Genomic DNA, 420672 nt, shown 5'->3' on the forward strand with positions numbered 1-420672 from the left:
TAAACAGCTCCCCAGGGAGTTGAATCCAGTCCTTGTCTACAAAAATTTGGACAAACTCAAAATATTAGTGTATTTTTTTTTGTCCTAGCTTTAATTTTATTTAGTTGTATTTTATTTTATTAGTGTCTGTATAAGAAATTGTATTTACCATCGTTAGAATGGACTGCACAAGTCCGTCAAATAAATAAATAAATATCATAACAACTTTCTAAAACAAGACAAGGACAGTCGAGACTAATAAAACAGGGACTGAAATTATAGAATAAACTACCAGACAAAACTAAACAAAAGACTCAGGCAAACTTTTCAAAAGATGTAAAAAATATTATTTTGAATAACAAAGTATGAATAAAAAATGCATATATTATTTTTGTAAAATAAATGTAATAATCCGTAAGGGTTTATAAATAAATTTTCAATTTTTTTTTTTTTTTTTCAAAGTTGAAAAAAATAACACGCGTCGCTGTTCTACAATTATGACAATTTATGCCCTGTAATTAATGGGTATTCAAATTTATAATAGAACGCTTTCTCACAACAACGCTTGCGAAGTGTGGAATAAAAAAAAACTGTGTTTAGTTCGCTCAACGCGAGGCTTTTCTTGACACAATGAATTTACTGCGCGACAAGTTTGGCGACAACATTATTTCCTGGAATTATTCTTTTAATTTCCTTTTATGGTCCTGAGATTTGGCGCCATTGGAATACTGCTATGGTGATACGTCGTCTGTTGAAACAAACCAACAACTCTTGAAGCATCGGAAAGCTATCGGTACTTCGATGGCAAAAGGTTTCATCTGTCACAGACACTATTTTACAGGAGGCCAAAAATATTGTTTCAAATTCCAAGCATATCTTTGTCCCTATGATATTAAAGCTTTATCCTTTTGCCATATCAAAGAATTTACTATTTGGGACATTTTTCGGAGCAAACTTGAAAAATGACAAAAACAGCATCTGTAACCATTTGCAATCACAGTACCGGATTTGTTTGTAAAAATGGCCAAAAATTGAAACGACAATGATAGGAAAATATCACATACTACAAATACCGATAAAAATATGCAGAGTGGATATAAAAAATGTAATTGTATCTTCATAATCGATATGGAAATTGTGGAAAAATGTTTTTATTCATAATTTCAAAACTTAAATTGTTAAAAAAGAACCCTCCACAAAAACGCGATATAATTGGCCTTGACAATTGTGACGTCAAGGTTCGTGACGACGTTCTATTTACATTTAAACGGTCACAAACAAAGGTAAAATTTAACCGAATCGTGACGTATTATTAATGCTATGAATTTAACAGTAATTTTATTTTATTTTGCTACTCGTCATCATCGTTCCCTTTCCGCACCTAATGGTACATAGGGCACTGCATTGATACACCAATCGCAACGTATCTTGATCATTTTGTTACATGAAGGTAAGATGATCAGTCTTACGCTTCAGGTATCAGTCCAGGGACTATGAAATATTCTAGTGTGAAAACACCCATTCAAATAAATATTTCACATCAACCATGTCGGGAATCGAACACGAGACCTTTTGCATACGCTAACGCGCTGACCATTACACCACGAGGTCGACAAAACTAAACAAAAGACTCAGACAAACTTTTCAAAAGATGATAACTACTAACAAATACAAACAATTTTTTTTACTGGGCAATGTTTCATAGACCCTTATTAATTCACAATTATAAAAAAATATTTATATGTCAATATTGCGCTACGTTACTGCTCGCGGAAGACATTAATTTATCGGATTCAAAAAGTAAAAGTGTGTTTTCATTATTTTGAACACAATATAAACAAACTCATTGAAACAAGTATTTGATTCTTTTTATAACCTCGTATCACGTTTAGAAAAACACCCACTACTTTCTAGAAGACAATGCTGCATAAGCAATATGTATAAAAGCGATATTTCTATTCTAACATAGAAATACATATTCTTGGCAGACGCTGTTTTCTCCACGGGTATGGTAAGGTATGCAAAGTTGAACCAAACAGGTGGATTGTTTGACTCAGCGCATAAAAGTCATATGAAAACATATCAGGCGAATTTAATATAATGGTATTCTTATTCATGTTTTATATTCCACGCACTAGAGGACATAAGTAACAGACTGCCCCCCGGGCCGACACGTTTGGACCGGCGAATTTTTTCAACCCAAGATCTTTCCACAAGAAACGCGTGTTTTTTTAAAAATACTAAAACGAGATACGGGACGAAATAGACATTTTATTTCAGTGATTTGATGATGCACAGGAGCTGGCAACTGGCAGAGGTTTTTTTGGACACCCTATTATGGTTCAAATAGAAAGTATATTAGAAACTTCATGTGACGGCAGTTAGGCAAATAGTGATTTAAATAACAAATTTACCGAAACACGGCTATGTATGTATTAATTATAAAGACACATGTTTTTATTTAAGGCATTTTATTATTTTTTTTACTGCAAGTCGGACTCGTGGTGTAATGGTCAGCGCGTTTGCCTACCATGCGAGAGGTCTCAGGTTCGATTCCCGACATGGTTGATATGAAATATATATTTTATTATTATTTTTTTTTAATTTTTAATTTTTTTTTTTACAATAAACATAGTAATAAAGCAGAGTATTAAAAAAATAAAGCATAATTACATAGTAATGAAATACATATTAATAGTGAAAATAGTAAACAAAAAAATCCCACAAAGGAATGGCCTGTTCGTGGGTATACAAGAAAATGTTAATGAATTTTTGCTCTTATAATAAATAATGGACAGTTATAAAATTTTTGTGTAACATAAGAAAGAAAAAATAAAATATTCTATTAAAGATAATTTGTTTTTTTTTTATATAGTAATTAAAAAAGGAAATAAAAAATATTAAAAAAAAAAACACAAAAATATTCCTTATTATTAAAGGGCAACAAAAAAAATCATAGAAAAAAAGAGTTCATATCTTTAGTTTGAATCCAGGATAGTGCATGTTTTTTAAAAGAAGGAAAATTTTGAAAGTAAAAAGGTATTTTTCACACTCGAATATTTCATAGTCCCTGGACACTACCTGATGCGTAAGACTGATCATCTTACCTTCATGCTACAAAAAAAATATCAAGATAAGCTGCGATTGGTGTACCAATGCAGTGCCCTATGCACCATTAGGTGCGGAAAGGGAATGATGATGATGTACGTAGCGGGGTACTCTATTTTTATATTGCATTTTACGTTATTTTTTTCGGATTATTAATCACAATACACTTTTATTTATTCATTGTTGCATTTCATAAAATAAAATTCATTAGTACATTAAAAAACGCTCATTTTTATTGCAGAATATCGAACTATTTTTTTAATTTCCTACATTTTTCCCTGTGTTAATTATAATGGCTTAACACGGGCACAGAATAAGAAGTTCGTAAATATATAAACTGTAAATTAATTTGAAGTGAATAAATAAATTAATGAATATTGCTGGGAAGCAAAATTTACCAACCAACAAAAAACAGAAATAAACAGAATTTTATTTTCACTAAGTCCCGATAAACGATGGTCAAATATAAGTTCAGTATTTAATGTACAAGTTCAATGTACATTCGGTTGTACATAGGAAGTAAAGTACTACTGACTTTGCAACAATAACCGATGAACAAGAGATTCAGTCTGTATAATATACCCATAAAAATGTCTATTTGTGCATATGTAAGATATACAAACCTAAAATGTGTCTCTTTTCTACTACTTTTCTTCTATACTTCACTTTTTTACAATAAATCTCTCATTCTTTTTTACTATACATTACTTTTATCGAGTTTAACCATAACAATTAATCATCCTTCTTAGGATGGATTGCCTTAATATAAAAAAACCATAACAATTATGTTTTCTTTCTATTATAGAACTTTGTATTTAACTTTAATTTTGTACAAATTGGCAACAGCCGTTAGTCAAAAAAAAAAAAAATTCTATTTATTCTAAAAGTGGATACGAAAGTGAAAAATGCAAGGTAAAATAATAAAAATAGCACGATAATAAAAAAATATACATACATGGATAAAAATTTCTTTTTTCTCTGCTGCCATTGGCATGTTTTTATACTTTTAAACTACTTTTAATTACTTATATTATATATGTTAATAAAATCAATATATTGCTGGTAAATGTGTCATTAATTTTGAAGATGTTTTTTAAATTGACCTAAATTTATTGTCTTATATTTCACTTAAAGATTCTTCTCATCGTTTCTTTGAATCCCTTAAAATAAATATGTGTTTGTGTTTTTCCTTTTTAAAAAAAAAATGTTTTTACTATTTTATTTTATTTTTACATCTGAGCATGTTTTTCATTCTTTATTTCCATTCTTAATTTTTTATTACTATTGCAAATTTTCTTCATTTTTAATATTATTTCCATTTGTATAAATACTCACTACAAACTACAAACCTTAAAATATCTTTTTTTCACTTAAATTTTAATTTTTAAACAACTTTCATGTATGTTTTCTTTTTCCTTCTCTTTTTTATACTTTCATAATTAACCTTACATATAATTGATTTTTAATATGGAAACTTCACTGGTCCATTAGAATTAAGTCTAATTGTGTAAAATATTAAACTTTGTAACTGTACTGTATGTTTCCTGAATAAAAGAAAATAAATTTTTTAAAAATATACAAATAAATGCGTGCAACTTAAAATCATATTCCTTCGCGGGAAAGAAAGTATTTTAATAAATTACCTTCGTATAAAAGTATTAAAAATAAAACAATATTTAATAACAAACTGTATGACTTACCCTTTAAGACGCAACAGAGAATGATAAATTAAGTTTACGTTTAATAATTTATTTATTAACTAGCTCGAAAATATATATATATATGACAATGATTTTTTTTCCAGATAAACTTTTTCTTTGCTTTCGTAGTTTTTCCTTATTTAATTATCTAGTTTAATTTTGTATTTTTTTTGTCTCATCATCTTTTTTTTTTCAATTTTTTTTTAAATTTTGTCACTTACTCAAAAAAATGAATATAGCTCTCCATATTTTTTTATATATCCCATTTATTTAAATATTTATATAAACATCTACACCAAAGATTATATAAGGTATTTAAGATTTAGTATACCCACACACAGGCCATGTGAGTTTTTTTTTGTTTTAGTAAATATGGTGATATATGATAAGGAAATGAACTAAAATGTAATTAAATGAATATGAAACCCACTTCTTCCTAACCTTTATGCTGTTTACCTCGATTTTTATGGTACAATTTATATATTTTTTTAATGTTTACCTATAAAAAAAATATATGACCAACTCCCTTTCTAAATACGAGCATCTTTGCTCCATCTTTGGGGGGGTAGAAACGTTCAGTATATAAAATGTTAAAATATAGTATCATCTGTGTCCGGTTGGATGACGAATAAAAATTGAGTAAAAAAAGAACCAGAACCCTGAAAATCGTAAAAATCCTGAAAACCCTGAAAATCTTAGAAATCCTGAAAACCAAAAATACTGAAAAAGCAAATGGAGTAGAGGTATAGTCCACCTCGTTTTGTAGTGGTTAGCGCGTTCGCCCACCATGCTTAATATCTCTATTCGATTCCTGACAGGATAGACGTGAAGTATTGATTTTGAAGGTAGTTCTACAATGCAATGTTTCATAGTTCCTGGATTGAAAACTTAAGAATTGGATCGATAAACTTTTTTTCTAAATAACAAAAATGATCAAAAAGCCTTTTTTTTGTCGTTATGCAAAATAACTTTAAGATATAATATGCGAATAAAAAAAAGTATAAGAAGTTATTAAGGTCTTAACATAAATAAAAATCAAACTCTTTTCGCCAAAAAAAATCTAATCTACAAGATATTGTGTTCGCTTATACGTTACAAATATTTTTTTTGTTGACCTCGCTCTTTCATGACATTGGTCGTAGGGAGTCAGAAAGGATTTTGAAAATAAAATATTAAAATAAGAATAATTAAAAAATATATGTACAAATGGCAATCATGATGTTTCGCATTATAAATAAATTGTCTACGTGTTTCGGATTCATTTTCTTTTATTCAAGTGTCAAGCCATTCCTTCCTTTGATTCCGGTGGTCCTTGTTTTGAATCCCAATGTACCTACTTCTCCCTGACGGCGAGTCAAGAAAGCAACGCGTGACAACACAACAACAAAAAACCGCACCGCGAACAACAACGAAAACCGTACCGCGAGCGTGACAGTGATTTCGAATCACCAACATATAAGAAAACGTTCAAAGTGACCAGTGCAAACGATAACGGTGCTTTTCTGGACCAGTGCCGAAGGGAGGAAATCGTTAGTCCTTACTCCTTTCATTAATTCCAGGATTGACACTGAAAACCATAACGTCAATTAGTTTACCTAAAATCAAACGTTCCCTGTTTTCTTCGAACACGCGTATCGCGAGAGGGCAGGCCTTGTTTTACAGTCCCGAGGTCGAAGGTATCGAGCATCCAACATTTGGTCTATCTTGCGAACCGGATAATTAATATATTCGGACATTTTGCCCTTTCGCGACACGTTGTCGATGAAAATAAACCTGCATTGGTTAACGATTAAATTCTCATCGTATCATAACATATCATTAATTTATATTTATATATAATATATGTATTATTAACCTATAATCATCGTAAAAACATTAACAACATTCATTTACATAAATCTCTGTGAGCCTTTTCGTCATACTCTTTTTCTTATTCGTATAAAAACTTTTAAACTACCTTCTTCGCGCGTCAATAATAAGCGCGTGTACTGTCTCGCAAAGCAAACAATAATTTTTAGCAGTAGCATTTAGCATTTAGCATTTAGCAATAGCAACTTATAAAACATTTTTTTTATTATTTTTTTTATTATATTGAAAACATATTATACATAATTATATACAATATTCCCAAGGAGTTTTTAAAAAAAAAACTCATTTAGGGACATACAGATAATAATTTTTTTAGAGACGTTTTTAAATTTTAAACTATAATATTATTTAACAAAAGCAGAAAAATTAAAATTATGATATACTACAAATTAAAAAGGGTATGAAAAATACTTGAAAATAACAGAATAAACAGAATACTAGGCATGGAAATAAATTCAAAATAATGTTTACATTATGCAATCTGGGAAAGAAAATTGAAAAAGTTTAAAAATTACATGGATGTATATATACATACTGAACTAGTACAAAATAAAATCATTTTTTTTAATTAACAAAATATGCGCACACCCAATACAGGTTAATTTTTTTAACTTAGAATCATGAGTGTTAGCGTAAATGTTTATACAACTAGGCGAAATCACGCGCTAAAAAGATTGAAGGATGCTTTACGATCGGGAAAAAACGCTATGTCCGATCCAGAAAACATTCCACGTTTTTTATCGTGGTGCGAGCGGCTAGATCCTATAATGGAAATGTTTAACGAAACACAAATAAAAATTTTGTCCGAAATTTCTGAAGATGAAGCTGCCGTAAGGGAGAACAATGAGATTCAGGAACAAATGGATGAAATCGTGTGTGAGATTTTCAGCATCAAGCGACTGGTTTTACCACCATTGAAGAAAGAAGTCCAGTCCGAAACGTGTGAAAAGAAGCACTACGCAAAATTGCCATTAATAAAATTACCTTTATTTACAGGTCAAATAAAAGAGTTTCCTGCGTTTTATGATTTATTTTTAAGTTTAGTGCACAGCAGGAACGACTTATCGAACGTGGAAAAGTTCCAATATTTAATATCGTCACTATCAGGGGAGCCTGTAAACATTATGCGAGCATATCCAATCACGGCTAATAATTATCGTAACGCATTTGATGCGTTAATAGCGCGATATAATAATAAACGACATCTTGCATTTTTATGTTGGGAAGAGATTTTATATCATAAACAAATTACTACTAATACTCCTCAGGTGTTAAGAAAAATTCTAGACATTTTTATGGAAAATATTTCTATCCTAAAGGGATTAGGACTTCCAACATCTGACTGGGATTTTATTCTCTTTCACACTCTTTTGACTAAACTCGATAAAAATTCACGCGAAGCATTTGAATTATCCATTAAAGGGGTAGATTTTCCAGTGTTTTCAACATTACAAGAGTTTCTTTTAGAAAGATGTCAGGCTTTGGAGAGATCGCGTCTTTCCAGAGATCGTTCTCCTGACGTCATCGCCAAGAAGACTCTGTTTAACAAACCGAAATACTCATCAACCTTATTGGCGAATACACAAACGTGTCCTTTGTGTTCAGAAAATCACTTCATATATTCATGCGAACGGTTTAAGGAGAAACCCACAAAAGAACGTTGGAATGTCGTTAAGCAACTAAAACTGTGCGTAAACTGCCTGAGATCAAATCATAACTTATCAAATTGCAAATCAACTTTCAATTGCAAGAAATGCAATTCTCATCATAATACAAACTTGTGTTCTTCAAACGTCTCTGAAGTTCATAATTCACCAGAAGTTATCGCTTCCACTTCTAAAAATAATTATATCATTCCAGCTACTACTCTTAGCAATATGTATTCGGCATCACGCTTTACACCTTCTTTTGTCCTCTTAGCGACAGCTGAAGTTGAAGTGAGGGATTATTATGGCAATTATCAAGTCGTTCGTATTTTACTCGATCCTGGTAGTCAAATCAACGTAATTTCAAATCGCTGCGTAAACAGATTAGGTTTAAAACGTTGTAAGGTAGATACCCCGATGTCAGGCATTGGTCAGGTACCTACTACCTGTTCTCATAAAGTGAGCATTGAGCTACGTCCAGTAGGTAAACCAGATCCAGTATATTTTACCGAAGCTGTCACACTAGAGCGTATTTGCGGTGACATGCCAACCCACCAAATCACTAGTCAATATCGTCACCTATCAAATATTGTGTTAGCTGATAATCGTTATAACCAACCTCGTCCCATTGATATTTTAATAGGGGGTGAGTTGTTTCCCAAGTTTCTTCTTTCCGGCAAATTAGAAGGAGATAAAATGGCTCCGACAGCCGTAAATACCGTATTCGGTTGGATTTTAATGGGAAGAGTCTTGTCTGCTAACTCGAGCAATCAAATCAATTTACTGTCACAGTCATTGTCTGTGATTGATGACACCCGACTGGATTGTGCTGTGCAACAACTTTGGGAGATTGAAAACATACCTAACATTGAGTCATCAAATTTCTCTGCGGACGATCAACGATGTGAAGAGATGTACCAGAACACTCACTCCAGAGAGTCCGATGGGCGTTATGTAGTGAATTTACCTTTCCGCAATTCAGAGACACCATCGTTCGTCAATTCTTATTCAATTGCCCTGCGGCGATTCTATCATCTTGAAAAGCGCCTATTAAAAAATCATATTTTTTATAAGGAATACAATGATCATATCATGGAATATTTATCAAGCAATCATATGGAACCCATTCCTCCCGGTGAATGTCAATCCTCATCTGCATATTATATTCCTCACCACGCAGTCGTGAAACCCGAAAGTCTTACGACAAAACTTCGCGTCGTTTTTGATGCTTCGGCCAAGGATGAGCGAGGTTCTTCATTAAACAACACCTTGTTGACAGGGTGTAAACTACAAACAGATATCGTAGAAATTCTTTTGAGATTTCGTCTTCATGCAATCGTCTTTACGGCGGACATACGTCAAATGTATCGCCAAATAAAAATGACTAAAGGTCTTCAAGATTATCAACGTATTCTATTCCGTTGCTCTTCTAATGAACCCATTCGAGAATATCGACTCAACCGAATTGTTTTTGGAATTTCTTCGGCTCCTTTTCTTGCTATTAGAACCATGCATCAATTAGCACAAGATGAGAGAAATTCGTTTCCCCTTGCATCTAGCGTAATAATGAGAGACCTGTATGTTGATGACGTAGTATCGGGCTGTGATTCGCTAGAATCAGCTCGGAGTCTCCAGACACAATTAAACGGTATCATGTCTTCTGGAGGATTTGAGTTGAGAAAATGGTCAAGTAATGAACCACAGTTACTGAATGCTATACCCGAAGAACACAGAGCTTCGACACTACAATTCGATTCTAATCGTGATTTTATCAAAATTTTAGGACTTGAATGGAATTCTGCAGAAGATCAATTTATTTATCACATCAATCCGCTTAACCGATCATGCACAAAAAGAACTATGCTTTCAGAGCTAGCCCGTATATTCGACCCCCTAGGATTTTTATCGCCTCTAACATTCTTGGCCAAGTTATTAATACAGAAATCAGCAATATAACAAAAGTATATGCATGGTCAGATTCAACTATCGTATTATCTTGGATTTAATCACAATCAACCCGATATAAGATTTTTGTTGGAAATCGAATTTCCAACATTCAACGTAAGCTGCCGTGTGCTGAATGGAGGCACGTGCCTACCAGTCAAAACCCAGCTGATTGTGCTAGTCGAGGCTTGTTGCCCGATGACCTGATACATCATCCACTTTGGTGGATGGGCCCCTCATGGCTGAAATTGGAACTTAACGACTGGCCGAATTTGATAATTGGTAAATCTAATGACGTAGCAAAAAATATTGAATTAGAAAAACGACCTAACGTACTTGTTAACGACTCATGTCAGCGTCCATTAGAAGTGCTAATCACACGTTATTCTTCACTTAGAAAAATACAACGTATCGTAGTATACATATTACGTTTCATAAATTATTCTCTTATAAAAGATAAAGCACTTCGTCAACCTACAGATCAGGAAATGCATAAGGCTTTGATGTATCTTGTAAAATCTGTTCAAAACACCGCCTTCATTGGGGAAATTCAGAATCTGAAACTGGGAAAAGATTTACCGAAATCAATGAGAAAATTAAATCCCTTTATTGACAGCGAAGGTATATTACGGGTCGGTGGGAGACTAAAATCTTCAGATTTATCATACGACGCAAAACACCCAGCTTTATTGCCTCGAAAACATAGATTGACTGATCTTATAATTCAGTGCGTGCACAGCGAGAATCTGCATCCAGGTTTACAGTCGGTACAATATCTGGTTACTCAAAATTTTTTGATTTTATCTGCAAAACGTGCTATTCGGCACATCTTATCGAAATGCTTCAAGTGCTTCCGGGCCAATCCTCAGTCGTTGCAACCCAAAATGGCTGATTTGCCACGGCTGCGAGTCACACAACTTAAACCGTTTCAAACTGTTGGCGTTGACTACGCAGGCCCGTTTAACATCACGATGCATAGATATCGAGGTGCTCGTACCACGAAGGCTTATCTATGCCTTTTTGTTTGTTTTGCAACCAAAGCCGTACACCTTTAGTTGGCTTCAGACTTGTCATCGGATGCCTTCTTAGCGGCTCTGCGTCGTTTTGTGAGCCGCAGAGGAAGATGTAACCGCATACATTCGGATTGCGGCACTAATTTTAAAGGTGCTTACAAGATCTTGTCAAATTTGATGCGTGACGCCAGCGAAGCAGAACGCATTGAGTTCAAATTCAACCCACCCAGTGCTCCACACTTTGGCGGACTTTGGGAAGCCGGGGTTAAAAGCGTTAAGACCCATATATATCGAGTTATAGGAGCACAGATCCTTACTTACGAGGAACTCAATACACTCTTACTACAAATCGAAGCAGTACTAAAGTCGCGGTCATTATGTCTCCTGAGTTCCGATCCTAACGATTTAACAGCTCTGACACCGGGGCACTTTTTGACGACGTTGACACCATTAACCGTAGTTCCTGCTTCAGTAACTGCTCCGGTCAACAAGCTGCGCCGGTGGCAACTTATCCAACAGATGCATAATGACTTTTGGTCACGTTGGCATCGCGAATATTTGACCACATTGATGCAGAGATCCAAATGGATGCAACCTTCGAAACCCATCGACGTCGGTCAGATGGTCGTCATTAAAGACGACTCAGTACCACCTTTACGTTGGCGTTTAGGTCGAGTAATCGAGACGTATGCAGGAACTGACGGAATAATTCGAATTGTATCAGTGCAAACAGCAAGTGGTTTAATCAAAAGACCACTTGTAAAGTTATGCCCTATTCCGGATGAATGAGTATCGGGTTCTCATTCATAATCATCCCTCATAAGACATTGTTTATAATCACCCATCATCACTTATTATCCATATTCACGTAGTGACAATCGTATTATTCAAACCTTTATCATATCATACATCACATCGGTCGGCATATTTCTTTAACCGTTAACCAAAACAGAACCATTTACTGGGAATATGCCGTCATATTCCGCAGCGCGGGGGAGTATGTTTCGGATTCATTTTCTTTTATTCAAGTGTCAAGCCATTCCTTCCTTTGATTCCGGTGGTCCTTGTTTTGAATCCCAATGTACCTACTTCTCCCTGACGGCGAGTCAAGAAAGCAACGCGTGACAACACAACAACAAAAAACCGCACCGCGAACAACAACGAAAACCGTACCGCGAGCGTGACAGTGATTTCGAATCACCAACATATAAGAAAACGTGCAAAGTGACCAGTGCAAACGATAACGGTGTCTTTCTGGACCAGTGCCAAAGGGAGGAAACCGTAAGTCCTTACTCCTTTCATTAATTCCAGGATTGACACTGAAAACCATAACGTCAATTAGTTTACCTAAAATCAAACGTTCCCTGTTTTCTTCGAACACGCGTATCGCGAGAGGGCAGGCCTTGTTTTACAGTCCCGAGGTCGAAGGTATCGAGCATCCAACACTACGGTTTATTAATGTATGTATATGTATGCGCAAGGGTGTATGTACATGTGTGTGTATGTATATGTGTATATATGTGTGTACATATGTATATATATATATATATATATATGTGTGTGTGTATATGCCTTTGTATCAAAATGTGTATACGAGTAAGTTTATACTTTATTAGTCTGTGCTTTCCATTAACTTATCATGTTTTAAAATGTAATTGCCTAGCTTGGAACGGGGTATGTACCCTTGTTAGCTGGGCAAAGTGAACATAAAATTGTATTTATGATAAAATGTATAAATAAAAAACAAATTATTAAAATTATTGTTGTAAAATATTGAAGGATGACTAATTTTTTGTATTATTTTTTTGTTGGGTCCTCCAGTTCTCTTCATTAGGAAAAAAACTGTTACAAGTAATGTAAACACCCAATAGATGCAGTAAAAGAGTTAGTAAGATTTAAAGGGGTTTCATAGAAAGATGCGTGCTTGAGATTTTTTAAAAAGATATTGAGGGATGGGCGTCTTCAACAGAGAGAATATTGAGTTCTACTAGTTGTGAGCCAATATTTCTACATTTCAATTTTGTTTTACTTCGCTTTGGAATGGCAGACACGCGCCTACCAACTACCAAAGCCTCCGCAAGGCGGAAAGGATATGGAAGGATTTGTTTGTACGCTGGTACATTCAGAACGGTAAACCGCGGTCCACATTACTCATGCGCCCCTCCGACATTTTTAAAGGAAACACCTTAAAAGGATTTTGTTAATGGGTTTACCGGCGCTGGCTTTAGTTACTAACTGCGTAGTGCAAAGGAATGCCGAACGGGCCTATTTCTGTGTTTGTTGTAGTTCTGTATAAATCTAAGGACGCGATACAGCTTAAGTATTCGCAATCTATTATTTAGGCTGCTTTAAGTACCATTTGGACAATAATGCTCTTTTGTATTTTAGCTTATTATTTATTTACAAACACATTTCAATTTTGAGGTCATCACATAAACGTGTTAACAATTTGTAGAGGTGGGTTCGAACTTCGAATCTCCTGGGGGGCAATGAAGAACTTCAGCCCTACGGAAAATTTCATAGAAAAAATGTTTTCTTGCGCGTGGTAAAAATTACAGCATTAAATTGTACGGCAAAATTTCTTGAATACGTACGAAAAAAAATTTGTAAAAAATAATTTTATGACGACTACGAAACGAACTACTTGGAACGATGTCACTAGTTCATATGAATGAATGAATGATAAGAGAGCTATGAAAAATATGCGGTTTACTAACCGTCAACGGACCACACATGGGGAGTAATTTCAGAAATACAAAACTTTAAAAAATCATAACGCTGATAACAAGATAAATAAAAAATCTAATTATAAAATATGCATCGAAATAAAACTAGCAATGTAAATTATCCAAATGAAATAATTGTAAAAATTAATATATCAGTGAATTGGTACATACATTGCATATTTGTTACGTGAAGATAAAATTATCAGTCTTACGCTTCAGGTCTCTAGAGACTATGCAATATTCTAGTATAAAACCACCCTTTTAAATAAATATTTTATATCAACCATATCGTGAATCGAACCCGAGACCTCTTGCATGGGTGGCAAACGCGCCGACTATCATACTACGAGGCCGGCCAAGTAAAAAAATCCCATCAATCGAAAATCGACCAAAATTAATATATGTTGATATTGAAACGTATGTGACGTCCTATACTCTGCGCCCCTACGGCGTGATAGTTTATTTGTTTTTTTCTTAATCGGGACTCTGGTGAGGATTGAAAGTTGCTGAAGCCAAATGCTGATTTCACACCATGGTAAAAATCCGCACGGCACGATAAAATAACTTAGGGTGGATTTATATTTAATACATATTTTTATTTAATTTTTCTTTTATCGACTTTCTTAGAAAGTCGCTGAATACATTTGAAATAAATACAAAATAATATTAGATTGCATTTATTTGTGTTCCGGCGGATAAAGAATATAGTTCTGTGCTTAAAATAATAATACGCCATCAGCTAATACGGACAAAAACTATTATTTGATTATCGACTATAAAGTAAGTTACAGTTTACAGCAATACAACGGCCATATTTCTTTGGATCAAGAATTGCAAAAGCAAACCGGAACCGTCCGTCACACGTTTGTCGTTAAACAAAAAAACAAACAGAAAATTTTGAACGCAAAGGGCTTCTCTTTAAGCGGGAGCGAATTATTAGTCTTAAGTTCTATGTGTGAAATAAAAACAGAATCCTGGAAGAGTGCTTTTGACTCGATGGCTGCTCTCAGGTTAAAATCCTCAAAAGAAAAGCGAGTGGAGAATCGTCCGCCTCGTAATGAAGTGGTTGGCATGTTGTCCAGCGTGCTTGAGGCCCCGGGCTCGATTATTATTAGTTTTCAAATACAATTTTACAATTAAGTACCTATTTCATTGTCTCTGGACTGGCACCTGAAGCGCAAGACTGATCACTTTAGCTTCCCGTAACAAATGATCGTGACACGCAGCATTAGATTTGATTTGGTTCGAAAAAGCATTGCCCTATCCGCTATCGGGTGCAGATAGTGGGTTTGATGATGGCGATGGTTATGGAATGGAAATGGAAAGCTCAACTGGCAGTGCACAGCGGAGTTTTGGTCCCAACACTTATGTATGGGAGTGAAACATGGAACTGGCAGAGGAAGGATGAAAGCCGAGTGAACGCGGTAAGTGAATGTGCGGGAAATCAATATATGACAGGGTTACGAATGATGAAATCAGGCGAGAGTATTAATCTGAGTCAAGTATAATTGATAAGATTAAGAAAGGGTCTCTGAGATGGTTTAGTCATGTATAACGAATGAACGACGAAAGAATTGTAAAACAAGTACAATATGAACCGCAACGCGAGACGAGGACGACCAAGGAAGACGTGGCATGATCAGATATACCAAAATCTTAAATCTGGTCACGTCAAAAGCAGACAGAGCCGAAGGGCATGTATGACAAGATGTGTGAATGTGGAAGAAACTAGGAATGTATGCCAATATAGACGTGTGTGGCGGTCCATTCTCTCTGTCTATCCCCAAGGGAAAGTGGCGTGATGGTAGTAGAAGTAGTAGTAGTAGTGGTATAATAAATGTCAATGAAGAAGTTCAATGGTTTTTTCTTACTGTTTTATTTCTTAAAAGGCTGCTAAACTACGCCAAAAATAATTTAATTAAATGTATATGTTTCGTATTATCAGTAGGTACTATGTTTTTTTTTAATTTTGTGTTTTTGAAATTACTTCGCCTGTGACATTTTAAGTTTTCTTCCACTTCTTCTCGATGAGTTCTGCTGATTCGCCAGTTGACCTGATCCGGAATCCTATCACAACTCTCTTATTATTGGTTGATTCGGACGAACTAGTGATGTCGTTCAAAGTAGTTCGTTTTCATTAAAATCTTTTTTTTCCGTCAATATCCAGAAACTTCGCCCTACAATTTAATGCTCTTGTAGTAGTATCTGTTTAGTGTGGTGATGATAATTGTATTTATCAATTTATTTATTCATATTTTACTCTTACAAACTATAAACAATAATAAAAATAATGTGACCTCACTGGGGTTACCCGTGCCGAGGACAATTAACAATATACTTTTATCGAAATATTTTTACATTTGAGAATAAATAAAGAAGACTAACTTAACAAAAAGAAATATTCAACAAAATATTCAGACAGTTTTAAAAACTAGGTATATATTGTACATCTATATTATTTATATAACAAAACGCACAATGAAAACAAAAAAAATCTAACATAAGCTATACACTAGTGGAGCAGTTGATTCAATATTGGTTTGGGCGAATGAGACAATCCATTTTACTTCTACCTAGCTTCACTATCCATTTTTAAAAATCCTTTTTGAACATTTTCTCGTTACTAATTGTTTAAATAGATAGTGGAAGTAGGTTATGGATTTTAATTGATTAATACTGAAAATCCCTTTGTCCGAGAGTGGTATTAGTTTGTATTTGTTTAAGTTGTCTTTGTGTAGAAGATCTAGCGATTATATTATTTGTGTGTGATGTATTGTAGGGGTTATGTCTTTCATTTGAGTACGAGTAGTTTTTAAATCTGTAAGTGAGTAATTGTTTTGATGTCATAAGTTGTGATTTGTGGAATAATTCTTCAGTAGATGTCTGTATCGGGACTCTGAGTATTATTTTAATTATGGATTTTTGTGCAACAAATACACTATTTAAAACTGTGTCATTCGCACCACCCCAACCAATTATACCTCACTCCAAAATTGATTGGCACAATGTAAAATAAATCTTTAAAAGTTCCTGTACATTAATTGAACGTAGTTAGTTATACAGAAAGCAGCCAGCCATAGAAAATTGAAACTGAAATAATAGCCATTTTGTGAAAAGAGTGAATTATTAAATCTACACAATATCTTGAATGTTTTTGAATTTAACAAACGATAAACACTGAAAACATACGTTTTTTTTATTTATTACAAACAATAATTTTATTGTGTATTTGACCAGTTTAAAATATTTAAAAGTAACATAAGATTTTTCTAGTTTTGTGGGCGTTATCTGCAAATTGAAAAATGCCGTTTTTGTGATCGACACCTTTTTCCGGAGGTGATTAATACAGTTTTTATGAAAGCGGTCTGGCTGTTTTTAGCAGAACATAGAATCGACCTTACTGCACCCAATAACATCAATATCTCATTTTTCAGAAATTGTGGACTGGCTGCTTTCTGCATAACTACGTTCAATTATAGTATGGAATTATTATTTTACCAATGTTTTATTGTAAAGTGGCGTGTATAAAATAACGTATTTTGTCTGAAGTTTTATTTACAACTTAATAGACTATGATTGAATAAAAATACAACAAATGAACACCGAACAATACTGTTTGAACCTAGCCGGAGAAATTTTAACAATTCAACGTTCAATAAAATAACTGAGAAATAATTTTATTTTGGAGGCAATCAATGGCGGTCGGAGAGTGTCTGCTTTAGGTTTCCGGTCGTAAGCGCCGTGTTGCGTCTCTGTGTTGGCAGGCTTGTCACTTGGAGTTCATGTGTCCAGTGTTGCAAGTGCCCATACTCTAATTTATACCGCGCGTACGAACATATTATTTATATCCAATTTCCCGCGGAGCCAAACTTCCTCATTCACACTTATTTTACGGTGGCTTGTGAATTTGGACGATACATGTGAAATGGGCCAAAGGAGAGTGGTGAATGCGTAGTGGTAGGGATGGAGGAAGAAGATAACCCCCATAGTTACCAACAACCCCCTTCAAGGGTTAATCCTGAGTTTGCAATAACACATGCACTAATCTTAGCTACCACGAACCAATCCATTGTAATTTAGGAACACGAAGACGTCATTTATAATACAGGTTCAAATGCACACTAACTTGTTCAGAAATACCAACACATAAAATAAAATATTTACACCGCTTTATTCGTTGTGTTTTATTTTTTTATTTATTTACTTATAAGTAGTTTATAACACATTTTACTTTCCAATTTTTACAAACAATATGGCATATTTTAACCCTCTTGCAAAAATGTTAAGACTATAACAAAATGTAAAAAAAAGTTAACATTGACATTTATCATGATAGAGCAAATGATTATAAAAAATATTACTATGCTTCTTAAATCAAAAGCCTAATCTTTATTTTTGTGTATGTTAATTAATTTTAGTTTATTTTATTACATCTTATTTGTTCTTATTTTCTCTTTTCTTTTCTTGAGAAAAAAAAATCGTTTCTTTTGTTTAACTCAATTTAATTTCTTTAACTTAATCTTTGTTCTTAATCTTTAATGCTCGTATTACTTAAATTTATTTAATTAAGCTAGACACTTATTTTATATAATTTATTAAAGATGGTGGATTTCTATAATTAAGAATATGTATAAAGAATGTTAGTAATACTTACTTACAAATTGTATGTATTTTATGTATCCTTGTTGAACTTCCAAATAATAAAAAAATACGATTTAAAAAAAAAACTATTAAAAATTGCAATAAATCATAATTAAAGCAAAAAGTGTCACCAGTGCTTATCGTGGGGATGGGTGCCCTCAATAGTGTATAATATATCTTCGTAATCAATCGAAAGAATTTATCTTTATTTTATAGTTGGGAGATTTTAGTACAAAAATTACTTTAGAAGAGATACAAAATAATTCGCTGAAACTATAAGTATTTTGCTTGGCATTTTTATTTTTATTGTTTTGTTTGTTTATTTTTCCATACATATATTATTAACATAGAAATATATTTACAAAAAAACACTATAGAAAAATACATCCTAAAATTAAGCTATAACATAAATTGGAAAAAATGCCCACATAGACTTCAGCGTCTGAGCGTGGGCCATTCCTTTTTTAATTTTTAAAAGTTTATAGCATATAAATATGGTATGACATGACCATGAAAAGAAAAGAAAAGATTAAGAAAAGAAAAACCAAATTAACATATGCTGATATATGATATGTCTTTGAATCGTAAACTATTCATTAAATAAACTCTTTACGACGAGCAATTAGTTGACACGGACATACGAGTATATCACTACAAATATAATATTGGATTGGAAACATAATAATAATTTTCAAAATAAATATCTGACACTAAAGATATAGAGAACATTATCAAAGAATTGTGGTCTCACTGCTATGCAGATGATACGCAGATTTATTTTTATTGCAAACCAGGCGAGAGAAGTGTGCTTGTCAATTTAATTGACGGATGCATCGAGAAAATAGGAAACTGGATGTCTGGAAACAGATTAACATTAAACCCATCGAAAACGGAACAACTATGGGTGGTTTAAGCCAGACGACAGAATTTGATCCAGGATACGGCCCTATCTACAGTAGGTTTTGTAATGGTATCTATGCAGGTCTACCAATGAACAAAATGACTCGCCTACAGTCTGTTTTGAATGCTGCAGCGAGACTTATTTTCGGAATCTCTAAGTTCAGTCATATCACTCTACTACTTCGGAAATTACACTGGTTCCTTTTTTCATAGAGGGTCGAATACAAACTCTGTTGGCTTATGTATAAATCACTGCACAACTCTGATCCCCGATCGACGCCTGTCAGGTAGTTCATTCCAGATGAACTAGCTGACAGGCGTCTCACGCTTAGATCAGCTACGTCTACGGCGAGAGGAAAAGTTATCATACCTCTACGCAAACAGCGCACTAAATTTAGTGAACGCGCATTTACGGTCGCAGGCCCTTTGGCATGGAATGCTCTCCCAGCAGAGGTGCGAGGCGATGAAAGTGAAGTAATGTTTCGGAAAAAACTTAAAACCCACTTGTTCTCTAAATCATTTAAATAAATCCGTAGCATGTGACAACAAAATAAATTGTTTTAATTAAATTACACATTTAAAAGCTTTAATTAGATTTGTTTATCTATAGAATCACTTTGTAAAGCGCCCTTGAGGTATTATATAACGAAAATGGCGCTATATAAGTTATCTAAAATAATAATAAATATTGTAAACAGCAAACTCTAATGTTCGGAAAATCATCAAGGAATTTCCCACTCAAATCCCTCCTACTTAGGAAAATCCAGTCATTAAATCCTCTCTTGAAAATAGTTTTTGTCCTTGAGAGCTATATGAAAACCTTTTAAATATAATTCTATTCAATATAATATGAGGGAGACACAACAGTCACCAAAATCGACAAGTAAAAGAAGCGATCGAAATTTTTAAACATCACGGCCAACATTCGCAAAATACCCGACGCGTTAACCGTCAGGGATGTTTCGGAATCCATCCACCGTAATAGCAGACGTGTCGGATGGAGATTTGACGCGTTATCTATCCCAGTAATAACCGAAACAAACCTTATTACTTTATAAGACATTTATGGCGTAATCGAGATACTACAATGAAAACGAAAATGTTTATACTTATAATTTTTTATTTTATTAATATTATTAATACATTAATATTATTTTTTATTACGAATTGTTTTACTTTCTTTGTATTATATAATTGCTTGCTATCTTATTTCAGTTTTATGTACATATTATTACTTGTTACTATATTATTATTACTACCATACTTTTATGTAAATATTATTCTGTCCCAAAATGAGTTTGTTGTAACTCCTGAAATACAAAAAAAATGTATGATGTAATAAAAAAAAATACACAAGAAACTAAACACTGATTTGAGTCTACTAAACATTTTATTTTATTTTTACAAATATAAAAACAAAAATTTCGTGACAATTGTTTCGACTTGTTAGGACATTTTTAAACGAATGTGAAGAATAGATGGATTGTGGTAAATTATATGATATGATAATATGATAATGTGGTAAGTGACATTAGAGCGATTAGCCTGACGAATTGGAGAAGAGCCGCAGAGTGCAGGGATGAATGGAGACAAATTTTGGAGGAGGCCGGGGCCCACGACGAGCTGTAGCGCCACTGATGATGAGTATAAATATTTCTCATACATTATTTCAGTAAGTAAATAGAAAATGTAACTCTGGATAAAAATATTTCAAACAAAACGGAAATTGAATTTCTTTCTTTATTTGATCGTACATTAGTGAAACAGAAACTTAAAGTGCACATCATGTTTGTACGTAAATTGAACCAAGGCAAATGAAATGGAATTTCTGAGTACTTTAGATATTAAACATGCTGTTGCTTAGTATCGTCGTTTTATTAATTAAATATTTCGAATCTCTCTTAAAAATATTCAAAGAAAATTTTAAGTGTAATTTCACTCAACATATCTTAAATAGCAAAACCAGACAATGTTAGAATTTGTTTGAAGACGCACCCCCAATCTTTCGCGTATAAAATGTACCTATTAATATGATACACGGTGCCTGGGAACTTTAATGAATAGGTTGTTGCACATTGTTTTTCTGACACTCGCAAATGCCTCCCGATACTGTGCGGAAAAGACAACTGAGTCAATCTAAATAAAAAAAATTCCTGTGTCGGCATCTTTTGCGTTTTTCAAAAATAGTTAATCGTATACCGTATTTGTAGACGCAGATAAAACTGGGCGCTTTAAAGGGTTCTTTACACTTAGTATCCCGGAGCCGTGTAAACACGTGTTTATATAACCACGCGTTGTGTCCCGGTCCCGTGTTTTTACGTGGTTCACCAGCTGTTCAAAAAAGTGCATTTTATTGACATCTAGTGACTTTTATTACCACTTTTTCGCTGCTGGTAAACTACGTGAAAACACGGGACCGGGACACAACGCGTGGTTATTATAATCACGTGTTTATACGGCTCCGGGATACAAAGCAAAAAAAAGTAGTGAGACGCTGTAGGTATATGTGCGAACATTGCAATGTGGCTCTCCATAAAGACTAATGTTGGCAAAATTATCATACAAAAATGACTTTTATTTATTTATTAAATCATACAAATTTTTTTTTGTACTCCCAGGAGTTACAACAAACTCATTTTGGGACAGAAAAATATTTACACATAGGTATGTTAACAACAATAATATAGCAACAAATAGTAATAAAGTAACAAGTAATAATATGTACATAAAAACTGAAATAAGATAGCAAGCAAATATATGATACAAATCATACATCCGCTTGCCATCCTTTAAACAATCCATAATAAAAGTCCTTGTTAAATTATTTCTGCAGTACATGATTTTAAGATTAAAACAATTAAATCATGATTCATACATCTAATATTGAAAGTATTTTTTTAACAAGAAATACAAAAAAAAAATAGGTATATCAATAATTTATACTACGAGTATAATTGAGGAAAATCTATGTTTAAAACGGGTTGTGGTCCCGTGTGAGTGTTATGGACTTGCGGATCAAAAGTCCGAGGTTCAAAATCGACTATAACTCTAACAGCATTTTTCCAAACAAGTAATTTACGACTTTGGGGTTCGAACCGTCAATAGGGTCGCAGTGAGTCACGTCTTGCTGGAAAGTGTGATTCTATAAAATGCTGCGAATTCCCAGTTGCTTTCTCCGGTAACACCACTGACTAGTCCAACTCGTCAGCGTCCACGTCACAAACCCTGGGCAATGGGATCACACTCATAACAGTGTGATCTCAGCAGATAACGAGAGGATGAAAGGCGAGTTTCTGGCGCCTCAAAACCAGAACCAACCAGATAAGGGAAGGTAACCCCGACAGAAAAATCCATCAGAGAAGGCAACTGGAAACTACTCTGGTCATCTTTTCCCAGGAATCACTACGGCGAGTACATCCAACATGCAGTTTTCCTGGCCTCGGAGTAGTGCAGGGTCGAGATGCTTTCGCTGTAGTGATCGCCAACATCATGGGGACCCGGTAAGGCACGCAAGAAAAGGAAGTAAGAAAGTTCAGTGATCAAAAAAATAGATTTCGTTTTGTAATTTTAAAATTGCTTGTGACGTCACGAGTTCTAGCTGGAGAGTTTTGATGATTGGAGAGTTGGCTTCCCGGAAACTGGAAGTCTATCACTCACAACAGTATTGTTGGTTGATTCTAAAGATTTTTTTTAAACAAAAACATCCCACAAAGGCATGGCCTGTTCGTGTGTATACAAGAAAATTATAATGAATTTTTGCTCCTATAATAAATAATGGACAGTTATAATATTTTTGTAAAACATAAGAAGGAGAAAATAAAATATTCTGTAAAAGATAATATGGTACTTTTTTAACAGTAATTAAAAAAGGAAATAAAAAATATTTAAAAAAAAACATAAAAATATTCCTTATTATTAAATGGCAACAAAATATTTCATAGAAAAAAAGAGTTCATATCTTTAGTTTGAATCCAAGATAGTGCGTGTTTTTTAAAAGAAGGAAAATTTTAAAAGTTTGGAATCAATGAAATATTATCAGTAAAAAAATTTTTTTTTTTTTTTGGGCATATAAAATATGCATGTCTCTGTGCTAGCCTCGTTTATAATGTGGTATTTCTAACACACGATTCCTTCTTTGACTTGATCTATTTGAATTACTTGTAAATAAATTTGTGACATTGTTTAAAATAATTGACTTTTATAATTTTTTTCGTACGTTTTCGCGGCAGGATTATACGTCGCGAAACGTACGACATTTAATATTAGGTGTTCACAGATGTTGCATTGAGATCGCGTGCGAAACAACCATGGTGCGAAATTGTTATCACGTCGCTTATTAGCACGTCGATAGTTATTTGTGATTGAGCTACTGCGCTGCTATTCCGAACACTCGCGGCCGTAGAAAGCACTACCTACCTTGTTTAAATAATTCTTATTTGATTAGGGACAGTTGTACTAGAAAAAAGCAAATAAAAAAAGGTTTAAAGTTAAATCATTGATTAAGTTTTGTCAAAATGGCGATATAAGGTTATTTTGATTTATTTTTTCATGCGATCCATTTTGTCCACAAACAAAAACGGAATAATTATTCATCTTTTAACTTAACTTTTTTGGGTGTAATTGGCCCTTAGAAGTATCTACGTATTTTTTCAGGTAACCAGTATACATTTCAAGTTATATAAATTATAGTATTTGATAGAAGAAACAAGATAAGAAATAGAGAACAAATGGTTCCCGGGGGTCCCCGGTAACGTCAACCTGCTCTCAACGCGCGTACAGAACATGACAAACGAAAATAACCTTTCGCTCGTAAAGAACGACTATTAAAAAAAATATATATTGGCCTGTAGTGTAGTGGTCAGAGCATTAGATTCCCATGTAAGAGGTCTCCGGTTCGATTCCCGACATGGGTGACATAAAATATTTATTTAAAAATATTATTTTACACTACAATATTTCATAGTCCTTGGACTAGCACCTGAAGCGTAAGACTGATCATCTTATCTTCACGTAACAATTTAAAAAAATCAAAATACGCTACGATTGGTGTACCAATGCAGTGCCTCTGCAACATTAGGGGTGGAAAGGGAATGAAGATGATTTTTTACACCGAAATATGTCAAAAAATGGAATGTGCATAGAACGGTCTATAACATTTTGAACGTTGCCCATTAAGGGGAGATCCTTAAGCCCACTATCCACCCGCAGCTGTTATAGAGTCCTGGGGGACTCTCTGTCAGCTGCGCATAGAGGAAAGTTATTACAAATATTCCTAAGGAATACAAACTCTATGCAGATTAAGGAGGGGGGAAGAGGATGTATGGACAGAAGCCAACACGTTGTCCTTACCCCTCAGGATCCCCCGAATGCCTTTGTTTTTTTATTTTTCAAAAATATGTCTCTACACAAACAATTTACATAAATAAACGTATCCAAATATACAAAAACAATTTCTTAAAACTATAGTAACACAACAAACATAACTTACACAACAAACATAAACAAAACACGGATATTAAAAATGAGAGAACGGCCTTGAATAAAGAAGGACTCCCTGGGGAGGATCCGAATACCACCTCCGTAAAAGGAGGACAAAACAAAATAACTTGTGCGTTCCGCTCCGAAGGAAGCACAGTTTCAACTGAATGGGCATCCCACAGGAACAGTAGCCTGTCCCACCATATTTTACCCACCAGGTGTCCGCGCATCTGAAGAGCTCCCAACGCGATACCCAAGTCCGGACAAACTGACGGAAGAGTGCCAAATTCGTACTGTTGGCCATCAGATCCACATTCCACGCTGGTCGCATGACCCCTGTCAGACCATTCAGCATCTCATCTCCAGCATCATCCATTTCACATTGCCAATATACCATATTGAGCGTTAAATTATTTTGATATAACCGGGAACAGAATCGCCGAGAGCCGTGTTTTTTAAAACCTGTGACAAACACGCAGTGTATCGTATAATTTATGAGGGAATTAGAAGCAAATTTAGACATTTAAATTTATTTCAACAGAGAGGGAAAACATTTTTGAGAAGGGAATATGGACGTCTAGGCATTTACAGGGCTGATGAGCTGTCATTGGCTGGTTTAAGTGGCCACTTTACACACCGTGTAACATTCACCATTCTGCCCATGTTTGAACATCCACATTTCCTCAACTCTTCCATCTGTTGACTTTTGTGAAGTAAAAGCGAGTGCCTAGACGTCCATATTCCCTTCTCAAAAATGTTTTTTGTTTTCCTCTCTGTTGAAATAAATTCAAATATGAATAACTCCCAAGGGAGGAAATCCAGCCAGTCTGCAAGCATTTGGACATACTCAAACATTGTCAAACTTAGAAATCTCCACCAAAAACGGAAAACTAGTTATTGATGCCAAAATAAACTGTACATAAAACCTACCTACCTAAATAATAGCGTAATTCAAAACCGTCTCTAAATCTTGCTGAAACAGATTTCAATTGTACTACTTGACACCGCAAACTTAGCATTCTCCATTGAGTTGGTGAAGCATAATTACAAATCTCACAATTCTCTTTTCAAAGTTTTTCTTAAATATCACAGTAACTCCTTCAATGGCGATTTCTAAGCTTGCTTCTCATACCCATATAAGAAAAAGTTACCAAGTGACGTATGGTAACTTTACAGAAGAGCCAATAAAAGTTTTTAAATTTTTTTTAATAATAAAAAATCTCATACTTACGTATTATTTTGTCGTGATTCCTTTATAAATTAAATTTAAAAAAATAATTCTAGATTCAACAATATTTTGAGTTTGTCCAAATTTTTGTAGACAATGACTGGATTCCACTCCCTGGGGAGCTGTTTATATTAATATATTACAACAGAGATGAATCCATAATACCTTCTCTTAAATGTTCTTCATCCAGTCCTTGTCTACAAAAATTTGGACAAACTCAAAATATTGTTGATAAATTGCCCGGTCCATGAAGAAGTATAAAAATTGAAAAAATATATTTTCAGGCGTTGCCTAGTATGTAGGTGAAATAATTCAATAAGATGAATCTCACCCGCATAAATAAAGGTTTCAGCTCTTTAACTTCAACAGATGAAAGAATTGAAGGAATATCTATGTTCAAATATAGGCAGAATGGTGAATGTTACACAGTGTGTAAAGTGGCCACTTAAACCAGCCATTGACAGGTCATAAGCCCTGTAGATGCCTAGACTTCTATATTACCTTCTCTTAAATGTTCTTCATCTCTGTTGTAATATATTCATTATAGATTCCTTATACATTAAAAAAACAACTTAAATTGGCTCTTTTATAAAATTGCTATAAGTCGCTTAGTAACTTTTTCCTTGCCGGCGTCGAAATTCTAAATATTAAAATTTGAGTTCGTCCAAATGTCTGTAGACAAAAGAGTTGATTTTGTCCCCTAGGGAGTAATTCAAATTAACAAATTCCAACAGAGATAGAAAATATTTTAAAGACAGAAAATTGGAAGTCTCGGCATTTTGCGGGCTTATGACCACAGTCTAAGAAGAAGTAAAAAAAATGGAAAACTGTTTTCAGGCGTTGATTAGCATGTGAAATAATGAGGGTAGGATTCAGTGGTTTAATTTTTTTTTTCATGTAATGTATTATCAGCGCTGTGATTTTTTAAAGTTTTGTCTTTCTGAAATTACTCCACGTGTGACGTCTCAAGTTTTCTTCCGCTTCTTGTAGGTCAATTCTGCCGATTGGTCCGTTGACTTTAAAAAATTGAAAATCAACTACAACTCTCTTATTATTGGATGAATGACAATATCCAACAAAGGTCCTCCATAAAATTTGGCAAACTCACAGAGAAAGAGACAGTGAAATTAGTACAGTTAAATTCAATTAAAATCGCGATTTGTGAAATTGAAAATGTTAGTAATACGTTTATGTAGATATCGCTCGTCTTTTATTTCTATAATAAATTACAATGAACTTCCATCAAGAATTTTCACTTACAAACTTAATTATTTCTGTAGAGTTAAACCCAATAAAAGTAGCGACATTTGAAATTGAACATTTTAAATGAGAAACTCGTTTCCTGACAAAAAAAAACATGCTATTTTGAATGAGTGAAACGGATAGGAAGACCCACGGTCTTTAAAACGGTTTTGGGTATGTGGAGGAATGTACTTTAAGTTATGTATGTGAAATAGAACCCGACCCGTGACACACACACACACACTCACACACATCACTGTTTTCTTCTTCAACCCAGACACATACACATAAATAAAACATTAAAAATAAAATACGCGACAAAAGCAAACATTACATTGACAAATCTAAGTTCACTACATAATTTTGTCTAGTGTAAAAATATATATGTAACGCTCGTTATGAGCGGGTTAAGTTAGGCAGATGAGGAGGCGGGGGTCGTAGCAGAGTAAAGTAAGAAACGGAAAGTCATTCCTCCCTTAAGCCCTTCTCTCCCTCATCCCCGGGAATATAAATCTGCTCAAGTTTCCCTCACCTCCAAAGTCAAATACAATGGACACCTTGATTGATACACTTAACTTTATCAGATGTTAAGGGGCTCCACCCCCGTAAACTCGCTTCAGATAATACTTTCCAAATGTTTTGCGAATTTACGAGATCTTTACATAATTTTAAGACTTTCCGTTGTTCGTCTCAAATATTATTTCGTTCTGTCCCGGACAAAGAATAAATATATTAACAAGATTAATCAATAAGAATACGTAATTTTTACTCTTTCATCATCATTATGATTCCATGTCAGGTCTCTTGGTGTCCACAAAGAGCCTCCAGGCATCTCAAGTCATCTTCCCAATTCAAGTTCGCGTCCCGAGTTCTGACGTGAACTGCCGACGAATAGTCCGCAGGTTTCGCGGCGGATGTCCAAGACGTCGAGAACCTGACGCTTTGTAAAGTAGGTAAGCGTGGTTAAGGCTATAAATCTGATAAAAAGAATTTTCCACTTTAAAACATAGTGCTTTTAAAATCGCGTCATTTAAAAAATAAAGTAAATGATCATTAAAATAATATTTTTTTAAGGTATTTCTGAAAAAAAATAGAAGGCATCCTAGAATTTAAGAAAAATACAATAAATGTTTGTGTGAGTGCTAGTTGGATACGCCATATTTACTATATGTGTGTGTATGTGAGTAGGACATTTACTAGTCCTTGTAAACTTGGGCACCCAGACAAATCCGCAATAGCGGAACGCTTTATAGACACAGGACATTTTTTCGCCTTTGAACCAAAAATTCTACATAAACCTAGTAATTATAGTGCACGAATAATAAAAGAGGCAATTGAAATACACAGACATCCAAATAATATAAACAATGACGACGGGCTTAAATTAAATTCAACATGGTTCCCAGCATTACATATGACAAAAACGAATAGAAATGTGCCTACAGCCGACTGCGACACGGTACAAATTACTAGTACATAAACATAATTATTCTTTCCTACAAAACTAGAAATGTGCCTACTGCTGACTGTGACACGGTACAAATTACTAGTACATAAACACATTCATTTCTCTATAAAACACACAGTTTTCCCTGAAGATGGCTCCTGCAATGGTAGCCGAAACGTCGGATCAAATCCAACATACACGGTATCACCCAAAAAAGATACATAATATTGATAACAGTGACCGTGAAAACCTTCGCACCTATTTGACATTTACTCGGTTGAGGCGTTCAAATTTATTTGCTACCTACGGGACCCTGGTTAAGATGTTGCAATTATTACCGTGGGGACCAATATTGTCTCCGGTCTGAGAATAAGAACTGAACTGTCATCGTGTGTATGCGCCTTTGATATGCTCACCGCGATTGCGAATAAGTTATTTTTGCGATCAATAACTCATTTAATCCTCTGTGTCGTGTAATAGTCAAGAAACCACGTCAAATGCCCCTCCTTCCTGACTACAGAATCTGATCCCGCCTGCCACGAGAGAAGTTCCGAACAATAAAGTGCCAAAACTCCAGTACAAGGTAGGTGTAATTACATTAATTTTATTAGGGTTCGGTGGCAAAGTAAATCAAGATAACTCATATCCGCGAACCAGACCAATTCGAGCGTGCATCTGTCAATTGGCAAGTGGCGCAATCACCAGCATTAAAAAAAAAACTTTTTTTTTTCTTTTATAACTTTCATGTTCAATTTATTAATTTTGAATTATTAGAGCAAATTTAATCAAATATTTTGTCTTAACATTAGTACTAATGTTTGCCAAAATTAAAGAAGCATAACTTGCCAGTCGGAGGGTAATAATTATATTATATTAATTAAGTTATCGGGTAAATCGTGTTGTGTTTCCGTGGCTAGTATTGCGGACTCGCGGATCAGAGGTCCGAGGTTCGAACTCCACTCTACTTACGGATTATTTACAGCTCGTTAAAAATGTCCACCAACATTGAAATATTTGGGTAAATTTATAAGAACGCTAATATTTATTTAAAAAAAAAACTTTTTGGTATATTTTTATCAGAAATACGCTAGCAAATAATTGTTTTTTACTTTATTTTTTAATGGCGTGACTTTGAATAACACGGCATTTAAATAAGGCCAAATCATCTGATTTCCACACATTTTATCAGACCAGCCTTAACCTTTTATAAGACACATATTTAGTGTTTATTTACAACGTGTAAACTAAATAAAATATGTTATTTTTTAACCTTTAACATACTGTGTAAAAAACTCTCTCGTATCACTGCGTGGTAACCTAAGGTTAACTTAGGTTAACCTTTGGTAATCTGAGGTTAGGAAATGATCCCCTGATAAACACTGTCTTTTTTCATCTTATTAAAATTATATGAGTGTCTTGCTAAGTGATCTAATCAGATTACATCTCTTTCTTTTTATAAATGTTTTTTATATTTGTCTCAGGTTATTCGATATTTTGTCATTTTCGGAGATTATGATGGATGAATAGTTTTCGTATGTGTTAAGGATTAATTGAAGATTACAAAAAATCTTCGTAATATTCATAGTAATTGCCGAGACTTAACGGGTTAAGATAATTAAAATTAAAATACACATTTTGTCATAATATTCATAATTACAATACGCGTTATTCAGGGAATCTTTATGTGTCTAAGTATCATTCAACAAAGTTTGGCAGTAGGTCCTTGGAAAATATTGGCCATTCCGAATATAATAAACTGCCGATGAGCTAAGACACGAAAAACTGAAAAAAAAATCCAGAAGTGTCGCAATAAAAAAATATTTCTTAAATCTTTTTGATAGTGATAATTATTAATGTAGTTTATATAAGATGGTGTTTTATGTTTCTTATGCAATAATGTTTTCTTTTTATTTCGGATGTATTAATTTGTATGATATTATGTATTGTCAAAAAAATGATTTTTCTTATGTACGGTCCCAAATGAGTTTCTCATAACTCCTGGGAGTATAATATGTAATAATAAAAAAATAAAAAATAAAAATAACAATACATTTAAAAAGTAGAGTGATCTCTCAGTGTACGTTATTACGATACTCTTGTGACATAAGACTTACTATTTATAAAAATACATAAAATATAAGAAAATAAATACCTCAATTCCGGTGGTATATTTATGTACCACTTTTTTCTAGGTATCCGATAAGCGGTTAATGTTTTTTATGAAAACAACAAAAATAAATCTTGGTTTGGTTTTTTAAATTTTGTTTACCAACAAGCGCCTAAGCCTTGAATATTGTAATCTTAAAGAAGCCAAGACTACCGCCTTCATGCAAAAACGCTTGTTCGTCCTTAAATTAAATAATTAAACTAAAGCAAGAAATTTTATTAATGTTTTATCAGAATCCTTAGATTCCTCGTATTTCCCAAGATTTTCACTCAACACATTGTGCGACACAATATATCAGTAGCGGTGGTTATGTCTCCCTGAATGGTGCTTAAAGAAGATATTTAAGGGCCTTATAAAGAATTAAGATCAGGTTAATCCCTCGCTCCAGTCACCCGCAGGCTTTACAATCGCACACCGAAACGTACAATGTAAAGATTTAATGTCAATTTAAAATGAGACATAACTTTTTCATAGAATTTTAGTATTGCACAAAATTTAGACTAATACAAACATTTTGTTTGTTACATATTCAATACATAATGTATTCTTCTTTTCTTCTTCACGTGTCATGTCGGGTCCCCCCGACGTTGACGATCACTTGAGAGAAAGCTTACCTATCCTGAGCAGTGCGAAATAGCTCCTCCACAGTTCTAATCCTGGTCCATGCTCGGATTTTTAGAAGCCAGGAAAGCTGTTTTCTTCTGACCCCTCTACGTCTCTCGATCTTCTCCTTCATGATAAGTTGAAGTATGGCATATTTATCACCTCTCCACAAATGGGCAAGATATGAAATCTTACGGAGCTTAACAGTGGTGAATAGTTGTCTTTTAGTATTGGCTCTACGTAATACTTCATTGTTGGTTATCATATCAGTCCAAGATATTCTTAACATTCTACGATGGATCCACATTTCAAATGCTTCAAGGCGGTTTATAATATTAGCCTTAGGAGTCGACGCCTCTACACCGCACAGTAAGACAGACCATATATAACATTTGACCATTCGTTGTCTCAGCTTAAGGTTTATATTATCGTCACAAAGAAGATTTTTCATTTTTTAAAATCCTGTTCGGGCTGCTCCTATTCTGCATTTTATCTCAATGTCGGAGTCTAGATTTACAGTGAAGATACTGCCTAGGTACCTGAACTGTTTCACTCTCTCAATATTGACACATTTTAGTTAAAGTCAAACATATTACCTTCTATTAAATGTTCTTCATCTCTGTTGTAATATGTCAATATAAACAGCTCCCCAGGGAGTTGAATCCAGTCCTTGTCTACAAAAATTTGGACAAACTCAAAATATTGTTGATAAATTACCTGGTCCATGAAGAAGTATAGAAATTGAAAAAATAATATTTTCAGGCGTTGCCTAGTATGAAGGTGAAATAATTCAATTAGATGAATCTCACCCGCATAAATAAAGTCAACAGATGGAAGAGTTGAGGAAATGTGGATGTTTGAACATCCACACTTCCTCAACTCTTCCATCTGTTGATTTTTGTGAAGTAAAAGAGCTGAAACCTTTATCACGTGGGTGAGATTCATCCGGCTGAACCAAATCACCTACTAGGCAACGCCTGAAAACAATTGTGTGTAATTTGTTATACAGTGAGTAAAGTGGCCACTTAAACTTAAACTTACAGGGCTTATGACAGGTCGTAAGCCCTGTAAATGCCTAGACTTCCACATTCCCTTCTCAAAAATGTTTTTCTTCTCTGTTGAAATAAATTTCAATATGAACAACTCCCTAGGGAGGAAATCCAGCCAGTCTGCAAGCATTTCGAATTATCAGCGCTCTGAATTTTTTAATTTTTAAATTTCTCTTCGCGTGTGACGTCTCACGTTCTCTTCCGCTTCTTCTCGGTCAGTTTTTCCGATGGGTCCAGTGACGGTAAGTAAACCGAAAATCTTTCGCGACTCTCTTATTATTGATTGGTTCATATGAAGTAGTGAGGTCGTTCAAAGAAGTTCATATTTTTTTTGTATGCAATTTGTTTACATAAAATAGCAAGGAATTTACACATAGTAATTATAGATGAAGGTTGAGGAAATGTGGATGTTCAAACATGGGCAGAATGGTGAATGTTACACAGTGTGTAAAGTGGCCACATAAACCAGCCAATGACAGGTCATAAGCCCTGTAAATGCCTAGACTTCCAAATTCCCTTCTCAAAAACAATTTCCCTCTCTGTTGAAACAAATTTAAAGGTAATTATTTATTTTATTTTATTTTATTTGATGTTTTTACAGCTATTACATAAACTAAATAAGTAGAAAAATATTAACAATACTAAAGCCAATTAAAAAAATCCACTGTAAATCTAATGTCACATAATATATAAGAAAAGAGTTAACGTAATTGTATGTGTGAGACGTTTGTATTCATGTGTATGCGTAAATGAGTGAGGGAGAGAGTGCGTGTGTGTGGGTGCGTAAGTATAAAAAAATAATTGTTTAAAATAATTATATTTATTTATTAATGCATTTCATAATATATACAGTTTTTTGTTCACTTTGCCCAGCTGTAAGAAAAAACAGTACTTACGATATTCTTGTTGTATTACTTTAGAATGTTTTATTATTTAATTATGTTTTTTACATTTATTCTTGAATTGCTTAAACTTTCTACTGAATATGCTGTATAATTTTTAGTTTAATTTTTTAAATACAAATCTTGTATAATTTTTAGGTTTAATTTTTTTAAATAAATCTTGGGTATAAGGAAATTTATGTTAAAAAAAAATATACATTATGCCAAATATGTTAGTATTATAATTTTTTGTAAAAGGCATATTTTCCGTTTATGTTAATAAAATAAAATAAATAAAATTAGTTACTACCTATTAAACATAATGTTATATCTACAACCATCGTTTTGCTTTGCTTCGAAATATATTTCTATTAGATATAATAACGACTGTTTGTAACTGCCATTAGCGCCTCTGGAAGAGAATCTGCGTCATCTTCATTCCCAACGGGTCAACGAGATGGCGGGCGGAAGTGGCCTGCGGCGAGTCACGTGCCCTCAAAGGCAGTAGGCCACATGGTGCCTACTCAACTCAATTTTCTTTACTCCTAGACAGAGATGATAACAAACTGTCGAACTGAATATTGACGGATAAATATTCAATCGAGAAAAACGCCAATTCATATTTTCAATTTATAAATATGCGGTAAAGTTTGGATACGGCGTTGAAGCCGGAACATTATGGTGTGGTAGACTAGGCCCTTCACTCGATTTATTAAAACTTTCCATTTTAATTACGATAAAAGTTTTTTTACTATCATCATGGCCCCTGCCATTTGTGGACATATTAACTAGAAACAATAAACACAGCATTTACAAATGTTAAGAGGGCACAAAAAAATACTTCAGAAAATAACAAGAAATTTAAATTTATTGCAACAGAGAGGGAAAAACATTATTGAGAAGGGAATATGGAAGTCTAGGCATTTACAGGGCTTATGACCTGTCATTGGCTGGTTTAAGTGGCCAGTTTACACACTGTGTAACATTCACCGTTCTGCCCGTGTTTAAAAATCAACATTTCCACAACTCTTCCATCTGTTGACTTTTGTGAAGTAAAGAAGCTGAAACCTTTATTAAGCCAGTCTGCAAGCATTTGGGCATACTCAAACATTGTTGAATTAACAACCTGGTTTACCAGTTCTTTTACGAAGAAGTATAAAAAATGGAAAATTGTTTTCAGGCGTTGCCTAGTAGGTAATTTAGTTCAGCTAGATGAATCTCACCCACATAATAAAGGTTTCAGTTTCTTTTCTTCACTAAAGTCAACAGATGGAAGAGTTGAGAAAATGTGGATGTTTAATTAATATATAAATAATTAGTGTATACATTTTCCAGTATTAGTTACCTTGTTTTAGAATTCCGGTTCACCCCATTGGGATTATTGCCTAATAAATAAATCTTTAACACGGCAGTTTATTGTGTCTGACTCCTTCACGAGGGGTGATGTTCTGTGACATTGTACGTAATTCCTGAAACTACCCCAGTTTTGTAACTTCATTGCAGACGTTAAGGAGGCCGTGAAACTTCCAATGAAAAATAAATTGACTTGTTTCACACAGTTAAGGGATGTTTTATGCGTAGTTTAAATTCTTTCCGTTGTAACTTCAATAAGAGATCTCGGGGTGATTCTAGACAACAAACTAAATTTTCATGAACACATTGACTATATCATTAACAAATCTCTTAAATTCTTTGGATTTTTTAATAGAGCTACATCCGATTTTGAAAACATATTAACTCCAAAAACACTTTCCTGCTCATTGGTTCGTCCCATTATGGTCTCCTTCATATGTTACTAATATAAATCGCATCAAATCAGTTCAGCAAAAATTTTTAAGAAAAATTGCGTTAAAACTAGGAATCACAAGAGATCACTTTAACTTTACCGACATGGAACTTTTCCTAAATATATCCAGTCTTTCACAACGCCGATTTAATGCAGATTTAATTGGCATGTTTAAAATACTTGATAGTTTATTTGATGTCCCGACTATTCTCCAACAAATATCTCTTGATGTTCCTTCACGTAGACTCAGAAATAATAAAATTCTGGTCCTCGGTCATCATAAGGCTAATTTTAGCCCGATACTTTACGGATCTGGGCATGGAGGGGGAGATTTAGCAAAATGTAAACTCTCGCTTTCCATACAGTAGCCAGGCTCTTTATAGACCTGGGCTTGGAGGGAGAGAACTATTCACGGGGTCAGGAGCTTGCATAGCACTGACCCCCACCTCTATAAATAAGAATGTTAGGTGCGTACTCTTAGGCGTAGATACTTCCCCTACCCATTGATAATAAAAATGCGATGGGCCCGTTATTGCCGTGAACTTTTGCCACTTTCGTTTATTGGGTTTCGCTATGTTTGTTTCAATACCCTTTCTGCAGGTTGAGAAATTGTCATTTTACTTTTTATACACATCTAGAAAGGCCTTGAATAATGTCCGGACCGCTGAACGCGCATAGTGGTCGTAAAGTCCAACAGTCGTAGGTCGCTAAGGTCGTAAGTCGACGACGACCTGTAGATAATACGATATAAGGAATTGCGCGGAATATTCATTCGTTTGACACTTCTTTTGTTCACACCACAACAGTTTAAATAAACAGGCGCTTAATTAAACTTCCTTCCCCTGATAACAAGTCAAAATAAGCGTAAAATATTAACAACAGGCAGAGGCCGTCAGCAAAATGGCGACGCGACGCACATTATACAAAACTTAGTTAATACACAATAACTGACAGGGAAGGCATACAATTCTCTAATTTTACTGCCGGTTAGCGGTCCAAACTAAACTTGGCTAGAAGTTATCTTTTAAAGGTCAAAATATAATCACATTTTCACAAATATGGGGCGTATTTGAAAAGTTTTAATCAGTGACATGTCCGTTATGAGGGGCGCCACTCACTTTCCATTCGGAGAAAAGTTTAAGGGAGTATTTTGTATATTGTGAATAATAGAAGCAAGAGTGAGTTAAGCAATAGTAAACTGAAATCTTTTTTTTTATTTTATTAATAATTTAAACGATTTTTTGTTTTTCAGTTTGCATGTTCGAATAACAAGAGACAGAAAATCATTTATTGTAAATGGATAACTTATATAGCCCCATTTTCGTTGTATTTCGACAGTAAGAGGCATCGTACCATAAGACACCCCCAAAATTTATCTCGATGCCCAAATGTTTTGCCCGATAAGACGCGTCGAACCATAAGACGCACCCCAATTTTTAGTTTAATTTTAAGAGTAAAAAATTGCGTCTTATGGTCTGAAAAATATGGTAGTTTACAATAATGGTTTCTTTACATGGTGAAATTACTTAAATTGATTTTATTTTATCTGAAAGTTTAAGCCTACCTATCCGGTGATGTGTAGTTAGTTCACATCGCGTCTAATAACTTTAAAATATTTATTTATTTATTTTATTTATTTATTTATATAAACACCCAATGGGCAATTTCAAGGACATATTTATACAAAAAAAATGATTATAAAGGAAAGTAGAAAGACACAATGGTATATAGTAGACTTAGTGGGAGTGGAAGCGGGAGAAAGGTGTTTATAATTGAATTTAATTCAGTGATCCTTTGAAAGAAGACAACTTGTTATTAAAGAAATCAAGACTAGTATGTTTATTGGCAGACTTAAGGATTCTGGGCATAGGGGAATGAAAACCATAGTTAGTTCTATAGTTATCGGTATGAAAGACTAAGTTTTGTCTGAGGTTTCTAGTTAAGATATTTAAGTTCATTAGTTCAGGCGCATCAAAGAGTGAGTTGAAAATTTTGAATAGGACTAGAAGGTCGGATTTATTTCGAAGGTCTTGAAGAGAAGATATGATTAAGCTAGTTTCTAACTCATTATACGTATATTAGTATCTAAATAAGCTCAATCTCTAGCGTATCTTTCTCAAAATCGATGTTGAACTGATTCAATATTCTTGATGTGAACATCATAATATGGAGACCAGATAACAAAGGAATACCCTATAGATATAATAATACATTTATGATTTACAATATATCTATAGGTATGATAAAACGTTTAAAAAAAAAATATACAGAAATAAAAAACGAGTGATACTTTAATCCACAAATTTGGAATATCCAGTGACTGGTTTTATCGCTTTCGTGACATCTTCGAGACTGGTATCTTTATTTAGTTCAGTGTATTTATACAAGACAAAGGTAAGGATAGAAAATTCCAAATTGTATGAAAGTAAATTAAATAAAATTATTTTTATCTTAAAGATCATTAACAAATTTTTTTCGGGTTAACTATTGGTGGATATAATGTAAAGTAAAAAAAAAATTCTACAATAAATTACAATGAACTTCCATCAAGAATTTTCACTTATAAACTTAAATGTTTTACATTTAAAAGTAGTCTCGTAACTGTCAAAATATACTTACCGTTGAAAAAAATGGCTTCCCGGAAGCCGGAAATACATGCCAACTTTCGAAGTAGTTCCTTTTTATTAATTTTTTCATACATTTTCGAGAAACTTTGCAAAAAATTTAAATGCTCTAATTTTTACCGCGTGTGAGAAATTTTTTTTATATCTTATTTCCATTAGCACTGAACTTCTGCATTGTAGTCTGCATTACTTAACTGGTTATTTAACCCATTACGTAATGCAAACTATAAAAATAAAGCAAAATAACATTGCGAATGACAAGTTAATGAGTAGGAAGCAGTTAGATGCTGAACTGCTTGCTTAATCTTTATTTTTTACTAAAGGTTTAGTGGGTTATTGTAAATCGTTCCATTTATTTATTTCAACCCTTTCAGCTGTCGAAATAACATAAATACAATTATTCAAAAGGCAAACTTACTGCTTCCCAGCATTAAATGGTAGGCAACCCATGTATACAGAATTATAATTATTTCTGCCGGAGCTCAAAAGCTTCCTTACCTTCATTAGAAACTACAAACCGCAAAAAGTTTTATTACTTACCAGGTTTTTATGGGCTAATATGTGCTACTAATTACCATTAGCACTAAATTGTACATGAAGGCTTAAAATTAATAATATTTATGATATTATCTGTGGTAAGGGTGATGTAATTTAATTTACCATTTTTGCTCGGGGAAGATATTTGGAATTACCCAACGCGTTATTCGAGGTGTTTCCGCATCACTCGGAAATACGTCTCCCGTTCGGGGCGTTTCGGACCCCAACCGAAGTGACTTCATAAATATCATACGTGTCGGATAGAGATACCTGACGCGTTATCCACCCCAGAAATAACCAAAACATACTAATTAATTTTACAAGACGTTCATGGTGTAGCCGAGATACTACATTAAAAACGAAAATGTTTTTGTTGAGTGACGTTAGTACGCGCTACTAAGGGGTGATTTTTTAAAAACATAAATAAACGAGTAATTCCGAAAAATCCTTTTTTTAACAGGCGACGTATTTCCGAATGATACGTCTTAATGTCTAGACATAAATTGCGTCAATAAATATTTATTTAATTTTTATTGCTTTATTTGATTTATTATATATACCTAGAGGGCTTTTATACGACATTTACAAAATTAATTAATAAAAAGTAAATCTGGTAAGCATGATTTCAAGAGATGGAACAGTAGAAAAAGATGATGAAAAGAGAGCGGGCAACAAAATTAACGGCGCACTAAGCACAGTAATTGCTAATAAAAATATGTCAATCGAAGCCAAACTGGCAGTGCACAGCGGAGTTTTAGTCCCCACACTTATGTATGGAAGTGAAACATGGAACTGGCAGGAGAAGGATGAAAGCCGAGTGAACGCGGTTGAAATGCGATCTCTTAGACGAATGTGCGGTAAATTAATGTATGACAGGTTTGCGAATGATGAAGTCAGGCGAGAGTATAAATCTGAGTCAAATATAATTGATAAGATTAAGAAAAGGTCTTTGAGATGGTTTAGTCATGTAGAACGAATGGATGACAAAAGAATGGTAAAACTAGTATATATGGCCAAAATGAACAGTAATGTGACACGAGGATGACCAAGGAAGACGTGGCATGATCAGATAAACCAATTTTTTTAGTCTGGTCATGTCAAAAGCAGACAGAACCGAAGGGCATGTATGACAAGATGTATGAAAGAGTGAGAACCTACGAATGTGTGCCAGGATAGACGAGTGTGGCGGACCATTCTCTCTGCCCACCCCTACGGGAAAATGGCGTGATTGTAGTAGTAGTAGTAGTATTAGTAGTAGAAGTACAAAATTACAATTCAAGCGTTTCATCGCAAAAGTTAATAGGTAGGTCTAATAAATATGTACCTATTTTTTTTTCAAGTATCGAATGACAATTTGCTCTATAGATGTACATAAATAAATGTAAAATGTTACAATAATAATATTATTTATGACAAATAAAATTATTACAACACTTTTTAAGGGCTTGATTCTTTTTGGAAGCCACCAGATCTGTGTATCCGACCCGTCGGACCTATAACACGGCCACGGATAGTAGCGAGAATCCCCATTCGGTATTCATAGAGAGAGGAAAAGGGACGAGACCATAGGATGTGTTTAGATGTTTAGAAGATCGATGGGGAAGATCAAAAAATGGAGGCAATAACCCACGAATCCAAATGTCATGTTAATATATGCGCTTGTAACGTATGTATTCAATTATAGGTACGACATTGGTTTTCTGATCAACTTTTTTATCTGTGTCTTCCACCCTTTAAGCTGTAGATGTATTATAATATTTCAGGGGTGTTTCCCTGTATGTACATATGTATATTCAGTGAAACAAGAGAAGCATCTGTTATTGTTTCTGGGGTGGCATAAGATGATTTATAGTTGAAGAAGAAAAATGCGGTTAACGTCTTAAATGTAATTCATCATAGCGTTTCTTGGTTTTCACTCACAACTCACAATACATTCATTCATCAACACGAACACAGCACTCACACATTCTCACCGAAGCACCTCACGTAATCTGGGGTGAACAAGGACAGGATTTAATGTTTTTAGCATCATAAATCGACCAACTCGAGGAATACAAATGTTTACTCTATGCTTTTTTTGAGCACATGACTTTTCTATTCACCAAATAAGATGGAATAATTAAGCACAGAGAAAATATAAAAAAATATTTGTAATAGGGACAAGTAGTGGGGTGAATTAATGGTAGATCGATTTTTTTAGAGAAAAAATAAAACTTATTTTTACTAAATTAGTAAACAAGAGAATATAACAAGAAATATTATATTTATATAGAGATAATAACAAAGGTGGGAAGGCGAAAATTGCTTATAAAATAAAACAGGTAAAAAATCAATTATCATTTGAAAATACATTTTGTCGGCCTCACGGTGTAACGGTCAGCGCGTTTGCCTACCATGCAAGAGGTCTCGGGTTCGATTCCCGACATGGTCAACATGAAATATTTATTTTAAAAGTTGTTCTTACACTAGAATATTTCATAGTCCCTGGACTGGTACCCGAATCGTAAGACTGATCACCTTACCTTCACGTAACAAAAATGATCAAGATACACTGCGGTTTGTGTACCAATGCAGTGCCCTATGCACTATTAGGTGCGGAAAGGGAATGATGATGATGATGATGATGAAATGTGCTTTTTATATTTTAGTTTTTTATTTATTTTATTCAGTTCTATGATAAACATAGTCTAATATATATTTACAACACAATATTTACATCTATACTTATTCTAACATTATATATCACTATCAACATTTACTATCCTAATTTATAATATTCAAACTATTCAATATTTACACTTATGTATATTCACTATTTACAATATATGTAACCTAGTATTTTTTACATACATACTCTTTACATTTAATTTGAAATATATTTACATTTTTTTATGCTTTCTGGCATTTTCTAAATTAACTGTATTCCCTTGTACATAAGGTAGTTCTGGGACATTACTTTTAAATTATTTTCTTATATTTTTAGATCCTCTTCTTGCATAGTTATGAAAGAACTCATTATTTTTTAGTTTGAAAATATCTCAGAACAATTTCTTTAATAATTTTGTAATTTCATTAGCAACATTGAATTGGATTATTTGATCAATTGTCATAACATCTAGAAGTCGAATAATTTTCTTAACTTTTATCCTTCTCTCACATCTTAATATTATCCTCATCGCTTTTTTGGTATTATTTGGAGTCTCTGTCGATAAACATTTTCATTGCACGCCTCATAAAGATTGGGTCTTTGCAAACTTTTATATAAATTGTAGCTTGTCCCTATTCATCCCAAAACAAGATTAAATCATTAACCTGGCAATTATATCAGTACAAATAAATTTCTAGTAAGATTTTTTTGCTTACAAACAAAACATGAGCCCTCTACATAAAATTCTTCTTTGTAATACGACTTTGAAAATATGATATCAATCGATTTACAACCGAAGTTCATCATCAATATCATCATCATCGTTCCCTTTCCGCACCTAATGGTGCATAGGGCACTGCATTGATCATTTTTGTTACATGAAGGTAAGATGATCAGTCTTACGCTTAAGGTACCAGTCCAGGGACTATGAACTATTCTAGTGTGAAAACACCCTTTTAACTAAATATTTCATCTCAACCGTGTCGGGAATCGAACCCGAGACCTCTTGCATGGCAGGCTAACGAGCTGACCATTACACCACGAGGCCAACAATCGAAGTTAGGTGATGTCAAATGGCAATAAATAACTTCGATCTTCAAAAATTTCAGTATTTCGTTTTGTTAAACAGTATTTATATTTATGAGTATTTACAGATAAGGAATTTTTTTTATTTTTATTATTATTTTTTTTTTAAATTTATTTATTTTCTTTTATTCAGGAAACATACAGTACAGTTACAAAGTTTAATATTTTACACAATTAGACTTAATTCTAATGGACCAGTGAAGTTTCCATATTATAAGGCAATTACATGTAAGGTTAATTATGAACGTATAAAAAAGAGAAGAAAAAAGAAAAACATAAATGAAAGTTGTTTAAAAATTAAAATTTATGTGAAAAAAAGATATTTTAAAGTTTGTAGTTTGTAGTGAGAATTTACAAATGGAAATAATATTAAAGATGAAGAAAATTTGTAAGTGTAATTAAAAATTAAGAATTGAAATAAAGAATGAAAAACGTGTTTTTTTTAAAGAAATAATCCGCTAAACCTTTATTTTAGAGGCTTGTCAGCAGGTTGGGATGAGAGGACATAGAATAAAGTAATGAAAAATATACCCAGAGCAGTTAAGAAAAAAAAGTTTCATAGATTTTTTTCTTGGATTTTGAAAAAAAATCTTTTTTTTCTTTCTTCTTGCGGTGTCTTATCAGGTCCCTCCGACGTTGGCAATAACTTTAGCAAAAACGTCTCGATCCTGCGCTACTCCGCAGCCAGGACAACTGCTTATTTGATGTACCCGCCATAGTGATTCCTGGGAATAGATGACCAGAGTGGTTTCCCGTTGCCTTCTCTGGTGGATTTTTCTGTCGGGGTTACCATCCCTTAGCTGGTTTATTCTTGTTTGGAGGCGCCAGAAACTCGCCTTTCATCCCCTTTTTTATTTAATCATTCATATTTTATTGATTATTGAGTACATGAAAATAACATTTTTATATGTATAAATTGTATGTGTTTATTTGATATGTAATATATATTTTCTTTACTAACTTTGTCTACTATGTGGAAATCTGTTATTAGTTCTGAGTTTATACACTATATCTGTTTGTTTACTAAAAATATGTATGTAGAACTGTTGATTTCCCTAATAAAATAGAAATACAATAAATAGAAATTTTTGTGCAACAATATACACACACATGTGCAATAATTTTCACAACTAATGTTACAACATATTTTACATTCGCAAAGAAACCGATTTATGTATATTTTATGTACTTCTGTGGATATTTGTCATTGGTTTTGTCCTTTGTATATTTATTTGTTTTCTAGTTCAATTTTTCTATTTTTTCACATGTATAACTGTTGATATCCGCAATAATAAAAAAAGATGCTAGTTCCAAGCATTAGCAACGTATTGTGTAAGTATGAAAGTGTTTTGATTTTCCCAATATTTCCTGTAGCAGATGTTCGTAGAATAACTTGATAATTGTACTTTTTTACAGAAAAAGAAAACATCTAGCTCTTGATGAAGAAAACTTGGTAAAAAATATCAAATTCGCTAAAATTTGACTTGGTCAGCTTTCATCGTATGCTTTTATTTTGTTTATTTATTCCTGAAAATTTTTAAAGCGCCATTTTTATGAAAATCACCTCAAGGGCGCTGTACAATAAACATCTTAACACGCCCTGCAGCATAGGCGGTTGGGATTTTAGTTCCCCCTTTCCAATACATTATTTTTAATTTTTAAAAATACATTGGAGCTAGCTATAAGCATGTCTCGCAGCTACAGAGCGTACGGACGAAGTTTTTTTAGTAAAAAATAAATAAATTTAAGAAAAACTTTTACAGATTTAAATTTAATTTACATGACATGAAAGCTAATATTATCAAACACCTTGCAGCTACAAAGCGCATGGACGAATGGAATTCTAGCAAAATGAAAATGATTTCTAAAAAGTGATTTCAAAAAGTGGCTCACGTTATTTTCTATTTATTTTTTTAAAAAAATAATTTGAATCTTAAAATAAAGCACTGATAGAAATATTCTTATGTGTGCTCTTTTAATTATAACAATGTTCATATTTTTCTTTCATATGTTATTTAACACATATTTCTTAACTTTCTGTTTGAATTTTGTTTTTTTTTCTTCATTATTGTTTTTTCCCATTCTTTGTAACGGTGTTTTTTTTTTTTGTGAAATTTGTGACATCGCTTATTTTTATGGGAGTCTAATTTTTTATCTTTTTTATGGTATTGTGATCATGTTCATTTTGGGTTTTATCATTTGAGTAAAAAGTTTAGTATTATACACATACATCAACGTATTGAAAAATGTTCTTTGCTTAAAAATGTTAGTACTTTTAACTCTTATCACATCAAATTTCCACTTGTGTATCAGTTTATATTAGTCTCCTCAATAAAATAAAATCTTTTAAACTTAAATAACGCATATTATAAATGTTATATTTGTAGTTATCCATTATAATTTAATATATAAAAACAACTTTGTTTTTAAACGCTTATTTTTTATTTTGATTTCATTCCCAGCATAATATTTAAAAAACATTGATAAAATAAAAATTTATTAGTTAAGTATACCTTGATAAAGAAGCTTGTGTAGTTTTGAAACCAGTTTAAATAAAATAAATAAAACAACTTTGTTTTAACCACTAGTTTTTAATATTTTTTTCACCGACCGATTTCAAAGCAAACATGCTTCTTCGTCAAGGTTTACTCCTGTCTAGCTTCGAAAATATTCATCTTAAATTACCACCCTTTTAGGGAAAAAAAGACTTGATTACTTGGCTCCACGTGTAGCCTTTAATAAACTTTTTAAAAAATTAATAGGAAATAATGCATTAGTTACGTAAACCTTGATGAAAAAGCTTGTTTGTTTTGAAACCGGTCGATGAAAAAAAAAAATAGTGATTATGAACAAAGTTGTTTTATTTATTTAATTATAATGAACAACCACAAAGTTAGTGCTTCAAATATAAATTCATGTTTTTATTTGTTTTATTTTCACGCATATTTATTTACATTTACGTATATAAACCGCCCTCTTTTTATCGTGTACTAGTTGTCAAGTAAAACGTAATACTTTCAGACAAACATAAATAACAAAACACAATTTCCTTACAACGTTGTCTCATCAGCCACCCGCTACCTACCCGCCCTTCCTTCGGCACGGGGTCACTCCGTCCGTGGGAGTGAAAAACAGGAAATTACAGATGTTTTACTTGTTACCCCTATTAACGGGGTGAAAAATGACTCACGGGGTGGGAGTGGAGCAATCGTCCGACGTGATTAGCCTGACCAAGATTTCTTCAAACAAAAGCGGGACGATTACACGATTGCTTATTTTATTGTTGAAGGTAAACAATACGAATTAAGTTTTGATAATTACCTGTCTTCAATAAAACAACATGATTTTAATATGACTTTTGACAATTAACAAGACGGTACGCTTAACGATCGTCTGTATTTATCTACCGATTGATTACAAAGCCGGCTCTTTTAATATTTCGATTCGTACACTCAGAAAGATAGTAAAACAGGTGGAAAAAATATAATAACTATTTTTTTTGTAGTGACAATATTTTATACGCATAGATAGTCTAATTTTTTCATATTATTTTTTAAAGGCAATCGACAGGCTGAAATAAGCCCTAACAGATTTGCAATAATGAGTAATACTTAATCTAAACAGTCTTAAAGTCTAAAAATCTATTTAAATTTACAAAAGGTAAAATTAACAAAAGGTGTAATAAATATGGCACAATCTAGGCAGACATGGCAAGTATGTCATCGCGAGTCAAATGTGACAACACCGCTTCCTTCTTGAATGCCTGCCCTTGTTGTAGGAACACATCGACAGTACCGTTTAATTAGATTTCGTTCACTGTTCTGAGAATCCTTGACAGAGGGGAAAAGAATCCGATGTTAGTTTTATAATTTCCCACAGCAAAGACAGGATTGATACGCGAGTTACGGCGAGGTACATTAAGATTTATCTGAGCTAGAATATCTCATGGGCATCTATACAGTTAAATATTAAACTCTTAAATGTTAATAGGACAGAATCGAGCAACATTATTTTTTACATCTATGCATTCGTTTTCTAAACTGACAGTTATAGTCGAGGCTCAGATCTGGTTGCGATGCGCGGGATGCGTATGTGCAATGGCACATATCTTTCGTTTACAACACCACATCAGACTTAAAATATTATTAAACTTAGGGCCATACTCATAAACTTGGCATAAAGTTACACTTAAGTATAGTGATATAATAAGTATGGAAATGCCATCCTTATTCTACCACTATAATAAGGATGGTTTTCTCATCGGAGTTATACCACTATACTTAGGTGTAACTTTAAGCCGAGTTTATGAGTAATGCCTTATTGTTTATAGTGTAATTTGACAAAATATTTAGAAATGCAGAGGCAGTATTTTTGGTCCGTAGCCGCCTGTGCTTCAGCACAACTCGGCGTATCATGTTGGGTATGAGCTTTCTCTATAAAGTTGTTAATAACCTAATCGATATCCCAGAAATTGTTAGAAGCATTTCATATCGAGTCCCTGTCGGTAGAACTCGTCATTCGGTGCTCACAGACTAATTATATGAAGAATAGCACTCTTCGAAGAATACAGACTACCTGTAGTGACAGTTTTAGTGACATCGACATATTTCACTGTAAATACAATAGTTTTATCAGGCCCGTTAAATACATTTTGAATTTATCTCCTCATATCTTTTAACTTTTACTCTTGCATACATCTACCACCTGTATCTAATGAATGGTTGGTTGTGAATTTTTAGTAATTAATACTAATTTTTATTTATTTATTTTATTTATGCTTTATAAAGTTAGTTTATAACATCTTAAGAACTAATATAAACTTTTAATAATATTACAGTTTTTTTTATCAGAATTTCTCAATAACATATATTTTTTAATTAATTTGAAATATATCATTTTTTTCTATTTCCTTTATTTCTTCAGGTAGCTCATTGTACAGCTTCAATCCCTTGTACGATGAGTTTTGAGATTCTGTTTTTTTCCTCATTGGTAATCTTTTTTTTTTACCCCTTGTTTCATATGTATGACATTGTTGGTTAAATTTTATTATTGTTTTTATTTTATTCATCCCCTTAATTATTTTATGCATAAAAATTGCCACATTATATTTAATTTGTTGCTTTACTGTGAGCAAGCCCATTTCTTTGTGTATTCTTTCTACACTAGAATATATATTTATTTTGAGTATAATCCTCATTGCCTTATTTTGAAAAATTTGTATATTTTGAATTTCTCCTTCATTATATAAAAAAAGAATGGAAGAACAGTAATTTATGTGTGGACATATTATTGTTTTATATATAAGAATACTTCTTTTTAAATCTATTACATTTCGTAATCTTCCCACAAATAATTTATGTTTTTAATTTTATTGAGTATGTTTTTTAAAATTTAAATATCTATCCAAGTAGACCGCGAGATACTTTATTTCGTCCACATAATTTATATTCAAATTATTAATATTGATTTCGTAACCCTGGGGTATTATTTTTTTCCCAATATTCATATATTTTGTTTTTGATATATTTAATTTTAATTTATTTACTTTTAACCATTTTGATATATTTCCTAAATCGTAATTAAGTTTATTTATCACTGTATCATAATTATCTTCTGATATGTAAACTAGTGCATCATCTGCAAAAAGTTGGATTTTACAATATTTTAGAGATTTATCGATGTCATTTATGTATATGATAAACAATATGGGCCCTAGCACTGAGCCTTGGGGTACTCCTAAATTATTTTCTATCGTTCATGGAAGCAGAGAGAGAGAGGAGGAGAGTAGAGTTGGAACTATACCATGTCTTCTCCCTTTACTGTACTTTTTATTTAATTTCCATAATAATTTTTCTAGTAATTTTTTTAAAAGTTTTTTTTCCCTCTCCTGTATTCATAATAAATCAATGTGAAATTTGTTATTGATCTAACTTTTAATTTTTTTTTCTTGTACCTTGTGTTTGAGTACTGTATGATTTAAAAAAAATAAGGCTCATTTCGCATATATCATTCTAATCCATACGACACGGTAAAATTAGAGTGGGTGGATACTTATTTAAAAATAAAAAGAAAAAATTTGCTAAATGAATGTAACAATCTATAATTTATTTAAAAATAAAAAAAACACGTCATTTTATCGTGCGGTGAGAATTTTGACTGAGGTGTGAAAACGGCCACTCTCATAAAAAAGCGGTCTGTCCCACTTAAAAATAAGTCGTAGGGTCACCTGCGTTACGATGGACTTTCATTTGTTTTCATATTTTGGAAAATAAGTTTTCCGTCTGTCTAAATGTGATGGAACAGTCGTTGTGTTTCGCTCTCGTGTTAAATGGATTGGGTTCTTCCTTGTCCGTCCCGATGCGCGCTCGTAATGAAAGTAATTCCAAGTCTTAATTGATATTCGGGAGAGTGATTGAATGCTATTAATGTACATTATTAGGAATAATGGGCTCTGGTGATCCGCTAAGCTGTCTGTTGAATGCGATGATTTATAACAGATATTAGCGGGACAATCGTATTTATTGTTTTTCTTTGTTCATCTTACCGCACCTTGTTTCTTTGACCGCAGGCGTTCATTTGACCCCACTTTACTCTATTGCAGAATAATTAAAAATGCTAATTCTATATCGTCAGTGTAATGGTAAAACCTTCTAAATGCATTATTGACTGTACTGAGAAAAATCGCTGAAAATGGTTTACTCGAAAATTTTTTTTTTACATAATTTGGACATGATAATGTCCAAATTCGTTAAACTATCTTAGTTCCTTTAAATTTTTCAATGGATGAGGTTTCGATTTTTTAAATTTTGAAATGGTTTTTGCCAGAAAACATTTTTAAAAGAACAAGTTTTGTGATATGATTACTTTGAAACTGAAACTCTAAGAATTTAGAGGCTTTTATTTATTTAATAATTCATTTCAAATTACATTTGTATACATATTCACTACATGTTATGGCTTTTTAGGCAGTGATAAGCCATAATAATTAACATCAATAAAATACAAAGTAAATTAAATTAATAAATAATTATGTACGTATGAAACGAGATATATTTTTTATTGGAAGTTAACCGCCTCGATATGTACAGATAAATATAGCGTTCATAATCGCGGCACAGGACAACGAGAGTTCGCAGGTGTGAAGAAGAGGCAATTTCCAATATATTTTGTGTTTTGTTTATGGTTGACTTAAAAATCATACAGTGCTCTATCTAGAACACCATAAAGTTTTACATAGAGAACTGTATTCATCATCCGCCCGCCTAAGGCGAAAAGTTATCATACGGTTTATTATTTTCGGAATGACAAACAACCAATACGTATAATAAATGTTTTTTTGTCAGCCTCGTGGTGTAATGGTCAGCGCGTTTGCCTATCATGCAAGAGGCCTCGGATTGGATTCCCGACATGGTTGATATGAAATATTTATTTTAAATTGTGTTTAAACACTAGAATATTTCATTGCCCCCGGACTAGTACCTGAAGCGTAAGGCTGATCAACTTACCTTCACGTAACAAAAAATGATCAAGATACGCTGCAATTGGTGTACCAATGCAATGCTCTATGCACCATTAAGTGCGGAAAGGTAATGATGATGTTATACATATTAAAAGCCCCCAGTTCCAAAGATAGCTAAAGGGTACTTTCAGTATTTTAATGCCATTTTACTCTCCCGATATGTAGAGACCCGTCTCAACCAATATGAGCATCGACCCCGTATTAAATTGTTTTTAAATTAAATTAAAAAATATACGTTTGTATCGAAAACGGACAGGTTAGATCAACCAATCACAACGCTCCATTTACATCGGTTTCAATATGGCTGCTATGATTATTCTTGGTTAGATTTAGTGAGCTGTCACGAGTTTATTGTTTCGCAAAGTTTTTGCACTTATTAAAAATTAAAACTACAGGAAGTGATATGAATTTGTCAAAAAATGCAAGAAAATATTCAAGATATAAATTCGAATCTTATAAGAAAACGAAAAATGAATTTGTCTTCATGGAAACATACTGCTTAGAAGAAAAAACTGTGAGTAAATGAAAATATTTAACTTTTTAAATGTGATTTATAATGTTTTACGAAGTGTGCTATATTATTTAGATGTGTCCTAAACAAGAGTTCTACTTAAACTATAAGGAACAAATCACAATTTTTTTTATGTCAGAGTCCAAATATTGTTAGGAACATGTCACATATATTACCTTTTGGAGCCAAATTAATATCTATATAATAGAATTAAGAATAGTCCAGAAAGAGCGCAGAATCATATTTGAATACATCGGACTGTGTCCAATTATTCCCCCACTATGCCCTACTTTCACCACGCGCATTCGTGAGGTTGCAGCGTAATGTTGCTTGATGGGAAAAAAAAATCATAACACAAATGTAAGATTAAAAAAAAAGAAATCTGTTAATTTCTCTAAAATTTTATTGTGCACGCGGAAACATTGATTGACACAACAGAGTAGATAAGTAAAGGGTCATTTAATAAGAGTGATTGAATTAATGAACTTTAAACTTAAAATATAAAACAAATTTTATTGTACATTAAACGGATATTTTTATATTAAGTTAAATAATATTTGATGTTTTGAAGATAATGTCAATCAAATGTCCACCACAGAGTTGTTTAATCCAAGATCCAAGTTTTATTTATACTCTCATTTGATGAGCAAAGTAGGGTAAACAAATTTACTACCCTGGCAACACAAACGAATTTTCCATTTTGTTTCTTCGACAATCTGACAGATGGAAATATAATTTAATTTTTAAGTAATGCATTTGTTATATTTTTTAAAATCAAAAACTTTGTTCCAATAAAGGAAAAAATTTTAATGTATGAAGCATATGTTAAAACTAAAATATGTTATATGCAACTACTATGGGGAACAGGATATCAAAATGACATAAACAGACTACAAAGACAGCAAAATAAAATATTAAAGTTAGTATATGACCTTCCCTATCTAACAGCAACTAAAGAACTTTTTGAACAAACTAAACAATTAAACGTAACTGAACTCTTTAAACTAGAATCTTTAAAATTTATTCATAAATTAGCCACTGATGTAATTGTAGACGAAGAATTAAAACTTGAAAAAAATTGTAGTAAACATGAACACAATACGAGAATTTCAGAAAAATATCATATACAATCTTTTAAAACGAGAAAAGGACAATCGAGACTTATAAACCATGGACTGAAATTATACAATAAACTACCAGACAAAACTAAACAAAAGACTCAGGCAACCTTTACAAAAGATGTTAAAAATATTATTATTAACAGTAGAATTTGAATTTTAAAAGTGAAAATATTTTGTTAAATGTATGTAACCCGTAAGGGTTTATCAATAAAATTTAAATAAAAAAAAAAAAAAAAAAAAAAATATACACATTCATTTGCTAATTACACATGAAATGTGATTGCATCCTGTTTCTTTAAGATTCAAGCAGTATTTCTACACTTTAAAAGGACATAACGCGGCATAGTTGAATTTAAATCAGAAGTTGCGTACTGAACGACGTCTACAAAGAAACTAATGGGTCAAAACGCAAACCTACTCATTTATGAGTAGTTGAGTCGCCTTCTGTTTGATGTGCGAATGCGGTTTTTGGTCTATTCTTAATTCTATGATCCATATTTTAATGTGTTTTGTTAAAACAAAGATCTAAAGATATTCTTTAAAATCCATGCCCGATATCCTTTATGTGGGCATAGAAATAAAAAGTGTAAATGTAAATAATTGGAAATGATTGATATACAAACATTTCAAGTATGAATGTTTCAAATGTACATGTCAAATGTATAAGGCCTATGTAAAAACTAAAATATGTTATATGCAACTACTATGGGGAACAGGAAATCAAAATGACATAAACAGACTACAAAGACAATAAAATATTAAAGTAAGTTTATGACCTACGTTATCTAACAGCAACTAAAAAACTTTTTAAACAAACTAAACAATTAAATGTAACTGAACTCTTTAAACTAGAATCCTTAAATTTTATTCATAAATTAGCCACTGATGTAAAATTGTAGACGAAGAATTAAAACTTGAAAAAAACTGTAGTAAACATAAACACAATACGAAAATATAAGAAAAACATCATATACAACCTTTTAAAACGAGAAAAGGACAATCGAGACTAATAATAAACTATGGACTGAAATTATACAATAAACTACCAAACAAAACTAAACAAAAGACTTAAACAACCTTTACAAAAGATGTTAAAAATATTATTATTAACCGTAGAATGTGAATTTCAAAAGTAAAAATATTTTTTTATTTATTGTGTATGCAGACAATTGGTAGAATTCCATATTTTATTTGGTAATGTATCCAAAATAAAACAAGTTTATTGGATTATAATTCTACTTTATTTTTTATAAAATATACAAAGGGTATATTGTGACGCGTTTCGTCTTGTTAGGACATTTTCAAACAAACTAACTTAAATATTTACAAAGTTTCCTTACATACTAAAAATAATTGCTATTTTATGTTTGTGGATTTCTATACCATCCAAAATAAGTAGCGTAATTAAAATTCAATTAGGGTATACAGAGTATATTAGAGGAATATTTTGGTTATATTGGGGAAAAACCTTCCATTATTTAAAAATATTTGTAAGGGTATGACTTTAAAATTGATATAATAATTATATAAATATTGATTTCATTTATACAGGTATATATTAAAACTTATTGTTGAAACTCTACATTGGTGTTTTACACAGGTTTAATGTCAACTGAGGTAAAAATACATTTAGATTTTATAATATAATATTTTATAGTATAGAAATCCACAAACATAAAATAGCAATTATTTTTAGTATATAAGGAAACTTTCTAAATATTTAAGTTAGTTTGTTTGAACATGTCCTAACAAGACGAAACGCCACAATATACCCTTTGTATATTTTATAAAAAATAAAGTAGAATTATAATCCAATTAACTTGTTTTATTTTAGACACATTACCAAATTAAAAATACTTTATTAAATGTATGTAACCCGTAAGGGTTTATCAATGAAAAATTTAAATAAAAAATATAAATAATAATAATTTTACTCTCAGATAAATAAAGCCTAGACTCCTTCATGCTAAAGTTTTGTCGAACACAATTTTGCGTCGCGTCGGCGCGGTGTCGTGGTGGAATTCGTCGTGGCTAATTTTGCAGCAAACGTCGAACCGTTTTCTTCCAATTTGTGATCTCGCCACTGAGGTATAAAAACACGCATACGAAATATCGCTTCGAATGGGATCAATCATGCGGGATCCCGGTACAACGTAATCTCGATATACCGAGATTGGAAACCCTAGCTAAAAAAATTATTGATTCTTCCGAATTATTTACTAACCTACTTACTCCCTTCTGTAAAAGGTTCTCTATTTCGAATTTACAGCGGTTTTGACTAACAATATTTTAAATTTTAATAGACAAGGGCTGGATTCAACCCCCTTATTAAGTTATTAAGACCAACATAATACAAAAGAAATCGACAAAGAAGCGAACTCATCTCCACTCAGGGGTTCTATACTATACACAGAGAGAGTTAAATATCCCAACAAGAAATCAAATACATTTTTTTTACTGAATATATTATATAGCTATATAAATAATTAGGGTTTTTATTCCATAACCAAAGCATTCATAATGTTTTAGTAAAAAATAAATAGTAAGAAAGAAAATAATGTTATTTTTTATTTATTCACACTCTTTATCAAAATACAATTCCATGTTCACTTTGCCCAGCTAACAAGGGTACATGACCCGTTCCAATCTAGGCAATTACATTTCAGTATATTATAATAGTTAACAAATTAATATAGAGCACAGACAAACAAAAGAGACTTGTATTAACAGAAATTAAGAACATTTTAGAAAAGGGAATACGGAAGTCTCGGCATTTTCAGAGCTTACAACCTGTCATTGGCTGGTATAAGTGGCCAGTTAACACATTTGCATTCACCATTTTCTGCGTACGTTTAAATATCCATTATTATTATTATTGTGGATAATTTATAAAGTGCCATTTTTGTGAAAATCACCTCAGGGGCGCTGCAGAATAAATATATATTTGCGTTCAATTCGTTCAACTTCCAAATAAATTTTCAAGCTTTGCCTTGTATGTAGAATAAGAAAGTTCAGTGCTACTTTCTCGAAAATGTATGTAAAAAATATTGAAAATACTTTAATTTAAAAGAAAACTAATATGAGCTACGTCGCAAGTTCTTCCGAATTAACAAATCAATTAGTGTTGGTGTATTTCAACGTACAATTCCCCAGTGACGAATTGTGACGTAACGGGCGGAATAATTACAAAATTACAAAACTTCAAAAAATAATAGCAATGAATAAAATATTATTTTTTCATTTTATTTTAAATTTACAATGGTAAATATGTACAAACATTTTATTTACAGTTTTCCAAATTCTATTCTTGTGTAATATAAAATTATTTTTGTCACATTTCGTATATTGATAATTATAAGTTTGAGATCATTTTTAGTCTAGTTTTAAGTACCTGTTATATTATAACCTTATTATTGTATATGACTGTAGATTTCAATAAATAAATAAAAAATAAATTTAAAAAATAAAAATACGATGCACAAAAACTTTTTTTTTAAATTTTGGTTTAGTTTGATAGTCTGATGACGAATGAAAAAAATTTAAAAATCAGCGAACTTTCTTATACACATTATTGTTTGGGTGGCTCCGAATTTCTCGTTTTTTTTCTGCCTGTTTTTGTCAGAATCAAATGCTGAGCCATGAGTGTATGTTCTCTAATACCTTTGTATACCGGACCTTTGTCCGATGTACAAATTATTAGAACCTTTTCCTCTGTGTTGTGATTTATACCCAAAAAGTAAAACGTCTTTTTGAAATTATAAAAGCAAAAAAATAATTTATTTTCCAAGCGGATTATTTGGACGAGATTTTTAAAATGAATAAGAAACCTATCAAAAAGCTATTATTCGCTTGCCAGTTTAGATATTTAAGTTAAATATGAAAAAACCATATAAATAAAATGTCAGAAATACGAATGTTCACATAAAATATTTTTTTATTTGAAATTTCATTTATAAATCCTTACGAATTTAACTTTTTTTTCCTTTTTAAATTCATATTCTACGGTTAATGATAATATTTTTACCATTTTTGTAAAAATATTACAACAGAGATGAAGAACTTTTTAAAGAAGGTAATATAGAAGTCTAGGCATCTACAGGGCTTATGACCTGTCATTAGCTGGTTTTAGTGGCCACACTGTAACATTCACCATTCTGACCCTATTTAAACATCTGTATTCTTTCAATTCTTTCATCTGTTGATGTTTTTGAAGTAAAAGAGCTGCAACCCTTATTTATGCGGGTGAGATTCATCTAATTGAATTATTTCACCTACATACATTATTTTTTCCAGTTCTATACTTCTTCATGCACCAGGTGGATTTATCAACAATATTCTGAGCTTGTCCAGATTTTTGTAGACAAGAACTAGATCAACAGATGAAATAATTGAAGGAATATTTATGTTAATTTAAACTATTTATGGGCAGAATGGTGAATGCTACACAGTGTGTAAAGTGGCCACTAAAATCAGCCAACGACAGGTCATAAGCCCTGCAGATGCCTAGACTTCTATTTTATCTTATCTAAAATGTTCTTCATCTCTGTTCTCATATTAGGACTTTATCAGTGTACAATACAAAATTTAAAGATATAGATTACACAAACATCACTCTGTCAGATTAAAAATTTACACTAAAAATGCATTATGTAATTTAGTAGTCATTATAATAATAAATATGTACATCTTCTTTTACCTCCTTATCCTCTCTTCAAGCATCCTTGTCCTCATCCCGCCCAATTAACAATAACTTACTGTTCTTAAAAAAATATTTAAAAAACCTTTGATTATTCAAAATTTTTACGAGTACATGAAAATAACATTTTTATATGTATAAACTTATATGTATTTTATTATTGTTATCAAAAACATTTTTCACTTGTTGGTATGACATTTTACACTTATTTGTTTATAAATTTGTATAAACCACTTTAATTTATTTTTTTTATTCGACCTGTTTCCAGGTTACCACCTCATCGTCAGGAATTTAACTAACTTATAATTACAATGTGATTACAATTACAGTTCATAAGTGTTATATGTATTTATTTAATATGTAATATATTTTCTTTACTAACTTTGTGGAAATCTGTTATTGATTCTGAGTTTATACACTATATCTGTTTGTTTACTATAAATATGTATGTAGAACTGTTGATTTCTCAAATAAAATATTTTTAAAAACATATTACAACAGAGATGAAGAACATTTAAGAGAAGGTAATATAGAAGTCCAGGCATCTACAGGGCTTATGACCTGTCAATGGCTGGTTTAAGTGGCCACTTTACACACTGTGTAACATTCACCATTCTGCCTATATTTGAACATCTATATTCCTTCAATTCTTTCATCTGTTGATGTTTATGAAGTTAAAAGTCCCCCGTAAGTCCCCCGGGGAGTTGAATCCAGTCATTGTCTACAAAAATTTGGACAAACTCAAAATATTGTTGATAAATTACCTGGTCCATGAAGAAGTATAGAAATTGAAAAAATAATATTTTTAGGCGTTGCCTAGTATGTAGGTGAAATGAATTAGATGAATCTCACCCGCATAAATAAAGGTTTCAGCTCTTTAACTTCACAAACATCAACAGATGAAAGAATTGAAGGAATATAGATGTTCAAATATAGGCAGAATGGTGAATGTTACACAGTGTGTAAAGTGGCCACTTAAACCAGCCATTGACAGGTCATAAGCCGTGTAGATTCCTGGACTTCTATATTACCTTCTCTTAAATGTTCTTCATCTCTGTTATAAATGTAAATATAAACAGCTCCCCGGGGGGTTGAATCCAGTCCGTGTCTACAAAAATTTGGACAAACTCAAAATATTGTTAAATATTATAAATGTAAATATTAACAGCTCCCAGGGGAGTTGAATCCAGTCCTTGTCTACAAAAAAAATTGTAACGGTTTTTTGAGCCATTTGTTTAGTTTTGTTTAGTAGTTTATTGTATAACTTCAGTCCTTGGTTCATTAGTCTTGACTGTCCTTGTCTCGTTTTAGAATGTTGTATTTGATATTGTTTTGCAGGCATATTTCGACATAGACATTTCGACAAAGATACTCTTCTTTGATAGGAAAGGGGTAATAACAGAGGAGGGGGGAAAGAGGAGAATTTCAGGAAGAGATAACAAATTTTCATTAGACCTTTGTGGAGAAATTAATAACAAAATGTCATTTTATTTTTTTTTATTTGTAAAAGTAAACAGAAGTGTTGGAATGCAGATCACAGATAAATTAAAACTATTCAATTCAAAAACATTTATAATAAATAACTAAATTATTATCATAAATTTAATTCAGATGCCTTTGACTTTTCACACAACACAACAATTTAAAAAAAATGATAAATTGAAAAAAAAAAAAAATATTAAGGACTTTAAAAAATATTAAGGACTGCCTTTATGAAAAGCTGAAGTGAAATTTAGCCAATAACGATAGTAAACTACGAGAAATTATTTCAAAAAATATATTACTCATATTTCAATATTTAACTATGTGGTTAAATGAACAAATTACAACAAGGATGAAGAACATTTTAGAGAAGGGATTTATGAAAGTCTAGGCATTTACAGGGCTTATGACCTGTCATTAGCTAGTTTAAGTGGCCATTTTATACACTTTGTAAAATTCACTATTTTGCCTATGTTTGAGCATCCATATTTCTTCAATTCTTCCATCTGTTGATTTTAGTTGAGTGAGCTGAAACGTTTATTGTTGTGAAGAGATTCATCTGATCGAATTATTTCACTCGCGGACCAAAGGTCCCAGATTCAAATCCCACTCCACCACAACCCGATTTAAATTTTTCCAGCACAAGTTATTTACGACTTTTAGGAAATGGTCTGAATATTTTAATATTTGAGTAAATAATAAGAACTAGTATTTCGCTTTTATAAAAAAAAATATTTTAAAATCCACTTTTTCTTTGACCAGTTGGTTTTATAAATATGGATATTCGAACATAGGTAAAATAGTGAATGTTACACAGTGTGTTAAGTGGCCACTTAAACCAGCCAATGACAGGTCATAAGCCCAGTAAATGCATCCCCTTCTCTAAAATGTTTTCCATCCCCGTTGTAATTTGTTGTTATCTTAATGACTCCCTCGGGGGTGAAATCCAGTCTTTCGTCTACGAACATTTGGACAAATTCAAAATATTGTAATTTCACCAAATTTTAGTAAATATTTATCTTACCACTTCCCGACTTTTCTATGTTTACCGGTTTCGTCAAGACAATCATAAAATAATCCCACCAGGAACCTTCACCACCAGTAGTTGCAGAAAGGCGAAGCAGTGTGAAGGATTAGCGTGATTAGTGTGTTAGTATAATTAGTGTCATAACGAAAAGACGAGTACGTCTCGAAACCGGTAGACGTAGAAAAGTCGGTAAGATATACAAATATTTACTAACAGCGATTATTTTTGATAACCTGACAGTCCCTAATTAAAACATGTAAACCTATTTTTGCACCTGTCAACGGTAATATTAACATATTAAAAAGATTGTTAACATTTAAGTATTCTTTAAAAATATTTACATTATAAACACTTAAAATATTCAAAATATTTTTTTTAATAAACAACAAATACATTTTTACCCTCTGAGATATATAAATGGTACGTTATATAATATGCATTATAAATATTTTTTTACGCTTTCAATCAAATTTATTTAATAAACCATGAAGATGTAAACGAAAACGCATACGGTTAAATTATGATACATGAATTATTTTGAAAAAAACAATATCCTTATAAATTATTTACCTCAATATTAATGTTTTGGGGGTGTTTTTAGTTAGTCTAAAATGGAAAACAAATCGAGGTAGAGTCGGAAGCGAACTGCATATCTGGGATCTGGAGTTCCAAACACTACCACAGAAACACTTCTAGATTTAGTTGGATAAAAAGCAAAGAAATCACACTGTAATAAAATAAATATAACAAAACTGCTTTTAACCACTTATTTGTGGTTCAAAACCAAGATGTTTTATTTATTTATTAAAATAAGTGGTTAAATACAAATTTATTTTATTATGATGAATATCTAAAAAGTTAGTGCTTCAAATATAAAATTTAAATCATACTATTTTGCCATTTTAAAACACCGTTGTTAATGCCGTCGAATGGCCAATATAAATATACAAATTTTGCTAAAACATACTGTAGAAATGTAATATGTATTTACAATCAAAAAACTATTTGTAAAAAAATATTCCATAAAAAGGGTTTGAACCACATTTTTTTAAACCATTTCAGAAGAACATATTATAACAGACATGAAGAACATTTTACAGAAGGTAATATAGAAGTCCAGGCATTTACAGAGCTTATTATGACCTGTCATTGGATGGTTTTAGTGGCCACTTTGCACACTGTGTAATATTCACCTTTCTTTCTATATTTGAACATCTATATTCCTTCGACTGTTCCATCTGTTGACGTTTGTGAAGTTAAAGTGCTAAAACCCGGGTGAGATTCATCTGATTGCATTATTTTACCTACATACTAGGCAACGCCAGAAATAATTTTTAAATTTTTGTGGCCACAAATCTCGGAAAGTAATGGATGGATCGACTCAATATTTTTACAGAACATTGGACTTTACCAAAAAATGTTTCTATATACTTTTTATTCGGAAGTTTTAAATTAACTCATCATTTGTAATTTTAATCAAGCACTGTATGAATTTTAGCCAAAGTTACAAAACTTTATTTTCCCCACAATCTTTATATATGTATATACATATATATATATAAATTAAGGTTCCGTGAGTTTGTGTTTTATCGGTAAATGTATAGTTATGACCTTTCAAAATGACACGATATTTTTGCAAGACTATTTTTATTTACTCCCCTAATAATTAATTTCAGACAAAGCCACAGCAAAGCGTGGCCGGGTTCAGCTAGTTATATATATATTTTAGTGCATTTTTAATATATTGTTTATCAGAAACATCTTACGAAATTTTTGCTTTTATAATGAATTTTTTTAAGTCACGATTTAAAATGGCAAAATTATATGATTTCCTTACTTTTTACCAGACCAAAGACTTAACTGTGCAAAAGCCAGTTGCACCAAAAAAAACAAATATTTTTTTTAAAAATAAAAACAAATATTTACGTTCTTATTATTAACCTAAATATTTCAATTTCGGGGTCATTTTTTACGAGCTGAAAATGAATCACTATTAAAAAATAGGAATCGAATTGGGGTAGTGGGGTTTGAACCACGGACCTCCGGTCCGCGAGACCGCAACACTAGCCACGAAGCCTAAACCTGTAATTTAATAATTGTTGCGTTTTCGTCAAAAAAGACAAAAGGTGTTGCCAGAGAAAAAAGGAAGTCAACTCAAAAAACAATCCATTTTGACGCGAAAAAAAATATTATTCAAGTAAACTCTTTTTGGTGTAACTGGGTCTTAGACCCGTATGGAGAGACAAACCTTAAAGTGAGGAAAGTACATTATATTGTCTTCACCTTCGGGTTATTCTCTGCGTTTGAAATTAGAATGTACTTTCCTCACCTTAAGTTTTGTCTCTGCATACGGGTATAAGTCACTGAGTTATTATAAGCAGAAAATATTATTGTAAAATAAGATTAGATTTTTGATATGCGATTCTATTAAAAAAATAGTAAGTAGGTGTCACATAGTATCTTTAATTATTTTGTCACCATAAAATAAGTTAAAATCATAATTTTATTCTATATAGTGGGCCAACACGCATGCGAATGTAATATTCAAGCTAAGCATATACAGAGAATGAAAAAATGCCGTACGTGAACATAGAAGCCAGTTGCCTATAGACATTACGGTAAATGTTAGTGTGTAAAGTGATCGTTAAACCCGGCTAATGACAGGTCATAAGCTATGTATGTAAACGCCTAGACTTTCATATTCTCAACAACTTCATCTCTGTTAAAAAACACACAAAATTTAAACTAATTATTTAAAAAATATATAATTAGGTTTGATTACAAAAAACGTTTTGCTAAAATTGCAGATTGCATATAATGCATTATAAAATAATGTTAAAAAATTTATTGTTGCGAATTTAAAAACTTCTGAATACAGAAAAAAAAATTCATTGTGCGATACAAATGTTGGCCTTCTTTGATCTCTACTCTAAAAACATTTGAGGCCAATCACAAGAACATATAATTGAAATAAAACCAGAATCTTGGACGAGAGCTACTTTCGAGTAAAAACCCTGGAAAAGATCGAGTGCAGTGGTTAACAAGGTCGTCTTCTTTGTTTGAGGACTGGGTTTTCGATACTTGGCAAAGTCAGCATGAAATATATATTTCAAAGGTGTTTTATGAAGTATTTGTCTGACACATTGAAATTAGGCGCATTTAAGGGCTATAAAATGTATATTTTTAAATAATGGAATATATATTTTGATACACGCGCTTGCAGGTACAATACTGTTCTCGTCTAGAAACAATTGGACATATTTCAAATAATGGACAAAAAACATAAAGTTTTGTATGTTACCACCATCGCAACAGAAGAAATAAGAAAGGGAATGACATAATTAAAGAATTATCGGGAATGTGGAAATTTATTATGATGTAAAAAGTCCAGAAAACAAGATGATCACTGTTAACAATAAAAACCTCGAAATGGTAGATGAATATATATATCTTGAACATAAGATAAAACTAGGAAAAGAAAATCAAACAGCGGAACTGCCAAGATGAAAAGGAATGAGTTGGGCAGCTTTTGGAAAACTTAGGCACATACTTGAAAATAAAGAGATTACGATTTGTCTGAAAAGGAAAACCTACGAATCATGTATACTGCCAGTGACTACATATGCATTAGATACCATGGCCCTCACACAAAGAAATGTAGAAAAGCTCAAATGCACACAGCGATCCATGAAAAGATCCATGCTTGGTATAAGCCTAAGCGACAGAATATGAAATGAAGACATTAGGAACAGAACCAGAATAACGGATATCATGGATCGCGTGGCAAGACTAAAGTGAAAATGGGCAGGACATGTTGTGGAACAAGACCCCACAAGGTGGACCCCTAAAATGTAAAGATGGAGACCTTGAAAGAATAGGCGAGGCATCGGAAGACCTCAAAAAAGATGGTCCGACGACAAAGCTGCTGAAGGGGGTAAAAATTGGCTGCAAGTAGCAACTGACCGAGAAAAATGGAAGGATATGGAAGAGGCCTTTATCCAGCAGAGGAGGACAGACGACTGAAGAAGAAGAAGAAAAAGTGGAAATTTAGGCATTTACAGGCATTATTACCTGTTATTAGGTGGTTTAAGTAATCACTTTCACAGTTTGTAACATTTGCTACTCTGCCTTATGCTTGTGATTTCCACATCACAAAAAAATTAAGATATATATTATATTCTCGTATGCAGTCAAAGCAGGAGTACTTTCACATTATTTGATACTTCATCACAGGCGACATCTGTCGACTTCTTGGTGAAGTTTTTCTAAAGTTTTAGAAATATATTCTTTTTATCTCTGTTCAGGCGGATAAAGAAGAAAGTTAGCTCGATGTGTGAAATAGATCCAGAAACCTGGACGAGTATTTTCGACTCGATGGCAGCTCTCTGGCAAATATCTTAAAATAGAAAATCGAGTGGAAATAAGTCCGCCTCGTCGTATATTGGTTGGGGTCTTCGCCTACCATTTTTGGGATCCTGGGTCTGGCAGAGTGGCTGTGAAATATTGATTTTAAAGGTTGTTTAAACTGCAATATGTCCGTTGTTCTTGGACGTGTACCTGAAGCGTAGGACTAAAATTGCAGCAGTTAAAGTCTTGTCAAATCACGATAACATTGCAATTAGTTTCCTTATGTAGTTCTATATGCACTAAAATACGGATAAGAAACGAAAAATAACTTTAAAATACATGTGGAAATCCGTCTCAATTTATGTTAAAATTTTATTTGTTATGTGTATACAGGATGGCCAAACACTTGACATAAAAAATATAGGAGGTAGAACACCCCAAGGGCTGTAAAAACAAGACAAATGTGTTTAATGAACTGTGAAACGTTTCTAAGAAATATATTTTTTATTGTTTTTTTTAAGTTTATTACACCACTGCCAAGATTGTTTTTTTCTTTTTATTAATAAAAGATCTGAGGATGCGGTTTCTTAAAAATTACGGTATATTTCATAAACGGTTCACAATTCATTGAAAACATTTGCTCTTTTTTTACAGCCCTTGGGGTGTTCTACCCCCTACAATTATACAACATTTGATGTTATTCCTATATGAATTATGATATGATATGAATTATTTTTATAATTATTTACATATTGTTTGTTTTGGTACGAAAAGGCCTGAATAATGAATAATAATAACAACAAAAATCAGAAATGAGCGATATTTTGTAGCAATTTTGGCTTAAAAATAATTATTTTATAAAAAACATTAGGCATAAATTTGCTGCAACGGAGAGGGAAAACCTTTAGAGAAGGGAATATGGAAGTCTAGGCATATACAGGGCTTATGATCTGTTATTGGCTGCTTTAAGTGGCCATTTTACACACTGTGTAACATTTACCATTCTACCTATTTTTAAACCTTCACATTTCCTTAACACTTCCATTTGTTGACTTTTGTGAAGTTAAAGAGCTGAAAGCTTTATCAGAATGATAAAATGCTAAATGCCACTTAAAAGTGTGTAAAGTGGCCACTTGAGCCAACTAATGACAGGTTAGAGGCCCTGTAAATGCTAAGACTTTCATATTGCCATCTCAAAATGTTTCCCTCTCTGTTGCAAAAACAATTATCTAAATAACTCCCTAGGGAAAAAATCTAGCCTATCTACAAACATTTGGACATATTCAAAACATTGTAGATTAGGCATTTTCCTGTGAAAGTTACTGTTAACAATTTAGTGCCGAGCACAAACAACATTTATTTTTTTAGTAATCTAAGGCTGTGAATTTTAACTTGGTTGGAGCACTTTTTTATAAAAATGAGTTTATAACTCAAATTTTAAATACCGTCGATTTTTTATGATTTCACGGAAAAACACGATAATTATATCACGAACACGATATAATATATATATGTATATTTATTTTTAAAGCAGCGCTGCGATCGCAGTTACGCGCATGCGTGGTACTTAGATTGACCAATTGAGGAGTTGACGCCATTATGAGTTGGCTGACTGTTGTGTACGCTTTGTGGTGCTCGTTTGAAATGCCGAATAAAATTTTGAATCCCGTAGCTGTAAGGTATTTAATTAATGAACTTCATGCGAAGAAAATTAAACCAGTTCCATTCATCAACAGATCTATAAATATAAGTGAGACGTACATGAGTAGTGAAAAAAAAACGTGGATAAAATATCTCTTCAGATACGTACAAATTTGCTATGCAACAAAAATATTATACAATTTATGTAAGTTTTTCCGTGGAAACATAAAAAATAAAAATATTAATAATAAAAAAAGCAGTAAACAGTGCGTTTAGATGTTTAATATCTCATGTATATTAACCCTTCGAAGTCTAAAGGGGATATCTAGGATCTCCCAGGTAGCATATTTTTTTCAATAACTTTTTTGTTAAATATCACATTGATTTTATTTTTTCCATAATTCCACCCAATAATGTTCAGAATGTATTAAAATTATTCAAATATTTTTCGGCTGAATACTTTCAATAATAATTCACGTTTGTCTTTGTTTTCCCCCCATGCAAACAGCAAACATTACAATTCATTTACTCTACAGTTTAATAATCTTCGATACGTGGGTCGCTATCTGGTCGCTTATTTCCAGCAATAATCACAAAAATCCGGATTTCGAGCTTTAAAATTTACATGCATTCCCCATCCCAACTTCCCGCGGGTTACGTGACTTTAGATCAGTGTTATTCAACGGGTAGCAGCGAGAGGAGCGGGATGTCATATGGCAACAGTATTTTTTGGAAAAATGTAAGAATTTCGCAGAAAACTTGAAATATTATGAATCAGTTTTATAGACACTACCTACCATGACAATCATAATGACATAATTTCAAAAAATTAAATGTCGTATTTATAGCATTTTCGCTGGGGTATTTTTTATTATGTTTAGGCTTGGAAAGATTAATACGTTACCAAGTAAGCATACAATTTTTGTAAAAAGTAAGCACATTTTAATGTATTATTTAAAAGTCCTGTTACGCATACATAAGCCATGGCTATTAAAGAATCGAATGGACAATGTATAAATTACAAAAAAAACATTAATTTTAATCTTACATAATTTAATAGTTTCTGTTAACTTTGAATAACCTTAAGTCTAATTATTTAGGAATTATATATGTTTTAATAAATACAATTTATTTACAAATCTTATATCTATAACTTCACCTTTACATTAACATATGCGCAAATTAATTTTATTGTACAAAAATAATCATTTAGCGTACAATAGTAAAAAACCGAACATTGCTTTCGAATGTTTAATACGCCTTTGTCAATGCGTTTGTGCCTGTCGGTAAGTATACATACACATTTTGTTTGTGTTAGTAGGCACACATAATATTTTATTTGAAATGTTTCTGTTACTAACACATTAACATAGGGTTATTAAACTATCGAAAGCACTGTAAGAAATATTTTTTGTTGGACGAAACATTAGGTTATTAAAACATATTTTTAAAATCGGTTAAAATAAAGCTTTTATTGTGCGATATCGGATTGAAAAAGAGAAAACATTATTGAAACATTGAAAAAAAATAAAAAATATTTAAAGCAGTAACTTTATGGTCAAACATTTTATTAAATGTTATTAAATATTTGTATATAACCACTTACCGACTTTTCTATGTCTACCGGTTTCGAGACGTACTCGTCTCTTCGTCAGGACACCAATTAAACCAACATTCAAAACCCGCTATACACCTTCACCATAGTTGTTGCACAAAAATATAAAACCAACACGACATGCATTTTAATAAGCACATGCACTGATTAAATTATAGGTTTAGGGTGACCATTACAGTGGAACATCGTATAAAGGACTATATTGAAAGGTTGTTTGATTATTGATCAAAGGAACATGATTTTTTAAAGCTTTCCTATTAAGCTCACCCCCTCCCTCCATCCCCTTTACCTTTTTTCAACTATTTATCAAACAACAAAAAATATTTTCATAATTTAATCAGTGCATGTTTGTCCTTTGTGCTTATTAAAATGCATGTCGTGTTGGTTTTATATTTTTGTGTAACACCTATGGTGAAGGTGTATAGTAAGTTTTTCATGTTAGTTTAATTGGTGTCCTGACGAAGAGACGGGTATGTCTCGAAACCGGTAGACATAGAAAAGTCGGTAAGTGGTTTTGTACAAATATTTAATATCACTCGAAAATAAATATTTTATGCATTGATAAAATTATTTTTATCAACTCTTTCAGACCTGAATTAATTTCGGTGAATAAATATTTGTATTCTGTATTTACTAAACGAATTATTTGAAATGAATAATGAACATGAAACGAAATAAATTATGCATGATAACTGTCCATAATTTTACAATAATTGATTGTGAAATAGTAGAAAGCGAATGCCGTTACAATCGTTAAACATATCAGCACATTTCTTTATTAACTATTTTTTAAAATACGAATTTACAAATGTATCCAGTGTAGATTCAGTGAGAAAACAAGTAGTTATCTTCCGAAACTACAGTAATGTAAATTTCAATGAAGTGGATGACGATTATGGGTAAAATAAATTAACGTGTTAAGTAGCGATGCGTATAACTGATTTCATTATATAATCGGTTGTGAGAATATCAGATTCATCGATTTGCTATCGGTTATGGTCGAAGTAATCGGTTATAAACTAAAATAATATTAAGATAATCAGTCAATTTTACTTGGATCTCAAATAGACAACGAAGGAAAATGCAAAGGAGAAATCAAACATATCTATGATATCTGGAAGAACAGGGGCCTAAGTAACAGTACCAGGGTTCGTCAAGAGTTTGGTCCACTCTGTTTTCCTAAATGCTGCAAAAACATGGACCATCAAAGCAGCGGAAAGAAGAAATATTGACGCTTTTGAAATGTGGTGCTGGAGATGCATGCTCCGAATTTCGTGAACAATCAGACGTGCCAACGAGTCCATCCGTCGTGAGTTGAACTTTGACGGCTTATCTATGGCTAATATTTGCCTAAGATGTACTCTCCTGTGGACACGTTGCGCGCGGCAATGAAGGTAGCTTGGAGCGACTGGTTATGGTCGATGACGTAGAGGGGAAAAAAGGACGATATATTTTACGGTGAACTAGTATATTCAGGACAGCGATTTAAGCACTGCGTGCGGCGTAGTTAAAGGAGAGCTGAAAGACAGCCACAAGGACTCATGATCCTCAGCCATGAAGACAGCGATTAAGATGAAGAAGAATATCTTTTCTGACAGAAAAAATATTTATTTTACGAAAACCGATTACACCAACGATTATATCTATAATAGATGATCGTTTATCCTATCGATTATTCCCATAACTGATACCCGATTATCTTAATGATTATTTCCATAACATACAACCCATTATCCTACTGGCTAGGGCTAACGGTTAACCGGTCAAGTCGATCAGATATTTTCATAATCGGTTATGAATGTAATCGAAAAATTTTGACACCAAAATAATCGAATTTTTCGATTATCGCAATTATGCTCATGACAAACATTAAAATATTTATACTCCGCGTACTGAATGAAAACAGACAACATAATATTATTTGACTATGAATCTATGATACGAGTTGATTTGTCTGTTTTTTTAACACCTTCGATCCCTCAGGTTGCGTCCCTGCAATAGAGTGACCAATGCTACAACGGCCGGCAGCAGGACAGCTAGGAGAGATGCGCCGATCTTAATGGAAGCGTTGTCCATGTACGCGGAACATTGTGCGCTTCCTTCTGGATAGTCACCGCAATGCACCTGGAAAAATAACAATTGATCAGCGATGCACATAATCGATTAATAAATTATTCGAATTATTCAGTCAACTGTCGTTAACGAGAGACCCGTTGGCACTCGACTGCAGCGTATCTGGATTTTTTTCCTAAATGGAAGGCAGGTAAGGTTGTCAGACTTATGCTCCAGGTGCCAGGCCATAGACAATTCAATATTGCAGTGTAAAAGAACCACCTTTAAAACTAATATTTTACGTCCACGTTTTACGGAATCGGACCTCAAACCCGTTTGGTGAATGCGCCAACAATTCCAATACGAGGCAGACTTATGTCCTCTCCGATTCGCTTTCGGGATTTTTACTTTGGGTTCTAGTATTTATTTATTTATTATTGTTATTTTTTTCTGGTTCTGGTTCTGGTTCCACCCACAGAAATGTATTCTTTATCAGCCTGTACACGGACATTTTACAATTATGACGCAACTGGAGTTTAAAACACCATACATTTATAAAAGAAACCAACAAATTGATTGCTCGGTCCTAAAGTTAATAAAGTAAATGCCACATTATAAGGATATCAGGATTTGAGAGGCAATCTCTTTAGTCAAAATACCTTCTATTTTGTGAAGAAATTTTCGGGTGAAGATACTAAATTCGTATCTTTCTTAGATCACCCCATGTGAGCTTGGAAAAAGCCAACTAACCTTGATCGGGGTACCTCCCAATCTGTGGAGAAACTTCCTGTATAAGGAAGTATATTGTATCAGTGTTTAATATTTCGAGTCTACAAAAACGTAGAACCAAAATTGACTTTAATAATATATTCTGCATGTTAAATGGCATAATAATTGATGCACCACCATTACTATCACAAATGAAGTTTAATGTTTCGACCAGTAGAGTGAGAAACAATGATGTGTTTGTTCCTGGATCAGCATAGAAAAAAAATATGGCCTTAATGCACCAATGTCCCATTTTTCTCGTACTGTAAACTCAAGACAGGATCTGGACTTTTTTAGTTTAAGTCTACTACAATTAAAACAGGCACTGGTCAAATAGTTTTTTTATATTTTCTGGATGTCTTTGAGTGTTTTGTGTAAACTCTGTTGTTTTTTCTATTATATTCATAAATTTAGACTTCATTTGTAATAAATCTGATTTACATTTCTTTGACGAGCAGAGATTACAGTATAATTGCATTTTTATCATTTAACGATTTATATGAGAAAGTGTTCCTTGAAAATTTACACTTTTGCAGTTATACTCTTTATGTCCACCCAGCAAAGATTTATAAATAAACAATGTGCATTTATCAATTAATCAAAAAAATATTTTTTTTAATTTGAGAAGCACTAACTAACCTTGATCAGGGTATCTCCCATCCGGTGAAGGAACTCCCTGGTGAAGGCAGCAGATTCGTCTCCGCACTGGACCCTTACAGCCTTCTCAGAGCATCCCATGTAAGCTTGGAAAGAGCTGGAACAAAATTAAAACGTTTGATATAATTTTTGCTATAAACAATACTTTGGGAGGAGGAGAGGAATATTCTTCGACCTAGTGAAATTAAATTCGATCAAGAGGTTGAAATCCATAAAGATTATAAAAAGTAACGGTGCAAGAACACAACCTTGACGAAGCCCAGTGGTGGCCTCAAACCAATCCGATTAACATCGTTAATTCTGATTTGGAATTCGCTATCTGAGTGAAGAGCTTTGATAAGCTCGACTAGATTTATATTTTGAGTACCTAAGAAAAAATGCAAAAAGCACATGATTGAACGGTCGAGGAATAATATCTGAAAAGAAACCGAAATTAACCAATAAAATAAAATTTGCTAATTTGAATGAGTATCTTAAATAAATCCATACTTTTCTCTCGAATTTATTAATATATTATTAACTATATGTTTAAAGATACTGATAAAGTTAGGATTTTAGTTCAAATTATTATTGGAGTAAATTGTGGCCGGGAAAATTGCTTTAATGAATTAATATGAGATTTTACAATTAATAGGCGTAAGGAACAATTAATAAGATCGCAGATAAATTATATTGCTATTTTTAATAAGCTTGCACCAATAAACTATTTCTATCGACGATTCGATGCAATAAATGCAATCGCTTCACTTACAAGACTTCACTAAGCACAAAAGCTTGTAATTGCGTCGTTTTACCGTGTATTTATTATTACCCGAGTTATTATTTTGGGGTATTGTGTATTCGTAATTATTTATGCATAGTATTTAATACAAATATGTTAAAAAACTGATAAAGATTTTGTCAATTGGAGACAAATTAAAAAAACTTAGTAATACGCTGGCGGTTGATAGTTGGTTTTGTGGCAACACTATAGACGTCACACGCGACGTCACGCGCCAGGTCCGAGCGACGGACAGAAGAGAAGCGTTTTGGTTGTGTTCGGTGACACGTTCTTAAGACAAAAACTTGATTCAATTTTAATTGTTACGATTTCATACTTTTTCTTAACTGCTTTATTTTACGTTTTAAAAATTAGATTCCTTGAGTTATTTTTAAGTATTTTCATTCTCTATGATATTAAGTTTAGTTAAGTTTATATATTGTATCTTGTGTATTAATAAAAGATAATAAAACTGTAAGTACAATCTTTTACTCTAGCTGTGCATTTCACATACCATGTTAGTCTGAAGATTTATCTAAAAAATGCGTGAAGTAAAAAACGTTCTCACGAGATGATTTTTACGGAACGATATGAACGCGGATAAATATTTAGCAATTTATGTGGAACCTACTAGGCAGTCGATTTAACCCGACGTTTAGTGGGTAACAAACAACATCCATAGTTTCATTGCTTATAAAGAACCTGCCATGGTATTTTTTTTTGGACCACAGCAAGGGGCCCAATCACAGTGGTGAATCACAGCATAATAAAAGCGACCACCTCTTTCCCGAAACTGAAAAACTAGTGTCTTTCTCCAAGTTTGCATGTTTATTATCATTTAAAAAAACTTATGTAGCAAAAATTTTATATTTTTTATAGAAAAACGGGGGAAATAACAAAACCCAGAAACTTCAAAAGCTTTCATTGTACCCTTCACTGCAGTATAGTCACCAAATGCATATGGGCAGTACATTCATCTTATTCTAGTTTGAATACAGTGTTAGTTCCAAATTAAGACCGTGGCCATACTTCCTAGATGACACTTCGAAAGAAAGAAGAACGTAGTAATATAAACAAAACGTAGTAAAATCAACAAATTGAAGAATTGAAGAAATATGGATGTTCAAACGTAGGCAAAATGGTGAATGTTACACAGTGTGTAAAGTGGCCACCTTAACCAGCCATTGACAGGTCAAAAGCCCTGTAAATGCCTAGACTTCCATATTCCCTTATTTAAGGTATTCTCATTCCCTGTTGTAATTTGTTAATCTTAACGACTCCCGAGGGGGTGAAGTCCAGTATTTTGTCTACAAACATTTTGACAAACTCAAATATTACAATATAACTAAAGAAATACTATCGACCCCCCAAGTTTTTTTCAAGTTTTGGGTACGTACATCAATATGAAACAAGGGGAAGCGTACGTCGCGGAACATATATCTACGCTCTAAAATGACATAGCTTTAGTATTACGTCATAGTTGAAGATAAAAGTCTCCCGACCGACTACAAAGATATAATACCGAGGTTGGCACTTTTTTCTTTAAAGCATATTAAAAATATTGGAGAGAAATAAGTAAATTTTGAAGTCGAATTAAATTCAAACAAACTGTCAGTTAAATAAAACAAACGCCTAGATGCAAAATAATATCGTTAGGTTCTGTCCTATTAACATATAAAAGTATCTAGGCGTTAGAAAGTTGCCACTGTAAAAAAATAATTTTTGGTATTATATTTTTTCCATCTGTTTTATTATTTTTCTGAGAGAACGTATCGAGAGTCGGCCATAGTAGATAAATGCAGACGATCGTTAAGCATATCGTTTTGGCAATGGTTAAAAGTCATTTAAAAATCATATTTAAGCGAGCTTTATCGGAGTTTATAATCGCTTTGAAGTGGGCACTTTCTATCACAGAAGCCTATTTAAAATATAAATAAGAACTATTTTAAATTTTAATGACGTAAGGAACGCGGACTAATTGTTTGCGGTCATTCCATTGGCTTGTTTCGATCATATGATGTCGATATGACAAGTAGGTAGAACATACCGAGGTAAGATACAGATAGTACAGAAGTTAAGTATACCGTCTCGATATATACAGATAAAGATAGCGTTCATAATCAAGGCACAGGTGTCGAAAATATTCACTTTCGTCTATTATAATTGACATTCCATTTAGAAGGCTTGTAATCAAATAAAATAATATATGTAAAGTAAAAGCAAACTTCTTTATTTTGAAAAAACGGACAACTTATTAATTACACTTGTAATTACATGTGAAAACTTAATATTTTAGGGGATAAAATGGCGTCGCGTCTTAATACGTATAAAATTAAGTATCTTTTCTCTCCTCTTAAAGGGCAGTAATTCAATTAGCAAAGTTATTGAACCAGATTCGTAATTTGTATGTTAAACAACCCCTATTACTTCTGTCCCGATACGTTCGTAATCTTCGCCAAGTTTTATAAGTTATAATGGTCTTTGGCGAGCGTTTTATCTGAAAACTTGTACAATGGAAGCGTAAGGGATAAGAAGATAGTGCTATCTTGTACGACTAGAGATGTATCTATACTAAAACACGTATTACAAGAGCCGGCGAAGAGTTTATTGAGGATTTTCGATAAAATATATCGCCGTGGTAACTGCAATAGATCAAATTTAACTCAAATCAAACATTTTGGGAGGAATAAAAACATTTCTATTTTGGTCTATGTCCCCTCCCCGGCTGCTTTTGTTTTTTTTTTTTATTTTATCCAGAAAACATACAGTCATACATAAAAAGTATTGAAAACAACGATTTTCTAACATAAAAAGACCAATTAAGTTTTTCTTAATTATGCAAAAGATTTAAACATTAAATGTTACGAAAAAAATAAATAAATAAGAAATTCAAGTGAGAAAAGAATAATGAGGAACTTAAGCCCTACGGGAAATTGGATACAAAAAATGTTTTCTTGCGCGCGGTAAAAATTAGAGCACTAAATTGTACGGTAAAATTTCGTAAAAATGTATAAAAAAAATTTAAAAAACTTTTGAATAAAAGCGCACTACTTTGAATGACGTCACTGGTTCATTTGAACCATACAATGATATGAGAGCTTTGAAGGATATCCGGTTTGGTCACCGTAAACGAACCACTCGGAAGAACTGTCATAGAACAACCTCTGACGTCACACGCGGAGTTATTTCAGAAATACAAAACTTTAAAAAATCATAGCGTTATATAAAAAAAATATATATTTGGCTTAGTTTAATATTCTATTGACAAATAAAAAAAATAAAAAAGACACTGAACTTCCTCACTGTTAACATTTGCGTTTTCCATGGAGGTTATCATTGGTAATAAATAAAAATACCGAATGCACACCCCGAGTCATCCACGCACACACACATGAAAGCACATATAAAACATACACAAACATATACACATATACATAGCATAAACCACTCAAGATGTACATTCAGCAATTATCCCAAATAATCAACCCCACGAAGAAACTTCTGTACAAATGCAACGTGCAGTTAAAAATGTCTACATGAATACTGAGTCCATTGTAACTTCTACAGGTATGTCTAATGAATGAATTCGTGGTATAATTGTTTTTACAAGCTGGTGTATAAAAAAGGGAATTTAATCTGGTATACCAATCGCTATAGCGAAGAGGAAAACGGAAACCATAAATTAGATGTCAAACAACATCAAAAGTGTCACAAGACAAAGTTTTAATAAAGAATCAAATGAAAGAGTACAGACATAATATTATATAAAATAATTCATTTATATTATTTTGTTTTTGATGCTTTGAATAATAAAACATATTATTAAGAAGATAGAATCGAAAAAACTCAACAAAACTAGATAAAATGGTTTGAAATATTTTTTTAAAAAGTAGGAAAATAGAGAAAAATATTTTTTTTAAATTAAAATAGCCATTTACTTGAATAAAGTTTAAACATAAGGTGAAATATACACTTATACATGCATAAATAGTGGGTGCTTATAAATTTAACAAAAACAAGAAAAAAAAACTTTAAAACTTGTTCATTAACAATATTTTAAGTGTATAAAATTCTTTGTAGACGAATTCTGGATTTCTCTTGGCGGGATCGATATTATATATTTTTCAACAGAGAAAACTTATATTATAACCATCAAAAGCGCAGTTGTGGAAAATAAACTATATTTTATTGAGCTTCTGAGCCAAATAACGTTTGCCGTACTTCCGTTTCCTGTGCTCAAATTGAGTTGGAACATTGATTCTATTTACCTCCGTCTTCATCAAACATTCACCATGAAGTGTGTTCACCTACGGGGCTTCTCATAAATTGTACAGTCGAATGGTATAGCCGAGTATAATCCACTTTGATTCAGTGCAGGAGTTAACACGGGGAATTTCCATTCGCGAATTCTAAAGGTGCCTGCAAACACTCGATATCTGTCGCCGAAACGTGACGATCATAAAGTGGCGACACGTGTCGGCGACAAATGTCGATCGTCAACAATCGAGCATATTTATGTAAAACGTTATTCACTTGTACAATTAAAATAAAAACACATTGTTTTTAACCAATTGTTATTTAGTTCATTTTCGACCGGTTTTGGAGCTAGTACGTGCTCCCTTACGAATAATTTAAAAAATCATATTATAATCCTATCTTAAAATTTTATGAGTTTACATAAATATAAGTGGAAATAAATCAAGTCTTTATGTCAAGTAGTATTTTGTGTTTGTGATAGTATGGAGTAAAGGGTGAGGGGGGTTGAAATGCGATAATTTGCACTTGTTTTGCAAATGCGTCGGGAGTAAACGTCTGGAAATATTATTTTTTTATATTTTTTATTAATTTTCATTTCCTGTCTATCGCTTTTATTTGTTTATTATGTTATTCATCTCAGTTATGCAACTTATTGTTATTTACCAACGTCTCGTCGCGCGCGACTATTCAATAGCTAATTAGAGAGATAATTATTCTTATGCTGAAATAGTCAATGTTAAATATTTCTAGTCTACAAAAACGTAGAACTAATATTGACTCCATATATATGTTCGGCATACTAAATGGTATAATCGATGTTCCATCATTACTGGAACAAGTAAAATTCAATATTCCGACTCGTAGATTGAGAAACAATGTACTGTTCATCGATCAGCATAGAACAAACTATGGCCTTAATTCTCCAATGCCGTTTTTGTCGTATTGTTAACTCAAGACAAGATCTGGACTTTTTGATTTAAGTTTACAATGATTTAAACGAGCACTAAATACATAGTCCAGATCTTGTCTTGATGTCCCTTATGATGTCCCTTATTTTTTTTATGTTTTAAACTATTCTTTTATTGTAATATTTAAACCCTTTAAATTGTATACATGGACAATGTCCGTTAATAAAAAATAAATAATTCCCTATTCAAACCATCACCCCAGAGAGCCTGACCGTGAAATTAAATAATAAGGTGGAGGACCCCAGTATAAGGTGAGTGTCTGTTTTCATTTTGTAATTGTCCGTGAGAAAGTTCAGTAGTTTTGGACTGAAGTTCCTCGTTGTATTTTTCTCTCAATTCAACTAAACTTAGTGCCACGCCATGTAGCGGCGTTTATTCGTTGAAAAACGAAACAAAATTATGTTTAGATTCTACATCGACGGTGAAAATGCAAAAATTACTAAGCGACATGTAGCCAACTTTACAAAGGCTGATTATTTTTATTTTTTTAATTAATAAAAAATGCTCATATTGGCGTGATTCCTACATAGTTTTAATAAAAATGTTAGAAACGGTATTTTTTAAATTTAAATATGCTCTCCTCAAAGTTGGCTTCATACCGCTTAGTAATTTTTGCCTTGCCGATATGGTTTTAAGTGGATTTTTACATATTGTTTAAATCATAATGATTCGTTTTACTACTAGATAAAAGGACCTACGCTCGCCACGCCATGCGTCATAAACATACAATGTCATAAAAAATCTTTTGTGTGATTTTAACATAATAATATGCATATTACGCCATCTTGTGACGTAGAGAGCAAGTGCTGGACCTAGAGTGTGCGATATATTTATTTTATATTTTTTTAAATATAAAAAATAGCATTATACGGTGTTTTGCATCATAAAATCTAAAGAAACAGACTTCTTTGAAAAGAAAAAAACTGATTTTATCTGACAAACGCGGCGCGGCGGTCGCTAGAAGTCACAAACAAACTTTGGACCACCAAGTTAAAAACACCTTAATCGTTTGCACTAAAAAAGTAATGGACTAATGTAATTTAGTCCAGAAATATAGAAAAATCACACAATATTAATGACGTATTTTAGATACTTGCGTATCTTTGAGTTTACATTTTACTAGTTGTGAGATATTGCACTTTTAATGTTAAAAGCTCATTCTAAATCAACAATTCAAATAAAATTGCAAGCTGCATATTATAAAATATTATTTTTTGTATTTATGAAATACGTTTATTCCTTAGATTAATAACCTAATAAAGTCACCCAAACGGAAAAAAAATATTCTATAATTATTGACCACGAAGTTAGCTACATATCACAGCAATGGCGGCCTCCGTGGTGTAGTGGTCAAGACGCTTGACTCACACACGGAAGGTTCCGGTGAGAACACAAAAATTAAATGTGATTTTTCTTAAGCCTGGGCGTTCTGTGGTGTAATTCACCACTGTAATTGGGCTTCCTGGCCTGTTGTGGTGCAAAAAAATTTTTTAAAAAAATACAACGAGCCGTAGGTACTTAGGTAGAATTACGAGCGCTAACCGAAACCGTCCTTTACACGTTTGTTGTTAAACTAAAAACCAAACTAACGAAACCAAAAATTTGGAAAGCTTTTGTTCCATGCAATAGAACTTAAGGGCTTCTCAAGAGAACTATTACTCTGAGGTTTATTCACTTTTTAAACAAAGATTATTCAATGCCGTTTATGAAGACATCGCATTTTTCGAAATTTTGTAGTTACCAACTTGTGCCAGAAACCCGACGATATATACAAGACGCATATTGGCGATGAACATATTATTTTGTTACTGTCCACGCAGGTGAAGACTACGTCTGTGTATTAAATGAATCGAGAACCTTAGACACGTTTTTTCGACTTGATGGCTACTACTATTAGGTAACAATCCTGAAAAAGAAAATGTTTAAATTTAGCAAAATGGCAGCCTCTTAAAGTATACTTATAGATTTTGAGGAAGAAAATCACTCTTTATTGTTTACATTAAAAAAATGCGATCTTTTAGACGAATTTGTAGGAAATCAATGTATGACAGGGTTACGAATGATGAAATCAGGCGAGAGTGTAAATCTGAGACAATTGATAAGATTAAGAAAGGGTCTCTGAGATGGTTTGATCACGTAGAACGAATGGACGACGAAAGAATGGTAAAACAAGTATATATGGCGAAAATGGACGGCAACGTGAGACGAGGACGACCAAGGAAGACGTGGCATGATAATATAAACCAAAATCTTAAGTCTAGTCATGTCAAAAGCAGGCAGAACCGAAGGGCATGTATGACAAGATGTATGAATGTGGAAGAGGCTAGGATTGTATGCCAGGATAGACGTGTGTGGCGGTCCATTCTCTCTGCCTACCCCTACGGGAAATGGCGTGATGGTAGTAGTAGTAGTAAAAAAAGTTTTATTTGAAAAAAAAACTAATTAGGCACTAGGTAAATTACACTGGTCAACATAATTTTTGTCTTGCGGGTAAAGGTATATTTATGAAGTTTTTTTTAATCTTATTTTTCAAATATGTATTCCGCATTTCGTCGAACCCATGAACAATGTTTCTGGTTTCATGTACCTCAAACAGAAGTTTCCTTAAATTAGTGATGCAAAAATTAAAGTAGAAATATTAATAGGTCCAAAGCCGATCACTAATACATGATGAAAAGTTTTAGGAACTATTGAATCCACTGGAGAATGCAGGTTGGCAAGTATTCAAAAATGTTACTCGCAGTTTCTAGGTACGTCAGAATGTTCGAATATCGTGCAGTCAAGAATGGAGAAAGTATTAAAATGTTTGAAATGATATTCCTGTATCTTGGGAACCTTGCGTAATGGGGTAATATCGATAAAAATTACTATCAGAATCACATATTGACACACCTGAGACAATTTTTTTTTTTTTTTGCTGCCTAGTGTCATGAAACTTTTTTTCGTTTCATTGGTTTAAGATAAAGTACTAAGAAGTACTAATGGTTACCGTTGTAAGAAAAGGGTCAGTTATCGAGCCTTGGTCTAGAATAATTATTTTTATTAAAAATTTTCGTGAAAATGACGTGAAATACATCTCTGGGCTTTTCCAGAGACCTATATACGTATAATGAGTTAGAAACTACCTTGAATATATCCTCTCTTCAAGACCGTCGAAATGAATCCGACCTTTTTTGAAATTCTCAACTCACTCTTTGATGCGCCTGAACTACTGAGCTCAATAAAATTATAATAATATCCCAACTAGAAACCTCAGACAAAACTTACTCTTTCATATTGATAAAATTAGACCTTATTATGGTTTTAATTTTTTTTTTCTTTTTTTTTTTGCACCACAACAGGCCGGGAGGCCTAATTACAGTGGCGAATTACATCACAGAGCACCCAGGATTGAGAAAAATCACATTTTAATGTTTGTGTTCTTACCGGGAACAGAACTCGGAACCTTCCGTGCGTGAGTCAAGTGTCTTGACCACTACACCACGGAGGCCGCCTTCATTCCCCTATGCCCGAAATTCTTAGGTCTGCCAACAAACATACCAGTCTTGATTTCTTTGATAACAAGTAGTCTTCTTTCAAACGATCACTGAATCAAATTCAATTATAAACACCTCTCTCCCGCTTCCACTCCCACAAAGTCTACTATAAACCATTGAGTCTTTCTACTTTTTTTATAATAATTTTCTAAGTATAAATGTGTCCATAAAAATGCTCATTGGGCGTATTTTTGACAAAATTTGAATTTTAAGAAGTATAGGAATTGAAAAAATAACACTTTCAGGCGTTGCCTAGTATGTGGGTGAAATAATTCAATAAGATGAATCTCACCAGCATAAATAAAGGTTTCAGCTCTTTAACTTCACAAACATCAACAGATGAAGGAATATAGATGTTCAAATATGGGCAAAATGGTGAATGTTACACAGTGTGTAAACTGGCCACTTTAACCAGCCATTGACAGGTCATAAGCCCTATATATGCCTAGACTTCTATATTACCTTCTCTTAAATGTTCTTCATCTCTGCTGTAATATGTTAACATAAATAATAAAATATATAGTGAAAACTTGGTATTATGTATTAAATAAAAAACATTATTTTTACAAATAACCATGATGTATTTTTTTCTACGCTTTATTTTACGTATTTTTTATTGATGTGCCTAGTTTTTTTATTAAGAGTTTAACTTTAATTTTCTGTTTCCAATTTTTAAAATTGTTTTTAATTTTATTTTCTTAAGAACACGTTTCTTCAGCTTTTATATTGTATTATTACTTGATCTATTGATTTGGTGTTTTTGTTTTGTAGAACTCCATATTTCAACTTCTAATATAAGGAAATCAAAGACTGTTTGAGTCTACTGAACACTTTATTTTATTTTGACAAATTTCAATTCTATATTTTATTTTTACAAATTTACTTAATAAAATCAATTTAATTTTTCACTTAAGAACCTTGAATTATGTTGAATATTGTTATGAACAAATGTTTATTGCAGGAGGCTAAACTAGCAGTTCACAACGGAGTTCTTGTTCCAACTCTAATGTATGGGAGCGAAGTATGGTATTGGAAAAATAATGATGAAAGTAGGTTGAATGCTGTCGAAATGCGATCCCTCAGGCGAATGTGTTGTAAAACGATGTATGATAGGTGCACAAATGTCGAGATCCGTGAAGTGTGTAAGGCTGAGACATGCATTATTGACAGAATCAAGAAAGGGGTGCTGCGTTGGTTTGGACATGTAGAGCGAATGGACAGCGAAAGAACGGCTAAAAGGATCTACGATGCAAATGATGATGGATGCAGAAAACGAGGAAGACCGAGAAAGACATGGCACGATCAAGTCCATCAAATACTTGAAGATGGACATGTCAAAAGTAGGAATAATCGGCGTGCGTGCATGAGAAGATGTATGAATGTAGAGGAAGCGAGGTCTGTATGCCAAGATAGAGTGTTATGGCGTTCTATCCTCTCTGCCTACCCCTACGGGGAAACGGCGTGATGGTTTGTTGTTGTTGTTGTAGTTGATGTAAGGACATTCAATCCATCCAATCTTCATATTCGTTTGAAAATTCCCTAACAAGGCGAATATAATTGTCACGAAATTTACCTATTTACCTATTACCTTCATGTAACGAATGATCGAAATACACTGCCTTAAGGGTATTATGATGATGATGTATCAGATACAGTCAACCCTCCTATAACGCGATTAATTCGTACCGCGTTATATGGAAACCGCGCTATAAGAAACCCCGAATTAATACTCATCAGATTATTCATACCGCGTTACATAAAAACTACGTTAAGGGAGTTTCGGAAATAATTAAATTGTACACAAATCAGACTGATTTGTTTTGCATAACATATAAAAATTTCATTCTCAAAGACGACATTTTGAAGGATCCTTTTAATAAATAAAGTTATATACAAACATTATATAAATGGGATTTGTAATTTTACATATTTCAGTGTAGGTGTTTCGGATTCTTTATCTTTTATTCAAGTGTGAAGCCATTCCTTCCTTTGATTCCGGTGGTCCTTGTTTTTAATCCCAATGTACCTACTCCTCCCTGACAACAAGTCAAGAAAGCAACGCGTGACATCACAACAATAAAACACAACGAAAACCGTACCGCGAGCGTGACAGTGATTTCGAATCACCAACATACAAGGAAACGTTCAAAGTGACCAGTGCAAACGATAACGGTGCTTTTCTGGACCAGTGCCGAAGGGAGGAAATCGTTAGTCCTTACTCCTTTCATTAATTCCAGGATTGACACTCAAAACCATAACGTCAATTAGTTTATCTAAAATCAAACGTTCCCTGTTTTCTTCGAACGCGCGTATCGCGAGAGGGCAGGCCGTACAGTCCCGAGGTCGAAGGTATCGAGCATCCAACAGTAGGTTTATCGGATTTGATATTTGGGGAAAGCATGGGAGTTCCTACCCAGTTAGAAGTTGACAGAAGATAACAATTGAAGTTTATTTATTACATAATAAAACATTAAATTTCGGAGAGAGAAACTGAGTAAACTTTACACTCGAGTCACTGAGCACTGAACTTGACTACAAGATGGAATCCACTGTGTGAACTGCATATTGTAACTAAGGATGTTATCACTCATATATTGTCCAGTGTTCCTTTTACTTCCTGATGAGATTTATAGATCGTGTACTTATTCCGTGTTTCTCAGCGATTTTACATCCGCTCGTATCAGCAGTTTGTTAATAGTAATTCTAATGTTTTATTGGTTAATTGTTTGCATACAGAAAATGTATGATTCAATATCTGCATTGTTCTAAATATGATAGATTCCCTGACACTGAGAATTGATTTTCGTGTGACTCCTAAAGGGTTTTTAAAAATAATACATAGTTAATATAATAAAATTGTAGACTAAAAAAATGGTTTCCAACAACAAAGCTTAGTTAAATACATATAAAAAAATTGTACTTCCCAATAAAACGATGTGCAGGTGAACGCAATAGAAACTTTTTAATCATTGACGTTGTTGGAATGTTGTCTTTTACGAAAAACGCGAGGGTTGTTCGCAGTTTTCGCTTCGCGTTATATGGAAACCGCGTTAAAAGAATACCGTGTTATGTGTAGAAGGGTTGAATGTATTCTCTGAAATGTGCGTGCACTTTGGGTCGAAAAACACCACTCTAGATGTTATTAAAACACCATATTTTCTTATAAAAGCTTATTATTTCGTTTGGTAATGGCTCAGTTCAGTGAAATTCTGTGCCGATGGAACTGGCCGATAGACTAACAAAGGCACACAATTTAAGGCCGGCCTTAAATGACTTCTAATCACGAATAAATCGGTATTTAGAACGTATTATTTTGTTTCCATGGTCAATGAAAGAGCTACTTTGAAGTACAACCCAAAAAACTCAAATTCATTACTTTTTCCAAGAATTTTAGCGGAGTAACTGAAAAATAATTGCCTCAGTATTACTGAGATTACTTAACTTTGATTGCCGCTTTGTTTTTTTTAATGTCTTAAATCTAAAACATAAAAACAGAAATTTTGTGTTTTTTTTTGTGCCTTATTTTATATTTATTTATATTACGCCCAGTAGGCATTCACAAGGACGGTATGTTAAACATTATTAGTAAAAAATAAATAAACATAATATGTCCGAGAGGTAAACTACAGGATCTCCGAAAACCCAAGTTTTAAGAAGAAAATAAAAATAAAATAAAAAGATTTATCCATACATTCAATAAGTCAATAGAAGGAACAGACAATTAACATACAATTTTACTAAATTATTATAAAAATAAAACTTTGTTATTAGTGTTACACAATTTTATTATTTTACAAGAACACAACTATAGTTTCGGGAGAGCACTCCTCCCATCGACGGGTGATATAAAACTAATATAGTAAACACATAATATTGTTCACAGTGTCATAGAATTAAAACAAAAAATAAACAAATTAATCAGTGAAACTTAGAGCAGTGGGTTTTTTGCCCTTATCTAAGGTGTTAGCATATAAATGGATAATTATCTAAAGTACATATATGAAAACACGATAACAACATGGTAAACATGGAAAACATAGTAACACTAATAACAAAGTTTAATTTTTAAATAATTTATAATAAAGTGTTACGAATGCCAATTCAATTAAAAACAATTTTATTAGTATACACATATTCATACATACACATATATACATACACATATATATACATATATATGTACACACATATATACATATATACACAAATATACACACATACACACACCCACGTACACACGTACATTCGCGATACAAATTAGTGATTAACATCTTGAGTATTTTTAATGAGAGACTTGAAAGTAAATTTGTTTTCTAAAATATATTAACAATACACATTACAAATATACAGATTTTAAAAATTGGGAGGAACTCTTTGGGAGTATTCTATGTTTTCTTACTGTCCGTAACCTCTAATTTTATGTCGAGTAACAAAAAAAAAATCTTTCTTATTGATTTAGACATAGTAATAACTCGATTGCCAAGGTACCATTGACAATCATTGAATTATCTGCACCTAATGTTTACTCAAGTACAACGGTACAACACAACTAAATTTATTTAAAGCTAATACAATCCTTCTATTTTTTTTTATTAAAGGCACAAGATCAAAATCTGGGAAAATGACAAATAAAATAAACAAAATCATAACAATAAATTGGTGACAATTAGGAGCCGGCCACTACAGCAAATTTGTTCAAAATAACTCCCTCTATTGACAGTTTTTTTTGTTCCACAATCTACCAAACACCTTGTATATTTCTTATTTTCTTATCAGTAAATCAAATATTCTTTTAAATTAATAATACAATCTCGTAATTATATCTGTAAGTTTGATTGTAGTGGCAATAAAATCAGTTGAATTTTAAATAAATATTGACGTACTCGTATGATTAAATTAATAATACAATATTTCAATCTAGATTACAACAATCAAATGTACATTTTTACTTAATTGATAATCGCTTATTAAGTAAGACTAAAACGTCACATAATTATTTATAAATTATGATAAACAATCAAAATAATATATCATGATGCAATGATATTTATTTAGTCATTTACATTTTTGATAATATTACGATTAAAAAAGTATTATTTTTACAAGTTAAAGAAATTATAATTAATATTGTCGATTTTAACATACTGCCGTTCACTATCGCTGGAATTTTTAAATAAACAACCCAGCTGCCTGATATCCTACAGAGAATGGCCCATTTGACACGTATCGTCCAATCCACACGACACGGTGCGATTGGGGTGAATTGACATCTTTTGTGTATACTAAAATGTAATTAATATAAATAACCAACAAAAACAATACTTTAAATAATCCCACTTCACCTGTTTATCTGAGAGAACTCATCGAACCTCTTTCACAACACGGACTATCTCTTCGTTCTAGTAACGAGAGAACCCTTTTAATACCCTGTCATCGCTCTAATTTTCTTGCCTCCTCTTTCACAGTAGTAGCCGCTCGATTGTGGAATAATCTACCCACTAATGTTAAAGACGCCCCTTCTTTATTTACATTTAAGTCAAGATTGAAATGTCACTATCTAAATATTTAAATTGTTCCTTTATACTTCTTCTTTCCTTCCCATCCCCTCTCCTCTCTCCATAGTATAGTGTTGATTTTTTAAATTCGTAGTAAAGTGTTAATGTTTTATATATTTTTTATTTTGTTAATCTTTGTTTTTAATGTTTGTATAAAATTGTAAGATTCAATATGTCCATGTATTTGTAATTTTCTCAAGCTGAACGGTTTGGGTAGGTAGGAAGAAATTGCCTTAAGGCAATATGCCCGCCCTTATACGTATATATATTGTTCAGGATGGAGATGGTTCAGAAGAAATTTCTGAGGTATCTTTACTTAAGGGAGTGCGGATATTATCCGTGGTTGTACCCGTCTGACTTCATACTGGGAATGCTTGGCTACAATAGTTTGGAGAAAAGAAGAAATGCATACTTGCTTATGTATTTTTTCCGATTGATCCGTGGTATTACGATCAACATAGGTATAACGGAGAGTATTTTTCTTTATGTTCCTAATGACTACCTTAGACATAGACAGCTTAAGCTGTTTTATCTTCCTGCTTGCAGAACCAACCTGCCGATGGTAATGCCAGTAGGAAGAGCAATGTCTTTACTCAACCGTATCTCTTCGGATATTGACATCTTTCATATTAGTGAAAAAAAGTTCAGAGAGGATTGCATTCTTTCTCTATAATTGCTGGGTATTTTTTATTTTACCATTTTTGTATATTTAAATTTTAGTGTTCATTTTTTCGTTTTATGTATGCATTGAATTTTTTTGTTATGTACATAAAAGTTTTTAAAATAAATAAAATGAAATTGAAATTAAAATATGTATATAAAGTGTTTAAAAAAATAAATAATAATTATATGTTATCTTTTCTGTTTTTTTTTTTTGTATTTTTTTATTCAACTTTTTGTACAGAATGTTAATTGTACATTGGCGGGCAATAAAATAAAAGTTTTATTTTTATAATTCAAGTTAAAACGTATTTAATAGAGAATAAAAATTAAAAAAAGCTAAAGATATATGAAAATGTAAATAAATGTATTTGTGTATAAATTACCTTAAATCAATACTATTACTCAATTGGAAAAAGGAAAAGAAAAGAAAGAGGAAAGGAGGAAAGATTAAGGAAGAGAAAGGGGATGTTTCTTCAGACGTGATTTCAACAGGGATACTGTAGTAACATCTTTGATGGTGGATGGGAGATGATTCCACAGTCGAGAGGCATGGACACTATATTAGTAAGAGAAAAAAGAGGAATTGTGGATGGGTATTAAGAGAGTGCTTTGAGAATTAGAACGAAGAGGTAAACCATGAACTGATAAGCGCTGAAATTTTTCACGGAGGTATATAGGAGCGTTAGGTCTATGAAGTACATTGAACAGAAGTGATAGGGAGTGATAGTCTCTTCGCTGTCTTAATTTGAACCATTTCAGTTTGTTGGAAGTCTTTCTAGATTTAAACAATCACTAAGATATATCAGATTTTGTCTTGAGGTATTATTTATTATTTTATTATCGTAGCTTTACTTTTCTTTAATTCAATTGTTCTTGTTTATATTTTTTTTTAAACGTGTATTTAATTTTGTTAAACGGATTGAATAATTCCGTAAATAAATAAATAAAATTTATTCAGCTACTCTTGCGTAAAAATTCTGCAAAAGAAAATTGAGTGGACATGAGTCGGCCTCATGGTGTTCTGGTTCGTGGGTTTACCTGCCATTTTAAATTTTAAAAAATAAAATACGATAAAAGTCAATCCAAGCCATGCTCTTTATCGGGCCGGGTGGATTTTTGGTGTGATGTGTTAATGGTCTTAAGGATAGTAACACCAAAAATAATAATAATTATTATTATTTATGTATTACGGACTAATTTAGTCCACTTAACAATGGTAAATACATTTATTTTTAATATGTACAGGTACAATTCTCAAGGCACTCTCTTAATACCCATCCACAATTCCTCTTTCTTCTCTAACTCATGTGGCTCGGCTATATGCGGCTCGACTGTGGAATCATCTCCCATCCACCATCTCCTCCTCATCATCATGTTACTACATTATCTCTGTTTAAATCACGTCTGAAGAAACATCTCATTTCTCTTCCTTAATCTCTCCTCCTTTTATTTTTCCTCTTTCCTCTTTTTTCCTTTTTCCCATTGAGTTATAGTTTCGATTTAAGGTAATTTATAAACAAATACGTTTATTTCTATTTTTATATATCTTCAGCTTTTTAATCTTTTTTTTCTACTGAATATGTTATGTAACTTGAATTATAAAAATAAAACTTTTATTTTATTAGTTGGTTGGAAGAAATTGCCATTTGTCAATAATCCCGCCAATGTACAAATAACATTATGTACAAAAAGTTAAATAAATAAATACAATTGAAATAAAATACAACTAAAGAAAATTAAAGCTAGGACAAAAAATTAATATTGATTACTACCTCAAGACAAGATCTGGTCTATGTTAGTGATGGTTGAAATCTAGAAAGACTTGCACCACAAAAAGTCCAGATCTTGCCTCGAGTTTACAATGCGACACAATCGGGACATTGGTGCATGCAAGCCATGGTTTGCGCTGTGCTGATAAAGGAACAGATCCAGGATCCGCCTGTAGAAGCAATATTATACGTGTCTAAAAACATTTGAAAATCGATCGTATCAAACCATCAAACTAACTCGTCAAACTATTTTAAATATCGCGCTCTTTGTTCTGCGAGTTATTGTGTTCGTATTTTGGCCAGCCAATCAGCGAACGCAGCATGCAAACCTCGCATTACTTCAAATGTTTAAGAAGTGCGTACACACAGACGCACGCATACAGCGAAGGATTGACACACACATGCCTTAGATGTTTTTAAAAAAATGTTCCTTTAGAAGCAAATTTTTAAACGCCAAATCGAACTGGTACGAGTAAACAAAACAAATGTTCCTTGCTCTTTCGCTCTACATAGATGATTCGATTCTTTCTTTACGTACATAGCCGTAAGTAACGACAAATCACCCATAATAATAATAATAATAATAATAATCATCAAAGTTTATTAACAAAAATAACAATTACTTTATCTACTACATACACACTTAGGTAATAGATTTCTCTGGATCATTTCTAGTCTGCCTAACTAGGTACAACCTGTTTTAAGGCAGACATTTTTATGCAAAAAATAATCAATAACATTACTACTTACTTGCTAATTTACTATAAAGTTATATAATTTGTTATTTAGGAATGTATTTTAAGTAAATTTTACGATTTTTCTCGACCTTAACCCAGTAACCAATTTTTTTCAAATTTATTAAATTGAATCCGGGTCATGGATTTGCAATCTTTTGTTACCACATATTGAATATTTTGGGGTCCAGAAACCTGAAATTTCTTTGCCCGAATTCAGAGTTTGTGATAGACCCCATGACCCATCCTCTAGTTTGACTTGTGGTAGTGTGGGAGTGTTTCTTTTGAGATTTGATAGAATAATTTACTTTCACTATAATGGAAGTGGTTAAAAATGCTTCCCTGTGGATAAATGTCACTGATATAATACGAGTATATATGAATGTGTGTGTAAATGTATGTATGTATGTATGATGTAATAACTTATATTTCCATATAAGTTATTAATTTAAAAAATACTTGGTACACTTCCACTTATTTATTTTGACCAATTAGCGCTTTCACCCTCTAATGGGCATCTTCAGACTGGTGAATATTATACAATGTATAGGTAATTTATATAAAACTAAATATTATCTTAAGTGTAGGTACATTTAAAAAAAAATAGAAAAAGATGCATCACATTTAAATGAATTTCAACATACTTTTGATAAAACAAAAACATAAAAATTTTACATGTAGAACATAAAGGTCAAAAGTTAGATAGATTAGAAATTTTAGAAATAAATAGGATAAAAAATAATAGCGATACAATTTTATTAAATCAGCAGATAGAATTTAAAAACTCACCCTTATTAGCCCCCTTAGTTAGACCCTGTACATTGTAACAAAACAATAAATATTTTTCATATAATAGAATATCCTCTTAAAGTACACCGCCAACACATGTTTCAATAATTTGTCTCACTCTGTTCCATTGCAATATTGCGTATTGTATCTTTTTCAACTTATTTTTAAATGTACCTACACTTAAGATAATATTTAGTTTTATATAAATTACCCTTACACTGTTTAATATTCACCAGTCTGAAGATGCCCATTAGAAAGCGCTAATTGGTCAAAATTAATAAGTGGAAGTGTACCAAGTATTTTTTAAATTAATAACTTATATGGAAATATAAGTTATTACATAATTACAATGGAAATCCATCAAGAATTGTCAATAAATAATTAAAATGAAAAAAAAAAAAAATTGTGTGTATGTTGTATGTGTATATTTATATTTCTTTTTACATTGTTTTATATTTCTTTACTCTTTCTTCTTACTTTTCCTTTTCCTTCACGGTTTTTCCATCCCACTTTCTTTCACTCCTAGCGAATTGTACGTTTTGTTTTTTTATAATTCTGTTCCTATGTGAAACCCGTAATTCGTCTTGTTATTCTATATGTATTGTTTATTTATTTGACTGTGTTGGTTTAACGAAATAAAATAAATTAAAAGGTTATTTTTGTGTGGGAAATCTGATGAATAATACGATATCATAAATACCCTCACGCCAAATAACGTAATTAGGAGGGTGAAGGGTCAAAGAAAAATAAGATTATCTTACGAGAATAGACCCATAACCCTCCCGGTGTCAAGAGCTTAAAACGAGCCAGTTATGTTTCTATACTTAAACTAATTGCCGGGTCAACTGTAGCTGGAGGATTAAGGTAATGGAGTTCCGTTGTATAGCGGCTAGTTAGCGGTTAAGCGTAAGTTGCACAAACTGTTATTTTTATACACGGTGTAACAAAAAAATACATAATATTTCGGGAAAAAATAGAAAGGAAACAGGGGTATATGTGATATCAAACAAGGAGAAAAACAAAGTCTCAAAATTCACTATACAAGGGTTTAAAGCTGTAGAATGAGGGAATCCCGAAAAAATTAAAGATATGAAAAGTCTTAATAAACTTTGATATAAAATCTAAGATTATTAAATGTTTATATTGATGTTACGAACTAACTTAATAAAGCATAAATAAATCTAAGTTCGATTTATGATATTTATTAATAATATTTTCAATTTAAAAATCCAACTTTTTTTTTATGGATAGTTGAACAAATTCATAAAATGAAATGAACTAGTTTTAACTGATAATCAACATAAAGAAAAATAATTTTAATTACTATATTATAAATTATTAATTTCCGACGCACTGCATTTGTTAATTTTTCATGTTTCCGACTCTTCATTAGATTGAATTATTTGAGCAACTTTGTATTAATTTTTTAAAAATAAATATTAGCGTTCTTATAAATTATCCAAATATTTTAATTTTGGTGACCATTTTCAACAAAATGGAAATCAAGTTGGAGTAGAGTGGGGTTCGAATCTCGGACCTCTGATCCGTGAGTCCGCAACACTAGCCACGGGACCACAACCCGATTCAATGAGTCATCTCTATATTCTTAAGTTCACACAGGGGTTGTGTATACCATTATTTGTTAATATTCTTAAATATTTTTTAGTGGACATGATATTGTCAATTACTTTCATCACAAATCGATCTGCTCTATTATTTAATTCATACTTAGATGTTTCATTATTTCAATTTTCTTTTTGATGCTCCAAACTTATTTTTTCTTTGCTATGATTTTGTTTTTCCCTTCTTTTATTGCATGTTTTTTTAAACCAATCATCGTAGAAATAGTATAAAACTAACAATATGTCATATTTGTCATTTATTTTCTCGAATCAAACGGTTTGGGTATGTCCCATTTACTTGAGTCAGCTCTCCTAGTCTACACGTCGGACTAGGAGATTTGACGTTTAGTTTCGATTTTTACGGCCGGTTGCCACATAATGTCAAGACAGTAATTCCTCTTGCTAACTGGGGCTTAGGATGCCAACGTTTAGATCTGTTCCTCCGCTGCCATCTTCGACACAACGTCCTGCCCGGCGCAGCGCCGCTGTCTTCCAACAGCCCACAGCCCGAAACATGTCAGGGTGGCATGAGAGAAGATTTGTGAACCTTACGCCTCTTCCACCGTACTGATGAACTTCATCTCCGCCATCACAACCGTTAATGTCTTCACCCGTAGCCCCGGGCAAGGGATCGCGTTATGTCCCTCAATATGGGGTCCTTACCCAAACTTAACTACCTAAACACTTTTGTCTACTGAGGGCCGGTTTTATTTTATTAACATCTAATCAAACTTCCGTAAGTGTAACGAACCGTTGGCCGTTCGTTACGATAACTGACGGTTTTGTGTTCTATAAACCATTTTTGTTAACGGACGGTCGCCGGTAAGCATTTTCATAGAAATTGAAATTTTTCTGTCAATTGTCTATGGAAAAACTTTTTATCTAAGCTCTTTATGTCAAATGCGAACAGTGCGCATTCGCATTGAATGAAAAAATACATCAAATGCAAATAGTCGACAATTTTGAATGAAGTTTTTACCCAAAAAAGAACTATGAATTGAGAGTACTATGAATTTAAATTAAAATTATTAAAAGCGAGCAGGTACGATGGATAGTTTTTACTATTATCTGTCATTTTAGTATATATTTATATCAATAAACCATGTTTAAAATTTTAAAAAATTAACTGCTGAATGTATTTATCTATTAGCCTAAAGTTGATTTTATACCACCACGCAGAGTAAAAGACATATAAAACTGGTAATTCAACTAAATCCCAAAATAATGACTATCTGCATATTACTTGGGCGGAGATTTGATCAAATAACAATGTGATAAAACAACTGTCATGTCAAATACGGTAGCAGCGCTGAAGGTAACGGATCGTAATGCATTTAACCGGCCAAAATCGGTCAGTAACCATTTAACCATAGATTTAACGGCTCGTAACGCTACGAACGTTTATAAAACGCAATAATCGGCCGGTATACCAAATATTAGTTAAAAATGGTATCAAGTTAACGAACGGATGTTTATAAAACTGGCCCTGAATGTATATAAACTGTATATGTATAATAAATAAATACATTGAAAAAACAAGTCGAAAGCGATTATTCCTGCGCAATTGAAAGGTACAATGTTATAGAATACACGTATTGGCAGTGTGCAGCAAGGGATGTTCTTCTTAAAAACATTGAAGAACATTAATGTATTTTACAACAACCCTCTCAATTCTGTGATGTGTGAGAGTATGAGTAGAAATAAATTATAAAAATAAAGAAATAAAAAAAATCTGAAAAAAATAATAAAAGAAAATATCTACCGAATTTTGTCGCAGCGTGTACAGGGCAGAATGTAAGTGCGTTTAGCTGCCACCCCGTGATAATATTACAAAATACTTTGCTGAACAAAACAAGGAAATGAGTTCCAAATAGGCCCCTGTTTCGTATTTCAGCATACCTGATGATAATGGCTGATTAGAGGACATAAAAGTGTATTACCTTAATTTGGAGACTCGGTTATTGCACAAGTTAGATTGGTTAGCGCTAAACATCGGATCGATCGTGCCAACATTTCGCGGGGGGGATATGTAATGATAGACTTTGTCAAACGCCCATTTTTTTTAATTGAGTCTTGTAAATCCGTTGTACTGAATTGTTTCTTAGTCAAAAAGGTTTATATCTCCGATAAATTATGCGAATCTATCAATCTCGATAAACTCCTTAGGGCCGGTTCAAGTTGTTATCAAGTTATTATGGCCTTTACTGGATTCAACCCCCTAGGGAGTTGTTAATATTAACATATTAAAACAGAGATAAAGAACACTTCTGAGAAGCGAATATACAAGTCAAGGCATCTAGGCAGGGCTTGTGACCTGTCATTGGCTGGTTTAAACGCCTACTTTACACACTGTGTAACATTCTCCACTCTGCCTATATTTAAACATTTATATTCCTCCAATTCTTCTATCTGTTTATGTTTGTGAAGTTAAAGAGCTGAAACGTTTATTGATGCGGGTGAGATTCATCTGATTGAATTATTTCAACCACATCCTAGGCAGCGCTGAAAATATTCTTTATTTCCAACAGATTAAATAATTTAAGGAATGCAGATTTTTAAATATAGGCAGACTGGTGCATGCTACACAGTGTGTAAAGTGGCTACTTAAACCAGACAATGACAGGTCATAATCCCTGTGGATGCCAAGACTTCTATTTTCCCTTCTCGTAAGCGTTCTTCATCTATTTTGTAATTTGTTATAATAATATCTAACTGAATTGGATTTTTATAATTGTATTTATGTGGAAAACTGATTTGGCTTTATTTTATGTTTTTTTTTTATAAGGTTGTGTTTATTTTTTTGTATTGCTGTTGTTTTTCTGAACAAACAAAATTAAAATAAAAAATTAACATAAATATTCATTTAGCATTTTTTCATGTTTTTTTAGCACGTATTTTCACTAATCTTTCTATATTTTGTAAGCTAACACGTGTAATTTATCAAAAAAGATATTCACCATCATTCATAATTCCATTTTCGCACCTAATGGTGCACAGGGCACTGCATTGGTGCACCAATCGCAGCGTATCTTGATAAAAAAGTAAAAAGAGAAATGCTTGAGTTCTTATTATTTGCCGAAATGTTTTAATATTTAGACTATTCCCTAAAGATCGTAAATAACTAGTGCTGGAAAAATAGAAATCAAGTTGTGGTAGAGTGGGATTTGAACTTCGGACCCGTGAGTACACCTTTAATCCGTGAGTACCACGGGACCACAACCTGGTTAAATTTATATAAAAAGGTATAAGATCTATATATTTTATTTGGTTTTTCTCTGTTAAAAAAAAAGAAAAAAACTGCTGACAAGCCGGTATCGCGGCTTAGCGTGTTTTTTTATTATTAATGTTTGTTTTTTGTATCTTATTTTTTGATAAATAAAAACACAATTTAAAAAAAACGGTTGTTAATGTCCAAGGAAAACTTTTAATGTTCAATTTCGGGTAGCAGTAATTTTTCTCATTTGAAAATATTAATTGTTCTGCGTTTATTCTCACTGTCTTGATTTTTGCAGATTAAGGCTTTTTTGTTGCAAAATTACGCCCCTTTCCGTTTACATTGAATTTGGAACGTCAAAAAGTTCCGTTTAGTAAAAAGTCCTTAAAGAATATCTCTCGAACGCTGTATAATAAACTACCGACCAAAATTAAAGAAAATAAAATGCGTAAATTGCAAATCGTAGCTCTCAAGGCCTTCTACCTAAACCTTTTCTTGGAAGATCTGAGTGAAAATTCTTTCTGAAAGCTTCTTATTTTTCTTGGTTAAGATCGGTTGATCTGGTATCAGCTAAAAGCTAACTCCTGAGACTTTGAGTTCCAGCTATTTTTCCCTCTCCTTGGTGGTCTTCCGGGCAGACGGCGAACAGCTGGGATTTCGTAGGCCATGGTAAAGGGGATTTTGGAGCTGTCCATTAAGAGAATTGTTGACGTAATCTCTTCATATTTAATTAACTATGTCCTGGGTATCGTAATTCCGCCTAACTTCTTGACTCCGGAATATGCTCCTTAGGGGTTTCCCTGCGATTGCCCTTAGTACTTTCATTTCTGACGTTCTGAGCAGTAATTTAGTTTTTCTATTTAGTTTTTCTACTTGGATTTCGTATTTTTTCTTTTCTCTCTATCTATCTTCGCCTCAATTGCATACACCGTGATTGGTCTGGTACACGTTTTGTATATCCGAATCATGTTTCCAATACGCATGTGTTCATCGTACCATACGACATTTCTTAGGCATCCAGATGTTTACTAACTGAGATGGATATGTTTTAATCATCACTGCCACTATGGTTGCATCGTCTGCGTGGCATGTGATGTTAACGACCTTATCTCCCTTAGTAGATTCACCACTTTCTTCATTCTTAAAAGCGTTTTTATATATTTATTCTGCTTGTGTAAGAATAGGTTTTTGGCGTATATATTGTTGTGTTATATTTAGTTATAAAGATGCCAAACTTGCTTTGATTCTTTGTTATTCTGAATATGTGTTTTTTATGTTAATATTATTTAAGTCCCGAATTGAGCTGTGGGAATGTAATTCATATGTATTATACTGTTAAAATATTTTGTGTTTTATGATTTATAAATAAAATAAATAAAAATAAAAAAAACTTTGTAGCATGAATAATTTGAACTCACCAGCATAGCGTCTTCAGCTTGTCTCCCGATTGGCCCGTGGAGTTGCCAGACAACGCACCCACGGCGGCCTAGGAATAATAAAATATTTAAAGGTTCCAGCATTTGCAGGTAAATTGGGACAACTAAAAAAAATAATTGAAGGATATTAATATGTCCACATATGTGGTATGCTTCTGTAACCTGAAACGTAAACTCAAATTTGTATCAAAATTTGGAAGCGTAATATTAAATATATAAAAAGATATAGTCAGTTGACGTTGAAAACTGTCTTATACCCGTATTCAGAGACAATACTTAAGGTGAGGAAAGTACATTCTATTGTCTTCACCTTCGGGTTATTCTTTGCATATGAGATTTGTATGCTTTTACAGGAAATAAAGAAAATATTAAAAAAATAAAAGCAAAAAGTACGAACATAAATTATGTATGGGAATAAGTGTGATTATATTTGTTAATTTTATTTCCAAAATACCTGGTAAGCGGCCGCGCAGCGCTCGTACTGCGAGCGCAACCCCTTGAGGCACGGCGCGTGACGCAGGAAGCGCGTCTGGTAGTCGCCCGGCGTGCACAGGTCGCGCACGGCGGCGCCCGTGCCGCGGTACAGCCGCCCGAAGTGCCCGCGCTGCTCGGGCGACATGCAGCGCTTCGTGTACGAGTGGATGCAGCGCAGGCCGGTGAACAAGTCGCTGGAAAGGAGAAAAGAAAATGAGGAAAGTGAACAAGTCGCTGGAAATAAAAAAAAATACATACGAGGCCGGTGAACAAGTCGCAGGGAAAGAAAAAAATAATGAGGCCGATTAACAAATTGCCGGAAGAGGAATTTTATATCTAAGGCTGGAAGCCAGCAGTGGCGAGCCGTAATTTATTAATTGTAGACGAAGAATTAAAACTTGATAAAAACTGTAGTAAACATGAACACAATACGAGAATATCAGAAAACTATCATATGCAACCTTTTAAAACGAGAAAAGGACAATCGAGACTAATTTTCATTTCATTTCATTTCATTTTTTTTTTTGCACCACAACAGGCCAGGAGGCCCAATTACAGTGGTGAATTACATTACAGAATAACCAGGCTTGAGAAAAATCACATTTTTTTATTTTTTGTGTTCTCACCGGGAATCGAACCCGGAACCTTCCGTGCGTGAGTCAAGCGTCTTGACCACTACACCACGGAGGCCGCCAATATACCATAATAAACCATGGACTAAAATTATACAATAAACTACCAGACAAAACTAAACAAAAGACGTTAAAAATATCATTATTAACAGTATAATGTGAATTTTAAAAGTAAAAATATTTTGTTAAATGTATGTAACCCGTAAGGGTTTATCAATGAAATTTAAATAAAAAAAATATGTGTAATCTACAAAAAATGTTCATTAATTTGTAATTACATATTATAAGTTGTCGGCCTCGCGGTGTAATGGTTGGCGCATTTGCACACCATGCAAGAGGTTTCGGGTTAGATTTCCGACATGGTTTATATGAAATATTATTTAGAAGGGTGATTTTAAACTAGAATATTTCATAGTCCCTAGACTGGTACCTGAAGCGTAAGACTGATCACCTTACCTTCATTTAACGAAAATAATCAAGATACGCTGCGATTGGTGTATCAATGCAGTGCCCTATGCACCATTAGGTGCGGAAAGGGAATGATGATGATAAGTACATAATATAATTAAAAATTACTATTTTTTCTGTGGTTCTGTGAAAATCAACTCAAACAACATTTATTATTAACCACTATGACACCAATATGAAAGTAAGTAACAGTCAGCAATGGCCGACGGTCACTTGCTAAATTATTGATACGAAATATTTAATACAACAAAATAATGAAATAAAACCAACATATTTTATGCATTAAATAAAACATTTATAACTTTTAAAAAAGACAGGTTATTATTCATGGGCAAGAAATAATATTAATGTGAATATTGTGCCTTTTAACATAACATTTGGACAAATACTCATTATATTGTTATATTTTATATTGTAAAAGGCACTTGTGCCGTAAAATAAATAAATAATAATAATGAAGGTACAAGGATTATTTTTCTACGAAATTATTTAGTATGCTTTAACATAACATTAAGGTAACTGATAACAAAAAATATTTCAAAAGAGAAATCAAAATCTGACTGAAGAAAATTAGCAAAAAAGAAATTTAAAAAAAAAACACTGTACAGTCCTCCTCAGAACAGGTTTCCCTAGTGAGAAGGACTCTTAAATTACCTTTGTAAAAAAAATCATTATATTTAGTAAATAATAATAAAAAAACATATAAAAAATAACAATAGAATTCGCTCAAGAAGTTTCAATAAGAAAATATTAATCGTTAGTTTATTTTCATTACTATTCCAGAAAAAGTCTAAGTTATTTTAGCAAATATTAAATAAATTGATCATTCCTTTATTTGAAATTCCGCGTATTTGGTTAGGGTTACATATTGCAAAGATATTTATTATTAAAATATTACAACAGAGATGAAGAACATTTGAGAGAAGGTAATACGGAAGTCTAGGCATCTACAGGGCTTATGACCTGTCAATGGCTGGTTTAAGTGGCCACTTTACACACCGTGTAACATTCACCATTCTGCCTATATTTGAACATCCATATTCCTTCAATTCTTTCATCTGTTGATGTTTGTGAAGTTAAAGAGCTGAAACCTTTATTAATGCGGGTGAGATTCATCTAATTGAATTATTTCACCTACATACTAGGCAACGCCTGAAAATATTATTTTTTCAATTTCTATACTTCTTCACTTAAACCAGCCATTGACAGGTCATAAGCCCTGTAGATGCCTAGACTTCCATAGTACCTTCTCTCAAATGTTATTCATCTCTGTTGTAATATTTTAATATAAACAGCTCCCCAGGGAGTTGAATACAGTCCTTGTCTACATAAATTTGGACAAACTCAAAATATTGTTGATATTTATTATTAATACAATGAGATTGTAAATGGAGACTAGAGACATATTTGGCACCAATAAATAAAGAAGCACGTTTTCAGTATAACATGAGACAGCACTAGTGATGCGCATAACTGATTTATAAAAATATATAATAATTCATAAATGGAATGAGAAATCCGAATGTTTAGGGGAAAATCGATTATGAACAAATTGTTGTGATTGAAGGATAACCCGTTACGGAAAAGGATCTAGTCACCTAGCGCGTGTTTCAAAGTCGCTTGTCATAACGAAAATGTTAGCCTCGAGTGAGAGAAAACATATCCTTTCTGATATTACAAAATTTTCAGCACTTTTCTAATGATTTATGAAAATATCTAATAATTCATAATTGGAATAAGAAAATCCGAATGTTTAGGTGGAAATCAATTATAAACGAAATCGGAGATCTAGTCACTACTAGGTGACACGCACTAGCGTGTCTCAAAGTCGCTTGTCGTAATGAAAATATTAGTTTCGAGGGAGAGAAAACATATCCTTTAAGATATTGCAAAATTTTCATCACTTATCTAATGATTTATGAAAATAATATATCTAATATTTTTTTTATTATTAAGGAATAACCCGCTAAGCCTATTCTTTAGAGGCTTGTCAGGAGATGTGAAATAGGATATGGAAGGAAATTATAATAAATATGCCACAACACCCAGACTAACTGAGAAAAAATCTTTCTAGGATTTTCTTCTTGCAACTGGCGGGAATCCAACCAGCGACGCTAGTTTCACAGTTAGCTGTCTTACCAACTGCGCCCTGCGCCACGGCGCCTGTCATACTTGGAATGAGAAAATCCGAATCTTTAGGTGAAAACCGATACAACTATTATTAGACTTCAATTTTAATAAAACGTAAGTGTTTCATATTACATGATTATCTGTCATTTATATAGAGTAGTTTGACATAAATTCGTCTTCAAATGCACAAAGGTAGAAGGAATTTTCCAGTGTCCCACCAGTCAAATCCATTTAAATAATAATTCCACAGATAATATTGACTTTTCGTCTTTTTTTTTTTTAAAGCAGTACAATAAAACGGTTCTTTATCTTCTTTTATTCAAATATTTTACCATTGTATGAATTCTGTTAACATAGCTACGACTCAAAGTTGGTCAAATTCTGGAATCAAACGTCCCACCAGCCACAATGGAATGCCTCTTTATGTAAATCAAAGTAAGATTTACCTAAAAGTTGAAAAAACGTAATTTCACTGAACGCACATAAAAAAACGTTTTCATCTCTGTCGTCTAAGAGATCGCATTTCAACCGCGTTCACTCGGCTTTCATCCTTCCTCTGCCAGTTCCATGTTTCACTTCCATACACAAGTGTTGGGACTAAAACTCCGTCTTCTAAGATCATAATTAAATATGGATAATTTGACCAAAATTTGAGTTACACGGTGATGAATTGCAGTCGACGGTATATGTTAATGTCTGTAAACTAATTTTAGAACTCAAAATATAGTCAGTTTTTATGTTAAACACACCCACACTCGGTTGTAACTGTCAGTTTAAACCGTTAAACGAAGACTAGTGAGTTACGATAAAAGGTTAGCGAATATAATCACATGATAGAATTATCATAATCGGTTAGGCGCATCACTAACGAGCACATATACATATATACATACACAAAAGGTATTATAATGCATGATTCCTACACAATAATACAGTTTCGACGAACCAACTCGATCCGCAAACAAAGCCAGTCATTTGTCTCCGAAGTACGAGTTGTTATTGCCGTCTAAGGGTATGTTTGTATCAGTAGGAACCTACTTACACACAGTATTAAGTTTGCCGGCAGGATTGTCAACAGGATTCTCAGTTCATTTTGATCAAAAGACATTCTCACGTGAATACGATTTGCTTAAAGGAAGTTTTGAAATAAATATGTGAGAATACGTAAGTGAATTTAGTTGAGCATCAACGAAATTTTAAAACACGTACATAATCTTCTCCTTATATTGCTATTTTAAATATTATCTATACCTGTTATTCTTTCTTTTTTCTCTGCTGCATTCACATGTTTTTATACTTTTGAACTATATTTAATTACTTATATTGTATATGTAAATAAAATCAATATATTGCTGCTCTTACGATGTGTCATTAATTTTGAAGATGTTTTTAAATCGACTTAAATTTATTTTCTTATTTAATGATTCGTCTCATCGTTTCTTTGAATCCCTTAAAATATGTACGTGTATATTTATGTTTTTCCTTTTTAAAAAATGTTATTATTTTTGCATCTGAGCATGTTTTTTATTCTTTATTTTAATTCTTAACTTTTATTACTTTTTCCAAGTTTCTTCATTTTTTACTTTAATTTTAATTAACTTCTATTTATGTTTTTTTTCCTTCTCTTTTCTGTACTTTAATTAATAACCTTACATCTAATTACATTATAATATGGAAACTTCGCTGGTCCATTAGATTTAAGTTTAATTGTGTTAAAATATAAAACTTTGTAACTGTACTGTATGTTTCCTAAATAAAAGAAAATAAAAAAAATTAAAAAATTAAATAAATGAACAAATATTGAACATCCAAGAAATTCTGAAGTAAATAAGTTGAACAAAGTTGAATTTTTCCAAAATATCACTAGGATGAATATTCTACGACAGACATATTTTGCGTGGTCCCGTGGCTAGTGTCTCGGACTCACGGCTCAAAGGTTCGTGGTTCGAATTCCACTCTTCCCCAACTTGAGTGTGAGCTATTTACAACACGTTAAAAATGGCCCTCAAAATGAAATATTTGGGTAAATCGTAAGAACTCATTTTTTTTTTACAAAAAAAAATGCCAGATAATACAAAAGATAAAAATATGTTTTCAGGATATTAATTATGTGCAAAACCCACTCCGCGCCTTCACTGTAGTAGTTGCACATAAATAAAAAACCAAGGTGCTGATAGGAGACATGCCACTAGAAGCTAAGTGCACGTTGGTTTAAGTTTCTAGTAGCATGTGTCCAATCAGCCAGTTGGTTTAACATTTTTATGCAACTACTATGGAGGTGTATAGTGAGATTTAAATGATAGTATAATTAGTGTCCTGACGAAGAGACGGATTCGTCTCGAAACCGGTATTCAAAAAGACGGTAATAGTTACAAAATTTAAGATCAATGATCCTGCAACTCCCATATATTGGCGGTAATACAAGTTTTGTCCGTTTTTTTTCCAAATATAAAAATTATCACCAAAACTACAACAAAATTATTAAGTTAATACATCATTCGAAAGAAAATTTTCTACTCTACAAGGTGTTGCGTTTGCTTTTACGTTACATAAATTATTTTATTTGATTACATGCCTTCAAAACGGAATGACAAGTAGACGAATGTAAGCATTTTCGACATATCCCTCTGTTCGAGTTCAATCGAGGGAATTCTTCATTCATTCATCCATTAATTTTTTATTTTCTATTTTAAGCATATAAACAAAAAATATTAATAAAAATAATGAGACCTCACTGGGGTTGCCTGTGCCGAGGACACTTAACAAAAAACTTCTTTTTTTTATTTTACATGTGAGAATAAACAAAGAAGACTTAATATATTGAGATAATCAACAATATGTTAAGACAGTTTTAAACACTACGTATTCAAGTTTATATTTACTTTTTGTATAACAATATTATTTATACTAAAAAACGCACAATAAAAAAACAAAAACATAACATAAACTATACATTTGTGGAGCTGTTGATTCAATATTAGTTTGGGCGAATGAGACAGTCCATTTTACTTCTACCCAGCTCCACTGTCGATTTTTTATAGCCTTTTTATACATTTTCTCATTTCAAATTGTTTTTATAGACAGTGGAAGTAGGTTATAGATTTTATTTGCATAATACTGAAAACCCCTCTATCCGAAAGTGGTATTAGATTGTATTTGTTTAGGTTGTCTTTGTGTTGATGATCTAGTTATGTGTTGTATTGCTGAGGTTATGTCTTTCATTTAAGTAAGAATAGTTTTTGAATCTATAAGCGAGTATTGTTTTAGCGTATAATTGCTTTGGTGTCATAATGTGTGATTTGTGGAATATTTCTTCAGTAGATGTCTGTATCGGGACTCGGGGCTTTAAGTATTATTTTAATTTTGATTTTTTTTGCAACAAATACACTAATTAAAACTGTGTCACTCGCACCACCCCATCAAAGCTGCTCGTGATATTTGCGCAGTGTACGGTGAAGATGTTACGAAATATTGTCTGATTCGTTGTAAAGTAATGAAGGAGAATACATTATCGACAAAAAAAAATGTGTCCAATTGTTCTCTTCATTTGGGAAAAAACGAATAAAAATTATTTTAACAACTAATATGTCATTTTTAAATACAAATGATTTTACGAGGCAAACTTCTCATATGATAAATGTTTTTTATTGAATCAACAATGCTATAAATTTTATCATAACTATTTGAATCAAAATTTCGTTAATTTTCTACAATTTATGGCAAATCAAACCAGAAGCCAAACAGTTTTATGGGCGTATTATATTCAAATATTTGTTCTGGTTGACATATGTTTGCAAATGTGTAAATAACGCGAATTTATATATACGTTAAAACACACATTCGATACATTTTATGTATTTGACTTTTTTAATGAGAATTTTTATTAACATATTACAAAAGAAATGAGCAATATGGAAGTCTAAATATTTACAGAGCTTATGAACTGTCATTTGCTGGTTCGAGTGGCCCACTTTACAGAGATAAAAATATACAAACTTAAATAATACTAAAAAAAGAACAAACTACAGTAAAACTCTAATATCCGGATTAATAAGTGCCAGACGTTATCAATCCAGATAAGAAATAATCCAGATAATTAGATTAACCATTAAGGCGATGTTTTAAAGAAAACGCAAAATTTACTCAAAGATCAATTATTTTTATGGCTTTTTAATTTTAATTTTGTTTATTCAGAAAAACAACAGCAATACAAAAAATATACTCAACATTATAAAAAAAACATAAAATAAATCGAAATCAGTTTTCTACATAAATACAATTTTAAAAATCCAGTTCAGTTAGATATTAATACATGTATAAGTGCACGTGTGCGAGTTTTTGTGTGTGAGGATGCGTGGGTAAGTGAGTGGAATGTGATTTTGGTAGGTATGTGAATATGTGTGTGAGTGTATATGGGTTGTGAGGGTGGGTTTATGGACAGGGTGAGTGTGTTTGATATAAGTGAATAGAAAATTCTTAAATTTATAATATAAAAAATATAAATAAACATTTTTTTTTTCAAATAAGTAAAATAAAGTTTTTTAATTCTTATTTAACTACAGTTAAATGTTATGCTATCGAAAAATACATTAATAATAATACAGCACATTTTCAGCAAAGTTAATTGCTTTGGCGAGATCGCCATAGGCCTTTATTATATGTTATTATGAATTATAACATCTCCATTTTTTAATTTCCTAGTAACGAACCGGGGGCCTCCGTGGTGTACTGGTCAAGACGCTTAACTCACACACGTAAGGTTCCGGGTTCGATTCCCGGTGAGAACAGAAAAATAAATTTGAAGTCTGGGTGTTCTGTGATGTAATTCACCACTGTAATTGGGCCTATTTTGATGCAAAAAAAATAATTCCGAATCCATTTTATTATTAAATTAAATGCCGTGTTGCCTTCAAACCAAAGTGGACTGAATGTAAATGTATCTATTCCCTCCATATTAAATTTGTTCCTTGGATTATGATCACTGAATTTATAACTAACGTAGGATTAAGATTGTTATTGGGGGTCGGAGCTCCTACCCCCGTTGGAGATTGACAGAAGACACGAGGTTGGTGTTTGATGCGTATTTATTGCATGTTAAATAAGTTACGACACTTTGTTAAGGAGCGCGGGGGTAACGGCGATGATGAGTCGGACTGACTGCACTTGGCCTACATGCTGGAGTGACTGCGTTGAGCTGACTTGGTTGAGCTGACTCTTTGGGCTGACATGGCGTTATCACGCCCTGTGGTCTCTTTGTCGGCCTCGTGGTGTAATAGTCAGCGCGTTTGCCTACCATGCAAGAGGTCTCGGGTTCGATTCCCGACATAGTTCATATGAAATATTTATTTAAAAGGGTGTTTTCACACCAGAATATTTCATAGTCCCAGGACTGGTACCTGAAGCGTAAGTCAAATTATCTTACCATCATGTAAAAAAACATATCAAGATACTCTGCGATTGGTGTAACAATGCAGTGCCCTATGCAGCATTAGGTGCAGAAAGGGAATGATGATGATGATGTGGTCTCTTTATAGGCAGCGTTTGTTTGTTTATTTATTTTTATTTATTTAACTTTTTGTACATAATGTTATTTGTACATTGGCGGGCTTATTGCCAAATGGCAATTTCTTCCCACCAAACAATAAAATAAAAGTTTTATTTTTATTATTCAAGTTACAGAACATATTTAATAGAAAATAAAAATTAAAAAGCTAAAGATTTATAAAAAAACAAACAACTTTTTTTGTTTATAAATTACCTTAAATCAAAACTATTACTCAATAGGAAAGAGAAAACAAGAGGAAAAAGGAAAGGAGGAGAGATTAAGGAAGAGAAAGGAGATATTTCTTCAGACGTGATTTAAACAGAGATAATGTAGTAACATCTCTGATGGTGGAAGGGAGATGATTCCACAGTCGAGCCGCATAGACACTATATGAGTTAGAGAAGAGTTGTTTTTCATTTCTCCATTGTAGAAACGAAGTTAATGTACTGAAGGACGTTGCTCTTATGTAGACCAATGTTTTATGCGTAATACTGTTAGTTATAATATGTCGTATTGTATTAAATTGATGAAAGTCTTTCCAACTTTTTGAATTCGTAATTTTATATCCCTGAAGATAATTTAATAAACTGAACTTACAGACGTCAATTTCCGGAGAAAGTATTATCCATGACATTAGCAAATGAAAACTAATACTGCAAGAAATCATACAACAAAAAAAAAAAACGTTTTGAATACGTGTCACCACTTATTGTGGACAACGGAACTGCATTAATAAGAATAATGTACAATATTTTGAGTTAGTCCAAATTTTTGTAGACAAGGACTGGATTCAACTCCCTGGGGAGCTGTTTATATTAACATATTACAACAGAGATGAAGAACATTTAAGAGAAGATTATTTAGAAGTCTAGGCATCTACAGGGCTTATGACCTGTCAATAGCTGGTTTGAGTGGCCACTTTACACACTGTGTAACATTCACCATTCTGCCTATATTTGAACATCTATATTCCTTCAGTTCTTTCATCTGTTGATGTTTGTGAAGTTAAAGAGCTGAAACCTTTATTTATGCGGGTGAGATTCATCTAATTGAATTATTTCACATACATACTAGGCAACGCCTGAAATTGTTATTTTTTCAATTTCTATGCTTCTTCATGGACCAGGTAATTTATCAACAATATTCTGAGCTTTGTAGATGCCTAGACTTCTAAATAACCTTCTCTTAAATGTTCTTCATCTCTGTTGTAATATGTTAAATAAGAATAATTATAATAAAATAACATATAGTAAGTTGATTACACATGAAGTTAAATGGAATATTATGTCGAAAATTCGGCTCAGGTGGTGCCTACTCGTAGTAGAACGGGGCCCATAAAACTGACCGGCCGTAAGTCACCAAACCGAATTATCGCGCCATTTTAATCCGAAAGTTCCGAAATTGAATTATGCACACGGCGGGAAAATGTATGAATTTCCCGCAAAAAGAGCCGCAACTGTTTCCGCATCCAATTAACCCCCGCCGGACACCTGCTCCGCGCCGCGCCGCGCCGCGCTTCGCCGCGCTAAGCCAGAGATATATTAGCGCTGGCTGCTACCGGCCACATATCTATTTAGCTACTGTTTGGAGGTCCTGACTCCAGACAAGGCGAGGAGACAGCGTTGGATACCATAAAAAATCACAATTAAGTCAAAATAACGTTTTTATACGGATACTAGCGGACCCGACAGACGTTATCCTGCCCGAACGTTAGCTTGATTACTAGTATCTAGGAAAAAGACTTTTCGTGATAAGAAGTAGGTTCTTGTTTATGATTGAATTCCAAAACTAAAAATTATTAGTATTCAAATATTGAATTTAAGTAAGTACCTAGGTACTTGTTTATAGTTGAATTCTAAAACAAACAATATTTCATATAATAAAATAAATAAAACAACTTTGTTTTTAACCACTAATCTTTATTTTCCACCGACCGGTTTCAAAGCAAACAAGCTTCTTCGTCAAGGTTTTACAATTTAATTGTTATGATTGCGATTCAATCTACATTGAAAAACTAAAAGAAACTTTAATATTAGAGTAAAAGAACACTTAAGATGCTTAAATAATAATAATTTTTCTAAATTCGCAAATCGCAGATAGAAAATAATAATAACTTCAATAAAGACACTGGATTAAAAGTACTTCATGTTGAAAATTAAATATTAAAATTAGACAACTTAGAAATCTTAGAAATTAAAAAAGCGATTCATAATAAGAAAATAATAATGAATAACCAAATAAACAATATTTATTTTAGTCCTCTCCTGTCTAACTTCGAAAATAGTGATATCAAATAACCACCCGTGTAAGGAAAAACGACTTGATTTATTGGGTCCACGTGTAGTGTTTAGTGAACATGATAAAAATAAAAAGGGAATCAATTCATTAGTTACGTAAACCGTGACAAAGAAGCTTGTTTGCTTTGAAACCGGTCGGTGGGAAATAAAAAATAGTGTTTTAAACAAAGTTGTTTTATTTATTTTATTATAATGAATTACCACAAAGTTAGTGCTTCAAATATAATTTTTATAAAATATTTCATTTTAAAATATAGAATTCTTTTTGCAAATGTTGAACTCGGCTCTTCTCACCAACGGGGATGCACTTTATATACGAATGCGATTTTCAAAAATGTATTCAATGTCAGATAATATTATTTTAACATTACCAAAATTCTATTAAAAAGAAATGAATGGGAAGAAATTATAAGGAATTTAAGGAAAGAATCTGATTGGGATATAAAAAAACAACATCCTTCCATTTTTTTCGTATGTGCATTCTCGTCAAATACAACCCTGGTAAGTCGATGAAAAAATATAATATTTTACAGATTCGATTGAAATTTTTAATATCTACGAACACGCGTAGTGCAAAGATCTACATTTCGTTGAAAACCGCACGTAAATCGGTTAAGCCGTTTAGAAGGAGTTCAGTGACATCACACGTACAGAGGAATTGTATATATTAAGATAATTTTTTTGAAGCAATACAGGGACTACAAAATTTATACACATAAAGTTATGTGCGTAAAATAAAATGTTGTATTATCTGTATTGCTTCAAAAAATTTTAAAATGTTACAATCCATTCTTCCGGCGTAATTTGCAACTTTCTATGGTCTAGAACGCTGTATCCCCGTCTTGTCTGAAGTCAGGTGCTCCAAAAATTAAAAAACCACTGAACTTTCACATCAGCGTGACTATCGGACCTGATTATGGCGCTAATTATTTTTGAGCAGATGTGAATTAGACAAATGTAATAATTCAGCCTCCAATTAAGCACTTTTCCGATAGTTAGCAACTTGTGACAAAGGCAAGATGGCCCCGCGCTCAGAGAGGCCAACTTTTAGTTTGGACTTGGCGAGAACGACGACGCCCGGTCACATTTTTATGGCGGGAAATTCAATCAGAATCGGCCGGCGGAACATTCCCGCGGTCGGGTCGTTCTAATTAATAATTTATTCGAATTTCAATCGGTTTTTAAAAGCGGATTTCCTCCATTGGATCAGTTCGAATTTCCCGGCGATTTTAGTAACGATTGATTACTTTTCACAGACTTGACGTTTGCCCCAAGTTGCCCGTTTAATAAATTAGTAGATTTTCAAATTTAGAAATTCTATTCTTTCGATGAGATCTAAGTCACATTTTTTTTTGTATGTCCTTTAATGATAATGGGAGGCAAAAATGACTTGATATTTTACTTATGTTTTTTATTTTTATTTATTTATTATCTTTATATATATAATTCCTGTGTACGTGTGATGTCACTGAACTTCTCCTAAACGGCTTAACTGATTTACGTGCTGTTTTCAGCGAAATGTAGATCTTTGCGCTGCGCGTTTTCGTAGATATCAAAATTTTCATACGAATCTGTAAAAAATAAGTTGGAGGAATATTTTTTTTTGCATCAACCTACCACAGTTGCATTCAACGAGAATGCATATTAAAAAAATGGAAGGATGTTTTTTTTGTGTTTAAAATAAGTTTGTTTTTGAATGTTAACAAACAACATTCGTTTTTTATGTATCCCAAACAGATTCTTTCCTTACATTCCTTATAATTTATTCCCATTTGTTTCTTTTTACTGGATTTTTGGTAATACTAAAATAACATTAACTAACATTAAACACATTTTTGAAAATCGCATTTATGAATTAAGTGCGTCCCTGTTGGTGAGAAGAGCCGAGTTTGACATTAGCAAAATGAATTTAACCATAAACAAGTACCTAGGTACCAACTCAAATTCAATATTTAAATATTAATTAGGCGGCCTCCGTGGTGCAGCGGTCAAGACGCTTGACTCACACACGGAAGGTTCCGGGTTCGATTCCCGGTGAGAACACAAAAAAAATAAAATGTGATTTTTCTCAAGCCTGGGTTTCTGTGATGTAATTCACCACTGTAATTAGGCCTCCTGGCCTGTTGTGGTGCAAAAAAAAAAAGTGAAAAAAAAAGTCTCAAAAACGTTAATAAGATGTTGTTATAAATTAAATTAAATTAATAATTTTTAGTTTTGAAATTCAATCATAAACAAGTACCCAGGTACCTACTTATCAATATAAAGTCTTTTTCCAAGGTAATAGCAGGCAAGTCAACGTTTGACCAGGACAACGTCTGTTGGGGATATTATATAAAACTAATTGAGTACATACAAAATATTGTATCACACGCGGTTTAATTTTTATTTATTTAATTTTTATTTTAAACCAATCGACGAGTTATTCGATAAACTCTTAGGTTTGGTATATAACCAATTATTTAAAAACTTATTTAAATTAATATATAAAAAATATGATCAAAACATAAGTTACATATAGTAAACAACATGATGAATGGAAACAAATGTACACAAAGGTATAATTATTATATCAGAGCGACAGGAGACGATTAATTTTTTAAAAAGTGAGTTAATAATTTCTCTTTTGAATAACTCTCTCTTTTGCTGTATCAATACAGAGTTTCATATCACCCGTCGATGGAAGGAGTGCTCTCCCAAAACCTTAGGAGTATTCTTATAAAATAATAAAATTGTATGACACAAATAATAAAGTTTTATCAACAATGTTCGAGTATGTCCAAATGCTTGCAGACTGGCTGGATTTCCTCCCTAGGGAGTTTTTCATATACTAAATTTATTTAAACAGAGAGGGAAAACATTTTTGAGAAGGGAATATTGAAGTCTGGGCATTTACAGGGCTTATGACCTGTCATAGGTTAAATAAACAATATTTCATTTAGTCTACTCCTGTCTAGTTTCGAACGTATCCATCTTACATTAACATCATTTCAAGACGAAGACTTGATTTATTAGTCTTATGGCAGCATACTGATAAAATAGGAAAGAATTCCTTAGTTTAGTATGCCTTGAGAAAGACGCTTGTTTAGCTTTGAAACCGGTCGGTGGAAAAAAAAAATAGTGGTTAAAAACAAAGTTGTTTTTTTCATTTTATTTTATTTTATAATATATTTTTTTATAAACTACAAGCGCGAAAAAGTACAGTAATAATTATAACAAGAAAAATTAAACAAACGATTGATTGCGTTTTTTTAACGTCTTTGCCTACTCTAGCACATAATAAGCTTCGTGACGTCACACAAAAAGGTGTTAAGTGTCACATAGTTTGGGAAAGTTAACCCTAATAAAGTCTCCAGCATCGTCCCTGGACGGCGCAGATAAAGCTTTCCAAACTACGACCGGAGTTTTTCACATAACTTTTTAAGTGTCCAAAAAATCAAACTTGAAATTTTACACTGTCCGCTTTTTCCTCCATATTTAGTTTAAGAGAATAAGCATCATCTAATACAATATTCATTAATTTTACATATATTATTTATATAATTATCGAGTCCATAAATGGATTGCTTAAAAGACTAGACGGGAAGCTGAGAAATATATCAGAATATAATTTTAGTTTTTTGAAAGTTCTTTCTCGTTTTATTGATGTAGGTATGTTTTAGAATCTTTCATATATTTTTTTAATTTTTACACAAAAATTGATGTGAAAGTATGTACAATTATGTATAAAATAAATAATAAACTGACACTCCGGAATGTGCCTGTGGGCCAGTGGAGTGGCTACATCCATAAATAAAAATAAAATTATATTAAATGTACCTATTGTATAAACATTTTTTTTGTAAACTTTGTATTTGTACAACAATGTTTTGTGTATCTCCAAATGCTTGCAGACTGGCTGGATTTCCTCCTTAGGGAGTTATTCATATTACTTACGCACACACACACACGCACCCTCACACATTCACCCTCACATGCACATACCCACACATGCATATACACACAAACGTCGCACACATAAAATGTTGTAAACTCTTTTCTTATATGTATATTATGTATTGTTAGAATAACAGATGATTGTGTTAATTGCCTCTAGTATTGTTCATATATTTTTACTTATTTTTATGCAATAGCTGTAAAAATTCCGAATGAAATAAAATAAATAAATAAAAAAATACCAAAGAGTTCACCAGTCTATATTATGTGAAATTATCTCAAACATAAACATAAATATTAGTCGGAATCGTCTGAATTTAAAGCTATTACAGCGAACGTAATGCAAACAGATTGTTCCGGCAGAACTGGCGGGTAGGATGTGAAGTGGATGTGTAGGGGCGTATAGTGTAGGTGTGGAGTGGAGCAGTGTAGGGAGAGGCATGAACCGTATTTCCGGTACAGTTCGGTCAGGGGGCTTCCGCCGCCACATCCGGCGCGCTCGACTGCGAGCCTCAAACTGTGTGACGCGTCAACCGACAAATTCAAGTTGAGCTTTTAACGTCAATTTAATTCGACGTCGCTGGAGCGAGCAGTTTGTTTGAATTTAAATAAAGGGTGACTGTTTAAGTCTGCGTACTGCTTTCAAACAAAACATACATATCGTCGGCGGAAATTTGAAATGCTATAAGAGACGAGTTTAAATTGCTCGAAAGAGGGCAAACGCAAATCTGTTAGCTCGTCTATAAGTCAATGCCCAACGCTTCTCCGGAATTATGCGTTCCAAATTAACTATCTCAAAAACGTCTTAAGTTTAGATCAGCTACCTACAGCAATAGGAAAAGTCATTATACCTGTGTCATTTTCTCAGCCGATAGCCTTGAGACTGTAAAGCAAGGCTTTGCCTTTTCCCGAAACGTAATTTAAAAAAATTAAGTACGTTCGATTTGCGGCATTTGTTGCCTTAAAGTGTCAATCCGGGAACTAAATGGAAAGGAGACAAAGACTTACATTTTCCTCCCTTTTGGCACTAGTCCCATAATCGCACTTGCTCGGTTTTATGTTCACGTCGCTCGATTTTCATTTTCACAAAGCATCAGGTTCTCGACGTCCTTGACATCTGCTGATGACAGTTCGTCGGCGATTCATGTCAGAACTACGGGATGCGAACCTGACTTGGGAGGATGTACAGGAGCTGGCAGCCAGCAGAGACGCCTGAGACACCATATTTTTAGATTAGATTTTTATTATAGATTTTTGTATTTATATGAAGACCCGCGCGTGGCATAATCGATTTTTCGAGGTATTTTTCGTGTTGTCTATTACTTACTTATTGTGTATGCAGACCTTTGAAGAATTCCATATTAAAATTAGTAATGTATCCAAAATAAAACATTAGATTTTAAATCTACTTTATTTTTAAAAATATACAAGAGGATATATTGTGACGCGTTTTTTCTTGTTAGGACATTTTAAAACTAACTTAAATATTTTAAAATTTTCCTTATATACTAAAAATAATTGCTGTTTTTAATGGTTGCTGTCTGAGAATTTCTATACAAGCCAAGATAAATAAAGTAATTTTAGTATAGAAGGAAACTTTGTAAATATTTTAGTTAGTTTTAAAATGATCTAACAAGACGCAACGCGTCACAAAATACCCTTTTGTATAATTTAAAAAATAAAGTAGAATTAAAATCCAATAAACGTGTTTTATTTTGGATACATTACCAAATTGTGTATTACTGTCGACTGGCTTTTCCCGCGACTGCCGCTAGGAGAGGAAGTGACGTCAGGCCTCCTGGGTTCAAATGGCGGCCTCCATGGTGTAGTGGTTACTCACACACGGAAGGTTCTGGGTTCGATTCCCGGTGAGAACACAAAAATTAAATGTGATTTTTCTCGAGCCTAGGTGCAGTGTGCTGTAATTCACCACTGTAATTGGGCCTAAAAGCCTGTTGTGGTGCAAAAAAAATCGAGGACCGCCGGATTTCAAAGAAAAGGTCGGATTGACATTCCAATTAAATACAAAATAATCCTAAAAAATATCTGTACACAACCAGCGCCAGCGTGCTAAAATGAATTTGCCGGTAGCGTCCCTATAATCTTCTTCTTCTTATTCTGCAGCCTTATTCTCTCCACTGCTGGGTAAAGGCCTCTTCCAAACGTCTCCATTACTTCCTATCACCCGCTTTCATCATCCACGTTTTACCGGCTATAGAGGCAATGTCGTCGACCCAACTTTTCTGTTTCCTTCCAACACTTCTTTTGTTTGCCCATGGTCTCCACTTTATTATTCTGGGTGTCCACCTGCCATCATTTGTCTCGCCAAGTGCCCTGTCCACTGCCATTTCAATTTCGCTGCACGATCCATGATATCCACAACTCCGGTTTGGCGCCTTATTTCTTAATTTATTATTCTGTCTCTTAGACATACACCGAGCATCTGTCCTTCCATGGATCGTTGCGTGCATTTTAATTTCTGGTTACTTTTTTGTGTTATAGACATGGTTTCTAGTCCATATGTTGTCACCGGCAATATGCACGATTCATATACTTGTCTTTTCAAGCATATAGGGACTTGTTTATTTTCAAAAATATATTTAAGTTTGCCGAAAGCAGCCCAACTTAATCCTATTCTTCGTGGTAACTCCGCCATCTGGTTATCTTTACCAAGTTTTACTTTGTGTCCTAGACAAATGTATTTATCAACCACTTCGATTTTATTATCGTTAATGAAAATGTCTCGTCCTGTTGGACTCATAATCTTTGTTTTATGAATATTTTTTTCCAAACCAATCCTTTTCGAGGCCTCGTGTAGTTCCATAATCATTTCGCCTAGTTCATCCATGTATTTACTTATAATAAATATATCATCTGCGAATCTGAGGTGACTTTAATACATGCCATCGATCTTTACACCTTTATTTTCCCAATTTAGGGTTTGAATACATTCTCTAAGGCTAGCGTAAAGAGATTAGGCGATATTGTGTCCCCTTGTCTGACACCTTTTTCTATTTTAATTTTATCTGTTTTTGTGTCCTCATTAATCCTCACATCCATAGTTGCGTTGTCGTTGGCCCTATAATAGGAGGAAACATTTTGAGAGCCAGCGTGACGTAAGCTTTGCTAAAATAATCTGAGTAAGTAGCTTATATGTATCCTCGGATACAGACCAACAAAAGAAATATAACGACGTTAATCCTTCTCTTCATCTTCCTTCCTGTCTCTAGCTCAGCCCTGCTCCGCCTACCCCTGCGGGAGCTCCCTGCAGCTAATTGGGTAACGTTAGAGCTCCCAGATGTGTGTGGGGTGAATCAAAATGATGGAAAAATATTTGATCTTTAAAATTAATTTATTAGAAGAATAAAATATGTTCGGACCAACTCTCAACCATATTTATACTCAACCATATTCGTCCCACTTCCCAATTCTCAGCGCACTCAACGTAATAATCATTGTACGTGTGGGTGCCGGAAAAAATATTAAATTATCAGTAACAAACGAACATTAACTAGCTGTGCCAGCGTCCATTTAGACAGCCAGCTCCATTCAAGCGAGTTGATCCTTAATTTCTCAGACTAGCGTCTCTTCCACAAACCTCTACATTTCCCTTACAAAAAAAATTGATACAAAAAACGTGTTTGACCAACGAAGTGAAAATTAAATAACTTTAAAATAAGTTTAATTTAATTGCAGTTTATATAATTATTCGATGTGTCGTGTCAAAAGATACAAAACCACGCGAAAGGAAGAAGTTGGTCGGTTCCTAATCATTGCATATTAATGTTTGTGTCCATTAGGGTACACAAAACTGCCGCATGCCGGACTGTACTAAAATACAGCGCTGAGAAACTATCAGAGGAAGTTTCGTTTTGTACTTAACTTGCTGCTGTGGTTAATTTGAGAATACTTTATTACACAAGTTCGGGCACGGAATACGACAAAAGAAATGTACCTGACTTATAACAAGTTTTTTGAAATATGAATTTTAGTACAGAAGTAACTTCTCAAAGACATCATTGTCAACATTGTTTTAATTGTCAAAACATTAAATACAATCTATACACGGTTTTTCAGGGCCAGACCGCGAAACTTTAAAAGAACATTCCTCATGGTAAGCTTTAATTTTTTTTACATTTGCACTCTCATACTCGTTCAGCTTGCATATATACATACTAGACATACATGTTATTTTGAAACTTTTTTTTTCTTCTTTTATAGACTGTATTATGTTTGTATTATTTTGAATTCATTTCCATAACTTGTATTATGTTTATTATGTTTTAAAAAAACTTATTCACACCCTTTTAATTTGTAGTGTATCATGATTTTTATTCTATTTTTGTAAATAACGTTATAGTTTAAAATATAAAAATGTCTGTAAAAAAAAATGTTATCTGCATGTCTCTAAATGAGTTTTTTTACAAAAACTCCTTGGGAATATTTTATAAAATGATGTATAATATGTTTTCAATTTAAATTTATAAAATATTTATTTATACATCAATGGTTCAAAGAACCTTTTACAAAAAAATAATAATTTACAGAAATAATCACAGCAGTGCACAATAATCATGTAGTGCATAGTATGAAATAATGGAATAATTAAAACTTAATAATTTAGTAAACATATAATACAAAAAGTTAAAAAGAAACATAACATTTCTAATTAAAGATAGCAATAACCATGAGAAAATCTTACGTACTAAATATAAATATAACACAGTAAAGTTGAGAATAACTAGATAATAATAATAAAAAAATTAATACAACATTTGTTCTTAAAAAATAAAAGTTTTTTGAGCAATAAAACAAAAATAAAAAAAATAAATTACTAAATAATAATACCTCTATTTAGTGAAATCATCATCATCAGTTGGTTGGAAGAAGTTGCCATTTGGCAATAAATCCACCAATGTACAATTTAAAATTATGTCTAACATGTTAAATAAAGAAATAAAAAATCACGTATTCCAGAAAACAAAGTTAAATGTAATAATATATTTTAAAATAAATCCATTATTTTTCTAAAAAATAACTAGTGAGAATTCGTTTTAATTCATGAACAGAATTTGTATTGAAGATATCGAATATTTGTTTTAATTCATTTCCATACCTGTGTATCCAGAGTGTATTTCAAAATTGGTCCGTGAATTGTTGCAAAAATATAATTCCTTACTACTAGAAAAATATATAAAAATATGTGAAAATGTAATGATAATTATTATTGGGTAATTATTCTTATTTTGAAATAGAGCAATCTCTTAATCTGTCTTCATTGGAGAGACGTAGAACTGAGATGGACCTTATATGCATTTTCAAAATACTTAATGCTTTAAGTGATGTCCCATCTCTGTTGCAATCAATTTCTTTTCATGTTCCCAACCGTGTCACCAGAAGTCAAAATCTGCTATTTATAAAATCTTCTAAGAGCAACTTTGGTTTTTATGCCCCAATGTCCAGAATGTGTAGATTAGTCAATTCATCACACGACTTGGAATTGTTTGGGATAGATCTTCCGGCTTTTCGTAGATTTCTTCGCGACTAAACAGTGTGGGATGAAGTTGGATTGGCGTGGTTTAGCTCAAAGTTTATGATCTTTCGTTTTTTTTAATATATTGTATACTATTATTGTTTTGCCCTTGTTTGTCTTTGCTAAATAGTTTTATGTTCTTTTTGTTCAGTTTCTTGCATTTATGTTTCTTCGTGTAACTGTTGTAATTGGATTAGGCCGTATATATATAATAAATAAATGAATAAATAATAAATATGGAATCAGATAGGTCGTTTGTGAAGGGGTAACATAAAAATGCACAATTTTGGTGCACAACATAAAAAAACAGATATAGCGATGGTAACAAAAACGCGTAATCTGTAACTTTTTATTTTTGAAAAAACACGCAATATTTTATAACGACAGTCCAACTATCAAATCTTGAAATACAAATTTTACAATCGGAAAATAAAAATTTGACCCATTGATACTTCGAAAGAGACAATATCTCTCATTATCTCCATAATATCGGCTTATTCAACCCTTGGACTTACGATCTACTCGCGTTAGCATTATCCTCACGCGAGGCCACTTATGCCCTCCCACTGAGATCCTCTCCTATTCTCCGAGGACCCAGGGTGCTGGGCAGGGGCGTGCAGATAGACAAACCGTATTTCAAATAGATAATATTAGCTATTAATTAGAAATTTTAGAAGAAGCAGACCTCATCAAAGTCTCAGCTCTTAATACCTCGAGAGACCGGCACCAGAAACATGTCTATCTTAAGTACAAAATGGTGTGCAAAACTAAAAATAAGATAAGTTATTTTTTGTTTTGCACACCATTTCGTGAAAAGGACCTAAATTATATTGTGATGGTATTCCAACGTTTCGGCTACCATTGCAGGAGCCATCTTCATCACTCAGTTTACCCTGAAGATGGCTCGAAATCCAACACACACGGTATCACCCAAAAAAGAAACATACGAGTATTAAAAACAAAGTTGTTTTATTTATGTGATCTTAATTATGAAATATGAAAAATTAACCGTCGGGATATGTTTAATTGGAAGATTATTCTGATTTGATATTAAGTGATCATAGAACAATATTGCATCATCTGTCATTTTTTTTAAAAATGACTTATTGCATTTTTTTCTCAACCAAAATTATCTTTAAAACTGTATTGAAAACGTTTCAAAGTTCCTTGTACTTTAAGAAATGTCTAGGCAACAAAGTTTTATTTAAATCTATGAATATTTGTTCTAAAGAAAAACATGATTTTATTTGATTTTTTGGGGCCTTTCCATGCAAATTATTTTTAAATCATTTTTGCTAAATTCACTGCATCTTTTACTGGAAAATCTTTTAAAACAGAAATAATACAATTAAAACATGAATTGAATACTTAGGATGTCAAATATCTAAGAAAAAACTGAATAATCACGAATTAAAACTTCAAAACTCAATATCTTAGTCCCATGAAAAAGCCAAATGATACCTCGTTGTTCTATGGTCACGATTAGTCAATTTCAGTTATTTAGAATTATGTCCGTCAGAATTATTAAATAATACGCATTGATGATTACTCACGTGAGATTTAGTTTTCACTGAGTTAGCAAAAGTAAGAATAATTAATAATAAAGAGCTTTTATAATCAAACGGCACAAATTCGCCGGGGGCTGTCTAATGGCTGTATAATGTTTTAACAGCGCCCTCTGCTGACCGGCCTTGCATTTCGTGCGACGCGATGTTAAGTTACACATCGAAGAAACAGATTCATACCAGACGATTCGAATCCTACTCTATTATGCCTTAATTCCTCTTTTTTTCGGTGATAGGTTCCAAATATGCCAAAATCGAAATAGTTTTGGATTTTTATTGTTAAATCAACCTTTTTTTTTAAAATCAGACAATAGATTGGAGAATATTTTAAATTAAATTAAATTTCTAAAATATATTAATTTTAAACTTCATATTCCTGCTGCTTTATTTAATTATAATCAATTGTTGTCTTCAGCAAATCTTTTAAGACTTTCTGATAGAAGAATCCTAACTGACCTAATATTACTTTTTAAGGTGATCAATTCATTAATTGACTGTCCAGATTTGCTGGAGTTGGTGTGTTTCCGTGTACCTGGTCGACATACCCGCCACAGATCTCCTTTTTGTTCTGCAAGTTCTAGAACCAACTATCACATGCACTCGCCTATCCCTAGGCTCCATAGATATGGCAATCAGTATGAGGACAAGGCTGATATATTTGGTTCTGGACTTGATAGTTATAAAACGAGTCTGATTTCTTTTTTTCTCTCGCAATATTATTCTTAAACTTTTCTTTTTATTTAAAAATGTTTTTTCCTTTTTTGTTTTTTCATATTTATGTATTTATTTCGTTATTATTTTTGGTTGCTTTTATGTATTTACCTGCTTGTTACTATTGTTATAGTAAGGCAATTTTTATAATTTTTTGTTATGTTTCTATATATGTATTTTTTTTTTTTTTTTTTCATATTTATGTTCAATATATGTTAAAGGCAATTTCTGCCGTTTATGTAAAATAAATAAATAAATAAATAAATAAATATTTGTAAATGCCCGGCAAAAGGATTATTTTAAACATAAATAAAATACCATGTCTTAAATATACGCATGATTCAAAATTAAGTTCATTACATGGAGTTCTACAAAATAAAAGACAACTAAAGAATATTTTTGAATTAAACATTTATTAGCTTTTTTGTATTTTTGAAAAAAAAAAAATTCAAATAAATAGCCTGAACTGTATTGTATATTATACTAGCTGATCCGACAGACGTTGTCCTGCCCGAACGTTGGCTTGCCTTGGAAAAATACTTTTTATTGATAAGTAGGTACCTAGGTACTTGCTTGTGATTCAAATATTAAATTTAAGTAGGTACTTGTTTATGGTTGAATTCCAAAACATAAAATAAATATTTTTTCAAATATACCATTCTTTTTGCAAACGTCAAACTCCGGTCGTCTCACCAACAAAGGTGTGTACTTGTGTAAGAATACGATTTTTAAAAATGTATTGAATTTAATATTATTTTAGTGTTACCAAAAATCCAATAAAAAAAATGGGTAGAAATTATAAGGAATTTAAGGAAAGAATCAGATTAAGATCCACAAAAAACAAATGATGCTTATAAACATTCAAAACAAACTTTTTTTATACACAAAAAAACAACATCTTTCAATTTTTTTCCAAATGCATTCTCCTCGAATGCAACCCTAACTTCTTTTTTACACATTCGACTAAAAAAATATATATCTACGAACACTCAAAGCGCAAAGATCTATACTTCTCTGAAAACCACACGTAAATCGGTTAAGCCGTTGAGGAGGAGTACGGTGACATCACACGTATAGAAGAATTATATATATATAACAAGCGGACCCAACAGACGTTGTCCTGCCCGAACGTTAGGTTGCCTGCTATTAGCTGGTTGAACAGACATTTTGTTCGAAATTAATTACACACGTTATTTATTTTTTACTTTTTTAAGCTATTTATATATTCGTAATAAGGGTTCGTTTTTTTGTTTTTTCTCCACGTGTGATTGGCTAAGAGGCTTCATCGTGCTCAAATCAAAACAGTGCAAAAATCACTACTCTAGTGCCACAATCTATGGAGAAAATACGTGAATGTATGTTGATGAAGAAAAGTCGAACAGCGTTTTACCCTGAGCCCTCTAAAATTATGGCACTCAACCCATGCCCAACGCATATATATATATAAAGATTGTACTGTAATTCTAATTTATTAACTTTATACAAAATTTTTCAAAATTTGTTTAAAAAATAAAGAAATAAAATATTTTAAAAAAGAGTTATTTCACGCCAGGACAAATTTGTACCGCTGGGGAGCAAAGGGTTTACTCACTATTTGTTTAATTCATGTTAATATGTGGTGCAACCGACTCACACTCTTCTTACGAGTAAAACTCAATAATTTCATTGTTGGCTGCCATGGGAGAGACGGTAGACAGCAGGCAGCGCACGCCTTTGGTGCCTGGAGTATGGAGTCCAGAGTAATGGGGAGACTTGTTGTCAAGTTGCTAACAGTGTTTGCCTCAATTAGTGTCAAATGGGCCAACTCACTTAGGATCGAAGGATGAAGTGTTAAGGCTTTAACTACTTATTGTGAACATGTTGGCGCTACGGGATTAATGTGTGGATACTAATTTGTTAAGAAATTTTACATTTGTCGTTTATTTTATTTTATTATATATTATTTGGGAAATCAACAGTTCTACATACATATTTATAGTAAACAAACAGATATAGTGTATAAACTCAGAACTAATGACAGATTTCCACAAAGTTGGTCAAAAAAAAAATATTACATATCAAATAAATACATACAATTTATACATATAAAAAGGTTATTTTCATGTACTCAATGATCAAAGATTTTTTAAATATTTATTTTAAGAACATTAAGTTACTGTAAATTGGGCGGGATTAGGACAAGAATGCTAGAAGAGATGATAAAGGTTGGTTAGCTTGGTTTAGCTCAAAGTTTTAGGTATTTCATTTTTTTTAAATATTTTGTATACAATTATTGTTTTGCCCTCGTTTGTCTTTGCTAAATAGTTTTATGTTCTTTTTGTTCAGTTTCTTGCATTTATGTTTCTTCATGTAACTGTTGTAATTGGCTTAGGCCGTATATAAAATAAATAAATACCTAAATAAGGAGGGGAAGGGAGATGTACATATTTATTATTATAATGTCTACTAAGTTACATAATGCATTTTTAGTGTAAATTTTAAATCTGACAGAGTGATGTTTGTGTAATCTATATGTTTAAATTTTCAATTGTACACTGAAAAAGTACTACGAAATAAAAGCATTTTTGACAAACGATTTTTTACTTATTGGTTCATGAAACAGGTGGTACCGTCTACAAATCCTGGCTAGCACATATATTGTTATTAAATCAAGCAGCTCTGTACAGTCAACCATAGTAAGTTTAGTTAGTATAATACGTCAAAGACGATCAGAATCAGGTGAAGATAATATTTTCTTTGCATTTTACCACTGGCGCTGTGAGCCCAAAATTGTTAGATTACTTTCTGTATAAATATATTACTTACTAGCGGACGTCAGACGTTGTCCTGCCCGAACGTTGGCTTCCCTGCTATTGGCTTGGAAAAAGACTTTTCATTGATAAGTAGGTACCTAACTACTTGTTTGTGATTAAATTCAAAGACTTAAAATTGATCATATTAAAATATTTCATTTAAGTAGGTACCTAGGTACTTGTTTATGGTTGAATTCCAAAACATAAAATAAATGTTTTTTTCAAATATGGCATTCTTTTTGCAAACGTCAAACTCCGGTCGTCTCACCAACAAAGGGGTGTACTTGTGTATGAATACGATTTTTTTTTATGTATTGTATTTAATATTATTTTAGTGTTACCAAAAATCCAATAAAAAGAAACAAATGGGTAGAAATTATAAGGAATTTAAGGAAAGAATCTGATTGAGATCCACAAAAAACAAATGCTGTTTGTAAACATTAAAAAAAAAACTTTTTTTATTCACAAAAAAACTACATATTTCCATTTTTTTGCAAATGCATTCTCCTCGAATGCAACCCTGGTAGATCGATGAATTAAAAATTTATGCTCCTAACTTCTTTTTTACATATTCGATTGAAAATTTTAATATATACGAACACGCACAGCGCAAAGATCTATGTTTTTCTGAAAACCGCACGTAAATCGGTTAAGCCGTTTAGGAGGAGTACGGTGACATCACACGTACAGAGGAATTATATATATATATATATATAAAGATAAATTAAATACAAGCACGAGTACATTGTTATTTATTTTTATTTATTTGACAAATTCTACTCTGCATTACTTTACGGGCTGTTCAACCCATTACGTATTGCATACTGTGGATATAAGTTAAGAGTGAATGAATAGAAAGCAGATAGCTGCTAAACTACCGATATGTACAGAAAAATAGGTCCATATTATCCGCAGAAGCCGTATTCAGCAAGCGAACTGCCCTATTAATGGGTGAATTCTCACATGCATTTGTACGGCTTTAGGGTGTGTAAAACAGTGCATGAGATCTCGCTCTAGTTTAATTATTGGGAATTTTCTCTTTGTACAGTAAAAATAAGAAACCCGCTGACAAGCCGGTTTCGCAGTTTGGCGGGTTTCATTATTTTTCCTTTTACATTTTCTGTTCATGTTTACCTTCTTAAATAAAAATAAATACAAAAAAGTTATGGGAAGATAACGAAATGTAATAGATTTAAAGAGTAGTGTTCTTATTTGTAAAACAATCATATGTCCGCAGATGAATTACTGTTCTTCCATTTTTTTTAATGTAAGGGGAAATTAAAAATAAACGAATTCTTCAAAAAAAGGCGATGAGAAATATACTCAAAAGACATATGGAATCTAATGTAGAAAGAATGCACAAAGATATTGGCTTGCTCACAGTAAAGCAACAAATAAAATAAAATGTAGCAATTTTTATACATAAAATAATTAAGCTAAGGTTTCCTAGGACAGCGGTGCCCGTATCTTAACGGCCGTAGTGAACGGTGATGCGGTGGACTGCCGTTTTAACGGTGACTAGAGTGTGGTTTCCTAGGAAAACAGTGTTAAACGGTGTTGATTACACCGTTTTCATAGGAAACCACTTTCTCGGTACCGTTACGACGGCTATCCACCGCATCACCGTTCACTACGGTCGTTAAGATACGGGCACCGCTGTCCTAGGAAACCCTAGCTTTAAGAGGATGAATAAAATAAAAAACATGATGAAATTCAACCAACAATGTCGTACATACTATACAACTAGAGATAAAAAAAAGATAAGATTACTAATAAGGAGAAATACAGAATCTCAAAACTCTTGTACAAGGTTAACAAATTGCAACAGGGATGGAGAATACGTCAAAGAAGGGAATATGGAAGTCTAGGCATTTACAGGGCCTATGACCTGTCAATGGCTGGTTTAAGTGGCCACTTTACACGCTGTGTAACATTCACCAGTTTGCCTATGTTTGAACATCCATTTTTCTTCAATTCTTCAATGTGTTGATTTTAGTGAAGTTAAAGAGCTGAAACCTTTATTGTTGTGAAGAGATTCATCTGATTTAATTATTTCACATACTAGGCAAGGCCTGAAAACAATTTTCCAATTTTTAAACTTCTTCTTGAACCAGTTGGTTTTATTACAATATTTGAGTTTGTCCAAATGTTTGTTGACAAAAGACTGGATTTTACCCCCTCGGGAGTCGTTAAGATTAACAAATTGTCTTGTACAAGGGATTGAAGCTGTACAATGAGTTATCTGAAGAAATAAAAGAAATGAAAAGGATTGAAATATTTCAAATTAATTTGAAAAACTATGTTCTTGTGTTTTGATAATTTTTTAAAAATGTTATTAAAAGTTTTAATTAGTAATTAAGATGCTATGAACTAACTTAATAAAGCATAAATATATAAATAAACATAGTAAATACACAAAACTGTCTTTTTCGGTTAGTCCTAGGTTGTTTACAAGTTAAATTATTTGACTCTCTTGTATTTCTTGAGTGTACATTGTAGTTCAAACAGAATTTAACATTAGTCTTTATTTTTATCGTTTTTCAAATTACATATCGTATTTACCTTTTCTGTGTAAACTAATTAATCTACATTGAGCAATTTTGTTATTTATATTATAATCAACATATCGGATATAAATCGCGATATATCGCATCCGTAGCTCAATCACAGATGTTTATCACATGTAGAATAAAAGACCTTAACCAACTTGACCGATCACAGTGAAAGTGGATTAGTTTATCGCGATCAAACGCCAAACGTCAAAGTCAACGTGAGTCGAGTTTATATGATCTGTGCGAGCTTCAATTTGTCCGTTTGTCGTTTGTTACTCGTGTGCGTTAATAAAGTGTTTAAAAAATATTTTATTTTATTTCCGTGTCGAAAAATATATTAAATATACAATATGATAAATTGCGCACAAACTATTGCAAAATTATAAAACAAATTTGTTTTGAGTATCTTCCGTTCCTTAATAAATATAATAGTTAAACGGTGAAAGATATCGTAATTTGGATAACGTAAATATTTTGAGTGATTACATTTAATGTGTTGTCCGCACGAGGTGGAAGTGTGGAAATACAAAAAATATGGTTACTCCCGATCGATGTTTCATTGGAATCGCTAAAACGATAAATAATCACGGTGAGAAACTTTTATCGCATCGGTTATAACCACTGAATATCTGTGATATATCTGTTATAACCACAGATATATCACAGATATTCAGTGGTTATAACCGAAAACTGCGGCCATTGTGATTGAAGCAGTGTGCCAGAAGCCTAAATGCGTCTAACCAAGAAAAACGACGTTGAAGATATTGTCATGTACAATTTTTGACTTAAGATCAATATCTTAAATCTTGGTGTCATTTTTGACGAAAAAATTTAATTCAAAAGTCACATCAACTACATTACTTCTTAAAGGAAGAAAACTTTGGGTTTCATTCTTAGAACCATAAAGAATTTTGAATCAATGAAAATAATAAAACTCTCGTTTATATCCTTGGTTAGAAGCCAATTAGAGTACAACTCTACTATATAGTCCCCTTTTTACAAAATTTACATAAATAATGTTGAAAGAGTCCAACGAAAATTCAATCATTTCAAATTGCATATTCCTATAGAACAAATTAACTACATGCCTTAGTTATTGTTTTTAATTTACCTACTCTGGAGGTTCGCTTAGATGTAATAAATATAAATATACCAACACGTAGAACTAGACAAAATACTCGATATTATTGTCACCGTAAAAACAACACATACGAAATTATAATGGACCCCGTGATTTTACAATATTTTGATCTTGTCCAATTAAGATTAACATTATGTAAGTTCTCCATCTCTGTTGTAATATGTTAATCTGAGTAACTAAAAATATTGTTATTAAAGTTTATTTAAGATTTCATTTGCAGTCTCTTAATGTTTGAATAAAATAGACAGAAATGTGATAAGATCAAATGACAGTGGAAACTTGACGTGCCTCACGACTAAAAAGCGCTCATCTCTGTTGAGATTGATGTTTTCAGATTAGGTCTCTTATCTACACCCCTGTAAAACACCCTCGACATAAACATTCAGTTCCCTCTAATGGGTGTTTAGTAAAAAGGGTTAAAATACACTCCCTTTGTTGTCAGGTTAAGGAATTATAACATTTGACAAAAAAAATAAAATTATGTGAGATATTATTCAGGGTCAAACATTTTACTAAATATATTGAGTTTTTCTACTGACATTTCTTGGTGGAACTGCATTTTAGTTATAATAATAAAAATACTTTATAGTTTTATTCCACTTTTATTTGTAATTTTTTTACCAGAGACCGGGTTTCGCCGTGACCGACATCGTCAGACTGGTTTTAAAATTTTACTAAATGTTATTGAATATTTGCATTTAACCACTTACTGGTTTTTCTATACCTATCGGTTTCGAGACGTACACGTTTACACCAATCAAACTAACTTTTTGCATGAATCCTTATCAACAAATCTTCTAGTTTTTCCCAAAATAATTGTTTTTTATCTTTGCAAACTTTTTCGTTACCACCTTAGTGTTTTGGTGAAATGTAAGCTTCAAGACGCTGTGAATAAATTAAAGTTACGGTTTGACAAAAATATTTTATCTCTAAATATGGAAAAGACAAAAATCATCCCATTTTTTGTTAACAAAACAAATTTAGATTCAGTAATAAAAATAATTATTCACCAAAGCAATTGCAACAAGACTAACTGCGATCTAACATGTTCAGTAATTGATACAACAGATAAAAATAAATATCTTGGTGTAAACATAGACCAAAACCTAAAATGGAAAGACCATATCAGTGAACTAGTTAAACGTATTAGAAAATGTACAGACATATTTATTAGATTAAGGAATATTTTAAAAATAATAATTTTAAAATAGCTTATTACTCAGTTATTGAACAATATGATATTGCTGGATGGTGTATAAGCCAATATATTAAACCCTCTTAAAATAGTACAAAGATGAATTATCAAATTGATTTTAAAGAAACCCTTAACAGTCAATACGGAAATTCTAAATAAATTATTTTGAGTTCATAAAGTAGAAACTATTTATAAAATAAATTCCATTATACAAATTTATAAAGAATTTGAGATGAATAAGTCACTCAGATACCCAATAATCTCCCCAATGAGCTAAAAACTATTAAAACTAAAAATATTTTTTTATGATTTCAAAATGGAGTAAATCTATAATTTCTCGAACTAGCATCCATAAACCCCTACCGCTCCCCGACAAAAAAAAATTGCGACGAAAACGTATTTGACCAACGAAGCGATACGCACTAGACGCGGACAAGGGAAGCGGCTGGGTAGGAGATGAGTGATGAGTAGGGGTTTATGGTGAGACTGCTTGTTCGAGAAATTAAGGATTTACTACATTTTAAAAATCACATTAAAAAAAAATATTAATGACTTTATGGAAAAAAATATTAGGATGTTTTTCATGGCTTACCATGAGGAATGTTCCTCTGAAGTTTAGAACCCCTTAATGGGAAAGAACGTCACAAAATATAAAAGCAATAAAATGTTTCAATAAATTAATAATTTTAAAATAGCAGCGTCGAAGTGAAGATCAAAAAGTGTTTGGGGAACGGGGAATTCCCACCATGCATTAGTAGCAGTGATTTATCAAGTGGAAGTGGCAACCGCCAAACGGTATAGCAAGTTCCATACATTAGCCAAGACGACCGGCTCTTGTTTGTCAACGTCACGTGGGGACGTGTCCTGATTGATGCCTGCGGCTATATATAGCACACAACTAGGTCATCTAGATATACAAAACATTCATACATTGTAATTTAATGAACACATTGCAAACGCAAAAAACCTCTTCAACCAGGAAACAGTTCCTACCCTGGGCCCCGATTATAATGGGAAGTTAGTTGGCCTTTATCTTTAATTTTATCTACAAACTAAAATTAAGTTTTCTGTATGAAAAGCGGAATATGCATACATTTTTTTTTATAAACATGTTCAATTATAGGTTACCAATGAAGATACTTTAAATGTTCATGCAAATATACTCATTTTCGTACACAAATATCGGTTTTTCTTTATACAGTCGAAGATAACTCTGTTAACTTCCTAATATAATGGAGGCCCAGGGCCGCGATTTCGTGCATACATTTTTTTCTTCTGAACATGTTCAATTATAACAAAATACAACAGGGATGGAGTACCTCAAAAAAGGGAATATGGAAGTCTAGGCATTTACATGGCTTATGGCTTGTCATTGACTGGTTTAAGTGGCCACTTTACACACTGTAAAATTGTCCATTTTTGTGCATCCATATTTCTTCAATTCTTCCATCTGTTGATTAAAGTAAAGTTAAAGAGCTGAAACTTTTATTGTTGTGAAGAGATTCATCTGACTGAATTATTTCACATACTAGGCAACGCTTGAAAACAATTTTCGCATTTTTAAACTTCTTCTTGGACCAGCTAGTTTTATTACAATATTTGAGTTTGTCCAAATTTTGTAGACAAGACTGGATTTCGACCCCTCGGGCGTCATTAAGATTAACAAATTACAACAGGGATGGAGAATATCTCAAGGTGAAATTCAGTATTTTGTCTACAAACATTTGGACAAACTCAAATATTGTGTTCAATGAGGAATTCCAGCCCAACCCGGAATTAAATTTTATAAATGTTTTCGTGTACATGTGAATATTTAAAAATTTTGGAGTAGGATGAAATATCTCAAAAACGCACGCAAAAATAAATAAAAAGTGTTAAAAATAGTAATTATTTGAAAATTGTAAATAATGACGTCACTCCTTACATCTATTTATTTATTTATTTATTTATTAATGAAATCATACAGTCTTTATATAAAACAAGGAACAAATTAACAATTTTAAAAAGTAAGACCAATTACAGATTTCACACTAATGAATGCAGGAGGAGAGGGGAAAAATAATTTTATTCTAAAAAAGTAAAAATAAAAATATTACATAAAAAGTTCATGAAAAGGAGAAGACATTGTAAAGCTACTTTACTTTTCTCCCCCTCTCTCTGCTTCTATGAACATTTCAATTTAATAGTAAAAAAAATCACAACTAACAATAAATTATTCGATGCAGGTAGTAGATGTAGGTAAGTAAAAATTAAGAGTTGAAATCAAATGATTAAAATTAAAAGTAAAAGTCAAAATTAAAATGAAAAGTTTAAATTAAAAGTTAAAATTAAGAATTAAAATTAAAAAGTTAAAATTGAAAGACAAAATTAAGAATCAAATTAAAAGTTAAAAGTCAAGCAGGAGATAAATCTACGTGTAGTATTTCCGGTTTCCGCTTTAAAGCCCTTGCAACGTTTTGACCATACAAAAAATAGTATAATTTGTATAATTTGACATTTCAACCAGAGATTATGTCAACTTTCTAGGTTAATCTAAATCGAAACGTTCGTAAAAACAACCATAACATAGAAATGAGCTAATTACGATCAACTAAATGAAGTAATCAAGGCAATATTCCTTAGATTCTTGTCAGGTCAGTGAAAGTAAAACCTAATTTTGATGTATGGGCACCTTTTATAATATGTTTTTTTTTTTAACAGTTAAATACATTATCCTCTTAAAAAACATCTTTCATGATTCATAAATAACACTTTAAAAAGGCTTTTTTTCTATTACGGATAAATAATCCTTTTTTTTTCATACAACATTTGATTTGTATTATAAATGTATTTAGGGGTTGACAAATGTATCTCCATTTTGAGCATAAAAACACGTAAACTCAAAAAACAAAATATAATAGCAATCAAAACACATTAAAAATAATATGTAGTTAATTTTTTGGTTTACAGTCATCATCATGGTACTTGCTTGCCCACCACATATTACACACCGCATCTGAGGACATAAGTCTCCTTGGCGGTGCCCACATACACGGAAAATTTGCTCGTTGTCAAACGAGAAAAGCTGCCCGAAGAAGATCTCTGAAATCTGGCAGCCTTAGCATCTTTGTGCTGAAAGAAAGTAATCCAGAAGTACATAATATGTACTTCATTGGATTGAGAAGAGAGGAAAGTGAATTTTTCACTGACTGGGATTAAATTGATTGGACATGATCAATTCGCCGAAAAGTCTTGAAATTCTTTTTAGAAGCCACCAGATCTGTATATCCGACAGGACCTATAACAGGGCCACGGATAGTAGCGAGAAGCTCCATTCGGTAATCATAGAGAAGGGGACCACAGGATGTGTTCAGAAGACTATTAATGGTACTAATTATTCATTAAATTCGCTGATTATTCGCATGCAGCGACTTATATTTCTATTTCTGTCTCCTGTTAAAACACTTGATCTTATCTCCAAAATATGTTAATAGTATAAAAACTGTACATGTTGTAAACAATTCACCAGTCTTGAAGATGCCTACTTAGGCAAAAGCGATCGTTGGTCAAAATAATAAAAAGTAAAACTAAACCAAGAAGTTTCATTGATAAGTTTATTTATAGTTTTATCATAATCTTTAACTATGGAGTTTTATCAAGAAATGTCAACAAAAAACATCAATATTATTAAGATTACAATGGTTGGGCTATGACCACAGAACGAATGATAACTTACCCCAAAAAATATTCTTTATACCACTCCGGAAGGCAGACGAAGCAGAGGCAGACCAAAATTAAGATGGCTGGATAATGTGGAAAATTACATTGGAGCGATTGGCCTGACGAACTGGAGAAGAGCCGCAGAGTGCAGGGACGAATGGAGATAAACTCTGGAGAAGGCCAAAGCCCACAACGGGCTGTAGCGCCACTGATGATGATGATACGCCCAGGGGGCTGTTACTAATTATTATTATGGGTAACTTATACAGCGCCATTTTTGTAATAAAATACCTCAAGGGCGCTTTACAAAGTGATTTTATAGATAAATAAATTTAATTGATGTTTTTAAATTTATAACTTAATTTAAAAATATACTTTGTTATCAAATGCTACGGATTCATTCAAATTATTTAGAGAACAAGTGGGTTTTAAGTTTTTTCTGGAACATCACTTCACTCTCACAGCTTTGCACTTCTGCTGGGAGAGCATTTCATGACGTAGGGCCGCGACCGCAAATGCGCGTTCACCGAACTTACTGCGCTGTTTGCGTAGAGGTATAATATATAGTTGGATAATTTATAAAGCGCCATTTTTGTGAAAATCACCTCAAGGGCGCTGTACAATTAATAAATATCCCAGTACGTCTTGCAGCTACAGAGCGCATGGACGGTTGGGATTCTAGTTCCTCGTTTTCAATTAAGATCAATCAAAAATTATAATAGATAGGAGCTAGATTACAGGACGTCTTGCAGCTACAGAGCGCATAGACAGTTAGAAATTTAGCCCCCATTTACACATTTTAAAAATTGACAAATAAATTTAGTGTATTACAAAATAATAATAATATGAATAGTAAAAAGGAGTAAGATTACAACACGCCTTGCTGCTACTAAGCGCATAGACGATTGGAATTCTAGACCCCGTTTACAAAATTAAGGTATTTTAAAGTTGAAATATGAAAGCTAGATAACCAATCATCGTGCAGCTACAAAGCGCATGGATGAGAGGAATTCCAGCAAAGTTAAAACAATATCAATAAATTTATAAAAAATAGAGTATAGTAGTAAATTGGTCAAGTGTTCATACCAAGAAGTAAGCAATAAAAAACTAAATAAATAAAGCACTGTATCAACTCCATGGTTAACAAAGGGAGATAGATGTCCGAAGAGAATCTTTTGTAGACAGTAGGTAGATATCGTCACCATGTGGTCCACTAGGCTGCTGGAGAATTTCTGGAAACGCACGTGTGTAGACCCCAGGATTACGCCTATTGTTCCAACGACTTGGTGTCCATTTTGGTCCGTATTATTTCGTTTTATGAGACGCAACATTCCTGTTCAAATTCACTTATTTACATGAATATTACACAAACGCGTGTATAAGCGGTTTGATTTATAATTTTGTATATTATTAGAAGGCAGATATTTGAAATATTATGTATTTATCAATAAATGTCAGTTCACTTTTAGTAGCACTGTTGTAATTTTTTAATTATGGGTGTAGTGTTCTAAATAGCAAAATTTAGGTACTTTCGCGTCAAAAACTGATGCATTCTTAAACGGTTTTAAAGGATTCATATAAAATTTTATGATTTTAAGGTTACAGACGCACTATTTTTGTAACTTGTTTAAATTTTGTAACCTTATATATTCATATTTTATTATTTACATACATAATACCAGACGACAACAACCTACCGCATAACACTACCGCATTAAAAAGGCAAAGACAAACGTAGGACAATCAAAAATACTATATAATGGACTCAAACACTACAATGACTTACTATCATTTGAAAAATTACACTGGAGACAAATTTATGTTCAACCTGAAAAAGCACGTGGTATCAACATTAACCAGACGATAAATAACATGAATAGACCTTATAATATATCTTATATAATCCTAACTGGTTTTTAAATATAATAAATAAATGATATACTTTTAAAAAAACATATACATACTTATATTTTTATCAAAAACATATACATACTTATATTTTTATCAATTCCGTAATAATTTACGTATGTAGTTGTGACAAATCGAAAATAATATTCTTAATTGTAATTTTTTATTTTTTTAAATACATTATTCTTAAGTTAGCTCTGCCAATACATTTTTTTACTTGACATTTCCACGCACCGTTAGATTACTCAAAAGCTAGGCCCAATTCTGAATTTCAGAGCGCGCAAACTTTTAGTTTTCAGTGAATTTCGGGGCCCATTTTCAGCGGGCAGACTGCACCCTTTCAGCTCACTGACCAGACCTATCTCCTGGGGTAATGAGCCGACAGAGATTTCATACAAATTTATCATGAAAAATTACCCGGGGCTCGGTAAATCGGTGGCGACTGGCCAGGAATATTATGTAAACGTCATAAGCTAATTTCAGGGGGCGCGGGCGTACGTATAGGTAATGGACCCTAAATGTTGAATCCCCGTGGACGAGACATTCGTGCAATTTGCAAGGGTTGGCGAAATTCTTTGCAGATTTTTTACTAGCGAAGTATCTAGCTTCTATTATTAAAAATTGATTGTGAATAGTGTACCGATATTGATAATTTAAACACAGTTTATTGGTAATTCGATGATGCGGTAACAACCGTCATTGAGCTTAGGTGATACGGATGGCTGAGCAATATACTGTGGATGCCTCCTAAGAGCCTTAACCGCCTTGCCAACGTCCTGGACATTCGCTGCTGACTGTTCGTCGGCAGTTCATGACAGAACTACGGGGAACGAACCTGACTTGAGAGGACGTACAAGAGCTGGCAGCCGACAGGGAGCAAACATGGAATGATGATGATAATATTAACTATTTGAGGTCGTATGTGTGTACGTATCTATATAATAAACCGAAAAAAATAAATAAAATAACACTGACGGGTTTTTGTTTTCTAATTGCTGGCAATTTTCTCTACGGCATCTATTTTTGTAGCTAGTGACTTGATATGTTTAAACTAGTGTATTTTTATAAATATTTTAACTATAATAATTATTTTTTATTTAATTAAATGGATTTAAGCAACTGGTATTTACTTCTTATACTAATGAAAAAATACCATTTAAAACCTTATATATAGATGTTCAAAATGTTCAAAGGAATATAGATGTTCAAATATGGGCAGAATGGTGAATGTTACAGCGTGTAAAGTGGCCACTTAAACCAGCCAATGATAGGTCATAAGCCCTGTAGATGCCTAGACTTCTATATTACCTTACCTTAAATGTTCTTCATCTCTGTTGTAATATGTTGAATTATTTTTTTGATTAAAAAATATTATTCACTTCAAAATATCTTAATCTTACTTACATATCTTTAGAACAGGGTAGATGTTCGGCTAAAGTAAACGCTTCGGGGTTTGTTTTAGTACCTACTTCATGGTAAATTGAAGTTTAGTGCCTGTTGCACTTTAGCGCAAGTTAGTGGCGAGGAGAGCACACGACACCTGCACCAGGTATTAACAAAAACAACGCTACAGCAACATAAACTACAACAACTTTCGACAAACTTTCAACGAGACTTATTTGTCGCTGGGGAAACTTTTAACTATTGTTAATAATTAACAATGTTTGGGAACATTGCTACTAAATCTAGCGAGACAAGATAATGTTTACATATATATTATGGGAAAATTTGAGCTTCTTTAACAGATAAATCATCATCATTCCCCTTTTCGCACCCAGTGGTGCATAGAGCAATGAATCGGTAAACCTAATGCAGCGTATTTCAACCATCTGTTTTTTTTTTTTTTTTTTAAATTTACCGTCATACACAATGATACAGTTCGGTAGTCAGATGGCAGAAGGGACCATCTGTAATTTTCAAAAATGTTCAGGAGAGCTGAAATACGCCTCATTATGTAGGTGCATATAATATGCATATACAATTACAAGTTGTAAAAAAATATTTTTTTCATACTTACGCACCCACACACACGCACCCTCTCCCTCATTCATTCCCACACGCACATGTATCCTCTCCCTCTTTCATTCACGCATACACACATTCACATACACATGAATACAAACGTCACACAAATACAATTACTAAACTTCTTTTCTTATATATTATGTGTCATTATATTTACAGTGGATTTTTTTAATTGGCTTTAGTATTGTTAAGATTTTTCTAATTATTTTGTTTATGTAATAGCTGTAAAAACCCCAAATAAAATAAAATAAAATAAAAATAAAAATTTCAAGACCACAAATTAAAATATTTTAGTGTTGCTTTTCAATAATAAATTACCATTCTAAATGACGCTGATTTTTTTTTTTAATTCTGCGTGTATTTACTGAAATATTAATTTAAACTTTTGAAAACTAAAACAAAGACAGAAATACAGATGGTCCCTTCTGCCATCTGACTACCGAGTTATAAATGAGGAAGTTAGATAGCAGTAACGAGCGGCGAGTTTTTAGATTGGCAAGCTACGAAAATTCTGACAAAATGTCCATAGCGGTAGTATGGCACATAAAAAAACAGGTCTATTTTATATTAGATAAATTTAATAATCCACAACAAATGGCACTAGCGGCGTATAGTTTTAAATATATTCTAATGTAACACAAATATTTGATTAATTAATAATTTTGGCCAATAGAGGCGCAACTGGCTCGCTGTATGGAATAAAGGAATATGATGTAAATTAACTAACCTAAAAAATGCAATGTGCAATTTTATATTCTTTTTTTTTGTGTTTTTTCTAATAATAACGTAACACAAAACATTGCTTTCGATGTTAAAAAAAATATGGTAAGCTGCAAATAATCGATTATAAAGAAAATTCTCCCATGGTAGGTAGGTAACAATAGTTATTACGCAATCAGTGAAAAAAACATTATAAGAAACTACTGCTACATACACTTTTTAATTTGTTTAGATAGTTTCCAATGAGGAAGTTTAGTGGTTTTTTAAAAAAATATTTGTTAATATAATATTAAACTAAGCCAAATTGAAAAAAAAAAAATTGTGTCGTATTATTAAAGCTATGATTTTTTAAAGTTTTGTATTTCTGAAATTACTCGGTCAGTTCTGTCGATTAGTCCGTTGACGGTAAGTAAACAGGAAATCTTCCACAACTCTCTTATCATTGGTTGATTTATGTGAGCTAGCAAAGTCGTTCAAAGCGGTTTGTTTTTATTGAAATATCTTTTTCGTACATTGTCAAGAAACTTTTCCATATAATTTTATGCTACAACTTTTACCTCGTGTTAGAAAACAATTTTTGTATCCAATTTCCCGTAAGGCTGGAGTTCCGCTTTGGGCCATATCAACTAAAAAAGTTATATCGAAAAAAGATTAATGCAAAACGATAAATTGTTGTGTTTTCGTCAAAAATATGAAAATGTAATATAAATCGACTCATTAGTTACGTAAACCTTGACGAAGAAGCTTGTTTGTTTTGAAACCAGTCGGAGGAAACACAATTTAAAAATTAGTGGTTAAAAACAAAGTTGTTTTATTAATTTTATTATAAATCGACTTATTTTGCCCATTTTTACTAAACCGCAACAATTATTGAAATAGGTATTAGTTTTATATTTTATTTTTAAAATAATAATCTGCTAAGCCTCCATTTTTGAGGCTCGTCAGCAGTAAAAAAAGTAATCCAAACAATTGCGAAAATGATATTTCTTTTTTTTCTTGCAACTGGTGGAAATCGAACCCGCGACGCCAATTTCGCGGTTAAATCAACTGCGCCACGGCGCCTGTCTTTGAACATAATCACTTTCCGACTTTTCTATGTCTACCGGTTTCGAGAAGTACCTGTCTCTTCGCCAGTACACTTATCACGCTAACTGTTAGTGTACGCTCGTTTTCCTTGTAAAATAGGTAAGTTGTGCATATAAATAAAAGGGATGAAGTAAAATTAATACAAATACACAAATGTTAACATTTAGAATCGCTAGGGTGAAATTTGAACGGATTTAATGCTGGGTTCGGAGTTAAATTTTGAATGAGAACAACCATCTCTTTTCCTTGAAATAATTAATTTTGATCGCGGTCCGTTCTTAAGAAGGTTATTTAGATATTTAAATCACTGCGTCATACTGAGAGGAGCGAATCACGAGATTTTCTTGTCCGTTTGTTAATTCATTCTCAACACCCCAGAGCTTTTCGAGGTGTTACATTATTCCCATGAGGATACACATTTATTTATTTCGTTAAGCATAACGTAAAGCAACCAAGTTATCTGAGTTACTAATTTATTCCGAATTAATTTGACACTTAATGTATACTAAGGCGACCCAGCGTTGTTACACTCAGAAATGATAAAATAACTCAATCAGTATCTATCTATAAATCAATAAAGAAGTAAATTACGTAAACGATGAACGACTAACTGAAATTGAACATGTTAAATTCTTAATTAACAAATTACAACAGGGATGGAGAATACGTTAAATAAGGGGATATGGAAGTCTAGGCATTTACAGGGCTAATGACCTGTCATTGGCTGGTTTAAGTGGCCATTTTACACACTGTGTAACATTTACAATTTTGCCTATGTTTGAACATCCATATTTCTTCAATTCTTCCATTTGTTGATTTTAGTTAAGTTAAAGAGCTGAAATCTTTATTGTTGCGAAGAGATTCATCTGACTGAATTATTTCACATACTAGGCAACGCCTGAAAACAAATTTTCAATTTTTAAACTTCTTCTTGGACCAGTTGGTTTCATTGCAATATTTATATTTATATTTATACAATATAACTCCCGAGGGGGTGAAATCCAGTCTTTTGTCTATGAACATTTGGACAAACTCAAATATTGTAATGAAACCAACTGGTCCAAGAAGAAGTTTAAAAATTGAAAAATTATTTTCAGGCGTTGCCTACTATGTAAAATAATTTAGTCAGATGAATCTCTTCGCAACAATGAAGATTTCAGCTCTTTAACTTAACTAAAATCAACAAATGTAAGAATTGGAGAAATATGGATGTTCAAACATGGACAAAATGGTGAATGTTACACAGTGTGCAAAGTGGCCACTTAAACCAGCCAATGACGGCTCATAAGCCCTGTAAATGCCTTAAATTCCATATTCCCTTATTTAAGGTATTCTCCATCCCTGTTGTAATTTGTTAATCTAAATGACTCCCTAGGGGGTGAAATCCAGTCTTTTGTCTACGAACATTCGGACAAATTAAATATTGTAATTTAATTCTTAAGCTTTAAAACTTTAACTTTAAAGCTCCATCTGCTCACTGAAAAACTGCTGTAATTTGAAAATAAATATGGATATAAAAATTTACATCATTTTACAGCACAACTTTTGACGATGTATGCAGAAGTGCTTATAATGTTTTTTTTAGAGGGAATAACCCGCTAAGCCTCTATTTCGAGGCTTGTCAGCAGGTGGGAAAGGGGATATGGAAGGAGGTAATTAAAAATACACTACAACACCCAGACCAATTGAGAAAAAATCTAGCTAAGATTTTTTCATGCAACTGGCGGGAATCGAACCCGCGATGCCAGTTTCACAGTTGGCTGTCTTACCAACTGCGCCGCGGCGCCTGTCGCAGATAAATGTCGCAGCCCACAAAAATTATTTGACCTAAAAACAAGATCAGTGCTCCAATTGATGTCATTAATTCATTCAACATTACACTTTTAAATATAAATTAACTTACTGGGGCTTTTTAGGCTAGGCCCGTATCAAGCAATAATAGTTAAAAATAAAAAGTAAAATTAATTTAATTTCATTATAATGACATGTGATGCAATAATAAAAACAATAAATAATAAAATTCCAAAGACGACAATGTAAAGAAAAATCCGAAATAAATATTAAAATAAAATTTATACAAATTTAGATTCATACATAATTAAATATACAAAATAATAGTATCATTGAAATCAATGGAAAAAATGTATAAAAACATAATTGAAATGATAATTGAGATATGGTTTCTAGAAACTCACTCTTTAATGTACTAACAAATGAGAGTAATAAATAATATGACAAATAAAAGTGATAATGATGATAAAGACAAACTAAAGAATACAAAAATACAAAGTGAAAAAACATAAAAATATCAAGATATATAAAAAGCAAATAAAGGTATGGAAGGAAAGCAAAATAGTCACTTTCCCCTAATCTCAAAATTTCAAAAGATTGACAAACTCGTCCCTTAATCAGGACACAATATGTCAAATCACACTTAAAAACAATATCTTAATATCAGTAATAAAAATTAACAACAATAATCAAACCAAGGTCGTTTTCTAATTAAGACAAGAGAGAAAACTTTTTTACCATCTCCTGTAAAATTAGCTCAATGTGGGTAGCGACATTTTTTACCTTAACCGTCGAATTGAATTAAACAATAGGTACAATTAATTTAAAAAGCCATTTTTTTATTACTTTTAACTATTCGATTAAGCAATTTAAATGCTGGAGTTTAGATACAATTCGATAAAACGAATCCGGTTTATTTCCGAAAATTGGTTCCGGGCATAGGTAAAGTTTTCATCCGATTTCACGTGTTTGTGGGCTGAAACAATGATAGCCTTCTGGACAACTTGTGACGAGGGGGCACTCGGGGCCGCCCCTACCGCCCCCACGAGGGGCGTCGACCCGAGGGGGGCGTAGAGAAACAAAACACGATAATTGATATTCATAAGTCCTTTTATGAACGGATTAATTCATCAAAGTGGTATTACTGACCAACTTTGCATATTAGTTTTGAGAAATTGTGTTATCATGTACTATACTCGTACAATACGCATTGAAAACGATTTTGAGACGTACTATATTATTATTTTTTTATAAAAATATAAAATATTTGAGTTCTTATTTATTTATTTCAAATTGCAGTTGTAAACACATTCACCAACCTAATATGGCATTCTAAGTTGTCTTATTTTCATGAAGAACTTTTAATTCATTATGATTGTAATTCTTTTCTATCAGATGGTTTGTGAGCAGCTCCGTATATTTCGATGTAATATTTAGTAATCATTGTTTAAATAAAATAGTCTAAGATTCATTAGTTAATTAAACTTTGATAAATAAGCTTGTGTAGATTTGAAACCGTCGTTGGTAGAAAAACTAAAAAATACGAGTAAGTGGTTGAAAGTTGTTTTATTTAACAATATTTGAGTTTGTCCAAATGTTCGTAGACAAAAGACTGGATTTCATCCCCTTGGGAGTCATTAAGATTAACAAATTACAACAGGGATGGAGAATACTCTTATTTAAGGTATACCCTTATTTAAGGTATACAGGCGGCCTCCATGGTGTAGTGGTCAAGACGTTTGACTCACGCACGGAAGGTTCCGGGTTCGATTCCCGGTGGGAACACAAAATTTTAAAATTTGATTTTTCTCAAGCCTGGGTGCTCTGTGATGTAATTCACCACTGTAATTAGGCCTCCTGGCCTGTTGTGGTGCAAAAAAAAATGTAACAAAAAAAAAAAAACACTATCCCTGTTTTATATTGTTTTTATTATGAAATAGGAAAAAACATTATTGAAGAAAAAAAAAACAAAATTCAAACAGAAGGTTAAGAAGTATGTGTTAAATAACTTACTGTAATAAAAAAAATAAACTACTTTTAAATGAAATATATCGCACTTTAAGAATGAAAACGACTTAACTAAAAAAAACGTAAAACGAGTTAAGATCATAAAACGACTTCAACGAACACTATCCATCTATCTGTATTTTAAAAAATGCAACATTTGGGTGGGAATAGGACAAAACCGTTACATCGGTATCTATGTTACTGAGAGAATTTAGGTTCCGTATACAGTACGAAAGCGACGCTATTAGTGTTGTGTTTGTATTGCTGTGTGAAAGACGTAACGCAGCAAACACATAGTGACCGAAAGCCCGTTAGTCGATTTTATTACGATAAAGATGGCAACTTTACTTTATTTTAAAAAATATTAAAACTACCATCTAATTTTTTTTTTCCATCTAATAATGACTCATTAAATAAATGTCTTGTTTAAACTTATAATAAATTATTTTTATTACGTTTTTTTTTCATAGATTCATAGCTGAATGCCTTCGGTATATTTTTTAATTCAAAATTTAATGCTTACTTCGAAAAATACGAAACAATCGACGAAAGAATACGAAGGTGTCACAGTTTACATTCTTCTTTTGCAATTTCCCAAAAAGTAGTTTTCGTCGTAAAGGTGCTATTTGATAGTAAAAAAAAAGTGTAAAAAAAACCTGCCTCGACAAAGGAATTTCCTAGCTAGTCAATTATGAATTAATAAGGGTAAATGAAATCTTCAATGTCAAAAAAAAAATTTTTTGCACTTATTAGTGGCATATTTTTTTTTTAAATTTCTTCATTTTGAATTCCCGCGAAAACACTTCATTGCATAGGCCGCGCCCCTCATACGTCACGATCCACGTTAATGACGTTTTGATATTTTGTATGCAGAAACTGTTGTGTATTATTTCATCTGAGTTAATTTACATATATTAGTGATTTTACAACAATTTTTTGTCGTTTCAGCCGTTTTCGTCCTAAAGGTGTGATATGTACATTTTTATTATTAAACCGCACATAAGAATATGTTTATATGTGCCTTATTTCGAGATTCAAAATAAAATAAAATAACATATTACAACAGAGATGAAGAACATTTAAGAGAAGGTATATAGAAGTCTAGGCATCTCTACAGGTTTTATGTGTCATTGGCTGGTAGCTTTTTAACTTCACAAACATCAACAGATGAAAAAATTGAAGGAATATAGATGTTCAAATATGGGCAGAATTGTGAATGTTACTCAGTGAGTAAAGTGACATCTCAAACCAGCCAATGACAGGTCGTAAGCCCTGTAGATGCCTAGACTTCTATATTACCTTTTCTTAAATGTTCTTCATATCTGTTGTAATACGTTAATATTAACAGCTCCCCAGGGAGTTGAATCCAGTCCTTGTCTTCAAAAATTTGGACAAACTCAAAATATTGTTGATAAAATAAAATAATTAAATAATATGTTTGGAATGCAGTGTGTTCAAATAACTCTCGTAATTCGATATGATGATAATTTTAGTTTAGTGAATCTACAGGTATTTAGACTTAAGGGTACAATACATGGCGTACCAAAGTTGTATGCAGTTTCACATTCACTGAGCGGAATAAGGAAATTAAATTCCAGCTAGCCCATAGAAATTCCCACCCTTGACCAACCCTTAACACTCACGTCCATAATATATCACAACCGAATCCAGGAGCGGGTTGAAGGATTAAGGATATATATTTTTTTAATTTTCTGAACAATTACTTTATTTGTACACTGGCGAGCTTGTTAGCAAATTACAATTTATTATCGCCAACCAAAAAAAGCGTTTTTCTGTAAGTTTCAAAAGGTACATGTGAAAATTAAATGGTAAACTAACTAGCGAAGAATCAAAACTTGAAAAAAACTGTAGTAAACATGAACACAATACGAGAATATCAGAAAAATATCACATGCAACCTTCTAAAACGAGAAAAGGACAATTAAGACTAATAAACCATGGACTGAAATTATACAATAAACTACCAGACAAAACTAAAAAAGACTTAGACAACCACCTTACAAAAGACAAAAGACTGGATTTCACCCCCTCGGGAGTCATTAAGATTAACAAATTACAACAGGGATAGAGAATACCTTAAATAAGGGAATATGGAAGTCTAGGCATTTACAGGGCTTATGACCTGTCATTGGCTGGTTTAAGTGGCCACTTTACACACTGTGTAACATTCACCATTTTGCCTATGTTTGAACATCCATATTTCTTCAATTCTTCCATTTGTTGATTTTAGTGAAGTTAAAGAGCTGAAACCTTTATTGTTGTGAAGAGATTCATCTGACTGAATTATTTCACATACTGGGCAACGCCTGAAAACAAATTTTCAATTTTTAAACTTCTTCTTGGACCAGTTGGTTTCATTACAATATTTGAGTTTGTCTAAATGTTCGTAGACAAAAGACTGGATTTCACCCCCTCGGGATTCATTAAGATAAACAAATTACAACAGGGATGGAGAATACCTTAAATAAGGGAATATGGAAGAGAATACCTTAAATAAGGGACCAACTGGTCCAAGGAGAAGTTTAAAAATAATAATATTCAAAAGACTGGATTTCACCCCCTCAGGAGTCATTAAGATTGACAAATTACAACAGGGATGGAGAATACCTTAAATAAGGGAATATGGAAGAGAATACCTTAAATAAGGGACCAACTGGTACAAGGAGAAGTTTAAAAATAATAAATAAATAAAAATCATGAGTTAAGTTGCAAATGTAGTTTAAAATAATACTTCTGATGGTTTAAAAATAGTGTTAAGCAAATATAGCAATATCCATCGGCCATTTTATCCGATCAATGACAGGCTTAAGGTATAAATTTTCAAAATGGCCGTGCCATACAAATATTAAGAAAGTTTTTTGAATTCGTGTTTCTATTAAAGTTAATTTATTAGTAGTGGAAATAACATTTCTAACATGAAGACTCTCTTTGGCATCAGTGTAGTAGTTTTTGTTATTTTTCTTGAAAACACCAAAACGGGAGTTTGCTATCTTTGCTTCCAATGCCCTCAAATATATAGCACATCAGCGATAGTAATGACACACTTTTTGTTGTATAAAGTAGTAATTTTCATACATTCTTAATTTTCATTCATCAAAATGGTAACATACGAGTATTACAACAAACTAAATTTTATTATTTGTTTTTAACATTAGTTTGTAAATACCATTTTTTTGTTTAAATTCTTTAGAAGTTGTTTACAATTTGCTTTTTAATTCTAACATTTTTCATATATCCATATTTTTTTTCTTTTTTATTATGCCAAGTTTTACTTTTTATTTTGCATTGCAGCGTGCTTTTTTTATTTCTAACGTGTAAACAAGTGTTGTTTACTTTTAAAATTATTACTAACTACAATATATTTGTACTTACCTGTATATTTTTTGTAAATGCCCCTTGGGAGTATTGTAAAATTAATAAATAAACAGAAATGAAGAACATTTTAGAGAAGGTAATATAGAAGTCTAGGCATCTACAGAGATTACGACCTGTCATTGGCCTGAGGGCACGGTATGCATTTATAACTATTTTTGAAAAACGCTAAACGTACCGATACAGAAAATTTTATTCCGATACTCTGTCTAAAAAAATAACAAAATCGGTTCAGTTTTGAGGTGCGGAAAACAGGACAACGAAACGTCGATTTTTGTCTATTCTACTAAAAGGACTGACATGCAATTGTCTTTATCGCACAATATCGGGGAAGAATCTGCGAGACAGTAACAGGAAAAGAATGTTAGAATTCCTATTTTTCAAAATTCTCTGTCCTCACAACTTATGTAAACCGAAACACAAAAATAAACGTACATTAGAGTGAGCCGATGATGTATGAAGTTTTTTTATTAAATATCAAAGTGAAAGGGGTCTAAAAAGTTGCATTTTGGATCACATTGAATGTAAAAATTATTTAAAAAAATATTCCATACTACTTTTGACCCTCAACCGATGTTTGAAGTTCATAAATGTCGAAATATTTTGTTAATTATCTATATTGATAAAATTATATTTTTGTTAGTAAAGATATAAATCACATACAAATTCGAAGATGTTTAAAAACTACCGAAATACAAAAAGTTTACACTCCGCGGAAGTGATTCCGTTGAGCGCTTGACTAATATTAATGAAAACAATGGCACATTAAAACAATGTTACCCATTTATTACAAAACATAGTGCAACTCACGCCCTAAGATGCTTATTAAATAAGGTTTGATGCACATTATAAAATTTAATTTAACTGATTTTATTACTGAAATACGAAATGAAAGCCGGTTTAGCCCAAAAAAATTACTTTTTCGAAAACTTCAAGCTCTGGTTGAGGGCCAAAAGTAGCATCAATTTTTTTCTAAATAATTTTTTCATTCAAAATAATCCAAAAGGCAACTTTTAAGACCCCTTTTATTTCAAAATTCGGAAGAAAAAAAATATCGGCGCACCCTAACGTACATATCTAATTTGAATTAAATACAATGATTAATATCAAACTTTTCATTGTGTTAATTTAATATAAATATTTATTTATTAAACTTTTTGTGTATAATGTTATTTGTACATTAACGGACTTATTGTCAAATGGCAATTTCTTCCAACCAACTTGTACAATAAAAGTTTTATTTTTATAATTCAAGTTACATAACATATTCAATATAAAATAAAGATTAAAAAGCTAAAGATATATAAAATTAGAAATTAACGTATTTGTTTATAAATGACCTTAAATCAAAACTATTACTCGACGGGAAAGAGGAAAGAGGAAAGGGGGAGATATTAAGGAAGAGAAAGGAGATGTTTCTTCAGATGTGATTTAAACAGAGATAATGTAGTAACATCTTTGATGGAGGATGGGAGATGATTCCGCAGTCGAGTTGCATGGACACTATTTGAGTTAGAGAAGAAAGAGAAATTCTGGATGGGTATTCAGAGAGTGCCTTGAGAATAAGAACGAAAAGGTAAACCATGAGCTGATAAGCGTTGAATTTTTTCACGCAGGTAAATAGGAGCGTTAGGACTATGAAGTACATTGAACAGAAGTGAGAGGGAGTGATAGTCTCTCCGCTGCCTAATTTTGAAGTTAATTGTGAATTATAGACGAGTATGTACTCAAATCTAGCAATTGTAAAGCATTGCCGGGTTCAGCTTGTTGAAAATAATTCAAATAAAGATAAATCAAATTACTTTGAACTAGAAATATATTCCTACCGCCATGTCTAAGATGAATAAATATTTTCACTAAAGTTAAGCGATCCAATACAGAATCTAACTTAATTGCAATGCATATAAACCAAAGTTAACATACTATAAGTCCCACTCTGGTCAGGAGGGGAATGTAATATATTTCTCGCGCAAGAGGAACTTAAGACATGAGATTGATGCACATTCCTCTCTGAAGTTGCATACATTTTCTATTATAGTCCTTAAAATATGGCTTGATTAGAATGACAGCTGTCAAATTAATTTCATTAGTAATAAGAAATTACTGATCACTGATTAAATCGATTTTATCGGTTATTCCATGCAATCATGAAACTCTGTTTCCGAAAATTGATATAAAAAACGCAAAAACAAGCCTATAATACTATGTTTAACACAATTATTCACCAAAAAATAAGACATTTATACTTTTTCCATGAACAACATTAAATTAATAATTTTTTTATTCGATCAATTTACATTGATCATCCCATCTCTAACATTTTTGCAAAATGATGTAAGAACGTCGTTAATAATTAGGTTTATTTTAGTTTTCTTTTAGTTTTAAAGCTGGTTTTATACATTAATGTTAATTTATGTTTCAAGCATTGTATTAAAAAAATTAATTAACACGCCAGATACAAATGATTTTTCGCGTGTCAATATAAATAACTCCGTTGACGTTACTACAAAGTTATGTCGTCACTTTTTTTGACAACTGTCATTCTAATCATGTTACATTTTAAGGACTATAGGTGTTAACACAATGTATGTCCGTTTTTTTCCTAATTTCAACATGAGCACCAAAAGTCAAACGAAATGGTTGTGGTTATCTTTATGTATAAAATTCTTCTGTGCGTGTGATGTCACTGAACTTATCTTAAACGGCTTATCTGATTTACGTGCGGTTTTTAGTGAAATGTAGATCTTTGCGCTGCGCGTGTTCGTAGATATTACAATTTTTAATCGAATCTGTTAAAATAAGTTTGAAACATAAATATTTTTTCATCGACCTTCCACGGTTGCATTCGACGAGAATGCATTAAAAAAATAGAAGGATGTTGTTTTTTTGTGTTTTGGTTTGTGTTTTTGCTTTTTATGAATCACAATCAGATTCTTTCCTTACATTCCTTATAATTTCTTCCCATTTATTTCTTTGTACTGAATTTTTAGCAATACTGAAATAATATTAACCGACATTCAGTACATTTTTAAAAACCGCATTCATAAATAAACTGCACACCTGTTGGTGAGAAGAGCCGAGTTTGACATTAGCTAAAAGAATTCCATATTTGAAAATTAATTATTATGTTTTGGAATTCAATCATAAACAAGTACCTACTCATCAATGAAAAGTATTTTTCCAAGATAATAGCAGGCAAGCCAACTTTCGGGCAGGACAACGTCTGTCGGGTCCGCTAGTAATATATAAGGAAAAAAAATCTGTTCTGCAAGATGTGGTGTTTGCTTTTATGTTACATATATTATTATATTTGATTACAAGCCTTCCAAATGGAATGTCAAGTAGACGAAAGTGAAAATTTTCGACACTACCTTCTGTACGCGTTCAATTGACGGAATAAAGCTGCCAACGCTGCTCGTGTTATTTGCGCAGTGTACGGTGAAGATGCTTTGAATTATTGATTAATTTTCTGTATTTTTTTTTGTTGTCTTTCTGCTTTCTGTATTTGTAAAAAAAATATTGTAAAATATATAGGAAAATTAATAAGTATAAACAAAAAGAACAGTAAATATTATGATTGCATAAGCATGAAAATTTGTTTAACAAATTAAAACAGGGATGAAGAATACTTTGAAGAAGGGAATATGGTAGTCTAGGCATTTCTAGGGCTTATGACCTGTCATTGGCTGGTTTAAGTGGCCCCTTTACACACTAAATATCTGCATTTGTACAGACACGATAGCAATTCAAGAGAAATTCATAGGTGGCACTTACGGGCACAGACGATCCAGCTCTTCCTTCTTGGAGACGAAGGTGAGTTCAGAAGTATCAGAGAGCACCTGGAGGGGCTTAGCACACCTTGCCAACTCCTGCTGGCCGCACTCCTCGGATCCTCTGGTTTCTGAAAAAAAAAAAGATAATTAGAACTTAAAGTACAAACTTATTTTATTTTATTTTATAAAAACGGCAAATCTGCCTTTTACAAACATTTATAATATTAACATATTTGGCTTAGTATATATATTTTTTAAACATGAATTTACTTATACCCAAGATTTAAAAAAAAAAAATTAAACCAAAAATTATACAAGATTTATACTTAAAAAAATAACCTAAAAATTATACAGCATATTCAGTAGAAAGTTTAAATAATAAAACATTCTACAGTAATACAAAAAGAAAATCATAAGTACTGTTTCATACAGCTGGGCAAAGTGAACAAAAAACTGTGAATATTATGAAATGCATGAACAAATAAATATAATTACCATTTACCATCTTTGAAAAAGTTCAAAAAGTTTGTTCTATAGGAACAATACCCTACACTAAATATATCAGATACGCGGGAATAACTATTGCCGAGTTCATGAAGTCTATTTAATACGGCATTACAAGTATACACTGTCCGTGAATTGTTGCTACAAAACAGTGGCACCTGTCTAGTCATTCTTCCAGGCACCCTGAAGTTGATGAGAGATGATTCAGGGCAATCCTATATTGAATTTACAATTTAGAATAAATTTAAAAGGTTTATAATTTTTCTTCTATCGTTAAGTTTTAACAAATTGGGCTAATCTCATATTAGGAGCGTTTTTTAGAGATTCATTTTTTATTATTATTTAATGATAACATTTGTATGTTTTTTAAAAATATTTCAAAGACATCTTACGTTAAATTAATACCTATGTTTCCAATGATTCAATGTGTATTACAAAATAAATAATTTGATCATAATTATTAATTATTTTTTTTATAAATCCCTAAGCAATTCCATATTTGGTACATCTCAATACTTCAAAACCTGATTGAAACATACAATTTAAAATCTTTGATGAATGACAGGGTGATACTTAACTGAGAGGATTAATGTATCACCCTGCCTTTGAATATTTTATTTTTATTTTTATTAATAAAATTGGCAGTTCACAACGGAGTCCTGGTCCCGTCCCTGATGTATGGAAGCGAAGTATGGACTTGGAAAAACAGGGATGAAAGTAGGCTGAATGCTGTCGAAATGCGATCTCTCAGGCGAATGTGTGGTAAAACTATGTACGATAGATGCACAAATGTTGAGATCCGCACATTATGTAAGGCTGAGACAAGCATTATCGACAAAATCAAGAAAGGAACTCTGCGCTGGTTTGGACATGTAGAACGAATGGACAGCGAGAGAACGGCTAAGAATATTTACAATGCGAATGTTGATGGATGCAGAAATAGGGGAAGACCGAGAAAGACATGGCATGACCAAATCCAACAAATACTTAAAGATGGACATGTCAAAAGTCGGAATAATCGGCGCGCGTGCATGAGAAGATGTATGAATGTAGAGGAAGCGAGATATGTATGCAAATATAGAGTGTTGTGGCGTTCTATTCTCTCTGCCTATCCTTACGGGGAAACGGCGTGATGGTTTGTTTGTTTGTTTGTTTGTATATTGCTTAAATATTGTGTATGCTACAAAACGAGCATTAAAAATAATAATAAGTTCAGTCTTACGTCCGTAATGAAAATAAAGATGTACCAGCTAACTTCCCCCACTACTTGTTTACCCCCACCCCTACACTGATCCAGTTATCTCGTGCCATTTCCCTCCAAAGAATTTAATTCCCACTGTGGAGCTGAATTTGGCTTACAGCCTCCCGAATTCTCTCGTCTTTATATTATGTATGTACGATTTCTCGTTTTGTGTATAAAAGTTCGGGATAATGTTTGTATGGATAATTCGAACTGATATGTATTCGTAGGAACGAGTAGTTTGGCCGGTTAATTCTACGTAAATGGAGATTCTCATTGAGGAAAATAAATAGTACAACGCTCTACCACTTTAGAATTATCCGAATATAAGAATATATACATGTGTTTGTGTAATATTCATGTAAAAAAGTTAATTGAACAGGAATGTTGCGTCTCATAAAATGAAATAATACGGACCAAAATGGACAACAAGTCGTTGGAACAATAGGCATAACCCCCCAGTCTACACACGTGCGTTTCCAGAAATTATCAAGCAGCCAGTGGGCCACATGGTGACGGTATCTACCTACTGTCTACAAAAGATTCTCTTCGGACATCTATCTCCCTTTGTTAACCATGGAGTTAATACAGTGCTTCATTTATTTAGTTTTTATTGCTTACTTCTTGGCATGAACACTTGACAAACTTACTACTATGCTCTATTTTTTGTAAATTTATTGATATCATTTTAACTTTGCTAGAATTCCACTCGTCCATGTGCTTTGTAGCCGCACGATGATTGGTTATCTGGCTTTCATATATCAACTTTAAAATACCTAAATTTTGTAAATGGGGTCTAGAATTCCAATCGTCTACGCGCTTAGTAGCTGCAAGACGGGTTGTAATCTTACTCCTTTTTATTATTCGTATTATTACTTTTTTTTTAGTATCATTAATTCACTAAATTCATTTGTCAATTTTTATAATGTGTAAATGGGGGCTAAATTTCTAACTGTCTATGTTACAAAACTTGTAACAAAACCCATGTGACAAAACTTCTGATAATTCAAAATTCAAAATAATCATACTTACACAAAATCAGTTCACTTCACTGTAATACTCATTCAAAAACAAAAATTATTTAATCAAAACATATTTATAATTGTTCATCTTTTCCCTTAATAAATATTATGACTGCCACATTTCATAACGTCCCCTTAGTAACAAAAAAACGTATCTCGACTTTTACAATTTTGAGTTAAGTATATACAACCTTTCTTAAAATGACAGGTTCTATTTAGTCACAAAGACACGTATCTCGATGACACTTTATTTGAAGCTTTAAAAGTAATAGCTTTGAAAGGTATTAATTGTATTTTCATTTTTGTATGTCGCGCGGTTTTTATCAATTTTCTCAAATTGGACAAAATCGAGATACGTTTTTGTGTCTTTAAGGGGACTATATTATGGCAGACTAGAAAAAATCAAAAGATTATAGATAAATATGATATTTAGTGCCTTTTTGCACTCTGTACGTGGTTATAATTAAGTTTTTAGTTGTGACGGTTTGGTACAGTATACTACATTCCAAATTCTATCAAATGTCAAGGTTAAATGAGAACGGTAGTGGTTACACTCATAAATAGAGACATTTACCCAAGCGTCAACCACAACTATAATACAAGATACTCTAATAAGGATCTGATACTAAGTGAAGGGGTCAACACTGTTCTGGCATCGAGACAACACTATTACGTAGGTAAAAAGGTCCATAACCTTTTGCCAGAATCGTGGAAAGACGGGAGTGTTGTCAAGTTACGGAAGGTGTTGACCTCACTCTTTCATGACATTGGTCGTAGGGAGTCAGAAAAGTTGATGCATGCCACGGATTGGAGATTCGTACGGGATGTCGAAAATAAAATATAAAAAAATAGGAATAATTTAAAAAATATATATTTATAGATGACAACCATGAAATTTCGGATAAATAAATTGTCTATGTTTTTATGAATGTATGTATGTGTATGCGCATGGGTGTATGTACGTGTGTGTGTATGTACATGTGTATATATGTGTGTATTGTGTATATATGTGTATGTCTGTATGTATATGTATCAAAATGTGTAAACGAATAAGTTTATATTTTGTTTGTCTGTGCTCTATATTAATTTGTTAACTATTATAATATATTAAAATGTAATTGCCTAGCTTGAAAGGGGAATGTACCCTTGTTAGCTGGGCAAAGTGAACATGGAATTGTATTTTGATAAAGAGTGTAACTAAATAAATAAATAACTCAAAACACCGATTTTTTTACTTTTGGCTTCCTTGGCGAATATATTTGTATGTAAGGGTAGATAGAAAGACTCGTTATTTCCACGTACACGGAGGTTCTCATTAAGGAACATAAATAGCATAATGCTCTACCACATCAGGATTTTATCCGAATAAATTATGTCCACCTCGTAGTCAAATGGTCAGGGCCTACCACGCAAGGGGTCTCGGGTCCGATTTCCGACATATTTATTATAAATGATGTTCTGTAGAATATTTCATAGTCCATGAAATATTAGAGATGTGGGAAAGGGGATGATGATAAGAAAAATATATATTTGTAATTAATGTCCCGACAAAGAGACGGGTACGTCTCCAAACCGGTAGACATGAAAAACTCGGTAAGTGGTTAATATCCAAATATTTTTTTGCATTTATTGTAACTTGCAGATCGGCTCTTAGGACCTTGTTTAAGCCTTTCTAGGAAACTAACTTATTTTGGTTGATTTACGACTTACAAACCTAATAAAATGTGTTTTTTTTTTCTAATAAAATAAATATATATTGTATTTGAAAAAGCTAAGTGGAAGACTGATTAACCTGATACTTTTGTGAAATAAGACTAATTATAAAACGAAATATTTGAAAATAAATACCTTAATTCTGGTGGTATATTTCTATACCACCCTGTTTCAAGATTTAAAATAAAAAAAATATTAAATTCAAGAAAATGTATGTATGTATGTAGTAATGTAAATATGTTCTCCAAGTCATTAAATTTTTGACATAATACATTTAAAGGAATTAAAGAATATTCTACGGCTTTTAAAAATAACGATTTAGGGGGAAATATTATTGTGGTAATAAAAAATACATATTCTCGAAATTTATTTAAAAAAATAAATTGAGGTAAATATTAGTACAAATATACGGAGATAATTATTATTCCGTTCAAATATTACATTTTATAAGAAGAAAATGACCCTGATAGATATATAGATAGACCGTTGATACCGACAATAATAAGGCTTAAATTCATGTGAGCGAGTATAAGGGACAGACGCAATCGATCAATTATAGAGGATTAATATAATAGATGTTTGACCACGAAGTTAATGCTTTAAATACTCGAATAAAAAAAAATATTAAAAAATACAATTTTCTTGGATTACAGCGTCCATTAGGGTTGATTTGAATTAAAATGTATTTATTTTATACGTTTATGTACATTATAAAAATATTATTCAAGGCACACGTAACACAAAATTTTTATGTGATAAATGCGATATAATTTAAATGTGATAAAATGGTAAAATACAAAAATAAGTCTTTAGAGTAAAAGGAAGCTATCCTCTCTGAATTTTCTTTCAGTAACACTAAGATGTCAAAATCCGAAGAGATACAGTTAAGTAACGACATTGCTCTTTCTACATGCATTAGCATGTTTAGACATGCATACAAAATTATAAGTAAAAAAGGTTCATTTATTGATAATAACGCTTGTTTTTAAAAGGTCCATTTCTTGTTCGTGAAACCGATAATATAACTTTTTTTATCACAGGTACAGCAACTACGCCCCTGGAAAATTGTGCAAGTGAGATAGAATATGAAGACAACAGGAAAAAAGAGATGCAAGTCTTTAAATAACTATAGGTTTTGAAACAACTCGTTTTTAAAATTTACGACCGTATTTTTTTTTCCTTGCAAAATTGAGAATGTTACACAGTGTGTAAAGTGGCCACTTAAACCAGCCAATTACCGGTTATAAGCCCTGTAAATGCCTAGACTTTCACATTCCCTTCTTTAAGGTATTCTCCATCCCTGTTGTAATTTGTTAAACAAGTTTTCATGCTTATGCAATCAAAATATGCACTGTTCTTTTTTGTCGCACTTATTTATTTTCCTATTTATTTTACAATATTTTTTTTACAAATAAAGAGACCAAAAAGACAACAACAAAAAAATACAGAAAATTGATAAATAATTTATAGCATCTTCACCGTACGTACACTGCGCAAATTACACGAGCAGCGTTGGCAACTTTATTCCGTCGATTGAACCCGAACAAAAAGTAGTGTCGAAAATGATCAAATCCATTCCATTTGGAAGGCTTGAAATCAAATATAATAATATTTGTAACGTAAAAAGTTTTCCATCTCTGTTGTAATTTGTTAATCTTAATGACTCCCTGGGCGTAAAATCTAGTATTTTGTCTACAAACATTTGGACAAACTCAAAATATTGTAGCAATGTAAATAATTAAAATTATTATTATTAATATTTAAAGCTAATAACTTTGCGGTCATTTTACTAAATGTTATGAAATATTTGTACATAGTCACTTACCGATTTTTTAAATTTATTTTATGGTTTTTTGGTTATTATGGTTTTATATTTTTGTGCAACTTTCTATGGCGAAGGTATACAGGTGTTCTTTAAACTCTGTCACCTCCGAAACTACGATGATCAGTATGGGCAAGAATACATATTAGCATATTAAAAAAATATTTAGAACAAATATTTTTTTTAAAATGAAATATTAAAAAAAACAAGTGGTTGCTTAATTCTGCAGGAGAAAAGCGAGGGAAGCGCGGCCGCACGTTTATCGGCGTATCATATTCACCCTCCTCCCTCCACCCTCCTCGTTTCTCCCCGGCAGAAGTAATAAACCATTTGCTTTTTTTGTAATTTATAAAAAAAATAATTATTCGTTCTGTTACTGATCATCGTGGTTTCGGATGTGAGAGGGTTTAATGAACACCCTGTAAAGTGGGTTTTGCATGTTGGTTTAATTGAAAAACACATCTTGTATATATTTCCAGTGTCGAAAATGTAAATCTCTGTGTTTTCAATACTGTTATACAAACTGCATATTCTTGACACTGGATTGAAAAAGAACAAATTATTCTTGAACGAATCTATATTGAATTTTTTTAGGTTCCTCAAGGTATGACCATTAGAAACACTATTTTTTATATTATTCAATATTTATATATTACTATTACTCTCTGAATAAGGGGGCGCCGGAAGACCTCAAAAAAGATGGTCCGACGACATAGCCGCTGTGGGGGGTAAAAATTGGCTGCAAGCAGCAACCGACCAAAAGAAATGGAAGGATATGGAAGAGGCCTATATCGAGCAGTGGAGAACAGAAGACTAAAGAAGAAGAAAAAGAAGAATATTACTCTTGGAGCTGTGTACGAAAAGTGTCTCCGAGCAATTGTCGTACGGGTTTTGGTACGAGTATGAAGTAAATTCACATTGTTGTATCAAATATTGTTAACAAAATTGCATTGATAGGCATGTTTGTATACGTTATATCATTGCAAATTCGACCACATTATTATTATTATTATTATTATGGATAACTTATATAGCGCCATTTTCGTCATAAAATACCTTAAGGGCGCTTTACATAGTGATTATATTAATAAATTAATTTAATTGAAGCTTTTAAATTTGTTATTTAATTAAAACAATTTATTTTGTTGTCACGTGCTACGGATTTATTCAAATGATTATACATACATAACCGAATACTGCACGCAACTACACTGGCTTAGTATCAGGCAAAGAAGAAACATTCACATTATATCACTTCTTCACAATATTTTTAAAAATTCCACTTCGCCTGTTTATCGGAGATAGCTCTTCCAACCTCTTTCACAACGTGGACTATCTCTTTGTTCAAGTAACGAGAGAACCTTTTTAATACCCTTTCATCGCTTTAATTTTCTTGCCTCCTCTTTCACAGTAGTGGGGGCTCGATTGTGGAATAATCTAGCCACTAATGTTAGAGACGCCCCTTCTTTATTAACATTTAAGTCAAGATTAAAATGTCACTGTATAATTTATTTTTTTTATTTATATATTTAATACTTCATAAAAATATATTACAAAATTGAATTTACAATGTATTCCTCACAGGGAAAACCCGTGCCGAGGAAGACATTTTACAATTTTATTTAAGTGTGATATATTTTTTTTTTACGTAATAAATTGTTTTAGATTTATTACATAGATAATGTAATTAAAATACAAACACATTGTTACAAGTATCAACTAAGTGTAGGTAGCTTATCTAAGATTATCGGAATTATAGGGTGACTATAGTTTCCAGTTGATTGAATTTTGAATATGTTGATATGTCGCGAACATTTTTTGGCACTGTTGAAGGATTTGGGTCCAAGATATAAGTAAGAACATTGACCATAAGATGTTCTCATTCTCGGCACCGGCTGCAGTTCTTCGATGGCTCCCCGGGTTCCTATATTTTTGGCTTTGGTCTTGTGATTGAACCAATAACATAGTAAAACCCGATTGAAAATTTGAATAACATCCGTAACAGCCGCTGCTTCGAACACACATACTGAACTGGTGACAATGAGGAATTCCAGCCCAACCCGGAATTAAATTTTAAAAATGTTTTCGTGTACAAGTAAATATTTAAAAATTTTGGAGTAGGATGAAATATCTCAAAAACGCACGCAAAAATAAATAAAAAATATTAAAAATAGTATTCATTTTAAAATCGGAAATAATGACGTCACTACTTATATCTACGTGTAGTATTTCCGGTTTCCGCTTTAAAGTCCCCGCAACGTTTTGACCATAGAAAAAAAGAGTATAATTTGACATTTCAACCAGAGATTATGTAAACTTTCTAGGTTTTTCTAAATCGAAACGTTCGTAAAAACAACCATAACATAGAAATGAGCAAATTACAATCAACTAAATGAAGTAATCAAAGCAATATTCCACAGATTCTTGTCAGGTCAGTGAAAGTAAGAACGCCAACCGTTTCATGACGTCACTACTGAAAAGTGACACACTGATTACAGTCATTTGGAGCGGTATTCAATAAATGTAACTTTAAAATAACATATATTTGTAAATAACGCACCAAAACTAATTTTTTTTTTTTGCTTAGTTAAATAATACACTAATAGAAAAAAAAATAGAAAACAGTGGAATTCCTCATTGGCAACTTTAACATTGTCTTAAGAATTCTTTTTAAGCGAATTTTAATAAATATTTAATATGTTCCTTTATCCTTCTCATTTCCTTCCCATCCCCTCTCCTCTCTTCATAGTATGTGTTAATTTTCATACTTTAATTTTTTTAAATTAATCTTTGTTTTTAATTGCGTATAAAATCATAAGATTCAATACGTCCATGTACTTGTAATTTTGTCAAACTGAACGTTTGGGTAGGAAGGATGAAATTGCTTTAAGGCAATATAAAGTGTTTAATAAATAAATAAGTCAAATTAGAGCAAACATTGACTTACACCAGTCTTTCCCTGTAGTCTTCATATGTGTAGGTATGTTTTCGTGGAGGAGAGAGTGAAACAGATAATGTAATAGAGAGCCTCAGTCGGTTTGGCAGACTACAAAATGTATAAAAACATTTTCGAGTGAGAATTTAATTTGCGCAAAACAAAATAATTGAGCGTGAATAACACGACTACGTGGGAGGGATAGTTAACGTTATGTGCAAAAACAATAAAATGGGTAGGAAAGGGAAGAAATGAGGTGACTTCATCAGGCGCTTTCGTCATCCGTTCGCCAGTCGATCGTTTGGCTCAATTTTGTTTGTGTGAGCTGGGGAAGACTGTCCAACTCGTGATCTAGCGGGGGCGAATCGTCCAAATAAGCGATTACACACAGCCTACCATAATATTTGACTTTCTATAATGGTGTTTTATATTAACTATATTCATGGGAAAATAAATAAAATAATTGTTTTTATTATAAATCACCACCACCGTTTATATCTTCCTCCATACAAAAAAGTACACTATATTTTATATCTTTAACCCAGTCAGGTATTTTAATACTAAAACAAGCTTGCAGATTACAAATATTAGGAGGACTATTTTTCTTTGATAGATTCTTTGATGATTCCGTTGACATATTATTACGTATCACATAGGACATGTGGCGTTCAAAGTGGCCGTTTTTGGCATTTTTCATTTTAAAGGTAATCGGCCAGTGCCCAGTGCTCTGTGTTGACAATTAAAATCATGATGGATGTATCTGCTGAATGTCATTGTGGTATTTCAAAATAAAATTTTGTACAAGTATTGTATTAAAATAGCGTAGAATAAAGTAACGTTTACCGCGTGGTTTATAATAATTGTTGATTTCTACAGAACCACGGAAAGAATAGTCATTTATAATTATAATACTTATATATTACGTAATTTAGGTACAAATAAATGATCATTTTCTGCTGTTTACCTATAAAATAAATCACGACTCGCCACTGTGATCTAGTTTTCAGCGCGGTTGCATACAGATACAAGGTCTTGGGCTAGCTTAATTACGTTTTTTTTAGCTAACCAATAGGCTTAAAAAAACAATGTTTTGAGTATGTCCAAATGCTTGCAGACTGACTGGATTTTCCCCTCAATTGGGAATAGTTCATATTTAAACTTGTTGCAATAGAGAGGAAAAACATCCCTGAGAAGGAAATATAGGGAGTCTAGGCATTTACAGGGCTTATGACCTGTCATTGGCTGGTTTAAGTGGCCACTTTACACACCGTGTAACATTAACCATTCTTCCTTTGTTTGAACATCCACATTTCCTCAACTCTTCCATCAGTTGACATTTGTGAAGTAAAAGAGCTAAATCTCATCCACATGATAACGGTTATACATATATTATATATATAGGGTATTATCCTTGGCTCTACCCGACCGAGTTTCTCCAGGGTATGCTTGGCTACAACAGTTTAGAGACTAGAAGGAATGTGTATTTGACCACACATTTTTATCGTTTGTCGCCGCGCGGTATGATCGATAATTCTGAAATTATGTTGAGCATTGGTTTGTATGTTCCTGATAATTACCCAAGACAGCGTCAGCATAGATTGTTTCATATTCCAATATTCAGGACCAACCTGCCTATGGTTATGCCTGTTGGAAGGGCTACCGCTATGCTGAACAACATCGCTCTGGATATTGATCTGTTCCATGTATCCGAAGGGGTTTTCCGGAGCAGGATTCTTCGACTACTTTGACATGAGTCTCTTTCGTGTATTTTTTTTTCTTTTTTATAATATGTACGTATTGAATATATTTTTGTAATGTATATGTTATATTTAAAATAAATAAATTGAATTGAATTGAATAAATATAGTATTTACAAAAATACATAAATCACATGCAGATTTAAAGAGATGCGAACACCACCATGTCTAAACATGCACTAAGCTTAATTAAAAAAATATATATATTAACGAATTGGTAGGAAGTTGAGAGGGAGGGTGATAGAGGCTAAAAAAGTTCTAAAATATTTTTATTTACTAACATTAGTTAACATGTTTGACCACAAAGTTAATGCTTTAAACATAAATATACTGAAACTATAAAGTATTGCTCCAAATTAAATTCAAGTTGTATCATAACAAAGTGTTTGATTGAATAAATTTCAATGGAATATTTCTTTGTTCCTGGGTTTTTAAAAAAATAAATTATTTGGGAGTTGCATTATTTTTTACCTTGCTTATAATATACGAGGATTAAATTTCAAAAAGAGGATTTTACTGCTATTATATTACATTATTTTAGCTCAACCTTTGGAATCAGGAAGGATATTCTAATGTGGGCCACTCAGGTATGTGGAGAGGAAACCACTTAAAACTCTTCAGGAGAAGCCGGCCTGTTGACAGTTGTCAACCGGCCCTCCGTTCCACTAGAAGAGTGTTCGGCATTTTGTTCCCCACTTATTTTTGTTCCTGGACCGAATTACAATGAGAAGTTAACATTTATCATCAATTTTGTCTACAAAGTACAAACTAGCGGCGTTTTAGAAAAATGGGGAAGCGGAAACGAACGACGGGCGAACGTTATGCTGGCGTCCCGGGAAAACAGTGAGGTTTAGCAAATGAGGGGCGAACTGGGCATTACCGTTGTCGATTGTAGAATACTGCTCGCGTTATTGGGTTCCAAGTTCTGGTATCGCGGCGCAAATTGACAACGCTGTAATGAAGCTGACCTCCATTACGAGAAATTACCAATTTGCTGTTTCGGCCTCTTCACATTTTGGCGCAGTACCATTTCTAATTATGTGCTAAGTATAGTTTCGCACGCTGATTGTTTATATTTTATTTATTTTATTTTTAAAATGTTTATTTATACAAATACATACGTATTACAAAACAATAATAATACAACTACTACTTCACAAAATTATGTCAGGAAAAGTTGACTACTTGGTTTAATAACAATACATGTGTCAGCCAGGATTTTTAGACGGTACCACCTGTTTCATGTACCAATAAACATTTCACTGCATTTCTTTAGCTTATTTAAAAAAAAAACATTGTTATTATTATTTTATTTTTTTAAAACCAACTAAACTTCTTGAACACAGTTCTATATTTTATTACTTTATATTGTTTTTTTTTATTTTTTATTTATGTTGTTAATACCCTCATCATTTATTTTTATTTTTATACCAACTATTCTTCTTAACACTGTTCCTATCTTTAATTTTTTATTTTATTTTTTTATTTATGTTGTTTATATACTCATCTTCTTTTTTTATACCAACTTTACTTCTAAACACTGTTGTTGTATCTTCTGTTGCTTTATATTGTATTTTTTAAATTTTATGTTGTTTATATACTCATATTTTATATAAGTTTCATGTATGCAAAAGCCTTGTGGGCGTGAAAATTTAATAAAATAAAATAAATAAATAAGTAAAACATCGAATGTTAAAAATGCTTTTTTTCGTAGACTTTTTCAGTGCACAATACCAAATTTAAAGACATATACTACACAAATATCACTCTGTCAGATTTAAAATTCACACTAAAAAAAGCTTTATGTAACTTAGTAGAGATTATAATAATAAATATGTACATCTTCCTTCCCCTCTTTATCCTCTCTCCAAGCATCCTTGTCCTAATCCCGCCCAATTTACAATAACTTACTTTTCTTTAAAAAAAAATCTTTGATTATTGAAAAATATGTACGAATACATGGAAATAACGTTTTTATGTGCATAAGCTTAAATGTATTTACATAATATGTGATATATTTATTTACTAACTTTGTATACTTTGTGAAAATCTTTTATTGGTTCTGAATTTATACACTATATATGTTTGTTTACTTTAAATATGTATGTAAAACTGTTGGTTTGCTAAATAAAATAAAATAAAATAAATAACGTATCCCAAACTCTATGAGGCCAATAGCCCTGTGTTGAGTTGGGATACAACATAATGGAAAGTAAAAGCATGTACATTATAAAATAAAAGCAAAAATTAAAATTAAAAGTGTATTTCAATAAATATCTGGACAACACGCTTAATAGTATATAAATCTATGCAATATCTCGCAGCAGTCTCCTAAAATGGTCTCTTCCCAAAGACAAAATGCAAACTTGTACACTTTCTGAAAGTGGCTTTTGTTTTGAAGAACTAAATATGTTCGTCCAGAACACTGAACACTCTTTGGGCCACCAAAGAGTAATCGCTCTGAGCAAAAGTCGTATGTGTTTTTGAAATTTATTTAATATATACTCGAAACCTCTTTAAGAAGTGTAAATGGAAATCTAGGCGTTAACGGGCTTATGAATATAATAATAACTAACTAATTTATAATATTAATAAAAGAACGGACGCAGCAAACTCCGGTGACAACTGTCATCAAGCGGAGGCGATACGGTTGGCTTGGCCATGTACTGCGGATGCCTCCTGAGAGCCTTAACCACGATTGCCAATTTTACAAGGCATCAGGTTCTCGACGTCCTGGACGTCCACTGCTGACTTCGTCGGCAGTTTATGTCAGAATTTCGGGACGAGAACATGACTTAGGAGGATGCAAAGGAGGTGGCAGCCGATAGAGATGCATGAAATTCGAAATAACCAAATTGGTCGACGGTATCAGAGAGAAACGGCGAATGTGACCCGAGCGATATGACGACGTACCTACTCACTTCTTGTGAGATGGTTGGGAACTTTAAAAAAAATAATTGCAACAAAAATGGGACATCACTTATAGCATTAATTATTTTGAAAATACATGAAAAGTCCATCTCCGTTTTTCGTTTCGTTATAATGAAGACGGATTAAGAGATTGCTCTATTTCAGCGTAGGAATAATAACCCCTTCGCAATCCGAGCAACCATGCCACTTTTCTTCGAAAACGGTGTTGGACACACTCGATATGGGCAATACGACTCCTATAGAATGGAGACCAAATCGGAGAAGCATATTCCAGATTGGGTCGAACTAGTGAGCAGTAAAGAATTTTGATCGTAATATTTTTGAAGTCCGTCGTCATTCTATTGAAAAAACGAAGAAGTTTGAGAGAGTTGTTTATGTTTATTTGGGTATGAAACATTTATAAAATATTGAACTAGAAATGAAGGAGTTTACACTCTTATCCACTCATTATGGAGCAGATTCTGGTATTTTCAATTATCAGGCGGCGATCACCTAAGCCAATTAAAAAGTTTCAAAAAAGAATTTTCTTTCGCAAAAGTTCAACCACTTTGATAATAATGATAACTGTCAACTAGGTTACAAAATAACTAGTTCTTTTCTTCTTTTTTAAGGATTCATTTAAGTAAGTGTCCTTTAAGCGGGAACTACGCTATTATGGGTACCATTTCAGCTCCTCTCGGCAATTCCATGGGGTATATAGCCGGCTTAATGATTAGTGATGCGATAACTAAATAATAGCATAAATCGAATAATTTCAATCCGTTTAGGATGATAATTTTTAACCGGTTAAAAATAATATTTGGTAATAACCATCGTCACCATTCCCTTTCCGCACCTAATGGTGCATATGACACTGCATTGGTACACCAATCACAGCGTATATCATGGCGTGAAAGTAAGATGATCAGTCATACGCTTCATGTGCTAGTCCGGAAATAATATCTACTTTCATGGATATCTAAGATATTTTATTAATTTATTTCAAAATTGGCTAGTCCTAAAAAAAATGGCGCAGACAACGTCATGTGTCGTTTGTCCCACAGTCCGTTTTCACACCACAGTAAAAAGCCACCCGGCACGATAAATAAAATATAGCGTAGATTATTTTTTATCGCATTATAATTTTTTTTTAAATTTTCATTCATCATTATTTTCTATGCAATTCAGTACAACACATAATGTAACTCAAACAATATTGCACTTAAAATCGGGGGCATCGATCTCACATCATCCCTACCATGAAGAAATGAACTACGAAGAAACGTAGTCTATAGAGATACCACAGGACGCAATCAAAGTCAGCCAGCCCAACAAGTTTAGTTCAGTCAGTCAGTCCAGCTCAACGAAGTCACTCGGTTCCAGCATGTAGTTCAAGTGCAGTCTCTTCAACCCATCATCGCCGTAAAGCTAGGGTTTCCTAGGACAGCGGTGCCCGTATTTTAACGGCCGTAGTGAACGGTGATGCAGTGGATAGCCGTCGTAAAGGTGATTAGAGATTGGTTTCCTATGAAAGCGGTGTTAAACACCGTTTTCCTAGAAAACCACACTCTAGTCACCTTTACGATGGCTGTCCACTGCATCACCGTTCACTACGGCCGTTAAAATACGGGCACCGCTGTCCTAGGAAACCCTAGCTTAACACTCGTGCGACATAATTCGTTACTTATTCGCCATGTAATAAATACGTATTAAACAACAACAAAATACTACAAATAAAACGAAAAAAAAAATTATAATACGGATTCACCCAGCCTAATTTTACCGAGCCGCGTAGATTTGAATAACACATAATTTTTTTATTATTTTCAAGTGTAATTTATGATAAATACTTGAAAACATACAATTTCACGTGCAATTATAGAATTACACAAAATAGATGAAATTTTATTGGTTTTGTTTTTAGTTTCTTTTACAATATACAGAAGAGTATGTGTACTTTTTAATAAAGATTTATCCATAAGAGATTATTAGCAAAAGTTGGGAGAGCATCATGAAATACGTCGACTTTGTTCCCGACACATGCGAGCCAATGGCGTGTGGTATGTTGCATTTCTTGAAAACAAAGTCAGTTTTAATAAGTCGCGATGTCTGGGTGTTCTCAATCCCGCGTTTATTTATATTTTGTTGAGGAGGTTAGTATCTACTTAATAATTAAATATTTTACAGAGAAAGTTTATATGGAAAACAACGCGGTGTTTTGTCAGAATCAAAATGAAAAAAAGTTAAAAGTTGTTCGTAATTTGAATTTGAACGTGGGTTAGAAATATGGAACTTGTATCAAAGGTAGGTACTTTAAGATCTTTTTTGAATAGGTTCTATCGAGTTTTTATGATTTGATATTAAGGACTTCATACGCAAGAGGCATACTCACGATTACTGTGATAGTGTGAAATAGCCCATAGGGCGCGATACGTCTCATTTTAAGATAATTCAGAATACGTGTATTTTAAATATTTTATATGCCGACCAATTTCTACAAATTTTCTCAAGAAAGCGTACTTATATTATTTTACATGGAAAATCAAAAAGATGATGCTAAAAATATTAATTTTATTTAAATTATTTTTTGTCAGAAGGACCGTTTTGAAAAGTGTGAGTGAGTAAAAATATTAACACATTACAACAGAGATGAATAACATTTTATAGAAGGTAATATAGAAATCTAGGCATCTACAGGGCTTATGACCTGTCATTGGCTGGTTTAAGTGGCCACTTTGCACACTGTGTAACATTCACCATTCTGCCCATATTTTTTTTTTGTTGCACCACAACAGGCCAGGAGGCCTAATGACGGTGGTGAATTACATCACAGAGCACCCAGGCTTGAGAAAAATCACATTTTAATTCTTCCGTGCGTGAGTCAATCGTCTTGATCACTACACCACGGAGGCCACCTATATCCCTTCAATTCTTTCATCTGTTGATGTTTGTGAAGTTAAAGAGCTGAAACCTTTATTTATGCGGGTGAGATTCGTGTTATTGAATTATTTCACTTGCATACTAAAATTTGGACAAACTCAAAATATTGTTGAGTAAAAATAAATTAGTTTTTTTTTCAGTATTATCATTATTATTTTTAAATAAATATTTGCGTTCTAATGACTTACCCAAATATTCAATTTTGAAGGCCATTTTCAACGAGTTGTAAATAGCTCACTATTAGAAAATGGGATCAAGTTGGGGTAGAGTGGGATCCGAACCACGGACCTTTGAGCCGTAAGTCCGAGACACTAGCCACTGGATCACAATCCGATCATCTTTCATCAACAATCGATTTTTAAAATAATGATAATCGATTATAAACATCACTACTCATTATCATCCCCTGAGATCTCCCCCGCGCGTTTCCCTACCCCTGGCCGACAACCCGTGCCTTCTCTATCGCGTCCACAAATCGGGTTAGAAGATTTCGTTCTAACTACCCACGAAGCTGAATTAAAATCAACAGTTAATTAATACCTTAAAAAGGATATAAGAGAATAATGAGATGTTCGTAATTAGAGCAAATTAATTAATGAATACTTTAAGATATGAGATCTCCGCAAAATGAAATGAATTATATCCATGTAAGGAAAATTATTATTTACTTCCACACTACTGTTTGTAATTTCTTATTTATTTTGTTTTTATTTACAAGTGTGGCATCCACAAAGCTTGCATTAATTTCACAGAAATTATTATTAAAAATAATATTCCGGTGACCTCCAACATACCCGTTGGAACAGTTGTACCAATGCATGAAGGTGCTGGATATGAGACAACTGTACCTAAAAGAAGCACTTACACACTTCTGGTCGAACAATGAGGAAAGACCTCAGCAAAAAGTTCGTACATGGTTTTCCCAGAACACGAATCATGTCATGCCCAAAGCCCCTACGACTTTTGCTCAGAGGCACCGAGAATGATATTTATATTTTGGAATAACGTATTTAGCTCTCGAGGACAAAAACTATTTTCAAGGATTAGGACTGGATCTTCCTTAGTGGGAGGGATTTGAGTGGGAAACTCCTTTATGATTTTCCGAATGTTTGAGTTTACTATTTACCATATTGATGCCATATATTTGTTTTTTTTATTGTTATTATTATTGATGTGTTTCTGATCCTATAAAATATTTTTGATGATACTCATGTGTCTGTGTCAACTAATTGCTCATCCCAACTCAATGCAGGACTTTTAGTTCCAAGGAATTGTCTCAAATAATGTGTTATGAACTGTTTTTAAGTAAATAAGTAAATAAATAAATAAATAAATAATTTTAAAAAATTAAAAAATTAAAAACACAAATTCCCCGCAAAGTACCTACGCCTGAATAATGTTAGATATGTTTTTAATTACATAATTTCAGTCTACCCAACAGAGCTAAGTTTTGTTTTAAGCAATATGCTAAGACGATCAATAGTTTTTCTTAACACAGTTTTTACCACAATGGCTATGCATATAAAGGGCTACCTCTATGTTGAACAATATTACATTGGACATAGATATGTTTCACGTCTTTGGGGACGTTTTTCGACGTTAGTTTTTTAAGCATTTTTTAAATGTGTTATTTTTATAGATATTTAATTTTATTGACTTTCTTATTATATGTAGGAATTAAAGCTTTGTAATGTACACTGACATAGATAAATAAATTGAATTTTAAAAAAAGTTATTCAATTAAGTTAATTAGTTTTCATTTAAGAACAGAAGTTAGTAATATACGAGTATATATTTTTAAAAATGCTTACATTTTTTACATTTTTTATGAATGCAGTTCAATCAAAAGAACATGTTATCGTGATATTTAATTATTATTGTTATTATTATCATGGATAATTTATATAGCGCCATTTTCGTTACATTATTTCTCAAGGGCGCTTTACAAAGTGATTCTATAGATATATAAATTTAAATAAAGCTTTTAAATTCGTAATTTAATTAAAACAATTTATTTTGTTATGACATGCTACGGATTTATTCAAATGAATACGAGATAGTAATTCTCATGTTTCTATTATACAATCGCAAATTTATCGATCCGAAAAATAAGCAACAAATCCACTTTTTTTTAGTAAATTCAGATAAAAAATATATATAAGTAATCAATATTACTACTTTATACATTTTTTATATAATTTTATACATATATTTACAATAACGTTTCCCATTACATAAAAAAAAAACACAATTCATATGCACATAATGGTAACTCGGGTTGTGGTCTTGTGTCTCGGACTCACGGACCAAAGTTCCGTGGTTCGAATCCCACTTTACCCCAACTTGATTCCATTTTCTAATAATGAGTTATTTACAACTCGTTGAAAATGGCCCTCAAAATTAAATATTTGAGTAAATCATAAGAACGCAAATATTTCATTTATAAAAATAAAAAATTTAAAAAATTAAAAAATAGTCTTGTTTTAATTATTAATATTTTTAGTATAAACATATAAACTACAAAAAAATTAATAATCGGTATTTTCAATCAGTGCTACAAAAAAATAATTGTAAAATGATGTCAAATAAGAAACGATATGCCTGATTTCGACAGTTAACTGAAAAATAAAATAAAATATGTAAATCTAAGCATTTAAAGGGCTTTTGACCTGTTGTTGGCAGTTTTATTTGGCCACTTTACACACCGTGCAACATTCAGCATTTTGAACATCCATATTTCATTAACTCTTCCATCTGTTGATTTTGGTAAAGTTAAAGAGCTGAAACTTCCATTGTAATGACGATATTATTTTTTAATCATTCATTTAACTTTTTGTACATATTGTTATTTGTACATTGCCAAATGGCAATTTCTTCCAACCAACCAATAAAATAAAAGTTTTATTTTTATAATTCAAGTTACAGGACATATATAATAGAAGAAAAAAAGATTAAAAAGCTAAAAGTATATAAAAATATAAATAAACGTATTTGTTTATAAATTACCTTAAATCAAAACTATTACTCAATGAGAAAAATGAAAAAAGAGGAAAGAGGAAAAAGGAAAGGAGGAGAGATTAAGGAAGAGAAAGGAGATGTTTTTTTAGACGTGATTTAAACAGAGATAATGTAGTAATATCTTTGATGGTGGGTGGGAGATGATTCCACAGTCGAGCCGCATGGACACTATATTAGTTAGAGAAGAAAGAGGAATTGTGGATGGGTATTAAGAGTGTGCCTTGAGAATTAGAACGAAGAGGTAAACCATGAACTGATAAGCGTTGAAATTTTTCACGCGGGTATATAGGAGCGTTAGGACTATGAAGTACAATGAACAGAAGTGAGAATCTCTCCGCTGTCTAATTTTGAGCCATTTCAGTTGCCTACGATAATCAGAAATGTGGTCATATTTCCTAAGACCAAAAATGTACCTTATGCATGTATTCTGAAGTCGTTCAAGTTTATCGAGTTGCTCACAGCTTAAATCAGTCATGGAAACATCAGCGTAATCTAGAATGGGTAGTAGAAATGCTTGTACAAGGGTGCATTTAGTACTAATGGGTAAGAATTTTTGCAACCTTCTAAGTGAGTGTAGACTGAAAAATATTTTGATATTCCCCTGATTTAATTATTTCACACACTAGGCAACGCCTAAAAACAATTTTACCATTTTTATTATTATTCTAGGCCTAATATCCCCAGTATGTGATATAATTCAATCAGATAGATCTCTTCACGACAATAAAAGTCTCTGCTCTTTGACTTCACTAAAATCAACAGATGGAAGAATGAAAGAAATATGAATGTTTAAACAAAGGACAAATGGTGAATGTCACAATGTGGAAAGTGGCCACTTAAACCAGCCAATGCCAATGACATGAACCGTGTAAATGTTTATATTTCCATATTTCCCTTTCTTAAGTGTTTTCCATCTCTGTCGTAATTCGTTAATCTTAATGACTCCCTAGGGGGTGAAATCCAGTATTTCGTCTACAAACATTTGGACGAATTCCAAATGTTGTAAAGTTAAGTTAAGTTTGAATATCGTCATTATCATCATCATAGGGCACTGCATTGGTAAACCAATCGCAGCGTATCTTGATTTTTTTTTTACATAATGGTAAGATGATCGGTCTCACGCTTCAGGTGCCAGTCCAGGGACTGTGAAATATGAAATATTCTAGTGTAAGTTTAAATATATTCCTTAAAATATTGTGCATAAGTCAACTAAATGTTGTATTTTATATCCATACTAGCGGACCCGACAGACGTTGTCCTGTTCGAACGTTGGCTTGCCTGCTATGTATTACCTTTGAAAAAGACATTACATTGATAAGTAGGTACCTAGGTACTTGTTTGTGATTAAATTCCAAAACTAAAAATTGTTAATATTAAAATAATATTGAATTTGAGTAGGTACCGGGGTACTTGCTTATGGCTGAATTCCAAAACATAAAATACTTATTTTTTCAAATATGGCATTCTTTTTGCAAACGTCAAACTCCGGTCTTCTCACCAACAGAAGGGTGTACTTATATAGAAATACGATTTAAATAAATGTTTTGAATTTAATATTATTTTAGTATTACCAAAAATCCAATAAAAATAAATAAATGGGTAGAAATTATAAGGAATTTAAGGAAAGAATCTGATTGAGATCCACAAAATACAAATGTTGTATGTAAACATTCAAAAACAAACTTTTTTTATACACAAAAAAACCAGATCTTTCCACTTTTTTGCAAATGCATTCTCTTCAAATGCAATCTTGGTAGATAGATGAATAAAACATTTATGATCCTAACTTTTTTTTTTACATGTTCGATTGAAGATTTTAATATCTACGAACACGTACAGTGCAAAGATCTATATTTCTCTGAAAACCGCACGTAAATCGATTAAGCCGTTTAGGAGGAGTACGGTGGCATCACACGTACAGATGAATAATATATATAAAGATAAAAAAATATAAGATTTCATTCCCTTTTCAAATGGGTTCTCCATTTCTATTGAAATATACGAGTATATCAATCCTGATAAAATTCAATTGTTAATCAATGCTTGTACTTTTAAACAAAGATTTAGAGACACCTAAAACACTGTCGATTTAAGTATTAATTTTACATTAATGCAAGAAACTAATTTAACTTTTTTAAATAAAGGGCCTTCCTGGAAGCCGATTGAAAATCTTAATTTTCAGAGGCAATTTAATCAAGTCTCAAATGGTACCTTATCAGTCCAGGATAAAGGACCAGGAGATTATGGGACCAGAGCTATAAAGCCTTATTAAGGTCCTTTAAAATTAAGAAGTAATTGACAAAAGATATTCGTATATCCAATTTGCGACAAAAATGTAAATGGGATAGTCTTGCAATCGGGAAATCTAATAGAATGTACGTTCATAGTAATAAGAGAACAAAAACGAATTATTAATGAATAAAACAATATTGATATTGCAACAGATATGGAGAACTTTGTGGAGAAGGAATTAACAGGGCTTATGACGTATCACAATTTTATTTTGATTGAACAATATTTCAACATTAGTTTTAGTGGATCAAAATGAATGTTTTTAGACAAGCCTGGATTTAACAACAGAGGGAAAACATAATTGAAAAGTGTTTTCAGACGCTGCCTAGTTAGTGAAGTAATGAATTTTTTCTTTTTTTTTTCTCTCTTTTAATTTTTATGTATCGAACGGTAATCAGCGGTATAATTTGTTCAGTTTTGTAATTTTGAAATAACTCCGCGTGTGACGTCTCAAATTCTCGTCCACTTCTTCTCGGTAGTTTCTGCTGATTAGTCAGTTGGCTTCCCGTAAACCTGAAATCTCTCACAACACTTAATCATTATTTGATTTGGAAGAACTAGGGACGTCGTTCAAAGTAGTTCGTTTTCATTAAAAAAAAACATTTATTTATTTCCATACATTTTCAGAAAACTTCACAGTGCAGTTAAAAATTAGAGCTATTTCAACAGAGAGGGAAAACATTTTTGAGAAGGGAATATGGAAATCTAGGCATTTAAAAGGCTTATGGCCTGTCATTGGCTGGTTTAAGTGGCCACTTTACACACTGTGTAACATTCACCATTCTGCCCATGTTTCAGATGAAAGAGTTGGGGAAATGTGGACGTTGAAACGCCCTGTAAATGCCTAGACTTCCATATTCCATTCTCAAAAATGTTTTCCCTCTCTATTGATATAAATTTAAATATGAATAACTCCCTAGGGAGGAAATCCAGCCAATTTGCAAGCATTTGGACATACTCAAACATTGTTAAAAAATTAGAGCATTCAATAGCCCCAATTTTTACGGCGCGTAAGAAAACATTTTAAAATCCAAATTCCTGCAGCACTGAACTTCTTTACAGACGGATGAATCTCACCCACAGCAATAAAGGTTTCGCCTCTTTTATTTTACAAAAGTCTACAGGTTGAAGAGTTGAGGAAATGTGGATATTTGAACATAGAAAGAAGGGTGAATGTGACCGGTGTGTATAATGGCCACTTCACCCTGCCAATAATTCCGCATCTTGTTTTTCAGTTCAGTGCCGAAATACGGCGTTTATTGGCAAAAAAAAGTACATACTTGCAAAAAAAATTTATAGAAGATTAGTATTTGACTTGTAAAAAACACATGGTAAATATGAAAATATTGTTGTTATGATACAATAATTTTAATTTTATTAGAAAACTACTTATGTAAATTATATATTTTTATTGTTACCTACATGGTTAGGAAAAATCCATTTTGTATCCAATTTTTTTTTTTTAGTTGGCCAACGCCGCGCCGCCGCCGGGTCATTATTGTAAACTCCTCGACTTAAAAGATTATCCGCCTGTTTAAATATTTATTTTAAAAAAAAAAGCATCTTGGATATATGTTTATTTTATTAATTTATTTAGGAAAAAATAGAGTTGTTATATAAAATATAAAAAAATGTACATAGGCACCTACATGAAGTTGAAGTTTTTCACAAATGTATGAGAAAGCATGTTACACAGTAAAGAGAAAAAATAATTTATTTATTTTATTTATAAGACAACAATAATAATACTGTTACAATATGAAGGTTAAGGGATGAGATTATAGAGTGGGGGAGAGATATTTTTATCATATACTTATTGGTTTTACAAAAAAAATATATGAGTAATTTATGGATTCTAATAAAGTTCCGTCTAGCAACTACAAAGCTCTTAGAAGATTCACCGTAATTTTTGTTTTTTTTGTGTACTAATAATAAATGTGTGAAGACTTGGCCCATTGTCATTCCGGGCTCTTCAAATGATAAGCCCTAATTGCTTCTAGTAGTAATCGGCTTTGGATCAGAGCTGAAATAGGAGCATGATGAGATACCAACGTAGATATTTAGGGACGGTGTAGGGTGCGATAGGACAGAACGGGGCAGGACGAAGTAGGGTAGGAAAGGATAGAATGGGGTAACCGATTCCTCGAGGCGATACAAGGGCCCGCATAGTCGCTAATGTCTGAGATAAGTAAGACATTGGCTTTTCATTTGAAGATATTCATTGAGGATTGGGTGATAAGTGATAATTCGAATTTCAAGTGGTTCGATTTTGCGAAGCGAGCGAGATGACTAATAAATACACAGTGGCCATATTTATTTATATATTCTATTTACGGCCAGTGGTTCGATTTTGCTAAGCGAGCGAGATGACTAATAAATAAACAGTGGCCATATTTATTTATTTATTATATTTACGGCCAAAGCCAATTACAAAAAGGCCGTTTACAGGTGGACGATTCAATATTGTTTTGTCCCAGAACTCGATCATTGTCCGCGTGTTAACAGAAATTACTAACCCCATAAAACTAAACCTAGTAATTAAAGAAGAAAAAAATTAAACAAACAGGGTTGCTATTCTAAAACAGATTTTCTCGTGTATTTTGTATGTAACGAAAACGCGGACTGTAAATGAAAATCGAATTTCATTCAGTTTTGTTATTGGGAAATGTTTGAGAAAGGAATGGGTACATGGAGTGGATACCTACCTTTAATATGGTTTGAATGTTCTTCAATTTCTGGTACTGGATGACAAAATGAACTATTAAATGAGACAATGTTTTCCTCGACGCGCGACGATTCCAACCACTTTTTTATCCGATTTTTTGTCAAGTAAAAAAAAAATATAATAAGAGATAAAACAGCCGCGAGAGCGTTTGGAATACCACCCCAGAGAATGAGAATGTTAAGTGCTTGGGTCTGGAATTAGATGACAAATTACCATGGACAATATATATATCAAAGCAGTTATAAAAAAACTGGGTTTAATAAATAATATAGATGTACATAAATTAATTATAAACATTAAAACGTAGTATTTAAAACTGTCTGATCATTTTGTTAATTATCTCTGTTTATTTAGTTATTCTTCTTTGTTTATTCTTAAATGTAAAAATATTTTTTAAATAAATGTATATTGTTAAGTGTCCTCGGCACGGGTAACCCCAGTGAGTTCACATTATTTTAATTATTTTATAGTGGAAAAAAATTAATAAATAAATTAGTATTTAATGTTTTTTTTACGTTTGCCTATTTAAAGTATCTATTTTATTTTCAATAGTCCAGTCTTTTTTTGTGGTAAAACATAACATAGCAAAAAATGATCTTATATTTGTGTTATGATAATATATTGTTCACGGTCTGGCAATATTACGGAGCCACTTCACGCATGCGCGCAGGCGGGATGTCGGGTAGAGTGGGGACTTTTGGACACAGTACGATGTACACAAAATTGGTTCTACGCGCCTTCTGACTATTATAATTCTATGGCGCCTGCCTTATACACCTGGAACTTTTTCAATCTCTTTCAAAGCTAAAATATTATTATATTTCATGCGATCAATTTCATAAATTCAATATATGTATACGAGTATATATCAAATCTTTGTTGTCTCCTGAAATATGTGAAGACTTTATTACGTGCGTGTAAAATATGCATATCTCTTATACACATTTTATTGTGTTAGATTTATGGGAGTATATTATTGCATATTCGTGTCATTGAGTTCTCTGTTTGTTTTAAAATACGCATCATCTGAACCGAAAGCACAACTTTTTTATTAATATTTACATAATATACAATATTTCAAAACATTTGGTTACTTTTGGTCAATTAAAATAAATTGTAAATTTCAGGATACTAACCCTACACGGCCCAATGTAGACGGTCTGCTACATATCGATAATCGGATTACAAAAGTGATAACAAAAATATTTTTATCACTCGGCAACTAGCGTGCTATTTCGTATACATACTAGAATTTATAATTTATTTCAGAAATCGCCACCAGTTAAAAAAAACGTAAACAAATATATATTTTTAGGTTGGAATTGGAAAAAATGGAATGCAGGGAGAACAAATTTACAGAAATGATGAACATTTCAGAGAAGGATTTTTTAAAATACATTAAAGACGAGATGATAATATGGACGACTGTATTTTATTTGTATTGGTTGTTCTTTTCTTTTTCTTCTTTTGGCGCCTTGTCGGGTTCCCCCAACGTTGGCGATCACTACAGTGAAAGCATCTCGGTCCTGCGCTACTCTTATATTCCGTAGCCAGGACGACTGCTTATTGGATGTACTCGCCATAGTGATTCCTGGGAAAAGGTGACCAGATTGGTTTCCCGTTGCATTCTCTGGTGGATTTTTCTGTCGGGGTTACCTTTCCTTAGCTGGTTGGTTTTGGTTTTGAGGCGCCGGAAACTCGCCGTTCATCCTCTCGTTATCTGGTGCGATCACACCGTTATGAGTGTGATCCCATTGCCCAGGGCTCGCGACGTGGACGCTAACGAGTAGGACTAGTCAGTAGTGTTGCCGGTGGAATGCAACTGGGCGTTCGCAGCATTTTATAGAATCACACTCTCCAGCAAGATGTGGCTCACTGCGACCCTACTGACAGTTCGAACCATTGTTTTTTTAACGTGAATTATTATTAATGTTACTATGGATAACTTCTTAAGCGTCATTTTCGTGAAAATCACCTCAAGGGCACTGTACCATAAACATTCAAATACGTCTTTTAGCTATTTTTAAGGTTAATCTACTTTGGCAAACAAATGTTTATCGCAGGAGGCTAAACTAGCACAAGGAGTTCTAGTGCCAACTCTAATGTATGGGAGCGAAGTATGGAATTGGAAAAATTATGATGAAAGTAGGTTGAATGCAGTCTAAATGCGATCCCTCGGGCGAATGTGTGGTAAAACGATGTATGATAGGTGCACAAATGTCGAGATCCGCGAAGTGTGTAAGGCTGAGACATGCATTATTGACAGAATCAAGAAAGGGGTGCTGCGTTGGTTTGGACATGTAGAGCGAATTGACAGCGAATAAACGGCTAAAAGGATCTACGATGCGAATGTTGATGGACGCAGAAAACGAGGAAGACCGAGAAAGACATGGCGCGATCAAGTCCATCAAATACTTGAAGATGGACATGTCAAAAGTAGGAATAATCGGCGTGCGTGCATGAGAAGATGTATGAATGTAGGGGAAGCGAGGTCTGTGTGCCAAGATAGAGTGTTATGGCGTTCTATCCTCTCTGCCTACTCCTACGGGGAAACGGCGCGATGGTGTGTTTGTTTGTTTGTTTTATTCAAATAAAAAAAACAATATTATATTATTTTCGTATTGAAAAATGTTTTGTGCCTCATACCCCACTTCTACTGTGCTTTTCAACGTTCACGTCTTGACATTTTTTGTAGAATTCTCAGAGAGTAAATAAAACGTTAAAAACGGAGCGCAGAAATAGTGAACAGTCTGGTCGACAGTCCATAAATATCCGTTACACATTTCTCTGCAGAAACTGTCTAATTTAAAATAATGGAACAAACTGAAACTCACATTTTATTAAACAACCCTTAACATTAACAACCGTACATCATCGTCATTTCAGAGGAAGTTCAATGCTATGGGAAATTCGATGGAGAAAGTTTTCTTACGCGCGGTAAAAATAAGAGCATTTTTTTCTGTTGAAGACGAAGCTTCTCAAAAATGTATGAAAACATTTATCAAAAATCTCGTTCTCCAAAATCAACCAACGTCAGAGTGTTTTGCCCATGCTATAAATAACATAATATACTGTCATTTCAAGCCTAATGGTGAGCATCACGATGAAGTTGGCTGTAGTATTTTTTTTTTAATTTGACCACATAGCCGAATATCACACACAGCTATACCAGCGCAGCATCAGGCATAGATGAAACATTTACATTCTATCACTTCTACGCAATATTTTTAATAATCCCACTTCGCCCGTTTATCTGAGGGAGCTCTTCCTACCTCTATCACAGCATGGGTATCTCTTCGTTTTAGTAACGAGAGAACCCTTTCAAAACCCATTCATCGCTCTTTTTTTGCCTCCTCTTTTACAATAGTAGCTGCTCGATTATGAAAAAATCTACCCACTAATGTCAGAGACGCCCCTCTTTATTCACATTCCAATCAAGTGTCACTTCCTGAATATTCTAGTTTTACCTTTCTCCTCCATCTTTCCTTCCCTCTTTACCCCCTCCTCTTGTCATAGTATGGTGTAGATATTTAGTTAATTTTTATTTCTAAAAAAAAAAAATATTTTTGTGATGTTTTCTTATGTAATGAAAATATTATAATATACCTACAATATGTTCATATGCCAATTCTAAAATTGAACGGTTTGGGTAGGTAGGAAGAAATTGCCTTAAGACAATATGCCCGCCCTTTTGAATACGTACGAGTATGTAAACTGTATATACACGGTTTTTCAGGGCCAGACCACGAAACTTCAGAGGAAAATTCCTCATGGTAAGCTTGAAAAAAAATCCTAATATTTTTTTATCCAAAAACTCATTTTTAAAATAAATATTTTTTTTAAGCTAATCTCAAAATGGAGTAAATCCTTAATTTCTCGGACTAGCAGTCCCTCCACAAACCCCTACCACTCTCCTACTTAGCCGCTCCATTTGTCTGCGTCGGGTGCGTGTCGTTGGCAGCCTCCGTGGTGTAGTGGTCAAGACGCTTGACTCACGCACGGAAGGTTCCGGGTTCGATTCCCGGTGAGAACACAAAAATTAAAAATGTGATTTTTCTCAAGCCTGGTTGTTCTGTGATGTAATTCACCACTGTAATTGGGCATCCTGGCCTGTTGTAATGCAAAAAAAAAAATGAAATGAAATGAAAAAAAAAAAAGAAATCGCTACGTTGGTCAAATGGTTGGTGGTTTATTTGTTAAAATATATAAGAGGGTATATTTTGACGCGTTTCGTCTTGTTAGTATATTTTGTTTGAAACACACGCAGTTTGAAAATGTCCTAACAAGACGGAATGGAATGGAATATGGAAAATATGATATTCTACCAATTGTCTGCATACACAATAAACAACTTCTTATATCTGCGCATTACCAGGGCCTCGATTATGATGGGAAGATAAAGATGTTATACCTTCGCCTTGACGGTAAAGTTAAATTCGCTCTAGCGATTACAAAGATATACTACCGACCCCCCACCTTCAAGTTTTGGGTAGGTTCATCGATATTAAACAAGGGGAAGCGTACGTCACGGTACACATATCTACGCTCTTAAATGACATAGCTTCAGAATGATGTTATAGTTGAAGATAAAATTCTCCCGACCGACTACAGATAAATACTACCGATCCCCCCACCATCAAGTTTTGATACATACATCGGTTTATACCGACGAGTCTAGAACCCCTCGATTCATTTGTCTACGCATTAAAGCTCGGGTTTCCTAGGACAGCGGTGCCTGTATTTTAACGGCCGTAGTGAACATTAATGCGATTGACTAGAGAGTGGTTTCCTATAAAAATGGTGTTGATAACAACGTTAAAAAATAAAACCACTCTCTAGTCACCACTACGACGGCTGTCCACCGCATCACCGTTCACTACGGCCGTTAAGATACGGGCACCGCTGTCCTAGGAAACCCTAGCTTAACAGTGCTAAAAAATTAGTTCCACCGAGCGATTTTTCCTTTAATTATGATTTATTTACATTTTTAATCAGTTTGAGGATGGCATTTTTTTTAAAGCTAATTAAAAATATGAGATATAAATAAGTAAATTTTGAAGTCGAAATTAATTCTGACATAAATGTCAGTTTTGGAAACGAGTGGCTAAATGCAGTGCAGCAGTCTAGACTAGCTAGATGCTGCCCTATTGACATACAAGAGCATCTAGCCGTTAAATGTTACCAATATAAAAATAAATTGAATTATATTTTTTTCGTTTGTTTAACTATCTTCCGGAGTGTGCGTATCGAGACGTTAAAGGAGCCGGCTTTGTAGTCGCTCGGTAGATAAATGCAGACGATCGTTAAGCATATCGTTTTGGCAATGGTTAAAAGTAATATGAAAATCATATTATAGCGAGCTTTATTTGCTTGAATTGGGATTTATTGGAGTTTATAATCGCTTTGAAGTGGGCACTTTCTATCACAGAAGCCTATTTAAAATATAAATGAGAACTATTTTAAAAGTAAAAGACGTAAGAAACGCGGACTAATTGTTAACTGTCATTCATTGGCTTGTTTCGATCATATGATGTCGATATAACAAGAAGGTAGAACGTAACGAGGTAAGATACAGATCGTACAAAAATTAAGTGTACCGTCTCGATATATACAGATGAAGATAGCTTTAATAATCGAGGCACAGAACCCGCTAAAGCTAAACCTATTTATTTAGATTTTATTTAAATGCCTTTATAATTTTATCTTTTTTAATAATAAAATTAATCAAGTAGAAGAAAATTTCTGTATTGAACACAATTTTTTATTCGAGCCCTAAAAATCGCCCGAAGGGGTAAAGTTTTTTTTATGAGGAAACGGATTCCCCTCTTTATAAAGGATATTAACAAGACAAGTCGATATTCGGGGAATAAAGGCATCATCGTTTGCGGTGGAGCTTATAATGAATGAGTTTGATGGATTCGAGTTTCTGAAGCGCGAAAACATTCATCAAAGCGGCTGCGAATTGGTTTGAGGGTATACAATATCCGCCGTACTTTGGATGGTCGGCGGTCGTACTTCGGAGTACTTGGGCCCTGAAATATTCGAAGGCTATTTGCATTCAACTGGTCGAGGAGATCGATCAATTTGGTTAAAGTTGAATCTTCCCGTGGTAACTGCAAATTGGGTTTTAGGTTATACCATCAAACCTGAAAAACCAAGTGGTACTTACCTTTTTTATAAAATTTATGAGTTCTGCATGAGAAATAGAGCCAGAATGCTGGACGAGTGTTTTCGACTATCAATCACAAATAACTATCGACGTGATAACAATTTGTCACCATGGTTGTTTATCGTATTCGCGATCACAATGCAACATCCGTGAACACCTAATAATAAAAAAGTGAAAAATCGTTTTTTTTATAAGCCGCCATTTTGTCAAAAAAATATTTTGCTCATTCCTTTGATTAATTACAAAATTATACAATTCTTTACCGAAATCTCCTTGGTTTAATTTATTTTAGATAATCCAGTCCAAAGATATCGTATCGTGGTCACCGCATTGCGCCTTTTTTATAGAAGCTCCTGGAGATCAGCTATAGCAGCTTTAAAAATTGTTATTTTTACTAATAAAAAATGTTTGAATATAGTTTAAAGTTACTATAGTACGTGTACATTTTTTTACACCAATAAATGTAAAAGTCTTCTCAGGAAAAATTCGTCACTATTTTTCTAGATATATCTTTATTTTGAATAATATTATTCGTAATAAAGTTAACCTAGGATTTTAATGTAGGTTAGTACGTGTATTATAACCTGACAATGCTTTTTAATGTAAGTGGACTGTATTATTAAATAATGTGTTATTTGCGTAAATGTAATCTTTGTAAATATTGTTTTGTTGGACGGTTTCGACATATAATGTCTTCAAAGAAAACGTGGTATACAAGAATAAGATACTTTGAAATATCGTCCCTATGATAAGGTAAACAATAATTCTAGCTAAAATTAAGATAAAAAACTCTTTGATTTCAACTAATGGTTAAAAACTTGTCAGTAATAAATACATTGTAAAAGTGTTTTTATTTTAATTTTAATTATATAATACATTATAATCACAGAGCTAGCGCGTTTCAATTTTACAAATAATTCAATTCATTGATTTAAAACGTTTTCAGTGTAAAATATGTTTTCATTTTAATACCCGGAGAACAGCACAGAAGAGTAGGTATCCGGAGCACAGGAGCAGTGGAGAGCATTGCGAGCGGAGTTAATGGAGGCACGTCCGGTATAAGTTGCTTACAATATTCTCAAATCCGATCCTCCGTTTCCATCAGCCGGCACCTCTAGTGCCACGCGAGAAGGATTCTGAATACCGAGTGCTCATTGGTCCACTCCTCACTCCTCCTGTTCGCCCGGTGCGGATATTAAACGTAAAGGTAATAAAGCGTAAACGACAATCGAAAAGGATTTAGAAAGATGGCATTTGTTGATTTATTATGTATTTGTTAAGACTGTGTTAATTTATTTTATTTGATGTAAACTTTTGTGCATACTGCATTGGTGGGTTTATTGGTATGGAGCGATACTTTCCAACCAACCAGAAAAAATTATGCAGGTCAAGATTGAATAATTATAAGAAAAAGAAAATGGGCGGAGTGAATGAGTTTGGTAAAGTGTAGTGGTAAAAAGAAACGAAATTATACGATGTTGACATTTTAAAACACCACGCCGTTTTTTTAAAATCTCACCATTATTTTTTTTTAAAATTATTGTTATGTAAAGACAAACGTTTTCTAATATATTCCTGATAAACATATTCTTAAAAGTAGTAGATGTATATTTTAAATATAACGACGCGCGACGCTGGAAAATCAAAAATTACTAAGCGACATGTATCCAAACTTTACAGAAGAGTCATATTAAGATTTTTTTTTAAATCCATTTTTTTTTATTTGAATTATATGAGAACCACGCCAATATAACAAGTAAATATGAAGTTTTTTTATTTATTAAAATAATAGAAAATAATTGGCTCTTCTATAAAGTTAGCTAAATGTCGCTTGGTAATATTTGCCTTTCACCGTCGATAATTACTTTTGCCCGGCAGATTACGTATCTTGAAATTTAGACTCATGTTTATACAGGCAAAGTAAAAAAGGAAAATTTCTTAAAATAATTTGAAGATAATAGATTAAAGAAAAACGTGATCAAAGCAAAATCTTTGTAAATGTTTTTAATAAAATGTTTAAGCATTTTAAATCACATAAATTTTGTGGTACTTTCTTATATTCTTGGCTTAAGGCTATGGTCGGTCGTTCGAATCGTACGATTTGCCACCAAACGGGTAAAATATACCGTTCCAAAACAAAGCAATCAAAAAAAATCCTTTAACATTGTATGTTCGTCAATTTCTTACGTTCTTTTCTACTTTATTTGCCAAACTGAAAAAGACAGAGATCGACAGAGTTTTTGCGTAATTATTTTATAGGTAAAATCTATAAACAGCACACGTTAGCTGACGTCATATTGTTGATTTCTGGGTCTTTGTGTATTTGTATTTTAAAAACTGACAGCAAATTATTATCACCATGTCACTAAAACGAATTCCCAAAAAATAATGCAATTCATAATATTGTTAAAATACTTTAGTTCAAACCCTTTTTAAAGGGACATTTTTCTTTGAATATTATTTTAATCGCAAATATTTAAGATCTACATATGTAATGTTTTTAGCAAAATTTTAATGCCATCGAATGGACGATATAAACATTTTTATTTCATAGAAATTTCAAGGGGCGTAATCAGTTGATCAAAAAGTAATTATATTTTAGTTATGAAAAACTTTTAGGTATTTTTTTTATCAGAAATACAATCTTTGAAAATTAGCGTTTTTTTAATGGTTTTATTTCGAAAGAACGGTTTTTTTTAATGACATTTATTATTAGTTTTATCAGACCAGCCTTAATGATTAATTTATAGATAATAAAAACACACAGTGAAATTCCTGCCGCGATTCAAGCTTTATTAATAACTAGCTTTTACCCACGGCTTCGTTCACATGGTATTAGGGAGTATTAGTTAGGTAATTAATTAGTTATGTCATTTATGAGTAAGAATTTTCCCGATAGAATAATATATTTTTTCGCGATAGAAAGTAGCTTGTATCGATTGCCGGTTTTCTAACTATCACTATGAAAAAAAGTACGACGATCCTTTAGTCTATGGCGACGTACCATCGTTATTCTGTTTGCAAATCCAAAATCCTACTATAATACCAAAACGAAAAGCAAACCAAACTAACCATAGATAAAGCAAGTCAATTATAGAAATTTAAAGAATTAATTTTAAATTGATTCCTTTTGACATCCTACCTTACCGCCTACTCATTTTTAAATAATGTTGCTCATTGTTAATAAATTATAACATATTTTTTTCTTTGTACTTTTTTAAAATCGGGGATGAAGAATAAGTATCCTATTTTATTTTTTACCTCTTCGTCTATCTCTATGCAAAAAATATGTCAATCGGTCGCTCCGTTGAGACGTGAAGGAAACACAAACAAACAAACACACATTCGCACTTATAATATTAGTATGGATTGTAAATAAATGTTTTTATACACTTGAAATCAAACAATGCCTTTTTTTGTTTAAGCTTTGACGAATTTATACAACGAGGAACTTCAGCCCTACGGAAAATCGGATACAAAAAATGTTTTCTTGCGCGCGGTAAAAATTAGAGCATTAAATTTTACGGTAAAGTTTCTTGAAATGCACGAATTTTTTTTTTTATATAAAAACGCACTACTTTGAACGACGTCACTGGTATATGAACCAACCAAAGATTTGAGAGCTGTGAAGGATATTCACTTTGTTTACCGTTAACGAACCAATCGAGAGAACTGACAGACAAGAACCTCTGACGTGGTTATTTCAAAAATACAAAACTTTAAAAAAAAATCATAGCGTTGATAATATGATATATAAAAATATATATTTTTGGCTTAGTTTAATATTCTATTAACAAATAAAAATAACCCCGAACTTCCTCATTATTTTATAAGGAGATCAAACGGTGTATAGCAAGCAGGGGTGGCCAACTAGATCAGACCCTAAGTCTACTTTTTACTATTTAGTGTCCATGTGATTTATCAATCACCATACCTCTGTTCGTAGCCAATGGTGCATAGAGCACTGCTTTGTGACACCAAATGCAACAAATTTCGATCATCTGTTACAGGTAATCGGTCATAGAATCCAGCGTGTCCAGGGACTATGAAATATTGCAGCCGGAGAGCCGTAAATAAAGTACTTTTGGCCAACATAATCCCAGACGTCCGATAGCGGACATACACCCAGAAAAGATGCTAATAAAATATTTATTGTTTTCGTCATTCTGGAACCTTATTATTTTTTTACTTGGTCGCGATCGACAGTCCCAATAGCAACGATCGACCGGTTGGCCACCTCTGGTGTATATTATAATTATTATTTTTAAAAATATATATAAAAACAACGACAAGTATAATATAGCGATCGACAGTCCCAATAGCAACGATCGACCGGTTGGCCACCTCTGGTGTATATTATAATTATTGTTTTTAAAAATATATATAAAAACAACGACAAGTATAATATAATATTTAAAATCGTATGATTCTTTTTTTTTTTTTTCTTTATTATTAATAAAACATATAATACATAAAGTACATATTATACTCCCAGGAGTTTTTAAAAAAAAACTCATTTGGGACCGTACATAAAAAGAAAACGTTTTTATGACAATACGTAATATCATACGTAGTTAATACATCGGAAATAGTAAAAAAACATAACAATATAAGAAACGTAAAACACGGTAATTTACATCATATATATAAATTACATTAATAACTATCGCCCTAAAAAATATTTAAGCAATATTTTTAATTGCGACACTTCTGGATTTTTTATTTGACTTTTCATGTTTTAGCTCATCGGGTAGTTTATTAAATTCGGAATGGCCAATATATTCCAGAGACCGTCTGCCGAACTTCGTTAAGCGAAACTTAGACACATGAAAATTTGTAACGCGTATTGTTATTGTGAATATCTGTGTATTTTATGACTAAATGTGTATTTTAAATTTGTGTGAGCAGAAAAGTTTATGATATTCAAAATAGTATTGGTAATGCCATGCAGTGGCATCACCTTGAAGGGAAGTATTTTTGTCTGTCGGTAGATATCCTTGACATGGGAATCCCATTTCAGTCCACGAATGTTTCTCAGAGCTCTGTTCTGAAGAACTTGTATTTCTGAGATCTGATTTTTGCTGGCGAAACCTCATATACATGATAGCATAGTAGACGGCAAACAAAACGGAATGAGGAAACAAGCCACGAAGTCTATGCAATACGCCAGTTACGGGTGATATTTTTGATTTTACATGTTCGAATTGGTAGCTCCATGAAAGTTTGGAGTCAACAAATAGTCCCAAGTATTTAGTAACATTGGTCTTTTCAATATAGCCAGTTCCGAGATAAATATTGATTCCGCTTCAAAATTTACACAATGAAATTTTAGAGTATTAAAGTGTGGTTATAATTAGTGAATCCGTGCAATTTAAGTAATACTGTTAAAATCCGTTGAAATCCGCTAATAACATTGAATAATTTATATTTATGGTAAATAAAACGAAGTTTTCTTATAGTAAAAAGGTGAATAGACCTTTATGAAGTTGAGGGCAAAGTTAATAAATTGAATTTGACAACATTCGAACACTTTCAGATATTCCACTAAGGCAAATGTACCTTTCCCGACTCGACCCCTGCCAACCCAATTTAGCTCTTAAACATCCCATTATATGAATGAGATTTCAATTTACCTCCATCCGCGGCTTATGAACCATTTTTCCATACGGCAAACATTCGCTTTTTTGAAAATTTCCATCGAGATTAATTTTCCCGCGCGAACGGTCCACTCATGAATTTGTAATGCGGCTTGGCGGGAAAACACCTATCGTCGCAAGATGGCGACCAGTATTATGGAAATTTAAGTGAGCGCGGCGTAAGTTCGCGGTATTGCACTCATGTATCTATAAGTAGCATAAAATAAACTGTTAAGAGCTCAAAAAGAAATAAATTATAAATGAAATTATAGACAACTTGAATATCTCTAAAACAGCAAGGCGTTAGACAATATTCAACGAATAAACTGATTTGAAACAGATTCCTATCACAGGATAGGGGAGACAGGAAATTTTCTGTGTCGGTACCTTTTCTGTTTTTCAAAGTTGTTCATCATATTTGTATACTGTTCGTCCGAAGACGCCAGATAAAACTAGACCCTTTTTTGTGTTTTTGGACTACCCCTAGAAGTGTGTAGTGTCTTAGCTACCATAAGAAACAATTTGTCACGATCGTAGAACGACGGATGTGCGAAAAATGCGACATTGGCATTCTTTTATATTTCGTCGGGATCGTAGAACAACGACGCATGTGATTTTCTCCACCTTTACGTGAGAGCGGTTTAATTTTATTTGACACTTTAAGTCACAACTTGAAAAGCAAAAAATTAAACCATTTGATACTTAGGTTAGTTATATATATTTATCTACTGTACTCAATATTTATTTTTTGTAAATTTATTAATACAATTTTAAATTGCTAGAATTCCACTCGTCAATGCGCTTTGTAGATTTTTTTTATTTTTTTTTTATGATAAAGTAATGCCTAGTAGAAGAAGGGCAGACGTGCTACGGCAGACTTACATTTATGTTTATTTATATATTGCCATATACATACACACTCACACACGTGTGCACCTTAATAAACATTCATGCAGATACACACAAACATACACACATACATGTATAGATACACACATATACATGTATATATACATACATACATGTATAAATACACATACATATACACATATTTATTTGACACTTTACATACATATACAATATATATATACATATAAGGGAGGGCATATTGCCTTAAGGCAATTTCTTCCTACCTACCCAAACCGTTCAGTTTGAGAAAATTATAAATACATGGACATATTGAATCTTACAATTTTATAACATAGCCACATACACATGCATATATATGCACCCTTATACATACACACCCTTACATACACATACATACATATATATTATATATATATTTTATCCTTCTTGTCTTTGTATTATATATGGTTTGAATTGTTGTGAATAATATTAATATTATATTACTTACCTACCTTGCAATGTAGTTTAATAAGCTTTCAGTTCCTTTTCTTCCTAACTTAATAAGCCACTGGGTTATTTTAAGACAAGCTTTGCAAGACGATTGGTAATCTGCTTCAATATGTCAATTTTATCAACCTTAAATACTTTGATTTTATGAATGGGGGTCTAGAATTCCAATAGTTCATGCGCTCTGTAGCTGCAAGACGTGCAGGGATATTTATTTACTGTACAGCGCCCTTGACGTGATTTTCTCAAAAATGGCGCCATATAAAGTATCCAAATATTAAAAAAAAAAATTAACCCCGGAAAAAAGCCTTTTTCAATATGAAATATAAAAGAAAGTCAATGTCACATTTTTCGCACATCCGCCGTTGTTCTACGATCCCGGCGATTTGATATTGAAAGGGTTATACATTAAGGGTTTATATTCCTGATATGAAAAAAATATATATATATAACTTACCCAAGTATCAAATGATATATTTTACACTTATCCTGGTGTGACACAAAACTGCTTTTATGTAAAGTTAAAGAAAATCACATGCGTCGTGTTCTACGTCATGACGAATTCATCTAAAAAGCAAAACGATAGACACGCCAATGGTAAATATCTATAGTGTGCAAAATCACTGCTCTAGTACCATCATCAGAGGAATAATACCCCATTTATGTATGATAAATTAAATGTTTTACCAGTTAAGGGTATTTTATGGAGCAAAATTATTATCCAACAGATGTTCAGCTCGATATATAAAAATAAATTAGAACACAGCTATCTAACAAGATTTACATCTGTTGATGGCCTAGTAGTACCAAAATTTAAAAATAAATATGGACAACGTACGTTGGATTATATTGTTCCAAAAGTATTTAATTTGTTGCCACTTGACATGAAAACATGTCATAGTAAAAATAAAATTAAGTTTCTATTACATAAGTGGTTAGTAGATAAAACGTTCCTATATTGATTTATTATTTATGTAGTATTTATGTAATACATTTTTTAAATTTTTTAATATTCTTTACTTATTATTATTTTTTTACATTTATACATTTTTTGAAAAAAAAAATAAATTTATCCCTCATTAATTACATTTTTGTTATTTTCTTGGGTTAACCTTTTCTTTTCTTTTATTACTTTCTTACTTTCTTATTTCATTTACAAATGTAAAATGTTAGATCTTAATTTTAATATGTACTTTTAATTTTCTTACTATTTTTTTATATTTTTTTTTTTCTGTAGATATGAATTGAAATTCTAGATTTACTTTACCTTGTTTAATTTATTTTCTTATCTTGTTTTGATTACATTTATGAGCACACACTATTTATATATGTGTCTATTATTTTTTTTTCTTTCTTATATTTAAAATATATTTAAGTAAATTACTATTCTTTAATTTTAATTGTATTATTTTACTCTATTTTCTTACTTAAAAAAAAAAAAAAATCTTTAAACTATTTTTATGTTTATTATTTTATACGTATACAGTATTATGTCTGTACTCTTCTTATTTGATTATTAATTAAAACTAATGTCTGAGCACCCGATGACAAACTATTATTGAATAGTTTATCGGGACAAAATATATCTTAATACTTTGTTTTCTTTATAATGTATTATAATGTAATAATATGTATATTTTATTGAATAAAGACTCTAAAAAAAAAAAAAAAAAATCCAGGGAGAAAATACGATAATACGTTTGTATGAAGAAAAGTCAGACCGCTTTTCCTCTTAATGAGGGGACATGATACCTTACTCTAGCCAGTGGGTGTGTATTATGTATGCAAAATTACTGAAGTATGTCTGTCTTAGGGCAGAAAGTTTCTCAGTGAACTCAAATTGATATAAATGCGAGTCTGGAGTTTTGGTTCAGTAATAAATTATACTTATTAAAAGTCAAACTAATTGTTATAACTGTAATGGATACTTTTCTTTTTCAAACATAAAAGACTTCCGCGGGAATATTTTTACGGGGCGATTGAAGGAATCGTGAAAATGAATTATTTTTGTTAGTTTATAAAAAGTTGAAAATGTTAAAGTCTATGCTTTATTTGGATAACCAACAGCTATATTTATCTTATATGTAAAACAAAACAAATTATAAATGAGCGAATTACAGGTTTCCACAAGTAGCATGACAGTAAGTTAAAAATTATTTTAACATAAAATGAACAGAAATCTAATGTAAATCCAAACGAAAAGAAAAAACACTATTTGAGTATGTCCAAATGCTTGCAGACTGGCTGGATTTCCTCCCTGGGGAGTTATTCATATATGCATTTATTTTAACGGAGAAAGAAAACATTTTTGAGAAGGGAATATGTAAGTCTAGGCATTTACAGGGCTTATGACCTGTCATTGGCTGGTTTAAGTGGCCACTTTACACTCTGTGTAACATATTTCCGAAACTCTTCCATCTGTTGACTTTGAATGTTACACAGTGTGTAAGATCAATATATTACATTCGCTGTATCCAAAACGAACTTTCAATAATGTGTTTAAGGATAACAAAAGGACTTGTTTTTGTCAAAATGTAGATTTTTTGTAAATTAATTGTAACACTGCAAAAATCCAACCCCAGGGGGTGTTCTGTAGTGAGAAGTTGTCCAGTGTCGACGGCAGTGTAGACTTAAGGGAGCAATCGTTATTCCCTTTGCTAAGTCAACACAATATTTACCCCGTCCAGAGTGGTCACTTACTCACTAATGACTCAGGACTAATTGGACGGATTTGGAACTTTCAAATGTACGTTCTGGACGCTGGCGCTGATTCCAGACTTTAACCGAAAACACTATTTTACTGTTTGGCTGCAGTAAAAGGTGTCAGATCTAAATTTAGTACGTAGGTACTATTAAAAATGTTAGTCCGTCCAAATGTTTGTAGACAGGCTGGATTTCACTCCCAAGGGAATTATTAAGATCTAAATTTATTGCAAAAGTGAGGAAAAAGATATCGAGAAGGGAATGAAGTCTAGGCATTAACAAGGCTTATGACCTGTTATTTGCTAGTTTAAGTGGCCTCTTAACACACTATGTAACGTACACCATTCTGTTTATTTGAACATACACATTTCTTCAACCCTTCTATTTGTGGACTGTTGTGAAGTAAAAGAACTGATAATTTTATTGAGGTGAGAGAATTATTTTGCCGAATTTTTTCACCTATTAAAAAATCTAATTCCATAAAAAACTGTCGATTGATGAATAAGCAACACACTTATTTCGTTTTCATTATTTATTTATTTTAATAAAAATAAATATTACCGTTTACAATTTACTTAAATACTTCAATTTCGGTGACCGTTTCCAACGAGTTGTAAATAATAATAATATAATAATAATTATTATTATGGTTTATTAACAAAAAATACAACTTCTTTACCTACTAGGTACATACTTAGGTTATAGATTTCTCTGGATTATGTCAAGTCTAGCTAACTAGGTACAACCTGTTTTAAGGCAGACATTTTTATGCAAAAATAAACAATAGCATGACTACTTACTAGTTAATTTATTACAAAGTTATACAATATCCTCGGGTTCGAACTTCGGACCAATTCGTGAATCGGCAACACTAGTCACGAGACCACAACCCGATTCAATATGACATACATACAATATTAAAGTATATTATAATATATTACAAAACTTTATATTTCAGTATACCGGAAAATGTAGTTTCATTTTCAAGCCAAACCTTTTATTTCATGGGTAGATATAAATAAAGATATATACGCGATAAACGTATAACGTAGCTTGTTGTGTCCACCGCAAAGTAGTTATAAATCTACGGGAAATGTGAATATATGTTTGGATAAGTATCAGGAGGGCTATTGCAGGTGTAAAGTAAACCCCGGAGAGCCCATTCGGGGACCCGAACCCGAAACAAGAAGATACAATATAGAAAGGTATGAAGAAAGCGTCATTCAGTGTTTAGGGGACTTTTAAGCACCACAACGGAACATGGTTTTAATATAATATTTTTTTTTTTTAAACGCAAAAAAATGGATTAAAAGCATAATTATTTTTTTAAAACGCAAAGACGTTTCAAAATACGAATTCTTTCTCTTCTTTTTCAAGAAGCAATAATCACATTTTAAAAGCCGAATTCTGCTTTTTAAATATTAAGGTAATTCTAAACGAAAATATGAAACTAATACCCGTATGCAGAGACAAACCTTAAGGTGAGGAAAGTACATTCTATTGTCTTCCCCTTCGGGTTATTCTCTGCATTTGAGATTAGAATGTACTTTCCTCACCTTAAGTTTTGTCTCTGCATACGGGTATAATTATTCATGGATGGAGCTTTAATAATTTTTTATTAAAAATGACATTTTTACGTTTATTTTCAATGGAAATATTACAAAACTTGCTTTGCGGAAACTTTAGACTATATTGATTGTAAAAAATATCATAACAATATAATTCAGGTCCTTTTCACAAAATGGTGCACATAAAAAAATAAGATAAGTTGTTTTTTGACAAAAAAAAAACAAACGTAAAGGACATTTAAAAAGTAGAAGTCTTATTTTAAAACACGAAGGAGAATTCTTATTTTGAAACGCGAAAACGTTTTAAAAGCTGGATTTTTTTGTTTAAAACGTAAAGACGTTTTAAAAACGAATCGTTATTTTTAAACACGAAGGAACACGATTTCAAAGCATTATTCCTTTTTTAAAACCCGATGGAAACTGCATAAAAACGAATTTCTTTTTTTTTTTCAAAACGCAACAAACACGTTAAAAACCAGAATGCTCCTTTTCGAAATTGCGGACTGGCTGCTTTCTGCATAACTACGTTCAATTATGTTAATCCCAAAACCCGGACGACTTTTGCTCACTGACACTTCTCCTTTATCGCACCGAGAGTGTAAAATATTTTTGAATAGAGTGTAAAGCTCTCGAGGACAAAATCTATTTATGAAAAAGCGTTTCAGTACTGGGTCTTCCTTATGGGCAGGGATTCGAGTGAGAAACTCCTTGATGGTTTTTCAAATATTTGAGTTAGTTTATTGCAGTTTTTTTTTTTTTTAATGAACTTAAAATATTTTTTTAAAGGTAAATATGCCATGTACTCTTTAATGATGTTTTTTTTCTGTTTAATATATATATGGTGGTATTTATGTTGTTAAAGTTAAGTGTTATATTCGTCCCACCTCAGGATTTTGGTTCCATAGTGTTGGGATTTGTGTCTCAATAAATGTTACTTAAATATATTGTGAATAAAATAAATAAATAAATCACATTACTTAGCTGTTGAGTTATGTGACTTAGTTACGAATAACATCAATTAGTTACTGAATTATTATTAAGTGACTTAGTAATTAAATTATATGAGCCGTACGAAAGGAAATAAGAATTTACTCATTAATATAGCGTTTGCACATAATATAGATATATTTGCCATGTTTATCATGGGAGATGGTTTACCCATTAATGTCAGAGACTTTATGTGGAGAGCATGTTCTTTATTAACATTTAAATCAACATTATAACGTCACTATCTGAATACATGAGTTTTTCCTTTCTCATCCTTCTTTCTTTCCCATCCTCCTTACTCTCGTAGTCATTATTATTACATTATACTCTTCATATTAACAATCGTAATTACATCTCCTTTGCTGATGACATGAAAATGTACGCCTGTAATAAATCACACCCTGACTGCGCAAAATGCAACAAGATCTCGAGAGACTTTTTCAGTATTGCAAGCAAAATTTACTGGAATTAAATATAAGTAAATGTCACTCATTTCGTATTTCGCGCTAACAAAAGACGATCAACTTTCCCCACTCTTTCAATAACACCCCTATTTCTATAACATATAGTCAAATTTGGGACTTAGGTGTTATTACTACTATTATGGGGAGCAGGATATCAAAATGACATAAACAGACTACAAAGACAACAAAATAAAATATTAAAGTTAGTGTATGACCTTCCCTATTTAACTGCAACTAGAGAACTTTTTAAACAAACTAAGCAATTAAATATAACTGAACTCTTTCAACTAGAATCATTAAAATTTATCCATAAATTAGCCACAAATGTAATTGTAGACGAAGAACTAAAACTAGTAAAAAATTGTAGTCAACATGGACATAATACGAGAATATCAGACAAATACCATATACAACTTTCTAAAACAAGACAAGGACAATCAAGACTAATGAACCAGGGACTGAAATTATATAATAAACTACCAGACAAAACTAAACAAAAGACTCAGACAAACTTTTCAAAAGACGTAAAAAATATTATCTTGAACAACAGAGTATAAATTAAAAATGTATATATTATTTTATGTAATATGAATGTAATAATCCGTAAGGGTTTATAAATAAATTTTCAAATAAAAAAAAAAAAAAAAAAAAAAAAAAATTATTGATACTAAACTATTTTTTAGGCTTTATCAGTCCTGAAAAAAACATATAAAATTGTCGGATTTATCATGCGGGCATCGAAATCATTTGAACATGCAGAGACATATAAAAAAACTTTATAAAACATTCGTTCGTCCCCAGATAGAATAATGTACTCCTATTTTTGTCATCTTACTATAATGTTAGTATTAAATGACTAGAAAGGGTTCAACAAAAATTCTTTAATCTTGTCAAGTACCGCTTACCATAATTTCTCTAACTATGCTGAAAATATGCAGTACCATTGAAACTCTCTTAAAAATCGAAGAATAATGCTAGACCGGTTATTTCCATTCAATAATACATAGGTTAACTGACGTTCCACTAGATCAGTGTTTCCCAAGGTGGGACGTACGCCCCACCGGCGGGGCATAACGCCTCAGAGGTGGGGCACCACGCTTCATGGATGAGACACGTCGGCATTCCACATATAAAGGGGAATACTCATCGGTCATACAAAAAAATGCATGAGATGTACAAAATTGAAATATACGCCAAATTGTACTTAAAATAGAATGTAACCTGTTACAATTTCAATAATTATCTAAAAACACAGAAACTGTGCAGGATTTAGGAATAATGGCATGGATTTGCGAAGAAACTAACACAAAATATCCTAATGTTACTTTGCATGCCAGAAAATTATTATCACCATTTCCCAGATCTTATTTGGTGGAATGTGGTTTTAGTGCCATAAGCGATTTACTCATTAAAAAACGAAATCGATTGGATATAACTAGTAGAGGTATAGAGGGGACCTAAGACTGAAATTGACTAAGTTAGATCCGGACATCAAATTTCTTTGTGGCAAGCGTAACTGAATTTAATTACAAATTAGGCGTCAAGATATGTGTGTTAGTACTCAATTTCAATTGTCACGTGTGTTTTATTATTGTTTTCATTTTTATTTCATTCTACTTAATTACATTTTCAATTTGTGTTTTGCAATGATTTAATTTATAATATATGTATTAGAATAGGTTTTATTTAATTCCATTAGGGGTTCATATGTTTACAAACATATTACAATATGATTTGAAAATTTACTTGCTGTATAGTTGAAAAAGATGCCGGTGGGGCATCTGACTTTTGAAAAGACTACGGTGGGGCATGGCCTAAAGAAGGCTGGAAAACACTGCACTAGATACTCATTTTAAAAAACAATTTAATACAATAAAACAGATTGCTAATAATAATGGATATAATGAGAACTTAATTGATGAAATATTTAATCAATAACAAAAACGCAAACTTATATATAAAAATTTATTTTCTACTCCTACAAAAAATAAAGCTAACACACCTTAACGATGGCGGCTGATTCTTTTTATAAATGTCAATTTTTCTAAACAGTTATATAATGATTATAAACAGGTATTTTTCCTATAGAACAAACCTTTTGAACTTTTTCAAAGATGGTGAATGGTAATTAGATTTATTTATTCATGCATTTCATAATATATATATATACTTCATAATATATATATAACTTTCTACTGAATATGCTGTATAATTTTAAGGTAATTTTTTTAAATATAAATCTTGTATAATTTTTGGTTTCATTTTTTTTTTAAATCTTGGGTATAAGGAAATTCATGTTTTAAAAAAAATAAAAAATATTAAGATATGTTAATATTATAAATGTTTGTAAAAGGCAGATTTGCCGTTTATGTTAATAAAATAAAATAAAAATAAAAAATATTTTATTAAAATTATTTATTGACAATTCTTGATGGAATTCTATTGAAATGATGTAATAATGACGTAAGCTGGTTGCTTGTTTTACTAGTAATGACTTAAGACTTAGGATATAGAGATTTTGGTATTATTTATGTTTTCTCTGGATATTCATTGTTTACCTTTAAGACTGAAAAAGCACACATTATGATAAAACTATAAATACTTTTAAATATCATTATAAAATACATGATTTACTGCCTTAGAACGGGGAAGCTATCCCTAGTTAGGCAGTTTAGATGAACCAACAGCAAAAATAAAATATATAAATGTTTACTTTTACTACTGAATTTATTTGTTGTATAAATAATTACTTGTGTATTGCTGTAATAAATATGTAAAAAAAAAAAAAAAAATTATATTTACATATAAGTTAATAATTTAAAAATACTTGGTAAACTTCCACTTATTTATTTGACCAATTATTTGTTTTTTATTCAAATGTAAAAATATGAGTCTTTGAATTTTTTAAACTGTATTAATAACTAAATGAAAGTAGGACAAAAATAAGTAATAAATATTTAAAGTAGATTGAAAAAAAAAATGTTTTAATTTTCACAACCCTATTAAATTCGAACTTGGTAATAATCAGAAACAGCAATCTTTGAACATGACAAAAAACAAAAGCAGCAATCTAACATTTGGTTAGAATCATATTCAGCAAAGTTTGAAATTCAGTATCAATAACAACAATCTGAAAAAGTCTGTAATTAATTATTGTTTTAATTAAAACTGAATCTATTTGAGGATGAATAGAATATATTTAGAATCTCTAACTAATGTAATTCAATACACATGCAATAATTTTACTAACTAATTGAAGCGTAAAACAATTTTTCTTGTTTACCGCAAATTAGTAAAAAGTCAGATTGCTGGTTTTGATTTTATACAACTCAAATACACTTAATTAAACAAAATTGTAAAATTAATTAACCCTTCTAAAATGGGTTCATCATTAATTTGTCTGGAATGTAAGTCGAAATCCCAATACATTATGTGTCTTCAAAGATTTGAACGTACGAAAAACAAAGCATAAATTTCAGTTAGTGTTCCAAATTTAAATATTTCATTTCCCTTTCGTGATTCAAAACGAGAAATAATGTCCAAAATAAAAATCAAATTATGGAGTTTGAAGTGTATACGACTGAGAAGTTTTCAGCAAAAATACCAACTGCCACAGCGCCGTGATTGGTCCGTCCCCCGTGACGTCATTAGCGGGTCAGCTCGGTGGCGCAGTGATTGAAATTAATTATTCCCCCGACGGCCGGGTTCCCGGTTCGGTCCCGGCCGTAACACGGATTCCTGCCGCTCGTTCGGGTTTGTTTTCGAAGCGGGATAATTGTTATTAAATTTTCATTTTAATCCTGAGATAGCCACGCTAATCTGTTAAGGGAAGCTTCTGGGAGTATTTTTTAACTTCTGGTTAAAAAATATGACGGTTAGACATTTAACAAAAAGTAAATTTTTTTTTTCTTTATAATAATTAATTTATCCTTTTATTTCCTAGATCGTCTTCCTGTCTTCTTCCGGAATCGTTACCTGCTCCAACATTTCTTATCATATAATGTGTATAACTTTAAAAAATACCCATAGAGTCCAAAACACTCGTCCTAGATTCTAGTTCTATTTCATACACAAAACTGTTTTCTTCATCCGCCCGGACACAGATAATAAAATAAATTACTGTCAATACGTAATAATTATTATTATAGATAATTAAACATATTACAACACAGATGAAGAACATTTTAGAAAAGGTAATAAAGAAGTCTAGCCATCTACAGGGCTTATGACCTGTCATTGGCTGGTTTAAGTGGCCACTTTACACACTGTGTAACATTCACCATTCTGCCCAATTTGAACATCTATATTCCTTCAATTCTTTCATCTGTTGATGTTTGTGAAGTTAAAGAGCTTGCCTTAAAAATTTGGATAAACACATGAAGAAGTATAGAAATTGAAAAAATAATATTTTCTGGCGTTAGTATGTAGGTGAAATAATTCAATTATATGAATCTCACCCGCATAAATAAAGGTTTTAGCTCTTTAACTTCACAAACATCAACAGATGAAAGAATTGAAGGAATATGGATGTTCAAATATGGGCAGAATGGAGAATGTTACACAGTGTGTAAAGTGGCCACTCAAACCAGCCAATGACAGGTCGTAAGCCCTGTAAATGCGTAGACTTCTATATTACCTTCTCTGAAATGTTCTTCATATCTGTTGTAATATGTTAATATTAACAGCTCCCCGGGGAGTTGAATCCAGTCCTTGTCTACAAAAATTCGGACAAATTTAAAATATTGTTATTTTAGATAACTTATTAAGCGCCGTTTTTGTAATAAGGACGCTTTAAAATGATTCTATGATTATCAATTTCATTGTATCTTAAAATTTATAATTTAATTAAAACAATTTATTTTATCTTCACGAGTTACGGATTTATTTAAATGATTAAAATGGCAGGTGGGTTTATGTTATTAGCAGATAATATCAAAAAAGAAAATACCTCAATCATTATAACGAATTTTATCAGAATTCTAAAGTAATCAAACGTAGATATTTAAGACATATCAAAACATACTAAATCTCCTTGTAGACAGATTTATACATGTGATTACTAAGTAACTCAAATCAATATACATATTAAGTCACTCCTCGCTATGGCTTCTCCCTGTAATTGGGTCGTTAGGTCATACAAACTTAAGTAAATAAATAGGAGGTTGCCACAACAAACCGAAAAGTTCGAATTAAATCAACTTTTGTTCAATTAAAAGCTTTGAACCACAATTTCACATTTGATTACGTAAATCGTCGCGATCTGAGACTTACTTATTTATTTATTTGGTTTACAAACAATAAAAAAACGGAATTGACGTGCTCGATTAAACTCAGCGGTGTAGCGGGGTCATGAGCTTTGAATATAATTATTTTCTAGGAAGAGAAAGAGAAAACAAGGCCGTGGGTCTGCAAAGAGCGCCTATGAAGGTTGCGCCCTTGGCAGCCGCCCACCTGATCAGCCCCCAGCAACGACGCTGATCAAACTGATTGACTTTTTGAATGTTACAAGAACTAAATATTGTGATTTTTATCGATTTTAAAAGCTGCACATATTTTCCATTAGCTCTTCCTGGGCCTCGATTATGATGGGAAGATAAGGACGTCACACCTTGACGGTATAGTTGAAGATAAATTTTCTCTAGCGATTACGAAGATACACTACCGGCCCTCCACCTTCAAGTTTTGGGTGGGTACATCGATATGAAACAAAGGAAAAGCGTACGTCACGGTACACATATCTACGCACTAAAATGACATAGCTTCAATATGACGTCATATTTGAAAATAAAATTCTCCCGACCAATTACGAAGATACACTACTGACCCCCTCATTTAAGTTTTGATGTAAGTACATCGGTTTGTATCGACGGGTCAGAACCCTTCGATACGTTAAAAAGTGACAACAAAAATTGTTCCATCGAGCAATTTATCCTTTAATTACGATTTATTTAAATTTTTAATTGTTCTGATGTTGACACTTTTTATCTTAAAAGCCTACAAAAAATATGACAGAGATATAAGTAAATTTTGAAGTCGAATTAAATTTCGACATAACTGTCCGTTTTGAAAACGAGCGGCTAGATGAAGTGACTAGACTGGCTAGATGCCTGCCCTATTAACATACAAGAGCATCTAGCCGTAAAATATTACCAATGTTCAAAATAAGTCTAATTATTACATTTTTTCCATCTTTTTTACTATCTTTCTGAATGCACGTATCGAGAGTTAGCCTTGTAATCACTCAGTAGATAAATACAGACAATCGTTAAGTGTACAGTCTTGCTAACTGTCAAAAGTCATATAAAAATCATGATCGAGCGAGCGTTTTTTGCTTAAATTGGGATTTATTAGAGTTTATGATCGCTTTGTAGTTGGCACTTTTTATCACAGAAAACTATACAAAATATAAATGAGAACTATTTTAAAAATTAATGAAGAAGCTCAAAGATTCGCCGAAATTATTACAAAACTTTTTTAAAGCCTTCAAATTATTTTTGGAAGCCACCAGATCTGTGTATTCGACACGACCTATAACAGGGCCACGGATAGTAGCGAGAAGCTCCATACGGTAATCATAGAGAGGGGAAAAAGGACAATACCACAGAATGTGTTCAGAAGATTGATTAGGATAGCAGCACGAAGAGGAATCAATAATATTGAAAACAAATAATTTGTCATAAAATTTACCATGACGTGATAAAAACTGCGTAGTCCTGTGATCGCGGATAACTCAAGAAGAATTTAAGCGCTGACGGATTGAAGGGGAAAAAAAGGTTACTCTCCCTGCAAGAAAAAATCGCAATTGCCAAGCATCAAGAAGAGCATTTAAAGACTTTTTTTTAAATATCCGATTGAGAGATTGTTCAGTTGGGAGTAGACGGACGGCACTAATAACAGAGGAACTCTTTCGTTTTAAGTGGAAAATGCGGATCGTCGCTGGACCTCCAGATCCAAAGGGGACAAGCCCGTTAGAACCAGGAGTGCTTCCGTCCAGCATGTCCTATATGGTCTAGCAAGAGCCAGGAGAGGTTGCCTTTGTCCGCTTAAAATAATTCGTCTGAAATATTGCAACTCACATCGGTGAGCCCAACGGCCAGCTGCATAGCATTTATTTAAACATAGACAGGCGAATAAACTCGAATTAGTAGAGAAAACAAAGGAATATATTTTTACGGAAAATTAAAATAACATTTTTAGTCAATCTGTCAGTTCCACAACTCAAACGAGAGGCTTTTGTTTGTTTACTATAAAAGTACTGACATTTAATATTTAGTATTTTTAAAAACAACAATCAATCATGTGTATTTTTCCAGTGAATATGTTCTACATATTAGATGGAACTAATGTAAGAAAAACATTTTATTTTAAAAGGAGCTTTTGGACGAATACACAAAATGAATGAAATAGGAGGTTATGTTCCATAAAAAATTTCGAATGATATAAAGCAAAAAGCAATAAAAGAATGCTTCAGTACAAAAAACGTTACAATTTTTTTATTTGAGTTTTTTAAATAATAACATTGTATCTAGAGATTCATAAGCAAAAACGCAGTGTAGATAAGACACATACTGGTTTTATGCTTAGAAACAATCATATCTATTAATAGAGTGAGGGGATGAAGGGAGGGGCGTTAGTTTAATAAATCACCCTCTTTTTTCAACTATTTCTCCCACAGCGTAAAATATTTTCATATCCTAATCAGTGTGTGTAATGGTTGCTTATTAAAAAGCATGGCATGTTGGTTTTATATTTTTGTGCAACAACTATAGTGATGGTATATAGTGGGTTTTGCATGTTGGTTTAGTTGGTGTCCTGACGAAACCGGTAGACGTAGAAAAGTGGGTAAGTAGTAGAAATATTTAATAAAATTTAGTATTCATATAACAGTTAACAGAATCTGGTTAAATTTTAATCAGTTAAACGAGCTGTCGATGTGCTCCTACAGCGAAGGAAAGCATTTAAGAAACAAGCAGTGTTATCACCCCTAGCAGACACTTGCCATGTATCTGTAGAGCCTAGATTATGCTATTACCATACCTACTGTAATTTTAAAAAGTTTCTAAGATATTTTACGTTAAGTTCAAGCAAAGTACTTATATAAATCTTTGATTCCAATCATTAAAAAAAGAAAACTTTTTCGGGGCATTATTCAAAATAATGTTACAAAAATGACAATATTTAATTTGCAAAGTCGCTAATTAATTACTGCTTCATTAGACATAAATTAATATGATTAATTCTGCGTTAATTATAACGATGTTGTGACGAAAGTGCTCGTTTTTGCGCGAGATCTTATTTCGTCAGACGAAGAATTTGATATCCCAGGAGCAAATATAGCCGCAGGCAATATTGGTCCTTATTGTTTTTAATTTATGGTAGTTATAAATAATTATTTTCAAAGTTATTTTTTACTACGAACGCAGGCTGAAAAGTGATGCACACATGCTTGAAGAACAGGAAGAAAAAAAATAGCAAAAAATACATTAAAGTACAATTCTAAGGCTTCAAAATCATATATGCACTCATGCACGGAAGGTTCCAGGTTCGATTCCCGGTGAGAACACAAAAATTAAATGTGATTTTTCTCAAGCCTGGGTGTTTACGCTGTAATTCACCATTGTAATTGGGCCTCCTGGCCTGTTGTGGTGTTATATTAAAAAATATAATAATTATAATATTACAAATAAACAGATGGCAGAAAAAGAAGCTTTCTAAGCAAACAGAAAAAAATGAGAATTTGGTTTATTAATTTATAAGTGGATTGCCTATTTTGGGGACGAATGAATAGTAAAAAAATTGTTTTATAATCGGTAAAATTTCGATGAAATTCAGTAGACCGATATTTTTTGCACTTTGATTTACAACACAGTACACTCAGAATTGAGCAAAATCACATTATTTTTTTATGTTCTCACCAGGAATCGAACCAGGAACCTACCGTGCGTGAGTCATGCACTACACGACGGAGGCCACTGGGATATTTAATTTATTATATATGTCAATTGTATGTGGTTTTGGTAGCATTACTCTGAGTGACTGGTTATTCTTTTTGTTAGTTTTTTTTTAAAAAGAAAAATTCATGTTCTTATGATTAACACAAATATTTCAATTTTGGGGGCCATAAATAATTCGCTATTAGAAAATGGGAACCAAGTTATGGTAGAGCGTTAAGACTAGCTTTTCCTTTATCCTGTGGAGATACAAAACATCATATGCAGCATAACTTTTTTGTTTGTCTATTAATTTAATTTCCCCAATGGGAAAAATTTCACAGTGCCCGAGATCCTAATTAATCAACTAAGGCCCGGAGGGCCGAATTCTAAAGCACGTAACAGTCGGCTATAGCCGACTGTTACGTGCTAGTATTTATTTATTAATCAGAAATTTTGGTTTTAAGGTGATTCAACACTGCAATATTTAAATGTTCCTGGCACGTAAAACGTTAGATTAATCTCATTACCTTCCATGTAACAAAAATGGTCTAGAAACGCTGCGATTGGAGTGTCGTTGCAGTGCCCTATGCATCATTAGGTGTGGAAAGGGAACGATGGAAACTTTGCCCCACGGTGTTCGATTCGTAGGTAGTTGCCTTTCTTGCATCTCTATCTTAAATAAATATTTGCGTGTGTATCGGGATTTGCTATCCTTCTTTTTTTTCTATAAAGAAGTTCAGTCGTTTTAAAATTTAAATGTTTAATAAGGCAGTACATTTATTTTTAAATAAGTATCGTATTATCAGCGCTATGATTTTTTAAAAATTATTTCGGGTGTGACGTCTCAAGTTCTTTTCCCCTTCTTTTCGATGAGTTCTGCAGATTCGTCAGTCGTCGACTTACCGTAAAATCAGAAATCGATCACAATTCTCTTATCATGGGTTGATTCGAAAGAACTAGTGATATCATGCAAGTCATCATTATCATTATTCCATGTCCGCTCCGTAGTTGGCGTAGCATATGGTATCCGCAAAGAGCCTCCATGTGAAGTAGGCAAGCGTGGTTAAGGCTCTCCGGAGGCATTCAGTCGTGACCGGAGTTCGCTGCGTCCGTTCTCTTATAACTTCATTTCTCACAAAGTTAAACCACCGCACACTTAACTTCTGAGACACCTATTCTCAAAGCTCAGAATTTTGCTGTTTTGGGCCTTGGTGCGGTGCCACGACGCGGAGAATAGGTGTTTTGCAAAGTAGTTCGTTTTTATTAAAGTCATTTTTGTTTTTATTTCATACATTTCCGAGAAACTTTGATGTACAATGAAATGCTCCATTTTTTACCGAGCGTAAGAATACATTTTTATATCCAATTTGCCGTAGGGCTGAACTTTCCCATTGTTGAGGGCAGCACAATATCTGCTATATCTAAGATGAAGATAGTATAGGAAAAACGTGTCTATTTATTGTACGTCAGTGCTGCCACCTGTATCCTGCGGCGGCCATTAATCTGCCAACCGCCGTATGACGTCATTCAATTAGCTGCAACGTCATAAATCCTGCCTCCCCGGTCTAGCAAGGAGCGCAATACGCAACATGCTAATCATTGCTACTGTCCCGTGACAGCAATTAGACCTGATTTATACCGCCGAGGAATCGCTCTGCACTGAATTAATTCAATAACTCAAGGGATCCTGATATACTGAAATGTACAAACGTATAATTAGAATGCGCATAACTGCTAGATGGAAATAATCGAATAATTGATTGATCTACTAATAATTGGTTTTGGCGAGAACCACTGATTGATTAATGTTATTTGTGTAGATGTATGCATGTATAAAACGCTTTGTACTTAGGATTTGTACTATGGCGCTATCGTAGCTCTATGCAGCTTGTTAATCTGTATCGATTTACAGACTACGCGTTTATAGATAAGTTTTCAGTAAACTGCTTGTTGTATGCTGATGATGCAGTTCTGTTAGCAAGCAGCAACGAGGATTTGCTAAAAATAGTCTCTAGATTGTATGATGTACGCCTGAAGAGCGAATTGGCGATGAACGAAAGAAAGCAAGTGATGGTATTTGAAAAGGGAAGTGACAGCATAATAAATGTAAACAACGAATGTTTCGAACAAGTCGAAGAATTTGTGTATCTGGGAAGCATGTTTTCAAGAGATGGAAAAGTAGAAAAAGATGTTGAAAGGAGAGTGAATGTAGGCAGCTAAATTGCTAATAAAAAAAGTCAATCGCTAAGCTGGCAGTGCACAACGGAGTAGTAGTCCCAACACTTATGTATGGAAGTGAAACATGGAACTGGCAGAGGAAGGATGAGAGCCGAGAGAACGCGGTCGAAATGCAACCTCTTCGACGAATGTGTGGGAAATCAATGTATGACAGGGTTACGAATGATGAAATCAGGCGAGAGTGTAAATCTGAGTCAAGTATAATTGATTAGATTAAGAAAGGGTCTCTGAGATGGTTTGGTCGTGTAGAGCGAATGGACAGCAAAATAATGGTAAAACAAGTATATGTGGCGAAAATTAACGGTAGCGTGAGACGAAGACGACCAAGGAAGACGTGACATGATCAGATAAACCAAAATCTTAAGTCTGGTCATGTCAAAAGCAGCCAGAACAGAAGGGCATGTATGACATGCCAGGATATACGTGTGTGGCGGTCCATTCTCTCTGTCTACCCCTACGGAGAAATGGCGGGCTGGTAGTAGCAGTAGTAGTAGCGTTTATGTGATTTCATTATTACTGGGTACCCAGACCCATAATTACAGTTTGAGTAGGTACAAGTGGTGGCAAAAGTTGGTTTGCAACCAGTAGTTTTTGGGTAAGTCCGCTGCTTTTGGGTGCGCTGCCGGTGACTGGCCTTAAGCGTCACCTGGGGGCGTTCTGGTGCTCCAGAGCGTAGTAACTAACGTTTCCTATCACTGTCGACATAAGGGGGTTTGAAATTGGTGAAGGATTTATTTATTTATTTTATTTATACTTCCTTTGTCCCTACCGTGTAGACGATGAGGGGTGGTTTTAGAGCGACAGTGAAAGGGACATTGAAAGTTGTAAATGTAAATATTTGTTCGCGCTTTTCCTTACTGAATTTGGTTAGTAAAGGATGAAATATAATCAATTCGTAATGAAAAAAAAAATTGCTTATATGAGTGAATCCGAAGAAAGACATGTTGTCTTTAAAACGGATTCGGGTATGTGGTGGATGCTTTCAATGGGTACCAGGACCCGTATTACAATGGGAAGTTAACATTTATCTTCAATTTTATCTACAAATATCTCTATAGGGTCAACAGCCATGTGTTGAGTTGGGATACAACATAATAGAAAGTAGAAGCATGCATATTATTAAAGAATACAATAAATAAAAATTATTACATGCACGTGAATCTGGACAACAAGCTTAATAGTATCTACTATATATACATCTATGCAATGTCTCGCAGCAGTCTCCTGCAATGGTCTCTTCCTAGACGAAATTCAAACATGCTCACTTCTCCTGAAAATGGATTTCGTTTTGGACACTGAACACTCTTGGCGCCATAAAAAGAAAAATTTTTTTAGAGCGAAAGTCGTACGTGTTTTTGGTATTAAATAATTCAAATTACGGGAGAATTTCGTACGAGCATTCTGCTGGGATCGCCTCTTGTAACCACATGGCCAGAATTTTTTTTTTTTTTAAATTTATTTATAAACCCTTACGGATTATTACATTCATTTTACATAAAATAATATTTACATTTTTCATTTATACTCTGTTGTTCAAAATAATATTTTTTACATCTTTTAAAAAGTTTGTCTGAGTCTTTTGTTTAGTTTTGTCTGGTAGTTTATTGTATAATTTCAGTCCCTGGTTCATTAGTCTCGATTGTCCTTGTCTTGTTTTAGAAAGTTGTGTATGGTACCTGTCTATTCTCGTATTATGTCCATGTTGACTACAATTTTTTACTAGTTTTAGTTCTTCGTCTACAATTACATTAGTGGCTAATTTATGGATAAATTTTAATGATTCTAGTTGAAAGAGTTCAGTTATATTTAATTGCTTAGTTTGTTTAAAAAGTTCTCTAGTTGCAGTTAAATAGGGAAGGTCATGTACTAACTTTTATATTTTATTTTGTTGTCTTTGTAGTCTGTTTATGTCATTTTGATATCCTGCTCCCCATAATAGTTGCGTATAACATATTTAAGATTTTACATAGGCTTCATACATTAGAATTTTTTCCGTTTTTGGAATAAAATTTTTGATTTTTAAAAAAAGACTCAATAATGTCGCCACTTTGCTAATTAAATTGTTGATATGAATTGTCCATGTTAATTGGCTGTCTATTGTTAGTCCTAAGTATTTAACATGTTCAATTTCAGTAAGTCGTTCATTATTTATGTAAGCATCTACTTTATGACATTTTTTTCTAGTTTCAAAATGGATAATATTGCATTTTTTTTCATTAAGTGTAAGTAAGTTTGTGTTTGTCCATTTAGTCAACATAGTTAGGTCTTTGTTTATGTGATTGTTTGTTAAAACGTCTGTTTGATTTTTATAGAATAGTCCAATGTCGTCGGCATATATGATAATTTTTCCCTTGAAATTGTACAGTGACAAATCATTAATGTATTAAATATGTCAATGACTCTTGTAAAAAAAAAGATAATATCATTAATAAAAATTTTAAATAATTTAATTTAAAAAATCGGATGATAGCAATAAAAAAGACAAGAGTTTTTTAATGTTTTTTTAAATTCAGATAACAAATATGACAATATAACTACTGAACATAATTTTTATATTTATTAAATACATATATTTACATTAACGTTTCCTATTACGTAAAAGAAAAAACAATTCTTTTGAGCATGATGGAGAGTGACATCTTAATTTATTTATAATTATTAATATTTTTAAAACATATAAATTACAAAAAAATAATAAACGGTATTTTTAATCAGAGCTTTACAAAAAAGAATTATAAATGAAACTTTTTACTTCTTTCCTTAAAGAAAAATATTCCTCTGTAAGTATAATGATGTTTTGCTGTAGTTGTTTTTAATTTTAAAATTAAGATGTTACCACTTGTTCTAGGTCGCGTACTTACGTTTTGTGACGTTGAAACACTACCATTTATTTTGTCTTTATATATTTGAAGCAAACAATTCTTTTTATATAACAATTTTATATATTAAACCTTTTTTTTAAACAGTGGGAAAAGTAGACGGTTTTTCAAAATATAACCTTAATAATTAATGTTTGTATTCTTTCGACCGGTAAAATATTTGTTTTAGAAGCTCCACCCCATCCGATTATTTCGTACTGTAATATGGATTGGGTTACTGCAAAGTGAATTCATTTAAATTTTTGATGGTTAATATATTTCTTAATCTAATATTTATTGTTCTTCTATTGATTACACGCTCTTCCCACCCTTTAATTTAATTGAAATTACTTGTTTAAAAGCATAAAATTTAATCAAAGCGTGGCTGAAAGTTCCCTACGATTATATCAGTTACGAAAGGAAATAGGTTTATCTCCTCTGTGTCGATAAATAGCTGCATATAAATAGTTTCCGGGAAAACGAAAATGTTTTTTTCACTGTGCCTAAGACGTACCTAATTAATTCGAGAAAAATCGATATTCCAAGGTGCCTTATAAGCCTTCGTGTTTAAAAATATTAGTTCTTTTTATAGTGTTGATTCCGTATCACGATTCCGCATCCATACACCTTTTATTACACATGAAGTGAGCGACAGGAACTCCCTCTATCTTCAGATGTCAAAATTTCAAACGCCGTATACAATTTCCGCCGTTCAAATATCAATCCCTTTATTCCTATATCTATAGAAGCTAATCGGTGACCCAAAACGATAAGAAAGTTAAGTAAGTGCTACCTGAAATAGGAAAATATCACCTTTTTTTATTTGCAATTTTAAAGTAATAAGGGTCAATGAAATACTGCAGAGAAAAAAAATATTTTTGACTACTTAGTAGTAACTTAAAAAATATTGTTTAATTTATAATTTTGAATTCCCGCGAAAACAATGATTGCGTTGGCCGCGGCCCTAATACGTCACGATTCATGTTATTTTTTAACTTTGAGGGCGTTCAAATTTTTATAGAACATCGTCACGAATCTTGACGTAAAAATTATCAAACATGTCGCGTTTCTGGTGACATATTTTTTTTATAATTCCTTTTTAAAGTTATATGTGAAAACATGTCTCCACAATATCCATATTGATTTTGAAAATACAATTAATTATTCTAAATGTATTTCATATATTTTTATCGGTATTCGTAATAATATTTGATATTTCCATATTACAGCGGTACAACACAAAATACCTAGGTTCAGAAAAAAACGTTTTTTTGTGATCATACCCGTGAAATAAATAAGTAAAACAAATTCAGTTGCGAGTTCTTCATTCTAATGAGCAAGTTCAGTGCTACGGGAAATCGAAAAAAAATGTTTTCTAATACGTGGTAAAAAATAGAGCATTTAATTGTGCGGCAATTTTTTTCGAAAATACATGAAAAAATTGCAACGTCACAGGTATATGTGACCGTGTACGCAACAATTAATCAATTACAGTGTCAATATATTGTTGTGGCAACTGGAAACAATATCCGAGATAGCCATGTTTTTCAACGTTTTGCATGTTTTGACGTTTAACGGGTAAAACTGATTTATTTTCATAATTGTACGGGTTCAACTTTCATAAGTCAGAAACACTTACCGACTTGAACTCGTAACGTTGTGGCCGGTGTAATTTTGAAGATTCAGTGGGATTCGCAAAATTACAAAACAATAGCAATCAAATAATTATAATCACGTGTTCATTGTACTATACGATATTTCTTAGGCATCCAGATGTTTACTAACTGAGATGGATATGTTCTCATCATCACTATGGCAGCATCGTATGCATGGCATGTGATGTTAATGACCTTATCTCCCTTAGTAGATTCACTCCTTTTTTTATTTTTAAAAGCGTTTTTTTAAATATATTTATTCTGCTTGTGTAAGAAAAGGTTTTAAACGTATATATTGTTGTGCTATGTTTAGTTATAAAGGTGCTAAACTTGCTTTGATTCTTCGTTGTTCTCAATACATATGTGTTATTTTCTAAATGTTAATATTATTTATGCCCCGAATCGAGTTGTTGTAACTCCTGAGAATGTAATTCAACGTATTATACTTGTAAAATACTTTGTGTTATATGATTTATAAATAAAATAAATAAATACAAAAATTATAGCGTTTAATTTTTTTGGCTTATTTGTTAGTTTATAAACAAATATTTTTTTAAAAAACAAAACTTTCTCATTCTTACACAAATTATTCCAATTTTGAAATTCAACTTTGATTCAGTCTTCATTGGAGAAACGTAGATAGACCTTATATGCATTTAAAAAAATAATCAATGCTATAAGTGATGTCCCATCTCTGTTGAAATCAATTTCTTTTCGTGTGTCACCTGAAGTCAAAATCTGCTATTTATCAAATCTTCTGAATGCAACTTTTTTTATGACCTATGTCCAGAATGTGTAAATTAGTAAATTTGTCAGATAACTTGGATTTTTTTTGGATAAATCGCAGATCTCTTTGCCATGAACACAATGTGGGATGAAGTTGGATTAGCATGGTTTAGCTCGAAGTCTTATATGTTGATCGTGTTTATGAATATACTGTATCCCATAATTTTTCCCTTGTATGTCTTTGCTTCATAATTTTATGTCATTTTTGTTCAGTTTATTGTACATATGTAAGGTTTTTCATATAAATGTTGTAATTAGCTAATAATAATAATTATTATGGATAACTTATATAGCGCCATTTTCGTAATATAATACCCCAAGGGCGCTTTACAAAGTGATTTTATAAAGATATAAATTTAATTTTAACTTTTTAATTTTAGAAAAATACTGCACTCTGTCACCACATGCTAAGAATTCATTCAAATGATTTAGAGAACAAGTGGGTTTTAAGTTAATTCCGAAACATTCTTCCAAACATATAAAGATATAAATTTAATTTTAACTTTTTAATTTAAGAAAAATACTGCACTCTGTCACCACATGCTAAGAATTCATTCAAATGATTTAGAGAACAAGTGGGTTTTAAGTTAATTCCGAAACATTCTTCCAAACATATAAAGATATAAATTTAATTTTAACTTTTTAATTTAAGAAAAATACTGCACTCTGTCACCACATGCTAAGAATTCATTCAAATGATTTAGAGAACAAGTGGGTTTTAAGTTAATTCCGAAACATTCTTCCAAACAGTTTCGGACTTCTGCTGGGAGAGCATTCCATGCCGTAGGGCCTGCGACCGCAAATGCACGTTCGCCGAATTTAATGCGCTGTTTGCGTAGAGGTATAATAACCTTTCCTTTCAACGTAGATGTAGCTGATCTAAGCGTAAGACGTCTGTCAGCTAGTTCATCTGGAATGCAGAGTTCCCTTAGATATTCTGGAGCAGAGTTGTGCAGTGACTTATATATAAGCCAACAGAGTTTGTATTCCACCCTCTGTGGAAAACGTAGCCAGGGCAATTTCCGAAGTAGTGGAGTGATATGACTGAACTTAGAGATTCCAAAAATAAGTCTCGCTGCGGCATTCAATACAGACTGTAAGCAATTGTAGGCAATGTAGGGAAATTACAACAGTTATATGAAGGAGACGAGAAATGAGATCGTGTACAGCGATGACCTATCCACGTTCAATTTTTTTTTTTTTTTTTTTAATTTATGACAACGTCCCATTAGTTACGTAGTACCGTGTAGTGTGTAGAGCTGTACCTCACGCCTTTCGCCCCTAACTCAAAACCATCAAAGGGTGAAATCTTTTTCGCTTCTTCCGCACCCATAAACATTTCGACATATATGATTATGTGAAAAAATATTACAATTTATAAAATGATATACTTATAGCACCAACGGTATCTTTTTAAAGAAATAGCATCGTAATATCACGCGATCACTCAATCGAAATCCTACACCGGGGGTGCTATTCTGAATCTTCTCTACCTTCTAGAGAGTGCTTAATTTAGGGATTTTTATTTTTGATGCGATGACGCTTTGCCTCATATAATGGCGACACTGATGATTAAAAGTCAAATGATTTTAAAAACGGTTTAAAAAACGGTCAAAAACCAATACGGTTTTGTCAATTTAACCTAATTAAGTATTCTGGGTAATGCTTAAGGTAGCATTAATGTTCTTAATGAAAATCTTCATGTTTGATTTCACGTGTTCATATTTATCAGAGGCCAGATTTTTTTTTAGAGTTGAGTTAATGTGGATTTTTAAAGATAGTCAGAATGGTGAATGTTACACAGTGTTTAAAGTGGCCACTTAAACCACCAAATGACAGGTTATAAGCCCTGTTAACGCCTAGACTTCCATATTTCCTTCTCAAAAATGTTTTCCCTCTCTGTTGCAACAAATTTATTTAAATAAGTTTGTGTTTCAGTTTCGACCAAAACTAGATAAGAAGCCGAAATTCGATTTATTATTCGGCTATTCTTGTGACGGTCGGTCTATAATTATATTACTTGGTTTTACCACATTTACTCTATGTGTTTATCACATTAACTAGGTTGAGGCGTTCAAATTCGTTTGCTACCTACTGGGCCCTGGTTAAGCAATGCAATGCCTACCGCCGGTACCAATATTTTCCCGGCCCCAAAATAACAACTTAACTGTCATCGTGAGTGCATGTGCCTTTGATATTCTCACCGCAATCGCGAATAAGTTATTTTTGCGATCAATAACTCAATTACTCCACTGCGTCGTGTAATCGCATATAATATTCATTACAATAATCAAGAAACCACGTCAAGTGCTCCTCCTTCCTGACCACAGGATCTAATCCGATCCTGACTATCGCGAGAGAAGTTTAAAACAATAAAGGTTCCAGAACCCCAGTACATGGTAGGTAATTGCATTCATTGTATTAGGGTTCGGTGGCAAAGTAAATAAAGATAACGTGTTCCGCGAAAGAGACAATTTCAAACGTTCATCTGCTAACAGGCAAGTGGCCGATCATTACTATTACGCATTGTTCAGTTAACGTTCAATTTTTTTTTTTTAATTTTGGACTGTGTTACATCGAAATTGTGTGAAAAAACGTGTAAAATGAGGTTCCAGTGTATAAAGATTAATAAATGGAATTAAATCAATTTAAAAAACATTCAAACGCAGTCCGTCGGTACAATTTTCCACGGGAAAAGTGGGAAACTGGGAAAAGTGGCAAAGCTACGTAAGTGCTCTCAATAAGAGTGTCATGTCATCTACCCTCGGGAGGAAAGAAACGCAAAATATGTAAAGCAGTTTACGTCCTCGAGTGGAGCATTTACAGTATGGAAAATATCTACAACCGCAGTTTGAGGTCGGAGTTTGTAAACTTGAAAAAATAAAACACCGTAGGAATATCTTATTTAAATGTTGCGTCTCTTGAGGGCATTTGTCGTTTTGCATAGAATTTTCTTGCATTTAATTTATTTATATGGACGCTGCAAAGGAAAAAGCTACAGAAGAGCCAATTAATTTTATTTTATTTCAAAAAGAATCTCGAATTACATTTTTTTATTTAAATTATGTAGGAATCACGCCAAAATAATGCGTATGTTTAAGATTTTTAAATTGTTAAAAAAAAACTTTGATTGGCTCTTCGATAATGTTACTCAGTGTGAAAATGGACGATTTAAACCAGCCAATGACAGGTCATGAACCCTGTAAATGCTTAGATTTCCATATTCCCTTCTCAGACAGGCGCCGTGGCGCAGTTGGTTAAACGGCTAACTGGCGTGAGACTGGCGTCGCGGGTTCGATTCCCGCCAGTTGCAAGAAAGAAATGTAAGAAAGAATTTTTTCTCAATTAGTCTGGGTGTTGTGGTGTATTTTTCATTGCTTCCTTCCATATCCTCGCTTTCCTACCTGCTTACAAGAATTTGAAATATAGGCTTAGCGGGTTATTCCATTTTTGAAAAAAATGTTTTTTTTTTCTCTCTATTGCAACAAAATTACAATTTGTTATGTTTAGATATTGTTCATCAATTCGGGGGCTTAGGGTCATAAGGGCGAAACTACAAAAAATGCTGTTTTGTGTTAAGTACTAATCTGATATCCAAACAAAATATCCTGTTAGTGACAAAAAGATGAAACTCATCCGATAAGTAGTTACCTAGATAAATTTGTGTGAAACTACAAATGAAGCGTTTTGTTTAAAGTCAGAAGAATAAAACACCTTTTACATAATTTTGTTAATTTACTAATGTAAGCGCAAGTTAGGGTCATATAGACGAAAGCGTAGTTTCATATTTTTGTCTCTAAAACATTTTATGCTCTATTAACTGTATTTTTTATTTTCTTTATTTGTTACCCTTAAAAGACAGTATTATTTTTTGAAAACTGTTTTATCATTTATCTCAAAACTGTGTTTTTGTAGTTTCGCCCTTATGACCCTTAACCCCCGAATTATATGTGAACACAACATGCGCAAACAACAAAAAAAAATGGCCTATTAGACACAATAAAAAAGATACATTTGACCAAATCAGGATCATCAAAAATATTATTTACAACTTTATGTTTAAAAAAAACAGATCAGATATTAATATGTTTCTTTTTGGGGTGATACCGTGTGTTGGATTTGTTCCGACATTTCGGATGCAATGGTAGCCGAAAAGTCGGAACAAATCCAACACACACGGTATTACCCAAAAAAGAAACATAGATAACAGCGACCGTGAAAACCTTCGCACAAATCAGATATTTTTCTTTCACTAATTTTAAGTAAATTCAACGTATATAAGAGAAGATTATAGATAAAGTTTTCTCGCGGTAAATGTAGTTTACAATTTATGATCCGGAGAAATTAGTGCTGGATTTTTGGGAAATTTTGTTACAAAAGGTAGCATAGAGAGGTGACCAAATTGAAGAATCCTATTCTAACTGATTCCAAAACAATGAACGATATAATGTCTCGATGATGATATTTATTTAAACCTTTTGCTGACCTCAAAATAATTCCAAAATATAACCAATATTACGAAATGAAAGTGTTTTATTAAATATGATACCGAGGTCTTTGATACAAGCATGGGTTACTTTTAATAAACAAATAAACTCAATGTTTAATTACAGCTACTATAATGGTATTTGTTTTGCAGTATTCTGGTAAAAATCACAGTAATTTTTCACTCTTGAGCGTGTTCAACTAAAATGAGAAATCTAAGAAAGGCGTCTTTACGAAGTCACGGTGCCGACGCGACGTCATGCGCCAAGGCGTCGGTATTGCGACGCCTTAAAGAAGCCTTCAGTTACCTTGACAATTAGCTACCATTACGAACCCATGATTTTTTAGCACACAAAAATACATATACTATACATGTATGATATTTTAATTAAAGCCAATGGTGTTTTTCAGAAAGTAAAAGGGGTGCCCATTTTATATTATACTCGTAATTGTATTGTTTTTAACTTTTTATTAGGGATATTTACAGCTATTACACAACAATATGTAGAAAAATGTAAACAATACAAGAGTCAATTAAAAAAAAAACAATAGAACAAAAGAGTTCATATAATCGTGTGTATGCGACGTTTGTGAACATGTGGGTGGGTGACTTATAACCTGTCATTGGCTGGTTTAAGTGGCCACTTTACACACGGTGTAAAATTCACAATTCTGCCTATATTTGGACATTCAAATTTCCTCCACTCTTCCACCTGTTGACTTTTGTGAAGTAAAAGAGTTGAAAGCCTTGTAAATGCCTAGACTTCCATATTCCCTTCTTAAAAATGTTCTTAGGGAGGAAATCCAGCCAGTCGGCAAGCATATGGACATAGTCAAAACATTGTTAATATTTTTTGTTTGTACATGTATATTTGCTGTATTACTGTTGATATAAAAAAAAAAACATACATGAAGATGATTTGCCTGTACTTTCCATAGAAAGACTGTACACAGAAGAAAATATTTATATAAATTGGACACTAATAAAACTGCACAATATATCCTACAGAACATAAACTGTTTTGGGACACTATGTATTGTTAAGATCAATACGGGAAAAAGAACATGATGTTGATTAGTGTTTTACTACCTAAACCTAAGCCCAAGTTGTCTCTTCTTTAAACCTGCGGGCTCACGCCGTCCTGGAAGGCCGTCGATGACGATCTTTAGACTTTATTCAGCGGAATTAACGGGCGCTGGATTGACGTGGGAAGAGGCGAAGATGCTGGCTGGCGATAGGGTCTCCTGGAGTCAACTGGTGATGTCCACATGCTCCACTTAGGAGCGGATATGGAAAAGAAGAAGAGTTTTACTTATAGCAAAGTTTTTAGTGTTTTAAGTAGTAATTTTACATTTTTTAAATATGTATCTACTCATAACTAATAAATTTTAACCGTAATACAAAATTAATTAATATATCAATTCGACACACAACTTAGGATTCTTTGCAATAAATCTTCTAGCTTTTCATAGATTTCATCGCCATTTACAGAGTGTAGGATGAAGATAGATTGGCATGGGTTGGCTCGTAGTCTTATGTGTTGATCTTTTTTTTAAATGTATCGAATACCATTATTTTATTGCCTTGTTTGCCTTTGCCACATAATATTGTGTTATTTTTGTTCATTTTCCAGTACATTATATGTTTCTTCATATAACTGATGTAATTAGCTTAGGCCATATACACAATAAATAAATATAATATTTGATTTCAATTATTTATCGTCAATTTTTCATGGAATTCCATAGCAATGATGTTATAACGTATATTTACATATAAGTTAATAATTAAAAATACTAAGTACACTTCCAAATCAAATTTAAACAAAAATTCAAATACACATAATGTGTTTAAAACAATATATTTCCGTGCTCTTTGCAATCCCTTCCATGGATTTTAATTTAGAAATTAATTAAAGTGAGTGAACTTTGGTTGTTTTATAACAAAATGACTTAATTGATTCAAAAAGGACCAAAGTGCAATTTTGAAAAAAAACATTGACATGTAGAAATTAAGTCCATGCAATTCAAACTAGTTTTATTTTTATGATTTTGATTACAGATAATATGTTTTCATTCTATAGCAATAAAACAAGAAGTCGTTTAATACATTTTTTTTCACGGGAATGTTTTTTCTTTATCCTGATTTCACACTTTGGTCGTTTTCAGAATAAAGAATTCAATAAGTATCCTGACTAAACCGGTAGGCATAGAAATGTCGGTAAGTAGATTTATTACTACTTTTAACATCACGTAATTTCCCCGTAGGGGTAAGCATAAAGAATGGACCGCCACACACATCTATCCTGGCATACATTCCTATCTTCTTCCACATTCATACGTCTTGTCATATATGTCCCTCGGTTCTGCCTGCTTTTGACATGACCGGACTTAAGATTTTGGTTAGTGCGAGCATGCCACGTCTTCCTTGCTCGTCCTCGTCAAACGTTACCGTTCACTCTCGCCGTATCCTGCTTTTTTTTATTTATTTTTATTTATTTTTTTTACTTTTATTTTACATATTTATTACAGCAATGTACAAGTAATTATTTATACAACAAATTAATTCAGTAGTAAAAGTAAGCATACATATTTTTTATTTTTGCTGTTGGTTCATCTAAACTGCCTAACTAGGGATAGCTTCCCCGTTCTAAGGCAGTAAATTATGTATTTTATAATGATATTTAAAAGTATTTACAGTTTTATCATAATGTGTGCTTTTTCAGTCTTAAAGGTAAACAATGAACATCCAGAGAAAACATAAATAATACCAAAATCTCTATATCCTAAGTCCCAAGTCATTACTAGTAAAACAAGCAACCAGCTTACGTCCTTCTACATCGGACAACAAATTCTCTGACTCCCTCCGACCAATATGGATTAAGAATGCAGTCAACACCTTCCTTAGCTTATTATTACCATTATTTCGTTATCCATTCGTTCTAGATGCCTAAACCAAAGACCCTTCCTTAATCTTATCGATCTAATCTTAGCGATAAGTAGTTTTGTACAAATATTTACTAACATTTATTAGAATGTTGACCGCAAAAGAAAACTTTAAATATTAATAAGGATGTGATTGCTAATTTTACACGTGTGTTTTTTTAATTCTCTCCACTTTAGGGTTCGTTGGTCAGACACATCGATATAATTTAATACAGTGTTTAATAAGATTTATTTCGATTTAGGAAATATATCCAAATGGTTAAAAGTGAATAAATTAAAATTAAACATATCAAAAACAAAATATATGAATATTGGGAAAAAAATAATACCCCAGGGTTACAATATTAATATTGATAATTTGAATATAAATTCTGTGGACGAAATAAAGTATCTCGGGGTCTACTTGGATAGATATTTGAATTTCAAAACACATTCTTCATATGTAACAAAAAAAAAACAAAAAAAAAAATCATTTATAGGAAGATTTCGAAATGTAATAGATATAAAAAGTAGTATTTTCATATTTAAAACAATAATATGTCCACGCGTAAATTACTGTTCTTTCATTCTTTTTTTATGTAATGAAGGAGAAATTAAAAATATACAAATTCTTCAAAATAAGGCGATGAGAATTGTACTCAAAAGAAATATCTATTCAAATGTGGAAATAATGCACGAAGAAATTGGCTTGCTCACAGTAAAGCAAAAAATTAAATATAATGTAGCAATTTTTATGCATAAAATAATTAAGGGGATGAATAAAATAAAAACAATAATAAAATTTAACCAACAATGAAACAAGGGGTAAAAAAAATAAGATTACCAATGAGGAGAATTCCAAAACTCATTGTACAAGGGATTGAAGATGTAAAGAAATAAAGGAAATAGAAAAAATCGAAATATTTCAAATTAATTTGAAAAAATACGTTATTGAGAAATTTTGATAAAAAAATAGTAATATTATAAAAAGTTTTTATTAGTTCTTAAGATGTTATGAACTAACTTAAAAAAGGATAAATAAAACAAATAAATAAATAAGGTCCCAAGAAATGGCAATCATTTGCCTTTTTGGAACCTCGAAATATTTTGATTAAAAAAAACAAATTCAAAATAATGGGGTGAAAACCATTTTCAAAAATAATAACTTTAAAAATAAATTTCATTTGTAAAAAAAGACAAGAATCTTTCGTAATGAAAAAAATCATACCCTTATTTCCGGTCCTACAGTTGTTCTTATTACGAATTCACTTCCGGCAAAAGATTACAATAATATTGATCTGTTAACGGACAAAACACTACCGAACAAAATGGAGTCGAAGGAAATATATTTTTTTCCGAGAGGCGATACCGAGTCACTTTAAAATCCGGTTTCGTTTGAAAACAGACGTGCCCCGGAAGTGGAACGATTTTTCAGCTTCGGAATTTGGCGGGAAAATAATGGCGGGAGAATCCGTTTCCGCTGATTTGTGAACCTCGGACAGGTACAAAATGCCGCCGAGAAGCCTTCGCAGAGGCTCTATTTTGTTCTCAGTTTTGGTAATAAATCTTGCGTTACATGTTATTACATCTAAGTATACCATTATGATGTGCACAATTGAAATTTATAGCCCAAAATTATACATATGAATAAGTTGGGGATTTTTACGAACTTAAATCGGGAAAAAAATTCAAGTTTTCATCAAACCCCCCTATCCGCACCTGGTGAAAACAAAATGCAGCGTGCTTCGATCTCCTGTTACAGGAAGGAAAGATGACCAGTCTTACACTTCAGATGTCCGTCTAGCAACAATGAAATATTTAATAGAGAAAAACTTTTTTTTAGTATTTCAAATAAATAAGAGTCTATGAAATACGGTCGAGTAAAAAAATTTATATGTTCAAATTTGTAATTTTGAATTCCCATGAAAACGGTTCATTGCATAGGCCACGCCCCTAATACGTCACGATTCGATTAAATATTGAACATTGATACAAATTAAAATTTAAAAAAAACATCACAATATTTTTGTTATAGTTTTCAAGTGTACATATATTGTTTCATCATTATTCCCTATCCGCACCTAATGGCGCATAAAGCAATGCATTAGTACACCAATCGCAGCGTATCTTGATCATTTTTGTTCGGAAATCGAACCCGAAACCTCTTGCATGGTAGGCAAATGCGCTGACCATTACACCACGAGGGCGATGTATTGTTTGGAAATGTAAATAACTAGTATATATTTTAATGATAATAAGATATAAGTTATTTTTAGGACATTCGTGTATTATGTTTGTACTATTTTAAGACTAAATAAAAATATAAAAAAACAACTATTGTTAATTGTCGCGTTTTTATTAAGACATATTTTTAAAGTGTGTGTGAAAACATGACTGTAATCCAAATAGATTTTAAAATCAATTTCACGTCCACCCTTCTAGAAAACCACGCGACTGCTACCTGGTTCATCCATCTGGTGGACTTCCGAGGAACCATGATTAAAACTGAGGATGCGAGAGCGCTCACCCTGTACTTTATGGCCCGATACTTCTAATTGACCTGGGCTTGAAGGAATAGGTTTTGCAATGGATATGAGAGCACTCACCCACCATTCAATAACCTAGCTCTTTTAAGAGATAGGCATCGATGGCGAGAAGTAACATGTAAAGACCCATCACAACAGATCTACACAGGTCGCTGTTACGTCAGAAGAACTAAAGTTAAAGTGGTTTATACAAATTTATAAATAAATAAGTGCAAAATTTATTTTCATGTGCGTCAACTACGCCATGACACATTCCACCTATCAAGTTCTTCGGAACAGAACTCGGAGAAACATTATTAGACTGTAATAGGATTTCCCATGTCAAGGATATTTACCGGCAGGCAAAAATACTTCCTTTATTTTATTTATTTTAACTTTTTGTACATTATGTTATTTGTACATTGGCGGGCTTATTGCCAAATGGCAATTTCTTCCAACCAACCTATAAAATAAAAGTTTTATTTTTATGATTCACAGAACATATTCAATAGAAAAAAAATTAAAAAGCTTAAGATACATATATAAAAATAGGAATAAACGTATTTGTTTATAAATTACCTTAAATCGAAACTATTACTCAATGGGAAGAAGGAAAAAAGAGGAAAGAGGAAAAGGGAAAGGAGATGTTTCTTCAGACGTGATTTAAACAAAGATAATGTAGTAACATCTTTGATGGTGGATGGGAGATGATTTTGAATTCCCTCATACCAGCACTTTTGCTGATTAGGAATATTTCGTACTAAAAATTAAGGGTAATGAAACTGCATGGCATCACCAACACTATTTTGAATATCATATACTTTTCAGCTCACACAAATTTAAAATACACATTTAATCATGATATTCACAACCACAATACACAAAACTAAAAAAATCTTTAATTGTGTCTGTATATGTTGGTTTACGGTAGATATTGAGATCGATAAAAAATAAAATATAAACAATATGTAATATTACGAACAATTATTCAATATATTTTTCTTGTTATTTTCCTTTTTCTTTTTGTATATCCATGTTATTTTGTTTTTTTTTAAACTCATTATAATATTATATTTTATATTGGAAAAGGCACTTGTGCCGTATAATAAATAAATAAAATAAAAAATACAATTCATAACCATAAAGTTAGCGCTTCAAATATAAATTGTATAAAATCTTGTTCATGTATTATATGTTTATTAATAATTAAACAATTATTTTTTTAATGCACTGCATTTGGCTTATGATGCAGTGTTCTGTGCACTACTAAGGGCAGAAAGAGGAATATGATGATTATTATGCTGCAAAGCATAAAGGATATTAAAAGGAGGGGTTAGTGGGGTAGAAGTAAGAGGATGCTTTGAAAATGAGAACAGAGAGGTAAACCATGGTAACGAGAGCGACTCTCGCATTGATAGCAATAATTTCCATCAATACTGCACCCTTAGTTCGGCGCTGCCCCTGTACACTAGACCGGAAAGGGGCGGGTGTCGTTTGATAGCTACCTGTTAAGGGATGAACCGACTTGTCATGTCGGTAGTCAGATGGCAGAAGAGGCTACATGAATTTTTTCGGTTTTCTAGTTTTCAATAGTTTTAATCTTTATTTTAGTAAATACACATTGAAAAAAAACATCATCGTTTAAATAGGTGCAAAGGTTTTCACGGTCACTGGATTGGTGTGTTGGATTTGTTCCGACGTTTCGGCTACCATTGCAGGCTGCAAAGAAATCGAGTCAAAAAATATGGCTACAAATCGCAAGTTACAAAGAAGAACGAGGAAGAAGATATTACCAGAGTAACTGCAAACCTACCATATGTACAGAATGTTACTGACAGGATAGCCAAAGTGCTGAAGAAACATAATATTGAAATAACGTTTGGGACTGTGGGAAAAATAAAGAACCATTTGTTATTCCGAAAAGGGAGAAGAGGTCAACAAAACTACAGATGCGTTGGAGCGTAATGGATGTAAGAAGCAGCCAATTGACAACATTATTAAATCGCAAGCTACAAAGAAGGACAAGGAAAAATAAGAAAGAAGATATTACCAGAGGAACTGCATACCTACCATTTGTACAGAATGTTACTGGCAGGATAGCCAAAGTGCTGAAAAAACACAATATTGGAACAACGTTTGGGACTGTGGGGAAAATGAAGAACCATTTATTGAACCCATAAGATAATAATCTATTGGAAACGGAAGCTGTTTATAAACTAAGTTGCCAAGGATGTGATAAAGTGTACATAGTACAAACATGGCGCACAGCAAAGAAAAGGATTGACGATTGGCTTCCTGACAAATCCGCAATGGCGGAACACTTTATAGACACCAGACATTTTTTCGCCTTTGAACCGAAAATTTGACATAAACCCAGTTATTACAGTGCACGAATAATAAAAGAGGCAATTGAAATACACAGACACACAAATAACATAAACAAAGACGACGGGCTTAAATTAAACTCAACATGGTTCCCAGCACTACAAACTACAAAAACGAATAAAAATGTGCCTACTGCCGACTGCGACAAGGTACAAATTACTAGTACTTAAACACAAACTTTTATATACTTTAAAAAAACATTCAGTTTACCCTGAAGACTGCAATGGTATGCAAAACGTCGGAACAAATCCAACACCCACGGTATCACCCAAAAAAGAAACATATCGATCATCATTTCAAGTGGAATATTAATTATTAAAATGTAACACTGAAATATCTTAGTTAGTAGATTTAAAGTCTTAAAATTTAATCTTATTTCTCCTGAACATTTCTGAAAATTACAGATGGTCCCTCCTGCAATCTGACTACCGGTGTATCCCTCGTATTAAGGCTGTAGTCTGGTAAAACGCACGCAGAATGAGGAAACCATACAATTTTGCCATTTTAAAACGAATGTTTTTTTTTAATCCCGCAATAATAAAAATAAAATAAAAACATCAATTAGATAGAAACAATAATTTTTAAATGTATTTCTGTTGAAAAATATACTTAAAAGTTTTATGTTACTAAAATAATTACTTTTAGACCGGCAGATTACGCCATTTCAAATTTAGCTAAACGTAGGTGTCTGGGATTTCAATAAAGACTAATTATTGAACTAAAATTTGTTGTAATAATTTTAAGATAATAAATTATTACTGATCATCTTGCCCAAATGTAACAAAAAAGATCAAGACTAGCAGCGATTGCTGTACCAATCTAGTGCCTTATGCACCATTAGATGCGGAAAGGTAATGATGTGTCTCAGTCTGGGGTGGTAACGTTGCGTAATTAAGGCTGTAGTCTGGTAAAACGCACGCAGAATAGGGAAATCATACGATTTTGCCATTTTAAAACAAACGTTTTTTTAATCGCGTAATAATAAAAAATTAAAAAAAACATTAATTAGATAAAAACAGTATTTTTTAAAGGTATTTCTGTTAAAAAAATATACTTAAAAGTATTATGTAACTAAAATATAATTACTTTTAGACCGGCAGATTACGCCATTTCAAATTTAGCTAAACGTAGGTGTCTGGGATTTTAATAAAGACTAATTTATTGAACTAAAATTTGTTGTAATAATTTTAAGATAATAAATTGAACATGAATGTGGCCGAAGAAAAATTTAATTTTTTTGTTTTTGAAAAGAAATACAAGCATTTTAAATCACATACACTTTGCGACATTTTCCTTTATTTCTACGTAAAATTGTGCCTTCGGTAATACTTAAAAAAATATTATTGAAATATTTTAGTGAAAGCCATTTTTTATAGAACGGTATTATCTTTTTTTTCAAAAGTAAGATAATTCTGGTTGTAATTTTCAATTTAAAACACTATCTTATAAACTTTTTTGTGACCTTCATACCTGCCCTTATCGGTACCGGTAAGGAAGGGATAAGATCATAAAAACGTAAATAAGACATTGTTATAAATTAAATATTACAACCAGAATTATCTTTTAAAAAAGGCTTAAATTCTATAAAAAAAAGGTTTTAACAAGAATATTTCAACAATATTTTGAGTTTGTCCAAACTTTTGTAGACAAGGACTGGATTCAACTCCCTGGAGAGCTGTCTATATTAACATATTACAACAGAGATAAAGAACATTTAAGAGAAGGTTATTTAGAAGTCAAGGCATCTACAGGGCTTATGACCTGTCAATGTCATAAGCCCAGTCCTTGTCTACAAAAGTTTAGACAAACTCAAAATATTGTTGATAAATTACCTGGTCCATGAAGAAGTATAGAAATTGAAAAAATAACATTTTCAGGCGTTGCCTAGTATGTAGGTGAAATAATTCAATTATATGAATCTCACCCGCATAAATAAAGGTTTCAGCTCTTTAACTTCACAAACATCAACAGATGAAAGAATTGAAGGAATATAGATGTTCAAATAAAGGCAGAATGGTGAATGTTACACAGTGTGTAAAGTGGCCACTTAAACCAGCCATTGACAGGTCATAAGCCCTGTAGATGCCTAGACTTCTAAATAACCTTCTCTTAAATGTTCTTTATCTCTGTTGTAATATGTTAAGAATATTTCAATAAATATTTTTTTTAAGGTATTACCGAGTACATAATTTTACGTCAAAATAAAAGAAAATGACACAAAAAGGTATATGATTTAAAATGTTTGTATTTCTTTTCAAAAACAAAAATTAAAATTTTGCATAGGCCACTTTCATGTTCAATTTATTATCTTCAAATTATAACTACAAATTTTAGTTCAATACTTAGTATTTATTGAAATCCCAGACACCTACGTTTAGCTAAATTTGAAATGGCGTAATCTGCCGGTCTAAAAGTAATTATATTTTAGTTACATAATACTTTTAAGTACATTTTTTTAACAGAAATACCTTTTAAAAATACTGTTTTTATCTAATTAATGTTTTTTTTTATTTTTATTATTACGCGATTAAAAAAACATTTGTTTTAAAATGGCAAAATCGTGATTTCCTCATTCTGCGTGCGTTTTACCAGACTACAGCCTTAATTACGCAACGTTACCACCCCAGACTGAGACACATCATTACCTTTCCGCATCTAATGGTGCATAGGGCACTAGATTGGTACAGCAATCGCTGCTAGTCTTGATCATTTTTGTTACATTTGGGCAAGATTATCAGTCTTGAGTTTCAGGTACCAGTCCAGGAACTATAAAATGGTCCAGTGTAAAAACACCCTTTAAATAAATATTTCACATCAACCATGTCGGGAATCGAACCCGAGACCTCTCGCATAGTAGGCAAACGCGCTGACCATTACACCACCAGGCCGACAAGTGGCGTTGTCAGGTGAAAAATGTCGGAATATGAATTAAAAATGCTCGGCTTACAATAGAACGAATAAGACCAGATATGGTTGAAAATGGTCGTTTTAACCGGATTCTGCCCCAAGGCTTTTACCTCTTGCTCGGTAGGCAAACGCGCTGAACATTACACCACCAGGGCTGGTATTCCGAACGCGTTTACAGCGCGCTATAATGCGTGTTTAATACGTAAAAACGCGCTATACCGCGCTATAATTTCGATTGGAATACCAGCCCAGGTCTCTTAGTATTTTTTTAATTGTTGTCTTACTTATATTTTTAGTTAAATATTAGTTTTCCACAATAAATAAATGTACATACAAAAATTTTATGAACGGAAGAATATTAATTTATTAAATATCGCTTTATTCGGTGTGAAAATAAAATTCAAGAGAGACTTTTTGTTTTCGAAAAGGGTATATTATCTGCCATCTATCGGATATTACTCATCTAAGGATGAAAGGCCAACACAGGGGATGATTGAGCACGTCAATTCATTTAACGGCAAACCTTCCTGAAACCCGTCTCCGTCCCTTATTTCAGCCTGAAAATATTCAGCGCGAGTTTCAATTGCCCGAATCCAATAATTTATTCACTCTGATACAACTTATTTTAATTAAGGCCGAATTGAAAAGAATTTTAAAATTTTTTATCGTGTTTCTACTTGACGGTTTAGCGGGTGGTAGAGAGGTACTACGATTTTTGATAAGGTGAATATTAACAGAGTAACCCTCAATTTTGGCAATGGGTAAATGTTGCACAGTGTGTAAAGAGGCCACAAACACCAACTAATTACAGACCGTAACACTTGTCAGTGCCGAGTTCCGTATTCCCTTCTCTAAAATCTTCTTTAAATATAATGTTTTGAGTTTGTCCAAATTTTTGTAGAGAAGGACTGGATTCAACCCCCTAGGGAGCTGTTAATATTAACAAATTGCAACAGAGATGAAGAACATTTTAGAGAATGGATTTTATAATATTTTATTTTATTATTTTTTATTTTATTTTATTTTTATTTTCTTTTATTTAGGAAACAAACAGTACAGTTACAAAGTTTCATATTTTACACAGTTGGACTTAACTCTAATGGACCAGTGAAGTTTCCATATTATAAAGTAATTAAATTTAAGGTTATTAATTAAAGAACAAAAAAGAGAAGGAAAAAAAACATAAATAGAAGTTGATTAAAAATTAAAATTGAAGTTAAAAAATTAAGAAAATTTGTAAAAGGAATATAGAAGTCTAGGCATCCACGGGGCTTATGACCTGTCATTGGCCACATTTTACACTGCGTAACATACACCATTCTGTCTATTTTACTTCAATTCTTCCATCTGTTGACGTTTGTGAAGTTAAAGAGCTTTCATCTAATTAAATTATTTCACCTACAGACTAGGCTACGCCTGAAAACATTGTTTAATTTTTATACTTCTTCTTGGACCAGGTGGATTTATCAACAATGTTTTGAGTTTGTCCGAATTTTCATAGACAAGGACTAGATTCAACCCCCTAGGGATCTGTTAATATTAACATATTACAACAGAGGTGAAGACCATTTTAGAGAAGGGAATAAAGAATTTCAGGCATTCACAAGGCTTCGCCATAAGTATTGGAGAGCATTCGATGAACCTTGGCCAAAGATTTCTTTATATTGAAGCAGAAAATAAAATCTCCCGCAAATGACGAGAATTTGGTTGGTAAACTGACATTTTCAATCGACAATAACGTTCGAGAATAACCAGAGAGGTGGGTTATTGCAAAAATATTATCAGATTGTCGTTCGTGTCGTGCGTTCAAACTATAACTGATACTCGGTCGATAAATCCATTCATTGTAGATATTTAGAGTAAAATTAAGCATCTAAAAATCAGAGGGATGATTATCCAAATATGCTGGATAAGAGGACATGCTGGTATCGTAGGAAATAAGAGAGAAGATGAACGAGCAAGAGCCGCAACTTGTAAAAGAACGGCACATTTCTTCTCAGAATTTTCCCTTAGCTTAGCTAAACGCTGTAAAAAACAAAATACGCAGCAGCGTTGGGAGGATCATTACCGCACTTTTTATACAGGTAAAATCACTAAAATGTTTGTAAAAAATCACCAACGCTAGCTGATGCAGCAAACTTCCGTCGTCGTCACCAAAGTACTTTTGAAACGACCCAAATTTTTACCGGACACGGAGCTATGAGAAGTTACCTATATGGATTTAAATTAAGGAATGATGACTATTGTCCATGCGATGATATTTCTTCACAGAGTATCGAACATCTGTTATTTCAGTGCTTATTTTTTAGTTTATAACGCTATAATCTTGAAGCAGAATGCAGAAAAGATGGAATATCCTTAACATATATTCACATTGTCGTTCAAAGTAGTTATCACGCGCCATTGTTCTGGGACTTTGCAACAATGGTGATTGGACTCATAAAGGTAATAAACCAAAATTAGTGAGCGAACATCCCATTTCTGAGATAAAAAATAATGTTTTTTTTGCCTTGAACATAACACGTAAGGCTACTAAATACTGGGGTCTAAATATCCTTTTTTTTTTTAATCGAGAATATCTTTATGATGCAGACACAAATCGACTAATGTTTCTATGAGGTTTTATTTATTTATTTTACAGAAACAAACAGTCAAAAATGATATAATAACATAAAAAATATAAGGTTTAAAGACAAACCAGCGATGTTTCTAAATAAAAATCATACATATTAAGTTGTGGTAAACAAAGGGGTGTGTTTGTGTGTATTTATATGAGAGTAAGTGTAGAGGTGTATTTGTGTGGGAGTAAGTGTTCAGGTGTGTGTAAGCGTGAGCATCATTAAATAGCAAGTGGGAGCGTATCGCAGCCAGAAAGAATGAGGCTTAATTTAATTTTAAATAATTGTTAATTATATCAATAAATGAAAGAAAAGCATTATACTTTGAGTAAGACAATAGAGGAAAGAGTATCGTGCAAAGTTAGTGCTGCAGACTGGCAGACGGAATAAATACTTATTTTTTGTCACGCGAAAGGGGATTAAGATTACTTTTGGAGAGTAGGTTAAAAGAGTATACTTTATTATTTAATAATTTATATAAATACCATAACTCAGACATAGTGCGTCTATTTTTAAGGGTAAAAAATTGGCTGTGAACGTTTTATTGTTTTAGGTTATGTTGACGGATGCCGAAGTTTATTGTATGATCTTTTTGTTTCGATCACTTCTTACCGCTAAAGCCATCTACAGAAAATAACGGCGGGAGTGTACACCAATAGTATGTTTTTTTTTTTTTTTTTTTAATAAAAAAATGACGCGTCAGAAGCCCTATAAATGTCTAAACTTCCATATTCACTTCTCGAAAATGTCCTCCATCTCTGTGATATGTAAAATGTTTTAGTTTGCATTTTGTTTGTGGATTTTGAGCGTCCTAACCCGGCCTCGGCACAGGACCAAAGTCCAATGGAGTTACTACATATTAAAATTATAATCATTGTTCTGTAGTAAAAATTAATAAATCAAGACAGTGCACTAAAGAAACTTACTTTTCGTTTGCAGTTTGTATAGAAAATCATTACTGGAGCACGCTAAGGATTATTTCTTACCTGAAAAAAGGAGAATAAAAACATTAGTAATTCGGATATGTTAACCAATTTATTTTTTAATTTAAAAAAATACCTATTACTTAAGTTAGCTTATATTGCAATTAGCATATAAACTAATATTTACACTTTCTTTAATGACATAATTGGTTACGCCACATTGCTCTATGTGTGTATAGCACTTTTTTTTTTAAAGAAATATTTGGGTTCTTATGATTTACCCAAATATTTCATTTTGCTTGCCATTTTCACAACTACTACCATCACGCCATTTCCCCGTAGGGGTAGGCAGAGAGAATGGACCGCCACACACGTCTATCCTGGCATACAATCCTAGCCTCTTCCACATTCATACATCTTGTCATACATGCCCATCGGTTCTGTCTGCTTTTGACATGACCAGACTTAATATTTTTGTTTATCTGATCATGCCACGTCTTCCTTGGTCGTCCTCGTCTAACGTTGCCGTTCATTTTTGCCATATATACTTGTTTTACCATTCTTTCGTCGTCCATTCGTTCTACGTGACCAAACCATCTCAGAGACCCTTTCTTAATCTTATCGATTATACTTGTCTCAGATTTACACTCTCACCTGATTTCATCATTCGTAACCCCGTCATACATTGATTTCCCACAGATTTGTCTAAGAGATCGCATTTCAACCGCGTTCACCCGGCTTTCATCCTTCCTCTGCCGGTTCCATGTTTCACTTCCATACATAAGTGTTGGGACTAAAACTCCGTTGTGCACTGCCAGTTTAGCTTCGACGAGTTGTAAATAACTCACTATTGGAAAATGGTAATCAAGTTGAGGTAGAGTGGGATTCGCACCACATACCTTTGAGCCGTGATGAAATAATCTATGTTTTTAGTACATTATCCTAATTATATTTTCTGTGGAATTTCTATTGAGCTACTATGCGCGTCCAAGACTCCTCCCCACCCTATTATACCATATGCTATTAAAGACGAAATTAAAGCGTAAAATACCATTTCTGATTTTTCTTTAGTTAAAATATTTTTCAGACTTTGGGAAAAATAAGAATAATATCTGAGTTTGTCTGTTACTTAAGCTATATGTTTTTTTACATTTTAGCCTATAATCTATGTATATACTCAAATATTTATAGCTTTCCCCTGAAATTATTTTTTATCACTTATTACAGATATCTACATTACATTTTAAATCATGGATTTTAATTGACAAATTTTGTGAAGGGCCATTTCCTCAAATCTTCCATCTGTTGACTTTTGTGAAGTAAAAGAGCTGAAACCTTTATCACGTGGGTGAGATTCGTCCGGCTGAACCAAATCACTTCAATCAAAAAAAAAATCCTTCCCTGTTGAAATAAATTTAAATATGAACAACTCCCTAGGGAGGAAATCCAGCCAGTCTGCAAGCATTTGGACATAATCAAACATTGTTAACATATATAAACTTTTCACAGTGAAGGTAGAGTGGGCGTGGCTACGGGGGTAGAGAAGAGAGGGGTTTTGTATGTGAATTTATATATGTTATGTTAGTTTTTAATTGACCCTGAAAAAGGCATAGTATTGCCGAAACTAGTTGGTTGTCAAATTACAAAAAATATAAGTGGTACATAAAAACAAAGTGATTTTATTTTATTTTAATATATTGAATAATAATGTTCCACAAATTAAGTGATTCAAACATAAAACATAAGTCAATTTGTTTCAAGCCAGTTATTAACTATAGTAATACTTTTTGTAGCGTCATTAAAGGTTGACTCCCATGTTTTATTATAAACAATAATAGCAGTGTCATCAGCATATGACAATATTTCTCCTTCTACTTTAAGATCACATAGTTCATTTATATATATATAAGAAATAATAGTGGACCCAAAATTGTCCCTTGTGGAACACCGTGTTTTTATTCTCTTTGCGAGCTAATTTCATTTTCTATTATGTTTTATCAATTAAGTGCCCTATGCACTAAAGATGCGAAAAAGAAAATAATTACGACGGCGAAATATTAATGATAAATATTTTTTATTTAGGTGTTAGGTTTATATTTTTCAAAATATTTTCACGTAGAACTTATGTAACAGACGTGCGTTTTGACTTTTGACATCTTTTTGACCCTTATAATTAAATCTCACGACGCTTGTATGGCACGAACTCAGTACCGGAAATAGTAGCGCGAGGAAAACTTAAAAGCTCCGATTGCTTCCGGATAGGAAATGAATCTGCACATGACACTGCAATTACTCCGAACCTCTTCCTTTTTAGCCAGCGGCGCACAATCGCACGTACAAAGCTGTATTTTAATATATTCTCCGGAACATATACGCCATTAGAGCTTATCCGATTTGTCTGTGCCAATAAGAAATACGAGTACCTTGGAAACGGAGTAAATCAAAGCGAGAAAGAGAATGTTATTCTTTATTTTCATCCGATGTTTGATATTATGGGGAATATAATATCTGTTGAATTCCAATGTTTTTTTAAAAAACTTTTATATACGTATTGAATAAAAATCGGGTTGTGGTCCCGTGGCTAGCGTTGCGGACTTACGGATCAGAGGTCCGAGGTTCGAGCCCCACTCTACCCCAACTTGATTTCCATTTTCTAATAGTGAGTTATTTACAACTCGTTGAAAATGTCCACCAAAATTGAAATATTTGAGCAAATTATAAGAGCGCTAAAATTTCTTTTTTTTTTTTTTTAAATAAATAAAAAATAAATAGTGAATATAATATACCTCTATACATAGCAATTATTTATTGGTTGTTTGAGTTAAATTTATAAATTATTAGTAATAACTATTTTTAAAACCACATAAAAAATACCAATGTAGTATATAGACTAAACAAACAAAAAATAATTTTAAAATTTTGCAACAGAGGGAAAACATTTTTGAGAAGGGAATATAAAAGTCTAGGCATTTTCAGGGCCTTTGACCTGTCATTGGCTGGTTTAAGTGGCCACATTACACACTCCAGCTAGTCTGCAAACATTTGGACATAATCAAAACAGTGTTGAAAAAAGAATCACGCTGTTTCTCAGCAGGTATATTAATTTATTTAACTTTTCATATAATGCAATGTAAATTTTACATTGGCGGGCTTATTGCCAAATGGCAATTTCTACCAACCAACTCATAAAATTCAAGTTTTGTTTATATTATTCAAATTACAAAACACATTCAGTAGAAAATAAAATTGTTTTCGCAACTTTCATTATTATTAAAAGATGTTCATAAGAATTGTTTTTTCCTGTTTTCCTTACATTCTTGTATTTTTGAACATTTTTATGCCCGCTGTAGCATATTGTCTACATAAACCAAAATATGAAACGAAAACTGAAAAAAGTTTTTTTTTTTCAATTTTTTCCCAATATTTGCATCAAAAACATATATAAAAAAAATGTTTTTAGTTAAAATTAGAAAAATTGGGCATTGTCGGGTTAAATCAAAACTATTAATCAATGGGAAAAGGGAATAAAGAGGAAAGGGGAAAGTAGCAAAAATTAAGGAGAGAAAGGAGAGGTGTAGGCAGAGAGGATAGAACGCCATGTCACTCTGTCTTTTCATACAAACATAAATTATAAAATGAAAACACTATATCGCTTATTTATACAAGTAGGTACAAATTATAAACACTTTTTGTAGCTTGCCGATAAAAATAGTCACCGTTCGCCACTGTTAGATATGCATATTTAAGCATCGAATCAAAGATCCGTGAATTTTTCTATACGGCTTCAACAAAATGATCTTGACTCTTGTACAGAATACTAATGATCTTTGATGATAAATTTTCGTTTTTTCCTCATATAAATTTGGATAATTTATATAGCGCCATTTTTGTGAAAATCATCTCAAGGGCACTGTACAATAAATAAATATCCCAGCACGTCTTGCAGCTACAGAGCGCATGGACGGTTGGGATTCTAGTTCCTCGTCTCCAATTATGATGTATAAAAAAATACGATATATAGGAGCTAGATCACGCTAGATCACAATATAGCACGTCTTGCAGCTACGGAGCGCATGGACAGTAAAAAATCTAGCCCCCATTTACATTTCTTTTTTTAATTTATCTGACAATGAAGTTTAGAGTTCAAGTGATATTGTAAAAAACGAAATAAAAAACAAATTTATAAAAATAGAAGTTAGAATACAACAAGTCTTGCAGCTACTGAGCGCATGGACGGTTGAAATTCTAGAGATGATTAATAGAACCTCAAAACCCTTAGTTCTGTTATCAGAAAAATAAGGGTGTTTGTCTGTTAATTTATAAAAAGTATAATATATGACCTTAGTAAGAAGTCAGTTAGAGTATGCCTCCTCAGTTTAGTCTCCTCATTATGTTTCCCACACAAACAGCGTGGAGAAGGCTCAACACAAGTTTAAAGATTCATTAATTTTAAGTTAAATACTTTCACTGAAGAGCTTGACTATAAATGTGTAATGAAGTAGCTGAATGTATTAAATATTTATGTTAGAAGGGAAATTTCCTCATTGAATTTAGTGCTGCTTTTTAAAATATTGGATATTGTTTTAGTCCCGAGCTCTTGAATTTAATATTTTTGATGTGGCGTGGAACGAGGCAAATTTTTACTTTCTCTGTTGATTCGCACCGTTTAAAGATCAAACCGCGCTCAATCTATTCCGCAAAAGAAGCATGTGAAAATGGTTCCCCTACAAACAGGTGGTTTCTGAAATCGGATGTCATTTGAAATTTAAAAATCAATCAGACTGATCTGGGAAAATAATTGGGGAAAATCTATAAAGCGCCGTGGAGCTTACTATGCTTACATCCAAGTTAGAATCCCTCTCAAACCTTTGTACTGACACCATCCCATAAATATATATATACAATTTCACCCATTTGAAGTTTGAGATCTTGCCATAGTTCGCTTCCGGCCCATCCTTTAAAATATAATGCGTAACTTCTCCGTTTTGTGAATGTGGTCAGAAGACATCGGTGAACCAAATCACGTTTTCTTCCAATGTCCACTGACAAAAGATAAAGACAAATTTTAGGTTGTTTGATCAAACTAAAAGTTCCTCTGTCAACTCAAATGTCTAACCTAGTTTCTGATTCCAATCACAAAAAAGTTATTTCAAAAGTGATGCCAATTAATTATTTTAAAATAGCAATAGTATTGTTTGTAAAAATGATATAATATTATATACTCTGTGATGGTGATTAGTTGTTATTATGTGAAACCTAAGTCTAAATTTGCTGCAACCGAGAGAGAAAACATATTTGAGAAGGGAATATGGAAGTCTAGGCATTCACAGTGCTTTTGACCTGTCATCGGCTGGTTTGAGTGGCCACTTTACACACTGTACAACATTCACCATTCTACCTAAATTTTCTCAACTCTTCCATCTGTTGACTTTGTGAAGTAAAAGAACTGAAACCTTTATCACGTGAACCATTTCGCCTACTAGGCACCGCAAGAAAACTATTATTTTTTTATACTTCTTATACCAGTGTAAATGCATATAGTACCATGTTCCCTTTTTTAAAAATATTTTTCCTCTCTGTTGCAAAAAATTCACATCTAAATAACTCCATAGGAAAGAAATCCATTCTGTCCTCAAACTTTTTGGACATACTCAAAACATTGTTAACTCCTATGTAATTAAACATTTAATTTGACACTGGCAAAAACATCCAGAATAAGTGGATAATTGACATTAAAACAGTAAAAAAAGTACCGATTTACCCTTTTCATGACTCCACATATTCGCAAAAAAATATATAAATGTAGAGTTATTTATATTCAAATTAAAATCGATATTTTTTAAGCATTTATTTCGCAAACTGTAACTATTAAATATGTGTAGGACTGTCTCTGGCTCTGGCCTAGTTATCTTAATATAAAAATAGATTGAGTTATTTTACTGACATTTCTTGGTGGAACTGCATTTTAATTATAATAATAAAAATACGTAAATAGTTTTATTTCACTTTTATTTATAAATTTTTACCAGAGACAAAAATACAAATGTTAAATTCCTTCACACATGCAGCAAAGGTAAAATTTTTAATAAACTTAAAATTTTAGAAATAAACCGCTTAAAGAATCGCCCCGATAAAATAATATTAAATGATCAGGTAACACACGTTCATTCCCCATTATGTATGCATTAAAATATAAACAATGAATCTAATATTTAGGTTAAATTTATTTATTTATGACAAAATACAAGTGTTTGGTATTTTTTTTTGTATCATTTGTTAAAGGCATAAGCAGTTGAATAAATAAATAAATAAAATCAATAAAAATCGATAATAAGTAATGCACGGGGCACAGCAAATGAAAAAACAATATCTTAATCTTATTATCATTATCAAGGTTGTGAAACAATGGTAATTATGACGTTAATTTCCAGGTCTCTGATTTCAGCAGAGTGCAGGCACAGCAGTCTGATAATAAAATATATGATACTTGAATGACATCAAATTATTGAGTTTCGTCTGGAGTGGTCCAGATAAGAAGTATCAGGTCATATACTCAAAGCGTGTCGATTGCACAAAAGATAAATAATCATTTTAATTCTTATCACATTAATAATATTAAACAAATAAATAGGATCCCACACATGATGGAACATTATACTTTGTATAATATTCAAACTGCTGATCACCTTACGGTCAAATGGTCAGAGTATTTGTCTACCATGCAAGAACTGAGACCCGAGACCTATTAGCCTCAGGTTCGATTCGCAACAACATTGACTTAAAATACTTTTTTTTAAATGTGTGAATTCAAGAAAATTCATAGTCCCTGGATTGGCACCTGAAGCGTACAACTTTCGGTATACCTTTGTGTGTATGTTTTTATTTAAATGTGCATTACTTTTTTTCCTACCCTTGTACGTACATTTAATTTCTAAAGAAAAAAATACTTTTTTTAAATGATGTAAAACGTGTAAAAAATAATTAAACTGTTATTTTAAAACATTTATTTTTTCTTTGGAAACAGCAAAAACAGTTTCATGAAAAATTTAACAAGTCACTGAATAAAAATCAGTAAAAGTTATTTTAAAAAAACAGTTGTAACAGCCTCATAAGAAAATGAAAATGTTAATGCATAGAAAAATTTGTCAGGATATTAAATTACTGTTTTTTTTTTAAATAAAAAAAAGTTTTATCAGTTGAAACTAGTTGATAACCTGTTACTTCAATAATAGTTTAATTATCTTTTGTTCAACTATTCTAGCGGTTGCTTGTACTAGATTTTTGCCAAGGTTGCTCTAAACTGTTATTAAGAAAAAAATTCACGAAAACGGTTTTATTTTTTTAAACGGTAGCTGTTACTTCTATTAAATTACCGAAACGCCCATCTCACATCTACGAGTATATTTATTTAGAGCTACCGTAGAATAAAAACTCGCCGTATAAAGAATGAAAATATATATAAAAATTCAATTAATGCTAAAAAAAATAAAAAATTTTGACACTGAAAACATCAATACATGCGGTAGGAAAATCAAAACAGAAAATTGACGGGGAATCCCTCGATGTAGTTTTTAGCTTAAAAGCCATGCTATTTGAATTTAACTTCGGTCAACATGGCCTAGATTCACATTTATTCAATATATATTTTATTTCATATCGAGTTCAAATTCAGTCATAACTGAAAACAAATACACTACAGTCCCGTTTAACCGAATCGCCGAAACACTTTTTGTGTAAACATATTATTCTATATTCTATAATGCTTTCATACAGTAAGCGTCGCGAAAAACAATAAAATAAAGGACTTAACCATTCAGAAGCAACTAGGGTGTTCGAAGACCTCATGGTGTACCTTGAAAAACAAGAAGAAATATCTCCAGCGTAGCTGCTTAAATTAATTAATTAATTAATTATGGATAACTTATATAGCGCCATTTTCGTAATAAAATACCTCAAGGGCGCTTTACATGGTGATTCTATTGTTAAGTTAATTTAATTGAAGCTTTTAAATTTGTAATTTAATTAAAATAATTTATTTTGTTGTCACGTGCTACGGATTTATTCAAATGATTTAGAGAACAAGTGGGTTTTAAGTTTTTTCCGAAACATCACTTCACTTTCACAGCCTCGCACCTCTGCTGGGAGAGCATTCCATGCCATAGGGCCTGCGACCGCAAATGCGCGTTCACCAAATTTAGTGCGCTGTTTGCGTAGAGGTATAATAACTTTTCCTCTCGCCGTAGACGTAGCTGATCTAAGCGTGAGACGCCTGTCAGCTAGTTCATCTGGAATGCATAGTTTTCTTAGATATTCCGGAGCCGAGTTGTGCAGTGACTTATACATAAGCCAACAGAGTTTGTATTCGACCCTCTGTGGAAAACGTAGCCAGTGTAGTTCCCGAAGTAGTGGAGTGATATGACTGAACTTAGAGATTCCGAAAATAAGTCTCGCTGCGGCATTCAATACAGATTGTAGGCGAGTCATTTTGTTCATTGGTAGACCTGCATAGATACCATTACAATAATCGACTCTAGACATAAAATGCTTCTCGTAAAATGTCTTAGAGATCAGCTGCAAACAAACGTTTATCTCATAAGAAGCAAAAGAAAATATCACATTTTTTCTTCTTCCTCGATTAAGTTTTGTATTCCAGAAATTTCGTATTTATATTGATTCTGTGACGCACATTTTCGCTACGTACATATTTTCCAGTTTAACCGAATTTTTGTTAGATTTGCTCAAATCGGGTTTCGGGTCCGTGGCTACACTCACGGATCAGAGGTCTGAGGTTCTAACCACACTTTACCCTAACTTGATTCCTATTTTCAAATAGTGAGTTATTTTGAAAATGGCCTCAAAATCTAAATATTTAGGAAAATAATAACAACGCTAATATTTCCTTTTACTTAAAAAAAATAATTTAAAAATAGAGCCTCATCGGTGGCATCAAATTCGGTTACGCGGGACTGTAGTGTATATAATATAATATATATTTAAAACATTTGTTTTATTCGATTTAACATATTGCAACAGAAATGGAAAACATTTTAGAGAAGGAAATGTGGAAGTCTATGCATTTACAGGACTTACGTGTACACCATTTTGTCTATGTTTAATTATCTATATTTCTTTAATTTTTTGTGAAGCATGTTAATTGTACATTGGCGGGCTTGTTGCCAAACGGCGGTTTCTTCCAACCAACCATTAAAATAAAAGTTTTATTTTGTCATATATCAACATGTTTGCCATATTTTTTGTATTAACCTATTATTTCCACAAGGACTCAAAAGTGCATTACATAAGTCAATACGCGAGACCTCAGGGGTAATTGGAAAAGTAACCTTTTGAAGTTACTACGTCAGTATGACGTAACACTTGGTTCAAATAAATACCGTAGCTTACAAGCGTAGTAGAATTGCTTTTTGTAATATATTTCACATTTTAAATTAAGATAGAACGTTTTCGTATCTTGTCAATAAGAAACTATCACATAGTACGAATACCAATAAAAAATATATTAAATGGATTAAGAATAATTAATTGTATGTTCTTATAACTTAAAAATATATTTTTTTAAATAATTTATAAAAAAATATCTAAATATGTTGCAACAGAGGGAAAACAATTTTGAGAAAGGAAGGCATTTACAGGGCTTATGAGTTGTGTTTGGCTGCTTTAAGTGGTCAGTTTACACACATACCGGTCATAAGCCCTGTAAATTGTACTTTTAAAAAATGCTGTACGAAAAATATGTCACTAGAAAAACACGACATGTTTGCCATTGATAATTGTGACGTCAAGATTCGTGACGATGTTCTATAAAAAAAATATCGGTTAGGAACAAAGTTGAAAATTAACGTGAATCGTGACGTATTAGGGACTAGAAAAACACTTGGCATTGATAATTGTAACGTCAAGATTTGTGACGATGTTCTATAAAAAATTGATCGGTTAGGAACAAAGTTGAAAGTTTACATGAATCATGACGTATTAAGGACTAGAAAAACACTTGGCATTGATAATTGTGACGTCAAGACTCGTGACGATGTTCTATAAAAATTTGATCGGTTAGGAACAAAGTTGAAAATTAACATGAATCATGACGTATTAGGGGCCATAAATACGACATGATGGCATAATTGTCGTTGTAGTGCGCATAAAACTGTTTTATAATATTTTGAGTTTTCGGCGAAATTCATACATTTTATCATAAAATACTGTTGCCAGAAGATGCCATATGACATCGCATGCTCTCGGTGTGAATGGCACTGACATAAACTCTTACGCTACGCGTTAGTGAGGCGGTATAGCGGTGAGTTCGGAGGGGGAATGCATGTAAAATGTAAAGCACAAAATCCGGTTTTTTTGTGGTTATGGCTGGAAAATAGCGACCAAATAGAAAAAGCACACGTGCAAACTGACCAATATATCAAATATTATCAAACTGTACAGCGATGAATTGCAATGTTTGCTGTTGGCACGGGGGAAAGCAAAAACAAATGAGAATTATTACTGAAAGACTTCGGCAGAAAAATATTTTAATAATTTTAATGCAAAAAATTCAACATTGTTTTGACTATGTCCAAATGCTTGCAGACTGTCTGGATTTTCTCCCTAGTTCATTTTTAATTTTGTTACAACAGAAAGGGAAAACATTTTTAAGAAGGAAATATGGTAGTCTAGACATTTACAGGGCTTATGACCTGTCATTGGCTGATTTAAGTGAACACTTATCACCCACATGATAAAGGCTTCAGCTCTTATACTTCACAAAAGTCAACAGATGGAAGAGTTGAGGAAATGTGGATGTTTAAACATGGGAAAAAAACTTAATGTTACACAGTGTGTAAAGTGGCCACTTTAACCAGCCAATGACAGGTCATAAGACCTGTAAATGCCTAGACTCCCATATTCCCTTCTCAAAAATGTTTTCCCTCACTGTAGCAACAAATTTAAATTGGAACCGGGTTGTGGTCCTGTGGTTAGTGTGGCGGACTCACGGATCAGAGATCAGAGGTTCGAACCCCCCTCTACCTCAACTTGATCCACATTTTCTAATAGTGTTTAAACTCGTTGAAAATGGCCCCCAAATTGAAATATTTGGGTAAACTATAAGAACGCAAACTTTTCTTTTTACTAAAAAAAAATTATATATAAGAGCAAAAAGTTATTGAACAAATATGCTACCCTCCTCCTAAAATACCCTCCTTATGCCCGGGAAGGTTAACATGGAACATCAAAAAGTCAGTGCTTCAAATATATATTTTATTGATAATTATTATTTACAGTTTTTTTCTAATAATTGTACATCAATATTGATTCGTAGCCTTGTCACATACATCGATTTCCAGCACATTCGTCTCGTCGAAGAAATTGAATTTATTCAATATTTTTATGGTTATAAATACGATATTCCTTGAAACCCCCTGTACAAGCAAGTTAATTTGTTTTTACTTAATAAAAAAATCCTTGAAACAGTTCGCAGCTGTTAATTTTATCAGATTTTACGCTTAAATTCGCTAACGACAACGAAACCTTGCAATAGTTGCGTGATTTGAAGATAACTGCAGGAAGATATCACGTTATCTCGATTACTTAATCAAATGAATCGATATAATTTAATATTGACTTACTTAATAATAATCTGATAGTATCTACGTAATGTCTTAATACATAAACAAATAAAATACTTTATCAAAAAAATTGTGGTTGTATCTAAATTTGGCGAATTATTTTACAATTTTAGCCAATACGACATAAACAGATTTTTGCACCGAGTCATGGGCGAGGCAAGTTCATGGATATGATAAAAAGTGTTGACTTCTTGCTGTTGTTGTAGGCGGAAATTTGCAATGAGTGAGAAAACCTAAAAAAAAGTTAATCTGTATTCTTCATCCGCTGGATATACACATAGATATTTTTTTATAACTGATAATTATTACCAGTATTTTTTATTTTCTATACGTATCTGTAGGGTTCGTAGTCCATGATCGATGACACACACGTGCTAAATAATTTCACCTGATATATAGAACCATGACTCCAAGAAGCAAGTCAGCGTTTTCTATTGGATTCAATTCATTATATTCTGCGAAACACGAGATCAACGTCCTACAGTACATTAAAATCGTCCCTACCATGGAGATTTGAAGAACAAAGAAACGTGGCCTATAAAGAGAAAACAGGATGCAGTCAACGCCCAGTTCAGTCTCTCAGTTCCAGCATGTAGTTCAAGTGCAGTCTCTTCAACCCATCATCGCCGCTACGCTCGCGCTACACGACCAAGTGCTGTATCTTATTCGCCATGTAATAAATACGCATTAAACACCAACCTTGTAGCTTCTGTTAATCTCTGGGGTAGGATCTTCAACCCTCAACCATCAAATCCTACAAATCCTGTCACCCATTCTTACATACACATACCATCGCTTTTATCTTCACTCACAACCCTCTTTGTCATATAACACACTTACCCATGCACAAACATATATACTTATCATCGTCATAAGCTCGACTGCCCTGGGTGGCCCTTGGATTTTTACCATCCACTAAGAATCTCCAATCCGCGGCATACTTGTGTTATTGTTTTGCTTACGTTATTTTTATTTTATATATTTATTTTAATATATATTTTCCAGGGCCATCGATTGTCAATATAATATTCAGGGAATGAGGTGATCTGTAATTGAAGTTCTGGGTGAATTCATTGCTCTTTGAGTTTGTTTGGAAGTAAAAAATACGAAGGGGTCGCGAAGCTCGCGGCGTTCCACCCCCTTTTATTAAAGAGACATCCTCTCGCATGGTAATATTTGGCACATCGATTCCTTTGATCCATTTATTGGCACCTTCCTCGATACAGGGCTGACCCGATATTTTCACAATAATATTTTTACATTTTATCATTACATTAATATTAAAATACAGTTAAGTTAATGCAACATACATACTCAGTTTGATAAAAATAAAATAAACACAATTTGTGCTTATTTATAAAAAAAAAAAAATATTCCTCAAGATTAAATATTATCCCCTTTGCCAGCGACTTTTCCGATCCTCAAAATATTTCTGGAACGCGCGTTTTAATTTGGCTTTAAGTTCCATCGACGATTCGGTCTTTGTTTAATCTATGGTCGCGAAATGTCGTCATTTCGTAGTCCTCGTTATCTATGAGAATTGTTTTCATACACAATTTTTAAAACAAAACTGTTAAAAATAATAAATAAAATATTAATCAATGTATTTCATATTGGTACAAGTTTTTTTTAATTTTATATAAATGTACTTTTATACATCTAGTAAATGTTATAACTGTAACTCCATCGTTATATGATATGTCTTTATTATATAGGATATTTATTTATTTATTTATTCATATTTTACTCTTACAAACTATAAACTATAATAAAAATAATGTGACCTCACTGGGGTTACCCGTGCCGAGGACACTTAACAATAAACTGTTTTGAAATGTTTTAACATTTGAGAATAAACAAAGAAGACTAACGTAATAAACAGAGATGATAAACAAAATATTCAGACTGTTGACTGTTGAAAAACTAGGTATATATGTGCATCTAAATTATTTATATTACAAAACGCACAATGAAAATAACAAAAACCTAACATAAGCTATAAACTTGTGGGGCAGTTGATTCAATATTGGTTTAGGCGAATGAGACAATCCATTTTACTTTTACCTAGCTCCACTATCCATTTTTTATAGCCTTTTTAAACATTTTCTCGTTACTAATTGTTTTGATAGATAGTGGAAGTAGGTTATAGATTTTAATTGAAATTTTAATTTTATACGTCTTTACAAAAACCCGACATGTTTGGCCTTGATAACTATGACGTCGAGGTTCGTGGCGATGTTCTATTTGAATTTAAACAGTCACAAACAAAGCTAAAAATTTAACCGAATCAGGGCGTGGCAAATGCAATTAATCGTTTTCGCAGAAATTTAAAATCATAATTTGTAAATTGAATTTTCATGCTATTAAAAGTCACGTACCTACATAAAAAATATATACTCGACAGTATTTCATGAACCCTATTCATTTGAAATCGTAAAAAAACAGATATTTTTCTATTACGGTATTTAAATTCTAAATTCCGTAAAATTATTAGATCAAACTAACTAATCTTATAGAAAATTAAACGTATCGTCCGAATAACGATGCCATATACAAAAAAAATAAATTTCTTTCAATATGGAAAAAAAGGCAGATGTAATGTCTTTATCGTAATACCGACTTTGTTTTTCTAATTCCATACTTCATTTCCACACGTTAGAGTTGGATTTAAAACTTTATTATGAACTGTAAATAAATAAGATGTTTCTCAAACCTGGGATTTCACTACTGGAATTGGGTCTTTTGGTCTGTTGTGGTGCAAAAAACATAGATAAATGAAGGGTATTATTTATGAATGTATTTTGTTTAACCTTTTGTAAAAAAAACCTTCATGTACACCGAAAGGTGATAAAAAACGTTTGATAGTTTAGTGGTAAAGACGCTTGAATCGACCACGGAAGGTTCTGGGTTAGATTCCTGGTGAGAACACAACAATTTAAATGTGATTTTTCTGTAATTGACCACTGTAATCAGGAATAAAAAATAAAAAATTGTATCATGTTTATAGTTCCTCGTCTGAAGATCCCGAAGATGATATTCCATTAATGAGTAAAGGCTCAGATGAGTGTATTTTTGCCGTAAATATAATATTAAAATGACGACAAACATCTCTGACGTTCTGAGCCGTTATTTAGTTTTTCTATTTAGTTTTTCTACTTGGTTTTTCATATTTTTCTTTTCTCTCTATCTACCCTCGCCTCTATTGTATACACCATGATTGGTGTGACACACGTTTTGTAAATCCGAATCATGTTTCCAATAATCACGTGTTCATCGTACCATACGACATTTCTTAGGCATCCAGATGTTTACTAACTGAGATGGATATGTTCTCATCATCACTATGGCTGCATCGTCTGCGTGGCATGTGATGTTAACGACCTTATTTTGTTAACATCACATGTCACGTGTTTTTTTTAAATATATTTATTCTGCTTGTGTAAGAAAGGGTTTTAAGCGTATAAATTGTTGTGCTATATTTAGTTATAAAGGTGCTAAACATTTCTTTGTTTCTTTGTTGTTTTCAATGTGTGTTTTTTTTATGTTAATATTATTTATGTCCCGAATTGAGTTGTTGTAACTCCTGGGAATATAATTCAATGTATTATACTTGTAAAATACTTTGTGTTATATGATTTATAAATAAATAAAAAAAATTGCAGTATATTATTTTCAATTCTTTTAACACTCATTTTTTAATTTTTCTGCAAAGGTCGAAATAATTTTAGAAATTTTATTATAAAAGCTAGTACAGTAGATTTAAATGTTTAATAAGCCAATGCTTTATTATGTTTTATTTGGAAAACATACTATTTTTGTTTGTGTAAGCTTGCAAGTTTGAACGATTTATTTTAAAGCTTTTTGTTACAATTTGAGTATTATACTTGTAAAATACTCTGTGTTGTATGATTTATAAATAAAAATTTTAAAATTAAAAATTATGCACCTTGCCAAAGCTCAGAACACCAAACTTTTTTCAGAGTTTTAAGAGGAAGTGCTTGAGGAGAATATTAGGCATAAGGTGGTTTGATTTTATAACTAACATTGAAGTCCGAGAACGGGCGCAGCAGCCTTCTATAACGAGCGTCTTGAGGATTCGACGACGGACCTGGCTTGGACACGTAATACGTATGCTTCAAAAGAACCTAAATCCAAGTTGCCTGTTCTTTAAACCTGCAGGCTCACGCAGACCTTGAAGGCCATCGATGACATTCTTTCAACTATACTCGGCGGAACTGAGGGTCGCTAAATTGACGTGGGAGGAGGCGAGAGTGCTGGCTGGCGAAAGGGTCTCCTAGAGGCAACTGGTGATGACCACGTGTTCCACTTAGGAGCAGATGTGGAAAAGAAGAAGAAGAGTTATCACAACCACGTAACACGAGTTTATTTTTTCGCGAAACTCGTTTGTCGTTATTGAAAGAAACAAGAATCCCTTCAAGTTCTCGTTGTTTTTATTTTTTCTTACATGTTCAATTCAAACAGAGTTTAAGCATTTTATACCTGTGCATTAGGATGGGCCGATTTATATTTATTTTCGAAATTTCGAAATGAAAGGGGCTTAAAAATTTGCCTTTTGGATTACTCGAAATGCAAAAAATATCCAAAAAAAATATTCGATACTCCTGTTGGCTCTCAACCAGAGGTTGCCAATTTTTCGAAAAAGTCGATTTTTCGCGCTAAACTGGCTGTCATTTCGTATTTAAGTCAGAAAATCAGTCGAATTAAATTTTTTAATGTGCATTAAACCTTATTTAATAAGCACCAAAGGACATAAGTTGCACTTTATTTTGTAATAAATGGGTAGTATTGTTTTATTGAACCATTGTTTTCGTCAATATAAGCCAGGCGCTCAACGGAATCAGTTCCGCGAAGCGTAAACTTTTTGCATTTCGGTAGTTTTAAAACGGGTTCGAATTTGTAATGTGATTAAGTTATATCTTTACAAGCAAAAAAATAATTTTATCAAAATAGATTATTAACAAAATGTTCAGGCAGTGATAAACTTCAAACCTCGGTTGAGGGCCAAAAGTAGTATGGAATATTTTTTAAATAACTTTTACGTTCAATGAACGTTCATTTATTTTGAATGGTCAACTTATGAGACAAATTTACTTTGCTTTTTGCCAAAGCAAATTATCATATTGCAATTTAGCTTGGGGAGGTTGCTCTCGTTCAATCCTTGAACCAGTAAAAATAGCACAAAAATGGATCATGAAGATCATTCTCAAAAAACCCTTGAGGTATTCAACGGAAGATCTATTCGCTGAATTAAAGATATTGGATGTAAGACAATTGTTTGTAAGGTGCCTACTACTTAAATTTTATGATAAATTAAGTGAGGTCAAAAGAACCCAACAGAATATAAACACTCGTTCAGCAACACAAATTAACTGTATTGTCCCATTTGTATCAACCGCCTTTGGTAAAAAGCAGTACAATGTAATTGTTCCAAAAATATTTAATGATTTATTGCCAAATATAAAAGACTCAAAATAAAAAACAAATTTTAAGATAAAAATAACTGCACATATAAATAGTGTGGCGAGAGATTTTTTTGAAAAATATATGTAAATCAATAAACGTAGTACTTTATATAATTGGTACACATATTATTTATATTTTTATGTATTTCATTGCTTTATATTTGTTTTATTATATATTATACTATATTATTTATGTTTAAGTAACATGCATTCTTGGCACATATATATACTTTATATTTGTATAATAATGATTTTTAATTTCTTACATTTGATTAGCTGGGCATTTATAATTAAGTAGTTTTAGTTTTTCTTTTTTATGTTATTGTTTTATTAGTATAGGACTACTTACGCTCTAAAGATAAAAAATCTCCATCTTAGAACAGGCTGTGCCATGTTAGATGGAGACTATCATAAACAGAGAACACTCCGTTTTCATTTTACATTAATTGGTTTTATATAGATTCCCTGTTATTAAGTATGTATATATTTTTTTGCAATAAATTTATAAATAAAAATAAATATGATCCAAAATGCTTTTTTGCAAATGCATTTTTTTTTTAATATACATCATCAGCCCACTCTAATGTGCATAGAACTTTATGTCGCATAATGGAACGCGCGTTACCAAAGCGAAATAAATATTGTTAAAATATTTGTATATCTTAATTGGATTATTGTTTTTCTGAAAATGTTTCCTTAATCGATGTTTAATGTACAGTGATATAAAAAATTAGTATTTTTAAAAGATTACATAGATAAAACACAGTCAATTGTGGAGTTATATGTAACGTGAGTTACCGTGGAATTACCCTGTAGTATTTTCCATGTTATCAAAATTTTACTTAAAAAAACTCTTCTGGAAGATTTCCATAAGAATTTCACTATGTATCAAGTTTGAAGAACTTGATTTTTGGTAAAATTGTAAGTTTGAAAACTTTATAATAGGCTCTGGCACAATTTAGCACTGATTTCATACTGTTAAGAAGACGTAGTGGAAGTTTGGCGCGCCCTTAACTGCCGGCGTATCGCGGAGGAGGGAAGAATATTTGCTCGTTAGGATGTTTGGCGGGCTCACCCGGACGGCAGAAGTAGCATGGAGTGAGGGCAATCAAAACCACCCTCTTTACCTCCTCGTCTTCGCGTTCTCCTGGTAGTCTGCCTTTGAATCACTGTAACTGCTCTTCACACTCGAGCACTTCAGAGTGAAGAGTGTGAAGTACGGATGTGGTGCGATGTTTGTTTTCGCTAATAATGTGTGCTCAAATATTTACAACGATTTCAAATCGCTCCGACAACGTATCGCTGTTTATGCAAAACAATAAGGTTATTATTTACACTTCGTTGTTTATAAATTTGTGTAAACCACTTTAATTATCAGTTATACGTAGAGATCAGTGGGGAGCCGTGATTTATTTTATAGGTAATCTACAAAAAATGTTCCCTAATGTGTACCTACCGTCTGTTCATTATTACAAGAATTTCCTAATAAACAAACCAGCCGCGTGATACCCGACGGAGAATAGACTATTTCACACATATCTTAATCGAGGGATGAAGTTGTCAATTTTTTCAAAGTTCGAGATTAGCAATAAGGAAAAATTGACAAATCTTATTTCCTTCAATACTTTTACATTAATTTGCTTTTTATATATCTTGATATTTTTATGTTTTTTGATTTTGTATTTTTGTATATCTTAATTTATTATTCACTCTTATTTGGGATATTAATTACTCACATTTCTTACTATAGTATAGAGTGAGTTTCTATAAACCATATCTCAATTATCATTTCAATTATGTTTTTATACATACATTCTTTTTCTTTTGATTTCAATGATGATATTATTTAGTTTTTTTTTTTAAAACTACTATATTTTACCATTATTTTGTTGATCAATGATACTATAATTTTGTGTATTTGATTATTTGATTATGTATGAATCTAAATTTGTATAATCTATATTTTAATATAAATGTCTGATTATCTTTTTTACATTGTATTCTTTGGATTTTTTTATTTATTACTTATACCTTGTTTTTCTGGATTGTTATTCTATTACATCACATGTCGTTATAATTTAATCTTATTCATTTTACTATGAATTTTTTATTGATAATTATTATGGCTTAGCGCGGGCACAGCCTAAAAAGCCTTAATAAGATCATTAATATTTAAACGAATGTAATTTTGAATGAATAAATAAATAAAAATCTAAACGGCATGGTAAAATTATTTTGAGTTAACATTTATTAAATTCGTTTTGACCTCTTTAAACTTGATAATATTTATATATTTTTTTGTTTTTTTTTTCAAACAACTCCATAGTTAATGATTTTAATAAAAATATCAATAAAATTGCCAGGGTTAATACATTTTATTAAACTATATTAGCTTCTTTTAATTAACCATAATTCAAATAATTCAATTTTGAGGACCATTTTCAACGAGTTATAAAAATCTTACTATTAGAAAATTGAAATCAAGTTGGGGTAAGAGTGGGATTCGAACGGGACCAAAACCCTATTCAAATAATATAGTAAAACTTAACAAAGAGATTTTAATGATAATTTTATCAAAATTATTGTTTTAATTTAGCGAGTACTCACAAGTAAAAATTCTGCAAAAAAATATTAAAAAATACTACGACATGCAGTAGATATTTCAATTATGGTTTAAATGTCAACACTGAGCACTAGCTGATTCCTTTTAAAAATAATAATGGCAAAAACGGCCACTTCGAACGCCACATGTCCTATGTAATACACAATATGTCAACGGTATCCTATCAACAACAAAAAAAGTCCTTCGGAAATCATGTTCGAAATACTAGTTTCCAAATAGAGAATCTTCAAATAATATGTTTAATCTGCAAGCTTATTTAAGTACAAAAAACCTGACTGGGTTTAAGATGAAAAATACAGTGTACTTTGTGTATGGAGGAATAGAGGTAATCGGCTAGTTTCATCGTTCACTGAGAACTGGCTGGTCGCTGGGCGGACTACATTTATATTTTTAGGAAGATATAAACGGTGGTGGTGATTTAAAATAAATAACAATTATTTTATTTATTTTCCCATTGACATAGTTAATATGAAAAAAATATTATCGAAAGTCAAATATAATGGTAAGCTGTGCATAATCGCTTATTTGAACGATTCGCCCCTGGTAGAAATGTAAGGCCGACAGTTCATTGGTAGTTTATTTTAAGAAACTAATTCTACCATAAAATACGGTAGAAAACAGTAAAATGTGGTATTTTTTCGCTAGTTTTCGTAAAACACGTTTTCCTCAATAAAATTGATGTATAATCAATTTATAATTATTATTTTGCTATTTCGGTCCATATGGCACTGTCCCATTTGAGTCCAAAAGTCACTGTTTATTTATATTTTTTTCACCCTTCCCGCGTAAATGATCCTTTTTGCGTCACAGGCTGGCCATTTTGGTACATTTTTAATTATTTTTACGTTACACGGTTTACCGCCATGATGTGATTTGAAAAAAAAAAATTGTCTTCCCAGGCAAGGCCCAATCAACCATCTCTCTAAGGCAAGAGAAATTGGAGAACAAACCTAAATTGCAAAATAACGAATTCTATGAGTAAAAATACATTATGAATGAAGTCCATTGACCAATAAATAAAGTAGGTTGATCGAAAGCTCGAAATAAGTCATACTTGACATTCAAGAAGGTCAGATTACGTGGTGATAACATTTGCGCGACCGCGGACGATAATATCAAATAATATGACTATCGGCAAAATGTTTAGTATCGACAAATCGCAAAATGCACGTGTCATTTATATTGCGAATTAAGCATTTGCTACCGTTCTATGAATAAGTATTAAATTATGATTATATATGTGTGCGTCTGAATGTTTATTAAGCGTATGTAAATGTGTTAGTACCTGTCGGTGAACCAAGTTAATGTATAAGCACGCACAAATACGAATGATTTATACGATTTTTTTACGCCCACATTAACAAAATTAACTTAAGATTTGGATGGACTGTACACAAAGGGTCGCCAGTTTAATATTTTTTTACGGTTAGTCAACTGACCAATCAACAAAACTTACCGACAGGAAAGGGAAAAGAACTAGAATAACAAAAATGCTAAATCTAGAGGGATTGATCTACACAGAAAAAATAAAAATGATATTTAAGATGAAAAAGAATAAAATAAAGACAAATATAAAATTTAATTTTAACTACAACATACATAAAATAAATACAAGAGCATCAAATAATTTAACTTGCGAACAACCTAGGACCAACAGAAAAAGAAACAGTTCTTTTGTATACAAAAATATTTTTTTACAATTCACTTTCTAATGATCTAAAAAATATACAAAACATGTACGTACTTAAAAAACACCTAAATAAAACAGTTCTTACAGCCCGTGTGACGAGTGATATGTGATGTTATTTTATTGAATTTTTATTTAAACTATTGTGTTATTATATATAATATCCCCTCATACCAGCACTTTTGCTGATTGGGAATATTTCGTACTAATAAAATATGTAATAAAATGTAATATATAAAGTTTAAAAACCTTGTATTTTGTCATAAATAAATAAATAAAAAAATAAAATAAAAAATAAACTTCAGACGAAATACGCGGAGTAATTTCAAAAATACAAAACTTCACAAAATCACAGCACTAATTATACATTTTTTAAAAATTTTGTTATAGTAATATTACAACAAATAAAAAATAATACAAAAACGAAAAAAAATTCCTCATTGTCTCGATTAGTATTATAAACATGATTTATTAGCATTTTTTTAATAAACGGCACTTAGTGCCTTTTACACATTATTCGCAAATACAATAATATACATTCGTGTGAGTAGAATTAAGTTATAACATATAAGTAAGGATAGCATTTAAAACAAATTAATGATCAACAAATTCTCTTGTAAGAGTCCAAAAAAATTCTTAAGGTATATACATTTGAAACTTAGAATAAGTCATGAATTTTTCAAATACGATTTTTTACTAAAAACATTAAATTTGCTAAAACTTAACGATAGAAGAAAAATAATAGACCTTTTAAATTTATTCAAAATTGTAAATTCAATATGGGGTTGCCCTGAACTATTATCTCTCGTCAACTTCAGGGTGTCTGGAAGAATGACTAGACAGGTGCCACCGTTTTGTAGCAACAATTCACGGACAGTGTATACTTGTAATGCCGTATTAAACATAATACATGAACTCAACAATAGTTATTCCTACGTATTTGATATATTTAGTATAGGGTTAAATAAACTTTCTACTGAATATGTTTTATAATTTTAAGTTAATTTTTAAAAAAATATAAATCTTGTTTAATTTTTAGGTTTAAATTTTTTTATAAATCTTGGTGTAAAAGGAAATTTATGTTTAAAAAAATATATATTAAGCCAAATATGTTAGTATTATAAATTAATGTAAAAGGCAGATTTGTCGTTTATGTTAATAAAATAAAAATAAAATAAAAAAATACTAGCAATAATTTACAAATTAAGAAGCCTGAAAAGATAAACAGTATAAAAATTATGTAAACGGTTATATATATTATTTTTTTTTAAAGAAATATTTGCGTTCTTATGATTTACCCAAATTTTTAATTTTGAGGGCCATTTTCAACGAGTTGTAAATAACTCACTATTAGAAAATGGGAATCAAGTTGGGGTAGAGTAGGATTCGAACCACGGACCTTTAGTCCGTGAGTCCGAGACACTAGCCACAGAACCACAACCCGATTCTTATTGATATTGATAAAAAAATAATTATACGATATTGATAAAAAAAAAACAAAAAAATATTTAAAAACACTGAACGATAAACAAAAAATCATACGAGGTTTGTTCAGAAAATAGCGGGAATTTTCAAATTTCGCGGGTTCGGAGAGTCCGATTGTCAGATTTTTAAAAAAATATTCTGGTATACGTGCCCCTGAAGTGTGCCAAAATTTTCAGCTGAATTCATATTTTACTTTGTCTGTGGCAGCCGCTAAGGTTAGGCTGTGTTTGGCGATTCAGAATGCCTCCACTGGGACGATAGTTCGACTTAGTTTCGACGTCATATCCGTAAACCCGTGTTTCGTCACCTGTTATAACACGTTTCAGTAATTCTGCATCGTCGTTGACTTCATTTAGTGACACCTTAGCTACTTCCATTCGCCACGGTTATTGTTGTAAATTCTAAAATTTTGGAACAAATGTTGCTGCCACGCGATTAATACCCAAAACATTTATGACATTTATGATATATTAAACGTATCTGAATGGGGAAGACGAAATAAATTATTGTTCAATATTTCAAAATGCTCACTTTTGTGAGTTCCCTGACATTTCATGATCAGATCGAAACAGTTTGTAGTAGTTCATTGAAGATGTTAGGATTCGTCTTGCGTACTGCTAGGGTTTTTGGTAGTACACGAGTACTGAGAATTCTTAATAACTCGTTGGTGCGAAGTAGACTCGAGAGTGGCTCGATGATTTGGGGACCGTGTGAGTTGAAGTACTCTCTTATGGTGGAGAGGGTTCAGAAGAAATTTCTTCGGTTTCTCTACATGAGGGAGTGCGGATATTATCCATGGCTTTATCCCACTGAGTTTCTCCAGGGTATGCTTGGTTACAGCAGTTTGAAGACTAGAAGGAATGTGTATTTAACAACGCACTTCTTTCGATTGTTGCGCGGTATTATTGACAACCCTGAAATTATGCGGAGCATTAGCTTTTATGTTCCTGATAATTACCTTAGACAGCGTCAACATAGACTGTTTCACATTCCAATATACAGGACCAACCTGCCAATGGTTATGCCTGTTGGAAGGGCTATCTCTATGTTGAACAATATCACTTTGGACATTGACATTTTTCACGTCTCTGAGGGAGTTTTTCGTTACAAGATTCTCTTACTTTTTTAACATATTATTCTTTGGATATTATGTATGCTAATGTGTTTTTTTTACATACACCTAATTTTACCTAATTATTTCTGTATGTATGAATTAAGATATTTTATTTTGTAATGTACATATATATGAATAAATAAATGATAAATAAATGACATGAGCCAATCAATATGCAAACATCATTAACGATTTCTCTGATTGTGATTCGGCGATCGTTCAATAACCATTGACTTTTTCCATGTTTTCATCGGTTGTTGATGTGCTGGGGCGTCCGGGCCGTTCGTCAACTTCAACGTCTTCGCGGCCATCTTGGAAACGCTTATACCACTCGCAAACTCTTGTTTTACGCATAGCAGACTCGCCATAGGCCTGTGTTAACATTTCACATACTTTGTTACACTTTATTGCATTTTTTACACAAATTTGATACAAATTCTTTGATCCATTTTTTTAAACAAACGAACATCCCCGAGCTCATAAAAACACGTCTAACCTTAGCGGCTGCCACAGACAAAGTGAACAATGAATACTGCTGAAAATTTTAACATACTTTAGGAACATGTAGACCAACACAATAAAAAAATTGACAATCGGACTCTCCAGACCCGCGAAATTTAAAAATTCTCGGTATTTTCTGAAAACACCTAGTAAATATATGTATTTAAAACTGCTATTTAGATAAATAGTATATATAAAAAATAATATACCGATATAAAAAAGTTAAATAATTTGTGTCTATAAACAAAATTAAGAAAAAAAAATATTAGTTAATTATTAATATTAAAGCATCATGTTTTTCATACTACTTAAAACACCTATATTTTTATACTTTTTCTTATCAAACTTGTTTGTTTTATCAACAATATTTTGTTATGAAATAAAAAGTTTAATTTCAATTTTAATGTCATAAATATGTAAGATTACATTACAGACATAAATTAAATGCTTAAATATTATTTTTAAAATCCTTAACAAAGACCCTTTTTAAAGTAGTTGGTGAATCCTGCATCAGAAAAGCCCTTTGGATACATGGAAAAGATCAACATCCAGAGCGATGTTGTTAAGCGTAGCGGTAGCCCTTCCAACAGGCATAAGCTTTGGCAGGTTGGTCCTGTATATCGGAATATGAAACAATCTATGATGACGCTCTCTTAGAGAATTATCAGGAAAATACAAATCGATGCTCATCATAATCTCAGAATTATTGACCATACCGCGCAACAATCGATAAAAATGTGCAGTCAAATACACATTTCTCCCAGTCTCTAAACTGTTGTAGCCAAACCAACCCTGGAGAAACCCGGTCGAGTAGAGCAAAGGATTCCCGCACTCTCTCATGTAGAGATATCTCAGAAACTTCTTTAGGATTTTCATAAGAGAGTACTTCAGTTCATGTGGCCCCCAAATCATCGAGCCACTCTCGAGTCTACTTCGCGCCAAGGAGTTGTAAAGAGTTCTCAGTACGCGGGTATTTTCGAAAACCCTGGCAGTACGCCGCAGAACAAATCCTTACATCTTCAATGCTTTAACATCGATTGCCTTTATGTGATCATGAAATGTCAGGGTGCTTAACATAATATTATTCACAGTTATTTATAATATTAGTTTTACATCAGCCGTTGACGGGAAGAGTACTCTCCCGAAACTAAAGTTGTGTTATTGTAATAGAATAAACATGTAGCAGATATGTATATTTTTTTGTACAGTGAAAAAAAAAAGTTGAGTTTTCCCATATGTTTTTAAACAAGGACTGGATGTCACCACGTAGGGAAGTATCACGATCAAAATTTTACAATAGAGATGGAGAGTAAATAAACATAAACAAGTACATACTTAAATTTAATATTTGAATATTAACAATTTTTAGTTTTTGAATTTAATCACAAACTAGTACCTAGGTACCTACTTATCAATAAAAAGTATTTTTCCAAGGCAAGCTAACGTTCGGGCAGGACAACGTCTGTCGGGTCAGCTAGTATATATATATATATATTCTACGTTGATGGTAAAGGTGAAAGTGCATTTTTGTACTTGCATGTTGGTGTAGTGAGTGTCCTGACGAAGAGACGGGTACATCTCCATTAGCAAGGCATACTTAACTGATAAATTTTATCTTATTTTATTTTTAACAGTGATTACTAAATTTTACCGAATAAATATACATCGAAACATATGGAGTTAATAAGTTAAGTTTTTTTGTCATATTGCTTTTGTAAAGATGGAAATTGTGAAACGAGATGGATACGATCTTTAAAACAAGACAGGAGTGGACTATTGGAATTTTCGTTGAAAAAAATGATATAAGTGGTTAAAAACAAATTTGTTTGATATTAATTTTATTACAATGTATAATCAATCTATCGATGTTATGTTATTTTATCGTACAGTGTTGTGAAATGGGCCATATTTGTTTGAATGCATTTTCTAAGAAGTATCCCTTTGTAATATTTCAATTTTATTTTTTAAATTACCAAGACTAATGTATGCAATTATACCTGAGCTCGCTGTAATTTCTTTTAATTCTCACAGAAGAAGAGTATTCAAATGCTCTCTGGATATCAATTATTCATATCTTGATGAGAATTTTTATAACAAAGGATAACACAAAGCCGGTACCGAGAATAATAATCAGACATTTGCTAAGACGAGCACCTGCAAAGCGGAGGAAAATATAGGAAACAGGCTACGGTCGAACACAGAGGAAACCTGCGATAAGTTGCTAGCCATTTCTGGAGGAAACTAGCAAAAAAAGCAGCTCTCCATATTGTGATGTTCACATCAAAAATATTGAATCAGTGCAACATCGAATATTTAAGAAAGATAGGCTGGAGTTTGGGCTTATCCAGAGACCAATATACGTATGAGTTGGAAACTAGCTTAAATATTTCGTGGGCATACAAGAGAAATTGACCAAGTGACAAAATAAATAACGTTCAGGGCAGGCATTTTAGTGTTTTTCTAGAGTTCAATTGCTTCTCAAAGATCAGATTTTTTAAGTAGGTGGTTGGTAATTTTACATAATATGTACTGTACTCTCAACTTTTATATAAAGTATAAACGTATACAAAAAACATTATTACTTTTACATTTAAAAAAAAATGAAAAACTTACGTCAATTTTACCTGTAAAATTTGACATGAAATTTTGCAGATAATCATTTTTGTGTCGTTCATTAAGGGAGGTAGTATTTTATTTTATTTTATTTTATAACTATAAATTATGTTTTTGGGATTTTTTTATTTCAATAATCCATTTTTTGTATTTATGAAGGTTAAATAAAGAAAGAAATACAAAATAAATTAAAAAGAACAAATAATTAAAAGGTGTTACGTAATAATCGAAAGAATAAATTTTATTAATTAACTTCTTATAAAAAAACCGTATCTGTCAAATACAAAACGAATACTAACTTACTAACTATTAACTACTAACTCTAACTAAATCTTTACTGGTGACATCACCTACAAGTTAAATTGACTAACTGTTACTTGGTCAATTCTTTGGATCTTAAATTTACTAATAAAAGTGACTATGTGTGTTGGTCAGTTTTACTTGTCAAAAATCTGTGAGCTTCTATCAAATAAAATCAAATAAAAATATATATATATACTGATGTAGAAAGAATGCACAAAGAAATTGGCTTGCTCACAGTAAAGCAACCAATTAAATATAATGTGGCAATTTTTATACATAAAATAATTAAGGGGATGAATCAAATAAAAACAATAATAAAATTTAACCAACAATGTCATTCATATGAAACAAGGGGTAAAAAAAGATAAGATTACCAATGAGGAAAAAACAGAATCTCAAAACTCATTGTACAAGGGATTGAAGCTGTACAATGAGTTACCTGAAGAAATAAAGGAAATAGAAAAAAATTCAATATTTCAAATTAATTTGAAAAAATATGTAAATTATAAATTTTGATAAAAAAAAATATTATTATTAAAAGTTTATATTAGTTCTTAAGATGTTATGAACTAACTAAATAAAGCATAAATAAATAAATAAATGGTCACATATTTTACAATGTATGGCCAGTAAAATTATTTAGGATACTTCCTTCATTTCGCAATATATTAAAAAAACATAATACTGTTAGTATACGAATAAACAACTAATTAAAAGTGTAGACTGTAAAATATATTACGAAAATGGCGCTATATGGATAACCATCCATAAAAATAAAAATAGTAAAAAAGCATATTATTGTTTAGATTATTGGCGATATTTACTTTTTTTTTAAATGCATAACTTTAAATCGGGTTGTGGTCCCGCGGCTAGTGTCGCAAACTCGCACATTTAAGGTCCGAGGTGTCCCACAGAATAGAATTATTTATGTTAGTAAAAAAAAGAAAAACTGATTGAAAATCCATAATGGAAATATTACATTCAAGAGAATTCATAAATGAAAATGTACAAGCAGAAAAAAGGAACTGCTTACTAAATATTCGAGAGAGCATAATTGACGGCCGGATAGTTTAAAACCTCAAATTTGAAGAACATTACATTTCGTATATGGCGTAATTCATTCAATCTAGAAACATTATTTAATGCTATTGAATCGAAAGGTTTAAATTTCACAATGTGACATTTAAACGGTGTATAGTTACAAATTAGAGTAAAATAATGTACATTACTAAAGTTTTGTGATTTTTCAGCATGTTTTGATATGTCAATGAATTTCATTGGAGTTATAATCGAGAAATTGAAACGTCTTTCTCCCTCATACACAGCGTTTAGACGATGCAATACCGAATGAGAAACGACTAATTTTATCAGACGAAAATGAGTACGATTTACTTAAAAGATAGAGGTCAAATACCTATCCGCCAATTTAGACGAACGTTCAACATGGCACGGCACCATGAAATAACACATGGTAATTTTATGAATAATATATATATTTTTTATTTCATTTATCAATAGGTAGGTAAACATTACACCATGAGGCCGACAAATCTCCATCCGATTTCTTTTAGGAAGATTTTCACCCGCGAGATGATTTAAAATAAATAAAAGCAAAAAATAAAATAATAAATAAGTGGATAGTTAATTTTACTGGACCGAGTGAATTGGTACGATACGTGTGAAACGGGCCTGTTCATGACAGACACAATCAATCATTTTTAGAATAATAATATATTATAAATTAATAATACATAAATTCACTACATTTCGAGGCGTACTCACAACTCAATTTATTTTTTTACGACTCTTACCTGAGATCAGTCATCGAGTCTAATACAAGTCTAGAATTCCGTTATTTCACTGAATTGTATATCTGCCCGGACACAGACGATTATAAAGAAACAACGCCAAAAATATTCCAAATATTTTTTTTCATTAATGTTTATTTGCGCGTACATTGTTTTATTTATGATATAAACTGCAAAGTCTCCTTTGAAGGTTTTCGGATTAAGTAGGTACACAAAGTTATGTTTTCAGTTTTTCAGCTTGTAAGCTACTTTCAGAAGAAACTGAAAGAATATTTTCTCTGTATAAAATACCGCCAGGACTTGGGAGAGATTTTGCTCTAATGAATATTCTCAGCTTTGATCAAATCCTTTCTGAAAAACTCGTTCGTTGCGCTGTTATTTCACTATTTTCATCCCTAATTGTCTTCTTCCTTTATGTACGTACGGTAGATAAATCCTGAAATAAGCGTACAATAGTTTTCAAAAAGGTCGCTATTTTAATTTTCCATGGAATCATTTATGATAATAGGTTATTTTTGTGTTGTTATTTGTCCCGAAGATGGTTTGCCCAGTAATATTGGTAAATAATACATTTGATGCTGTAAGCAAGTGATTTAATATGACTAAAATTCATAAGCACAAATAATATTATGTTGTTTTGAGTTTCCATTCATATTCGGCAATTTTATTTATTGGCCTAAATTTTTATAGGTATCGATAAAATAATACCTTTTTACCGATATTTTTTAATAAACAGGGCCCGATATACAATGGGAAGTTAACAGTTATCTTCAATTTTATAATTTAGTAAAAATAAGTTTTCTGTATGAAAAAAAAATGCATACATTTTTTTGTTTACTTACTAATTCTCATACAAATTCGCGTATTTTTATAAATTTCAATTTTAATTTATACAGCTGAAGAAAACTCTGTTACTTCCTATTGGAATCGGGGCCCGGAAAGTAAATTAATAATCGTATCGTTAAAGAAAGTATTATTTTATTTATTTTTATTTTATTTTATTTTATTTTTGCACCACAACAGGCCAGGAGGCACAATTGCAGTGGTGAATCACATCACAGAACACCCAGGCTTGAGAAAAATATTAATTTTGTAAATATCCTTGGACGTATGTGTGTAAATAAAAATAAAAAAACGAGGTAAAGCATTTCTTCAATCTATGAATCCAAAATTGATAACCTGCGTTGAATGACGTAATCGATTTTGAAAAATCTTTTGAATATAATTTGCTCGTTTAAGGAATCACTACGCTCGCCATTTCTGGTAACTCAGTCGTAAGTTTCTGGGGTAAAAAAAATTATTTATTTATTTATTTATTTTTGCACCACATCAAGCCAGGAGGCCCAATTACAGTAGTGAATTACATTACAGAACACCCAGGATTGAGAAAAATCACATTTTAATTTTTGTGTTCTCACCGGGAATCGAACCCGGAACCTTCCGTGCGTGAGTCAAGCGTCTTGACCACTACACCACGGAGGCCGCCATTTATGATGGTAATAGGAACGATTTACATAACTATTTACTTATATTACATTTATTTATTTACTGACATAAGGTGTCAGGAATACGACATACGAAACGTTAATAATATTTTATACAGAAATATTTATCTTTAATTTCTCAAGAGGAAACGCCCTAATAATGTATTTTAATCTAAGGATACAATTCAAACCGGTGATACTCAGTTTTTTAAAACACAGTTTGTATTTTCGTGATTGTGCAAATGTTTAAGGAGAGAAGTAAATAATGTATTTTCCAAAATATATGTAAAAAAAAATTCACATTTATTTATTTATATACGGCATTTCTGCCATTTACATATATGTGGTATAAAGAGTGCTTAAAAATGAAAATATTTTAAAATAATCGAGTATGAAATATTAATATATTCGTACTGTAAACCTTTATAATTACTTGAAATACATATATATTTTAAAGAAATTATACAATAACAAAATACATTAATCATTTATGATTGTTATTCAATAAAAGAAGCACGTTATGGTGAAATTAATTAAGCACATAGTAATACTTACGTTTTCTTTATTATTTTTTGTGTATATTCATTCTGGTAGGTCAATAAAAAAAAATTATGCTTCTAACTTTTTTTTTACAGATTCGATTGAAAACTTTTACATCTACGAACACGCGCAGTGCAAAGTTCTTCATTTCGCTGAACACCGCACTAAATCGGTTAAGCCGTTAGGAGGAGTTCGGTTACATCACACGTACAGAAGAATTATATAAAAATGTTTACATTTTATGAAAATTTTATCTAAAATGGATATAATTTATGCGGTTTAATAAAATTGAATTTAAATATAAATAATTTATAAACAGTCTCATAATCACAGTCTCATAACAGTCTCATAAGATTGTCAACTTTATATGGGACTGCCCAAATGTATTAGCGCTCATTAACTTCAAGGTACCTGAACGAATGACTCGTCAAGTACCTCCGTTTAGTTGTAATTAATTATTATGATTTGAATTTTTTAATCAAGGAATTTTTATATTAGTGTGTACATCAATGTCAACATCTTGTTGCACACCATTATACAACCTCATGATTCGAGGTAAGGAGTTATAGGGCGCAATATTTACATTGTTATAGTCATGTTGTTTGCATGTAATTAAAATTGTAAAATTTTATTGGAAAGTGATATTAGAGCAATTGGCCTGACGAACTGAAGAAGAGCCGCAGGGTGCAGGGAGGAATGGAGACAGATTCTGGAGGTCAGGGACCACAACGGGCTGTAGCGCCACTGATGATGATGACATTAAAATTTTAAAAGTGGGAATTAAAACTGAGCAGAATAATTACTAGGTAAATATGGCTTTAGTTAGTCATTTCCACAATTCATTAAGTTCAGTGTGCTAGTTCTAGTGTTGTACAAAGGAGGCTAAGAAAGGAAACATTTAATTATGAATATTATCACTCGTATTAATAATTCCACCGTATTGTTTGTTCCCATTCAGCGGCCTCTTTGAGAATGCTCGTGAAATACACGATGGAGAAAAATTAAAAAGGAAATTGAAAAAATACTGAATTTATGTTTCGGTTATCTAGAATATGTTATCTAGAGTCTGTAATTCTGGTTATATGACCAGCCCAGCTCCATTTCTAGTTGGCAGCCCTATGGACCACATCGGTGATCCTTGTTCTCGCTCTAATCCATGTATTGGTTTTTCTGTCTCTCAACGAAATACCTAGCATTCTCCTTTCCATGGCTCTGTGTGTCACTGATAATTTGTGTAAATTTTTTTTCATGAACACAAAAGTTTACATATAAATCAACATAATTATATAAAATCAGCTTTAAAACTAAAATAAACCTTATTATTAACGACGTTATTACAAGGTTACATCATTTTGCAAAAATGTTACAGATGGGACAAATTGATTAATGTAAATCGATCAAATGAAAAAATAATTAATTTGATGTTGTTTATGAAAAAAAGTATAAAATGACGTATTTTTGGTGAATAATTGTCTTGAACACACTATAATAGGCTTTTTTGCGTTTTTATATCAATTTTCGTAAACTGAGTCTCACGTTTGCACGAAAAAACTGATAAAATCGATTTGATCGGTACATGGTCAGTGATCAGTATTTTCCCATTACTAGTCACATTGGTTTGACAGCTGTCATTTTAATCAAGTTATATTTTAAGGACTATAAGACCACGGTGTATTACATGCCACCGTGTATATTTTCTGTTTAGTCGTATAGCCATAGGTAATCTAGTGCCTGTTTGTTACTAATGAACTCTCTTCAACTAAATCAAACGCTTGAAACCACAAGTCTTGGTACCGTAACGAGCTCATATTCGGCAGTGTAATCACAGATTAATATTATTATATTATCTAACAAACGTGTAACCGAATTCGTGAACAGATTAATGCAAATATCACAATGGGATCACGCCGAGCAAGGTTAAAATGAAGCACGTTGTTAAGTAAATAACAGCATTTATCGATACTATTCCTGGCCGATTACCTTTCTTTCCCATTCTTCCCTTGGCCCATCCTTATGGTACCTACCTTACATCGAGATAGAAGAAATTCAAAATTAGAAGATTCGGATTTAGAACAAAAACCTAACAACATTTTTGACTTCACATAAAATCGCATAATAAGTGGTTGGATTCGTTGCGCGTCGTGGAAAACATTGTTACATTTTATAGTTCATTTTGTCATCCAGTGCCCGAAATCGAAGAACATTTAGATCATATTAAAGGTAGGTGTCCATTCCATGTTCCTATCCTTTCTTCAAATATTTCCCTATCACAAAACTGAATGAAATTCGTTTTTCATTTACAGTCCGCCTTTTCGTAAACACACGTGAAAGACTCATTTTAAGAATAAATGGTTTAAATAATGGCAGTAGAACTGGTGGGAACATTAGTTTTTTCTGGGTTATTACGCCGTGTGTTGTTCGCACCCTTTTCCTACGTTTTAATATTTTAAAAATATTATCCATGCTGGGGAGCGATTTGCTCATGAATGTCGATAAATCGTATGTGATGGTTTTAGAAAGAAATGAAAGTATGACTAAATGTGAAATCGCCGTAAATGGGGATATACTAAAACAGGTAGAGGAATTTGTGTATCTGGGAAGTATGTTTACTGGGATGGAATGACTGAGAAAATATTGAAAGGAGGGTGAGTTTCGGGAACAAAGTGAACGGTGCACTTAAATCAACCTTGGCAAATAAATGTTTGTAGAGTAAAAGGTAAAATTAGCAGTTCACAGTGGAGTCCCGGTCCCGACCCTGATGTATGAGAGCGAAGTGTGGACTTGGAAAAACAGGGATGAAAGTAGGCTGAATGCTGTCGAAATGCGATCTCTCAGACGAATGTGTGGTAAAACTATGTCCGATAGATGCACAAATGTTGAGATCCGTACATTATGTAAAGCAGAGATAAGCATTATCGACGAAATCAAGAAAGGAACTCTGTGCTGGTTTGGACAAGTAGAGCGAATGGACCGAAAGAACGGCTAAGAATATTTACAATGCGAATGTTAATGGATGCAGAAATAGAGGAAGACCGAGAAAGATATGGCATGACCGAATTCAACAAATACTTGAAGACGGACATGTCGAAAGAGGGAAAAATCGGCGCGCGTGCATGAGAAGACGTATGAATGTAGAGGAAGCTAGATCTGTATCTGGATCTGATCTGTGGCGTTCTATCCTCTCTGTCTACCCTTACGGGAAAACGGCGTGATAGTTTGTTGTTGTTGTATGTTTATTTATTTTATTAAAAAACAATGATACTGGACATACATACGACTACATATTATATTACATCAGGATATATGATATTGCTAGACCCGTCACCCTACGACCTTTAAAAGTGTATTGTTAAGTATCCTCAGCACGGACACATATTTTTTTTTATTATTGTTTTTAATGTGAAAAAAAAAGAATAAATAAATTTGATGACTTGTTTTAAATTTTTTAAATAATGGGGTTTTTGTTTATCTGTTTTTTCAGTAATTTGTCATTCCCGGCATTTTCAATATCCAATAACAACACGCTGCTTCTAAAGTATTTAATTAAATTCAATAGATATTGATTGAGCGATACAATAAACCCAAATCAAAATCTTGATTCAGAAGATTTAAGTGGCTGATTCATCGTCCTTATTCAAAACGAACATATACAAAAGCGTAATGGCGACTTCTGAATTCTGTCTGATAATGGGACAATGTATGGAGACTTTTATTGAAAAGTTTTATTTGTTCAATTTTTTCCACCTTTTTTTATTTTTAAGCTTATTTCTTTAGCTTTTATTAAATTATTGTTTGTATTGCATGTTGCAATCAATGAGGAAGATCTGTGGTTTTTTTTTTTTTAAAAGTTAATTTCTTCAATTAGATTAACTTATAGTAATAAATGATTTAATGAAATAAATTATTTTAACTGATCAATTCATCAGCTCCACTTTTTTTCAATGTTTGGAATTTTTAAATTACTCCTGCACGTGACGTCACAAGTTCTAGTCGGAGACTATATGAAAATATTTTTTGTCCTTGAGAGCTTAATACGTTCTTCCAAAATATTGAACACTCGGTGCGATAAATGAGAGATGTATAAATCTTGGTTACGAATTATGTGGGCATGCATAGGTCAAGTATTGTCACAACTTCTACATCCCTTTTACCCACAACCACTGTTCACCTCCCACCTTTGATCACCCGCCACATGTCGTACATCGCGCATTTATTTAGTTGAACGTGTGCCGCATCATAAATTTTGTTTCCACCAACCACCAGTGTTGAGCTCCAGATCGGGGCCTGCCATCGTGTTAGTGCCGCTCCCAAGTGTCAGATCGTATCCGGCAAGTCCATCAAGAACGAGGGTAAGGTTAGTGGCATCCTTTCCTTATTCATCTCATTTGCTGGGGTTGTGACCGATTGACAGGAAAACTCTTTTTCCTACCCATGAATGAGCCAATAGAGCCGCATAGGAATTCGTTTACCCACCAAATCTTTTCTGGCATTTTCGAGAAACTTTGCAGAACAATTAAATGCTCTTATTTTTACCGCGTGTAAGAAAACATTATTTAAGCACTGAACTTAATAGGAAAATATCACATACTCCGAATAGCGAAAAAAAAATTTAGAATATTTAATTGTATTAAAATAGAAATAAATGTATCTTAAATCAATACCATTACTCAATGGGAAAAAGGAAAAAAACAGGAAACAGGAAAGAAGGAGAGATTAAAGAAGAGAAAGGATATGTTTTTTTAGACGCGATTTCAACAGAGATACTGTAGTAACATCTTTGATGGGAGATGATTCCACAGTCGAGCCGCATATACACTATATGAGTTAGAGAAGAAAGAGCAATTGTGGATGAGTATTAAAAGTGTCTTGAGAATTAGAACAAAGAGGTAAACCATGAACTGATAAGCGTTGAAATTTTTCACTAAGGTATACAGGAGCGTAATGACTATGAAGTACATTGAACAGAAGTGAGAGGGGGTGATAGTCTTTTCGCTTACTAATTTTGAGCCATTTCAGATAATCAGAAATGTGGTCATATTTCCTAAGACCAAAAAAATACCTTATGCATGTATTCTGAAGTCGTTCAAGTTTATCGAGTTGCTCACAGCTTAAATCAGTCATGAAAACATCAGCGTAAGCTAGAATGGGTAGTAGTAATGCTTGTACCAGAGAGCATTTAGTATTAATTGATAAGAATTTTTGCAACCTTCTAAAAGGGTGTAGACTGAAAAATATTTTGCGGCTTAATTCATTAGTATGAGCTCACCAGCAGAGATGTTCATCCATTTGTACTCCTTGATTTTTTTATAGATTTCCTGTATTGGATATTGGTACCATTGGCATTGAGAGGATTAAGTTAAGATACGTCTAACTTACTAAGCAATTTTTGACCGGAAAACATAATTTGTGTTTTAGATGGGTTTACATTTAAAAAATAATAAGGTCATAGGGTGAAGGGTCTAGCAATATCCTATATTCTGTATGTAATCTATGTTGTCGTATGTAGGTCCAGTATCGTTGTTTTTTAATAAAATAAATAAACATGAGGTTCAGAATTCAACATCATAATTCTATCCGCCGCTTTTGTTTTTAGAGTGATAAAATTATTGATTTCATGCGATCATGATCATCCACGTTCCCGAGCACATTAATCAGTTCAATCTAGTATTCTGCATACGGAGTTATATGGTGCAGATACAAAGCAAATGAACTGCGGCGCACCATATCACGTATCCGCATAATAAGGTCCCAATCGAACTAAATTCTCCTCCTACTTCCTACCATCCAACCCCCAAACTTGTACTTCATACTATACAGCTAATAATAGAGTGACCGAGACTTGTGGTCTTCGAGAAAATGACCTGAATGGTTGTTAAATTAAATTTTACTTCAACAATGTTTTAAGTAGTATTATTATGCATAACTTATACAGCGCCATTTTCGTAATAGTATACTTCAAGGACGCTTTACTAAGTGATTCTATAGATAAATAAATTTAATTTAAGCTTTTAAATTTGTAATTCAATTAAAACAATTTATTTTTTTAAACATTCCAGTTTGTAAGTGAAAATTCTTGATGAAAGTTCGTTGTAATTTATTATTAAAAATAAAAGACGAGTGATACTTTAATCCACAAATTTGGAATATCCAGTGACCGGTTTCATCGCTTTCGCGACATCTTCGAGACGGGTATCTTTATTAAGATATTCGATGTATTTTTATAAAACAGAGGATAGAAAATTCAAAATTATATGAGATTAAATTACATTAAATTAATTTATTGTGTATGCAGATAATTGGTAGAATTCCATATTTGATTTAGTAATGTATCCAAAATAAAACAAGTTTATTGGATTGTAATTCTACTTTATTTTTTATAAAATATACAAAGGGTATATTGTGACGCGTTTCGTCTTGTTAGGACATTTTCAAACAAACGCGTCACAATATACCCTTTGTATATTTTATAAAAAATAAAGTAGAATTACAATCCAATAAACTTGTTTTATTTTGGATACATTACCAAACATTAAATTAAATTATTTTTGAATCAAGGATCATTAACAGGGTGTTTCAGGTTAACTTATGAGTTGATATAATGGTATTTCTAATGAGTTGTGACTGTAAAAATACGTGTCAAAATTCGTATCAATCTCACTACGCCTGCTTTCTTTACAACAAGATCGACAGGACAAAAAGACTTGGCTTATTAGCTCCATATGTATCGATGTAATATTTAGTAATCACTGTCAAAATAAAAAAGAATAAGACTCATTAGTTATTTACACATTGGTAAAGAACCTTGCGTAGCTTTGAAACTGATCAGTAAAAAAATGGTTAAAAACAAAGTTATTTTATTCCATTTACATTATTTAAAAATTGACTTTTTGATGTTTCTAATTTTTTATTTCAAAATCCTTTACAAAACAGAACATAATTATTGCAAGAAGAATTTGCAAGAATTTGAATAATGTACATTTACATTTTTTTTTGCACCACAACAGGCCAGGAGGCCTAATTACAGTGGTGAATTACATCACAGAGCACCCAGGCTTGAGAAAAATCACATTTTAATTTTTGTGTTCTCACCGGGAATCGAACCCGGAACCTTCCGTGCGTGAATCAAGCGTCTTGACCACTACACCACGGAGGCCGCCCTTATTAATTATAACACGTTCTGCAGCTACAGAGCGCATGGACGGCTGGAATTCTAGACCTTATCAATAAATATTGAGTACGAAATAATTTGTATGGAAAGCACAAGATCGTTTTCCTTTTCTCCTTTTTTAAAAAAATTAAACGTACAAGCTATATCTACTCACTAATAAACAATTTTATTTATTTTTTAATGTTTAGATTTAAAAAAAATTAAAGTGCAAATTCGGACCAATTCTTTATTAATCTGTTTTTGGCCGCCAGAGTGCAGATATTTTTGAATTTAGAGATTAAATAAAGAGAACGGTAGTGGTTACACACATAAATCGAGACAAATACCCAAGCGTCAACCACAACCTTAATACAAGATACTCCAATAGGGATCTGATACTAAGTGAAGGGGTCAACACTGTTCTGGCATCGAGGCAACACTATTATATTGGCAAGAAGGTGCATAATTTTTTGCCAGAATTGTGAAAAAGCGGGAGTGTTGTCAAGTTGAAGAAAGTGTTGACCTCGCTTTTCCATGACATTGGTCGTAGGGAATCGGAGAGGTTTATGCATGCCGCGGATTGAAGATTCTTACTGGATGTTGAAAATAAAATACAAAAATTAAGATTAATGAAAAAAATACAAAATGCAATCATTAAGTTTCGAATATATTAATTGAATTTTGTACGTTTAAATGTATGTGTATGCGCATGGGTATATATATATATATATATATATATATGTGTGTGTGTATGTTTATGTATATGTATGTGTATGTATATGTGTATGTATATGTGTGTGTGTATGTTTATGTATATGTATGTGTATGTATATGTGTATGTATATGTGTATGTATATGTGTATGTATATGTGTATGTATTAATATGTGTATACTAGTAAGTTTATATTTTATTTGTCTGTTCTTTCTTTTAACTAGTAAATTATTATTGTGTATTAAAATATGTAAACAGATTACAGATTGCATAATGTAAACATTATTTTGAATTTATTTCCATGCCTAGTATTCTGTTTATTCTGTTATTTTCAAGTATTTTTCATACCCTTTTTAATTTGTAGTATATCATAATTTTAATTTTTCTGCTTTTGTTAAATAATATTATAGTTTAAAATTTAAAAACGTCTCTGAAAAAAATTATTATCTGTATGTCCCTAAATGAGTTTTTTTTTTTAAAAAACTCCTTGGGAATATTGTATATAATTATGTATAATATGTTTTCAATATAATAAAAATAAAAAAAAATGCAATTGCCTAGCTAGAAACGGGGTATGTACCCTTGTTAGCCGGGCAAAATGTACAAAAAAAAATTGTTATATAATAACATGAATAAATAAATAAATAAATTGAATAAATAGAATAAATGAATAAATAAATTAAATAAATGAACAGAGAGAGCAAAAGTCCACATGTAAGTGGGTCCGTTCTGGCAACCGGAAATAAAGTAGACGGCATGCATCAGAAAATTTCCGGAAGTCAACTCTGTTGTGCAGAACATAATATAATGTGCAATGTATCGAATAAGGATACTACATAGAACAAGGAACATAAATGGTAAATACCCTGAACTCAAACGACCATCTAGCGTAATGTGCGAAATCGCCAAATCGCGTGATTGTCCGATTTTAGAAGTTAATATTATTGATCTTGCCTTTTTAAAAATACATCACTTCAAGAGCACTACAAAATAGTTTTATATTGAAGCCGCTGTTGAAATTTAAGTAAACATTACTGAGAAATATTATGTATGTTCAGACCATTAAGTTCGTGGTCAAACATTTCGACTAATGTTAGTAAATATTAGTATTGGAAAATTACTAATAAATTGTAAAGATAGATATTTGATATATTTGACATTTCAGGGGTGTACCAACTACAATGCAGCACGCGTCTATCAAGATATATTAGGAAAACGTCGCATAGCTAAATAATTAAGAGATGTTTAAATAATAATCATTTTTCAGAGTTTACCGATCATCTCATAAATTCAAAGCACGATTTAAACAAGGATACACGAGTAAAAAAAAAAACATTAAAATACTAAAAAAAGGACTTTAATTAAATAAGATGGAGATGTTTCTCATTTAAAACAATTTAAAAAATAATATTCCCCTAATGAATAATCAAATATACTTTCAACATAGCCTCCTTTTGGATTTAAAAATTAACCAGTCATGTAACTTTCAACCTCCCTAAAAAAGTGTTAAACAAATAATTAAATAAATTTTCATTCTTTCGACCACAATAAAAACAGGCTCATTCCTTCACGATTCAGGATAATTAATTGTATTTTCAAAATCAATATGGATACTGTGGAGAAATATTTTTGTATATAAATTTTAAAAAATACGTCACTAGAAAAACGCGACATTTTTTACCTTGATAGTTGTGACGTTAAGATTCGTGACAATGTTCTTAACAAATTTAAATGGTTTGGAACAAACAAATAATCGTGAATCGGGGCGTATAGCGGCGTGGTCAATGGAATGACCGTTTTTGCGGGAATCCAAAATTACAAGTGTAAATATTTTTTTTGCTACTTTTATAACAAACACTTTTTTGACTGTACAGTATATCATAGACTGTTATTACTTATTACATATTTCCCTGTTTCAATTCAAAGTTGTATCACGCTTAAAAAATATACCCGATATATTTATAAAATGACATGTGTGAATTAATTTGCATGACGTAATTGGTACCTCAGCTTAGATATATTTAACATGACCACGACATGCCGTAGACATCTGGGTTCAGATCAAATCTAGTTTTATGGTAAGCTTTGGTACCATTTAGCAAAAGGGATTTATGATCTTTGTAAATGTAAGGAAGAAAAAGCATAACGTCACGTAGATAGATTTGTAAAACCTATTTTAATCTAGCTGGTTATCATTTGTATTTATAACATGCCGTCTATGTAAGTTTACTACCGCGTATGAGCCATAAAAATCTTAATACGTTTTATTTATCTATTTTACGGAAACACACAGTCGACAATGATATAATAACATAAAAAAGATGCGGTTTAAAGACAGACCAGCGAAGTTTCTAAATAAAAATCATACATATTTAATTGTGGTACAACAAAAGGGTGTGTTCATGTGTATTTGTATGAGAGTAAGTGTAGAGGTGTGTTTGTGTGTATTTGTGTGCGAGTAAGTGTTCAGGAGTGTGTAAGTGTGAGCACCATTAAATTGCAAGTGGGATATTATCGCAGCCAGAAAGAATGAGTCTTAATTTATTTTTAAATAAATTAAGGGGCGTGTTAAATACATAAATGGATGGAAAAAAAACATTATAGTTAGAGCAAGAACGATAGAGGAAAGAGTGTTGTACATAGTTAGTGCTACAGACTGACAGATGGAATAAATACTTATTTCTTGTCACGCGAAAGGGGACATTAAGATTAATTTTAGAGAGTAGGTTAAAGAAGTCTATGTTATTATTTAATCATTTATTTAAATAGCATATTCAGATAAATGTGCAAAGCGTTTTATCTTTATATACATAATTCCTTTGTACGTGTGATGTCACCGTACTCCTCCTAAACGGCTTAACCAATTTACGTGCGGTTTTCAGAGAAACATAGATCTTTGCGCTGTGCGTGTTCGTAGACATTAAAATCTTCAATCGAATATATATAAAAAAAAGTTAGAATTTTATTTAAAGAAACTGTCAACTATAGAGTTTTATCAACAAAGATATTAAAATAAACATCAATGTACAGGATAGTCTTTAAACCCTGTCGCATCTGAAACCACAATGATCAGTGTGGACAAGAAGACATATTGGCATATTTAAAAAAATATTTAGGACAAAGAAATCTTTTAGAAATAAAATATTTTAAAAAACAAACGGAGCGCGGCGCAGTATCAGACTCCCCCCTCCCCCTCCTCGTTTCTGCCCTGCAGAAGTAAGTAACCATTTGCTTTTATTGATATTTTATTTTTTTAAATTTTATTCGTTCTAAAAGATTATTTTAATGTGCCAATATGTCTTCTTGCCCATACTGAGCATTGTGGTTTCGGATGTGACAGGGTTTAATGAACATCCTGTATATAAATTTATCTATATTTAAATTTATTTCAACAGAGTAGGAAAACATAATTGAGAAGGGAATACGGACGTCTAGGCATTTACAGGGCGTATGACCTGTCATTGGCTGGTATTTTTTTATTAAAAAAAAAAAATATTTGCGTTCTTATCATTTACCCAAATATTTAATTTTGAGGGCCATTCTCAACGAGTTGTAAATAACTCACTATTAGAAAATGGAATCAAGTTGAGGTAGAGTGAGATTCGAACGACGGACCTTTGGTCCGTGAGTCTGAGACACTAGCCACGGGACCACAACCCGACTTTAAGTGGCCACTTTACACACTGTGTAACATTCACCATTCTGTCCATGTTTGAACATCCACATTTCCTCAACACTTCCATCTGTTGAGTTTTGTGAAGTAAAAGAGCTGAAACCTTTATCTCGTTTTTAAAGTCTATATAAAAATATTTAAAAAACCATTGAACGTCCTCATTAAATTAAATTACTATTGTAAAAAAACAAAATTCTTTATCCTTATAATAATATTGGTATTCAATAAAAATATTAAATTCAATAATGTATTTACCTGGATAAAGAAACTTTTAAATCTATACTTCACGTCCACCCTACCAGGGGTGGTATTCTAAACGCAAAATCGCGCGTAGAAAATTCATTTTTAACGCTTATTTGCGTACTAAATACACGCTAACAAAGCGATCTCTTCGCACGCTATTTTTTGTGTTGTGATGTTTTTCTGTGTTGTGATGTTTTTTTGTGTTGTTGTGCCGTGTGTTGATCCCTGGGCTGGTTTTCAAAACGATCTCGCGGCCGTAGAAAAACTATTTGTCTCACGTTCATACAAAATATAAGAGATAAAAGGTTTTCTACGGCCGCGAGAGCGGTTTAGAATAGCACCGCTGGCGCTGGTCATCTAGGATGACATTGGATTAAATTCCAATAAAACCTTATTTTTAAATAATATTTTAAAAAAACGCCAAATTACAAATACTTAAAATAAATGGTAGCTTAATTTAATGTAAATTTGCATACAGGTGAAATAATGCTGTCAGTATGCGCCGAATATCCACAAGACGCACAATACATTTCGTGGGGTAATTACTACAGCAAGGTAACTTTAAAATCAGCATTTTTGAGCTACCCACTAAAAAAACACATTTTTATCTTCCTCCATTAATGCTACAAATAGGCAGGTCGTGATTTATTAAATCATACTATGATGATTTGAATACATGACTTGTATATTTGTAGCATTTTTTGGAGGATAAAAAATGTGTTTTTAGTGGTTAACTCACAAATACTTATTTTAAAGTTATTTATTTATTTATTTAACACTACATACATTTACATTTTATATACAAATAAGGGCGGACATACCCCCTAAAGGCAATTTCATCCTACCTACCCAAACCGTTCACTTTGAGAAGATTACAAGTGCATACATAGACATATTCTATGTATACAAATTTTTTGTATACAAACATATATGAACTAAAAATCTACACTATGAACTATAAAGAGAGGAAAGGGGATAGGAAGGAACGAGGGAGAAAGGAAAAACTGAGATATTTAGATATTGACATTTTAATCATGATTTATATGTAAATAAAGAAGGGACGTCTCTGACATTAGTGGGTAGATTATTCCACAATTGAGCAGCTAATACTGTGAAAGATGAGGATAAAAAAATAGAGCGGTGAGTTGGTATTAAAAGGGTTCTCTCGTTACTAGATCCAAGAGATAGTCCATGTTGTGATAGAGGTTGGAAGAGTTCTCTCAGATAAACAGGCGATGTGTGATTATTCAAAAAAATAATTATATATATCATCATCATTATCACTCCCTTTCCGCACCTAATAGTACATAGGGCACTGAATTGGAACGCCAATCGCAGCATATCTTGATCATTTATGTTACATGAAGGTAAAGTGATCAGTCTTACACTTCAGATACCAGGGACTATTAAATATTCTAGTGTGAAAACACCCCTTTAAATAAATATTTCGTATCAACCATGTCGGGAATCGAACCTGAGACCTCTTGCATGGCAGGCTAACGCGCTGACCATTACATCACGAGGCCGACAATTATATATATATATATATATATATATAAAATTTGATAATTTATAAAGCGCCATTTTCGTGAAAATGACCTCAAGGGCGCTGGATGAAATGTTCCTGAACTAGCACTTGAATCGGAAAATTATTCCTTTTTCCTTCTTTTTTCCTTCCCATCCCCTCTCCTCTCCTCTCTTCATAGTATAGTGTAAATTTTTAGTTATATATATATCTTTTAATTTTTGTACAAAATTATAGGATTTCGCATAATTACCTAGAATATGTCCGTGTACTTGTAATTTTCTCAAACTGAACGGTTTGGGTAGGTAGGAAAAAATTGCATTAAGGCAATATGCCCGCCCTTATATGTGTATAAATTGTATATGTATGTAAAATATTTAATCAAATAAATAAATAACAGATGGTAGAAATACGCTGCACTTGGTTTGATGATTTGTCTGTCAAATAAAATCAATGTTTTCTATAATATGTATGTGAACATTATCTTCTGCCTGGATGCAGTCATTTATCATCATCATTTCCTTTCCGCAGCTAATGGTGCTTAGGGCACTTCATCGGTAAACCAATCGCATCGTATCTTGATCAAAGTTGTAGTGATTACCCCGCAATATATGTGTACCGTTTTACATCTCAACAGAGTTTTATATTAATATACCTACGTCTGCGTCTGCCTTAAAACTACAGCTGGGCAAACAATAGAAAAACGTAAATAATTTAACAGGTGCTCAATTTCAAGATACAAATAATTTCAAATAAGCTTTTACTAATTTTGTCCCTTCTCCGAACAGAATGAAGAATACAGTTCTGTTTCTAAAATAGAATCAGAATCCTAAATACATACGCTCATTTAAAAATTCTGACAAACGTGTGGAGAAATCGAGAGGATTTTTTAATTTTTATTTGAAATTAATTTATATACCCTTACGGATTATTATATTCATTAACCAAATATATATATATATATATATATAAATATATTGTGAATGATAATATTTTAAACGCGTTTTTTTCGTTTAGTTTTGTCTGTAGTTAATTGTATAATTTCAGTCCCTAGTTTATAATTATATACAAGTTTATTATTGGTTGGTTGGAAGAAATTGCCATTTGACAATAAGCCCGCCAATGTACAAATAACATTATGTGCAAAAAGTTAAATAAATAAATTGTATGGGCCTGTCACATACTCAACGAGTGGCATGGGAAGTAGCGAGGAAAGGAGGCAGAGACGTAGTGTGGCAACATTACTCGTCATGCCGCACGTCATGCTCCTCGTCGTGCCCACCGCTCCCTATTTTGTCGGTTTTTTGAGCGCGAGTCAAAGGACCGGCAATATGAACGGGTGACTGGTCACATGATCGCGCGGTAGCAGTAGGCATCGAGCGCTCGCACAAGACGCACGCGTCATTTTTGAATGATGTTTATTTATTTGTATGGCATTGATATAAATAGCTCTACTAAAAAGCGCGCACGCTGCCACGGTTTAATCGTCCATTGTATAGCAAAGACAAATGAAAATTGCGGAGCGTCGCGATTGATTGCGCGAGTAGAGCAGTGTGTGGGCGTAGAGGGCAACATCGGGCGAGAGGGCGGCTGCGCGAGGAGCATAGCGAGGAGCATAGCGAGGAGCATAGCGAGGAGCATAGCGAGGAGCATAGCGAGGAGCAGCGCAAAGAGCATAGTGTGGCGGGGCTATATCTTTCGACTGTCCTTGTCTCATTTTAGAATGTTGTATTTGATATTGTCCTGCTTTTCTCGCATTTGCTACAAATTTCAGTTATTGGTCTACAATTACATCATTAGCTAATTTATGAATAAATGATAAGGATTGCAGTTGAAAACCGCAATTACATATAATTGATTAGTTTTTTAAATTTTATTTAACGTCATCATTTATTTTTTTGTACCCGGTGGTGTAAGGAATATTAGGTCATCAAATGGAGTTAATCTGAACAATTCTATAAGTATGTCCAAACGTTTGTAGACAGGCTAAATTTGCTCAGCAGTGGGTTGATTAAACTAACTGGTATAAAAAGTATAAAAATTGGAAAAATGTTTTCAGGCGTTGCCTAGTAGAATTGGTTTAGCCGGATGAATCTCACCCACATGATAAAAGCTTCAGCTCTTTTACTTCACAAAAGTCAACAGATGGAAGAGTTGATAAAATATGGATGTTTTAACATAGGCAGAATGATGAATGTTAGCCTTAGCCAACAAATGAAAAGTCATAAGTCCTGTTAATACCTGAACTTTGACATTGAATTCTCAAAAACGTTTTCTTAATATGTTGCAACTTTAAACTTAATAACTTCCTAGGGAGTGAAATCCAGCATTGTCTAAAAACATTTGGACATACCTACTATAAATACTGTTGATTAAACTAGTATAAAAGGAAGTACAAAAATTAAAAAGTATTATATTTTCAGGCATTGCCTAGTAGGTATAATAATTCAGCCAGATGAATCTCACCCACATCAATAAAGGTTTCAGCTATTTCACTTTGCGAAAGTCAACGTAATGTGGAAGAATGAAGGAAATGTGGATCTTTAAACATATCCAGAATAGTGAATGTTGCATAGTGTGTAAAGTGGCCACTTAAACCACTAAATGAAACGTCATTAGCCCTGTAAACGCTTAGAATTCTATATTCCGTACTCAAAAAAGTTTTCCCTCTGTATTGCAATAAATTTCAATCTTAATTCCTCCCCAGGGCTGGTATTCTGTACGCTTTTATTGCGCGTATTTACGTACTGAATACGCGCTATAAAAGCATTCAGAATAGCAGTCAAGGGAATGAAATCCAGACTTGTCTACAAACGTTTGGACATACCCAAAAATATCGTTTAATTTGTTGTAAGTTTACAATTAACCAGAACTTTTATTAAAACTATTGCGTAAATATATTTATTTTTTATAATAAAAAAATCATGTTTCGGGAGCGAACAGTGTGTGCAGGACAAAAAAAGAAAGCCTTAAAACGTACCTTTCAGATTGTTTTCCGTGTTTAACTATGTTCCTTTCAACATAGTTGCTCTATATTACATGCGCACAATGAAAAAGTTGTCTGATGCGCTGCGTAATAATTTATAGCTTTGCGAAAGATCTTTCGGGTGGGGACGACGAGCCCACGCTAGAGGCTCTGTGATTGGCCCATTCGCATCGTACGATCCATGAAAACGTGCGCGCGCAGTCTGCCGCCATAGAAGGGTGCACAATTTACATTGTTATGATTATGCAATAGAAAAATAATTGTGCATTCATTCACTGATCTGTGAGTTAATTATGCAGCATCAGTTATGCTGTGCAAGTTTGTTTATTGGTGCATTTTAGACTTACAATGATATGACTGGCATACAATAATCATATGGGACAGCGTCAATACAATTATTAATTTTTTTTTTTTCAAAATATCTAAAAAAACGCAATGAAAATTCAACGGCTCAAATAGGGTGTTCACGGTGATATTACAACTTCGTTTAGTTTTATGTAGCCAACAAATTTAATGTCGCACATTGATATATGTATATTTATGTATTTACAAATATACAAAGATTCGGAACAACACTTTTCAGTTGTATCAAAAAATTCAATCTTTATCTCATCATCATTCCTTCCGCACCTAATGGTGCATAGGACACTGTATTACAGCGTATATTACACCATAGTACATTACGTATAGTACACCAATCACAGCGTATATTGATCATTTTTAGGATAATCAGTCTTACGATCCAGGTGCCAGTCCAGGGACTATGAAATAATGTTCTAGAGTAAAGCACCTTTTTAAATAAATATTTATTATTGACCATGTGGAGAATCGAACCTGAGACCTCTTGCATTGTAGAGGCAAATGCGTTGACCACTACACCACGAGCCCGAAGTTTATCTACTCATTTAAATATCGTGCTAAAGTTACAATATTTGATATCAGTTTTCCCTTTTCGCACCGAATGGTGCATATGGCACTAATTTGGTAGACCAAATAAACCTATAATTTTTTATATGAAGGAAAGACGATCAGTCAAACCTTTTAGGTGCCAGTCAATGAACTAAAATGTAAAAACGAATTTTGATTTATTTACAGTTTTTTTTTGTTGTACAAACGGTGCCATTATTGGTATAATATACAAAAAAAATAAAACAAAAAAAAACATTTACCAAACACAGCACCAATTACGTACGCAACAAAATATAAAATACACATGCTAACAAGGATAAGGTGTAAAGAAAAATAGGAATGTAATATAAATAAATGCTTTATGTCAAACATGCCGGGAATCGAACCCGACACCTCTTGCATGGTACGCTAATACGTTGACCATTTGACCACGAGGCGGAATATAAAGTGGTACATAAACACGTGTTTAGTACACGATGTGTATTTTATTGGCAAAATGTATGAACTAAACATTTTGACGAAAAAATAGTTTTATTTTGTTTTAGGTGATACATCCCAAAAACAGACATATTGCGGGGTAAAATCACAGCGGTTTCAATTATTCAGCTATCTAGGAACAAAATGATTAACCGCAGCTTAATCCCAGTAAAACACTAGTCCCTTTATCAGTAAACAACGCTAAGAGGATAATGTAAGAGGTTAGGCTTAACAAGGTCTCCCTCAGACCCTAGTCCTCTTGTAGGAGGGCGCACCGCACAGGATCACTCATGACATCGTAATGGAGTTTAACAAACTTGCGGCCACTAAAATTAAATCTGCTAAAATAATCCGGCCTAAGAGCGCCTACAGAGGCTTCAAAGATTGATTAATGTCACTTTGTACGGTAAACAAAGTCTTAGTATCATATGTCAAAGGAATTCAACTCATCGAAGAAAATTTGTTTTGGGTTAAATTATAGAAGCAGGACTCAAATAACGTGTTTTTTTGTAAAAAATCTAATTAATCATTCTTGTAAACAAATAACAAAACTGACAAAATGACTCTTTTTAAGTTTTATTGAGTTTGAGAAAAATATCATCAAGTACCTACATAGGAATTTTACAACTAAAGAACTCAACATAATGCACAATGAGTTTTGAGGGTTCAGATCGCATTACAGCGTGCATCATCAGGGTTGATGTTGCAACATGATATCTGAACGGCCGTGAAAATCTAAGAAGTTTAAACTCAAAATAAGATAATACATTACATTCTGTTTTGTATTATTTTTATTTCACTGCTCGCAAACAAAACTTTAAAGACACATTTTTAAAAAACCTTTAGATTTAAACGGTGATAAATTAAACTAGGATGAAAATATTCCAAATTCTCATAATAGTAGAGATTACTAAAATATTAAGTTTCTCTACGTGGATTGGTGGGACTGCATTTCAATTGTAATAAGAAATATACTTTTTTTAGTGTTTTCACATTAACCTATACTATTTTCACCAGATACCATGTTACATCGAGACCGACATCACCAGACTGGTGGAAGACTGAATAATTGCTTTTCTTATATCCAAGTAAAAGCCGAGGTTGATAATCATGTATTTATATAATTATGGAAATAAACAAGAGTCAATTAATTTATTAGGGTTTTTTTTATTGTAATAATTATGTTATTTGAAGTTTTGTCTGAATGTATACAACATGGTAAAGAACAAGCGAAAAAAAAATTTTTACGAAGTTTTATAATAAAAAATATTGTAATCTAATGCATTAAAATTTAAATATTGAATTCACATAACTATTATTACATAATTAAATTAATTAAATTGACACTCCTTTATTATTCAAATAAACTGACGATGTCGGCCAAGAGTAAAATCAGTCACTAGTAAACATTATTATTATTATTATTATTATTATGGATAACTTATACAGCGCCATTTTCGTAACAAAATACCTCAAGGGCGCTTTACATAGTGATTCTCTTAAATTTGTAATTTAATTAAAATAATTTATTTTGCTGTCACATGCTACGGATTTATTCAAATGATTTAGAGAACAAGTGGGTTTTAAGCTTTTTCCGAAACATCACTTCACTTTCACAGCTTCGCACCTCTGCTGGGAGAGCATTCCATGCCATAGGGCCTGCAACCGCAAATGCGCGTTCACTAAATTTAGTGCGCTGTTTGCGTAGAGGTATAATAACTTTTCCTCTCGCCGTAGACGTAGCTGATCTAAGCGTTAGACGCCTGTCAGCTAGTTCATCTGGAATGTATAAGTAAAGAGTGTATAATAACTTTTCCTCTCGCCGTAGACGTAGCTGATCTAAGCGTTAGACGCCTGTCAGCTAGTTCATCTGGAATGTATAAGTAAATAGTGTTTTTATAATTACAATAGTATTGTTATTTGAACAACACTTTATTTACGTTTGCTGGCCAATTGAAAATTTATAAACGTAAATAAATTTATATTTTAGAAGTAGGTACTTAAATTCTCCTCTCCTTATCCATCAACGCCGACGCAGACGACACGCGCCGAGCTGCTATGCGCAAAAGAATGCGCACAGCATTCTTAGGTACACTTGCACCGAGTCGCGAACTTTGCCGCGTAAATCTTAACCTATAAAAGCAACCACTTACTTAAAAGAGCGGGTTCGATTTCTCACAAAGATGAGAAGTTCTAGGGGAAAAGTTTACGGCGGATACGCGAATAAATTTTCTCTTTGGTGTGACGTTATCCAAAGACAAAACAATCTGGCGTTCTTATCTGCGTTGGGGGGGAATTCAAATTGGGGGACGATTTTTAAAATACAGATCTGATGTGAATAATAATGATATCTATTTTGTATTTTGAATGTAGGGGAATTCGGAAGGCGCCATTTTATTAAAGTCTATTCGGTGAAACTGGAACAGAGTGAAACTGGAACAGAGTGAAATAGGAAAAAAAAAACCTTAAAAAAAAACAAACAATCATCGAACCCTAAGCAGCACCTGATTGTGCATAGGGCACTGCATTAGAAACGCACTGCAAGGGCAGTGAAAGAACTTCCTTCACATACCCGAAAACCGATTTAATTCTCGTTTCCCCGTAGCTATAGTCCTTAAAATATAGCTTGATTAAAATGACAGCTGTAAAACTAATGTCACTAGTGATGGGAAATTATTTATCACTAATCATGTACCGATCAAATCGATTTTATCAGTTTTTTCATGCAAACATGAGACTCTGTTTCCGAAAATTGATATAAAAACGCAAAAACAAGCTTATTATAGTGTGTTTAAGACAATTATTTACTAAAAAATAAGACATTATTTACTCTTTTTCATGAATAACAACAAATGAATTATTTTTCATTCGATCGATTTACGTTGATCAATTTTTCTCATATATAACAGTTTTGCAAAATGACGTTACCTTGTAAGAACGTCGTTCATAATTAGGTTTAATTTAATTTTTTTTTAGTTTTAAAGTCGATTTTATATAATTATGTTTATTTATGTGTCAAGCATTGTATTAAAAAAATAAATCAACATACATGCCAGATACGAATGATTTTTCGTGTGTCAATATAAATCACTCCTTAGATGTTACTACAAAGTTATGTACTCACTTTTGCTGCCATTCTAATCAAGCTATATTTAAAGGACTATGGTACACATTGCATCTAACTTGAATATCTTCATAAATTTAATAAATTATGGGTTAAAATTTTCGGTATTTCTCCGTAATACATTTACGAATGGGTTTAAATATTTTGTTATGGAATAATTGATGCTTATTGGGAACAGAAACAGCATTTTATCAAAAATCTGCGATCACCAATACAATAGAAAGTTTATCAATGTGTCGCATTTTGCGGAGTACGTAGTAAAAGAGTAATCCTAATAATTGTCTGACACGCTCTTTACGTCTCACTCTTGATGATACAGGTATACTCAGGAGCGAAAGAGACGATTATACGCGTCATACGCGTGAACAGCAATGTTTCTATAACTATCACAGGCGCCGGTTAGTAGTTACCCGACTTTCACGACGAAAGACCAGAATTCGGCAAATATCGGTCACTATAAATATTGCAGTTTTAAAAAATATTAAAAAACCAACCATTTAAAAAATATTTTGGCTGACCCTCCCAAGAATCGAATCCAAAACCTAAAGCATGATAGGAGAACACGCCAACCAATACTCACGGGGCGGACTTTCTCTACTCAATATCGTTTTTTTTATATTTTTACTTGAGGGCAGCCATCGAGTAGAAAATTAGTCCGGGGTTCTGGTTCTATTACAGAGAACTGTATTCTTCATCCGCTTGGACACAGAGCAACCAATGACGAGTGATACTTATATCAGCAAATAAGCAATAAGCAGTTACCGGTTTCAACGCATTCATGTCACGGAAGCGATTAAACCAGTCACTATTTTCCGATTTGTGATAATAAAAAACAATATTCTTTAATTTCAATAATAAATACGTCACTAGCTGAAATTGTGTTGAGGTACTTATTTACAGATCAAGTATTTATTTGTAAAAAGTATCTTAGTGTTTATTTAACTTTACGTCAATTTTACCCAAGATGGGCGGCACCCGAAGTCTGAAAAAATGTAAGTCTGATCATCTTGCCTTCGTGTTTCCAATAAATTATCAAGACATGCTGCGATCGGTGTGCCTAGTCCGTGTCCTATGCACCATTCAGTGCGGAAAGGGAATGCTAATGCACAAATTATTTTTTTTCAAAAATCCCAAAATCTTGCATTGATATTGAGATAAAACTTCAGTCATATATCGTCGTCCATCTTTCAAAAAGGCTATCTCGTTGTTTGGCGAAATTGAGTTTTGAATATTGAATAAAAATAAAGTTATTTTTATGGAATAAATGGGCACAATATTGTTTAAAAACCCAGCAAAATAAAGTAAGATTATTATTTTATTATTTTTAAAGGCGAAAATTTTCCAAGCAAATTCTTAAAAAGTCGCCTAAAAAATTAACAAATTCGAGATACGCCTTTTTGAAAGATAGACGACGATATGTCCATTCTCTTTCCGCACCTAATGGTACATAGGGCGCTACATTGGTACTGCCTTGTTTACAAACATTTGGAAGTAATTAAAATATATTTAGAGGATAAACCATGGGAGTCACATTGAATGAAATGTTCAGGAAACAAGATTTTGTGATTGTGCAGTTTCCAAAACATCATAACTTTTTAATCAAATGTGATAATTTCAATATATAAAGAAATTTCAATGTAAATTGATGATCATTTTGATACTAATAGTACATATTAGCGTATCGCATCTGAGACTACTGATGTTTGTTGCATTAAAAAAAAGTGGATCTCGAAAAGCATTTATATGACGAACGTGGATTTTAGTGTTTATAATTCACGTTTAAAGTACAATAAACCCCTCTATAACGTTAAGATAGGTACCGCGTTTTCGGGGGGAACGTTATAGGGGGGGGAATTGGCTCACGCGGGATGGCGAAATCTTCCCGGAACTTGCGGGCAGGGTAGTTCAACGTGACTGTTTTTTTTTTTTTTGTGAATAAGTATTATCTACATCGAGAGATAATGCGTATGACATCTACCGCGCGAACGTTGGACCGGGTCCGGATGCCTCAGTGTAATGTTATATGTAAAATAAAAAATGTGTGTTTACCTTACGTTATTGAAAGTGAGTAACGTTGACCACACCCCAAAACTGACATAGTGCAGCACTAAGATTATAAGGCAGTTGATTTTTTCTTCACAAAAATAAAGCATTATTTTATATAACTGTTTACAACCACTTTAAGAAGTTAATACCTAGTTGGTACTAGTTAGCACTAATAATAATAATAGCTCGCTCGTCAAATAAAGTGATGAGGACAAAATATTTTTCAAATAATGGCACACACTGTTAACCCTCCCTCCCCTGTGATGTGTAGCTAGTAAACATTGCGTCTAATAACTATAATATCTTTACAAACATAATAAATTTTGGGTTTAAATATTCAGTATTTCTCCATTACACTATTAAGTATCGACTAAAATAATTTGTTATTAAATAATAAGTACTTATTAGGCACAAAAAAGCATTTTATCGGAAATCGGGGATAAATTACAAATATCATCAAAAGTATACTCACAGTATACCAAAAACACCTGGCGTTACACGTCCACTACATGTCCAGTCACGTAGTCCTGTACTAGCTACTTAGTAGTTCTCGGGAAGTTAGCGCGGGTGCACGTTTCGCCCGAGTCATTAGCAATACCTAATGGTTTTTTTCATGTTTTCAGCAGTTAGATTTGAAATATTATGATCTTTGAATTAAATTACGGTTAATTGAAGCCATTCCTTATAAATATTCAATTTTTCCCTTTTTCAATCTCTTTTTTTTTTATGTGTAGGGACTACACAGCAACGCAACGCGCGGGTGTTTTTAGGACAGTAAGGGAAAGGTTAATAAATTATAGAACACATTTTTAAATGTTCAGTTTTAATATTTAAAATAAGTGGGCACTTGATCATAATTTATTCCAAGTAGAACATATTTACTTACTGTATCATGTGAATATCCCTAGTACAAAGCAGTGATGTGACAATGGGTCATCAATGATAGTTCCGCTGAACGTGTCTACACGGGCCTACTACGTTATACGGGGGACCACCGTTATAGGGAAAAACTGCCGCAAACGTTATAAGAAACAACCTTATATGAGTGTACGTTATATTTATTTATTTATTGACACTTTATATACATATACAATAAATATACATATAAGGGCGGGCATATTGCCTTAAGGCAATTTCTTCCTACCTACCCAAACCGTTCAGTCTGAGAAAATTATAAATACATGGACATATTGAATCTTACAATTTTATACAAAAATTAAAAGCAAAGATTAACAAAAATAAATATATGTATAAAAAAAAATAACACTTTACTATGAAGAGAGGAGAGGGGATGGGAAGGAAAGAAGAAGGATAAAGGAACAATTTAAATATTTAGATAGTGACATTTCAATCTCGACTTAAATGTAAATAAAGAAGGGGCGTCTCTAACATTAGTGGGTAGATTATTCTACAATCGAGCGGCTACTACTGTGAAAGAGGAGGCAAAAAAATTAGAGCGATGACAGGGTATTAAAAGGGTTCTCTCGTTACTAGAACGAAGAGATAGTCCGTGTTGTGAAAGAGGTTGGATGAGCTCTCTCGGATAAACAGGCGAAGTGGGATTATTTAAAATATTGTGAAGAAGTGATAGAATGTGAATGTTTCTTCTATGCCTGATACTGAGCCAGAGTAGTTGCGTGCGATACTCGGTTATGTGGTCAAATTTGCGAAGATTAAAGATATAACGAATACAAATATTCTGCAATCGTTCTAACTTATCAAGCAATTCAGAGTTAGCATCTGGATAACATACATCCGCGTAGTCAAGGAGTGGAAGAAGTAAGCTCTGGACTAATGTTTGCTTAACATTAATTGGCAAGAAATTCTGTAATCTTTTAAGTGAGTGCAAACTGCTATATAGTTTACGACTAACTTCGTTAACCTGATCGTGCCACTCTAAATGCTTATGAATGATAATACCTAAGTTTTTGACTGAAGTCATGAATGGAATTTCTGTACCATCTATTTTGAAAAGAGGAAGTGTGGAAAAATTCACTTTTGAATACATTTGTTTACTACCAACAAGTACAATTTGGGTTTTTGTTGGATTATAGGGGGGTTTACTGTAAATTGTTGGGTTAATTTCTGCATTTTTAACTTCAAAATGGCAAAAACTGGACTCCTGTGTTTTATCCTCTAAGGTACAAATATATGTATGTAATTTCACGACGGATGAATCGAAAAAACCAACGCAAAAAATCAAAAAACAGTATAGATACCGGGGCTAGTGCTCTGTACGGAACTGCGCGCAGAGAGATCGCTCTGTTAGCGTGTATTTAGTACGTAAATACGCGTTAAAAATGCGTTGTCTACGCGCGCTTTTGCGTTCAGAATACCACCCCAGGCACTATTATACCTACCTGCCCGATCAATAAGCCACGGTCAATTAGTTCCGTGTAAGTACATAAGAAACATCGCAATGAGACGACCGTAATAGACCCGAAGGCCAACAAACGTTGGAAACAATTAATCAAGTCTAAAAAGTACAACGCGTAGTTACAAGAACACGCACTGCGCGTACAATGTAAAGTTATAACAATGAGGAATTTCAGCCCTACGGGAAATTGGATGCAAAAAATGTTTTCTTGCGCGCGGTAAAAAATAGAGCATTAAATTTCTTGAAAATATACGAAAATAATGTTTTTTTTTTTTTTCAATAAAAACGTACTACTTTGAACGACGTCACTAGACCGTATGAATCAACAAATGATAAGAGAGTTGCGAAAGATTTCCGGTTTACTTACTGTTCACGTACCAATCGGCAAAACTGACCGAGAAGAAGTGGAAAGGAATTGAGACATCACACGCGGGGCGATTTCAGAAATACTCGTACAAAACTTTGAAAAAATCATAGCTTCGATAATATGATACATCAAAATTTCAAAAAATAAATTTTGGTTCAGTTTATTAACAAATAAAAAATATAAAAACACTTAACTTCCTCAATTTCGACATAAGCGGATAGAGGTGTTATGATACAAAAAGCAGAGATATCTGGAGTTGAAGTTTTAAACACCAGTACAATAGGGAAACATGACATACTACGAATACCGATAAAAATATATGAATTGGATTTAGAATAATTATTTGTATTTTCGAAATCAATGTGGATATTGTTGAGAAATGTTTAAATACATAAATTTAAGAAATATTTTTTTTAATGCGTCACTAGAAAAACGCGACATGTTTGGCCTTGATAGTTGTGACGTCAAGATTCGTGTCAATGTTCTCAACAAATTTGAATGGTCATGGCCCCGATTACAATGGGAAGTTAAAGGAATTATGTTCGACTGTCTATAAAGAAAAACCGATATTTGTGTACGAAAATGAGTATATTAGGGTGAACATTTAAAATATCTTCGTCGGTAACCTATAATTGAACATGTTTGGAAGAAAAAAATGTATGCATGTTCTGGTTTTCATACAGAAAACTTGATTTTACTTTTTAAATAAAATTGAAGATAAATGTTAACTTCCCATTGTAATCGGGGCCCTGGAACAAATAAACATGAATCGTGACGTATTAGGAGCGTGGCCAATGGAATGGCCGTTTTTGTGGGAATTCAAAAGTACGAATTTCAAATAATTTTTTATGCTACTAATAAGTAGAAAAAAAATATTTTTTACTGAGCAGGATTTCATAGACCTTTATTACTTTTAAAATTAAAATAAAAAAAGTGATATTTCACTATTTTTGATAATATAACACCTTCATTTGCTCTCAAACTTGGTTTTCTGCTACTTTTTGATGGTGTAGTCGGTTTTATACATGTGCAGACGACACGACACTGATTGATAAAGATGAAACCGAGCTAGCAGAAGCCTTCAGACGGATAGAGTTGGAGAGTGAGGCTCTGGGTGTAAAAATAAATAAAAGTAAGACTATGCTGATGATTGTAGACAGAGATGGCAGTCTCCTAAGGACAAGACAGATGCAAGACCTTGAATTGATATATGAATTTGTGTATCTCGGCTAGCTTTTTTCCAACAACGGCAATTGCAGATCTGAGATTGGTCGCAGGATTCAAATAGCCTAAGAAGCGATGAACCCTTTGGAGAAGATTTGGCGAGATCGGGGTATTTCAATAAACACAAAAAAGCGGTTGATGGAAGCCCTGGTATTCTCCGCTTTTCTATATGGAGCTGAAACGTGGACAATGCGTGCCTACGGGAGGAAGAAGATCGATGCATTCGAGTTGTGGTATTGGAGAAGGCTGCTGCGTGTGCCTTGGACAGCCAGAAGGACGAATGCATCGATATTAGAAGAGCTCCATTTTACAACTCGTCTATCAGTGGTGTGTTTGAAAAGGATACTGTCTTTTTTTTGACATATTGCTAGACGTGAACCAGACAATCTGTCTGGCCAAGTTGAAGGTAGGAGAAGCCGGGATAGAATCCCATATAGATGGACTGACCAAATAAAGGTGGCTACGGGGCTAAAATTTGATAAGTCAGTTCGTCGGGCTGAGGACAGACTGGAGTGGAACAGACTTATCAGAGGTGTTCATGGTGATCACGATCCTCAGCATTGACCGACTTGGAATAAGTCGGTTTTATATGAAAGGACTGCACATAACACCTTCATCCACTAAGTCCCAATTCAATGGGACTAAAAGTCCCGTGTTGAGTTGGGACGGTTAGTATATGTATTATAAAAAAATATATTGATAAACATGTATACTTTTTAAGAAATAAAAATTGACTAAATATCTACACTATTCTACCAAGTAAAAAAAGGGTATTGTATTTCATTTCGAGTATTGTAAACCGAGTCGTGGTCCTGTGGTAGTGTCGCGTGCTTGCGTTTTATTTAGTATTTTGCGTGACAACCCTGCATCTATTACGCACTAGCCGGTAGAGTAGAATGAGGAACGCACAATAATAAATTGATGCAAATCAATTGATAAACAGACAATTAAAAATGATCGTGGAGCTCTGATCATGAGCTGACGAGGGGGACAGAGTATGCCTCAGTTAATAATATTTTGAAATGTATTTTTGTAGTCATGGAAAAATATACTTATACAGGGTTTTTCAGGGCCAGACCGCGAAACTTTAGAGGAACATTCCTGATGGTAAGCTTGAAAAAAAATCCTAATATTATTTTCAAAAAGTCATTTTAAAAAGGCCCTCCAGGCCCAGGCCTATACAGAGCCTGGCTACTGCGCGGAAGGCGAGAGTTAACATTTAGCTAAATCTCCCCTTCCGAACCCAGACCCGTAAAGTATCCGGACTATCGGGTAGAGAGCGGGCTCCTTAACATCCACAGTGGTCCCCCGAGGATGAGACTACTTTTTGTGTTTCCTCGTCTGTACTGCATAAACGCGGTCTTACTTTTCTTCGTACAAACGTAGTCCCGTATTTTTTCCCTGAATTATGGCACTAGAGACTAGAGAGATGATTTTTCACACACTATCATTTTGCTTTTTTTGATAAATAGTTTCTTATAATAGTAATAATATTTGACTGATTTTTAAAGCGCCGTTTTTGTGAAAAATCACCTCAAGGGCGCTTAACAATTGAATCAAATGCTGATTTAAGAGTACATTTTCTTTGACATGTATTTTCCCTAATACAAAGGTCCTATAATATAATAATAATAATAATATTTGGCTGATTTATGTAGCGCCATTTTTGTGATAAATCACATCAAGAACGCTTAACAAATGAATAAAATGGTACCAGTCCTTGTCTACAAAAATTTGAACAAACTCAAAATATTGTTGATTGAATCAAATGCTGATTTAAGAATATATTTTCTTTGACATGTATTTTCCCTAATACAAGGGTCCGATAGTATAATAATAATAATTGGCTGATTTATATAGCGCCATTTTCGTAAAAAAAAATCACCTCAAGGGCGCTTTACAATTGTATCTAAACTTACATTCTAACTAAACTAAAGTGACATATTATATTTTCAGATTTAAAATTGAGGGTATGATAATCTAAAGAAGTTAGATTTTAGTTGGGATTAGAACTGACTGGGACTGTCGATGATTCGTAAGTTTGAAGGCAATCGGTTCCAGGCAGAAGGGCCGGCAACGGCAAAAGCACGATCTCCGAACCTAGTGTTTGGGGAGCGCCGGATTTCGACAAATTTTCCTCTTCCTGAATCAAATGCTGATCTAAGAGTAGATTTTCTTTGACATGTATTTTCCCTAATACAAAAGTCTGATAGATATCTTGAAGCCATTTCATGAAGGGATTTGAATACTGTCCAGCAAAGCTTGTATTTTATTCTCTCTGGGCTTTTAACCAGTGCAAATCAAAAGATGTTATGAGATGTGAGAATATTTTTTTATTCCTGTAATAAGCCTTGCTGCTGCATTGAAAACAGATTAAAATTTATTAGTTTGGTATTTTGGGAGATTTGCGTTTACTTTCATGCGTCGTATTGCAGGACATATAGCGCTCCACGCGGCCGTTTTTAGCACTAATAATTACTAGAAAAATGCGGGCAGTTGACATTTCAATTGAATACCTTATATCGACTGAATTCATAGTGGTATTTTTTATTTTATTTTTTAATGAATTATGTATTAAAGTAATAGATTTTATATCTATATAATATAAAATATCACAAAGTTACATTGTTTGAGTTGATTTCATGGATGAGAGTTGTTGTATCACACAGAACCACAGAAAAATACCAATTTATAGTATATATTACTTACATTATATTATGTACCTCCTATTTAGGTACAAATATATGATATTTTTTATAACTTACCTGTAAATAAAATCACCATTCGCCACTGATGGTGTAGCCCTATAGTTTCTTTTCTAGATGGTAAATAGATTTTTTTAGGAGCTAGGACCATCCAAAAACCTTTCAAAGCGCCTAGTTTTATCTGCCGATTTGAGCCTCTATTAGTCAGTGACGTATTATTACTCGAAAGCTAAAGCCCTAAAAACGTAAATAAATACTTCTGGTACTTTAAAATTGTCAGAAAAGGTTACTTACGTTGCGAGAGCAGCACACAGTAAGAAGGGAAGAGTGTAAAAAGTGGAGGTTACCTGAAACAAAAAACATTTATATTTGAAGCACTAAATTGGTGGTTATTCAACATGTTCAATTATAGGTTAACGGCGAAGATAATTTACATGTTTATACAAATATACTCATTTTCGTACATAAATATCGGTTTTTCTTTATAGACAGTCGAACTCAGTTAACTTCCCATTGTAATCGGGGCCCAGCGCTGCTATTCCGAACGCTCTCGCAGCTTTTATAGAGCGTATTTAGTACGTAAATACGCGCTATAAAAGGGTTTTCTTCAGCCACGAGAGCGTTTAGAATAGCAGCACAGGTAAATTACTATTAATAATACAAAGGTCTAGGATTCGGTCCGTCGAACTCACCTGTACAAAATACTGAACACGATTTAAAGATACGTAATGAGTTGTCAATAGAACAATTGGAAAACATGGCGGCGCAAACAAAAAACAAAACACAAGCCGCTTTTTGCTACACTTCTCTATGTTTTAGTAACAAACGACCTTGTTTTATGTGACGAAATAATATTAAAATAAACTGTGCAGAAAAAACGAATAGACGTTGGCTTTGTGACGCAAGAAAAATATTATTTTAATAAGTGATTATATTGTGTGTATGTATACAAACTACAAACTCAAATCGTTTTAAAACTTGTTTACAATTTTTGTCAATTAGATTCGAAGTACCCAAACAAAAGTAGCCAGTTTCCAATGCCAATTTCCTGGGGGGGGTATGTATTTACTAGTAGCTCAATCACAAATAACTATCGACTTGCTAAAAAACATGCTAAGCATTTGAGCTATTACAATGAACAATAATGAACATGCTTAAGTTATTTAGTCAACGCGTGTGTAATATCTAAGTCAACGCTCGTGTCGGTTTGTTTTCGTCGTAAATAAATACAGTTCACTGTCGAAAAATCGGCGATTACTGTAAAAAAAAAAGCAATATATTCCATTTGCAAAAGTGAAAATTAAATTACAATTACGATGGCGACTGCTTTTCTTGACATTTGGCTTGCCAACCGCCGCGCCGGCTAAATACAATAAATAGCTAGATAAATCATAAATGAATAAATAAAAATAGCAGTTTTGGAATATTTACACCGGTGAAATTCAAATATGTGATTGCGCAGAAGGATCATACGTCGTGAAACGTAAATATTTTGACATTTAATATTAGGTGTTCACGGATGTTGCATTGTGATCGCGAATACGGTAAACAACCATGGTGAGAAATTGTTATCACGTCGCTTATTAGCACATCAATAGTTATTTGTGATTGAGCTACAGGAATAACCCAGCTAAAATGCTGTAAATACGCCATAAAAAAAAATATGTCATTATAATTGTCATGGTAGTGTGAAACTGTAAAACCATTTCATTATATAAAATTTATATTTGAGCACTAACTTTGTGGTTATTTATTATAATGAAATAAATATAACACAGCTTTGTTTTTAACAACTTTTTTTTTCTACCGACCGGTTTCAAAGCTACACAAGACTCTTTGGAGGTGCTAAACATGTGCTAAAAGCGATTCATAATAAGAAAAAAAAAACAAATAAAAAATATTTCAACAATGTTTTGAGTATGTCTAAATGCTTGCAGACTGGCTGGGTTTTCTCCCTAGGGAGTTGTTCATATTTAAATTTGTTGCTACAGAGAGGGAAAACATTTTTGAGAAGGGAATATAGGAGTCTAGGCATTTACAGGGCTTATGATAAAGGTTTCAGCTCTTTTACTTCACAAAAGTCAACAGATGGAAGAGTTGAGGAAACGTGGATGTTCAAACATAAGCGGAATGGTGAATGTTACAGTGTGTAAAGTGGCCACTTAAACCAGACAATGACAGGTCATAAGCCCTGTAAATGCCTAGACTCCCATATTTCCTTCTCAAAAATGTTTTCCCTCTCTGTTGCAACTATTTTTTTTTTAATTGTTACCTTTACGTCCACTCCTGTAAAGTTTTTAAGATCGTATCCATCTCACTTTACACTTCCCATCTTAACAAGAACAACATGACAAAAAGACTTGACTTATTAGCTCCATATGTTAAGTCGGTGGAAAAAAATAAAACAAGTCATTGAAAACAAAGTTGTTTTGTATTTATTTTATAATATTACGAGCTGTCTGCGAAATTTACACATTTAATATTCTATAAAATGCTGTTGCGAGGGGGTGCTCTATGACATGTTGGACACCACTGATCTAAATTCTCGCTGCGAGTTGGCAAAGCGGTACAGCGGGTAGCCGGGAGGGGGAACGCGTGTAAACTGTCAAGCTGGAAATCCGGTTTTTAGTGGTCATGGCTGGAAAAAAGCCACCAATTAGCAAAAAACGCACGTGCAAACTGACCAATATATCAAAGATTATTAAACTGTAGAGCGATGAATTGTACAGTTTGCTGTTTGCACGGGGGAAAACAAAGGCAAATAATACTTATTATTGAAATATATAATATTTCTGAATGTTAAGTCTCGAATAGGGAAATATTACTTTTTTTACATTTGTAACATTGTACAATTTTTTTGCTAATTATTAGTAGGTAGCAAAAAAATAATTTCCGCAAAAACGGTCATTTCATTGGCCGCGCCCCTAATACGTCACGATTCATGTTTATTTGTTCCATGCTATTGAAATTTGGGTAGAACGATATCACGAATCTTGACGTCACAACAACCATGGCCAAACACGTCGCGTTTTTCTACGAACGTATTTTTATTGAATTTCTTTTTTACTCTTATGTATGAAAACATTTCTCGACAATATTCATATTGATTTTGAAAATACAATTAATTATTCCAAATCCATTTCATATATTTTTATCGGTATTCAGGTATGTGATATTTCCCTATTATACAAAAAAATAAATCAAAGTTATTGAAAAAATATGCTACCTGGGGGCTCTAGATACTGTCTTTGGCCCGGAAGGGTTAAGTCGCGTGGTCAATTCTAAATCTATTTAAACGTTTGTTTAAGTTAACATTTTTATTTATTTAAAATGCTGGTTTGGATACGTACAGCGCATGGACAGCGAAAGACGGGCTAAAAAGCTTTATAAAGCTAATGTTGATGGATCCAGAAAACGAGAAAGACCGTGCAAGACATAACATGACCGAATCAAACAAATACTAGAATTTTGAGGAAGCGAGATGTGTAGATGGTTATAAAGAGATGTGTATATGGTTATAAAATTACTAATATTTTATGTATAAAAATAGTATCACTAATGATCAAATTGAAGTAGTTAATTACCTTGAAATAAGCGGATTATGGAATTAATATTTTTGTAACTTGTATGAAGTCGTCGGAGTCAAGAAATTTTTCAAAATAATAATAATCTTAATTAATGATATTCAATTTATGAAAAACTAGCGGACCCGACAGACGTTGTCCTGCCCGAACGTTGGCTTGCCTGCTATAAGCTTGGAAAAAGACTTCATTTATAAGTGGGTGTACCTAGGTACTTGTTTGTAATGAAATTCCTAAACTAAAAATTGTTAATATTTAAATATTTAATTTAAGTAGGTCCCTAGGTACTTGTTTATGGTTGAATTCCAAAGCATAAAATAAATATTTTTCAAACATAGCATTCTTTTTGCAAACGTTAAACTCCGGTCTTCCCACCAACAGAGGGGTGCACTTATGTAGGAAAACGATTTATAAAAATATGTTAAATTTAATATTATTTTAGTATTACCAAAAATCCAGTAAAAATTAAATGGTATGAAATTATAAGGGATATAAGAAAAGGATCTGATTAAGATCCACAAAAAACAAATGCTGTTTGTAAACATTTATATACAAACTTTTTTAATGCACAAAAATAATATCTTTCCACTTTTTTGTAAATGCATTCTCCTCAAATGTAACCCTGGTAGATCGATGAATAAAACATTTATGCTCTTTACTTATTTTTTACATATTAGATTGATGATTTTAATATCTACGAACACGCGCAGCGCAAAGATCTATATTTCTCTGAAAACCGCACGTAAATCGGTTAAGCCTTTTAGGAGGAGTTCAGTGACATCACACGTACGGAGGAATTATATATATAAAGAATACCATAATGGACACAGATTTTTGTAACTGAATTGAATAAAAAGTAGCACAGTTTATTGCTACTATTCGTGTAATGGCTAGGACGATTGACTTACGCACAGAAAGCTCCGGGGTCTATTCCCGGCGAGAACACAAAAAAATATAATGTGATTTTTCTCAAGCCTAGGTTGTTTAGTTCACCACTGTAATTGTGCTGAGGTGGAGTTAAAAAAATATAATTGCAATATAATCATGAGGAAGAATGACACTATCCTATATAAGCCCTTCATATAATTTGATAAACTTACAATGAAATCATTAGAGTTAATTTCAATTGGAATCGCGGTTTATAAAATTATAAATAATTAAAGCCACTCTATTTATTTACTTTTTCTCTCCTTCCAAACTCATTATCTGATCCCACTTTTTCCTTGTCATTTAATACGTATAACATAATGTACTTTAAAAAAAATGTTTATATGTGCAAGCCTTATCTCCCAATGAAAAACTGCTGTTATTTTGAATTAATTAAGTTTTTTTATTTTTTTTTAGAAATCTCCATTGAAAGAGTTAATTTATTTAATTTTACAATACGCTCAAGGAGCATTTACATAAAAAAATACAGGCAAATACAAACATAGTAAGTAGTAATTTTAAAAATAAACAACACTTTTTTTGTATACATGTAGAAACATATGTATGTACCTTTTAATTTTTTTTAATTTAAAAAAAAATCATATAACTCAAAGTACTTACAAGTATAATACGTTGAATTAAATTCCCAGGAGTTACAACAACTCAATTCGGGACACAAATAATATTAACATTTAGAAAATAACACATATTAAGAACAACAAAGAAACAAAGCAAGTTTAGCACCTTTATAACTAAATATAGCACAACAATATAAACCTTTTCTTACACAAGCAGATTAAATATATATAAAAAAAAACGCTTTTAAGATTAAAAAAAGTAGTGAATCTACTAAGGGAGATAAGGTCTTTAACATCACATGCCATGCAAATGATGCTGCCATAGTGATGATGAGAACATATATATCCATCTCAATTAGTAAACATCTGGATGGCTAAGAAATGTCGTATAGTACAATGAACACATGATTATTGAAAACATAATTCGGATATACAAAACGTGTATCAGACCAAATCATGGTGTATACATCAGAGGCGAGGATAGATAGAAAGAAAATAAAAATACGAAAAACCTAGTAGAAAAACTAAATAGAAAAACCAAATAACTGCTCAGAACGTCAGAGATGAAAGAACTAAGGCAATCGCAGGGAAACCCAAAAGAGGCAGAATCTAGAGTCAAGAAGTTAGACGGATTTGCGATACCCAGAAATAAATGGATTATGGAGAGATTACGTCAATAATTATATTATTTGGACAGCTCCAAAATCCCCTATACCATTGTGTAATATACATTTATGGTTTTTCAATACAAAACATTGACCAATCTCTTTTTTGTCCAGTCTGTTTTTTTGCTGGCTGGAAGGTATTGCTTTTAGCAATAAGTCCGCCAAAGTACTTGTTATTTGTACTTGAAGTTTTTAATAAATTAATACAAAAAAATTGTAAAAAATAAAAAACAATATTTTTTTAGTTTGAGCAAAACCGATAGAAAGACCCTTGGTCTTTTGGAAACAGTTTTCGGGTATGTGAAGGGAGTGCTTTCACAGTATAAAAAAAATGAATCGCCTGATTGCAATAAAATATTATTAACGATAAAAAATATTAATCAAACACTAATTCGATTTTTCGCTGCCATGACTGATTTGTAATTTATTATTCCCTCAAAATTCCGTCGCATAAAATGATAGTTTCTGTCGTCAGGTAATCGTTGATAATCACCAGATTAGGGATGTGATCCTCTTTCCTGTAATGACAGCCCCTCGGCGGAGGGGGTGGCAGGCTGCGGGAGTAATCCCCTTGACGAGGCCTTAAACCGATCCTGTGGTATTCCCGATATGATGACAACCGGTACGATAAACGTCTGGCAGAAGGCAGATTCAGCTTGAGTAATAGACGTTTCTTTCTCGGGATAACAAGATCGATCGTCCAGTTTATCAATCAGTCAAGTTCTAATTACAAGATTAGAGATAATGAGAAAAAAATATGCACCTACCATACATAGTTTTACCCTTATACCCGTATGCAGAGACAAAACTTAAGGTGAGGAAAGTACATTCTTATCTCAAATGCAGAGAATAACCCGAAGGTGAAGACAATAGAATGTACTTTCCTCACCTTAAGGTTTGTCTGTGCATACGGGTGTTAGAGTATATACATCTTAGAGTCCGTACTATTCCAAAGTATTTAAGAATTTTTAAAAAGGGGGCGTGGTCGTTTGTTTAGTGAAGACGTTTTTCGTTTCCAGATGTTTATAAAACAGGGTTGACACAAATGCACGACTTTAGGCGATTTTTTTACAGATATTGGTAGGGAGTAGGTACAATAAAAACGTTTATTTTAATTAAGTAACAAGTTTACTAAAAACATTTTTAATAAATAAAAGTAAGCAATAATGAACATTATTTATTTATTCATTCAAAATTACAAAATTAAATATTTATGAACTTATTAAGGCTTTTTAGGCTATGCCCGTGTCAAGCCACAATAAATAACAATAAAAATACATAGTAAAATTAATTAGATCAAATTATAATGACATAGAAAAACAATCTAGAAAAAAAGGTAAATGTAATAAATAATCTAATTCCAAGGAATACAATGCAAAAAAGATAATCAGAAATAATTTTTAAAATATAAATTATACAAATTAAGAATCACACATAATCAAATAAACAAAATAGTAGTATCATTAAAATCAACAAAATAATAGTAAAATATAGTAGTATTAAAAAAAAAACAAAATAAGAGTATCATATAAATCAACAGAAAAATAATAAAGAAATGATAATTGAGATATGTTTTCTAGAAACTCACTCAATACTATAGTAAGAAATAGTCGCAATAAATTATATGCCAAATAATAGTACGTACTAAATTAAATTAAACAAAAATACATAATGAAAAAAACATAAAAATTATAAATATATATAAAAAGCAAATAAAAGTAAAAAGTCTGGAAGGAAAGCAGATTTGTAAATTTTTGCTAATCTGGAACTTTAAAAAATTGACAACCTCATCCCTATCGATTATACATGACATTGTTGGGTGCATAAATTAATTTTATAAATAAATATGCAATAACATATAATAAACAAGTAAAACTGCAATAAAGTAAATTTATTGAGTTTGAAAATCAATTTTTTTAAATATTGTCTTACTCTGACGGCAGGTTGTAACTTACATCTTTTAAAACTGGTTAAACGGCGTCTCCAATTCCAAAATATTTTCCGAATCTGTTGTTTGATTTGAGAACTGAAAACAGTAATCTCTATTAAATTTTATATTTAAACTTGTATCTAGATTGGTAAAATGTTTTGTTATCCCTCTACAGATGTTTACACTCTCAGGGTAAAGGTTTTACCATACAGAGATTGCATTTATACAAGTCAGCCAACTGTCATCGCTGATGTTCAGCAAGTCAGCCAACTGTCATCGCTGATGTTCAGCAAGTCAGCCAACTGTCATCGCTGATGTTCGAATTGCATATTAAGCACCAGAAAGAAATGAAGGTATGACCAAATGTGAAATCACTGTGAATGGAGTTATACTAAAACAAGTAGAGGAGTTTGTGTATCTGGAAAATATGTTTACTAGGGATGGATGACGGTGAAAGATATTGAAAGAAGGGTGATGGCCGGGAACAGAGTGAACGGTGCACTTAAATCAACCTTGGCAAATAAATGTTTGTCGCAAGAGGCAAAATTAGCAGTTCACAACGGAGTCCCGGTCCCGACCCTGATGCATGGGAGCGAAGTATGGACTTGGAAAACCAGGGATGAAAGTAGGCTGAATGCTGTCGAAATGCGAATCAGGCGAATGTGTGGTAAAACTATTTACGATAGATGCACAAATGTTGAGATCCGTACCTTATGTAAGGCTGAGACAAGCACTATCGACAAAATCAAGAAAGGAGCTCTGCGCTGGTTTGGACATGTAGAACGAATGGACAGCGAAAGAACGGCTAAGAATATTTACAATGCGAACGTTGATGGATGCAGAAATAGAGGAAGACTGAGAAAGACATGGCATGACCAAATCCAACAAATACTTAAAGATGGACATGTCAAAAGTCGGAATAGTCGGCGCGCGTGCATGAGAAGATGTATGAATGTAGAGGAAGCGAGATCTGTGTGCAAAGATAGAGTGATGTGGCGTTCTATCCTCTCTGCCTACCCTTACGGGGAAACGGCGTGATGATTTGTTGTTGTTTTTGTACATAAGGCTTGGCACCACCTTTTGTTAATAAGCACATTTGAATCGGGTTGTGGTCCCGTGGCTAGTGTTGCGGACTCGCGGATCAGAGGACCGAGGTTCGAAGCCCACTCTACATATAAGAGTAATAGTAATAGTAAGTAGTTTTAGTTTTTCTTTTTTATGTAATTGTTTTATTAGTATAGGACTACGCACGCTCTAAAGATAGAAAATCTCCATCGTAGAACAGGCTGTGCCATGTTAGATGGAGACTATCATAAACAGAGAACACTCCGTTTTCATTATATATTAATTGGTTTTATACAGATTCCCTGTTATTAAGTATGTATATTATTTTTGAGCAATAAATTTATAAATAAATGAATAAATAAATTATATAATAATAACGTTTTTAAAACTTTATCTTACGCACACATAAACAAAATCTATTGAAGATTGGAATAGACTGTAAATTATTTTTCTGTGGACGTGAAATATTGATTTAGAAGATTGTTTAAACAGTAATAATTTATTTATTTATTTCACATAGAACACTATATTTTTATATTCTATATGAACACCTCACTGGGCATAACCCGTGTCGAGGCATTCATTTCCTTTTTTAAAATATTATTCTAGTACATAATAAATATAATACTCGTATAATATAATAGATAACACTGTATTGATATAAACATTAAACATATAAATCAGATATGCAACAATAATTCCGAGTTCAAATAGACTACTGTTTTGATGGGGTGACCATCTTAAGACAGTTTTCAGGATCCAAATCCAGAAGGCATTTTTTAACAAATAAATTGAATCTCAGTTTTTTTTTTTTTATATATTTGGACCCCTGTATTTAGTAGGCTTACGTGTCATGTACAAGGCTAAGGTACTCGGAAAAAAATATTTTTTGTCTGTCTTGGAAATGGGATGTTCGATCACTGATTTTTGTTTATTACCTTTATGAGTCCAATCACCATTGTTGCAAAGTTCAAGAACAATGGCGCGTGATAACTACTTTTAACTACAGTGTGGATATCTGTTAAGGATATTCCATCTTTCCTGCATTCTGCTTCAAGATTATGGCGTTGTAAACTGAAAAATGGGCACTGAAATAACAGATGTTCGATACTCTGTGAAGAAATATCATCGCATGGACAATAATAATCATTCCTTAATTTAAACCTATATAGATAACTCCTCATAGCTCCGTGTCCGGTAAAAATTTGGGTCGTTTCGAAAGTACTTTGGTGATGATGACGGAAGTTTGCTGCATCAGCCAGCGTTGGGAAAAACATTTTAGTGATTTTACCTGCAGAAGAAGCGCGGTAATGATCCTCCCAACGCTGCTGCATATTTTGTTTTATAGAGCGTTTAGCAAAGCTAAGGGGAAATTCTGAGAAGAAAGTTGCCGTTCTTTTACAAGTTGCGGCTCTTGCTCGTTCATCCGCTCATTTCAGTTTATTTGGATTTAATTTTAAATCAAGAGGTAGAGTGTTGTAAATTCATAGTTTCTGGACTGGCACCTGCAGCGTAGGACTGATCACCTTACGTTTGTGTTATAGATGATTAAAATACGCTGCATTTGGTTTACAAGTTCGGTGCCCCATGCACCACTGGGTGCGAAAGGGGGAATAACGATGGTACGAGTATATAAGATTTGTTCTGTCAAGGTCACAGCATTTTCAGGAATTTTATTATCATCACCATAATTTTCATCATTATCAGCCCTCTCGCATCCTTTAGATCACCACATCTCCCTATCCTGGGCGAACCGCATCCAATCACTTCCTGCGACCCGTCTTGCGTAATCAGACCACTTCGCCAAGGCCTGCCGACGCTTCTGGCTGTTCTAAGTCGCCATTCCAGGATTTTTTTAGTTAATCTTGAGTCTGTGGTTCTGACTAGCACCAGCCCAGCTCAATTTCTACTTGGCAACCCTATGGACCAGATTGGTGAGCTTGAATCTCCTCTCATCATATATTAGTTGTTCTGTCTCTTAATGAAATACCCCGCATTCTGCTTTCCACAACACTTTGGCCTATTTCACACGACATATATCATCCAAATCCACCCGGCACATTAAAATTAAGGTGGGTGGATACTTATTCATCATTTTCTATTTTCGTTATATTTATTTGGTTTCTATTCGCAAACGAAAATTTCGCAAAAGTAAATCGAGTGGAAATGAGTCGGCCTCGTGTTTATCTAAAATATTTTTTTAAATAATTATCGGGCATCATTTTTACTGTGGTGTGAAAACGCCATTGAGTCACTGGCAACTTGTGTATTTGTTTTGATTTAAGTTATTTATTGACAATTCTAGATAGAATTCCATTGTAATGATGTAATAACTTATAATATAATAATTACAGACTTACGAATAAAAGAAAATACTCGGTTCACTTCCTCTTGATTATTCAACTTATTCATAAAGCTCCACTTATTTAGAAAGCCTACATTCAGCGATAACATAATCCACACTTCTTTACGTCATCAATGTCTCACAAAATGTCAACATTTCATTCGTTAATTCATAGATTATTCAATATACCAATGTCAGCCAACAATTATAAAAAAGAACTTAATAGTATTAAAACATTAGCACGTAATGACTAAAAAGAATCCCTAGTCAATAATTTAATACGTAAAAAACAAAAGGAAAATACAATTACTCAATCATGTGGAGAACATACATCTATCGATAGTAATATGGATGAAAAGCGGGTAAAATTAAATTATTAAGGAAATAATAGCAAAAATTAAGCGTTACTAAAAATAATGTTTCATTTTATAGTAAAAAAACTTTGGGCCAAACATTTATTAAAAGTAAAGATCAGATCAACAAATTTGAAAAAAGCGGAGTATATGAATTAACATGTAATTGTCCTGGTTCATAAATAGGACAAAGCGGGAGAGCTATTAAATATAGACTGGAAGAACATTTAGCTTCACCAAAAAAAAAACAAAATTATTAACAGTCTAGCTGATTCGTCCCAACTCCTAAATAAAATTCAAATTAACTGTCCATCACGCGCCCTACGAAATCACCCAACCTTTAGAATACCTAGTGTCAATACGAACTATTGCCAGAATTCGTTTTTACACAGATCGCGTTCCACTTTTAACAGCTTTTTTAACCATATAGATATCTATCATACAGGATTACAATTATTTAAAAATAGTGAATTGAAAACTTTTGAATAAAACTCCGGTTGGTCCCTTTTTCTCTTATATCACTCAAATTACATACATTAATATTATTATTATAACTCAAATTTCTCTTTTGAAATTTTGTATTACTACTAAAATCGCTTTAATGAAATTTTATCGACTTCTCTTGGTTTAAAATCTTCTCCTTATATTGCTTTTTCAAATTTTAAAGATTACTTGCTATACTTGTTATTCCTTCTTTATTTTTTATTTTTTCTCTGCTGCCATTGGCATGTTTTTATACTTTTAAACTACTTTTAATTACTTATATTATATATGTTAATAAAATCAATATATTGCTGCTCTTACCATAATATGTCATTAATTTTGAAGATGTTTTTTAAATTTACTGTCTTATATTTCACTTAAAGATTCTTCTCATCGTTTCTTTGAATCCCTTAAAATAAATATGTGTTTATGTTTTTCCTTTTTTAAAAAAAAATGTTATTACTATTTTATTTTATTTTTACATCTGAGCATGTTTTTCATTCTTTATTTCTATTCTTAATTTTTAATTACTCTTACAAATTTTCTTCATTTTTAATATTATTTTAATTTGTAAATACTCACTACAAAGTACAAACCTTAAAATATTTTTTTTTCACTTAAATTTTAATTTTTAAACAACTTTTATTTATGTTTTCTTTTTCCTTCTCTTTTTTATACTTTCATAATTAACCTTACATATAATTGCTTTTTAATATGGAAACTTCACTGGTCCATTAGAATTAAGCCTAATTGTGTAAAATATTAAACTTTGTAACTGTACTGTATGTTTCCTGAATAAAAGATAATAAAAAATAAAAAAAATAAAAAAATAGATTAAATAACGATATATCAAACTATGCATTACATTTAAAGGAATTCCAACAAAAGTTTGACGTATCAAGACATAAAAAATTTACAAGTAGAACATAAAGGTCCACAGTTAGATAGATTGGAATTTTTTGAAATAAATAGGATAAAAAATAACAGCTATGGAATTTTAATACACCAGCAGATAGAATTTATAAACTCACTCTTGTTAGCCCTCTTAGTTTGACCGTGTATATTGCAATAAAACAATAAATATTTTCATAGAATAGACTCCCCTCTTACAGTACACCGCCAACACACGTTTTCGAAAACGTTTATAAAATTATTGATAATTTGTCCCACTCTGTTTCATTGAAATATTACGTATTGGTATCTCTTTCGACTTCGTTTTTAACCTAGCCGGACCGAAGGAGGGGATTCGAATCCCTCATAGACCGATTTTAATTCGATAACTCGAGTATTATTAAAGCTATTTGCCGTATATTTTTGTAATCGTGAAATTAATAGAAAGAAGCATTTTCCCGTTTTTGTTTTTAAATTTTGAAATAGTTAATATTAAAAACAAAAAAGACGTAAATAAAACAAGGGTCAATTTCACTTTATGTACATAAGCATTCGGCAAACTAATACAAATTAACAAAATACACGAATAAGTAAAATATGTGTACGCGAAAACATGAATAAATTATTGCACGGTCATAAACACTTCTAACGATTTATTCTCCTAACGCCATATACAAGTAGGTGTTGGGGTCGTTTGGTCCCCCCGTTCGGATCATGTGTAATTTTTGGATGCTAGTGAGGAAAAGCTTAAATGCACCTACATTTAAGATAATATTTATCAGTCTAAAGATACGCATGAGGGTGAAAGCACTATTGGTTCAATAAATAAGTGGAAGTGTACCAAATATTTTTAATTAGTAAGTTATATGTACATATAACTTATTGTTATTACGTCATTGTGTATTTGTTTTTTCGTGAACACAATAGTTTCACAGCCGTGTAAAGGAAGAACTCATGCATTAAAAAGTTTATTTTTTAAGTAATGTTTTAGATACTTTACTACTGAAGATCAATCATAGAAACTAAATTTTTTTTTTTTTTTTAAAACACTGGTTTAATTTAACCTTTTGTGTATCTAAATACCTAAATTTGAAGGTCGAAAGGATAGTTTTGATCGGATTTCAATAATTATGGAATGAAAGGACACGAATCAGCGTGAAAACACGTATTCAGTAGTGTAAAGGATACGAATACAGCATAATCCGGGACGTGTGGATTAAAACTTCACATTTGCGAGGTTTCAAAAACGGTACGCGAAAGGAAATTTTAAACTTTGTCACGGACTCTCAAGATAAAGGAGGTGGGAGGTGGTGATAACATCGTTAGCATCGTATTTCACAATGAATTAAAAAAGCAAAAGCAAAAGCAAACTACTAAACGTACTTTCTAATTTAAATTAGCTATTTATATATATGTATAAATCATTAGCAGCAATAATTCAGTGTCACTTTAAGCTGTACTTATTGTATTGATTCATTTTTGCTACGGTTAAATAAATAAATAAAAAAACAGAAAAACTGACAGTAACGTTTTAAAATTTTTAAACCAGAATTTATTTTATAAATTGTTAAAAACACCTTTTTTGGAAGAAAAGAAGACTTGATTTATTGATTCCACGTGTAGTATTTAGTAAACATGATAAAAATAAAATAGGAAAGAATTCATCAGTTACGTAAATCTTGACAAGAATCTTGTTCGCTTTGAAACCGGTCACTGGGATTTTTTAATGAATATTAGTTGTTAAAAACAAAGTTGTTTTTTTAAATTTTATTATACAAATTTATTTTTTACATTTTAAATCGTGAATTGCATTTTCTATTTTAAAACAGGCTATTTTCAATGCAATGTTCAGAGCGGATTTTTACAATACCTATGCATGTATAACTAGCAATATATAAAAAAATAAAAATATTTATCATTTTCGGGTTTAAAAACGAACCCATTCAAAACGCTCGCGGTTGGTGTCACGTCATTCTACGAAACACGTCATGCCCGCCGAATGCGCTTCTAACAAATATTGCGTACAAGTATGGCGCGATAACATTATACGTGCCGTCTTTTTATTACATTTTTCAAGAGTTTACTTTAATGGGCATAGGCTATTGTGGTATAAGTAAATACAGTTTTTACAACCATTTGTGTTTGCAATACGGTCATGAGGATGAATGACAATATCCGACAAAGGCCTTTCTATATAATTTGCAGTATAATGCCATATAATGGGCAGTGAAAGTAGGAGATATGAATTCAATTAAAATAGTGATATGTGAGATTAAAAATGTAAAAAAATTACTCGTTTATTAACAAAATAACATTGCTTCTTGTATGAGTGAAACCAGTAGGAAGGCCCACGATCTTTAAAACCGTTTCGGGTATGTGGAGAAATGTACTTTCTTTCACGTGCCGTCTGTCACGTGGAGTACGAAACGTCTAGTTTTTCGTTAATATGCATATTTTAAAACCTTTGTAGAAAATTTATCCAACGCCGCATAGTAATAACGTTAAAAAAAATCTGAAAATACCCCAGGGCTGGTATTCTGAACGGAATTGCGCGCGAAGAGATCGCTCTGTTATCGCGTATTTAGAGTACGTAAATACGCGTTAAAAATGCTTTTTCTACGCGCGTCTTTGCGTTCAGAATACCACCCCGGAGTAATAATTATCTAGAGAAGCCCTTAGGCTCTATTGCATAGAACAAAACCGTTCCAATTTTTTGGTTTGGTTTTAGTTTGGTTTTTAGTTTAACAACAAACGTGTAATGGACGGTTTTGGTTTTCGCTTACAATTCTCAGCCCAAGTTATTACGGCCCGTTTTATTGCTGTAATCTGTAGCTAATTTCGTGGTCAATAACATAAGAATGGATTTTCTCCGTATGGGCTACTCATGCATGTTTTTAAATATTAATGCTAGTGTAGCATTTTCTACGCTTAGAATTTAAAAGATTTTTTATAACAGTCTTAACTTACAACCAGAGATGCAAGGCGGTAAAATTACCGCGGTATTTTACCAGATTTTGGTAAAATACTCATAAAAATTAGTATGTCAAATTTGTTTCTTACCGAAAATTACTGTAAAATACCGTAAATTACGGTATTTTACCGTGCCTTTTGGTAAAATTACGTAATTTTACATCCATACTTACAACTCATAATAAATTATATCAATTTCATAACAATCGAATCCAAATACTTTATTAATAAGATATTGTTAAATAAATTTTCATAAGTATATTACGAGAAATAAGGCTGCCATTTAAAAAAAAAACTGATTCCCAAAATTGCATTACGGATAAAGGATTAAAAATGTATGAAGAGATGCCTGAATAAATGAAGAATGAAAAGAGTTTGAATGAATCTAAAAAGAAATGTTATGTTTACTGTAAGATGATGTATTTTTTATTTTATTTTTATTTGTTAAATCAAACTCGAAGACATTATTTATAGATCATTAATATAAAAACTCTTGATTAAGAAGCCAATTTCAGTAGAAATTAAATTTAAAATGCAAGGTACAATGTAATTTAATATTCTACTGACACATTTATTACTAATTTTAGGGATCACTAAACCATCATAGTAAGTAAAGCGAGTGCTATGATTTGATAAATTTTTGAAATATTATAATTATTCTGCTTTTAAATGATGCAGAACCACAAAATTCATTGAACTGGCGTTTTAAAAGAGAAAAAGAGTTTTGAGTGATTTGTAAAGGAGTCTTTGTTATCTCTCCGATTGAATAATTCTACTGGTTTTTCAACAACTTTTTTAATAATAGAATACTGTAGATCCTGCATCATTTTGATATTGGCTCTGGTTGAATGGCCCCATGATTTTATCCCATACCTTATTATAGACTCCACACTCCTATTATAGACCTTGTTAGACCAGTTATTTGTATTCAAATTAATAAATAGTAAAATTGATTCTCCTAACCTACTTGAAAGACTTCCATTCCGTGTGCCATCTAGACCGACAAGACAAAATCTTCTGTTTTACACAGAAAACGCGTCAACAAACTATTTCAAACAATCTACAATACCTAGAATATGCGACTTATATAACAATATATTTACCGAGGCTGGTATTTTTTGTGACAATGTATGTAAAATTAGTTAAAAAAATATAGAAATTTGAAGAGAAGCAGATATTTAACTTTTTTATATATATTTTTTTTTCATTTCGTTTCTTTAACATTTATTATATTGAACATAATTTAAATTATTGTATTAAGTGTAAACATTTTTTTGGTGTGCGCATGAGTGTCTTACACTAATATACAAAGAAATTGGCAATATTTGTGTACATACTGATTGTTTACCTAATAAAATAAATAGACTTAACTAGTGAAAAATAGACAATCCTTAGTGTGCATTTTGGCAATATAAAAGATAATTTATAAAAAGTGGTAACAAGGGTCTGTTACAAGTTTAAAAAAATTGGAAATACCCATATTCTTTTTCAAAAGTTATAAGCTCGCAATTACATGGATAGGGAATTTTGGAGTGCAAGCAATTGGTACAGTGGGCTTTTATTAAAATATATGTAAATAAAGTGTTAATATTAGTTTTTTTTTTTTTTTTTATTTTCTTTTATTCAGGAAACATACAGTACAGTTACAAAGTTTAATATTTTACACAATTGGACTTAATTCTAATGGACCAGTGAAGTTTCCATATTAAAAAGCAATTAAATCTAATGTTAATTATGAAAGTATAAAAAAGAGAAGGAAAAAGAAAACATAAATGAAAGTTGTTTAAAAATTTAAATTTAAGTGAAAAAAAAATATATTTTAAGGTTTGTAGTTTGTAGTGAGTATTTACAAATGGAAATAATATTAAAAATGAAGAAAACTTGTAAGAGTAATTAAGAATTAAGAATGGAAATAAAGAATGAAAAACATACTCAGATGTAAAAATAAAATAAAATAGTAATAACATTTTTTTTTAAAAAAGGAAAAACATAAACACATATTTATTTTAAGGGATTCAAAGAAACGATGAGAAGAATCTTTAAGTGAAATATAAGACAGTAAATTTAAATTTAGGTCAATTTAAAAAACATCTTCAAAATTAATGACACATTATAGTAAGAGCAGCAATATATTGATTTTATTAACATATATAATATAAGTAATTAAAAGTAGTTTAAAAGTATAACAAGTATAAAAACATGCCAATGGCAGCAGAGAAAAAAGAAAAAATAAAGAAGGAATAACAAGTATGGCAAGTAATCATTTAAAATTTGAAAAAGCAATATAAGGAGAAGATTTTAAACCAAGAGAAGTCGATAAAATTTCATTAAAGCGATTTTAGAAGTAATACAAAATTTCAAAAGAGAAATTTAATTTATAATAATAATATGAATGTATGTAATTTGAGTGATATAAGAGAAAAAGGGACCAACCGGAGTTTTATTCAAAAGTTTTCAATACACTATTTTTAAATAATTGTAATCCTGTATGATATATATCTATATGGTTAAAAAAGCTGTTAAAAGTGGAACACGATCTGTGTAAAAACGAATTCTGGCAATAATTCGTATTGACACTAGGTATTCTAAAGGTTGGGTGATTTCGTAGGGCACGTGATGGACAGTTAATTTGAATTTTATTTAGGAGCTGGGACGAATCAGCTAGACTGTTAATAATTTTATAGAGGAATGTGAGGTCCATTAATGTTCTCCTTTTTTCGAGGTTAATCAGTTTGTGAAAACGTCCAGATAAGTCATGATTTGGAAATATAAGAGAGCATCGGAAATTCAAATGTTTTAAAAATTTGTTTTGTACTTTCTCCAGCCTGTCAATATAAGTAATGTATTGTGGATTCCAAACGATAGACGCAAATTCAAGATGGGTTCTTACATAACTATAATAAAGATTTTTTATTGTTAGATCATTTTTAAAAGGCTTAGATACTCGTATAATAAAACCTAACATTTTATATGCTTTTTCAATAATTTTATCAATATGTGATTGAAATGTCATTTATATACTAATTGTAACATAAGCTAACTTGAGAAATAATTATTTTTTTTCAAATTAAAAATTTTATACACAGCAACACGGTACCATTGAAATGAGGATTGTTTTATTTAAAAAAAGCAAATAAAATAGACTTAATAGAGCATTGCCTAAAAGTTTTTTGTTGAATTATTTAAAAAAAAACTAAATCGCTCTTCTACGTGGGCATAATTCAACTAATTAAAAATAGCAATAATTGTCATCACTAGCAGGGTGGTCCCGGCTCCCAGCCAGCGGGAGTCTGGCAGACTGAGTTCTACTCTCTAACTTGGATAATTAAAACCTGTTGGTAGAGACTGGCGCGGTATGGATATAAACCGGGTACTGTTGTACCGTAGCGTCTAAGGACATTCAAGAAGCTGGGGCTAATGGCGAAGGGCGTTAAAACACCAACAATTACTAGGTTTATAATACGTGCATAAATGTATAAGTCAGAGCATTAAGGGGCGGTTTTAGATTTTTGTATTTGCATTCATTTTTACTGTAATAGGAAAATCCAGCATTAAAATAGCTCTTGGCAAAAAAACTGATTTAAAAAATTGTGGTCATCTTAATAAATGAAAACAACAAATGTCTTGAACAAGTAGAAGAATTTGTGAATCTGGGAAGCATGTTTTCAAGAGATGAAATAGTAGAAAAAGATGTTGAAAGGAGAGTGAATGCGGGCAACAAAATGAACGGAGAACTAAGCACAGTAATTGCTAATAAAAATATGTCAATCGAAGCTAAAATGGCAGTGCACAACGGAGTTTTAGTCCCAACACTTATGTATGGGAGTGAAACATGGAACTGGCAGAGGAATGATGAAAGCCGAGTGAACGCTGTTGAAATGCGACGAATGTGTGGGAAATCAATGTATGACAGGGTTACGAATGATGAAATCAGGCGAGAGTGTAAATCTGAGTCAAGTTTATTTGATAAGATTAAGAAAGGGTCTCTGAGATGGTTTGGTCGTGTAGAACGAATAGACGACGAAAGAATGGTAAAACAAGTATATATGGCGAAAATTAACGGTAACGTGAAACGAGGACGACCAAGGAAGACGTGGCATGATCAGATAAACCAAAATCTTAAGTCTGGTCATGTCAAAAGCAGACAGAACCGAAGGGCATGTATAACAAGATGTATGTATGTGGAAGAAGCTAAGAATATATGCCAAGATAGATGTGTTTGGCAGTCCATTATCTCTGCCTACTCCTACGGGGAAATGGCGAGATGGTAATAGTAGTAGTAGTAGTGGTATATTGTGCCGGCGATTTGCTTGTCATCAAGAAAGCTTACAGAGTTTACTCCAGTAAGGACATATTTTTATCAATGTTTTACATTTTTTTAATGCAAAAAATGAATAAATAAAATAATATGAAAGTATTTTTTGTTTTATGTTTTCAAATCACTTGGCAACAACTTTAAAAATTTACATGGAAATTCCTTAAACCGGACTTCAATACTGAAAATCTTACGTACCCCTATTGCGACAAATTTCAGGAATATTAAAACACTGTGGCTTGGTTTTGAGCATTGTGAAGAAGATTATATGAGCGACTCAGGTCCCTGGACACGAAGTGATACGTGGACGCGTAGAATAATAATGGATCAACTCCATTTTGTTTTTCGCTTTTGCTCAGAGAAATTTCTCTTTTGAGGCCCCAAGAGAGTTCAATGTCCTGGATAATTATTTATTATTTATTTATTTATAAATTTATCGCAAAAAAAAATAAAATAATAATAATATACATTCTTAATAACAGGGAATCTATATAAAACCAATTAATGTTAAATGAAAAGGGAGTGTTCTCTGTTTATGATAGTCTCCATCTAACATGGCACAGCCTGTTCTAAGATGGAGATTTTTTTATCTTTAGAGCGTAAGTAGTCCTATACTAATAAAACAATAACGTAAAAAAGAAAAACTAAAACTACTTAATTATAAATGCCCAGCTAATCAAATGTAAGAAATTAAAAATCATTATTATACAAATATAAAGTATATATTTGTGCCAAGAATACATGTTACATAAACATAAATAATATAGTATAATATATAATAAAATAAATATAAAGCAATGAAATACATAAAAATATAAATCATATGTGTACCAATTATATAAAGTACTACGTTTATTGATTTATATATATTTTTCTTGCCTTAGCATATTTCTGCTAAAAGAAGGTAATTCAGATGCACATAACATGCACATTATTGGACTGAGAAAAGAGATAAACTATTTCTTCACTGACTGGGATAAAAAAATATTGAACATGATCAATTCGCCGAAATGATTACAAAACATTTTAAACGCCTTGAAATTATTTTTGGAAGCCAACAGATCTGTATATTCGACAGGACCTATAACAGGGCCACGGATAGTAGCGTGAAGCTCCATTCGGTAATCATAGAACAAGTAGAATTAACAGAGAGGGGGAAAGGAACAAGTAGAATTAACAGTTCTGTCATCAATGAAAACACCCACCCCTTTCCCGAAACTGTTCATAAAGACTTGTCTTTCTTCAATTTCGCATATCACTATCAATTTTTTTTAAACTAAACGAAAATGTAATATTTCTTCACAATCAAACCGCGGAAATAACAAAACAAAGAAACTTTAAAAGGTTTCATTGTACCCCTCACTGCAGTATTGTCAATTTGTGATCAATCAAATACACTTGGTCAGCACAATCACCTTTTTCTAATTTCCCAGTATGACAGTGAAGGAATAGCGTTAGTTCCAAATTGAGACCGCGGCCGCATGCTCCAAATCCCGCTTCAATCATCAGTAATATTGTTTCTGCTGGATAGATGCGAAGTGATGTTTCTTGTATCTGACCCTTAAGTGGACATGGAGCAGTGCCACTTTACGCGCAACATGTATGGAACCGAAGAACGAAGCGCCTAGTATGAACCTAATTGTTGTTTTGCATAAGTTTGGTCTAACGTCTAACGGTTGCCTCTCCTCCGGTCGGGGGTTGGGGAACCCGCGGCAGCAAAACAAAACTTTTATTGCGTCAGTACGAATTAAGTTTAAGAGGGCGTTGATTAAAGTGGGAATAGTGAGATGAGAGGGCAGAGGGGTGGTTCTCACCACCGTCTCGGAGGGGTTTGCGCATTACGCTACTTAAAATACTTAAAGACGTGTTTTAAGCAGTCACCTTAAGGGGTTAAAATTAAATCTAAATATATTAACATGAATCGTAATTTGCGTAGGTACTTAAAAACAATATCTACGAATTTCTTTATAGATTACAGTGCCTACTTAAAAGTAAGCACAGTGTTTCAGGCTGTTTTTATTTATTTCTTAATTTAGCTTATATATAGTAAACAAACTCTGCCTCGCGGTGCAATGGTCAGTCAGCGAGTTGCGAGGTCTCGGATTCGATTCCCGACATGGTTGATGTGATATTTTCTTTTTTTAAATATTTATTGAATTTTTTTCTCTTATAATTACATATATTTAAAGTACATGTGAATAATAATAGAACAAAGTTATAAAAAAAAAACGCCCACATGGGCATAGCCTGTGCGTGGGTATACTGGTTTAATCAGTTAAACGTGACAGCACGAATTTATGAACAAAATTACTCATACATAATGATACATACATGCACACACACATATCCATATACAATATACATGTGTATATATACACACATTCTTGCATACACATATATACACATACCTAAAAAATACTTATATAATATTTTAGAACAAAAAACCGAAAAATAACATATTTTACTAACAATTTAGCTAAAGATATCAAGTGTATCTCTTTCCATGACCCATTTTTTAGTTTGTCAAACTGTTCATGCCTCTCACATTATTAGTAAATACATTGTATGGTCTGGAATTTAAAAGGGTGTTTTCACGCCAGAATATTTCATAGTCCCTGGACTGGTTCCTAAAGCGTATGACTGATCATCTTACCTACATGTAACAAAAATGATCAGGTTGGAACACCAAACAAAGCAACATGAAGGTAAGGTGATCAGTCTTACGCTTTAGGAACCAGTCCAGATACAATAAAATATTTCAGTGTGAAATCACGTTTCAAACTAATATTTTACATCGACCATGCCAGGAATCGAACCCGAGGCCTCAAGTATGGTAGGCGAACGGGCCAACCGCTGCGCAACGAGGCGGACTTATCTCTACTCAATTTCTTTGTTCAGGGTATTTACCTGAATCGAGTCAAAAACACTCGTCCGGGGTTCTGGTTTTATTTCACACACAGAACTGTATTATGTATACATATAATGTATATTGTCATTTACCGTGTTTTTTTCGGACGATAAGACGCATCGAACCACAAGACGCACCCCATTTTTGATTGAATTTTGATTGAAAAATACAGTAGTATTTATCGTGTTAAAATTGTGCTTTGAACAGTCTCTAATAACATAAATGTAAAAATAGCAGAAATAGGTTCCATAAATAAATAAAGGAATAGTAAAATGTTCCGAATTAATCGATTCATCATTCGAAAAAAGTTAATGACTGTAAAACCAAATTACCCGGATTAAAACAAAATGGCTGTATGGAGCTTATTCAGGGCGTTATTTAATGCAATAAATTTACAAGTATAAACAGGCATTAGGAAAATTTATATTAATAAAAAGCAGGACAATAAACATTGCCTTTAGTCAAACCTAACATTTAAATACAAAAAATACAGAAACATATAATATCATAGAATTAAATTTCAAATAAAGTAATTTAACTCATTGAACACAGCTCTTTGTTTATTACGAAATCAAATTAACATGGCTTTTTTAATTTACCCAAATATTTCAATATAGGAGCCAATTTCAACAGCAGAGTGATTCTCTGTACTTTTCTGTATTATTCACAAAAATATTATTTTCCTCTATTTTTGATGCCTTTGATTTCAGACATGCAGCATCGAAAGAATCAAGAACGGAGTGCTGCGTTGGTTTGGACACGTAGAGCGAATGGACAGCAAGAGAACGGCTAAAAGGATCTACGATGCGAATGTTGATGCATGTAGAAAACGAGGAAGACTGATAAAGATATGGCGCGATCAAGTCCATGAGGATGAAGATGGACATTTATTTATTTATGCCCATTGGGCATTTTTATGGACACATTTATACGTAGAAAACTATAATAAAAAAAATTAGAAAGAATCAATGGTTTATAGTAGACTTTGTGGGAGTGGAAGCGGGAGAGAGGTGTTTATAATTGAATTTGATTCAGTGATCGTTTGAAAAAAGACAACTTGTTATCAAAGAAATCAAGACTGGTACGTTTGTTGGCAGACCTAAGAATTCTGGGCATAGGGGTCTGTTTGTTCGTTTTGTTTGTTGTTTGATATCAGGAAAAAAGCAACCTATGAGCTTGGAACTTACAAATCCTCACGGGACATGGCGGATTTTTGAGCTACCTGCACAGTTTTAAACTTTCCGAGATCAACTGCTGTCCATGTGATGATGAAACCCTTCAAGATATTCCCAACTTGTTGATGCATTACTCCCTTTTCATCGTCAAAAGACAACCTGGAGGTGCGATGCGATGCTTCTCTTGAGTGAGTTTTCTGTGGTTTTCTTTTCACTCAGCAAATGCGGAGAAGTTCCTATAGGGGTCTGTTCTTCAATGTATGTAAATGTTTTGTCATGTCGTACACAAGAGCGTCCAAAACAATTTATTTCGGTTATATCATGGATGGAGTTAAGCTTGAACGAGCGTCGACGTCGGGGGATATCGGGGTGCTGTTTGACGCTAAGTTATGATTTAATCTACATAGACGAGTAATATCATTTTTTTTTTTTTAATTTAAACTTAAAGTAGGGCACACATATCATACATATTGTTATGTGTGTTCTAATAATAACATTGCAAATATATTTAATTTATAAATTGTTTATCACATATGTCTTGACCATTATTTTAAATTTTGATATGTTTTTTCTTCATAAATATTTTTTTCATTTCGTAATACTTTTTAATTGCTTTAAATAAAATTGAATTTTGTGACTTTGCCTTTTTCCTAAATGGAAGTCTAATTTTGTTCTTTTCTCTAGTATTGTGATCGTGTTCATGCTGGTTCCGATCAATTTTTTTCCAAAATTCTGTTTTTTTATTAGAGTTTATAATTTTATGAACAAATATCATTGTATTGTAAAATATTCTTTGTTTATATGTTAATAATTTCATTTCATTTACCATCGACTTTACTCTCGTGTACCTGTTTTTTTTTCAAAATGATTCTAAAGGCTTTATTTTGTAATACAGTTAGTTTATCTATGTTTTCTTTGTTTGATAAAAATAAAATGCTACTACAGTAGTTATGCAGTGACTCTCTTAAAATGCTTGGATTTGTTCTTAGAAATGTCTTTTTTTTTAAATATTCACGTTCTAAAAACATTGTATAATTCCTTGGTGAGAAGTCGCTTGGAATTTAGTTCCATCATTTGATCGCCAAATGAAACCAAATAATCCTTAATGATAAGAGGGTGAAGAAAAAATTTCTGCGTTGTCTGTATCTCAGGGAGTGTGGATTTTACCCGTGGCTTTTCCCGACTGACTTCTTACTAGGAATGCTGGGCTACCAATCATTGTTGGGGAGAATGGATATTCATTTAAGTGTTCATTTTTTTCAACTCATTGGTGGTCGCATACATAATTCCGATATTCTGAATGAATTCGCTATATTTGTACATGAAAATTATCTTCGACAAAGGCAACGCAGGTTGTTTTACCTACCACTATGCAGAACCAACCTGCAAATGTAGGTAGAGCAAACGTACTATTCAATCGTATCGTCTCGGATGCAGATATATTTCTCATTTAATAAGATATATACAAGAATCAAAATGTTACCTGTGTCGATATTCGCTAATAAGCGGAATGGGGAATGTTGTAAAACGTAAAGTGGCCACTCAACCCAGCCAATGACAGGTCATAAGCCCTGTAAACGCTCGAATATCGATAATCCTGAATTTGAAAAAATTCTACCTCATCTCTGTAGAAATATTGATATAAAAAAAAAATAAAAGCAGATATATTTCATGACAGTGGGATTTCTCTTAGGAGGGCAATTTCCAAATTGTAATATGGTCCATTTTACTTTTTTTTTTCTCTTTTCTATTTAATGAATCTGATATGTTTATTTTGTAATGTGTTGAGAATTAATTGGATACTCTGTAATGTTTAAAAAATAAATGAAAAAAATTCAGCCGATATTCCCTCCCAGTCCCAATACCTAGATATAGCCAGAAAATAAAATCCACTTTTGAAATGTACACCTTGTACACTATAAGCAAGGTCAATAATACTACACCTCCACACAAACTCATCCAAACAGCAAAGTGAACGCGGTTGAAATTTAATATTTTAGACGAATGTGTAGGAAATCAATGTATGGCAGGGTTACAAATGATGAAATCAGACGAGCATGAAAATCTGAGCGGTTTAATTGATAAGAATAAGAAAGGGTCGCCAAAATGGTTTGGTCGTGTAGAACGAATGGATTACTCAAGAACGGTAAAACATATATATATATATGGCGAGAATGAATAGTAACATAGGACGAGGACGGCCAACAAAAACTGGCATGATGAAATAAACCAAAATCTCAAGTCTGGGCCGCGATTATCCGGACGGACGGCTATCTTCATTGGTAAATGCTGAGACGGTATAAACTAATATCGATACTTATATACGAAAGTGTGTATATTTGTTTAAAAATTCAAAGTATCTTCGTCGGTAACCGGTAATTGAACATGTTTAGAAAAAAATTGTAAACATATTCTATTTTTCATACAGAAAACTTGATTTTATTTTGTAGATAAAATTGAAGATAAATTTTTACTTCCCATCAGAATAGGTAGGTACCCGGTCATGTCAAAAGCAGACACAAACGAAGGGCATGTATGACAAGATGTATGAATGTGGAAGAGGACTGTAAGTCAGGATGGACGGGTGTGGCAGTCTATCTTCTCTGCTTGCCCCTACGGGGAAATGGCTTCTAGAACTTCACTAAAATCAATAGATGGAAGAATTGCAGAAATAAGGATATTCAAACACAGGCAAAATGGTGAACAGTGTGTAAGTGGCCACTAAAACCGGCCAAAGACAGTTCATAAGCCCTGTAAATGCCTGAACTTCAATATTCCCTTATCTAAAATGTTCTCCATCCCTGTAATTTGTCGTTCTAAATGACTCCTACGAGGAGAAATCCAGTCTTTTGTCCACAAACATTTGTAATATTTATTATATTTTTTAAGGAATGCGTTGAACAGTTTTGGAGCTATGAAAAATGAGTGTCTCGCGAGTATTCATTTACAATATGGATTTTCTAGCACACCATTCATTTTTTTAAAATGATTTTCGTTTTTTTATACCTAAGTTGTTTTCGTGAGATGCGATTCTAAGGCTTCTTGTCTCGGCGCCGATTTGTCGACCGACCTTTGAGGAAATCACACCCTCTTGTCAAATAATAATACAATACTTTATGTGAGCAGTAAACAGCCTAGGCTCACAGTAAAACGTGGCCAGCGCCCAGACCAGAGAATTCCCGGCGTTCCAATGACCTCAACAAGAAATAAATTGGAGGTTAAGGATCATTTAATCACTGTCCTACATACTCCGACATGTCCATAGTAAATATTGACAATGGATAGTAAAGACACATCTCAACACTAGTAAGAAAAAAACAGGCCAGTCTCGACGGACTGAGAAAGTACAATGACCCACCCGCCCAGCAAAATAAAAATAGCTACTATACTATCAGAGAAGAAAAAATATCCGAGTGAAACGCATATTTAAAAAAAAAAAAGGAAAACTCGCCCTCAAAATAGCTTTGTTTTCAAAGGTGTAAAAAAGTATAATAATCTTCCCAATGAACTAATAACTGTTAAAAATAATTTATCAATATATAAATTTAAAGTATATCTAAAGAAATTTTTCGAACACGTGTAAAAACTACATTCAATTTTAATTAGTATGAATGTATTATTGTTTTATATTTTTTCTTTATATATCCAATGTTTTTATTTTTTACTCGTGTACTCGTATTTAAAATTATATAAACTCTTATAATAAACAATAAACAACTACAACAGTGTGAGTCACTCTCCAAGCACAAGAGTTAGTCTCTTTTTTGGAGAGTTACAGTGATAACATTTACTAGATGTATAAAAGTAGATACGTATAGAATTTAAAAGAAAACATGTACCTTTTATGAAATTTATTAATAAAAAAATAAAAAAACACAATATCACAACAAATCTTAAATATGTTATTTGCAACAACTGGGTAACAGGAAACTAAAATGACAAACAGATTTAAACGACTGCGAAATAAAATATTGAAGCTAGTATATGACCTCCATTATCTAACACCGACTAAAAAACTTTTTAAAAAAACTAAGCAATTAAATGTTAATTTTTCAAATAAAATCTTTAAAAATTTATTCATAAGTTAGCCACTGACATTGACACCACAGATTGAACAAACATCTTGTTAGAATGAACCCTTCCAAAACTTCTAGATGTAGATTCTGCAGTGCAGATGAGGAAACACCTATACACATGATATATTCCCTTAGATAACATAAATTACACGTATTTATTAGACACTTTAAATTTAATTTTATTAGAAGATCGTAGAAAAATAAATGACCTCCTTTTTTTATTTAAAATTTTAAATTCGGAGCTCGATTGTTGTGAACTCCTGAATCTCATTAACTTCAAAATACCTAATCGAGTCACTAGAAGTACGGAGTTGTTTGCAACTACGAGTACATACGTGGGTACTAACTATGCACGACACTCTCCGATTCCGCGTTTACATTCCTTAGCCAACAAATTTACTTGTGAAATAGACATTTTTAATACGACAATTATCAATTTTAAAACGTTCTTAAATGCACTGTTTGAAACAAATTATTAATGTCGTAATAAAACTGTCTTTTTCATACAATTCTTTCTCTGTTTTTGATGTGTATTATTATTATCTTATCTCTTTCTGATATTAATTTATCAAATATTTTTGTGTACCGCATATTATATTATTTTCACAAATACACTAACTGTTAACTAATTTTCATTATTTGTTTTTAACAATAATTTGTTGATACCATTTTAATTATACTTACAAGTATATGAAAATGTATTTATTTTTTTGTTTGAATTCTTTACAAGTTATTTACAATTTTAATTCAATTACTTTTATTATATCAGTATAATTTTCTTTTTCTTTTTTACTATGTAAAGTTTCACTTTTTATTTTGCATGGCAGTATGCTTCTTATTGTTTCTAAATGTATACAAAAAAGCATTGTTTATCTTTTAAATCTTTAATTTTTTTGTAAATGCCCCTTGGGCGTATTGTAAAATTAAATAAAATAAAATGAAAAAATAAATATGTGAATGTGATGCTTTACATCATAAAAGGAGCCTCATCCTCGGGGGACCACTGGTTAAACCTGAGGATGGTAAAGAGCTCGCCCCTTACCTAATAGCCCGATACTTTACGGATCTAGGCATGGAGGGGAGATTTAGCAAAACGTTAACTCTCGCCTTCCACAGAGTAGCCACGCTCTTTATAGACCTGGAGCTCAATCACAGATGGCTATCGACATGCTAAAAAACGTGCTAAGTATTTGAGCAATCACCACGAACAATCATGAACACGCTGAAGTTAAAGCGGTCGCGTTGCAAAACGCCATAGATAAGTTCCTGTGCGAGATTCAACCAATCCTCTTGAACTGACCGAAGTTGAATTTCGTTTTGCAACGCGACCGCTTTAACTTCAGCGTGTTCATGATTGTTCGTGGTGATCGCTCAAATACTTAACACGTTTTTTAGCATGTCGATAGCCATCTGTGATTGAGCTCCTGGAGCTCAATCACAGATGGCTATCGACATGCTAAAAAACGTGCTAAGTATTTGAGCAATCACCACGAACAATCATGAACACGCTGAAGTTATCGCGGTCGCGTTACAAAACGAAATTCAACTTCGGTCAGTTCAAGAGGATTGGTTGAATCTCGCACACGCCTTCTTTCAATTTTTCTCGATGCATTTAGCCGGCGGTCGGCAAGCCAAATGTTAAGAAAAGCAGTCGCCATAGTAATTGTTTGTAACTTGAAAACGAAATAACAAACCGGCACGAGATTACACGCGTGTTGACTTTTTTGATTTGACGTTTGACCACGGACTACGGATACGGAACTTATCTATGGCGTTTTGCAATGCGACCGCTTTAACTTCAGCGTGTTCATGATTGTTCGTGGTGATCGCTCAAATACTTAGCACGTTTTTTAGCATGTCGATAGCCATCTGTGATTGAGCTCCTGGGCTTAGCGGGCGAAAACTATTCACGTTGGCCCGGCACAATAGATCTTCACAGGTCGCAGCGACGCCAGGAGCTGGCATAGCATTGACCCCCACCAATAAAAATAAGAATAGCCACTGATATCATTGTAGACAAAGAACTAAAACTAAAAAAAAAAATGTAATAAACATAATACAAGAATATCAGAACATATATATGGTTGGATAATTTATAAAGCGCCATTTTTGTGAAAATCACCTCAAGGGCGCTGTACAATTAATAAATATCCCAGTACGTCTTGCAGCTACAGAACGCATGGATGGTTGGGATTCTAGTTCCTCGTTTTCAATTAAGATCAATAAAAAATTATAACAGATAGGAGCTAGATTACAGGACGTCTTGCAGCTACAGAGCGCATAGACAGTTAGAAATTTAGCCCCCATTTACACATTTTAAAAATTGACAGATAAATTTAGTGTATTAATGATACTAAAAAAAATAAAAATAATATGAATAATAAAAAGGAGTAAGATTACAACACGTCTTGCAGCTACTAAGCGCATAGACGATTGGAATTCTAGACCCCATTTATAAAATTTAGGTATTTTTAAGTTGGTATATGAAAGCTAGATAACCAATCATCGTGCAGCTACAAAGCGCATGGACGAGTGGAATTCTAGCAAAGTTAAAACAATATCAATAAATTTATAAAAAATAGAGTATAGTAGTAAATTGGTCAAGTGTTCATGCCAAGAAGTGAGCAATATCACATACAACTTTCCAAAACGAGACAAGGACAATCGAGACTAATAAACAAGCGTGTCCATATTTTTTTAATATTAATTTATTGCATTTATAATTATATACATCTTTTTCTTTTTCTATTTATTTATTTCTTTTTTATATATTTATAACAGCAATTTACAGGTTATTATTTATACAACAAATTAATTAAGTAGTAAAAGTAAACATATATTTTTTATTTTTGCTGTTGGTTCATCTAAACTTCCATTACTAGGGATAGCTTCCCCGTTCTAAGGCAGTAAATTATGTATTTTATAATAATATTAAAAAGTAATTACAGTTTTATTATTATGTGTGCTTTTTCAGTCTTAAAAGGAAATAATAAATATAAGTGAAAACATAAATAATACCAAAATCTCTATATCCTAAGTCCTAAGTCATTACTAGTAAAACAAGATTTTAAACCAATGAATCTATATAATACTAGTGAATTGGAAAATGATACGGCGCGTCCTCTGTAGTGGTATTCTGAATCTTCTCTAGAGAGAGGTTAATTTAGGGATTTTTATTATTTTAATACTACACTTCGCTTCATATAATGTCCCTGCTGATGATAAAATGTTGAATGATGTATGAAACTGTTTAAAAGCTGAAAAAAAACGAATGCAGTTTGGTCAATTCAACTTAATTAAGTGTCAACAATATTTTGAGTTTGTCCAAATTTTTGTAGACACGGACTGGATTCAACTCCCTGGGGAGCTGTTTATATTAACATATTACAACAGAGATGAAGAACATTTAAGAAAAGGTAATATAGAAGTCTAGGCATCTACAGGGCTCATGACCTGTCAATGGCTGGTTTAAGTGGCTACTTTACACACTGTGTAACATTCACCATTCTGCCTATATTTGAACATCTATATTCCTTCAATTCTTTCACCTGTTGATGTTTGTTAAGTTAAAGAGCTGAAACCTTTATTTATGCGGGTGAGATTCATCTAATTGAATTATTTCACATACATACTAGGCAACGCCTGAAAATGTTATTTTTTCAATTTCTATACTTCTTCATGGACCAGGCAGAATGGTGAATGTTACACAGTGTGTAAAGTGGCCACTTAAACCAGCCATTGACAGGTCATAAGCCCTGTAGATGCCTAGACTTCTTTATTACCTTTTCTTAAATGTTCTTCATCTCTGTTGTAATATATTAATTAATTAAGTGTTTTGAGTATAGGTCGCAATAACGTTATCAATAAAAATCATCAAGTTTGATGTCACGTGTTCATTGTTCATATTTATATGCTCTATATCTATATACTCCGAAGAACAGGGTTATCCTAGTGAAGAATACTCTAAAATAAATGTTTTATGTATTTTTTATGATATATATTTTGTTTAAGATTTTTTTGAACCTGGTTGTGGTCCCGTGGCTAGTCCTACGTTTGAACTTACATATTTCTTCAACTCAGGGTGGAATGGTGAATTTTACACAGAATGTAAAGTGGCCATCTAAACCACGCAAATTAAAATTCTTTTTTTACTGATAATATTTCGTTAATCCCAAGCTTTATGATATATTTTGTTGCTCTTTAATAATAAGGAATATTTTTATAATTTTTTTATATTTTTTATTTCCTTTTTTAATTACTATTAAATAAAAAAGTACCTCCTAATATTTTACAGAACCTTTTCTTTTCTCTTTCTAATATTATGCAAAAATATTATACTTTTAACATATTACAAAAGAGATGAAGAACATTTAAGAAAAGGTAATATAGAAGTCTAGGCATCTACAGGGCTTATGACCTGTCAATGGCTGATTTAAGTGGCCACTTTACACACTGTATAATATTCACCATTATGCCTATATTTGAACATCTTTATTCCAACAATTCTTTCATCTGTTGATGTTTATGAAGTTAAAGAGCTGAAACCTTTATCAAACCTATGTTAATATAAACAGCTCCCCAGGGAGTTGAATCCAGTCCTTGACTACAAAAATTTGGACAAATTCAAAATTTTGTTAATATTATACTTGCCTGTAAATTATAGAAGCAAAAAATTCATCAACATTTCTTTTATACCCACGAACAGGCCATGCCTTTATGAGATTTTTGGTGTACTATTCTTGGGGTTAATATCTATTTCATTGCTATGTAATTATTCTTTATTTTTTTAATACTCTGTTTTACATCTTATGTACATTGTAAAAAAATATATGATAATTGGTAAAATTTTAAAAATGGCAGGTCATAAGCCCCATAAAAGCCCAGACTTCCATATTCCTTTCTCTAAAATGTTTACTTATTGTTATCTTTAATTTTAATTACGATTTTAACTTCCACTAACAACGCCGATTCCAATGTGTTTTGTTTCGATAAATTCAAAAATAGTGATATTGTGATACAGTAAGGATTTTTAAATTAAAGTATTTTTATTGCATACTCAACAAATAGCAATGAAAACACACTACTAGAAAACAACATAATTGAACTCAATTGACGACTTTATTCTACGACAAACACATTATGTTATGGTTTGTGCTTACATTTATTTATTTATTTACACCTTCTATCAGAATACAATTTTACGTTCAATTTGCCCCGCTAACAAGGTACATACCCGGTTCCAAGCTAGGCAATTACATTCTCATATATAATAATAGTTAACAAATGAATAGAGAGCTAAGACAAATAAACTTATTCGTATACACATTTTGATACATATACATACACACATATACATATACACACACACATATATATATAAACACATATTTATATGTACACACACACATACATACACCCATAAAAACATAGACAATTTATTTATGCGAAACTTCATGGTTGCCATCTATAAATATATATTTTTAAATTATTCCTTATTTACATTATTACTATTTTTTATAATTTTTTATGTGAATGCCAATGAACATGGATTGTTCTGGGTGTCATGTAAATTACAACAGTTTTAGGAAAAAAAAATGAAGTTTACAACAGGTATTATTTATTTTTTAGGTATGAAAAATTCAAAAATTTAAAGTGATTTCTAGAGCATTCGAATAATGTAAGTTATCTTACAATATTTTGAGTTTGTCTGGATGTTTGTAGACAAAAGACTGAATTCCACCCCCTAGGGAGTCATTAAGATAAACTAATTACAATAGAGATGGCATATGAAAGTCTAGGCATTTACAGGGCTTATGACCTGTCGTTGGCTGGTTTGAGTGGCCACTTTACACACTGTGTAACATCCACCATTTTGCCTATGTTTGAGCATCCATGTTTCTTCAATTCTTCTTCGGTCTTTCTCGTTTTCTGCATCCATCAACATTCGCATCGTAGATCCTTTTGGCCGTTCTTTCGCGGTCTATTCGCTCTACATGTCCAAATGACAACGATTCTGTCGACGATGCATGTCTCAGCCTTACATAGTTCACGAATCTCGACATTTGTGCACCTATCATACATCGTTTTACCACACATTCGCCTGAAGGATCGCATTTCGACAGCATTTAACCTGTTTCCATCAGTATTTTTGCAATTCTATACTTCGCTCCCATACATTAGAGGTGACACTTAAACTCTATTGTGAACTGCTAGTTTTGCCTCCTGCGATAAACATTTGTTTGCGAAAGTAGATTTCAATGCACCGTTCACCCTGTTCCCGGCACTCACCCTCCTTTCATATTATATATTTCGCGGTCTTTCCATTCCTAGTAAACGTACATCCAAGTTACACAAATTCTTCTACCTGATTCAAAATATCTCCATTTATTTCAACAGAGAGGGAAAAATTTTCTGAGAAGGGAATATGGAAGTCTAGGCATTTACAGGGCTTATGACTTGTCATTGACTGGTTTAAGTGGCCACTTTACACACTGTGTAACATTCACCATTCTGCCCATGTTTGAACATCCACATTTCCTCAACTCTTCCATCTGTTGACTTTTGTGAAGTAAAAGAGCTGAAACCTTTATCACGTGGGTGAGATTCATCCGGCTGAACCAAATCACCTACTAGGCAACGCCTGAAAACAATTTTTCAATTTTTATACTTCTTCTTTTACCAGGTTGTAATTCAACAATGTTTCATTATGTCCAAATGCTTGCAGACTGGCTGGATTGCAACATAATCGAACATTGTTGAATTACAACCTGGTAAAAGAAGAAGTATAAAAATTGAAAAATTGTTTTCAGGCGTTGCCTAGTAGGTGATTTGGTTCAGCCGGATGAATCTCACCCACGTGATAAAGGTTTCAGCTCTTTTACTTCACAAAAGTCAACAGATGGAAGAGTTGAGGAAATGTGGATGTTCAAACATGGGCAGAATGATGAAAGCTACACAGTGTGTAAAGTGGCCACTTAAACCAGCCAATGACAGGTCATAAGCCCTGTAAATGCCTAGACTTCCATATTACCTTCTCAGAAAATTTTTCCCTCTCTGTTGAAATAAATTTAAATATGAACAACTCCCTAGGGAGGAAATCCAGCCAGTCTGCAAGCATTTGGACATAATCAAACATTGTCAAAATATCTCCGTTCACACTGAACTCACATTTGGTTAGATTTTCATCCCTTTCAAAAACCATCACTTTCGATTAATCAACATTCATTTGCAAATCATGTTTCTTGCATACGTCGTAGACTTATGTTACCAAGAATTGCAGAATAAATATAGAAGAAAAAATGCATTAAAAAAATTCATGTGTTATTATTATTATTATTATTATTATGGATAACTTATATAGCGCCATTTTCGTAAAAAAAATACCCCAAGGGCGCTTTACATATTTATTTATTTGACACTTTATATACATATACAATAAATATACATATAAAGAAGGGGCTTAAGGCAATTTCTTCCTACCTACCCAAACCGTTCAGTTTGAGAAAATTATAAATACATGGACATATTGAATCTTACAATTTTATGCAAAAATTAAAAGCAAAGATTAACAAAAATAAATATACACATATTAAAAAAAATAACACTATACTATGAAGAGAGGAGAGGGGATGGGAAGAAAAGAAGAAGGATAAAGGAAAAATTTAAATATTTAGATAGTGACATTTCAATCTTGACTTAAATGTAAATAAAGAAGGGGCGTCTCTAACATCAGTGGGTAGATTATTCCGCCATCGAGCGGCTACTACTGTGAAAGAGGAGGCAAAAAAATTAGAGCGATGACAGGGTATTAAAGGGGTTCTCTCGTTACTAGAACGAAGAGATAGACCGTGTTGTGAAAGAGGTTGGATAAGCTCTCTCAGATAAACATGCGAAGTGGGATTATCTAAAATATTGTGAAGAAGTGATAGAATGTGAATGTTTCTTCTATGCCTGATACTGATTACATAGCAGTGGCGAATGCTCCTTATAATCGATTACATGCAGCTTACCATATTTTTTTGACATCGTAAGTAATGTTTTATAATACTATAGAATTATTAGGAAAAAACACATCACAAAAAAAATATATTACTTTTCTTGGGTAAGTAAATTTATATATTCCTTTATTCCATACAGCGACCAGTTGCGCCTCTATTGGCCATAATTATAACTACTGGATTACACGAGATTACTCTGCTCACTTTAAAATCACTAATTCAAATACGTCTTTAACCTAAAACTTTAGAATCTCGTTCGAAAAATTACACTTGCGATTACAGTAAAATCTTGCAGCTTTCATTAATGCAATTTAGTCTTTCAATACTTTTTCATAAGGGCTAGTATTCTTTAAAATACATCAATTTGACTTACGACAGTCTAAGGGAGGTGACAATATACGCACTCGTTATGTGTAAGAAAGAGATAACGAATATATTTTGTATGTCGTAAGTAATTTATCAATCTTATGTTTCGGTGGTTTGAAAGTAAATTTGCTTTTAAATAAATAAATATTTTGATATTTTAATCGAAACGAATTGATATTTTAATCCATAATATAGTATAAATCCTTTATTGGGTTTTAAAAAACAAAGATTCGCTTATTGTTTTTTAATTGTAATTCGTTTTTGTGCATACGATGACAGTTGAATATTGTAGGTTATTCTTCAGTATCCATTTAAACTTTTAAAATTTAGTTAGAGTTATGATAAAAACGTTACTAGTGTATAGTGTTAAGAATAAATATATATGAAGAATTATAATATGTATAATTTAGGTCGTTTTGTGAATAATAATATGATATAAAAGTCGATGAAACAATGATTCTTTAAACATAATTTATGTTTTGTTTGGTGAACTATCGTACTCGGTAAGGAATACTTTTAAATTATTATATTGTTATATGTTATAATAGTCTGGCTTAGCCGAAGATGCACCGGTGCGCTAATGAATTATTTAGTTTATTAATTACTTTTTCGACACTCAGCGCAAAACGCGAAATACGGATGGGTCGTCGCTCTCTAACGACTAAGGCGGAGGATCGAATCCGTAGGGGTTTCAATTTTTTTTTGCAAGTATGTTTTTTTAAATTGTATTTTTTAAATCAAATGTTTGTGCTACATTAGAAAATATTTTTACTGAAACTATTAGCCGCTGGAGCCATTTGTTAGGAATTATTTATTAAATATACAATAGACTTGTTTTTTATATGCCATACTACCGCTATGGACATTTTATCAGAATTTTCATAGCTTACCAATTTAAAAACTCACCGCTCGCCACTGTTACATAGTGATTATATTGTTAAATTAATTTAATTGAAGCTTTTAAATTTGTAATTTAATTAAAACAATTTATTTTGTTGTCACATGCTACGGATTTATTCAAATGATTTAGAGAACAAGTGGGTTTTAAGTTTTTTCCGAAACATCACTTTATTGTCTAAAGATGTCTCACATTTTAAAGTGTTGTTTTATGGTGAAGTGGGTGGCTTAAGGGTGAGGTTATTAAAGAAAAGGGGTTGTAGAAAAGGACAAACGGGGGGGGGGGGGTTGGAGGGTACAAAGGGTAGTAAGTAGCACACTAATTAAGTGGTCAGGTAACATCTCCGGGCGGTAATCAACAGTTACGTTTTAGGAAGGACAGTCATGCCAAAAATAACGGAATCAATTAACCAATTACATTAAATTTATTACATCATAAAGGGAAAACATTTTTAAGATTGGAATATGGAATTATAGGGATTAAAAGGCCTTATAACCTGTCATTGACTTCTTCGTGAACATATGGAAAAAAATGAGAAATTTGAATGTTTATCCCTTTACAGAACACCTAGAACAAATTGAGGATAGTATTTTCAAAACACGACATTTGCCCCACACGGCGTTTTGTTGATATATTATTTTTTTTTAAAAGCCAGTATTGAGATGCATCGATTACCTAAAAAACACACCAAATACGCTAAAAACTGGCTTAGCCGTTCCATCACTAAGCATCCAAAAATTACACATGATCCGAACGGGGGGACCAAACGACCCCAGCGCCTACTTATATATGGCATCAGGAGAATAAAACATTGGAAGTGTTTATGACCGTGCAATAATTTATTCATGTTTTCGCGTACACATATTTTACTCATTCGTGTATTTTATTCATTTTTTTTAGTTTGCCGAATGCCTGTGTGCATAAAGTGAAATTTACCAAATCGGTATATGGGGGATTCGAATCCCCCCCTTCGGTCCGGCTAGGTTAAAAATATCAAAGTTTTACACGATACAATATCGTGTTTTGAAAAAAAATGTTTTATCGTGTATAATTCCCAATTTTAACCATTTATATTGGGTGCCAAAATAAAAGAAAATTATAAATTCACAATTAGATTATATCAGTTGTAGGGTGTTATTTTAACGCGAATCACAAAAACCCTAGTTTCAAGCTAATATTGTGTTTATAAAAACAGTCCTTGATTGGGGTATTTATTTTCTATAATTGTGTCTTAATAATAAGTCTTATGTCACAAGAGTATCGTAATAACGTACACCTGAAGATCAATCTACTAACAAGATTTTCAAATGCATATTTTCTTATCTTTGCAAAACGTAAATCAACACAAAATATGTGTCATATAAAAAGTTAAATGTGCTGAACGGTTAAGTTGATTCTTAACAAGAATATGAAACTTACTCATAGATGGCGCTTTTATCATTTTTTATTAAAAAAAACAATTTTTACGCTCATTTTCAATAAAATGTTTACAAAAGTTTGTTTGCGAAAACTTTACACTATATTGATTGTAACAAATACCATTACAATATAATTTAGGTCCTTTTAACAAAATGGTGTATAAAACAAAAAATAATATAATTTATTTTTTGTTTTGTAAATAAATAACCCACTGATGGAATTGTATATTGTAAGTTGATTGATATTTTTTATTCAATGATCAATTAGATTGATTAAACATCAATAAACCACTACGCTTTAAGAATGTTAATAATCGCATGCCAATCATCGCGTGTCATTGTAATAACTTTATAATATTATTCTAGAGCCATAAAACTTGCACATCATTAGTAAATACATATATTATATATAGTCATTATGGTATGACAATAAATTAATGCTAACCAATGGAAAGTGTTTATTGAATAACTTCACTATATCATATCTGAAGAAATTGGATATTTCTTATCTCAATTTTATGTATTGATATATCCGCACTGATCATTAAAAAATAATTTTTTGCCTTATTTTAAACTGAATTTAAGTTATGATAGAGAATTATATTTCATAAATATTTTATGATGCTCTATAGTAACGATTAACGATTAATTTGCAAAAGCTACTTATGTTAATGATCTACTGTCAACTCATTTTATGTTCATAATATACCGACTTTTTATATATTTTGTATGCTGACATACATGTCATGGGCGAACCGTCTAAATAAGCGATTATGTACAGTTTACCATTTCGTTTTTCTAATGTTTTATAATAACTATGTTTACGGGAAAACAAAAAAAATAATTATTGTTTATTATAAATCACCACCACCGTTTACATATTCCTACAAAAAAAATCTATAAAGTGCGCCCAGCCCGTTTTCGATGAAAGATGAAACTAGCCGTTTTTTAAGAACTTGTGATGTGGTTCAAGGAAGTTCATTATTTTATTATTTCGGACGTTTTCAAGAAACTTCGCCATACAATTGAATGCTCTACTAGGAGGGTAATGTTTCGTTTTTTGAAAGACACTTTTACAATTTTAATTAAACTAGATACAAATTAGCACATAAAAAGTTCGCGAAATTAGCACAAAATAAAAATACAATGAATGAACTCGCTTGAAAACCCGTGTTGATTTGGGGCAAATTACATACGTATTTCCATTTTTTTTTAACTCCCGAAACAACGGAATAACCACACTAAAAATTGTCGTTATGATCGATTTTCTAAACACTATTTATATTTTGTACAATACAATTTAATTCAAAAGACTACAAAGACAGCAAAATAAAATATTAAAGTTAGTATATGACCTTCCCTGTCTAACAGCAACTAAAGAACTTTTAAACAAACTAAACAATTAAATATAACTGAACTCTTAAAACTAGAATCCTTGAAATTTATTCAGAAATAAGCCACTGATGTAATTGATAACGAAGAATTAAAACTTGAAAAAACCTGTAGTAAACATGAACACAATACGAGAATATCAGAAAAATATCATATACAACCTTTTAAAACGAGAAAAGGACAATCGAGACTAATAAACTACGGACTGAAATTATACAATAAAATACCAGACAAAACTAAACAAAAGACTCAGACAACCTTTACAAAAGATGTTAAAAATATTATTATTAACAGTAGAATGTGAATTTTAAAAGTAAAATATTTTGTTAAATGTATGTAACCCGTAAGGGTTTTTTATGAAATTCAAATAAAAAAATTAAAAAAATATATAGCATTTATACTTATAATTAGAAATCAAACACTGATTTGAGTCTACTGAACACTTTATTTTATTTTTACCAATATAAACATATAAACATATAAAAATAAAAACTTCGTGACAATTGTTTCGCCTTATTAAGGCATTTTCAAACGAATGTGAAGATTATTTGGATTGAATGTCCTTACATAGTTATATAATTCAAGGTACTTAAGTAGAAAATAAAAATAATCTTATGAACTATAGCATGTACATTAATCATAATTGAGGGAAAAACCAATGGTTAAGGGTGAGGCTAAGTGTTTAATAGGTAATGGGGTATTTATATTTGAATTTCGGGGAAAATATAACAAAGTAAGTATTTATTGACATACAAGTATGTATTGTGAGATAATTAATGAAGCTTTATTGTTTTGTAAATTTAGATAGTTGTTGTCGAAAAAATATCAATAATATTATAACAGGTTGCTGTTCATATTAATTTTAAAACATGATTGAAATATTATGATGAAATTTATATAAACATAAATGTATTATTATACAATATTTCTATTTTTAAGAATTTCTTATCAAAATATATAAATGCAATTGTAACATGCTTCATCTATTAATTACGCGTCATGTAAGCGTGTACAAAAAGGAACAAAGCGAAGAATAACAGTCTATCTGGTTTTTCCCTCAATTATGATTAATGTACATGCTATAGTTCATAAGATTATTTTTATTTTCTACTTAAGTACCTTGAATTATATAACTATATAAGGACATTCAATCCAAATAATCTTCACATTCGTTTGAAAATGCCCCAATAAGGCGAAACAATTGTCACGAAGTTTTTATTTTTATATGTTTATAATTGTAAAAATAAAATAAAGTGTTCAGTAGACTCAAATCAGTGTTTGCTTTCTAATTATAAGTTTAAATATGGAGTTCTACAAAAAAAAAACAAATCAATAAATTATATAGCAGTTGCTCCGATATTAGAATCGAATAAAATTGAGTAATTTCACATTGAAACAATTGATTTAGAAACCGTAAGGTCCTTAGAGAAATGAAGGCATTTAATAGACAAGTCACGCATCAAATTAAGGTCCCTAACTAAATTTCACAGATTAACGGCATCTTATAGTTTACACAGCGACTGTACTAAAGTTCTTCAGGGGAGTAGTATGGTGGGAGGTGCGGGTAAAATGGCGGCGACTCATTCCTCTATGAAGCATTTCGATAAGTTTGAAGAAAGGGTTAGTACTTTCCTTACTTACACACAGCGGAAAAGTAAAATCTTACGCGGTATAATAATATTAAAACCACAAATGTCTGCGACTGCTAACTAAGGAAACTCTAGTAATCAAAGCCAGACATAAAATAAAAAGCATTATGCATAATTCACGCTTTGAATTTCTAAAAAAAAAGGTTGTCGAACAGGTGCGTAGGTCACTGTTATCAACACTTATCGTCTTTTTTGGGTAATCCTGCTTAGCTCAACTACGTTCGGACGAGGGTATCTCAATTCACGGGACCCGGGATCATTTTTGGTTACATTTTTTTTATTTGAAAATTTATTTATAAACCCTTACGGATTATTTATAACATTCATTAAAAAAAATATATATATAAGCTCAATTTAGTTTTGGCCCCAACACTAGGTATGTTAAATACCTGTTCTGCGGTAGGCAGCATTTATTTATTTTTATATAATAGAGCATATTTAGTCTTAGTAATATGTAGAAATGATTGAAATATGGAAATCTTTTATAAGATAAAATAATGTTTAAAAATACGAAAATCTTACAAAAATACTGAAAAAAATGTGTAGAAGGTAAAATAGGAGAATCCAGTGAAATATAATATGAAATTTGACCGAATAACATTAGAAAGGCTTTGGAAAAGAATGTCCATTTAATCAATAATCAAATTAACAACCTTTCAATGTACCCCATTATAGGATATTCCATTGTTATGGTCACCCGTGACCTTTTTTACTGACTATTTCTTCCACAAAATCCAACAAAAAAAAACAGTATACGCTGGTATAGGCTTCTGACGTCATGTGTTCTATCAACAGACTGGTTTAATATTTTTGTACAACTACTACTATGGTGAAGGTGTATAGTGGGTATTGCATGTTGGTGTAATAAGTGCCCAGATGAAGAGACGGCTACCTGTCGAAACCGGTAGATATAGATAAGTGTTTAGATTTATCTAATCTTCTAAGAGCAACTTTTGTTTTTATGCCCCATTGTCCAGGGTGTGGAGATTAGTCAATTCGTCACATAACTTGAAAATGTTTTGGTTCAGATTATTGTATACAGGATGTTCATTAAACCCTGTCACATCCGAAACCACGATGATCAGTATGAGCAAGAAGACATATTGGCATATTAAATTATTTTTTAAAAAGAATATTTTTATTTTTTTAATATCAAAAAAAGCAAATGGTTGCTTACGTCTGCAGGGCAAAAACGAGGACGAAGAGGGGTTAGTCTGATACTGCACCGCGCTCCCCTCACTTCTCCCCTGCAGAAGTAAGCAACCATTTGTTTTTTAAATATTTTATTTTAAAAAAAAATCTTTGTTCTAGATATTTTTTTAAATATTTTTATATGTCTACTTGCCCATACTGATCCTTGTGGTTTCGGATGTGACAGGGTTTAAAGAACACACTGCATGTGTTTCTTCATTTAACTGTTGTAATTGACTTAGGCCGTATATATAATAAATAAATAAATATACAATTCTTCACTAACATTTAATAAGATGTTTGAACACAAAGTTAATGCTTTAAATATCAGGTAACTATGTAAATGAATTTAAATAGTTACTTAATTTTATTCTTATTTTAGTAAGCGTCTACGTCCACCGTCGACATTGACGCAACAGACCATATTTATGCGATTCTAATTTTGACCAAGTCGCACGCACGTTATATGAAAATAAAATTTGAGTTAGTTTTTAACACTTGAGAAATTATAAATGAGCTGCTGAGAATATTTTTAGTCAAAACATATATGTACAGTTCTTTGATTTTTTTATTTTTTTTATTATTATTATAATTTTTTTAAATTTATTTATTTATTTATTAGTTTATACATACAATATTACAAAAATGGCACAAAAAATACTCTGGCAAATTCTGCTTGTACTAGGAGTAGGCTCAGTATATGAAGGGTCGGCAAGCCAGAAATATTAATACGCCTAATGTTGCAATCGGTTCCTATATGGGCAAATGCCTGTTCTAAGAAACCGATTTGTTGCGGCAAATATGGTTTTCAAATATGTTTCCTGTAAATAAAAGCAATATTAAAGAAATTAAAAAACAGTTACAGCCCAAAAGAGAAGAAAAGAAAAAAAAATACAGTTTACATTAAATGTAAAAATACAATTAAATATATAAATATAAAGCATACATACTTCATACATACATATACACATACATACATATATACACACATATACATACATATACATATATATATACACACATACATACACAATATATATGCACATGCGAAAATACATATATTTTTATGTGATTCAATGGGATAGCATAATATTTAGATTACTATACTCAATAAATTCTCCGATTCCTTACTTCCAATGTCCGTCAACCAAATTTTTAAATTTCTTTTCAATACTGATGGTTTATCAGATTTCCAAAATGACGGTATCAGGTTGTATAGTTTAGGTCCGTTATATAGAAATAATTTTTGGAATACCGCTGTACGTGCTATTGGAATCACCAAATCGTTTCTTACCTACTGATTTAAAAAACAACTTGTCAAAATTTAATTTAAAAATCACTATAGATAACCAAAGGCGAATCGACATAATGAGGAAGTTCTGCGGTTTTTTTTTATTTAAAAAAAATTGTTTATAAACTATTAAACTAAGCGAAAAATATTTTTTTGACAATTTTCGTATATCGTATTATTAGCGCTATGATTTTTTAAAATTTAGTTTTTCTGAAATAACTCCACGTGTGACGTCAGAGGTTGTCTTCCGATTATTCTCGATCAGATCTGCCCGTTAGTCCGTTGACGGTAAGTAAACCGGAAATCTTCCATAAAGCTAAGGTTTCCTAGGACAGCGGTGCCCGTATCTTTACGGCCGTAGTGAACGGTGATGCGGTGGACAGCCATCGTAGAGGTGGCTAGAGAGTGGTTTTATTTTTTAACGGTGTTATCAACATTTTCAACATTTCCTAGGAAACAACTCTCTAGTCACCGTTACGACGGTTGCTCACCGCATCACCATTCACTACGGCCGTTAAGATACGGGCACCGCTGTCCTAGGAAACCCTAGCTTAACTCTCTTATCGAACTTGTTGATTCATTTGAACTAGCGACGAGGTAGAAATTAGTTAGTTTTTATTAAAACTTTTTTTTCCCTACATTTTCAAGAAACTTTGCCGTACAATTGAATGTTTTAATTTTTACCGCGCGAAAGAAAACATTTATTATATCCAATTCTCCGTGGGGCTAAAGTTCCTCATTCGGTATAATTCGCTCGAATATGGCGCCACCGCGCTCGCTTTTCTTGCCAACTCAGTCGACCCACAGAGCTTGCAGGAGACACCCGCTTCGCTCAGGTCAATGCACTACTTTCTTAATTATATCTTAAATGGACTATAAAACGTGGGTTTTTTTTGGGTTAAAAGCAAAATAAATAAACAGAAAAATTATTAACGTTCCACATATTAACACTTTGAGTACCGGTCGAATATACGTAGAATTTACCCTGTGCCCGGCCCATTTTTGTGAAATTTCATGTTTTGTGAAGGGTTTCTTAAAAATGTCATAATTATAAAAATACTGGGTTAAATCAATTGAAACTTATTAGATTTATTTGAAATAATTAAATAAGTAATTTTTGTGCGATAGTTTTGACAACATTGGCCTTATGGAGAGCCACATTGCGCATTGCAATGTACGCACATATACAGGGCCTCACTCTTTTTTTTGTGCTTTGTATCCCGGAGCTGTGTAAACACGTGATTATAATGACCATGCGTTGTGTCCCGATCCCGTGTTTTCACGTGGTTAACCAGAAGCGAAAAGTACTAATAAAAGTCTCTAGATGTCAATAAAATGCACTTTTTAGACAGCTGGTAAACCACGTGAAAACACGGGACCGGGACACAACGCATGGTTATATAATCACGAGTTTACACGGCTCCGGGATACAAAGTGTTAAAAAGATTACGAAAAGTTTATAGTTAACATTATAAATAAGTCTGAAGAAGAGATCTCAATACTTTTTAGTTTTGTAAAGCAATAATATTTTTTTCCTAATAAAAACACGAATAAACCTTTTGTTTTTCATTTATCCGTAATACAATGAAACTATTAAATTTATAGTGATAAATTAACACTTATACAAACATACCGTATTTTGCCGACGATAAAATGCATCGGACTATAAGACGCACCCCAAAACTTATCTATCAGTTTTAAGAGAAAAAAAAGTCAAAGTTTTAATCTATTATATACACAATCCAAAAAATGTGCGTTTGAATGCACATACACGTCGAATTGACGTATAATATACTATAACATATAGTTATCTTTTTAGAGTTGAAAATTGAGTCGGGCCATGTCTTGTGGCAGTGTCGCGGATTCCGGATTAGAGATCACTCTTCAATAAGTTGATTTCTGTGCTATAATTGGTTATTTATTACTAACTCGATTTTGTGGTGTATTCCACATCCTCTCTTTCTCACCTGCTGCCAAGCTTTTAGAATAGAAGCTTAGCGGGTTATTCCTTAAATTTTTTTTTTTTTTTTTAAAAAATGGAAATTGGATAATTAATATAGAACGTTTTTTGGGGATTGTTTTACCGCTTTATTAATGAAAGAAAGTGAAATGATAGACAACGTACATCTGTCTAAAACATCGGTCGTTACTAACGACACATTAAAAATATATATATTTACATATAATAAAATATCTTGCTTTCAATTTGTTTAGATGATGCATCTTAATTTAGACTTATTTGTTTACAAATTTATGTAGACCGCTTTAATTTTAAGTTTACGTTTCGACGTATCTACCTCGACATAAGGACTTATGGAATGAGTGTATTTTTGATTTTATTAAAAAGAATTGAATGGTTGTAAATATTTCATATCTACAGTATGTTTTTAGCGAAATTTGAACGCCATTCGACGGCCGATACAAGAGTTGATATTTTTATTAAAAATGTACCATAGAATATAAAAACTTGCAGCTGAAACAGTTTTCTTTAATTTTTTTTTAAATTTTTTTATTGAGAAATCTTGACAAAATAAGTTTCAAGTTACAAAATAATTGGTACATACATAATTAATAATAACGTTTCTACCTCTCTAATAGAGTTAAAACTTTAAAATTTGTTAAATGTTGTATTTATTTAAAACAATTATTGTAATTTTTTGCGTTGAATTAAATAAAAATACCATAAAACTCGTGTAATTAAAAATGCCCGTATTTCTTTTCAAAAACAAAAAATTAGGCTTTTGCTGCGGCAGTACTTCTGTTCAATTTATTATCGTGAAATTACTTAAATACATTTAACTTTAACAAGTATTAGTATGATAATCAATGTACAGTTTGGTATAAATTTTAAGAGGATTAATATGCCTGTCAAAAAGTTATTTTATTATTCTTATATAAAACTGAATACATTTTTTTACAGAATACCTTAAACCCTTGTTTTATATCTAACAGCGTTTAAAAATAGCTAAATCGTAAGATTACCTTACTTTTTATGAGACTACAGCCTTAAGTCATTTTGGTAAAACAAAAGAAGCAAATTTAACGATAAGGGTATCTTTTATCTTGAACGACAGTCGCAGTAGTTACTGAAACTAAAAGTGTCCTCAGTCTCATAATTTTCACAACCTGAAATCACGAATAAGATAACCAATATTTACTATGCATTCGATTTAACGGGCATTGGGCTTGCTACCGTATTACTCGAGTCTTTTTATTAAGTAAATTAGCCTACTTTAAATTAGGTCGTAAATTCCACATGTACAGATCGCCGCTTCAGTTCAATTTTATCCAACAGACCAAAACACAAATTTGCAGAAATAGTTTTTTTTTACAAAATACGCATAAATAATGATATATAAAATTCTATTTTATATAAGGCAGTAAAAAAATATTATGAAATGAGAAAAAATATATATGAAGAAAAGAAAAACAAAATTCAGATAGAGGTTAAGAAATATGAGTGTGTTAAAAAACTTATAAATTAAATATATGTAAATTGTTATTATTAGAGCACAGATAAGAATATGTTTTTGAGTGTCCTATTTCAAGATTCAAAATATTTATTTTTTTTAAATGAAAATAACATCTACGAATGTTAACGTTTAAAGAATTTCCTTAGTGCGTTACATTTTTTTTATATACAAGAAATATTAAAACGAAACACAACTTTACGTTTACATTACTGCACTTAAAAAGAAAAAAATATATATTTATGGTAAGAAAAGAGTAAGAAATGTTTTTAAATGTGTTTTTAAAATGTTTTCCCTCTCTGTTGAAATAAATTTTAATACGAATAACTCCCTAGGGAGGAAATCCAGCCAGTCTGCAAGCATTTGGACATACTCAAATATTGTTGTTTTCAAAAATCTTACTTCATTTTGGCTTGTATACGATGGAAGCACCCACCCCTTTCCCGAAACTGTTCATTAGACTTGTGTCTTTCTTCAGTTTCGCATATTCATACATAATTAAACGAAAATTTAATATTTGTTTACAATCAAACCGCGAAAATAACAAAACATAGAAAAATTCTAATCTTACGTTGTATCCCTCACTGTAGTATTGACAATTTGTGATCAATCAAATACACATGGTCAGTGCAATCACCCTTTTCTAATTTCTCGGAGTGACAGTATAGGAATACAGTGTTATTTCTAAATTGAGACCGCGGTCATACGCTCCAGATCCCGCTTCGGAAAGTAAAAAGAACGCCGTAATACAAACAACGAAGCAAAACCCATCCAAAACCCGTCCAAAACCCACCAAAAACCCAAACAACATACAGGAAACATTAGAAGAATTCGCCCGATACAATATGCACTCAAGCAACAGAAGAAAAACAATACGCATACCAAAGCATATGAGTACCTACATCAAATTATCGAGACACTACTGGCAAAGTCCTAACACAGATCCTAACATGATCCCTATCGAACTCAGGTGAAATTACCTTTCGTCATAAAACTGATCCCTCACTAAAACCCTAATTGTCCTAATACCAACTACTGTTGGAACGGAACAGTCCTGTGCAAAGACCCTAATCGTCCTAACAACCTCTCAGACCTTGGAGCAGGCAAAACTTGCAGGGATGTAAAAGCGTAAATATTAGGTACGTGTATTACTGAAATATTTATGACTTGAACGACATTACGTCATTATTACGCAAACGAATAATAAAAATATTAAAACGTAAAAACTGGTTAGACGGCATATATGAGCACGTGGTGTCTATATTTTTGCGATTTTAACATAAAGGCATACAGAAATGTTACATTATTAACACATTTGTCCACAGTTTGGTCTCCGGTCGAATGACCGACATTTTCGCCTGATAAACGCGACACGCGACAGAAGAAAATTATTGTAAACGGCCGATAATAGTGACTTGTAATTATTTATTTATATTTGCAACTATACTCGTACGTACAAGTTTTAATCCCAAACGACGCCGTAAACTACATAAGATGTACGGCTATACTAAACTGGTCATCTTGCTTACTTTTGAACTAATAATTTACATACGATCCATATTCAATGCGGCAGCGAGGTTTATTACGGAAGTAACAAAATATTTTTATTTTATTTTATTGAAATAAACGGCACTTAGTGCCTTTTACATATAAGTTACAAATACAATTAAATATACATACATGTAAGCATAAGTAATACAGAGCTGTTAAAACAATATTACTAATTAACAAATTAAGAAAGTCTAAGAAATATAAACTATATAAAAGAATAAAATATTACCAGTTATAGAATTATCGATAAAAAAAAGATAATTTGGTATTAGAAATACTTTGAACCAGTTAAAAAAAAAAACTGAGAAAACAATTTTGAATAACATTAAAATATATATATATATATATGTATTATTATTTAAAACTAATATTTAGGTAAATAGTTTATATTTATGTATAAAAATATATAATGATGTAAAAAAAAATAATAAGAGAAATATTTTTTACTTATAAATTAATTCAAGAAAAGAAACGAAAAAAAAACATTAATAAAGAAGTTTAAAACAAATTTTTAACAATAGTAACAAATAGTTACCTAGAACTATTACCAATGAAATAAAGAAGAAGAGCCGTTCTATATGTACTAAAATTCATGCGAAATGGGTCACCAACGTCCTGGTACTTATTGCCTAGAGAGTGAAGTCTATTGATGACTGCATTTTTAGCATATGATGTCGAAGTATTGTTGCCACAGTATTGGTAGGTTTGCCGAGTAGTCCTTTCGGAAAATAAAAATAATTAGTGATAAAAGTGCAGGGGTGTCAAACATAGAATGGATTATTTTATATTCTTTTATCTCCGAGATTCGCACTGGTTAAAATGTACAGAAAAATAAATGGAAGTTTTGCTAGACAGTATTAAAATCGCGTAATTAAGTAGCTCCAAAACATCTTTCGGATCTCTGTGATAGAGAAACTACAAGTCAAAGAAAATCTATCCTTAGTAAGAACTTAATGCAGGCAACGGAAAACTTGTCTTCTGACAAACAAACGCTGGGTGGTAAGATCCCTCTGCACAGTATCACGTATCTCGAAACCACCTGTGCATCATCAAGTCTCAGTCAGTTCAGATCTAAACTAAAACCACACATGTTTTGAGTATGCCCAAATGTTTGCAAACTGGCTGGGTTTCCTCCCTAGGGAGTTAGTTAGATCTAAATTTGTTGCAACAGAGAGGAAATACATTTTTGAGATGGGAATATGGAAGTCTGAGCATTTACAGGGCATATATGACATGTCATTGGCTGGTATGAGTGGCCACCAACTATTGGAATCAACTAACTGGTAAAAGAAGAAATATTAAAATTGGAAAATTTGTTTTCAGGCGTTGCCTAGTAGGGGAATCGGTTCAGTTGGATGAATCTCACCCACATGATGAAAGTTTTAGCTCTTACGTCACAAAAGTCAAGAGATGGAAGAGTTGAGGAAATGTGGATGTTTAAACATAGGCAGAATGGTGAATGTTACACAGTGTGGAAAGTGGTGACTTTAACCAGCCAACGACAGGTCATAAGCCGTGTAAATGTAAACACTTCCATTTTCCCTTCTTAAAAATGTTTTCCCTCTCTGTTGCAACAAACTTAGATCTAAAATCACACATTTTTGGGTATAAATTTTATATTACCAATACCAGCGTCAGCATCGCAGAATGTGGAGAATATCTTGGACCGATATGATAACTAACAATGAAGCATAAAGTAGAGTCAATACAAATAGATAATAGTTCACCACCGTTAAAGCTCCGTAAGATTTCATATTTTGACCATGTGTTAAGGGATGAGTTTTCTGTGTGAAAAGCAGAATATGCGTACATTTTTTTCGTTTAAACATGTTCGATTAAAGGTTAACGACGAAGATACTTTAAAGTTTCGTGCTAATATACTCATTTTTGTACACAAATATCGATTTTTCTTTATAGACGGTCGAAGATAACTCTGTTACTAACCATTGTAATCGGGGCCCTGACATGATACGCGAAGGAAAAGCAGTTGTCAATAAATTGTGCACAGAATTGTAAAGCATCCTTGAGGTGATCTTTTAATAAAATAACGCTTTTATTATTGTGATACTAGGTTTTACCCGCGGATTCCCTCGTATGCATGGTATTAAGGAGAAATTATTTAGCTAATTAATTAGTTTACTCGTTTATCTATAAGAATTTTTCCGATGGAATTCTTCGTTTCTTGAGAAAAAAAGAAGCTTGTATCAATTTCCGGTCTTTCAAGTATCACTATGAAACATTAGTCCATGATAACGTAAAATCGTTATCGGAAATCCTACTTAAAAATTAAAACGAAAAGCAAACCAAACCATAGATAAAGCAAGTCAATTATAGAAATTTAAAGAGTTAATTTCAATTTGATTCTTTTTGACATCCAACCTAACTGCCTACTCATTTTGAAATAATGTTTCTTATTGTTGATATATATATTATTATTTTTTATTCGTTTTTTTTATTATTTGGAATGAAAGTAAGTATCCTACTTTACTTTTCACATCTTCGGCTATCCCTGCGCAAAAAAATATGTCAATCGGTCGCTCCGTTGGGACGTGAAGGAAACACAAACAAACAAACACACTTTCGCATTTATAATATTTTATTTGTCATTTTTTTTATTTATTCATACAAATTCGTATAAATTACCAAAAAATAATAATTACGTATCCCAAATTCTATGAGGCCAAGAGCCTAGTGTTGAGTTGGGATACAACATAATGGAAAGTGGAAGCATGCAGATTATTAAATAATAGCAAAAATTAAAATTAAAAATTATTACATAAACATCTATGGATATGAGTGTATTTTTCGTTCAAAATAAGATTGAACTGAATAAATCTATATTCCTAAAATTATAACACAATTTCCAAGTAATTCTTTTTTCGTTTTTCGGTAAATCCAAAGGATCATGAGATGATTCCTTACTTAGAATTTCAAATCCAGCAATCAACTGATACTTGCGTATTTTCTCTGAAATAACATTTTTCTTTGCTTTGAAAATTGCACTGAGAACCACTGAAAACGAATAAAATTTCAAAAGAAAATGTTAGTTTTGATAAAAATACATTGAATACAAAAGAGAGGATATAAAATGACATGCAAGTTATAATATGCATATTTAATTTATACTTAATTATGTTAATATTTTTTTAAAATTCAATATATAAAATTATTTCGCTTTTGAAAACGAGGTTTTTTTTCTGTCAGTCAGAATACTTTTATAAGACTTATATAGAATATATTATGAATATATACTTTTACAGAATATATTATGTGTGCGGACCAACTACTGCTTTACAAAATTACAAAATTATGACAGGAATAGTTGACTGTACAGAACTACTTAGTTTAATAACAATACATGTGCCAGCCAGGATTTGTAGACGGTACCACCTGTTTCATGCACCAATAAGTAAAACATAGTATGTTAAAAATGCTGTTTTTCGTAGGACTTTTTCAGTGTACAATACAAAATTTAAAAATATAGATTATATAAACATCACTTTGTCAGATTTAAAATTTACACTAAAAATGCATTAGACATTATAATAATAAATATGTACATCTTCCTTTACCTCCTTATCCTCTCTTCAAGCATTCTCGTCCTCATCCCGCCCAATTTACAGTAACTTAATGTTCTTAAAATAAATATAAAAAAATTCTTTGATTATTGAAAAATATTTACGAGTACATGAAAATAACATTTTTATATGTATAAATTTTATGTATTTATTTGATATGTAATATATTTTCTTTACTAACTTTGTATACTATGTGGAAATCTGTAATTAGTTCTGAGTTTATACACTATATCTGTTTGTTTACTATAAATATGTATGTAGAACTGTTGATTTCCCAAATAAAATAAATAAATTGTATTATAAGAACATTAAAAAAAAACAAAAAACCCACATGTTTGCTCAGAGGGACATATCCTTTTATATTTTGGAATAGCGTATTAAGCTCTCAAGGACAAAACCTTTTTTTAAGAGAGGGGGTCAGGAGTCAGGACCGGATTTTCCTAGACGGAAGGGGTTTGAGTAGGAATCTCTTAGGTGATTTTTTAAATATTTGAGTTTATTTTATGTAAATCAAATATTTGTTATTTTTATATTGTTGTTCTATATGTTATTTTTTAATGTTTCTTACTTTGCAATATATAATATTGATTGTGCTATGTTGTTTAAGTTAATTATAAGTAACATACTACAACAGAGATGAAGAACATTTAAGATAAGGTAATATAAAAGTCTAGGCATCTACAGGGCTTATGAACGGTCATTGGCTGGTTTGAGTGGCCCCATTACACACTGTGTAACATTCACCATTCTGCCCATATTTGAACATCTATATTCCTTCAATTCTTTCATCTGTTGATGTTTGTGAAGTTGAAGAGCTGAAACCTTTATTTATGCAGGTGAGATTCATCTAATTGAATTATTTCACCTACTCGTACATACTAGGCAACGCCTGAAAATGTATTTTTTTCAATTTTTACACTTCTTCATGGACCAGGTGGATCTATCACAATACTTTGAGTTTGTCCAAATTTTTGTACACAAGGACTGGATTCAACTCCCTGGGGAGCTGTTAACACTAACATACTACAACAAAGATGAAAAACATTTAAGAGAAGGTAAAATGTAGTACTTCATCTCTGTTGTAGTATGTTGGTGTTAACAGCTCCCTGGGGAGTTGAATCCAGTACTTGTCAACAAAAATTTGGACAAACTCAAAATATTGTTTATTATAAGTCCCAACTCACGGGACTTTAATCCTTATGTCTTAATAATTAAAAATTATATTGTGTAGTGAGTAAATAAAATAAAATATATAAATATGGAGTCCCCCGTAAATAAATTACTAAGTTGGAACTATTTAAAAGCTTACCATTCTCCCCTGGTTCACAAGCACAGGATTGTAAATAATTATGCAAAGCTGTTGGACTTCTGTTACTCCACACGAGTCAGCTGTGCTATCCGCTGAAAGCTCATAGTCACAACTCTTCAACTTTATAGCGTGTTTTATCTATTTTTCAATATTTTTCTTTACCTAGATTTAATTAATTATTTTTATTAACCTACTCTATGAAATTATAATGATGCTACAAAAACAATATAATACGTATGCATAAAATAAAGCCAGCTAACTAATCCACAAAAATATTATTTTAAAAAACAGATGTGTGTTAATGTGTGTGTGTGTATGCAAAATAGGGTGGGTTTGATGTGTGCGTGTGTTTGCGGTAAGAGAAATCATATATGTTTTAGAAATATTTTTTAGGAACTCTCATTTTAAATGTAGATTCACTATAATTATTCATATTTTTACCAATAAAAAAAACACTTAATTATACTGAGTCAATGCCTGTGGCCTGGCGAATAAAAAATACAGTTCTGTATGTGAAATATAACTAAAATCTTGGATGAAAATTTTTTGTAACTTTGTGTACATATTTGTATATATATTTTTTGGTACTTCTACCATCACGCCATTCCCCCGTAGGGGTAGGCAGAGAGATTGGACCGCCACACACGTATATCCTGGCATATATTCCTAGCTTCTTCTACATTCATACATCTTGTCATAATGCCCTTCGGTTATGTCTGCTTTTGACACGACCAGACTTAAGATTTTGGTTTATCTGATCATGCCACGTCTTTCTTGGTCGTCCTCGTACCACGTTGCCGTTCATTTCGCCATATATACTTGTTTTACCATTCTTTCGTCGGCCATTCGTTCTACATGACCAAACCATTTCAGAGACCCTTTCTTAATCTTATCAATTATACCTGACTGTCAGTTCCGTGTTTCACTTCCATACATAAGTGTTGGGACTAAAACTCCGTTGTGTACTGCCAGTTTAGCTTCGATTGACATATTTTTATTAGAAATTACTGTGCTTAGTACGCCGTTCATTTTGCTGCCCGCATTCACTCTCTTTTCAACATCTTTTTCTACTCTTCCATCTCTTGAAATCATACTTCCCAGATACACAAATTCTTCAACATGTTCGAGACATTCGTTGTTTATATTTATTGTGCAGTCAGTAACCTCACTTCCCCTTTTAAATACCATCACTTTTGACCTACTTTTTTTGGTGGATTGTTGAAATAAATAAACAATAGAAGCGATTCAGTTTTTTTTTAAATAAAATATTATGAAAGGAAAAACTTGAGGAATATAAAATAAGTATGGTAGTATCTTATACTTTAATTTGAGTTTCTCAAAGAGCGTTATAGCGCCCATATAACCGTATAAGCAGATTATTACCTTCTTAGGGAAATTAACTCATTTACAAGTTTAAATATTAGTGATACGTATAGCTAAATGTATAATCCAAAGGTATAAAATGTCTAGCGCGAACATTGTTTCAATGTTATTAAAAAGTTCCTAATTAAGCTAGTTTGGCGAACTTCGGTGATCAGATGACTGCTACGGGGATTCCTTTCAATTCAAAAGCTCTAACAAGGTTCCGCAACTTCCGTAAATGAAAAAATGAAACGAAACGAACGACAATCAGGTTTATGTTGAACCCTAATAAAAAAACATGTAAAAAAATATCTATCGATTACTCTTGTTGTTGGTTGAAAGAGAAAGGAAGTAAGAAATCTGAGAATTTATTGAGGATAGTAATCTAAATATTATGCTATCCCATTGAATCATTTATAAATTTATTGTATTTTTGTATGTGCATATATATTGTAACGGTAAGTTTACGTTGAAATAAATTATTTGGTCCCAGTTGGGCGACATTATAGAGGTAGGTTATTAAAAACCAATTAGAAAATTTTTAAGATTTAGAAGAATAATGCAGATAACCAAATAAAGTACCTACAAACAACTTACCCTTCACCAGTTTCGCTCAATCGGCAAGAACATGAGAATTCTCCAAAAGAATAAGATTATGTTGTATAAATTTAATTTAATGAACGGAATAAAAAAAACGTTATATTTAAAATACCTTACTGTAAAATGGAACAAATATGATTTAAAGATCTGGATTTTATGAAATAAACAACTCGTTAGTGAAAAACAAAATTTTAATAAAAGAAGCAATTCTCTACAAATGTAACAAGATAAGTTAATATAAAAATTCAGAATTCTGCCTAGCTGATATGAGTAAGTGGTTGACAATAAATTTATCTAAGAAATAAATATTCGTAACAATAATAATCACAACGGAAATAGATTCTTGATTGTTTTCTTCTCGAGATGATATGAAATAATGTTGATTTTACAAAATAAAATCCGCAGATGGAACTCGATATGCGACGTCTTCGGTTGATATATTTTTGACTCATGGTTGGCTCAGTTGATGATTTCCCAGAAGATTGTTTGTCGACATTTTAATTCAGTAAATGATCGTCTGCTTCCTTGCATTTGTAAATTTGTGTCTCATGATCTTGAAGAAAACTTTAAAATCTGACACCGACTTTTCCAGGTATTTACGAATAAACTTCGTAATAATTAGTGATCCATTCAAATCATGGAGTAAATATACTACATCGTAAAATCTTTATCATCGGACAAAGTAGATAAAAGGTGGAATAAATAAAAATAGAATAAGGTGGAAAAATGGAAAAAGATAGAAAAAGATAGAAAAAGGTAGAAAAAAGGTAGAAAAAAGGGAACCTGTATAAAATACAATCTCATTAGAATATGATTTCTCTCTCTACAAGAATTTCGCTTATAAATTTAAAACAAATAGGCTTACGTTACGTTGAGCGTTCCCTTTCTTGAAGGACTACATTTTTTAAATGTGCGGTCCCCTCTCTTTGAGTCCTTGCGCGACAGTTGGACTGTTCGTCCCGAGTTTTCAAATGGAAAAAGAATTTATTTCTAGTGCACGGATATCGTATGGATGAGTTACTACCGCAGCCGTCAGATGGCGCTAAATCAGGCAACATAGAATTATAATCCAGTACTAAAATGCTTTCAAAACGGGGTACGTTGGACTTGTTTTTTTACAACGTTACAATATATGTGTGTATATATGTATGTATGTATGTGTATATGTATGTAAGTAGTATGTATGCGTGTATGTGTATATACTTATATATTTAATTTTATTTTTACATTTAAGGTAAACTGTACTTTTTCTTTTCTTCTCTTTTGGACTATAACTGTTTTTCTATTTCTTCAATATTATTTTTATTTATAGGAAACATATTCGAAAACCATATTTTCCGCAACAAATCGGTTTCTTAGAACAGGCATTTGCCCATATAGGAACCAATTGCAACATTAGGCATACTAATATTTCTGGGTTGCCGACCCTTCATATACTGAGCCTACTCCTAGTACAAGCAGAATTTGCCAGAGTGTTTTTTGTGCCATTTTTGTAACAATGTATGTATAAATTAATAAATAAATTAGTCCATTTTACTCCAATGATATCGAGCCGGATTTATGCGGTGGATACATCGAAAATTGCCTGTCAAATACAATTAAAAAATTGATGATATCTCCATAGAAATAAGAATAGTCGTAGAATTAAGAACTATTCTTAATTCTAAGGATATCTCATTCACATCGTGTTCTATTGAAATTTAAAGTTCGAGCGCCCTTAGTGGAAAACCCTATGGCAACTTCAATAAACTGCTACTCTTGTATAATTAAAAAGTATGTACGCACGTAAAAGGTTGACTTATCTATTAAATATATGAACGAAACACCCGATGGATACACCTCGTACAGTCCCCAGGTAAATGTCAATCAATATTGTATGATTATCAGACGACGCCATCAAAGGTTTGATAAGGTTTAAGGTCAATCTAGAATACGAGTAATCAGTTTTTGACGTTTCTTTCGTTTGAGCTACTAATATTACTTTGTGATATTTAATTATTGTAAATGAGAAAAAAACAATAAAAATGTAATATTTATGTAAAAAAAAAAAAAAAAATTAAAAAAACTTTTTAGCAATGCGTATTTTTACCTCTTTTACTTCAAAAAAATTATAGACATCTACAGGGCTTATGACCTGTCAATGGCTGGTTTAAGTGGCCACTTTACACACTGTGTAACATTCACCATTCAGCCTATATTTGAACATCTATATTTCTTCAATTCTTTCATCTATTGATGTTTGTGAAGTGAAAGAGCTGAAACCTTTATTTTACTTTACTTCTATATTACCTTCTCTTAAATGTTCTTCATCTCTGTTGTAATATGTTAATACAAACAGCTCTGGGGGAGTTGAATCCAGTCCTTGTCTACAAAAATTTGGACAAACTCAAAATATTGTTTATTATGTATATCATATTTTCCTTTAAAATGTATGACGTGCATTCTTACGACGAAACACGTAATAAGATTACTCATTCATAATTCTTAATTTTGTTAAAAAAAACTTTTCAGTACTTTGAAGGAACCTAAAAGTTTGAAATAAGACGGTTCTTGGGAAAGATGCTTAAACAGTTTAAGGGTATCTGTCTCTTCAAGTAATTAATAAAACATCATGGAACACCTTGCAAACTCTAGCCGGTGCTTCTCAAATGGGTAGCAAAAAAAAACGTTTATACACGACGTTTTTCATATTAATTTTTTTATAATGTTACGAAGACCCAGTTGCATCAAAAAGTTATGTTAAATAATGTTTAAATTCAAATATTTGTTGTGTTTTCGTCAAAATGGGCAAAACCAGCGGTGTTATTTTCCTTTTTTTCGTGCAACAAATTTAATCGTTTCGACCGAAACGTAATAATTATTTAATTCTAAACATTTTAAACTTATTTTTTTCTGGTGCAACTGGGCCTAAGAATTGTCAGGAGTTTTTTTAAGGTTGATCATCATCATTATTTTCCTATCAGCTCCTTATGGTGCATAAGACACTGCATTGACGCTCCAATAGCAGAGTATCAAGATAATTTATAAAAAATAAAATAAAAAATATTTTTATAACGTAGAAGGCAAGGTGATCAGTTTTAGCCTTCAGGTGCCAGTACCTTTAAAATTAATATTTCGCAGCCACTATGTCAGGAATCAAACCCGGAATCTCAAGCTTGTTAGGCGAACGAACCAACGACTAAACTCTACGAGGCGAGGAGACTTATCTTCACCCGATTTCCTTCTTCAGGATTTAAACCGTATTGTAGCTATACAGTCGAAAGAAGTAGAAAAAAAATATTGATAAAAAAAAATTACATACAAAATACGCGAGGTAAAAGTGTTTTCTACGGCCGCGAGAGCGGTTCAGAATAGCGCCGCTGAAAGACTGAGTCACCTTCTCAGTTCTTACCGGAGTAATTTTATCATTCAGCGCGTCCACGTCTCGGGGGTATGCACCATTAACTTCAGTAGACTTAATGTTTACGTGGCTAAGCTTTAATGAGGATTCAGTATTGGGGATATAACGCGATCCCTTGCCCAGGGCTACAGGTGACGACCTCAACGGCTGTGATGGCTGAGATGAAGTGCATCAGTACGGCACAAATCTTCTCTCAGGCCGGCCGGACATACTTCGTATGCTTGCTATGGGCTGTTGGGAGACAGCGGCGTCGGGCAGGACGTTATGTCGAGGATGGCAGCGGAGGAACATTAGTCAACGGTGTCATCTAAAGCCCCAGTCAGCAAGAGCGGTAACTGTCTTGGCGTCAGGTGAGAACCAGCCGTAAAACAGAAACTAAACAACAAATCTCCTGGTCCGATATGTAGATTGAGGAGGGCTGACATACAACTAGGAGATAGAAGTTCATTTCCATAATATAAAACGTCTTTTTCTTTTTTTTCTTTACTTCACAACTCCCAACTCCATGGAACCAAAGTCCTGTGTTGAGCTGGGACGAATATACGTATAACATTTTAACAATAAATATAATCATTTAATTTACTACATAGAACAAAAACATCACTAAAAATACAAGGCATATCAAAAAAATAAAAATGTATATTATGTAATAAAAAAACATTTAAAATACATGAAAAAATTAAATTGAAATAAACTAACTCAAATTTTTGAAAAACCATAAAGGAGTTTCTCACTCAAATCCCTCCTCCTAAGAAAGATCCAGTCTTGAAACTCTTTTTTGGAAATTTATTTTGTCGTTGAGAGCTTAACGCGCTTTTCTAAAATATTAAACACTCGGCGCGATAAAGAAGAGGTGTCTCTAAGCAAAGGACGTTTGGGTTTTGGGCTTAACATAATTTATTCCCTGGGACAACCTTGTACAAACGTTTTGCTGAGACCTCTTCTTATTGCTCGACCAGAAGTGTTTCAGTGCCTCTTTTAGGTAAAGTTGCCTCACATCCAGTACCTTTATACACTGAAACAACTGTTCTGATTGATATGTTGGAGGACGCCGGAATATAACTCTAAAGCTAGGGTTTCCTAGGACAGCGGTGCCCGTATCTTAACGGCCGTAGTGAACGGTGATGCGGTGGACAGCCGTCGTAGTGGTGACTAGAGAGTGGTTTTATTTTTTAACGGTGATATCAACACCATTTTTATAGGAAACCACTCTCTAGTCACCGTTACGACGGCTGTCAACCGCATTAATGTTCACTACGGCCGTTAAAATACGGGCACCGCTGTCCTAGGAAACCCGAGCTTAAGCAATGATTTCTGCGAAATTATTAGAGGCCTTAAAATGAATTCCGCACAACCTCCCCAGCCAACTATTCCATAAGTCACAGTTGATTGAAGCAGAGCAGAACCGCTTTCTTAACCTAGAAGTCAGTGACTGGACTTGAGCCTCCCATCGTAAATTCATATCAATGATAACAACATTGCAGCTACAAAGCGCATGGACAAATGAAATTCTAGCAACTAAAAATGGTTTGATGATGACGATCTTTTGAAAAAGTTTTACAATCATTTAAGACTGTTTCTAGAGATTTTAGACGAGCGGCAGAAATGCCAACTAAAACAATACACTATTATGTACCTAGTGAGACAGTGGCAAAATAACTTGATTTATTATAACCTGTCATGGCGGTCAGGTAAGGTTAGTTGAGGTATTCTTCCATACAAATCTAGCTAAAGCTGGGGAACAAAAAAACACGTTTCTTGAGAACTAATTATCACAATATTTGCCTCATGGTGTAGTATCTACCGCGTTTGGATACCATATATGAGGTCCCAGGTTCGATTCAATTTAATATTAGTAGAGTGTGGTCAAAGCTAACTTGAAAACATAGAATATTATCAAATCTGAAGATGCCTATTAGAGAGTGAAAGCTGTAGGATCAAATAAAGAAATGGAAGTACATAGTGTTTTAATTTGTAATTTATTTTTACAAAAATATTATTTATTATTGTTTTGCAATGAAATTCTAATAAATGACAAAAATCTTATGGAATATCATATACTTAATCGAAATCATCATTCCCCTTTCCGCTCCCAGTAGTGCATAGGGCACTGCATATGTATTTCGATCATATGTTACTTGATGGGAAGGTGATAGGGCATTCAATATACATTGCAACAATACCAACAAATGAATGATTTATGATTTTTGCTATTTCGAATATACCGCGTTATCTTTATTTTTATTATTTTTCTACCTAAGTATGTAAGGTATTAAAATCCCAAAGTTATTATATAGAACATTTATAAAACAACTGTGTAATATGTATAGATATATTGTTATTATATTATTTTATAATTTTGTAATTGAACACTGTAAGTTAATTGTATTTATGTTTATGTTTATAAAAGGCATTTGTGCCGTGTATACACTTAAAAAAAATCAATGATAAATCAGATCAGCATAATAGATACGCGGCTTATAGACACAACCAGAAACGACCGAACTTGCCCAGACTCGCTAGAAAACCCGTGTTGAGTCGGTATAAACATGTTATAAAAACAATTAAACTGTCGACTAAAAATGAGTAAGTCGGACTAATTTTCGCTAAAGCTAGGGTTTCCTAGGACAGCGGTGCCCGTATTTTAACGGCCGTAGTGAATGGTGATGCGGTGGACAACCGTCGTAACGGTGACTAGAGTGTGGTTTCCTAGGAAAACGGTGTTATCAACACCATTTAACACCGTTTCCCTAGGAAACCACACTCTAGTCGACGTTACGATGGCTGTCCATCGCATCATCGTTCACTACGGCCGTTAAGATGCTGGCACCGCTGTCCTAGGAAACCCTAGCTTTACTAAAATCGTCAAAATCGACGTTTGGCTGTCCCGTTTTCCGTACCCCAAAACCAAAAGAGTAAAATAATGAAATTTTCTGTGAAGTAAGAGTTTGTATGAAAAAAATATTCCATTTTTCAAAATTATTTATCATATTTGTATACTGTACGTCCGAAGACGACAGATAAAACTAGGCGCTTTTTCGGGTTTTTGGATGACCCTAGCTTCCATAAGAAATAATTTATCAAAAAAGCATAGCGATTGAGATACGCTACTAAAAAATATCTAGTGTGTAAAAAAATCTTTGCTCGAGTGTCATAATCCAGGGAGAAAATACGGGAATACGTTCGTATGAAGATAAGTGAGACCGCCTTTCCTCTTAAGGTCCTAAAAATACGTCTAACTTTTAAATTGTCTTTTGTTTTATAGAATACAACTTTGCACTTCATTTCGATACAAACTTTATTTTTGCGTTCTCTTGAGACTCCATTATTGAGTTTGATGTATCGTTTGAAATTATAATTAACAAGTTTAAGAATCCAAATAAGACATTTTATAATACAGATCTCTTCCTTTCTCGTCCTCGGCATTACTCATAGACCCATTTCTCACATATCGACCAAATCCACACGACACGGCAAAATTACAATGGATTGGATAGGTCGAAAAAATACAAAACTTGGTTATAAAAGTTGTACAAAAAAAAACATCTAATTTTCCCACTGTCCAATTATTATTTTTTTTAAATGGGGGTTTTAGATATTAAATTGTTTTTTAAAAAGAATGGTTTACTTCAAATCCATAAAGACAACATAAATAGTAGTGTTTCTACGTCACAAAACGTAAGTACGCGACCTAGAACAAGTGGTAACATCTTAATTCCAAAATCAAAAAACAACTACAGCAAAACATCATTATACTTACAGAGGAATATTTTTCTTTAATGAAATAAACAAAGTAAATAAAAAGTGCAGTCAGGAACACAATGTATTTAAGAAAGATGTGAAAAGTCATATTTATATATTTTTTTGTGTAACAGTGATTGAAAACACTGTTTTTTTTTTTTAAATTATATGTTACACTAAAAATATTAATAATTAAAAATAAAATTATTGTAAGACCTTACTCCCCATTATGTACACAAAAATTGTTTTTTTCTTTTATGTAATGGGAAAAGTTAATGTAAATATATGTATTAAATTTATAAAAAAATTGTAATTACATAAATTTCCATTGAATGCACATTTAATACCGTAATATGGGGTAAATTGCAACTAAGCAGTGATAAAAAACAGTTTTGGGTAAAACTCTTAATTTTGATTTTGGCAACTCGCGTTGAAATTATTGCAGAATTTCCTTTCAGTACGTGAAAAGCATAAAATGTTTTGTGCTGACTGCCAGCCAACATTAAAAAATATATATTTCTAAAGCAATTTCCGGCTTCTTTCGCTATCATAGTGTACCTCAAGAAGTCCGTGGCTCTACGTTTTTGAAAAAAACATTAAATAATTTACAGGGATAACCCAAGGCAATGTAACAAATGATTACTTAATCCATTTACTAGTTAATCGTCTACAATAGAAAATCGCAAATATAAATGTCGGCCCTAGGATTTCAATGTGATAAAATTAAAAATTTGCTCAACAACGAAAAATATACACACATTTGAATGTTTTTTTTTTTAAACACCCATATTATTTATTTTTTATCATATTATATTACATACACAAAATTATAATTTATACAAAGTTGCTTTGTCTAACTAGGGTTATTTACCCCGTTCTAATACAGTCAAAAAAATATACAAAAACAGGAATCAATATATAGAAACAGTTATAAAAGGTAGTGGACAAAGTGAAAAACAAAGTAAAAACATAGTAAAAATGTAGTAAAAACATAGTAAAAATGCAGTAAAAACAGTATCAAATGAAGCAAAAACATAGTAAAAACAAAGTAATAAATGTAGTGAAAACATAACAAAAGTGTAGTGAAAACACAGTAAAAAATATTTTAAAACCCAGTAAAATGCGAAGTAAAAACAGAATACACTGTTAGAAACATATTTAAAGTCATAGTAAAAAAATAAATACAGGTATATGACAAAAAGCATATTTAAAAAAACAAAGCAAAATACCGAGTAAAAAGAGAAAAAAAAACATAGTAAAAACAAATGAAAAAGTCACGAGGATATTAAATAATTAATTCAGTAATTAATCCGTATTATCATTATTGTTAAAAATTGCAATACGACACCATCTTTTAAACATTTATTTCATGCGGACATTGCTATGAATCGAACCGGAGACCTTAAACATGAGAGTTTTTTTTTTTTAAATTTATTTATTTTGTTTTCTTACAATAAACATAATAATAAAACAGAGTATTAAAAAAATAAAGCATAATTACTTATTGGCGAAATACAAATTAATAGAAAAATAGTAAACAAAAAAATCCCACAAAGGCAAAGCCTGTTCGTGGGTATACAAGAAAATGTTAATGAATTTTTGCTCCTATAATAAACAATAGACAGTTATAATAATTTTGTATAACATAAGAAAGAAAAAATAAAATATTCTGTAAAAGATAATATGGTTTTTTTATAGTAATTAAAAAAGGAAATAAAAAATATTTAAAAAAAAACACAAAAATATTCCTTATTATTAAAGAGCCTTAAAATAAATCATAGAAAAAAAGAGTTCATATCTTTAGTTTGAATCCAGGATAGTGCATGTTTTTTAAAAGAAGGAAAATTCAAACACTACACAATATGCCGGACATCTCCACTCGATTTCCCTATTTAGGATTTTTACCTGAGATTAGCCATCGAGTTAAAAACACTCGTCTAGGTTTCTGGGTTCTAATTTTATTCTTTATCCGCCTAGACAGAGCGAATAACATAGAACGCAATAATTTTTTCATAGGCCATAATGTTATATAAGTACACAGTAGACATTTTTTACGAGCGTTACCTGAATAGTTTTTGTAGTAGAACATTTGGAATACGTAATATCTACATAATACAGACTTATAATGTGTGCTTTAATGGTGCCTATATCAAGAATGTATTATTATTGGCAATTAGCTATGCGGGAACTCGGTACAGTATCGCGTTGAAGGCTATAGCTATATGTGTCCACCGGTGGCGAATGGTGATTTTATTTACAGGTAAGCTATAAAAAATATCATATATTTGTACCTACATAGGAGGTACATAATATAATGTAAGTAATATATACTATAAATTGATATTTTTCTGTGGTTCTGTGTGATACAAAAACTCTCATCCATGAAATCAACTCAAACGATTTAACTTCGTGATATATTATAGTATATAGATATATTCTCCATAACTTTAATATATAATTCATTAAAAAATAAATAAAAAATAGCACTATGAATTCAGTCGATATTAGGTATTCAATCGAAATGTCAACTGGCCGCATTGTTCTAGTGCTAAAAACGGCCGCGTGGAGTGCTACATGTCCTGCAATATGACGCATGAAAGTATTTATGGTCTTATGTCAAAAGTACCATCTCAAAGAAAAATAGTCCTTAAGAAACAATGTTTGAAATACTATTTTCCCAAGTCAAGAATCTTCAAATAATTTATGTAATCTGCAAGTTTAATCTAGGAGAAAAAAACCGCACTGGGGTTAATACATTCAAAATATAGTATACTTATTTGTATGAAAAAATAAGCTGAAATAATCGTCTAGTTTCTTGGCTCAACGCAGGAGCTGGGCGCGCTTTATTAAAATTTATATTTATATTAGGATAAAAATACAAACGGTGGAAATGATTAAAAATAAATGGTAATTATTTATTAGTTTTTCTGTAAATAAAGTTACAATAAAACATTATTATGGTTAGTCAAATATAATAGTAGGCTGTGCATAATCGCTTCTATACACGGTTCGCCCCTGGTATACATATCCTTGCGGAAGTAGGTACCATCTATTTAGCTTGATTTAAGTTCATGCGTAGTCTTAATTTTTTGGAGCCTATGTTCAACTCTTTTAGTATTTTATTTTATTTTATTTAAATCTTAAAATAGGGCACACATATCATCATATTGTTATGTGTGTTCTAATAATAACATTACAAATATATTTAATTTATAAATTGTTTATCACATATGTCTTGACCATTATTTTAATTTTGATATGTTTTTTTCTTCATAAATATTTTTTTTCATTTCGTAATACTTTTTGATTGCTTTAAATAAAATTGAATTTTGTGACTTTGCCTTTTTCCTAAATGGAAGTCTAATTTTGTTCTTTTCTCTAGTATTGTGATTGTGTTCATGCTGGTTCCGATCAATTTTTTTCCAAAATTCTGTTTTTTTATTAGAGTTTATAATTTTATGAACAAATATCATTGTATTGTAAAATATTCTTTGTTTATATGTTAATAATTTCATTTCATTTACCATCGACTTTACCCTCGTATATCTGTTTTTTTTCAAAATGATTCTAAAGGCTTTATTTTGTAATACAGTTAGTTTATCTATGTTTTCTTTGTTTGATAAAAATAAAATGCTACTACAGTAGTTAACGTGTGGTTCAATAATTGCTTTGTAAATAGTTTTGCAGGAGTCCTTATCAATAAATCTTCTGATCCTTCCCAAAATTGATATTTTTTTTGCAATCTTATTTATTACCATCTTAGCGTTTTGGTGAAATGTAAGTTTTGAATCCAACATTACACCTAAATATTGAATTTCAGTGACTTCATTAAGTTTTTCATTTTCTATTACAATTGATGGTGTAATGAGAGAGAGTTGCTCAGCATCTCCACTTATCGAGACTATATCATGAGCCATAAGCAATTCTAAATATGAAATATAAAAAATGTGGGTGAAATGGACCCAGAACCCTGAGCGAGTGTTTTCGATTCGATTCTCCTACCGTCCTGTGTGAGCAAGTCACATTGTAAAAAGTGTCTTTTGATAAATCTTTATAATATCCTGCGTCAGCATATTTCGGACGAAGTTAAGTTGGTGTTGTATAAACAGCCTAAAATAAACATCTCAACATCATCTACACGATACCGGTATCCGTGCTATAGCAACAGTGAAGTGCTTTATACAGGATGTTCTTTAAACCCTGTCACATCCGAAACCACGATGATCAGTATGAGCAAGAAGACATATTGGCACATTAAAATACATTTTTAGAACGACTAAAATCTTAAAAAATTAAAGAAAAATAAAAAACAAATGGTTGCTTACTCCTGAATGGGAGAAACGAGGAGGGGGAGCCTGATACACTGTCAACCGCACGGCCGCGCCCCCCTCGCTTCTCCTCTGCAGAAGTAAGCAACTATTTGAATATATATATGTATATTGAATCGGGTTGTGATCCCGTGGCTAGTGACTAACGGGCCAGAGGCCCGAGGTTCAAACCCCCCTCTACCCCAACTTGATTTCCATTTTCTAATAGTGAGTTATTTACAACTCGTTGAAAATGGCCTTCAAATTTTAAATATTTGTGTAAATTATAAGAACGCAAATATTTATTTCTGAACAAAAAAAATGTTTTTTTTTAAACGTTATATTTTTAAAAATTTTCTTCGTTCTAAATATTTTTTTTAAATATGCTAATTTGTCTTCTTGTCCATACTGATTATCGTGGTTTCGAATGTGGCAGGGTTTGAAGAACACCCTGTATAAGAAACAATCGGAAGAACTTAAGAGAGAGTAAAAAATTTCCATACAGTCCACTAAATTCAAATTTCCGCTGTTATCAGTGTACGATGGCTGAAAGGCATTGAGCTGACCAAACATCCCATTCAACGCAAAAAAAATATATTTGGCTTAGTTTAATAGTCTATTAACAAATAAAAAAAAATTAAACCACTGAACTTCCTCATGAATGTTTCATATATTTTTTTTCAAATACCTACTGTTTAATCTCACATTTATAATTGGTAGCAATATTGTCTTAACAATTTTGTTGGAAATTTGCGCTTTTATTTTATAAATTTTCATAGACGTTCGGTTGATCTTATTGCAGTTTTGCAACATTTGAAAGAAAAATTAGAAGCGATTTTTTCGCGGAACATGTCGAGCAGTATAAAAATTGAGTAAATGTTTTTATTGATATACGATTATTTATGGACATTCTTATGATATATTATCAAATAGTAAATAATGAGTACTTATCTACGCATCATACGATGACAGTTAGGTGTGAATTAGATAATTAACTAATTGGAAAACGTTATTATTTTTTTGTGGCGTAATTTCATATTTATTTAAAAAACACAAACATATAAATAGATTTTCAAAATTTTTTGCTTTTATGTTATGGCGAAAATGGGTCTAACAGACGAAGTGGCGTTATAGAAAAGGAATAGCGATATAATATCGTTATAGCGACTTAGGAATTTTATATGAAAACAAAAATGACATTGAAACGACTAAAACCATCAACAATGACGTGCAAAAACTATTAGAATGGACAAACAAAAACTTCTTAACACTAAATGCCAAGAAATGCAATATAATACATTTCGAAACACAAAAGAAGAACCATAACATGAACATAAAAATAAACAACGAAACTCTTAAAGAACTAAAACATGTGACTTACCTAGGACTCACAATGGACAGACAATTGAAATGGATAAAACACATAGACGGACTCACTAAAGTAATGGCATCACTACATAGCCTCTTCTACAAAATTAAAGATTTTATACCGAGAAAGGAAAAAATTATGATGTACGAAGCTTATGTCAAAAGTAAATTGAATAACATGATCGCCTTCTGGGGAACTGGTAACAAGACAGACATAACAAGAATACAAAGACAACAAAATAAAATTCTTAAACTAACATACAACCTACCCTACCTGACCTCTACGACTGAACTGTACAAAAAAACACACCACTTTGACATAAACTACTTGACTAAAATTGAGACCTTAAAAATTGTGCACAAAATAACACCGGGAAACATACAAGACGACGACATAATATTAGTCAAAAATGCGGACATACCCAAATATAACACCAGACAACAACAACACTATCATATTGAAAAAGCAAAGACAAACACAGGACAGTCAAAAATACTACATAATGGACTTAAATACTACGACTTACCTTACTACTTGAAAACTTTTACTGGAGACAAATTTAAAATCAATCTGAAAAAGCACATGATGACTGAACTAACTAGACTAGACGAGACATAAAATGACTAGACAATATTAAATTTCTAACGTAACCCTAACAGGCGGTACAATGAGTAACTTCAGCCCTACGGGAAATTGGATACAAAAAATGTTTTCTTGCGCGCGGTAAAAATTAGAGCATTAATTATTGTGAGAAAAAAATTCTTGAAAGTGTACGAAAAAAAAAAATTAACTAGCATGCATACTTTAAAAATAAACTTAAATCAAAAACTGCCGATTCGTGATGATAGGAATCTTAGACTAAAAAATAAGGCAATCGTATGATTTTGCCATTTTAAAACCCCGAGGCCGTTCTTCCAAAATTGCGCCATTAAAAAATAAAATAAATAAATATTCAATAAAAACAATATAATTTGAAGGTGTTTCTGATAAAAAGTACGCTTAATTGTTTTATATTATTAAATTATAATCTTTTCGACCTTCAGATTATGCCTTTTGTAATTTAAAAACATAGGTACATTATAATTTAATAGTATAATTAAATATTGTATAATAAATTAAATAGTAAATAGTCAAGTTTTTGTTTATTCCGCATACAAATGTCTGCCTTAAAACAGGTTGTACCTAGTTAAACAGACTACACACAATCCAGAGAAATCTATTACCTAAAAATGTTTGTTAAATATGTGTATATAACCACTTACCGACTATTCTATGTCTACCGGTTTCGAGACGTACCCGTATCTTCGTCAGGCCACTATACACTTTCACCATGGTTGTTGCACAAAAATATAAAACCACCATGCCCTGCATTTAGTAGGCAACCCTTACATGCACTGATTAGGTTATGAAAATGATTTATGTTGTGGGAGAAATAGTTGAAAAAACAGGGAGGGGCGTGAGTTCAGTGGGTACAGGGTGACCGTTACGCATAGAAAAGTCGGCAAGTGATTATATACAAATATTTAATAGCATTTAGTAAAATGTTTGACCACAAAGTTAATTCTTAAATATTAATAATAAATCAATTGTAATTTTGTCAATAAATCAGGATTATTATTATTGGAATTCATGTATTGTTTTGTTTTAATGATTTTAAGACAAACTGAACGGGAAAGTTATTAAAGAAAGGACATCAATTTTGTGTTTTTTTTTTAATACTACATTAAATTATACCTTTATTATTCTCTTAAAAAATCAAATAAAAATAAACAAAGAGAGGGAAAACATTTGATTAAGGAATTAAGAAGTCTAGACATTAAAAGGGCATATGACCTGTAATTAGCTTGTTTAAGTAGCCACTTTACAAATTGCGTAACATAAACTCCATTCTCCATTATATGTGAATCGCATAAATCTCAATGAATCAGTCCAACGTCGCTTGCTTCGAAAAGTAGAGTGGATGCTTGGACTAGAGAGAGGTAATTATTCTTATGCTGATATTGAGTCAATGTTAAATATTTCTAGTCTACAAAAACGTACAACTAATATTGACTCCATATACACGTTCGGCATTCTAAATGGTATAATCGATGTGCCATCATTACTGGGACAGGTAAAATTCCATATTCCGACTCGTAGGTTGAGAAACAATGAAGTACTGTTCATCGATCAGCATATAACAAATTATGGCCTTAATTCTCCAATGACCCGTCTTTGTCGTATTGTTAACTCGAGACAAGATCTGGACTTTTTGGTTTAAGTCTACAACGATTTAAACGAGCACTAAATAAATAGTCCATATCTTGTCTCGATGTCCCTTATGTTTGTCAATGCTTCTTTCTTATTTTTAACTGTTCTTATATTGTAATATTAATACCTTATGAGTTGTATAAATGTTCAATGTCCGTAAATTATCAAATAAATAATAAACACTTTAAACGCAGACTTCCATATTCACTTTTCAAAAATGTTTTTCCTCTCTGTTGTAATAAATTTCCATCTCATCGTCAACAAACATTTGGTCATACGCAAAATATTGTTAAAATCCTTTAGTTCAAACGGGAAAAAAATAATATGTGGGTATTTTTACATACTAATAATAGTGTGTAAGGACGCTTGTTTGTACTTTAATTTAAAAACAATAATATTAAATTACATGTGTTATGTTTGGAAAAGTGACCTAGAAAGCGGAGCAAAGATCAGCAAAAAATGTTCATCTGTTTTCCTTATTACAGAGTTTTACGCTTGTTCAGACAAAACATGACACAAGTACATATTCACTCGGCAATTTTATTTGTTATTTATTCTAACCGGTTGACAAAAACACACAATATTATAGGAGTTAAAATCCGCGACACTGTATGTACCTAGCGTTCACTGCCGCGTGACATAAGCAGCGTTTGTAGCTGGCTGTGAGTTAAAAATTGCGTTGACTTACCTGCGAGAAGTAATGTTACAAATACGCACAGAGCCCTCTTGACACCGGTCACCATTTTGTTATTGCCCATTGTCTATCCAATTATTACTATACCGCACGTGGGAAGTTATTCCTCAGGCACTAACTTGACAGCGGCGTGAGAGCGATAAATGCAGCACTGTCCAGATTTAGGAGGGAAAAACAGCAAAAGACGCAACTGCACTTCACTTATTCGTTTAAATCAATTAAAATCGCAAAAAACTCACTAATTGACGAACTTGTGAGCGGCAGCTCGGATACCTAATGAAACAAAGTTTTCGCAAAGTTACGAAGTTCACGATTTGAAGTTTTTTGCGACGACCGGCGGCAACACAGAACACACGCTGCCGTGGAACGGGAGCAACTGAGCAACTGATTGGCCCATTGCCCGCCGACGACCCCCTCCACTCCGGCACAGCTGATCGTAAGTCGCGGTACTAAAATTTACGATACGGTCCACATTAATTCAATCGGCTAGCAATAAGCCACCTCACCAAAAATACTTTTTAAATAATTCATGCGATAATTAATTTGGAAAGCGTATTTATTTTTTGTAGCTTCGAGCCGTTTTTAGGTGACTCAATACTCTGATTCCCACTTTGGTCAGTGCTGTGTCGTAAATTCGGTAAGTAATAATAATTACCTGGCACGTGGTTTGGACCTATGACCTACCTTCATAAGTTAAGGTTAGAATTCTTAGGTAATAAAATAACAATAAATTTTACATTGTTTATTTTTTTTAAAAAGGCTAACATACGGTAGACGAATTCTTTGAACGATTCGTGTGAATATAAGATATTATACGTGAGTTATTTTTTAAATTTTTCGGCCAATCCATTTTTAACATATAGGGGGTAAAACGTTGAAAAAACAATTGAAATTTCTAATTATGCTTCACTAACTCAATGGAAAATGCTCAGCTTGCGGTGTCAAGTAGATAATTGAAATCTGTTTTTGCAAGATTTAAAGACGGTTTTGAATTACGCTATTATTTAGGTAGGTAGGTTTTTTATGTATAGTTTATTTTGGCATCGATAACTAATTTTCCGCCGAATAAGACTTTATTCGGCGGAATTAAGGAGTGCTGGATTGACATGGGAAGAGGCGAGAGTGCTGGCTGGCGATAGGGTCTTCTGGAGGCAACATGTGATGTCCACTTGCTCCACTTAGGAGCGGATGTGGAAAAGAAGAAGAAGAAGAATAAGAAGAACTTATTTTCCGTTTTTGGTGGAGATTTCTAAATTTGCTTCTAATACTCTCATATTGGTGGATTTTTATAAGCTGGCGCGTGCGCTATACTTACACATACGCATTGTGTAGTATCCGTGAATAAGCCCATGGTATGACATCGCACGGCATACGCATTATAAAAATAATATCTGTCTCCAAATTGAGTTTTTCCAAATTTTCGTAGACAAGGACTGGATTCAAATCCCTAGGGAGCTGTTAATATTAACATATTACAACAGACATGAACATTTTAGAGAAGGCAATATAGAAGTCTAGGCATCTACAGGGCTTATGACCTGTCATTGGCTGGTTTAAGTGGCCACTTGACACACTACGTAACATTCCCCATTCTGCCCATATTTGAACATCTGTATCCCTTCAATTCTTTCATCTGTTGATGTTTGTAAAGTTAAAGAGCTGTAACCTTTATTTATGGGGGTGAGATTTATCTAATTGAATTATTTCACCTACATACTAGGCAACGCCTGAAAATTTTATTGTAATATAAATAAGTTAAAAATAAGTTTTAGCATAAAAAAGTAATTAAAAAAGAGCTGAATTTTTTTTCACCCTTAAGAGATTTATCTGATTTATTTATTTCTCATACTGGGCAACGCCTGACAACAATTTTCCAAATTTTATACTTCTTCTCGGATCAGTTGGTTATGTTACAATATTTTTAATTTGTCCAAATGCTTGTAGATAAAATAGTGGATTTCACACCCTAGGGAGTCATTAATAGTGATGAGACGAGTCAGACGAGTAGTAGTTTGGCCGGATACCAGATACTCGGCGAACCCCTATGCCGGGTTGCCGGATATCCCTCAATAATAAACAGTTTTTCAACGATTATCTATCTAGCTTTCATTTGTATCTTCCTTTAAAATTTTCCTGTAAAGATTTTTAAAGTTTTGTAATTTTAAAAATTATTCCGCCAGTCACATCACAAGTTTTAGTCGGTGACTTCTGCTGATTAGGAAGTCAGCTTTCTGGAAACCGAAAATCTATCACAGCACTCTATCATTGGTTGATTTGGAAGAACTTGTGGCGTAATTCAAAATACAACTCGCCTCACAATACAATGCTCTAATTTTTAAGCAAGTAACAGAACATTTATTATATCATATTTCTTGTAGCACTGAAGTTCCTCATTGTAGTACAGAACCAATGGATGCAGATAAGGAAATGATGATGACGATTTTTAATTTTTCACTACAGCTCTTTCAATTAAAAAAATATCAACACATTGAAGATATTTGGTCGTTGAAGAAAAATACTTTTATTTCTTTTTAAAAACCAAAATTAATGAAATTTCACCAACAATTTATAATTTTAATTGTGTTTTTGAAAAAACGGCATATTCAAATGGCAAAATTAAATGAATTCATTACTTTTCGTGAGTTTTACCAGATGAAACAATATTTTCCTAGTTCAAATATTAGGATCAGTTTAATCGGCTTTAGTAAAATGTGCATGAAATTATTTGATTTAATTATCTCCAGTAAACATTAAAAAATCAAAAGTGATTTAAATCGCTACATTATAATTAATATTTTACAACAGGGATTGAACTTGTATTTTTGTCATCCTTATAACCTCTCATTGAATATGTAATTGAAAAAAACTTACAAATATCCACATTTTCGTACAGAAAATGCAATTTTACTTTATAGACAATTGAAGACAACTTTGTCAATTTTCCATTCTAATACGGGCCCCGATTACAATGGCAAGTTAACAGTTATCTTCAATTGTCAACAACAACAATAAACCATCACGCTGTTTCTCTGTAAGGGCAGGCAGAGAGGATAGAACGCCATATCACTCTGTCGTTGCATACAGATCTTGCTTCCTCTTCATTTGTACATCTCATGCACGCGCGCCAATTATTCCGACTTTTGACATTTCCATATTCAAGTATTTGTTGGGTTTGGTCATGCCATGCCTTTCTCGACCTTCCTCTATTTCTGCGTTTTTTTCTATTATTTTTTTTTCTCGCATCGTGAATCTTTTTAGCCGTTCTTTCGCTGTGCAAATCAACGCAGTGGTCCTTACTCGATTTTGTCTTTAATGCTTAACTCAGCCTTACATAATGTATGGGTTTCGACATTTGTTCATATATCGTACATAGTTTTACCACCCATTCGCCTGAGAGATCGCATTTCGACAACATTCAGCTTACTCTCATACCTGTTTTTAAGTCCATACTTCGCTTCTATACATCGAGGACTGCGCCATATATTAATTTCATTATTTTTTACGAAAAAATAAAAATATTTTTACGAAATTTTTAAGTATTTTTTTCAGTAACGTGTAATTGAATATGTTTAAAATTTAAAAAAATTACATCATCTTAATCGGGGCCCTGGGCCCTCGGCCCCGGTTAGAATGAGAAGTAAACAGAGTTTTCTTCGACTGTACTATGACTGCACGAGATGTATACGAGATGATATGACCACATTTCTGACTATCGTAGGCAACTGAAATGGCTCAAAATTATACAGCGGAGAGACTATCACTCCCTATCACTTCTGTTCAATGTACTTCATAGTTCTAACGCTCCTATATACCTCCGTGAAAAATTTCAACACTTATCAGTTCGTGGTTTACCTCTTCGTTCTAATTCTCAAAGCACTCTCTTAATACCTATCCACAATTCTTCTTTTTTCTCTTACTTATATAGTGTCCATGCCTCTCGACTGTGAAGTCATCTCCCATCCACCATCAAAGATGTTACTACATTATCTCTGTTAAAATCACGTCTTAAGAAACATCTCTTTTCTCTTCCTTAATCTCTCGTCCTTTCCTCTTTCCTCTTTTTTCCTTTTTCCCATTGAGTAATAGTTTTGATTTAAGGTAATTTATAAACGAATACGTTTATTTCTATTTTTGTATATCTTTAGCTTTTTAATCTTTATTTTTTATTGAATAGGTTCTGTAACTTGAATTATAAAAATAAAGCTTTTATTTTATCGGTTGGTTGGAAGAAATTGCCATTTGACAATAAGCCCGCCCTGTGTACAAATAACATTATGTAACTCGTAGCTCTATCGTCCCCAATTCCACCTGAACCCCAAGAAAATTTCCTTTCCAGCAGGGTGGTTTTAGACTGGAATAAATTGCCGAGCCTAGTTGTCCATTCCATTTCGGTCAAACAGTAGCTCAATCACAAATGACTATAGACGTGCTTAAAAACATGCTAAGCTTTTGAGCGATCACAATGAACAAAAATGAATATCCCCCTTCTCAAAAATGTTTTCCCTCTCTGTTGCAACAAATTCAAATAATGAACATGCTTAAGTTATCCCAGTCATAAGTCAACGCGTGTGTAATCTCTAAGTCAACGCTCGTTTCAGTTTGTTTTTTTTTCCCGTAAATAAATACAGTTCATTGGCGAAAAATCGGCGTTTACTATAAAAAATAATACAAAAAAATACAATTTGCAAAATAGTACACAAAAAAGTGAAAATTGAATTACAATTACTATGGCGACTGCTTTTCTTGACAGTTTGCTTGCCAATCGCCGGCTAAATGCAATAATTAGCTTGATAAATAATAAATAAATATATAAAAATAGCAGTTTAGGAATGTTTTTTAAATATCTGATTGCGCAACGGGATTATACGTCGCGAAACGTAAATATTTTGACATTTAATATTAGGTGTTCACGGATGTTCCATTGTGATCGCAAATACGATAAACAATCATAGTGATAAATTGTTATCACGTCGCTCATCGGCACGTCGATAGTTATTTGTGATTGAGATACAGTTTGAAAACCGTTTGGATGCTTTTTTGAAGGAAGAAGAACGCAGACAGAAAACAGTTGACGGGGTGTAGGCTCACCTGCAAATGCTGCCAACCTTTAACAAATAAAAATAATAACAATTAGCTAATTACAGACGAAGAAACTTTAAATGTTTATACAAATATACACAATGAGGAACTTCAGCCCTACGGGAAATTGGATACAAAAAATGTTTTCTTACGCGGGGTAAAAATTAGAGCATTAAATTGTAAGGCAAAGTTTCTTGAAAATGTATAGAAAAAATAATAAAAAATATTTTGATAAAAACGCACTACTTTAAATGACGTCACTGGTTCATGTGAATCAACCTATGATCTGAGAGCTATGAAAGATTTCCGGTCTGCTTGTCGCTTCTGGACCAATAGGAAGAACTGAATGAGAATAAGCGGAAATGAACCTCTGACGTCACACGCGGAGTTATTTCAGAAATACAAAACTTTAAAAAATCGTAGCGCCGATAATACGATATGTAAAAATTAAAAAAAAAAAAATTGACTTAGTTTAACAGTGTATTAACAAATAAAAAAATTGAAAAAAACCACTGAACTTCCTCATTATTTTTAAAATATGTATTTTGCACCACGACGGGCCACGAGGCCCATTAACAGCAGAAAACTACAACAATGTTTTAAGTGTTTCTAAATGCTTGCAGGCTGGCTGGATTTCCTCCCTAGGAAGTTATTCATATTTAAATTTGTTTCAACAGAGAGGGAAAACATGCTTGAGAAGAATGTGGAAGAATATGGAATTTTACACAGTGTGTAAAGTGGCCACTTAAGGTGATTCTAGACGAAAATATGGAACTTATTTTCCATAGATAGCGCGCTTTTATCATTTTTGATTGAAAAATGCCACTTTTAAGTTTATTTTCAATGGAAATTTTACAAAACTTGGTTTGCGGAAACTTTACACTGTATTGATTGTATAAATAAATTATATTGCTATGGCATTGCCATAGCAATATAATTTAGGTCCTTTTCAGAAAATTTTACACAATACCAAAAATAATTTATCTTATTTTATGTTTTGTACACCATTTTGTGAAAAGCGCCATCTATGAATAATTACTTTCATATTTTCGTTTAGAATCACCTTAAACCAGCCAATGACAGGATGAGTCCTGTAAAAGCCTAGACTTCCATATTCCCTTCTCAAAAAATGTTTTCCCTCTCTTTGTAACAAATTTAAAGAAAGAAAGAATTACCAGGCAGAACATTTAAATTAGATAATGTCTGCTTAGTTTTTCAGGCTGAACTACTCGGAATACGAGAAGCTCTCGAATGGTTATTTAAAAAACCACCAGAGAGATGGGTTATTGCAAAAACATTATCAGATTGTCGTTCGGGCGTTCAAGCTATAACTGATACTCGGTCGGTAAATCCATTCATTGTAGATATTCAGAGTAAAATTAAGCATCTAAAAATAAGAGGCAGTGCCCATTTTTCAGTTTACAACGCCATAATCTTGAAGCAGAATGCAGGAAAGATGGAATATCCTTAACAGATATCCACACTGTAGTTAAAAGTAGTTATCACGCGCTATTGTTCTTGAACTTTGCAACAATGGTGATTGGACTCATAAAGGTAATAAACCAAAAGACAAACAAAAACTATTTTGTCCGAGTACCTTAGCCTTGTATATGACACGTAAGGTTACTAAATACGGGGGTCCAAATATATATTTAAAAAAATAAAAAATAAAAAAAAATTTTTTTAAAGGAAAACTATAGCACAAAACATCCAGGCTTGAGAAAAATCACTTTCTATTTTTGTATCCTCATCGAGGAACGAACCCGCAACCTTCCGTGTGAGAGCCAAGCGTCTCAGTCATCAGTACACCTCGGAGGCCTTCAATCGAAGATAACTCTGTTAACTTCCCTTTATGATCGGGGCCCTTTCCAAAAATGTTCGCCTGCTCCACTACCCGCCTACTGTCCAAATCCTAGTACAAGAGTAACGAAGCAACAGGTGGAAAGCGGCTTACTTCCCATTCGAAGTAACTTAGTACCCCCATGTACATATACAAGGTGTTCAGAAAATAACGGGAATTTTTCAATTTCGCGAGTTTGGAGAGTCCGATTGACGCTTTTTGTTTTCGTTACGTTGGAACCTAAAAGGACAACATCATTTCGTCAAAGGAGTCAAATATACCTTGCTCCAAGAATATATAACAATATACCATTTGCCACAAACGTAGATAAAAATCTTGAGCAATTTAAATTATTTGTAAAAAAATGGCTACTTGATTTGGATCCCGAGAACTGTCTCGAGGTGGTCACCCCACCAAAGCGGCCTCCGTGGTTTAGTGTTCAAGACGCTTGACTCACGCACGGAAGGTTCCGGGTTCGATTCCCGGTGAGAACACAAAAATTAAAATGTGATTTTTCTCAAGCCTGGGTGCTCTGTGATGTAATTTATCACTGTAATTAGGCCTCCTGGCCTGTTGTGGTGCAAAAAAAAAGTAAAAATGTAAAAAGCAGCAGACTTGTTTGTATAAAATTATTTGTGCATTTCATGTTTTGTATTTGTATCCACACAGTGTCCCGATGAGTATATTTATTTATTTATTTAACTTTTTGTACAAAATGTTACTTGTACATTGGCAGGCTTATTGCCAAACGACAATTTCTTCCAACCAACCAATAAAATAAAAGTTTTATTTTTATAATTCAAGTTTCAGAACATATTCGATAGATAAAAAGATTAAAAAGCTAAAGATATATAAAAATAGAAATAAACGTATTTTTTAATAAATTACCTTAAATCAAAACTATTACTCAATGGGAAAAGGGAACAAAGAGGAAAAAGGAAAGGAGGAGAGATTAAGGAAGAGAAAGGAGATGTTTCTTCAGACGTGATTTAAACAGAGATAATGTAGTAACATCTTTGATGGTGGATGGGAGATGATTCCACAGTCGAGCAGCATGGACACTATATGAGTTAGAGGAGAAAGAGGAATTGTGGATGGGTATTAAGAGAGTGCCTTGAGAATTAGAACGAAGAAGTAAATCATGAACTGATAAGCGTTGAAATTTCCCACGCAGGTATATAGGAGCGTTAGGACTATGAAGTACATTGAACAGAAGTGAGAGGGAGTGATAGTCTCTCCGCTGTCTAATTTTGAGCCATTTCAGTTGCCTACGATAATCAGAAATGTGTTCATATCATTATTATTATTATTATGGAAAACTTATATGGCGCTATTTTCGTAATAAAATACCTCAAGGGCGCTTTACATAGTGATTCTATTGTTAAATTAATTTAATTGAAGCTTTTAAATTTGTAATTTAATTAAAACAACAATATCATCTCGTATACATCTCGTGCAGGGGGCAGTCATAGTACAGTCGAAGATAACTCTGTTAACTTCTCATTCTAACCGGGGCCGAGGGCCCAGGGCCCCGATTACGATGATGTAATTTTTCTTTAATTTAAAACATATTCAATTAAACGTTACTGAAAAAAATACTTAAAAATTTCGTATAAATATATTTATTTTTTCGTTAAAAATAATGAAATTAATATATGGCGCCGTCCTCGGTGTATAGAAGCGAAGTATGGACTTAAAAACAGGTATGAGAGTAAGCTGAATGTTGTCGAAATGCGATCTCTCAGACGAATGGGTGGTAAAACTATGTACGATATATGAACAAATGTCGAAACCCATACATTATGTAAGGCTGAGTTAAGCATTTTAGACAAAATCAAGTAAGGACCACTGCGTTGGTTTGCACAGCGAAAGAACGGCTTAAAATATTCACGATGCGAGAAAAAAAAAGAATAGAAAAAAACGCAGAAATAGAGGAAGGTCGAGAAAGGCAAAGCATGACCAAACCCAACAAATACTTTATTATTTATTTTCACAAGCATTATTTATGCGGATGTTGGGCCACCGGGAACTGACAGTAGCTTGTTACTTGACCTAATGTCTGCACAGTAGCTAAGTATGTGAGCTGTACTAATAATATAATTTTGTTTTCTTCTTTTGCTTTTTTTTCCTTACTATTATTTATGTATCAGTGTGGATTTAAGTATAAATATGCATTATTTTATGTATATTTTTTAGACACCATAAGTATATACATATCAAGGGCGAACCGTGTATAGAAGCGATTATGCACAGCTTATCATTATATTTGAGTAACCATAATAATGTTTTACTGTCACTTTATTTACAGAAAAACAAATTAATAATTACCATTTATTTTTAATCATTTCCATCATTCGTACTTTTATCCTAATATAAATATTAATATTAATACAGCGCGCCCAGCGCCTGCGGTGAGCCAAGAAACTAGCCAATTATTCCAGCTTATTTTTTCATACAAATAAGTCAACTATATTTTGAATGTGTTAACCCCAGTGCGGGTTTTTTCTCCTAGATTAAACTTGCAGATTACACAAATTATTTGAAGATTCTTGATTTGGAAAACAGTATTTCAAACATTGTTTCTTAAGGACTATTTTTCTTTGAGATGGTACTTTTGACATAAGACCATAATTACTTTCATACGTCATATTGCAGGACATATGGCGCTCGACGCGGCCGTTTTTAGCACTGTTAATTTTTAGAACAATTCGGCCAGTTGACATTTCAATTGAATACCTAATATCGACTCAATTCATAGTGCTATTTATTTATTTTTTAATGAGTTATGTATTGAAGTAATGAAGAATATATCTATATAATATAATATATCATAAAGTTACGTCGTTTGAGTTGATTTCATGGATGAGAGGTTGTTGTATCACACAGAACCACAGAAAATATAAATTTATAGCATATATTACTTACATTACATTATGTACCTTCTATGTAGGTACAAATATATGATATTAGCTTACCTGTAAATAAAATCACCATTCGCTACTGATACATATTAAATCATGTAAATGAATGCCTCGACACGGGTTGTGCCCAGTGAGGTATTCATATTTAAAATAAAAAAATTGTTACGTAAAACGTGAAATAAAAAATAAATATTAAGAGATACTGTGTACATACTTCTGAAGTATGTTAAAATTTTCAGCTGTATTTATTCTTTACTTTTTCTGTGGCAGCCGCATATTGTACATATACTTATATTTGTTATCTGAATAATAAAAAAAATATTAAAAAGTGGGTTTAAGTTTTTTTCCGAAACATCACTAATGAACGCAGAGAGCAGCCAGTCCACAATTTAAAAAAAAAAAAGAAATATTGGTGTTATCGGGTGCAGTAAGGTCGATTCTATGTTTTGCTAAAAACACTCAGACCGCTTTCATACAAAAACCTGCAATAATCACCTTCTGAAATAGTGTCGATCACAAAAACGGCTTTTCTCAGTTTGCAGAAAACACCCACAGCACTAGAAAAATCTTACGGTACTTTAAGAATCATGAAAACTGTTCAAATATATAATAAGATTCTTGTTTGCAATATAAAAAAAATCATGTATATATTGTTCATCATTTGTCTAAGTCAAAAACATTCCAACTGTCGCATGTCGTGTAGATTTGATTATTCACTAATTTCATAAAAGTGCCATGAGTATTATCTCAGCTTTACTTTTCTATGGCTGGCTGCTTTCTGCATAACTACGATCCCTTCTCTCTCACAGTTTCGGCCTGCGACCGGATTTAGTGTGCTGTTTGCGTAGAGGTATAAAAACATTTCCTCTCTTCGTAAAGGTAGCTGATCTATGCCGATGACGTCTGTCAGCTAATTTATCTGGAATATCTGGATATTCCGGAGCATAGTTGTGGAGTAACTTATACATAAATATAAGCCAATAGAGTTTATATTCCATTATCTGTGGAAAACGTAGCCAGTGTAATAACCGAAGTAGTAGAGTGATATGACTGAACTTTGAAGATTCCAATAACAAGTCTCGCTGTGGCATTAAATAGTCTGTAGACGAGTCATTTTATTCATTGATAGACCTGCTAGATACCATTACAATAATCGACTCTGGACACTACAAACAAATTTATTAATTGACGGGCGGCATCAACCGACAATTTTTTTGGTATGCATTTAATTTGTCTCAGCCGGTAGAAGCATGAACTTATCGTCCTACTAATTTGAGCGTCAATAGAGACGTTAGAATTAAGAAAGACTACCAGTAGTTTAACGGTGGGGAAAGCGATACTCCTTATATCGGGCAGTGCCGTATCCTTAATCGAGTTCTGTAGTCTGGCTGAAGCCATCCATAGTTATTCCGTTTTATATGGGTTTACTGTCAATCTATTTTCAGCCATCAAGCTTCCTATTTTCTCAATTCATCCATCAATTGAGTTAACAAGCACACTCCTCTCGCCTGGTTTGCAATAAAAATAAATCTGTGTATCATACGCATTGCAGTGATCCCACAATCCACATTCTTTAATTATGTTCTCATATTTAGTGTATGGGAGATAGAGAAGTTGTCCGAGCACTGAAACTTGAGGTACTCCAGTTGACACTTGATAGTTGGTTGGTTTAGAAGAACTAGTGATGTCATTTAAAGTAGTTCGTTTTTAATAAAATCGTTTTTTTACTATGCATTTTCAAGACATTTCAGTCAACATTTAATACTCTAATTTTTGCCGCTTGTAAAAATACATTTTTATATCCATTTTCCCGTAGGGACGGAATTCCTAATTGCAGAATATTCATTGGTCTTGTGCACTTTTAAAGTGCATAACCTACTTCCATTGCCCCTAAGGACAATTAGTAAATAGGTACTATAATTATAAAATTGCTACTATCCTCCTCCATGAATGCCTTAAATAGACAAGCCATGCATGCATTTAATCCTCATGAGAGTTGATTAAAATTTATCACGGGTCATACATAGTCCATTGATGGATGACACACACTCGTGCAATGATTTTACTTGAAATATCGAGCAACGGCCGATGAAGCAAGTCATTATTTTATATTCAATACAATACATAAAATCTGCAGGACTAACAGTATCGCACAGAAAACGTCCACCTAGATAAGAGAAACGGTCTGCAGTACATTTACGCCATGAATATATGAAGAACGAAGGAACGTGGCCTATAAAGAGACCACAAGGCATGGTAACGCCAAACAGTCAGCCCAACGAGTCAGCTCAACGCAGTCACTCAGTTTCAGCATGTAATGCGTCAGTGCAGTTACTTCAACCCCTCATCACCGTTTCACTCGCGCGACATAAATTCATAATTTATTCGCCATGTAATAAATCCACACATCTCTCCAGTACGGATCACGGACGTTACTATGTCTTGTCGTTTATTTGATCAAATATTTTTGATGTATTTAAAATGTAACAAATAAGTGATCTAAACTCTTGCTGTTTCTCCGGCTATACTCCGACTGCGGTGGGGTGTCTTCAACTAACACACAACTGCTACCCCCTACAAGTTTTCAAACCTTTTATACATTAAAATAAACTTATCAATATGAAAGAACAATATGCTTCATGTAAATACAAATAGCCTTTACTGTTTTATATAATCTAAAATGGTTTTTTATTAACATTAAATTGAATACCGTTTTATTTCTAGTATTTAACTGACATCCACCTTTTATCCCCGGTATTCATTTTTTTTCTTGTTCAATTATCTTCGAACATAGAGCCTTTACGTCAAATTATTGTATGGCTATGATATAACACGAGTCTACACGGATGCGAGACTTGATATATCTCAATTATTTATTTAAATAATGAATTTATATTTTTCATAATTTTCAAATGGACATTTTCACGTCGGATTTTTAAAGTAAGATTTGTAACCATATGCTGAATTTTAATACAAAACATTATTCCGACTTTTGATATGTTAATCTTCAAGTATTTGTTGGATTTGGTCATGCCATGTCTTTCTCGGTCTTCCTCTATTTCTGCATCCATCAACATTCACACTGTAAATATTCTTAGCCGTTCTTTCGCTGTCCATTCGTTCTACATGTCCAAACCAGCGCAGAGCTCCTTTCTTGATTTTGTTGATAATTCTTGTCTCAGCCTTACATAATGTACGTATCTCAACATTTGTGCATCTATCGTTTTAGTTTGAAGACCTATTCTACATAAAACTTTCATTTCTCGTTTTTATTTGCATTTTTTTGAATATTCAAAAATTAAATATTCTCTTATATAACTTAGCCATGAACTGCCCCATTTTTGTTTAATGTAGGTACTAAACTATTTTGATTGTATTTTTGTGCGATTTTATTTATTTGTGGAGCGGGCAATACTGCACAGATTTTAAATGATTTAACCTATATTTTATCTGTCATTCCGTCAGATTATTATGCAAGTCTGCGGGTAAATGAATATTATCATATTTGTGGAAAACTGTCAAGAAATCTATACGCAAAACTTTTATTCGTTTATCACGCAGCAATAATAATGGAATCATCTCGAATGTCGGTTATGTGCAGATGAGTTTCACACCGGTTATTTTTAATTCAACTTTATAGACCGTATATTTTTAAAATGTCGTTAAGGTGTATGTTCAATTTATTGAGGCCGCAGGTGACAACCTCACTGTCTGTGCGGCTGCAACACGCCGAAAAGGACATCGTTCCCTACGATGGATTTGCAAAGGCAGCGGTAAAGAATAAAAAAACTTATATCCAGATGATCAACATGTACATAGACAATGACAAGAGACGAAGAGGTCACGTGGAGTTTATATACGCTGCGATGAAGTATTTGGAGGAATTTGGAGTCCATAAAGACCTGGAGGTGTACAAAACTTTGCTCGAAGTGCTCCCGAAAGGAAGGTTCATTCCGACCAATATATATCAGGCAGAATTCATGCATTTCCCCAAGCAGCAACAGTGCGCCGTAGATCTTCTGGAGAAAATGGAGGACAATGGTAAAACTACTAATAAACAGTAACAAAGGGGGTTGACGGTGAAGCTTTTATGGCTGCTTACAGAAAAAAACTATTCTTTTTTATCAAAAACATTAAAGTTTGTAAGTGAAAATTCTTGATGGAAGTTCGTTGTAATTTATTATAGAAAGAAAATACGAGTGATACTTTAATCCACAAATTTGGAATATCCAGTAACCGCTTTCATCGCTTTCGCAACATCTTCGAGACATAATATATTTAAGTTGTTTCTTTATCCTTCTTCTTTCCTTCCCATCCCCTCTCATCTCTTCATAGTATAGTGCTAATTTTTTATGTATTTTTATTTTCTTTATCTTTGTTTTTAATTTTTGTATAAAATTGTAAGATTCAATATGTCCATGTACTTGTAATTTTCTCAAACTGAACGGTTTGGGTTGGTAAGCAAGAAATTGCCTTAAGGCAATATGTCCGCCCTTATATGTATATAAATTGTAAATGTATATAAAGTGTTAAATAAATAAATATATATACAGTACTAAACATAATATATGTACAATAATTAACCTCATTATAATAACTCATTAGTTAACCTGAAACACCTTGTTAATGATCCTTAAGACAAAAATAATTCAATTTAATTTACTCTCATATAATTTTGAATTCTTTATCCTTACCTCCGTTTTGTATAAATACATTGAATTTGTTAATAACGATTCCAGTCTCGAAGATGTCGCGAAAGCGATGAAACCGGTCACTGGATATTCCAAATTTGTGGATTAAAGTATCACTCGTCTTTTATTTCTATAATGAATCCATTTTATTACTTTTTTTTGCTCCACAACATGCCGAATTACAGTGGTGAATTACAGCACAGAACACCCAGACTTGAAAAAAATCATATTTAATTTTTGTGTTCTCGCTGAGAATTGAACTTTCCGTGCGTGAGTTAAACGTCTCAACCACTACATCACGGAGGCCACTAATATTTTATAAATGTACTATTATGTATATATGTGTCTGTATCCGGGCGGATAAAGAACGCAGCTATGTGTGTGAAATACAGCCACATAGAATCCTGAACGAGTGTTTTTGATTTGATGGCTACTCTCATGTAAAAATCCTGATAAAAGAAATCGAGTGAAGAAAAGTTCGCCTTGGCATGTTTGCCTACCATGCTCGAGGTTCTGGGTTCGATTCCTCTAAGGGTCAACATGACTTATATGTTTATTTATTTACTATCTACATATGGCTTACTTTTACACGACAAGTATAAAATTAAATTTCTAGTCTTTTATGGTATAGCAAGTAATTACTTATCTAATAAACGACAATTTAAGTATCGAATAACATTGTGCTTTAAATACATAAATAAAGATAAAATCTGCATTAAAGTAAGTTGGTACATAATTAATTGTATGATTTGGAAAATTATAACAGTTTTAGTCAAAAAAATTAAGTTTACAGTAGGTATTATTTGAGTGTAGGTAATATAGAAAAAGTTAGAGTGATGTTTACTGCATTTGAATAATTTAAGTTATTTTGATTTTATCGCTGTAAGAATTTTCACTCTAAAAACAGATAATGGAAAACGAAACATATCAATTTCTCCATACTCATTTCCAAGCCAGTGTAGAAGACAATATAATTTATATAACGCCATTTTTGTGAAAATCACCTCAAGGGCGTTGTACAATAAATATCTCAACACGTCTTGCAGCTACATAGCGCATGGACGGTTGGAATTCTAGTTCCCTATGTTTCAGGTATATTTTTGATTTATTTTGTTATAATTTCAGAGCAATAATTTGCTCCTACTTAAAGAGAAGCCCGTTAGCTCTATTGAATGGATCAAAAGCATTCAAATTTTTGGTTTGGTTTTTAGTTCAACAACAAATATGTAATAGACGGTTTCGGTTTGCGCTTGCAATTCTCGACCTGAGTACCTACAGCCCGTTGTATTGCTGTAAACTGTAGCTAACTTTGTGATTGATAATCATAAAATGATTTTGGCGACTTGACTCTATAAGCCAGTGGCGTATATTTACTCTCAAGTTATAATATATTTGGCACTGTTTTATTCATTTATTTGGTCTTAAAATAGTACAAACATAATAAATAAAAGTCCTAATATTAACTTTATTCTAATTATTAATAAACTATATACTAATCATCAATATTTATAAACTAAACACATTTCAAATTTACACTTCATCATAACACATATGGTAACGAAAAAGATTAAGTAAAGAAAAATTCAATTTTTGGAAGATCTGTTGATAAATTCATGCAAAAGGACACAATCACTGAACCACTCACCGACCACTGCAACAGTACATAGATAGTTTTGAGATATTAATATTTTTTGTACATTTTGTTTCTTTGCTCAAGTGTTTCGTTTTGTTTTATGATTTTATGTTTTATGACTTATCATGTCTACAGGAGTAATACCCGACTTTGACATGCAAGACATTCTGATGACGGTATTTGGTAAGCGCGGGATCCCTCTGCGCAAATTCTGGCGCATGATGTACTGGATGCCGAAGTTCCGGAACCTGAGTCCCTGGTACCTCCCCCACAACCTGCCAAACGAAGCCATGGAGTTGGCGCAGATGGCCATCCAAAGAATCACCAGTGTGGATATCGACACCAAGATTACAGTGTTTCAGGTGATTCATTCAATAGTCATTTGAAGGTGAAATAGAAGACTCGATGAAGATGGAAAATAATTAGTACGATTCCTCCCTGTGAGAGATGTACCAACTTAACCTATATTATTGCTATTTTCTAAATGTTTATATGCCTTAAGGCAATATTTTTCAACCTTTTTGAACACACGACCCCTTTACGAATAAAGAAAATCTAGCAACCCCCCAGACCTTAATTTTATTGTACTACTCATATACCAGTGATTTCAATGACGGTGTATATGATTATCTCTCTATTGAAACCATATTATTATTAATCGAGAAATAAAGTGCAAGGTAGTAGCAGCAGCACGATCTATAAGATTCATACAGTATGTGTACGAGACGCGTTTCCGCCTCGCATAAAGAATTGTGAGACTGTAAAATCTCAGTAGGGCGCTGGTATTCTCCTGCGAGCTGCGATAGGTATCAGTAGCCCGTAGGTATGAATATTTATTCAAAATACTGTCGGCTGACAGTGGCGGCTAGCAGGTTGTAAATCCGCTTCTGGATTCGGCTGAGTCCAGAAAAGGTGCAGTGAAGATCTGAAGATGAAGTGGCGAAGTAATCGGGCAGAGTAGAGTTAAAAGAGAGTGTTTACTGTTTTCGAACGATATCTTTATTTCTCACATGTGCACATATTTATACAAGGTTATAAAATCTGACCCTACGGTTAACTCAGGTATGGGAATCGTGCCGGCCCCCCACTCTTGCCAAGTATTCTCCCGAGCGGCCAACGTAAATAGGCGCCCTCTAGCCAACGTATAAGCCCCGACCCCCGCCCCCGTTCCTCCATTGCACAATCGAGCGCCGACTAGAGTGGATGTGAAAGGGCCGCTAGCTTGACACGCTCCGCTCAATTTGTCCTTTATTCGGCGGCGGCCGGTTAGACACGGAATTAGCCTCGCAGACTCATACATACTAGGTTACATATTAAATACAACTAAAATAATGAATGAAACATTTATACTAACATACAATAATAAAAGAAAGGACTATGACGTCAGCTACAGTATGCTTAAAATGGAATTTCATTTCCATAAGATTGACGGTTTCTGGAAGAAAAATATAAATATCCAGCTGGAAAGGGAAGCTTTGAAATTATTAGTGCCATTCCTACTATATTAAGCAACATTCTCTTCCAATCGTGGACATAAAAACCAAAAATAGAAGTAGACTCTGAATATAAAATATTTTGGTTATTTGCATCTCAAAAATATAACCTTGATTTGACAAATTGTTAAAAAATAAACAGGCACACCTTTCTCATTGGAATTGTTGTAGTGTAGGATCTAAAACCCTTGTTTTTTGCTTTTTTTGCCTTGCTTGTGACCGCAACCCCTCAAGCGAGGTGTTGCGACCTCCCTGGAGGTTGGACCTACAGGTTGAAAAACATTGCCTGAAGGTATTATAGTATATTTTTACAAATCGGCAATAACGCTGAAAATGCATAAAACATTTGGAGCGGATTTTTACAATTCTAATTATATAACTATCAATGCATAAAAAACTAGTTTTCATTCATAATTTCTGTACCTCAGAGGCAGACGGATGCAAATCCAGAATTTGATGAAATAACATTTCGACTTTCGTATCCAGTTTATGATCATGTCTATTAATTTTGAAGAAATGTAAGTCTTATAATGAAACAACCAATGTATTAAGATACTGAAAATACAAATTAATGTTCTGAATTATTAGAAATCACTTACTTAGAGAAAGTAGATTATTTAGGCCATTGTTGAACATTTGGATTTGCATCCATCTGCCTCTGAGGTGCAGATTTTCGGGTTTAAAAATAAGCACGTATAAAACAGCTCGCTGTTGACATCACGTTACTTTGCACTCTTACATAACATAATACGTGCCGTTTGTCCACTATGTAATGGCATGTGCAAGAACCGTAGTTTCCTATTGGTTTATCAATTCCTCTTCACAGAACTCATTTTAGATGGTTTAATTTATACATGCCCTATAATTATTAAATATTTCTATAACTTTCAGACGGATGATGTAGAAGCGGCAATAGACAAAACGTGGATCATTTCTGCACAAAGTCCCGCCCAAATATCACTGCTAGCAACCGAAGCATTAAAACGAAAAGAAATAGCCGAAAAAAAACTTGAAAAACAAAAATTAGAAAAGGAAAATAAAAAGATTCACGAGTCAAAAAATGAAAAACTAGAAGACCGAAATGTAGAAACGAATACAAATAATAGAATTAATAATCCAGAGGAAATTGAACCCCGGGATTCCTCAGATGATGTTGAGCCTTTGACTGTACGAGGACCCTACATGGTTCACCTTAGAGATCAGCTGGTCTCATATTTTATACTCCTTGGACCTGTAATCAACAGACCGGTAGAATTTGTAGATTCCGATGGTAGGTGTTATTTTTATTCTTCATGTTGCACAAAGTGAATAATATGCAAATATAATGAGGAAGTTAAAAAAAAAAAAACATGTTAATAGACTGTCGAACTAAGGCCAAAAAAAATATTGTTATATTTCGTATCATCATCGCTATGATTTTTGTAACTTTGAAATTACTCTAGTTTAGTTGTCGACGGTGAGTTGTCCTGACTGATGAGTTGGCTTCCCGGAAACTGGAAATTTATCCAACGCTGTAGTTGATTGGTTGATTAGCTAGAACTTTCAACGTAGTTCATTTTTATAATTTTTTTCATACATTTTTGAGAAACTTCATCATACAATTAAATGCTCTAATTTTTATCACATATAAGAAAACATTATATCATATTTGTGAACTACACACTGAACTTCCTCGTTTGATTTGAGATGGTATCCTCTACTGAGGCTGTTCTAGTTTGAAATATTGAATCCTTAAAAAATGTGTAAATAATTTAATATGTGAATTTGTCTCGTTCGATGCAGGTGGCCTAGTAAAAAAAACAAATAGAAAATGATGAAACATAATTTATAAATAACATTAGTAACAAAAAAAAAAATGTGAAACGAACTCCCTCTCTAAACACAAGTATCTACTTTATTAGAGAGGTAGAAACGTTATATATAAGATGTTCTGTATATTTACCTATTTTGTATTTCAAAAATGTATTTTGTAAAAAAAAAAATATTCAATAAAAAAAAATTAAATAAACTTCAGAATAAAAGAAACATAACTCAGACCCCCAAACTTTTTTTTGTACTTCTTTGTCCAGAGTAAATTTTGCTTTACCTTACATTTGTGATCCAACTATTACTCCTATAAATCCCGTGCCATACAAAGCCGTGAACTTTAAAAGACGCTATAAGAATAACATATTAGCTTAAAAAAATGTATTATTAATAATTAAAAGTATTGTGTTTTAATCTTAGTTTTATTTTAGATATAATAAACTTGAAAGTTCCGGGTCCATTTGGATTTTCTTCACCACCTGCCTTGAAGCCATCTATCCATGAACAAGATGATGGAACGATATTAGCAATTTGTGCAACTGGTAAATAGATCACAATATATTTTTTCGATAATTTGTATTACAGTAAAACAACAATTATCCGGATTAATGAGTGCCAGACGTTATCCGGATATGCAGAAATCTGGATAATTAGATTAACCATTAAATTAAGGGAGAGCAAAAACAAGAAAAAAATATTTTATAATCAGCTTGTTTCTGTCATGTATATGATGCAATGTGCCCTTTTTTGTGCGATTTCTCATACGATGAGCCTGTTTTCATCGTGACCCCATTTTTTAAGACAATTTAAGGGTTAATGAATATTACTCTTTGATATTGATTACTAATCTCAGATTTAGTTCACAAAATGCTTTTTCAAATTTTCAGGTTCTTCGTCAAGAGATTCCTTGCTGTCGTGGATTCGACTATTGGAGAAAAATGGAAATCCCGGTTTGGGAAATATCGGAGTAGTCTTTACACTTATTGGTCCTTCCTCAGACCTGGTTATCCAAAGCACAGAACCTGCTACAATGGAATAACACCCATTTCCTCTGTAACAAATGTGATGTGAGGATTCTAAGAGTGTAATATACTTTTACCATGTTGTGAATTTTATTTATTAACTAGCAAAATACTACATGCATTTATTAAATACAGAGACACAGCCTATAGTGACACAACCAGGAACAATCTATGCAATCAATGTTTATTTTGTTTATTTATTTGTTTATTTATTTTTTGCACCACAACAGGCCAGAAGGCCCAATTACAGTGGTGAAGTACATCACAGAACACCCAGGCTTGAGAAAAATCACATTTTAATTTTTGTGTTCTCACCGAGAATCGAACCCGGAACCTTTCGTGTGTGAGTCAAGCGTCTTGACCACTACACCACGGAGGCCGCCCAATGTTGTTGCATATACTGAAAATATATGTGTTAAACAGCCATTTTGATTTATCCATTGGGTAGAACATGTTTTAGAAGAAGTTCGATCAAGATATTTTCACGAAGAATTACTAGAATAAAGGAAAATGATGTATAAAAAATACTTTTCACGTAATCAATAATTTTCATTGCTTCTTGGTCTAATCGGATCCATCTCCGATGAGTATAAGTTAACAATACAAAATCATATAATAATTCATAAAATTCAAACCTCAGTAAATTTCCTACTACATTATGTAAAATTTAGCAAATGCATTTTTTCTAGTTGAATTACTGGTTCCCATGTTTGATTATAATTTCTACAGTTCTACCATAAAGATAACTCCAAAAGTTAACCAATTTACTGGTAATTTAGGAAGCCTTGAACTACTGTAAATTGTTATTTTAACCAAAGTAAATTCAATGGATCAAAGTTTTATTGCAATGATTTATCACAGTTGTAATGTATTTTATAGTTTTAATAAATCGTTATAATTGTTTGTTGTTGTTTTTTTTATTTAATACAGAGATAATTATTTTTAATTTACAAAAAAATATTTTCAAATCTTAATATTCCGATAATAATTTGTAGAGATCTGTGCAGAATGCAACTAAGACAAGCATTATCAACAAAAAAAGATATGGGCGTTGGATGGTTTGGACATGTAGAGCGAATGGACAGCAAAAGAACAGCTAAGAAGATTTACGATGCGAATGTTGATGGATGCAGAAAACCAGAAATGCCGATAAAGACACGGCATGACCAAATTCAACAAATACTTGAAGACGGACACATCGAAAGTTAGAATAATCGGGGTGTCAGAATATAGAGAGTGGCCTTCTCTTCTCAGCCTGCCCCCGTGGGGATATTGCTTGACTAAATATTCCTAAGTAGTAAATACACCCAAAACAAAATACTGTATGATAAGGATTATCATCACTATCCCCCTTTCCACATTCCATTGTGCATAGGACATTCCATTGGTAAATCAAACGCAGCGTAGTTCGATCATCTGTTACAAAAAGGTAAGATGATCAGTCTTACGCTTCAGGTGTCAGTCCAGGAACAATGAAATATTGCAGTTCATAAAACCCTTAAAATCAATATTTTACGTCCACCCAGGCAGGAATCGAACCCAGGACATCAAGAATGGTAGGCGAATTTGCCAACCACTACACAACGAGGCGGACTTATCTCCACTCGATTTCCTTATTCTGGACTTTTACCCGAGAGCAGCCATCGAGCGGAAAACACTTGTCCAGGGCTCTCGTCCTATTTCACACGCGTACTGTATTAAATTTAGATAAATCTAAAAAGCTTGTCAAATAAAATAATTTTTAATGAAAAATAATTTATTTCTTTGCTTATGTATCTACTTATGTTATATTGTAGTTATGTAACAATACACATATTTACAAACAAACTAGTCAATTCGGAATAAATAGTAATGTAGACATACTGCCTACATCTTAATACAATTTGATATACACTAAGTTCCAAATCTAATGCACCAACCTTAGAAAAACTACAACAATCGCACGGTTGGAACTCACATAAGGCAAATTTTTAAGATAGTCTTTATTTAAATGTAAATATTATTACAAATTATGTAGTGTGATGTATATAAATAATTATATAAAGCTATTACATATCAAAATCAATGGAAAACAAATTTAAAAATTAGAACTTTACATGTTTTGCCTATATATTTTAAAACTGTTGCAAATGGCATTTTTTTCAATTTCATTTTCTAATTATTCGTGATAACTGAAACATTTTTATTTATTTATTTAATATACCGCACATCCGATAAAATAGTCATAACTAAAAAGCAGAATTTCCAGGAGCTTTATTTATTCTTCTTTTCACCCTGTACTTCCTGACGGGACTTGTAAGTTTATTAGCCTATATCTAAATACTTGTAATAATTACTTATCATTTTCTACCTGATGGGACATCTAGGTTCACTTTCACACCAATCGGCAAATTTAATGACTGTTTATCACGCATATTTTCAAAATGACGGCATTTATAACAATACCGGTGACATTATGAAACGTTGGGTTTTTTGTGCTCAACAAAAATACGTTTTTTTCAAATTTATTTTTTGCAGATATACAAAGTTAATTTTATTTGTTGTTTGCTGTGTTTACGATGCATTAACTATAATATTTATCAGTGAATTTTATATTTGTATTCATATGTGTTGGAGAAGCCTCGAGTCATGGCCAAAGGACCCACGACATCAGATCTAAACAGTGATCCTATTAAGAGAAGAAAGATGAATAATATGTCTGTTCCCAGCGATATTCGCCTAGGAAAAAGAGGAGCACATTGTCCTGTATTCGGGAAGACAAAAGATCAATGTGTAGTTTGAAGAAAATAGAATCAAGGCCTTACTCATCGTGCTCACATTGTAAAGTGTATTTATGCTACAATGATAATAATTGTATGAATGAATATCATAATATTGCTTAATGTTTATTTTTTATTAAGTAGTTACTGCCTGAAGGGACCCGAAAGTTCCCGAAAAACCTTCTTCTACTTAAAACCAGAATAAAAAAATATTTAAAAATACATTTTGTCTTAATCAACTTCTAACCAAACCCAAATAACAAAAAAACATTTTTAACTTGATATCTTAGGCAGGAAAGAGTTAAAGCAATGCCGATGTGTCATACATTTAGATTAATAATAACAATACGTAAATAGTTTTATTCCACTTTTATTTATATTTTTTACTAGTAAAATGCAGTTCCACTAAGAAATGTCGGTAGAAAAACTCAACCTAAAAAAATTATGATACATTTTTCGAAGAAAATATTATTATTTTTTAAATAAAATGGCGTTGCATAATAAATTGTATGCTTTTGCCAATGTCATGTTGAATTATTTTATAAACTGGTTCGCAGTACGCAACCAGGCCCAACCGCTGCGCGTCGGGTCTGCAAGCAACATAAACATAGGTAAGTCTAACAGTTCTGAGAAAATTCTCTCCCTTCTCGTTTCAAAACTAAAAAGGAGAATTCCTCCACCAAACGGTCAATCCTCCGCCCATACTCATGCTATCATCACCGATCCAACAACAAGCCTCAGTCGAGCACTACAAATCAATTCCGTTATTTTTTTTAAATATAAGCAAAAGGCAGTATATAGATGGATTCCTGCTCCTGGAAATGTGACACTGTTTGATAATGTCCGCGTTCGAATCAGTGTTAATATAAGTGTGTCATAAAGCCATTAAGTGGTTAAATTGTAAAGCTAGAATAATGCCTATTTTTTAGCATATGGGAGTTATGACTATTTTATCGGAGGTACATATTATAATAATGTTACATTATTTGTATTAGTTTACAATAATGTACATATTTAAGCATGTTTTGTTTACACTGGCTGTGTCTTTCCAAAAAATAGGAAAGCTTTTGCTTGTACTTGGAAAGGGAATTACACTTTTATATCATAAATTTTTGAGGTTATATAATTAAGAATGTCGACATATTTAGTATATAGTCTAATTATGTTTCCTATAAATAGCACTGTTCTATAAAATTTTGTCATTGCCCTTTAGGACATTTTAATTATACATAATATGAAGATAGATGACATTTTACTCACAGAGTGTTTGATGGAAAAATATGATTCGTAAAAGGCACTAACCTTTTGTAATTATTTCAATAGTAATCTTTGGATTTTAGAAAACTTATTATGAATAAAAATGTGTAGGACAAAAATCCAAATTTTTATCAGTGGATAGAAGTCATATATGTACATACATATTAAATTTGATCTGTTTTGGTGCTTCTTATAACTAGTATCTGAATAGTACATTTAGCATTAAGAGGAATGTGCCTCGCTACCTCACCAAGTCTCGGATCCTCCGAATAATATTTTTATTTTGCAAGGCGTCCATTCTATTCTCCCGATACTTGAGATGATAGCTGATGCTAGATATACACTGAAAAGTAAAAAAAAATCAGAAATAAGAGCAGGAAAACATGCAAAAATGTTTAGGAAATAAGAAAGATGGAGTTGTTGGAGAATGTTCTGAAAAGGGGCGACTAATATGGTAGTTTTTCTAAAACATAAACCTTAAGGGACCATGGTTTGAGCACACTCAGAGACAGCGTGGTGACTCGATCGAGACTCAAATTTTCGACAGAGCGATATAATGTACTGAAGTTGAAATCAATGTTCGTGATGAATAATAACCACCATCTCAGAGGTCATTAATTAAAACGGAATACTTCCTCCTTGGATCAAGCCCCAGAAAGAACTTCCAGGCAAACTGAGTTGCGGAGCATTATAATAGTTTTTCCAGTAAAATTTGATTGTTGTGATTGGTGTACATTCGGTGGAAAAAAATGACTGGAAAAACTAAAATATCTATGATGTTTCCTATTGTATTAATGAATTTTCTTGATTATGACACACACCCACATTTTTCGAGACAAAAAAAAATACCACTTAACGACAGTCATACAATCATAATAAATTAATGTCTGAAATTTCTTCAGATTCAGTATAGATTTTTTCTATTGGGAATAATTTTATCAGACAGAATTTACAGCAATTGTAAGACGCCATCGATAATAAAACGCACCCCAAATTCAGAGACACCAAAATAGGAAGAAAAAAAACATGCACCTTGTAATTGAGAAATTACAGTATATTATGTGCATCATTTTTTTTCATTCATTTTAACTTAGCTATATATGTATTTGAAAAAGCATTTAATGTGCAGTACATACATCAACTTTAATGCTAATGTATCTAATAATAGTTCTGTCTATTAATTAGACACAGATAGACTGGTAAATTACTTAAACCAGTCAATGACAAGTCATCAGCCCTGTAGATACCCAGACATATATTCTCTTCCCAAAAATGTTCTTCTTTTTTATCGTAGTATCTATAAATATAATTGTACAACTTACTTTATCCAAGTACGTCATATTGGAATTGGGGCAGATGTCGGCCTTCATGTTGACGAGGAAACTTCCGGACATAGTTTTATTTCTGTCGATAATCTGTCCGATCCCCTCCATCAGAGCGTCCACAGACTCATCAGTGAAGAGATCACACTCCAGAACCGTTTTGAAACGAAACGCCATATACTGATCACAGGATGGATCTGTCTTTACGTAGAGACACCTGAAAATGCACACAAATGTAGAGAATTATATTTTTGGCATTTTTCTAGAATCATATTTGTTTCAGAACATGCCTGTTCCTTAGCCAAAGCTTAATAATTTATTTTAATGATTTTACAAAAACTAATTACGTAGTTAAATTACTCAACAAGGAAAATCACAAAGTTAGTACTTCAAATTATTTTTATTTTTGTCAATATGTTACTAAGCATTACTTCGTTTTATTTGACCAGCGAGCACTTCCGTAGTAGGCATCTTCAGGACTGGTAAATCATTTACAACATTTTCAACTCTTATACTATTTTTTTATAAGCGTTTAGGGAGATAAGAACATCAGGTAAATATTTTATTTAGGGACAGACAACATATTATTACAACTAGTTAGCACAAAAGTTCATTTTTATCTTATGAACGTTTGTTTTTAGACTGAAATTGGGATTAGTGAGGATAAATTGGTGAGGTCAGACTGTCTGACGATGTCGGTCACGACGAAACCCAGTCACTGGTAAAAAATTTATAAATAAAAGTGGAATAAAACTATATACGTATTTTTATTATTATTATTAAATTGAATAAACATCGTACAGTGAAAATTAGTATCAATACAGTGAAACCCCTTAAAAATTTTTTTTTAAAGGACCAGCAAAAAAAATGTAAATGGAAGGTACTGAAAAAAATCATTTAAAAAATTTATAGAGAAATGTTTGAACCATTTTTTATTGCGATTTCTAAAAATATATTCATAAATAATAAAAATCTGTAAAACACAATAAGCATCTTTAAAATTACAACTAAAATACGAAAATGGCAGCAGTATATGTTTGTATAGCAAATTGTTAGACTAACTTCAGACTCTTGAGCTGTCAGTTTTCAGTGTGGATTGCAAATTTCTCTAATTTCAATTGCGGGAAAAAATCTTAAAACTGGGTTTTAAATGTTTTTTTAAAAACGAAAATCGCAGGAAAACGAAAATTGTGGGGACTTAATTTCTGGGTTCCACTGTACATTAACATAAACAAGAAATACTATATTTAAAGAATTTTTGTCTTCCTCTTCGAAAATTTACATCTTGTCCCTTACAGAATTTCAAATTCGTGTCAACAATATCAAAACTGATATTTTATCTCCACCTGAATTGCGAAGAGGTTCGTCCGGGCTGCCAGTGCGGGGAGAGGATGAGCGCCAGGAAGGGCGTGTCCCCCAGGGCCGCCTGCATGTCCCCCTGGGAGGACAGGTCCTGGGCTGATGGCCAGGGGGGGAAGAGGGGGTGCGAGTGGTGCCAGCCCAGGGGCTCCAGCCCGCGCGACCACAGCAGCTGGGTGCCAGCGCTTTGAGAGACTGAAAACAAACTAATTTTTAATTTATCGCAACAGAGAGGGAATAGACTGGCATCTGAAGCGTAAGACTGATCATCTTACCTTTGTGTAACAAAAATGATCAAGATACACTAAGGTTGGTGTACCAATGCAGTATCCTATGAATCATTAGGTGCGGAAAGAGAATGATTATGAATTAAAAGATCATAGATGGAGAAGATTTGAGAGAGTATCAATTTTTATGTTCCTGATTGATATCTCCAACAGTGACAGCACAGATTGTTTTACCTCCCAGCTTCCAGTACCAACTTGCCTCTGGTTATGACGATTGGAAGAGCAGTCAAGCAGCTGAACATGATCACTTTGGAGATCGACAACTTTTACATCAGTGAAACTATGTTTAAGAGGCAAATACTCTTGCTATTGAAAAGTACTATACTTTAATAATGTCGAACCATCGCTCAAAGGTTCCTGGTCTGATATGTTGTCCCAATATAACGGCTTAAATATTTTCTTTTATTTGTAATGTTATTTTGATAAAATAAATTAATTAGAAAATAAACATTTTAGACAACGTTACAGCACCGTTTCCAAAGAGATTTTTAAGGACAGTATTTTAAGAGTTATATTAATAACAGTGCAAAAAAATACAAATCTTTAAAAAATCTTAGTTAACAGTATGACACATTCGAGATATTAATGCATGCAAGCCATATTTATACCTTGTAACAAAACTATTGTGATATATCTCTTGCGTTATATTTTTTATGCAGTTCATACCTGGGCACATGTCGCAATGGGTTCCACTATTGTCCTGACTGTCACACGGCACATAGCTGGTAATGAAGACAGCCTTCCTGTCCGGCTGATAGCTCCCCCCCAGTAGTCCCATCACCTCGGCCCTTGAGGTGTGCGCATGGAAGTCCATTAGTATCAACGCTGACAGGGAAATGGTCACGCTGTATGGAGCCTAAAAAGTATAATGATTATTATCATGTAATTAATATTCAGAGTACTAGCCCAAAGACTTAACTTTATTTTGTGTTTTGAAATTATTGGCATGCTGATTGTATTTGCTTACTGATTATTTACAACAGAACATAATATTACATTGTCTGCAGAAATTTGAAATGCTATAAGGGACAAAGTGTTGATTGTTCAAGAGGGAAAATAATATTTAAAAACTTTCATAATTTTATGTTTTTCTTGTGTTTGTTGATTTTTACCAATTTTTGTTGTACAATGAGGATGTTCAGTATTTTAAAAATATTATTTCATTTGTTAATAGACTATTAAACTAAGCTTTTTATATTTTTATGTATCATATTATCATCGCTATGATTTTTTAAAGTCTTGTATTTGATTTTGTTCAAACTTAGAAATGAGCTATTTGGATTGGGTTTAGGAGGCATTGGTCACAGATGCTAATGAAGATTCCCCACCATCTGATGATATTCCAATTGTTAACTACGGTTTCTAGACTAAGTTAGTTAGATTTGTGTTTTATTCTTTGTAATTTCCCTTGTTTAATAAATATTACATATATATTAACTACCTAGTTCAGTGGTCAGCAAACTCATAAGTCAAAAGAGCCAAAGATCAGCATTACGACGATTAAGATTTCTTTTGAGAGCCGAATTTCTTTTAGTTTTAAACAGTTTCCTCCTCAAAGCCAACGAACCTTATTATGCAGTGAAGATCTCTGTGTTTATTCTCTGTTATTGAGTAAATGTTATTTAAATGAGCGATGTAAAGGAGATTTAACGACAATTGTGTTGACAATCTTGATCACCAAATCCATAACATTTGAAATTTTTTACCTCTTGATGAATGATGCAATGGTAAACAAGTAGGTATCGCGTGATTAATTTTTGCTTCAAAAATAGAAAGAAAACCGTTCTCACTTCGGTCATACTTTTTTAGCTCAATATGTTGAAATTGAAAAATTTTTGTCAGGTTTAATATAATGCTTCTCCATGCATTTGATTACAGTATTTGCAATAATTTAAAAGGCTATAATAATAATTTAATCCTAGAAGTTCTTCTATAGAACCTGTAGACTAAACAAATAAAACAAAAAGTGTAACCTGTGCTGAGCTGCACTCGAGTAGCTAAAGAGCCGCATGCGGCTCGCGCGCCGCGGTTTGCCGACCACTGACCTAGTTCAACTATATTTTCCTTCTCTTTCATACAAAATAAATACAAATTTGTAATATTTATTGGATATATCGTCGGGTAATTACTAAAACCGGGTAACGCCAAAATCAGCATTTGTGATATACCCACTAAAAACACATTGTTTCATCCTTCTCCGTGAATGCTACAAATAGACAAGTCGTGATTCATTCAAATCATATCATGATGATTTTTCTCTTGCATCTGGCGGGAATCGAACCCGTGACGCCAGTTTTACAGTTAGCAGTCTAACCAAGTGCTCCACGGCGCCTGTTGTGTGTCGTTCGTATACTTTACCATCAGATTGTATTACAGCGTCCATCATCAAAGTAGATGTTATTTGTGAGATAAATGTATAACGTTATGTAATTAGGATTTATATAGAAGTCGTTACTGTTGGAACATTTGATATTTATATAAATATCATGATATTTTTGAACCCTGGAGAACCCTGCATCTGCCATTGATTTAGTCCTAATTTTTACTAACATTTATTTATAAAACCAATGACTTTTTACTCATATGAAAATATTGATTACAATGGAATTCTAATTAGAATTTTCATTCATAAATCTATTTTAGTTTGAAAACATACAGGATGATCCTCGGAGAAGCTTCTACAGTGGATGAGGTGAGTATGTTTCTTTTTTATGGTCTTTTGCTGTTTGGGTTCCGCCACCGCTTCGTATATTTCTCCAAACTCTCCGTGGGTTATGGTGTAGCCTCCATCACCATCCTGAAACATTATGGGTGATACTAAATGGTGATTTTTTACTATGAAACACGTTCAAGGAGTATAGCCATATTCTGGAAACTGTGTACACTGTAAAAATGCATGTTGCTAAATGAAATATACAATAATAAGTATAGTGCGAATTAATAGAATAAAACACCTTAAAACAATAAAAACGTTTACTAATTGTTAAGTACAGAATTTACATTTTCTATACTGGCAACTCATATAAGACTGTAAATATCCCATTCCTACCCAAATCCTTCCTATTTCAAATTCTTGTTCTTCTACTGTCGTGTGAGCAAGTCACATGTGAAAAGTTGTCTCTCTGATAAATCTTTATCATATACTGCATCAGCATATTTCGTACAAAGTGAAGTTAGTGTTGTACAAACAGGCTAAATTGTACAGTTCATCATCGTCTACACGATACCGGTATCCGTGCTTCAGCAATAGTGAAGTGCTCCATATAAGAAACACTAATATTTTATACATATGACATGCTCCATTAAATGATTTTTTATTCAATGAGATACATGTTCATTTGCTTTTTGAACAATTTGAATACGTTTTGTCATTTAAATTTTAATCATTTTCTTTTATTTTTTCATCACGAAACCACACCTGAACTACAGCTTCTATCGTGTTTAACTTTGTGGTGCAGTCCAATTTTTGTATTCTAAATTCATAAATCGGCCATAAATTTTCTATTAGGTTCAGGTCAAGAGAATTTCCAGGCCAGTCTAAAAGAGTTATGTTTTTATAATTGAAATATTTAAGCATATGACACAGAGCTGCGACCTGTTGAAATGCAAATTCACATTTATTCAGCTCTCTAGTCAAGTGCTGCACCAATAGAGTTTAATACTTCAGACAGACATGGGACCACAACCCGGTTCATTTATTTAACTTCCAACTTAAAACTCTTTTATTTTGTTCTTCTCTTAATCTAAGTTAACTTAAATTCTACACATTTTACTTTCTTTCTATTTTAAAATATGTTGTTCATAATATTATGTAAAAGTTCTAGAAACATTTATGAATTATATTAAAATTTGATATTATAAAGTTGAACATGTACTCACAACAACAATTTTCTTCTTGCGTTGCCTCGAAATATCAAACTTAAGGAGGTCATCCGACGGCCGAGGTTTGGGAGCAGAAAGGGCACTCGTCGACGGAGAAGGAACACTTTTCTTCAGTAGAAGACTCAGCGGTCTGATGTATGATGTTTGCTCTGTAAAATAAAATATCATGTCATAGTCAGTCCTTTAAAAAATTTAGAGCAAAATGTTTCATTGTATATTTATTAGTAATGTGAAGGGCATCACCAACAGCCGTGAGGTTGGCAAAGCCGAACACCGCTTTGGCCCGCAACGCGTAATCCGATGCAACGTCAGCTCGGACAAGTTATTAAACATTGTTAAATATTCAAAACAGGTGCATTCTATTCACAAGTTATTTTTATTTTTTATATATCATCCGAATCATTGCCCTAAATGTTTTTCAAAAGTCCATTATATTTAACTTCTTGTACATATATATTTGTACATTGTACGTTGGTAACTCTCAAAAAGGAAGATCACGCGGATGTCCCATTGTATTGCGTATCACCAAAAGTAATAGGATTTCTCGAATCTGGCGATCGGGAAAAATATTTTGGATTCACTGAAATTAGCAAGTACATTTAGCAGTTTTTAATGCTATTGAAAATTCGTTATAAATTTACAGGGCAAATTCTAATTTTTTTATCTAGTATAAACTGACCACATCCCATGTTGATGGCTCCCAGTTGCTCCAGTATGGTGTGTATTCGACCGATGCAGTTGACGTCTCCGCAGTTCCTCAGGCCGTGACGGGCAGCCGTCTTGGTCAAGTAGTGGGGACGACACTGTCGCCAGCTGGACACCAGGTGACTTCGTATCAACACGTAACGTTCCGGAGTCTTTGCGGGTCTCCCTAAAAAAAACAGTACATTAATCGTCCATCTCTTGAAAACATGCTTCCCAGATACACAAATTCTTCTTCCGATAAGACATTTGTTGTTTACATTTATTATGCAATCATCACTTTGGACTTACTTTCGTTCATCCTCGGTTCGCTCTCTGGGCATATATCATACATTCTAGAGGCTGTTTTTTGCAAATCCTCAATGCTGCTTGCTAAAAGAACTGCATCATCAGCGTACAAAAAACTGCTTACTGCGAAATTACCCATTTTTGCTCCAATACTTATACATTCTATCTCTTTCATACAGTTGTCCGTGTATAGATTAAACAACCATGGTGACATTACACATCCCTGTTTCACACCATTTAAAATCGCAAACCACAAAATGAAAACCCCATTAACTCTACATTCTGAACTCTTCTTACAGGAAGGTGATACTGCTTGTATAAGTCTATTGTTCCTTCTATACTTTTCCAACACGCTCCACAATTTCATTCTATTAACTTTGTCATACGTTTTTTGCAAATCAACTAATAGTAAGTAACTGTGTTTACTATAAGAACATATGGACCGAGCTGTCTTTGGATACTTCGTGGTAAAGCCTAAGCATTCATGGTATTGCTGAAAAGAAGCCAGCGTTGGTTCTATAGTTTCAGAAAGCAAATAAAGCGTTAGTGTTAATATTGCGATTTGGAACAATGATTTTTAGCTTAAGATATATGTATGTAATATCTTGGGCATCTATTTTACTGGATAGAATTTTATGTAAGAACATCAATGAAGCTAAAATTCTTCTTAATTCTAGGCTTAAATATTTATTTTTTTAAACTTGCACACTTATGTAGTGTTCGTGTTCATATCTTAGAAGTGAATTATTTACCTTCAAAGAAATCTGGACACAGAAATTTTTCCAGTTCACTTATTTCAGCAGCAATTATAATGTATTCCTTTTTAGGATGTTCTAAACTTGTCATCTCATCCTTCAAAACCTCGGGTATCACTAATGGTAGCTCCAACTCCTCAATTTGAACATTTGTCGGTAGCTCTTTCTTTTCCAAATCCTTGGGTAAAGAAAAAAAGCGTTTGAACTCAGCCCCGGGTGATTTTTTCTCGGGTGACGGAGCTGTACTTTCTGTTTTAAATTCCTGTTTTATTTCTGGCTTGATAACAGTTGTGTTTTCATCGCTGTCAATATCTATTTCGATGTCACTCTCGGCATCTGAGTTGGCAGTTTTTTCAATCTTAATCTGAAAATGTCAAATATTATTACATATTCTCAATAGTAAAGCACGAGCAACATTCGATTCATATGACGACCCTTCCTTTTTCCATAATTTGATTGTCTCACTAAATAAAGAACTATTTCCGACATGTGCTTCCTATTCGAGATCTTGTATAATGTAATTGAAAGTACTTATCTCTTGGAAAACATACATCTAAACTGCCCTGTCAGATTCACCAGACATGTCCTTCTTTTTTACAATCCTGCACCATCCAATAACTTCGCTCAGTAGCTTCACAGAATACAACAAGATTCGTTCCTGCCTTGATATATTCCATTCTAAACTTTCTAATTCTGAAAACAAATGATTAGAACTACTCTATTTGAATAAGTGTCACCGTCACGTTGTTCTCTGGTCTTCTTTCTTTATAAGCATTTTTATGAGTAAACTCTTATGAGTAAACTCCTCAACAGAATCCCTTCTTCCTATCTTATTCTAATCCTAATATTCCCTTATCCTTTACATCCCTCCTAATGCCTTAGGAATGTAATTATTATTTTGTAACTCCTTCATACGATGAGTGGATCAGATCATGAGTGGATCATCATCATAGGTAAAATTTGTGTACTGTATATGAAATTTGGTCTACAGTTCTATAGAAATTGGTTATTTTTTTAATGATTATTTTAGTTTATATTGCTCATTATGTCAATGATAATTAGGTTTAATAGATTAATTGCGTTTTTTTTATTTATTATTATGTTGACTTTGTTAAACAACTAATTTAAGGCATGTTTCACTTTTTGTAAAATGTTTCCCTCAGCACAAGACACCCCACCCCAGTGAGGGAACATTATTCTGTATAAAAAAAAGAATACACACACTGTAAAAGTATTAATAAATAAATAAAATGTTTACAAAAAGTTTCGTATACTCGCGAAAAACTTTAATTGGACTTATAAATTACTATTATTATGTGAATTGTTTATAAATCTTCTGTTGTTTTAATAAATAAATAAAAATACTATTTGAACCACTAACTTACTGATTTTCCAAGTCAAATAATTTAACAATGTAACTTAATTTTTAAATTATTTAAATTCTCATAAATTAATTAAAATTGACAAAGGTACAAATTATTTATCATCCCTATCCACACCCATAGAAGCATAGGACGCTGCATTAGTACGACATTAGTATGGCAATTTATCATTTATCAATCATCTTTTGGCGCCAGTCGATCGAAGGTAGCTTCTGGCGCCAGTCCAAAGGCAATGAAATGTTTTGAATTAATATTGCATGTCAATCTTGCCAGGATTCTAACCTGGGACCTCAAGCATGGTAAGTGAACACGGTAATTTATTTACATTTTAAATCATTCTGAGGTGGCTACTTTTTATCTTGGAAGCCTGTTTTAAATAAGAAAGAGAAGGTCAACTTTAATTTGTCATTAAGCGCAGTCAATTTTAACAGTTAAGACAGCATCAACACGTCGAAAGAAGCAGCTTCATCATACCGATGTAGATATAAATATTAGAAAAGTTAAGTATACCGTCTCGATATGTACCGATGAAGAAGCCTTCACAATGGCCCCCCTGGTTCTATTTTGCGCGCAGAATTGAACTCATCATTTCGCTGGATACAGGAATTATACATACATTCATTGAGGACATATTGACAACGAAATGTTATGCTTACCACTTGCTCTCCCTCACTTAGCGGAAGAGCCTGTCCTGATCCAGTAACAATTTGCATGAATGTAGTATGCCCAGAAACTATTTGGTTGGAATCGACTACAGCTTTATTGACCTTCCTACGCCCAGTGCTAGTACTTCTTCTTCTTCGCTTATTTATTATTTGATTAAAGGCATCTTTCTTATTCATAGTAATCGAAATGTTAAACTTCGACGTCTCGGAAGTTTTATTCAATTTGTTATCACTGTAAAAGTCATTTGTTTTTAATTTATTAATATTCTTTTCACTCTCTGACTTTGCTGGTTTCTTAACTTTTAAACTTTTGTTGATCAATTTTTTCTCTATGTCCAAACTATAGGTTTTGTAATTAGCGTGTTTGTTGAATTGAGTTTCGCTTATTTTTCGTTCTCTAGAAATGGATGTAGGCTTTGGAAACATTTGCGAATGTTCTCGTTTTAAAATCGAATTAGGAGATGTCAGAATTAAAGAAGATGGGTTGTTTGTTTTCTTGAGTAGACTTCTGTTAGAGTTGTGATCACTTGGAAATGTCTTTAAGAGGATACTCCTCGGATTTCCTTGTGAATTTTTAAGCGTGTATGGCTTATTTTTAATACTAGGCACTGTAGGTATAGCGGTAGTAACCATGCCGATTACTTCTTCCATAGAAGCTGGTATTTCATTTTCTGTTAGAACTTCACCATAAACAACTTCCTCTGTATCTGCAGAGGGAGTGTCCGAAGATATTTGCTGCAAAATGTCAGTGTTCGGAGGATCAAAATCCAAGTTGATTCCATATTCAGTTTCTACAAACAGCTGTACCTCCTGAGGAGTTTTGGATCCCAAAAAGATAGATAATCGAGTGTTGTCTCGACCATATATTTCCTGCGTTCAAAATAAACAAAAGATTAGCAACATAAAATAAGTTAACATAATGCAAAATAAAAGTATGTATATTATTATTATTATTATTATAGTTGGATAATTTATATAGCGCCATTTTTGTGAAAATCAAGTTTTGTGAGAAGCAAAATTACCAATAATATAATTATTCATGTCAGATTTTAAAAAAATGTTTTGCAATTCAATCAGTTGACTTATACTCAAGCCTCAGAGTAAATATTATATTTGGTACATTAGCGTTTATTTTATGTTTTACACACAACTCAAGGCTTCTAAAACAATTAAATACAATAATAACATATGTATAAATACATCGATATTTTAAAGTATAAATTATATTTAAAAAGTCAACAGATGGAAGAATTTAAGGAATATGGATGTTCGAACATGGGCAGAATGGTGAATGTTACACAGTGTGTAAAGTGACCACTTAAACCAGCCAATGACAGGTCATAAGCCATAGAATTTCATATTCACTTATCTTGGGTATTCTCTATCTGTGTTGTAATATATTGATATAAATGATAGGTACATGAAACATGAAAATAGTGTATTAATTTTTTCAAGATTATTCTTAGAGTTTTGTTTTGCTATTTGGTTAATTTGTTTAAATATTCTTGGTATGATAGGATAATGCACTGCTGCGATGGTTGGTGTGTGGTTCAGTGATTGTGTTGTTTTGCATGAATCAACTGATCTTCAAATTGAATTATTTTTATATTATTGTTATCAAAAACATTTTTCACTTTGTGGTATGACATTTTACACTTATTTGTTTATAAATTTGTATAAACCACTTAAGTGGTTTATACAAATTTATAAACAAATAAGTGTGAATTATTTTTATTCAATCTTTTTCGTTACCATATAAGTGTTTTAATTAAGTGTAAATTTGAAATGTGTTAAGTTTATAAATATTGATGATTAGTATATTGTTTAAAATTAATTAGAATTAAGTTAATATTAGGACTTTTATGTATTATGTTTGTACTATTTTAAGAACAAATAAATAATAAAATAAGATACTTTTGAACTTGAAAAAGTAGTTACTACACACAATACTTATAAACTTATAATAAGAAGTTGTAAATTTCTACATGCATATTAAAAATAAGATTGAATTTAAGAAAGAAATACATATTTTTTAAGTTACACAAAATTTGATGAGAAGTTATAATTTATGTAAAATAAAACATATTAATAAGAAAAAACATTATTTGTGGCGGAGGTACAACATAAGAATATGCATTATTTACTAGGCTTCTTTTCTCGTATTTGATATTGAATTTCTTTCTGCATTACTATAAAAATTGTTACAAATTGAGGTACAAACCAAATTCAAATATACACACCATTCCTTTTTTTAGGAGTTCTCTTTCGTAAACAGTCCATTCTGTGTTAAGTTGGCTCGTGGAGGGGTTGCAATCATCGTCACTTTCCGTGGGATTAGCGGATAAATCGGATTTCCTGAATATTATGAACCACAAAATAATTATGCATTCAAATTAACTACGAGGATTAAAAAAACATAAATTATGGTTTAAGAATCGAGGTTTGCTTAATTATTATTATTATTAATAATAATACACTAGCAGCTATTAAGCTGATGCGTGTATATCAAGTGTACATGGTTATTAAACATTATAAATTGATGTATGCATCTAGGCGGTTTTTGAACACATTAACTGAAGCACAACTTAATTAACTATAATCAACTAGCACCAATCACTTTCTTGGGAAGGCCATTCCATTTCTCCACGACTCGGTTTATCAGGAAGTTCTTTCTGGGGCTGGATGAGAAGGAGTGTTTAGTTTCAATGAATGACCTCTGAGATGGCGGTTTTCATGCATAGTGAACATTGATTTCAACTTGGGTACATTATATTACTCAGTTAAGATTTTGAACGTTATAATCAAGTCACCACGCTGCCTCCGCTCTTCCAGTGAACTTAACTCAAGCTCCTTTAAGCGGTCCTCATATGATTTATTTGTTAGAGAAACTACCATTTTAGTTGCTCTTCTCTGGACTTTCTCCAACAACTCTGTCTTTTTTAGAAAAGGGACTCCAGATTTTGTAGGCATACTCCAGGAGTGGACAAACATATGTTTTATTAATTTTGAGAAACAAATCTTGGGTGATGTGAGTGAATATTTTCCTTATTAAGTATAAGAGGGAATTGGTGCGTTTGACAATTTTGATAATATGTGATTCCCATTTAATATGCAAACAAATATTTTTACTTCTAAATTAATACAGTAAACACGGCACATAAATACTAACACATTCAACATTATTATTTTATTTATAAATATCAAATTTAATGAGAAAGAGTGCTATGGAAAAATGGATACAAAAATGTTTTCTAACATGCGGTAAAAATTAGAGCATTTAATGAGGAAGTTCAGTGGTTAATAGACTATCAAGCTAAGCCAAAAAATATTATTATTTATTTTCAAGTTTTGCAATTTTTTATTTTTTACTCTGCCCGTGACGTCACTAGTTGTCATCGGCGTCGGTGAGTTGTCTTGAAATTTAACCGCCCTACCCATACAAACGTATTACACAATATTATTGCCCAAACGCAACAAGCCGTATCCCGTAAGTCCAGGTACAAAAAAGTATACCCGCAACCACAAAAACGTTTGTGATACGTCAAAGTCCTACTCGCCCTACGCATACGAATATGTAATACGGCAAGTTTAGTATTTCAAATCATTTCGAGGTCAGTCAAAGTTGACGGATGTGTTCGTGTTTTGTTTTTATGAGGAAGGAATCGGTAAAACGTCATAATTTACAAGCCTCTTCATATTTAGCAGTTCACCTTGAAAGTGTAATTGAAAAATGGCCCAAGGAAAGGTGTTGGTGTTCATTTTGACCACCAACAATCGCTGGCTACCTCATTTGCATTACATTCAATACAAAATATATTTGAAAAAATATTCAATAGAATATTATTACAAAAATTTATGCGGCATCCGACATTGTATGTTGAGAACCTCTGACTTGCAAAGGATATAAAAAAAGTGTCGTAAATTAGTCTATTGTTTAAAAATGTTATCTGATACATTGTAAATAAGTATTGTTATTAAGAAATCTTATGAAAAAAACCCGATTTTTTTTTTACCTACTTTTTTAATAATAACCAAAAGGAAAAATACCTGATGATTTTTTACCTAATTTTTCAACAATAACCAAAAGGAAAAATACCCGATGTTTTTTTACCTACTTTTTTAATAATAATCCAAAGGTAGGGCGGTAAAAAGTGTACCCTGTATGTATGAAAACACGATAAACATGGCTTTCCGGAAACTGGATATATACCACCGTCAATTTTTTCTTGGGAAACATTTATATAAGCTGATTTCTGAAAGTGTATATAATCCAGATCAGTTTGTATGTTCCCAATAATTATACAAGAGCGAGATCTCATGCACTGTTTTACACACCCAGAAGCCGTACAAATACAAGTCAGAATTAACCCATTAACAGGGCAATTCTCTAGCTGAATACGGCTTCTGCAGATAATATGGATCTATTTTTCTGTACATATCAGCAATTTAGCAGCTATTTGTTTTCTATTCATTAACTTCTAACTTTTATTTACAGTCAGCATTACGTAATGGGTTAAACAGCCCGTAAAGTAATGCAGACTACAATTTGTCAAATAAATATGAAAACACATAATTGATTCCCAATTCTAAACGGTTGTTCACTAGAACTTGTGACGTTTTAAGGTAGTTCATTTTTATTAATTTTTTCATACATTTTCAAGAAACTTCGCTGTACAATTAAATGCTCTAATTTTTACCGCATGTAAAACTTTTTGCATCCAACTTCCCGTAGCACTAAACTTCCTCATTGTACGGTAAAGTTTCTCAAAAATGTATGGAAAAATTAACTATAAAAAAACGCAGTTTCAATTACAATTTCAATCAAGTTCAATCAACTTAAATCGGGACTTAAAAAACTAAATTCGGTTGTTTTAGAATGTAATAAACAACCCTAGTTAGACAATGTCAGTTCTCCGCAACCTGAGAGACAAACATTATTGTTTACTATTTGTTTTAATGTGTATTATTTTTTTAATGCTAGTATAAAATACATAAATATAAATGAACGAAAATCGTTAGAAATAAGTTGACTAACATATTGCCATCTTCCTGAGGGGGATTATCATACCAGCACGCTGTAGTAGCTGTGTCTAGAAGCCATTGAGGATGCACGGAATAATCACATTTTAATAGTTCTGAGTAGGTAGAACTTCTGTAACAAAATAAAAGCAAGCATTATTATTTTGGACATCTTAGGCGAAGGAGCTAGGCCCATGTAAAATTATGAAAAAGTTTGTTTACATTCAATAACATAACCCTTTTGACAGTTGACAAACATGCCTCGATTATTTTTAAATGATTTAATCATGCAAGATGTACATAACATTAAAATACCGAGCAGTTAATACTGGTTTTGCTGTTAGTATCCTTTTTTTATAAAAATCTTGACAAAATTCCATGAACGCTAAGTTTACTGAAAAATTGCCCAGTTATTTATTATTGCGATAAACAAACAAAATATTTTCAATATTTGGATATAATTTTAAACACTTACATTGTTCTTTCACTTTTGTTATTGCAGCCATCTAAAGAAAAATCACCCAGAATATCTATTTCGTCGTCTTCCGCAGCCATTGTCAAAATTGGCAATTTGTTGTTTTTTCTAAATCTGACACATTTGCAAATTGGACAATAGACTGATATACAATACTTTATGGTTAATAAAAATGCAGTATCAAATAACCACAATGTCCCCTACCCACAGAGACCGTGATAAAAATAAGTACCTAGGAAAATGACATAATTTATTTATAAATCAAAAAGGGGAAACGTGTAACTTTTCATAATAAATAACTCGTTCTCCCTTGGTATTTGGTATAAAAGTGAAAATGAGGTACCTCATGCACGAGGATTCAATCAAAACCAATCTACATATTGTTATATCAATTATTTAAATTTAAAAACCAAATTTATGTTCTCTTTATCTTTATGAGAGAAAAAAAAATCACTAAAATTATATTAAAAATGCCTTGAACTTGCTCATCAAATTTAGTTTTTTAAGAACTAGATGTACCCTCAATTGATGACATCTTTAAAAAAGCATTTATTTTACAAACTTTTATAAAAAAAAACAATTATTTGCAAAATTCTCAAAACTCTATATTTCCAAATGATTTCATTTTGGATAGATGTAATACAACTGCAGCTTTAAATCACTATACATTTATATGGGGGAAAAAATCTTCCAGGGGTGGTATTCTGAACGCAAAAGCGCGCGTAGAAAACGCATTTTTACTCGTATTTACTTACTAAATACACGCTAACAGAGCAATATCTTCGCGCAAAATTCCGTTCAGAATACCAGCCTAGAAATGTAAAAATCGATACCAAATATTAAACCATTTTAATTTTAATTAAAATATATATATAAGACGCATATTATAAAATTCCTGAACTCCTGAACTCTGTACACTTAAAATTTAGTTTTTTTTTAAATTATCTAATTTCAAGGAACTTGATTAGAAAAAAAATAAAATATTTTCCTCTCTAAAATTAGTTTTTATTGTATTCTTCTTCCTAGTCGATCCCTCATAATTAAGTATCGTGACCACCATTGTACTGTACAAGTAACAGTTTGGACTGTATTCCACAATCCTGTAGCAAGGGGTAGGTGTTGGCCGTGTCTCGCTGCCGTCGTCGCTCTCGGGGTCGTAAATCCCGAAAGTTATGAAGTCTCGAAATTCCTCTCAAGTCCGGTGTCACTGCGTAGGTCGGTGGAAGATACTGGTTCGTAGTCCTTTTTAGGGCCTGTAACACAAATTTTTACTCTATAGTACCCCGGTATCGCTAAAGTCAGACCCGAAAGTGGAATATTCATCCTTTATTGTAGGTCCAACATTTAGCCTACAGATACCGGGGGCCCTAACTATATTATTGCATATTTTGTTCACATTTTTAACCGTCCGTTACAACCATGTTGGTCCTTCGAGCCGGATCTGGAATTATGGTGAGTTCAAAAACTTCTTCCATAGCCGGAAGTATTAAAGATTTAGAAAAACAACTCCAAGTGTCTACTTCTAAATTGAGAATAACAAGACAAAGGGCAAAATTTGCAGTGAAGCAGGCCAGACTTGCTGAAGAGAGTGAAAAGGCAAAGATCAGGGTTAAAGAAATTCGTCTCTCGGCCGAAACCGAAATCCTTAATGCAGAAGAAGAAAACGCTGAAATCGCTTTGTAAGTGGCCTCACGAACTTCAGATCGTTCTGCCAGAAATAGGATTCAAGATTGGGCGAAAAGTTGTAGCATCACGTCCACACAAAATAACTCGCTGCTGAGGCAGCATCAGGACCAGCCGCTGCTGGAAAACACTCCGCTGCTGAGGCAGCATAAGGATCAACCGTAGCTAGAGCACACTCCGCTTGAGCTGCCGAGACAACCAAGTCTACCTATCAATAAGGGAATCCGTCAACTACAAGAAGAAAACAGATATTTATATATTCATACCTGATTTAATTTGACTATTTTTCTGTCTTTTTCCGATGTTCTTAGATAGTGAAAATGGATTTGGCATGATTTAGCTCGAAGTCTTATATGCTTATCGTGTTTATGAATATATTGTAAGTATATCATTATTTTGCTGCCCTTGTTTGTCTTTGATACATAGTTTTGTTATTTTTGTTCAGTTTCTTGTTTATGTGTTTATTCATGTAACTGTTGTAATTGGCTTAGGTAGTATTTAAAATAAACAAATAAATAAACGAAAAACCAAGTCATCGGTTTCTCATGCGAAGCTTGCTGATTATAATCTTATTTTTTAGTGAAATCAATCGCAATGATGATTTTTTATTTCCGTTCCAAGATATAATCAAATTCAAATATCCAACGTAGCATTAACATATTATATCTCCGTACTATATTATGTCGTGACCCTAAAAATAATTTATTTAATGATTTTTCAACATTAAATTTCTAATTTATTCAACTCACAATTATTATAAGCATCAATGTTTTACTTTACATATTATAATTATATCACATATATCATGGCCAAATAGCTTTCAATTAGCTAGTAAATAATATACAAAATCAAATACCTATGTGATGTTTGGGGTTTTGAAAATAATGTATTTTTTATTATATTTCATAGTCCCTGGACTGGCACCTGAATCAAAAGACTAATCATCTTACCTACACGGAACAAAAAATCATGATACGCTGCAGTTGGTGTACCAATGCAGTTCCCTAAGCACCATTAGGTGTGATAAGGGCATGATGAAAAATGTTTATGTATTCAATTGAATTTTGATTTTAAAATACATCGGTAGTAAAAACATCATCATCATCATCATCATCATATAGGTGTATTCATCACAAAGTATATATATCTGCATCAAATGGTGCATAATATGGCCTCAGCATAATTTTATGTAGAAATAAAGAAAAATGTCACAAAATTACGTGAATTAAAATGCTTGAATTTCTTTTCGAAAACAAAAAAATAAGATTTTGCTACGGCCTTTTTAATGCTTAATCATCTTTAAACCATTTCAATTTATTTTAGTTCAATGTTTGGTTTTTATATGAAAATCGATGTACCAATGTTTGGTCTAAATTTTAAATGGTGTAATCTGCCGGTCGAAAGACTTATTATATTTCAGCTATATAATACTTATAAATTTATTTTTAAAAGGAATACCTTTAAAAAATTATTGTTTTTAAACAATGCATGTTTTTTTTTTAATTAAGTGATTTTTCAATAACATTGTTTTGAAATGGCAAAATTGTATGATTTCCTCGTGGGTTTTGCTTGACTTTATTTTTAACGATCATTATTTTTAATATACAAAAGGAAAAAAATTAGTCTTACTCGTGCCAGTGTAGAGAGCAGGGACTGGATGAAAGATTGCAGTGAAAAATCATCTATTTTATTCTTCTTCTTCTTCGTTTTTTCATGGCCTTTTCACATCTCAACTTGGGTGTTCTGGCCAGTGTCGAGTAGTTTTTTTTTTTTTTTACATATATACACATGTGTTAGTAATATAATATGTACAAGTTAGTATGTTAGTATTTAATATAATATATACATATAATAATAAAACATATTTACAGCTTTACACCATTTACAACTAGATATTTACATAAGATTTTAAATACACGTTTATTGGGTGGGGACAGGAGAGTTAGAATATGAATAGGGAATGGGATATTAATATTAGAGAGGTCGGATAGGAAATCAGGATAACAATCATTTATGGGGCATCCAAACAAAATATGGTTTAAATCTTCCTCATCTAGCTGACATTCGCAAATGGCAGAGTCCCAGACATGGATTCTGAACAGGTGAGAACCATTGCAGCAGTGCCCAATGCGCATTCTGCATATGGAGGATGTCTCAAACTTGTTCAGAATCACTTTGGAAAACCAAGGCTTTTCTGTAACATTTGGTTTCAGTTGGAAAAGATGTTTACCCTTGGCTTGGGAAGAGGCTACCCAATATTCTTGCCATGTGCGAAGTTGCTTCTCCTTCGTCATAACAAGGAGATCACCTAGTGGTAGTAAATTACTATAGGCAGGATCCCCGGAGTGGACCGCCTCCTTTGCTAACGCGTCCACTTTTTCGTTACCGGGAATACCACAATGGCTAGGGATCCAGGACATAACAATACTCTTATTGGATGCCTCTGATATAGAAAGAAGAAATCGAGTTTCCACGCAGAGCTAATCCTCGGGATAAAAGGATGGAGGGGATTTGATTTTTTGTAAGGCACTCAAGGAATCCGACAGGATTAGGAACATGCTATATTGTGAGCTTAAGGCGTATTTGACAGCTTCTCGGATTGCGATACATTCTGCGGTAAATACAGATGCATTCTTGTGCAATTTGTACAATCTTTGAAAGTTGTTGTCTTCACAATATATAGCCGCACCCGTATGGGTTGCCGAATCTGACCGAGATCCATCAGTGTAGATAATTTTCCAACCTATCCATCTTGACGACCGAATACGGTTGAATGTACACCGGGGCTGTAGGTGGCTTTCGACTCCGAATGTGAGTTCAATACTTGGGGCATAAATAGAAGTTTTAAATGGGAAACGATAAAGGGGAAGAAGGTCTTTAGGATAAATGTTAGATTCGAAAGATTTGTAAAAATGAAAACTGTTGACTAGTAAAGGGGGTGGTTTATGAAACCAAAAAGATGAGGATGTCACGCAGTCAGAGAGAAATTGTACCTTTTTGAGGAGCAGGTTGTTTTTTTGGACAGAGCATTTTAGAAGAAATCTATCCGCCAAGTATTGTCTTCTCATACCAAGTGGGGGATCACAAGCTTCTACTTGTAAAGCGTTAATTGGAGATGACTTCATGGCTCCGACGACTAGTCTCAGACTTTGGGATTGGATCCGGTCAAGTCTTTGGAGATTCTTTTTTGAACAAGGTTCTAAAAGGAACGAGGCATAATCTAGATGGCTCCGGATATACGCAGTATAAAAAAAGTCTCTGTATAAAAGGGTGGCTCCCCCACCATACTCGCGAGACTGCTCTTAACGTATTCAATCCGGCTTGACACTTGTTTACTATATGATTTATGTATGAGTTCCATGTAAGATGAGTGTCCAGAATTACTCCCAGGAACTTAATCTGGGACGTAAAAGGTACTATCTCATCTCCGTGTTGAATTTTTATGGTTGGGATTTTTCGCTGTCTACAAAAGGTTATGGCATTACTTTTACTAGTCGATAGATCCAAGCCATGTTCCACTAACCAATTCCTGATGTTTCTCATACCTAAATTTAGAGTATTTTCTAGATTATTTGGGTCCTTCCCATATGTATACATGAAGAAGTCGTCCGCGTATTGAAGCAAACTTGTCTCTGAGGGAACAATTCCGCTTATGTCATGCGTATAGAAGAGAATCGGGCTCAGGACAGAACCCTGAGGTAGTCCCTTGCTCAACTCTTTCTCCACCACAGAATGACCGCGAACATTGATTTCTACCTTTCTGGAGAGAATCAAATTTGCTATAAAGGAAGTGAGTTTTCGCGGGATTCCAATTCGTAGCATTTTAGCTTCTAGAATATGGATAATAACATTGTCATATGCACCACTTATGTCCAGACAGACACCTATAAGAAATTCTTTCTTAGTAAGAGCGGCTCTGATATCAGATGTCAGAACCGACACGCTTTCAATAGTGCTCTTTCTTTTCCTGAATCCAAATTGAGACTCGGGGAGAGTTTTCGAGCTCTCCACAAACCAGTCCAAGCGTTGTCTCACCATATGTTCCGCCACTTTCAACAGTGTGGAGGAGAGGGCTATGGGGCGGTAGGAAGACCCAAAGTTTGGGTCTTTGTTGGGTTTAAGGATAGGGATAATGGATTGGGTTTTCCATGAAGGGGGGATGTTTCCTGATTCAAAGATCATGTTGATCAATGATAGGATGTAGGAGAGGGTAGGATCACTGTTATGTTGGATAAAACTATACAGTATACCGTCAATCCCTGGAGCTGAGTCTGTGAGCCGGGTCAGAATAGTCTTCAGTTCATCTAAACTGAAGCTATGATCTAACCAGCTTCTATTTGTAAACTGGTACCAATAGGGAGACTCATTCCAGTTATTTGCGGTCTGCGGGGCTAATTTGTTGGCGAACTCCTCAACCCACCCTAGGGTCTCAGGACGTCTCACTGGTGGAGTGAAAGAACCTCTAAATCGACGTATCATGCTCCAAACAGTTGATATAGGCACGTCTCGTGATAAAGAGCAACAGAAGTTTTTCCATCCTTGTCGTTTCTTGTCTCTTAAGAGGCGTTTTGTATTAGCTTCAACCTGTTTAAAACTCAACAGGTTTTCTAGGCTCATGTTTAAGGAGTAAACTTTAGCTTGCTTTTTCCTTTTCAAAACTGCCTCCGCACATTCGCTATCCCACCATGGGGCAGGGGGGGGTTTACTTCTATTGCCTTTCTCCTTTACAGGGACATGTTTGTCTGCTGCTTCGACGATGCATGATGACAATGCTTCATAGCACTTCACTACATTCTCTTTCGTCGGGGTGGGCAGCTCGTTCACTTTAAGTTCAATGTCGTCAGAGAAGTATCTCCATTTAACTCTTTCTGTAATGTATCTCGGTCTTCGTCTTCCCCCAGGGGATAGGCCACTTTGGCAATATCTATGGCTGGATATGAGGTTGACTACTATAGGGTAATGATCACTACCAATAGTGTCATCCTTAATTGACCATTGCACAGATGGTGCCATTGCAGCGCTGGAGATGGTGAGATCCACTGCACTGGGTCGCTGATTTGGAAGCTGAAGGCGCGTCGCGGAGCCATCATTAAGGACACACATATTCAGATCATCCAAGAGATCAACAATATCTCTTCCCAACCTGTCGCATGTCGGAGCACCCCACAGGGCATGATGAGCATTAAAGTCACCAAGGATAAGGAACGGAGGGGTCAATTTTTGGAACAAAGATAAAAGTATCGATTTTGAGGGTTTGTTGGTTGGGGAGATATACATGGAAAGGATGGTCAAGTCATTAACCTTTGCAGCTGTCACTTGGAAAGGACAGCCGTCAGTCTTGACATTAATAGGGATAAAGGGAAGGGAGTTTTTGATGAGGAGGGCAGAGCCACCCTTCCCATCCTCACGATCATCTCGCAGACAGTGGAATCCCCGGAATCTAATAGTAGATCCCGGGACCATCCACGTCTCCGAAATGGCCGCAATTGAAATAGATTCTTCTTGCAATGTATGCAAGAGATCTTCTTTTTTATTTAAAATGCTATGGCTGTTCCACTGCAGAATCCTCATCTGAGGAGCCATGGTGGTGGTTAAGTAGGGAGGTTATATTTAGAAGTTGATGGGCGACGTTGGACGGTATTTGTGGATTGTTTTGAAGGATCGATACTAGAATACTCAATATGGTAGATATAATTGTATTGTTCGATGTTGGGACTGTGCTAGGAAAAGCATTCCCATTAGAACCAGATGGAAGTTGTCCATTCGGGAAATACAGAAGTGAAGGGTCATGATGAGGAACATTAGGTTTGGAAGGTAGTTTTTTTGACCTCGACTTCCTCTCTACTGATATTTTGTAGGATATTGGCGCGGAGGGCGCGGGCATAACAACATTGACATTCGGTTTTGTCGTTTTAGAGACGATTTCTGCATAGGAAATCGTCGCTTTTCCGAACATTTTAGAAGCTTCAATATATGAAATGTTTCTGTCAGCCATCGTGTGTTTTATGTTTTGTTGCCTTTTAAGCTCAGGGCACAGCTTGCTGGTGGCAGAGTGGTTACCAGAACAATTGAGGCATTTTATATCTTCTGCCGCCACCGTGCAGGATTCCCCATTGTGTGAGGAGCCACACTTGTAACAGCGCACAAGAGATCTACAGACAGTCTTTGTATGTCCGTACTTACAGCATTTAAAACACTGAATAGTCGGAAATACGTAGAGTTCTACGGAGAGGGACACATTGAAGATGGAAATGTGGGAAGGTAGAGATTTTGAGTCGAAGGTCAAAACCACCGTGCGGGAGGGTTTCCATTCGACTACGTCACCATTACTCGATCTGTAATTCAGTCGTCGAGCCTTGATTACTTTTCCGAATCCATGAGGTACCTCGGCATTCTCCACAATGTCCTGTTCAGACCAGTGCGAAGGGATGCCTTTGGTAACACCTTGTTTAGTTACTAGGAAAGTCGGAATGAAAACGTTATAATTATCTTTTTTAGCTATTTCTGATTTTACAAACGTATTGGCTTCGTTTGCCGTCTTAAACTCCACAGAAATACGGTTACGGCCGACGGACTTGATTCCGTTCCAGGCAGTCCGAATATTGTTTCTATGAAGAAATCGACCGAAGTCAATATCGTACAAGTTGGTTTGGGTGACGCCGTCTACTTGTACTTTTGTTACATGTACGATAAATGGAGCACGATCCATTCCATTGTACATGCGGGATTGGACTTTGGTAGGTGTGGTAATAGGCGATAAAGTGTTTGTGACCTCTGGAGTACCTGGGTTTGTAGAAGCTGAGGGTCGGGGGCTAGGTGTTTTGTGTGGGAGGGGGCGGTCTGACTCAGAACTCGATTTCCTCTCCGAATTTATAAGTTTGAGTTTTTTTGATTTAGGCCTTATTGTAACAAATTCGGCGGGATCTAGAACAGTGTCCATTGTACCGCACGACGAATCTAATTGAGATCCATCCGGTGGATCCGGAGGTTTCTCTTTATCGTTCATTTATAACAAATAAAAAAAAAGAAAAGTACAAAACAAGTTGTAAAAACCAAAAAAAATTTGACTACACGTGTATGGAAAAAATAATTGTTACCTGGTTATTAGGTTTCGGGACAGAGAACGAAAACAAACACAAACTACTGAAAACACTTAATTATAGATAAAATTGTATGTACACCACTCTTTTTTTAACCCAATTAGTGAATTATTTCGACTTTTTAAGGAAAAAACACAATAATTATTATCTAAGACAAACAAAAACGACCGCCACCACTGTTAGTCATAGACAATCCCCATCTATTTTATTCAACATCACTATAGCAAAACCCCCTCTACGAGTAATACGAGTAGAGGGGGTTTTGACTATAGTCGGTGTTGATTCTATTTGGCAAATAAAAAAATGATGAAACAGGATTTCTATGGAAAACTTGGTTATGATTTAGTGAATGTTAACAGTTCTCAAGTTTTTTACTTTTCAATTTTTTACGAATGTTTTCAGTTTCCTTGTTTTTACTTTGACATTTGAAAATGTAATTTACGTTCTTTCTTCGCGCGCTCCAGGTTTTTAGTTTTCACAGCTTTTAGGTATAACAATACTACGGGAAATTTAATTTATAATCTATTTCGTACGTTTAACAAATTTCATCGTTGCGATAACCATGTAATGTTATCGAATGTGGCGTATAATAAGTATAAATTATTATTTATTACACCCTCGATAAATACCCTTTTTCAGCAAAAGTTTAACTTGCAGAACGTTTTACACTTTAATATGTCTGCGGTAAAAAAATCTTTGCCCAAGAAAAGCAGAGCAAAGAAAACAGTGGAGAAGGACGAAAAAAAAAAGAAAAAGCCTCTAGAAAAGAGTGTTGTAATAAAATGTTTACAGGATATGAGATCTGTTTTTGAATTCGACGACAAAGCGAAAATTGAAGTTCAGAACAAGAAAAAAGGTATGCCATCCCTTGGTAACGATGAGGTCAAACTAAAAATATATGATACGCCTCCAAAATCACTAAAGTCTTCGGAAAAACATGGTAATTCAGACACTGCAGATGATGCTAAGAAAGTAAGTAATAATGTATTGGTTAAGAAAGAAAAGTCATCTTTGAAAAGATCTAGGAGCGAAGCTAAGTTAAAACTGGAAGAAATAGAAACTGGCGACAGTTTATCTAAGTTCGATCCTGCAATCAAAATTAAAACTGAGGCGCCATCGCCAGTGAAAGAAATACCAATGACTTCTCCGCGTAAACACAAAAGGCCGCCCATAAAAATGGAGTTTGATGATGTGAAAACGGTAAGTTCCTGAATTTAATTGACAGTCTTATCATTTCACATATATTTGAAACATCCAACCACTTAAAACTACCTAAAAATTTATTGGGCATGCATTTTAACAGCTTAGTAATATTTAAAATTAATGTCCGTTATGTGTGCATATGTTTTTACAACTAATCAGGTGTCTGACGGAGTTCTATCCTGATTCCACTACTGTTCGCTGATTTCTATTAAAAATACACAAAATATGGTCTTTATTTTAGTTTTGTTTAAAAGGTAGGTTAACTGTAAATCATTCTCTTCCTCAGACATAGGAATACATACATAAGTTTAAATTAATATGGAGATACAAATAATGTTAAAAAAATTAATGTTTTCATGCACCTTTGAGAAAAACTGCCTGTAAATGTATGAAATTGTAGGTATTTGATTGTGATAAAATATTCTTAAAATAAATTAAATAATAAAATAAAAAATCATTATTGTTGCTAATATTAAAAAATAAACATTGTAAGATTGGTTTAACCCTTTCCCTGCGTTCAAAATTTACATATTTTATTTATTAGTGTAAACACTTATTTTGTTATAAAATAAATATTAAAAAAGTAGGTTAAATGCTGTCAAAATGCGATCCCTCAGACGAATGTATGGTAAAACGATGTATGATAGGTGCACAAATGTCGAGATCTGTGAACTGTGTAAGGCTGAGACATGCATTATCGACAGAATCAAGAAAGGGGTGCTGCGTCGGTTTGGACAAGTAGAGCGAATGGACAGCGTAAGAAGGGCTAAAAGGATCTATGATGCGAATGTTGATGGATCTAGAAAACGAGGAAGACTGAGAAAGACGTGGCACGATCAAGCCCATCAAATATTATTATTATTATAGATAACTTATATAGCGCCATTTTCGTAACAAAATACCTCAAGGGCGCTTTACATAGTGATTCTTTTGAATTTGTAATTTAATTAAAATAATTTATTTTGTTGTCATATGCTACGGATTTATTCAAATGATTTAGAGAACAAGTGGGTTTTAAGCTTTTTCTGAAACATCACTTCACTTTCACAGCCTCGCATCTCTGTTGGGAGAGCATTCCATGCCATAGGGCCTGCGACCGCAAATGCGCGTTCCCTAAATTTAGTGCGCTGTTTGCGTAGAGGTATAATAACTTTTCCTCTCGCCGTAGACGTAGCTGATCTAAGCGTTAGACGCCTGTCAGCTAGTTCATCTGGAATGCATAGCTCCCTTAGATATTCCGGAGCAGAGCTGTGCAGTGACTTATACATAAGCCAACAGAGTTTGTATTCGACCCTCAGTGGAAAACGTAGCCAGTGTAGTTCCTGAAGTAGTGGTGTGATATGACTGAACTTAGAGATTCCGAAAATAAGTCTCGCTGCGGCATTCAATACGGATTGTAGGCGAGTCATTTTGTTCATTGGTAGACCTGCATAGATACCATTACAATAATCGACTCTAGACACTACAAACGCATTTATTAATTGATGGGCGGCATCAACCGGCAAATTTTTGCATATACATTTAATTTGTCTCAGCTGGTAGAAGCATGAACTTATCATTCTACTAACTTGAGCCTCAAGAGAAAGGTCAGAATTGAATAAAACTCCCAGTAGTTTAATGGTGGGTAAAGCGGTACTCCCTACATTGGGTAGGGCCGTATCCTGGATCAAATTCTGTCGTCTGGCTGTAGCGACCCATAGTTGTTCACTTTTTGATGGGTTTAATGTTAGTCTGTTTTCAGCCATCCAGTTTCCTATTTTCTCGATGCATCCATCAATTAAATTGACAAGCACACTTCTCTCGCCTGGTTTGCAATAAAAATAAATCTGAGTATCATCTGCGTAGCAGTGAGATACTTGAAGATGGACATGTCAAAAGTAGGAATAATCAGCATGCGTGCATGAGAAATGTAGAGGAAGCGGGGTCTGTATGCAAAGATAGAGTGATATGGTGTTCTATCCTCTCTACCTACCCCTACGGGGAAACGGCGTGATGGTTTGTTTGTTTGTGAAAATAAATATAAAACTTAATTCATCTCGATAATAATCTCAACAGAGGCAATGAAATTGAGTGGAGAATATTTTTACTTCTAGGAGAAAATAAAAATTGAGAAAACCACTGATTGGCAGCCAGATAACTGGGAGCTGGTCCTTAATAATATCCGGCAGATGAGAGCTGGTGGAGGAGCTCCGGTGGATGAAATGGGATGCGATAAGTGTGCTGATCCTTCTGCGCCTCCACAGGTATATTCTTATTTAATCCGTGTCCACCCCTACGTGGGGCATATGGTATTCACAAAGTCTCTTCAGGCAGTTTTGTCATTGCCCAATCACTGAGTGTCTTCCATTCAGTAGTTCACATAAGATCTCCCGGTGGACATTCAGAACCGCAAGAACTTGATGCCTAGTAAAGTGGGCCAGCATAGTTAAGACTCTCGGGAGGCATCCACCGTATTTGGCCCAGCGAGGTGTAACCCCTCCACTTTTAGACGTGTGCATTTTAGAGAAGTTACATTGTACTTAATCACAGCAACCTATAACATGCGTTTTAAAGGTGACCATTTGGCAGAACTGACTGAGAAAAAGCGGAAGAGAACTTGAGACATTTCGGAAATACAAAACATAGCGCTGATAATACAATAAATATTTTTTTTGGCTTAGTTTAATAGTCTATTAACAAATAAAAAAAGCATTGAAATTTCTCATTGTGTAAGAAATCATTAAATTTTAATCATTAAAAATCAGTTAATGATTTATTTATTTTTAAAAAAAAAAGAAATATTTGTGTTCTTATAATTTACGCAAATATTTAATTTTGAGGCCCATTTTCAACGAGTTATAAATAACTCACTATTAGAAAATAGGAATCAAGTTAGGGTAGAGTGGGATTCGAACCACGGACCTTTGATCCGTGAGTCCTAGACTCTAGTTGGGACCACAACCTGACTTTAATAGTTTTTTTTTTATCTGAAAGAACATTTTCTCCATTATCAGGATTCAAGTATTACTTACATTGGGATGGGAAGTCCAGGTTATGGTGGGTAGAGTTGCAAGGAATGTAGATGTGGTGTTGGTGACAACAACATACCTACAGTTGTCTGAATACCCACATCCTGGCACCGGTCATTCTAGATTTTTCTCTCCTAGTAAACAGTCGTATCTTAGAGCTCTATTTACAAGTATATTAATAAACTAGTTGAACGCACTACTGAGTTATTACTGTATCTTAACCTGTCAACCGGGCGGTCCGTTGTCCAATTACGCAACTTCTAACGGGCGCGAACTCTTCCACTAGGACGTGTCAGTACGTCACGCCCGGAGGACGTAATTTCGTATTATTTTATTTTTCTTATGCTTAAAATAAATGAAAAGAGTACGAAATATATGTCTGGGTGAGCAGTGACGGGTAAGTACGTACCCAGAACACGTCTACCACTCTCAATAGCGAAATGATACTGATTCACTCCGTGTCTTAAATTCATGTCGAGACATATATGGATGACTAATACCTTTGTTGTTCGAAAAATATATGTCCCGCCCGTTCCAGGGCGCAACATATACTTCAAGGACGTATTCATATGTCCTACCCGTACCCGATATTGTTTACGTTTGACGTATTTATGCGTCCCGTCCGGTTAACAGATTAACAACCACCTCAGTACATGACAAACTTCAACCGAGAATTCACGCAACAAATTTGGAAGTTATAATATAAACATGTTTATTTTTAGGTGGTAAGATACCAGTCTCTAATAGCTCTTATGCTGTCCAGCCAAACCAAAGACCAAGTAACTCATGCTGCCATGCAGAAGTTGTTAGAACACGGCCTGACTCCAGAAAATATACTCAATACTTCGGATGAACAACTCGGAAAACTTATATATCCTGTTGGTTTCTGGAAGGTAACTAAAATAAGCACATGTACATATATTAATCAATAACACTGTATATAAGTTTTAGCACAATTGCACTTAAAAAAATAAAATTTTGATGGTCCCAGCGCACCTAGAAATATGTAAAAAATATAAACACTTACTCAATGAAATAACTGTTTAATTTAATACCAAACTAGTTTCAAAGATGGCATTGAAATTTTACGGAAGCACACTCAATAACTTAGAAATTAGAAAGGCTGTAAATAACAATTAAAATATTATCAGTAATTAAATTAATTTAATCAATAGTCCTATTTTGAATATGTTCCCTCCCTAAATCCACACATAAACCCCCAGTTTCTACCCCCTCTCTTCTCCCTTAGCCACACTCTTCCCTCACTGTGTAAATTTTATATTTTGTTAGTTATCATTAACCCTGAAGAAGGCATAGTGCCGAAACTAATTGGTTGTTATATTATAAAAAATAAAGTGGTACATATAAAAAAACAAAGTTATTTCATTGTGATATTTTCATCCAATGAATTATGACAGCTTACTTAACATTACAAAAATAAGTAAATTACTTGAACGAATAACAGCAACCGATCTGATTACTTTGTATAAAATAATAAAACCAATTCACAAATTACAACAGAGATGGAAAACATTTTGGAGAAGGAATATGGATTTAGGCATTTACCTGTCATCGGCTGGTTTAAGTGGCCACTTTACACACTGTAACATTCACCATTTTGCCACCAGTTTGAACATCTATATTTCTTCAATTCTTCCATCTATTGATTTGAGTGAAGTTAAAGAGCTGAAACCTTTATTGTTGTAAAGAGATTCATCTGATTGAATTATTTCACATACTAAGCAACGTCTGAAAACAATTTTCCAATTTTTAAACTTCTTCTTGGACCAGTTGCTTTTATTACAATTAAATGTTCTCCATCTCTGTTGTAATTTGTTAATCTTAATGACTGGGGGGTGAAATCCTGTTTTTTTTTCTTCAAACATTTGTGAGGGACAGATTTTAAAGTAAGCGAGAAGAGTCTTTCATGTTGAAGACGATATTCGAAATATTGTTCTTTCCATATATGCCACGGAAAACTCCGATTTACCTGACAATAAATTCACTTTTATTATTTTATGTGTAGAATCTTAAAATCATAAGTAAAAGTATTTTTATTTTAACAATAAAAATTACATAAATATGAGTTTCGCTCCTCACGCATCTTGAAATTTGAACCGATGCGATGTTAAAAAAATAAAAATTAGGACATAATATTGGATGAATTTTGAACAAACAATAATTTTGTTTGTTGAGTTATTATAAGCAAATGCGTTCAATATAATATAATCTTAGAACCTAAACACTAATAATTACTGTGCTTAAGTGTCTCCGCGCTGTGTTCCATCAACACATTCATAAACACGAGTGAGTACCTATAGTATAATGCTAACGCTCTGTTCACAAATCCGTTAGAACACATTTATTTGAATGATTATTGATGTAATTTCTCTGTGTAAACACAAAAACTTATTTGATTATTGAAGTTCAAGATTTGGGAAGATAACTAAACGATAAATTATACAGATAAATGCCTTTGTGTCTTATAACTAGACAATTTAAAAATCTCATCCGTGAATTTGAGGGCTTAAAAATATGCTTAGCGGTGAAAGAGTTAATAAGTAATAAAATTTTATTTTTTTATTCGACAGTATTTCATAGACCCTTATTATTTTTAAAATGTAAAAAAAATCATATTTCCCTATTATGTGTAATGTTTTTTAAATTTGTTTTACTAACAGTGTTTGAATATATTTACCTCTGAATTGCATAACTGAATGACTTAGTTATGTTACATACGTGGTATGGATTGCCGTCGATGAAATACCAAAAGATCCAGTTAAAATATAAATAATTTGTGTGATGTACTAAGTTATTATATATTTTTTTATTGGAAATAATTTTATTTTAAACCGCTTATAGTATATAATATTTACGTGTATTATTTTTTTTCCTTTATTGTTTTAATGTTTTATAAACACTCATCAATAACATGTAATGGAAATGGCAGAAATGTCATAAATAAATAATGTCTTTGAGAACCCAAAACTAGTAGACACAAACGATAGAAAAAAAAAAGTTGATGGTTTGAGTGTTTTATCAATTTTCAATATTTTTTTTTTCATCCTGTTAATATTAATTTCTTATTTTCATTTTGTTTACAGACTAAGGTGAAATATATAAAGAAGACTACGCAAACCTTGATAGATGAATACAGCGGAGACATTCCAGATACTGTGGAGAAACTATGTAAGCTAACCGGTGTGGGGCCCAAGATGGCGCACATTTGTATGTCGGTCGCTTGGAATAAAATTACGGGTATCGGTTAGTATTGATGAACACATTGTAGCCTTGAATAAAACAAATAGCAAAGTCAGTTACAGTACTTCTACCGGAAAATATTTATTTATTAATATACACGCCCTACGGGCTTTTACATTTATTAGAAATACATTTATGTGCAGCAGTGAAACATAAGTATGTACATTTAGTTAAAATTAAAGATAACATAAGAAAAACCAAAAGATACAATAATAAGTCAAAATAAAGAAATGTACCAACATAGGTATATTAAAAGATAATCAATATACTTACATATAAAAACATATATACACATGCACATGTATACATACAACACACATATACATACATGCATGCTTACATATATATATCTATATATATACATACACATAAGTATATACATTATTATAAAGATACATGAAAAATAAATAGTAAATATTGAACAAAATGAAGAAATTTTATACTGATTAATTTATAACCTTTTGAATACTTTTTTTTACACCACAACAGGCCAGGAGGCCTAATTACAGTGGTGAATTACATCACAGAGCACCCAGGCTTGAGAAAAATCACATTTTTTATTTTTGTGTTCTCACCGGGAATCGAACCCGGAACCTTCCGTGCGTGAGTCAAGCGTCTTGACCACTACACCACGGAGGCCGCCAATAATAATTATATAAAGACAGACGAAATATATCAACTTCACCATACTCGTTACCTATATTATAAATTGGTCTTCTTTACACTGACATTGCCGCGTATTTCACAAAATAAAATATGATATATGAATTTACCGAGAGTTGAAGTAATACTAATCTTAATAGAATAGGTCTTCTGACTTCTTATTTTTTACAATTTGTTATAAAACCAACTGGTCCAAGACGAAGTTTGAAAATTGTAAAATTGTTTTCAGGCGTTGCCTAGTATGTGAAATAATTTGATCAGATGAATCTTTTCATATCAATAAAGGTTTCAGCTCTTTAACTTCACTAAAATCGACAGATAGAAGAATTGAAGAAATTTGGATGTTCAAACATAGGCAAAATGGTGAATGTTACACAGTGTAATGTGGCCACTAAAACCAGCTAACGACAGGTCATAAGCTCTGTAAATACCTAGGCTTCCATATCCTCTTCTCTTAAATGTTCTCCATCTATGTTGTAATTATTATATTTTTTAAAGATAAATGAAATATTTGCGTTCTTATGATTTTCCCAAATATTTCATTTTAAGGGCCATTTTCAACAAGTAGTTAATAATTCACTATACAAAAATGGGAATCAAGTTGGGGTACAGTAGGATTCGAACCACGGACCTTTGAGCCGTGAGTCTGAGACACTAGCCCCGAGATCACAATCCGATTTTAAAACAACACTGATTTTAATTACTTTTTTTTCTTACGACCGGTTTCAAGGCTACACAAGCTTCTCTATCAAGTTATACTTAACTAATGAATCTTATCCTATTTTATTTTAACAGTGATTACTAAATATTATCAAATAATATACATCGAAACATATGGAGCTAATAAGTCGACAGAAGCTTTTGTAGCTTTGAAACCTGTCAGTAGAAAAATAAAAATTAAGTGGTTAAAAACAAAATTGTTTTATATTTATCGAATTTGATTTGATTTAGGCCGAGGAAAACTTGTCGGAATCCGGCGCTCCCCAAACACTAGATTCAGAGATCGTGCTTTTGCCGTTGCCGGCCTCTCTGCCTGGAACCGATTGCCCTCAAACTTTTTTATCATTGACAGTCCCAGTCAGTTCAGATCCTAACTAAAATCTCACTTCTTTAGTTAATCATACCCTCAATTTTAAATCAGAAAATATAATGTCGCTTTAGCTTAGTTAGAATGTAAGTTTAAGTATACAATTGTAAAGCGCCCTTGAGGTGATTTTTCACAAAAATGGCGCCAAATAAATCAGCCAAATATTATTATTATTATTATAACACAGTTTGAGTTTTTCAAAGTGTAATCATGAGGCCCACGGGGCAGTATAAACTATCGTTTATCACTTACGCCTGAATGATATTAAAATCCTAAATAAATAAAACTTAATTTTTCTTTTACAGGTGTTGACACTCATGTGCATCGCATTTCTAACAGAATTCACTGGTTGCCAAAAGAAACAAAGACACCAGAAGCAACCAGAGCCGCTCTTCAGTCCTGGCTACCATACGACCTATGGGCAGAAGTAAACCATTTATTGGTCGGATTTGGCCAAACTGTTTGTCAGCCAGTAAAACCAAACTGTAAAAGCTGTCTCAATCAACAATTGTGTCCCTATCCTAAGAGCAACAAGAAAACTAAAAAGAAGTAGAATTCAAACCGATTATAGTAATCTTGAATCATCGTCAATGATGGTTTCTAATCAATTACTAATTTCTCAATCTACAGGGTTATTATTACTATCTTAGATCGTTTATATAGCGCCATTTTCATGAAAATCATCTTAAGGGCGTTGTACATTAAATATATCTACATGTCATGCAGCTACAAAGCGTATGGACAGTTAGGATTCTAATCTTCTATTTACTGGTCAAATGTACAAGTATTAACTGTTTTATGTTAAATTTAATCTACAGATAGGAGCTGGATTATCAAGAGATGTATGTTTGGAATTCAAGCTACCTAAACAATTGATATTAATAATTTTTAATCAGTTTGTTAAAATTGTATACATATGTTAGTCCTTACTTGATTTTAATAAAAGTATCATTTTTTTATTAAATCATGTATATTTTAGAAATATTTATGTTGTTGTGTGTTTGAAATACAGTCTTGGCTATAAATAACGATCTCGGAAACAGCAAAATCTCAGATGTAATGAAGAAACAATGTTTTGAGTATGTCGAAATGCTTGCCGACTGGCTGGATTTTCTCCCTTGGGAGTTGTTCATATTTAAATTTCTTTTCAGGAGTTGCCTAGTAAGTGAATTGGTTCAGCCGGATGAATCTCACCCACATGATAAAGGTTTCAACAGATGGAAGAGTTGAGGAAATGTGAATGTTCAAACTTAAGATAGAATGGTGAATGTTACAGTGTGTAAAGTGGCCACTTAAACCAGCCAATGACAGTTCATAAGCCCTGTAAATGCCTAGACTCCCATATTCTCTTCTCAAAAATGTTTTCCCTCTCTGTTGCAACCAATTTAAGCAATGAAGAAACATTAGTTGAAATTTTAGTTCTAGGTTTTGTTCTTACGTTTATTCACTTTTATAATGAATTACTTCTCGGACATACCGAACAAAATACTGTCAACAGTTGAGCAAAAACTCTTCGATGGGGAAGTTCAGCCCTACAGGAAATTGAATACAAAAAATATTTTCTTACGCGCAGTAAAAATTAGAACTTTAAATTTTACTATTTATTATATGTCTATGGGACAATATTCATTTTTGTTTCTAAACAGTTATTTGTATGACTTAAGATTAATAAGATTAGTCCTTGATGCAAATAAAGAATCAAAAAAATATTTATTATGTTGTATGTGCCAAACTGTTAACATCTATAGATGTGGAAAATAGGACAACAAAATATTATTATATATTAAAATCGGACCAACGTGCAGTTGTCTTTTTCACACAGTATCGGGGAGGCATTTGCGAGAGAGTGATAGAAAAACAATGATCAAATACAGTAAAACCTCATTTTTACATTCCTCGATTTTACGTTTTCCCTCTTTTTACACTGAAATATTTAGGTCCCATTTTTTTCCACACATTCTCACTCAAATATTCCCCCCAATTAACGTTTTTCATAATCCTGGTTTTACGCTGAAGTTTTTTCATAACTCATTCGATCTGTCAAAAGACGAGCCGCGCGCCGCCGCGTGAATGGAGATAAATTTGAGGTAAATAAAGAAATGTGTAAATTATTGTCTCAAACTAAATTCAAAATAGGTGCAGTGTAATTGACTCTTTTGTTTAATTGTCTAATTTTGACATTTTACTATATTGTGACATGCAGTTGATGCATATTTAGGAAGAATAAAATCTTTACATCAATGAATTACGATGCAGAAAGTTTAAAAATTTGGCAATAGAAATATTATTTGAAGTTATAAACATTATGTGAAAAGAAGATGTTTTAACAGTTATTATAAAAGTGTGAAACAGTTTTGCCGCTATGTAAACGACAGTTGAAATTTTGTGGTGCCATACTAAAAAAGGTGATACCATGTAAATAAAATTTTCCAATATTTGGGATAAAATTGTTTGCATTTTATGCAAATTTTTATTTTCGTGTTTTTAAGGTTGAGTACTTACATAAAATTATTTAAACATATTTTTGTTGCTCCTTGAAAATCGGAAAACAGGGGTTTTACTGTACCTACTCATTAAAATTAAAAAACTTTTAGGGAAATCAATAGTTATAATTTTCCAAATGTTTTAAAACAGGCTGAGTTTTCGTGACTGTGTGTATTAATTTTTAACATATTTTCTACAAATTAGTATTAAAATCATAATATCACTAATAACAATATAATATACACAATAACAAAAGTAATATTTCCAAACTACCATACCAAAAATAAGTTTAATCTAATCATAAATCTATTTATATCATTGACAGCCCTGGGTGGGCCTTGGCTGTACCCAGTAGTTTCCTCCATGCAGTCTGTCTGATGCAGTCCATCCATCCCTTTTTGGCCTTAGACGTCCTTTTGGCACAGAGAAAGTTAGACAAGCGCCCCACCTTGATGGAATTTATTACATTGGGCGCTCCGTAGATTTCATATAGCTCCCTATTTATATCATAGAGGTATAATTCACGCTGCCACTTAGTGCATGCATTATTATATCTATGTATCTTGTAATCTATGGTATACTCATGTTTTCTATTTCAGCAAGGTCTTATTTAGTATGTATAAATGTCTATATCAGTGGATACCTTGACGAGAAAGATAGTATTTAAGGCTGTGCTTGATATTATTTTTATCAATTTGTTTTTTATATTAAGCCGTATAACAATATTATGTATGTGTTATTATAAATAAAATATGAGAAAGCAAAAAAAAATTTTTATGTCCTATTAGATAAAAAGTATTCAATAAAGCTGGAATAATGATAGTACATCTGGAAAAGTCCTTTGCAAATAACAAAATTTGAGTTTGTCCAAATGTTTGTAGACAAAAGACTAGATTTCACCCCCTCGGGAGTCATTAAGATTTGGACAAACTCAAATATTGTAATAAAACCAACTGGTCCAAGAAGTTGAAAAATTGGAAAATTATTTTCAGGCCTTGCCTAGTATGTGAAATAATTCAGTCAGATGAATCTCTTCACAAGAATCAAGGTTTCAGCTCTTTAACTTCACTAAAATCAATAAATTGAAGAAATATGGATGTTCAAACACAGGCAAAACGGTGAATGTTACACAGTGTGTAAAGTGGCTACTTAAACCAGCCAATGACAGGTCGTACGCCCTGTAAATGCCTAGACTTCCATATTCCCTTCTTTAAGGTGTTCTCCATCCCTGTTGTAATTGGTTAATCCTTTGCA

At 32.6% G+C, this 420672-nt stretch overlaps 4 protein-coding genes across 7 annotated transcripts; 2 read left to right on the plus strand and 2 right to left on the minus strand.

The window, feature by feature from the left end:
- Positions 1 to 67045: 67045 nt before the first annotated feature.
- Positions 67046 to 358678, minus strand: LOC148281504 (uncharacterized). Its single transcript, XM_088226622.1, has 6 exons — positions 358287 to 358678; positions 146412 to 146538; positions 95495 to 95708; positions 95023 to 95090; positions 69720 to 69834; positions 67046 to 68384 (listed from the first exon to the last, which is right to left on the minus strand). Exons 1-6 carry the CDS (start codon positions 358354 to 358356, stop codon positions 68223 to 68225), a joined length of 756 nt encoding a protein of 251 aa, XP_088082748.1. The 5' UTR covers positions 358357 to 358678; the 3' UTR covers positions 67046 to 68222.
- A 12872-nt stretch (positions 358679 to 371550) lies between these two features.
- ECSIT (evolutionarily conserved signaling intermediate in Toll pathway, mitochondrial) lies at positions 371551 to 379907 on the plus strand. Of its 2 annotated transcripts, XM_088226625.1 has the most exons (6): positions 371551 to 372173; positions 374592 to 374818; positions 376841 to 377219; positions 378187 to 378297; positions 378643 to 378839; positions 379773 to 379907. In XM_088226625.1, the coding sequence occupies exons 1-5, from the start codon at positions 371789 to 371791 to the stop codon at positions 378792 to 378794; spliced, it is 1254 nt and encodes a 417-aa protein (XP_088082751.1). In that variant the 5' UTR covers positions 371551 to 371788; the 3' UTR covers positions 378795 to 378839; positions 379773 to 379907. The 2 variants fall into 2 exon arrangements, with proteins under 2 accessions (XP_088082751.1, XP_088082750.1); XM_088226624.1 differs by lacking the exon at positions 379773 to 379907 and having other exon boundaries at positions 378643 to 379680.
- Positions 379908 to 382393: 2486 nt separating this feature from the next.
- On the minus strand, positions 382394 to 400182 carry LOC148281506 (uncharacterized). The gene is made up of 12 exons (XM_088226623.1): positions 398930 to 400182; positions 398471 to 398587; positions 395676 to 395790; positions 393427 to 394305; positions 391386 to 391752; positions 390323 to 390514; positions 389641 to 389792; positions 388418 to 388558; positions 386428 to 386617; positions 385462 to 385669; positions 384116 to 384332; positions 382394 to 383136 (listed from the first exon to the last, which is right to left on the minus strand). The coding sequence occupies exons 1-12, from the start codon at positions 399007 to 399009 to the stop codon at positions 383035 to 383037; spliced, it is 2760 nt and encodes a 919-aa protein (XP_088082749.1). The 5' UTR covers positions 399010 to 400182; the 3' UTR covers positions 382394 to 383034.
- A 7875-nt stretch (positions 400183 to 408057) lies between these two features.
- Nthl1 (Nth-like DNA glycosylase 1) lies at positions 408058 to 417898 on the plus strand. 3 transcript variants are annotated; one of them, XM_088226628.1, is made up of 6 exons: positions 408058 to 408200; positions 408352 to 408912; positions 411009 to 411158; positions 412646 to 412816; positions 415028 to 415187; positions 417240 to 417898. In XM_088226628.1, the coding sequence occupies exons 2-6, from the start codon at positions 408388 to 408390 to the stop codon at positions 417485 to 417487; spliced, it is 1254 nt and encodes a 417-aa protein (XP_088082754.1). In that variant the 5' UTR covers positions 408058 to 408200; positions 408352 to 408387; the 3' UTR covers positions 417488 to 417898. The 3 variants fall into 3 exon arrangements, with proteins under 3 accessions (XP_088082754.1, XP_088082752.1, XP_088082753.1); XM_088226627.1 differs by having other exon boundaries at positions 408113 to 408241; XM_088226626.1 differs by having other exon boundaries at positions 408063 to 408912.
- Positions 417899 to 420672: the final 2774 nt, after the last annotated feature.

This window comes from Micrasema longulum, unplaced genomic scaffold (assembly GCF_059751315.1).
Source record: "Micrasema longulum isolate JH-2025_06_02 unplaced genomic scaffold, ASM5975131v1 h1tg000452l, whole genome shotgun sequence".
NCBI classification, from domain to species: Eukaryota; Metazoa; Arthropoda; class Insecta; order Trichoptera; family Brachycentridae; genus Micrasema; species Micrasema longulum.

Excerpts from the sequence above, each read along its gene's own strand:
- LOC148281504 (XM_088226622.1), bottom strand. The coding sequence starts at position 358,356 with ATGGGCAATAACAAAATGGTGACCGGTGTCAAGAGGGCTCTGTGCGTA. Across the intron at positions 146,539-358,286 it reads TGTAACATTACTTCTCGCAG|AAACCAGAGGATCCGAGGAG; the intron begins GTAAGTCAACGC and ends TTTTTTTTTCAG. Across the intron at positions 95,709-146,411 it reads GAGCTGGATCGTCTGTGCCC|CGACTTGTTCACCGGCCTGC; the intron begins GTAAGTGCCACC and ends TCTCCTTTCCAG.
- ECSIT (XM_088226625.1), top strand. The coding sequence starts at position 371,789 with ATGTCGTTAAGGTGTATGTTCAATTTATTGAGGCCGCAGGTGACAACC. Across the intron at positions 377,220-378,186 it reads AGAATTTGTAGATTCCGATG|ATATAATAAACTTGAAAGTT; the intron begins GTAGGTGTTATT and ends GTTTTATTTTAG. Across the intron at positions 378,298-378,642 it reads ATTAGCAATTTGTGCAACTG|GTTCTTCGTCAAGAGATTCC; the intron begins GTAAATAGATCA and ends TCAAATTTTCAG.
- LOC148281506 (XM_088226623.1), bottom strand. The coding sequence starts at position 399,009 with ATGGCTGCGGAAGACGACGAAATAGATATTCTGGGTGATTTTTCTTTA. Across the intron at positions 395,791-398,470 it reads CCTCAGGAAGATGGCAATAT|GAAATCCGATTTATCCGCTA; the intron begins GTTAGTCAACTT and ends CATAATATTCAG. Across the intron at positions 386,618-388,417 it reads GCTTCTCCGAGGATCATCCT|GCTCCATACAGCGTGACCAT; the intron begins GTATGTTTTCAA and ends TATACTTTTTAG.
- Nthl1 (XM_088226626.1), top strand. The coding sequence starts at position 408,280 with ATGTTATCGAATGTGGCGTATAATAAGTATAAATTATTATTTATTACA. Across the intron at positions 408,913-411,008 it reads AGTTTGATGATGTGAAAACG|GAGAAAATAAAAATTGAGAA; the intron begins GTAAGTTCCTGA and ends TTTTACTTCTAG. Across the intron at positions 412,817-415,027 it reads ATCCTGTTGGTTTCTGGAAG|ACTAAGGTGAAATATATAAA; the intron begins GTAACTAAAATA and ends TTTTGTTTACAG.